Source organism: Copadichromis virginalis, linkage group LG20 (genome assembly GCF_057382275.1).
Source record: "Copadichromis virginalis isolate Kocher_CV1m ecotype Utaka linkage group LG20, C_Virginalis_male_GT1.1, whole genome shotgun sequence".
Taxonomy (NCBI): domain Eukaryota; kingdom Metazoa; phylum Chordata; class Actinopteri; order Cichliformes; family Cichlidae; genus Copadichromis; species Copadichromis virginalis.
Genome location: NC_140637.1, coordinates 6,716,525 through 7,229,219, shown reverse-complemented (window position 1 = coordinate 7,229,219; position 512,695 = coordinate 6,716,525). Strand labels below are relative to the sequence as shown.

General features: G+C 39.9%; 19 protein-coding genes and 1 pseudogene across 32 annotated transcripts; 10 read left to right on the top strand and 10 right to left on the bottom strand.

Annotated features, from left to right (window-relative positions):
- The first annotated feature begins 10,936 nt into the window (after positions 1-10,936).
- On the top strand, positions 10,937-11,774 carry LOC146684187 (transcription factor HES-2-like). The gene is made up of 3 exons (XM_085444764.1): positions 10,937-11,026; positions 11,137-11,320; positions 11,431-11,774. The coding sequence occupies exons 1-3, from the start codon at positions 10,937-10,939 to the stop codon at positions 11,754-11,756; spliced, it is 600 nt and encodes a 199-aa protein (XP_085300890.1). The 3' UTR covers positions 11,757-11,774.
- A 9,341-nt stretch (positions 11,775-21,115) lies between these two features.
- On the top strand, positions 21,116-22,034 carry LOC146684186 (transcription factor HES-2-like). Its single transcript, XM_085444758.1, has 4 exons — positions 21,116-21,205; positions 21,315-21,410; positions 21,526-21,613; positions 21,709-22,034. Exons 1-4 carry the CDS (start codon positions 21,116-21,118, stop codon positions 22,032-22,034), a joined length of 600 nt encoding a protein of 199 aa, XP_085300884.1.
- A 973-nt stretch (positions 22,035-23,007) lies between these two features.
- Positions 23,008-87,216, top strand: acot7 (acyl-CoA thioesterase 7). 5 transcript variants are annotated; one of them, XM_085442953.1, is made up of 10 exons: positions 23,008-23,353; positions 28,359-28,476; positions 29,431-29,587; positions 52,264-52,355; positions 52,652-52,766; positions 53,851-53,865; positions 54,431-54,517; positions 70,452-70,568; positions 74,683-74,867; positions 86,730-87,216. In XM_085442953.1, exons 1-10 carry the CDS (start codon positions 23,304-23,306, stop codon positions 86,826-86,828), a joined length of 1,035 nt encoding a protein of 344 aa, XP_085299079.1. In that variant the 5' UTR covers positions 23,008-23,303; the 3' UTR covers positions 86,829-87,216. The 5 variants fall into 5 exon arrangements, with proteins under 5 accessions (XP_085299079.1, XP_085299080.1, XP_085299078.1 ...); XM_085442952.1 differs by lacking the exon at positions 23,008-23,353 and adding an exon at positions 26,433-26,516; XM_085442950.1 differs by lacking the exon at positions 23,008-23,353 and adding an exon at positions 27,258-27,483.
- LOC146684185 (uncharacterized) lies at positions 38,695-46,147 on the bottom strand (annotated as a pseudogene).
- Positions 87,217-114,315: 27,099 nt separating the features above from the next.
- On the top strand, positions 114,316-133,452 carry gpr153 (G protein-coupled receptor 153). The gene is made up of 5 exons (XM_085443706.1): positions 114,316-114,895; positions 121,727-122,156; positions 127,002-127,191; positions 129,523-129,707; positions 131,739-133,452. The coding sequence occupies exons 1-5, from the start codon at positions 114,522-114,524 to the stop codon at positions 132,579-132,581; spliced, it is 2,022 nt and encodes a 673-aa protein (XP_085299832.1). The 5' UTR covers positions 114,316-114,521; the 3' UTR covers positions 132,582-133,452.
- A 4,392-nt stretch (positions 133,453-137,844) lies between these two features.
- On the bottom strand, positions 137,845-138,958 carry hes3 (hes family bHLH transcription factor 3). The gene is made up of 4 exons (XM_085444877.1): positions 138,869-138,958; positions 138,669-138,764; positions 138,475-138,556; positions 137,845-138,366 (listed from the first exon to the last, which is right to left on the bottom strand). The coding sequence occupies exons 1-4, from the start codon at positions 138,920-138,922 to the stop codon at positions 137,912-137,914; spliced, it is 687 nt and encodes a 228-aa protein (XP_085301003.1). The 5' UTR covers positions 138,923-138,958; the 3' UTR covers positions 137,845-137,911.
- Positions 138,959-145,755: 6,797 nt separating this feature from the next.
- Positions 145,756-151,615, bottom strand: tas1r2.2 (taste receptor, type 1, member 2, tandem duplicate 2). Its single transcript, XM_085444608.1, has 7 exons — positions 151,600-151,615; positions 151,335-151,482; positions 150,848-151,145; positions 150,004-150,729; positions 148,562-148,768; positions 148,143-148,263; positions 145,756-146,953 (listed from the first exon to the last, which is right to left on the bottom strand). Exons 1-7 carry the CDS (start codon positions 151,613-151,615, stop codon positions 146,025-146,027), a joined length of 2,445 nt encoding a protein of 814 aa, XP_085300734.1. The 3' UTR covers positions 145,756-146,024.
- Positions 151,616-154,322: 2,707 nt separating this feature from the next.
- Positions 154,323-158,302, bottom strand: LOC146684180 (taste receptor type 1 member 2-like). Its single transcript, XM_085443933.1, has 6 exons — positions 158,121-158,302; positions 157,615-157,912; positions 156,796-157,521; positions 156,007-156,213; positions 155,612-155,732; positions 154,323-155,511 (listed from the first exon to the last, which is right to left on the bottom strand). The coding sequence occupies exons 1-6, from the start codon at positions 158,300-158,302 to the stop codon at positions 154,583-154,585; spliced, it is 2,463 nt and encodes an 820-aa protein (XP_085300059.1). The 3' UTR covers positions 154,323-154,582.
- A 10,915-nt stretch (positions 158,303-169,217) lies between these two features.
- Positions 169,218-183,430, top strand: LOC146684179 (dihydroxyacetone phosphate acyltransferase-like). Its single transcript, XM_085444289.1, has 15 exons — positions 169,218-169,302; positions 171,003-171,203; positions 171,294-171,470; positions 173,273-173,659; positions 173,756-173,831; positions 176,626-176,777; positions 176,882-177,012; positions 177,450-177,691; positions 178,228-178,485; positions 178,569-178,648; positions 178,901-179,041; positions 181,245-181,344; positions 182,306-182,399; positions 182,516-182,577; positions 182,762-183,430. Exons 1-15 carry the CDS (start codon positions 169,291-169,293, stop codon positions 182,827-182,829), a joined length of 2,181 nt encoding a protein of 726 aa, XP_085300415.1. The 5' UTR covers positions 169,218-169,290; the 3' UTR covers positions 182,830-183,430.
- Positions 183,431-188,581: 5,151 nt separating this feature from the next.
- On the top strand, positions 188,582-191,457 carry LOC146684178 (uncharacterized). The gene is made up of 3 exons (XM_085444023.1): positions 188,582-190,421; positions 190,575-190,724; positions 190,883-191,457. The coding sequence occupies exons 1-3, from the start codon at positions 190,260-190,262 to the stop codon at positions 191,186-191,188; spliced, it is 618 nt and encodes a 205-aa protein (XP_085300149.1). The 5' UTR covers positions 188,582-190,259; the 3' UTR covers positions 191,189-191,457.
- Positions 191,458-193,436: 1,979 nt separating this feature from the next.
- LOC146684177 (taste receptor type 1 member 1-like) lies at positions 193,437-198,915 on the bottom strand. The gene is made up of 6 exons (XM_085443975.1): positions 198,395-198,915; positions 197,824-198,118; positions 196,903-197,631; positions 196,448-196,654; positions 195,998-196,118; positions 193,437-195,144 (listed from the first exon to the last, which is right to left on the bottom strand). Exons 1-6 carry the CDS (start codon positions 198,574-198,576, stop codon positions 194,192-194,194), a joined length of 2,487 nt encoding a protein of 828 aa, XP_085300101.1. The 5' UTR covers positions 198,577-198,915; the 3' UTR covers positions 193,437-194,191.
- A 75-nt stretch (positions 198,916-198,990) lies between these two features.
- Positions 198,991-206,617, bottom strand: rer1 (retention in endoplasmic reticulum sorting receptor 1). Of its 4 annotated transcripts, XM_085443987.1 has the most exons (8): positions 206,375-206,617; positions 204,929-205,010; positions 204,537-204,641; positions 204,013-204,109; positions 203,206-203,284; positions 201,876-202,011; positions 200,879-200,933; positions 198,991-199,499 (listed from the first exon to the last, which is right to left on the bottom strand). In XM_085443987.1, exons 2-8 carry the CDS (start codon positions 205,007-205,009, stop codon positions 199,489-199,491), a joined length of 564 nt encoding a protein of 187 aa, XP_085300113.1. In that variant the 5' UTR covers position 205,010; positions 206,375-206,617; the 3' UTR covers positions 198,991-199,488. The 4 variants fall into 4 exon arrangements, with proteins under 4 accessions (XP_085300113.1, XP_085300110.1, XP_085300112.1 ...); XM_085443984.1 differs by having other exon boundaries at positions 198,991-200,933; XM_085443986.1 differs by lacking the exon at positions 206,375-206,617 and adding an exon at positions 205,940-206,003 and having other exon boundaries at positions 198,991-200,933.
- Positions 206,618-206,692: 75 nt separating this feature from the next.
- On the bottom strand, positions 206,693-228,425 carry tp73 (tumor protein p73). 4 transcript variants are annotated; one of them, XM_085443976.1, is made up of 14 exons: positions 228,117-228,425; positions 227,819-227,914; positions 226,668-226,818; positions 220,647-220,895; positions 213,670-213,856; positions 213,265-213,380; positions 212,602-212,711; positions 212,344-212,486; positions 211,638-211,726; positions 211,318-211,445; positions 210,717-210,883; positions 210,483-210,615; positions 208,948-209,041; positions 206,693-208,584 (listed from the first exon to the last, which is right to left on the bottom strand). In XM_085443976.1, exons 2-14 carry the CDS (start codon positions 227,875-227,877, stop codon positions 208,186-208,188), a joined length of 2,025 nt encoding a protein of 674 aa, XP_085300102.1. In that variant the 5' UTR covers positions 227,878-227,914; positions 228,117-228,425; the 3' UTR covers positions 206,693-208,185. The 4 variants fall into 4 exon arrangements, with proteins under 4 accessions (XP_085300102.1, XP_085300103.1, XP_085300104.1 ...); XM_085443977.1 differs by having other exon boundaries at positions 210,729-210,883; XM_085443978.1 differs by lacking the exons at positions 226,668-226,818; positions 227,819-227,914; positions 228,117-228,425 and adding an exon at positions 221,701-221,925.
- Positions 228,426-231,351: 2,926 nt separating this feature from the next.
- On the top strand, positions 231,352-247,383 carry wrap73 (WD repeat containing, antisense to TP73). Of its 2 annotated transcripts, none has more exons than XM_085443982.1 (13): positions 231,352-231,529; positions 232,437-232,530; positions 232,691-232,843; positions 233,726-233,842; positions 241,046-241,118; positions 241,867-241,970; positions 242,930-243,016; positions 243,515-243,649; positions 243,910-243,987; positions 244,062-244,164; positions 244,269-244,394; positions 245,035-245,226; positions 246,496-247,383. In XM_085443982.1, exons 2-13 carry the CDS (start codon positions 232,462-232,464, stop codon positions 246,606-246,608), a joined length of 1,350 nt encoding a protein of 449 aa, XP_085300108.1. In that variant the 5' UTR covers positions 231,352-231,529; positions 232,437-232,461; the 3' UTR covers positions 246,609-247,383. The 2 variants fall into 2 exon arrangements, with proteins under 2 accessions (XP_085300108.1, XP_085300106.1); XM_085443980.1 differs by having other exon boundaries at positions 232,417-232,530.
- Positions 246,512-251,064, bottom strand: tprg1l (tumor protein p63 regulated 1-like). The gene is made up of 6 exons (XM_085443983.1): positions 250,663-251,064; positions 250,354-250,445; positions 250,224-250,274; positions 250,008-250,133; positions 249,545-249,698; positions 246,512-249,017 (listed from the first exon to the last, which is right to left on the bottom strand). The coding sequence occupies exons 1-6, from the start codon at positions 250,888-250,890 to the stop codon at positions 248,823-248,825; spliced, it is 846 nt and encodes a 281-aa protein (XP_085300109.1). The 5' UTR covers positions 250,891-251,064; the 3' UTR covers positions 246,512-248,822.
- Positions 251,065-253,913: 2,849 nt separating this feature from the next.
- LOC146684172 (uncharacterized) lies at positions 253,914-255,701 on the top strand. The gene is made up of 5 exons (XM_085442779.1): positions 253,914-254,238; positions 254,340-254,411; positions 254,618-254,701; positions 254,786-254,917; positions 255,012-255,701. Exons 1-5 carry the CDS (start codon positions 253,986-253,988, stop codon positions 255,293-255,295), a joined length of 825 nt encoding a protein of 274 aa, XP_085298905.1. The 5' UTR covers positions 253,914-253,985; the 3' UTR covers positions 255,296-255,701.
- Positions 255,702-257,596: 1,895 nt separating this feature from the next.
- LOC146684171 (uncharacterized) lies at positions 257,597-262,187 on the top strand. Its single transcript, XM_085442778.1, has 6 exons — positions 257,597-257,844; positions 257,930-258,001; positions 260,613-260,684; positions 261,086-261,169; positions 261,255-261,386; positions 261,470-262,187. The coding sequence occupies exons 1-6, from the start codon at positions 257,601-257,603 to the stop codon at positions 261,748-261,750; spliced, it is 885 nt and encodes a 294-aa protein (XP_085298904.1). The 5' UTR covers positions 257,597-257,600; the 3' UTR covers positions 261,751-262,187.
- A 1,715-nt stretch (positions 262,188-263,902) lies between these two features.
- On the bottom strand, positions 263,903-435,846 carry prdm16 (PR domain containing 16). Of its 3 annotated transcripts, XM_085442777.1 has the most exons (17): positions 435,532-435,637; positions 377,544-378,007; positions 344,028-344,075; positions 286,776-286,916; positions 281,715-281,817; positions 277,389-277,590; positions 277,143-277,308; positions 276,808-276,961; positions 274,593-276,237; positions 274,365-274,452; positions 272,323-272,495; positions 272,144-272,221; positions 271,687-271,856; positions 271,094-271,265; positions 268,194-268,457; positions 267,509-267,689; positions 263,903-267,081 (listed from the first exon to the last, which is right to left on the bottom strand). In XM_085442777.1, exons 1-17 carry the CDS (start codon positions 435,566-435,568, stop codon positions 266,947-266,949), a joined length of 4,221 nt encoding a protein of 1,406 aa, XP_085298903.1. In that variant the 5' UTR covers positions 435,569-435,637; the 3' UTR covers positions 263,903-266,946. The 3 variants fall into 3 exon arrangements, with proteins under 3 accessions (XP_085298903.1, XP_085298901.1, XP_085298902.1); XM_085442775.1 differs by lacking the exon at positions 267,509-267,689 and having other exon boundaries at positions 266,992-267,081; positions 435,532-435,846; XM_085442776.1 differs by lacking the exon at positions 267,509-267,689 and having other exon boundaries at positions 266,992-267,081; positions 274,365-274,449; positions 435,532-435,846.
- Positions 435,847-501,842: 65,996 nt separating this feature from the next.
- LOC146684169 (chymotrypsin-like elastase family member 2A) lies at positions 501,843-504,266 on the bottom strand. The gene is made up of 8 exons (XM_085443829.1): positions 504,187-504,266; positions 503,977-504,065; positions 503,520-503,617; positions 503,237-503,359; positions 502,973-503,109; positions 502,458-502,603; positions 502,194-502,346; positions 501,843-501,931 (listed from the first exon to the last, which is right to left on the bottom strand). Exons 1-8 carry the CDS (start codon positions 504,221-504,223, stop codon positions 501,914-501,916), a joined length of 801 nt encoding a protein of 266 aa, XP_085299955.1. The 5' UTR covers positions 504,224-504,266; the 3' UTR covers positions 501,843-501,913.
- A 1,334-nt stretch (positions 504,267-505,600) lies between these two features.
- LOC146684168 (chymotrypsin-like elastase family member 2A) lies at positions 505,601-508,659 on the top strand. The gene is made up of 8 exons (XM_085443893.1): positions 505,601-505,663; positions 505,804-505,892; positions 506,316-506,413; positions 506,520-506,642; positions 506,776-506,912; positions 507,540-507,685; positions 508,334-508,486; positions 508,578-508,659. Exons 1-8 carry the CDS (start codon positions 505,627-505,629, stop codon positions 508,593-508,595), a joined length of 801 nt encoding a protein of 266 aa, XP_085300019.1. The 5' UTR covers positions 505,601-505,626; the 3' UTR covers positions 508,596-508,659.
- Positions 508,660-512,695: the final 4,036 nt, after the last annotated feature.

The window sequence follows — 512,695 nt, the reverse complement described above, 5'->3', positions numbered from 1 at the left end:
TTATTTTCTGCGGAAATTATAAATGGCAAATCAAATAAAGACTTTAAAGAACATAAAGAAACCCCTCGTAAAGACCACTTCTCTATTTTGGGAACTGCTGTAGTAAAAATGTTTTTTTTTTTCTACGTTTTTTCTCGTGATTAACTGCCCACTTCTAGATTTCCCTTTGGGCAGCTCTTAATGGCCCCTGTGTCTGTGTAACTTCAAAAATAATGTATCGAAGCAGGAAGCCATCTGGTGCCTTTGTTCTCTTGGCTCGTGCTGTTCTCGTGCCCCTGATACGGCTGCACAATGGATTCCCTCAATCAGAAATCCAATATTCAAAAACCCCGCCACCACGCCGCATGTCCTGCCTGTCCAATGCCTGCCTCGAAGCTGCTGGCGTTTCTTATCCACACTATACTTCACTATTTACTAAAGAATTAAGAAAGACACAGTCTTTAAGTTACAACTAGGTCTTCTATATACTATAGGACATACATATGACATGTCACTGACGCACAATCGCGTTTTTGTGTGCTGGTGCATTGAAGTGAGAGAAAGAAAAGTGTGTCAGAGCTGGAAACGTCAGCTATTGGCGGAGAAGCCAATGAGACGCTGTAAGTTTACCTATGTCAACTTTGAAGAGCAAAACAAATGTGCGTCACCAGATGTGTGCTTGGAGCTTGGCTTTTGGCTTTGTTAGGCTTCTTTGGATATTCAAATCCTGTCTGAGCCATCCATTTGGTTTGGGCAATGCGCAATTACACGAAAATATCTCCCCGCCTCTGAAACGAAAGACGCTAGGCTTGCTGTTTGGCACTGCAATAGATTTCATTTTAAAGAGGGCACAGCTAAATAATAATAATAAAATAAATTAATAAATAAGTCGTTACAGTTAATAAATCGACATTAACTACTGCCTCAATGCAATCATAGCTGCTCTTTCATTCAGTTGGTTTATTTATATTTCATCCTTTTGTCTTTTGTCAGGAGTGAAGCAACATAACATTATGGACTTATTCTTATGTGCAAACACAGTTTTAACCATGATTCCATTGTGTAAAAAAATAATACATTCTGTGCACTGATAACAGTGGCAACAGCAATAAAATAACGCTCATAGCATAATATTTGACTAGAAAATAGCTCAAATGATTTATTGTCATGTTTAATTGTAGATTTTGATATTCACAGTTAACATCTGAAATAAATAAAGAGCCAATATAACAGTTTGATGGGGCTGATTTCTTATTATTTGATAGTGGTGTTTTAATTAGACAGGTTAGTTTAAGTTCAAATAAAAATATAAGAATATCCACCTTTTGTCTCCTATAGCACGTGACCTGGGGGGACGCTCAGGGGACAGATTCAGTGACGTCAAATGGTCGTCGTGCATGGTAAAAAAAAAAAAAAAAAGTTTGGATTTTCCCCAATCCGCAGATGCCTTATGAAAACGGCGTTGGTTTAAGCGTGGGGAGCTTTTTGGCACATTGTAATACGTGTTTGTTTGCGTCCCCAGATGATAAAATGTGACATCAGTGCTTTGACGACATGTATAAAAATAACGCTGGTGCTATGTAAAAACATTAGCATACGCACATTACGCGCACTGTCCCCACATCTGATGCTAAAAAAGCGTCATTTCTTTTATTACACAAACAAAGCTGTTTACTATTTGTGGAGGGACACACAGACCGATTAACAAAGTGAAATGAGACTTTAGTATACTCTAATATAATCTAATAATGATCTTAGTATAATTTCCTTTTCTGTTTGTGTCTGCTTTGAAGATGAAATAGGGGCAAGGAAGTTTGGATGGTTTATGTATTTGATGATCTGAAACATGTGATATATGCAAAAATAATAAAAATAAATAAATTAAAGAAAATGCTTTTTCCACACACAAAGAGCAATGTGTTATGGATTGTCAGGTCTGGATTGATGAATGCACAGACAGAATCAGACACCAAACCATAGCTTTAACCAGTCAAATGTTTTTATTTTACACATTTCAGCAATGTGGACATTAGCAGTATCAGAAAAAGTACCAAAAAAAAAGGATACCCTTGCAACATCTCAAAGTTGTTGAATCTCACGTCCTGGTCTGCTCTGTTCTTTGGAGATCAGTGACCATGTTGCTGTCTTGCTGTCTACCATGTTGTTGAACTAAAAAAAAAAGACACAAGATTCCTTCCAGGAATTGGTTTTGGTTTTGGGAGATGCCTCTTTTGATTTATACCCAGGATGCCATTTCTTAGAAATCGATGCAGCGTGTACTATACAGACACGTTAGGATGTCAGATATTTTCTAAATGTAATTATTTTGCAGTCTTTTCATCTACACCACTTGAGAGAGAGACCCAGGCACACTATGTCTAGGGGATTTTACACTCAACCAGCCATCAAGGGGAGACTGTTGGATTTCTCATTTTTGTAAAGTCTTGACTTTACTTTGTCAGCTTCTCAAAGATTACATACCAAGACCCCAGAATTCATTCTTCTCCTCTATGAAGGACATGAGTCTGAAACTTCTACATCAAATAGAATTTATGCAATATATCTTAGTCCTACTGTAGAGTCACTAGGACATCTTGGGCTTTGTATTGATGCCACATTTGTGGGGGTTGGGCAAACAGAGCCCTTTCTTTTCAAAATGACAGGCATTACTGTGTCCACATTTTATGGCCAAGGAAGCCCAAGTGATACAATATTAAGATTCTATCGGTAAAACTCAAATTGTTTCTTGAATATCATATTTTTTTATCTTCGATTTGATAGGATTTCAAAAATTTGCAGTAAAGTGAGACTTTAAAATAAAGCTTTTATTCAGTGTTCCACGTATTAGACGAGAGGACTTATGAACTCCAATTCAATTCAATTCAATTCAATTCAATTCAATTCAATTCAATTCAATTCAATTCAATTCAATTCAATTTCATTTATATAGCACCAAATTAAAACAATGGTTGCTTCAAGGTGCTTTATATTGTGTGGTAAAGACCCTACAATGATACAGAGAAAAAGAAATACAGAGAAAACTCAACTATCAGATGAACCCCTATGAAAAAGCACTTGGTGACACTGGGAAGGAAAAACACCTTTTTAACAAGAAGAAACCTCCAGGCTCAAGGAGGGGCGGTTTGATACAATTAAGAACATTTTCTCTCCTGATATTCCTCATGTACCAGTCTATACTAAATCTGTAATGACTTTTTGAATTATTTTGTTAATAAGGTCACTGCCGTCAGGTCAAATATTTCTCCATCATCCTCCCAGTATCACACTGACACTTTGCTTACCTCTGATACCTGGTCCTCTTTTACTCCCGTTACCTTACAGGACATCAGTGCTTTCTTGGTCATATGAAACTGACTTCAAGCCACCTTGATGTACTTTCTCCATCATTTTTCATTAGTGTGTTTGACTCTATTGGCCACTGTATTCTGGAAATTATTAATACTTCTCTTTATACTGGCTCAGTTCCCAGCTATTTTAAACAAGCTATTGTTGAATCAATATTAAAGAAAACAAATTTGGACCCATCTCTTCCAAGCAGTTACAGGCCAATATCAAAATTACCATTGGTGTCAAAGATATTGGAAAAAACAGTTGCAGAACAACTTAACAACTTTTTGGAAAAGAACAATGTTCTGGACATTTTCCGCTCTCCACTGAACCTGCTTTACTTAAAGAGTCTAGTGACATTCTGATGGCAGCAGACTTTGGAGAGTACTCCGTTCTGGTTATGTTGGATCTCACCTCTGCTTTTGATACTGTTGATCACAGCATCATGATAAATAGGCTGAAGGACTTGTTTGGGATTACTGGTGTTGTTTTAAAATGATTTATGTCGTATCTATCTGAGAGATCTTTTACTGTTTGTATGAATCATGTGTTGTCTGAAACATTAGTTCTGCCTTCTGGGGTACCTCAAAGATCTGTTTTAGGTCCGATTCTCTTTTTTTGCTGTATATACTCCCTCTAGGCCAAATTATCAGACATCACAATAATATTTCTTATCATCTCTATGCTGATGACATTCAGTTATACTGTTCTTTCAAAACTTCTGAGTTTTACAAATTGTCGTGTTTAAATAATTGTCTGTCAGAAATCAAACAATGGTTAAATGACAGTTTCCTCCAGTTAAATGCAGATAAAACAGAAACCTTGATTATTGCACCTGATCACATGCTCTCAGAAATTAAGCAGCATATCAGTTTTTTAGACCCTTCATTTCAGCCGAGTCTCAGAAACTTAGGTGTTATATTTGACAGTTCAATGTCTCTTGAGAAACACTTTAAACAACTTGTCCGGAACTGTTTTTATCATCTAAGAAACATTTCTAAACTCAGACTACTGGTGTCAAAGGCAGAACTTGAGATGATTACTCATGCTTTTATCTCTTCTCGTTTGGCATATTGTAATAGTCTTTTTACTGGTCTCAATAAATCAGCTCTGGATCGCCTTCAGACCGTACAGAATGCTGCGGCAAAACTTTTAACTGGCACAAACAAGAGCTCACACATTACTCCAGCTTTGGCTTCTCTTCATTGGTTGCCAGTAAATTTTAGGGTTCATTTTAAAATTTTAGTTGTAACTTTTAGAGCTCGGCACGGTGAAGCTCCCCAATATATCTCTGACCTGTTGAAACCTCATGCTTCATCTCGAGCACTTAGATCATCAGGTCAGAGGTTACTGGTGGTCCCACGTACTAGGTTTAAAACACGTGGGGATTGGGCTTTTCAGGCACTGGCACCAAGGTTGTGGAACTCTCTGCCGTTGTATTTACGCTGTCTGGACTCCACTGACTCCTTTAAAAAGCAGCTGAAGACATTTTTATACAAAAGAGCTTTTAATTGATTTTTTCACTGCTTTATATTATTTTATTTCTATTTCTGATTTTACTGTGAAGCACTTTGTGATTTTTATCTGTGAAATGTGCTATATAAATAAATTTTACTTACTTACTTACTTACTACAAGTTGGTGGTGATAAGAAGCAGTGTGTAAGCTAGGGCTCTGAAGTTTTTTCATAACAATATGTTGAATGGAAAATATGAGCCTTTTCAGTTGAATTCAACTCTATTGAAATTGGGTTGAAAAACTTTCTTTTAACAAGAAACCCAAACACACAATCTGAAGGATCTCTGATTACATCAGACAGTAGTTATGCAACCAGGATTTTAAAAATGTCAAAACATGTAAACCAGACACACAAACCAAAGGAAAGTGCTCATCTCTTAAAGCTGAAAGCATTATTCATCATATCTGTGTATATGGCACTTGAATAAAACCAGTTCTAGTTAATTGACAATTCACTGTGCTATCCACAAATGTGCATATTAAAGCTTAATGATGCAAGAAGAAGCTATGCAAAGAACATAATCCAGAAATGCTGCCATCTTCTCTGAGTTGAACCTCATTTAAAATTAACTCCGGCAAAGTAGAAAACTCTTCTGTGGTCAGACAAATCTGAATTTGAAATCTATCCAGCTTGTTATCAGTACTCATTTCAAAAGCCTGCATAATGCTGATGATGGTATAAGAGTGCACTGTGCATCTGGAAAGGCACCATCAGTTGTGAAAGATGTACATGCAAGCTCTAGAGCAACATATTCTCCAATCCAGAAGAAGCCTTCTTTAAGGAAGGCTTCACATATTTCAGCAAGACAATGCCTTACCACATGCAGCATCTATTACAACAGAATGGCTTTGTACTTGAAGAGTCCAGGTGCTGAACTATCCTGCCTGCAGTCCAGACTTTTCACTAATGGAAAACATTTGGAGCATCATGAAATGATAAGCATGACAAAGTAGACACAGGACTCCTGAGAACCTAAAACACTATATCAGACAAGACTGGGACAACACTGCTTTCCCAGATGTTCAGCAGCTTTTTCCCCCTTAGTTCCCAGATGTTTACAGACTGTTGCTCAAAGAAGAGTGGATACTACACAGTGGCAAACTGTGACAACGGTTTTGAGATGTGTTGCTTCAATCAATTTTAAAACGATTAAATATTTTTCTTAAATTGATACATGTTACACATGTAAAGATTTGAGTTTTAAAATGTAGGCTTATGAGATCTTCAGATCATTGCATTCTGTTCTTATTTACTTTTTACACAGCTTCCCAATTTTTGAAACTGAGTTACCATCATTGTCTATGCTATTGTCTCGCATCCCCCCCAAAACCGTTCTACTTTGATGTGTCTTGTATTGAGAAGGACTCACACAGAATTCAATTCGTGGTTGGAGTCTGGCTGGCAAGTTAAGTCTAAGGTGTAAGCTTTCTATTTTCAAACATTTAAGCTCAGTTTCCTGTATTGGACGGTACCAAAAATGCCACAGATATATAAAATCAAACACCTAGCCATACAATGTGGCTACATTTCTGAAAAAAATAGTTCATTTTAAAGAGATCATTGAGTTGGAATGTGATTTTTCCCATGGCTGCGCAGCTGCTGTGTAGTGTAGGTGACCCATACTTCAGTCATATAATGTGAATTCTACTAAAAACTACAAAGACTATAGGGGGATGGTAAAAGAAAATTAGATGGTTTAAACATCGTCATGGTGTTAACACCATACTAAAAGTTTACAGTAAGTGTGCAATGCAGATAACTTAGTTTACCAAATGGCAAACAGTAAAGCCCATAATAATTTTTTACAAAGCCAAAGTCAGTCCACAGTTTGTTTGTGTCTTATCTGTTGGAAAATGCAAGCTATTGAATGTACCAGGTTGTCATATCATGTCAAACAAAGGACACAGTCAAGGAATTAGAATTATTAAATATTTGACATTTCAATTGAATCAAATATTTATTTCACCAGCCTTCATCTGGAATGGCATTTTTGTTTAAGCTTTCAGGGGAAAAAAAAGAAGAAATAATGATAAATACACCAGTGCTGATATGCTTTTAAGAAAAAAAAACATCAACTGAAATGTTTGTCTTATGTCTCTCATGAGTCTGGCACAGATCATCACAGTATCACAATGTTACGTTTCGGTGTGTCAGTGTTTTGTTTTTGCATGACTTATGTATTTCCTGCTTTACTTTGAAAGTCTGTGTTATCTTAGTGTGTTCAGTTTACATTTTCCCTGTCTCGTCAGTTCTAATTTGCCCCAGCTGTGTTTCCCTCCTGTGGTCCATTCCCTGATTGCTCCTTCTATGTATTTAAGCCTTGTGTTTCAGTATGTCATGGTCGCGATCTCCCCCGTGTTGTAAATAGTTTGGTGTTTTGGTTGTAAATAAATAGTCTGTTGTAAATAGTTGTGAATGGGTTTGTTAATACTTTCGTCATGGGATATTTTCGTTTTGGGATTTTGGTGGAGAGCCTTCGTGGTTTTATTTTCCTTATCTTTGTTTTTCTACGTTGCACCCCGGTTGCCTAGGCCGGGGTGTAACACACAACAACAAAAGTCAGTTCTTGTTTGAGCCAAAACAGAAGGGTACTCTAGTCTTTTTGTTTTTTGTGGTACTTTGTAGATCAAAATAAGACTCATTGCTTCTGCTACGCCTTGTGACCTCTTGGTCTTGCCATCACTTTGCTGTGGCTTGCTTTTTGTAAAACCTTGCACTGTGACAACTGGGAAAGGCTGGAGCCCCCTGGACTGGATAAATGTTTAGGAAAATGGATGGATGTTTGTAATTTCTAAGCAGTTTCTGCTTATATATCTGTACTATGTGTATAAATAGCTTAATAATTGATTACAATCAGATTTTTGACTGTTATAATCAAATTTGTATGAAACATGCTTTACAAAGATTTCTATGTCTCATCTTAAACACATTTAGTATAATTTAAAAAATCATATGTTTTATTTTCTTAGCTAAATGTACAATACAGATTTGTGGGAGATTTTTCTAACAGAATTAATGTGGAGCCAAACATTAGTGACCATGGAAAGGGCATATTTTAAAGTAAAAACAAACAAAAAGATGATATTTTATATATAGCCTAATTGTCGTCTTTAATGTTTCTGCACATTTTGAGTATTTATATTATATTCATATATATTGTTTATTGCGATTACTTCTCGCCTTTCTTTTAGTACCGACGTGGGACAATACGCTAATTTCGTTGTACAATTGCACAAAGTATGATCGTGCAATGACAATAAAGAGTTCAGTTTGTCAATGAAAGAATGGAAACTGGCAGAAAAAAACGATTATTGGATGTCTTTTTTTTGTAGCATTTCACGAAAATATGTATTTTTGAGCTTGCCGTTATGTATTTGGTATATAAATTTTCAGTCTACTTTAGGCTACATAGAATAAAATATTTTTTTTGTTTGTTTGTTTTTTGTTTTTTTGCTCCGTACACAAAGGTCAGTCCTGAGTCTAGCAGATGCTTTCGTGTCATGTGGATAATGGTAGCGTAGAATTTGGTTTGGGTCGCCAAACATCGTTTAGGGTGCAGTCGCGATTTGAAGTCTGGAAAATCTCCAAGTCTGGAAATTTTCATGTGGCTCCATGAAGTGGAGACGATCACCTTTGGCAGAGCAGAGTCCTTCGACGCATTTGGTTTTACGCCTCAGTGCGCTTCAGCTCCATCTGTCTGAACGCTTTGGCTCGTGTCAGTCTCATGCCGTTTATACAACCAAATTCTATTAAATCTCATAAGCAAACTCAGCGATTAGGATTTTAAAGATGTTTTCTTTAGTTGCACAGGATAGCTCTTTGCCGTTTCATCTCTTCATCCAGATTGTACCTTGTCCACAATTATACTGAAGATGTTATAATTGGTATACTTATTGATTTATTTCCGCGGTAATAAACAATTTGACAGTTTATTTCATTTGGTTGAGTTGAAGAAATGAAATGGGGATTTAAATACCTAGTTTTACTGGAAACAAACAAACAAAACAAATTATGTGCATCTCCCACACAGTTGCTGTAAAACTTTGAGTGACTCCACTTTTCTGTACACCCTTCAACAAAGGATCACTGTGCCCTAATCGTGCACAGATGGATACCCACGCTGAAACCAAAACAAAAAAGGGTCCCAACCGAAGCCTTTCCTGGACTTTTTTTTTCGTCTTATCGCGAAGTGCCAGTTCCCATACTGGACTTGGTGGCGGTTATTTGAGGCCCCATGGGGCAGGGCGCGTGCAAAACCGTGCATGTGTAATGCTTGACAAAAGAGGAAGGTTAAATCCCTGAAGCTATAGAGAAGAGCAGATTGCAGTCGATGGGACAGCGTATCCTTGTCTAAATTATGAGTTTGTTGTGCGGTATATCTGGTTTCGCGTGCGTAAAAATTTACTTCAGTGTGATGCACATGTCTCGCTCCTTCTTGTTTCCTTGGAAATTCCCTGCGCAAAATGTTTCCATAAAACTCCAAGGTGCTTCACTGACATTAAACATCAAAAGATCTATAACTAAATTTATTTGACATCATTTAAAACAGAGAGCGTTTATATGCATTTTTGCAGTTTTGTCTATTTTTTATTATGAACTCCTAGTTCTGAGTATTCTAGATGTTTTCTCCCTTTTCTACTCATCATGCCGTTTTAACTTGACTGTTACAAAAATACAACAATTGCACCATTGCGGTCATGTCCCCCTCCCCCACCACAGCCCCCTCCCTCGCAAAAAATGAGAAAAAAAAGAGACAAAACAAGAGTGAAGCACATTTATGGCGAGAGGACACATGATCGGGAGCAGGGGCTGGGATGCTGATGCGAGAGTGGTGCAGCAGCGGCAGACGGGGGAGGGTGCATAGAGACGGGAGACGAGAAAGGCGGGGGTGAGGTGGGGTGGGGGGTCCCATCTGTTGCTCCGATCGTGGCGCGTGCCGAACGCGTGAATCCTACTGGCAGCTCATAGGCCTGAGAAACTGACACTCTTTAAAACAGCATTTAAATAAAAGCTGTTTAAAGTTCTGGAGGCTGATGTTATATGTGTCACAGTTATCGTTTACAGATTGCATTATTCTTGTATTTACATAATTTGTAGGGAATACTTAACATTTCCATAATTCATAATTCAAAATTCATATTTAAGTGCAACGATTCGTGGGAGTATTTATCAATTTTTTTCAATTCTTCCTTTAAACATGTGTATTGTATTGCACATGTATTGCACGGCTATGATATGCGATCTTATATTGCACATACACGCCTCATTTTGCTTGCATTGCGAGCTGTCCGTCACCTCCCCCACTGCTACAGGTAAACACCGTGTTGTCGATATTGGAAGCAGTCTGCTGAGGGTCCAGAAGCAGATGTTAATCCATACATGGCTTGGCTTGGGTATCTGGTTTATTAATTTTGGAATAGATTAGTCCTCCCCTCAAATTCATTCATCTAGCTCCTTTTTGTTTTGTTGTGGCGGGAACGAAACCATAAATAAACGCACGGTATTAATTTTCATTATGCAGGATGTTTTTGTGTGTGTGTTTTTTTTAATCTAACTTGTAATTGTTCATTTATAGCTGTTTAACTTTGATGGGTCTTATAAAAACATGCTGACTTTACTTGTAGGAAGTGCTTAATACAAACATAAACAAAATGATACATAGGCAACTTTTAATAATTAAAGTTATTAACTAACAACGTCACGAAAAGAACAATGATACACCGTAGATAATTACAATGGCGGTTGTCTGCCTAAGAAAAAAACAAGTTTTCATACCCTGCACTTGTAATTTGATCTTGGATAGACGTTGAAGCCTTAAATATTAAATGCAGTAAAACGCAGCAGCATCACGAAACTCCGCATACCAACATACAGACGCGGGGGGCCAGATGGTCCAGACAGGATTTCTACTCGTCTCCCAAGGGCCTCGCCCCCTGTGTCATGCCCCCGCTGCAATGGCTTGTGTTCCCTCCCCTCTGACGCTCCGGCTCCACATAAATAGGAAGCTCGCCAGCTCAGCGGCACACTTCAGCTCAGCCGCTCAGGAAGCAAGCATCTCCCGTCAAAAGCACAACAAGAAAACGCAAACAGAATGAGTCCCAGCTTCACTACTGAGGCCAGCCAGCCTCTCCCTGCAAGGTCCACCGTGGCCCAGAGAAAACAAGCCAACGAACTTAGAAAGGTAAGGAGAAGACGAACCACTACGCAGCTGTTTGTTTTGTTTCTGGAAATGTGTTCTGCGTTAACCCTATCGGTACAGCCTAGTAACAGTGTTGAAATTATTTTTTGTAGACTCTTAAACCCCTGCTGGAGAAGAGAAGACGAGCTCGCATCAATGACAGTCTCAATCATTTGAAGAGCCTGATTTTGCCCCTTGTTGGCAAAGATAACGCACGCTACTCCAAGCTGGAAAAAGCGGACATTCTGGAAATGACAGTCCGCTTCCTCAGAGATCTTCCTTCCACCCCAGTCAAAGGTGAGCATTATCTCTACGACATGCATAGCACACTGTTGTCCTCCAAGTTTTTAACACCCTTCTTGTGAAAATCCCAGCCACTGATCAAATATCTCCTGTCCTCTCTCCAGACTCCGCAGACAGTTACAGAGAAGGTTACAAAGCTTGCCTCCAGCGTGTTTCCGCGCTGCTTCCCAAAAGTCTGGATCAGGACGCGTGCCAACGGGTGCACGACTTCGTCCAGCAGTCCATGTCTGCCACCGTCACTCCAACCTGCCTGAACTGCTGTGCCCAGAGCTCCAGGACTTTACCTCAGATCCAAGAGAAAATTATGAGCCTCAAATCCAGCTTCACCTACAGGCTGGAGACTCAGCACCGCAGCAGCAGCGCAGTGGCTCCAAGCAGAGCGCAGGCAGACCAGCAGGCTGTCAGCGCTGCTACGTGGAGACCTTGGTAGATTAGATGGACAGTTATCTCACGCCTGTTTATTTTGTGCTGTTTACTATTTGTACTAAATCAGTGGTAGTTTTAGTGAGTACGGTGAAGAAGAATTGTTGGAGCTGTATATAAGTTTAAGTCATTTTGCGTTTAATGCTAGAAGACTCGAGCACAGATATCAAAGAAACTGAAGGTTTTGAACTTAAAAAAATGCAATCCTCTTTGGGGTTTCAGAGTTACGGGTTGTAGACAACACTTTTGTAAACCCCACGGGTTATTTTGTTTGAGGTTTGCACGGTTGACTTAAATGTATTTTGGTCTGTGCAACAGAATAGTCAGTAAACACTATGTGTTAACTAGGATGATATATTATTTATGTACGACAAGACACGTTTTATGACATTTCTGTTTTGTCAATGACAAAATATTTTCAATAAAAGTATGCTCGACAAAGATGTTTATGGTGTTTGATCGTTTTTGTTGCGGTGATTGAAGGACCTCAAATTTATCACTGACCCTGGATGCCTTAATGAGACGATTCTGGGTGAAATGAAAGAAGAAAAAAGGCGCGCAAACGCACAAAGCCACAGGTCATCCAGAGCCCATTGATGCTGCTGAGCAGCTGCTCTATTGTTGCTGATGTAAGGCGCCGCTCTAGTTGCCGCCAAATCTGTGGGAAGAAGTACTGGTTGTGTCACAGGAAACACACTGAGATTACTGTGGGAGTAACAACAGACTAGACTACTCAAAAAAAAAAAAAAAAAAAAAAAAAAAAAAAAAAATATATATATATATATATATATATATATATATATATATATATATATGTGTGTGTGTGTGTGTGTGTGTGTGTGCAGTGTATGTCTTGTATTGCTTTTAAATAATGTATAACCTTATTACAGAAAAACCATGAAACACCTTTTGCAGAAAACGCACTTGGTGTGACATATAGATGGTAGATGTAATCCCCGTGCTTTATCTACATTCAGTTTGTGAAAAGAGCAAGCCGTTTATAATTATGTTTTATTCAGATACAAATAATAATATAAGAGGTTTTACAAAATCTTGCAGAAATCATATTGTGTAGAAATTTTGTTAGACCTGCATGAGCTCAAAATGAGGAAAATTCGGAATCTAAGAGGAATTATTAAGTTAACTAAAAATTTGTTTTCAACCAATATGGTGACAGCGCATAACCTAAAGCATCAATGTGTCTTTTTAAAAAAAAATGAAAAAGAAGCTGGTGAAGAGCAAAGATGGTTGTACTTTATAGAGATGAAATATGCAGAAATTTATTTGAAGAATTAATTTTTGCATTTGATGTTTTTCAGGTGTTTAAGTTAAATTGTTTGTTGCATATAGCTGCTGGTGTTGTAGCATTTTCTTTTTTAATTAGGAGAAGGATATATACTGCCGAATGTATACAGTTGGAAATTTAAATAAAACATTGTAAAATGTTTTCTTAAAAAATAGAAACTTCTATCTGCATTTTTAAGTTTGCATCACTTACATGTCAGCTTTCCATATGGTATTTTTGACTCTTATAATAATGCTTAATCAAATTTCTGACCACTATTTCATGCATAATTCTTTTAGTTAGAACATATTTGGGGGTCCTCCTATGGAGTCACATTACTGTCAGTACTCCGGTTATAGAAAATATTTCCTGGGGACATCTCTCATATCAATGGATCCTTTGCACATTTTCTTTTGCCACGAATCCAGTGATCCAGTCTAGTGATCCAGTTAGAGATCACTAGACCTATCAAAGGTTTAAACAGCCTCCAACTGCCATGTGATAAAAACAAATTAGTTATTTGGCGCCTTTTCTAGAACCCCTAATACTGATTTTAACAATTGGAATATGAACTTATTATTTCATGTATTTCATCTATTTTCCCCATAGATGGTGACTTTGAAAAATGTTTACCTTTTGTATTTTGGTCTCAGACTTGGAAAGACTCGGGTGTTTTCTCTATTTTCTGATAATATATCAGAGAAAACCTCTCAGTTGTTTCACCTGAACTATTATGCTGTTTCTCCATTTCATAGCCTTGAGCTACATCCATGAGTGTTAAAATCTGATTTGATGATACATTATTTTGACACAAAGTGAATCATGGGGCAGTATGGTGGGGCAGCATGGTGGGGCAGCGGTTAGCATTGATGCTTCACTTCAAGAAGGTCCTGAGTTTGACTCCACCAGCCAGCGGGAACCCTCCTGTGTGGAGTTTGCATGTTCTCCTTGTGATTGCGAGTATTCTCTCTGGGTACTGGGTACTCCGGATTCTCTCTGGGCGTGGTTTTAGCTCAGTCAGATGAGCAGGCAACCACATGCCTCATGGCTGAAAGCAGAGGGCCTAGGTTTGAGTGCGAACCCTGGCCCTTTGCCGCATGTCTTCCCCTCTCTTTTTCTCTCACAGCTCCACCCAGTGCTTCCTGCATAAGTTCTCTAATGACTCTGCTATAGTTGACCTCATCATTGATGGGGATGACAGGGAGTACAGAGAACTGACCATAGGTTTTGTGGACTGGTGCCAGCAGAACTGCCTCCAGATCAACAATAGAAAAACCACGGAGCTGGTGGTAGATTCCCACAGGCACAAACATCCTCCACTGCAACCACTAAACAGCTGTACATTCAGGTTGTAGATAGCTGCAGGTACCTTGGTGTTCATCTGAACAATAAACTGGACTGGATTCACAATTCAGATGCTCTCTACAGAAACGGGCAGAGCAGGCTGTACCTGTGTCTTTTGAGGTGAAAGACCCACTCCTGAAGACCTATGACTCTGTGGTGGTCTCAGCCATCTTTTACGGTGTGGTGTGCTGGGGCAGCAGCATCTCTGCTGGGAACAGGAAGAGACTGAACAGGCAAATCTGGAGGGCCAGCTCTGTTCTAGGATGCCCTCTGGACTCAGTGGAGGTGGTGAGCGACAGGAGAATGGTGGATGAGCTGTCATCCTTGTTGGACATCTCCCACCCAATGCGGGAGACTCCAACAGCACTGAGCAGCTCCTTCAGTGGCAGGCTGCGGCGCTCACGATGTGGGACGGAGAGATTTCACAGGTTTTTCTTTCCAACTGCTGTCAGACTCCACAACATGGTCTCTGCAGATGACCACACACGTGCGGACAGACAGACACACACATCCAATACACCATGATAGCCTTCGCCCAGTCTGCCTTATGTGCTATATTACTAAGTGCAATTTCCTTGATACGACATAGTATTTTATTCTATTTTATCTTATTCTATTTATTTTTTTTGTAAATTTTTTGCTGCTCTTAAATTGTACTGTCCACTTTCTGCTGTAACCAAAAAAAATTCCCACGTGTGGGACTAATAAAGATTTATCTTATCTTACTCCAGGTCTTTCCCAAAGTCCAAAAGACATGCCAGTCTCATTTTCATGGCTAGAAAATGAGACTGGCATAAAGAGCAAAAAGGTGACCTTTTATACTATAACTTTTTTTGATCAACCACCTATCCCTTATGATGATACAGCCCTTGAAGGTTTAACCAAAATGTGCTTTTCTACAGTGACTTATCATAAAACAGATAAAACATCTATGTATTGTCCTTGTTTCTGTCACAATTAGTCACTGATATTATATCGGTGCAGTTTCGGTACACTGATACTTAAACTTGGTTATAGAAAGAAACCAAGAGAGACTCTGGCTTTAATAATGGATTGGATTTATATAGCGCTTTTCAAGGCACCCAAAGCACTTTACAATGCCACTATTCATTCACTCTGGTGGAGGCAAGCTACGGTTGTAGGCACAGCTGCCCTGGGGCAGACTGACAGAAGCGAGGCTGCCATATTGTGCCATCGGCCCCTCTGGCCAACACCAGTAGGCGGTAGGGTAAAGTGTCTTGTCCAAGGACACAACGACCAGGACAGAGAGCCCGGGGATCGAACCGGCGACCTTCCGGTTACAGATATGCTTCCCAACCCCCTGAGCCACGGTCGCCCCGGAACTTTAGACTGGGACACTTGGATATATCGTAAAAGTGATTTGTTTCCAGTTTTTAACAGAGCTTAAATTTACTTCCCAGTGCTGAGAACTCAATCTGGCTATGTTTCATGTTTAAACAATTATGAAGGCTCAAAATTTCAAAAGAATTCAAAAAGGAGTTTTAATCTATCTCTATGAGCTTTGGGGGGCTGGAACATGTGATATATTTATAGTATGATGATAAAATTTGGCGCACTTTCAATAAACACATTGATGTTTACAAAAATGGTCAAATACACTTGATAAAGTCCAAAAATTACAACTTGCTGATTTGGAGGGGGTTATATGGGAGGCTCATTGAATTTCCATGGAATTACTCATTTGGTGAGCAAAAGCAAAGACTTTTGCTTAACATTAGGAAGTAAATGTTTTGCCATTTTGCATAACCAAAAGAAAAACATGTGGCCAGTTCTGACATCCCGTTCTGATCAAACTTGTACATAAAAATAGAGAATGAATTCTGCTCTGCCATTAAATATCTAGCATTTCTAATTTATGTAGATGTTAGGCAGCACTTACCAGCACCAGCCAGTCATCAGTATATGCCTGCAATTCGCATAAATACTCTTTGCTTTCAAACGAAATGCACTAAATGGACATTATTGTGAACATTGCTGTGAACAGCTCCATCATGTCAGTCATAGAGTTAGATCCATATGTATTTGGACACTGATACAATGATAGTGTTTTTGCAATGATCCCTCTTTGCACTACCACAGTACATTTTACATGAAAACATTAAGATGTGATTGGAGTTCAGATTTTCAGCTTTAATAAAGGAAATGGGTACGTCTCTGCTGACCCCTCACATCCTGGACATACACTGCTCAAACTGCTGCCTTCAAACAGGCGCTCCAGAGCTCTGTTTAGGAACACCAGCCACCACAGAGACAATTTCTTCTCACAGGCTGTCACTGTGACGAACACAGTTAAATAACCCACTGTTATATTGTTCAGGTCATATAACTTCTGTGACATGTTATTTCTTACTTTAAAAAAAAAAGCTTTTTCTTTTCTTTGCATGCAGGAAGCAAAGTAAACTGGAAGCAAATTCCTTGTTTGTGTGCACAAATGTAGCCAAATAAAGATGTTTCTGATGTGATGTTATGACCATGTGCCATTTACCCATTGTCTGCCTCTGAAATGAAAAAGTACTGCTTTATTAGTGTCAGAAGTCTTTACAAAAACCCTCCAATTGTCCCATTCCTATATGGAGTATTCTTGTGTCTCCAGTTTGGTGGTTATGCCAGGATACTGTCCCTCCATTTTACTCTTCATGTAATCCCAGACACACTTGATAATGTTGAGATCAGGGCTCTGTGGGGGCCATACCTTCCAGTACTTCTTGTTCTTCTTTACGTTGAAGATAGTTCTCAATGACTTTGGCTGTGTGTTTGTATCTGGGACTCTCCACCATTTGACCTTAGGACTGAAGAAGCTTCTCGGATGAGAGGTGAAACGTCTTCAAGCAACTTAAAGAAGTCCAGACGCTTTTCTTTGCAAGCTCCTTTGACTACGATGACCTGGATGACTGAGAACCTTCACAGACATACCTGATGGTATTGCATGATGGATAAGTATCTGCCTGTATTTCTCAGGATTAAGAACACGATTAATCCTAGGCTTGGATGTAGGCTTCCTCACATTAATTGACCAAATCTCCAACTCCATTTGCAGAAATTCAACCCCAAACTTTCAAGGAACCTCCACCATGCTTCACTGCTGAAGCATGGTGTTGCTTCACTCACTCACTATTGTACCGCTCTCCAGCACTTCGATGAACAAACTGCCTTCTGCTACAGCTAAATATTTCAAATTTTAACTCGTCTGTCCAGAGCACCCCAGTTCCTATGTTTTTGTGCATGCTTAAGTCACTTGGTCTTGTTTCCACGTCAGTGGTATGGCTTTTTGACTGCAACTCCTCCATAAACATCACTTCCATTCAGACTTCTCCGGACAGCAGATGGGTGTACCTGGGTCCCACTGGTTTCTGCCAGTTCTGAGCTGATGACAGTGCTGGACATCTTCCGATTTCAAAGGGTGATAAGCTTGATGTGATCTGCTGCACTAAGTTTCCTTGGCTGACACTGCGTCTACAATCCTCAATGTTGCCCATTTCTTTGTGCTTCTTCAAAAGAGCTTGAACAGCACATCTTGAAACCCCAGTCTGCTTTAAAATCTTTGTCTGGGAGAGACCTTGCTGATGCAGTGTCCTTCACAACCTCACCTTGGTAGCAAAGTTTGGCTGTTTATCACCCAGTTTTAGGTCTCTTACACATCTGATTCTGACCATTAGCATCTGTTTGGTATAACTGGTTGATCACCTGACTGTAATCCTACAAAGTCCCTGAATTTGATCAAGTGTACCTATGAGAATTGATGCTGGTTTGTTTGTTCGCTCATTTTGTAAACTGATAAAAAATAAACAATCATTATTTATCTTTCTGAAAGCATTCTCTGTTTACAACATTTTTTCCACACCTACCCAAAACCTTTGCACATTACGAGAATTTACTTCCATTTGTTCCAATTCCAATTGGAACAAATGGAAAAATGTTACAATTCATTTATTTCTCCATAGTTATGACTTTATCATAGAACAGTTTATGATAACAGTCAGTTGTCATAGCACTTCACAGTTTAGGTGTCAGAAAAAAACGGCTTAAATTCTTATATGAAGTAGTAAAAAAGAGATTCATATTCATTCATATCACTACTCTTTAGATTTTTAACTCCCTGTTTGACGCTCTGCACTCGAGCAGACATATAGACGTTGTAGTAAGAGCTCAGTTTGGGGAGTTTAGCCTAATTGACACTCTTCTGAAGTAATTAACATTCATACTCTTTCAAACTTTTTTCAGTTTTACATTCACCGAGAAATGATATTTTTACGTTTCCACCGAAGTGATAGCCTCCACTAAAATAGGTGAACTGTACATGGTTAGAGAAAAATACTGAATTTGGTGCTCTCCGTTGTTTGAGTCGTGAAAAGCATCGAATCTCGAGATGAGGCAAAAAGTCTCTCCACCCTTAATTCCCATGAAGTGTTGGTACATTTCAGACAAAGGCTCGCTGTTATCGGTCTGCACAGATGGTTTGTCGACGCCGAATTTGATTGAAAACACAAAAGAGGACTCTAACCGTAAGAGCAAAACAGAGAAGAGCCGACCCCTCCCACCACCATCGTCCTGCAATCCCAGCAGGGCGCGAGGGGCGCGTGCAGCAAGTGTGCCTCTCAATTTCAGAACAGGGTTTGACTTCGTTTGAAGATCTTTTGCAGGCTTCTGATCTCAATATTTTACCCCTTTAGTATTTATTTGTTTACATTTGAAGTTAAATGCTGAACTAAGATAGCTTCACAAATCGACCCCATTGCAATATTATACCTATACTCTATTGCGTTAAAAAATATTAACTCAAACTGAACCAGGTGGAAAGATAGGATATATATTATATTAGAGAATTTAGTAGTAGAATTGAGAATTTTACAGTCATATTTTATTTTATTTTTTCTACCACTGTCTCCGGTAAGACAAAATAATACTGCTTCGAAAAGATATCGACAGAGTCATGCACTCCTGCTCAAACATCTTTCATCTCTGTGAAAAGATTGAGCTTTGTTATGATAAACAACCATGTCACGATAGCGTGGACGCTTAAAAAAAAGAAAACAAAACAGAGGCAAGCTATGGGAGACAACTGCAGCATAGAGTAAAACGGGATAGATGCAAAGCTTCTTTCAGTTGGACCCTAACAACATGGACCTATTAGAAGCTTGCAGATGGGATACCCACGCCAAAACCCGCGTTGAGATCGTGTGTCGTGCGTGTGAGGTTTATAGAAAAAGAGCACAAATGTTTGGAACAGTCTCTCTGTGTGTCTGCGTGCGCGCGCATAGACTGGACCAGGAGACTGCTTACTCCGGATGCGACAGAGGTGCAGGAGGAGTATGTGGGGTGTGGGGGTCATTAATGGAAGTTGGGGGTTGGTAGAGTTGGGAGCTCTTTAACAGACAGCCATCTGGTCCCCGTGGCGCGTGCTGCGCGTGTGGTTCCCCAGAGTGCAGTGGTATTTGATGGGTTGTCATGCCTATCCAGTTTATATTTTAAACAATAACAATAATATCACAGTTATCACTTAAAGTTGGTTCACACTTGGCAGGACAGATTGCTGGGTTATTAAATACTTTTAGACTACGGACAGGTAAGGGACAAAAACATTTAAAATGCCTTGTGAGTAAGTTACAACCTGGTGTCCTTTTATATTTTGCTATGGTTATTGTGATTTAATAAAATGCACCCACAGCACCCACCCTTTGTTTTTTCAAGCCCCCACCTCACTGCATGATGCGTTAGCTGTAGTGGGATACACCCTACAGGTAGAGACCTCCCCTGGGTAGAGACTGCATAAAAACGTCACATGCAAAACCATTGTTGTAAAAATCTAAGAACAGATGTTATTTGAAAGTAGCGTGGCTTGGGTATATATGCCTGGAGTAAGATTCTATATCCATGTGGACACTTTTTTTCTTGAATGCAAGCCTGGCCCCTGTGCGACTAATGCATGTGCTGCATCCTCTTGTTTTAAGTTTTTATTTTTTATTTTTAAACACACAGCTCCATGCAGAGAATATATGAAGAATATTGTGTCAGAATTGCACGCATTATATCCCAGTAAACGAACAGATTTGAACAGCAACAGGAAATTCAGCTGTAAAGAAAATCTTAATAATAGCCAGTGAAAAGTGAGAATACGGATAAAATGTGATTCTATATGCGTAGCTTGTTATATTTCACAGTTAAATTACAAAATAAATAATTCTATAGCCTGTATTTTCTTTCTAGGCATCTCCGAACACTGCGTCATTACGCACCAGTAGTGTTTTCGAAACAAAACAAAATTTAGTTCCATCAACTGTGTGAGAAAAAAATGAACCTATCTTTGTATTAAAACATCATATTTAAAATATGATGTAAAATATATGGCTTAATGAATGGATATTTGATGAATTAGCATTTGACGCGTCAAAACTGAAAGCTTCTTTACGCACAAATTTCCTCAGCTTTTTGGCACAGATTTTGTTTGGTCTATGGATCATAGCGCAGACACGCACCGCAGCTACGCTTGGATTAAAGTAAAAGACAGATGGTTATCTGACTAAATTTGATGCCTTTGTCTTGTTTTCGTAGAATGTGGGTCCCGTTCAAATCGTTTTGTGCCGGCTTGGGGGCGTACCCATGACGCACGGAAACCGACGCCACGGACCTGGATATATACCCCAGTACTTGGCCGTTAGAGGCACAACTTCGCCTATCTTGGTTTTGAACACTACTCTGGCACAAAGTCGACGCTGAAAATGTCTCCGAACATGACATGCGAAGCTCTCCAATCTTTTTCCCCAAAGCTATCTCTTGCCAAAAGAAAAGAAGCTCTTGAACTGAGAAAGGTAAGCAAAGTGGCTAAATTTAGTTTCATTTCCTTAAGTATTTTTTACCGCATACTTCACACATGTTGTAATGAATGAATACTAAATTCTATGTGTCCTTTTGTTTCAGACTATGAAACCGCTAATGGAAAAAAGAAGACGCGCCCGTATTAACGAAAGTCTGAACCGCTTAAAAAACCTAATCATCCCCCTCACAGGCAGAGATGTAAGTTGTTTGAATTTACATTTTCAGTATGCTCACTTTGCAGATGTAACTGACTATAGTCAGCACAGCATTTTGACTCGTACATCTAACATCTTCTTTTCCCTTTTGTCTCCAGCACTCTCGTTACTCCAAGCTTGAGAAAGCAGACATCCTGGAAATGACCGTGCGGTTCCTCGGTGACATTCAACCTGCTAACGCTAAAAGTAAGTTAGCTATGACTTATTTAACCCTTTTATTTCTAAATGTATTAACAACAGATTAGATGAACATCAATCCTAACATTTATCTGTTTTTTCAGGTTCTGTAGAGAATTACAGGGAAGGTTTTAAGGCGTGCCTCAAACGCGTCTCTGTTCTGCTTCCCCAAACCAACTTGGATCCAGACGCACACCAGCGCGTCAATGAATTTGTCCAGCAGTCCATATCCGCCACCGTCACCCCAACCTGCCTGAACTGCTGCGCCCAGACCTCGATGACTTTGCCTCAGATCCATCAGAGACTCTTGAGCATCAAATCCAGCTTCAGCTCCAGGGTGCAGAGTCAGCAACGCAGCAGCGCAGCGGTCCCAAACCATGCGCAGTCAGACTCGCAGACTGCCAGCGCTGCAGTGTGGAGACCTTGGTAAATTTTTTAAGTGGTCCTCCGACAGCTGTAAAAAGACTGTAATGTGTTTAATGTTGGGAATAATATTGAGAGAGCATTACCTGTAAATACACACAGTGATTAAGAGCTTGGATTCCGTGATGAAAAGCAACAATTCATCGTATTGGTTGAGTATTGTATACTCGTTTTGCGCGCGAGTCTTTTGTCCTGTACAAGCTGACAAGTGTAGACAGTCGTGTATATATGAATTTTTTAAAAATCTGCATGTATGTATACGTTCAATATTTAGTCCTCGTCGCGGACTAAGTAATCAGGGGCCATTGAAACAGCCCTGTAAGACCCAAAGGGTCAGTTTATGTCTGAATTTGCACAACAGACTTCAGAGTCCTGAATCTGTGCAGATGAACTTTGTAGACATAAAATGTCTGCAGTGAGTATCTCTGTTGGGGTGTGTTGTATTTTTGCTGTTTACAGCAAATTGTATTGTATATTTTGTACAATAAATGAATAAATAAACTAGTTAGATCTCGCTTTGTGTTTTTGCTTAGACTTTCTGGTCTTTTAAAGGTTTATTGATATGGATCGTTTATTCAGTAATAAAAGGAAAAACGCTCTTTGGACCATGACTGTGATTTTAACTGTAAGGACAGGGGCAGGACAAGGCACGTAGCAAATTTGCAAAGCAAAACTGGCAGTATGAACTGACCTATATTACAGGAAGAAAGCAGACAATGCAGCACCAATGTGTACATAAAAAAACGGAGTTTTTTGAGCTAAAACGTGGCGTAGAGAATTGAATGCATTTTTTTTACATTAATGAACAAAGTATTATATGACACAGTTGTCAGGCAGATGTGAACAAAACTGACGCCACTGGCTGGGACGCATTTTGAGGTCAAATGCGCCCACAGCAGGCAGCATAAAATATTGCTCCTGAATGGATAGTTTGAGAAAGTGCGGTCTCTGCTGCCCCCCTCTGGGCGATTATAGGTATTGACATAGCTGAGGTTTCTGTTTCTCAAACATGCCTTTCTCATTTAACAATTTAGGAAGCTATGGAATGCAAAGGATCTTCTCTGGCTTATTATATCGATAATATAATAGTTTGTTATTTTAGGGCAATTTGAAAGAACAGATTTTGCAAAACATTTAGCAGATAATTTCTACGAGCTCTGCACATTTCCTCTAATCGAGCCATTTCGCAAAGACACTGCGACCACAGCAGCCGGCGGACGCCGGGAGAGTGATTTCCCTTCACATCACACACGAATCTCACTGCAACACGAGAACCATGTCGGCACCGCAGACAGGCGAGGCAGCATCCCCCCTTCAGATATGCAGGTAGGACGTTTAATAAGACACGTTTACACGAGTGCTACCTTCACACACATGCTAATAACGTGCTGCTGGTCGCCAAATGACGAGAACAACGCGGCTACCGGCGTAGTTGCGTGAGAGCTGCTGAGAGGACGATAACCCAGATAATCCGCTTTTGCTTCTTTTTATATTTTTGCGCAGACTCCATCGCCCGAGGCGAGTTCAGCCGCTGGTTCAAGATGTTTGACGTGTGCTGTTGTATAAAATACGAGACGCAGTTTTTTCAGGATGTTTAACGTTCGAGCTTCGTCAGAGGTGCGGACCATCTCAGCCGCGTTTCACAAGTGATGACCTCAGCGCGGTTAGCTCATACAGAACAGGCGAAACACGGCCAAGGACGAAGGCCACTACCATTTTACCCAAAGTCCAAGAAAAGTAAACACTTTATCGCGTGAAAGTTTATCGCGTGACTCAATTTGTCTGGACATTAGTTTAATTAGTCCGCACTTTGCCCCTTTATTTATTTAATCAGATAATGAACAGATGTAGAGCCCAGAAAGCAAACAGCCATCTGTGATAATAAGGGCACGACTGCGACCTATTAAAATACCTTTCAACTGCGCGTAATTTTCCAGAGAATAGGTGGTAGTACTTGCGCCCGTCCGTAGATGGAGCCAAACTTCTCTTGCGCACCTCTGCTATGTCAGAAATATATGCCTACATTTAAAGAAAAGAAAAAAAGGAAAATAAAACATTCCCTCAAGTAAAAACACGAAAAACGACGAAAAAGACGGAAAAAAATGCACAATCAAAAGAAGATTTAAATTATTCTAAAACAGCAACATATGATACTTATATAAGTCACTATGACATCTATAGGACATTTAAATGGTAAATGGCCTGTATTTATATAGCGCTTTACTAGTCCCTAAGGACCCCAAAGCGCTTTACATATCCAGTCATCCACCCATTCACACACACATTCACACACTGGCGATAGCAAGCTACATTGTAGCCACAGCCACCCTGGGGCGCACTGACAGAGGCGAGGCTGCCGGACACTGGCGCCACCGGGCCCTCTGACCACCACCAGTAGGCAACGGGTGAAGTGTCTTGCCCAAGGACACAACGACCGAGACTGTCCAAGCCGGGGCTCGAACCGGCAACCTTCCGATTACAAGGCGAACTCCCAACTCTTGAGCCACAATCGCCCAGTTTTATAAGTTTTATAATCTTTTCTCATTCTTCACTGCTCAGTGTTCAGTTTCTGAGAAGTTTACCACGGTCTTCGGAAGACTTTCTGAAGCCAGACAGTATTAGTATTAGTATTAATGAATCATAACTTCAAAAGTATTTCTTTAAACATTGGGTCTGATCCGCCCCCCCTCGTGGAGGATGTCAAGTATTTCTGGCTTTGCATGATTGATGCGTTGAAACCTTTAGGTGACTGACCATGTGGGAGTAAGTTTCCAGTTACTGGGATGTTGCGGTAAGATGCTAGTAGTTCGATTGGATATGAACTTCTTTTCTGTAATCATGAAAAAATGTAATGTTTACAGTCATAATAATACAGTGATCATCAAAGATTATGGGATTATCTTTAATGATCACAGAAAACAAAGGCGACAGTCACAGGTTGGGTCAGTGAACATATTTATTTAAGCTTATGCTATAAACTCACACTATCTACTTCAGCTACACTACCACAAGCCCAAAACAGATTTAGCCTTGCTAAACTAACATGAAAACCATGTAATGTCTAAAAGCAAAGAGCGAAGAAAAGAATCCCACCAACCACAGGTTGTCACAGACTGATTGGATGATTCACTGTATAAAAGGTGCACTCACTTATCAAATACATCATTCTTCATCATGCTTCAGTGCACCAGCTTCTAGATAAATCACTCACAGAATTCAGTATGAGTGCATATTTTCAACATTTAAGGGCTGAAAGTGTTTCAATCCTTTACAAAAGGATCAATACAAACTATTCAATCACCAGAACGTCACCTTTTGGGCCGTGTGTGTGGAAAAGTCACTGAGAGCCCAGCTCAAACCCAAAATCCTAGTGGTATACTCATCCTGCTCTCTTCTCTCCTTCCTCTTGTTGCTGCACTGGCAAATTCTTACAGAGTTGATGTCAACAGGTTCGTGAGCATTGTGCACAAATGACAGGGAGCAAGGCCAGGAAGTGCAAGTTTATTATGTGAACGTCTCAGCAGGCCCTCTGCCATCAAAGCTTTTCAGAAAAAGTGCCTATTTTAATCAATGGAGTGTAAAATGACTGAATAAATATTTGCAGAGCTAAAATTCAAATCATAAGGAAAATGTGTACTGCATAAAATTTTTTAATAACATGTCCACTTTGCCACTTTACCACAACACTGACTGTAAACACCCAGTATAGCCCAGAGGACGGCTTTTTTTGTTAGTCATTTAGATTGAGGTCTTCCTAAGAAGTTACCCTGACTGATCCATTGGATATTCTGTCTTTGCACAATGATCTTTAACGTCACTGAACAGTTAGAAGTGGATGTATGTGCATTAACAGGAAGTTAGTCATCTAGTTCTTCTTTAAGTCAGCTTCACTGACTATATATCAAAGATGCGCTCCGTCTGATTTCTTCGCTGCAATAAGAAGCTAAACAGGATCCATCAAAGCGCCCTCGTGATTAGTTTAAGAGTGCATTTGGAAGCGTTATGACCTTTATATTGTTGGCTTTCATTTGGCCTCATATCCAATATTTTTTGACTTTCATTTTGGCACTATTAAGAACTTCAGATTGCTTTTCTGCAACACACTAGGAAGGTATATTTTTTCCAACTGTTTGCTCAGAGTTCAGTTTGTTCCTCTCTAGAAGATTCGTACAACGGCTTTGTGAAAAGCTAAAAAATATAAACAATTTATTTTGTGACTTTTAGTACAGAATAGGAGAACACCAAGTGGTAAGACAACATTCTTTGACTTACTGTTTATGCATACAGCGATATGGATGTGTGAGTGTGTTTGGCAAATGCCTGTCTCACGTGGTAATGTAAGTATGCTTGCAGTTAAACACTAGGATGCAAAATCACTTTCACACCTGTGCTGTGATCTTGTTCTGTGGACAGCCGGGAGAGAAATGACACTGAGACCCCAGTTTGTGAAGATAATTCTGTCTTTCAGCCAACATTGTTCTCGACGCAGGTAAACTAAAATAAATAAATAAATAAGAGTTTTTTTTCAACAGGCAGAAGCTTTTGTCTTAGGCACCCATTAACAGCAATATTTTGCATTTTCAGTTAGTTATCATCTATATATCGTTTGTATGTTTAGTCCAGTGGTGCTGCTTCTAATCAGAAACAACGTCAGCGTTTGTGTACTCACCTGTGTATATAATCTGTGTATTATAGATATTTTGGTTGATTTACATGAGTAAACAAGTGATTAATCAACTACATCCTGATTTGGAGGTGTGTAAGTGTGATTTGAAAGGTTTGTGGACTTGGCTTTCTTTATTTTACTTTTTTAAGCCTGCTATTCTGTTGAACATATTAAACTGTATTATGTTGGTACTGGGGTGGTTGTAATCTTGGCCAAGTATCTTCAGTTTGTTTCCTAAATTTCAAAATTTAGTCTTTACTATAGAAAAATACAGTGGAGAAACATTCTCGTGAATTAAGGATCTGAGACAAGTTTCATTCATCTGGTGCTTTGCATGTGTCTCAGGACATCTTGGCAGATTTGTCACTGTCAAACTCTGTCAGCTGCAAGACTCAAACCTCAATGTGATGATGACTTCTTTCATTAGCTAACTCCTGTCTGTCTTTGTATCAGCGGGTCTGCTGAGATCCAGTTTGACTAGTTAATGTGGTTTGAGCGGTAATACTCCATGACATCACTCAGACCATCAACGTCAGATCTCAAAATCTTGAAAGCTGGGTTCTTAGAGCTCATACACAGAGGAAGTAGGTGAGAGACGAAGACTGAGAGCCAGTCCGTGTTTAGAGATGGATTGCTTTAGGGCTCAGCAAAGTCAGGCTTCAGATGAAGTGGATAAGACGACTGCAGTGGTGGAGAAACAGCAACATAGTCAAAGTAAGCAAGTAAGCAAAGATGTCAGGGAGGGTGAGAAGACTGGAGCTTGGAAGTGTACCAAAAATCATCTTAGCAGGTACTTGGTTACTGATGCACACACACCCACACACACAGTCTGTTTTGATCATTTTGTGTTGGTTCCTAGTCATTTCCTACATATGGTGAGGAGTTTTGTGAATTCTAGTAAATAGAAAACTGAGAATTGTCAAGTTTTATGGGAAGTTATTGATCACCTTTCTATTACACAAGGGCTTACTAATGCTGCCAAGCTGCGTATTGTCTTCCTTTTTGTTCTATACACACACACACACACACACACACACGCACATACACACACAGTCTAAATCTTAACCGTGTGTGTCACAGAATTAGTCAGTGCAGTGGCGCACTGCATTATTGTGGTTAGACATTTGTACATTTTGGATTAACAGTGCGTAAAGTGATTACACCAGGTATAACTGGTACGACTCGTTTATCCATACACTGAAGAAGTGGAGCCACTTCATGCACCGTCTGCGATAATGATGCTGTGTTTAAGCTGTGATGCAGTGTGGAGACATGGAGAGCTGCATTATCGGCTTGTTATGTGCAAAGATGCAGCACATGAGTGACTTTCTGGCATTTAAAAAAAAAGTTTCTCATTTTTGTCTTTGTGGTTTTTTTGGACAAAGTTTCATAAAACTAGTGGTTAGTAGGTACTTAACCTTGAGGTGACTTAACATGAAAAACAAGAAGAAAAACATACTGCGTGCACTGCTTGATAACACTATTCGGGAAGCTTATAATACAGTTGGTGATATGTAATAAAAAGATAATGACACAAATTTGAATGTGAATCAGACCGAAAGTCATGGGTCATATAAAGAGCCTTGAGGCGACTGTTGTTGGGATTTGGCGCTGTGTAAATACAATTGAATTGAATCGTAGTAATGCATTCATTAATTATTGCAGGATTATGCGGCCAGACGATGCCAACGTTGCGGGCAACGTCCACGGTGGCAACATCCTCAAGATGATAGAGGAAGCCGGATGCATTGTCGGCACGCGGCACTGCAACACACAGAACGGGGTAAGAGACAACAGCCACTGTCTTTCTGGACTGTGCTATCGTACTGTTGGATAAATGAAGTCAAGGAAGTTCTCCATAAGTTCCTCTAATGTTCATTTTTTTGTAGCAGAGAGGTGTCATTTATATAATGCACTGCAGTACTAAATGTTTCTATTTTTTAGCACCTGAATAAAGAGACTAAAATATGTTGTGAATAACAGTGTTGAAAACTTCTGTACTATAAGTGTGAATTGACAGAAATTAATGCAAGAAACTAAGAAATGATAACCATTACTTTTACAACTCAAATTTTAAAAAAAGTTTAAAAAAATGTGAAAAATTAATTAAAAACACAATAAAGGAAATACAAAATCTCAAAAGGGAGTTATTTCTGTCTAACTTGCAGTTATACTAGCATTAAAAACATATTTATCAAATTAGTGAAGTTTCCATCCATCCATCCAATTCTTCCACTTATTCATTGTACTGGGCTAGGATATAGCCTGCCAATCACAGGGCTGACACAAAGAGACAGACAATCATTCACATTCACACCTAAAACCAGTTTAAAATCTCAAATTAATCGAAACCCTGTGTATGTCTTTGTGGGAGGAAGCCAGAGCACCCAGAGTGAACCCATGCAGACAAAGGGGAGAACACACAATCCCAGCCTGGATTTGAATCTAGGACCTTCTTGCTGCGAGGCGACAGTGCCTCACAGACAGTGACATCTGCAGTTGTACACATCATTAACCTCATTTGGACTATACAACCTTGCTCAGTGGTATTATTTTTATCACTCAGTGTACAGTCATGTAACTGGGGGAATCAACCTCAGTGACTCAGGATTTTAAACCAGATTTTCCCTCTGATCTTCCAGCAGAGCAATTTCTAGATTCCTGCCATTGCAGTCAGATGTTGTGATTATGTGACTATGTGTGTATAAGTTTTGAGTCTGCTGTTTGTCTTGTATAGGACCGCTGCTTGGCAGCTCTGGTTCGGGTGGAGAAGACAGAGTTCCTGTCCCCCGTGTTCATAGGCGAGGTCACCCACGTCACTGCTGAGATCACGCACACCTCCAAGCACTCGCTGGAGGTCCAGGTCAAAGTCATGGCTGAGAATATCCTCACAGGTGAATTGCTGTGATATTCAAAAATGAATGCCTAACCCTAACCCTTAGCCTAAACCTAACCCTAACCTAAATGTAACCCTGTCACTAAAACCACATTTTGAGTCTCAAAAATGCCTTCAAACTTGTGGAGGTGGGCATTTTGTCCCCATAAAGACTGTTGATCCCCACAAGTATAGTAACATTACAATTTTTGTTCCCTACAAAGATATGTAAACATGGTACACACACACACATTAAACCTGTTTGGGAACCGTTTTATAGCATTTTTCAGTTAATGATGAAAGGGAATTTAATTCACACAAACGATTTTAATCCTGCTTAGTTTACAGAAAAACTGTTTGTTATAAGATACATTTAACATTAAGCAAGCTACTTTTGACTGCTCCCTTGCCACAAGGGGTAACCACAGCGGAAAGTGTCATGGCTACTGAACGGACCCACGCGCAGACAGTTCTTTCAAGGAAACAAAAACGGGATTTATTTACAATAGGGATCACCTTAGTGCAAAATATATGTACAGTGAGTTGGGAGGGGGTCCAGGGCTCCAGGGAGAGAAGGGGGGGGGATCCACACACACGCTTCCTCTTCCACTCAGTCACCTCCACCGCTCCTCCGCACACACGCACTCCTCTTCAGCCGCACTCGCTCCATCACTCCACACACTGCCCCACTTGGACAGGTCCGGTGATTCGGTCCAGAATCTACAGACAGAAGGTCAAGGTTAGTTCCACAACATAAAACACGTGTAAGCGATTCTTCTTTGAATATGCCGCGAGCACGAACTCAGGTGGTTCGACGTTCCAGCGGTGAGCTGCTCTGTGCCACTGCCTTAAATAGCAGCTGGGGAAATCAGCCAGATCAGCCGCAGGTGGACACCATCCACAGGGGTGCGTGGGCCAAGAGTGAGAGCCCGTAATGAGCTCCACCCAGGCAGAGAGGAGGAGGAGAGACAAAAAACTAAAACTAACAACAACAAAACCTGTAGCCAGCGTGGGCCAACCAGAGAGACACGGGGACCGTGACAGAAAGATCTGCAATTTTTAATTGACTGATTTTTATGTCCTAAATTTATGTGTCCAGTGGAATCTAACCAGCAGTGGTTAACTGCACATCAGCATGCACATTGATGTAGGATTTCTGCTTCCTGGATGATTTTGTTTGAGTCGCACTACTTTATCTGTGCATCGTTTTTCACCTTTAGCCTCATTCTCATCATTTCAGAGAACCAATGGTATGGTAAACATTGAAACAGGAAGTTGACTACAGAAAGATAAAGTTGACAAACACAGATATACAAATATCTGCATGTTCAGCCTGTACTGTAAAAATTGGGGCTGCAACTAATAATCTTGTGTTATTAGTTGGAACAAGTAACTATTTGGAGCTTTTGCTTGGAAATATCTTAATCAGTTCTCAAAGAGCTCTCTTATTCAAAAAATTAACATGTGACATAAAAAAAAAGCAAACGTGTGTGTGAAAGTTTAGCAGTAAGCGTTATGGTGTAAAACGTGCATAGGTGAAACTTTTTGTCTGGTTATTTGTGCAAGTCAAACATTAGTTTTGTCTTTATCTCTTTGTCTCACTGTCAGGCAGAAATATTTATGAATCGGAATTTATCTCTGTGTTTCACGCGTTATTTCTTAAATGGGAAAGACTTCCTATGGAAATATTTTGTCACTTCTGGAAAATTGGATTACTTAACGATCAATGAAAAATGACTTCATTGTGACATTCCGCTGTTTAACCACAAGAGGGCAGCACATAGTAAGTGGTACTGCTTGTGGCAGCATGAATAATGAAACGCTTTCACAAGGGACTGCATTACGTGCTGTGATGGGGGAACAGAATGTAAGAGGGATGCTGATTTCTAGAGTATTTGGCAACTGATGATGTTTCTAATTCTGTAATACACGTAATACACTTTATTTATATGTGTGCAGGTTAACTTGAACACACAGGCTCCCACAATTCTCAGAGTACCTCAGGTAAAGATGCAGAGACCACTTTGGGTTGCTGTATCTGAACCTTTAAATGGCACGGGGACAGAAGTCTGCCTGTGATAAATGTCTCTACAAATTTAATGTCTTAAGGCACTGTAAAGTATGTAATTAGGGGGTTATCTGTGAGTTTTGGCAGTTTACACCAGGTGCAGTTTTTAAGTATGAAAGAAAAGCAAATTTTAATAGTTGTGCAGTGGTGGTGTCCATCTTTCAGCTGGTGAAACTAAAGACGGGAGGAAATGGAAAGAGAGGCAGATGGAGAGCAGCAGACAGACATATCGATGGGGAAAAAGATAGCAAAGAGAATTTAAGAGGAAAAATAGCAAGAGTAGCGAAGAGATAGAAAGAAGGATGAGGAAAAGGAGGTGTGGGAAACAAAAGAAGTATCCCCTAGACAGCCGTTGCCCTAGCAACAGGCTTATACTGGTTGGTTGGCTGGTTGCTGGGCTGAAAGCAGGTTGACGGAGGCGGAGGCACAGATATGAGGTGACAGGTGGAGAGCAGCATACATACGTGCAGGCACCGGAATGGACAGCCCTCTACAGTGAATGGCCCGTTAGGAAGGACCCCTAATGAGGGGGAGATCAGGAAGCAAGCACATGGACTCGAAGCATTGTTCAGTTTGGTTCAAACATTTCTAACAGGGGAGACATTTTCAATAAAATGGAATCTAGCTTCCATTCCTATATTCACTATTTAGTCACATCAAGTTTGTCTTATAAAACATGCTAAGAAATCCTAATTTGCATTGCAATATGTAATAGGTTTTAAAGCAGTAGTCCACAGTTATAGAAAATGACACAATGCATCTTCTGGTACTTTCAATCATTATTAATTTCTAAATTTTCTGTTCTCTTGAGAGTGAAAAATCTATTACTATACTCGCATAAACAAAGAAAAAGGATTCGTTCTGAGGGTTTGAGTGTAGGTTTAGTGTCAGGGCAATGTGGGTGTAGTGTAAATAAGAGGAGTTGTAGCCCGGGGTGGGAGCAGGCATGGAGGTGAGTTCCTCTGGGACATCAAACTTTGCTACTGAGGTCTCTAGAGGCTGTGTGGGCCAAGCACAGTAATAGAATTAGTTTATATTGTATGCTAAATTTTATGTACAGTAAAAAGTACACTGTTTTCCTGGTTCACACTTAACAGCAACTTATGTTAGTCACAAATACCCCCCCAAAACAAAGTCAAGTCAAAGTTTATTTATATAGCACATTTAAAAGACTAATGTACATCAAAGTGCTTCACAATAAAACCGCAGTGCGGGCAGAACAAAGAACAAATAGTACAATTATACTTAAAATTGCATTTACATGGTGTAGTGCAGGCCGAATGAAAGTCAAACTAATTTGTTTCAAAAGCTAAGTTAAACAAGTGTGTTTTTAAACGAGATTTGAACGATTGAATTGATTCCAAAGTACGGATTTCGACTGGGAGATAATTCCAGAGTCTAGGGGCAGCGATGGAAAATGCACGGTCACCTCTGGTTTTTAAACGAGACCTTGGTTGCATTTGGAGCAGTTGGCTGGAGGATCTTAATGCTCTCTTTGGGTTGTATGGATCAAGGAGATCAGTTAAGTAGCTAGGAGTCATGTTATTTAGAAGAGAAGAAAACAAAAGTACAAAACTGCTACAGATATTAATCATTTGAAGCGATCGAAACCTGCATATAGTAAAGTGAGCTGGCAATGTGAAAGACTTCATTAAACATTTAAAGGAGAGCCCGAGAAGGAGCAGCAGCTTGGTGGTGTAGTAGGTCATATTTACAGGAAGTGGGCCATATTTGTTTGTATACTGTAACTATGGCTGTGCATTTGAGTTGGCGCAGCTGCGAAAAGCCAATGGTTATGCATTTAATGGATCTATTTTTGTCCAAATCTCAGTAGAATACAGTATGCTCAGCTGTGGCCGAGCACATGTTTTTAGTTTGTATTCTTGTTAGATGTGCACTTTTGTGCCTAATTTTTTGAATGCATATTTGGATGTTCCATGCGCACTTCATACATGCATGTGGGTTTTCGTCTGTGTTTGGCTCTTTAAAAGGTTCCTGCAGGGCAGAGAGGGAAGAGAAGATAACGGGAGCAGACATTATTTGCTTCTGTCATGTTGGCTTAGCATCATGGCTCACACAATGTGGCCCAGTCAGACACGGATGCCAAGTGGATGTACCTGCACACATTCTCCGTCACAACGCATGCACGTACCCAACACACTGACCCACGCCCATACACACACGGGGTTGTGCAGGGATGACCTGCATGCATGCAGAGCCTCATATGTAGACACAGAAAAAGAAATCACACACCTACGTGTTCTCACACCCACACTGAATGAGCACAGTTTCCTTCTTGCTAAAAGAGAACACATACCGAGACAGGACTGGCAGGTTTTACATATTCCCGACCAGCTCTTTTCCAAGGCAGAAGATTGATGGATTGCTTAAAACAGGAATACAGAACAAAGGATTTTACCAGTTGTAGACCAGATTATGCACTTTGTGTATTTTCTGGTGTACATCACAGGGTGTGCATTTGTGCAGCCGTGCATGCTTTTTTAGCTCTGTGCAGATGTTAATGTGCATGCTCCTTGTATCTTGCACTCTTTGTGCAAGGATCTTTGCATTTATTTAATATGTATGTGTGTGTGTGTGTGTGTGCGCGCGTGTGTATGTGGAGGAGGCAATCATCCAGGTTCCACAGTCAGTCAGGCAGCATCTCGTCAGGCAGGCCTCAGTCACAGACCCTCAGGGTAAGGCTGCCTACTGTGGGCACGAGCCGTGATGATTGTCCCTGCTGGGGGGATTGCGCATGCGTACTAACATACACATGCACACTCACAGTCAGACCTACACACACTACAGCACGTGCAGATTTGCAGATGTGAGAATACACATACATAATGAAATGCCACACTCTCTCACACACACACAAACACTCGCCACTTTATAGAATGTGCACATACACGCACACACACACATGCACACACACATACACACGTGCGCTCTGTACATTCATATAATGTGCTTGTGCTCAGTCACTCATGGGACTTGCATATATATATATGCAATGCTACTTGTGTTGCACTCTGGCGCACATTCACATGAACACGACATACACAAATCCCTCCTGTTCAACACACATGAGCAGGGAGAGAGCTGAGAGCGCAGCATTGTGGGTTTGATGCTTAAAATGTTGTAACCATGATAGTTCCTGTCCTGGTAGGTCACAGAACTGCACATCCTCAGAGAACATACAAACACATCTAAAATGGATTGTTTTAGCTTTAAATTCAGCTCAGCAACATAAAAAAAAAACGATCATGCTTTTTTTTTGTAATAGCGTAATTGTCATTAATATATTTATATGAAGAAAATATGTTTAAATCTAACACAGAAAACAATATACTTAAAAATACCACACAAAAACCCTTAACAATAAAGCACAAGACTGGTTTGATATGAAGGCATCTCTTACTTTTTTTTTTAAAAACATGATGCTACAAGAAAATGAAGGTTAGTTTAGTTTAACAGGGAGTTGTTTATGTGGACTCACAATGGAGTCTGTCAACTGTGCAGAAGCTTTTTGTCTCACAGCTGGATTTTCCAGATCTTTATTTTGATTGAGAAGAGAGGTCCTCGCAGTAACGATGTTCAATTCAGTGTGCTAAGCACAAACAAATATTAAAAAAAAGTTTACATTGAGTATCAGATAATCCTCACTCAGAAAGCACTGTTAGAAACTCCGCTGCTGCCATGATTTAATCTATTCCTATCAGGCTGTAACATTCCCCAGAGAGGGAATGTAGTATTATTAAAAGTAATGGAGCCTTGGCTGAGCACAATGGAAAATCTGTGGTTTTGATCATGGGGATCAAGTACCAAGAACGATCCCCTCTGCACTGTCTCAGAGCCTGGAACAGGCTGTTCAGGAAGGAGAAAAGAAAACAGGGTCTTTTTTCTGCTTCGAGAGAGAATTAAGGCGAGTGAGTAAGAGACCAAGGGGAGAGCACAGAGGTGAATCAGTAAAAGACACAAATCAAGTGAAATAGCTCATGGTGAAAAAAAAAGGAAAGATATCGGGTAAAGGACAGGAAGGAAGAGCAGGAAAGGTGAGAAATTACACACACACTGAGGTTGTCAGACTGGGACTGCCTAAAAGGTTTTCATTTGAACAGAAAGTGTGAATTTTACTGATTGATGCCTTAAACTTAGATTAAAGGAACTGGAAGATGTATGAGTCATGCTGGAGGGACGTTGTCCCCTACCACCCCCACCAACATAAGCACCCATGTGAGCCGTGAGATCAACACCAAAATGCTCTTATTTCTAATTAAATGTGACACAGCTTAGTGTTTTAAATGCTGCTGCATCTTATGCTAAAATAGTGTCTGTGTAGTACTTACAAAACAACACCTATTGGATTCTTGTTCCATAATGAGGGTTTTTATTTTTGCCTGTCTCTTCAGAAGGTGAAGCTGTCCTTTTAGTGATGTTATACTCCTGTAAGAAGAGCCAAGTGATACTAGTTGGCTTGTATCACGTGCAATGTCCTTTCTTGCACAGGCAGTTGCAATTTTGCACATTAAAGCACTCACTGCACCGCTGCACTGGTCTTCCTCCACTGACACCCCATATATATTGGAGGGGGGAAAAAAAGGTGCCTGCCACTGCTAGGTGCCATTTCTCTCAGCTGTCATAATGCCTTTTACCATTTATGCAGGCCCTTGTTCCAAAGCTGTCACTGCCTGAACTTGAAAAATCATCCCCAAAGTCAAGCGAGATCCGTTAGCGCAGAGTGTAGAAATTTGACAGAGCAGATTTGTGCCCGTGGTTCATGGAGCCAAAAATCTTCCTATTCTGCAATTCGTAAATCCAAACTAAGTAAGCAAGCTGTTCCTCCTGCTAGTTCAGACCCAGCTTTTGTGAGTCTGTAGACACGTGTCAAAATCAACCACTTTTCTAGTAATGGTCACTTTTACATGCAAACAGTCAGACGATACTGACCTTAAAAAGCAACTTAAAGGCTGCTTCAGCTCGTCAGTGGGGCTGTGTCGTCTACGGTTGTACCCTTGACAGTGGGTAGTGATTGGTGCCTGCCTACAAAGAACAGTCTTAAACTTAAGTGTTTAAGGTATGTGCTAACTAAAAATAAAGACAAAATGATAGTTTATTAAATTTTAATGAAATTTGCAGATTGTTTCGCTGAAGTTTAATAAACTCCTTGCTATCTAAAATATAACAGGACACCGGAGTAAATTCTCGAGCATCTCACACTTCTGATGATCAGTTGTTTGCTTGATGTTTATTCAGCTGTGTAAAAACTTTAACTTTAATCTCAGCCAAACCGATTCACTCAGGAACAAATAAAATACTAAAAAAAGCCAAACAAAAACATAACAAGTTATCTAAGTGACTTATATATCATGTTTAACCTGAGTAGCGAAAGACGGCGGTGGGTTTGAAAACGATATGCCAGGAGTCCGGTGTTCTCACGGGCTCTAGTGAGCCTTTCCCCCAGCTAGCTATCGTGCTAGTGGGTAACAGACGTCTCCGAAAACGTCGGAGCGCTTTTGAAAGTATGTGGTGTCTTGATAAACTGAGCAGATATTTGAAGTTTACACAGCTACATTCTCGCCTGAAAATATGTTAAACTTTATTTTGTGACCCAAAAAGAATAATAAGAGTAATATTAAAACTAACTAGCTGTTGGAAACTGAGCTGTGTCACTACCCGATCCGTACCGGAAACCCGATCGGTACCCCGCATGCGCAAATCTTACGTCACTTCCTCTCTTTGCCAACATTGCGACATTCAATATATTTGAATGGTACGGTTAGCGCCCAGTTAGCTCCTAGCATTTCTCAACAGCTCTGCCTCCTTTTCGACTGCCCGGGACATTTAAACAATGGATAATCCGTATACAAAGAAATTCATGCTTTTCTCCTCAACAGAGAGCGTCCCCCGATTGAGCAACAGCGCCGTAAAATAAGAAGAATGGCGCCTAATTACAGAGTTAATAATGCAGACTTTGTAATATCTCACGTGTAGATTCATCAGCCAGATTAAGTGTTTACTGACAATTGACAGTGATAGCGCACATCATCATCACTATTCCAACAATCCTCTCCTCACAGACAAGCATAAACACACTCGACTATTGCTAAATCAGATTTAACACACGTTTGTAATGACGATAATTCAGTTTATAATAGGGTTTATTCGCTCGGTCAGCAGGTGGCGGTATCCTCGTACACTGGGGAGTAAACTGCCATTAAACGAACAGAAGAAGAAGAAAACATCTGCACATGCGCGGTACGGATCGGGTAGACCCGATTTGTACGGTCAGACTTTACACATGCGCAGTAAGGATCGGGGAGTCCTGATCCGTAACTTTCTTTTTATTTTTCGTTTTTGTCTACATTGTACTGAAATGCTTCATTATTGCAAACATTTTAAGATATACTTGTTATTCTTAACATTTTAACAGATACTCTGACCCATAACTATCGTAAAACGCTACGACCGGAAGTAGAAACCTTTCGCGCATGCGGGGTACCGATCGGGTTTCCGGTACGGATCGGGTAGTGACAACCTGGGCTGCGCTATGAATTCTGGGACACAGCTTCTTCTTCTTCGGGGTTTAACGGCAGCTGGCATCCTTGTACATGCAGTGCTGCCATCTTCTGTTTCAGTGCGTTATTACACTCTTAAATCCTACTACTTATTCCTGCGTCTTTTGGGATCTTACAAAGCTTCAAACGACGCGTCGACTATTAAATTAGTCGTCGACGATTTTAATAGTCGACGTAATCGTGACTAGTCGATTAATCGTGGCAGCCCTAATATTTATAAACAATCAAAAACAACAATTATTAGGCAATTTATTTCCAATTTGTATTGAATTTATTTCTGTTAACATGGTGTTTTTGGTCTGATTGAAGGACTGATGTGATGGTAAGGTGTCTGCTGCTCCGCTTTGAATATTGGTAGGCTTTTTTTTTTTTTTAATTTTCACAAGAATTGCTAGTTCCCCTAGAGTTTTGGCCACCCCAACAATCAGACGATTCCCTATGAGCAAGCATTTAGCAACAGTGGGAAGGAAAAACTCCCCTCTAAGAGGAAGAAGCCTTCGACAGAACCAGGCTCAGGAATGGACAGCCATCTGCCGCGACTGGTTGGGGTGGGGGGAGTGAAAATTAAAAAAAAAGAAAAAAGCCAAAGTGATCATTATTGGAGCAGCTTAATGAATTTTTCCAGTGCTGTTAATACCCTTTTCCAACCCCAGTTTGTGTTTTTGTCACTTTTGTCCAAGGTGGAGGAGGCCATGCTGTAGATTGATTCTGTATGGTCTTTCAATGTCAATACAAGGGAACCTCTTAGAGAGGCCAGGGTTGAAAAAGGGATGCCGGAGAACCTCCGAGGGTGTTATCCGCTGGTGTGCATCCAAGGCCAACATCCCTTTAATTAAGCTGACAAATAAACGTTGGCCATTTTCAGGTCCTCGTCCAAACACCATTACTTGTTCGAGGTCATCAAGACGCGTAAGTTTTATGTATCGAGTCTCCAGGGACTCATATCCTGTCTCGCACTGAAATTGTTGGTCAGTCTTAAATGTCCAGCGCTGTTGGTTGTAGTTGTCTTCAATGAAATAGTCTTCAGTGTACACGCCAGAGTCCAGAACATGATCTAGTGGCTGTCCTTGAGTCTCTATGATGAATTTCAAAACATCATATTCTCCATTTCCAGGGTAGAGTGGCACCCCTGTACCAAGTTCCACAGCTATCAGCCCCAAAGACCACATGTCAGCTGCTTCATTATAAGGAAGGCCAAGCATAACCTCAGGTGCACTATAACCAACCGTCCCCACACAATCACTAGGATTCACTGCAGAAACAGGACATGCGAGGTCAAAGTCTATAAGTCTGACTTTGACTGGAGACTCATGGCGGTTAACAACCATGATGTTTCCAGGTTTGAGGTCAGCGTGCACTATTCCCACAGAACCTAGGTGTGACAGGGCATTTGTGAGTTGATGTAAAATTGGCCTGACTTCGCTTATGGGGAGACCCTGGTTTTTCCGGTCCCGTATGTAGTCCCAGAGGCATTGATCAAGGAGTTCAAAGTTTAAGCAGACCCGCTCTCCGTCGTGGAAAAAGCCGTTCCATTTAACTATGTTGGCGGCATCTGGATCCAACCTTCTCAGCTGCTCCAGGATGCAAATTTCCAGTTTTGCCTGTTGCAGAGTATCAGGGTGGTTCCTGTTGACTTTAATAGCCACAGCACGATTGGTTTTGGTATCGCGACATTTGGCTACAATACCAAAGCCCCCTTCTCCGAGGAAAGCCTCTACCTTGTAGCGGTTTCCCAAAATGCTCCCTTCAACTATTTCAAGCTCACCTGAGTTGAAGGATGAGCTGGCTGACGTGTGGTCGCATACTTGCAGAGAAAATTCAACTGAGTTTTGGAAACTGCAGTTGATTTTCTGTGATCTCTTGCTTTCCAAGTTTGAAGGGTGCTGAAAGACCACAGGGTTTTGTGGTCTTTCAACACTCATGTTAGTCCAAGGGGAACTCTTACGGTTGAAAAAGGGATGCCGGAGAACCTCCGAGGGTGTTATCCGTTGGTTTGCATCCAAGGCCAACATCCCTTTAATTAAGCTGACAAATAAACTTTGGCCATTTTCAGGTCCTCGTCCAAACACCATTACTTGTTCGAGGTCATCAAGACGCGTAAGTTTTATGTATCGAGTCTCCAGGGACTCATATCCTGTCTCGCACTGAAATTGTTGGTCAGTCTTAAATGTCCAGCGCTGTTGGTTGTAGTTGTCTTCAATGAAATAGTCTTCAGTGTACACGCCAAAGTCCAGAACATGATCTGGTGGCTGTCCCTGGGTCTGTATGATGAATTTCAAAACATCATAATAATTTCTCCCAGGGTAGAGAGGCACCCCTGTACCAAGTTCCACAGCTACCAGCCCCAGAGACCACATGTCAGCTGCTTCATTATAAGGAAGGCCAAGCATAACCTCAGGTGCACTATAACCAACCGTCCCCACACAATCACTAGGATTCACTGCAGAAACAGGACATGCGAGGTCAAAGTCTATAAGTCTGACTTTGACTGGAGACTCATGGCGGTTAACAACCATGATGTTTCCAGGTTTGAGGTCAGCGTGCACTATTCCCACAGAACCTAGGTGTGACAGGGCATTTGTGAGTTGATGTAAAATTGGCCTGACTTCGCTTATGGGGAGACCCTGGTTTTTCCGGTCCCGTATGTAGTCCCAGAGGCATTGATCAAGGAGTTCAAAGTTTAAGCAGACCCGCTCTCCGTCGTGGAAAAAGCCGTTCCATTTAACTATGTTGGCGGCATCTGGATCCAACCTTCTCAGCTGCTCCAGGATGCAAATTTCCAGTTTTGCCTGTTGCAGAGTATCAGGGTGGTTCCTGTTGACTTTAATAGCCACAGCACGATTGGTTTTGGTATCGCGACATTTGGCTACAATACCAAAGCCCCCTTCTCCGAGGAAAGCCTCTACCTTGTAGCGGTTTCCCAAAATGCTCCCTTCAACTATTTCAAGCTCACCTGAGTTGAAGGATGAGCTGGCTGACGTGTGGTCGCATACTTGCAGAGAAAATTCAACTGAGTTTTGGAAACTGCAGTTGATTTTCTGTGATCTCTTGCTTTCCAAGTTTGAAGGGTGCTGAAAGACCACAGGGTTTTGTGGTCTTTCAACACTCATGTTAGTCCAAGGGGAACTCTTACGGTTGAAAAAGGGATGCCGGAGAACCTCCGAGGGTGTTATCCGTTGGTTTGCATCCAAGGCCAACATCCCTTTAATTAAGCTGACAAATAAACTTTGGCCATTTTCAGGTCCTCGTCCAAACACCATTACTTGTTCGAGGTCATCAAGACGCGTAAGTTTTATGTATCGAGTCTCCAGGGACTCATATCCTGTCTCGCACTGAAATTGTTGGTCAGTCTTAAATGTCCAGCGCTGTTGGTTGTAGTTGTCTTCAATGAAATAGTCTTCAGTGTACACGCCAAAGTCCAGAACATGATCTGGTGGCTGTCCCTGGGTCTGTATGATGAATTTCAAAACATCATAATAATTTCTCCCAGGGTAGAGAGGCACCCCTGTACCAAGTTCCACAGCTACCAGCCCCAGAGACCACATGTCAGCTGCTTCATTATAAGGAAGGCCAAGCATAACCTCAGGTGCACTATAACCAACCGTCCCCACACGGTCACCAGGCATTACTGCAGATGCAGGACATGCGAGGCCAAAGTCTATAAGTTTGACTTTGATGGGAGACTCATGGCGGTTAACAACCATGATGTTTCTAGATTTGAGGTCAGCGTGCACTATTCCCACAGAGCCCAGGTGTGACAGGGCATTTGTGAGTTGATGTAAAATTGGCCTAACTTCGCTTATGGGGAGACCCTGGTTTTTCCGGTCCCGTATGTAGTCCCACAGGCATTGATCAAGGATTTCAAAGTTTAAGCAGACCCGCTCTCCGTCATGGAAAAAGCCGTTCCATTTAACAATGTTGGCGGCATCTGGATCCAACCTTCTCAGCTGCTCCAGGATGAAAATTTCCAGTTTTGCCTGTTGCAGAGTATCAGGGTGGTTCCTGTTGACTTTAATAGCCACAGCTTGGTTGGTTTTGGTATCACGGCATTTGTGTCATGGTCCTGGGTCGGTGACCCAGCGCTTTTGGTTTGTTATCATTTTCTAGATGATGATTGTTTAAGTTCTGTGTTATTTTCGATCTGCCTCTAAGTCTGCGTCTGTACCTGTCTGTCTATGGTGTCTCCCCATCTGTTTGTGAATCTGTCTGTTTAGTTCAATGTCTTGTCTGGTTCCATGTATCTGAGTTTCCTGTTTTATTGTGAAGGTCCGTGTCGTATGTGAGTGTGATCAGTTTACGTTTCCCCTGTCCCGTCAGCCCAGATTCCTCCCAGCTGTGTTGCCCTCCTGTCTCTCATCCCCTGATTACTGGTGTGTGTATTTAAGCCCTGTGTGTTCTCCTGCCTGTTGCCGGTTCGTCTGTGTTCCTCCGTGTCAGTCTGTATTACTCTGTGTCAGTCTGTGTTTCCACCGTGTCTTCTCCCTGCTGTTCATCGTCATCCTCCTCTGCTCGTTTTCATTCAGGTTTGTGCTCTGTAGTTTAGTTGTTTCCCAGTTTAGTTTAGTTCGAGCCCCGTTTGCTGTTTGTCCACATTCTTTTGTGTTCAATAAATCACCTTCACTCCTCTACGACTGCCTGCGCTTGGATCCTCATTTATTCCACACGGCTCGCCTCGGCAGCCGTGACAGTACGAACCGGCCACTATGGACCCAGCAGCAGTCAACCCGCCCGAGGAGCTCCGGGAGGACATTATTTACTCGGTGGACAGATTAATTAACTTATGGCTCGAGCATGAGGGGAGAGAATTCCGCCAAGGCATAGCTGTTCGGCTACAGCGCTTAGTTTCTGGTCTCCCCTGGTTGCTCAGCTCACTTCACCCGCTCACACAGAATTTCGTTCTGAACGAGCTTCATCTTCTCCCCCCTGCTACCACCCACTCTGCAACTCATGCTTCACTCCCTGACCCGACGGAGAGTGTCCTGCCCGGCCCGTCGGTCCAGCCTTCAAATGGGAAACGGCACTCACGCCGTCGACGCCCCTCGCCACAGTCGGACCCCAGGATATCAGAGCGGCCGACTGTGGTGAGTAAAAAGGATAACGGCTCCAATCTGAACTGTAAGACTTTTTCTTCTGGGGTTGTTCGGGGTGTGTCAGTGGGAGCTAATTCACAAAGCTTACCTACCTTCGTGATAACTGATCTCTCCCAGGTTGGCATTTTTAAGACTTCAGCGAAAGCAAAGGGCTGTTGTTCTTCTGAACCTGTTAAACCCATGTCAGCTAACCCAGGGTCTGCTAAAACTGTGGCATATATCCCAGAGACAATTAACACCAGCTCTGATAATACCAGGACTGTTTATTCTTTTGAACTGCAACCGGAAGCTCAGTTAGCCGCCCGGCCTCAAGCTCAGTTAGCCGCCCGGCCTCAAGCTCAGTTAGCCGCCCGGCCTCAAGCTCAGTTAGCCGCCCGGCCTCAAGCATTGTTTCAGTCACCCTCAGTTCAGCCTCCTGTTCAGCAGCCACTAGCCCTGCACCCTGTGTCACTTGCTACTCCGGTACAACAAGCCCAGTCAAATCAATCTAAAAGGAACTGGGTTTCATCCGTTTGTTCTAAGCAGAGCGTCAAACCTAATGATAATGTCAACATTCCTCAAAGGCTGGCCAGTTCTGAGACTGAGATGCACTCCAGGGCCTCCCCAGAGGCTGGGTTTCAGCCCCCATCAGACTCTGGACCCCTGGAGTTTAAGAAGCCAGCTGAGGACTGCACAGAGCTGTCGCTGTCTGAGCAGGGTCAATGCTCTGCGCAGCTGCAGGCCGCTATGTGTTTGCCAGAGGCCCGTGTGCCTGCTGGTCCTGTTCTGTCCCTGCCAGAGGCCCGTGTGCCTGCTGGTCCTGTTCTGTCCCTGCCAGAGGCCCGTGTGCCTGCTGGTCCTGTTGCGTTCCTGCCAGAGGCCCGTGTGCCTGCTGGTTCTGTTGCGTTCCTGCCAGAGGTCTCCGCACCTGCTGGTTCTGTTCTGTGGGTGCCAGGGGCTCCAGTGCCCACTGGTTCTGAGACTGTTTTTGCTGGGGGGCCCGAGGAGCCCGTCCAGCCATCTGCCTCGTCAGCTGGGGGGCCCGAGGAGCCCATCCAGCCACCAGCTGCTCCACCAGCAGCCTCATCCACGCTTGCAGCAGCAGTTTCATCCATGCCGCCACCTGCTGCAGCGCCTCCGTCTGCATCCTCCATGCCGTTGCCTGGCCCGGCCTCTGCTGCATCCTCCACGCCGTCGCCTGGTCCGGATTCAGCATCCTCAGCGTCGCCTGGTCCAGCGCATGCTTCGGCTTCATCCGCTTCACCTGGTCCATCAGCTGCTTTGCCTGGTCCGGCCTCCGCATCCTCATCAGCTGCTTTGCCTGGTCCAGCTTCAGCATCCTCATCAGCTGCTTTGCCTGGTCCAGCTTCAGCATCCTCATCAGCTGCTTTGCCTGGTCCAGCTTCAGCATCCTCATCAGCTGCTTTGCCTGGTCCAGCTTCAGCATCCTCATCAGCTGCTTTGCCTGGTCCGGCCTCCGCATCCTCATCGTCTGGTCCAGCCTCCGCGTCCTCATCGTCTGGTCCAGCCTCCGCGTCCTCATCGTCTGGTCCAGCCTCCGCGTCCTCATCGTCTGGTCCAGCCTCCGCGTCCGCCTCGTCTGGTCCAGCCTCCGCTTCACCTGGGGCTGCAGGGGCCACGCAGCCTTCAGGTCCCCTACTACCACCTCCACATCGTCGGTCATCTGCCTGGCCGCCTGTTGGGCATCTCCGCCGCCGTGGACGCCCTCCTGAACGCCGCCACTGCCTTCCACGTGGCCGGCCTCCGGACTTGTTTCCACGCCGCTGTTGCCGTCCGCACGGTCGGCCCCCAGAACTGTTTCCACGCCGCTGCCTACTGCGTGGCCGGCATCGGGACCGGCCCCGCTGCCGTTCGCATGGTCGGCCTCCTGAACTTGACCATCTGGGCCTTTTGGACTCTGTCCCTCCGTCCTGGGCCCCCTCCGCCCACCCTGGTCGGGTGTTTTTTTTTTTTTTTTTTTTTTTTTTTTTTTTTTTTTCTTTTTTGGTTTTGGTCCGTTTTTGTGTTTCTGCTGGGCTGTCTGGAGCCAGCCCTTGAGGGGGGGGTACTGTCATGGTCCTGGGTCGGTGACCCAGCGCTTTTGGTTTGTTATCATTTTCTAGATGATGATTGTTTAAGTTCTGTGTTATTTTCGATCTGCCTCTAAGTCTGCGTCTGTACCTGTCTGTCTATGGTGTCTCCCCATCTGTTTGTGAATCTGTCTGTTTAGTTCAATGTCTTGTCTGGTTCCATGTATCTGAGTTTCCTGTTTTATTGTGAAGGTCCGTGTCGTATGTGAGTGTGATCAGTTTACGTTTCCCCTGTCCCGTCAGCCCAGATTCCTCCCAGCTGTGTTGCCCTCCTGTCTCTCATCCCCTGATTACTGGTGTGTGTATTTAAGCCCTGTGTGTTCTCCTGCCTGTTGCCGGTTCGTCTGTGTTCCTCCGTGTCAGTCTGTATTACTCTGTGTCAGTCTGTGTTTCCACCGTGTCTTCTCCCTGCTGTTCATCGTCATCCTCCTCTGCTCGTTTTCATTCAGGTTTGTGCTCTGTAGTTTAGTTGTTTCCCAGTTTAGTTTAGTTCGAGCCCCGTTTGCTGTTTGTCCACATTCTTTTGTGTTCAATAAATCACCTTCACTCCTCTACGACTGCCTGCGCTTGGATCCTCATTTATTCCACACGGCTCGCCTCGGCAGCCGTGACAATTTGGCTACAATACCAAAGCCCCCTTCTCCAAGGAAAGCCTCTACCTTGTAGTGGTTTCCCAAAATGCTCCCTTTAACTATTTCAAGCTCATCTGAGCTGAAGGATGGGTTAGCTGACATGGTGGAATGTGTCGGCTTGATCGGTGAATTGCTGAGAAACGTGAAATTCTCTCAAAACTTTCCAAAAGGGTTTTGGTTGCTGTCAGGTCTACGTCCGTTAAGCACTAAAGTTTAACAGAGCAAAGCCCCTATTTATGGGCTTTGCCTCTCAGCAAGATTATGACATAACAAAGGATCAAAGGCATTCTATTTTTTTCAGTTGAAACACTGAAAAAAAATAGTGTTTCAACAGGGCAGGCTGGCGCCCTATGGGACGCAGAGGTGATAGGGTAAGGATGCAGAGGATAAGATCCAGGATAAGATTTACTTATCGGTCAGCTCATCAGCAGCTTGGCAGGAGATGGACTCAGGGTGAAGACACAAAATCAACAATGACAACACTGTTATTCTTTATTAGTGTGAATGCTGGTAAGCGTGTGTTTCAACCAGGGTTTTAATAGTTTTGCAATTTTCATTAGTTTTTATTTTTATTTAGTTTTGACTTCAGATTTTCAATTTTATATCAGTTTTAATTAGTTTTTACCAATTGCTTGCTAGTTTAGTTTAGTTTTTATTTTTTTGAAAATCCTTAGTTTCAGTTTAGTTTTGATTAGTTTCAGTTACAGTTTTATTTGTGTTTGCAATAATTAAGTGTAACAAAATCCCAGTTTCATCATATCAGTCATTCTCTTCTGCTTATCCTTGGGTATGTTGCTATTCCAGCTACCATACCCTGCACCCTGGACAGGTCGCCTGTCTATCGCAGGGCTAACACGCAGAGACAGACAACTCACATTCCCACCTATGGGTTCTTTAAATAAATAAATAAATAAATAAAGGCAGATGAACAACCATTGATACCAGGCAACTATAAAATGTATATCTTGGCCCCAATGAGACTATTAACTCTTGCAGCACCGGGTGTTCATAATTTTTGGTTCAAGTGAATTGATGAACTTTTTGAAGGCAATTGACTCACACAGTTATGTAGATATCCCAGTCCTGTTGTCTCGGGATGCATCACGCTGCCTTGCCTGGGGTTAGCGTCTGTTTCTGGGGATGAGGGTTGAGTGTGCTCCCTTACCTTCTCAAGGTAAGCTAGGTGAGCCTTCTTGTGTGAGCTTTTCAAGCGCACTTTAAGGTTTGTGGGATTTTTTTCCCTTTAGAAATGTCCCTCATAATTTGTCTCTTTCCACTACAAGACACTTGCTTTATCCAAAACACAGTCATATTCAAAGTAATCCCAAATTGGACTCTGGCGCTTTCTCCCGACTTTTCCTGACATGATTCTGCGCGTGGACAGAGCAGCAACACAGACGACTCGACTAACGTACTTGCCACCTGCTGGCATAATTAGACAGCAAGAAAAAAATCTGGAAATTAAACTTCATTTTCACCCTTGACTATTGTATGACACGCACACATCAATAAAAACTAAACACATTTTTGCTATAAATTCAGTTAATTTTAGTTAGTTTTGTGAACACTCATTACAGTTTTTGTTAGTTTTCCTTTTTTTGATTTTATTTTTATTTCCGTTAACGAAAATGTTTTTTCACTTCTAGTTTTTGTTATTTCGTTAGTTTTCGTTAACGATAATAACCTTGGTTTCAACTGCTGCTGTGTGCACAGTGTTTGCTCTACAGCCATCATTTTACCCTCACGCATGGAGTCACTGGAGTCACACAAACCACCTGCAACTCAACACCTCAAAGACTAAGGAACTGGTTGTGGACTTCGGGAGGTCCAGAGAAGGTCCACTGCCGGTTCAGATAGAGGGGGAGGAGGTGGAGGTGGTCAACAAGTACAAGTACCTCGGGCTGTGGGTGGGCAATAAACTGGACTGGTCATGCAACACAGAGCACCTGTATAAAAAAGCCCAAAGCCGACTGTACTTCCTCAGGAGGCTGAGGTCTTTTAACATCTGCAGGAAGCTCCTGAGGATGTTTTACCAGTCGGTGGTTGCTGGAGTACTTTTCTATGCTGTGGTGTGCTGGGGGAGCAGCACAGCAAAGAAGGACTCATCCAGGCTGGAGAAACTGATCAGGAAGGCTAGCTCTGTGGTCGGCATGAAGCTGGACACTCTGGTGACAGTGGCCGAGAAAAGGACATTAAAGAAACTGCTGGACATTATGAACAATGCTGGGCATCCTCTGCACACGGCCATAAACAATCAGAAGAGTCTGTTCAGTGACAGGTTGCTTCTCCCCAAGACAAGAACTAACAGACTTAAAAACTCCTTTGTCCCACACGCCATCAGACTGTTTAACTCCTCTCTGGAGGGGAGAGGGAGGGGAAACAGGAAACAGGAGGACAAAGGAGGGGGGAACAACTAAGCTGTAGTGCCTCTTCACCTCACTGTACAATACCTTGTGCAATACTTTTTGTAAATAGTCAACAGTGCAATAGACTCAATACTTGAAATGTGCAATTCACTTGTATTTTTATTTTTTATTCCTATTTATTCTATTTATCCCCTTTGTATATTTTATTTATATTTGTCTCTGTATTTATATATGTGTGTGTGTGTGTGTGTGTGTGTGTGTGTATATATATATATATATATATATATATATATATATATATATATATATATATATATATATATATATATATAACAATTCTGTAACTGTAACTTCGGTCGTTGCTGTGCTTTTTTTTGGAAGTCGAATTTCCCAGAGGAACCCACCCGAGGGATTAATAAAGTTCTATCTTATCTTATCTTATCTTATCTTATCTTATCTTATCTTATCTTATCTTATCTTATCGTTGTTGTCTTTCCAACAGCATGTCTTTCAAAGCTCAGAGATGTAAACATTTTTAAACTGTGTGGATCCAAGTGGAGGGATAACCGACCCATAGAAATACATTATATTTTCAGACAGGAGTTTGTCTCAACAGCAGGAAAGACCCCACTTTTTAAATTGCTCCTGTGACCAAAGTTTTGACAGCAGGAACATGAAGAACACACTGTTGTATAGAACAGGTCCTCGGGATCGTCACCGTTTGAAAATGATTTTGATGGGAGTTAGGGTCTTGGATTTAGAAGCAGTCGTTCAACAGGTGCACCGAGGCAGATTTGGCAGGGTTTGGCCACAGAGTAATAGTATGTCAGTAGTTAGTCCTGGACAACTAGATCAAGCATTCCGATTGGCCCATGAAATTCAGGCTTCTGTTTGATTGGTGCATTTGTTTTCAGCAGACAGGTGGTTCAGATCTGGGCTTTTGGAGTCAGTTGATGACTTTTAGAATCATCTTTTCTGACTGGATCATTAAAACTTAAAGCATTGATCTTTCTGCAGTGGATTCTCCCACATTTCAGTGATATGGTGAATAAAAGAATATTGTAAAGTCAAAATACACAACGTCATAGTCTCACTTCAAGCACTTTATTCCTTACGTCATGTTTTTCCGCTCACCCACAATAAGAACAACACACCGCAGGCAACAGTACTCTCGCGATATAACAGAAAATAACAAGTTAACAATCTCCCTCTTTCTTTTTTAAAACACACACAAATAACAATTTAAAAATTGTTATTTGTGTTGTAATCTTTATAAAAAACCTAAAAAAAACCCCACCTCTTAATCTTTGGTATATGGCGAGGCGCTGTGGACACCCAAGTTTGTGATTGTGTAGAATTTTCAAATCAATACCATGGTTGCATCTGCTGAAAATCTCTGTGAAGCTTAAATCTCAGTGACCTTGACTTCAAGGTCAGAGGCCAACTTTTTTGAAAATCAGAGCAGTTTCACATTTATAACACAGGTATGTCTACTAGGAGGCTGAAGGGTAGCACTATATATTTATTAGGGCTGCCACAAACGATTATTTTGATAGTCGACTAGTCACCGATTATTTTTGCGATTAGTCGACTAATCAAATCCATTGGACGTAAAACGTACAGCACCAGCACCCATCTGCTCTCATATAACTATCATTAGCTTACAGCTTTAAGGGCACTATTTATTCCTTGATGTTGTGACAGAAAAAAATATACCTTTAACAAGGGGGCCATATTACATATGAGGAAACCTACTGATTTATATTACATAAATTGCTACTTTTAGGACTAAACTGACATGTCCACTGAACTTTTCCAGTCTCACAGATGACATAAAGTTTTAGCTTACTCATATCTGTACCTACAGTACACATATCAATGTTTAATCTAACATGCAGTACTTTGGACTGTGGGAGCAAACTGGGGTGCAAAGAAAATCACCAAACACAGTAAAAAAAACAGCAGAAAGGCTCAAACTCATACACTCCCTGTTGTGAAGTGAATGCTAACCTACGTCCCCGTTATACACAACAAATGCTAAAGTAAAGTTATCTAAATGCTTTCTAATTGCGCTGAGGGTATATTTTAGATTTTGCATAATTTATTTTTGTTTTTGGCAGAACATAGACTGCTTCTTCTGATACTGCACATAAAAATCTTGAAGAAACAGTGAAAATAAACAACTTTCACTGCATGGGATCATATGTGTACTTTGTGTCCCTGAGAAAAGCATGCAGAGTTATCTTAAGATCTAATAATTAGCCCTAAGGGGCACATTGTGAAACTGTTGTATTTTCAAGGTCTGCCTCAAATTTGTCTTGCCTTCAAAATGTGCTATGCCTGTAAGCGTGATGCAAAAGAATATGTGCTGTTTCAGTAGATGAACTGTGAAGGATAAAAGGTTGCAGCCTGGACGAGGATATGGTCAAACATTGACATTGTCTCCATTTGATGTAGAGGGATTTTAAATTCAAAGCCGGTTATCTGGTTCCTTTTCGATCAAAAAGGGCATCAGTCGTACTGGGAATGGTTCTTCCATCCTTTCTTCTTCCCTTCTCGCTTCTCTCTCGTTTCTCCCACCACCCTAAACACAGTTCACTTCAAGGTCCATCAGTAGCTAATAATAGAGTAGAGTCACTCAGTCTTGGGTAGAGTCAAGGATATGTAAATATCCCTCCCTTTTTCCTGTGGGCAACTTCCTGGTTGCTGACAAAGGCGGGCACAAATGAGAGGAGGAGGAAAGAAGCATGGTTGGCATGGCAACGAGGCCTGGCTGTCTGCACAGTTTTTAACTCGGGTGTAAAATGCAAATGCTATTTTCCCAGGAGTAGCCTGTTAAAAGCTGCTCGCTCAGCTCTCTTCTCTTAACTTCACATGTCCTCATGCAAAGATCCCAGCTGGTTCACCGCTGAGACACATATTAAATGACATATTTTCTCTAAGGCTGTAAAGATGCCTTATTTTTAAGCCTGTGGTCATGCACATTTATGAAATTTGACTCAAGTTATCGTAATAAAAATGCAAGACGTTCAATAAAACATTTTGCTCATTCAGGCCTCAAAAAGGACTTCAAAGCTCGAAAGCTGAAAAGTTAATCGGATATTGTAGGTAAAAAACCCTTTAAAACAGTAATTTCACTTCAACCTGCTGCCCCGATGCTGCCTTTAATCTGCGTGCCATAACAACGCCAACCTAAAATAGCCCCTCTCTCTCTGTGTGTGTTAGCAAATTAAGTGAAAAAGTGTGGGCAGAGTAGAACAGATATATCACTATGACAACCTTGCTGGCTGATTGCGATGTAATGTGACTTCTATGAGTTTTGTTTTCTGATCATCTCGTTCTGAATTTTCTGTAGGAATTCAGAGTCAGTGCTACAGCCTCCAACTGCCAAAGCATTACACTGTGGTATAACCAACATACATATTTGTGCAGACACTTGATGATGAATGAGTTGCCATGGTTTCATTGGTTTCATAATTACAACACTGAAATGCAGAAAATTCAGGATTTACAGATACCCCGGGCTTAGCTAGCTACGTGACTGTGAGTACTTGTTTTCTGAACAGGCAACAACTATTGTGTTTGAACACAAAGTGTTTTCTTCTCCTTTTCTTTTCACAAGAAAGACGAATCTTTTGCAAACAGGCAGCGCCAATTGACTTGTTAAAAACTGAAGTGGCCTTTATTGTGGTATTAATAAAAGTGTCTGTTTTGACAACAGCCGTTTCAAAATTCTTTGCTCCATTGTTGTTTTATTTGAAAGACAAGATGTCAAAATTTCTCGCCAATTAGATTATGGTCACAAAAACGTTGCTTCTTCATTTGGTAGAAATGACGCGTTCCCTGACATTTTCCCTAGGACAAGTACTCAACCTTTTCTCTGTGACTGCAGGTGCCAAAAAGCTGGCCAACAAGGCAGCGCTGTGGTACGTCCCCTGCTCTCTGCAAAATGTTGACAAGATCATGGAGGTGCCACCCATCAAGGTACATGGAAACTCAAATTGCTTGCATCTTAAAATTGTGGCAGCTTCTCTGTGTCTCAGTGACCTTTCCACCCACCTTCCCCCAGCCCCACATCTAAAATGACACGAGCAAGGCTATATGGTCAAGATAGAAATGACTGACATTTAACAATGTGAAAAGTCCCTTTCACTCATCTTTGTTTTGAATACCTGCTTGTTGCAATTCTTTGCTGTACTCCTCGTGCATTTGTGCAGAGAGTGGTGTTCGAGTGGATCTATGCACAAGTGTTCAGCATGTTGAATATATTCTTTCTACAGTATGCTAGTGCTGAACAAGAGGAGGAGGGCAGGAAGCGCTATGAGGCTCAGAAGATGGAGAGATTGGAGACCAAGGCGAGGCCTGAAGAGATGATGCCATCTCCACCCAACCCAGGTAATATATTCAAGCTCAGGGTCCCATATCAGTTTGCAGATACAAAACCACAGCTATAGAAGTCGTTTCCCTATCTTACAAGTTTTCAGTGATGATGCAGATATGAGTGAAATTTCTTCCATTTCCTCCCTCATGGGGTTTGCTAATAGTATGCCATAAAAATACTAAAAATACTGTACAGCCATCTTTGTTGTTGCCCAATTAATGCAGTGACAGGAGAAGCAATTAGTTTTTTGATGTATTTTCACTGCTGGCACCATGAATTCATGCTGAGCTGCAGCAGGAAGTCAAAAGCAAATGCTTTTTTCAAAGTTAAAACACAGAGATATTATTGCTGAATATCAAGATAAAACAATGATAAATCAAGCAAGTGAAGAATCCCTGGAGTGCTCTCAGAGCGCGTCCACAGGAATACATTTAAACATTTAACATGTAAACACGTGGGCCCTAGCATCCTCACAAGAGCACTTGAAGAACTCAGAAATGGATCCATTTGGAAACACTGCTGCGTGGGCACTTCTTTTCTCATTTCTGAGGCTTTCTTTCTCTGGCAGGGGGTGATACCCTCTTGAGTTAGCTTTAAAAACACCTCCTAAGCCGATTTTTTTCAGAGCCACTAAAGTATGTGTTTTACTTTGACTGTCTTCACACACGAATGGCAAATTGGCTGGTTCTTATATTTCGCTTTTTTACTCCACTTGATGACTTAAAGTGCTTCACACAACATGGCTCATTCATCCATTCATACCAACAATTATTTCTCCGTTTAAGTGCTTTCAATCTAACATTCACACTCTGATCTCACCAGTTTCAGCACCACTCTCACTAAATGTCCAGGCAAAGACATCTGTTTTATTTTCTTCTTCTACTTTTATGTTTCTTCTTTTGTAGTATTTTCTATAAGTAGTCAGGCCTCTGCTTCTTGTTTACATGTTGTAGGATTGAGTGGTCATGTGTTCTACATTTACGGGTGTGCATTAAAAGTATTGTATTCATCATTAGGTGCTATATACATGTATTCATCCATATTAAAACTGTAAAGACTCTAATCGAATTCCCTAATTTTGTCACGCTGCTTCATCAGAGGATCCACCAAAAGGTATGTGATCAGCAAGTAGCATGGCAGAATCTATTTATGCATGAAGGTGTTGTTGGCATTGGCTTGCTTTGCTCACACATTTTATTTTTAAATGAATTCAATTTTTTTTAGGCTGACCGATACAGACATATTTTAAGACTGATACAGATAGACAGATTTGTTTCTTTCAGAAACACAAAACAAACATAATTCCCTGTTTATTTATTATGTGCACTCGTTTTTGAGTCATTATTAACACAATATAACAGTAAAATTGTGGATTAGTTGTGTATGTGCCTTTGCTAAGTGCCTTGCCAACGGGGAAGTTGCAAGAGTGCCCTCTGGTGGACAAACTCTGCAAACCCACTCCACATAACATGTCCGAAGGGTGTTTTCCCCATCCTTCCCTTTTCTTTTCTGTTTCAAATCTTAATTTGTCACTGCTGGTTATACATATCAGTACCAATATATTGGTAAATGGCTTATATTGAATGATACGATGGCCCTGTTCGTCAAGCTCTACCTTAAATTGTTTATTATTTTTTTATTTTTCTGTTGAATGTGTGTTTGTCTGTTTGCCTTGCAGAAAAGCACACTGTTGGCTTTAGCCAGTCGAGTCTGATTCATCTGGTGGGCCCTTCAGACTGTACACTACATGACTATGTTCATGGAGGTTAGTCTATTTCTTTTTCTAGATACATTCACTGATGAAATGTTGTACAGTTAATTTCATACACTAATATGTATCTGAGAGCTGAGCATTTAGCATTTTTTTATACTACAGCATGAGGGGACATGAAAAAACACACTAAATTCTTGATGAAGATTTAGGTTAACTACAGTCTGGCTTTTAGATGTGTCTTCTATAAACTCAGTGTTATTAAACACATGACTCATTAGTCATGACTGAAACTTCATTTATAGAATAAATTATTAAGCTGTTAAAGATAGAAATACATTTTCACACTATCAAAGAGGGCAAATTAACATAGCATTACATGGTTCGAACTAATGAAGGCTTCATACTTCCTCTTAGCCTTAATCCAGTCTTAAGCATATATATTTTCTTCGCATCCAAAGCTATATTGCATGAATGAATGGGTCGGATGTTGACTGCTGCTTACTAATCATTTGTATGAAGAGCCTACACACAACAGTAGCTGATGCTACTGTATTCTATGCACATTCACTGGATACTTTATAAGGTAGACCTCACTAGTACTGGGCTGGACCTCCTTTTGCCTTTAGAGCTGCCGTTATTCTTCATGGCATAGATTCAACAAGGTGTTGGAAACATTTCTCAGAGATTTTGGTTCATGTTTACATGGCAGCATCACACAGTTGCTGCAGTATTATTGGCTCTACATCCATGATGTGAATATCCTGTTCCACCACATCACAAAGGTGCTCTACTGGATTGAGATCTGGTGACTGTGGAGAACATTTCTATACAGGGAACTAACTGTTATATTCAAGAAACTAGTTTGAGATGATTTGAGCTTTATGACATGGTTTGTTATTCTACTGGAAGCAGCCATCAGAAGATGGGTACACTGTGGTCATAGAAGGATGCTCACTATCAAGAGCAATACTCAGGTAGGTTGTGGCATTTAAATGATGGAGCCTAAAGTTTGCCAAGAAAATATCTCGTGCACCATTAAACCACCATCACCTGAAGCACTAAAACAAGCAGGATGGATCCATGGTTTCATGTTGTTGACACCAAATTCTGCCCCTAACATCTGAATGCTGCAGCAGAAAATGAGAATTCAACATGTTTCCAATTTTCTATTGTACAATTTTGGTGAGATTGTGCAAACTTTAGCCTCAGTTTCTTGTTCAGTGCTGAGAGGAGTGGCACCCGGTATGATCTTCTGCTGCTACAGCCCACGGCTTCACTGCTTGTTGCGTCTCTAGAGATGCTCCTCTGCATGTCCTGGTTATAACTTGGTTGTTATTTGAGTTACTGGTGCCTGACTATCAATTCAATGCAGTTTGACCATTTCCAGAGTACTGCCACTCACTGGATATTTTTCTTTTTCAGACCATCCTCTTTAAACCTTAGAGATGGTTGTGTGGGAAAATCCCAGTAGATGAGTGGTTTAGTACCTACAGCTGTGCCACGTTCAAAGTTAGTTAAGTCACTTTTCTGATACTCAAATATTGATATGCCTATATTCACTGAGTTGCTGCTATGTAATGAGCTGATAAGATACTTCGTTTATTGAGTTGATCAAGTGTACCTAAGAAAGAGGCTGGTGAGTGCACATCAAAGATAATGTAAGAAAACAACCAAAACTTGCTATTTGCTCAAATCAGTAGAAAGTGAAATTTTAAAAGTGCTTTTAGTTTTATTCACACTGTGTGATTGATTCACTAACAGCTGCTGACAAGCCATTTCGGAGCTCAGTGTTTTCAAGTTGCCGTCTGCCATTTGTCATCTGCGTCTGTCAGACTTCTTTGTCATTCTCACGCAAGTAAAACAAAGAGCATGAATGACATGCTGTTTAGTATTCAACGCAGGGACAGGTCAGCCCATTCACTGCCTCAGTACAGTATGAAAATTCTGCAGGGAGTTGTGGAGGATGAAACAGCTGCTCAGAGTGGAGAACATACAGTAAGGCAAACAGGTTTGGGCAAAGTGAGACAGATTTAGAGGCGCAGAAGAAGATAGCAGCAAGGAAATACATAAATATAATATAATATATACTGTGTTTGTTTTTTGGTGTTAATGCTTGTGTTAAAGTAAAGGCAGAGTAACCCATGTCTGTGTAGGTTCTGTGTAGGTGGAGGTTAAAGTGGGATTTTGCAGGTGGGGGAACAATAAATACTGGTGTACCAGTGCACTGGAGGGAAATGACTCCATAACAAATAAGTCTGTTTCTCAGGCTTGACGCTCTTTGTGGATTTTGCCAGCTAAGTTCTTCCATACATATGTTAAATCAACCATCAACCATCAGGGCTACTTTCCAGTTTCTAGCCTGTATAAAGGCAGCATAAAAGTAGTATTTGGCAAGTGCTGCTAAAGAGCATTATTGGTTTAAATTTAAATCGATGACTCTTTCAAAAGGGCACCTAGAATCGATTCCTGCAGCCATACCTAAACACACTTATTTTGAAAGATTATCTAGATTAGTTTTTGATTAACATTAAACATAAAACAAAAACTGCATGCGCAGAATATCGGTTCAGAATTTGCCAACTTATCTCACAAATACGGGTTTAAAAGCTGTTTTCCTCTGGAAGGTGTATCTGCCACCATCTTTGCAGTTGAAAAATTCTCATATAAATTTAGTGTCATTTCTGTCTCTTATAATGTCTCTACTGCAACCCATGACCTTACCTAATGGTGACCATGGAGACCGCACTCTGCCCTGCACCACTGCATCTAGTCCATCACTGAAAACTGTAAACAATACTGCAAATCACCCAGTTTAGCCTGCTGTGCTCTGCTGTGCACTGACAATAGTCTCTCATCTTCATGTCTAGCCCTTTCATTATTACATCTTTCCCCTTCGCGAAGAGTAAAATAACACACATTAGCATTTTTTTTTGGCCTGGAAAATACAACAACTATACCTTTAAGTAGGAGACCCACTGTGTGCCAAACTGCTCATATTTGTTGAGCTATTTGAAATGTTGCAGGAAATGTACGCAGGTCCCTTGGGTGACTTAACTGCCTCGGTGGCAATAGCTGCAGGACATGAAGCCCATCAGATGTAATTACTCATTAACTGAAGGCGCAGGAATGCTTTTCTGGATCGTTCCGTCCCACTTTAACCTCTAGGTGCAGGTGAACAAAGAGGAATGTTCCAGTCTTAGATGGCAAATGGATGTCTCTTTCTCATTGCTGAACCAAAAAATACATCTTATATAATGTTGTCAAACAAGCAACAGAAAAGAACTCAAGCACAGCATCAAGTATTAGTGAGAGTTAGCTGTTAGATTGATTTAGGTACTGCACTGATGATCCACAGGCAGACTGCAAGGGGACTTTTTCCTCAGAAGCAGACACCGTGACACAGCAGATATTGACTGCCTGCGATTGAGAACAGGTAAAACCTCAGCTGACACATATGCAGAAATAGTTGCTAGTTAATTTGTAAATTAGAAGGGTCAAATGGACTGGCAAAAAACTCAAGGACAGGAAAAGCATTGGCTGGTCCAGCACATTTAGAAGCAGGAGAGGCTTCTACTCCCCTTCATAACCCAGGGGGTTATGAAAGAGTGGCTCCAGGAAAACTTGGTGGGCAGGATCAGATGGGTAACTGCCAGATTCAATGCTCTGCCAAGTAAACAACTGTCTGAAGTTAGCAGATCAAGTGGAGAGACTGGCTCAAGGTTTATACTTTCAGCCTCATATTAGCCCTAGCTTGGGGGTTACTGGAAACATGCAGAAAAGCATACGTGAAACAATCCTCAAAACCAACACTGTTGTAAAGGAACATTTCTTCTGGTTGGGCTCATTGTTCTTCCTTGAGCTTTTCCATGAGCAGTGCTATATTTGAGTCTGTTCTTACAGTAACAGTGTCTGTTCATATAAGAGGACACAAAGGCAGGCTGAAAGAACAAATAATAATGACAGAGAAAGAAGCAACACAGATCAAATACAAGAAGAATTTGGACAAAATCCTTCAAGGACAAACTGGTAAGAAGGGACTGGTCATACAAGTGGAAAAGGAAAGGAAGACAGGAAGTAAACTATAATAGGAGGATAATAATGAAAAAGGAATCTACATATAAAACCCAAGACAATGACAAATTGCTTCCTTGGGTAAAAACTTCCCCTATGAACAGGGAAGAAAAGACTTAAAGTCAGATATGCTTTGGAAGCTACCATTCCACCTGAGCAGGTTAAAAAGGAGGTAAAGGTGTTTTTAAATGTATCTGAATTAACCCTCATGGAAAGCATGCAGGGATTGATAGAAGTATTCTGAGTGTGAAGGATCCCTGTTATTAGTTTGATGGAACACAAAGCTGTGACTAAAGCTATGAGGTTTGTGAGTGAGAAGTTATTTCTCCCATTTGTAGAGGAATTTGTGCAAAAACTATCCCTGTTATTGTAGTGTGCACACAGAACAGACAGCTTGTGGACCATGAAAAACTATTTGCTGAATTTGTAAAAATAAGCACTTGGATTAGCACGACTGACTTTACCTTTAACCCCCCGCATAACAGAGGCACAGTCGAAGAACTGCTGATTTAATCCAAGGAGAAACGTCCTTGAGAAGCATTTTTCTTGCTTTTAGTGCTCTTGGTGTCCTAAGCGAATGGAGAACATTTATGTGCATGTGTGCACTGTTGCATTGCTTAAGTAACTACTTGGGTGGCTGTCGTTCTGTGTTACTTGCATAACGGCACTCTGGTGTTATGAGGAGGAATGCAATGAGGGAAAAAACAAAATGCTGAACAACGAAGCAGGAAATAAACCACTGAAACAGTGAGCGGAGCTCTTTGTAGCAGGAGGTACATGTGCTTGTTATCTGTACTTCATGCTACTTGAGGTGTGTGGATTTCGGGCATGTTAAAATTTCTTGCTTCAAAAATTCAACCATTTAGCGAAACTATTTTTTAATAGTATTATAACTGAAAATCTGTGTCTGTACAACCCTGAACAGATCTTTTTAGTTTTTTTTGGTTTCCTTCTGGATGCTGCTGGGTTTTATCCACACTTCCCCTAAAAACAACCTTTTTTCAGTGTACTTTAGAGAAAAAGAGAAACAAAGCACTGTGCAAACAGAAAGCGAACTAAGATTAAAGGCAAGACGAACAATGAACGCAACGAGGGTAGCATAGTCAGATTTGATGTTTAAGCCAACTGTAACAACAAAAATCTGCTTATCTGATGTTCCAACCTTATAATAAGCAAACTCTTACTAGAAGGCATTCAGGCTGCCCTTCTAAAAAAAGAAAAAACAGCATTTTATCAGCGCAGACCAGATGCCTTTTATCAGTTGAGATATATTGTTTGGGCTTCGATGTTCTTGCCTCATGCTGACATTTCTATTGAGGTCAGCTATGTAAAGAGGCCATCAGAGAGACACAGTATATATAAGGAGGAAGAGAAGCAGAAGAGAGATGTTGACTGAGAAAGAGAGAGGTGAAAAGGAGACAGGACGGGGCAGCGGGGGCGGGGGAGCAAGGTGGGACATATAAGTCTCGCACGTGTCACGGTTGCCTTTTTAATTAAGAGGGTTTGCTGAGAACTCTGCCCAATTAAAAATCAAATGTGGAACAAGCATGCAGGTCATTTAGAACGCACGTATGCACACGCTGCCGACTTTTTCTGTACATGCCGTTGCTTGTTAGGCAGTGTTCCCTGTTGTTCGCTTCTGCTGCCTTCACTGCACTTAATTTGTTTACATAACCAAGTGAGGTCACAGAGCCAGGGTGTACGCTCTCAATACCTTACAGTCTTTTCTCCACTTGGGTAAGGAGTCTGTACAGAAAAGGAGTGGGTGTTCCTGAGTTGTTAGACGTGATTGGCTGGAACCACTTATGTCACCCCTAGATCAACTGGTAATCCTGACCCTAAAACAGCCATGTCTAACAGCTGAGGAAGGCCCGCTGGTTTCCTAAATAAATCAATTACCTCTTGACCTGTTTTGGTTTCTAGCATGCGGATGCAATGTAGTTTGGATATTATTCAACAAACTTCCAATATGTTTTCAAAAGTTTATTTTTAAAACTGATTTCTACTGAGGAATATAGTCCCTTTGAGGTATGTGGTGATATAGAGCACTGTTTGAGAAGCACAGTTGGTTCCTTTCATCCCAGCAGGTGGTTTAGAGACAGATGTCTCAAAAATTAGTCACACAAATCCAAAACTATATGCATGACTACATAGTGCCAGGAATAAATGAGAAAACACATCAGTGGATTTTGAAATGCAGTTCTGGTGCTTTCACAATCTATGGTGAAAGGTCTTCCTTTTCCTTTTTTTTTTAAACTTTTCTTTGTTTTGTTGCTTATCCTTTACCATCTGCTTACTTCTCCTTATTATATCCTGCCCCCCTTCTCTCTCTCTCCCTTCTCTCTCTGCCCGCTCCCTCCACCCATTGTGTTCTAAGGAAGCGTGCTACCTGTTTCTATGGAAACAGCAGCTGATTGCCACAGGTGGACACCACTGCTACCCGATTAAAACAACTAGAACAAAAAAAACAAAGCAAGAGAAAAATAAAAAGACAACACTGTAAGCTGTGTTTTGTAATGTTTGTCCACGCATATGCCATGTTATGAAGAAATCGTGGACTGCTAATAGACAGAATGTCTCTCATGCCACCAATTAATGTGTGCATCTGCACATTGTGGTTCTGTGCACAGGTACTTTCGCTTTCCGAATCTCTAAAAAAAAGAAAAAAAAGAAACAAAACCAAAAAACATCAATGATATCTCAGAAAACCACTCCTGCAGAGCTAAACCAATGCATCACAGTAAGAAAGCAAATATTTAATCCTGATTTTAAATCAAGTTTGATCTATAATTAAGTTCAATTTCAAATTTAGTTTTATTTATATCACAACAACAGTCATATCAAGGTGCTTTATATTGCAAGGCAACGACCCTACAATAATTCAGAGAAAACCTCAACAATTAGACGATCTCCAATACTGTGCAGGTTTATATGAAAGAAAGGATTCTTTGGTTGGTCAAAAACACATGCATTACAAAAACCTTTTAAAAAATTACAAGTAAAATATTTGAAACTGCTTATGGTCATATTCATAGAAGGAAAGCACAGGAGCTACATGATGTTAAAACCAGGCATTAGCAGGGAGTAGTGTTAGAGAAGCGTTGGTTTAATTGTGCTAAACAATATCTTGAAATCAATAGAAGAGAGAAAATGCACCAACTTTAACTATCGCAAATTGATTCAGTGCATCACAAGCTGATAGACTGGTATAACAAGCCTGTGTTGGATCCTATGTGAGTTTATTTATCTCTGCCTACCCAATAAAGTCACTCTGCCCCCTCAACTGAATTCTGCTGATATACCTCAACTATAAGTTGCACTAATTGTGGGGTCTAAGCAGGTCAGACTTTCTCTGAAAATAAAAAGAGGCGATTCATTAACTTGTGTAGTCAATTTTAAAGCATGTCCATGCTCAAAAATTGCCAAACAAATATATAGTGTATTATGTGTTTATCTTGTTTTTTGCTTTTTTTGGTTTGTTTTTTTGGAATAGGAAAGTGACTTGAGCCAATTGTCTCTTGTTAAAGTTGGTTTCCTGTCCAGTTCGTATGGTCTTCTGCTGATCCAGTCTGTATGTCCAATTCACATGGATACGCACACTCACCGACCACTTTGTTAGGTACACCTACTCCACTGCTTGTCAAAGCAAAACTCTAATATGGCAGCTACTCAGTGCATTCAGGTATGCCCATATAATCAAGATGAACCAATAAGGTTAAAACCGAGCATTAAAAAAAGGGAAGAAATGCGATTTAAATGACTTCAGCAGTTGTTGGGCTATTTCCGAAACTGCTGATCTACTTGGATTTTCCCACACAACCATCTCTAGGGATTAGAAGAGAGTGCCCCGAAAAAGACAAAATATACACACTGAACGCAGCTCTCTGGAGGTCAAATAAGACTAGCTAAACAGTTTTGAATTGATAAAAAAAGCAACAGTTAGTAAGATAACCACATTACAACCAAGGTACTCAGAGAGGCATCTTAAAGGAACAATACAGATAAAACAAAATAGCGCAGTAGTGAAAACTATGAATTAAGGAAAGATGAAAATATCAAAAACTGTAGTTCCTGGAAAGGCCGCTTGAGACAGGCCAGAAACCTCCACTTTATAATGCCCAAATTTACAAATGAATGAACTGAACTTTTTATAGCCCCTTCATAAGCTCTTTAGTCTCTATAGATAGTTTTCCCTCTCATATAAGTTTGTTTTTTATAACTCACCAGGTGAAATTATAATAAATCTTACATGTATCCATTTTTATGGTTGTCCTCCAAACTATGTTGCTGTTTTGGTGAATGAAATCCTAGTATTTTATTCGTATGTTACTTACCATTAATTAGTAGGTATTTCTTAACAGAAAGCAGCCATGTCAATCACTCTAATGAAGGCCAAGGTTTACATGTTGAAAAATAATTGACAGGAGAAGATGAAACACACCTTCATAGGTGGCGAATCCCTTTATCGAAAAACATGTTTTGGTTTTTTTTTTTCAGAGAAATTCCATTACAGGAATTTTATGAGTCATTTTCTGTGGCATCAGGTAAATGGTAACTATGACCGTGATTGTAATTAGCACATATAGCATTTTTTAGGAGGCACACGCTGTTTAATAAAGCTCACCCAGAACGTTAAAATATACAAAAAATGTAGCGTATGGGACTTTGTAAGAAGATGTGGGTGGGTTGCTGCATGGCAGTAATGTTAACAAGAGCTGTTTCTATAGTAACAGCTCATTAGGAGGCAGTTTGAACCATTTGATACTGTCCATGATTAAAGCACGTGTTGGGGGGTGGGGGCAGAATTGTGGACAAAATTGTCAGCTGTAGATGAGGACAGACAAAATGCAGGACAGAAAAAAATAAAGACGCAGTTATCGAAGGGGTGAGTATAGGAGGCCATGAGAGAACGCATAAGAGAGGCTGAGGTCTCTCATGCTTTGCTGTCGATATCCTTTGGTCTCACATGTCTCTGCCTTTCATCCATGGGTGCCTTGCGTAATGTGCGGAGCTGGTTCTAATTAAAAGTGCTTGAAGTTAGTACAGAGAGTTGATGGGCAACAAGAGCTGCCTGGAAGACTTCCTTCATTGTTCTCATTGTGCCTGTTGCCTATGGAGAGCATTGTCCGTGAAGATTTGGGAAAATCGTCACAAGGAATCTAATCACTGAGGTATTCTGCCCCGTGGCAAACTGGGCTGCACTACGGACTTTGTTGCTAATTGCCCTTTTTTTCCCATTGGAGTGAGCTGTCTTTCCTCTTCACACACACGCTGCCCCTCCCCCTCCCGCCTTCTGTGTTCCCACCCTACGGCAAAGGGAGAGTCATAGTGTGCCATGTCATTCTGTGAATGTGTAACGCCAGGCCCAGGGCTGACTTGGCCTTGCATGTCCTCTTTTGCAGTCTCACATTGAGCCTCACTTTAACCTTTTACATTGACTGTACAGAGAGATTTGTGCAGGAGTTGCATTAGCAGTTCCTCTGACGGTAGTGATTAATCAAGACAAGCATCTTTGGTCCCCAAGGACAGTGCAGTCTTTAACTTGATGTGGCACAACATTGTAGTCATAGGGTTTTGTTGCACTTGGTAGTTCGGGAATCCAAGCTGATCTTGGAAGAAATAAATGATATGCAAGCATTTATTTGGGTTCAAGAAATGTGGAATATGTGCAGCTAAAATGAGTTGTCAGCAGTTACCTGATTTTGACTGTTGTCTCTTCTGTGGACAGTAAATAAGACACTGCATTTACCAAAATTGCAGTTTAGCTTTTTTAAAATTAGCTTTTAAAATTTATTTCAATTAGTACAAAAAATGTCTGCCAGACAGAAGTGAACCTTTAAGTGTCAATAATGCATTGTCCATGATGCTCCTCCTATGTACGTTTTCATGTAGTTCATGTACACTAAAAGTTGCATATTTCATGCACATGTTACACAGCCACTTATGTGCTTAAATGTTGGATTAATAAGGAACTATACACAGTAAGTAAGCACTTTAAATAGGCGACACGTGGCATGTAGTAGGATGCAGATGAAAAAGTAAAGGGCTATATGAAAGAAGTTATATCTTATTGATTTTATGTGTATAAAACATGTTTTTATTATATATTTAATGTTTTCTGTATTTAATGCTTTCTATTCTATTCTATCCATCATGTCCTGTCCACGTTACAAAATTTTTTGGTTTTTTTGTAGCTCTGGTCAGCTTTTTAATAAAACAACTGGGGTCCTAGCGTCCCCCATGTTCTTTATACACACTGGCACGCACTGCTTTTCCCCAACAACAACTTAATTTAATAGCAGCGCTCTGAAGTAAATACAGCCTATAACTTTACTGCTGCTGATGAGTAATGCTAATGAACTAGTCTGGGAAGTGCTAAAGCATTTTCCTGTAATTTGACAAGCATATGTTGTGGAAAAAAACAAACGTAAACTTAACGAATTTTAAAAATGTAGATAATGTTGACGATTCTTCATAATTGCCTCTCAGCAAGGTCATTAAACTTTTAGCGAAAAAGTGCTTGTAGTTATTCTTAGCCGCCAGAAGTCTCTGGGTTTATCTGTTGACGCATGGCTGCTTCCGACTCAGATACTTTGTTGTTTGAAATGACGACAAACAAGACATTAATATAGAAAATGGAGCTGCACTATCTACTTACTGCTTATCTGGCTCAGTTAGATTGCTGCCTTAAATTCTACTCCCAGATTTCAGCTTCAATTGTAATAACTTTGTAACAAATCTGAGTGTATGATTGATGTATAATACAATAAATTATCTTTTCACTACCAAATGCCTTAACTTTAGTGGAAAAGATTTACATAAAATGTTGCAGTTCATTAACAGCTGAAAAACAGCCCGATGCCTGGATGGTTATCAGTTTATGTCAGGGAAGCAAGATTTTGCTAAGCCAAATATCAATATTATTATAACTAAGAAGCTCATCATTCAAAAACTGAAATGACCTTTAAATAAAAAGTCTTCCTAAAATCCTAAATGATAAAACACATAATGTAGCAAAGGGAAGGACAGCTGTTTACTTACTATGTGTAGAATCTTTAATATCTACTTACAGAAACTGATATTTCAGATCAGATTCTGTAACAGTGAAATATCTGGCCTTTTGCTGTTAAATGCTTTACTCTGTTAATGAGCCGGTTACTAACTTCGCATGTAGTCTAGTCCTGGGTGGGGGATTTTTCCTGAAAACAGCTGCTTCCTCTGTTTAAAAACATCGATCAGAGCTGTGAGACGGAGAAAATAAATGCAGCTGAAATCCACAACAGCTAGAAGTTGTTATAAATGTTAGGATGGAGTAAAACCGCAGAGCCGGGTGATTATGTGACCTATTTTGCATGCAAACAGTACTATGAAAATTTTTTATTGTCTCCCTTTTTGAATTTTTTTTTATAAGGTAATGATTAAATTTGTTGGTAGATAAAATGGAATGAGCTGAGAGGAACTTTCAGTTAGAGGGGGATCCTAACAAACTAAAGTCGGGAAGTTTACCACTTTGATGTAATGCAGCATTTACTTTCAATTTTATCATCTTGTTCAGGTCAGGATCCATCTCCATTAAGTGTTACATGCTCAGACACGACCGCTACAGGCTTTGAATTGTAGTAGCCTGCTGTGCCTTGTACCTAGGGGAAATTTTCAATCTTAGGTGAGATCCCATCAATTTTCACAACATAGCAGAAATGAAAAAAACAAAAACAAAGCAAAACACAAAACAAGATAAAAAAAAAAGTTGCTTTAAAAAAAGAAAACCCCAATTAAAAACAACTTTGCAACAGATTTAAGGACATAATTTTTAGCTTAACATACTATTGTCCCATTTATGTGTGGCAACAGCATTTCCTTAAATGTAGTCATATCATCAGCCTCAATCAGAGAGCACTTTTGACAAATATACTTAATCAATCAGCCGTTTTTTGTTTTGGGTTTGAGTTGAACCAAATAATCACACATCAGAGTCAGCGCTAATCCATTTTCTATTTTAAAACGTCCTGTTGGAAAGTCATGAACTAGTACAGTCTGTAATGGTTCTACTTAGCTGGACAGTGTCATTTTGCAGACACTGGGACGGTAAATAAAATGACCATTATTCTCTGAACATGATTTGGGGGTAAGAGCATGTCTCAGTAATAGCGTGTTTAGTTCTTAATCAACTCAGTGGGCCCACTTTTTACAGTGAATGCTGCATTTTGGAGAAGCGGTACATTCTGTTTGTACTCCCACACATTTGGCTGTCACAAACAGAGCTACACAGTGCAGATGGTATGAACCCTCGGGAGCCAAATCAGCAATCAGAAAGCACACTTATTGATTTGCTGTAACACAAGCTATACAAAAAGCAGCTCAGAGGGAACGACTGAGGCAACCGGAGTGTCTAGCGGAGGGTACGTCTGTCTTCAAATGAGCGTAGGTGCACAAAAGCACATGTGAAAGAGTGCACATACTCTTTCACAGAGTGCACACACTCTTTAACAGAACAGATAAGCAGACGCCATCCTCTTTATTTTTTTCTGTTCATTTTAAGCCACACACTTGCTTTCTGCGAGAGCTCAACTAACAACTGCTTCCTTTGCATTTGACACAAGTTGCCAAGTTGCGTGTTGTTCGTGTAATCTCTAAACTTTGATTTCAAACTGTTTTCTTGTACATCAGACTATTTCCAAGATTTATTTGCAAGTGAAAAGGTGGTCTGTAAACTTTTTTGTTGTTGAATTGTTTGAAATGTGATACTTTTCACTAAATCTGTCTACATCTTAATCAAATGCACACCTTCCTGTTGACTTTAAAAGGAGGCTGTTGAGCTTTTGTTGTTTCATCTCTCACAGAGAACAGACTTCACTGTTGCACTTTGGAATAGCTGCAGGGCTGAGACTGAGTACCCAGTCATTGATAACGACTGTAATAACAAACTGCGGCAAACAATCTATCCAAGTCTTCTTCACATGTGTTACGACCACATGTTTTCATTTTCTTGAGAAACAGCTCTTTGTCTTTGTGCAGGTTGTGTTCCAGATACTTACAAGCACCCTGTTTTTACCAAGATTGGGCTAAACACATTGACTGCTCACAGCAGACACAAACATTTATCTCTGTATGCGTTTCAAACACGCAGGGCTTACTGGCTCTGCCTGAAGCGTGACTGTAGCTCACTAATTAATGTTTATTTGATCTGTAACAGTAACAACGACGCGTTGCAGTTTTACTGGAAATTAGATCTTAGCCAGACGGCAATTTTTCCTAACTTTGTGCTTCTTGCCTGGCCAACACCGGTTCAGACGTTTTGTGCAGGAATAATAATTTTACACTCTTCAATCTCTTCAGGCTTCTTAGGACACTCATTATGTGCAGGGCTGTATAAACAGTTTGCCAGTTTGTCTGAATATATACAGTAGTGAGTTTTACTATACCCGTTTTATTAGACTCACACTGTGCCTCAGAAAAAGCAGTGCAGGACCAGTGGTCATTGTATACAGTAGGGCTGGGCCATATTATACCGTTCACGGTAATACCGGTATAATGTTAGGCAACGATAGGAAAATGAAATATCGCGATAGAATATGAGTAAAACGCGCATGCGCAGTGCCTTTGTTTTCATACGCACATGGCCGATTGTTGAGTGAAACAGATGAACCAGAATTGGTTTGTAAAAATGGTGCAACTTCCGTGATGTGGAACTGGTTTGGTGTTTGTCCGTCAGATACACGACAAAGCACATTTTTTTGCAGAACATGCAAGCGGCCATCGTTATTGTCGTATTTGTCGGACTAAGATGCCCTTAAATCTGGGAGTAATCTAGGTCCTAAACTCTGTATACTTCAGGTCAAACGAACACTGCAGCATCACTAAGAGTTAAAAACTGTCTAAATTCTTTCATCTTTAATAAAACGATCAGCATTGCTGCTTTACCAGGTGTAACTATGAAGTTTAACTTCCAGGCATCCATGAAAACAAAATGTATTACATTTAACGGAGTTAGAAGCTAGCAGGAAGCTAGCGGAAGTTAGCTCGCTAGTTTCGCTAGTTACCTAAGCATGATATAGCATGTTCTGACTGAGAGATTTCTGAAAAAAATCAAACGTACAGCTCTGCTATCACTTCCAACATAAATGAAGACAGAAAACTAAACAGCAGTGACGTTTGTAGGGTTACTGAAGTTGGGCTAGCTGGTATATAATGATGTGCTACGTGATCGCTAGCGACACAGCTATGTTAGCATAACATAAACAGTGAAGCTGGAGGACGAACACTAACACTTTTCCACTTATAAAAGTTAACGTTAAGGTTCCTCATGGTTAGAGACAAATGCAATCGCATGGCAGGATGCTGTAAAAGGACCAATCTTCAGTCAGGAGAACAACTGAGATAATCCGTCCACAATACGAGGTTAGTCGTTAGTATACTGCAACAACATGGGAATAGAGCCGCTGCCAGAGAATTCAACATTAATGAATCAATGGTACAGAATTGGAGGAAGCAAGAAGAATGAGTTTAATAAAGTTTGATTTATCTGACTGCTTTGTTTCGCTTAATGTGCCTTATAATCCCGTGCACCTTATGGTCCGAAAAATAGGTACTGCACACTGCAGTTTAATGTTGCAAAGCACCTCTTTTTAACTTCAGTGGATATTATATGTGGTTATGCTCAGGATATGTCAGCCCATTTCTACTGGAAATGCCTTTTGGTTAAACTTTCAGCAAGGAATTTGCATTTGCACTGTTACATTTTTATAAAGCTTTAATGTACATAAAAACCAGCTTCTTGTTTAAGTGAAAATAAATGGAAGGTTGTCTTTTTGCGCTAGTAATGTTGTGGAGTTGTATTTTGTCTCGCATCAATTATATCGTCAGTTATATCGTTATTGCAAATTTTCAAATATATATCGTGATAAATATTTTTGGCCATATCGCCCTGCTCTAGTATACAGTCAAACATTGCAATGAAGGAAAAATGGCACAATTACTGCCTGTAAACTATTTGTATGTACTAATTTGAGAAAATATTGTTACTTAGATTTAACATAAAAAATTGGTTTTGGTAATGTTACTCTGTCCTGTTTTAATTTAAAATGTAAATAAAAATGTAATATCATTTATCCTGTTTTAATGGTGCAGACAAATGACCCGTGTAGTGTCTGTAAGTGTTTTTTCAATTTGTCTTTTCATTATATGTTGTTTACAGTGGATAAACAAGCTGTAATTTGAAGAATTACCAAACATGGGGGAAACGTAAAAATTAATAATGGCTTTTATTTAATTGAGCCCTGATGACATCTTTCAGCTTACCGTGAGCTGGCTGGAAACACTTCTGGTAGACAGTCAGCTCATACACATTAGACTAATGCGTCTGAAAGAAAAGGTAATGTTGAGAAAATGGCAAGCAGACTTGTTCATTATTTGGCATTTAACTTTAGGTGGATAGTTTTCTAATTGCATTAGGAATCCCATTAGCTTCCACATCCAATAATCTCTTCTCAGTGAAACCGTGTCTCGAACTTGGCGGCAGCTTGATGACTACATTTTCTTTTAAAAGCTTTTGTCGATTTAAAGACAAGTGAGTGTCAAGTTTCACTGGGGATGAAAAGAGTGCTGGATGCTACAGGTTGTACAGGCTCACAATCACATGTTGGTCAGTTTTGCTTCATTCTTGACCCTGAAAATGTATTTTTATTACTCACAAACAACAAAGCTATTTTGTAGCTTGAGCAGAGAGTGGAGCACATTAGCTAATATTCACATGTAGCATCGCTACAGAACTGATGGACGGGTGGTGTCATTAGTGTCTTATTGTTCAAGAGAGCCACAGTGGAGTAAGAAAATGTGGTGCAAAAGGGTTATCTACGCAGCTTCTTTTTTGGCTGGACTGCATGCAATAAATTAAAAGTGTGTGTGTTTGACACAGGTGTGACCATGAAGCTGATGGATGAGGTCGCTGGCATTGTGGCAGCTCGTCACTGCAATACCAATATTGTCACTGCCTCAGTGGATGCCATCAATTTCCATCGCAAGATCAAGAAAGGTGAGGATAACACAGAGAATACACTCATACTTTTAAATCTCTGATACTTACAAATATCCAGAGATGCAGGGAGATATTTCTGCGTGATTATTGCTTTTTTTTTGTCTTGTCCATTTGCTTTACCAAGAGGAATGCTGCAAAACGTTTTCTCGCCTTTTGACCAGAGATGATAAAATGGAAACTCTAAAGCGTTTTTCAATTTAGCCTCTGGCGGTGCTGTTTTAAATCAACTAAGCCAACGTTAACAGCTGTCACACGGTTGCTATCCAAGGCCAACTGTGTTTTGTAGAGCTGCCACTACATCTGGAAACACACACCACTGTTAATAATGACCTAACTATTTTCCATTACCAAACTTTGTCTATTTATACTGTATTTGCTGTAAGCGCCTTACAGTCTGAAAGGTTCAGATGAACAAATTCTAAGCCTCTAAATACCTTTATCCATGTAGCCTTTGATATTTCAGTTGGAAAATGTGTCCAGTCGAACACTGGAGTGCAGAATTTATTGCCAGGACTTCCTGGATAAGTTCGCTTATCCAAAGTCCTTCAGGGACAGTCATAATAAAAGCAATTCTAAGAAGGCAGGAACATAGTCTCCTAAAAAAGGCACACATAACAGACATACGTATGATACATGTCTGACAATACAGTATAACTGCAACCTCCTCAGTTCAGTTTGGGGGGGGGGGGGGGGGGGGGGTGAACAGCACAGAGTGGTGGAGATCCATGACCACATCTTTCATCTGCCCCTAGTTGCTCCACTTGCTACCTTCATCTGTCCTCACAGTTCAGTTAGTGCTGACATGATTTCCCCTGGCTCCACTGTGACTTAGGGGTTATGTCACTTCTACAGTTCTCATTTTTGCTCTAGCTGGTCAGGCAAAAAAAAAAAAAGTTAAGTTTAGGGAAATAATGGAAATAAGTATCAAAACAAAAAGGATCCTAAAAAACAGCCACTAGCTTTGTCGTCTCTACCTCTGGATTTATTTTGTCATTTTATTTTTATGCATTTTCATCTTGCTACTGTTTCTTTTGACAGTTGAATTGCTCCCAACTGTTTGGTGCTAGCATTTCAACCTTTGCCACATAAATATATAAATGAACACACAAATGTCTTGTTAAGGTCCTGGTCACTAAGTGCCAGACATCTGGATAGCTTAATTTTAATTGTGGTAATACAGTAGAAAAATTACAAAAATTTACCTAGTTGTGATACCTGAGAGGACGGTGGACTTTTCACTTTAAGCACCATAGATAAGAACTGATTTGAACTGCCTCAGAGGTCCACCTTTGAAAAATCACAGAAGACACAAAGAACACCAGAATTATAGAAAAAAAAGCAGACTTAATAATTCAAATATTGAGGCACTGATGAGGATGCACTGGTGATAATATACTAGTCAATAATGTACCATAGGAGGGTTCAGGCAGGGGTCTTTTCTGTGATCCATTATAGCAAAACAACCAGAGATACAAATAATGAGAAGAAAGGCTTGAAACTTCAAAAGGTTGGATGAAAGGACATTTCAGAGACAGGGACTGGAGTGCTGATGGTGAGAGTGAAAATGTGATACAGAAGAAAAAATAAAAGCACCAGTGTGTCATCGTGAGTGGTCACAATGTTGTTCTTGTTTATTAAGTGTACATTTCATTTCATTGAAAGCATTATTTGTTAAAACCCCAACATTTTCATGTACTGTCTAGCTAAAGAAAAAAAAAAAAGACCCGTGGAAAGACACTCAAATGTGTTTTTGTCTTCAGTGCTATTTGTTAGTCAGTGAAAAGACTAATAGAAAAGCCTAGACTCCATCCATCCATCCATCCATCTTCATCCGCTAAAATAACAAATCTGTTGTTGTGTGGTATTACATTACATGCACACAGCACTGAGCCTGGACATGGACTGGGTACCTTCATCAAAGCAGATTAGCTTTATCAGCTCTTCAGACATGGGACTCTGCCAGTTGTTTTGGTTGGCTGACCTCCAATGCTGCACAAGTCAAGAGCTACATTCTGCATTAATCTGAAGGTCTTCAAAATCACCCATCATCAAGCCTCATTTTTGTGTAATGTCACTGAGCAGAGGTTTTTTCACTGAGCCTAATAAATCTTAGTAAGAGGTAGTTTATTTAAATGAGACTTGACACATGGGAGCATTAAAAAAATCCTCTAAAGGTCAGTCGACAAGAGAGAAATGAAATGCTTTAAATTTGTGGTCTCGGTTGCCAGGTATGCTGAAAAGACCTCACCGCCGTTACTGCACGTTATTATCTGTTTAAAGTTCTTTACCCATATGGATTTTCATGATCACCTTGTTGCCTTTTCCTAAATATCTCAGCATCCAAGGTTACTGAATGTGTGATAATGATAGCGTAATAGTCATCTTAACATATATAAAAATCTGTGTTGTGAAATGTTAAAAACAAATAAAGACTTCAATTATAAAAATAAAAAAAATCTAGAAAGTTGAATTTTCTCAACTTGATTAAAGACCTTGTGCATATTGTTGGATTAAACATTACAGAAACTTAAAAGTGATTTTGGTAATTAATAATACTGTTAATTTAAGGCAGCTGTGGCTTAAACCTTGTATTTGGTGGTGATAATCAATTTGCTAAGCTCCGTATATCATTAGAATTCTTGTTGTTTGTAATTTAAGATTTTGGACATTTTTTGCATGGCATAAAGTTTGACTGTGTTATTGTCTCATGTGTGCCTACTCTGAACCTGTGTGCAGTTTTGCATTTCTTTGCCATCTCCATTTTTTTTCTTTTTACCCTCAGTACTTCAGTTCTAGGCTGCATCACAGAAAACCATAATCAAAACAAACACAAAAAGTTTGTTTGTTAAAGCCTTAAAAACTGCTTTATAAATGTAGTCTCGTTGTTCCTGTGTGTGTTTTCTTTCCACACGCTCTGGGCCTCCTCTCACACTTCAAAGACATTCATGTTAGGGTAACTAGCTATTCTAAATTGGCCCTAGGTTCGAATGTGAGCGTGAATGCTTGTCTGTCTCTTGGTGTCAGCCAAGTGATAGCCTGACAGCCTATCTAGGGTGTACATGGCCTCTCAACCTGTCACAGCTGGGATATGCTCCAGGCCCCTGTGATCCTGAATTGGATAAGAGGGTGGATGGATGGATGGGTTAGGGTAACAAACCTGGGTTTACTGCAAAAAGCCTAATTATTGACTCTATAAGCATATCTTTTGACAACAGAGGCTTATTTGTCAAGAAAACCGAACTCATACCCATGAATTTTGCAGAGTATCCTGCATGAATACGAGATCTGTAACTGAACAACAGTCAAGTCTAATTCTGATAGAATTCTTGTATTGTTGTCATCGTGTCAGAGTGCTTTGCAGCTCATACACTGATAAAAGCCTTTTCCCCCCTTTTTTTATGTGCATCATTTATTATTTAGGACTTTGACTATTTTATAAGATCTCACTCATATACTTGCGATCTGTTCCTGACTGCAGGAGTAACACCTTCTTTCCTTGTCTCTATGGCAACTGCAGTAATATTACAGTACAGGCACATCAAAGAGAATAATGAAATACATCAACAATGCTCTGTAATATTATTTGATGACTTTTTTTCCCACCTCGCTGCAGTGACAAAAGGTAGAGAGCACATTTTTGAGTGAAAGACAGTTGGTTGATTAGATATCTGAGAAAGTGCAGCTTCAATATTACTTCAGCGTGAGCTTTTAGCCAGAGGTCGCCGGCCTGTCTCGAAAAGTCCATGATGCAACAATGTGATAGAGACTGCAAGACCAGAGCTGAAATCTTCCTCTGCTAGTTTATTATATAGATCATATTCAGTGTAATTAAAGCTATTTAGTATGAGTTTACTTACATTATTCAGTATTTTTGATGTAGCGGTTGGAATGCTGTGTTTTTGTGAAAACCTGATGCCTTGTGCAACTTCTTTTTTTCACCTTTATAAGACTAAGTGAAGCCTTAAAATAACTGCTATGTCTGAGAAATAGTAGAAAATGTTATGGTAAAGATCAAAAAAATGAAAATGTCTCTAAATGGCAACATATTTAGGTTTTATTTTAAAACACTGAAAATCAGAGTGCTCAATATCCTTTTCCTCTTCTTCCCAAGGGTGTGTGGTGACGGTGACAGGACGACTCACATTTGTCAGTAACAAATCAATGGAGATTGAGGTGTTGGTAGACGCGTCCTCAGTGGTGGAGGCAGAGAAGGGGAAATATCGTGCTGTCTCAGCTTTCTTCACCTTCATCTCCCTGGACAAGGACAATAAGCCCCTGCCTGTCCCTGCCCTTAAGGTTGGTATCGTCCAATCTCCTTCTAAAGTCTGCCTGTCTTTTAAAACCTTGATACATAATTTGTGATGTTATACTTTATTTTATATCCATATCCCTTAGTACAGAGTAATTACATTCACAAACACTGACAGTCAAGTCTGTTTTTTTACAGTATTCTAATGGAAAATAATCAAGGCATGGATTTTATTGCATTTTTGCTGCGATATCATCTTTTAAAGGCTAGTTATTTTTAGCTCGGTCTCTTCTAACTGCTGATAACATTTCCATTAGTAATTTTTCTTTATCGTGACATGTAAAAGGGCCATTACAAGACTGGATCAATGGAGCCTTCATATATAGAAAATGTTGAGTTGGGTCAGACTGATCTTTGATCCAAAACCACTGTAAAATTTTCCAGATAGCTGAAAAAAATGACAAATATGAAAAAGTATACTAATACTTTTAAGATTATATATTAAAGACTGTCTTCACAGACATGGTTTTTGGAAAGCTCAAAGATACTGCCCATTGTTTAGGAATTCAACATGTCAGACTCTTTAGAAAGCATTCAAATCCTCATAGTGTTTGGGTATTATCCTTCAGCAGTGAGCAGGGCTGAATGATCTTATTCCCACAAGATCTCTGAGATGAGTATCTCTGGGATGAGTATGCCTGACTCAGCACTTACTGCCAGCAAGCAAAGACTGCATGCTTACCTGCAGACAGGAGAGAGATGCCTGCTGTTTGTTCAGGCTCTCCAACACATAACGATCCAAACCTTGTTTTTATGCAAACACCGAGCTCATGCGCCATCTGTTTAAGTCATTAATATTAATGAGAAGCTATCTTTTTGCAATTTTACACAAGCGAGGAGCTTTTAAAACCATATTCTAAACAAAGCAATGTAGTTTGTGTTAAGGTTCACATTATTTTTAAGTGTCGTGATTAAGATTTTCACTCCATATTTTGTAACTGAGCAATTCAAATTCTACTTAATGTTTTGTTTGAGTTGTCGTTGTTGTTATTAATGATGTACTGCACTCCATTTTCTTGAGATGGGTGGGCAGTTTCAAATTTGGGTTAGGGTCATTATTCCCTCAAGTGCACTTGTACAAATTTCATAGAGTTTACACCAGAACTTATAATTAAACTAGAAGTATTTGTAGAATACTGAAAAAAAAACAACCAAAGGCAATAATACTAGCAACAGAAGAACAAAGAAGAAAACAAATAGTATGATAATAAGTACAAATAGAAATAATAAATCTTTGATTTTTGAAAATAACACATGTATTCTACAAAAATGCATTTTAACTCCCGCCTGCAAGACAGTAGTGCATGACACTATGTCCTTCCATGTTTCAAGTACCATGAGCGTGTAATAAGAAATTTGCAGGAAGAAAGCTGCTGTGGTTGAGAGTGAAGCGTGAAAAAGGATTGTTATAGGTGTGTTGTCATGCCACAAGTGCAGCAGTGACTCATTTGACCATCAGGTCACAGTTGAAGGTGCAGTGTTAGCCTTTATAAACCTTTATAAACCACAGCACATTTATTCAAGACTTCTCTGATGATGCCCCTGCAGATAGAAGTGTTCATCAAATGCATGTCGCCTTTGGTTGGCCTTTTCAAAAGTGTCTGTCAGTCCCCTGATTTCCATTTCACAAAACCTGCATTTGGTTTGCCCATTGTCTGCCTCTCCCTCCATGCATTCATTACCTGGTTTTCTGCCTCACGTAAGCTGCTCATTGCTTTTGTTTTAATAGGAGGGAATTGTAGCAGTTATTACACTCATTGTAGTTTCTATTCAGACCTCAATTTTATCAAAAGAGAGGCTAAAAAATCTCCTGGTGATTTTAATAATTCATCCTCAACACTATAAATGGAAATCTAAATGGAGCCTAGGCTGCCAGGGATCTGATGTAGCTTGTCAAATAAACAAGGGCAGGGCAAAAGAGAAACGCGTGTGTGAATGAGTTATGAAGAAAGTGCATGTACACAAACACGAGCCCTTTGTGTGCAGGTCTGCATGTGTTAGAATGAGCATTGCCTGTGAATGTGCACATCCATGGAACAGATCATTGAGCACAAATGCGTGCATGTTTATTTATATGAGCAAGAGGAGGAGGACAAGGCTCGATCGGTGCTATTTCTGGCTTTATGACTATTTACTGGAGGCATAAGCATGAGATGAGATTGACTCTGACTCTACTGATGGCAGTAAACCTTTTCATAATTGTTGGTCTTTGGTGTGTACACGAGAAACGTCATGTGCAGGAAATAAGGTTCAACACGTCAGTCCAATTAACACCCAAATTTTCCCTAACAGGAGAGATGGGACTGTGGGAGTTGGAAAGACAAACAGATCAAAAAGCAAAAAAAAGCATCGTAAGTCAGATGATTGTGAGCAGAACAAATCAAAATGGAAGGATGTGGAAGTGAAATGTTTTTGTGTATTTGGCTTCCACATCCTTACATTTTGGCCACATAAAAGGTCTTGTGCAAAAGTCTTGATTCCCCCCTCATTTCTTTATATTCTGCTTCCAAAGAGCCAGACTTGTAATTTTTAAAATAGTGTTGAGTAATAAACATAGGCCGACCGTTTTTAGAGGAATTTTATTTTTTTTGGTAACTTAATACTGACCTGTGAATCAGTCATAATCGACATAATAAAGCATTTTGTCTACACACACCAAACAAAATAGCAAATATTTTATTTTAAATGATATCTTTAGGCACAAAAACACATAATTTGTTTCCAGTTCTTTTGTTGAATCAGTATCTCTAAAATACTAACGATTATAAAGTCCCAATTAAAAGTTTAAGACCACTTGAAAAATGGCAAAAACTCATATTTTGCATGGTAGGATCTTAACAAGGTTCCAAGTAGACCTTGAACATGCATTAAGAAGAAATGGGAGTGAGACAAAACATTTTTTCGAGCATGCAATTTATTGAAAACTGAAACAGCCGATCGAGCTTAGGACCACATGCCATTAAAAGGTCAAATCTGTGCAAAAATCTTGATTCATTGTCATTTTCTGTCAGGTCACACTGTCATGACCTTCGGATGGCAAAGGCAAAAAAAAAAAGTTCACTTTTTGAACATGGTCGGGTTGATGAACTGCAAAAGCTTTGGGACCTGTACCATTTGAGAGGGATAAAATAGTATTTTGGCACTAACAAGCTAATTCCCCAAATATTATTAGCATTAGTGTGCTGTGTGTCCTTAAAAAATCTGGGGAAACTGCAAAAGTGGAAAACAAAGGAAATAGGAGAGGAGCAAGATGCCTATGTCTAATGTTCAGTGAAGCCTCATCAAAAATGGTCTCAGTGAAAGGGTGGCTGTCAGGAAGCCCCTGTTAAGGGAGAAAAGGCTGTATGCAAAATTAAAAGAACAGAACTGAAAATCAGTCGCAACAGTTCTTATTGAGTGAAAAATATAAATCTGAAATTTTTGGGTCCAGTCGTCATCAGTGTCTTTGGAGGAGATACAATATACAGTGTCTACAACACACACAGCATCCAAATAAGAATGTCCTTCGAGAAGACTAGAGAACTATTTCTGTAGACTAGTTAAAAAAATTAAAAGAACTCTTGTGTTCAGGCTGTATAGAAATATAGGTGTCATACCAAACAATGACTTTCAAGCCTGTTAGAATCGTACAAACTCTATTTTTGCCTTATGTACATGTACATTTGCCTGTTTCAGTAAATCGTTGCACCTATTGCCAGGTTTACCTAGCAAAGCATAAAGAAACAAGGACTGGCTCAAGACTTTTGCATGGTACAAAATAGTATCATCAGCTATTTCCCAGAAATAGTAAGCCGTGGTATTTACTGTCTCTGTGTTAAAGATCCTCCAGAGAATTAAAACCTTTTCTTCTGAGCTAGCATGAAAGTGTGATTACACAAAACGTGTCTGACAGTTAGCAGTTAGTTTGGCACAAAGAGTGGAAACCTTGAAGCAGCCACCCTGGCTCTGACTAAACATAACAAAAGCTATCTACCAATGCTCAACAGTGGGACAGATTGTGTTATTACTCGGTGTTACTTAGACTGCTACTTCAAGAGTCCTCAAAGTCACTGTATCAGCTAAAAATACTCCTGTACGTGACCACAACTTAATGTGACCTTTAGAGATGGGTAATTTTGTTACCCATGAACAGTGCAATGCTTGTTGTTTTTAACCTTTTCACTGAAGTAAAAAAAAAAAAAAAAAAAAAGCTTGTTTGGCTTGGCATAAAATTTAATTAAGCTTCATTTCCCCAAATACTAAACTTGCTTCCTCTTATACCTTTAGTCTTCTAATGCCCCATAGCCCTTTTCATCAGGGAATACTGAAAATCCTTATAAAACAAACAAACTTGTTTCTCTCTTACTTATTCTGGCTGTGTATTATTTTGCCAGGAATGATTGAAATGAGTAAACTTTTCTGCATGCAAGTAGAATAAGACTAATGACTGCATGTACTGTTACATAAATTGAGTTACTTTAAGGCACTGTGATAAAATGGACTGGCTGCTGTAAGTCTTTAAAATGTATGACAAAGACACCCAAGTGTGCGCTTTCAGAACTAAATAATAATAACAATACCTTGACTAAATCTATTTGTCTTTCATAGAGACCTTCCATGTTTATGGAAACCTATACCTCTGTCATTTTTCTCCGTCTCTGCTGAAGTTGTTGATCTTTTTCAGTAGGTAAAGGCTATAAAAAAGAACTACAACTAGAGTCTTTTAAAATCGTCTGTTCTGTGGACATAAAATGTAGAAAGCACACTGGTAGCATGAGACGTTAACTGCGGACCATTCAAACCAAGACGTTCCATCTTCTTGGGACAGCATATATATATGTGTGTGTGTGTGTGTGTGTGTGTGTGTGTGTGTGTGTGTGTGTGTGTGTGTGTGTGTGTGTGTGTGTGTGTGTGCTAACATGTATGAGCTGGACTGCTTACGCAGCCTTGTTTTTATCTCTCCAGCGCACCTGTCGTCACTGTCATTTGCACCAAAGCAGGTGAAACTGATTCACAATGGTTTATGAATTAGTACCCTTGTTTAACTGACTTTATGTTATATTGTGGCCATCTGGTATTCCCCTAGTCTTATTGAGCAGTGTCTATTACAAGATTGCATTTCACCTCTCTTTTGTCTCTCTGATTCTTTTTGTTCTCCGTTATCCGTTTGTTAAAAAACAAACAAACAACAACCAAGAAAAAAAGGTGATTCTCCCTGCTTCTCTTTTATGTTTATAATGCAATTGTCTCTTTTTTTTGTCCTTTTTTAGTACTGCTGAAATTTAAACTGAAAACACTCCTGAAAGCTCAAACCATCACTTATTATAATTTCATGGCAGCTTTTGCCCCAGTTGAGCTCTATAAATAGTCTGATCGACATGACTTCTGCTATTTTTGACTGCAGGTGCTTTCCCTCCCATTTTCCCTTCCTTGATTTCTTGCCAATGAGCTCAGTGCAATCACTATTTTTAGATTTTTCAGTTTCAGCTCACTAGGGAGTTAGGGACGGTGGGAGTGTGTGTATGTGTAGCTGGGCTGTCACTAATGTTAGCATACTGTGGGTTATGCTGAAGTGGGGCATAAGGACAGCAGGCGCGCAGAGGATAGTGGGGAATGCCTTGCCTATCTATAACAGTAATCTTGAAAAGGAATTACTGAAATATAGTATATATACATGCTAGGCCAGGATTTTGGTCAAAACAGCAAGCACAAAAAATGCATTGTTAGTAGAAATACAGTATTAATAGGTCCACCATTCATCCCTGCTGAACAAAGAAAAGCTTTGTGTCTTTGTGTATGTGTGTTTTTCTTTATTGCATATCTCCATTTATTGATTTAAGTATTGTTTCACTATATCTCTCTTATTCTTGCCTTCTTGCTCCATCTTTCCTCTGATTTTTCCTTCTTCCTTCTATTCCATCTCCCTCCTTCCTCGCTGGCAAAGACTCAGCTGGCCTCCCTTGACACGAAAACAAGCCTGGTCGTCATGACAACCTCATGTAGTTCACATGAAGTGATGCTCGTTTATTTTTAGATACCTCCCATTTAAGACAATCAGAAACGTGTTAACGGGTACACCCGTTAAATTTAACGCCCAGATCATGCCTGCATCTGTTAGGCACTGCTAAATGTGCACATCAGGGGGTTATCATTCTACCTCATACACTAAATATTGTGTGTTCACAGTTCGAACTAAATTCTCTTCAGTTCAGTGAAACCCAGTTTTCTCTTTGACAGTACATTATTTAGATATTTTTTTGTTAAAGTTATTCAACTTTTATTACTTTCCGATAAACATCTGTCTGTCAGCAGCACCCAAAAGAAGATTAAAAGGGTGATAAGTTTTGTCTGTGATGTTGTATTGTCATGTTGTTGCCTTAATTTGAGATCAAATTCAAAATTAGATACTAAATCATAATGAAAAAGTATAATTTTGTTATATTTAGAAAGAGTAATTTAGCATATTTATGATATGAGTCTTTTCAGTACTTGTATTTTAGTGCTTTTAAATTTTCCTTTCAGAAAATCTTTGATAGAGATCAGTGTCACTTCTAATTTTCTTGTAATTGCAAATTACTTGTTCTTTAAACCCAGTATTTAAACTGCTACATAAGCAACAACTGATCATTTTCAGATCTAAAATTGTCATCAGAGTGAATTTGAAAAAAATGATATGAAAAAATTTATTTTTTGTTGTATTTTTCCTCAAAATTACCTGATCGATCTTTCATACTACAGTAGAAAGTTCAGTATAATTTCTGTCCGCTATCTTACATTAGTAAACTGCTGAAAAATAGGATCCAACTGAGGCTGTATACTTCAGACTCTTCATTGGTGTTGCTAAAGCTGCGATGAAGCCCATAAGAACTTGGCATGTCTGTATTATCAGATAGCTGCAGTGAAAAAACTCAAAGCATTTATGACTAAATGAAAAGATCCACTGGAAGAGCTCCTTTCACCATCCAGAAGAGCCTGGCTGATATAAAAGGATTCATTTTATGACTAGAAATGAAATACCTTTCATCTTTGTCTAAAATGTCATCCTTTGTGTATACCTCTCGGTCCCTCTATCACACACAGATATATAGGTTAGTATCCAGGCTCATTCTATTATTTGTCTTGTGCTGGCTGTTTACAGCTTTGTGCTACCTTTACACAGTGACATTTGCCAGTGCCACTGATGCCCCTTGCCCACTCTAATAGCAGCTCGCGCCAACACAACAGAACCCACCTGGCATTTTGCTGGCATTGTCTGAGCAAATCTCCTTTACATGTATTGTCCCTGTTCCACATTTACACCGTATTGGTTTTTCATGCTCCATTCAGCTGTCCACCGAGTGGATTTAATTAACAACAGGTGAAACATCTGTCCTGGGTGTTTGACCCAATCAGCCAAAGTTCTGGGCTCTGATGTTATCTCACTGGAAGATTTTGAGAGTAATTCTTCTTTTTCCTCTTCTTCTTCATCTTCTGGGCTTGTAACATCAGATCATCTGCCTTAGTAACCTTAGTATCATCTTCATCATGTTTCACCTGATCATATCTATATATGCAGATAAACAGCATGGGTCAAGAAATGGCAATGCCAGCCTGGTAAGTCATTGATGATCAAGACTAATAACGGATGAGTAATTTTCTGAGTTTTCAGTGAGCACCAACACAAGGACAAACTGTTATGCTGAACAAAATGATGATTTAACAGTCACAATCACATTTTTTGTTTGTTCAATACTTTGATTTATGAACAGAATAGATGGGAATTTAGGGAAAGCCCTGTTAACCAAGAAGCTTCTTGTAAGTCCGTAGACACTGAATCAGCTAGGGTCAGCTATCATTCTTATTGTAAAGATAAATAACCTTGATGAAACATGAAATGGTTCAGTTTACCCGAATGCCAATACATGTAGTGATTGTCACATGACACTGCTGGAGTATAGGCATTTGCCTTAAATACAATATAACAAGCATGCTGGTTTTTGCAAGGATATTTCTGCTTTATTTTTGTAGTGAAGACAAATTACTTAAGAACACAACAAGGACCTTAATAAAAAATGAATTGCCTCATGGAGTTATGCAAATGTAATTAACATAATGGTTAACATACCCATGACACACGTAACCTGTGGTACTGTGTGTAGATGGATGTGCACCGGCCATATGTGCATATTATTATTATTAGTAATATTATTATTGTAATTATTGACTATTAAGTAATAAGGCTAAAAAAACAAGGTTTGAACAGTGATCAGGAATTTGTTTTTACTGGATGGGTGAGCTGAATGTATAAATTGGTGTCTGGAAATATAAATCAATTATTCAATTACAAAATATTCATGTAATTAGTTCAAATCAATTTCAAGCTGTGCAGGAAAAATTGCACGTTAAAAATGTTTTATAATAATTATTATTTTAGTTTAACAACCTTTGATATGTTAATAGTCAAAGCTTACATAAACCTCTTCTTCAGGCAGACAGCAAAGCTCACATTTTTCCTGCCAGCATCATTTTTAGCTGTCATTGTCAGACAGTCTGCAGCTATGATTCATCAGCAGCAGTAAGGTATACAGTTTCGTTTTGCTGTTTGCTAACTCATCTCAAACCGTACATCGATATGGTTTTAAAAAGAGGGATTTTTACTATTTACTAGTACAATTTTTATTCTTTAAAAAAGTTAAATAAAATATATTAATTCATTTTTTTAAATTAAATTGACATCCTTACAGTTCTGTCTGATCATAAACAGTCTCACCATGTAAACCTTTTTTCTTTTGCTTTGATATCATGGCTGCAGTTTTTCAGACTTAAATAAATAAACAATAATGTCTTTGGATTGTTCCAGCCTGTTCAAGAAGGATGATTTATAAGCCTCTAATTGGTGTTAGGATCCTAAATCACCTTGTTGGGGGTTATTTCAGTAATGCTATAATGCAGCTCCCTGCGCAGCTCAAAGTTTTAACTAGATAGAGCAAGATGCCTCTGTCTCATTAATGCACTTGATGAATTGTTAGGCTAGTCAATAGATTGTCCACAGAGTTAGACAAAAGGAATTATGACATTATAGGTCATGTTTGTGTATTTGTCTGCCTTCCAACATTGCAACAGGCAACCATTTGTAACCACCTTTATAATAAACTGTATAACAGCGAGGAAGGAAACACCATTTAACTGAGTAACTGTGACTTGAAAATTAAATATATGTCAGTATATTTGTCTTATGTGAAGAAAATGAATAACCACTAAATAAAAAATTATTTGTATATATGGGGGCACATATTTACAAATACTTCATTAAATGAATAGAAATGAAATTCATTGGTTATAGAGTATGCGAATAGATATTTAACAGATACGTCAGAAATAAGCCCAGCATCACATTGACGACCTGTCCAGGGTTTACCCTACGCCTCGCCCTATGGTGGCTGGGATAGACTTGGAGCTTGTAGAATACAAAAAAAGATAATATGTTAACTTTTTGCCAACACAGAGATACCAGTTAAGACGCTACAGATGCCGCTGGAGCATCTGTACGTTTAACAGTTAGTTAATGTACAGACACTTAAATATAGTAAACTTTGCAATGTATTTTTTAATAAAGGAGCAGAACGTTGTGTGCATAAGTTCTGCTTATAATCATTTTATTTACTCTGGTAATTCTTCATTTTCATTTTTTACTGCTGACGGCTGCGTTTAACTATTTCATTTTATTTGTGGTCCTTAACTCAAATTTTGTTTTAATTGTGCTTACTTATGTCTAATAATTAATTTTTTAATAATGCAACTTAAGTCATGCTTTTTTCACCTTTAAGAAATGGATTACATAAATAAAGTTTTGCTAGAACATTTCAAAACCTTTTAATTGTGTCATTGCATTATAGAAAGATAATCATACTACAGTAGTAACAGTAGTAGTAATAGTAGTATTTTTAGTAGTAAAATACAGACCTTGAAATTTGTAAAACATGGGAACATTTGATGCAAAAGTTAAAAAATGGGATCAGCATTGTTCAACAGTGTATGCATGCATATATGAGGTCATTACAATCACAGTGCACTACATTTGGTTGCTGTTTGGGGTGTAAAGCAATGGCTAAGCTTGTTTAGAGTTGATCTGACCCACCCTGCCTGATTCTGTAACTCACAGTCTGTAACCCATCTCAATCCAGTTAGAACTTCATCACACCAGTAATCACTTATATAAATACACATACCTTATATAATTATAAATAATTTTATTTGTGTATTTAATTTTTTTTTCACTTTTTTTGCAGCCTATTCACCTACCTGTGTAGATATTCTGACTGAACAGAACCACGTTTACATTTTACATTATGTACAGAACCACAGTATGTGGTTTTCAGCAGGCATTAAGCATGTGAATATGTAAGATACGTAAGCAATCATTTTTATGGTCATGACTTGTCAGTTCCTTGGTTATATTACATGACGCCCAGATATTGTATGTTATATGTGTCTATATTATTTTTCTGAAAAACTTGTTCTTTCCCCCTCTCTCTCTCTTTTCAAACTCAATGAACTGGAATTATCCATTACTTTCAGTTGAATGGCAAAAGCAAAACTGACTGAGCAGTATGTTGACTGTTATATAACTGCCATACAACAAACACACCAATATGTATGCTGTATGCTCCTGAACCTGTTCTACAGATAAGATATTCCCACTGGTGTTGTGTTTGTAGCTCAGCGCCACTGTTTTAATATTCTCGTCACATTTGAGTAATGACCCCCTTGGGCTTGTCCCCGGCATTATGTTTTGTCATGTTTGTTACCACCCTGCTCTCTCCTTAAATTTAAGGTGCCATCTGTCAGTTTTGCACCCTGTTTGTGTGAGTGGCAGGTGCTCTTGAATCTGCCAACCACCTGGTGTGTACGCAGCAAAGAGCCTCCATCAGAACATGTCATTAGCTCTAACAGTACGCTTTATATATGAAATACAAACATGTTCACGTACCCTGCTTTGTTACAGTGCTTTGAAGATAAGGTAAGGAGAAATCAGTCAGCACCTTCAAAGAAAGCGTGACATGGTCACTGGTGGTGGTATTGTTGCAAATCATAAGGTTGGCCAACAGTCAAATTAAACTGTACAGAATATCGAGTGCTTACTCCTATAAACCAGCAGCCACATTTAGCTTCAAAACAAACAACTGCACAGAATTAAACAGTAAAAATGATTCATAACAGCTGTAAATCTATAGAGTGTTTCCAGATGCCTGCAACATCAATAATACTGCACTGGCGCTGTGCATAGAACACACTATCATGGATGCGGTCAAGGTTGGTCAAGAGAAGGTTTGATGAGATGATGACATGAGTTGAGAGGCTAACACTCACCACACATTACCGGAATTGCCCTTTATGTACTTCTACAGCATTATTTACCTATTTATCAGGTTGTGTCTAACCTTGTGAGTAGATGTTGTTACTATGACCAAAAAATGGATTCATGAACCTGATCAGCTGACTCATCACCATTCTTCAGTCTTGCCATTAGTGTTGCATTAATATAAAATGTGTTGCTGGAAATAAATGCATTCACACACCTTTAAAATGCAGAAATTTCATATGTGGCAATGTCCTGCATATGTCACATGTGGTTTCACTCAACTTCACTTATATGTAGTCTTCTTCATATATTTTGTATATCATGCTGGGTCTTTACAAGCCTAGAGTCAGACGCATTTGTTCTATATTTCACCTAGAAGATGAATGGCAATTTCAGCAGCACTGTCAAGTCAATTAGATCAGAGCTTCATGCCCACGGTTAATATAATAATTAGAGGGGAAACATTCCAGTGTGTAGATGATAAATGTGTCTGGAAACAAATATTTTTGTCTATTTTCTTTTCCTCTAGGTTGAAGGCGAGGATGAGCAGAGACGTTTTGACGAGGGGAAAGTACGTTACCTCCAAAATAAAGAAAAAAGGCTGTCAGATAAGATGCGTGGCCAGTGACGCTGCCACTCAGAATTTAACACCTGCAGCAACAATACAATAACCCCACACAATATGTAGTATGAAGTAAACATTTTCTGCTTTATGATTATTGCTTTTTCTTGAACCTGAACCTGTGATTTTTTTTTCCTGTGCTACACCAAAGTATCCACATATACTGTATATGTATGTAAGAGTACATAATTTATTTTGGAGAGAATTTTAATGACGTATGAAGACTGTTTTTTTTTCGATCACTGTCTCCTGTCTCTGTGTAGAAGAGTACTATTTTGTTTGTGGAAGATCTGAAGACTTAATTATCATGTCAGTTTAAAGTGATAATCTGAGCACAAGGAAACTGATGAATAAGCGAGTGAGTAGTAATAATGAATAAAAGATCCAAGTACTAGTCTGGGGCTCTCGCCTTGTGTCCTTGCTAGTTTGATGATGGTGATGTCTTTGTCTTGGGCATGCCTTGGCACAGAGGGCACACGCTATTCATCTTTTCAGCACTGTGTCTTTCACAGAGAAATCAGGGGAGCTTGGGGGTTTTGACTCAACTTGCATCTCTCCCACATCACCCCCTCCCACTTCCTCTCTGCTCTCACCCTGCTTTGCCCGTCTATCACACTATGCCTTACCACACTCTCTTTTCCCTTTTCTCATTACGACCTCTTCTCATCCAATTCCATTCTCCCATAATGTTGCTTTCTTGCTCCTGAGTTTCTCTTTATTTACCTGTCTGTCTCCCTTGTTGCCTCTTGTACCCGTATTGTTCTCTTAGTCTCCAGATGACATTTGAGGATTCATCATTGTCTGATAAACAAAGTGAACTGGATAAAAAAAAAAAAGTTTCTATTAGTGTCTTTCCATGTGTCCTTTGTAAGTGCGTGTGTGCACAAGGTAAAATCAGAAAGATAAATGGGGCCAGTGAGAAATCAATATTACCATGGCCATGACTATATGGCCAAGCCAAGATTGAACACTGTGATCATTAACCAGCCATAAATACCATGGTATTATATTTCTTTTTTTTTCTTTTGCATTTTATTTCATTTTAGATCAGAATCAGATTCATCAAGAGGTGTAGGTAGGGCTGCGCACTGGACAACAGGGACTAATTTCGGATCAAAACCAAAGTGAAACTGAAGATTATTAAAGTCCAATGTAGAAGCTCAGACAGTGACAAAAGTCTAAACATTTGTAAATTTTATTTTCTTTGGACCTTTATTCCTCCTCATACTGCCTTTCTGACATGGACAGAAAATGATTTGTCATTGGATCATGAAGGTTATTGTTATTTTTTTCCTCTGTCCTTCCAGCCAGCAGAGTATGTGTGCTTTTCATTTCCCCCATGAAAATAAAGTTAGGCCCAAGCTGCACTGGGGGCTATATCTATTTTTAACCCTAGTTATGCAGAAGCGTCTTGTGAGAGGAGGCGAGCACAGGAAGGGAGAAGACGATACAGTGAGACAGTATGGTAAGACGAGACTTCTGAGAAATATGAACTCATTGAAAAGCATTCGCCATACGTACAGTATCATGACAATGTCATTATCTAAAATAGATGTTTCTCTTTCAGCTAGCAGCAACAGCAACAGTGTGCTTTTAATGAAAATAAATTCCGTGTCCGACTGACATAAACCTACAGTATATATTTTATATGTTAAAAACAGTGATACTGAATGAGGCTATATGCCAAACTTGTTTTCTCACTGAGAATAACAGAAAAATTCGAATGAAAGACAAAATCTGATAACATATTTGCATGTCATATATAAATGAAAGCACAGCAGTGCTCTCAACGCTGTATACCCGTGCAGAGGCTACTTAGATGAATGATCCTCTGGTGCGGCACAAGAACCATTAAGTACTTTGAGCAAAGGATAAATGATAAAGCGAGGTGGTGCTCAGAAGACTCTTGGCTTTTATTGCTGAGTGGCCTCCTTTGCATTTTCTGCTCGTTGTGCTCACAGCTCAAGAATCTCTCGTCAGTCATTTTCTTGCAGCGAGGCCTTGATTTCACACGTGAGACAAAACTCAGTAACCTGAACAATGTGCTGTTTGCACTTCATGGTCACGCTTGTAAATATGTCTGTCAATATTTGCATGAGGCAACGTTTCTGCTAAGTTTGTTGGCAAAAGCTGCTGATGTGTAAGAACAAAAGACTTTAACAGCAAAATATCTGAAAAAAACTCTTCCTTGGAACATTTTCAAAGAACTGAGTTATGAGCATTACATTCAACCATCCTGTGTAATCTGGGCTTGGAGCCAGCAGGGCTTTCCTCGCGGAGGAGTAGGTGATGGATCATGCTTTGTCTGGCTTGGAACCTCCCTTTTTGTTTTTACAGCCACAGTGGACCTTTTGGGGTGCAACTAAATTTGGCTAACTTTGAGTGTAAGGAACACAAACTTTGATGCACAGAGTGGTGGCCACCCTGGAAAAGATGAGAGAGCATATTGATAGGACATTGAAAACAGCATTAAGTATTAAAAAGATGCTGTGCCTGTGCCTACATATCTTGGAGCTGATGGTGGTAGTTGGGGCAGCCCAGTGACACTGAAGCCAGTGGGCGGGAATGCCTTCTGTTACTTTTTACTTCCAGGTCACCTAGCATCACACAAACTCAAGCTCCCTTGCCATGTCCAGTACTGATAATGGGTTTACTTGAGTCTAAAACAACATCAGTAACAGGTTACACATGCATGCATCTTCATGACTAACACAAAATAACAAATTCCAGATTTTGTTACACAAATCAAATCACAAATCATTCAAACTAAGCTGGACTTGTTTTCCACAAGCCAACAGCCTAGCATTAATTGATGCCCATTGTAGTGTTGTAAATGGGTTGCTAATTCATGCACCCACTGAATCAATCCTGACTCATTTTACCCTGACAAGTTAATAATGAACATACCAAAGACTCTGTGAAGTAAAGGTAGATTTGGGTGTGCTCCAGCAGAGCCACACTGTTCAAATGTAACACTGTTGTTCTCTAAAATTATGCTTTGGACACATTTGTTAATCAAATTGTGCCATTTACTTTGCACATGCCATCTCATTTTGTTCATTTCCTCTTCTTTGTTCTCTGTGTTTTTGCACACACACACACACACACACACACACACATACTGGTTGCACGTATGCACGCACAGGCACACATATCGCGGTCTCTATTGTATCCCTTATTTGTTTCTAATGTTATTTTCAAGTGACTTGTGTGCTTTCCTGTAGTTTCCTCTGTTCCCTGCCTTTTTGTTTCAGTTACTGCCTGTCTTATTATCAAGACTTGCTTCCCCCTGTTTCTAGGCAGGATTGAAACCAGTTTAGACATTAGTGAGGTCCACCTTTTTTTTCTTTAATTTTTCTTTTTTCTTTAATACAGCACCTGCACTCCAAGTAGAAGCCATAATATTTTAGAATTCCCAGTCTTTTTAGGCAAAAACCACCCAGAGCCACATACTGATTATCTGTTTTTGCTTCCTTTTCTTCATGTGACTGTGTGCCGTGCTCTCGCTAATGTCACCTGTGTCCAGTCAGAACAGCATGCACATAGTTTTGCCTCTTTGCTCATCTGTTTACCTTCTGTTTGACCTCCTTGTACTTCTTCTGTTTTTCAAAAAGGATTAGAATGATCTTGGAAGTTTGTATCAGCTTTCATTAAGCTCACTTGTAGTTAGATTTGTCTGTGATGTATCTATTCAGCTCTTCTCTCCCATGAATCATAACACAATCAGCTTCTCTTCTTTTATCGTGTTTGAAATCTTCTCCGGGTGTTTTTCATCAAATGTGCCTTTTCTTCTGCTACTGCTGTTTGAAGTTTCGAGAAAACCTAACACAGACAAGGAGACTCAGTTAATGTAGAATCATTCCCTTACCAAACCTTTACAAAATAAAACATGTACACAATGTAGTGTTTACACAGTTATAGTTCTTTACTCTTTATCCACGCACTGTGCGCAAATGTTTTATGAGCTGTAAGTGAACCGATTTAGCTGTAACTTTTGCTATTTCTTTCTTTCTTTTACGTGGTCAAGAAATGCAGTCAAAGCAGTTTTTATATTCACAGGTTGACTGTGAAATGGTGAAATTCCATTTGCTTGGAATAGCAAATGGTTGTTGCCTATTCCAATTTAAAAATGAATAGTCATTTTTAATCAACTTGGAGGCTGCTTAAATTACCTCCAGTTCAAGTCAAGAATTCAGCCACATCTCTAGAAACAGCTAGTAAAATCCAACAGGGTGAGCAACATGGGCGCTCAGTCAGCCAGGCAGGCTTTAAATGAAATCTCCAGTTTTTCCCAGTAAAATAGAGTTATTTTGTGATGATTTTCTGGATCACAGTCTCCTAAAACCTGGTGCTTTACACAGCAACCGTGATCTGCAACAGTAGCACTGAAACTAGTGAAAGAAATTGTAGCAAAAACTAATTATACAGCTAAGCTTTGTAAAATTAAAATGTTGGCAAGCTTAGCTGAATGAGCATTATATCATGCTGCAGCGCAGGAAGCAAAGCAGGCCAAGCTTTTTCTGCATGATAAATCACTGTTTTTGATTACTTGCTCTTATGATTTGCTTGTATGGACATACTTGTCAAACAGAAGTACAACATGAGGACTTATATATTGACTTGTATTGATATAGTAGCAGCTCTACCAAAAGATAATACTTTATCTGTCCCAAATCCAAATAAATATATATAAAATATATTCTTATTTATGCTCTTTTATGGGAATTTTATGAAATTCTCAGTTGATGAAAAAAAAAAAACAACCCCACTACAGCTGCAAGGATTGCATTTTAATTTAGCAGATCATAGTGCAACAGAAACAACAGTCTGGATAATAAATCTGAGAAATGTTAACTATTTGATGGAGTATGTGCGTGTGCAAAGGCAAGACTAAGAAAAATAAAGCTGGTCCAAAATAAATACTTCAAATACAACATGACTACCTTTTAAAATGTGACTAAATTGTGAGCCATACGCATAGGTGCTTTAAGTGGTGACTGGATTAGCTGTGAAGAAATCCTGACTCAGTGTCTGGAGAAGCTTTTTTAAAACGTACTTCATCACTGAACAGTCTGGCTGTGCCCTGCACGGGCAGCTCCCAGGTGTGGTTTTGTGTATCTGTTTTAATGAATGGGAAGCTGTGCACTGCTGTTCAGACCATCCGGTGAATAAATGAAAAATAATCTTTATAGTGGCAAAAACCAGGGAAACAGGGACCTCTGTGTCTCTTCTCTCATGTAGGGCCTATCAGTTTTCTCACTGGGTACAATCTTCACCCTGCGGGAGGAAAGCCGCTCTTACAGAATCATCCAAGGAAGGAGGCTTACGTAACAAGTCGTATAATGTCAATTAAAAGACCCATTTAAAAAGGAGCATGAATGGCATGAAGGAAAAAAAGAGCATCAGCGAGATATAAATAACAGAAGATCCATCAGAAAAGTCTTAAGAATGACGACATTTATTAGATTTCGTGCATGTTTTCACACTCAACTGTAGTAAGCTATTAAAACAATGCCCTTTCTGTTTGCACTGCATCAGATCTTTATTTTAACTCATTCAAATGAGACCTTTGATGAAAGTAAGCTCTTGATGTTCATTCAGAGGTTGCAGGGCCTGTAAAAAAAATCAAAGAAAATGTTCAGCACGCAACAGCAGCTCTGCTCTGGTAAAATACCGACCTATTTTTCCATGAATTATTTCTTATTGCGGTTCACTCCCACGACCACGGAGCGTCTGCACGAGAACGAGCCAACACTGTCGGGAGCGCGCAGCAGTCATGCCTCATCCGTCGCTCGCCTCGTCAGTGTTGGAAAACAGAAGAAGAATTTTGCCTTTCAGCTAAAATAAACCGTTTTACTTTAGTTCTCGTGCTATCGCTCGACCGCCCGCTTCGTGGAAAAGAAAGTGACATATTTTGCCAAACTACTCGATAATTTATCTCCCCCCCCTCCACAGTCAGCGAGACAAAAGAGGGCAATAAGATAAAAGAGGAGTGCAGCTGTGGTGATGTGCCGTTTCGGGTTCTCATCCTTCATTTCGCAGGTCATTCCTCTAACCTGATGCTGTTGATACTCCCGACGCTGTTCAGTTCAGGGATGGAAATGCTTTGGAAGCCACTTCAACGGACCTGAAGCCATGACCGACAGAGTCTTCATCCCCCGGAAACAACGAGCAGTCAGGAGCCTCAACATTTCGTGAAAGGTAAGCCAAGACCCGCACAGCTGGTTATAATTACGTCAGACTCGCCGGTGATTAGCTTAGGTGTACAAAAACAAACAAAAACAAAGAGAACAACAGAGCTCCATCCAAACAGGTGGTGTCCTGCAGCAGGAACAGGTGATACTAAAAAGTGTATTTCTGGATTTATGAATCGAAACGTGACATTCCTGTGGACCCGCAGTACAGAACTGACCTATAGATCGAGGATTTTATTGGTATTAAAACGCTTGAAAGACAAAATGCGGATGGAGAAGTGGCCTAATTGAAAGATGGAATGACAATTATTACGGTGGCTACTGTCAACTATTATACAGCACACTAACTTAACAGAGCGAGCAGCTTTTAGGCCTTCAATAAATCTATGTGATGTAAGTGTGGTAATTAGTACACATTGGCGCTGATTGACAGGAAACGCATCAGTAAAAGGGACAGTAACCTAGATACAGTACTTGTGCAGGCACAAGGTTGAACTTAAACAATACTGAACACCGGTTTTCACATGCAGGCCTGCAGAGAACATGTAAACTTCCTTAGGCAATTTTTAAAATGTTCTGTGCGAAATTAACATAATTTAAGCTGTGCTCTGCATGTCTGCTCTTTGTGTTAGTTTGTGAAATCTCATGCATTTCGTGTGCTTTTACAGACATTTTGTTTAAACAAAAGCTGTATATAACTGTACAGTATATATACACTGATTTACTGGTTTCCAAATCTAAAAAAAATAAGCCTAAATAATATATATATTGTTATATATATTGTTTTTGTGTTTGTGAGAGTGTTGTGACACAATGGCTTAACTAAGTAAAAGTAATTACTGCTCTACTAGGATACCTGATTTATAGCGTTATTTTCCTCCCAAGTCATTTATTCAACACATTTATATAATTAAGCTTTAAGACAAAAACCCTACATTTTTTTCCTTTTTCACAAGATTCTTACCAGAGCCATAACTTTGAACAAAAGTGGCCCTATACTTTAAACATGTGCAGTCCAATATATATTAAATATACAACAGCATTACCAGTGTAGTTTTGCTCTACAGCCCCTGATATTGAGAGAGAATTGGCAGAAATCTGATGACATTCTTTCAAATGCTATTTTAATACACTAACCAAAGGAGATAATTATTAAGCGAGGAGCTATTGAATGTTGTCAAAGGTCAGAAAGTGGCCATGCAAGCCAATGATCACTTTTACTGCCCAGAGAAACTGCTGTAGCTTGCATGTGACAGTTACTTCTACACCACAAAACCTCACAACAGATCTCAGTGTTTCGCAGGGCATGTGTGACATTTTGTTTGTCACACGTTCGGCTCTGTCATTTTGTGACCGCGCTAGCCCGTGTTCACACGATTCTATTTTTTTACTCGCCCACAACACGTTGACCGCCCTTCCCCACACCATTATATGGTAATGTAACGTCGTGATTAATGGCAATGACGATAGCGTGTAACAGTTATGATCTTTTCTTGCTGCTTAATTTTGCTTATACAAGTGTAATGCGTGGCTTTAATCTACCACCTGATTCACTTAAACTGCCACAGATGCCTGTTTTCAAGAAAAACACTAGTTCTGCTACCATATGGTGCCCAGTGATCCTGCTCCAGTCATAGCTGGAGGTAGCTTAACATAAACTGGAAGAAAGCCTCAAGGGTTGCATTTGTAATGGAAAATTCAGCTCCTTACTCTGTGACAAGCTGGCCACCCAGCTAAGACCAGTACTCACAAATGTCTCAGGAACATCAAACAGCACACCAGTGTAATCTTTTATCACACTGGTGTGCTGTTTCAGTCTGGGAAGCTTACTTTTTGTATTGACTGCATATCGTTTTGAAGAATATAGTGTCAAGCTTGACTTGAATAGATGGTCATAAGCTAGAGAAAATGGCACATCTTCTATTCTGTCCTTGATTTGTCCATTTTCTAAATGCAAGCAAAGTGGTCTCAACTGGATTAATCCTTGTAAATCAGTTTTATTTGCTGAATTTAAATAAATAAAACTGAATATAAATAAAAGTAATGACTTCTTTGTTCATACCCACCGCACACAATGCAACCAAAAACCACAGTGGTCTAATTCTATTGATTAGTTCACTTTTATTGATTTTTGTTTTTTTAATAGATACATGATCTTAGCTTACCTTGGCAGGAGGTTCAAAGGTCAAGGGCACAAAGCACCTCTGGGCCTTTCTATTTTCTGCTGACTGGAGCTGGCAGCCTTTCACTGGCTTGGTTTAGAGACTTCATGCGAAGAGGGCTGGCACAGTGGCTAGAATCTGGTTAGGGAGCCGGCTGCCAACTAGCTCTGCCACCCTGCTGTGCATTAGTGAAATGCTGTGATTAAGTGGAAGGGGTATGTGCTTAGAACATGTTATCATCGTTGTTTCAGTGCTTGAGTATATGTACTTGCATATTTCTTGTCTGTAGTTTGCCTGTAAGTAACTTCAGACTGACACTATGGAGTGTTGCTGACTACAGGATTTTATACAGATATTTGGCTTCAAACTGTTTTCATACATACTAGGGAAGCTGTGACTCAAGAGGTATACAGACCTGTAGTATCCTTAGTTAAGACTCCGAACACCAAGTTGCCACCTTTCAAATGTGTGAGAGCTTTTGTGTAAATGGGTGTAAATCTTGATTCTGAGTTCCACATGGAATCAATGTTCTAATTTATGTAGCAACCGGAAAATCGTTTTGTCCCTACACCGCAACCTTCTACACATATAAATTGTTCTGGTATGCGTTGAACAGACATATAGTTCAATTTTTTTGGAGGTGCACATAAGGTTACTTAGAAGGTTGTGGCGTAGGGTTTAAATGGGGTTGTGGTTATGGCGTAAGTTACAACGTAGATCTGATGTAGAGGTATCATTCACATGTAACCCCAAAAGACTGAAGCAAAATGGTGGCATACATTAGATCCAAAGCTCTGGGGAAATTGATCTAAGTAATTCTTATTTTTCCAGTGTTTTTACCCTTAATCATCACATCATATCAATTTGGAATATAAATGTTGTATGATGTACCTGCTTCAGCCTTTAAAAAAATGTGATATATTTAGAATGAGACTCAAATCTTAATTACTTCCATATATCTAAATGAGTATAGTCTTTTAAAAACATATTTTTCTAAATGTATATTTCAATTTATGATGTATGTCTTTCATATATATAGAGATAGATAGATGGATATTAATAATGAAGTTGTTATGCAGCATGTAAAGAAAGACATTCAGTCCGGTGCCTAACGTGATAGCGCTTATCTCATAAAGACACAATGGCTTGTCAGTAGGGATGGGTATCGTTTAGGTTTTATCCGATACCGGTGCCAAATCGGTACTTTTGAAACGGTGCCGGTGCTCAAACGGTGCTCAAACCGGTGCTTAAAGAATAGAGAACACAAAATTGGTCCAAAAACCTCTCATGCTCAGCTGGTTTTTTGTAAAAAGATAACAATGTTAGCCTTTTCTGCAGCTATGGGGTATATATGGTATGATTCTTGGCTGGAAGCAGTGCTTAAACAATGGAAAAAACACAAACTTTGTCCAAAAACCTCTCATGTTTAACTGTTTTCCACTTTTTCTTTGGTCATTTTAGCCTTTTTGGCCAGGGTGATGGGAGTATCTGCCATCAAACAAGAAGACAGCCGCATGTAGCTATGATGATGTTTGCTAGTTCACCTTACATGCATTAATGTAATAACGTGGTTAGCCTACTCAACGTAAATTACACACGAACAACATTTAGCTACTCACGCAGAGAAGAACGGCTGCTGCCATCATCATCCGTCATCATTTATGCTACACTGGCAGGGCTAGGGGCCGGGACTCTCCTCTTCGTGTTTTTGGGGGATGTTGCATAACAGGCAACCCACCCGCAGTAGATGTGCTCGGTGTGAGGTCTCGCAGCAAGCTATCAAATACGGCGCATTTCTGGGCTTTTAAAAAAAACGCTATGCGTCGCCAGGTGTTTCATCGGATTTGAGGTGTTACCTCCTTTGACAGTATCACAGTATCAGCTTAAAGCACTTATTGCAGGCTGCTGAGTTTGCTCTAAAAGAACGTACGTACCTGGGCCTGTCTACTATTCTCGGAAACGTAAAATGATTGGCTAGAAGTGTATCACAGCTCAGGAAAAAAAAGCACCGAAATAAAGCACCAAAATGTGCGCTGCTTTTCGGTCTGGTTACTACCGTTTATGTCAGAACCGGTGCCATCATGGCACCGGACACCGGTACCCATCCCTACTTGTCAGGTGTTGTTAGTTATTGGGTGCCATGTAAATGAAAACAGCTGGTTACTGTGGTCAAAGGGTTTTGATTGTAGTGAGAAAGTTATACACTCAGAAAACACTTTATTAGGTACACTTTGCTAGTACTGGGTTTGACTGGTCTGCTGGTGCCTGTGGAGGCCATTTTAGTAAAGTGAATATTGTTCTTGTCATGTTCAAGAAACCAGGTTGATTTGATTTGAACTTAGTAACATGGCATGCTGTCTTGTTGAATGCAGTCATTAGAAGTTTGGTTCACTGTGATCATAAAGCGATCAGGAACAATACTCACATAGGTTGTCACACTAAAACAATACTAAGTTGATACCAGTGCCCAAAGTTTACCAAGAAAATATCTTCCACATCATTACACCACTGCAAGCAGCCTTAATCACTGATTCAACGATCCTACCATGCAAATGTTACAGCAACATATTGGCCATTGATATTGATTGATTATTGATAATCTTTAACTCTTATGATATTTTTTAGATGCTTAAGTTTGCTTATACAAGTTTAAAACTGATAATGTGATGCATGGCTTTAATCTACCACTTGACTAGCTTAAACTGCCGTAGATGCCTGTTTTCAAGAAAAACACTAGTTCTGCTGCCATATGGTGCCCAGTGATCCTGCTCCAGTCATAGCTGGAGGTAGCTTAACATAAACAGGAAGAAAGCCTCAAGGGTTGTATTTGTAATGGAAAATTCAGCTCCTTACTCTGTGACAAGCTGGCCACCCAGCTAAGACCAGTACTCACAAGTGTCTCAGGAACATCAAACAGCACACCAGCGTCGGGGCTGACACAGGCAACATTTTTCCATGTTTTTCTATTGTTTTTTGAGCCCTTTCTCAGTTTCCTGTTGTCAGCAAATAGAAATGGCACTTTGTCTGTTATGTTGCTGTAGCCCAGCTGTTTCGAGGTTTGACGCGTTGTGTGTTCAGAGACAGTCTTCTGCATACCTCTCTTGTAACGAGTAGTTGAGTTAGTGTTGCCTTCCAATCAGCTCAAAGCTGTCTGGCCGCTGTCCTTTAACCTCTGGCATCGACAAGGTATTTTCCCTTGGAGAACTGCCAATCACTGGATATTGTCTCTTTTTTTGAACCATACTCTGTAAACCATGGTGATGGTTGTGAAGGGAATCCAAGTAGATCAACAATTTCTTAAGCTGCTTTAAAACATTCCTAACAGTCAGTTATGCTTTCTCCTTTGGTTGGGATGTAAACACACTGTTAAAGTAAGTACTCCTGTAATGGCTTTTAGCAATTTTTCTGTTGCCTCCATTATCTGTATTTGTGCATTGCCACACGCAGTACAAATCATATTGACCAAGCCAGTTATGACTAGGCTGTCATATAAAGGTAAAACAAGAGGTACAGAGAGATTACAAATTTTAGCCTCTTTCTAAACACAGAAACTCTCTCCTCACCTTCACTGATTTTCAAAATTTAGCTTCTGGCTGCCCCATAAAACTTCCATTCAGTCTTATAGGCATTAAGCATCAATTGGAATTCCTGTCAGCTTTGTCACATTTAATAAACATCATACTGTATGTGCCTTCCTCTAAGGAGCTTTGAGAACTTCTGCAAGTTGTCTTTTGACATATTGTTCTTATACTTTGCTAAAAAATAATATGATAAAAATCTCCCTGATTTTTATCTATCTACCTACTCAAGTCTTAATTACTTCCATATATCTAAAGTAGTATAGTCAATTAAAAACAAATTTTAAAAAAAATTTATAGTCCAATTTATGATGTATCTCTTTTATATATGTGTGTGTGTGTGTGAATATATATATATATATATATATATATATATATATATATATATATATAGCGTAGTCAAGACTACACGCCTTTGGAACAGAGGATCGCAAGTTCGATTCCTGCCTGGGGCGTCTGTATCCAGTAAGGGTCCTAAGGCTAGACCCCCTATGCTAAGCAAGCCTACCGCAGACATGAGCGAGACAGATAAATATGAAGGCATGCCGGCTCGGACGTCGCCCGGATCAACAAGGTCCGCGTCAGGTGTTGAGGAACCAGGGCACCCTGACGAAAAGTGGGCTACTGGAACAAGAAGGCATCGGTGGGCAAGAGACGAAAACAGGGCGTTGTTGGAATGCTACTATGCAAGTAACCCCGGCGGAAGGGGCTACATGAATAGGATGAGGGACCTATGGATTCTTCGATACCCAACATCCACAATGACGGCGAAACAACTAGTAGCTCAGTGTTCCAACATTCGAAAGAAGGGACTGCTCTCACAGCTAGAGATTGACGAGGTACAACACAAATGCTACGGCAAGGAGGAGTCAGGACGCCAGGTAGGAGAAGGATCGTTGAGTGCGAGAGGAACTGACCTGAAAAATAGGATCATGGCCAAGCTTGAAACCTGGATCCCGCGTAGCCGGTTACCAAGATTACGTGAAGTACCCTCAGAAGGTCTGCTAGATGATGTTAATGCAGCACTACGGGCAATACCTACAACCACGATTACCGACACTAACAAGCTGATCTACAATACGGCAACAGTGATCAGTGAGATGCTTGGCCACAAGTTGAACAGCGACAAGGGGCAGTACCCTCCATGGAGAAGGAGGCTAGAGGGCAAGATCAAAGTAGCATGGAGGGAGGTTAGCCAACTAACGGAGTTGCAGAAAGGTGCGACAAATAAGGTGCCTAAGAAATACAGCAAGCTGTCCATACCTGAGGCCTTGGAAACTGCCAAGCAAAGACTCACAGCCTTGGCCAGCCGCTTGAGGAGGTACACCAGAGAGATAGAAGGCAGGAGAATAAACCAGCTGTTCTCCACAGAACCAGCAAAGGTGTACTCTCAGTGGCAAGGGAACAATAAGAGAACAGCACCACCAAGGCTGGAGACGGAGCAATACTGGAAGAGCATATGGGAGAAGGATGCAACCCATAACGGCAATGCTCAGTGGCTAGAGGATCTGAGGGCTGACCACAGCGACCTCCCTGAACAGGGTCCAGTAACCATCACAGTGGCAGATATCCAAGAAAGGGTCTCCAGTATGAAGAGTTGGACAGCACCAGGGCCCGACATGGTTCACGCCTACTGGCTGAAGAAGCTGACTGCACTCCACGAGCGTCTGGCAGCACAAATGAACCAGCTGCTAGTTAACGAGAGACACCCGGAATGGCTAACTGAAGGCTGGACGGTCCTGATCCCCAAGGACCCCAAGAAGGGACCGGTCCCCTCCAACTACCGACCAATAACCTGCCTCAGTACTACATGGAAGCTCCTGTCAGGCATCATATCGGCTAAGATGAACAGGCACATGGGTCAATACATGAGCGGGACACAGAAAGGAATTGGCAAGAATACCAGAGGCGCAAAACACCAGCTACTGGTAGACAGAACAATCAGCCGAGACTGCAAGACCAGACTGACCAACCTGTGCACTGCCTGGATTGATTACAAGAAGGCCTATGACTCAATGCCCCACAGCTGGATACTGGAATGCCTAGAATTGTACAAGATCAATGGGACCCTAAGAGCCTTCATCAGGAACTCAATGGGGATGTGGCGTACAACACTAGAGGCCAACTCCAAGCCCATAGCACAAGTCACCATCAAGTGCGGGATCTACCAAGGAGATGCTCTGTCCCCACTGCTGTTCTGCATAGGCCTGAACCCCCTCAGTGAGATCATTAACAAGACTGGCTACGGATACCGACTACAGAACGGAGCAGTTGTCAGCCACCTCCTGTACATGGATGACATCAAGCTGTATGCCAAGAGTGAACGAGACATCGATTCACTGATCCACACTACCAGGCTATACAGCAATGACATTGGAATGTCGTTCGGACTGGAGAAGTGTAGTCGGATGGTAACAAAGAGAGGGAAGGTAGTCAGAACTGAGGGGATTGAACTACCAGAAGGCAACATTGCAGACATAGAGGACAGTTACAAGTACTTGGGGATCCCACAGGCGAATGGGAACCATGAAGAGGCCGCTAGAAAAGCTGCAACCACCAAGTACCTGCAGAGGGTCAGGCAAGTCCTGAGGAGTCAGCTGAATGGTAAGAACAAGATCCGGGCCATCAACACGTACGCCCTGCCCGTGATCAGGTACCCTGCTGGGGTAATAGGCTGGCCAAAGGAGGAGATAGAAGCCACTGACATAAAGACAAGAAAGCTCCTTACCATGCATGGAGGGTTTCACCCCAAATCCAGCACCCTGAGGCTGTACGCTAAGCGGAAGGAAGGGGGCCGGGGACTGGTGAGTGTCAGCACCACAGTCCAGGATGAGACAACGAACATCCAAGAATACATTAGGAAGATGGCCCCAACTGACCGAGTGCTCAGTGAATACCTCAGGCAGCAGAAACCCAAGAAAGAGGAGGGAGACGAGGAACCATCATGGAAGGACAGGCCCCTGCACGGTATGTACCACCGGCAGATAGAGGAGGTGGCTGATATCCAGAAATCCTACCAGTGGCTGGACAAAGCTGGACTGAAAGACAGCACAGAGGCACTAATCATGGCAGCACAAGAACAAGCTCTGAGCACAAGATCCATAGAGGCTGGGGTCTATCACACCAGGCAAGACCCCAGGTGCAGGCTGTGTAAAGATGCCCCAGAGACAATCCAGCACATAACAGCAGGGTGCAAGATGCTAGCAGGCAAGGCATACATGGAACGCCATAACCAAGTGGCTGGCATAGTGTACAGGAACATCTGTGCCGAGTATAACCTGGAAGTCCCGAGGTCAAAATGGGAGATGCCCCCAAGGGTGGTGGAGAATGACCGAGCTAAGATCCTGTGGGACTTCCAGATACAGACGGACAAAATGGTGGTGGCTAACCAACCGGACATAGTGGTGGTAGACAAACAGAAGAAGATGGCCGTAGTGATCGATGTAGCGGTTCCGAATGACAGCAATATCAGGAAGAAGGAACACGAGAAGCTGGAGAAATACCAAGGGCTCAGAGAAGAGCTCGAGAGGATGTGGAGGGTGAAGGTAACGGTGGTCCCCGTGGTAATCGGAGCACTAGGTGCGGTGACTCCCAAGCTAGGCGAGTGGCTCCAGCAGATCCCGGGAACAACATCGGAGATCTCTGTCCAGAAGAGCGCAGTCCTGGGAACAGCTAAGATACTGCGCAGGACCCTCAAGCTCCCAGGCCTCTGGTAGAGGACCCGAGCTTGAAGGATAAACCGCCCGCAGGGGCGTGCTGGGTGTTTTTATATATGTATATAAATAAAATTATATTTTTAGATATTAATAATGAAGTTGCTATGCAGCATGTAAAGAAAGACATAGCTACATCACCACTACTATGTCCGCGTGGTTACCCCTCACCAGTTTGTCTGTCTGTATTTGTAGGTCAGGATCTTAGCTCGGTCATTTTCACCCACCCTATGGGCTGTGTCCCATTTTGACCGAGGGACTTCCATTCCAAACTTGGCACAGATGTTCCTGTATACTATGCCAGCGACTTGGTTTTGGCATTCCATGTATGCCCTGCCTGCTAGCATCTTGCAGTCTCAAGACAGTCTCAGGGTGCTGGATTTGGGGTAAAACCCTTCATGCATAGTCAGGAGCTTCCTTGTCTTGATTTTGGTGGCTTCTATCTCCTCCTTTGGCCAGCTTATATCCCAGCAGAGTATATGACCACCGGCAGAGCGTAGGTGTTGATTACCATGATCTTGGTTTTATTGTTCAGCTGATTCTTTAGGACTTACGTGACCCTCTGCAGATGTCAATGTCAACCATGTGGAGAGGAGATGGTTGACAGTTGCTCCATTTCATAGTCTGTATCCATAGCCAGTCTTGTCAATGATTTAACTTAGGGGGTTCAGGCCTATGCAGAAGAGCAGTCGGGGCAGAGCGTCTCCCTGGTAAATCCCACACTTGATGGTGAGGGTCCTATGAGTGTTTTAGAGTCCTGTTAATCCTGTATAGCTCTAGATATTCCACGATCCATGTGTAGAGTATTGAGTCACGGGCTTTCTTTTATCAATCCAGATCATGCTTAGGTTGGTGAGGCTGGTCTTGCAATCTCGAGCAACAATTCTGTCCACCAGTAGCTGATGTTTTGCACCTCTGGTATTCCTGTTGATTCCTTTCTGTGTCCCACTCATGTATTTAGCCATGTGCTTGTTCATCTTAGCCACTATGAGGCCTGACAAGGGCTTCTATGTGGTACTGAGGCAGGTTATTGGCTGGTAGTTGGGACCAGTCCGTTCTGGAGATCCTTTGGGAGTAGGACTGTTCGTCATTCAGTTGGCCTTTCCAGGTGTCTCTTGTTGATTAGCAGCTGGTTCATTTGTACTGCCAGATGCTCATGGAATACAGTCAACTTCAGGGCCCGGTACGGTCCAATCCTTTATGCTGCAGACCTGTTCTTGGATGTCTGCCACTGTGATGGTTACTTGTCCCTGCTCAGGGAGGTTGTTGTGGTCTGCTCTTAGATCCACTAGTCACTGAGCTTTGCCATTATGGGTTGGGTCCTTCTCCCTTCCAGTACTTCTCATCTACAGCCTTGGTGGTACAGTCCTTATGTTGTTTCCCTGCTACCAAGAGCACACCTTGGATGATTCAGTAGAGTACAGCTGGTTTATTCTGCCTTCTATCTCTCTGGCTCTTCAAGTGGCTGGCCAAGGTTGTGAGTCTTTGTTTAGAAGTTTCCGAGGCCTCAGGACACCTTGCTGTACTTCTTAGCATCTGCATCTTTCTCCAGCTCCAATAGTTGGCTAACTTCTCTCCATGCTACCTTGATGTTGGCGTCTTGTCTTCATGGAGCAGATGACTTCTAGTAGACCTTCAGAGGGTACTTCACTTAATTTTGGTAACCAGCTCCGGAGGTTCCAGGTTTCCAGCTTCGCTATGATCCACCATGACCTGACTTCCTGGCTCCCCCTTGCTATAGCATTTGTGTTGTACCTCATCGATCTCCAGTTGTGATAGCAGTTTGTTCTTCTGAATGTTGGAACACTGAGCTACTAGTTCTTTCACCATGAGTGTGGACGCTGAGTATCGAAGATTCCAGAGGTTTCACATTCTCTTCATGTAACCTCTTCCACTGGGGTTACTTGCATAGTAGCATTCCAACAACACTCTGCTCTCATCTCTTCCCCACTTATACCTTCTTGTTCCAGTAGCCCACTTCTCATCAGTGTGTCCTGGTTTCTCAACAGCTGATGTACATATTTATATAATTGGGCAGCTCAAATTTTTTTCTGGTAAAATTACACTTTGGGGAAAAAAATGTAATTGGGGATGGGGGTAATTTTGCAACATTACTTTATTTCCAAGCTTCCATAGATTGGGAGTAATTTTTTTTTTTTTTAGTATTCAGCTACACAAACATAAAGTTATTTCCTCAAATATTTTTGTATTCATGAAGTCCAGCACATTTCCACTTCCATGTTTTATGGTTGTTACCCTGCAGTCATTCTGACAGTCTTGCTCAGGTCTATGGCAAACATGCTGATTTGCATATAAGCACATTGATTTTGGTTTCATTTGACCAAAAATGTGGTTTGAATACTCATTCACATGTTCTCTTCCTTTTTTTTTTTTTTTTTTTTTTTTTTTTTTTTGGCAAAGTTTAATCATGTATATTTGCGAGCAGTCATTTTCTTTTTGGATGTCGTCCACAGCCGTTCATGACTTCATGAATGTGTGCTTTGCATTGTCTGAGCCATTTCTAAAACATCAGTTTCCAGTTGTGCCAAAATAGAAGAGCTTATCCATGTGTCATAGTGAATTCAGCTTGGTGATTAGAATGGCCATGTACATTCTGTTACTGGGATATGGATCTTCCTTTACCAGTGCTACCCAATTTTGCTATGTTTCTTCTTTAATAGCCTAATGATACACTTACCCTCTCCCTCGGTTATGAGGTCTTGGAGTCACATTTCCAATTTGTTACCTTGTGGAGATTGCATTTGACATAAACCAAGACAACCTGCCTAAAAGCTTTGTTTTATTGTGTCTTATCAGTTGTTGAATATATTCTTAAATTATATTTCTCCAGGTTGAATTGCAAACATATTTAATAATAAATGCATTCATTACTAAATAGTGACACCTACAATATAAATAAATCATATTTTGGAATGATATGAGAGTAGTGTAGATAGTTATCTACCATAATTTAGGTAGGTTTATTCATTTATAATGCATAAATGCATTAATGGAAATTAATGTGTCTTTATAAAGCATAACATTATGACGACTGACAAATAAAGTGAAAAACACTTATCTCTTCATCGTGGCACCTAAACATACAATCAAGTGATACAGTATGTTATAAGTTGATGTTATGGACAAGATTTTAGTGAGTTTGACAAGGGTCAGATTGTGTTGACTGGGACAGAGCATCTCCAAAACTGCTGTTCATTTGTGGTGTTTCCAGTCTGCAGTGGTCAGTATCTATCAAAAGTCGTCCAAGGAAGGAACAGTGGTGAACCAGTGACATGATCATAAAAGGCCAAGGCTCATTGACGCATATGGGGAGCAAAGGCTGGCCCATGTGGTCCAATCCAACAGAGAAGCTATTGTAACTCAAATTGCCCCCCAAAATGTTCATGCTGGTTCTAATAGAAAGTTTTCTGAATGCACAATACATTGCAGTTTGTTGTGTATGATGCTGCATAGCCTACTGCAGGAAAAGCATTCCTGCTAACTTTAATTTCAACGTAAAGGAGCTGAAATCTGTAAGCATCATTGATGTAATATTAAATCGTGAAGGTAGCAGTGCACTGGGTAGAGCAGTACTGTCTAACAGAGCAAAATGTTTTCCTCTCTCACAGCTCCAGGGATGAATGGCTGGTCCGGCAGTAGGACCCCATGCATCACACCTGTCAGCAGGGAGCTTTTAAAAGTGGCCCACTCCCTGGTTTATGTGAAGCTAAGAGATATGGGTCAGCATCACACATGCATTGCAGCTCTCAGTTTGCACCGCACACACACTGACATTGTGCTGATGAGCATGGTTAGATGCATCCTTGAAAATCATCGTGTTCCTTGGAACAGTTTTTGATGTAATTACTCGTCTGATCTCATTTAGACACACTGTCATCTATTCTGGCCTTTGTTTTAACAGATAAATCTATCTTAATGTCTGCCAAAATGTGTCTGGGCAACCTTGTCTCCTCTTCTCTCTGTATCTCAGCTGATTATAGTTTCAGATGAAGAATAAAAAAAAAAAAAAAGTGTTTGGTCCTTCTTTTTAGTAGTCCAGAATATGACTCATGTGTAAAGTGATAAGTTAGTCATCCAGCAGAAGAAAAGCACTGTTCTTCATACAGCAGTTTCACAAGACCACCACAAAGTATTTCTATGAATGTCTTTGACAGAGAAACTGTGGTAATAAATGTGTAATATATATTCAAATATACACATAATATCGTGGTAGGAAGCACTATAGTGCATAATATGTGTACACTATTAGCATTTATTCAGTCTGGCTAATATTTCTCCATTTTCTCAATAAGGATGCAGATTTAATTATCTTGTGTATTCTTCTTCTTGTCCTTAGCGGGCGACCAGCGGCGGTGGTCTGCCGCGCAATCAGTACGCTGCTGTAGGTGCCGCAGGTTCTCTTGCTTGACCAACGATTATCTTCCACGCTTTTCGATCTAAGGCGATGGTTCTTGCCTGCTCGAGGTCAAGTCGAAGGGCCTTCAAATCATACTGGATTTGTTTCATCCATGTCTTCTTTGGTGCATTTCGATGCACCCTCCAATCGGTGGGGCGGGTCAACCAGAGTAGGCCATGGGGGTAGCGGCTCGGGTCCATTCGACAAATGTGGCCAAACCAACGGAGTCGGCGGCGCTGGATTAGGTCGCCGATCGTCGGTTGGCTGCCGCAGCTGGTGAGGATGGTGTCATTCGAATGACGGTCGCGAAGGAAAACGCCGAGAATGCATCTAACGCAACGCATTTGGAAAACTTCGAGTTTGCTCAGGTCGTGTTTGAGCATTGTCCACGTCTCTGCGCCGTAAAGTAAAATGGGCAGGATCTTGTGTATTATTCAACATTTCTAAGCTAGATAGTCATATCTTCTAACTAATAACTCTAAATACTAACATATTTAAGCAGTTTGCATATTTAACTGTTTTTTGTTACTTTATTGCCTATATATACAGTGGGGCAAAAAAGTATTTAGTCAGCCACCGATTGTGCAAGTTCCCCCACTTAAAATGATGACAGAGGTCAGTAATTTGCACCAGAGGTACACTTCAACTGTGAGAGACAGAATGTGAAAAAAAAATCCATGAATTCACATGGTAGGATTTGTAAAGAATTTATTCGTAAATTAGGGTGGAAAATAAGTATTTGGTCACCTCAAACAAGGAAAATCTCTGGCTCTCACAGACCTGTAACGTCTTCTGTAAGAAGCTTTTCTGTCCCCCACTCGTTACCTGTATGAATGGCACCTGTTTGAACTCATCATCTGTATAAAAGACACCTGTCCACAGCCTCAAACAGTCAGACTCCAAACTCCGCCATGGCCAAGACCAAAGAGCTTTCGAAGGACACCAGGAAAAGTATTGTAGACCTGCACCAGACTGGGAAGAGTGAATCTACAATAGGCAAGCAGCTTGGTGTGAAAAAAATCAACTGTGGGAGCAATCATCAGAAAATGGAAGACATACAAGACCACTGATAATCTCCCTCGATCTGGGGCTCCACGCAAGATCTCAATCGCGTGGGGTCAAAATGATCATGAGAACGGTGAGCAAAGATCCCAGAACCACACGGGGGGACCTGGTGAATGACCTGCAGAGAGCTGGGACCAAAGTAACAAAGGTCACCATCAGTAACACACTACAACGGCAGGGAATCAAATCCCGCAGTGCCAGACGTGTTCCGCTGCTGAAGCCAGTGCATGTCCAGGCCCGTCTGAAGTTTGCCAGAGAGCACATGGATGATACAGCAGAGGATTGGGAGAATGTCATGTGGTCAGATGAAACCAAAGTAGAACTTTTTGGTATAAACTCAACTCATCGTCTTTGGAGGAAGAAGAATACTGAGTTGCATCCCAAGAACACCATACCTACTGTGAAGCATGGGGGTGGAAACATCATGCTATGGGGCTGTTTTTCTGCCAAGGGGACAGGACGACTGATCCGTGTTAAGGACAGAATGAATGGGGCCATGTATCGTGAGATTTTGAGCCAAAACCTCCTTCCATCAGTGAGAACTTTGAAGATGAAACGAGGCTGGGTCTTCCAACATGACAATGATCCAAAACACACCGCCCGGGCAACAAAGGAGTGGCTCCGTATGAAGCATTTGAAAGTCCTGGAGTGGCCTAGCCAGTCTCCAGACCTCAACCCCATAGAAAATCTGTGGCGGGAGTTGAAAGTTCGTGTTGCTCGGCGACAGCCCCAAAACATCACTGCTCTCGAGAAGATCTGCATGGAGGAATGGGCCAAAATACCAGCTACTGTGTGTGCAAACCTGGTGAAGACCTATAGTAAACGTTTGACCTCTGTAACATAACCTTTGTTGGCAATAACAAAGTATTGAGTTGTATTTTTGTTATTGACCAAATACTTATTTTCCACGCTGATTTACGAATAAATTCTTTACAAATCCTACCATGTGGATTCATGGATTTTTTTTTTCACATTCTGTCTCTCACAGTTGAAGTGTACCTCTGGTGCAAATTACTGACCTCTGTCATCATTTTAGGTGGGGGAACTTGCACAATCGGTGGCTGACTAAATACTTTTTTGCCCCACTGTATATTGTAGCACTAAAGGTTATCTCACCAGTTTGCATGGGTGAGGCAGGAGGGAAGCCACTGTACTCCAAGTGATGGTCCCAAGCCCGGGTAAATGGGGAGGATTGTGTCAGGTAGGACATCTGGTGTAAAATCTTGGCTCAAACATGCATGTTATAATGAATGAGATTTCGGATCGGTTAGTTGGTCAGTTAACACAATATTGGAAACGACATCACTTGGAAGATACTCAAAGGTACCATACCCATCAATGAGGATTGAAGCTAACTTGTTTTTAATGCCACCATTAATAGCAGATTGATGGGAAATTAGGTAAGAACATCACATTGAGGGTGTCAGTGTAACACACTGAGGTGGTGATTCTTTGTGGGACAGTGAAGTGATTCTTCACATTTGCCTGAAAACTGTTAAAGGGTATTGGCTGTACATGAAGATGTGACAGCCAGCGGCTCCCTTTGCTGTTTTTCATCCTTGTTGAATAAGCAAGTAGTATTTACAATTACAGACGACACAAGATTTAATAAAGAACAGCACACCTTCAGAACTCTGTCGTGTATATACAGTATTCTGTTTCCAAAATTGTGATATCCTCAAATTGTTGTTGGTTTGAGCAACATATTGTATCATGATAGTGTTATATCATATTGTGGGTTACTCTGCGATTTCTACCCCTAGAGAGATTTTTCCACTGTGAGAGAACACAAGACTCCAGTGGGGTGAGAAAGGCAGACCCTGTGTTAACATCAGTGATCACTGGTGCTCAAACTCAGTTAAACAAGATGGAAAATATTTACCACCTGTGGTCGTGTTATTTATTTATTTATTTATTTTTTGAGAGCTCACCCGTGTGTTTTCCTCTGCTGTTTATATTCATCTGGATAAAAATTCATAATATGGGCTACAGGTGTAGAAGGCACTGCAGAGAGGGATTTAAGAACATGACCAGGGCACATTTACAGTTACTGTCATACTGTAATTATGATTACCCTATAAAACCTTGCATTGCATAATGGAAAAACAAGACTGTAAATTAATTATTAAAATACAGGATATATTTTTATATTTTCTGATCTTTATTGTTTTAGTGCTATGGTGAACTAGACACTCATTTTAACAACTCATCAAGTATCTTGGTATTAGAGAGAGAAGGTCTTTGCGTCATGTGTATGTAATTTCCAGTGCTGATTTCTCTTGTGTACACTGAGACTAATTTGGCTTTGAGGCCTGAGGGACTGTGGTTGATCGAGCTGATTGTTGCACTGTGGTTAGGAAGCTTGTCAGTCAAGCATTTGGATAAAACCAGTGCTACAAATACTACTACTGCTACCACTGCTGTTCCTGCTATACCTCTAATACTCCTTTAATAACCATAACATGCATACACAAACTTATACATGGTGCTACACAAGCTCAATACTGAGACCAAGGTTTCAGGATACAACTTTTGTTTTTTCAATAGGAAGAGGGCCATGTGACACATCAAACTTATTGGTAATGTCACAAGAAAAGCAATGGTGTGCTTGGTTTCAACGTAACTTTATTCTTTCATGAGTTATCATGAGTTATTTACAAGTTTCTGACCACTTATAAAAATACAGCAGTTAAAGTGAAACCTTTGAATTTGAGGTGTCATGTCATACTGTATAGTTGGCTTACTCTGGCTGTGGGCTTACCTTGCTACATGGGAAAACTGCTATCTGAATTTTTCTGTACTTAACATTTTCAGCTGCCTTTAATACCTGTTATTAAATTTTATATTTTGGGGTACTTCAGTTTCTTCTAAAACATTTGCTCACTTAAGTTAGAATGACAGTTTTGAAGTTGGGTTTTTACATTGTCATGGTACAAAAGGGGAATTCAAGTTTACATAAAAAAATATATAATCTGGTTTTTTTTTTTTTTGTTTTTTTTAAATAATATCCGTATGACCTTCAGCTGCTCCCAGAGGTAAAAAAAAAAAAAATTGGACTTGGCTGTAAAGACCCTGGTATAAACATGTTAGAGCTTAACACAATTTCTTGTATTAAATGGAAAGCTGCTGTTCCTCTTGAGTCTTGTGAGTCATCCAAGCAGAAGGGCTCCAGGTTCATGGGCACTGCTCTCATCTTACACTTGAAAATTACAAATGCAACTAGATAAACAGAAAAAGAAATAGTTTAAAAAGAATCATTCTTTTTTTTTTGCCTGAGGTGAAACACAAGTTATCTTTATTATGGAACACACTTTTAGATGTTTGTATGTCTATGACTCAGAAAAGTCAGTTCTTTAACTGTGACTGAAATTGGGTTTTTTTCTTTATACAATTGTTCTCTCTCTTACTAAACCGATACGTACAAAATTATGACAAACACAAGATGATATAATCATAGATTGATTATTTGACAAATAAAAGCAGGGTATAATGAAGTCTTTTAAACTCTTCATGTTAAACGATCAGCTGTTCATCAGCTGTGACTTTTTAAATCAAGTCTGTTAATTGTGCTTCTTATCAGTAATGAGTCAAACCATTAAAAACTGAAGAATACATTTTGACTTCCGAATCACAAAAAGGGGAGCTGAGTCATCTATATGATGTGATCATTTCAAGAGCTCGAATATGACTCATGCAATGCAAGTTATTTCAGAATGCGTTAAAAACACAACTGGCTTGTGATGATTTATCATACTTATACAGTAGAAATGACATGTTATGCAACATTTTTATCCAGTTGCAGACTTAGATGGCGTGTTTGCTGCCTGAATCACTTTAATAAGCATTGCATTTCTGAGCTATTTTGGAGTTAATGCAAATGTGAGACTGTAATGTGCATAGTTTAGATAACTAAACACGTTGGTTAAGGTTGGATAGACATTGTGATTTTGTTTAACAAATTCTATACATGCTAATGTTACCTAGCTAGTTGTCAGCAACCAGTAAAATGTCTTATACATTTTACATTTACAAAATTATCTAATGCAGTCACAAATGTCCTTTTAAATATATTTGGTATAGCACATTAGTTATTCCCAACCTCGGGTGTTTGTAAGTTAGTGTGCTCCTAGGTAGTTTACAGCTCTCCCAAGTGTGGATAAAGTGTGGAGGGTTGCATCAGGAAGCATATCCGGCTTAAAAATCTTTGCCAAATATGCAGCTCCATCGGTTGTCATGTCCCCTTGAGTTCTTCTTCTTGTGTAGCACAGTTATATATAGAAATATAAGTACTAAAGGCTGAATTTATGATTGACACAAAATATGACAATGTCACCTCAACCTCAATCTCAATAAAGAGATATCTGCATGCCTGGTAATCATTTTCTAGTCTTTTATTGACCGTTCATATTTGTTTGGATGCAGGTGGACAGTGAAGAAAAAGAGGGACTTCATTTGCTGAAATGCAGTATGGCATTTCAGACATTCGTTAAAAGAGACCACAAAGTTTTGAATTGTATATAAACCAACCAAATATTGGTTGGTTGGCCATTGCCCCCAAAAGCGGAGTCAATACTCTTATTGCTTCCCAGACTGTCTAAGCTAAATCTATTTCATTACATTTCTCAATAATGAGTTTCCATAATGTGAAAGATTTAGCACTACTGAAGAATCTATAGAAGCTCCACACTGCGCTCATTTGTTCTGACATTATCACTGAGATGTTTTTACCTGTGAAAGCAGGAAAAGCATCACTGCAATGAAAAATAATAATGGATGGAGCCACTGTTGATAGCAGGTACCCAGTATGTCAGTGAGTATGCTGATTCTGGATTCAGTCTTCATTTTGGCTGTGCTTTTCTGTTCTGTTCCTCTGCAGCTGGTGAACTTGAAGAGATGAGTGAATATACCAATAAAATCTGATTTCCTGTTCAGCAGATGCACTGTATAAACATTTAACAAAAGGGCTTGGGTTGACACACAATGGAGGAGCGGGACGGGAGGGGTGATGTGATCAACAAGGAAATTCTCTTCTTTCCATGCACGAGGCATCAATGCATTTTAGGAACTGTGTCCAGTATTTTAGGTGTTGATGTTATACTATTTTTTTTGGTTACGTTGTTTCATGCCACACCAAAGAGAACAGGGTTATGATGATGCTATACTTGTCATTTCAAGTGTCCCCTCCGAGAGTCTTGCCTACAGCATATCAGTGTTTGGACAAGCCAAAAGACAGGGCATAGATGTGACAACACTCTCCAGCTGTGCCAGACATTTTTCACTGGAGAGTGTAGGAACAAAGAGCTCTCATCTGCTGGTGATTCTCTCTGTGTATTATGCTGGAAATGACCTTTACAAAAAGGAACAAACTGTTGCAAACTATTTCTCGTGTTCCTTCAAAAACTGCATATAAAAGATAACATATAATTACATTATGTTTTTTGTCCTTTTGAAAGTGGTCTACTGTCTAAATTGTCGCAGGAAAAAACCCCACAAAACAATACACACAATTATAAAGTGTTGCCTCACGATTTACAGTTGAATCAGCATCTCCAAGAAAAACAAAACCCTCTCAGGATGTAACTAGGATGATGCCTCTGTTGCCTTAATTATATATATAAGTTCGTAAATTGGTCAAAGAAAGATAAATTCCCATCTCAACTTTAATAGAACCTCGGATGAATTACTCATTCAGGAAAAAAAAATGAATGTAAAAAAAAGGACAGTAAATTTTCACAATTAATGAGCTGCAAGCAGCAGCTGTTTTTCTTAATTAACGACTTAACAAATAGCTGATTGTCAAAGTTACTGATTAGTCTACTTTGTTAATTATACAAGAAAGTCAAGTAAATGCGTGGGTCCCTAAGTGTGCACTTCTGTGGTATTGATATTTATCTCAATATTTTAATGTTTGATTTTTTTGTTAGTACTTTATTTGCTCATTGCTCATCGTTGTTATATAACTTGATCCTTGTTTTTACAGATGTCACAAGTGTTTCTATAATATCCCTGAATATCTGTCACCAGTACAGATGTGTGGATTGCATGACTGCAGCTTCATGCATGTGTCAACTGGACTTCTTAAAATAAGACCTGTTTACTAATTACTGTTCTCTCTTAACCTCATTAGATGGAAAATTTTCAGGCTTAACACATAGAGTTAATCTGTTGTGATTAAAATAACCCCATTAATTCACTGATAAGGGATTATGTCTGGTCAAGGATTATTTAGAACTAGATTGACCAGTGTAATTTCTTAAAATTGTTACTCCCTCTGACCACTTTGCTTCTGTCGTTTCTCACCCCGTTTCTTCAGCTTTAGGACTGTAAGGGAACTGGCCCCGCTCTGCCATCCTCCTCCTCTAACATCACACTGCGTTGCACCACAGTCATGTCCTTTCCCCACTGTGCCCGACCCATGGAGAGTGCACACCCACCCAGATAGGATGCCTGCTCTGCTTGATACCCTGCATCCCCTCCTGCCCATTACCACCTCCTCCTTCTCCTTGTGTGTACCTGCTCTTGCCAACAGTTCCTTGCGGCCCCCCAGGCTCCACCCTGCCTCGTTACAACATGGTGGATGATTTAACCACCATGAAGGATGATGTCATCAACGCCAACACGCTGGCTTGGCTGGTCTGTTCGGGCGTGTCCATCCTTGCCAATACTTGGAGTATCCTTAGTGTCAGTGCCAAGCAGAAGAAGTGGAAGCCGCTGGAGTTTCTCATCTGCACCTTGGCGGGCACACATATCCTCAACATGGCCATCCCCATTACCATGTACTGTGTCATAACACTGCGGCGTCAGCACTCCAACTACGAGTGGAATGAGGGTCTGTGCAAAGTGTTTGTGTCTACCTTCTATACTCTCACACTGGTCACCTGCTTCTCGGTCACCTCACTCTCCTATCACCGCATGTGGATGGTTCGCTGGCCTGTAAACTACAGGTAAGACAACTGATTTTGTTGTTTATGACTGACCCTAGTTATAATCTTTATTCAGGTTGCCTAAATTTTAAATGTCCATTTCATCCAAATTTCAGTTTCAAGCAAGGTATTACACTTTATATATTTCAATATTTATTTGCTATGGTTTATACACATCTGCTTCTGATGTTTTTCCAATCCAGTACATTTCATTCCTCACTCTGAACAGTCATTACTGGAAGTATCCAGTAAGTATCCGAGTATCGGAGCAGTTGAGACGCATTTTTTCTAAACACACTCTGTGGCTTTTAAACCCCAAAAGAAGCTGCGCCAAAACTTGGTCCACCCCAAGGATCAGATCTCCTGACACAAACAGAGTAATATAGTGTACGCTGTTAAGTGCCAGGAGGATTGCCAGGATTTATACATTGGGGAAACCAAACAACCTCTGGTGAAGCGGATGGCACAACACAGAAGAGCTACCTCGTCAGGCCAGGACTCTACAGTCTATTTACACCTATAGGCCAGTGGACACTCTTTCAATGATGAGGATGTACACATCCTGGACAGGGAGGAACGCTGGTTTGAGCGCAGAGTCAAAGAGGACATTTATGTGAAAAGGGAAAGACCATCTCTGAATCGAGGAGGGGGCCTAAGGGTACATCTTTCGCCATCTTACAATGTTGTGATTGCAGCCATTCCCCAACTCTCTGTGAATGGTACTCATGGCCATTGCTCAGTGGGCTTTGATCAGTGGGCCTTGATCAGTGGTTGTTGATCAATGGTCATGAGAATTTGCATAATTAAGATTAAGGAACTGACCTCCCAGCCCATTGTTCCTTCAGTGGGCTGGTTTCAGTCATTATGCAAATGCACTGTTTATAAGATTGGGGAAACCTGCAGTCAGCTGAGACTGAAGAAGTCACTTGGATGAGTGACGAAATGTTTCTCCCACAAAACGCTAGGTCCAGATGAACAAAATCAACCTTTGGAGAATTACTGGAAGAACTTTCTATTGAAGAAATGGCTGCTTTATAAGCTGTTGTCTAGTTTTATCTCCAGATAAAAATAGACCAAAGTAAGAAATAATACTTTGTTTTGTAGTTTAGGGGGAACCAAATCTTTAGGTTCACTTGAATATTCAATCACAGAAATGTCAGTATAGTGGATACAGTATTATGTGTGTTTTTAAAAGTAAAATAACATAAATAAATGCAGTGTGATCTTTAGCACAGAAAACATAAATGTGTTTTAAGGCACTTTTAGATGTTAATCTCCTGCAAGGCTCACACTCAATCCTTGAAAAATTCTATAGTTAAGGTTCAGGTTTTTTTTGGGCCTCTTCCTTTGACAACTTCTCACATAGGATATAGACAGATTTCAATTTTTGTGGCCCATCACCTTATTTACCTTTGATTTTGAGTGTGATGCTCTTCATCATGCAAAGACTGTCCCCTGCCAACACATCTGCTGGTTGCAGCTATTTGGGGTAACACCATGTGAAACCTTCTAGACTGAGCATCTGCCAGCTCTAGCTTTCACCTTCATTTGGCTCCTCATAACATGTGATAATACTAAGTAACACCGAATAATAAAGATCAGGTTCACCTCACACTAACAACACCATTTTGGTCCTGTAAGACTTCCAAGAAATCTGCTGTTCACACATAATCAGATGTTCTAAGGAAAGGTTCCCTTTCCTTTAATATGAGATTTGGATGCTGTATCTCTTCTGATATGTACCAGTGCTGCTCTGAACTGACACATGCTAATGATTATTAAGAAGCACCTCTTGATTTGTTCTAAGATAAGATTGTAATTTATCATGATAATGAGTTGCACAGCAGACCATATTGACTGTTTAAATGATTAATGTGAAGGTTTGTAATTGGTGCATCTTAAGAAAATTTGAAGCATAGCTCAGAGGCCTTGGCTTTGTTGCAATTTAGCTGTTACATTCAGAGCTCTAAGCTCTGCCCATCAGGTGCAGCATAATCATTTGCAGTCGAGTGCATTTTGAGAGCAAATACTGTAGGAAAACAGCCAGAGAACCTATAAAATCAGCTGTCGCATCTGCAGAACACATACCAACTAAAATGTGGTGCATGTGGTGAACATCAGTCTTCTGCTGCATCACTCTTTCTCTCCTGCTGAAAATCTACGAGCGATTACGTCCTGTGGCATCAAGCCTGCAGATACTAAACATGTTTTCAACTTGGCCAATTTTGCAGATAAGCAGACATTCAAATAAGATATGCAAACTTCCTTTTAAATCTAAGCCCAATCTTGCTATCTATATTGCTTCTGCAGCTGCCAGTATTGGCCGATGCCCACACAGTGATATCAAGCTTTACACAGATGCTTATATCTCCCTCGTCTGCTCCCTCACTCATCTGACTGTAGTCTCTCTGGTCTCCTGTCTGGGAACACTTTCCACTCAGCAGCTTGTCTTCTTCTGTTCAAGTCACCTTTAACAACAGTATAGTGGAGTGATAGCTCAGGTGATGCACCGTATAATTGCTGTTCATCTTTCATTTAATTCGCTCCACATTTGCCCTGCTGAGCTAGCATGGCTGCCTTTACTCTGACATTAACATACACTGAAGGCCTGAATTATGAATTCCAACCTTGTACTTAGGCAGCTGTGCTCATCACCCTGCGTTCACTATCTCTTAGGAGGGTTTTTTCCGCTCACAATGCTCTCAGTCTGGTAATAGATTTATGCAGCTTGGTGATGTAACTGTCCCCATGTACCCCAGGCACAATCAGGAAAGGCTAGCATTATTACTCATTGTGACAACAAGACCTACTTGTCTTTGAATGAAGCCATAGTGCAAAGATGGAGGCTACTGCAGTACTACTGCTACTGCAGGCTATTGTAGTACTCTTATTGCGTCAGTGTATGTAGGCTTATACTTTACTACTTTCAAATGTTTTCCATTTTATTTTGCCAATCTTTTTATGTAAAGCTATCCATTCTAGCCAGTGTGCCCCATTTCTCTGGAAATGGAGAAGGGAATTGGTGATATGCATTTTGGTTCTCATCGGGAGGTATATTTGGCTTCCTACGCTAAAAGAGCTGACGCTTAATGAATTAAAGCATCTTTTACCACACAAATGAACCAGTAGAACCATATTAACTGTACTTTGTTACACAATAGAGGCATAAAATAGTCTATACTTACATGTTCTAGGAACTGAAAAGGATATTTTTATGTATGACACACACACCTATATTTGTGTGTGTGTGTATATTTTTGCTTATGTCTGGAACAACTCAGTAATCCTTGAATACAGTAATCTATCCAAATGTTTTGGCAGCTTAGCGTACTCTTTCGTCATGTTTGGGAAATGAGAACGCCAGTCACTGCTTGATATATTTTTAGATGTATGTGTGTAGTTTCTGCAAACCTTGAAAAGTGCCACATCGCCAGAGGTCACAAACACATTCAGCAAATTGCTCGACTGTAACAATTACTTGGAGGTGAGAGGAAACAGAAATCTCTTTGTGTTGAAATGGACCTACATGATAAATAGACCGAGGGATATCAAAGGCAATCTTTTACCATCAACAAATAATCGATTTCCTTCCACATTCATCTTCAGTTTATCTAAGCTGTGCCTATGTGGGTTGATGTTTTTATCAGCTTATGTATCCCAGCTTCATATCTGCCATTTTACAGTATTTTTCCATGGTTGGGTCTGTTTTACTTGTAATACTGGTCAGATTTCCTCACCATGAAAAAAAAGTCAAACACAGACCTCGTTATCAGTGTTCTATTTGAATCATTTTGTTTGAATTGTTGAGGACAGATCGCAATTACTGTAGGTGCACTGTTTGCCAATATTGTATAGTGTGTGTCTCTGATGTGTAATGATTGTGAGAAGGAGACTGAAATCCTCCATGTACTTATAATATTGCAATATTGCTTCATAAGTTACTTTAGTACAGTCAGAGTAGACCACACTGTACTTGTTAGGCAAGGCAAGGCAAGTTTATTTGTATAGCACAATTCAACAACAAGGTGATTCACAGTGCTTTACAGAGACATTAGAAACAAAAACAAATAAAAAGCATGATTTAAAATTGATTAAAACAAGCAAACAAACAAACAAACTAAATAACAAACAAACAAACAAACAAACAAAACAGTATGTAAAATCAAAACAGATAAAATCAGTAGTTAAAATGTAAGTTTTGAAGTTTAAGCTTAAAAGTGTGGATTTGGTGCTTTATTCAAATGCAGCTGAGAACAGGTGAGTCTTCAACCTGGATTTAAATAAACTGAGTGTTTCAGCTGATCTGAGGCTTTCTGGGAGTTTGTTCCAGATATAAGGAGCATAAAAGCTGAATGCAGCTTCTCCGTGTCTGGTTCTGACTCTGGGAACTGATAAAAGACCGGATCCAGATGACCTGAGGGATCTGGAAGGTTCATAATGGGTCAGGAGGTCACTGATGTATTTTGGTCCTAAACCATTCAGAGCATTATAGACCAGCATCAGAACTTTAAAGTCTCTCCTCTGACGGACAGGCAGCCAGTGTAAAGACCTCAGAGCTGGACTGATGTGGTCCACTTTTTCGGTCTTAGTGAGGACTTGAGCAGCAGAGTTCTGAATGAGCTGTAGTTGTCTGACTGATTTTTTAGGTAGACCTGTAAAGATGCTGTTACAGTAATCAAGCCTACTAAAGATGAATGCGTGGACTAGTTTTTCCAGGTCCTGTTGAGACATCAGATCTTTTATCCTCGAAATATTTTTGAGGTGATAGTAAGCTGATTTTGTTATTGTCTTAATGTGTTTTTCTAAGTTTAGGTCTGCATCCAGCATTACACCCAAATTCCTCGCCTGGTTTGTGGTTTTTAGGTGTATAGATTGAAGTTCTCTGGTGACCTGTAATCGTTTTTCTTTGGCGCCAAAGACTATTACCTCAGTTTTGTTTTTGTTTAGCTGGAGAAAATTGTGGCTCAACCAGTCATTAATTTCCTCAATGCATTTACCAAGCGCCTGTACAGGGCCTTGGTCTCCTGGTGACATTGTGATATATATTTTTGTGTCATCTGCATAGCTGTGGTAGTTTATTTTGTTGTTCTTTATAATCTGTGCCAGTGGGAGCATGTAAATGTTAAACAGAGGGGGTCCCAAGATGGAACCTTGGGGAACTCCACATGTGATACTTGTCTGCTCAGATGTGAAGTTACCTATTGATACAAAGTATTTCCTGTTTTCTAAGTATGTTTTGAACCAGTTTAGTACAGTTCCTGAAAGACCTGCCCAGTTCTCCAGTCGTTTGAGTAATATGTTGTGGTCAACTGTATCAAATGCTGCACTGAGATCCAGTAAAACTAAGACTGACATTTTTCCACTGTCTGTATTCAGACATATGTCATTAAACACTTTGGTCAGAGCAGTTTCAGTGCTGTGGTTCTGTCTAAAACCTGACTTGAAGGCATCATAGCAGTTATTCTGTTTTAAGAAGTAATTGAGCTGTTGAGAAACTGCTTTTTCAATGATCTTACTTAAAAATGGGAGATTTGAGATCGGCCTGTAGTTGTTCATTTGTGTCTTGTCAAGATTGTCCTTTTTCAGTATAGGTTTTATTACAGCAGTTTTTAGTGGTTCCGGAAACACACCTGACATTAAAGAAAAGTTGACGATCTGTAACAGGTCTGACTCTAAAGTCTTTGAGACCTTTTTGAAAAAACGTGTTGGCAGGACATCTAAACAGCAAGAGGAGGAGTTCAGTTGACCTAAGATGTCCTCCAGGTCTTTGCTGTTAATAGGGTGAAACTGTTTTAAGGTGTTTAAACAGTTTTTTGGTGGACACAGTACATATCCTGGATCTGCTGTTGATGTACCAATTGCTTGTCTAATCTTTTTCTGTGAAGAAAGTCATTGCAGGCCATGGTTGAATGAAGTTCAGCTGTTGTTAACAAACCGAGCAAAGACACAAGTCAATATTAAAACCAGCCTACACATTTTTCTGTGAAACAAAGTGTAATGCGGAATGGGCTGCGTTGTTCTTCTTTTATAGCTGCACAGTCATTTTAGTTACAATTTTCATCAACTCTTCAGTGAATCAACACTCTGCTTTAGTTTGAAGTATGTGACGAGGGTGAACACAGTAGCATAGTGGTATCTGCACCAAGTAACGTAGATATGTAATTACAGAGCTACACAGACAGTTAAAATGCATGAATGAATGAATGAATAAATAAAATTCTGTGAAGAAATCCGCACAACTGTATTTTAAAATTTGTTTTAAGTGAGAAGGATTGAGTGTCCTATTCTATAATTCCAGTAAAGAAAAGACATAATGTAAGTTAGAAAAATAGTTCAGTATGCTTTCTTAAACAGAAAACCAGCAAAGATTGGTAAGATAGACTTCTATTTAGATATATTTTGTCAGTGCAGGTTTGTAAAGATAGGATGGGTAATATCTTGGTAGCAATCAATGTGTCACGCTTTTGCTCTTTGGAACTGTAAATGCAGGACTATAGCATGCTGATAACTATAATGTTTATCCAGGTAAAGACTGCCTTTGAAATGCATTAGAGTGATTGAGGTTATTTTGTTCAGAATCTAATAAGGATCAAATGACTGTGATTAAAGACGATTTCCTTTTTCTTAAAAAAAGATAAAATGCAAATCCATTTTTTGTTACTTCTCTTTGTTAGAAACTCCTTTATAGTGTGTACTTGTATATATTTTTGGTTTTAGGGATCTGAGCATAGTGATTTTAAAGATCAGATAAGTTAGGATCCACAGATTTTACACTCTAATGAACGACACACAAATCAAAGCCAATGGGTATTTCACTTGATTTCCTGCAAAAATCTGTTGTTCTCTTTCCAGGCTAAGTAACACAAAGAAGCAGGCAGTACACACAGTGATGGGTATCTGGATGGTCTCCTTCATCCTGTCCACACTTCCAGCAGTGGGTTGGCATGACACGATCGACCGCTTCTACACCTCTGACTGCCGGTTCATTGTGACAGAGATTGGCCTGGGCTTCGGAGTCTGCTTTCTGCTCCTAATCGGTGGCAGTGTGACCATGGGTGTGATCTGCATCGGCATCGCTCTCTTTCAGACCTTCTCGATTCAGGCAGGTCACAACGCTGACAAGAACAAGTTTAATGTTCCCACCATAGTGGTGGAGGATGCTCAGGGAAAACGCAGGTCATCCATCGATGGATCAGAACCGCTTAAGACGTCGCTGCAAATCACCTACCTGATCAGTGGTATTGTCTTCATCTATGACTTCCTGACTGGCTTCCCCATACTGGTGAGTTCACTCTTCTTCTTGCTTGATTATAAAAGCATTGTAACAGGAAAATGTACGTGATAATATAATAATAATGTTCTGTTGATGCACTGTACAATCACAATTAAATCAAATCATAATCAAAGACAATTATAGCCAATTGGAGAGGACATTTTGCAGTGCACCTCTATTCATTAACTCACTGTTGATTCATATTGAATACAGGTTTATACACGTATACTAAGATTAAACTGCTTCTGTCATAATTATGAATTGTGATACTTTGAAGTATAAGAAAGTTCTAGCCTTTGACTCTCCCTGTTAATGTTTTTTGCACCGTTTCTTTGAGAAAAGTTTCCATGCTTGTTTTTGAAATGGTGTAGCCTCTAAGAAAACCACCTCTAAGAAAACAGCTACACACACTAAGACACTGATGCCACACTAATGGCATACTTTTTTTATTTAACTGTTCTTTTCCACTTGAAGGTGAAGATTTCATTAATAAAGTTATGTGAGATACATGTGACAATGAGGTTACCTGTAATCTGAAGTTAAACATAAAAATATTTCATTCATTCCAAGGCTGTAAGGAGGTCAGGTTAAATGTGGACAGATTTGTGTTTGATCTCTTTTACATATTATACAGTGTAAGCCCACCAATGGAGAGATAAAAAAACAAAACAATTAACAATAAAAGCGATGATAACAGTCACAAGAACAACATGTTGGCAAACTAAGGCTGAAAAACAGGTAAGCACTGAAATCATTATCATGCTGTTGTCTTTTGGGGAAACGGACTTCAAAAACAGAGCGACTTCCTTCTGCCAAGATGGCATGCCTTCACATCAGGGAGTGAAAGCGTGAGTTGTTTTTCTCTAAGTCGCCATTTGGTTTGTAAATTCCACCCTCAGGTTCTCGTGTATTTTTTTTTTTTTAACAAGTTAGCTCGCTGGTTTTCTATATAAACTTAAGAGCCTGCAGAAAGCTCAAGGCTTATTGTTTGTGATGCAGCCAAACAACCAGATTGTCTTCTGTAAAGAGAGCCAACTTAATAGAGCATTTTCAGTAGGGCAAATGAACTTGGACAGTTTTTTATTTTGGAACAAGTATTTTTTGTTCATGTTTGGCCACCTGGGTTATAGTAGAAGTTGATATTAAATATTCTAAATGGTTTTAAACCATACATATAGTGGAGCCCACTGGTTCAGTGTGTGTGCATGTGTGCCTTTCCTGATGAAAGGCACACATGCACACATTTTACAGATGGCTGTAGACGACATTGTAACTCTCTCCTGACCTCCTTTGTGCATGTTGATGATGATTTGAACCAAAAACTTTCAAATTTGAAATCATCACACATCATTAGTTTGTAAGGCCCATTGCCTCTGATTCCATCTTTTCACCTTTTCTCCCTGTTTTCCCTTCTTTTAAAATGGCATCTTGACAATGAACTTTCGATTGAGTCTGTTTCTGATGAGGCTTCAGTGAACTGTAGATGGATGAGCTGAAGGGTTAGATATATGTCAATCTGCTGGATTTTCTTATTTCTTAAGGACTTAAGGACTCAGGATACTGTTCTTAAAATGATCAGGTACAAGGACTAGAATGAAAAAAACCGAGTGAAAAAGCAGCCAATTTCTGAAGAAAACACTTGAAAGACTTTCATAAAGCCTAAAGAACACTTTAAAAATTACAGAATATCATCATTGCAAAAGATGCTTTCAATAGTAATCTTTATTTTTTGGCTATTTTATGACAAGTCTCTTCAATATATTTTTGCTATTTTCAAATAAAATTCAGCTCTTAGCTTTTAATGTGCTCTTAAATTTGAGTTTAAAACAATAATTCTGCTTCCTATGTGTGTGGGCATAAACCTTAGGTTGGGTGGGGGTCTAATAAATATGTTATGTATTCAGAAAAAGATCCTCGGAAATTGTTTATGAATTTGTGAATTATGAAGTGTAATTAAATTTTCTTTGCCACTATTTTTGTGTAATGGCTCTGTAGTGTTTGGTGTATGTCATGGTTTTACCCATAAGGTTTCACAATATTACACTTCTGAATTAAGATGTTGCAGGGTATATAAAACACCTTTTGCTTTATTAGCTAGAAAATATTATTATTATTATTATTATTATTAAAAAAGACAACTGTACACACTTATAGCAATGTATTGTGTTACTACTTTACATGTGTGCAAAACAAAAGGTGGGGTGCTGAGGAAAGATCACATTTCAGATGTAGTAAACCAAACAACAGTAGGCCTGCTAGCCATCTTTATGGCTGGGTGTAATGAGCTATTTAAATGCATAGAAACCTCTAACAGATACAAATGAGTACGTATATTTATTGTGAACTGTATGGTCTTACAAAGTATGATACAGAGGAACAAATTATCAGAGCAGAATAGAATCACTACTGTTAAATATAAAAACTAATTTATGTGAACAGACTAAATACATGAATTTTCCAGGGGCAGATATACAGTATGTGAAAACACGTGCTTCATAACTTCCAGGGTTTTTATATCAAAGTGTAAAAAGTTCTGGGTAAAAACTGTAAGAAGCTATTCTTTAACTTAAGGAAGATGAAGTTCTATATTCTTAGCTTTAAATCTAAAATCCTCAAATATTCATAAAAACTACATCAGTACCCCTTGAAAAAGATTCATCATTTAAAAAAAAAAAAAAAAAAAAAAAAGATTCATCCTACAGTTTAAAGTCACAACATGGGAAATGTTTATTAGTGCATCACTCGTGGGGTGGTAAAGTGGAGAAAAAACTGTTTAACTTCAGTGTGTTTTATTGTCTCAGTAGGCAAACAAAGGCAATATCAGGTTAAGGCTTTACAACTTTATCAAGTCTCTTAGCAACAGGGATAAATGGTTGGTATTTGAGCACAAGGCATGATCGAAGGAGGTTAAACCTGAGATAATTTTAAGTTTGCAATAACCACTGGGGTTTTCACATTCACTTGACAAGTGAAAGGCCGTGGGTTCAGTTCCAGCCGGAGATGTAAATCACCTTTCTGGTTGTGTCAGAAAGGGCGCCTGGCATAAAACTCTGCCAATTCAAACATGCGGAACTTCCTGTTGTGCCAACCCTTATGACAAGGGGAGCAGCTGAAAGAAGCTTTACTGTAATCACTGTTGTGGCCCGATGACTGAGATAATGACTTAAACTTTAACATTTAACATGCTAACTGAAGCCTGCAGACTCTGAGATGTAGCTCTGGGTCTTGAAGTTTTTCTGAACATTGCATTCTCTGACATTTGCTGGGACAAACAATCCTAGGAAGATTGTTGCATTGTGCTTAGAAACACCTGTATGCTCCGGTCCAGCAAACTGGAAACTTTTGCTTTTTATAGGGGTGGTCACACTTGCTGTTGATCAGTTAACTAGGTTTTATTAGCTGTACATGGCTGCACATCCCTATGGAAACATTAAAGGGAGTACTTCATTTTTCCCAGGACTTCATGGAGTCCGGTGATAATTGTTGATACTGGAGGTTATTCATGATGTAAACATACATTGGACTATTGCAACTGCAAAAGTGTTGCATTAAATCAGTTGATTCTTCTAGTTTCTTCAAGCTTCCTTTGTATATTGTAGTTAGCCACTTTGAAAATTTGTCACTGCAAAAGAAATACTTTGAAATATTGTCAAATGTACCTTTATTATTATTATTATTATTATTATTATTATTATTATTATTATTTATTGCTTTAATCACTTATTGAAGTAATGGTAGTGACAGACAAAGGCCATACTGTTTGCCTTGTAAATACTGGCTATGATAGCCATACATAGGCTGCTTATTGAACTGATGATGAAGGGTACATAATACGATTTTCTAACATATGGGAGTGGATCTGGAAGATAATGTTTAGTAGGAACTTGGCTGCAGGTTTTTTTCATCTGGCACTGGAAAATCTGGACTGAAATGCTTCTCACAGGAGGGTTTTTTCTTCCTTTTACTTTTGGACTGTTTGCATCTGTTTCAAATTATTTTAACTTAGATTATCTGATACCATAAATACACTAGCAGGAGTATATGTTCCCAAGGGGGGTGACCGTTTAAAGTCTGTAAACAGGTACATTTACTGGTTTACGCTGAGATTAAGAACAAACTGCCACCAATGTAAATGTCTAAGAGATGTATCTGTTCCCGCTCACTTTGCTTATTTAAACCAGGAAGTACTGTGTGGTGATCCTGTAAAAGATACCTGATGTTCTTTCTGTTGTGTTCATAAGATCTATTATCAGTAAACTCTTAAGCCTGGAAAGCAGTGCTGCCATAAACATTTGATGCTTAACTCAGTATGTTTACCTTGCTACAGTCTGAGTAAATATTAACTGGTTTACTGTTGACTGATTTATCCATCCAGTCCATATCTTGTGCATCGCTGAGTGGATTTAAACAAAACTGGGGAACCGGGATGTGTCAATGACCACACTTGTGGCTAGAAAGCTGATACTTCTCTGCTGGAAGTCTGATAAACCTCCTACCTTCGAAATGTGGTTGAGAGAATTTGGAAATGTACTCCATCTGGAGAAAATCAGGTTTACCTTGTCTAACCGAGAGAGTGTGTTTTATAAGATTTGGCAACCAGTCATTAGCCTGATGGATAAACTTAAGTGAAATATACTCTGTCTTAACATTTATGTATGCTGTATTACCACCTTGTTGACTTGCCGTCCAACTTCTATTGTGTTCTTTTGAAGGTGATTGTTGTATACTACTCAATTATAAAATCAATAAAAAATATATTGAAAAAACAAAACTGGGGAAACTTTCTAAGTCTAAATCGTCACTCTTCATTATAACAGATTTTAAAAATATATATTTTTTATTGACCCTGGGCAGGTGGTGAGCTTTGCTAGCCTGAAGTTTGACCGCTCCTATAACTGGATGGTTTTGTGTGTGCTGTGGTGCTCCATTGCCCAGTCCATCCTGCTGCCAATGTTCCTCTGGGCATGCGACCGCTATCGGGCCGACATCCGCATGGTGTGGGAGAAATGTGTCGCCATCATGTCCAACGACGATGTGGATGAGGGTAAGCTACTGTTAAGCATCTCCCTCCTCTCCTGCCTCCTTTTTCCTTCCTCTTCACCCCATGATGTGAATATTGATTGGTATTTCTTAGGACATACATGTGGATTAGTTTGAGCATTAAGAGTAGATTTTAAATGCTCTGTGAAGGCATGCCCAAACTGAAAGGGTGGACTTTAAAGATAAAAATGGGATGTGATTATGATGTTTTAAATTGATAAACATTAACTTTAAACTACACTTGATCTGTTCACAAAATCTCCTTTGACAGTGAAAGGTAAAGCATCACTCTCAGAGTAGAGGTTCATTTGTATTGGCTTCTGGGCTGTCTCTTGACAGAGAGAGAAGCAATTTTGCAGCAAGGGAACAGAGTCAAAAACTATTTTCTCTATGGTGTAATGCTTGATAGTGATGTCATCTTCTGCTCCCCGAGATACAGTGTGGTGTAATCTCTGCCTTTTTACAGACTTTAATGTCTATGCATCCCTTTTGTAAAGTTACAACTCACAAATGTTGTAATCCAAAGGAAATCTTTTAATAAAATGATGTTATTCACTGATGCAGATAATACCTGTAACTACATCCTAAAATCATCAGGCCTGCGTGTAAGGCATTTAAAAGGAGAGATCTGTGATAATAATTTAATAAATTGTCTACTGTCTACTAGCTTTAGGCTACTGTTATTGTTGCTTTTAACAGTTTAGATGGACAATTTTAACATCTCATTCTAGAAAACAATTTGCAGATTAGTTAACATCTGCTTAGTCATCGTGGTTTGGGCTATTGGTACATGTTTCTTAGATTTAATTAGAATTGGCTTGGGGTGAATATTCTTAGTTTTTGTTTTTTATTGTAGTCAGAGGTCTGAAATCAGTGGTCAGTTGTTATCATGTGACCTATCAAGTGACCTTTGTTGTCAGGAGATGAAACTGGAGGGACAAGTGTCTGTGTAATTTAATTCTAAATATTCAGTATATCTTCTGTGTTTTGTACATGCTGTGTACTTTTCTAAAATGTTTGCTGTGTTCTTTAAAAAAAAAAGAAAGAAATAGGGCTGGGCAAAGTACATATTTACCTTGCAGCACTTTTGTCTTTTTTCCGCTCTGGATTTAAACTGGGCAGTCTTCCTCCAGAATGCCCTGGTGAGAGGATGTTAAAATAAATGGTTTCCCATTTATGTCTTAGAGTCCAGAGTCAAACCGGAGCAATTGCCGTAAAGCTGAAAACCACTTTCATGTCATTATGATGGTCATATTTTCCTCAAGTCACAAAAGGATACAGCCAAGATCATAACTCAAAAATACATAAAAATTGAAAAACAAAATCTGTTTACTGTATTTATTTTGTTTTCTTTCTTTCTTTTTTTAATTTAGTTTTATTTTTTATTTTAATTTTTTATTTTGATTTTCACTTTGAGTCAGATTATAGCGATTTAACGGCAGAAATATTTATTAAACATCACTTACTAGACATTTTATAGGGAGATTTTCAAAGGGGGGTGAAAGCTAACCTGTTCACCAAGAAATCACAGACACTATCAGCAAAATCTGGTCTCAAAATTAGGTCACATGATAATCATGCGCTCATGAACTAGGTCCATGATATTTACAGTTAATGCAAACTGAACCACCTGTCTTTTTTTTATTTTTTTTATTTTTTTGGACTATTGGCACTGTTTAAACTCAACCCAACCTGAATCCCTTCTCTCCTGTTTTTAACCCTCCAAACCTTTTGATCCTCTCTTATGACACCCTCCCTCAGAACTGCTCATTGTCCAGCAGGAGCCATAAGACAACATTAGATAGTTCCTTATTCTGTTTGATAATTAACACTACCAGTTCTGTGCTTTTTTTCCAGAGGGCTTGCCATGTATAACTCGTCACAGTTGTATGTATAAGGATTGTTTCCTGTTATTCCAAAGCTACTGACATGCATGCTAAGCTGCTTGTGCACATAACTACTTTCATCTTTCATCCTTTTGGCAAGCATTTTCCTCAAGCATTTTACACCCATCCCAATTGATATATCTAATGAACACAAATGTAGAAATTGGGAAAATATTCTTGGGAGATTGGTATTTCGATACTAAGAACACGTGATATTGTTCCTGTTCAACTGTTTGGCATTACTTCAAAATTTTGAACCAAACACTGAAATGAAAGCCTTTTCTCTTGAATCTGAAGCTCATATTTCAGAGCAGACACGTAGGAAAGTCGACAAATCGGAGAACAGTTGAACTTGTCTCTCTTATCTATTCGTCTGTCTGTCTGTCTGTCTTGTGTATTGAGTCCGTTGCTCTCTAATGCTGACGCTCGTACTTTTCTGCACTTTGCAGAAAACAGCCAAGACGGAGGAATTCATGCCGACTTAATATATGACAGACCATATGACTATAGCTCGGCGCCTGAAATCGTGACGATAGACCGTAATGCCAAGTATGAGTTCTCAACCTTAGAAAGGGGGGTTCTGCAAGGGTATCCATTGAGGGAACAACAGGAAGATAAAATGCAGTATTTGCAGGTATATTTTTTATTGATTTTCTTCATTTCTTTTACTTGATCAGTTGAAATCCTTTTATTGTTAATGTGCATGGTGAAATGGCCTTGTGGGCCTGTACAGCATCTTGACTGAATTTACTGAAATTATTAGATTTTGTGACGCTATATCTCCCAGATTTGTCCTTTTCTCACATGAAATCAAAAACAAACTCGGGCTGACTATTGTTTGGTAAATATGACCATCAGAAGTCCCATCAGTTCATTATATGCGCTTTTTTTTTTTTTTTTTTTTTTTAAACAAGCAATGTGTCCTGCAAGCAGGTGACTACATTTTCACTTTGTAAGAGGGTAAGTGTTTAGTAACGGACTTACCTTCTACATTTCAGGAATCCTTCAAGGCTTCAGAAAGACACAATAAGCATTATCTCATGTTCTGCCCAAATGCATGGTCACCATTGGATCCAGCATCCATCCCAGTCAGACGCAGAACAATGAAATGATCATTTTCAGCTACATTAACAAAGATCTAACATGCAGCCTTCTAGGGCAAATCAACAACACCAAAAAGTCTGAGTCAATTTGAGATATTAAATCAATAATATTTAAAATTATTAATTAAAATAGAAAAGATTGTGACTCGCTAGACTTGGCCTGGAAGACTGTGGTTAGAAAACCTAACTTTAAAATCAGCCGGTGCAACCTACACTTTATTAAACTTTTCTAAGATTCAAGACACTGTGTCATCTTTGTATTACTTTGATGGGGGCTCCACAGCCTGTAGCCCAAACTGCTACATTTACATGCACTAAAAATAATCATTGAAGTTGGTACAACAACTGGACAGCTGTCCAGCACTATAATGGACCCTTCAAAGACCAACCACTCATGTGGAGTTCAATGTCTATTCTATTTGACTTTACAAAAAAGATTGAAACAGAGATGTATACAGTAGCCATCACATCATTAAACCAAACATTACTCCATCCATAGTTTTTGTGTCATATGTTTGTTTTCACCTGATAATAGATTCAGATTACCAAAGCACTTTATAGCTGTTTTATTCCTTGCTGTATCTCTGTGACTGTAAGAACTACATTTCATTTATAGGACGACTGGCTGAAGTGTGATTCCGTCACATTTTTTGCCATTTGCCCTGAAAGGCTTAAGGCCTAAATAAGTCATGAATCCACCAACCTCTTAAAGTCATTATCAAATAGCACTCCCATCTGAGAGTTGCTGTGATGCCTCTCAAGCGGTTTGATTGCAAAATAAAGCTCCTCCAGCTTTATTGGCTTGTCTCTCTTTCACTTTCTCCCTCTGTCTCTCTCTCTGTCTCTTTTTGTCCTACATCTTAAGTCATTCTAATGCCTATGCTGCCCTCTGCTGTAAAGCACTTCTGCCTGAATGCTACTGTATCGTCTGCTGTTTTAAATTTCTCTGCATTTACTAAAAGCCACCGCAGGGGGGCAGGCTGATTTCAGTCTTGAGGCTCTTGACGTCACCTTGACGAACCCTCTCTCTCTTGCATAGTTGTCAGAACTGAATGGAATGTGAGTATAACATGTAGGAAAATGTCAGCGTTTTCAGTTTTCTTCTCCAAATAATGGAGATGAGAGCTATAAGTTATAAGAGTTATGATCTTGTTGATGTGTGTCATGCATGGCTTATGGGACTGATTAAAATTAAGGTTAAACTTGTATGCGTAGGGTCTTCAATAAACAACTGATATATGCTACATGTAGGATTTTACACAAGCAAAACAACAGAATCAGATCTAGAAAAACAAACAAAAACGTTGGCTTTTGTTTTCTGGGTGCTGAATGCCTTCAGTGCAAATCAGCGCTTCTAAAACTGCACTGAACTATTACAATGACATTAACCACCAGATGATGTCGAATAATCCTACATGTACTATTCTGGGTCTTTGATAATGTAGTCGAGCTATACTAGTGCTCAACATGTATCTCATATAATGTGCAGCATTTATTAAAAATTAAAATTCATGTAAAAGTTTTGAAATAGCTAAAAGATTTGATCTGTGTTTTGCATCCAGGTGCCCCCTACAAGAAGATACTCCCACGACGAAACCGACATGTGGACCTGCGAGCGGATCCCCTCATACCTGCACAGATGGGGCTCCACCGAGGACATGATAGTGAGTGCCCATTACAGCTCCACCTTGCCGCGCCGCGAGAGGCGCAGGAGCAGCCTGGTCTCCTACCACGAGGAGAACCACCGACACCATCACCCTCACCGCAAGCGGCGACGCTCTGAGGATAGCATGCACTCTCTCAGGCATCTGCCCCGTGTGGTTTGTGGCGGGGAGCATTACGAGGATGAACTGCGGTGTTTCAGCCGCGACGAAGTGATAAACTTTATAGACGAGACGCCGCTGCCGAGCCCCAGAAAGAGCCCGAGACGTGCGTCCACCATCTCACTTATCCCTAATGTGTATGAACAGCACACAGTCCTTCCCCACTTTCCACTCACAGACTTTGAGCGTGAGCCTCAAGTGCTCAGGCGGTTGTCAGAACACAAAAGAAGCAGTAGTAGGGTCCACTCACCTGAGGGTTCACCCAAACCAGACAGACCTGCGGGAAAGAAGAGTCCTGGGGCTTGTGGTTCTGGGAAAGGCTGTCGAGAGCGCCAGCGAGATGGGAAACAGCAAGGGGAAATGGGCTCGTCTGGGTGCAGCCGACAGTCTCCAGGGCACTCTGGCTTTAGGCCCAGGACAGGAGGTGGTGCTGGGACTGGTGCTGGAGCTGAATGGGTACAACAGAAGCATCTGAGCAAGGCTGAGAGTAAAGGAAGCACAAACAGTTTTGCAAGCACACCCTCGGCATCATCCTCGGGATATATCACCTTTCGGTCTGATTCTGTAGGTTCTACCATGTAAAAGACTTTTTCCTTATTTATATCAACATCATTACTGAATCATAACGAAAACCACTGGAATATTGGTGGTAACGGAAAAGTGACTTACTGGAATATTCCGGCCTTTTTACTCATGCCACACTTCTGTTTAACTATATACCACCAATAAATATCTGTTATGCTAAATGGCCTTGGACACAATGTTTGAATGGGCCTGTTGATTTATTATGTAGGCTAGTTAAAAAGTTTTCAACTTTTACATCACAGAGTATCCACTGAGGACATTTTTCCCATCACTGATGCAGAGAAATAGTTTTTAAACCATGTGAACATCCTCTAACTCAGATTTTGGTGTTTTTTGATCTTCAAAGAATTGGAAGAGGTTGGTTTTTTTTCATGGTGGTGTTTCTTTATTTTTGTCACTCAAAAACGTACATTTTTTTTTTCAATTTGCCCTGTAATGACTGTGTGTGTTTTGGTGGATGGATACAGATTCCCTGAGTACTGCCACTGTACCTTGAGCTTGACATTTTAAATATGTGCGTTTTTTATAATAATGTCCACCATTTTTTTAATTTTTTTTTTTTTTATCATCATTCACAACACAATAAAAAAACTATTTTTCAAGCACCCTTTGTTGTAAGTAAACTGCCAGGGTAACTCCAGTTTCTGAAATGCCTATACTTTTACAGTTACTCTGTGAGATATTGAGATATAGCCTGAACACCCCTAAATCCTTAATGAAAATGTGAAGTCATTTTTTTTTTTAAAGAAGATTGACATGTCGTGTATATATAGAGGATATCTTAATTAATGGTTTTAGTGTTTTCTGTTTAATTAGACCTATGGTTAGAACATTTCCCCTCAAGTCTTAATATCCCAATGTTTTGTTTTGTTTTTTAAATCAAATCATCAAACTAATATGCAAATGGAACTTCATCTTCATGACAGCGCAGTATGTCAACCGCTTAGAAATATCAGAAAGGATTTTTTTTTAAAGTAGCCAGCTAAGACAGAACCCTTAAAAGTTGCTAACTAGTCCAAAGGTTCAATAATCACAGCCTTCAGGATGTGATTGAGATGTAGCATAATTTAAATGGAGTTGTCGCATCTTAAACCTTCAAAAATGTTAGCACAAATGAGGAGCGTTTTAAATAAAAAAGCTTTTGATTGAACAATACTTCTAGTAATTTTCCACACACAGCAAAAACCCAACCTTATATTTCACTTGTCAACTCATAACACACAAAATATAAATAATGGATCTGAACTGTTTTGTGAGCATTTTTTAGTGTGATGTTACTTTTTTTTTTTTTTAAACACCAGATTAATCAAAGTCAAACCAAAATCAAAGATAAAGCAAATTAAATATAAACATAGCCAAAGTATCAGTGAGTAATGCTGTTGAAGGATTAAAGCTTAAATGTATTTCTAGATTTGGGTAGAGACTGTGATTATCTAACACTGTAAGGTGCAAAAGTTCAATGACGCTTAAACAGTAAGCGTTTTTCTGAGGCATTGTCACATAGCACCCTCACTCAGAATAGGCAGTAAAATGAACTGATGGGTGTAGGTGATGTTAAATTAAAGAGTCACATCTAATTTATACCACAGTGATAATTTGTTTAAAAAATGACTGAAAATTCTTTGACTTAAAATAACAAAATAATAATAGCGGAACCAAATTCAGTTAACAATAACTTCTAATGTGAATGTAGCTGATTTGCACAAGTTAGGTGCAAGTTTTCAAAGATATTACAGCATGAGGACAAAGTGAAAACAACAGTATCCCCCTTGAAGCCTTATTAGTTGTGATTTTTTTTTTTCCATACTATTCAAGTGATAAAGTTATTGGTCATCTGCAGTCGTGTAAACTTTCTAATTTTCATATATTGGTGCACCTGCCTTTACTTGCAGGTATTAAAATGGAGAAGGAGAAGTTAGCTGAAATGTGTCTGTCTTTGGAAGCATATCACCATGTTCCCCTGTCAAACTTTGCTGTGTCATAGACTTTTTTGTTTTTTGGGATTTTGTTGTGTTTATTATATCATAATCTAATTTTGTAACATATTCAAAGATCTATGACTCAAATATGAATGATGTTATGTATGTTATGATTTTCTTGTTCAGATGATGACTTTGTTTAAAAACATATGACTGATTAAATTCACAAGATGTTGTTTCAGGTCCACTTTATTTGTTGCTTGTACAATATGTGCTTTTCATGGAACAGAGCAGAATTTCCCTGACAGGCAAAGAGATGACATCATTTTATGTGTCACCAAGGCCAGATGAAAGTGAACCTCATTAAGTCCTCGGTTAAAGACTAAGGTTTGACTAACAATGGTTAGTTCTACTTAGTTTAGTACAGCCACACATTTTCTGAGATCACCTTTAATTTGCAAAGCATTTGGGATTCTAGCAGGATATAGATTTGGTCATTTGCCTTAGAATGCCCTCATTACTTATGGAGCGCAGATTAATTAAAATTGGAACAACTTTTTCATAAAATCTCTTGTTTCTTTACTCATTTACTATTGTTTTAATGATTTGGCTTCTCACATGTTTTAATAAAGGAATTCGATGCCATACCTGCTGTGCCAAAAAGTGACTGGTGGCGTTTGATAAAAAAAAATGTTTGTCTGTATTTGTTGCAAATGACTAATTGACTTATAATTAGTCAAAAATATATCTAATGAAAAATATGAAGTCATTCTGAATGAGGAAGAACATTTCTGTCAAACGGTAAAAGCTGCAATCTGTCTTTTTCAAGCAGCCTAACCAAGGGGGCAGTAGAAATTACAATAAATAAAACTATTTTGGCAAAGCAAAAAGCACTGGATTGGTTATGATGTAGAACACAGAGCTGGTGTAATAAAGCACGCTCTTAGGGATATTTGCAAAACAGATTATTCTTGATTTTATATAACCTATACAAACAAAGCATTGACTTTTTGACAGATGATCACTTTTGGGTATACAGGAATAATAATTGAGCTTAGTTCAGAGGGATAAAGAGATGATTTTTCGCCAATACCTGCAAAACCATTCCCTCTTTGTGGGTTATCTTGTTGCCACTGAAGTACACCTGTTGTCACTTTGATTTTCATCGGAAATATCCCTGAGGTTTAATTGACTGTTAATGTGATGATGAAGTTTAATTTTATGATCAGTGTTTGGTTACGTTGATTTCTTTCAGCTGTTGATCGACAGTGAGCATTATTCTAAAGTAAGGGAAAATTTGTGGAGAAATTGGCGTTGTCTGTAGCCAGAGGTTGTTTGTTTTTTAACAACAATGAGCATGTTCACGTCACCTTCTACGTGCCAAAAGGTAATTCACGCGGTTTAGAAACAGCTTGAAACCAATGACAATCTCTAGTGTGTGTGTGCATCTGACTGTGGCAGCAATCTGTAAACTACAGTTTTAATTGCGCTGATCATCAAAATAAATTAAAGCACTGCATGGCTGTGCTGAACCCGGGCGAGCCAGGTCTGCTTTTATTGGCAAGGAACAGAGACGTCTGAAGCGCACTTCATCCACGTCTGCTCTCTTAAGTGCGCTTCACTGGGCGCAGTTTAATGCTAATAAAGTATTCTCTCTTTCCCTTAGGTTTTCGGCTCTAATATAGTTAGCTATTATAGTGGACCAAACTAGGCCAGTGCAAGAAGAGTTCATAGAAATTCTTAGAAATAGTTTAAAGGTCATTCAGTGTGAAGGTCACGTGGCATTTTCTTTATTGTATTAAACAAACTTTTCTTGTGCCGTGGTCTGAGACCCTTGTACGGGTCTCATGGAAAGCGCAGCTTTGACTTTGCGGGGAGAGATTGCAGGGTTTTATTAGCAGACCAGTCAAAACAAAACAAACAAACAAAAAAAAAAGATGGAATAACAAATAGTTTGGACAGAGACAGGATAATAACTGAGGTTTCTCTGGCCAAACCCCCCCCCCCCCCCCCCCCCAAAAAAAAACAACCCCAAAAAACAAAACAAAAAACAGGCTGCCCTTATCACATGGAAACTTCTCCTGTGAGACAGCAGTGTTTTCAGCATGGGTCGTCTGAAATAGCTGTGGGCGTTTCAGCAATTCTACTCGCTTTAAGGTGCTATCCTCTCCAGCGCTGCTAGAAAAGAAAGGGGAGACACTTTATGGCACCTCCGCTGAAGCAGCGGAAGAAAAGTGCACCTAAAAAGAGGTCTACAGCAGCCTTAAAGCCAGCACAGCCTATAGTGCAACAAGTTGATGTGGTTATGCAGTTATCCTCAAAACTACCTGACCTAGTCTACAAACACTTTTTTCACCACTGCTTAACAAAATGAAAAATCTCAGATGTATTTTTCAAAAAAAGTTGCTACTTTCCATTCTTCTGTGGATTACGCGCATGTAGAATAAAAAAGACGTCAGATTAATGAGGATTACAGTAAGTTTTACAAATATGGTCTGGAACTTCACTATATAAAGCCCAGGGAGGAGTTATATGAATCTATAATAATGGTATTATTATTATTATTATTATTATTATTATTATTATTATTATTATTATTATTATTATTTTCAAATAAAAGGAGACACTTTAACCTAAAAGTGGGAAATCCCAGTAAAGAAGGAGCTGGGAAAAAAATAGAAAATCCAAAAGGTGAAAAAAGTTAATTGGATAAATTCAGATTGAAATATAACATGATAAAGCTCAGATCAGAATCAAATAAGCGTATCCAAATCTAGAGGACATCACTGAGCATGTAATCAGTTGCATATAGCAGAAAATTGCTTTGCTGTCCAACAAGTATCTGATTTTCCCGCTACTGTTTCGGTACTTACGCGTGAAACCAGAGAAGAATGGAAGAAATGACAGTCAAACCCCACCGAGTCCGTTTTCCTCTAAACTCCACAAAATTACGTCATAATTTCCCATGACACAAGTCAAATTAAGTTTAGAGAAATGCCACAAAGAAATAGAAATTATGAAGTGCTTCATTTTTAAAGTTTTAAGCACACATAGGTTCTCTGGCTTCCCACAATCACATTAAACGTTTTGAGGTTTACATTTTTTACAGTAATCTGTGTTGTTTTGGATCGTTTTGTTTCTCTCTCTCTCTCTCTCTTTTTTACACTAATCCGTGCTTACAGCAATATATGTGCCACTTTGAACACAACATGTTGTATTTGACATTCAGACTGAAAGGTTAATGTCATGTTACTAAACAACACAGAGGGACGTTTCCTTTGCCACGTTTATTATGGAAATAATACTGTATTAAAAATAAGTAACAACATGTCGAGGGAAACTATAGTGCAATCATAAACACAAACAGTTAAATCAAGCTTTATTTACAGGATATTTACAGATTTTCAGCTACCAAGGTCGCCACAGGCTTTGCTGAACGTTCGCGCCTTCATTTATGTCGCTGGAGCCTTTTTTAGTACTATTTTGTGTAGGAGCCGCAAAAAGAACAGCCTGTTTGGCTTCAGTGGAGCGGAATGCTTCTTCTGCTGGTGGAAAAGAAGACGTGCTTGCATCATGGACTTTCAAAGTTTTCGTTCTGGTCGTTTTTCTCTCCTCGGTTCCGGATGCGGATGGAGAAAGTTTCTGCGCCCCACTCTGAGTGTCAGTTTGCTTCAGACGGCTGTCCATGGTGCTGAAGATTTCCGCTCTTCTCCGAGAGCGAGAGCGTTTATTGGAAAGCTGCGATAACATCCAGCGGTCGTTCGCGTTTAGATTATCTGTCATCAGCAAGTACTGGTTGACATTGGTTAGACATCTGCGGAAGCCACTTTGGTAGTCGGAAACGTCGAAAGCAGACGCTGCGCCTTAAATCATGAAAAAGGCATCTCAAGGTCAGAGACATTCAAATTCTGCATAAAGTTGTGTTGTCAAAAATACATGAATATGTCTTCAATAATGAAGTCATAACTCACAAATTTGAATTTTTTGGAGGTTCTTCACATGTTTCACGGTGAGCTCCAAGATGTCAGCCTTTTCCAGTTTGCGCTTTCGAATCTGAGAAAAGAGATTACACATTACTTAAACTTTTTTCGTAAAAGAAATGCTAGCTCATCAAAAGTAGCAACCCAAATTGTTCCAGCTCTAAAGTTGTGGTTCTCATACTTACACTGCTGCTGTAGTAGCTCTCCAGGAGACATTTTAACTGGTCCAGACACTGGTTTATGCGCGCTCTTCGCTTTTTTTCCATGAGTGGTTTGGACACCTGTAAAGCACGCGTAAAGTCAACAACCCATGCTTCGATAATTCGTAGTAATTGTGAGGAATTTGCCGTTTATTAAGTTCCCTTTAACAAGTTCTTTTACACACCTTGTTTCCAGCAGTGGGTTTGACTTTCTCGATGCAGTCTGTCGTCGCCACCATTCTCTTAGTCCGTTTTGATTTCCTTGAAGTTAACCTTTTTCTCTCTCTGGCCCACGGACGAGGGGGTTTATCCTGAGTGGATTTATATAGAGACACCCACTTAACATGTCAATGCAAACAGGCCCGCCTCTGTCTCTCGCGCTCAAATGGGCAACACTGGCAGCTAGTTGGCTTGGCAGCCCACACTAACTATAGAATCAGACTCTAATTATTTGAAAATCTATTTTTTATGCTGCTCCATGGTTAATAACTGAGTATAAATGTATTTCGCCTTGATCCAAACTCACACAGCCTGGAAGTATTTTTTAAATTATCTGGTTCATATTTTTATTCCTTCAGGTCCTCAGGTTCGTGCAGGGCACAGAGGAATAACCAGACTGGAGTTTAACGGGAAAACAGACTTATAGCTCTAGATCTAGTTATAGAGTCTATGCAATCTACTGCTTCATATGTTGTGCAGTGTCTACCCGGTGTCTAATAATCAACTTGTGTGGCAAAGTAGCGTAAAAATAGTAAACATAATGATAATGGTTTTGCTTGGTATGCAGCATGGACACTATTGACTCCTGTATTCAGTCTTTGTGCGTGAGTTTCACGCCACCAGGTTGAAGGCAGCACCGTGGAAATTCACGTCGTGTCTCCACAACATTCCAATTTTCCGGTGACCGCTGATAGTAAAACCTCTGCACCTGCAACATCTTATTAGATCAGCCAGACTGCTTTTTAAAGGCAAACAGTGCAGGTATTTTAATATATATTTATATATAGACTATACACGATAAACGCCCTAGATGCTGGAACAAAAAAAGCAGACGAGGTTCCAAGTGCCTTGAGGACACTTTTACACTTTTAGCATTCTTTCGCTATTGTGCGTCAGCACTTTTTGTCTTCATACCAGCCTCAGTGAGGCACCGAGGAGAATCGCGGGCCGCCCCTTGTCCTTGCTCCCTCGCTTCCCGATTTTCCACACTTTCCGCTGAAAGGAACTGAGCCTTGGGAAAGTCATAGCAGCTGAAACAATGTATTGACCATAGGATCACCGCAGTCCACTGGGCATTTTGTGCTCAAACTGACCATCTGAAAATAGGAAAAAAGGGATGAATCATCTTACCAAGATGTGTAACAGAACTATCGGCCGGGATCTCAGAATAACGCAATAATAAAATAATATCAGCAAAATGTTCACTAAGCTTTTTTTAGTATGAAAACATCATAAATTACTTCCTTTATTCCTTAGTTTTTGTATATGTAATTGGCATGTTGTGTAAAAAAAGAATAAATGTTGTCTTTAATAAGGCCGAGAGACTTTTTATAGTCTTTACTTAACAAAAAAAGTTTTATGCACAAGCAAAATTCTCATATTTACTATTATTATTATTATTATTATTATTATTATTATTATTAGTAGTAGTAGTAGTAGTAGTAGTAGTAGTAGTAGTAGTATAGTCCACACTGTGATAATTTTTCTTTCAGTCAATTAAAATAACATTTGGTGTTATTTCTTTTATATAAAACTATAAACACAACATGCCACATGTTGTTGTTCTGACAGCACGACAAAATACAAAAACTGCTAGTTGATTCATTCCCTAGCAGTGGGTGATACTTTAAACGAGGGCACGTGGTGTGGCCCACAGGAACTCTGCACCCCGTAAGAATTTTTTTGAAGCACCCATTGAAAACAAACAAAGCAAAAGCAAAACAAAAAATGCAGACTCAGTAAAAACTGATTAACAAAACGGTGTTCATTTTTAACTGATATTATAAAACACGCATGAGATATGAAAGTTAAAGGGTTGTGGGATCGAAGTGGGACTAAGTAAACAAGGGCTTATGGCGCACTGGATTTTATCGCTGTCGTTTTAAGGTAAACGGGCTCAGGTGTATGCAGTTCATTCAGTAGATGTATGGAGCTGGTTGCGCACTTCAGTAAAGTTTATTTGAGAGACACGCGACACAGTAGAGAAAACCTGTCTCACACTGCCCCTGTTCTCCTGCTTGATCCTGTGTACAATGCCTGTGTTGAAATGAGTGAGGCCCTGCTAAAGGAGGGGCATATTTGTATTCAGTCTATAGAGGCCGAGAATGAAAAGAGGCCAAATTTTAGCGGTGTTCCACTGATCTTTTCTTTTGCTCTGATTTGTAACTACAGTGTGCATGAAAAGACTCCTTTCAGTTATAAACTGAATCAACACTAGTTCCCTCTTCATCCTGCTATGAAATGGTAATCAGTCAACTTCTACAATGTCCCTGCTATAACCCTTTTACCAACCGGACATTTAATTTAATTTAACGGGCTTCTGAAATCCAAGGCTGATGTTAAATTTATTGCCTTCGCAGAACTAAACCACAGCCGTGAAGTCCCTCAGTCGAATGAATTGAATTGGCAGAGTTGTGTCAGGAGTAACTAATTGAGTAAAAACCGAAAAATTGTGGGACACAGTTCTGGTGTTATGCTTCAGCGTATAATCGGTATGAAACTTGGCCGAAATGCTCTGGGTGTAAGTGGGCCTTCTGATGCCTTTTGTCCAATATCCGTCACATTATCTGCTTTTTCACGCTTGGTTTTTACACAGGACCGTGGAGGGCTGATTTCAGCGTGGAGTCATTGCATCAAAACACTCGCCTGTCTTGTTATTCTGTGTCACAGAGGAGCGATTTCCCCGCTGATTACTCGGTGTAATTTCAATTAGTGTTGGATTTTTCGTTAGGACAAAGGAATAAAAAAAAAAAAAAGAAACAACAGAAACAAAACTAGATTTCCAAAATGAAAACAGGCTTGTTTCTGAAGTGGCGGAATGCAATCAGGCTTTGAAACTGTTTTCCTCCAAAACCGCCTCACCTCTGTCATAAGTTCTTACGGCATCATCTACCCATGAGAATAGCGCAGCGAGAAACTTGTGTCCTCAACGGGCATCATAATACAAGTGCTATTAAATGACAAGTTAAGTGTATGTTTTTAAAAAGGACAGGTCCTTCGCTCCACTTTTACTTTTCAGCCTCAGGCCATTCATTAACGCGATTGGACCTTTGTCATGGATTCCTGCCGGAGGGGACCTGACAAAGATGCGGTAATAATTGGACTATTGGGGAACTTGTTAACAACAATTAGTGAGGTAATTATATAATTACTGCAATAACTGTTTTCTTCCTAAAGGGAAAGTGATGCATTTGCAAGCCAATAGGCTTGTGCCTAACAGTAGGCTACATGGGTAGAAATACAGAGGTCACCTTCATGTTAGGAAACGTCAGAGTAAAATAGTTTATTTTAAAAAGTAATTAAAAACTATAGTTTTAGAGCAACATTTATGTTATATAGAAGCTATAAAGGAATGCTTATTTACGTGATGCAAGTGAAGTGTATTTAGATATATATAACAGGCCAAGAAAAAAGTAAAAACAGCAGAAATGAAATCTTTAGTATTATAATTATATCCACTTTAGCCCGTGTTATGGAAATACATTGCAGGTTATAGCCACTCCTCATGCCTCGCAGACCTGTTAAAATATGCAAACTTGGGCCCAAAAGTTGGCTCACCGTGAGCGGAGCAAATCGATGTACCGCCTCCCATTCAGATGGACCCGAGGCAGCACTGGTGCACCCAAAAGGCTAATTGTTGAGCAGCAAGGCCACAGTAAAGAGAGCAGGTACACGAACAGGTGCACTGCAAAAGTAATATTGGAAATATTGACAGGATTTTCTGAAAAGCCACGCGACGGACCTGTTGGCAAAGCTCTGATCACACATCAAATGAAAACGGCATCATGAATTTCTATAGACTGCTCCTCGGGTTATTTAAAGACTTCTTACTTTGGTTTGGCAACATAATGGCCTGTGTTTGCTTGTGTGTGCCGGGGTTACCGCATGAAAAGGACAGAGGTGCACATTAACATCGCTTAAGGTTTTCTCAAGGGCCGAAATGAACTGACTGGAAAGTAACTTTATAACTCGCTGGAGGATGAAACCTTTGTTGGGCTCTGTTGTGAAAGACACAAGAGCCTGACAAAAGGAGGGCGCCTTTGTTAATAAACACTAAAGCGCAAGGGTATTGATGTGCCTTGAATTGCAAAACATCTGCCATTTACTCTGAACGACTAGAGCGAAATTTAAATGAAAATAACCAAGCAGCCTTTAGCACGGCTACAGACACCGCGTCTGTAGCCGTGCGTAAAACAACAGTCATATGAGCAACTTGGAAAACCCCCCTTTTGTTTTTCAGGTTTAAAAAACATCAAACCTTCCTTTGTCAGTGTGGCCAGATGGATCAACACACGACGCCCTCTTTAACTGTAATAGTGCAATACTTTTTTTTTCTTTGCAGACGTTTAATCTAGTCTAAGTTCAACTCACAGTGTCTTACTTTAATGTTGACAGGTCCCTATAATGATAGAGGCTTGCTGGTGTGACTGCTTGTTGTGAGTAGAAAGACCACTGTGAATAGAGCTGCACGGACAGGTGCAAAAGTATTTCAGATGCTTAAGGGACTTTCTGAAAAGCCACGAGCTATTATGAAAGTTGTAGGCTCTGGTCAAATAACAGAAGACACAGATTTCCTCGGGATATTTAAAGGCTTATTAAAGACTCTTACTTTGGTTGGATACACTAAATTACGTGTTAATATTTAACAAAAGACCAGAACAAAAAACGAAACGAAACACAACCCCCCCCCCCCCCAAAAAAAAAAACCAACAACAACAAACAAACAAAAAAAGCAACCCAGCGATGAGACAGTTAAAGGCTTTGTGTTAAGGATGTGCAGACTGAAAAATTGCTCAAGTGCAGTCATTTAATTAGCCGTTAGCACTTTTAAACTTAGATTTAAAAGTTTCACTAATATTCCAGTTTAACTGTTCCTAAACACAATAAGGAATTATTAACCCTTAACACTGAACTAATGGAAGCTATATGTTAATCTAAACTCGTGGTATGGACTCTGACCTTCGAGTGATCTGTGTCTTTCGATTAAAAAAAGGTATATAACGTTTAAGGAAAATCCCATATGGACACCAAATGCAAATTGCCTCCATTAAAATGTGTTTTGTTTTTCGCGTTTGGGGGGGGACCAGTTGCTGACCAACTTTTTTTCCCCATGGTTTTCTCTTTATCTGGGCAAAGTGGAAAATTGAAAGGTACAAGTGAAAAGGCGTGGGGCGTTACCCTGATTTTCCTCGCTCTATATTTTGTCAGACAGAAATGTGTGCCCCCTTAGCTGAACCAACTTTTTTTAAGGAAAGAAATTCATTCAATGCGAGGCTAATCCAAGTTTAAATTGTTAAATAGAAAAAAGCTGTTGGAGTCTGTTGTAAGTTGCAGATAGTCATATCACATTGGAAGCATAGGCTCATTTCACCCCAGTTAAATTGCTGAAGTTGGTAATCACACTGAAATTCTGCATAACATCGTGTGTGGCGAATGTAACTCTGAAATCAGTAAGAAATTGTCAATTTGCTGGTGTCAGCGTATAGCCCTCCAAACGCGCCATATGCCATGCTAAGTGGCACCATTCACCAATTCGTTCCTACTTTCACGGTCCATCCTCCCCTTTTCCCTGCCAGGAAGCTGAATGGCCACAACAAAATGGCAATTTACCCTCTCGAATTGCTGCATACCCCCTGCGGGGAAGGCTCTTTCCGTTTCACTTTGCGGGGCATCCCAATCCTACTAAGCGTCACGACGTGAAACTTTGACTTTCAAATGGAAAGAGAAGTGTTTGACCATCAGTGCTGTCAGCGCTGTCTCAATAGTTTGTGTCTGGCTATAAATTTGACGGGACATCAAAGAAGAGAGTAACAAAACGAGGTTGGAAAAGAGGCCAAACAGCAAAAGTACACGTAACTAAATTAAGGAATATGAAGGGAAACGTTTGATCTCTGATCCAATAATAGCCTACAAAGAAAAACGAGTGAAGATCCTTGCATGTGATCATCTTTAAGATCACCAATAAACGCACACACAAAATTTTTTATGTTCTGTAGGCATAAAATGCATCCAAATGAAATATATATCTCCCCTAAAAATGAACCATGTTCATCGATGTCAGTAAGGATAAGCGAAGACAATAAGGTTTGTATTTCTTTAATTTAGTTTGTCAATATAACTTCACTATGAAGGCTATGCCTGCCAGCTATCAGTTTTACTCACGTTTACTGAATACCCGAACACCTATGGAAAAATCAAGCTGCTGGTATTCATTTAGCTCTTACTTTTAACTTACCACCCACCTGAACCATGCTGCTGAATAATCGAGAGTTAGTGGTTTAATTCACACCTGGACAGCCCGTCTCAGAGATGTCTGATAGGTTTTTGAATGCATTGGGCCTATTTTTAAAATTAAATTGAAATAAAAGTATGTTCACAAAATGACGGTCAGTCACAGACTGGAAGTTATTCATAGTCGATGTAAAGCGGTGGTAAGTGTATAAATTCACAAGCTCAATTTGCCCAGAAGCCTGTATTCACTATCCAATTTTTGACAGTTCTTCACTGTAACATGTACAATTCTTTTCATAGTGCAATACAAAACTGCATATTTTTCACCAGAGTTTGGCTTTGCACTGGCAACGTTGAAGTACAGTATGGTTGAACCAATGGCCTGCTTGTAGGCACACTGTGAAGTGATGCCACCAAGTGGTCACATTTGTGTTACAGCAACCAAAAAAGAAAATAGGAAAACATCTTATTTCATGTTTTTTTAATCACTGATTTTTACACAGCTGTTCATGAAAATATCAGAATTAGTACAGAATTCATTCATGTGTATATTTACTTCATGCTTCAAAGTGATGGAAATGCATATAACTTTAAAAGATTTTGAAAACTATACATCCATTCTTTAACATGATATACATAAACAGAAACCATAACCCCCAAATAGTTAATTTAATCTTGTGCCAGAATCCTACATAGCTGACTACAGATATGAGTTATGTGAAAGCTCTTTAGAATATAAAGCACATTTCTAAAAATAAAATTGTTTGCTTTAAGTAACTCAAGCATGATTTACATATATTTCAAAGAGGATTTGACATTAGAGCATTGAACTAAAAAAGATCCATCTATGACTTCTCTATCTGAAGTGATTGATACATTTCCTGAAGTGAGCTACTGGCTAATTGTTTTGGTATAATTTTGAATGAGACCTTGGAAGTACTGCTGTGTGTTTTTGTGGGGTTGAAAAAGAATGATGAAACATTTTGGGAGGAAATACCAAAACAGAAAAGAGTACAGGCTGGAAAGTACAGCCAGGGCACTAAGAAGCTGTATGTACTTCCCACGGTAAAGCATGCACTCTGTGGCGAAGATGATCCAAGTGAGGATCAGCAGGAGGAGGCAGAAGGTTATTGCTTTGGCCTCATTGTAGTTTTTAGGAAGGTTTTTGCCCATGTATGAGAAAATAAAGCAAAGAGTGCATATTGATGACAGTAAAATCACAGAAGCTGTAGATGCTTGTAGACTGATGTCACAGCTGAGTATGATTTTGTCAGGGTACCAGGATGTTTCATTATAGGGGCTTGGAGGTTTACAAGAATAGCCAATAACGAGGAAGATTGCTTGAATGACAAATGCAACAACAATGACCAGCCACTGTCCGTTATATTTTACCCACCAACTGTGGAGCTTGGGGATCTTGGCTGCTATTTTAAAAATGCAAACAATCTGAAAAGAGCGCACAACAAAACATGCTAGACAAATAGTGTAGAATAAGAGAAATGGTAAGTATCTCAAAGTACAAAGAGGGACTGTCGGCTTACCAAAATGAAAGAATACACTAAGATTACTCAGACTTAGACAGCCTAAAATTAAGAAGCACATTGGTCCACCAGCAGATCTGACGACAGGTGTGTTGTAGTTGACTGAAAAGAGAACAGACATGGCTAACGTCATGCCCACAAATGCACAGGCCGCTACGAAGACCAATGTAGCCACAATATCTGTGGCTGATATGTACTCCACAGCCCGCAGATTACATGATGTACTTCCCTCTTCAGACCATTCGATGTCCTTACACTTGAGGCAGGTGTATGGACTCTCTGTTTTACAAGAGACAATAAACCATATTAATAGATTTATATTTGAAAATGTTCAGTTTTTGATCAAATTTGTTTGCATTATTCATAGCTTCATTACACCCAAAATAACTGTAATAACTGAAAAAACTGCATCAATACTATTGAGGAGACAGTGGTCCATTTAGTTTTTAAGGATCAAGGTGAATCTTTAAAACCACGTGAAATAAAAGTATAGTTATCTTTATGGGAAGAAACAAAGTACTAAAAACATTGTTACGGCACTTCTGTAGAATTTAGATATCTGTACTTTACTCTTTACTTTAGTATTCATTTTTCTAACAGCTTTTTACTCCCTACATTTTAACACAATTGTCTGTGCTATTCATTAGATTTTCAGAACAGGCTTGTTACTTCGGATTTTATGCATTTAAGGTAAGTTTCTCCCCCCAACATTGAGTGCCTTCCAACTGATTTGAGCTTAAATGGAGCTTATTGAAATAACAGAAGAAAGAGGCAAAAAACACATAATATATAATTTATGTATACTGTTTTGTATGATTTATATCATTATACTCAGGGGTTAAAGTAGGACAGAATGATGCATTCTTTATTTGTTTTTTGGTCCAGATGTCTGTAAGTTGTGGTCGCAGTTAGTGCTATATGATAGTACAAATTCAGGTATCAATCCAATACCACGTAAGTACCGGACCGGTATTGCTGATTCCAATACTGATACTGATACTTACAGCGTATTTAGGGGGGGAGAACAACGTCATGATTTACTTATTTTCCACAACAATGAGTTAACATAAGAAAGCAGTTTTTTAGAGATCTGAAATGTAAATGTGCTTGTCTTTAAAGCTTTTTGAGTCAACATCTGTTGATTAAATGTACTATATTGATGAGACCCTACAACAGATTTTAGTGTTTCCCAACCTGCCACACTTTAATTCCTGACTGTGCTCTTTCTTCTTAGGTGTGAAAAAGTTTGTATTTCCATTTACTAAATAAAAAAATATATTATATTAATACTTTTTATTAATACTTGTGCCTTTTCACTTTTATGTGAGCAAAAGAAGTTAAATCAGTACTTTGTTTTTTTAATCAAAGTTTTTTTTAACACATACTGTATATCTAAACTTGTACTTAAAGAAAGTATGTACTTTTGCCATGATGAACCTGTATATTTAGTCACGTTGCAAACCATTACCCGTAATGTTGACGTAAGTTCCATTTGCACAGATTTCACAGTCGAAGCAGCATTCATAGATTCCATTTCGCTTTTTTATATATCCTGCAGGACATTCTGGGGAACATAAGGAAGTAGGTACCTGTACAAGACATATATTTAGCACATAAAATAAGTAAAAAAAAAAAAAAAAAGCATTTCTGAAGGGTAGCAACAGATTGGGGAGAAAAACCAACACAAAAAAGATGCTTTATATACAACAACAAATGCCAAAAACCCCCTGAAAAAAATAAAATAAAAACAAAGGATCTTTGATAGTGTGTTTTGACTTTGGTTGGTGCTGTTAAATCATCTTGAGACAAACAAACAAACAAACATTTTTCATATATTATGTTTAACTAAATGTTGTATTAATAACAACAACAACAATAAAAACTTACTTCTCCATTGGTGTGCCATTCAATTTTGCTATCATCCACGAAGAAATGCACTTCTGAATTAAACTGATAAAATCCAATCTCCTGTGCATCACCACTGTTATTCCAGAAAACTACTGAATAGGATCCTTGCTTTAGATTTCCGTTGTCATCAAACTGAATACTATTATTTACAAGTGTAAAATTTGACTTCCTCAGCTCTGCTAGAACCTGATGTGTGCAGAAAAAATTACACAACCATTAATTCTTTGTATTTAAAAGAAAAAAAAAATCATATATTGATGATATAGATAGTAGACCTAAACTTTTTCACAATATGAAGTGACAAGTTCTACAACTATTGAAAAAGAGTTTGGTTTCAGAATTACAACAATACGTCATCTCAGTTTCAAACCACTTGCAGGCTATTGTTAAAAGATGGAATTCAACACAGTAGAAGGCAATTCCCTGTTCTAACTGCTTAGAAGCATAGAGAGTACTTTCTGTCAGTAATGACTTGGTAATATTTAGGTAATTTGGTAACAAGAAAGTAATAATATAGAAGTATCAAGTTATTATCAGTATCATAAAGTTCATTAGCAAATCATTATCCAAGAAACCAGTTGGTAGAAGTATATAGTTTATTATAGCATATAATATGATACAATGTATTAATATGGTGGTAGTAATATGATAACCTGTGCATTTAAATAAAAAAAAGAAAAGAAACACTTGTTGTAGTAAACTCGTAAAATATAATAAGGTAATATTGGTCAGTGCTTCAAGACTCTGGGACATATTTATCCTATTATAATGGTAAAACTAATCCTACATTGGTCCTCAGTATTTTTATTTGTTTCAAGATGAAAATGCAAAGACTGTGTTTTAATGTTGTGGCCTATTACCTGGAAGCATGTGGTATTAACCAGAAATCAGGGATGCAAAATGCAAGACCGCCAGTTTCTAACTACTGGCATATTATTGACATATTAGAAAAAAAAAACCTCCAGGAAGTGTCATGACTACCTGGAAACATGTGCAGTAGTTTCTACATTATAACCTGGATTCAGGAGTGCAAAAAAACCCTGGTTGTTAAAGTGTGTTTAACTGGAAAATGAAGCATATATAATCAAAGGAGCTTGCAAAGAAAAGTGTCTGGACTTCTTTAAGTTGCTTGAAGACGTTTCACCTCTCATCCGAGAAGCTTCTTCAGTTCTAAGGTCAAATGGTGGGGAATCCCAGATTTAAACCTAGTGGGAGTGTCCCCCGACAGAGGGACAAAAGGACCCCCTGATGATCCTCTAATTGCCTGAGCCAGTTTCACACCTCTGCTCAGGCGATTAGAGGATCATCAGGGGGGTCCTTTTGTCCAATAACTTGTACTGTATTATAGTACATTATTACCACCTTTACATAACATTATTAGACAGTTCTCAGGATGATTAAAAAAAGGCTTGTATACTTACAATGTAGGGGTACACTGTGATATTGCTATCACATTTGTCAGCTCCACATCGTAAGGTATTGTGTAAGGCATGAGCAATGGCATATATGGCAGAGTAAATTGCAAAAGAGTATGATGGGTCTGCAGCAAAGATATCCTCAGGATTCATGCAACTACAGTTACATTTCTGATTGCAAAATGTGTCTTGCTCTGCATATTTACAATGAAGTTGGGCTTTGGAAGAATGCAAAAAATCACTAAAACCAGGTATTGTCACTACTGGCTCAGCTACTCCAAGTACGGTTCCAATGTTTTTGATTCCTTTCATTTTGGGGAGTTTTTTGTTCAAGGCCCATGCATCCCCTGCTATCCACACCTTATTTGTCACATTCAGTAGCATTGCTGACTCAATGAGAGGTTCAACATTGTTTTCTAGAGCAAAAACAATAATGACATTTATCTGTTTTGCCTCCATCTGTTTGAACGTTTGAGTGTAATTGGTGCTGTCACTCAGGCCTTTGGAATATGGTAGGCAGATCTCAGTATCCTTTATCCTCTGAGTGAACAAATCCAGACCATCATTACCATAATCATCATCACTGTTAAGGAAAGCAACCCAGCGCCAGTTGAATTTTTGCAAAATTCTTACAATCACATCTATCATATTTAAATTGGAAGGCAATGTACGCAGGTACGATGGATATTTTGCCTTATTTGAGAACACAGAAGTAGAAGTTGCATAATTAACCTGTTAAATAGAAAATAATAGAGAATTTGATCATTTTCAGGTACAATAAATAATGACAAAAAGAAGTCATAATCTTTCTATAAAACTGTTTTTGTCATATTATTTGTTAACAACTTACCATAGGAACAAGATTTACCATGAATAGCGGGGCTACGGTCAGGGATTGAGTGCTTGTGAAAGGACCGACCACAGCTATTACTTTAGACAGAACACTTTGTTTGTCACTCCAAGGTTGTATTGAACCATTAGCTGAGATTAATTTCAAAACACCTGGAAAATTCTGCGTATCTGAGCAGTGGTCAAATATGTCATAGCCAAGAGATACATTTGGCAGTAAATTGGTAGAGTTATTAACTTGCTCTACAGAAAATCTTATCATCTGAAATCTCCGATAATTTGAGAATGTGAGTGGTTTACTGAGGACAAGAAGACAAGAGAACAGGATTAACCATAAAAATCTGAAATATTGCTTAAAAGCTTCGTATTTCTGTAGTTTTGTTATTATTACATAAATTCAATTGAACAAGGACACAGATCACATTAAATTCTATACTACGTAGTTGGACTTTGTAAAGGCATCCAACTAGATTTATCATAAAACTTACGTGGTGCAGTCGAGAGCTTCTGGTCTTTCATGATACACAGAGCCAGTGTCGTCATGAATGTGAAAAAGTCCACCTATCAAATAATCCCCTTCCAGCTGAAACTCTGACGCTGGGACAGTATGTTGAGTGCAGACATGTAGAAATGCTCCTAGCAGACAGAAAGATTCTAAAAAATGTTTCATTGCTGAAGCTCTTTCTTAGTGTTCTGTTGTGCACTCTACCAAAATGTGCCTCTGCCTTTAGTGAGTTATAATACAGTGATGACTGTCCCCTCCCGTCATCATTTACATGCACATGGTGATGCTATAAATGGTTGAATGAACTTTCACAAATCAGTATGCAAAAGCATCCAAGCTGCTGTTTGTGCACAAAGTTGAACAACCATCACAAGCAAATTAGTGTAATGCTTCTATCTGGAATAACTCAATTAATCATTTCCTTCCTTTAGACATTATAACACATTTACTTTAGATTTTATTTGACTCCGTGACAGATATGAGGTCTTTAAAATATCTTTGTCTTCTTTGGGCGCAACCAAAGCTAGAATTCTGAAATGCTGGCATAAATACTGGCATAAAACGTTTGGGCCTTGATTTAAAAGCCCTTTGGCTGGTTTTATGTTTTTAAATCATGTTACACTATCACAAAATCATTACATCCACCGTCAAACTATTTATTCGTATTTGTAGATATTTATTAAAATGACTGAAGCACACTAATGCTAACTACAAGCTGCTCTTTCCACTGCAGAAAATGTGCCAAAATGCATTTGTCCTTTGGAAGAAATGTGTACTTCAACTAAGATTGCACTAGGTCAGAGCAACAAAAGACAGAAAAACAACAACTCACCCCTTGATCATTACCAAACAGTAAGTGACCACATCCTCTTACAAATGATCCCTGTATAATTTAACATGTAACCACACAGGCCATTCAAAATTTGCAATCACTCAGCAGATGTAAGTGGTGAATGACAAGAACCCTAACCCAAATTTGAAGGTAACTCCCTGTTTGAAGGGCAGAACTTTCTGGTTCATATTAAGAGATAGGTCTCATCTGGTGAGACTGTGGGCTGATAAACAAAAAATGTGTTTCAACTATAACTCTGCATTAAGACCAAATGCAACAAAATATTACAGATAAACTTGCTTTAACTAGCAATAGTCAGTAGTTTGAAACACTTTCATATAGAATCAGTTATATGCTAATGGTTAAAGTCATTAGGCATAATAACAGTCATCTGTTTGTTTGTACTTTAATCCCAAAACATTTTCTTTACTTTATAATTAAAAGTGCATCTATTGCAGTTACGTTAGGTTTTGTATTATTATTATTATTATTATTATTATTATTATTATTATTATTATTATTATTATCACAGTTTCCTTCACCAAAACATTGCTTTGGTGAAGGAGACCCTGTCTTTAATGATAAAACATAGGTATGATGCTGTATATGCTGAGTCTGAAGGTGTGCCCATGAATATAAAAATCCCTCCATGGTACACAAATGCCTATGACTTTTTTTACTCTCCACCTTTGGCGAATTATACACACACGTGTAAAATGCCATTAGTTGGAAGGAAGATATCCTTCACAGCCACTGTATTCAAATATGGTGGAGGAACATCGGAACATACAGCAAACCCACTCCTATGTATTTTTAAAAGATACATTTTATGTTTATGAGAATGCATCAGTTTGTTGGAAGACGTAATTACACACTATATCTATGAATACATTATGCTTTTTTTCCTAATAAATAATGCCAAAAAATGACCTTTAATGTAAAGCCTTGTTGTTAAAGCATCCAGTGCTTCTATCAGTGCACTGTGACATCATGACATCAAGAACACTGGACATTTAAACCTGTTTCCTTCTGACATGCAACATTGTCAATAAACAGTTTGCCAGAATATGATATTAGAGGTGAGATAACATAAAATTACATTATTACTTCTAAATAATAGAATTGAAATTTAAGGATGCTTGAGTACCCTTAAAAAGTGTCTAAACAAGCAGCAGAGCAGTGCTTTTGTATAAATGCTAGGTAAGTTTGCTAGAACGGGCGATTAATGATGGAAACCCCACAATTTATCATGAAAAGAGGCATTTTAGAAATCCACATTGTAATAAAGATGCAGCTACAGGTACTTGGACTAAATTCAGAACAATGAATGATAGTATACAAGGATGTTTTTAGTGAGATGTTGTATTACTATACTATACTCTAGGGCACAGGTGTCGAACTCCAGGCCTTGAGGGCCGGTGTCCTGGATCCAACACAGCTGATTTAAATGGCTAAATTACCTCCTCAATGTGCCTTGCAGTTCTACAGAAGTCTGGTAATGAACTAATCATTTGATTCAGGTGTGTTGACCCAGGATGTTATCTAAAACCTGTAGGACACCGGCCCTCGTGGCCTGGAGTTCGACACCCCTGCTCTAGGGGGTACAGAACATCACTGAAAAATGTAAATAAACATCTCATGTCTTATCTACATGATCACTGATTTGTCTGTACCTTGCTTAAACAAGTTGCCTGTTGGGAAAACAAAGAGAGCACAATAACAAAGGGAAAATTACAAAACAACATTTTGCAGTTGGACAGAATTGGCTTCCAAACTTGATGTGTTGATAAATAAATTAAGTCTGGAGAATTCACGACTTGTCTAGTAATGGTTAAACTTTATTGGGTTTTGCTTATTAATTAAGCGCAATATGAGTGAAAAGCACTAGTACTGCTACTACTACAGAAAAACAAACAAAGAAAACCTATCCATTCAAGAAAAGTTTACATTTTATACAGTACACATAATTGCTTTCTTGTGAATAAGATGAGAGAATTGATACCACTCTCCTACGGCTTTGTTGAGAACAAGGTTCTATTCAGAACCAATTGATCGTAAAGCCTAGGAACAAGGTAAAAAACCAGATTATCTTGGTCCAAAGGAAAATATATATTTATGTAATTACATTGTAAACAGGTATTAATTAATTAATTGTCTTATCTCATTTAGAGATAATTTCATTTAGAGCAACATAAGTGTAAGTAAGACTGGTAACTTTTGAGAGAACAACATCTTCTCATTCATTTTCATCTAACTCTTGTCACAAAAATCCATAAGCATATTTACCAAAAGAGAACTCCTGATCTAAATAAGAAAATTACTTAAAAGCAACATTTTAGCAGAAGGTCCTGAGTACATTAGTTTTTCTGCCTGTGGAGACACAAAATTATTAGAGGCAGCTATTGGCTAATTGTTTTGGTATAATTTTGAATGAGACTTTGGAAGTACTTAGGTGTGTTTCGGTGTGGCTGAAAAATTATGATGTAACATTTTGGGAGGAAGTACCACAACAGAAAGCAGTAGAGGCTGGAGAGTACAGCCAGAGCATTAAACATTAGGATGAATTTCCCACGGTAAAGCATATATTGTGTGACAAAAACAATCCAGGTTAAGATCAGCAGGAGGAGACAAAAAGTTATTGCTTTGGCCTCATTGTAATTTTTTGGTAGGTCTTTTCCCATGTAGGAGAAAGCAAAGCAAAGAGAGCACAACAATAAAGGTAAAATCACAGAGCAAGATATTGCTTTAGGATTAATTTCACAATCAAGTAGGATTTTGTCTGGGTACCAAACTTTGTTTTGGTAGGGTTTGGGTGCAGCATATGAATAGCTAATAAGAAGCAAGAAAGCCTCAGTGATAAATGCCACAGTGATGACTAGGTGCTGTCCATGATATTTCATCCACCAACTGTGGAGTTTGGGTATCTGGGCTGCTATTTTGAAAATACAAACAATTTGAAAAGAGCGCACAACAAAACATGCTAAACAAATAGTGTAGAATAACAGAAATGGCAAGTATCTTAATACACAGAAAGCAACTGTTGACTTGCCAAAGTAAAAAAATACACTAAGACTAGACAGACTGAGACAGCCTAAAATTAGGAAGCACATTGGTCCCCCAGCAGATTTGACAACAGGTGTGTTATAGTTAACAACAAAGAGAACAGACATGGATAATGTCATGCCCACTAAGGCCCAGGCACCGACCATGATCAGTATAGCCCAGTTGTCTGTAAATGGCATATACTCCACTACACGCAGATCACATGAAATACTTCCTTTTTTAGACCATTGTGTGTCTTTGCAGTTGATGCAGTTGTAGCGATCTTCTGTTTAGACAACAAAAGGACAGACCATCATTAAACTGATTTTTGAAAAAGAAAATGCTGCAGGTAACTTATGATACATGAAACTCTTAAAATAATTTACCTGTGATGTTGATATAGGTTCCATTTGGACATATTTCACAGTTAAAACAGCATTTGTGGATTCCAGTTTGCTTTTGTACATATCCAACAGGACATTCTGCTGAACATAATGAAGTAGGTACCTGTTCAAGGATATTATTTTGTAAAATATACAGACAACAGGAAAAGGACTGCAGCCACAGTTTTTAAAATTTAGGGCCGCTCACTAAATACTAACAACCACCATCTGTTTATTTACTCGATAGTATGTTTTGCCCTGAATAACTACACTAGTGTGTCTTTATGTAAAAATGTATCATTTGAAAGGAAAAAAGATACAAAAAACAATGATTTGATTACTTTATACTGTCTAAAGTGTTGATATACTGTATGAAAAGATTCAAAAACACAACTTACATCTCCATCTGTGTACCATTTAATCATGGTGTTGTTGATGAAGAATTGAAGAGATGGATAAAAGCTGTAAAAGCCAATCTCCTGTGCATCTCCAGTCTGATTCCAGAAAACTACTGAGTATGATCCAGACTTGAAATCTCCATTCTCATCAAATTGAATATTCTGGTTTAAAAGTGTAAAGTTTGACTTCTGCAACTCTTCTAAAACCTGTTGTAGGCATAAAGAGGTAACTGTAACAGGATATTCACACTTATTACTTAGGCTGTTGAAATATCCCAGAGAAAGGAGAAACTGCAGAATGGTGAAACCTTTTACAGAAAGGGTACATTTTAAGGATTTTGAGGACACAAGAAGTAGGAGGTAATGGCTGGATGGATGCATTTTAAGAGAGACGTAAGGTTTGATACTATGCCTATGCCCTCCACTTGATCAGGTACTCTGCTGGAATAATAATCTAGCCAAAGGAGTCCAGACTTTAACATGATTGGTGCAGTATGGGGTGATCTTGACAGAGAATAGAACAAAATGCAGCTGCAATGTCCTTCAAGAAGCCTGGAGAACTATTTCTGATGTTACTTCTGATACTGACGTTTAAGCTCAATAAACTTAGAGATAGAGAGGGTGGCATCTTATTCTAGTTTACCCACCTTATATACCTTGCTCTATGCAGTGTGTGATCACAAAAAAGATAGGAAGGATCAGTATTTTAAAATGTTTAGACACACATAGAGGTTACAGTTGTCAGTAAGATGAAACACATAATCTCTTGAGTACTGTTTGCACACTTACCATATATGGGAACAGGGTAATCTTATCACTGCATTTACCATCTCCACATTGCAAGGCATTGTGTAAACCGTGAGCAATGGCATACACAGCTGAATAAACAGTAAATGAATAAGACGCATCTGCTGAAATGATATCCTCTGGTGTCACGTAGCTGCAGTTGCAAGCCTGATTACAAAACCCAGTTTGTGCTTCATTTTTAAAAAACGTCTGTCTTTTGGTAGAGTAGATAAAATTATTGAAGCCAGGTACTGTCTCTACTGGCTGAGACACACCTAGTACAGTTCCAATGTTTCTGATTCCTTTCATCTTGGAAAGCCTTTTGTTAATGGACCAGGTGTCACATGCTATCCACACTTTATTTCTGAAATTCACTTGTACTGCTGTCTCAACAAGAGCTTCTGAAGTCGCTTCTGGAGCAAAAACAATGACAACATGTATTTTTTGTGCTTCTATCTGTTCGAATATTTGGGAGTAGTTTGTATTGTCATTGAGAGCATTCGTATAAGCTAGGCAGATGTCAGTACCGTCGATCTTCTTTATAAAAAGATCTAGGCCATCACGACCATAATCATTGTCACTGTTTAGGAAAGCAACCCAGCGCCAATTGAAGTGCACTATGATCTTAACAATGACTTCAATCATCCCGTCATTGGAGTGCACTGTCCGTAGGAAGGAAGGAAATTTTATTTTATTTGATAGGCGAGAGCTGCCAACTCCATAACTGACCTGTCGAGAGAGTAATGGAGACATTTTTACTATTTCTCGTCATATATTCACAACTTTAGGTGAACTTCATTTTAGTTTATAATTCTAACTTACCATAGGAATGAGATCTGTCATGAAGAGTGGGGCTATAGTCAGGGCATCTGTGCTTGTAAAAGGGCCAACCACTGCCATCACTCTGGAAAAATTCTTGAGTGGTTCAAACCAAGGTTGAATCAGGCCATTTACTGAGATAAGATTTAAAATTCCTGGGAAGTTCTTTGTATCTGAGCAGTGGTCAAATATTTCATACCCAAGGGACACATTTGGCAGTATGTAGGTAGAGTTATTAATTTGTTCCACAGCAAATCTCATCATCTGAAACCTCCGATAGTCTGAGAGACTGAATGGTTGACTGTTGACAGAGAAAGAGAGTAAAAGCTTTTAAATGAAACATAAAAATTGTTCACAGCTGACTTAATGTAGTTATCTTAATGTAGTTACATGTAAATGTGCTACTAAGTTACACTCAGTGACTTAGTTTAGGTGAAGTTATATAATGTAAGGTGTGTCATTTGGTACTTTTAGAGTTCCACATATCAAGATTTGGTTAGAAAGCTTACCTGGAACAGTCAATGGCCTGTGGTTTTGTTTGATAAATACCGCCATGGGCATAATGAATATTAAAAAGTCCACCAATCAAATAATCTCCATCCAGATGGAAGTCTGTGGCTGACATTGTGCATTTAGTCAAAGTATGTAAAAAAGTTCCCAGCAGATACAGAGAAGTAAGAAAATGCCTCATAGTTACCATTTGCCAGTCTGATCTGGCATCTAATGAGATTACACTGTGCTTATAAGAAGCAATGCACTACTTGTATGAGCAAGTTACCACTATTTATTTCCATGAGCTTAATGATGCATGGCTGTTGATATCGTACATACGTACTTGTTAATGGTTGGAAGACAATTCACAAATTAGTATGCAAAACACATTCAAGTTGCTAAGTGCCTTTGATGACTGGATAGTAACTGAAATGCCCCCAGCTGTGGATAAATGAGGCATTCTTTTAACTTGCACTTGATTATATGTTACCAAAAATGATTTATTAAAAAAATGTATCCAATGCAGAAACCCATTGTCATAATGCCTGAAAACTGCATGATAAAACTTAAGCCAAGAATCCTTGGAGAAGCTTGATAAATACTGGCAGCACACTGGTTAGAATAAATTTTCAAAAGAATGTAATAATACCACTGTCTTTAACAATCCCTAATGGCTCATACTACATGTAAATATGTTCATAGTTGTAAAAGTTTTTTGATTAGGGGTTTGCAAGAAAGTGGCAAAATATACTTTTTGTTAGAGACTGATAAAGCATTATATATATTATTGCTTTCTCTTATGATACAATTATTATTTTATATTATATACAGTTATTTATTATTACACTTTTTTCAGCTAAACCATAAAGGCACCGTAAATTTACTTGCAGATCTCTAAAAGAGAGCAGCATAGGAAAAGTGACAGTTAGTAAGACAAAGTAAATCAGAGAACTAATTAAGTGAATAGACACATTATTACAACCTTTCAACAGTCTTAAGTGATGAGTTTTCTTTAATGTAGGTTTTGCTTAAGGGAAAACCCATGTATGACGGTATACAAGTACTGATTTGGCTGGAAAATAATATGGGGTTACAAGCATATGCATACATGCAAACTGTATTAATAATTCGAGGATGTATCTTTGGGTTATGCCTAAATGATACATCCTGTTGCATAAACATCCTGTTTTGCATGACCTAACCTTTGACCAAACAGGACATTGGTGAGATCATTTGCACACACTACACTGTGAATAACAATGACAAGTGGCCAGGCATAAGCTACAGTTTCAACATAGTATTCATCATAAAACTGATTATTTTTAGAAAATATATATCCTAATATCATGTGTGTTCTTCTCGTGTTTTGTGTACAGGTATTTTTATGCCCCTATGGGTCACCTGCAATTCAATTCAATTTGATGAAAAATGTAAATGTTATCTGTATCAAATATTTCTTTAAAATATGCATAAAGAAAATAATTTTATATGGAGTCCTGCGCACATGTGGTCAGATTTGTATGACAACAGTAACCAAATAGCTGAGCAGAAAATGAAGCCCGCTACACAACTGAGTTTAATTGAATGAAATTTACTGTTATTAAACTGCAGTACATTTTGATGTTAAAATGTTTAAGACAATAAAATTAAAAATATCACTGAATTTTATTAGCCTTTTAATTAATATATAATCTTGTAAGATTTCAAAGTGTTTGTATATTTAAGAACATGATCTACAGTGAAATTAACAAAAGTACAAGTTCCATGAGGGAAATATTGTTATTTAGTAGCTTGAAATACAATTGCTTCTTAACATATATAGATGTGTGACTGTGAAATCAAAATGATATTTCCAATGTTTTTGAACCTAAAATTGTTTTATACAGATTTATTTCACAACAACCATAAAACCATATATTACATATTATTACATACAAGAATTTTTTTCAGAAGAGATTCTGGCAAACCGTCAGATGTCTCAGGAGGGGAAAGCGGTGCTCTACCTGCACTGTGTATAGTGCTGGCGGAGCGCTGCTGATGTCGACTGAGAAAATTGTCAGGCGGTGGAAGGAATACTTCGAGGACCTCCTTAATCCCACTGACACGTCTTCCGAGGAGGAAGCAGAGTCTGGGGATGAGGGGAATGACCCGCCAATTTCCGGGGGCGAGGTCACTGAGGCAGTTAAACAACTCCTTGGTGGCAGAGCCCCTGGTGTTGATGAGGTCCGCCCCGAGTTCCTGAAGGCTCTGGACGTTGTAGGGCTGTCCTGGTTGACACGCCTCTGCAATGTTGCGTGGAGATCAGGGGCAGTACCTGTGGACTGGCAGACCGGGGTGGTGGTCCCCATCTTTAAGAAAGGGGACCGGAGGGTGTGTTCCAACTACAGGGGGATCACACTCCTCAGCCTCCCTGGGAAAGTCTATGCCAGGGTGCTGGAAAGGAGAGTTCGTCCGTTAGTCGAACCTCGGATACAGGAGGAACAATGCGGTTTTCGTCCTGGTCGCGGAACACTGGACCAGCTCTTTATCCTCTCCAGGATACTTGAGGGTGCATGGGAGTTTGCCCAACCAGTCTACATGTGTTTTGTGGACTTGGAGAAGGCATTCGACCGTGTCCCTCGGGGTGTCCTGTGGGAGGTGTTGCGGGAATATGGGGTGTCTGGCCCATTGCTACAGGCCATTCGATCCCTATACAACCGTTGCGAGAGCTTGGTTCGCATTGCCGGCAATAAGTCGGACTCGTTCCCGGTGGGTGATGGGCTCCGCCAGGGCTGCCCTTTGTCTCCGGTTCTGTTCATAATTTTTATGGACAGGATTTCTAGGCGCAGCCAAGTGGCGGAAGGCTTTCGCTTTGGTGGCCTCAGAATCTCATCTCTGATTTTTGCAGATGATGTGGTTCTGTTGGCTTCATCGGGTGAAGGCCTCCAGCTCGCACTGGAACGGTTCGCAGCCGAGTGTGAAGCAGCGGGAATGAGGATCAGCACCTCCAAATCTGAGGCCATGGTTCTCAGCCGGAAAAGGGTGGAGTGCCCACTCCGGGTCGGGGATGAGTTCCTGCCCCAAGTGGAGGAGTTCAAGTATCTCTGGGTCTTGTTTGCGAGTGATGGGAGAAGGGAGCCGGAGATCGACAGACGGATTGGGGCTGCAGCTGCAGTAATGCGGACGCTGCACCGGTCCGTCGTGGTGAAGAGGGAGCTGAGTGTAAAAGCGAAGCTCTCAATTTACCGGTCGATCTACGTCCCTACCCTCACCTATGGCCACGAGCTGTGGGTAGTGACCGAAAGAACGAGATCGCGGATACAAGCGGCAGAAATGAGCTTCCTCCGAAGGGTGGCTGGCCTCTCCCTTAGAGATAGAGTTCGGCCATCCGGGAGGGGCTCAGAGTAGAGCAGCTGCTGCTCCACATCGAAAGGAGCCAGCTGAGGTGGTTCGGGCATCTGAAAAGGATGCCCCCTGGGCGCCTCCTGGGTGAGGTGTTCCAGGCATGTCCCACCGGGAGGAGGCCCCGGGGCAGACCCAGGACACGCTGGAGAGATTATATCTCTCGGCTGGCCTGGGAACGCCTTGGTATTCCCCCGGACAAGCTGGAGGAGGTGGCTGGGGAGAGGGAGGTCTGGGCCTCTTTGCTTAGGCTGCTGCCCCCGCGACCCGGCCCCGGACATAGCGGATGAAGATGGATGGATGGATGGAATTTTTTTCATTTTTTCATTTTATTGTTCCATGAAACAATCAGCTATATGTCAGAAAAGATTTCCAGTATTTCTGTTCAACTGTATGAGTGCATTGCATATAAATACATTTCTCAGTAAAACAATTACACACAATTTACAAGGTTATCTATCTATCTATCTATCTATCTATCTATCTATCTATCTATCTATCTATCTATCTATCTAGATGGATAGATGGATAGAGCTATTGGCCTGATGAATATTAAAAAGTCCACCTATCAAATAATCTCCTTCTCGCTGAAACTCAGAATCTGGCACAGTGCATTGATCAAAGCCATGTAGAAAAGACCCCAGTGCACACAGATAAGCAAGAATATTCTTCATTCTTAAAGAGGTTTTTGCCAAATTACTGTGAACTATAACAGAATTTGACTGTCAGGCTTATGCCCGATATATAAGCAAATGCTTGCTCTTATCCGATGAAATACCATTTCCTCTTTTTCTACTTTAGTATACAAGTGGCTGCAGTATTTGCATAAACAAATGCTACCAAGACTTAGAACACAACTTAAAAATAGCATAACTGCACCACTTATATTAAACCAGTATTCAAGAAGAACTTTTGGAAAACTGCTTAAAGAAAATTAACTGTTGCTATTGAAGTATTTTGTCAAGCATGGAAAAACATATGAAGTCACTCTTTTTAATGTATTTAGATGCCATTATTACAGACATGTAAGCCATGTAATTTTACAGTGTTACAAAACGATGTGATGAGTTTAATGTTAACACGATGTCAAGAGAGAAATCACACAGATTTAATGTCATTTTTTTCATCACTAGTTGGCATTTAATGTAGAGAGATGTGAGAAATTATTCACATTAGAATTTTCACATCTTTAAATTTTAATGGTACACCAACAGCTTTACATGCACATAATTGTTTGGATTTTATAATTACAGTACAACTGTTTGTAATACACTATATTACCAAAAGTATTCAATTGTTAAAAAAATTCCAATAAACACACTCCTTAATCTTCTAAATGTTTTATTTCATTAAAGAAGGGTCTTAAGTGTAAATTCTGCCACAAAGTGGTGAGATGGCTCACCCCTCCTCTTCATATCTGGCACAATGACTGTAGAAAACATCTGGCAGAGGAAAGAGAGGACATACTACTTGTCATCCATCTCATCAGTTATCTGTGGTTTTCATATTAATAATGTGAAGGTGGTTGCTTGGCAGGCGGGAGTAGGACCTAAATGCAGGATTCAGAAACATGAGGGGTAGATTAAAGATGGATTTATTGAACTAAAAAAAAGGTCAAAATAAAATAAATAGCAAACCAGGAAAATCTAATCTCGGATACATTGGAGAAAACATATTGTGAAGGAGGACACAACTATGAGGGATGACACGAACAAAGGGAGACTCAGGCAATATATACACACTAGGTAATTAGGAAGATAGGAAACGCCAGGGAACACAACTGAACATCACACATGAGATATGACACCATCAAAATAAAACAGGAAGTAAAATGCACACACCATGACAAGGTGAATTAGTAATAAAATATAATTGACATACTACGTTAAGGTAAAACTTGATCAGTAGTGAATACTCTTTTTCCCAGATAGCAACAGACTCTGGGCAGCCCACCCCACTGGCCCTCAGGATCCACCTGCCTATGGACAGGGCACCATTAAACAGTGATCCCTTGTGAACCCACAGCAGGTCTGGTCAGCGAAGGAGGCTTTTTGAAATTTTCATTTTAAAATTTACTGGCTGGGGTGGTACTTCTGTACTGTACACTGTACTGTAAACTGTCGTGTCAAATATGCTTCCTTTATGGAGTTACCTTTTCATTGAAAGTAATAATGAAGGTAACTGCTTTGTCCGAGTTTTTATTCAGAAATGTGAGATTGTGGCAAGTAAAGTTGGTTTATAACAAATTAGCTACTGGCATATTGGGTGATATAAGGGCCTGTCTCACCTTTGCACACTGCCTGGTTAAAATAATGTCAAATAATGTAAATACAGTTTTAACTGTGCTTCAGCCAGCTGTGTATTTCAAATGTTGTGTGAACTGTCTGGGATAAAATATGAACGTCCACTGAAGGAGTTGTTTTGTAAAGTCAGATGGCGTCTTTCTTCAATGTCTACTGCGCATCTAGTGTGGTTGTCCGTCAGACCTTCGTGTACCAGCTATTTATAGTTCAAATGTGGTTGTTGTGGATGTCTTTTCAATGTCAAACTTACACTCATTTTAGAGATTGGAGGATATGTTTTCTATAGGCTACCATTTAATTTTTTCATCACTTTGTTTACACCTTTAAATGTGTCTCCAGTTGTCATCTGCGGCTGAAACAAATCAAATGAAGCAATTGGAAAATGATCTGGAACAGTACACCACCTTGTGAAATGGGACTAGATCACAGAGGTGGGACCAAGTCATTGTTTTGCAAGTCTCAAGTAAGTCTCAAGTCTTTATCCTCAAGTCTCAAGTCAAGTCTCAAGTAATGTCAGGCAAGTCAGAGTCGAGTCTCAAGTCACTGGTGTAAAAGTCCAAGTAAAGTCACAAGTCTGAAATTGTGAATTTCAAGTCCTTTCGAGTCTTTAAAAAAAAAAACGAAAAAAATAATGTTGCAGTTATGCTAAATGTAAATATTAGACCATGCAATTTTTAAATCTGTGTTTTTCTCAACACATGACAAAATAGTGAACTTAGAAAATATACACAAATTGTGAAATTGCACCTCTTTAAAATGCAGCTCAATTAAACCTAGCTCCAAGAATAATTTTCACCGACAGTTCTGAGATAAGCTGCATGTTATTCTTGGATGCGGTTGTAGGACCGGCTTTAAAATCGCATGACAAAAATATCATACATAAGTAAATGATTTTTTTTTTTAAATATCATTTAAAAAAAAACTGCATCACCAACGTAGCCTGGAAAACATTTGCTAGTTAGATGAAGTCAGCTATCTCATCGTAGCATATTTATATGCATATTTATACGCTTCTTGGAGTGAGTGCATACACTCATGAAGTTTAGTAACTTCCGGTCACTGCAACAAGCCCAGGTACAGTTTACCGACGGATGGGTACGGGACCTTGAAATGCACCGTGTAGAAAGTAAAGACCATCGTACGTATCATAAGTTTACCAGTCTCACAAATCGTCGTCATAAATACACATTCGTTAACCGTTTATTAATATAACCTTTGAGCTCAATGGTAATTAATTAGCAGTGGAAATAATTTCTGGTAGCATCACAGAAATGTAGCAGTGACAATAATATTGTATGCTGTAATCGTACTGGACAATTAGTGATACAAAACAACTGTTTTATCCTGTGAATAAAAGTATATGTTTTTGTCAATGTACCATAATAACAGAAGCGAAACACAATATTGTGTCAGGACAATTCACTATTTATGCACAATAAACACAGGAGCATAGCGCGACAATTTCTGTTCAGCGCCAGACTTGCTTGTAACCTATATCACCAATTATGTTAAGAAAAATGACGCATTAACTACAACAGCAGACTGACCTTTGTGGAAATGCTTGGAGCAGACTAACCTGTGAGCTGGAGTGTTCTGGGACGTTATATTTGGTCTTTGAATGGCTGCAATCCAGGCCATCCGTCGCCTCTTTGTTACTTCGGAAACATGGCTCGAACAATTTATCTTCAACGACGTAATCCGATAAAAACGATCTCTTTACCCGTCGGCTTCCCGTGGCTGTCATGCGACCGGCTATTGCAGTTAATAATACAACAGCTTCTTGACATTTTTGTGTTTCTTTTTATCGCTGTATAACTGATTTTAATTGAAAGCCTGCGTGCGCTAGTACCGCTTGCCACGAGTTCCCAGAATCCTTTGCGGTTCTACCCGTGAATGACGTCACATTTTCAATCTCTATATAATATGCATGTTAAATTTTATATTTGGGGTAAAATATCAAGTCTTTTCAAGTAAACCGGTTCAAGTCCAATTCAAGTCCCAAGTCATTGGTGTAAAAGTCCAAGTCAAGTCAAAAGTCTTAGAACATTTTTTCAAGTCAAGTCTAAAGTCATAAAATTAATGACTCGAGTCTGACTCGAGTCCAAGTCATGTGACTCGAGTCCACACCTCTGCTAGATCATAACCGTTATGTGTAAAGGAAAGCAGAGTGATCAGCTGATGACGATGGCACAGGCTCTTGCTGCTAAAACAAAAGTGAACAGCTACACAGTGGATTTTGAGCAATGTCCCCACCTTCTTACCGTCATGGGCTGTGTGCAGCAGGCAGGACTAGAGGACCCAAAATTCAAACTCCAGGAGGCAAAAGGTAAACTCAAAAAACAGCTTTATTGCTGAACACCTGGAACCGACACTAACCGAACAGGAATTACAAATTAAACTAAACAGAGAGGCAGACTGGCAGGCAGGCGGAACACAGTGTGGAATGAGGGAGAATGCAACACTGGATGGAAGAAAACAAAGTTCTTAAATACCAATTTTGGTCAAGTTACTTGAAAAAAGTAATTAGTTACTAATTACTTATTCAAAAAACTAATCCTGTTACTTCACTGATTACTTATTTTCAAAAGTAATTAGTTACTTTGTTATTTTTTAAAAACATGATACACAACCTGAATATGTAATAACACATAGACCTTTCAGCCCAATTCTATTTTTTCTGCATAATCCATCACATAAAATTGAACCAAATGGAAAAGTCTTTTTTTAATTTGTTTTATTAGTTTTAATCTTTTCATTTTATGCACATTGCATCAAGCAAAAATTTAATTATATGCAATAGTCTTTGACTTGAAGAAATTTGTTTAACATTTAAACTGATTTTCTGCAAAACTTTACACTCACTCTTTCAAATAGATGCAAGTAATACACTGCAAACAATAAAATCAAAGATTCAGCAGCTCCTAAATAAGATAAGATAAGATAAGATAAGATAAGATAAGATAAGATAAGATAAGATAAGATAACCTTTATTAGTCCCACACGTGGGAAATTTGTTTTGTCACAGCAGGAAGTGGACAGTGCAAAAGTTATGACGCAAAAATTAGAATACAATAAGAATAAATACAGTACACAACTGTACAGAATAGAATAAAATAATATACTATATACAGTAGAATAAAATAGAATAAAAATATACAATAAGATAAAAATAGAATACGAATGCTATATACAACTGAGTAAAAATACAACGATGCCAGAAAAGATTATTGCACTTAGTGTTATTGCACATGTGTGGATGTGTGTTTTTGTTCAGTTAAAGTCTTTGTTGTGGAGTCTGACAGCAGTGGGGAGGAAAGACCTGCGAAATCTCTCCGTCCCACACCGTGGGTGCCGCAGTCTCCCACTGAAGGAGCTGCTCAGTGCTGTCACAGTCTGCTGCATGGGGTGGGAGACGTTGTCCAACAGGGATGACAGCTTAGCCGCCATTCTCCTGTCACTCACCACCTCCACTGGGTCCAGAGGGCATCCTAGAACAGAGCTGGCCCTTCGGATCACCCTGTTCAGTCTCTTCCTGTCCCCAGCAGAGATGCTGCCGCCCCAGCAGACCACACCATAAAAGATAGCAGAAGCCACCACAGAGTCATAGAAGGTCTTCAGGAGTGGGCCCTCCACCCCAAACGACCTGAGTCTCCGCAGCAGGTACAGCCTGCTCTGCCCTTTCCTGTAGAGGGCGTCTGAGTTATGAGTCCAGTCCAGTCTGTTGTTCAGATGAACACCAAGGTACCTGTAGCTGTCCACAGCCTCAATGTCCATACCCTGGATGTTCAGTGGTTGCAGTGGAGAATGCTTGTGCCTGCGGAAGTCTACCACCAGCTCCTTGGTTTTACTGGCATTGATCTGGAGGTAGTTCAGCTGGCACCAGTCCACAAAGTCTTGAGTCAGTCCTCTGTACTCCTTGTCGTCCCCATCAGTGATGAGGACGACATCACTAAATCTATTTTCACCTGTTTAGCAGGAGTGCAGCCAGTGGAGGTTTGCCCAGTGTTGCAGCGGTCATGTCAGTGGGGGGATCCGGCGGTTTCTCTGTGAATTTCACATTCCTGTGGCAGCATGCTCGGTGCTTGCTCAGATTTGAAGTTACATTTTTGCTATGGAAAGAAGTTCTCTTCGTCTGTACAGCGGACGCTAATGTTTTTGTCAGTTTTTACGGAATCAAACTCAAACTAAGATCAGTACTTCCACGCTTTAAATACTACATGGTCGTACTCTCCTTTTCTACGTAGCAGTCAGCTTTGCAGTTAATAAAAGGACAGGTAATGTTTAATCGCTCTGTTGCACACACAGCACGCTCAGCACGCTACCGGTGCCGCTCTGAGCTGGCAGCCAGCAGCTCCGACCTGACCGAGTCCTTTTTTCTCTCTGTAGTTATTTTTATTTAATTTAATAACTGTACAGTACTCTGTTTATAGTAACCATTGTCCTTAATGTAAATATGTAAGAAAAAAAATGTGTATGTTCCTGTTCTGTGTCCTGTGTACTGTTTGTTTGTATATGTGTCTTTCTGGCTGCTGTTACAACCAAATTTCCCCTTGTGGGACAATTAAAGGATTATTCCATTCTATTCTATTCTATTCTATTCTATTCTATTCTATTCTATTCTATTCTATTCTATTTATTTATTTCAATTCAAGTTGCCACAAGACAACTTACTAACGTGTACATAATAACCTAATACTCCTGTGTGCTATGGTTTTCTTTGCATCAGCCTGCGTCTCCCAATTAATTTGTGTTTCTCCTACAGCTCCACATCGCTCAGGCGGCAAAAAATGCGCGTGCTCTTGGCGAGCTCGTTCCCGGTTTGTCATTACACCGGCTTGGAACCAGCGCCCTCTGCCGTCAGGGGCGTGCACTGTTTAATGGTAGTCATGTGACTGATGCAAGCCAGATCCTTTTCAAATTTTTAATTAATAGTTAAATGTTATTGTCGAGGGGCAGAGGCAGGACTCCACACGCACACACACATATAAAAAAAATGCCTCAAGAAAAGGCCTTAGAAAAGGCCTTATGCCATTTGACCTTAGAACTGAAGAAGCTTCTCGGATGAGAGGTGAAACGTCTTCAAGTAACTTAAAGAAGTCCAGACGCTTTTCTTTGCAAGCTCCTTTGACTCAAGAAAAGGGCACTTGGGGCACCCATCGGGAAAGAGGCAGGTGCTCAAGCCCCCCTCTGCATGTGCCTTTCAGTTAACGTTTAATTCCTGGTTATGTGCCACCCCAAAATATTCAGACATTTTTTCTACAATAGACAAACTCCAGTTCATTTGAAACATCTATCCTACACAACATCGGAGGGGTTACTTGAGAGCAGAGGGCTGAGCATTACAATTTGGAGGAGGAGTTTCCAAAACCCAGCCACACCATTGGCCCTGGGCCCCGAAGTGCTGCATACATCACAAGTGTTGAGCGAAGATAACGTCCAAGTACAAAAACCGAAAGTCAATGAGGCCAATCACCTCCCTTGGTCGTGTTAGTACCCCTATAGAATGACGAGTACGGTAAGAAGCAAGTGTTAAAAGCGTCTGTTTTATCGTCTTCTTTCGGGCCTGTCGACGCTTTTCTCTAAACCTTTCAAAGTTACCATGATATATAAAAGCCAGAAGGAGACCGCTGAACGAAACTTGTAGGGATGTTCGCTGTTGTCTGTCTTCAAGCAGGAATGTTTTTTGCTGTTAATTACGCAGGCAGGGATGTCCTATGTAGACTGGCAGCCGTAAGCTGGTCAAAAAAAGTGTATGTAAGCCGGTGTTGCTTAATAGTTTGTCACCAGCCAGTGTTGGCAGGTCACAGCAGCCTGCAGAATAGAGCAGAGAGGAAATAATGACTTTTTACGGGGTTTCCTCGATAAACTTTGTATTCTTTATAGGGTATTTATTTTCTCTTAACTCACTTTTCAAAATAAAAACAAAGCCCAAAACGTATTTTTCCCTTATTGTAAAGAGAAACAGAAACTATAAATACCCACTGTATGTGATTTCGATTCCAGTCACTTGTGCTTTAGGCCAAAAGTGGTTTCGAAGGTATTTCGGGTGTCAAAAATTAAAAACAACCCCCTGCTTATAATGTGAGGCGAGCACAGTACAGCATAATAGCAGATTAACTGGATAACTATAGCGATGCACAATTACAAAATAATTGTTCAAAAGAACCCGCTTTGTGAATAGCAGTCATTCATCTTCTTTCTTTCGTTGTTCTTTCATTTTTGCTTTTATTGCTTCCGCTTTTGTAGCAAAGAAATTTTATTTTATATCTTCACCATTTTGTTCTGGAAAAAAAAAATACAGTTGGATCCTTAATTACAATGACCCTTTTTTGTAGTTTTCCCTATGTACACCATCACACTGGGTTATAAATCAGACGGACTCACAGTGACTAAACTACAGACCTCCAGGTTGTTTAAATTCAAGAGGTTTAACAGGGTAAAAAGCGATGAAGTAATGGAACAAACTAAAATCATTTGAAATATAAGGTAGTGCAGCCACTGAAGCCACCTTCGGTTGCTGCTTGTTTTGGGGTATTTTCCATTCAGCTTTGTCCTCATAAAACAAACAAACAAACTATGATCTATTGGGTGAGACCAGATTATTGACTTGGCCACTAAAGAAAATCTTATTTCGTGACCTAAGAAACTCTTGGGTTGGTTTTGCAGTAGGGATTGGATTGTTATCCGCATGCACTGTGAAGTGGTGTCCAATGAATTTTGCAGTATTTGACTGCATATGAACAGAAAGAGCAGCCCTGTACACTTCACAATTCATGTTGGTACTTCTAATCAGTAGTCACATCATTAATAAATACTGATAAACTGTTACCACTGGCAGCCATACATGCCGATGCCATACCGAGGCCTCCAATATGTTTGACAGATGATGTGGTATGCTTGATTTAGTCGACTTTAGAAATAATGCTGTGATAATGCACTTGAGCTGTCTTCTATTGTCAATTGTCAAATTAATTTGAACCTCTGAAAAAAAATACTGTGTATATAAATGGGTGTAATTCCTGAATAGTTAATTAAATACTTTTGTTGAATTCCTTTAATTAAAGCTGAAAGTCTATAAAACGTGATGCTAATGAATCCAAACAATGGTGTCCTGTGCTGCTGCCCACACCTCTGGTCTGTTGTTTTCTATCCTGTTACAAGTGTCCAACATCTTAACTTTACGACTGTTAACATAAACCTTACTCCTTCCTCCAGTATAAAGATTCAGCCACTGCAAGCCTAAAGGATGAGGAAGAGTTCACGGATATATTGGAGGAGAGGAGGCGCACCACTGATCTTGGTTATGCCCTGAGAACCTTTAACCCGCAACCGTACAAAGGAGCCCCAACCCTTTCCACCTCTGACCTCAACAAAGCTGTACTGGAGTCCCAGTATCTGTGCTATATTATCAAAGAGGTGAGTCTTTTTTTTATTTAAGGCAATGAAGCTTTACACTATAGCGTTGCCAATATGGAGTGAGTCTTTTTGGCTCATATTCCCTCTTAGATTGCCATGGAGACGGGGTCATCTGTGGAGAAGGTGAAAGAAGATGCTTCTAGGATTTTGAAGGAAATGTCTCACAATCTGCAGCTGGGGTTTATCAGGCTAATGGGCTACACTCTAAACAAGGTGTTCAAGAGACTCTACAGGAGCATCTATGTCAACATGGAAGGACTCAACATGGTCGGGACTCAATACACTTTAATCAATTGTTTAACAGTTTGTTTCAACATATATAGTAGAATGAATATATATATATACACACCCAGCACGCCCCTGCGGGCGGTTTATCCTTCAAGCTCGGGTCCTCTACCAGAGGCCTGGGAGCTTGAGGGTCCTGCGCAGTATCTTAGCTGTTCCCAGGACTGCGCTCTTCTGGACAGAGATCTCCGATGTTATTCCCGGGATCTGCTGGAGCCACTCGCCTAGCTTGGGAGTCACCGCACCTAGTGCTCCGATTACCACGGGGACCACCGTTACCTTCACCCTCCACATCCTCTCGAGCTCTTCTCTGAGCCCTTGGTATTTCTCCAGCTTCTCGTGTTCCTTCTTCCTGATATTGCTGTCATTCGGAACCGCTACATCGATCACTACGGCCGTCTTCTTCTGTTTGTCTACCACCACTATGTCCGGTTGGTTAGCCACCACCATTTTGTCCGTCTGTATCTGGAAGTCCCACAGGATCTTAGCTCGGTCATTCTCCACCACCCTTGGGGGCATCTCCCATTTTGACCTCGGGACTTCTAGGTTATACTCGGCACAGATGTTCCTGTACACTATGCCGGCCACTTGGTTATGGCGTTCCATGTATGCTTTGCCTGCTAGCATCTTGCACCCTGCTGTTATGTGCTGGATTGTCTCTGGGGCATCTTTACACAGCCTGCACCTGGGGTCTTGCCTGGTGTGATAGACCCCAGCCTCTATGGATCTTGTACTCAGAGCTTGTTCTTGTGCTGCCATGATTAGTGCCTCTGTGCTGTCTTTCAGTCCAGCTTTGTCCAGCCACTGGTAGGATTTCTGGATATCAGCCACCTCCTCTATCTGCCGGTGGTACATACCGTGCAGGGGCCTGTCCTTCCATGATGGTTCCTCGTCTCCCTCCTCTTTCTTGGGTTTCTGCTGCCTGAGGTATTCACTGAGCACTCGGTCATTTGGGGCCATCTTCCCAATGTATTCTTGGATGTTCCTTGTCTCATCCTGGACTGTGGTGCTGACACTCACCAGTCCCCGGCCCCCTTCCTTCCGCTTAGCGTACAGCCTCAGGGTGCTGGACTTGGGGTGAAACCCTCCATGCATGGTCAGGAGCTTTCTTGTCTTTATGTCAGTGGCTTCTATCTCCTCCTTTGGCCAGCCACAAAGGAGGCCAGCCACATATATATATATATATATATATATATATATATATATATATATATATATATATATATATATATATATATATATATATATATATAGTAAACCATTTTTACTCCTCAGCCGTAAAAGAATGATACAGTATTGTAGTCACCAGGCAAGCAGGCAGGTAGCGTGGACACCTAAGTTTGTGAGTTTGATAACTTGAAAACGAAGCAATGTAGGAGTTTCACATTAATACTGTAGGGGTATCTACTAAAAATCTCAGATGACTGTGAATCTCATTGACCTTGACCTCAAGGTTGGAGGTCAGAGGTGTAATTTTCTGTACATCTTGTGAATCTGATAAATTGAGAATGACGACGTAGAACTTTGAAATTGAAACAACTGGTGCATCCTCAAGTGAAACTGGCCACCACCAGTATTTTCATATATTTTCATATATTTGCTGTAGGATTCGGAGGTTTGCCATTTAACATACTTTAGCTACACAGTATTTTATTAGATTTATTTTACTTTTTAGCACTTAGGATTTTTTTTGTTCCATCTTACTAATACTACAAATAGAACCTACTAGTGCAGTGTGTAATTTCACTGATTTCTGGAAAATTTTAATTTTTCTGTCACTGCAGCTGCAGCAGGCCATCCAGGAGAGTCCTGTGATCTTGATACCCAATCACAGGAGTTATGTGGACTTCTTGATTATATCCTACATCCTGTTCACCTATGACATCCCAGTACCTGTCATTGCTGCAGGAATTCGCAAGTATCTATTCATATTAAGACAACAAAATGTTTTTTTAAATCATACTACATTATATCCAGTTAATTATAGTGTAGCAACAAAAAAATATATTTTTAAATTTTTGTCTCTTCTGCTCCATTTTAAAGGTCTTGCAGATGTGGCGATTATTGGAGGGCTTCTGCGTCGCTCTGGAGCTTTTTATATCCGACGAGCAATCGGCTCTGACAAGCTGTACTGGGCGGTGCTTTTAGAATATGTACAAACAATTGTCAGGGTAAGATGATGACTTTTCAGCATATTCCTGAATGCATCTTTGGTAATAAACTTCAATCAAAGGAAGGGTTCCAACAGCATAATGTGTTTTCTGTAGACAGGATATGCTCCTTTGGAGTTTTATGTAGAAGGTTTCAGGAGTCGCACACTGAAGTCTCTAGTGCCAAAGCTTGGTAAGTGTCCAAATTTACCACCTTGTTTTTTTTAAGTGTGTCCCAGGATATCAAAGTGCGTGCATCTGATTCTTTTGGACTTTTTCTGTCTTGCTTTAATTTCATTGTGTAACTAGGCTAAATTATACTTTGCTGTAACTGACTGGTTCAAAAGTATGACTTGACTCTGCCTTGTGTAGTAAATGATGGACGAGACTTGCTTATCTTTTAGTGCTGCCATTTATTAATTGGGTAAGTACTAAGTATGTACTGGCCAGGCAGGTTGACTCATTGCAGGTGAGTTAAACACAGTGCACTCAGGCTCGTCCCTCATAATCTGGCAATGTTTTAATGCTGAAAACTAATATAACAAGTTCATTAATATAAACATTGTGTACCTGGATAAGAACAGAATATGTACTGGTCATATTCTGGTTATGTATTTGTAGTGTGCTGTGTTTGAGCTGCATGCAAAGGTAATAGCATATTATGGTAGCATAGTATCTTGCTAGCTAAGCTAGCCAGTGTACAGTACTATTTTGTGACTGTTTTATCACCACACATTGGCAACAATTCACCTGAACTCTTCTTATTAACAGTCAGACAGTTTGCAGTGGCCATATTCTTATCACCAGAAGGCATAGCTTACATTTTCACTGCTATATAGATGACACACAACTTTATCTATCCATGAAGACAGATAACACACACCAATTAGTTAAACTGCAGAAATGCCTTAAAGACGTAAAACCCTGGATGGCCTCTAATTTTCTGCTTCTAAATTCAAATAAAACTGAGGTTATTGTACTCGGGCCCGAAAACCTTAGAAATATGGTATCTAACCAGATTCTTACTCTGGATGGCATTACCTTGGCCTCCAGTAACACTGTGAGAAACCTTGGAGTCATTTTGACCAGGATATATTCTTCAATGCACATATTAAACAAATATGTAGGACTGCTTTCTTTCATTTGCGCAGTATCTCTAAAATGAGAAATATCCTGTCTCAGAGTGATGCTGAAAAACTAGTTTGTGCATTTATGACTTCAAGGCTGGGCTAGTGTAATTCATTATTATCAGGATGTCTCAAAAACTCCCTAAAAAGCCTTCAGTTAATCCAAAATGCTGCAGCAAGAGTACCACAGGGACTAGAAAGAGAGAGCATATTTCTCCTGTATTGGCTTCCCTTCGTTGGCTCCCTGTTAAATCCAGAACTGAATTTAAAATCATGCTCCTCAGATACAACGTCTTAAATAATCAGTCCCCATCTTATTTTAATGACCTTATAGTACCATATCACCTTATTAGAGCACTTCGCTCTCACACTGCAGGCTTACTTGTTGTTCCTAGAGTATTTAAAAGTAGAATGAGAGGCAGAGCCTTCAGTTTTCAGGCCCCTCTTCTATGGAAGCAGCTTCCAGTTTCGATTTGGGAGGCAGACACTGTCTTCACTTTTAAGATTAGGCTTAAAACTTTCCTTTTTGCTAAAGCATATAGCTAGGCTGGATCAGGTGACCCTGAATCCTCCCTTAGTTATGCTGCAATTGGCATAGGCTGCTGCTTCCATGATGCATTGAGTATTTCTTCTCCAGTCACCTTTCTCACTCAACATATGTTAATAGACCTCTCTTGAATCACACTTGTTATTATCCCTGGCTCTCTTCCACAGCATGTCTTTTATTTAATCTTCCTTCTCTTACCCCAACCAGTCGTGGCAGATGGCCACCCCTCCCTGAGCCTGGTTCTGCTGGAGGTTTCTTCCTGTTAAAAGGGAGTTTTTCCTTCCCATTGTCGCCAAAGTGCTTGCTTACAGGGGGTCATATGATTGTTGCGTTTTTCTCTGTATGTATTATTATAGGGCCTACCTTACAATATAAAGTGCTTTGAGGTGACTGATGTTGTGATTTGGCGCTGTATAAATATAACTAAATTGAATTGAATTGGCAGCACGGTGGCACGGTGGTTAGCACTGTCCTGAGTTCAATTCCACCATCAGGCCGGGGTCTTTCTGTGTGGAGTTTGCATGTTCTCCCCGTGTTTGCGTGGGTTCTCTCCGGGTACTCCGGCTTCCTCCCACTGTCCAAAGACATGCAGTTTGTGGGGATAGGTTAATTGGATAATTCAAATTGCCACTAGGTGTGAATGTGCGAGTGAATGTGAGTGTGAATGGTTGTCTGTCCCTATGTGTTAGCCCTGCGACAGACTGGCGACCTGTCCAGGTTGTACCCCGCCTTTCGCCCTATGACAGCTGGGATAGGCTCCAGCGCCCCCCGCGACCCTGAAAAGGATAAGCGGAAGCGAATGGATGGATGGATGAATTGAATTGAATATCCTCCATAGTGGTTGCACAAATGCCAAAATCTAATGATCATGCGCAGTGCTGTGATATACAACCCACCTCAGGCTTGTCCCTCGTAATCTGGCAATGTTGTAACGCTGCCAGTGGTATTAATCCACTGCCTATGAGAAAAGGGCACCATTGAGTCAGTAAACATCACAATACACAAATAGATCGTGGTTAACATGGCAAGTGGAATCACATACAACATAAACACTGTTACAATTGCATATGAATGTGATGGACTTTCTCTGTTCTGCTTTTCTGAAAGCTCTTCTCCACGACCCTAATTACAGAGATCTTTATCTGGTTAATAATTTATGTTTAGGTCATATTGTCATGTTTTTCTATTATTTTAGTTCTCTTAAATTGAAGGGTTGTTCTAGGTTTAGGATATTTTAAGAGTTAAAAGTCAAACAAGTTTACTGGTCATTTTATGTATAATTTTAATATTTATTGTTCACCTTTTTTCTGTAGGTATGATGGACATGGTGCTGGAGCCATACTTTAAAGGTGAGGTGTTTGATATTACCCTGGTGCCCATCAGTATCAGCTATGACAGAGTGCTGGAGGAGTCATTGCTTGCACTTGAGTTGTTGGGTGTCCCCAGACCAAAAGAAAGCATCACCGTAAGTTTCAGCCTCATTTATGACTTGATAAAAAATTCCCATATAATCTTTGTTTCTAAAAGATATGAAACTACATGCCTCTTGCCCTCACTCTTTCCCTGCAGGGACTCTTTAAAGCTAGCGGAGTCCTGCAGGAAGATTATGGCTGCATGCATGTGAACTTTGGCCGCCCCCTGTCTGCCCGACAGCTGTGTGAAGGAAAGATAAATTGGAGCGAGTACAACCTCATACCAAGGTACAGATTTCCCTTTTTTTCTCTTTTTTTGCCAATATCACACATGGCTGTAGGTACAAATATGAATATTGAGTATCTACCAACCAAAGTCTAAATAGAAAAAGTCTATAGAGTCTTAAGTACTAAATAACTTAAATAACTGTAATTTATCATCTATATATTCTTTAATTGTAATCTCCATTAGTTGTATACAGGTAATTCAACTGAAGAATATAAAAACCTTTACATTTTAAAATTGTAATTTTATAAAGGTTTTACTTACAGTGAGTAATAAAAAATTAAACCAAAATAACTTGGTAAAATGCACCAAATTAACAAAAACATTAACAAGTTTAATAATAATATAACTTAAATTAATATTTGTGTCACTGTAAACCTTCAAAACTTCAAGACACAGCCTGTATATAACTTTAGAATCTGTCTCGTTTTCTATTCAGAAATCTTCCCCAGAGGCCAACTGCAGAGACCCAGGACTGTGTGAACTGGCTGGCCCATTTGATTGTACGAACCCAGGAGGAGGGCTCTTTGATCAGCCCTTGGTCTCTGATGGCCTGCCTGTTGCTCCAGACTCCATTCACAACTTTAACGGAAGAGGGTCTGCAGTGGCATCAGCTCACAGAAAAAACCCTCTGGCTCAGGAAGCTGGTGCTGGATTTCGGGGCCCGTCTGAACTGGCCTGGTGGGTGGGCCAGATAGATTTCAAAGATATCAATTTATTTGAATTATGCTGTGTAGAAAAGCCACAGCATCAAGCTTAGGGTTAAGATCAATATAGGCTTTGCTTATAATGGGCCTTTAATGAAGCTTGCTTTCCCTTCAGTAACCAGTAGGTGGCCTTAGGATACTGCAATGCTAGACAACCAGACAGTTAATGTAGAAAGGTTAGTAGTTTCCCTGTTGGTGCATGTGACAGCGTCTCACCTCAGGGCACCAATGGCTCTTTTTGACCTGGTCCTGTGTGGATCATAAAGATTAGGTGAATGCAAGTCGGCACAAGTGTCCAGAATCACTTAGGAGATGTTCAGTGGATTAATACACTTTAAGTAACTTATCCTAAGAGAATGCCACTGAACTGTCTCACTTCACAGGTGTCCTGTGTGTGAACATTGACACATGCAGGCACGTGTGCACACTTACACATGCACACACACTCGCACACATGACTTTGTGAAGGTCTTATGACCCTCAAACTTATGTGAAAGTTGCATTTTGCAGCACACATCCCAGACTCAGAAGTGATGTCATCCACCGTGGCTCTTCATCACTCCATTGTCCATCATAAAGAGGACCGTATCTACCTGGTTCAGGATGAAGACCCTGCGAGGCAAGATCCACTGAGCCCAGAAGAAGGTGTGATGAGGATGGCGGTAGTGGTGCTGATGCTGGTTTCCTACAGGAATCAGGCATTGCATGTCTTTGTGCGTCCAGGAATACTTGCTACAGCCATCCACATCACAAAAAACACACGGAAGGGTAAGAGTTAGGTGGGGTTACAGATTCTCAGTCTCATGAATGGGCATATCTTGTTTAGCTGTGACCCATTTTTCTGTTCACAGATGAGCTCTTCAGCTTTTTCTGCTTCCTGCAGGACGTCTTCTCCAATGAATTTATCTTTATCCCTGGCAGGGCAGTGCAGGTAACAGCCATGTTTGTTAGGATCAGCATTATTTTGTGCATGAATTGAGTCAAAGGCCAAGGTCACTGTAGCCTCTCATTTATCCCATTCTTGGGAAAAGCTGACCTAAGAAATTTTGTGCTTATGGTCCTTACGTTTTTTGCTACTGTCATATTCATACACACTTGTATGGTTAACCATGAGGCAGATTATTATCATGGGTATATATTTATTGTTATTCATCTTGCATATATCTGTCTCTCCATCATTTAGGACTTTGAGGAGGCATGTTCACTCCTGCAGAAATGTGGAGCAGTCCACATCAGTCAGCAGGAAGTGATCGTGTTGGAAACGGGGCTGGAAGTTTTATCCTTTCTGCAGAAGCTGCTGCAACCCTTCTTAGACTCATATCAGGTCCTTTTAACTTGAGTATCTCTCTCTGTGACTAAGTGTATTTAGTGAGGAGTGACTGTTGTGAACAACATATTATGCACACCGTTTTTTCTGAGCAGAACTGAATCCAGAATTATCCAATTTTAATTTGGAACTTTATTTGATTACACATACCACTTTTGTCATATAGTTTTATTAGCTTGACATGCTGCCACGTACACTAATTGTAACTGTTTTCAACCGCACATTTCTAATTTGTTTAAAGAATGAACTTGATGTATAGAGGAGTCTAATTCTACTTTAAGCAGCAATCACATAATCTTTTTTCATCATTAGAGATTTCAAAGAATAGAAATAACAAGTCCTAGATAGAGTGACAGAAGCCCTGAGGTGAAGATAAAGCCCTTCAGATAACAATCTTGCTTTCCAAATCACAAGCTGTGCATGAAACAGAAAGGAATGAAATCTTAGCAAAAAAAACCAAAAGTCATAATCTTTGGAAAGAAAAGAGCACACGTGCATTTGCTTCTTCTCAAATTCAGTAACTGTTTCACTTTTAATCCTGAAAGTTGTGGATCTTTTGAATGGTTTCCTTCTGCTGAACCAGAGCATCCAGCATAAACAACTACTTTGGTCCAAATATGTCTGCCGACACCACAGCTATGGCTATGAATGTCCCTGGAGGGTTCAGGATCCCAACGAAGAGGAAAACAGCGGTGACCAAAGCCATTTAATTAGTTTGATAATAAAGCAGGTTGCTGACAACTCTGTTGTTCCATTTTGCAAAATCTGAGCCAGGAAAGAAGTAGCTCCACGGTTGGAGCGGTGTCAGCTCCACTCTAGCCATCATTCCTGCACCGTTTAAATATAGGGGCAGCATGGTGGTGTGGTGATTAGCACTGTTGCCTTACAGCAAGAAGGTCCTGAGTTCGCTTCTACCCATGTTTGTGTGGGTTCTCTCCGCTTCCTCCCACAGTCCAAAGACATACAGTTAGTGGGGTTAGGGTAATTGTAAATTGCACATAGGTGCGAATGTTTGTCTGCCTCTATGTGTTAGCCCTGCAACAGACCGGCGATCTGTCCAGGGTGTACCCTGCCTATAGTACCTGGGGTAGGCTCCAGCCCCCTGTGACCCTGACAAGAATAAGTGAAAGCAGACAGATTTACTGATTTTATTTTGAAATATATGAACTGATTTTTTTATACTTTGAATGTACAGTATTTTCGTCCATGACTGTCTAAAGTCTAGAAACCATGGACACCAAATGTTGTACTTTCTCCCTTGAGTTGCTCTGCCAGGCGTTTACTACAGCTTCCTTCAGCTGCTTCTTGTTTATGAGGCTTTCAGTTTCTGAGTTGAGGTCAGATGACTGATTTTTACAGACCATTTCTTTGTTGATAAAACCCTTAGATTGCTTGTGCCGTCTCTTAGATGTTTTCTGCCAAAGTCTAATCTGGCCTTCCTCTTACATGTGTAATCAGTGGTCTACACCTAAACCCTCTGTATTTCCAGAGGGTTTACATTCTTGAAGACTTTCTGGATTCAACACTGACCATGATAAAACCTATCTTCCTGAGAGTGTTCTTGACTTGGTTAGATCCGTCACAATCTAGTTTAAGTTGTCTTCTGTGATCTTTCAGATGTTTTGATTGTGGATTTTATAGCTGGTGCAACCTTTCTGTTCACTAGTGATTTGACCACTCCTGAAGTTTTTTTTGCTATCTCTCTGATGGGTTTATGTGGGTTTTTCAGCCTAATGATGGTTCCCTCACTTGAGGAGAAAACCACAAAAAGTGTCAATGTCCAACAAATTATGGACCTTTTAGTGTAATCTAAGAAAGGTCATTAAACATGAATCACTTTAAAAAAATTTCTCACATATTTATGACTAACAATCATGGCATTGTTTCTAACAACATGAAAGGACATGCTGTACTCTCATCTTTTAAACTTATAAAATTTAAATATTTTCCCTAAGCCATTTTATGACCATAAAACAAAACTGTATTAAAAACTTGATTTATAGAATTTGAAAACTTTTTGTCTTTAGTAAGACAAATACAGTTTTGTCCACTTCATGGTTTGCCTGCATACAGCACAAATATATTAAGATCATCTTTAGAGAGGGGGTGCAGTTCATATCACAGAATCTGAAGAGATACTAAAGATGAGTCCTACTTATGTGCTTTAAAATTCACTGGAATGTTTTTTTTTATTGTCCAGCTGATGTTCAGGTACTTGTGTGAAAAGGAAGATCACGTGTTTACTGAGGAACAGTTCCTACCTGATGTCCGAAACCTGGCTACAAAACTCATCCTCTCAGGTACAACTGAGTGTGTGAAATGACCTCTGACCACTAGAGACCTCTCCCACCTGGTAACTAGGGATCAAGAACCGGTTATTGTAGAGAACTGGTTCCCATTAGCCCAAATCCTTGGAATCGTTAGTCAGCCTGCTTATCAGTCCCTTTTTTTGATTCTTGCACTCTCGTTACAATCAGCTGATTTTAATTTGTGTGTCAAATTGGAAAAATAGTGGCACAGTCTCCAGCGTGGATATGGACATCACTTTTATTTTTATTGCAAAAAAGAATGAGAGCTTGATGGTAAAGTGGAGACTGATCCAGAACAGAAACATCTGCATTATACTGTTAATACAACTTAGGCTCTTTGCAAGCACCTGCACAGACAGCATGCTAATGCTAAGCTAGCCAAGAACCAAGAGTTGCGTTAAAGCTGAGTAAATGCTGACCCCAGCCCAGCACCATGATAAAGTGAGCCTTCATTTGCGGTGAAGCCGCTGCTTAACTTCAACAGGTAACAAACTGATGAGCAGTCAGGCTGCTACCTCCGTTTCTACCTGTTCATGTTTCTAGAGTAGAGTCACTGTGACGATCACTTTAAAATGTCTTTGTGCTGGTTTTTTTTATCTTTGATTTGTGTTGTCAGCTTTGTGTTCATAGCTAAATACTTAGAGAAAGATCACTTTTGTAATGAGTAGAATAACAAATGTCTTTCTCCTGGGTGTAATTAAGTAATGTACTTTTTTACTTTACTTTTTTTGAGTAATGATCCAAACACTGATCACAACTAAGATGGGAAATTTGTAATTACTTTGCATGAATGTAATGTCATTGATATGCTGCTTAGAGATGGTCACGACTCTCAAAGTGGAGCCAGTGAGAATCGATAATGGAATCGCAAAATTCTTATAAATTCCCATCCCTACTGGTAACTTACAAACTTACAGTTTGTGGGGTGTTTGTTTGTTTGTTTGTTTTGCAGGTGACCTTCGCACCTTTGAAGTCCTGTCTTCTGACACACAGAAAAATGTTCTTTCTGCACTGCGGAGACTGGAGGCGGTGACGAAGTTGAGGGCGTGAGTAATGAAATTAAACCTACATCCCTGTTTGGTTTAAGTTCATTTTCTTTGCTGGTTGAGGAGCTGTCCATAATGCTGATGCCAAAGTTACAGATGCACTCCTCTCATCTCAGGTCCCAGCAGAAGGAATACAAAGTGAACAAAGCAGCTGTCAGCAGAACTGGTGACATACTCTGTAAGTTTATTTGTGATATTCCAGTAACGATAAAGTTTTTTTTGTGCGTCTTGAGAATTATTATTTATTTTACCTTGCTGTCTTTAAATATACTGATTATAAAATGTCTTTACTGTGGTTGAGTTTGCTATTCTGTTTAGTACGGTAGACTAAGGGATCCATTTTTCCTGTTCTCTCACTGTAGCTGGGAAAGTCCCTCTTGAGAGCCTCCACACTACACCTGACGCAAGGCTTCAGTGTCAAGTGGAATAAATTCATCCTCAGTATCAGCTCACAGCCCCCTCCCCAATGAACTTACCCGTCTATTCGCTACTTCTACCTCATTGTCATCCCTGTGGTCTCTTTATCTTTACACAGTCAAATCGGTACAAATACAGTCTGTGCTCACAGGCAAAATACTTGATCCTTGATGCCGGCCAGACTTAATCTACTGAATGGTGGCTAACACTCTGTCCTTTATAGACCTGAGAGGACTGAGATGAAGCTAAACGCCCTGCAGGATAAATACTGGTAATATAAAGGTGGCCTATTACTGATTTTGTTTCACTTTAACCAAAATCAGTTGGTGAATACTAACATTTAGGTTAAGATAACTGTACTTTCCATTGCTGATCTTGTGGGGTTTTTTTTAATATATTGCCATAGATGTATTGTTTACTTCCATAGATGACTAACTGAGAAAATTAATAAGAGAGCACTTTAATTAAACTTGGTTTCCAATAAGATTTGGCATAAAACACTTGGTTGTATGTAAAAGAATGTTGCAATAAGGCTCTAAACACCATAAAAAGCAAAGATCTCAGGTTTTGTTTGAGACATTGTTTTTCTTAACATTTCCATAAAGGTGAAACAAATGTAACAAAATGCGCCATAGTTGTTTTTCCCCACCAATTCCCCTCAACAGTGAATGAAAACCAGAAGTCTGAGTTGAATCTCCTGCCCTCCCTGCAAACCAATCAACTCTGTGCTGTACTTCTAACCCCTCAGCAGTTAGAAGAAGGACCCTTACTGTAGACACGATCTGCATGTCTAATGTTTAGTGAGGTGAGAGTCACTTTTCCCAGGCTGCCACTGATGACATCCTAAACCTGCAGGAGATAGAGGATGTTCAAGAAGCTGTGCTACTGTCCCTGTCCAAAAAGATGATCCTACAGCTACTTCATGTAAACAAAATTGATTTTGATAGAGGAGGATTAGTTGGCATGTGAAAACTGATATTTTCCAAAACCTGGACTAACAGATGATGCGGCATTTTATGTAAAGAAAAATAGGGGCCATAAAGGTCTGGGGCTAGCAGCTGTTCATTTACCTACATCTTAAAATCTGTGTGTGGGAAACACTTTTTCTTTGTTATAAAACTGCAAAACATGAATTCTGGACAACCTGACAGTTTTCCTAACCGGGTGTACTCTGCCTCTTGCCCTATGGTAGTTGGAACAGGCTCCAGTTTCACCCCCAGAAACTCTGAATTGGATAAGTGGAAGAGAAAGGATGGATGGAACTATAGATAGACAAAATAAAATAAAGAGTCAAATAAATAAGAACATTAAGTGCCATAAAAAAATACAGTAAAACAATAAAATAAACAGGTAGTTTTACAATAAGTAAATAATAATAATTAATTAACTTTTCAACAGAAGCCCATTTAAACGGCAATGTTTTTAACTGCTTTGTCAAAGAGTCCTTAGAGTCAACTAAATGTAGTGGCAGTGGTTGCCTGAACCACAGCCTTGGCATCACTGACTGAAAGGCTCTGCTCAACTGGTAAATAGAGTAGAACTCAATGATTTTTAGCAAATTTGGCATCAAAGTGATTTTAGTTAAAACATTTACATCAGTAACAAGAAATCTTACTGTAAAATTTGTGAATCGATTGACATCCACCATGAAGCATTTTCCACTGTCAATGGAAACAAAGTTTAAGAGCATGGAGTAGTTATACAGAGTACGCTATCTTGAACAGGTGGGTTTTGAGGGTGGACTTAAAAAGGGGGAAAGAACTGATGTTTCTGAGGTCAGGGGGTAAGGATTTCCAAAGTCGAGGGGCAGAGCAACTTAAAGCCCTGCACCCCATGGTAATAAGACGAAATGAAGGAACAGAAAGAAGAAGAGAAGAGGAGGATCTGAGGTACCGGGATGGGATGGAGATCTTTACCAAGTCAGAGAGATATGGTGGGGAGAGAGAATGAATAGCCTTAAATGTGTAAAGGAGTATGTTAAAAATTAATACGGAGTTGAACCGAGAGCCAGTGAAGCTGCTTCAGGATAGGGATGATGTGGTGAGAGGGAGTCCTAGTAATAATACGGGCAGCAGAGTTCTGGACACGTTGAAGCTTGTTGATGAATTTTTGTGGCAGGCCAGATAAGTGAGTTACAGTAATCAATCCGAGAGGTAACGAAACTATGGACGAGAATAGCAGTGGCATGTGGAGTGAGGCGATTGATGATACGGAGTTGGAAATATGCTGAGCGAGTGATATTATTGATGTGAGAGTTAGAGGATAATGTACTGTCAAGAATGACGCCCAAACTTTTCACAGAGGAAGAGCGGGAGAGTTACTGTTATTGTAATTTATTAGAAATCTGTTTGTGTGTATCTTTTTATGCATTTATAGTGAAACATTTCAAGGGATCCCTTGAAATGTTGTCCCTGTTTTGCTAGTCACTATACAGTAGTTACAACTTAGAAAATATCAACTCATATGTATTATAGCTTATATATAGGTTTATAGGTAGTCCACCTACCCAAAGTCTGAGGCTTAGGGTGTACCTTAAGTCAGAGCATGAAGAAATGTTCCTAGTTAACACAGAACAGTAAGAAAATCTCAAATATATATAATTACTGCCTTTGTTGTAAACTCTAAATGGATTTGCCTGGATTTTTAGTTTGTTGTGAGAAACAGACTATTACGCCTAATCATTTCCATGCGAATGGAAAAAAACAAAACAAAAACAAAACAAATGGTTGGGAAATTTTTCACAAATCAATATCCAAAAGCGTCTACACAGCAACTGTACTCAGATTCCTGTGACGTATACACACTGAGTCATCGTGATTAAGCACTTTTAATGCCAGATTCATTTAAAAGTATAGGGTTTATCCTTTAGCCAAATCGAAACAACCATATTCATCATTTTAAAATTCACTGAGGAATAGATCTGATAAAGGTATGTACAGCATATTAAGATACTTTGGGGATGGCTTACATGTCCTGAATAAGATAAAGAGATGGAGTCTGATGGAGGAAATATTTCTACAGAATAATCATTTTCATTTTTGATACTTTATGTACAATTTTCTAATAATACAGTTTTGTGTGTACTGAGGTATTTTCATAGTGTTTTATTGCTTCTTTTCCTGAAGGGATGGTTTGAAATATTCCTCCATCACTTGTCATTTTCAGCTAATGATAAATATATTAGGTTTAGGTGTGTTGTGTTAGGTTTAACACAGATTTAACCACTGTATGCTATTAACTGTTTAATCTAAAATGCAAATTATTACCAGTAAACTGGTAATAATTTTGGCTCAGGTCTGATTACTGGCAGACATGTTGAATCAATAAATCACTTAAATAGAACTAGTCTGACAAAGTGAAGCAGGCTAAAATTACTCACAAATAGAATAGAATAGATTTCAACTTTATTGTCATTGCACATGCACAGGTACAGGGCAACGAAATGCAGTTTGCATCCATCCAGAAGTGCTTTAGTGATATAGATATATTACAATATATATGAGCAATAATATAGATATGTAAGCATATTACAGAAATGGGTCTATTATGGTATGTTATAATGTACACGGTATGAAGTATGTTGTGAATATTCTTTAACTATAAGTATGTACAGGCTATGAACAGGATATAAATATGAAAAACTATACAGAATATGAAATAAATAACTTTACAGAAATCTGAGATATACAGCTATACAGAAATGGGAACTATGCAAGTTGTAAACAGTTGTAGGGTTAAAAATTATCGTATGTACAGAATGATTATTTACACAGAGCTATACAGTAGTGCAGTTAAGATAAGTGAGATATGTGGATAATTTCTACAGAGGCTATATAAAGTACTAGTGGTTGTGAGTGGTGGTTCAGTCCATGTTATTATTGTGTTTGAGGGTACAGTTGTCCATTGTGGGTGTCTGTATGTTCAGTCCATGTGTTAACGTGGGTCAGATGTCAGGAGGCAGAGTTCAGGAGTCTGACAGCTGTGGGGAAGAAGCTGTTCCGGTACCTGGTGGTCTTAGTCCGGAGGCTCCTGTAGCGCCTCCCAGAGGGCAGGAGGGTGAAGAGTCCATGTGATGGGTGACTGGGGTCTCTGATGATTTTCCCAGCCCTTTTCAGACACCGCTTCCTGTAGATGTCTTTTATGGCAGGAAGTGATGCTCCGGCGATGCGCTGGGCAGTTTTCACAACCCTCTGCAACGCCTTCCGGTCCGAGGCAGAGCAGTTCCCGTACCAGACTGTTATACAGTTGGTCAGGATGCTCTCGATGGTGCAACGATAGAAGTTCACCAGGATGTCTGTTCTTCCTCAGAATCCTCAAGAAGAAGAGGCGCTGGTGAGCCTTCTTGACCAGCTTGGAGCAGTTGGTCGTCCAGGTGAGATCCTCGGAGATGTGGACTCCCAGGAACTTGAAGCTGCTCACACGCTCCACAGCCGTCCCTTTAATGTGGATGGGTGGATGTGGGTCAGCATTCCTCATTTGTGTTACCACAAATGAAAAAAAAAAGGCATGAGTAGATATGATAGAAAGCATACATGAAGGGTTTTATCCAAAATCCACAACCGTGATACTGTAAGTTTCTTGTGTGACACCCTGGTAATGAGATACCTTTTTATAGGCCATCAGGTTGGACTGTACCAGCTGATATTAATTTGTACTAAGGGGTTAGGGTTAAGTATTTGTTCAATACTTTTCTCATTATTACACACAACTTTACTGAATGACATTTACTCATGTAAAACGCTGTATGCTTAAATGTAAAATTAACGCAATTTAAATTTTCCAAGAGAAAGAACTGAAAGACTGAATGTCCTGAGTGTGTTAAGTTACATGCAGTATAATCTAGTGAGTATGTTTAAAATAATAGTCTTCACTAAATTAAAGAGAAACATAGGTTTGTTGTCAACATCATTTAATTTAATGTAGCTAAAGTTCAATATATAACAACTGACTTGCACCCTGTACATTTGTTGTCATAGAAGTTATCTTAATTGTCAACCGACTCGCCCATCAGGTGTTAACAACCCAGAGCTGATGCAAACTGGGTGAGCCCAACTATCATGGGAGGAGTGGCAGAGGTGCATACAGTTTGCATTTACTGTGGTCAACCAGGTCATTTCATTGCTTCTTGCCAAGAGGCCAGACATCCAGTAAAGCTGGAGATACTGGTGGGTGGCTTATTACAAACTGCACTTTACAGCCTTACTCTTCCTGCCACACTCTGTTACAATTATGACTCTATCACCTCTGCAAGCCTTAGTTGCAGCTGAACAAAACCTTTTAGACTCTACACTTACTGAACAAGTCTGCATTCCATTAAACCACTCAAATAACCTATCACTGCTTCAGCACTAAACAGTCATCTTCTAGCCATCATCACCTATCAGAACTAACAACAGTCCCCCAAGAATATCCAGGTAGTATTTAGCATATGACTGTTCAATTGACCTCCTCCCTGGCGCTCCACTACCCACCAGCAAACTCCCTCTGTGGAAAAATAAAAGGGAATCATCATCAGTGAAACTCCATCCATTGGTCACGTTACACCTGGCCTTCAGCAGCTGCATGTATCTCTACGTCTGACTATAGAGTAAGTGTGAGGCAGGAAAATATCCCCATAGCATTAGTACACAATTAACTAAAAGAAGGAATATGAAGCAAAACATTTGATCTCTGATCCAATAATAGCCTATAATAGCCTTATCACCAACCTGAACAATGTTGGAAAATAAGCAAATAAATAATTGTAAAGTGGCTGGTTTGATTCACACTAGAGTAACTTGTCTTAGAGATGTTTACTATGTTTTGAATGGACTAGGCCTATTTTTAAAATTAAGCCAAAGATACTGTATATTTACATGTAATGTAATGACAGAAGTGACAGTTTGAACATTTTCAGCAACGTAATGAACTCAGGAATGAAAGACATTGTGCAGTGGTGCCATCTAGCGGTGAGATTAATATTACAGGAATCCTAAAACGAGAAAAACATACGATTTGTTGTTGATTGTTGTTGCTATTAATTAAATCAATGATTTTTACACAGCTGTACATGAAAATATTATAATTAATACAGAATGTTGAAAACTAACTCACCAAAAAACAAAATCTAGCAAAGATACATTAAACTGTCACTTCATTTGAATCGCTCAGGTAATTAAACTTGAAATTCATATTTGCAAATCTAAAGATTGTACAATTTTTTTTACATTCCTGCATTTTTTCTGTGCAGTCCTGTGAAAGGAAACCTTTTGAATCACTGTTTTGTTGTAACAAGAGTAAAAAGCATCTTTTAGTTATTGTATTTATTTTGAACCTTTAAAGCAGCTTGTGGTAAATATAACAGACACTCTGTCACGGTCCTCAGTCGGTGACCCAGTGTTTTGTATTATTATTGTTATGAATTGAACTTAAATTTGTTATGATTTTTCATTGCTAGTCTCTTGGTTTTTGTTTCTGTATTTCTAGTTCTGTAAGCTCTTTAGCATCTCCTTATTTCCAGTCTTTACCTTTTGTTAATGTGCCTTCCCTCTGTTCACTGTCTTGTCTCTCTGTGCCTTTACTGTGGGACACAAATTTCTTGTTTTCCAGTTTCCTGAGACCTTACTTTTTTTAGCTTCTAGTTATTATGCTTTATTTTCTGTTACCCCTATTTCAGCTCTCTAGAGCGTAAGCTCGTTTAGTTCATCCCTCTGTGTCCTGCAAGTCCTGCATTTGGCACCTATCTCCTTCCTTCCACACAGCTGTAGCCTTTACACACAGTTACTGAATTTGACTCATTTAAAATTTTAAAGGTAAACAAAATAATAACCACTGACCAAATTTAAAAAAGCAAAACAAAACAAAAATAATATTAATAATGATAACAAAAAAACGCATTACAAAACTTAAATCTTCAGATAAAATGAACTGTTTTCATTTTGTTTATATCTATGTAAAAATGAAATATTTCTAATGCTCTGCTTTTTCCTTTAAATGTGGTGTCATATCATGATAAAAAAATTACTTGAAATGTGTATTGAAACAGAAAACATAAACCTACAATATATTTTTCACTACAGTTAACATTTTAATAACAGAACAGTGGTTTCTAGAATATATTTTTCATTTCATTATTGTTTAATCCACAAAACTTCTTTTAGTTCTTTAAGAAAATGTCTTACAGTGAAATAAATACAACTAAATCTTTTTTTTTTTTTTTACATCTTGAATCCTGTCTGGCAGCTTTGGCAATCAGAATTATGATCTCAGTGTCAGTCACTGTCATTTATTCAGCACCAGTGTTTTGATGGGTATCAGTACATCAACACTGAAATGGTTTAACTGTAAATAATAGCAAGAATAAAACAAAGCAGATCGCAACAAAACTTGTACCATGACTTCATATATTTGAGTATGTTTGCCCTTTATGTTTACCTGGTTGTTGAATGTCCCTGACAGGCAAAGATGAAGACAAAGTGGCTAGAGGACAGCAGCCCTGAATCCCTCCAACACCCTCCCGAAAAAACATATTGGACCACATGTGGTGCTCTGCTGGCGAGAAGCTCCAGCCCTCAGCCCTCCACCTCTGGCTTCCAGCATAGACGACCCAAGTATGCCAATCAAGAGGTGAGTAGAAAGCATATTCATAAGCTCATAGACAATGTAAATGTTTTGACATCTTCTAAATCCTACAAAAACAAGAACTGAGCGGTGAAAAAATACAAACTGGCATTGTAGACAAGCCAAGAGTTTTGACACACATTACTCCATCTCTAACAGGTAAACACTGCCCAGCCAGTGAGGAGGTCAAGCCCCCAGCCCTCCACCTCTGGTTTACACTTGAACCGTGACTGGAGAGCAAGGAGATCCAGCCCTCAGCCCTCCACCTCTGCCTTCAAGCGTGGGAGAGAGGAGGCTGACCAGGAAGAGGTGAGTAAGCACAATGCTGTAAGCATCAGTGGTGGATATTTCAAGAAAAAAAAATACTGTCATGTATTCACTGTATTCACTTCAGCTTTAAATGTTTGTCCTCTGATCTCTAATGACTGAAGCATTTTTAACCTGTTTGTTCCTTTTCGTTACTGCAGCAGGAACGCCAAAGATTCCGGAGCGGGTACTACAGAGTCCAGACTGACATCGATGGGTCCCGCCCCACCGTGCGCTTCCCTTATTGTTTTCTACCAAAAATTGTTAATGTTAATATTGTATGTACTGGGTATGGTGTCGGGGTGGTGGAACAGGTCTTCATTTACACCACAGATGGAGTATTTCTCACTCACTCAAGGGCAGTCTCCATTAGAGAGTCTTTAAGTGGCAAATCCATCAGCCACACATTTCTTTTCACATTTCTTTTTCTTCCTACCTACATAGTTACTGCTAAGTTTAAGATATAGAGTAGTAATGATAAGTTATTCGAAATGTACTAATAGTACGCTCAGAATATCTCACCATCTCTTTTTGTTAACTTTAAAAAAAGCTTTTAGTATTTAAGATACAGTAGTGATAAGTTTAGATTTAGATGTTCTGTCAATTCTGTTATAATCCTTCATTTACAATAAATTTTTGACTTTTCATGTTATGACATAAAACAAACAAAATAAAAACCAACTAATCTAATGGACCAGTTTTAGATTTTTATTGATTTGATGGGATGTTTCCAAAGGGTCGCGCCTATCTGTCTTTTAATGTTTTGTTTTATGTTTTCATTTATTTTATGTTTTTTAAGGTTAATAAAAAATTGCTAAAAGATTCAGTAAAGCCTTAACATTGTTTGCATTAAACTAATTCATTGTTTGGATTTTGAGAATATGGTTTCACTTCTTTATCAATCTGCAAACTGCCACTAATGAAAGAAAGCTCATGCTCAAACCATTATCTGCCCTGGTTTATTGATGAGTTTTGTTGTATTGCTAGTTCATTTTTCTCTCGCTCTCACAATGATGTGCGGTCATTCATTGACAAATGTACAAAGTAGAGAATGCCGCCGCCCGGTACACATTGCACCTGACCCCTATGGCGCCTCCTGCAGGAGGATAGGCCCATGTCCCTTTTTCAGGCTGTGCCCGGCCGGGTCCCAAGGACTAAGGCCCGGGCACCAGACACTCGCCCTCGGCCACCCTCCCTGGGCCTGGCTCCAGGGCAGAGCCCCGGTAACACTATCCTGGGCAGGGTGAACTGTTCCCTTGATATTGTATTCATAGGGGTCTTCTGAACCTTTGTCTGGTTCCTCACCCAGGACAAAGCCAGTCTAACCACATCACTCATCAAAGTGACTTCAGTCTCACTGACCTCCCAGCTCATTGTTCCTTCAGTGGTGCTGGTTTCAGTCATTATGCAAATGTACTGTTTATAAGGTTGGGGAAACCTGCAGTCACCTGAGACTGAAGACGTCACTTGGATGAGTGATAAAATGTTTCTCCCACTGAAAACGCTATGTCCAGATGAACAGAATCAGCTTTTGGGGAGTTTTTCATCTGTCCATTCTGGTGCAAAAACAATAATGACATTTATGTTTTGTGAATTGATCTGTTTTAATACAACTTTGTAATGGGACTTGTGATCAAGGCCTTTGTTATAAGCCAGGCAGATATCAGTGTCTTTAATTTTCTTTATAAATAATTCTAGACCATTTCTCTCATAATCATCATCAGCATAAAGGAAGGCAACCCATTTCCAGTTGAACTCCCTCAAAATGCTAAAAATCAGGTCTGCTATGTCTTTATTGGGATGCATTGCTCTCAAGAAAGATGGAAAAATCTGTTTTCTTGAAAAAATTGAACTGGTAGCTTCATAACTGACCTGTTAAAGAAGTAAAAGAGAAATGTCAACATAATCAGTCACAGTAACATAAATCTATATTGTATAAGTCCCAACCACTGCTATCACTTCGGACAAATTCTTGTGTGGTTCTTCCAGAGGTCGGATTAAACCAACTATTAAAAAATAGGTTAAAAGCCCCTGGGAAATTGATAGTATCTGTGCAATGGTCAAATATTTCATAGCCAAGAGACACATTTGGCAGTAGTTTGGTAGTATTGTTGATTTCTTCTGCAGAGAGATGAAGAAGAGTGATAAATTCAGTTTTAATACTTATTAAACACAGTAAATAATTGAAATTTTGGGCATCCCTCAACAGTTATGATCAATTAATATAGGAAGATGGCTGTAGTGAAAGATGTAGCTATACAAAGTGAACAAACTGGGTGGGTGGCTCCAGCAGATCCAGGCAACAACATTCGAGAACTCTGTGCCGAAGAGCGCAGGACTAGGAAGATACTGTGTAGGACCCTCAAGCTCCCAATCCTCTGATATAGGACCTGAGCCTGAAGGGTAGACCACCTGCAGGGCGGAGACTTTTTTTTTTTTGTCCTGGTCCAGTCCTCCTTCTCTGCAGTGATGAATGTAATGTGTTACTGTAATCACATTTTTCAATAATATAGAAATGTAATGTGTTGTATTACTGTATTAAATTCAGTAATTACATTACAGTTACAATCAGGAGTTATGCGGACACTAGAATTACAAAGGATCCTAAATATCGGCACTCCAAGCTGACAGAAAGAAAAATCAAATAACATTTTTTCAACCTGTGCACTTAAGCTACAGTCAGTTGTTTTCAGTTCATGTGCAGGAGGAGGAAAATTGTAGAACAGTGATGAGGACAATACTTTTATTTTTATTTCACAAAAGGACAAGAGTACAATTATAAGTTGCAAACTTCATCCAAGAAAGAAACAACTGCATGAAACTGATAACTCAACTTCAGCTCTTTGCAAGATTTAAACAGAATTCTACCACAAAGCTAGCCAAGAATCCAGAAAGATGTTAAAGCTGATTGCGTGGCAGCCCCAGCCCAGGAGCCAGAGCCTGATCTTTAACAGATAACAAAAGGCAGCGATGAGCAGTCAGGCTTGCAGCCTCCGTTTCTACCTGCTCATGTTTATACAGTAAAATTACTGAAATATTGAAGTGTAATAAATGCATTAAAAAAGGAAAAACAAGAACAAAAATAAAGAACAGTAGTGTCCACTGATGAACCAAACATTTAGACATAGGAAACCTGTACATGATAAATTTATAAAATATTTTTAATGTAATCTCATTATCCTCCAACATCAAAATAAGTCAGTTCCTATTCCTATTATATGTTCAGGTATTTCTTTACCACTTATCTATTAAAGATCGATTAACTTAATTCTTTTCATGTTTTTAATGATATTTAATATAAACAAAATAATATTTGTTACACAAAACTTTTAAATATATATTTTAAAGACCAACATTTAGATCATTGTGTATGTGATGTGAAGTTATTCTTTGAAACAATCACCACCCTATCCTCTTTTAAAGAGGACCTATTATTACCAGAATACAGAGACTGAAATCCTCTGTCTATATCAACGAATATTTACTCGAGACATCTCCTGGTTAATTGATTTGGTATAACTCTGAATGAGACCATGGAAGTACTGCTGTGTGTTTTTGTGAGATTGAAAAATCACAATGTAACATTTGGGAAAGAAATACCACAGCAAAAAGCAGTAGAGACTGGAGAGCACTGCCAGGCTCTGCAGAGGCTGAATGTGCTTCCCATGATAAAGGATTCTCCCAGTGGCAAAGATGATCCAGGTGAGCATCAGCAGGAGGAGACAAAAGGTTATTGCTTTGGCTTCATTATAATTTTTTGGGAGGTCTTTTCCCATATAAGAGAAAACAAAGCAAAGAGCACACAATGATAAAGGTAAAACCAGAGAAGCAGATGCTGCTTTAAAATCAGTCTCACAGTAAAGTATAATTTTTCTTGAGTTCCAAGACATGTCAATGTTAGGTCTTGGGGGGGCATATGTAAAGTTAATAAGAAGAAAGATTGCCTGGGTCACAAACACCACAGCAATGAACATCCACTGCCCGTGATATTTCATCCACCAGCTGTACAGCACTGGGAACTTGGTAGCTGTTTTGAAAATGCACACAATTAGAAATGCACGTACAACAAAGCATGCTAAGCAAATGGTGAAGAATAAAAAAAATGGTAAATATCTTAAGATACAAAAAGCATCTGTTGGTTTGCCAAAATAAAAAAATACACTAAGACTAGACAGACTGAGACAACCTAGAATCAGAAAGCACATTGGTCCTCCAGCAGATTTGACAACAGGTGTGTCGTAGTTAAGGGCAAAGAGAACAGACAAGGCCAGTGAGATGAACACCAAGATGAAGGCACCAACCATGATCCCTATAGCCCAAATGTCTGTAAATGGTGTATACACCACCACCCGCAGACTGCATGATGTACTTCCTTCTTCAGACCATTCTGTGTCTTTACAGGTGATGCACTTGGAGGGATTGTCTGTTTCACAAGAGAGATGGGCAGAAAAGAAGCATATGGTCATCTTTAAAGTAGACCCATGATACCTTTCTCCATTGAGAGTTCATACATGTATGTTTGTGTTTGTATTTAAACACACAATTATTAGTCATTTAGTTAGTCATTAGTCGTCAGTAGTCAGTTATCAGTAGTCGCAAGCACAAGATTTTGTAAAGTTCAGACTGATCAACTTGTAAGCACAGCTTATGATTGAAAAACTAGATCTACTATTGTGCCCTTAAATAAGCAAATATTTAACGTATTGTTTAACAAATGTTTATTTCTTCTGATGTTTGTCCCATCCATTGTCATGTTACAGTTCTCATGACCTCCGTGATGGCAAGCGGTAGAAAAGGTGTCCATCGGCACAAAATTTTAGTTATGGAAATTATATGTGGTACAGCCAATCAGAAAGCAGGCTTAGAGGAAGAGATAACATCATATTGTTGATGAACTGAGCCGTACCAACATTCAAGCAAAGATTGTGAACCATGCAAAATTGCTTTAAAAATAACAAGAATTTAAAAATTAAAGCTTCAAAGGTGTTTATGTCTGTTTTAAACTACAAACATTTGACCTGTGATACACTATGCTCTCTAAAGATCTTCCTTCACGTTAAACCTGCCCTGTACTTTACAGTTTGCACCTTAGTGTAAATCTATCACGACTAATAATTGGCTGCTTTTATATGAGCGGTGACTGGAACAAAAATGGAAGACTATGGCTTAGTCTATATGAAGACAATAATAGTCTTTAAAAAGCATAACTTTAACTTCCATTACAAGTGACAGCACTACTTTCACTCTTTTTCTACTGTCATTCAAAAACAGTTTACCTGTGCTGTTGATATAAGTCCCACGTGGACAAATTGTGCAACTGAAGCAACACTTGTGGATTCCAAGTTGTGTTTTCTTGTAGCCTATTTTACATTCTTCAGAACACACTGAAGTTGGTACCTACACAAGAATATTGGGTGTAAAAAGGTCAGAAGAAGATACTGCACTTCCGTACCATTTACTGTAACGGTAAATTACGGGGAAAGTACCAGTCATTAAATATATTCACACAGGTTTTTTGAATTTCTAAAATTGTTTTGTAACATGTAAAAGTATTTGCCTGTTATATCTAGACAGCCATGCAAATCACCTTATGAACACCTACAACTGGTAGCTGCCGTGTGCTTATATCTAGGTAGAAGTCTAAAAAACTAAATTGCTAAAACTTAATTTTATTATTAATCTTTGTGTTGAAAAAACAAATAAAATAACTTATTACTACTACGTACTTGTGCACTTGTATGCCACTGAATTTTGGTGTCGTTGATGAAGAAATGGAATGATGGATAACAAGTATAATAGCCCACTTCCTGCACATCACCACTGGGGCCCCAAAAAACGACTGAGTGGGATCCAAACATGGGGTCACCATTCTCATCAAACTGAATGGTTTGGTTTAAAAGGGTAAAATTTGTCTTCCTCAACTCTGTAAGAACCTGATGTTGGAACACAACAGTAACACTGAGTTCACAATGACTGAGGTTTGGACAAACACAATTTGCTTAACCTAATAATTCTGTCGTTTTTATTATTATTAGGTTTAACTAACTCTGAGATTCCAGTTAGCTTATCACATACTTCATATACACTATCACTGGTTTTACTACGGATAAGAACAATTATTCACTCTTAGATCATTTTCAAAAAGTAAAGTGAGAAATGATCAAATAATTAGAATGCTTACCATATGGGGGTAGACTGTAATACTGTCTTTACATCCATCAGCTCCACATTGTAACATATTGTGTAAGGCATGAGCAATGGAATACACGGCAGAATAAACAGGAAAAGAGAACGATGGATCTGCATCAATGATTTCCTCAGCAGTCAGGCTACTGCAGTTGCAAACCTGATTACAAAACTTCTGTTGCTCTGCATTTTCACAGTGGTTCTTGGCCTTGAAAGAATGAATGAACTCACTAAAACCAGGTATTGACATCTTAGGCTGAGCAACCCCAAGTACAGTGCCAATATTTTTGCTTCCTTGTATCTGGTCTATTATTTTTTTGCTTAGGGACCATGTATCAGTTGCTATCCACACCTTGTTTGTAACATTTTGTCTTTTTACTGACTCCATGAGTTCTTCAACAGTCCATTCAGGTGCAAAAACAATAATGATATTAATGTTTTTTGCATCAATCTGTCTAAACATTAGACTGTAATCTGTATCTTGATCAAGGCCTTTGCTATATGCAAGGCAGATGTCAGTCTCATTAATTGCTTTTAAAAACAAGTCCAGGCCATCTGTTCCATAATCATTATTAACATAAAGAAAAGCAACCCATTTCCAGTTGAATCGCTTGACAATACTAACAATGCCTTTTATGACCTCTTCATTGGGATGCACTGTTCTTAAGAAAGAGGGAAAGGTCTGTTTTCTTGAAAAGATTGAACTGGAAGCTCCATAACTGACCTGTTAAGAGCAACAGAGAAAATGTCATTGTGATCATTAACAATAACCAATCATTTATACTCCTGAAACTTGTATTATTTTAAACATGGAAAACATCATTTCTTGATTTAACTTTTGTAAAGACTATTTTTTAATAAAAAATATTGATCTGGTTTAAAAAATGTCAAAGTACATAAGGGCTCATAGGTTTACCATTGGAATGAGATTCATCATGAACAGTGGGGCTACAGCTCGTGCCTGAGGGCTTGTATAGGTCCCGACCACTGCTATCACTTTGGATAAATTGTGTGGTTCTTCCAGAGGGCGCATAAAGCCATTATCAGAGATTAGGTTTAAAGGTCCTGGGAAACTCACAAAATCTGTGCAGTGGTCAAAGATTTCATAGCCAAGTGACACATTTGGCAGTAGCTTGGTAGAATTGTTGATTTCTTCTACAGAGAATCTCATCATTTGAAACCTTCGATAACTGGACAGAATAAAAGGTGCACTGTGGGCAGATGAAGGACAGTAATAAATTCCGTTGCAATGCTTGTAGTAAATATGTGCAATTTTGGACATCCCTAAATAATTATGATCATCTAAAATAGGATTTCTAGCTAAATGACCATGTCAGCAGTGCTGACTTTAAAAAATAAATATTAATAACACAGCAATTCATTTCACTGGTTTAAGATTTCTATTACCAGTTTAACCAGCGTCAAGTAAACTTTTTCTGTTTTTATTAGTTTTATCACAAGAAAGTACCCAACAGAGTTTAACTAACCTGGAGCAGTCAATGGCTTCTGGTCTTTGATGAAGAAGAGAGTCATTCAGCTGATGAATATTAAAAAGTCCACCTATCAAATAATCTCCTTCCACCCAAAACTCAGATGTTGAAACAGTGTATTGAGCCAAAGCATGTAGAAAACACCCCAGTATACAGTGATAGACAACAATGCTCTTCATTCTCAAAACAAGAAGTATTTACCAGTCTACGGTGAGCCTTAACACTCTGTCTGATGTTATGAGCCGCTGGTAATGCTGGAGCCTCTGAGGAATATCTATCATTGAAGGATTCACAAATCAGTATGCAAAGATCAGCAGCTAAATGGCAACTTTGTCTCATTAATCTGATAATGCTGGACACAACTCAAAAGATAACAATGAATTTCCTTATTTTATAGAGGTGACCAAATATATTCAGATTCCAGTCATATGTGCCATTAACTTAAAAAAGAAAAAAATTACAAAGAAAGAGCTGTACAAAAATACATTTTGATTACGATAAACAGAAATGCACTGGACCTCTCCAACTGTCTTTAGTTGCAAGGCTACCCTTTTCCATGAATACTTATAAAATATGAAGCCAAGATTCAAATGCACTGTTCAAAGGGACACAGCCTCTTTAATAGCATTTGGAGTGAAAAAATTACACTTAAGTTATTAAAATCAAGTTTCTGTTTGTAACTGTAGCACAAGAAAATAACATGCAATTCCATGAAAAACATTTAATTTATCAGATCTGGAACCCAATTTAGCAGTTTTACTTCCATAAACTTCAACTGAAATAGTTTTTCACACTCAAACAGTATGGTGGTGGATGAAAAAAAAAAAAATCTTAAAAAAAAAAAATTATATTTTAAAATATATATATTTATATACACACAAACCCAGACAACCCTTTGAAGCACAAACTTTTTACAGGAAATTTTTTGATCCCTTACTACAGTGCTGATCAACGTTTAATAATCACAGATTTGCAGCATTTTGAAAAAAAAAAAAAAAAAAAAAAAAAAAATCAACTGGTTCATAGAAAAGTATGTGATCGCCACCCACTTCATCCATTTCTTTTAATAAAAGCTCTCAATCTCTGTTTTCTTATGTTTCCTCTGAAAAAGAAAGAGAACAACAGTTTGCTTGGAATGACTACATTTACCACAACTCTTAAAAGATTTTACACAGAATGTGAAAGACAACAACAGCCAGTCTACAAATTCCAAATGAGCCTCAGTCTTTGAAACAAAGATTGCTAAATATTTCAAAGAGATGGGGTCATTGAAATAAACTTGCTTGATTGACTGCTCTCAAATAAGCCACATTATGAATTTATCTGGAATACTGGTTATGCACTTTAGGACACATTAGGTTTTGAATAAATACCCACTTAACGGTCTAAAAATCTGAGGTAAAGCAAATTCATTGACTTGCCATTTCATGTTAATTGCTCAGTCACCCAATTTATCTCCCTGGGGTAATTACACCCAAAATGATTTCCATCCCAGTTTCCCAGTAGTTAAACTCTACGAAGGCGGAAAAGTAGAAATAAGTTATTTAAGAATGACTGCAGACTACAGGCAACTACGTTATCTGGGATTAGTGACACTCTCCTTGAATTACAAAATTATACAGGGTAGCTAACAAATCAAATGGACAATCAAAGTTTTTAAACATTGTGCTGGCTGGATGTAATTCATTTTATAGATTAACAGGAAGTTTTTTGTTTTTTTTGTTTTTTTTTTGGGGGGGGGGGGCCTTCATGAAAGAATATTCACGTAAAAAGCAGCCAATTTTTCCAGGTATCTTTATTTAGAACAAAGGACAAGCGCCAGAGATATTTAAGTCAGAGCAGCAGGATATTCTCATCACGAAGATGAAAATTTTTAATTTGAAGACTCTTGCATTTCCATCTGATATCACGTTAACAACTTTATCATATTTTTGTAAATGAGAAATTACATGAATTAAAAGTTAGTGAATTTTAGAGAGGGGGTGTACTGGAATAAACCAGTGGAAACAAAGCATAACAAAACAACAACAAACAAAAAAAAAAATCACTCATTTTACTGCAAATTTCTTTCAGTTTTGATGTCTTTACTGTTACTCTTTAGGGTTAGAAAGGCAAAAGGTAGCACTTAGTCCTAACTATTACTGAGTAACTGCAGATCAATCCTTGAAAAACAAAACAAAAAAAAGCCCCCAAAAAGCAAACAAACAGAAAAAAAACCCTCATTAGACAAAGGGAGTAGTTTAGATTTTTAGACTAATTTGATCCATGCTGCTCGTATCCTCGTCCAACACTGAGAACACTGTGGATCAAAACTTGTATTTTTCATGTTTTCATGTTACTGTTCAACTGACAAAAAGAAAATGCATCTCTAACCCTCATCATTCCCCAATGGCTGTGGCCAATAAATTTTAAATGCAACAAAGAGGAAGGGAGAGTGGGAGTTTTTTTAACTAGCAAAAGCTTTCCCTGTGTCTTCCTTGCCTTTGTATGTCCTCTTCCCATGTGTGAAGGGTAGGTATCTGTACTTGACCATATGCTAGAAAAGACAAGGAAGTAAAAAGGAGAGTTAGCAACACTTACTTTAAGGCTTGTGCATACACTTTTAGTGACTTAGCATATTTTACAACACATTCAGAATCACAATATAAACTGCACTGCAGATAACAACAATGACACCCTTTTCATACAATAAAGGTCCTTCAATAAAATATAAGGTTAAACCTGTGGCTCTGTCTAACCCAAAAGCAATTTGTGGACTGCAATGTTTTTATTGCACTGTAGGCACTTTCAGACCAAACTGTCATAGGGACACTGGGCAACTCACTCTTGAACAACATATCTTCAGGAACAGTAAGATTCTAACAGTAAGACTCTAACAGTAAGATTTAGTTATGCAACAGCAGGGAAGCAGTTGGTGTAGGACTATTGTTCAATATTGTTAACTGAGTTCAAAGAACTGTAATAGTGCTGTCCTTGCTTGCTGTATGTATATAAAAAAAAATGCAAGTAACCTTGGGGTGTGTGAAATGATTGTTTACAATGGCTACTCCTCTGAGATTAAAAAAACAAACAAAATCCAGCTATGTAGGCTCTAACACAATGACTTAATTGATTTATGACATAGTATGATATCATATCTTGATATAGTATCTTTATTACTAGGTGATTTTTTTTAAATTAAATACAATTATACTCTAAGATAAATGCTAAACAGACATTTATGAGTTGTGCTTTAGGCATCATTACCTTCTAATTAATGAGTTCCAGTGACTTTGGCTTCTCAGTTAGACATACTTATTGTCACAATATGTTTCAAAATACATCATGATGTCACTGGTCGGAATACTTAACTCAAGGTTTCAAATAGGGACTATGGATGATGAAAACATTCCTCCAGACCCAAAGCACCCTATTACTGTTAATCTAATGCAGCTATGATCAATATGTACTAAGCAAAGAGATGTATGTTTGTACTTACTTTAATCTGCCTCTTCATGGTGATGCAAAAGAGCATGATGAAGTACATTACAAGTATAGGCCAGAATACTGGCACATTGAAGGCATCAAAAAATGTGCAAATCATGGCGATGACGATGCCTTTTGTCGCTGAATGCCTGAAAAGAAAAGTAAACACACAGTCAGAGTCAAAGTGTTATCTTAAGCAACAAGAACAAGGAGTCCATGTACAGCCGTGTACAGAAGAACAAGATTATGTAAGTTATAAAGAGAAAGAGAATGTCTGCATATAGAGTAGACAGAGCGCTAAAACTTTTATCTGGTTAGGCTTTTGCATTTTAAAATGTTTCGTTTGAAACTAGACCGCAGGCTTGAGATTCTTTTAAGAGTAAAACAGAGTGAGACCTTTCTAATAAATAGGTCCAACACAGACTCTCTTGAGAACTGACCAGCTACATGTACTTTAATTGTATTCCACAGTATCTAAGATAATTTGTACTGATGTATTTGTTTGTTTTCTGCCTAAATCTTTTACACAGTACTAAATCACTAGGTACGGTTGGAGATTAACAAAGAGAAGGTAGTGGAAAATGCAACAAAGTGTAGTCTGACACAAATTTGAGTAGAAATCAGAAAGATGTTCTTAGCAAGACGTAATAAAATATAAGACTTAAAATCTTTAGTTTAGTCAGCAACCCTCCAAACAACAAATGAACAAATAATTTAATCCTGTAATTGTTATATCCCAATATCCACTTAACATGGGTAAGCATGTTACATTGAAAGTCAAATTGTTTTTAATCAAGCAGATAAACATGCAAAGGGAACAAAGATGATATTTTCATGCATCAGGTACATATCTGATATAAAGAAAAAGATATCAAGCAAATGTGTGTTTTCCCCCCTTTCTTCTTTAGTATATAAGAGAACACAGTATTTGTAAATGCAAATAAGATTCAAGGCCTAACACATAATTTGAAATTGGTACAGCACAGAATGGCAGAAATCGATGCTAAGTTAAGCTACCAGCAGGTGGTGAGTAAAATTTATTGCTGCTGTGAAAATAAATTAAGTTGTGGTTTTAAAAATCTGAAGAAAATGTTTGTATTTAAACTATTTTTGGAAGTCAAGGTTACAGACACAATCTTTATGTCAATGAAGTAGAAATTAATTTGAGACAATGAGGTCAAATCAAAATAAACAAAAATGACTCAAACTCTGTGTCTTTAGTTTCACCCTAAAATGCTACACCCATTTCTAAAGGAGCTTTGCTTAATATAATCTTTCAGTACACAGGTTGTTCTAAAGAAAATAATTTGCAATTTCCCTGGGTGACCATGTTGAACTCTCACCAGAATTTGAATTCAGGCAACCTTCTGATGAAAGGGCGGAACTCCTCGTTCTGCTTGGTGGGAAGGGATGGGCCCTCATCTGTAGATAATATAGGTTACTAGTTGAGTTATCCCATAACAGCAACAAGAACATCAACAACAACAACGTACACTTTAGAAATAGGACAATTTCAGTTACATACAGTAAAAATGGCTAATTCATATATTTTTTGGGAACAGTCACAACTGTACACATTCCATTCAAGGAGGTCACTTGCTCATAAACAGAGTGCTACTATAAAACCACATTTGGCTGCTCCACGCCAACTGTGCATGGTATAAAATATAAATAGTAGGAGAGCAAGAATAAATAACAGACGACAGGAATATATGCAAAACAGAAGGAAGACACACAATAGAAAGGCACGGATGAGAGAACATTTTGCAAAGTGCCTAAGAGTAGTAGTAATAGATGGCACAAAGGAAGAAACTGTTTGTGGGACTTTGTTGTCTACTGAGATGCAGTGCCCTTTCTGTATCTATATGGACTCAAGCATTTCAGTTTTGAGATACGTACTTGTAAATATGCAAGTGTACAGTAATAGTCTATTGTTCCAGTAACTATTTTAAAATCTTTCATAATAAATTGAAAGTTATATTAGAAAATTCTCAGAAAAAAAAAAACCCAGATTGGGCAATTGCTGGCTTAGACTTTTGATTAGATGCAAGTACTAAGGTCTAAATGAACAGTTTAGTAATACTCCATGAGGTAGCCTACTTCCATGTTCACATCACAAACACTACTTTAATGAGACCGAGTTGACTAACCTTCTTCAAGCAGTGAGGGATCCACTTTTGGCGACAGAAAAGCAATGAACAGGTTGAGATGGTAGATTCCCAAAGCATATGTTACTATATACCAACCCTGAAAAGGAGCATCAGAAAATAACCTTATTAAAGGACATCTTTGCTAGAGTCAGTCAAGACACATCAGTCAAGACATATAAGAACTTTATGATATAAACACCTAACGAATAGAGCAATATCCCAGTCAAAACAAGACAATAAAGGCAGAGAGATTTACTATGAAATGCATTATTTTACTTTTAATGAATAATAGCAAAATGAAATAACCTTGATCTGAAAGTAAGATACAATTGGTTAAAAACTACTAGAGGTGAATGAGGATTTCAAACCCTCTTTATAAAGAGTTGGCATTTTAAACTTGATAAAGATAGTATTTATTATAGGCCAAGCAAAAAATTTAAGTATTTAGAATTCCTCATTAACATTTTTAACTTGGCTGACTAATTGCAAATAAATCTGAAAAACACACAGAAATACACAATTACCTGTAGTAGATACACTCTGATCATGTAGACAAGAGTAAGTAGTAGAGTTCCTGCCCACCGCATTGCATAGAATGGTGTTGACTTGTCTAGCCATGACTGATAGACCTGTGACAAAAAGAAACCAGAATAAACATTGCAGAGGTGCTGAAAAACATGAAGTTCATATTTATCTGTTGTGAACATCAGTTCTGACGTACTTATATTTGCAAGTCAGTTTTAAAAATGTCTCTACTGAGATTTGGCTCAATGAATGCTAATGTTTAAAATGGTAAGTCTTTGTTTAATGACTTGGTTCAAAAAGGCATTTTAAAAAGACAGAATTTTCACAATCGGTGTATCCCTAAATTTAAACCTATTTAAAAGAATATGATATTCTTGATCTCACACATTACCTGTCCAACTCGTGTGAAAAAGGCAGCCACAACAGAAGTTTTCCCATGGATTGACTCCCCAGCACTGTCCCCTTCTGACATTCTTATTGGAAGGACAAAAAGATTTTGATTAGTGGCGTATGAACTTAATCTACTTTAATAAGAGTACTGCACAATACTCTTATTCAGCATGACCATGTCTACCAACGGCCCCAGTTGAAGATACAAAATGGAGGTGATAAATTGACAAATGACAAACTCTTCTGTGCCCATTTTGTCTTAAAGGATTTGGAAATAAATACCCAGTAAAACGAAAATTTGTGAACGATTTTACCAAGAACTGCACATTTTGGAACACACGTTTCGTTTCAGTTTGTGTAATATATACTCTGTAAACTGTGATACAAGTAAATACAATAGACATAGGCTGTCCGGAAAGACCTGTATCTGCGAGGTGCATATGTCCAGAAGAGGGGTTAATCAGAGTGATCAGATAACTATCAAGGCGCAAATAGTCAAGGTGACAAAATCTTTGTAATTTTCTTTAAATAAACAATTTAAATATGTATCTCTGTAAATTAAATCTAACCCTAGGTCCTTTAATAGAATTTTAATTGATTAGCTGATCATAAATATTCTCGGTGCGCTTGTCGGTTACTCACCAAAACAACATTTATATCCACTGTAGCCTAGGTTGATTGCTTAGATAACTACGCATTACGCGTTAGGACATTTAATGATTTGCTATTTTTATTTTAATGGGGAAAAGAACAGGACCGTGACGAGCTGTGGTTGTGCCTGGTTAGCATTAGCTGCATAACTAGCTCACAGCTTAAGGAAGGCAGGATAACATCTAGGAAGCAATATCTACCAAAATAGGCTCATTTGCAAAATGGAAAATAACTACGATGTGCACTACAACTTCAATAAGTTGTACTAGAGGTATTACTTTATCTTATATTATTTTAAATTCTTCGCGTTAGCTTAGAAATTAGCCCCGAAAGCGGTCCTAGCCGTCGAAACGTACACTACCTTTGGCCCCAGTTAACGTTTGTATGGGTGATGTAGTTTTGTTCAGCTTCATTTGACCCCCTTCAGCCGTTAGAATGAAAGTATTAGACTACATTTCCCACAACTCCAATTGGGCACATGTAAAAGTATGTAAAAAATAATTTGTAGTTTATTATTGACTACTCCTAGATTGCAAGAATTGGTTTGTGTTCACATTTAAACTACAACACCCAGCAAGGGCTTCACAAAATTGACAACTCACTTCCGGTGCTACGTTGCCAACAGTTTCACAGCTAGCTAGCACAGTTAAAATATAACCATTCTATACTAAACACCTCCATATTCAGTGAATGATGCAATCACAATCAATGTTGATTCTTCGATTCAATACCTCTTTGTGTCTCTCAGCTGTATTAGCAGTTACAGCGAAAATTGTCAATGGCAGTTCTTTCTTACCTGATACGGCCGCTGTGACACTACCCGGCTCTACCTAGCTAGCTAAACTAGCCACTTCTCGTGTAAACTGCTGTGTACACGTCAATACTTCCGCGAGGATACCACAGGCTGAGTAGCAGAAATCCGACCACCTCGATTCGCTATGACTCTTCAGACCTCAACGATCACAAACGAACCGATTTCTCGGTTCAAATAATAAAAAGTCAGCGCAGCATCAGAATGTTTCCTCTGGTTGGCCTGTTTCCTTAAACATTCAGTACTATTTCCGACCACTGGGTTGAAAACCTTGTCACTTTGAAAAAAGAGACCGCAGAGGCAGACGTTTTAACCAATTTAATTCGTGATTTTAACAACAGCAGAAACGAATGAACGCTCATGAATAAAAACACACCAGTAAACAATTTTTTTTCTTTTGAAAAAAAAAAAAAAAAAACAGAACAAGAAACGGAGAAATTCTTTTATTTACACTGTGGTGTTAATACTGAAACACCTAAATGATTTAATCGCATTAAAGTGCTCTCTCTCTGACCATTTGTAATAATGAGATGAAAAACGACGAAAATTGTCTTTCCAAGAATGGGCCTTAGAAAGGGAGACAAAACCCTTCGCCCTGGTACAAGTAAAGGTCAAGCAAATATAACACAATAAGAGAACCATTCAGCTTCATGATGGCAATCCAGAAATTAAAGTGGAATGTTATTAAATACCTACAAACAAGTGCCATGAAGATTAGCTACAGAGTAGGCTATAATGAATTTATGAGTACCTTGCCCTGCAAGGTTTTCAAAATACAAATACAAGGACAAAAATGCTGCTCATTATCTAGTTTTCTTGATGTACAGGGATAGCACAATATCCATTCACAAATCTAATCAAATCCCTGGTATTAAGATATAATACTGAGTATGCTTTTTTTGTTTGTTTGATTGTCTCCTATCTGTGTTGCAGTGTGTTACTATAAAATAATGAGCGGCATATTTTCTAGAACGTAATAAAAGTATTAGGCAATACCTAATTTTTAACAATAAGTGTCAGCGTACAACTACTAACACCAAAGCACTTTTTTTTTTTTTTTTTTGCACATAAACGATACCACCACACCGAACCACATTACGGTCATCACGTTATCATACCCACTGAAAATACACAATTGTGTTCCCATAGTTATGGATTCGATTTACCCAGTTCTAGTCATTTGGTTCAAACAGCAGATACATCATGTTGACTCTATTATTTCCAACAACATCTACTCCAAAACATTTACATGATAAAGTATATACATTTGTACAAGTGAAGGACAACTTAAAGAAAAAAAAAGTCAGATGAGAACCTATTTTTGGCATCTAAACATAAAATGCAGTGGTGATTTACCTCTTTTGACATTTATGTTACTGTGAACAATGTCACATATGCTGTAAAAGAAAAATGTGTTATTACTTATTGCACAGTGCACCCCCAAAAAAATTGCTTTTGCACTTATCAGCGTTCCAAAAAGCAAAGTCCAGATCATGTGTGTTCAGCATTGCTTTGACAATTATATTGTTACAATGCATTTTGCTTTGAAGACTGAAGACGTAAACTTTGTTATGTTATCTTCAAATATTAGATGGAACAACAGTTCAAGCACAAACTTCTGGCTGCACATGAAAGTGCATGAGCACACTGAAAATATCTCAGAATCAAAATTGATCATCAAAATATGACAAGAGCAGCTAAACACATATTTAACAACCCTAGTCACGTAGTTACACTGCAGTAAGCTGATGCTGACAATAACTTCTGGGAAAGAAGATCCAAGATTTTATTCAGTCTCAGTGAATGTCACTTTCCATGAATTCCTCCTTGATGGAGTGCTTGCTCCGTGACACCTTGCAGTCAGGCATGTCAAAACCAAAGTCAGCCCACTCATCAGCAGCCGTCATGCCTGATGTCCCAACAACGCTGGACCTGTTGGGGATAGTGATGGTGTGGCGGACGCGAAAGTGCACAGCTTCCATGACCCGCTGGCGTTGCAGTTCCCCACCTGCAGCCCCAATGGCCGCCATTGCGGAGGCAGTCATGTTGCTGCTAGAGCGAAGTAGCTGCTGCCCATGATAGTCATGATGATGAGAAGAAGCAGGCAGCTGCAGGGGAGCGCCTTGTTTCATGTCCTGCAGACCTCGCCAGATGATGAGGCGGGACTGTTCTGGTATCTTTAGCGCACCCAAATCCTAGTGAGGGCACACAGACATTGGAGGAGTTCAAGAGTGTAGCAAAAAAGCAAACACAAAGCAATAAGAGTGTGTCTTTACGTGTTTGCTTGAAAATGCAAAAGGAAGTCAGGAAGTATTAAGCCTGCTTAATAAGGTAATTCTTTGCATCATCACTAGTGGTCAGTAATTATCTGGGATTTGTTTGTACCTTGTTGCTTTACTTTTCTGTTTTGTGTCTCTTATTGCAGTTTTTTTTTTTGTTGCCATTTTTACCTTTTCTTCTCTTTCTTTTATTTGTTTTAATAATTACATGTAACATTTCTTATTATGTCTATTATTTCTACTGCTTGTAGATTGTATGTGCAGGAACAAACTGGTTACCTCCATGGAGAGAGTTTGGAGATGGTAGATAGACTGGAGGCCTTGGGAAGTGAAGTACTCAATGAAGTTCTGACAGCCCAGACTGGTGAGAAAGCTGTATGGGGAGAAAAGAAGGCCTGCTTAGACCAGAGATACAACCTAAAACTGGGACTTAAACAAAAACATTACTCCTGAGAAAAGCTGAAAGAGAAAAACAAGTATTTTCTGGATTTACTGTAGTAATATCTATAGGGGGACAAGTCCCTATAGCTTATTCTAAGTAAAATAAGAGGGAGATTTAGGGCACAGATCTAAACTAAAGGATACAGAAACTATACATCTGAAGAACTGTAGTGAAATTAAAACCATAAACATACATTTATACAATATTAATGATTCATAAGGCCATTATTGCTTTGATGAAGAAGCTTTATTATAAATACATGAATGTTAACGTTTTGGTAACATACAAAGTAACTGGAAAAAGAAGCTAGCTGTACAATTTAACGGTTTAATTAACATAATAGTCTGCAAAAACAAAACGACAAATCCTGCTGTATCAAAAATGCTAAAATTGCAAGAGCAAGTCATATGACTGCAAAATGGATAAAATAGCTTACAAAAGTAAAATTAATTAAAAAGAAAAAAGAAAAAATATAGTTTAAAATTAAATAGAAATTAAACATTTCTTTTGAAGAAAAAAATCTGCTGCATTGCATTGCATTGCAAAGAATGGCTGTTTACACAGTGTCAGTGTGAAGGAATTTAGAACTAGGTAAGACACACAGTTTCTGCTTTTCATGTGCAGGTAACAAATCCATAGCAGAGGTTTTACAAGTCTTGAGAGGTTATGCTGTATTATTTAATGAGAGCTGATAAACATGTGATTTAAACACTTATATGCATCTAGCAGAAACCTGAAATAATAAATCCAGCCAGCTGAAAGCATTGGTGTTTTTCTTTTTTTTTCTTTTTCTTTTTTTTTCTTTTTCTTTCTTTCTTTTTTTTTTTTTTGCTGTGTTCTGGTTTTCATTTTTTTCTGCACGGAACAGGAACATTTTAATATTAAAGGGGCTAAAACTGAAAAAAACAACAACCCCCAAAACAAAAAATGTTCTTTTCACTTTTATTTTAAATATTACTGACTTGACCTTTCTACTTATCGTTCTTTTCCACTTTAACTGTGCCATGTATACACATTTTTTCCATGTTACCAAGTCTTCAGTGGGCTTTCACTATGGCACTCTCAAAGGGTGTTTACAGATCTGTATTGTTATTGCAAGCTTTTACAAAACAGCCACAACATTATGTTTAAAAAAAACAAAACAAAACAAAAAAACAGCTCAATCTTGTCACATTTTGTGGCAAAATAGAACGTTTCCAAAACACTGTTTGACATAATACTATGTAAACATGGCCAAATAAAGTAAAGTATTCTTATGCCACTAGTTTACATTTAACCAGACAAGTGCATCTGATTGTCAAGAGGCCTTTTTTTTTTTTAATTTATTTTTTACAGGTGAGTAAAGGAGGAGTGTCATTGGAGGGTGAGGTACCTGACAAGGCTGGGGTCAGGGTTATACGGAGGGGGCGGGCTGCAGTGAGAAGCAGACACTATATTCTGACTGTTGTGGCCACCGTTCATTTCTCCATTTGCCTGCATGTGGTTGCTGTTGAGCATGTTTGGATCTGTAGGAAAGGGACGGGTGATCAATAAAACTAACAGCAGCAACCTTGGATAAAGTACTGTAACAGTTTTGGAAGTAACGTCTTGAAACGAAATCACACACATAGATAATCACCCATATGAGCCATGGAAGAGGGGGCAGTGTGGTGTTGCTGGGGCTGCTGTCCTGCGAGCTGGTTGACTGAGGGTGGCTTGCTGAGGCCTCCGTGGGAATGCAGCTTGTTCATGTTGGACAGTGGAGAATAGGAGGAGGGTGATGCCACGTGGCTCCTAACGGAAAAAGACGAATGTTGCAGAGATTAGAGAAAGAGTTTGTCTCAGTGTTACTGAGCATGACAGACACTTTACAATTTGATGAAATACAGAAGACTCAATGTGCATTTGGAATTTTGCACTGTGTTGATGTTGTTCCTACATCATCATAACAATGTCACAACCAAACCACAATCAGTAGCCTAAATTTGGCTGAATGACGTAATTAAGTAATGCACTGCATTACTTTAAAGAAAAAGTAACAAGTAGTGTGTAATACATTACTTTTATTGAGTGTTGCTCAGTTGCAACATTAAACCTGGAATGACAATATTATGGTCATGCAGGAACAACAGCAAAACGGGCAAATCCGATGCACGTTCCTAATAAAATAAAAAACACAACTTTTATATGTAGAGCCAAATGAGTGTATGTGCATTGAAGTGACTCACGGTCTCTGCAGCAGCTGCTGCTGTGCTTGTTGTCTGTAGGAGTCCACCAGCTGCTGTGGCACGAGCTCCACCAGCTCCAAGCTGTCTTTAATCTTCATCAGCAACTCAAAGTTCTCACGACCACGAACCTACACACAAACATGACACAACCGTTATCCTAAGCCATCAATGACTGCTGAATCAGTCCATCCAATAAAAATAGTGCTTTTGTTCCAACAATTTAATAAATTAGCAAAAAACTCACAAACTGTGAGTCTGACAGTTAGAAAGCTAATAGATGAATCTAAATTTTCTTATTATACACGTGTGAAAGCTCTTACAGGAATATAGTAAACCTCCTCTTCTCCATGCCGCCTCTTCCTCATGTTAATGTTTGGACTGGGAATGTTTGTTGGACTCTGTTTAAAATCTGCAGATAAGAGAAACAGAAGCATAATTAAGCAGATTTATACCACTGTTTTAGACAGCAAACAACCAAGCATGATGTACAACAACAATGATGCCGTTTCACATGAAGCTGATGTGCTGCACATAATTATTGCTAATTTCATTTATACAGAGGGGTATGAATATTGCTAATTTCAAGTCCTTGTTCCTAGTTGGGTTTTTTAGAACCACAATACACAATATAAAATTTTACAGTCTTCCATTACATGAAACTGTAGCACGCTTTAGACCTGAAACTACAATAATACACATAAGAATGTACACCAGTTAGAATATGATTCTACAAATAAGAATAGTTATGAAATTATATGGCAAAGTATAGTATCAATTCAATTGGGTGTAAAAGATTTAATATCTGGGATTTCAGCTGTTAGTGTGTTGATCTTTATGGAGACTACTTATTGTCCAAATTTAGATCTTGGACATTCACCATGCTCCTCTGGGCTAGACTGTTTATATATTTGAAAACTAAATTAGGAAAACACAAGTGAATGAAACTTTAAAAGCTAAAATGATTGTATCTTTAACTGTTATAATTTAAAACAAACTTTTTCCCCATGAAGTCTTATTTCAACTCACTGCGCTTGTTAGCACTTCCATTTTTGGCCACACTCTCATTCAGGGCCTGCTGTTCCCTGAAGTGGTCCTCATCAGCTTTGCGGTCTCTGCCCGGACATGCACATATCCGACCTTCAAATGACCTTCTGCCCAACACTTGACCGCTGCAGAGATTATATAGAAGAAGAAAATGTACTAATTGCAGCATGTTTTAAAAAAGTGATGAAATGTCAAACCAAATATCTCTGTTTGTGTATAAAATATGAATTGTTGCCTTACTCCCTGGTTTCCAAAGTGATGATAATGAGGATAGGTCTCCTGTTCATGCCGCCCACACAGCTGCTGTTGCACATAAAATTATATAGGATGGTGGTAAACTCAGTCCCTACCTGTAACACAGAGCAACAAGGTTTTAGATTTTACTTTGCTTCCATTAGTGTATAAGTACTTATATCACCATAATATAATGGTGAGAAGTGTAACTGTAACTGTACACCATTTTAGGTCTCGGTATTTAAAAAAGCTCATTTCTTTTCATCGCTCAAGTAATTTTTTTTCAAAAACACCAATTCACCACCAGAGGGAGGTGTTGTAGCGCACGTTGATGTGATGAGAGACAAATGTACTTTATATTAACTTTTTCATGACAGACATGATGAGTCTTGTGCTTGCGTGGACATGTCTGGCATCTTTATTTATAGATGAGCCTCGTATTGAAATTCTTAACTGTAGCTGACTGTTTCTTTGACGTGTTCATCATATGTCTCGTCTTTTCTCTTGGCTTAATGTCCAAAAACAAAAGAAATATCTGCAAAATGCCCATTTTACAAACAACTAAATTTTATCAGAGGCTTTTTCTGTGTATCTTTAAATACTTGATACAATGCATATGTATATCTCTGCTGTTATGACCCGCTGCAGGTCAAGTACACTACCACCAACCTGTGGAGCCTCATACGGGACGATGACACTCTGCCTGCCAGTAACAGGATCATCCACATACTGGGAGAGGTTATTTCCCTCCACTCTGATCAGGTGACTGGCCGGAGCTGCTTGACCTGAGGAGATAAACATGAGAGAGAGTTGGTTTATTTAAACTTGGCAGATACGAGGTACAGTTTATTGTGTAGTATAATGTCCAGAAAACTGTTGTTCTTAATGATGCTTGTGGTTGTTAAGTGAACTGCATTTAACGTTCTGCTGCTCCCTGTTACTTGCATTTTACATGCTCATTCTGCAGTCCCCCATGCAAGCAAGAATTAGCCAAACACTAATGAGACATATAAAAAGTATAAAATATGTCAGCATAATTACTTATGTTCAAAAGAAGAGATTAGCAGATTGTACCATCATTGAAGTCTCGTCCTAGTTCGTGGTTGGGGCATCGTTTGACCACTTCAGTCACGTGCTCCGCCTTCTTATAGATGGGCATGGCTCTGATGATGCTGCCATGCGGAGGAGAGGAGGATAGCTTGATCTGGATTGGACAGGTTTTGGCAATCTGACAGTAGAGCTTCTTCAGCAAGGGAGAGTACTGGGTAGAGAAAGAACACACGCGGTCAAGTTTCAAATCAGTGGTCTGAACTTATAAATGGGAATTTAATGTGCTTGTGAAAAAAGCAAAAACAAATCAATCAAAAGGTCATGGCCGATGAGGCGTTGCAGTCTTGCTCCAGTGACTTTCGTCTCATGCTCTCAAGAATAGTTATATATAAACGTAATAAGAGAACACATTACACTACTAGTGACATAATTACAAAAATAATCTTTCAGGAGGTGGGACTGTTGTCTCAAAATTAAATAACCTACAATTAAGTCACCTATCAGCAGACAAAAAAATAAGTCTCTAAGAGACAGAAGACAAGGTGGACAGATAAAGAGCTGCGTAATATGATAATAAAAAAGTTTGGTGTAAAAGCAGCACACTATAATTACCACATAAAACCATGAATGAGAGCAAATGTTGTCAAATAAAGAGCAGAGGAGTATGAATGGAAGAGAGAAACACATCAGCCAGTCAGCAATAAATTTTCATTTGTGTTATAAAGGTAAATGTTGTGTAGCATGAATACATGATAATTACCCAGAAGACTTAGTTTGTGGGTAGTAATGTGAGATACTGCAAGTGATAGAGAAAAAGCGTAACTGTACACCTTCTCTCTGGACAATAGTATGAAAAATACAGTTTCTTACAGGAAGCGTAGCAGTCATCTAGTTAAAGTGAAATAAAAATATGCTGATCTGTGCACAACCAGTCTTCACTAATTCCTCAGTTTACAAGTATTTCCACATGCACATACATGCGCTTTCGCATGAATGTGCATGTGGAAATGCCATTACACATGCACCCAAAGACATCACAAGGAATGAAATGGCCTAAACATGCCCCAACACAATCACAAAATCTTAAAAATCTCTCCTGTTGTGATCAAACTACGACCTTCCAGGAAAAAAAATAGAAAGTCTGTTCTTTCCTGTGTAGACTTGTTAAAGTGAGCTTAAAATGCAAATGCGTACCGTATGGGAGAACTACAGCACTCGCAGGTCAACATTTGTGTTGCTGCATAAGAAAAAAACAAAGAGTCCACGTGAAGTTGTCTCTTTGCATTTTCTAGATTATAGAAAGCAAAAAGAAATAGAAACACAGAGAGAAGAAATAATAGAGAGAGACTCATGGAACACGGCAGGTTACATGATAAGTATAGGACAGTGTGTTGGCAATTCTAAAAACAAACAAACAAGAATTATTTGTGATAGTAAAGAAAGAAATTTATTAGACAAAAGTGAAGAATTTCATTCTCAGGTTATCTGACTCTCAGGATTCACGTATCTCTGCATTACAGAGGCCAACAATAAAAAGGAAAGGCCACATGAACGTGTTTGTGAGTTGGTTCAGTTGTAACTGATAGACAGCGGCTATCACGACCACACTATTCCTTTTCCCTTCTTTTTTGTTTATTTTTTGCCCTTTATTACTTTTTTAAATTTCATTTTTACACACACAGACATATTTCTTTGTGTGTAAATGTAGCTGTATTGGTGTCAGAAGTGCAGTGCTATTAAAAGAACTGCAGTATCTGATGCAGGAAAAGATGAGTGATGGACAAGTTGGGCTTTGTTTCAAAACACAAAAAAGGCACAGAGAGTAGAGAGGAAGAGGAAGAGAAGGAGAACAAATATGCCAAACTTGGATCAGTTGCTTTGTCACTGAGTTGGAATAAATCTTGTGGTGACTGAGAAAAGGAAATTAAAAATGGACAGAGGGGTAAAAGAATAAATTGTAAGAATACAGTTTATTAATTTAAAAACTGAACAAAGCAATCTCTGTATACACATCTGTCTGTTTATGCTTTTCTTGCAAGAAAAGGAGAAATTTGGCACGTATCCTGCTGGAAATCAAAAGAAGTGTAGTGTTGTGTTTAAAGTTGTTCGGATAAATAGTGGTCTAATTTTTTTTCATTTAAAGTTTCCTAAATGAAACTTTTAGGAAACTTGAAAATTAAGTAAAAGCTTCACCAATTTAGTGAAAACTGTTTTTTGATCGACCGCTTTTGTGATAAATTGTTAACTCTTATAATATTCTTTCTGACTTTCAGATGGACAAGTTTTGCGAACAGTGCTTTTAGCCACTGCCAAAACATTGTTTTAATGTACATGTTGTATTTCCTTTGGTCAGTGTGTCATTTTGAGAGTTTGTGATTTACTGCAGTAAAAGTGTATTAGATCTGTATTAGAAGCTCACATGTTTGTCTTGGTCAGAAACATACATAAATCCACACCAAAAGACTCTTGTCTGATCAAGTTTAGAAAATTATGCCATAATGGTAGGGACAGGAATTTTATTGCCATCTGTCCATCCATCTATTCATCCATCCATCCATCCATCCATCCATCTATTCATCCATCCATCCATTCATCTATTCATCTTTGCTTCTACACGGTGGACCAATGGAGACAGGCCCTGACAGGTTCCTTGAGAAGAGGTGTTAATTGCCAAACTGTCATCCATACTCACAGGCAGCAGCTTGCCCGCTGTAAATTTTCGTAACAAATATCAGATTTATTTATGTACATTCATACACACACAGACACAGTGAGCTGATATACAGTACCATATAAGCTGACTTTTCATACACTGTAATCATCGTGTATTGGAAGTAAATTAGTATAGGAAACCTAAAAGTCACCCATGTTAAAAGATCTAATGAACCATAATGAATTATAATCTTACAATATAGTAATCTTTTTTGTCTAATCCAAAAAGTAAAGCTTAGGCTATGAGGGAACCATAAGAGCCTATTAAAAAAACATTTAAATAAATAAAACATAAATAAGATAAAGCCATTCGACTTTAGTGATTTTCAAGTAGCTACATGGAGTCTTACGGTTAACTCCTTTAGAGTATTAACATAAACACTGTGTTTCACAGAGTATTATGGGACACACAGCATGACCTAATGCTTAAAATATTAGCTTTCTCTGTGGCGCTTAGCTGTTATCAATTCAAAGTCCAGAACATCAACAAGAGCCCCTGTTCTATAGTGAAATTAGTTAAGATATTAGCTGATTAGGCTGATTTCTTTAAACACTGTATACTACAAAAGCACTTGTTTTACAGCACAAAACGATCAGTCCTCCAACTAGGAGCACATTTATTTCCCCTGTGAAATATCATGCGTCCCAAATGTGTGAATTCTCTTTCTCATCAACTCTGGTTTCCCACATTTGATGCTTGGCAGGAAAACCAATGGTGATGTGGCTTTGGATGATGCATCAGGAAAGGAAGGGAGGGATGCATTGTGCAGAACATGTTGGGACGTGTGTCCTAACGGAGAGAGGCTAATAGCTGGGAAGAGCAGCTTCTGACAAGCCGCTGTGTAGTGCATGCTCGAGCCTGCATCCTGAGTGTATCACACCCCTTCCTACTACTGCCACATACTGTACACACACAGACAGACACACAAACACTCATGCATGTGCATATACACTTACACACAAACTAAAGTCTGATTGTATGGAAAGGGGTCTTATTATATGACAATACTAAGGTGTTAGATCTTATTTCTAGCCATGGTGATGCTTGCCTGCATCCAAGCAGAAGAATCATCTTCAAGGGGCAGGAGAGTGGCAGAGTTTCAGAGCTATTATCACTAATGGATGCTGTCTTGACTAGACGTGGGTGGGGGTGGGGGGGTTGATTGCCAGAGCAGCTTAACATGGGTTTGGATGGACTAACTCTATGTGGAAATACTTTGATAGATGAGAAAACCAGGATTGTGTCTCCTCCTCTGTGTTCACCTGACTTCTCGTCTCTTTTCCTTTGAAAGGTACCAGAGTTGGACTAATCTAATGACAAGTTCTATATACCACAACCGAATGCTTTGTCAGTCACTAATGATGTCAAGTCAAGTTTATTTATTCTGTGCCAAGTCACAACAATAGTCACTTCGAGGCAAAGACCTTACAGTATTAAGGAGAAACCCCCAGTAATCAGATAATCCCTACTATGAAAAATAATGGCAGCAATTCTGATTAAACTGATAACGTGGAATGTGAGACGAAGGGATTTAATGAAAAATGCTCAATGGAATAAGTAGATATCTTCCCTTGAGAGGAAAAGGCAGAGGGGCATGAAGAAGGGCAGCTAGGAAGCTGCTCGTATTGAATATGCCCCTATGCCATTTGGTATTCCACATTGCCTGAGGCCACAAGGAATACACATGAAACTCCTGTTTTCTACATTCAGACAAGGTGACTCAGTCTTATAGTCATCCCTTTTTTCCAAACAAGTTCAAACTTGGGTCTTTTACTGAATTTCGCATAAATACGCACACCCATATTTGCATCCACATTTCAGACACACATAAATCCTCATGCAATCTTTTGGGTAATCCCCTACCATTAGTAGAAATGTAGTCATCCTGAGAGGCTTGACTGGAATGCCTTTTCTTTCTGATTATTGTTTTATTTACTTCACTTTCAGTAAAATTATTTACTTCACTTTCAGTAAAATGTAAATATGTTGTCATTTTATTGGGAAAGAGTTTATGTCTATATTCCAGGATGTTTTACCTCAAACGGCTGCATATTCTGTAGGTATTACATGTGGTGAACTTCTTTTTTAACTATCTGTAACACTTCCTTTAAAGAAATCAATGCTTTATACAGTAGAAAATCATATATTATCATACTCCGTCATTTCACAGATTAAACATTTTCTTTTTTCCATAGCTATATAATAACACTTATAATTTGCCGGTCTTATAATCAGGCATTCAAGATAAAACAAAGCATTACAGTAAACTCCACCAAAGCTATGAGCAATCACCTAGTCTCTCTTTTTGTTCTAATCCCTCCTGTTTAATGGCAGCAGAGGCATCTGAATAATCACAGGTTTCCTCACAATCCTTTTCTGCTGCCTCATCATTTGTATCTTAAGTCGTGTGCCAGTCAAACACTCCTTTGTTTCTCCTCTTATAGCGCAGAGAGACACACACACACACACGCACGCAAGACGCTATAACTTAAATTGTTAGGCAGTTTAAAAAATATATTTCTCTTCTGTTCTGTTAAAATTGTAGCAAAATACAGTTTTCAAAAACTATTAAGAGTTTTGCTGTAAAAACAAGAGGTCTGTTGGCAGGCTTTTATTGATTTTTTAATTAAAAGCTAAACGGTATTGTTAGAGTTCTTTTTCGGATGTTATGTACTTTCTGAATGAAGTCAAAAGATGCATTCTGAACTTTAAAATGGCACCGTAGGTAGAAAAAGGCAGGGTAAATAGTAAGTATCACATTAAACCAAACAGGTCACAACAAGTTTTCGGATCATTTCATGGCAGTAAGTCATCAGGTCAAACTAATATTTTTGTGCATGCTTTCTCTGGTTTCTGTGGATGTGTTTTGGCAGAAGATTTAATGAAATGGATGAGAATAGAAGTTAGACAAAGGAGATGACAGGTATACTCAAGGGCAGGAGAGAAGAGCAGAGGAGAGAAGAGGGGGAACTTTAGGCGCCAGAGGTGACAGCCATGAGTGTGTGCTAAGACCGGAGGAAGAAAGAGACAGAGAAAGAAAAGCAACAGGTCAAAGACCACAGTTCCAATGTCCAGAGGAGGATCTTCTTACATCACTGAGGGCTGAATGAAGAAGCTCACCATGCATGATTAACTTTAGCAAACACATACGCAGAGGATCTCAATCTATCACACAGACACATTCACAGGCCTCAATGCACACAGAGACAAACACACACACACACACACACACACACACACACACACACACACACACACACACACAGAAGGAAGTGTGCTTTATCTTTCACTTGTTTCTGGGAGGTCAACTGTGAGACAGTTGGAGGTGACACTTTTTGAGGAGAACAGACTTCTCATCAGGTCATAACAACACACACAGCCTCTATTTCACCTACCCCTCACCGCAATCACATCACAAAGTAGTTGTGTGCATTGCGTTCATTAGAATTGATAATTGGTGTGTAAATTTCCAATACTCATATTCCTCTGATTTTTTTTAAATTATTTTTTAAAATACTACCTCAAAAGTTTGAATTCCAGCTGAAAGTTGTTAATGTAGCTCATTCTAGAGGAGTAGAAGAGGCAAACATCACATCCAATGTGAATTTTTATCCCAGTTCAATCAAGTAGAAATCAGTCTACACGCAGTTACAGTCAGCTAAGAAAATAACACAATGTCTACATTTTTGAAGTTGTGCTACAATGTGTTCAGGCATTGGCTATAAATAAAGACCTATTGATATTGACCAAAAAAAACCAAAACATGACGATGATTTTTGCCATAATCAAGCAACCTTAAAATACTATTTGTGTAATTACATTATCATTAAAATGGATTATTGCACTGATAAAGTGAAACAACACATGAGGCAGCAATTTCTAATATACTCAAAGACAGTACACCAAAATATATTAATCAAAATAACCTCTAAATTACATAAACTCATATGATATGATATTTTTATTTCTCACTCGAACTACTTAAAGAAACCAAACAAAGTCTTCCAAAAGACTAACACAGAACAGACTCATAAAAGGTGAGTACAGGACAAGATGAATCACTGAGTCGTGCGCTACTTTCGCTTACACATAGCACGCCTGCACATGTACTGACTTGAGTGAGTGTCCATGTGAACGGGTGTCTTTGTGTGCATGTTTATGTGTGTTCAAGGGAGTTACTTAGTAAGACAGAGAGCTAGAAAGAGTAAGAGAAGCCTGCATGCACAGACATACACCAGCACACATCATAGCCACAACAGTGTGTTTGTGTGTGTGTGTATATACTCACGGTCCATGTGGCTGACTTGGCTGTGCTGGACTGCTGGAAGGACACCTGGAAGGCATGTGGCCCAGGGTAATCGGTGTTAGAAGGGATGGCAGGGGCAGGCGACAAGCCCTCAAAGGTGGAGTTGGGCTGGGAGTAAGGTGAGGGGGTGGGCACGGCCGACGAAGAGGCGTTTTCGGAGCTGTAGGGGCTGGTGGATGTCGCACGGCTCCCCAGACTCTCCATGCTGCTGCTCAGCAAGTTGTACTGGGACTGTGAAGAAATGAAGAGAAAAGGCAATGAGGGAGGTGAAGAGGTAGGGAGGGGAAAAGGCAGAGGGAGGACACAGGTAGAGGTGTCACAGAGACAGGGGCTTAGAGGCTCAAAGGAAGGTCGGGTTACACTTGGAAGGGAGATGTGGGTAGTGCGCGTGATGCACAGTGTGTGTGGGGGCATGCGTAACTATTTTATGATTTATACATAAAAACGACATCAACAGGTGTGTAGAGGTGAATCTGTGAATGGCACTTGCAGTGAGGTCCACACTGTACCTTCCTTGGGGCTATAAGAGGTGTAGAGTTGTAAAACACAGGAGTGATCTGCCTAATTGCCTGCCATTCTCTTTTCTCTCTTCGGTATGATGGATGAAAAAAAAGATTTGATGTACTGAACTCTGCTAGTGTCTCGTGTGAGGCCTGCATTTTGTTTTTAAACTCAAAAGCTACAGTAGAAGGAAAAAGTATTAAAAACATGTGATTTCAAAAAAAGTTAGAAAACACAAGCTGCAGTCCACCACAGTCTACCTCCTGCTCTTCAAACTAAAACAATCTGTGAATAACATGAAACCAATAGATAGTCAGTTGACTGAGACAGAACAAGAAAAGTCGGCAGCAAAGAATATTCTGAAAACCAAAAATAATCTTTAGTGTGAAAACACATTCCTGGATTCATCCCTGTTGCCCGCATTGTGCACGTGTCAAACAACTGAAGCTGATGGCAGCTTCCAGTTGAACCGTTTCTATTCCACACACATACCCAAAAAAACCCTCCAAAACCAAACAAAAACAAAAGCCTTTACCTTCTTCTTCACGTAGTACATCCTCTACTGCTTTGGTCTCATTTGTCAAATCTTCAGTCAGTCAAACGTCCAAACACAGCAAACCAAAGAGAGTGCTGGACCAGAGCCTAACCACAGAGTTCAAGCAAGGTGTGCATCAGTGGACATACCACGCTCACTCACTCACACATAGGCGCATGTACTGCCAGGACAGGGAAGAAAGGTGAGGACTGGTGAGGAGAGAGAGAAACGATAGACTGAGATGAGAGGAGAGAAGCAGAAAGGGAAAGAGGGATGGGAACCCAACAAATTGTACGACATTCTAATTATGGCATGCCCGGACATAGACGGCAATGCCGGGGTGCGTGTACACACATGCTCCAAAACACCTTGTGAAGGCCTGCACTAAGTAAACACTGTCTGGTTTGACAGAGAGAGAGAGAGAAAGAGAGAGACAGAGACAGAGAGAGAGGCAAGAAGAACAGCATATGAAAGGACAAGCGTTCAAGGGTCAGATACCCCCGCCACTCAGTCATACCCCCACAATCAATACAACATTAAATTAGCACAGACTTTTCAAAACTTTGCTAGCCTTAATAAAGAAGGATGAAACTTGCTTAAGTCAAAATCCATCCATGAGCATGTAATTACAGTGAATATCGTTAAACAAACTGTTTCATCTAAGGTTGTGTGGGAAGGTGGATTAGGGTAGTAATATTTAATTAGCACAAAAGCAGTTATACCACTTATAAATTGTCAGACTGGGACTAGTTGAAAAATCTATAAACTGTGACTGGAAGTAAGATGAATCTGAGATGAATCTGAATTCACAGGGACATTTATCTGAAGAATCATGTGTCACACGGGAAAGCTGAGTGATCATTTACCTGGCCCACCACTGCACTTCTCCTTTTTTTATTATTGTATTTTGTTCTATTCACTTTCCCCATAAACTGAAAATATATTGGATCACTTCACCACACGATCGTTCCCCAGGGCTCTTCTACTTATTACTTTAAGTTTGAGCGCTGAAACTTACAAGGACACAAAATTTAATACAGTTACACAAGGATACGTAAACCTCGTGTGTTTCTATGCCATGGTTCAGCAGCTGAAAGCAAAAGCACAGGTCAATGTCCAAGACTTAATGCAAACGATGCAGGTTAAATGAGGATGCACGCATGCGTGGGACTTTGGAGCCATACATTGACACTAACGTGAGTTTATGTGAGATAGCACCTCACACAGGATACAACTGGGATAAACAGATAAAGAGGGAAAATTAATTAATGCTTAATAGACATGCAATGTAATTCCCAGCATTCATATCAAATGTCTTAAATGTATAATCTTACAACAGAAAGAAGCACATTCATAGCATCAACTTAGATGAACGTGCATATCCTTTTTTTTTTTTAAAAACATGACAAATATCAGCATGAATGCTTTTTTTGTCTTCTCATGAAAAGTGCACACAAATCACTCTGACATCCCTCTAGTGTCTTAGCGCTTACCACCTTTGAAATTTTCCATCTAATAGGTATTATCAAAGGGGCTTTAGAGGCACAAGAGAAGCCCAGGTGTATGTGTCAACAACAGAAAACGCCACACACACCCACGCCTACGCCCCCACATAGACACACACACACACACACTGAGAGAGCAAGAGAGACTCACACTCACAGGTGCGTTGTGCTTGGTCTTAATACCTAAACTCAATCCATAACAAGTTGAAACAGAGCTAAAACCTCCACTGCAACTATGTGAGTAAATGTGTTTGCGCGATACGATGTGTCTAAGTGTTTACACTTCCCAGCCCAGCAGCGTCTGATGTCCCCTATGGGCAGTCATCCTGGTAGCTGCCACTCAAAGAAAAGTTTTAAAGGCTTAAAACATTTACTTCAGGCAGCAGCAGCAACCTTCACCTGTCAAGATGAGTGAAACATAATAGGCTGAGGATAAAGAGACAGTTTAAATCCTAATGACCTGTTTTCAGAGCCACTTACTCAATGAAACAGCCTTCAGCACTTAACAACACAATATCCCAACTATTTATATTTTCCAATTGATTTAAGGAAACAGCATGACCAAAAAGAATAACTGTGCTGCATAAATGAACGGTCTGGTATTATATCAAAAGTGAAGCATGTCTAAACGACACCAGCCATGTTAAACAGAGGTGAGGAGAAGTGGAGGTAAAGAGTAGTGTGCGGTGTAAGAAGGTTGCCCTCTATTGGGAATATCTCCAAAGAGCAGGAATAGGATATAAATTTCATTTTCACAGTGATCTGTAGACGCTGTAATTCTCTGTAGAGAATTTTCAAGCAAAAAGTAAATCACGTTAATGTTTTGGTCAATTTCTAAAACCCAGTGATTAATATTGGAATATAGTGGTATGATAAGGATGTGTTTGAGAGTTCTGCTTGTGCTTTATCATAGAATTTCCATAATAATCCAGTTTGACAAAGTAGTGATAAAACTATCTCCATCTTTCCACCAAACTAATCAAATTGTTTTAATTCAAGAGCAGCTCCAATTCAAGCACATCTCACACATCCATGCGTCTTCGCAGCATGATGAGTAATGAGCACTGCCATTGACTTGAAAAACAGTTGCTCTACAACGAACACCAAGTTTCAAACAAAGTAATATGAGATATTCTCCTCTAAGTGTGCAGTTTCCAAAAGCAAAAAGGAAGGAATATGACCCAACATCAGCAAATTACACTCGTTCACTTACCACATCCAACAGCATCTTACAGCTTCTAAAAAAATAAAGTGTGTTTCTACGATGTCTCTCATAAGACTCTGTTCAAGGGTGACTGTAATAGCTGAGTTCTCCATTTCTAGGTGAACCTGCTTTAAAGCAGGGCATGATGGAGGGAAAAAAGATGTCCTGCCTCTGTTCTCCACTTGTCTCCCTTACTTTACTGGGCCTTCTCCTTGTTCTGCATCTAACAACAAATCCTTGCTCCACCTCTTTTCTTTCTCTCATGACTATTCATTAACCAGCTTGGCAGGCCCAGACTTGCCCAAATAAAGATTATATCTGACCAATACTCCAGATCAGAAGAAGGGGGGGGGGGGGGGGGGGGGACACTGAGTGTAGCTGGGAGTTCCTTTTGATTTCATATTGAAAGATCAAGTGGTTGGAGTGAACAATTAGGCAAAATGAAAGTGTATATTATAATAAATTTTGTAAAACCTGTAAAAGAAACTGTAAGAAAACTGAGAATAAATTAACTGATAAAACTGCTGTTGACTCAGCTGGAAGACCGTGTAAACAGAATTCAATGTGAAATGTATTCAAATAATTTAAAGCTCATTTATAATATTTTACTCAAAAGACACCATAAGTGAAACAGATTTTTTAATTTATCTGTATTTTGAATCTATTTGTACATTTTTAAGCTCATTTTGAATTTAATGATAGCAAAACATTGTCAAAAAAGGGAGCAATTAAATAATGGAAAAGCCCTGCAATCTTCATCATCTTATGAATAATTAAGGTAATCCATAATATTGACGCTGTTAGAGTCTCCCAGAAGTAAATTATTGTTGGAATAAAAATGTATGTCGCACAGTGAGAAATGTGACCTTGTCCTGACCTTTTAATTCTGCAGACATCAAACTGAAAATGAGCAAGCTTTCATAGGACTCTTTGAAATCCTTAAATAAGAATGAATGGATCACCAGCAAGTGTGACACCTCTATAAAAGCTTACATTTTGCCTGTGTTCTGCGCTAAACCATTTAGCACAATTCCACAATCTTCCTAAGAGTGGACATTTGTGTAAATTCATCTCAAAATTAGAATATAAAAGACTAAAAGAAATTCCCCAAAAAGAGCTACATCTCAAATTCTGCAGACCTTAGGTAACAGTAGAATTAGAAAAGGACCGAACAGGTATGGCAGGTGTGGAATGGTTGCCCAGAGAAAGCCTCTCCCATCTAAGAAGAACATAGCAGCTGTCAAGAACAGAACCTGATTATTTTGCAGTCATTGAATCAACCATACCAAAGTATTCTAGAGTCAAATGTGAGGCCATCTGTCTGATAGCTAAGGCCTTAGCTGAAATTTGGTCATCTAACAATGATCCCAAGCACAGCAGGAAATCTACAATTGAAAGGCTAAAAAAGAAAAGAATCAGGCTGTTGTAATGGTCCAGTCCAAGTCCAGACCTCAACCCAAGTAAATGCTTTGGTGCATAAACAAATGCCTCCAAACCTTAATGTGCTGAAGCAAGGCTGTAAAGAAAAGAGGGCCACAATTCCTCTACAGTGATGTGAGAGACTGATAGTCACAGAAAAAGATTCACAGGACTTTACAGAGTCTTGTTAAAAATAACTGCATTCTTCAAGAAACAACAAAAATGTCTGTCTTTCATCTTGTGATATATATAAGTTTTAAAGAATTTGCAGTACATTATACTATGTTTTGGTCACTTTTTTAGGTTTCCCAATTGGGTTTTTTTGTAAATTGGAATGTAAAAAAAATGCATTTTTTTCTGTGGATGGTAAGCCCAGCAGGTGAATACACCTGCACAGTGTGTGCATGCTTGTAATGTACACACAGACACACCCCAGCCTACAGATGGTTCTGCAGTGGAGCAGCAAGGGGCTGTTGCTTGATATTTAATGACCATTCTCCACGCACACACACACACACACACACACCCACACACACACACACACACACACACACACACACACACACACACACACACACACACACACACCTCACAGTCCCTAAAGGCCACCCAGAAGGGAAATAGAGAGGGAAAAAGCTGCAGAGGAGAGGGAAACAACACAGAAGGGAATCTCCTCAGCACTGGAGGGAAAATACAAGTAGACAAAAAAAAAACATTCCTAGATGTGTGCGTGTGTTCTCACAAGATAAACTACCACATCCTATAATGACAAGAAAAACTTAACAGATTCTATATAAAAGCAAAGTCTGACAATGTGTGAGATGAACTCATTTTCCTACCATAACATTCTCGTTCATGTCTCTCATATGATAGACATCCATGGAGACCTCTGCAGTGCTGTGGTGGTTCCCCGGGTTGCTGGTAGACGGCACTGGTTGTTCACCTGGCTGGCTGCCTGGGGGGAGCTCAAAATAGGTACTGTCTGGCTCTCTGTGAACACACAATGCATATAAGATGATTATTGAGATGTGGGATTTCAATAAGTAATTATAGCACAAGTGTGTTTTTGTATCATTTAATAGAGAGAATTATATAAAAAGAAGAGTTTGAAAAAAAAGACTTTTTATCCATGTAAGTCATAGAATACAAGTATACCCTTTATCTCTACCAAGTACTATCATTTTTTATCCTTTCTTCCTTAAATTGTAACCAAATATGATCCTTTATATTCCTTGCGATCAATTATTATACAACCCGATTCTTTTCTTTTTGAGCCTTCCAGCTGTAGATTTCCTGCTGTGTGTCTTAAGAAGGAAGACAGCAGGCAAATGTGGGTTTTCCCCCTTTTTCTCTTGCTGCTTAGTTTAAAGATTTTGGACTATTTGCTTATCTTTATTCTTTCAGCGCAATAAAAATGAAATATCTGATAAAAAGAAATAATTTTATGGTAATATACTTTTTTCTTAGCAAATTTGTGAATTTAAAGATATCATCCTACTTGCATAAATAATCTGTCATCCAAAATAATAAAATATCATAACATGAGAAATCAAATCTGAAATCTCATAGTGACAGTTTTGTTCTTTTTGTGTGCATTATGCAGTAAGAAATATTGTCATTTTTTAACCAATAAGTATTAAAACACAGCAGTACTTTTTAGCGTTTGCTGAATAATGCCCACACAGAGGAAAAAAAATAAATCAGCTGTTAGATAAGGCAAGTATTTATCTTTAGCTCTAGTAAACATATTAAATAATTTCACTGTGTTATACAGAAAAAAGACTTCACTTTCCTTCATATTATGTATAAAATTGTGGCATTAAAATTATTCACATATTAGGAATTGTAATTTGTAAGAAAATAATATTTTAGATAATGGAGAGATATATCATATAATTAACTTGATACACTTACATTTTTAATCAGATTAATATATAATTTGGAAAACATGATGGGAAGTATATCAGTTTTCAGTGATGTTGACACTCACAGGGAGCTCCACAGGTGTTCAAAGGTGCCTCCTTCTTCAGTAACAGTGGACTGGGACATCTTAGAGGATGGGTAGTCTGGCGAGGGGCAGACCACTCTACAAAGAACACACACAGGCACGGACAGTTACACAAAGATCTATTTTCTTAATTAAAAATGTAGGGCGGCAGTTACTGAAACAATTACCGAAAAACTGACTTTTAACTTAAAAAACTAAAACGTGCAAGTCCAAATATATGGTCGTTTTTTTTTCCCATGTTAAAAAATATATTAGACAAAAGTTCAAAACACAAACGCACATTCATCCAGGTGTGATCGCACTAATGTAGTCCCACTGAGGTGGCACAAGGTGTCGTGGGGCCTGGGCTTGCCCGGGCCTGCCTGACTCATCACCGTCTCACTCCGAGGGGAGGCTTCTGTCCCTCAAAGGCTGAACATCACATCCTCCGTCTCTGTCTGGAAATAACGCCTGCACTACAACTCGAAAATGTATTCAGACTGGAGTCGCCTAAGTAAAAACGCAAGTCAGGATAGCTCTGAGTAGATGCGCATCTGGTTTCCTGAGCGAAGCGGTCTTCACGGTTCGCAAGATTAACGCAACTTTATTCAGAAAACATAGTATCGCCGCTTGTTAAGTTAAAATGATGGCATGATTGTGGAAATTTAGGAAGGTACTCGTCACATCCGGGCATGTTTGCAGTGTTAAATAAGTATCGAGCTGTCAAAGTTAGCCTCGTTTGCAAAAACCTAGAATAGAAGCATAACCGACTACAGGCCTACCGGGAAAGGCGATAAGGGGATGTCTTGATTTTCCATTGAGTCTCCAGCTCGATTTGCTGACGAACACATCCAACTGAAAATCCTGTCGGGCATATTTGGTCCTACAAACATTTTTTTGTGGGCCTACCCACTGCTGCCCGCCATGGCTGCGTCACATCTCCTTAGTAACCCCTCTGCAGGATTGTGGCAAAAACTGTGGCAAAGGTGCAAGGCTGAGAGAAGTAAATTGCAGTACATAAATAAACGCAAATCTTCGGTGTTTTAGCCAGTGTGGCTGGAGATACAGATTTCAAATTCTATGAATTTAGGAGTTTAAGTTTAATCTGTAAGTCTACTGCACCCTATAGTCTTATCTCCAGGTAACAGAGGTCTTTTCACTTTGGTCTGTACGGAATCGATTGACGATATCCAACCCAGTAAACATCTAAAGTGATGTCACGTGTCCTGAACAAAGGCTGCTTTCCTTAGTTTCCTTACTTTTTGTTGTAATTGTTTTTGTGGCCATTAAGCTTGCGGATTATGCGTGGCACAAAAACCATTGCATTTGGCATTAAAACAATAGTGAGGCGCACTGCGCATCTTTAAGAGACCCCCGCACACGTAAGTGGACACTTGTAATTTGGAACTGTGGAGCTGCAGCTCAGCTGTGTGGCTTCAGGTTCCCGCTGTTCCCGCGGAGTATGCCGCCGCAGAAACCAGCTCCCACCAGCTCGTCCTTCAGTGCCGCCTTGAAAATCCCAAATCAACCAGTATGTTCGCACAGGGGATCTGACAAAGAACCAGTGCGATACGAGCAGCAGAAAAGACAGCAGCTCCGCTCCCCACTTTGAGAAGCTTAATTGGCATTCCACCTGGACACATAGCCTACCTCCTTTTCACTTAGCCCGCACCACAGGGGGAAAAACTTACACTTAGCCCGTTTTTTAACTGATCAAGATAGATAGATAGATAGATAGATAGATAGATACTAAAAGTCGATCATTCAAACCTGAAAAAAGCAACAAAAAAGCAACCCCCCCCCCCCCCCCAAAAAAAACAAAAAAAAAACCCAACAAAAAAAACCCCAAAAGTTCAAAATGAAATAGGCCTATTGAATGAAAGTACCGTTGGCACGATTTGGTATGTACTTGTTACTTGATTTGAACATGATTTTATATACATTTTTATCGTAATTGTCTACTTTCCCATGATAAGAAACATTACCGTTTTATTTCAATAAAACATTGCTAGTCGCCTGACTCTCGCCCTCCTTTTGAATATGACATTGCGCCTCTGTGATATTCACCTGTGTCTATTTTGTATCTCCACTCCAGGGTTACAGCACCCATGACAACACACATACACACACGGTGCCGTCCCAAGGGCCATTTTATTCGGAGAAAAGTCTTAATTGAGAATAAATCAATTTTTAAAAATATGGTCTTAGATTCGATGGCCTTCCTTAGGGCCACGTGAAATATTAAGGATTCATAGCGTTGTCGTGGTTGAAGTATTTGGATGTCACTCCTTGTGCATATTGAAAGTTTTACCTTGAAATGTATCCTAATAAAATTAATAAAGAAATTCAAAGACAAAAAGTATAAGTGGGTTATTCAAATCAAATAATAAATTGCAACACAGGCCTTATAGTCTGCATAGGCTCTGTTTGCTGTACGCTGATGCTTTTTCAAAAGGCCTAGTATTAAATTTAAATCATTATTATTATCATCATTATTGTTAGCGGGCCTATTATTTGTATTGGCTACTGCCCTAAGAATCAGCCATGTGAAAAAGACCATTAGGCTATCCAAACCGCGACCTTGATCAACAAAATTACTAAAAGGATTTTAATGTAGACAGTAAATTTTACTTTATTTTTTACATTTCACTCTTACCCATCCTTTGACATTTCTCAATACGTCTTGTGAATAAGCTTCGTTTAAAACTCAGCCTAATTGTCACATTTTGGGAGGAAAAAATGCTCATAAGTAAAATCCAGACCACCATTTGTAACATATAGCTCATTAAACATTAATAGACGTGAGCCTACCTGAAGGTTATTCTTATTCCAATCCAAACACCCAGGAAATATGTTGCGTCCAGGAGCTGTCTGTTTATTATCGAACGTGCCGAGAGAGTGACCCTCCATAAAAAATAGCAACAAGGGAAAAAAATGGAAAAAATCGATTGACTCAGGTTGATAACAATGACTGAAGTTGATTGACTTTTCTGAGAAGCAATATTAACCGGATTCAAGAGGAAAACTGATTTGCATGCTCTCCAGAGAAGTGTGATCTTTGCTGAGGGTGACCGAGGAGGAGGTGAAGCGTTTTTTGCACTGGGAGAGCAGGGAGGCGGTAGCGCGGTTTAGCCGCATATAAGCGGGAAAGCTTTGGCTCAACCAGGAGATGATGCTGGGGGATAATAAAAATGCGTTAGGCTTCCTTTTACTTATACATTCAAGTATATATATAAATGTGTTAGGCTGCCCTTGCTTATACATTCAAGTATATATATATACAACTGTAGGATACAATTAAGAACGAAAGAAACATGATGGGGAAGAACTTAAGGCAATGAGCGAAATGAAAAACAATGTATCATATTCTAAATTACACTACACGATTAAAAGCCCATAACCCTGTGATGATAATATGATGCTTATAGGTTTGTATTGATTTGGTACAGAAACACACACTCACGAGCAGTAGGAAACAAGGCAAAACACACTTATGAACTACATTTCCCAGAAGGCAAGAAAACTCTAATAGCAAACGCTCATTGGACAACACCAGTATGTCGTCATGTATTCGTCCAAACAAACCAGCAGCAGTCGAATCAACAGCGTATGCACCAGAAGGCAGTCATGTGGAGAAAAAACTTTTCTGAAGTCTTTCTTGAACTTTTTACGTTAATCTTTTAAGTGACAAAAACAACTCAAGTAAAGCTAGAAGTAAGTGTTTGCATTAAACGGTGATGTTCGGTCGAAAGCTATCATAGAGCTTTTCGTTGCTAGTAGCATTACATGCTAGCCTCGAGCGAGCTCAGTCATTGGTGACAGCTAGTTAAAAAGCTAACTTTACCTTTAGCATGTAGTGGTCAGTTCTTATCCACTGGTTAAATAATTTGATACCAATGACAAAAATCGCAGTGAAACACATCTTTCAGACATGCTTTGCTCGACGAATTAGTTTCCTCCAGGTCTTTCTTAAGAGTTAGCTAAACCAAGATAGCTACGAAAATTGCTTTGTTTGTGATGATGCTCAATTTGGGAAAGGATTAAGTCCGTTTTATGTAGCTAAGTAGTTGCCATATAAGTCGAGTTATTTTCCTGTACGAAACAGTTTTTTGTGTATTTTCTGCATGCCTATTTTCTGAGGCTTAGTCATTTTCTTGGACCTTTAGCGCCATCACGTGTTAATACCTGCAAACTACGTATAAATTGCAAATCTTTTGCAGTTGTTTTAGTTAAAATTTATGTATTTGAAAAGGACAATGACGTTTAACATGTTCCCAGTGCGGAGTATGAAACTGATGCGCTGCACATAGAGTTTATTGCTAATTTCTAACCCGTGTCCCCTATTGAGCTGTTATGTTCACAATGCACAGTTTGCAACATCGAAATGACATAAAAACATAATAAACTATAACTACAGTAAATAATGTTATGGAAAATGTAGTGTAAGAAAAATAGACACAAGTATTTTTGGAAACGTATTTCCAGAAGTGTGAATAATAATAAAATAATATTAGCTGAAAATATTACAGCTCTGATTTATCTTTAACCAACCTTTGTCCTTTACCGTAAAAGATTTAATGTCTTAATCAATTTAATTTCAGTTGGAAATTGTGCTTCATAGATGACACAACAATTGTCACTGTAAGATGAATTTCTCTGAGGTCTTCAAGCAGTCCAATCAGCTTTGTAAAGTTTCCCCAGATGGAAAGTATTTGGTAAGTGTTTGAGTAATGCAATATGTATTTTTGTAGTATTTTAATTGTTTTCAGTAGAAAGAAATCTTTTTCATTCCCATTTTATGTTACCATTTCCATATGGATAAGATGGAAATGGGTAATTTCCTTGCTGATTGTTGTCTTTGGCTTTACTCCTCAGGCTACATGTGTGCAGTACAGGTTAGTGGTGCGAGATGTGAGCACCTTGCAGATTATGCACCTGTATACCTGCCTTGACCAAATATCTCATATGGAGTGGTCCTCTGATTCTCTCTTTATTCTGTGTGCTATGTACAAGAGAGGACTAGTACAGGTAGGTTGAGAGAAAAGTAATGTGGCTATCTGACCATTTATGTGGTGTGAATGAAGGTGGTCAGTCTACTAGTTGAACACTGTTCACGATTATACAAATAATTACAAACTCTTTTAAATAATGTTGGGTTTTTTGGGGGGATTGATAGAAACTGAATACTAAAGTGATTTATGTGGATTTTAGTTGGACAGGCTCTATTTAATCAAACTACCAATAGACCAGTTATGCTACATTCCCTAAATTTAGAAGTGACATACAGAAATACTTCCTCAAAACAAATACTCCGTATCTTCAGTTGTAATTTTTTGAGATTTTATATTGTACTTTAAATTTTTGGAGGCTTTAGACATGTCCTGTTTGAAGTCTCAATCACATGTACATCCTTCTTTTAGTCTTAAAAATGTATACTAATTAACTTTTTTATACATACATTCTTATTGCTGTTACTTTAAGGACACAGTAGACTCCACATTAGATGAAGTAGTCTGAGATTGCTTTCAGTGAAACTCACTATTTAGCATTCAAATAGGTACAATAAATTTTAATATTCATTACTTCTGTCATTGGATGATCTAGAACCATGCTGTTTATTTTTTATTGTGCTTTAACTTCTTTATTTTAGGATGATCAAAAAGTGTTCAAAGTGACAGAATTGCAGTAATTATTGTTACTGAAGTGATGTCAGTTTCATGCACATCGTAGCTCAAGTTGCTTACCTTTGAAAGGGTATCCAGTGCCAGTCTTTCATTGTGTCTGATGTGTTCTTACTGTTTGAAATCAAACTGAGAAAGTTAGAGGATGTGTGTAAAGGATGTCTTGAGTAATTGCCGTTTGCTGTCCTGGTGTCGCACTCTGTCTTCCTTCTGACGTTTTTTTTCTCAGGTGTGGTCTCTTGAACAGCCGGACTGGCACTGCAAGATTGATGAGGGTTCAATAGGACTAGTCTCCTCACGCTGGAGTCCAGATGGACGTCACATTCTCAACACCACCGAGTTCCATGTAAGTGTGAAGTTGGTTTCTGCGTGTGTGTGTATGTGCATTGATGCACATGGAAATGTGTTTTATGCTTGTCTGGTATCAACTGTTGCTGGCCTGCAAGGAACGGGGGACCTGAAAATAGCCAGACACCAGAGCCTTTCTTGACTGGCCCCTACACCCCCCACCTGCTACATGTATTCAGCCTGATTTCATAGCTGCCCTCCTGTTAGCGTCCTGTCATACATGGGCTTCTAGTACCTCTGGAACACCAGTGCAATGTGTATATGCCCTTCCGATGGAGGTCTGGTATTTTGTTTGGCATCAAGTCTATTTAATGATGTTTTATTGGTCATAAAAATACAGTAACTGTAGGCTTACCAACACTGATGGATTAAAACCAACCAGATCAGAAACGCCATACACTAACCAGGAGCAGGTTAAATAAATAACATTAATAATTTATATGGCTGTTATTTTTACTGCCCAAATAAAAAGCCAAGCAGAAATATGTTTTATAAGACAAGAGCCAAAATGCTCATTTCATTTTATTTAAATTCAATTTCATTTTATTTGTACAGTGCCAAATCACATGGACAGTTCAAATCACATCAACAGTTGCCTCAAGGCGCTTTATAATGATTTCCATCCTTGATGACTATTTGACTGTTAGTTATTGTTCACTTGTAGCTGATAGTAGTATGCTCTAAACATCAGATCCAAGAATACATAGTATGTGGAAATTAGATTTTGTTCTCTTTTTAAAATCATCAGTAGTCGTGACTTGTGAACATTCCTTCACTCCGCAGTAATGACCTTGCAAAACAGGAGTACATATTTGATACCAGAAATAGCTTGTTTGTCTACGGAGAAAGTACAGACAAAAGTCTTTAAGATCGCATCTTTTTATGTTTTATATCATTACTTAAAATATTTGAAATTTGAGGTATCATGCAGTATGTACATGCACCCACCAAATTCCAGCTGAGGAGATTTTGAGATTGCGCAAGTATATAAAACTAAATACAAACCAAATAAATTGCCTGTGCCTCCAAATTCCTCTTTTATATTCTCTCCATAGTAAGCATATGTTGTAAGGGGTGCTGTTATAGCAGCTACCCTTGGGGCTTGTGGAATACGACGGCAGGCCATGTCTGTAACACTGAACCAGATTCCAGGAATCATTTAACAGGTGTTGTGGTCTAATACACAACTCTGTCTTGTCTGGAGTAGAGTGCAAGTGTCTGTGGTATGTCTGCTTTGTTTTAGTCAGAATTTTATTAATAAATAAAGTTTAAAAAGGAAAAGAATTTGAAAGAAATGCTCTTTCTTTCCCTAAAGATCTATGGCAATTTGTGTTCAGCTTAGTGAATAGACAATCTTAGTGCAGTAATCTTGCATTTGAGCATGTGTGTGGGCAGTTTTGAATGGTTAATATAAACTGTACTCATTTTTCTTATGTTTCTACGTTGAATTGTGAACACATTCCACATAACCTCATTTTAATTGCTTGCTGTCAGTGCCTTGCTGTGGTGATTCTTGATTCTTGATACTTAATTATAGTTTCTCTAACAAAATGTCAGTTCTTTCTTTCATTTCTTAACTATACGTTTGTTTTTTTAATTAACTTATATGTGGCTATTAGAAAATTAAACTGATGTCATTACTTTTATTTACCTTTTAATCACCTTTTCGTCCAATATCCAAGTGCTGCAAACAGGTTCTAAAAAACCTTAAAAGCAACTAAAGGAGAAAAGAGGAAAAACGTTGTATCCATCATTAGGACAAAAAAATTTATTGTTTTCATTAATTACATGTACTACATAGTTAATATTAACTTGTTATGCTTTGCACCTTTTGTGGTATAGCAAAGTGCAGTTTTGGTTCAAATCACAGTCAAAACGAAAAACTATAAAAGAAAAAAGCAAATTATGCTAGAATAGAAAGAATTTTTGTAGTTTTAGCTAGGGCTGCACAATTTTGCATAAAATGAGAATCACGATTTTTCTGCTTAGAATTGAGATCACGATTCTCTCACGATTTTCTTCTCCAATATAAATATTTATTGCACTTATTAACTGCACATCAACTTTGTAACAGTTGAGACTGAACATAAAAACAATAAATAAACATAAAAACAAATGTGTCACATTTTGTCGTTGCCTCAAAATGTTGTACTGCTTGTAATTCCGTCTCCACCGTTGCTCGACACTGCGTGTATAGAGCAGGTAGTGCAACATTTTTAAAATAGTTGCGGGACGGTGTTTTGAGAAACCATCCTACTCTGACAAAACGTCCTACCTGTATCATAATTTGATGGTGACTTGCGACTAAACCTAACCCTACCCTTGACCATAGCCCTAACCATAACCATAACCTTAAGAAGTATTCCGGATGGGTGAGAGAAAAAGAAGTTAATTCGGCGTTGGTGTTGTGCGCATGTGCCGCGTCTGCGCAGAAACATTGGGTAAGATGTTTTTTCAGGTAGGATGGATTCCCGTCACTTTCTTGGCCTTTACAGCTTCGTCATCTCTCACGTGCTCTCTGTTGTTTTTTCCCTGCCAGCTGACTTCTGTATCACTTGGTATAAGCCTCCGCCCTTGTCATTTGTTGAGCAGGAAGAGTGAGCGCTTGTTTTCATGCAACTTATGTCCTGGATCAAAATGCGGTACAATCATCATCATTTTTTTTTTTTTTTTTTTAAATCCTTGTCATTTCGAAATGAGATCGCACATAAGTATGAAGTGAGATCGCGATTTTCTAATAATTAATTGTGCCGCCCTAGTTTTAGCCTGAAATCAGTGTTATATGGAATTTTTTTTGTAGAGCTCATTTTCCTTTATTTTGAAGGCTGTTTTTGTGAGTTTGTTGGAATATGTTGTGCTATACTGATATTGTCACTGGGATCAGGTAGTAGATGAGGTTTCCCATGTCAGTCCCTATCCCTCTTTATGTTGAAACGTCCTTGGCCAAGGAACCCCAAGTTGCTCCTAATACCATACCTATTATGGTCATATGGTGGCTTTGTGCCATTGGTGTTTCAGTTTGTGTTGTAGAGCTACTAAGGCTGAAAGGTCTAACCAGTGCAGATTATTTTATCTTTCTATGAAGAAGAGTGAAAATGTAAGTTCAGTCTGAGAACGGTGTATCTATAAATTAATGTTTTGTTCAAACCAAATCAAACCAAGTAGTTCTGGTAAACAACTCTCAGAAATGAGCCCCAAAAAACAGACAAGCTCCAAGACAAACAGATGTCAGAGCAATTATAATACACTGGCACTTGAGGAAAATATTCTGCATGTACTGTGAAAAGGAGATGTGATATGATACTTTATGTGCTACGTTTAATGGTCATTACTCAATTTAAAAGGCCAATGTCAGACAGCATGGAGTGCCACTGTTGTGTGAACAATTGCAGCTGCTGTGTCTGTCTTTGACAGGTGAAGCTGCTGCTCAATATGGTTGTTGTGCAAACTTTCTGCTGAAGTAACACTTTGGTTTAGTCGTTGTCAAAAACTCTAGGTTTTTGTCAAAACATGTTTATATTAGTACAAGCATTTAATCTTTGCTGTTATGGAGTCAAAAACCTGTAGTTACTCATCTCTCTCATAACTGGCTAGATGTAAGTAGTTTTACTTGCTGCTTACTGAGCAGCCTTTTGTGGTGCAGGTTTCAAAACCAATTTAATCAACAAAGAAAAACTAGGAACTTGTTGTGGCATTTCCAGAGAGCCCACTGAACTTACCTTCACCCCAGCCCAAGATTTCATTAAGGCTGTGCCAGGCGGGTGTTCGTGTCAGGCTTAAATTTCAACCCACTCATAAACAGCCTGCTATATTAACTTGTTTAGGGACAGCTGCCTGTGGTGTGGATCATGCCTCTGTGTATGTGTTTGTCTGTCTATGTATCAATAAATCTGCTGTCTGTGTTTGTCTGGCTGTCTCAGTTGTTTTTTTCTTTTGTTTTGTTTTTTAAGCAAAAGATCTTTCAAATTTCTAGGTCACAACTGTCATTGTGGCTGTACCAAAATGATTATATATTCTATCTAGTGTTAACAAAAGCTGTAGAAGTCAGAACCAGTAACCACTACTTTAAATGTTGTGAAATGAAGCACCTTAAAGCCAGCTACTTTGTTTTTGCCCAGATTTTTAAAACATTTGTCATAGATGTAATAAAAAGTCACATTGCTGAAACTTAGCCTATGTATTGTGAGACTTCACGCAACTGGTCTCCTGTTTGAATTCCATTCATTTATCTTAGGACCTCACAAAATGCCACTCGCACATCCACATTAATCCTGCTTTACTAACTGAGGGTCGAAAAAGTCCAGCCAAGGACATTGCTGAGCTTGACTTGTCTAATGGTTTTTACATTGTTGGGATCAGATTAGCCTTAGAATTCTTTACTAGTACAGCTGTAGCCTTGCTAACGTGTAGCATTGTTGGCAGCAATGTGGCTGCCAACAATGCTACCGGACCGAACTGTAAATTTAGGGAGCCTAAGCACTGCAGCAGGGGACAATAGCTCTTCCATACCCTATGTGGGCTGTGAAAGGCTCCTGTTCCTTGGTAGCATCATAAGGCTGTAACAGGAGAAATAGGCTATATTGGTTTGAGATGGCTTTCTACGTGGAATGCCTACAAGCTAATCCTCTGCTGACAGATAGGCCTATATGGCATCAAATACACTCGACCATTCTCTCACACTCGCTTAGGCGCGCAACAAGAATGGCTGATGGGTACGTTTTATTCCAGATTGCTGTCAGTAACTGTAGTATTTACATTCTTGCAGTTATCATATTGCCCACAGGTTTTCCTGATGGGAAGGTCCCCAAATTGTAATTAGATTTTATTTTTTTAAGAATACCTTATATCACATATTACATGTATTTAGTGGTATAAATTAACCCCAATAATTGATGACATCATTTTAAGAATATTGACTTGTCATGATTATTATTTGCTCCACCTTCTAGTATAGTCTCCAAGGGCTTTTCGTAACAATTTTCTCTGATAAATAAACAGCAGCTTTTTTAGGAGAGTTTTGTCTTTAACACCACTCCTGCCCCCAGACCGTAGTCCTACGTTTCTGCTTACCTTTGGTGAGGATACTTTATCTAAAGGGGTAGTTTTACCCCTTTAGATAGAGTCTCACTCTACACGGAAAAGCATTTCTCACCTATTTTCCTCATGCTAACCTTCCTCCACCAGGTTTAAAGTTACATTGCCTTTGGGTCTTGATCTCCCAGCGCCCCTTATGTGGTGGATTCAGGGTATTTAAGAAGTGTAAGTCTGTTTGTGTTTGAGTGCTGTTGGTATTAGTTGTCATGGCACCATGTCTGAGGGGATGTCCAGGAAGCGTGCAGTGCGGTGTTATTACAGAGCCTACACAGCTGGATGTCTGGACCAAACACGCAGGTCAACACTTCAGTCCAGTCAGGTGACAGACTTGGACCGTTTCAAATATCTGTCTGTACACTGATGAAAGCCTCGTCACTTCAGTAGTTTTAACTCTGCCCATTCTTAAATGGCAATTACATTATTTTTTACTGCCAAAAATAAAGTGTTATTTGAAGAATAATGTATTATTACTGTTACTTCTACTCATATTAGACTCAAATGAAACCATTTATTCCAAGGATAAAAAATGCTTTTCTTCAATAACCTTAAATTATACAAAAAAGCCCTTGCCTTTTTAACTGTTCTGTGTTCAAATTATTATTCACATTTTTGTTCAGCATGCTTTTTGCCATTACTATTTAAACAGATGTAATACTACAATTACAAAAAAATTGTATTAAAAAATTTACATTGACCAGTCTTAAAAATTAAGACTGAAAAAATTATTTTTAAGTCTTAATTGAGGATTCAAAAATAATATTCCTTTGCACAAAACTGGAGACAAAACATAAAAAGTGATTCATCTGCTCAGCCCAGAAAATTTGCGTCGATGAGATATCACAAAACTTGTTTTTCTAGCATCTGGAAGTTTTAGAAATTTGTTGTTGGAATGGTAATGTTGCAATTGTATTATAGTGAACAATGGGGGAAAATTGGCAACAAGGTTGAGTTTTGCTGCTGAATCTAACTTCATCAATCAATCTCTGAACAGCTTAACACATACACATAGGCAGTACAAACCACGTATTCTGTAACAGTGTCTCAAGAGTCTTCTGGTGCTCCTTATTTGAAGGTCAAGATACCGCTTGTCATACTCCTTAGATCAGCATATCTGTCATGTTTGGCCACTTGCTTTGTTGGCATGAGTCTGGCTGAAGTGAGGCCGCTGGGTATTTAAGTGACTGCTGTCAAAACTTAGAATTAACACGTGTTCTCTTTGTTATGCCGACTTGTGGTCAGTTAGCTGCTTCTCATTTGTGGCAATGCGCACAACTTGCTGTCAATTTGTCACACTTGTGGCAAACATGTCTGACATTACATCTTGGCTACTAAATTGACTGGTCCTATTCCTGCTATGTGTTGAGATGTTGTTTTGTATCTGTTAATTTTATGTGCTCAAGTCTTAATTTAAACAGGTTTAAACTTAACTTAAAACTTTAATTTAAACTTACACTTTAACTTAAAACAAACAGGTTTAAACTTAATTTAAACAGGTCTTAATTTAAACTTAATTCTTTTGGTCCCTTTCAGTGGCTACAGGTCTTAAACATGTGTATTCATTCCCTGGGGAAGCACACTGATTGACAACACTCCACACACTTGGCCTTTCCAGGCCATCGTCTAATGATAGATAGATTGACTCTCACAGAGATTTTGCCCCTTCAAAGACATAAGACAGTCTTTCCACAGCTGTTAAAGTGCATGGTGGGAAATGCAGTCTGGATTTGCATAGCTGATCTTTACATATAGAAATGTGTTCTGGTTGACTGACCTCATATTGGTGTCTATTGACAGCCACTTGCCATATGGATGTAACACTTACCAAATAACTTATAATTAAATTTTCTTATTGAAGACCAGTGGTCGAATAGTGTGAATGTGTCATTGCAGTTAAAGGGATGGATGTGTTTACACTCTTTTAACTCATTCACTGCCATTGATGTCTATAGCCGTCAATTGCAGTGAATGAGTCAATGGGTTTAACTCATTCACTGCCAATGGCTGGCAGTGAATGAGTTAATTGTCTGGTAGAATGATCTTTTCCATCATTTAACTTGGAAGATAATATATGGTTGCCTTTTCTTTGTTTTCTCTGATTTGGTTACAGTTGAGAATCACCGTCTGGTCACTGTGCACTAAAGCTGTATCTTACATCAAGTATCCCAAAGCATGTCAGAAAGGTGAGTATGAAATTGATATGATATGAATGTATGTCTACTACGAGTGTACCTGAGGACATGGCCAGCAGTCTAAATGCCTTGGCATTCCCCATGAATCACATGCCGTTCTTTACCTTGTGGCTCTACCCAAGGATATGGGTCCAAACTATGGTCCTCTATGCTGACAGCTGTGCCTCTCTTCAGTAAATGGGGCATGCTCTTCATAACAGGCCTGTCAACAACTAGTGGAAAAATGATTGTGTCTGACTCTCCCCATTTTCCACATGTAATACCATGCCCTTTTGCAACCTGTGTATCTTCAGAGCTGTCATATAAATAATATCGCCATGATGGTTGCATACCAGACTTTATGGTGCCAAAGAATTAGATAATGAAAAATAGATTAAGCCATGTATTATGTGATCAGAATGGACAGTTGTCTTTTTTCCAAGCTGTTACATAGACATGTTTTAAAGAAAGATTAAATTATTTTGAAATTCTTTCTGTTATTCTGTTACTATGACTAAATATCCTCTTTAAAAAATTGTGAAGAAAAAGTGATTATTTTATGTGTCATTGATGCTCAGATTTTTAATACTGTCCCTTTTACTATTATTATCATTATTATTATTATTATTATTTTACCAGTGAGCAGGTTTTTTTTGGAAAATAAAGTGGCATTTTAGAGTTGTTTTCCTCACTTTTTGTTCTTTGGAATTTGTTCAAATTCCCTCTTGATCTTCCATAGAAACCATTTGTATACCCACAGGTATAGATTTCAGCAGAGATGGGTCCTATATGGCCTTGGCTGAACGTCGTGACTGCAAAGACTTTGTTAGTATATTCGTGTGTGACGACTGGCATTTACTCAGGGTAAGTAGAGCTACAGCTGCATAAGATTTTTTTTTGTAAGGCCATTTTAATGTACTCATCAATTGAGTAAGACATGTAAACTACAGTGAAAGGGACCTTAATTTCAATTCCCAAAAAGATATAGACTTGTTAGCCATACATTATGACTATCTTTATTGTTACATGAAATTTGCTGCTACATTATATTTAAAACACGTAGAATTGAATCTATGGTATTTGTGTAATTTGTTCATACCAGTTTGATTTGATCTCATTGTGTGGGTCTACTGCTTTTTCATTTTTCCCCTTTTCCCTCCAAAACATGGGATGTGAAATCATTCTCTGCAGGCTCTGCTGGGGAACTACTTTATATCTGATGTGCTTTAATTTTAGTCCAAAAGTTCTAAAAACAGTATGTGCTGTAAGGGACAAATAGCTGAGAGGCACTTGCCTTTATGCTTTTTCTAGCAGCAGGTGGCACATGTTTGTAATGCAGCAAATGCTCATCCCATAAAAGGCGAATAGATTCTAGTATTAATTAAAGTCATTAGCATTCACGTCTTACTTGAATAGCTGCTTTGTTTTTAAGTAGATGTCTGAGATCATCCAGTTTAATACAACTTAAACAGCAAGACTACAACAAGGCAAAGCTGTCAAGTCACTGGGTCATAATTTTTAACAGGGCCTATAATGTGCCCTGATGAAAGGAGCCAGGAGCACTAAGAGTCAGTTACCAAGATTTCTCTTTTATCTCCGTTTCAACCAGATCAGACAGAGTGGTATTTGTGTGCACTTATGAACCTTGGACACCCAACACAGTGTTTCTGGGAACAGCTAAAACTAGCTTTTATTTTGTATTTTGTTTCCTTTTATCTTTTTATATTGTGCTAGATATGAGGAAAAATTAAGTTTAAAATATTCACATTTTTTTTTAATGAATGTCTTAATTAACTTCATTTAATGTCACTTTTTTATTACAGCATTTTGAGACTGAGACACAGGACCTGGCAGGATTGGAGTGGTCTCCAAATGGCTGTGTGCTGGCAGTATGGGACAGTTGTCTAGAAGTTAGTTAACCTAATACACTAGAGATCCATCACTGTAATGTCAAATTACCTATCTCAGTTAAACATGAGCCTGTCATCAGTGAATCACTCAGTAAAGTGTACCCTGGCAAGAATGGCAAGTGAATAGTTTAAAAACTCCAGTTTAGGAAGACCGTAATCAAAGAGTCAGCTTTAAATTATAAAACAACATTATCTGCAGTTTAAATTTTGAGGCATGGTTGGGGTACTATACATAGGTACAAGTGTTCTTTAAGTAAACACTTATGCAGGATAGGACAAATTTATGTTGATCACCTCACAAGAGTCTCATAATATTGGAAACAGGAATACTGCAAAATGTAATTACACTGTTTAAAAAGTCATAAAATTTTAAAATGAAGCACACTGACATCTGTCTGCAACATCTGTCTACTAAAGGTTGTCTTAACCACTGTACTTAAGTGCTTATTATTAGCATTATTATTAATACTGTTTCATGTGTATGTATCCTCTACACAGTATAAGGTGTTGCTCTACTCTTTGGATGGCCGGTTGCTGTCAACCTACAGTGCCTATGAATGGTCGCTGGGTGTCAAGTCTGTGTCCTGGAGCCCCAGTAGCCAGTTCCTTGCAATTGGCAGCTATGATGAAAAAGTATGGATGATGTTAAAAAATTGTGCTTCTTTCCTGATGATTGCCTGTTTTTGGTTTTTGTTTGTTTTTTTAGATGAGGTCTTCCTTTTCACAAATTTCATGCAGTTCCTCCTAAAGTCGTAAAAAGCTTCACAACTTTTTTCATTCTCTCTTAAATAAAAGTTTTAGTATAGTTTCAGGTTCATTTTTATTTTGAGCAGAATGTGTTGTGTGCAATTTTTAGTATCAGTGAAATTAAGATACTTTTATCTTTATGTCAGGTGCGCATCATCAATCATATCACATGGAAAAAAATCGCACAGTTTCAGCACCCTGCAACAGTGGAAAGCACAAAAGCTGTGAGTATTGAGCGTTTTTGATGGGCCTGGAAGACATTGTTTGATTGCCAGTTAATTACTCCTTGTGGTTTTAGACTGTGTATAAAGAAGTGGAGAGAAGGCCAGCTGTTGGCACTGACGAAATGTCTCTGCACAACATCACTACTGGCAGCACACTCTTCAACACCCAGAGTAAATGTACGTAAGCAGTATTCATTTTTAAAGTGATATTTGTCTAAAATTACCAAGGTCAAGTAACCAGTTTTGTCTCATTATAAATTCTTTGTTGTTGCCTCATCTAGATGAGATATGCTCATTGCCAGTCCAAGTTCCTGTGGTCAAACCAGACCCAGACCGAGCCAACCCCAAAATTGGGGTCTCTGTTTTGGCATTCAGCTCAAACAATCACTATCTAGCCACCAAAAATGGTGAGATTTTTTTTCTTTTACCTTTTTTATTGAACTTTCTTGTTGCACTAATTGTTGACAGGAATGTTTTATTAATACTGACCTTTGAAACATTTCTGTGAACAGCTCTTTTTCTTGACCTAAAAGATTGCACAACATAATCTGCACCCACTTAGATTCTTAAATATGTGGTGGTGAAAGGCCCAAAAAGCCTCTTAACTTGTCAAAGGCAAAAGTATAGTTCAGAACTGAGAAACTGAATTACACAAGTGTGTAATGTGTCCTGGAGCCATTTCTAAACAACTGCAGATTCCTGCATCATCAGTTCAAACAACTTTAACTGTGTCTGTAACTGTATTTTGTAACTCCACTTGCAGAGGTTTTAAAAAGAAACCGCTTTCATCCTCAGCTGAGAGGAAGTTGATTTGAATTACATCAGTTTCAACAAGAATTATGCTGATGGTTCAAGGTGCAGTGTGCTAAGGGACAATTAACAAAATATGTGCTGCTTTATGTATATTTTTGACCTTGTGTGCATAATTTTGACCCTATATTGTACAAAACTGACTGACTTTTGTTGTGTACATTTGTTATGATACTAGTATTGGCTCTTTAGGCTGAGAGTGGTTTTGAATGTGTATGACTATTTTTGTCACTGCAGACAATATGGCGAGTGTTGTTTGGGTGTGGAACATGCAGATGATGAGCCTGCAGGCTGTGCTGGAGCAGACATCAGCAGTACGATGTTTTCAGTGGGACCCATGCCATCCCCGGTTGGCACTATGTACTGGCAACACCAAGCTCTATCTCTGGTCTCCAGGAGGCTGTGTTGCTGTTCAGGTCCCAACTGAAGGTAATTTCCTTGGGTACTAAAACAATTGAACTTTCACGTAGTTGGGAGTCCAAAGCTTAATTACATTGTTCTCAGATATAGGAAAGGAGCAGACCTCCAGTAACCATCCTGTCGTTTTATTTAATCTCCATGGTAATCACAAGGTCGCTGTTAAATTCATTCATTTTATTTTTTACACTAATAGAATATTAAACACTGATATCATGAAATAGAACTTAAGATTGACAACAAACATGCTTTTGCTTTGTTATTCTCAAATTGTTTAAAACAGCATGGCTGAAATGAGTGGAAATCAGCAAATATTGATTTAGTTTAAATCGTAGTCTTGATTTAAGCATTATTAGTTTTAATTATAATTTAAGCATCAAACTTTAGTTTTAGTCAAAGGTTGTTGCCAAAATTTTTAGCAACAAAATTAGAACTGGCTGAAGTTCTAGTTTATGTTAAAAAGCTACACTTCATTGCACTGGGCTTAAGAGCAGTCAGTGTGGATCTCGGTTAGAAGTTTAAGAAAAAACAAGGACCAATGAATGCAGTCTGCTCTTAGTGGACCAAACTATTTTAAAAAACATTTTGTTTGCTAAACTACATGAAAACAAGAAACCTTAAAGTATTGTAACTGCACCAGTTTTTCTGAAGTGTATGTGGACAGTTTTTCTATGTGCTCAGGTTTTTTTGGGCGTCTTGGATAACCTTCCATAGTTGTTCATCAAAGGTTATTTGCCTACCCTTACTGATTCAGTGATGCATAGATCAGAGTCTGTGAGGGCATACCATCTGTTACAGACATGGACATTATTTTGGTCATACTTTCAAAAAGGAGGTTTATCCATAGTAGGTTCATTTAATAACAACTTTTGATTGAGAAGTTGTTAGTAAATGAACGAGTACAGGGTGGGCCATTTATATGGATACACCATAAACTCAGTTTGCCACCTCACATATACTAATGTGCCACAAACAGGACTTTAATATCACCAACCATTTCCATGTTATTACGATGTATACATATAAATGCCCCACCCTGTAGTTTCACAGCAACATAGTCACATATTGCCTTTAGTTTAAGATTGTGTTGTTTATAATTGAAAATAGAATCAATTTACTCTGTCTGTTGTTTCTTTACATTTATTGCTTTAAATGTCCCTGAAATTGAAAATCTCATTACACAAAGTTGAAGTGTATTTTTTAGATACTGATTTCTTACTATGAGCATGTTTATGTGTAAAGGCATTGACATCACAGTTATCTCGCTTTTATTCCTGCCAGGTGGTTTTCAAGTTCATTCTCTGAACTGGCATTGCAGTGGCAACTCCTTGATACTGCTTGGAAAGGAGCAGCTGTGTTTGTGCTACATGGAAACTGATGAAGAAGACAAGTAAAGCACACAAAAAGAAAATAACTGGGTCATAGTTCAGTCTTATTTAGCTGTACACACAAGCTGAGTCAATGGCCAGTGAGAACACTCCTGAACATGTTAGCTTGCATATGCTGGACTGCAGCTGCTCTTAAAAGTGTGGGCTACTGGAACATTGAAAGTAATTCCTACTGATAAATATGTACTCAGCACTAGTTGCAAACACTGTGAGAATGTGAAAGTTTACAATTTTCTATAGATTTCACTTATTGTTAGAATTTCCTGTTTCACCTTGAAATTTTATATTTGTTCTAAATAAACTTTGTCATAAATATAGTTGCTTATGGTGCCAGTTTTCTAAAAGTGTGTTCAGCCTTTAATCAATATGATTTGTTTTCGGTATATGTCATGTTACTGAAATCAGTAGCTGAGTTACAGTTAGGTATCTTGATGAAATGTAGTCGCACTGTTGACATGAGCAAAGACATGAGACAGTTTTCTTTAGTTGGTAATTTTAAAGCAGTTCTTCATGACACAAGTTGCATTATCTTTAACCTGCAAATACTGCATCATTACTTATAGCATGTAAAAGGCGTTACCCGCTATGACCAGACTGAAATGTCAGTAAGAAATCCAAACAGCAACAGGCAGTACTAAATATATCAGGACAGTATTTCTTGTCTTCAAGGCATCATCTTGCTCTAAAGCCACTTGAACTGTAACTTCAATCAGTCCTAGTAGTTTCAGTCTTCGACAGTACAAACGTAATCGTAAAGCAGAGCTATATCCACCCCAAGCCTCAGCCCTGACAAAAACATAGAGGCATTTTTAATTTTCCATAGTGGCTATTGTGCTACAGATATCTAAAACAAAAAACAAAACCTTCACGTGTTTGTAGAAATGAGTTAATATCCCTAAATAAAATACTTGAGAACTGTTAATGGTATATTCATATTCTTAGATCGCTTAAGTCAAATGCATTGGAAAAAATGTATATAAACAAAACAATCAGTATTTACAGATTCACTTGGGATATTTCTTTAAAAAAACCCATCTGTCATGCAGACTGAACATGCAGGGAACATGCACAAATAAGACCAGGAAAAAAAGGCATTTTGGGATGTTTTCTGTTGGTATTGGCGATGCATGGAAGTATGTTCTGTAACCTTTGGCTGGACAATAATATCCACAACGCACACATTCTAGGAAGTTAATGTACTTATGCAAAGCTTTATCTGCATCTGTGCCACTTTGTAACCCAACCCGCCCTCTGCACAGTTTAATACAGCTGAGTGCAAATATATGTCTAAAACAAATGCAAATTGCAGCACCGTAATGGCAACTCACAGAACAAACATAAAGATTTACATGTTCACATTGCACATATTATTTCTGACATAAAAAGAACATTTTTGTTATTGTAGCTAATACAGCTCTGCAAATGGTGGCTCCCTGCTCTAAGCAAAGACATCATTTAGGTAAATATAAGCACTGAAAATAAAACACGGGTTAAATACAAGAGAGAGGATTTTGATATGTAATTCATCATTACTACTGAACAAGCCCATGCATTCTGCAAATCAGTACCAAAGCTGAGCCTAGGGCACAGCCTTGCAGATGCTATGCTCTCCTATCTAGTTTCCTTCCATATCTCGACATAAATTTATTTGAATAATTATGTGACACGGCGATCCTACTCAGTTCATCAGCTGCTTTTCCATTCCAAGAAGCTACTCTATGGCTCTGTGGTCCGAATAATGCAAACACAAACCATATCATGTAGCAAATGTGGAACTCATCTTGGCCGATGATACGGTTTCACTGTTCTAAATATCACATTCAATTTGACAGTCTGTCATTTAGTGGTTAAACCAGAAACGTGAGACTTCAAGAAGCTCAATATAAAGTACGTGCTGTGCCTTTTATCTCCCAACTCTTATAGCACGGCCACACACTCCTGAAGGTCGTGTGTGTGTGTGACACTTGTGTGGAACTCTGACAGAAAGGGGGGGGACTAGGGGCACAAAAAAATGAATGAGTAAACAGTTGTTACAGTGCTGTGCATCATTTACGTACAGTTGGCTGACCATTACACCGACTCAGGAAGGTGTGTGGGCATCTCTTGGATTCTGCATACACGCACACACATGTTACACATTACACTGCAGCTTCCCTCAGACAGTGTAGTTTAACACAGACACATGAGTTGAAATGTTGTAGTTTGGAGAAACGACTGAATTTAGAAGCCAATCTTGCCGCGTGTCATGGAGTAGCCCAACTTAGCCTCATTGTTAATGAAGGACATTATGCCTAGATATGTTTCAATAAGCAGGGGTCTTTCCAGGATCAGCACACCGTTAGCTCGACCTGGGATCGGGTGCTCCTTATGGGCTCTCTTCACTGCCTGCACGAGCTGGATTTTGAAGTTGTCCAACTTGGGAGGTAGAAGGAAAAAATATGAACCTATTAACAGCCACTTCAAAAGTGCACAATTTATATATTTATTAAAATAGGAGTCACTGTCTGGAGTTAAGTATCTGAGGTTGCTCTGGAATAAAGAATACATTCAAGATTTTGCAGTAGAATGGGCTTCATTCACTGCATGTAGCAATGCCTGGATGAGAAATTGCCCAAGGCACAGCTGTTGTCTTGCCAGTAAAATATAAACAAACGGCTTTAAAAATATCTATTGATATACCAAGTTGAAAAGTATGAATAACTGTCTTTATCTTGAGGGCTGAATTATGTCTTTAAGGCAAGCAATCAGTCCATTGTTTCCAGTTGAACTGTGACTGTTTGTTGTTTGAAACAACCATTCACCAGCCGTCACCATTGTTTCACAACACAGAAAAAAGCTTACATTTTGAAGCTTTATTTGCTTAGTTTTCATAACGTCAAGTAGCCTATTATCGGAAATAATAAAAATGCATGTTTAGCTTAATTTAATTAAAGTGACTGTACCTGGCACAGAGAGGCCACCTTCTCATCAGCATGGGCCATGGGGTGCTCTGTGAACGTGGTGTAGGGCATCTCTGTTGACCAGGGGTTCCAGCGATTAATGAATGAAGCCTGGGGACGTTTGTCCCATTGGACACGAATCCCATAGCCTTCTCTTCTGTTTGACAATACAACAGTTTTAATAAGATTAGAATATCAAACAGCTGACGACATTGTTGCAGCACAACCACAGAGATGGACCACAACGGTTTACAAAAGACATTTTGTAAGTTTTTACATTTTACTTCCGTGTGCATCAATTTGGAAAAAAAATTTTTGTATGTATTTATTGCTATTTAAACAATTAAAAGACATCATTCTGTTTTGCTAATATTAAAGGTTAATGTTGTAATGTTTACACATTTATTTGTTAATGTGCTCTGGGTAAATACTAATTGGCTGTTGACAAGCTGAAATTCTGACATACTTGTTGAGGGATTTGGGTGGAAACTCAAACTCGCCCACTGAGATGGTGTCCACAGCATTGAGAGAGATCCTGATTACTTGTTGACACAGCAGGTTAATGAAGTCATACTTGCACACCAACAGGGACCTGCAGAGAACGTAAAGACAATGTTGTTGGCTACCTGATATGCCTCATTAAATATTAGTCACTTAAAGATGAGGTATGATTCTGACTCACCTATCAGTTATCAGCACAAGTCTCTCCTTTTCGTTATTCCAGTGATCAATTCTGTAGAAAACAATAGTTCACACAAGAGTTCATTTTTATGCCTCCTGCCTGATAATAAACATGATGACGGGATACTTACTCAGCCAGCAGCCAGACACTAAGCACCTCTCCATCCTCGGACGGCAGTGCCACAGTCCTGATGTCGCTCACCGCCTGCTCAATGGTACCTGGCTGAGATCAGCATCACACAACCGTAAATCATCTGAGCCTCATCCTCCCTGTGATCTGTTACTGTGATTGTCACAACATGCTGCCCTGCACTGACGCCTACGGCTGGGGGTGGTCGTGTTTACTTAGAGGTACCTAAGCAGCGTACGATAAGTGCGAGTGGTTCATATAAAAACAAACGGGCTTATCACCGCAAGCTGGAATGGATGCAGCAACTTACTCTGAACACGAAGTAGTCCTTCACTTTCGCTTGCATGGTGGGGTTATGCACATGAAAAGGCGTCAGCGTTTGTAACGGGGGACAGCAGGCCACGGAGGCGGCGTGTCCAAAGCTTCGTCCGGCCTCCGGCGGCGTGAAGGCAACCTCGACCCCCTCCTCGGTTTCTGCAGGGTGGAGAACCGCAGCGCCCGGACTCTCCGGCTCCATTGCGTCGTTGAGCTGAAGCATAATGAAACGTACGTGTTTCCCGGAGCTTCCCAACGATGTGCACCCACTGTTAGATCTAAAAATCTTCACCCGACGATGCAGATTCTCCCATTGCGCACAAATAATGTTGTGATTGTGGGGGTAACGAGGAAGTAGCTCCCTATTGCTTCACTTCCCCCGTTTAATTTCCTTCCTGTTAAAGGGACACGGTGTTTTTGACCCATGTAATTACCAGTAAATATTTTTTTTAAATAAATTGGCTGGTTCCATTTTTTTCATCATTTTCACTAGCATGATCCGTAAATGATCTAAAGTAATGTTCTAGTTTTTATTGCCTAATTCTATTTACGTTATTATCATGTAGTTATTAAATAATTGTACTGCCACTTAGTATTCCTGAAGATGCTGTTCTTGTACGTTTTATATCAAAGTTAAATCCACAGCAACCCGATAGTTATACTACAATAATATTGTAATAAGATTCCTTTGGTTTATAATCTCCTAACCAGGTAAGTCTGGGAATAACAAGGAAAAAAACTTGTTCTTTTAGGTCAAGTCAAGTGCCTGTATTGTCATTTCAACCATGTGCAGTGGTACAGTACACAGTAAAAGACTATGGTGCTATATATAACGGACAATCAACATAGGACTACATAAGGTGCAAGTGCACAAACATTGCAAAAAACAAAACAATACACAAAACAATACTGTGAAACACCAGTCAGAACAGAACCATAAAGACACAAGACAGTGCAATACAAAACTGCAACAACGACAGTGGGTTGTGCAAAAGACTGAGCATTGTACAAAAAGTAACTTGATGTATGAAGTGTGTGTGTGTGTGTATGACATTGTTCAGTCTAAATCATTTGTAGAAGAGTTTTGCTGTAATAATATTTACATTTATAAGCTGTATCAAGAATAGTAAACTTCCTTTATATAAAGGTTTATTGAAAAAGCAGTGCGACAGCAGTATTTAATCAAGCATTAAGCTTAATATTTAATCAAGGAAGTATTAATTAATTTATTTTGTAATCTTGGACATTTTTGATATTTACTCTTTCATGTTCATTTTTGGAAATTTTCTTGGTTGTTATATGCCAAATGCCACCAGTGTTTCAAATATTAGGCATTAAATATCACTGAAAACAAGCGAATCACCTAAATAAGAAATGACGAACGAGGTGTGTTCCTGAGACCCAGCCCATTTATTATGTCTTCTGTAATGGACAAAAACAGTTAAACTGAAAGACCCCCCCCCCCCCCCCCCCCCCCCCCGGTTTTCAGGACGATAAGTTAACGCTCACAATTATTTAATATTGAAATTAACTATAACAGTTCCCTCTAGTGGAAACTCTGGGGAACTGTGAGCTGGAAATGCAGTTTTGCAAAGAGTGTGCTGTTTAAGAGGCAGTTTGCCCACAAATGAAAATTATCTAATAAACCAGCATTTGCTTTAAAAAGAGCCTTTTTGGAAGTCAAATGATAATGCTTTGTAGCTATATTGCAGTGTTAAAAGAAACTTGTCTCCCTGCTTTACCTGTTGCTTGGGTGTACATTAGTCTTAGGGCAGGTTGCAGACTAGTAATGATGATTTGTACTGATTAGAGTTTTTGTTTGTTTGTTTGTTGTTGTTGTTTTTAACCAAAATGTGAAAGAATATTAATCTTGAACTATTTCTTGTTTTGTTTTATGTTGTTTGCTTTTAGAGTTGGGTTTTCTGTTGCAACTGTTTTATGTCATCACAGGCTCAGTCAGCACAGTCCATCCTCTCTAACTTAACTGGAAAGGTCAACATATTTGTAAAACAATAACTTTTTAAATCTCAGTTTGACTTTGACTTGTTTTTCAGAGAGTTGTTGGTGTACATGGGGGGCGAAGATCACACGTGGATGTTTAGCTTTCAAGTGGGTGTTTTTGTTTGTCTCCTTGCTCTTTATAATCCAGACTTTGTTCTCATGCTTGGTTTATTGGTTTATTGAGGAAGAACAGAAAATGGTCTTTAATACTCATCTGAACTTGAGGAAGACCATGTTTGGTCTATGACTGTAACTTGTTTTTTTTGTGGAAGGTTGCTTAGTGCTGTCATATACATATACAAATACACCAAAGCATAGCTATTTTGATTTCAATACTTTTTTTTTAATTACATGTGAACAACTAAACACCAATTTGTAATTCTCTACTGTTGGACTTATGAATCTGTTATCTGTTTGTATGCCATAAATGATATGTTTCTGATAAGTGCTGTCAGTTTTATGAGTTTACAAAATGTATTTGATGTTGTCAAATTTGTGTTTTTTAATTTCCCCTTTGAAGCCTTCAGTCAGCCATATTTCAGACTGAGCCATCACTTCATGGTTAGAATAAGTTTGACCTCTTAAACTTTCAGTTAGTACTGATGCTGTTTCTCAATGTCATAGTACTTAATAAGCAATTTTCTGCCAGAATCGTTAGTCAAAGATTTCAAATAGATTAACAGTGGCTGCAAGTTGATTTAGTTAAACCAGTAGATTAGATCTACTTGACTTTCATCACAATGTGTGATTCAATGGAAAAGATACACCTTTATAACAGCAATGTGAACTGTCGGTCTGCTGTAAATAGTTTTTTGGGCCATCCACTTCTTCTTTTGTCGAATTTCCTCACATTTCTTAAATAAACTTTGCACACCATACTGATATAAACCAAGTCTTCAGCTGATAACTTGGGAGTCATCTTGTTGGTGCACAAATACTATTCATTGTCCATCGAACTATGCTATCTTTGGTCAGTTTCATAGATTCAACTAAAGAAATCTGAACCAATTATGTGTTTTTGAGACAGACTCCTTCTAAATGAGTGAAAAAGCAGCCTATGTCCAAAGAACAACTTTGAAAGGCTTTCAGAAAACCTGGAGAACTATTGCTCAAGACTATAAAAAGAAAGTCATTTTAAAAAAAACTAAAAGGAAATGAGGGGTAGCTCAAGGCCATAGTAGGTCAGAAGTATCAAGTGTTATCTTCTGCACATGTTTATAATAAAATAATTCTGCCAATGATTGACCCAAAATTCTTGACAATCAAGACGCTATATAAGGCTGGACCTAAGACAGAAACAACAGTAAACTGGACACTATGAGTTGTAAGATGACAATGCTTTTTCCATTGTTGCTGCTGACCTTCCTGTCAACAGCCAGGCTTGAAACAGAGTCTGACAATGAAATAATTCCACAGTTAACGGAAACTGGATCCCAGGAGAGAGGACAAGCAAAAGCTTCTGATCAACAACACAACTGTGTTACTGACATCAATTCTGTGCTGAGAGAGATGAGTGCCTTGTTGGGTGCACTGAAGGTTGAAGTGAGATACTTGCGAGAAGACAATGAAGGTAAAGTATAATGTGTGGCCTGAGAATCCATTTAATTAAACCACTGGCATGGTGTCTGCAAATATGTCATGCTATTTTTAATTATCTATTTATTTATTTAGAACAAGCAGCTAAGGTGAGAGAACTGGAGTTGCAAAAGACTGAGCTGGACAAGCTGAAGGAACAATATCAAGGTATATATACTCAGCAGTGAAAAATGATGAATAATTAAAGACCATGAGGAAAATGCTCGGTCTGTTTTTTTTTTCTGGACATCATGAAATATGATATATTTAAATATATGTTTTCAGTAACTGACACCAAAGTAATGAATATTTACAATGTAACTCAGGTTTTGCTCATTTTTTCTTTTTCTTTTAACCAATTACTCTGATTACAGCACAGTCACAAGAACTGATCTCCATTAAAGCTAAGACAAATACCACAGAAAACCAGGTGGAGGCTCTAAAGAGAGAGAGAGAAGGTTTGTGAATTTAGAAACAAGCTCATTATTGCAACAGTCAATGTAACATCAGTCATTTTAACGTGCTTTTGTCCTCTGTCTCAGTGAAACAAGTGGCTTTCTCAGCCTCTCTGCTAGCTGCGGGGTCGGGAACTGTTGGACCGTTTAACACACACACACCTCTGGTCTTCAGACGTGTCGTCTCAAATATTGGAAATGCATATAATCCACATACAGGTATGCATCTATGAGAAAAAGAAAAATCTGACTTTATGACAAAGTTGAGATCATTGTAGGTGACAACTCTCTATTTGATTTTAACATCCCACAGGATTTTTCATTGCACCAGTGAGAGGAGCTTACCACTTTGAGTTCTACATTGGTGCACATGGTCATGCAGCTCATCCTACTGGAGCTGTGTTGATCAAGAATGGCGAGCATATTTTTATTGCCTATGAACACCAGAATTCCCATTATGGAAGTTCTGCTAATGGTGTCACGTTGTTATTAGAGGTTGGAGATGTTGTGTTTTTGCGCCAGTGGGTTAACTCAAGGATTTTTGACAGTGAAAATCACCATAGCACCTTTAGCGGCCATCTGCTTTTTACCATGTGAGCAGAAAACAGTTGTTAGTTTGCTCGTGCACACTCCGCAGCAGTATGAAGATGTTCTCTGTACTGATATTTGTATGAACCCGACTGACAAAAATGCTAAACAAAAATAACATTTGCAACAAGAAAAAAAATCGAAGATGTTTTTCATTTACACGTCTTTACTTGCATTAAAAAAAGTACCTCAGCACCTGACTGTTAGTTCCGTGCCAGATTTAATTTGGTGTAGAATTTTCTAAGACAATTGTACATATTAAGATTATTTTATTTTTTTGGTTTGTTTTGTAGAAATGTTTTATGTGATGAAGACAATTTTCAATTTACCTTTATATCTATGAAAGAATCAACCTTTGTGTTCTGTTTATCGAGTAAGCTGTACAGCAATCATAATTCTAATAAATATATATGAAATTAAATATTGGCATGTTCTGTTACATTTTATGGACTTTTACTTAACTTGAGAGAGAGATAAAAAGAGAGACGGAGAGAAAGAGAGGTAATATCTGAGTTCATATAGGCTTAAAATTTAAGCAGCATTGCTCTTTAGTTGAAGATTTAGGTAGTTTTGAGCCAGCACTATACCAGTGCAGATTACAAAGAGCAAATGGAGTAATAGTAAACACCCCTTAATAAGCTGCCTCAATAGGTTGAAAGTATCAGCGTTGGTATTGAAACTGCAAATGGTAGCACTGTATTTATCAGTTCCAGTGTGCCACAGCAGCAGTATTTGCTTAGTGTTCTGAAAGGATGTTGATGTCCTCTGTACTTGTGTTTTGAGTGGTCATTGGCCTCCAACATAATCTGTGCTGCTCTCTGTCCCAACTTTAATTTTAATTTTTTTGCATAAATGAGTGTGATCACATCAAGAGGGTAAAATGAACACGGTTAACAAAGATGTGAGAAATATGCCAATAAATAGGTGCTGCTAATAAATACAGGCATCGCAGACCAGCATGATATTTGAAACTGATTTACTGATATCATCGACATAACACACAATGCATCAAATAAATGCATAGCTGTTGTATTTTCAGGCTTTTGTAAACTTCTGGTTACAGTCTCTTTTACACCCTCTCCAACTCTACCTCCATTTATTCAGCAAGAATAGACTCAATAGGCCCTGTGCACAACTGAGCTAAACGAATAGTACATTGTCTTTGCTACAAGCAAAATAAACCTCACATCCTGAATGGCTGGTCAATGCTGGTCAAATTGTCATCAGTAAAGAGGTAACTGATGCTGGACTAAGCAGAGTTGCAAAAAAAAAAAAAAAAAAGACACGCTGAACAGGCTAATCAGAGTAAAGATTTTGGATGGGCAAAAGAATGCTGAAAAAAATATTCGAGAGAGATAAATCTAAGTTTGAGTTCTTTTGATCCCAAGGAACATTTGTGGGAAGTATTGACAAAGATATGCTATGCTATATTTATGCTATCTTTATATCTGTAAATATATATATATAAAATTAAATTGATTGAGGGATTGAAGAGGTATTGAGAAATGAAGGGGACCACTATATTTGGCAATGCCATGCAATGTCTTGTCAACACTTAGAAGTACAGAATTATTGAAATCTTCTTGAAGAACACTGGCTTTATATATAAAAAGAAAAACAACAGCAAAAACAACAAAAAATATGCTACATATCCCAAATACAGTAAGAGTCATTAATCACTCCTGTATCTAAGTCACAGTGGCCTTTTTGTAACCGTACCTATATACTGTTTTTAACCACAAAACCACTGGAAAACACTACAGACATACACCCAAGAGTCAGAGTCTAAACCCAACCAAATTATTGATTATCACATTTCTAGATGAAAGATTTTTTTGTTAAATGTTTATAGGCCCGTGAGTCTTTGGCACTGGCACTGCAGAATAGTTCTGTCTGTAGTAAAATCCATCATCTATTTTCTTGCCCACTTATAGAGTTCAAATGTGGGTTTGTTGGAGCCTGTCCCTGCTGTTATTTGGCAAAAGGTGGAGTACACCCAGGACTGAGCCCGAGTCTACCACATGGCCAACACAGAAAGACAGACCACCATTCACAATCCCATCTATAGTTGATTCAAAATAATTTATTTTCATTTGATGAATGAAAAATGTGTTGTTATTAAAAAACTGGGATTTTTTTTATACTTACAACATTTTGAGTGTAGTGTAAATACGACAAGTCCAAAGTAACAGTGCTATCTCCTGGGAATGTTTCTGATGAAACATCCATGGTAATGATTGACCAGACAGTCACCGACATTAAAGACACTATATAAGGCTGGAGTTAAGAAAAAACACTGAACTGCACAAACTCCATGAGATCCAACATGACAGTGTTTTTTCCATTGTTGCTGCTAATCTGCACTCTCTCTACAGTTCAACTTGAAATAAACTCTGACAGCAAAATTATTCCACTTTTAAATCAGGGAATGGAAACAGCACAAACCTCTGACCCTGAGCAAACATGTAAACCTGACATCAATTCTGTTCTGAGAGAGATGAGTGCCTTGTTGGCTGAACTGAAAGCAGAGATTAGACACTTACAGAAAGAGAATGAAGGTACAGTAGTATGTAATGGCACAAGAAACCACTGCTTTAATTCACTGAATTATGTCTTACTTTTAATTTTTTTCTGTTTTTTTAGCACAGGCAGCTAAGGTCAGAGAACTGGAGTTACAAAAGACGGAGTTGGACAAGCTGAAAGAACAGCACGAAGGTTAGTTTTGGGTGAATAGTTTATTTTTATTGGGGTTTCTCTGTGTCTGGTTGCTGTGTTAGATTTTACTCCCTATAAGCAACAAATTGGAACATTGTCAGAAGACTCGTGTTTCAAAGGAAACATTTACTGTACCTGAAAATTAAAAAAATTAAGGAACTTATGAATCTGTTATCTGTTTGTATGCCATAAATGATATGTTTCTGATAAGTGCTGTCAGTTTGATGAGTTTACAAAATGTATTTGATGTTGTCAAATTTGTGTTTTTTAATTTCCCCTTTGAAGCCTTCAGTCAGCCATATTTCAGACTGAGCCATCACTTCATGGTTAGAATAAGTTTGACCTCTTAAACTTTCAGTTAGTACTGATGCTGTTTCTCAATGTCATAGTACTTAATAAGCAATTTTCTGCCAGAATCGTTAGTCAAAGATTTCAAATAGATTAACAGTGGCTGCAAGTTGATTTAGTTAAACCAGTAGATTAGATCTACTTGACTTTCATCACAATGTGTGATTCAATGGAAAAGATACACCTTTATAACAGCAATGTGAACTGTCAGTCTGCTGTAAATAGTTTTTTGGGCCATCCACTTCTTCTTTTGTCGAATTTCCTCACATTTCTTAAATAAACTTTGCACACCATACTGATATAAACCAAGTCTTCAGCTGATAACTTGGGAGTCATCTTGTTGGTGCACAAATACTATTCATTGTCCATCGAACTATGCTATCTTTGGTCAGTTTCATAGATTCAACTAAAGAAATCTGAACCAATTATGTGTTTTTGAGACAGACTCCTTCTAAATGAGTGAAAAAGCAGCCTATGTCCAAAGAACAACTTTGAAAGGCTTTCAGAAAACCTGGAGAACTATTGCTCAAGACTATAAAAAGAAAGTCATTTTAAAAAAAACTAAAAGGAAATGAGGGGTAGCTCAAGGCCATAGTAGGTCAGAAGTATCAAGTGTTATCTTCTGCACGTGTTTATAATAAAATAATTCTGCCAATGATTGACCCAAAATTCTTGACAATCAAGACGCTATATAAGGCTGGACCTAAGACAGAAACAACAGTAAACTGGACACTATGAGTTGTAAGATGACAACAGCCAGGCTTGAAACAGAGTCTGACAATGAAATAATTCCACAGTTAACGGAAACTGGATCCCAGGAGAGAGGACAAGCAAAAGCTTCTGATCAACAACACAACTGTGTTACTGACATCAATTCTGTGCTGAGAGAGATGAGTGCCTTGTTGGGTGCACTGAAGGTTGAAGTGAGATACTTGCGAGAAGACAATGAAGGTAAAGTATAATGTGTGGCCTGAGAATCCATTTAATTAAACCACTGGCATGGTGTCTGCAAATATGTCATGCTATTTTTAATTATCTATTTATTTATTTAGAACAAGCAGCTAAGGTGAGAGAACTGGAGTTGCAAAAGACTGAGCTGGACAAGCTGAAGGAACAATATCAAGGTATATATACTCAGCAGTGAAAAATTAAGGAAAACTGAGTAGGACAAGAGAATCTCATTGAACTAAGTTACTCTAAACATAACATAGCGGGAACACTAAAACATAGATGCTTACCTTATTATATATCAGTGAGAAGCATACTCAAGTTGCAGTTTAACTAGTAGCAATACACCAGCATTCTGGACCTTTTTCAGGTGATCCAGGGATGATTTGCTCAGCATATAGAATAAATAATTGTAATAATCAAGATGTGATGCATGTTTGGTTGCTTGCATTTTGTACTGAGAAACAGGATATATGTCCTGTGAGGGACAGATTCCCCAATAAATATTTAAGTTTTAGTATAAATAAGCGTCCTATCACATTCTCAGCAAATACTGGAGGAGTGAGGTCACTTACAAGCACACACAACAAATTTTGCATTGCATTTCTGAAGTAGCTTGTAAATTACAGTAATCGCAGTAACAATCAACTGGCTATTGGCTCCAACAGAAAATGGGCCTATATATATATATATATATATATATAATTTTATTTAATTTTTTTCAAAGACTCTTAAGTAATTGGATAGTGTACTGATGACCACTTTCATGGCCGGGTAAGGCCCTTTCCCTCATTGTTTCCTGACAAACATAAGGGAAAAGGACCTGTAGTTGATTCTAACTGTATTTGTTTGCTAGATTTCTCAATATGAGGACCAGAGAGATATAGATAGATATAGATTTCTACCCAAACTGAGTGTGACACGCAGCAACTGAATCAAAGGCCTAGAAGAACATCTCAAGGAAAGACAGCATTTGGTGATGTCTGTGGGTTCTTGACTTCATGAAGTGATTGTACTTAAAATTATGTTAATTTGTCAAATTGTAATACCAAAGTAGTTATTTCAATACTTTTATTAAACACATTGAATGAAAGCTGCAGGTCTGCATTTCACTCACATCTTGATTCTTTAATTTAAAATCCATTGTGGTGTGTGCAGAGACAGAATTACACAAAAAACAACCAAAAACAACCCAAACCTAACAGTAGTATATTACAGCAATTAAACTAATGGGAAAAGTGCTTCCAACTACTGAGCTGAACCATATATCATCTCTTTTATTTCTTCTTCTTCTTTTTATCACTCTCTTTGTCAGCACAAGCAGCTAAGGTGAAAGAATTGGAGTTGCTAAGGGCAGAAATGGATAAGCTGAAGCAAGAGAGCCAAGGTATATACGTCTGTGCTCACAAGTTTGCATACACTCATCACAGACATGAATGTCGTAATGAAGTTTGAGCTCTTAATCATTTCTTTAAACTTCTTAAAGTTTTTCCAGGGTGAAATGATGGTGTCTCATACATCTTTAATTTCTTTAAATAACAAGAATTGGATGCACAAGTAACTGTAACCCACACAGGGGTCATAATTTATACATGCATGCTAAAATATACACATACAGCCACACTAGTATTTAGTTAATTGTCTCCTAGCAAATCCCACTTCAACCAGGTACATTGTGTTGCACTGAGAAATAGTTAGCTCAAAAGCTTAGCAACAAGTGATTTTATTAAAAATGTTCATAGTCAAACAGTATCTTTTTAAAAAATGTAATTATTCATTTAATTCCAGCACAAGGAGGAGAGCTAATCACCATTAAAAGTAGGGCAAACATCACAGAAAACCAGGTGGAGGTCCTGAAGAGAGAAGCAGAAGGTTTGTTGAACAGGAAACAATCTCATTATTGAAACAGTTACTGGAACATAAGTCACTTTAACACGTGTGTTTCTCTCTCTCTCAGTCAAACGTGTGGCTTTCTCAGCCTCTCTGTTAGGCACAGGCTCACAAAATATTGGACCATTTAACACATACATGCCTCTGGTCTTCAAATATGTTGTTTCCAATATTGGAAATGCCTATAATTCACACACAGGTACTCAAATACATACATTTTTAGAATTAATTTGATTTGATGACAATGTTTACTCCATTTAAATTTTTAAAAATGTCCCACAGGTTCCTTCACTGCACCAGTAAGAGGAGCGTACCACTTTGAATTTTATGTATATGGACATCATTCACATCCTTCAGGGGCTGTGTTGGTCAAGAATGGAGAGCACGTCTTTATTGCATACGAACATTCGAGCAGTCCTCATTCAGTCAGTTCTTCTAATGGTGTCACATTGCTACTAGAGGTAGGAGATGTGGTGTTTTTGCGACTGTGGAATGGCGCTTGGATTTTTGACAATGAAAATCGGCACAGCACGTTCAGTGGACATCTGCTTTTCCCCATGTGAGAAGAAAAACAGCCTAAGATATCTGTGCAAGCACACTCTACCAGTGTATTAGTTACTCTGCATTTTTTCTAGATATGAAGCTGACTGAGCAGCCACAAGTATGAATATGTAAACTATCATCATGTTTTCTTACTTTGTTTAGCCTTTTATTTAATTGTTGGCAAATTTTGTTTTTTAAAAAGAGAGATTGGGTTAAATGTTTTCTTTTGCTTTTGCTTCTTCTTCTACTTTTTAAAAAAAGTTGAATAGTATCAGACCCACTTAAACACAAATTACGCACATGTAAATACCTTGTGATTTATAAAACCATGTTAATATAGCACGATCTATTTCCTTAGAAAGCAAAGACAGAAAGAAAGCTAGACATTACTGTAACTGTAACTGTTTTAATCCTTTGCTTGTCAATTTACAGTCAATTAAACAAATAGCTAACTTTATTTTTTCATCTTCATGAAAAACTCCTGCAATGTCCCACAGAGTTTACACTTTTGGCTTACACCTGGATTTCTTACATCAACACTTGGCTGCCATTAAGTATGGCTTCTGTTTTACACCTGCACTACTACAACTCAGCACAGACTTCATCCAACACATACATTCCCACCATTTGATTGGAAATATGGAAAAGCTGTAACTAATGCGTCACAAACACATATTATTGCCAACTTGTTTGCAGTTTAACTTTCTCCCAAATGAAAGAGTCTATTCCAACTAACTTACAACATTAATAACAATGCAGCACCTGCTTATTTAAAGTTTTTATGCAACTGACTTTGATACCGACTGCTTTTAAATCCATAGTCTGGCTCTATTTTCTATTTCACAGCTCTTAACCTCATATTTTTCACTTGGACCTCAAATCACAGAACACATTTCTCCTGAATGTACCATTCACCTCTAATCCCGCTGGACTTGTATTTAAACTGAGTTAATGGCTCAATTAAAACACATCCTAACCTAAATGTAGAATTGTTTATGTACTAAATTTCAAAGAATAAATCAATAGCGTATAAGAAGGATTTGGGGTACAAAAAACAACAACAACCCAAAACTTAATATAATCCTCAATGTAAAGCCCACAGCAGCAAAATAATATTTAACAAAATATGAACATTATGATTTTTTTTGTTTAATTTTTCCTCCACACTTTGCTGGGTGATGAGTTCACTGCATTTTTCTTCAAAAGGTGATAAGTTATTGAGTGTGAACCTTTGGGCAATGTTTCCTCCTGACTACATTTTCATGTAGATCGTGTTTGTATACTGGCACGACAGTGTCAATCAAATCTTTCTTTCTACCCAGTAGTTTTGCACGTTTAACTACATCTAAATCTAAAAGGGTTTCTAGATTTTTGTTTGACCTCAACAACTACAAAAGAAACTGCCATTTCTTAAACACAATTTAATCAGTAGAAACTGCAATTTGGGAAGAATTACAATAATTTTTATTTTTAATTTTTTTTAAAGTTAATCTCCACCATGTGCCCAATTGGCTGGACATCCAACACTTAATTCAACTTTTTTATTTCCATGAGTTAAAGGTGAGAAGGTTATATTTATGACAAAAAACAATTTCTATAGCGATATAATAATTAAATTCAATATTTTTCACACAATGAGCAAAATAAGTAATTTAAAGGGACTTATAAGGTCAAGGCAAATAATACTGTGTGTAAGTTCTGTTAGTAAGAAGCAAAAATGCTCTTTTAGAAAATAAACCTTATTGAAAGTATCTTACACCAGGCCTCAATTCAGCCTCTCACTCTCTTTAAGCTTCACAAACAGGAGGACTGAACTGGTTAGAGTGGCTGCTTTGAGTGGAGGGAAACTGCTCAAAGCATTGTCACCTTTGTTTGCTGAGCAGTGACTATTTCAGGCACTTCTAGCCCACAAATAAACAACGGAGGACTCATTTAAAAAGCACACAGGTTTTATTGCATATCAATTTCATGTATAAATTCTTCATAGCATTGGAAAGATTACATTTGGTATACATTGCTATTCTACAGAATTAACATCAGAGTCATATCTTTTCAATGAAATTTCTCTAAAGTACATCTGCAATAATCACAAGCATCAAAAGAACTGCAATTTCAGAATTGTTCAATATTATTCTACAATCCTTTATTGTTTTTCATTATGTCTTCTCTGACAAGTCTTTTCTAAGTCTTTCGGGACCACCTGTCCAAACATCTGTAAGGCAGTCAGAAGTTGAAGTCAAACATACTAACCTAACCACATGTACAATAAGTGCATCTACGAATTTCTTTTTTTTTCCTTCTTTTCTTTTTTTTTAAAATTTTTAATTTTTTTGATTTGATACACGTTTCACAAATGGACATCATTATGACTGCTAACACGTCATGCACAATAAATTTTTTTTTGTTTGCTTTCAATAAACATAACAGAGGCGATATACAACTCAGATTTTAACAAAACAAGCACCATCCATTTAAACCCATATTTTTCAATGATTTTTTTTCTTCAGACAAATGCACCATGTTTTTCATTCTTTAAAATACTATACAGTTAAAAAGAAACTATGTATATTTTTTACTTTCTCCTGTAACAGCGGGGGCAAACAGCAACCATCTTCTATTTTGCTGAAACATATTTCAGTGACCACTTGCCAGAATACGTTCTGAAGCTGGCAAAATGAAATACCTATATGCCTTCAGTTCCTTTGCTTTACACAGCGCGTACTTATTACAGTAGTCCATGACAAGAATTACTACAAACAGTCAACCTTAAAACTTAATGACCCAAGTCTTTACATTTTGTAACCACGAGTTGGAAAGCAATGCATTTACCATGAATTGAATCTCATTCAGTAGAATTATATAAAAAGAAGACATCTGTCTTTAGAAAACTGAGATGATGCAGCAGTCCTAGCATCACACTACCACCTACTGTCATGAAGAAAAATTACAGTGCTTCTGTTATCCTTACCTCTCCATGTTGAGCACAACATGCCCATCTAGTGAAAGTGAAACCAAATGTATCTGTTCTAACATTCAGGGACCTAAGCATGATCAATTATTGGCTTGGACCCATATGATTTAAGTGCTATTTTCAAAATACAGCATCAGGCCTAGTTAGAAAAGTCCCAGTATGCGGAGAGGAACAGTGATCAACAATGCCCACGCTCCACCTTTTTGCAGCTATCTACAGTAAATTACTCACGCCCCTCCACGGCACAGCTACCTTGTAGACCATATGGAATGAGTTTTCAGTATGACCTCAGAAGAAGAATTTCAGATTAAGAAGTTATCAAGTGTTTCGGTTTTCCCCATCCAGCTAGACAGCTAGACATTTAATTTGAATGGACCGACCAGCAGAATTACGATGCCCGTTTTAATACTTTCTGTGGTTTGTTTTTATCAGTTCTTTTGGTTTAATGAGTTGTTGTCTTTCTTCTCAAATAGTCAGTGATTATGCCATGTTCGTGCAGTTGTGGCTGTGTGCGTTTGAATTTTAGACCGTATAAAATTGGACAACTCATTAAAAAAACAAAAAACAACAGTATTTGTTGGTTATAAGACATGTATTAAATCTGAAACAGATGAAAGGGGGAGCTCGATGTTGTAGAAACTACTCAGATTCAATAGTGTAACAATGTAATGCCCTTTTCATGACATCCATAACGAAGGTTGTCCAAGCCTGCCCCCTTTAGTACTTGAACCATTTTGAACAAGACACATTCAGCCTACTGGGTAAAATGGTTCAACTAAAACAAGGAAATAAAAAGGCTAAACACTGCAGGATGTTTCAATGCCAAATAGGATCTAAGACTAACTACAGCTATATTTCACTATAAATAAAATCAATTAATTTCATGTTTTTTGTTTTTTTGTTTTATTTTGTTTTTGTTTTGATTTTGTATTTTTTTCTCATTTTGGCACACTAACCCATCAAAACCAGAGATTCTGAATCTCCCTCATGTTCTGATAGTTTACCATTCCTTCAGCAACAAGAAACGAGGGATAAAATGACTTCTTCATTTTCACTCCCCCTGCCATGACAAAACAACCAAAAATAAATACAAACACACACTTCTGAAATCAAATATATAAGCGCTTAGTAAGAAAGAAAAAACAAAGAAACTATGACAGCAAATGCAAGCCCCTTGGAAATGAAATGATTGTCAGAGAACAAAACATTTTCTATGGGTTATTTGGCACATACCACTCTTCCTATGAACATCTAGGTTAATTTGTACATCATATGACATATCATACAATTTTGGTCCTTCTCTAAATTAATTATATTAACAATTAAGCACTGCAGTGCCTACGAAGAAACAATACTGTGTAAGAGGAAAGAAAAATTAATGTGAATAAAATTAACAAATGACAATGAAACAAGCAGAGAAAGACTTTCCTCATTTTTTTTCTGAACATGATTTAAATCCATTTTCAGCATGATCAAGTTTGAATAACCAATTACAATGGCTAGTGGCCCAGATAACTCATTGAAAGCACATTTGAACGTAGAATAAAATTCTTTAAAAAAAAAAAAAAAAATCAACAGTCTATTGTATCTGCCAATTCTTTAACTAACATTTAGTGTGGTGCTATTGTTGATTCTGCTGTTACTACTGAAACAAAATCAGTAAATAAGTCACCCATGGTTGGTGGAGGAAACACGGAGACAGCGGTCAACACTCTCACTCTATTCTTGGTGAAACAGTGCCAACTTGTGGACATGCAGTGCCAATGCAGCATGTCTCTGCAGTGTTTGTAGTAGGCGGTGTATACAGACTTTAGAGACGTATCAGTCATTAAGAGTCTTTATGAGAGCCTTACGCAGGGTCTCTGTGGTGCTGCGGTAAGCCTTGTGCACTTGGGGAGGATCAGAGTAATGCAGAGTTTCAATGCTATTGAGAAGCATTCATCATGTCCTTCACATCAACAGGAGCTTAGCAGTGCGTTCGCTTTGACAGTCTTTGCAAGACCCTTCACCTGGGGGAAAATCTTCCCCTTCTTTCTTTAACAAACACTCACACACAGACACACACACACAAAACAAGCACACACATCCACACAAACTCATTCTTCCTATCTTGAATGTGTATGACAATGAAATCTTCTCCATCATCCTTTGTCTTGCCCCCTACTCATGTCCACTCAGTCTTTCTGTTCCTCCTCCTACTCTTCCTCCCACCTTTTCTCTCTCTCTCTCTCTTTCTCTCTCTCGCTTAGATGTGGTTGAGTGGGTGAAAGCTGCTCGTCTCAGACGGTCCACCTCCCATGCTCAGCCAAGCGTCCAGAGAGTTCTGGGAGGGCGCGTGCAAAGGGTTGTTCTCAGAGAGAGACAGCATCATTGCATAAGCCTGTGAAAGAAGAAGACGGATGATTTTTAGGAAAATACAGAAACTTCAGTAAGCTTTCATTGTGTCCAACGACACGTCCAGAAATTAAAGGATTACAGTACATCTGGTTGCTGGTGTTTCACTCAACTGTGATTATCTTCGAATTTCATGACTTTATACCTTGTAACAAAATTTAATTAAATTGTTTTAAAACTTAATACACCAGCAACGAATAGAGAAGGTTGTAGGTGATGTGTTAGTAAGTTAAGTGAAATACAAAGATATAGGAAAGTAGGAAGAGAGGTGCTGTTTAGCTCCTGAAAATGTGAAAGCATCCATCTCATCCCTGATCTTTCTTTCCAGTCAACATATTTTGCCCTTCCTCCTATTTTATCTGAGCGACTCGGCCCTTCCTCTTTTAACGGACATCCAAAAGCCAGTCACATACCTGGGTTTTAGCCTGTCTGTACAATGTCTCTTTCAATGCCTCAGATTCTAGCGAAGTGTTAAAAATGTCTTTAACATCGAAAGGCTGCTCGTCACTGGCTGCTTTACGTAAACCATCCAAGCTCTTGGGAAAGCTGGGCAGTGCCTCCAGGTCCAAGAGAGAGCCCTCCTCCTCTATACACCTGCACACCGAAGCATGGGTGGATGGAAGAAATAGGGCAGCGTGGATGGGTTGGTTGGAGGATGGATAGAAAAAATTGATGGAAAGATATAAAAAACAGGGATGGAACAGATGGCGAGTTAATTAGGGGAGGGAGAATGTGAAGTGAAGAGAAAAGTAAAGGTATGATTAATAAAAGGGATCAACGGACAGCAGAAATAAAGTGGAAGAAAAGGGTTGAAGAGTTTAAAGAGTAGTTAAAGAAACTAGCCTAATCAAAGCACTTGACTTTGGGTTACATATCTGAGAATCTGTGTAGGGGACATTTTTAGTACATGTGTTATCCCTGTTTGCCCTTGTCGATTTACAGTGCTCTTTAGGAAATGCATTAGTTGGATTGTTAAGTATTGCAAATTTTGTTAAAACTCAACATTTGCTGTACATTTTTGTGGTTGTTTGGGATATATTGGGGTAAATCTTGTCAATGAACTTGGACCTTTTCTGCTAATTTAAAACAGACAAATACCTGCGAGTGTGTTCATAGCTCATCCCTAATGGAGCCGCCTCTGCCTCTGCCTCTTCTTCTTCCTCATCCTCCTCATACACTCCTGTTGTGACAGGAGACGGGGACTCGGGCGCCTCGTCGTGCGACTTCTCCGTCAGGCTGCCTTCCTCCTCCTCTTCATCGTCACCCTCCACTTCCTCTTCCTCTTCCTCCAGACCCTGGAGACCTAGCTTGGAGTTGGACAAACTGTGGCTGGGAGGGTGCTCCTCCTCAGGCTGGTCTGATCTGCGGAGGGATCAAAGGTCAGAGGAGGGAGGAAATGTTAGAAGTGCGACATCTGAGTTAAAGAGGTTTGAGTCTCCCAAGCCAATCAGGAGGGGCCAGAAGGAAACAATGGGAACACAGAAAAGTTGAATCGTGGTCAGTATAGTGGCCTGGATTTTAGTTAAAAACACATGTAGACAAACCAAATGGGAGTTTGATTTTTTAAAAATATGATTTCTAGTGTAAATTCCTGATTTTCTTTTTTTTTTTTTTTTTACTTTTTTACCACAAATGATCAAAATGTAAGATAGAGGCTATGTCCACTCTTGAGCTGGCTGGGCGGCTGTTACCATTTCCTAACCTTTTAACGATCTGACTCATCATGAGTAGCAAGAGAAACAAAAATAATCTAATGACAGCATGTAAAGTCTAACTCCCGAGTCCACACAAACAACATGGGTGCTGACAGTCTGCCTGGACTTTTCCGATGGCCCACAGATGATTAATTGACCCGCTCCTCACAAACAGACCAGGGCATGGTCCACCTCAGACTAAGTCCTCTATGCCCCTCAACGCTTTGTAGTGGTGGAACACAGTTTGCACGACTGAAGGAAGATGATGGCTTGGCTGCAAACAGGCTATCAGCACACTACCATTACGACCTGCCATCTGTACATTTTCCAGCTTGCACCCCAATACCCCCTCCCCCGCTTCCATCACCCCCAGACCACGATGTCATGGCTCATGATATCATTTCCTTTGGGATGGCAAATTTACCCCTTTCATTTTTTGCCACACAGTGGACATTTATCAAATCAGACAGGGTTACCTCTGGGAAGGGGTGCACGGGGACAGGATTGGGTCACGCAGACTGGGTGAGTGAATGTGGGTAGAGGGACTTTGTGAGATTGGAGGGGGGTTCTTCTCTTTCAGTCTAGATTAAATATCACCATAATCAAATTGCAGCGCTGGCTGGCGGGGAAAAAGTACATGCCTGCGAATGGAGAGAGAAGCGTAGCTCTGACATAGGGGGCCCTGGGTTTTGTCATTTAGTCTAAACACGTCAGTTGGGTGTTTGTGTTAGCAGACTGGGGCTATGGGTACACAGTGAGTGGATAGGGGAAGAGCTCAATCATCAGTGGATCTCTTAGATAAATGCCTCAACCCGAGTCCCCCTTAGGGTCCAAACTGAGAGCTATTGCAGCCCGGTCTCAGATGAGGGAGCAGCTCCAACTCTAGTTTTATCCAAACCTAAAACTCAAGCCAAAGGCGGTGAGTCCTTACACACTGTGGTGGAGCTGAAAATATGCGTGCACACCTATACTCCCTAACTTTTCTCATTCTGTCCCACCCTGTGAGCAGCAGTGCTGCCTCAGCAACTACAGCATCACCAGTTTGGAAACAGGTCAAAGTTTTATACAAAAATAAAGGCTCCCAGGGGCTTTTATTTTGACTGGCCATGATGCTGAAAAGGGAATTTTGAAGGGGGTGGGGAACTGTGATGTGGGGGCAGCTAGGAGTGATTATAGATAGTCATCCATGAATGTGTGTTTGTGTTCAGCATTTGACTTCAGTCACTCAGAGGGAGAATAAACAGCAGGCTGTCTGGTGGGAGGACAGAAAGCACAACACTTAGTCTGAATTACAGATATTAAAATGTCAGACGAGGTTGTTGTGGATGAGACTCGGTATTGATCCCAGATGGCAGAGGGGCTAAACTGCCACTGTGTCTTTTGGACATAATGCATGTTGACAAGAAAAAAGGGGGTGTGGGGGAGAATGAGGAAGTGGCAGGCAGAAAGTGAGACTACCAGAAAGGAATCCAGAATGAGACGAAGGCAGAATCAATGCAAGAGAGCAAACCAGAAAATCGCCCTTCTTTTATTTCCCAAAACACAATTCTTGCCCTTTTCTGTTAACTATAAAAGCCTTTCAGAACTTAAAGCAGGAAGTTTCCATTTTTATGAGGATATTTAAAAAAAAGAAACCTGTTTTTTTTTTTTAAATAAAAAACAGTTTTCCTTACTTTATAAGCAAGTTACAAAATTTTTAGAGTGCAGCGAAACTAACAGGGTTAACACTTGTGCTACTGGTCTGCAGGGTATTTAGAACTGAGCATGACATTCACAAACACATTATATAAACTTTAAACATTAAAGAAACTAAAATGTGTGAAAATTGGTATACTGAACAATTACAGTTATGTTTTACATTTAAAAAATGAAAGGTGAAAAATTAAGAAAACCTTTTTTTTTTCATTTATTTTAGTGCAATGGTACTAAGTGTGTTCTAGCCACTAGGGAGCGCTGTGTACCAATTTCATGGATCTGTACTGTTGATTGCGGGAAGGAGGAAGGCGCTAGAGATGTAGAAGAGCAGCTGTTTACTTTAACTGAACAAACTTTTTGTTTGTTTTTCTGGATTTTCATACCTAAGATTAGATGTCCTAAATAAAGGAGATACATTACAACATTCCTGACAACATCTGACAAGTTCTTTCTGCTGTAGTTAGGATTAATGTTAAATTCAGGATGAGGTCGGGTGAGAATCTAAGCTTGACAGAAAAGAGTTAGCCACATGGATGGAAAGTAATCGCTGGAGATCTCTGTGAGAATCATGGTACAAATATAATTTTTGTGAGCGGGTTTTCATCTTACCTTTTATCCGTGGAGCTGGAGGCCTGGTTCATCTCACTGTTGGAAATGAAGTTGCGGATTTCTGAGAAGTACGAGTCCTCCTTCTCATCTAAAAGTGCATGATTTTCTGGCTCTGAGTTTGGCGAGGAGATGGTCGTTCCTAAGTTGGAAAGCATCCCAGACTGTTGGCTCACTGTTGGGGAAAGAGATGTAGACACACACATCCATATGCATAAAAACACATGGACACACACACGCAGACAGCCCACATACCATACCAAGACACACAAGCATCATTAGTGTGATGATCATCGCACAGTTATTTAATTTAGGAAAATATCAGAGGCAAAACACACAATTACTAACATTTAAACACTAAGATCGTGCACAGCTCTCGTGACATTTTTTTGACAAACAGAAAAAAAATGTTTACAGAAATCTGTGTGGAAGATAAACATGATAGCAAAAAGGTTTTATATAAGTTATGCTCTTTTCTGACAGTTTTTCAATAACCCATGTGTGAAAATGGATTCAAACAATCAACTAAGCAAACACTTCCTGTTTATTGACTACATTACTAGTTCGCACAGCCATCATTGCAGTTGCAAACTGACCAGGAATGTTCTCGTGCTCGTGCTTCTTGAGATGGCGATCGAGGTTGGTTTGCTGACCAAAGCAGCGGTTGCACAAGTGACACTTGAAGGGTTTCTCCTTGTTATGGATATTGCGGACATGGCGTTGAAGATTGGATGAGATGCTGAATGAACGGTCACAGTATTTACACCTGACGAAGAAGAACAGGGGTATTTAAATGTCAGCTGAAAGTGCAGTAGAGTGAGAAGGGCCCTAAAGATGTATTATTTATCTGCTGAGTTGAGCAAGAAACCACTTAAGGCTCTTGTGATTTGCTTAAAAGTATTCACTTTGTTTTTTCTCTGAAGTTTCACAGAAAGAGACGTACCAAACAAAGTAAAGGCAGGTTTGAAAAATAGCCGTGACAAAGGGAAATATGTCAACTACGGTATTTCAGAAACTTTCAAGACTCTCTGAATTAAAAATAGAAAGGAATACCTGTAGGGCTGTTCCCCTGTGTGTGTCCGCAAATGTCTGGTGAGATTTGCTGAGCGAGGGAAGATTTTCCCACAGTACCTAGAGCAAAAGGACAATGAGGATGAGTGAGCATACGGCATGGTGCACTTTCACATTTGCACATATTCCACCAACTAGTTTAAATGAAAAGGGGTGCAGACCTGCACGCGTAGCGTTCCTTTCCCTTGCGAAGGATGGCATCTGAGAGGGAAGGTGGTGGTGAGCGGAAGTTGAACAGCGGATGGGCCGAGTGTTGCAGCGAATTGGGCGGTGCGTCCAGTTTTAGTGCTCCAAAGCCGTCCAGCTTATCTGTCATGTTCTCCATTGCTGACATCTAGGGAATAAGAAGATTTCAAAAAGTTGAGAAATTTTTTGTTTCATGTTTTAAAAACTGGATAAAAATAATTCAACCAGAGTTTGTATTATTTACCGTGTTATGGGTTCAATTATAAAGTTTATAAGGGCAGTTTTAATTTTTTGCACGTAGCGTGTGTTACATCATGATGGCAGCATGTTTATGTGTATTAAAAACAGAAAAGAAAGCACTGAAAACAAAGGGACAATTTAAGAAAGAACATGGAGTGAGAGAAAGATACAGGGAGGAAGCTTTGAGGAAGCAGCATATCAGAGGTTAGCCTTGTTGTTTGTACTCAAGGCATGTCACCTCCTTGACCTATAACACATTCACAAATGCCCAAGTACTGTTTCTCCAGTGCCCCCCTCTCTGTACAACCTCAGCTTCTACTAATGCTTTGTTCTCTACTTCTTACCTTCTTCTGCCAAAGCTGCTGTTGCAAGCCTGCAAACTGGCTAAATGAGGCATTCAAGAGCCATGACTGGAGCAATACAATATAGTTTGTGATACCCCCAACTGATAGCCGCTTCCCTCCCCCCCCTAGAAGCTTGTGAACAAAAGAGGCCAGTTATGTAGGAGTTTATTTGCCAAAAACAGCTTACATCCTTCCTTTTTTTAGTGAATACGGGACGGGAGAGACACAGGGACAGACACTCCGTCTCGATGTGTTTATTCGCAGTCTGAGAACGGGTGCAAGGGGGAGCGGGGTGATTCCGTCATGAGACTGAATTAGAGGTGGCATTGTGTTTGGATCACTGACAGGATCACAGCTGAGACGCTCAAATATGAAAAAAGTTTTTGCAGGGCAGCCTGCGAAAAGTTCGCAATCTACGAGATGATGAGATGAGATTTTAAAGGATGAAAAGGAAATCTGTTTGATGCTTAGAGCCTTGTCATGACATCATGTTTTTAAGATTTTGTACCCGGGTTTAGGGTAATTGAAAAAAGGTACCAATACAAAAAAAAAATAAAAAATTCTTGCAATTTACCTTAAAAAAAAACTATGTTGGCTAACGATATGACATCACGCATGTGAGATATGCAAACGCATGTTCATGTGTAAATGTATCTGTCTGCATGTGCACCAGATGTGTGTATTGCAAAGTCACGGTTGATAGAGGACACAGATTTCCAGGTCAGATTAAACCGTTTCCCCAATGAGAGCCCCCCATTCTCCTGGACACAAACACAGGATGTCCTTGACGGACACGGTGTTATTATCTAGCCAGCCAGCCAGGCACAGAGAAAAGAAAAAAAAACTCTGAGGGGTTTGAGTTATTAGCTTGCCTGTGGGCTCCCACTACATGAAACAATGCCACAACTAAGATTAGCGTGGCCAAGAGAGGCAGTTTGTTACAATTCAAATGGTTATTATTCTCTCTTTTATTAATACTATCATTGCTTGTAATCAAGATATGTAGAGGTGGGGAAGGTCTGGGGACAGTGGAACAATGTGACTGATTATCAAAGGGCAGCGATAACAGGCTGTGTCTTCTGAAAAAAGGTAAAGCTGACGAGGTACACAGGCGCCATTCCGTAAACAAAGGAAGAAATCATACAGAACCCTTGAGAAAATAACATCAACACTTTGGAATGATGGCGCTTGGGTCCTATCAATTCAGGTTTAAGCAGCGTGGGAGGCAGGAGTGAGGTATTTTCACATAATACATAGTTTGAAAATAATAGTCAATACTATCTGGGAATAATCAGCTTGTATGCAATACCTGGCGGTCAATTCCCCTGCTTGTTAGTCTCTTGGTGTACTTTCAGTTTAATGTGCACGTAGCATTTACTGTTTCTTAAAAAGAATAGTCTCAAACCAAGCTAGGTCATGTGTGCACTATGTACCTGGGGATGGAAGAGTGGCGGCGAGGGCCGGAGGAACTTGTCCTTCAGAGCTCCTACCGGGTCGAGTAGCTTCCTCTTCTCCACCCTGCTGGACCAATATCAAGGCAGAGGGTTACGTACCAAGGTCAAACTTCATCTAGAATGCCCAACCTCATATTCTTCAATGCATCTACAAAAACGCCTTGATGTTGGTTGTGGAAGTGTCTGGTCTAATCCGGGCTGAAATACCTGTATATGGGGTCCATGAAGAATGCTGAGGGCTTGGCATAGTGCAGTGGTGGTGGCTGGTGTGGCTGTGCCTGGGGCTGCTGGTGCTGGGTGATGGTTGATTGGTGCAAAGACTGTGAATGAGGGTGTGGAAAACCAGATGGAGTTTCATCCTTGATTGAGACCCCTTTTCCACCTCCATAGATGTGGTTCTTTCGATTATGGGGCTCAGCTGGCACACCATTATGACTCCCTCGGCTCCGGCTGCCAATGCTGAGGTCCAATGGCTGTTCTTCACTGCTAGATATTGCTAAATGTCCACTACTGCTCCCAGTACTATTGTTGGGGTTTGAGGTGTTTGTTGGTGTTGAAGGAGCTATCTTGGCCTCCTTGGGTTTCGTGGTGAGATCGAACGGTGATTCTGCTGTGGGAGCAGGAGCTGCCGGGGAACTAGAAACCATTTTGTGCAGTTGCTCACGAGGTGACTTGGGCTCTGCTTTAAAAAACATGCTAGGATTGAGAGCACCTCGATCAGCACTAAAAGGGTAGAGGGAGTTGTGGAAGTTGGGCAGGAACTGGAAGGGAAACATGGAATGATAGGGCAGTGGACCCATCTTCTTCTCCTGATGAAGTCCAATCAAACCTGGACCAAAATATTTCTCTGCAATAGAAGCGATGGCTTTTATGGAATCAGTGGTGGCTGCATTGGAATTTGTGGTGGTTGTGGGCGGGAGGGCTTGCTCATCGGGTGGGGGGAAGAAGGAGTGTTGCGATGCAGAAGCAAGAAACGGACGATCAATCGACAGGTTCCCTGAACTAGACATGGCTGATATCAATGCACGGTTTGTGTCTTCTAACTGGTGTGCCTCTTGGCTTGATACAGTGCCAGACGGCTTCCTTCTTTTACCACTTCTCTCACGCTCACTCTCTCCATCACTTTCCAGGTCAGAGCCGTCCCCTGAAGCAGTACCTGTGGTGGTGTCCAAATCTGTCCCACTTGTGGTATTGACATCTTCAAGGTCACTACCGTCAGACATATCTGCCATCTTTGATTTTGGTTTGGCTTCTCCACTAGAAGACAAATCCAGTTTATTCTCTTTCTCTTTGTCTTCGTGCTGACTCAAACTGTTAACACCATTGCCATTTGTGGAACTAACTAGAGACAATGGAGGAGCATCTAGAGGACTCTGAGGCAGCTTCACCTCCTGACTGCTGCTCAGCGGGCTCTTTATCAGTGGACTGGCCGGTAATAAAGGAGGTCGTGGATATAGCGATGGGGGAAAAATACCTGGGAAACCATGTGGGAGGGATGGGAAGCCGTGGGGTCCTGGGGAGAAGGGCAAGCCAGCATGAGGATGAGGTCGGGAAGGAAAGTAGTCAGTGAAGCCTAAACCTGACTGGTTTAAACCAGAAAGGTGGGGATGGTGGGACTTAGCCTTAGCCATGATTGGGCTGGAGCTCATGGGGATGCCAGGGTTGAACATCCCTGCTGGAGAGCCATAATGGTTTTTGCCCTCACAAAAGCGACGGTGCTTGTTGAGGGAGGAGGTAGTGCTGAACAACTGCCCACAGTCTTTACATTTGATCTGGGTGCGGCAGTCAGCATGCATACGCTTGTGGCGACAGAGGTTGGAGAACTGGGTGTAGGATTTGTGGCACACCTCGCCTGGGGGAACAAAAAGATGCAGCCCACCAGGGCCTAGTTAAACCAGTTTTAACACTGTCTCTAACTTTGTATACCAAAGCAACAGTAACATGAACATTTAAATGTAAACGGCTGTTGAAAAAAAGGTTTTAGGAAAGGAAGGAGCTGGTTCGTATGGACAGGATAACTTACACAATCTGAAAAAAAGTGGTCTTGATTTAGTTTGTATATATTTTACTTCCAAATAATTACTGCACACATGTAACAGATAAAATAAATAAAATACATATGTGAGGGCTGTTTTTTTCCCCCTTACTGTAAAACACTCCATTTCCAATTTAAGGTCTGTCATGTTGTTTTAAGTTTGACAAAAAAGAGCTTAGGTAACCAGATCAAATCTATTATTCACATTGTATAATGAAATTTATTGCAGGGCAAATACGACCTTTGTGCCTGCAAACAAGCTGGTGTACATAGAAAAAAAAGAGAGACTGGATAATGAGTGAGGTTAAACGAGGTAGGAAAAAAAAGTCTCAAATAAATAAATTGTTATGAAAAAGGTGATCATTAACTTCCGAAGCCCTTACTTACAGCTAAAGGGTTTGACACTACTGTGGATGTGCTTATGCTGCTTGAGGCCTGACGAGGTGGCAAAGGTCTTGCCACATTCAGGGCATGTGTGAGCGCGGGCCCCCACGTGTTGAGAGCGGATGTGACGCTGAAGGTTACTGGGATCTGTGAACACCTGAAATTTAAAACAAGTGTATAAAAAAAAAATGCAAGGTATGCCATGACTAACAATGCTAAAAAAATTACACAAAATTCCCCTTTTTGTATTTTGTAAAAACATAAGCAGACTTTTCATTTCTTTGTCTTCTTAAAGAACTACTAACAGATAAAGCCTGTGTGTCCTGTGCACAACTTACGTGGCGGGTATGCTGTACCTTATCACAGTTTTCACACTCAAAGCGCTTGCCACTGTCATGTGACATCTGGTGACGGATGAGGTTGGACTTCCAGTTGAAGGCTTTGGGGCACTGGTCGCACTTGTACTCCCTCTCTTCTGTGTGAACTATCATGTGTTGTCCCAGACTTGATTGAGAAAACACAAACTCATCAGCAAATCAGTCAATGAATCACATTTGTAGCACAATGAATGGGCTGAACTTCACCTGTACTCATTGGGAAAGATCTTCTCACAGTCTTTACACTCATGGACAGGATCGTCGCTGTCCTCACGTTCCTGTTTGAAGTCGTCTCTTAGTGCGTCAAAGATGGAGCCAGCACTGGAGCATGAATACTTCTGATGCCGCCGCAGCTCAAGTGTTGAGGAGAACAGCTCATCACAGTCTTCACAGCGGTACATCTGCTCGTCTGCACGCAAACACACCCATACACAAGGGTTTGTTTAGCCACAACACAGCTTTCTATATGTATAATACATCAAACATGTACGTAACTAAGAGATATGTATTTAAAAAAAACATTTCTCGTCATAACCTTTTCCGAAGTTTCACTATTGATGTAGGAAATCTTAAGTAAATAGAAATGATTAATAATTAGTTTTTGTAACTTTGTAACTTTTGTAACTTTTTCAAATTGTCAACATTTTAATTACAAGCTAAGACCACCTACAAGCAACGCTAATTGCTGACATTTAATTGTGCTTTTAATCTGTGCAAAAAATACAACATTTTTCGCTATCAGATTCAACACACTATCAAAATGTGCAATGCAAAATAAGCTTATTTGCATCTTAGTATGCCAACTCATGTTGGCAGAGATGCAGAACCAATTGTCTAAAATGTATAGAAAGATAAAAACTGATAATAACACTCAGCAAAAAGAAGAATCTCATCTTGTTTTGTGTTTCAGTCGCAGCTGTATAGACAGGTTTAACAAATGGTAAAAACAACCCCATAAAATGGAAATCAATTAGCAGTGAAATGTAACCGTCATTAAAACTGTTAATTACTTGTTAAAACAAGTGTTTGCTTTAGAGTGTTGGTGTAATAGCACACAGAGGAAACAATAGGGGCTGGTCTTCCCCTTCCATGTTGATAACCTTTACAATACTTCTCACCAACAAGGTCAAATGCATAAAACTCGGACCAGCTCTTTCAATAGCAAGTTCCTGAGTCCGACGCCAAGTTCAACAGATCAGGGGAAAGCCCAGCGGAGTGTCTGTGTGCAAATGCATAAACAAGTGTACACGTGTGTGTGTGCGCGCGCACGAGTGTGTGTGTAAGTGTGCTTATGTTTCCAAAATGAGCCAAAATGAACAGAGGTAAGCAGGGCCACGGTGGCGCCGACCCCATGGTGATTTCAGCGCCAACCTGCCATACCCTCTTTGGCATGACCCAAGCAGCCAGCGTCTGAGTCGGCCCCCCAGGTGTCCCAACATGCCACACACACCCATCCATCAATTCAAGCTGTACTAAATGAGTTTATCCAAAATGACTTACAGTGCATGGCTCACCTGCTTTCTACTGCATGTGGCCGTTTATCCAGCTGGAACTTCTTGGACACATTAAAAGGGCATTAGTGTAGCAACATCAATGTGTCTAACCTTGGGGAGAAGGATAAATGACCTTCTGGTCAATGGACCATTACACAGAGCTCAAACACTAAACTAACTAGCCACTTTGACACCACTGTGTGGACGTATTTCACAGGGAGCGAGCATTTTACTGTGAGAGGGTTGGGTATGATTGCCTGTGCAGCACAAACAACTCAAAATAATTTTTGTCTGCGACATTTAAGAGTGGAAAATATTTTGGACAAAAAATAAAATAAAATAAAGACATGGTTCATATACAGCAAGGACCTTCAAGTACCCTCTAGGAAAAAGGAACACAAGTAATAAAAGATGAAAGGAAACACCTAAAAGGACACTCAGGTGCGTGCTTGAATGTTAGGATGCACATATGCAAAGGTACTTGCATGTGCATTTCGGTGTGCCTGTGTTTTTTCAGCAAGTCTGGCTTGTGTGGGTTTTGTGGAGGGGGGGTGGGGAGGTTAAAGTGGAGACTAATAGCTCTCTGGGAGACGAAGGGAGTCACAATTATGTGCAGTTTAGCAGCTAATCTGGGAGCATGGGTGAGGTCTCAGGGGACTCCTCAAGTCCTCCACTTCAAATTCCTTCTCCGATAAGCTGGACACAGAGAACAGAGCTGCACTGCCAAACTCCTGCTCAACCCCACTGCCTCACTCCCTTGCTCGCACAAATGCAGGGAGACAGGAAAAACAAATCAGATGCGATCATCACAACGGTGAGATGACTTTGAATCGCTGCTCATCCTTCTATTTCAGTGTTGCTGATTCACATATACTGTAAGCATCTTTAAACACTAAACCATCTGTATGTTACATGTTCTTTTCTGTGTGCCTTCAGCTCTCTCTTACACAACACACAAAGCCAAATACTTTGGCCCTGACACAGACATTTTGGCAGGTGAAATTTTCTCTCTGTCTGCCTCCCTCATGCGCATACTTACAGGCAGATGAATTCAACAAATCATGTATAAGCGTGCTCCATCTTTGACACACTCCTACAACATGTCAATCTGCTTCTTTTCAATAATATAGCTTTCTTTGCTCCTGTATCCCCCCTCCCTCCCCTTCATCTTTGGCACTGAGACCTGTGCATAAACTGTGCATCATGCAGGGTAGTGGTGGGGAGCTGGTGAACTGCACAGCATCTCACGAACATCTTGTTCTCCCTCCACAATTTTCTAATCAATGACAAGTAACAGTAATCAGATTTTCTTTTTTTCATCTGTGGTTCCAGAAAGACTGGAAACACAACAAAACAATGTTACCTGACAACAGCACTTCGGCACAATAAGTCCAAGATGTTTAAAGAAAACGCAGCGGAACTACGGACCCTTTTCCGCTTAAGTAAAGTTTGAAAGAAAAGTGAACAGCTGTCCAAGTTAGATTACGAGATAAAATATTGGACATATTCAGTCTGACATAGGCGGGCACGGTTGAAAGGCAGTGAGTACAGTGAATCAGGTTACCCAGTCAGAGAGGAGAAGGGTGGATGAGAGCACCTAGAAATGTGACGCACTTTGAAATGTGAGCCAATTTCAAGAGGACAGTGTAAAAGAAGGTGTAACGAAGCACTTACGGCACAAGATCTAAAGAAAGGGTCATAATAAAATGCACAGAAATGTATTAAAAGAAAGAAATAAAGGGAACGATTTTATTTATATTGTGTATAATCTTTAACTAATTCAACAATGAGACTAAAAAAGCTTCAAGCTCTAGCATATTCAATTAACTCACAGGTAATTTTTCAATCTCAAAATTGCTTCTGATCATACCTGATCTGCTTTGTAGCTTTCTCTTCATTATTTTTAAGCACTAATTAAATTACACACAGAAACAACTTAAACAGGTTAGACAGAGGCATCTCTCCCCCTTTCTTTTCAGTCGGAACACGGGATTCCCAGGAGTTGAAATCGCTACAGAGAAGTCGCTTCGACGCACGGAGAAACGCCAGGCAGGCAGAGTGAGCGAACATAAATATACAATGCCATCTCAATGGAAACTCCTGATTAGACTGTTTTGCTGAACACCAATACAATGGCAGGTTGCTGAGGTGGGGGGACTGGAAAAGAAGTCAATGAACAATCCATCAGAAAGGCCGACTGCCTAAAAAACCGCTGTAACGGAAACCTCATAACTATATATCCAAGTTTGACCGAGGAAGTAGACTGTAAACCGTCTCAAACCAACAGCCTTCTTAAAGTTGCACACCGGGGAGACACTAATTAAACTCTTGACTTGCAATTTTCACCCTATTGTTTATTTATTTTCATTTTTAGGATAGTAATAGTGTTCTGATGCCAGTCCGTTTTATGGCGATTTCCTTACATTTCCAGCACTAAGGTGTTTGTTTGAAGGTTTTCACTCTGATGAAGACCTGAGGTGGTTGAAACGAGTCAACGTTTTAACTAATATTTCCCGACTAAACGCCATTAATCCATCTCCCCCTCTTGCTCCACCTATGGACGTTTTTTTTCTCCCTTTGCTCCCATAATGTGTTCTTAATAATATGCACGGCTACCGAGTAATTTCTGTTTGATCTTAGCTTTCCGTCAACAGAAAATTTCTACTCGCATAGGATGGAATATGACAAGTGCCAATTGACGCCCTAATACAGCATTTCAGGCAAAGAGGCCCATTATATTGCAGCATTGTAAAAGAGCACAATTCAGACCAGACTCTTACGGGTATCCTTTCTATATTGGCAAGCCTATTTTAAATGACAGATCCAAAACGGCCTTCAACCATATGCTTTAATGCGGGATTTAATTCCATCCTGGAAATTTATGGTTCGAATAATTCACATTTCTTGAGTAGGGAAAAAATCTTGGAGGGTGAAGTGGTGTCTTTTCCCCCAGTTATGGAGTGTGTTGACCGCGAAAGCGGCACGGGATGCAGGTTGGAGTTTGTTTAAAACGTGCGCTAATGACGCGCATTAATCTTACCTTGTAGGTTGGGTGCCATGGATCCCTCAGGGAAAATACCGTCCTTCATATACACTAAGAGCTCCTCCCCTGCTTCAATGTCCCGGACAGCTTTATAATAAATCTGAAGAGAGAGAGAGAGAGAAAGGCAAGGGAGACTTTAACTTAGGTCAGGAAAGGATTAATAAGTCTGGCCCCCTATATATTTACTGTCGCAGCTCAGGGCCCGCGTGAAACCCAATATTATTCTAATAATATGGCTGGTAACGGGGGTATTACAAATATATAAAGTAAGATACATTATCCTCCTATTGGAACATAATTGATTCTGATCTGTTCACAACATTAAACAATTCATTTTACTAACATAACCCCCCCCCCCCTCCTTTTATTTCACAACACAATCAGCTGTTTGTTTAATTGCAAATTTACCCGAACTTTGTGAAATAAAACGAACGGAAATACGTAAATGTTGGTTTCTGTTACAGATGGAAACGTGATCTGCACTCTTGTTAAAAAATAAATAAACACCCGAAAGAATTATATAAGAAATCCAGACAAACGCATTTGTTACAAAAAAAATGTCATAGCAAAAATAAACAGCCCCGCTTCTGTCGTGCGTTTTTGTTTTACAGCTGCAGCAAACCGGGAAATGTCGGGTCTTTAACTGCACGCGACAAATCACTTTATTGAGGTCATTTGACAAGTTTGCTCGGACATAATTTACTGCTGGACACTTGGGTTTCATTTTTTCCCAGTTTTCGTTCAATACAACAGAAATCGGATTCAAGTTGAAGTATTTAAAGGTAAGTCAGAGCCGAGGCCTAAACCAACAGTACAGGAAACCAAGCTGAGCTTAAATCTCGATTCACAAAATACAAATAAAGAAATAAATAAATTATAAAGATGATAAATAACATTCAAAGTTCTTTTTTTTAAAATAATCATCTTTAAATGGCACTTCTTTACATGTTGCAGCTCTGTGCATCCCAATTATTATGACACAGCGCAAACAACTTCAGGCGTGATCTGTGAACGCATGGGGGCGCTCTGCACCAGCTGTACACTGTCACCACAACAAGACGGACAGAAGCACTCTTTCACACATACACACACAAACATACAGAGAGGCTGGGAAAGTAACTTTTAAGACTTAGCGCTCGTCAGATGAGAGAGAGGAGACAAAGAGCAAAGGCCTAAAATCAACGAAAACTACACGCATTATTATTATTATTATTATTATTATTATTATTATTATTATTATTATTATTATTATTATTATTACAGCGTATTATATTTACCACAAATAGGCTACTGTCTCTCTATGCTTTTTCGACCTGACCTTTCTTTTCTCCGTGAGACGGAACAGTTGAGAAAGTTGCGCGGCGCTGCGGAGAGCCTCCAGCTGCAGTAGCACTTCAGTCCCGGTGGAGTTGGCGACACAACCCATAGTAGGTCTGCCCGAGATGGACCGGGGCGCTAGAGCGCACAAGGCCGGGGAGAAGGGGTCGCGGGTCGGTCGGGAAGAGCTGCAGACGGTCGGTGATCGCTCCGTTTGGTTGGATGAAGCCTGACGCTCCTCTCCTGGGTTACTCTCTAATCTAGTCAGTGAGCGCGTCTTTGATGATGATGATGAGTCTCTCCCTCACTCTTTCTCTCTCTCTCTCTCTCTCTCGCTCTCTCTCTCTCTCTCTCTCTCTCTCTCTCTCTTTCTGACTCTCTCTCTCTCTCATTAGTGATTCCCTGTTGCCCCTTAGTGCTCTCTCGGTTACCCGTCGGCCACTCCTCCTCGTCTTATCTCCAGCCAAAAGGATTGAGGGATCTGCGGCACAGACCCCTCCCCGCATCTCCGATCCCAGCCGCCGCTTTGGCCGCTTGATAAATCTACTATTGATGTAAATAATAGATAAAGCAGTCATTCTGTCGGTCACTCTAACACACAAACACACACAGACACACACACTATAGGCCGAACACATGCTTAAACAAGCAAATAGACACACAGACACACAGCAGGCCTTTTTATTTATTTATTTATTTTCTTAGTTTAAGTTTTGCTTCGTGCTTCACTTTTGTGGTCTGAGCATAATCTCATTGCCTCTTAGATTTTTTTTAATCTAAAAGAAAAAAAGAAGAATTGTTGAAGAAAAGAAAATTTGACAGAGTTGAATGGTTTAAGATCGCATTTTAATAAAACATAAAAAAAATAGAATTTCGATTTTTATGAGGCTTGTGTGACGTCGTAAAGTTATTTTGACGAAAAAAATATATCGATTACGGATATTGCTACTGAATTATTTTTCAAATATTTATTAAATCGTATTTACAGCGGGTAAACAAAACAAATAAAACCCGTTCAGACACGAGTGTGGGCACTGAGGTAAAAAACAATGAACAGCGTCGCAATATCCCTAAAAGTCCTTTTTTTAATTTCTATTTTTTATGCTTAATTTATGTTGCAGCCCTTTTATGTGTAGTTTAATTTATGATATTAATGACACATCTTCCCGGTTTTATGTCAAGATTATTAATTGCAACATTATCAGAAAATATTACACTTTTTTCCTTTCAAAGAATACAAGTCAGTTAATAATTAAGAGGGTTTAATTACATTCTTAATTAATATTTGGATGTCTAATTTGAATATTTCTTTTGCCTTTTCTCTTACTCGGTCTCTCTTTCTCTCTCTCTCTCTCTCTCTGTATGTGTGTGTGTCCTACAGTAAGGTCTGATCACATAGACTTGTCTTGACCTCTTCCCATCTCTGTCCAGTGTTCAGCAGACAGATGCCTCATCGATCAATGCCAGCCATAGGGGTCCACAACAATCCCCTACTGTGGCCTAATACACACACACACACACACACACACACACACACACACACACACACACACACACACACACACACACACACACACACACTTGCACATGCACGCTTGTCTCTACGAATTGATGGATCCGTCCAGGGGTAGAAGGGCAGATCAAACAGCACTGGAAAGGGCTTCACTCCAAAACACAAAAGATGAAAAGTTGACAAGAAGGTGGACAAGGTTCATCTTTTCCTTAAACCCCCCATCAGCTACCCACCCATCTCACATGCCACTCATAGCTCTCTCAGCTGTTTCCACCTCTCAGTGCAACTTGGCCTTCGAAAAAGTGAATGGGCACACTTGCAAACCCATTTTGACCAATTGTTTGGGGTTATAAATGAATGAGAACAATCTCACTTAGGTGCACGTACACACAGAGGCACACATTTTGGATGGATTTTAACTGAGAAGAATGTAATTGATACAGTTGTCTGTAGATGCTTACACAGAGAGCCACATTCAATCCGAATGAAAAAATAAGAAAAAATAAGAAATCCACAATACTTTGAATGAAACTCGTGGAATCACCTGACAGAATAGAGACAAATCTATAAAAACAATGCCAAATTAATGCACGGCCACAAATGTCTGAATTATGATCAGTCATGCACACATTTGTTCATCTTGCATCATTAATGACAAACAACCCCATAACTTCTCCTCTTGCTCTTTAAAAGGTTACTGCCTGCATTTGAATTTGCCTAGTGTGCACATATTTCCATAAACTCATGTATTGTGCATGCAGTTATAAAAAAAGACAGAAAGAAAAAAGAAAAATCAGTGAATGGTCTCTTAAATTATACATTTTAGCACTGAGTGGCTGCACATAAGTGTGTGTGTGAGTGTGTGTGTTTGTGTTGTGTTTGTAAATAAATGATAGGGTCATACCTGCGAGCCACTACACCAAACAACTGGGCAAGCAAACAAAAGCAAAAGCCGTTCGCTAAGTACAAACAACTGCAAAACACATCAAAAAGCAATCGTGCACGTGGCCTTTTCGTGGTCCGATAATTCTCCACAATTTTCTCTGGTGCCCTGATTCTTTCTTTGACATTGTGTGGCAGTGGCAGGGGGCACTGATGTGAAAATCTTAAAAGGATTAGGTGGGCTGGTGTTGCCAGCCAATTGGTGCTTGTCAATCTCGGAGGCCCCCGTGCGTTCAGTCTCTTACGCCTGGTACCAAGCCCCCTTTCTCTCTATCGGTCAGACTTAATGTCTGAAGCTTAAATGGACACACCAGCCTGTCCCCTTGGTGTGACAGGGTGACAGGTGGCAGATCAAGACACCAGGATAGAGAAAGGAGACAGAGTCGGCAAGAAACAGGCGGCTGGAGACGGAGTCAGGAAGGGCCGCGTAGGCAGGGATTAGAAAACAAATGAGAGCGGAGTGACGAGAATGTGGAAACACGCAGACGAATCATACGGGTGGATCTGGCTACTGTCATGCTGCTTAGCTTCTGGTGTCATCTCACTTAAGATTCCCATCCTCGGTTCTTCTTTGGAAGCAGATTGAATTGACAGTGAAATGCGTATTAAATAACAGCACCAGTATTTAATTTGCAGAAACTGGGACAAGAGTCAGCAGAGCAAAATGTAGCAAAAAGAAAAAGAAAAACTGTCTCTGTGTTATAAACAAAAATGGAGAATTATGCTAATACGTTGCAGCAGTGTAAGTTGTGGTACACACATTGCATGGGGTTAGGGTTAGGGCCTAGTTAAGCAGTTGGGGTTTTATAGGCAATGGCTGGGCATCTTTCCAAAAGGATCCGATACAGCTCGCTTAGGTTTGAGAGAGAAAGAGAAAGCGAGAAGGGGGTGGTGGGTGGGGGTGTTTGGGTGATAAGAAGCAAAAAGAGAAACTGCTGCCGCCACAGAAGAAGACTGCGCTTTGGATAACAGTTATTATGGGACTCAGGAGTGTCAGACTATTCCTCAGCCTCTTTACATGGGTCAGTTCTTAACAGCACTGGCAACCATCCCAGCCACAGACACACAATGGAGCCATTCCTTGGTCATTACTAGCACACACGTTTCTCCAGCGCACACACACAAAAACACTCATTCACACACATCAAGCCAGCATTTACTCTTAGTAGACGGGAAGGAATAACTGCCGCCCCCCACTCATCTCGGCCTATTTCTGACAGTGTGGTGCGACTTCCTTCGTATCTGGACTACGGATTCAACTTGGACAATGTTGTCATGGCACTCACCTGGTCTCCTGTGAGATGACAGGCGGCGAGGTTCTGCTCCTCAAATGACGGGGCAGAGCGGACGTATTTGAGCCAGCTGTTGCCGGCGGCATCTGGTCCCGTGTCCAGTGCAAACTTCACGTTGCCCATGTCATCCACCACCTGTTGAAAAGCAACAGGTTAGATATTAAAAAATAAAAAACAGACTTTTTCAACGACTATTCAATTGACTTGATTTAATCAAGTGATTTTTAGTGTAGTTATGCAATTGGTGTGTTTACATGGATTAAATATTTGTGTGTGGGCCAAGGGTTTGATGTCATTTAACTTTAAGGTACACAGAGCTAACATGTCAGTGGGTGTTAGGGCCATCTAACCTTGTCAATCCCAACAACAAGAAGAGGAAAGAGGGAAAAGAGGAGGGAGTACACAAACGGCGGTGTCTTTTACTTGTCTAAAGACTTTCCCTGGCACATATTGATCACCCTTTGTAGCCCCTGCAGACCCTTGAGACTCCAAGAGTGGGTTTCATGTTACCTGCTTTCACAGAGAATGAAGGAGGATGGAGGTAGTGGTGGAGCAGGAAGAGGAGGAGCAGAAGAACAGAAGAGGGGCTCATTGTGAAGTGAAGAGTGAGGGGGAAAACCAGGAGCGACTAACCATGCTTTATAGCTTTATAGCTTTATAGCAATGAGAAATAAAGGCTCCCAATCTAAACTGATTCCTGAAGTAAAATGCAAAATAATGACAATTTTGGAAAGACAGCAATTTTGCAATAAAACTCTCATTTCTTTTTATATTAGACAGAAATTTGCGCATATATGAAACAGAACCAGAAATTGCAGGAATCTTTGGTGGTGGAAATTTGTGTTTGCTTGGTGAAGTTGGTCGGTTCTGGGAAATCTGGAGCTGGCAGAAACTACCGGGCTCTTCTCCACATAGCTGATGTGATACTGAGCCTGTGTGAATCCTCCAGGAAGACCTGGCCTGAGACTGAGCAACTCCTCTAATTACAACCACCAATCAGCCTGGCTTGAGTTCAGCCCTGACTTCTAGTATGACACGGTGCACTTTTAATCACAGTCAAATGCCTGCTGAAGGAAATCGAGGTGTGATGGAGAAGAACCAACAAACCCTCTGACATTTTTAGATGTGCAAGGTTCGCGAACTTCTCTAACTGCCTGCTTTTCTAAAGCCATGCTCATGTTTTTTCCCCTCCAGCTCGTAAAGTGTGAAGGCCTATGTTCTTGTTGTTGAATGCACGCGGAAGGTGTATTTTTGTGGGCGGGGGTGCAGGTGCCAAGTCTGGTGAGTAAATATGTAAAGGGTCTGGATGGAGGTGTGGAAGAAACGCCATGTGATGTGCGTGCTTGTACAAATACGGCAACTGTTTTAGGCGAATGCACGTATGCACGGCTAAGGCAACAGCTTCATATAACAGCATTGCCGTGCTACTTTCAAGCCAAGGTGTGAGTTTACCGAAGTAACTACAGTAACTGCGCCTTCTTTAGAACAATGATGCCTGTTAGCGCCTTGGCTGAAAATACATATTAAAACCTAAAGGTGTTTGAAAACGCCGTTCAGCGAGGCTAGAACGAAAGCTGTAGCTGCTGGTTGTGTGTTTGTAAGAGTGTGGAAAGAGACAGTTTACTGCAAATCGGTTGCTTCTATGCATTCTCAGATATTCAAAAGCCCTATATATATATACATAATCATGTCAACTGAACAAGCCAATGAAAAAATCTTCTCTATTCCTCATGCTCCTCAGATCTACAGCTACTGTCTCCTCACTGTGCACTTTAAAGTCCAAGCACTTGGCCTGACAAAGGCAAGGCCTTCATTTTGTGTGTGAAAGCAGTCAGTGACATGCTCACACACACACACACACACACACACACACACACACACACACACACGCACGCACGCACGCACGCACGCACACGCACACGCACACGCACGCACGCACACACACACACACACACACACACACACCTAGTCTTCCACCCAATATATTTTCTGCTGCTGGTGGAATCAAAGTGCACTTGTCATGAGATTACAAGGTAGCTGCAACAGGTATCTTAGGTGTTTTATGAACACATGGAGAAAAGCTGTGATCCAGGTGTACAGTGTGTGCGGTTATTAGTTTCTTTTTGGGCACATGTGAACACTGCAATGTCTACATGTTGGGCATAGTTGTATTCATACCCTCTCATTTTGTCGTTCCCCCCCCCCCCACACACACACACTCTACTACATCACTCTCTCTCTCTCACACACACACACACAGATCTGATCGTGGATTTAATGAGCAGCAGACCTGTGTGTGTTCCTGTATGTGTGTAGTCTGGGAGGCCTGCTAACACCCTGTCTCGGGGTGGAGGCCTGATTTATAAGGCTTCAAATGAGGGGCAACAGAGAAGGAGAGCCAGAACAAGCTTGCGGCTGATTGTTTGTTTATTTACCTTTACCTTTTTTCACCCATTCAACCTCCTCCATCCACATGTAACATGGAGGAGGAGGAGGAGGAGGACCCGGCTGGAAATCATCAACTCCACGTGTGAACAAATTTCAACCAAACAAAGCGAGCGAAAAAAAAACTCGGCTACTCAAAGATTTCCCCAAAGCTTCTCTCAGTGATTAGAATGCAGACACTGTAGGTGTAATGATATCAGAAAAAGTCTTTATATTACCAAACCCATCTCCGCTGAATGTATGGTAGCTGTGCCTTAATCTTATCACTCAGTTTTCAGTTCTTCTCATTTGTTCAAAAGGAGAATGAGCTGGTAAATTATTTTGATCTCAACCTCTTAAAGATTCTCTTGAATATCCTTCGATCTTTTACCAAAGATCATACACAATTAACCGGTTTATTGTAAAACCATCTATTTATTGCTTTGGTATTTGTAGATTTTGTAATTATATTTAATCACTGAGATTGTGGAAGTTGTATTCATACAATAATGTATTTTTAAAGGACAAAGATCCATCTTACCTAGTATGTTTGTTCACACATTCATTTACTTCTACATCACTGATATACTGCACTACTCTCACTGAAAACATTTTAAGAAAAGCAATTTCAGAACTTGACCTATACTATGAACAGTATTACAAAATGACTCACTTGACAGCATGCACACACAGACACACACCAACACATTCATGTGCACAGAGACACAATGAGACTTCACTGAAAGAGAAGCAGCTCTAAGTGGACAGGATGCAGAGCAAACTCCACAGGAAGCTCTGATAAGAGCACGACACTTATACCTCTCCTCACAACACAAAGGGGAACCTTTGACAGCTAGGAACCTTTAATGGCTGTCTCGGCATGCCCTCTCCTCCGCCAGTTATATCTGACGGATGTGTGTGCTGCACTGGGCTGAATTAGTGGCGGAAAGTTGCTTGTACGGGTAGACGTTGGTGACAAGGTATATATTATTTTCTGTTTGACGAAGGACAGAAAATGGAAATGGCAGCTCGGAGTGCAGTGGTGATTGTGATTTTGATGTGAGCTTGAGATAGAAGCATGTGAGACATAACTCCTGGGTTATTGTGTGTCTCTGAGGGAATATTTTTACAAAGTGTGATCTTAGTGCTCCGTTGCACACTGATGTGGTGTTCAACGTGTGAACACACCCTTGTTTGCATGCATTTGTATACACGTGTGGTAGAGGACCAAAGAAAATAGAGAAACGTTTGTTTTTGTTTCAAGGTTTTTGGAGGATAGGAGATGAGCGAGCCATACTGATTTGCCATTTTTCAGACCAACAAAACTAACACATTGGTTCCGGTATTAAAGAAGGAACCAGGCAGTTAAGCAGGATCTTTTTCAAAAAAAAGTTAGCTGAAAGATTTCTTTGAATCGAAAGTTTTTCTGGCTCTGGGAAATGGAAATAAGCACTCTAAACATGTAGAGAATGGCAGACTTTCTCCTGGTTCATCTGCTAATGTCCTGGGGAGGTTGCCAACAAATGGAAAAAACATTGTTTCAAGGAGGAAAAAGAAAGAACAAGGAGCAGATTCTTTTTAAGTATCGATCTTCCTCGATCTAGATTGGATTTGTGTGAAAATATAGAGAAAAGAAGGATAGAGAGATAAACGAAGAAAAAGAAAGGTATGGAGGATTGGGTGCAGTTCAACTTAAAGGAGGCAGGGGGCAGCCTGGCGTGAAAACAAGCGCAAAGTAGAAATAAAACTTCCTTCTCTACAGCTGTACATGTATTTTTAAATATATAAACAAGGCCATGGTGGATGTAGATAATAGAAGTGGTATAAAGAGAAAGAATTACATATGAACACACACATTAATACACTCTGTTTCACCCTGAGAAAAAGGACAGTCATAGAAACTGAGCAGTGACAGATTGAGTGGCTGTGAAGTGGGCTGCGGAGCTGGTTGTTAGAGGTGTTACAAATTAAGGTGCAGGAAGACTAACAAGAAATAAAGAAGTGTGTGTGTTGGGTGTGTATCCTTTCTGGGTCTGTTTCCAGTTGGGAGGCCTCTTAACATGCACACAAACACACACACACGCACAGACTGGCAGGCTAATAAAGTGGTTGATAGAGTACAGATCATGACAGCTTCCAGTGTGTTTGTGCTCATTCTTATGTGGGTGTGTGTGACTGTGTGTGTGTGTGTGTGTGTGATGGATGGGGGCCTACGGAGAAGAACCTACCATGCTACATCACTCAGTGATCTAAAAGAGTGTGTCTGTCCATATTTGTGTGCATGTTTATGTGTGCGGACGTAAGAAGTGGAGAGACACAGGAGGAGGTCCTGCCAGTGAGCACCGTCTTACGCTGAAGAAAGAAGACTGGAAGGAATAAAAGAAATTTTTCATATTTTATTAAACTTCAGTGGACTTAAGCTGGGTAAGGATGATCTGTGAGGGAAGTGGAAAAACAAAACAGAAGAGAAGGAGGAAATGAAGAGGTGTGATGAAAAAAAAATATAGCTGTGATTGCATTTCAAGTTACTATTTATAATATCTGTAAAATTGGAACGCTAAATTTGTTGATGTGTTAGCGTGGGAGTTGAAATATTTATTAGTACCCAAATAAACGTTGTAAACAAAATAAATCAATCTTCCTCGTCATAAAAAATTATTTTAAAAAAACAACTATTACTTCTTTATTTGTGTCACCTTTGTCACATTTATACACTTGTCTGTTCTTTTTAACAACAATGTTTACAAATTTCTTATTTTTTTATAATATAAAACATAGAAAACAATCAGGAACACTGTCATCATTTCTCACACAAACTCTTACTGACTGCATTTTGATCCAATAAAAAAATAACAGTAATTATATGAAATCAAATGCTTAAAAATGATAAATTGATAAATTAGAAATAACAAGAAATTAAAAAAAAAACTAAGTCAGTTAGCTCAAAATGATATTTTCACCAAGCACTGTAACCAACCAGAGAAATGCGCTCTTTTCAGCACGCCTCTGAAATAACATGATCAATGAAGTTGACAGTATTTGTCAAGCATGACTCATTCCTCTTAACCAGAAAAAAATAGTCAGGCCAGAGATTATGTCCAAACAGCACAAATTGATTTCAGCCTTCCACATCTCTACACCACACATTTTCCTTTTCCTCCTAATCTGTCAGAACCACAGCGCCTCATCTTTCCTGTCTTTTCATGCACACGCTGTTCTTAAACAAACAAACAAACACCAATTCACTTGTGCTGAGAAAAAAAAATGTAACAAATAAACAGACGGGCCACGAATGAGCTGGTATAGCTACTAACTGCAGTGACATTCGAACATTATTTAAATGTTTTCTTCAAAACCCATAAATGCATTAAAACACATGTTCAATAACTTAGCAATAAAACTTTGAAATCGGTGAGTCCAAACAAAGAGAGTCAGTGGCAGAGTATTTCATCAGAAGGAGCCCTGCTGTGAGTATAGATTGGACCTTTAAATATAGAGTGAATGTCTAAGTGTGTGTGTGTGTGTGTGTGTGAGTGTCTGTAAGGCTTATTACTGATGCTGGTAATCGTACACCTGTGTAGCCATGTCTGGCAGCCTAATGACAGCTAAAAAGGAAACAGGCTGTAAATCCACACACACATACACACTCAGGCTTGCACGGAGTACACACATTTTATTGAGGTAAGAGGCCACGCTGAATATCACATCTTTAGAGTTTGTCTCTGTCAAAGGCACAGGTGAATGCCACTGAAAAAAGTGCGTTTCTGTATTTTGTGCGAGCTTTAGCTGTATCACTAGTAAAATGCATGCATGTGAGGTGTGGCAGTGTGTGCCAGTATGTGTGTGTGTGTGAAGGTGAGTGAAGGCTTGTTAAATGTGACCCATTTTATCTGGCCAGGGCGGCCATCGACATAATTAAAAACTAGGCGGGCAGGCCAGAGAGGGCCTGGGGCCTTGTAAAAGCCATCTGGGTTGTAGTGTGAGTGAGAGTGCGAGCGTGTGTGTCTGCTTGCATTTTGAGTGTCAGAATGTGGACCTGCTCACTAATGAACCGACTTGCTCCTATTAAATCAGCGTCTCTACAATCACCGTCACACAGCTATCATTTGTGGTAAGTCTGCATGTGCGACATTTAAAACATGCCATTAAAAAAAAAAGTCCCAGTGTCCCCAACACTGGTCTGATCACGGTGACGTCAAATCTTTTTCAGTTTCTTGTTTGGCTCTTTACAATAGCTCAATATATATGTAAATATTACCTAATGTAATCTAATGTCTAATATATATATATATATGTATATATATATATATATATATATATATATATATATATATATATATATATAAATAGAGAGAGAGAGAGAGAGAGAGGGATAGATAGATAGATAGAGATAGAGATATACACAGAGCAGATAAATATGGATTAGTACATTATCAGGAGGTTCAAGAATCAGTTGTATCAGTTATACTGTACTGTACCATACTAATCTATACTATATAGAACTAAGTTTAAACCAGTGTGCTTCTGCTTGTGGCCTTCATCAGGGTCATAGTGACCACAAACCAAAACATGTTGGTCTAGCAATAAAGTTGTTTTATATTCTGCAACTGTTGCTGGAGTTTTGATGTCTTTAGGCGTTTTCCTCCGTGCACCTTGGAAGCAGCTGAAGTTGTGCCAAAAAAACTTCACTCTGCGTCTACTACAGAGGCACATTTTATCATACTGTAAAGTTACAGCAGTTATGACATTGTTTATTTTTGCATTATTGGACTGTCAATCGCAAACAAGTACTTATCATGAAATGCATAACCAATAAATTTAGTTTTACACTTTGATGGGCAACATATCTAACTGGAAGAGAATAGGAGCTTTTTAAGAGTTAAGCCAGTGATAATGCGTCTGCAACTTTAGTGCATTTTTTTTTGTTTTGCATCATGCCACTGTCTCCCTCTGCTCACCCCTGCAGCTTATTTGAATGAGCAGGTTGCCATGTGCAGAGTTGCCATGTTAGAGTAACTTAAAACAGGAAGTGTGCATGTTTTTAAGAGAAGAGGGGCAGTGAGTTTTCGGGCTGGACCTTGTTAATGAAATGGCTTTGTGTTATTTACAGCCCCTTGTTAAAGGCTGAATGAGTGTGTGTGCTTGTGTGTAAATGTGCATGCATGTATACATATATATGTGTATATATGTGTATATATGTGTATATATATATATATATATATATATATATATATATATATATATATATATATATATATACCTGCATATGTATGCAGGTGTATGTGACTTTTTGCCCGTGTACACGTGTGTTTTATGTCATATGATATGTCCAGCGTATATGTATATGCGCTCGTGTGGGTGCACAGAAGTTCCCATCACACTATGCCTGTTTTACTGTTGCACAGCCTTTTATAGGCAGGTCTTTATGATATGTATTTAGGGCAATTAGTGAGGAGATATATTGGCTCATTATAGAGAAACAGGTGCACCACAAATGGGGAAATATATGAACGGTGCATCAGGGTCACACACTTTGTCGGCGGTGTTTGAAGGATAACAACTAGACTTATGTGTGTGACAAACAGGAGCGCACACACTGAATCAGTTAGAGCCAGACTGAGGAAATGCTTTCTTATAGTGGCCTCTGTCAAAGAAATCATACATTTAATAAAGAATGTTTATAGTGTTTAAAAGTCAGCTACAACAATTGTTAACAGGCTTAAGAAAAACACAAAGTCTGTCCAAATATTTAATAAGAGGAAGGAAGAAAGAGCAAAGTATGTGTTTAGTGGCTGGAAAGAACACACACTGAGCAAAGTGGTTGTTTATTGACTACAATGTCTAATGTTGCCTTTGTCTCAGATTTTATATACAGAATTAGAATAACAGATGTTTTAAAGTGTCATTCATTTGTATTTGTCTTTTAAGTGTTATGCTCTGGATGCTTGTACCTCAAAAATATAGAAAATACATAATATCCTTATAAATCTTTGCCTCTGTCACCAGAACAAGGACATTTGTGAATTTTGCCACAAATTAATTAATTAATTGAACTTAATTAACATCTTTGAAGTATAAGAAATCAGGACATATTACCACCACAAAAACAACAACCAAAAAAGTAGCATAACGTAAAGCTTTAAACATGTTTTTGTGCTTTGTAATCTTAAAAAACTAAAATAAAAACAACCAAAATATTGGTCAAATATTAATGAGAACAGTGATCTCCATATTTAAGCAAATAATATGTATAAGCATTGTTGATCATATTCTTCTTAACGATGGTGATTTTTTTTAAAGTTTCCTTAACAAAAAAAGAAAGTAACTAAATCAGTCAAATCTTATACATCCATGCCAAGAATAATAAGAAATAATAATGAGGAGAGGAAACTGGCATTCAACACTGGCACAACTTGACCTCCATGCTATTGACTGACATCGGAAGCGAAACACAAAATGGGACAATTCCTGGAACTGTGCGCACACAAATAGGGAAGTGCTGTTTAGGACACATTTGCAGAACTTGTAACACTCAATTATTTATTAACACCTAAATAAAGGAGTCCTTCCAAGGTAAGCTCTGGATGAGATTTTCAGCAGATGGTAGTAATAAGAGGTTTTGATAACGGGCAGCAAAAGGAAACTTCCTCGCTATTTGTTTATATAACACTGTGGAGAATGATGAAGGGGAAATGGAAGCAGAGACCAAAGCCACACAGATACAGATACACACTGATAAATCTATTCATTCGTAATCGTGCTCCTAGTGATCCAAACCAGACAATTTCAAGAAGAACCGACAGATTTCTTCCCCTCCTCCCTCCAATTTTTTATTCAGTTGCTGTTCAGTTTCAAATCAGCATTTGTCCTATCTGCTACCTCATTCCTTGAATCTCAGCAAAGCAGATTGACACAAAACAGAAGACATCACATGTCTCCAACCATCTTCTTTAAATTTCACTTTTGGGAGAAAGCCATTTTAATGCAGCATTGTAGAAAGTTGCTGTGTCCTTGTCTGTAGTGACATCATGTGTTGGCAGACAGCTGAGAAAAGATGAAACACGAACACTAAGATACAATAAACGGTGCTCAAGGTAAAGAGAGCAAGAGATTGACAGACAGCGACACATTGTGCTGTCTCCTTCTCACTGTTGTCAACACCTATAGTCCACCTGGGTTTCTGCAGGAAGCTTGAATTTGAGAGGCCAAATCAGCAAAAATGCATTGTGCAAGATATTAGTGCCCCCTCCCTTCCACAGAAAAGAATAATAAAAAAAAAAAGCATTTCAGAGCAGCTGGCCAGGACAGCATGTGGCAGAACCCCTGTGTGGCTGCAGGCCTGGGCCTTATTGGAACCATCTGAGCTTAACTTTGGGTTTTCTATAACAACCAGACTCCAATTCCTTCTCTCACCATTAGTGTACGGCCAGGATTTACTCCTCGGTCTGATGACCCGAGATTAAAAGATTTGCTTGAAAATCAAATATTTACAATTAAATGACTCAATAAAAACAAAAGCCTCATCACTATAACACAATACTCCATTTTGCTAGAACGACTTTTAGCCAACGTCTTTTTCAAATTAAAGAAAAAAAGAAAGAAAGGGCAGATGTGTCAGCTTAACGAAAATGTATTTTTCTGTGTCCAAATCCAAATGTGTCAACTTTTGCTGTTTTAAAGCAACCAAACTTTAGTTTTCTGCTCACTGCATTTTATATGATATTAAAAATGTATTTTTGAGCCAACAACTTTTGGTACCTAAAGCTTTTTCACATTACTCCATATAAATAAAAATGCAAAGCCTTGTTTTATCATTTTAAAAAAATGTGCTTCTATGACAGGAAAACGTGAAAAGAGTGGATACAACTTTATTATTACTATCAAATTATAGTTTAAAAAAAAGCAGTTCTGACTTATAAACTCACTGGCTTCAGGCTGTGAATTTTTATATTGCAAAATACTTCAAATTGCATTCAGGCACAAAATAAAAACAAAAGCAAAGAAGAATAAAATTAACTGAGGTTAACTTGCCAAAAAAATACAGATTTTACATTTGCTAGAACAAGCCAGTGATAGGCAGCTTTATTCTCTTTCCTCTGCCAATATATTTAAAATCCGCTCTTTTCCTACTTGTTGTAAAAAAAAGAGAAAGAAAAGTGAAAAAACCCCACTGCACTTATGCTCTCTCGACTTCCGTGTCTGGCAGTTGTGAGGCACAGAATGCCCACTAGGATTAGCTGTAGGCATAGAGGCATAAATGATGCTATGAGACGTGTTGCTCTCCTCATAGAGGATTAGATGAATATCTGGCTATTCTCATCTCTGCCACGGACTGATTTAATGTGTGTGTTCTCGTCAGCGCTCTCTGTGTGGCTGCTTGAGTGTGTGTCTCAGTCCAACACTAGCTTCTACGTCACGTTACACACATGTAGAGCCCAGTGCCCCCTCGAAACCGGGGGCTGAGACTAGCCAGGACATGAAGGCCAATAAAGCTTTCTCTCTCTGAGTGTTGGACCTGCTGGCAAGAAACAGAGGAAAAGACCCATTTCACTGTTGTGTAAACCATTGTTTCATTTCCACACGTCTCTCTCCCTCTTTCTGCTCTGATATTTCACAGGATTTTTTGGCTCCTGTTCAAGTGCGAACACAATACGGCTATTGAGATCACGGTTAGCACCTCTCGGCCTGCATTGAATTCTGTGCTAGCTTTAGCACCCGCAGCCACCACCTCATGCTCAAAGCACTATAACAACTTCTTTCTTTTCTTTGCAAACCCTTAATTTGGATTTTGACCCAAGATGCAGCACCAGCAGACTCAGTGCCTGATATCTCATCTCACTATCTTAACCTTCGCCCTAACTCTTTTTCTGGCGGGGCCCCCAGTGTGCAGGTAATGGATCCTGCTCGAGCATCTCCACCCAGAGGCCCATATATCTAACTTTTAATTAAGAACGCTCATCCCTTAACCCAAGAGAAAAGGAAACGGTCAAATCAGCTGCGGGCAGCGGTCTGTGGTGCAGAAGGGTCCTGCAGTCATCTGGTTCGTGTTAGACACAATATTAACAGTGTGTCAGTTATCTGCCTTTTAATGTATGATGGGATATATGGAGGAAGAGATGGATGGATATGGGCCCCCCTCAGAGAACCTAATGCCTAAACAGGCACATTAGGGTGATTGAGGCACATGGAGTAAATGGGGCCCAGAATGGGAGACTTTGAAGTTATTTATAACTGAGGGGATGTTTCCAGGAAACACAAATAAAAATAAAATTGTCCGTCACAAAAAGATTTTGTTAAACAAAAGCAATTTGAAGATGTTGACCTTTAACACTAGATAACAGTTTTCTACTTCCTAAGAACAGATGTATCAAAAGATTAAACAACAATGAACATGGACTACCCATCGGAGAAATGAAAAGCTATCGCAAACCACACGTGACAAAAAATTCTAAACAAGCAGGCTGTTTTGGAGATAGAAAAAAAGGACGGTAGGAAGAAATGAGGAGATAAATGAGAAGGAAGAGCAGCTGCTGACATGAGCCCTCTCCTCTCTGTCAGATAAGAGATAACAGGGCAGCCAGTGTTTAGACACACCATTAGTAGTGTCATTAATCACACACACACACACATATATTCACACACAGAGGGAGTGTGGAGATGGAGGAGGAGGACAGGAGGAGGACACAGAGTATCGCTTAATTACTGCTTCCAGGATGTAAGATCGCATACTTTTCTTTTAGAGCTCAAGACTTACAACAAAGCACGCGCACACACACACACACTGAACACCAAAAAGCCAACTAGCATCAACAATTAAAAGGCAGTATGCAGTGACTGCAGAGATTTGATGTCCATATTTATACTAAAACGTAGTGTTTAAAAAAAAAAAAAAAATTATTCATTTCATTGCAGAGAAATAAATGACATGAAATACTGAATGCAGTGGCTGTTTGATGCACAGAGTTTGGCTCGGTACAGAAGGGTCATGAGGGACAGAGAAAGGGCGCAGGCCCAACTTTAACTCCCACCTGGAAACTTCTCATTAAAGCTTAAACGGCCCACGGCGTCCGAGTCTCCATTAAAATCACACCAGCAAATAACAATGACTTTCAAACTATCCTTTGACTAATAATGCTGTCATTACAAGTTACTTGTGGCATTGCAAAGACCAAAAAAAAAAACTTTTTGGAGTAGTCTGAGGCTCCCCGTGGTCACATTAAAAGCTAAGGCATAATTTGGCCATTCACTAACAACTCTTGGAGAATGCTTCCCTAAAGGAACACAATCAGGCATAATTGGCCAATCACCAGTGGGAACAAACACAACAGTATACCTCACACAGTGTAGCTGTTTGAGACAGTGCACGAACACAAGACCTCAAACAAAAAATAAAAGACAAAAAAGGCCACAATCTGGTCTTACAGTTATGGCATTGCTTAAAAAATTATATACATTATGTATTTTGTTGTTAAGGAAATATATATTGATTAAAAGGTCCAATCAGTAAGAAATGTCATATACATGTGCAAAGATTTTAGGAATTATCACACATGTAAAGATGTTTGCAGAGTTTGTTTTTTGTCAATCACTCGCAGGTTAATGCGTGTATGTTCAAGATTTTGCAAACCACTTTCAGTGTGGTAGCATGTTTGTGATGATAAGGTGACCCTTTTTATTTCACTGATGATGATTGAATTCCCCTGTAATTTATTTCCACTCAGTCAGATGCTGCGATAAAGGGATGGAAATATGGTTTTCTTAATTTATCCTCTGTCATTTGTCCCCTGTAATTCCAAATATTCTGGTTTCCTTCATAAGAAACCTTCAGTTGTTCCATGAGTGTTGAATACATTTTTATTTTATTTTTTTAGATTTTACATCTGATTTCTTTTGACAGATTTTAACAGATTCCAATCATTTTTTTAAAGCCAGGTTTTAAACGTATTGCTGCTCATCACAAAACTACTGATCATTTTGTGCGTGCTTTGGGACCATTATTCACTCATAAACAGCACATCCAAAATCTATTTTTTATTAATGCAGTTCAGTTTTCTTCAGCTTAGTTCGAGGCCTTTTCTTTCATTTTCAGGCTCAGGAAATCAATCACGTGTCCTTCGCCTCCAGTTGATTACTGTAACGTACTGCACTCCAGAATCAGTAAGAAGACAGCTTACAGTTCGAACAGAACTGCTGTTGTTTGGCTTGTATCTTGTTCCAAGATACGTGACAACATTAGTTTAGCTCTTAGTTAGCCCTTTCTGTCATTACCAGTGGAATCTAGACTACATTCTAATATTTTATTTATATCTGTTATCCTTTAACTCTTCAGCATCCTGATCATTGCTTAATATCCTCTGTTAGGAACCTGCTGTCTGACTCTCTCAATTTGACCAATGACTATAATTATTAGTGTAGTTGCTGTTTAATTTATGTAAAATAAACGGCAAATTTCACAGTTTTCATTCCTGAATAGCATTAAAATTTGGAGATATGAGGCTTTCCCCTGTGACTTTTACTCAACAATAAAATCTACTGCCAGTGAATAGAAGCTGATCAATAACACTAAGGACACCTAAGGTGCAACAGGTCATCTCTCAGCACTTAGACATCATTATCTATTATTGACTGACTATTGATCAGTTCAGCTAAGAGAAGTCAATACAGGCATATAAACTCTTAATTTTATAGACTTTGTTAAGTGAATAGAATGCATTTTAATTTTATGGCATAATAGATAAGGAAATTTTCACCCTTAAAAAAATGCATTGTGTAAAAATATTTATTTCAGTCTCTGGAAATGTAGTTGTTTTTTTTTACTCTTAGTACTGTTGGTAGCATTTCAGTACTTGAGGGCATGATAAACCTGCAATTTTGCATGTATTCTGTAACCACAATAAAACGAACAAAATGGATTTTCATTTGTCTGAATGTGGGCTTGAGCTTGTTAGTTGTACTAATTACTCCAAACAGCAAATTGGATCTTTTAAGCCTGAGGGGTGTATTCACTGTGACCTCCCCGTGTGCTTGAGCTCAGTAGTCCTGGGAGGTATTTAGGAGGTAAACATGTTGACTGCACCTCCACCCCGCAATGCTACCATCCATTTACTTTCCCACATGTGCAATTAACGAGCCACTAGCTAATTTGAGGTCTGTGCATATATGCAAATGAAAGACAAACAAAAGGGAACGGGTGATGGATGACAAGAAAGGGGGCTTTGAAAGGGCTCGCATAGGACACTTAGCACTGCAACACTAATTAAAAAGCCATGGCACTGAGCGCACGAAGGTAACTCATTAGCTGCAACCTGCTTCTGTGCCACACGGTGCACTGAGTGCTAATGCTAGCTAGCTGTGAAAGAAGGAAAGCCACATAAAGAAAAAGGAGAAAAACAGTAAGAGAATGATAGACATGGGCATTGTGGTGCACTGAGGTGTCCATGTGGGCATATAAGCCAAGCCAAATGAGCTTGGTTACAATAGCCTTCCTGTGCTATTGCCCATTAGTTTAGTGCAGGGGGTTGCAAGCTGAAGAAAGGTTACCATAAGCATGGCAATTAGGGCTATAATAGGATAAACAACAACCTGGCCAATGGGGGGAGTGAAGCAGAACACAGAATGATTACAGAAGGTGGGTGACTTTAGCTATATTGATCTGTGGCACTGTGGTGGAGGGAGCTGAAAGTGGCACCCTCTGAGCCTGCATGGCTTCTTTACTCAGTGCAGATAATGCCATCAGTGTCCAAATGAAAACTCAGGCATAGACAGATTTTCACACACTTCTCATTCTCTCGTACCTGCACACAGACGCACATTCACTTTGTATAGGCATGCAATTTGTGCTACATGTGCTATATGTGAGTATGGATGGGTATCGAAAACCGGTTCTTGTTGAGAACCGGTTCCCACTGTTTCAATTCCTTGGAATTGTTTGCCATTTTTGCAAACGATTCCCTTATCGATTCCAGTCGCCCCAAATGACATCACCACGTTGCGGAGCGTCATTAACCTGGCAGGAAACACGGCGCCTCAAAACTTTGGTTATACTTTACGAGAACGGTTGACAACAGGGCAACTTGCAATACTTTCTAAGTAGATATTTCATTTAAGGGAGGAAACACTAAGAATATGCAAAAGCATTTGCTCACAAAACACGCGATGACCTTAAATGAATGTCGTGTTTTTAATTCGCTCCGGACTCGTGAATCTCAACCCAGCAGCAGCGGTAATGTTTGCACGTCCTCTCCCGTTAATGCGGCAGGTAAATAATCAACTAACAGTGCATATTATGTTAGCATGATCTGCCTTATTACAAAATCTGCCATTACTGTGCATTTAGGTGACCATGATGAGAGAGACAGAGTCTGGCTGGCTCAGATGCTGGCAGTTCTCGCTGCAGTCTACCGGTAGCGTCTCCTTTCAGGCCAGGATAGACGAATGTCACCGAGCAGTGACTAAGTTAGTGGTCAAAGGCTTGCACCCATTTGCCACAGCAGATGCCCTCGATTTTTGGTAAGTGAATGTGTTTAATTGTAGGCAGGGACATTACTGGATATTCTTGTGTAATTGCTACTAAATAATTTATGTTATACTTTGTAATTGCTACAGAAGAATATTTATCTTATTATTTTACATTTACAATTTTTTTCCTGGGGACCCCGTGACACCCCATTGAAGAGCCGTAGGCTGGATCTCTTAAGATCTCACTGTTGGGTTTGTAAGGCCATGTTACTCCTAAATTTCTATCTTGTTCAAAGAGAAGATATAAAACAAAGTTCTAGGCTAATCGACCTTAGTGTTCCCCTTTTTAAAAAAGAATCGATAAGAGAATCGATAAAGAATCGAATCGTTAAACAGAATCGAAAATGGAATCGGAATCGTGAAAATCTTATCAATACCCATCCCTATATGTGAGTGACCCATCTCCACTAAAACATGTGCTGTTTTTCCTCTCTAGTTATTAATTTAATCTCTGTGCGAGTTGCCACAGTCTCTCTCCCACGGCTCTTTATACAACTCTTAACATTTTCTTCATTGTTTAGCTAAACATTCTCCAGAAATACTATTTTCATGCAGGAGGGCCAACGAGGAAGGAAAAACAGGAGGGAGAAACAAGTGCTGTGGGATCAATGGTGCAAAAAATTGTTTTTATCGAATGCCGCACGGCTCACATTTCCTGCAGACACAGATAAGAGAAAGAGACTGAGCAGACCCTTCTGTGTGTGTGTGTGTGTTTGTCTGCGTGAGAGTGTGCACGTGTTTGTTTGGTTGGTTAGGTGAGAGTAGGGGAGGGTGTTTGTGAGGTGGGGGGCAGAAATAAATGAGATTATTGATGTTACATGTCAAATATAATTGCTGAGATTTGAGCAAAAAGAGGGAGAGGGTAGGCTGATGGGCTCGCTGATCCGTGGAATGCTTCATTTGGGAGAAAGGCCAACAAGTCACAGAATTTGGATTGTGACCTCGGGTGTGTGCAGATGTGTTTGTGTGCGATACTGCAGGAGAATGAGAGTTGTTAACTTTTAAACTTCCTAGTTTCTAGAGAATTAAACACGCAAACACACGTGAGTCTTAATCTGTCAGATATAATATGTTGTGATTTTTTTCCCCTGTGCATGTCCACCTGATTTTTCACCTCTCAGGGCAGACATTTTGGAAAGACCCTCCAGGAAATTCACAGAGGCCTCAAAACACACATATTTTTTTCCCTGCCGGAAAAGGATTTAATATGAAAAAAGCTAAATGAGAACAAAATCTGTGAATACTTTCTGATAAAAAACGTTCTTACTCAATGTAATTCTGCAGATTATGTCAAGTGGAGGCCTCTAGTTTACCAAAGTAGGATTTATTTCAGGACAATTTCTTCCTCAGGCAGACTCAATTATTTCAATTCTTTCAAGGCTCCAAGTGAAAATGGCTACAGAAAAGATTTAAATAACAAATAAAGGGAAATACAAATACAAGACAAGACAAATGCAAGTTCTGTCACTGGTCACCGAAACCTGACACATGTAAATCCTTACAAATTGCATGAAATTGTCAATGCTAAGAGGGCACCTAGCCTGTATGTGTGCGTGTTTGTGTGTGTATTGCCCACAAAGAAAGAAATATTTCAATGAAAATGTTCAATTTTTCACAAAAACAAACATCTTAAATTTGCAGTGCTTTCAACCCTCTCTACTAATTGTATCACTTTCAGCTTACATTGTCTTTGTCAGAAAATAGCTTAATTTCTGAAGGAAAATATCACATTCTGACTTATCCCTCTTAAAAGGTTACATTTTCCAACTCAGTGGCCAAGATGGCCCTCTGGCGCTATCATTATTTAAATGGTAAATGTCAGCATCAACTTTAGGACTATTTCTTGAGTTTTATAGCAGGAGAGGACTATTGTAAAGACACAACAGAGAGAATGAGAACATTGCATAATGGCACATTATAGGACTAATGATACAAGCAGAGTGTACAAAAGCAGACAAGTTTTTTGTTTCAGGCTTTTAAGCAAAACTTCACAGCACTTGTGCATCTATGTCTTTCTGGCTTAACGTGACCCTGTGTGTCTCTCTTGGGAGCACATCTTGTCCAGGCCCAGTTAAAACCAACCCAATCTGCAATTGGATCCCAAAGGTAGACAAGTTCTCTTGCCAAGTCTCACATATTTTATGGCAAGATCTGTAAAGTAAGCCATCCACCTTGGCCTTAGGTTCACGGCACCTCCATAAATACAGAGCCTATGAAAACAGGGCACAGGGGTCAGGCCTGATCACAGACCTGTGGAGAACATCTTCCAGCCAAATGGTTTGTTTTTAGATTTATTTAGCTTCCCGTTATGCCAGAATTCTTGCCTGATCTTTGAATAAGACAAGTCCGAGAAATGTCTATACTTGTATGACAGCATGCATGACTTAATTTTATGAAATTATGGGTTGACAGTGTAAGCAATGTTGGAGTTCATTCCCCCAGACTACTTCTCTGCTCCCTCCCCACCCATCTTTTTCTATCCACAAACACTCCACAGTCTGAGTGTGTGTATTTGTGTATGTATTAAGATGCCGGTTGAAAATGTATCTAATGACTCTAGCACTGCCCTATCAATCAAGCCTTGTGAGGACAGTGAAAATCAATGGTTCCACGCAGAGCTACCTGAGGTCCCCCACACTTCATTTGTCATAACCGCTCAATACGTCAATGAGCAGAAACTACAACACATTTCAATCAGGAGGCTATTGGCAAGTGTGCTGGGTGTAAATCTTTTTGGTGTTTTCCAATGATTGTGAACTTCTCTATTTCAAAGCAGCATTGTGTTGTGGCAAAGATCATCTATTCAAGTCTTCAGTTTTAGTCTTTCTTTCATTGATAATTCATTCATCCAATTTTCTTTTGTTTCTCCCAGCCTGTCATATTTATAGTGCATGATCTTTCTTTGATAGATTCAGCTTTTCTTTTTCTGTCCCTCTCATTTCTCTCCTTCTAGCTCCCACTTCTCTTCTCTCTGGGCGTTTATTGACATTTCCCTCCTAACCTTCTCTCTTACGCTCACCTTAATGCGTGCTGCCTTATCAGATGCACAGGTGGTTTGGAGTTTCATTCGACCTCACTCCCTACTCTTCTCCTTTCTTCCGGGTTATTCATCCCTCCTTCCTGTGCTCTGAAAGTCAAGCTTCCTTTTACAAAACCCCTGCGGTCTTATCTGGGAGACCCCACGACCCCACAGTCATTGCAGCAGCCAGTAGGAGAGAATGGAGACCACGGCTCCCGCGGGAGGAGGACAACGGGACTAAGGTGTGTGTCCGTGCACGTGTGTGTGTGTGTGTGTATGTGTGTGTTTAGCAGCATTAAAGCAGTCTATTTGCAGTCCAACTGTCTAAACACTTGTGATAACATACAGTGCAGCAGCAGTAGAACATAGTACTCCAGGGACAGTGCTGTTACTGCTCAATACAGAGGGAGAAAAAAATCCTATGGCTGAAAGTAACAGTTATTTTTATTCCCGATTACTGATTATTGATTATTTCTCATTTAATAATTGATTGATTTATCTTCAAAATGTCTCAAGATAACAGTCTTAAGACTAGAGACCAAAATGTTCCAAACCCACAGAAATCAAACTTTCACTAACACAAAACATGACAATACATAACCTTAATGATAAAGCAACCAATGTGAATGTGAAACTATTGAAATGATGAATATAATTAATAAATTCATTATTAATGACCCTACTGATATTTAATTTGTCGTGTCCTAACGAGGCACACTAACATAGACCCACATGTCTCGTAAAGGATTAAAAAAATATAATAGATAAATCATTTCTTTTTTTTCTTAGAAACTCTAAATTGTGACCCGATTACAGACGCGTTGAAGAGACTTTATCGACACATTAATAACATCCACGCTGTTTCTTACAGTTTTTTTTTTCCTGTTTGGAAACAAACCAATGAAATGAAGTTATAATGTGCGCTGGAATCTCGTGTTTCCTTCCTGTGCTGTTTGTTAGTGTGTGTGCATACTTGTTTTGTTGTGTGTGGTCTTTGTCACAATCTCTGCAGGTGCACCCAAGTGTACGTATCCTTTATTCACATCTATTCACATCCTCATTCTTTTCTGGCAACGAGAGCTCCCAGAGGAAAGCACCTGCCACAAATGCACATGAACAAACACACATTCACACACACACACAAACACAGCATATATTCACAGCTACCTACACACCTACACAAAATTGTATGCCCTCAATGTTTTTGAGACACTGCATTCTTGCCTATTTCCTTGTTCTCATTTTCGCTCTCTTAGTAGCTTCGTTTAGGTAACCTGCTTGCCCTCACTGCCGCAGACACACGCACACACACACACACATGCATGTGCACAGATGTTGATTAATGAATAGAACAATGGATTAAACCTGCTTGGAAGAGCAGGAAAACAACGGATAGCAAAGGAAATATATAGGACATAGAAGAATAGAATGGGTGCTAAAAACAGAAATGACCGTAAGGATCTGGTCCAATAGGTCAATGATCAAAGAGCAGAAAATACAACCTTAAAAAGACCTAAAACACTATAGCTATTGTTCACAATGAAGTCAAATCAAATGTATATACTGTCTATGTGCATATAATTTCATAAGAATAACATTTTAAAGTTCATACGGTTGAAACTACACTAGTTTGCGATTCAAAAGTCAAATTTGGACAAAAGTGGTCTGTGTACAAATGTGTTCATATATGACTATTTTAGGTCATACATTCCAAAATGGTGAGATGGGTAGCGATAGACAGACAGTGCCTGGCTGCTGCTGCCGCTGAGTGTATTTATAGGCATTATCATCTAGTCTGCAATGCCAGCAAGCTACGCTAAAGGCATGCTATTAGGTTACAGCGGGTGAATGACATCACATTGAAACGGGAAGGACAGATGATCAAGACATTACGGTTGCTCACAAACTTTATTTCACTTGCCCTTTTTGGAACAAAACACTTCAGGTCTGATGTCAGATTCTTTCTGAAAAGTGAATTTAGGAAAAATGCGGTGAGTTCATTGAACGGACACAACAATCCAATTTCTATACAGCTACCTGCAGGGGTTTTATTTTTGTTCATTTTTTTTTACTGATTGTTTACAGTCTGTAAACTTCCTGTTTTGGACAATAAAATATTATCCAATAGTGATTATCAAAGGATGGGGTGTGTCTGTGATAACCACCTCAGTTTAATGGGCTCATTAGTTTCTTGACTGCGTATATTTGAAAGATGAAAAAAGTTAAGAGCTGTGACGTGTGAAAGTGACTTCATTTGAAAAATGTTCAAATTAAGTGCAGGTTAATTGCAGCTTACCACACTGAAACATATTTAAAACACATTATGATTAATATCAAGTGCATTATTAAATCCAGCATGTGGCTTACAGGTTCATAATATTTACAATCAATGTTCCCTCTAATTTTTCATGTGTCCCTTGGACCACTGTGAGCAACATTAGACGTGTGCACTGTGGTCACGCCAGCATCAAATCCATCCAAGTTAAATGGTTTATTAAAATAATCAGATTTCAGCATTTACATTAATGTTAGACTACTTTTAATTAACTGCTTTAGCCCACTTGCAATGAAAATTAAAAAATAATCTTGTTCATGACCTGTGTAGCATGTTAACACTATTGGAAGTAAAAATAACTTGAACTCCAATTTTGAAAACAAAACTTTCTTTTCTTTTTTAAAATAAAGCTCTGACTTGTAATGTATACTTTATTGATCCCCGTGGGGAAATTCCTCTCTTCATTTAACCCATTCACTCAGTGAAGCAGTGGGCAGCCATTGGGCGCCCAGGGAGCAGTGTGTAGGGATGGTACCTTGCTCAGGGATACCTCGGGGTAGCTGTTCAGGGAAATCAATCCCCCGACCTACCGATCATGGGGCCACCATTCTACCTACTGAGCTATCCCTGCCCAAAGTATTATGAGTATGAGTCTGTGGTCTGCAAAATACAGTATATAATGACCAATGTTGAGAAATTAATTATATAGTTACTTCTTCAAAAAAGTAACTGAGTTATGCAAAGTTTTTAAACAAACATTTCAAACTATTTACAGAACAATCAGCTGCATCAAATTTGATGCCACACAAATTATTTGTGCCACTCCAAAAAATAATTTCTGTCCACTATGAGATTAAGGAGAACAGCAGCCTGATACCTGCAGGGCTGACAACAGGATGTATCACTCCTGTAACACCTGTAACATTCAGCAGTCGCCTCATTTTTCTGACACACACAACAAAACTATTGACTACACTACACACTAACTACACAAGATTTGCGCTAAACGTCGCAAATCTCTCATACCGTTGTCACTCCTAAAACTTCCCCCTTCCTAAACTATTAAATACCATGTTGCCATACCATTTCTTGATTGGTCGACATGGTACTTTTTTAGACCAATAGGAAAGGGTGGAGTTTTTTTTTTTTTTTTTTTTTTGCTCACAGGCGGAGAGTGCTTTCAAGCGTTTTCCTTATAATATTTTCCCGTTTCTTCCCGCAGTAAATATAAACAACGATAGTATTCAGGAAAAAACCAAACATTGCATTTTTTTTAATCATAACTCTGGTTTTACGTGGCCTATCAACACAATTTAAAAACTGGTATAAAGTCCACACTTTTTCTGTCAATTGTTCCGTTTGTCCTGCTCGCATCTCCAATGGTTGTACACCTTGTCATTAACGTGGCTTCGCTCCACATCAGCCACTGCCGCTTTGCTAGCTAAAACACCGGTGTCGGTACATAAGGACGCTGTCATAGCCTGTCAAAGGGGATAAGATGGCATCGTTCTAATCCCATACAGGAGCAGCCAGTCACTTCCTGACTGACACTGTAAAACAGAATTGTTAAAGTATTAATTTTAATTTTAATTCAGGTTAGATTTTTTTTTGTGCACAACGCAGATTTTCTGTGCGCAGAGAAGGTGCCAGCAGTGCGCAATTGCGCACGCGCGCACCTTAGAGGGAACGTTGTTTACAATACACTATTTAAAAAGCATCTGAAAACATGTTGTTTTCACCACAGAAAGGACTTGGCTAGCTTTTCTGATTCTTTTTTTAAAAATGCATTTTGAGGGTGAATGCGTCACTATAATAGGCTTTAGATTAGCACTGCTATTCTAAAATGTCCTGATTCTTTGGGTAAATAAAGGAGAGAGTTGAGAGGCCGCTGAACGTTTTTTAACCAACACCTATCCATCGCTGGAGCCTATCACAGCTGACTTCAGACAAGAGGCCGCGGAACACAGTCTATCACAGGACTTACCCTGAAAGATGGTAATTTACACACACATCTATGGGCAATTTAGAATTCCCAGTTAACTTAACAAGGATGTGTTTGAACTGTGGGAGGAAACCGGAGCAGCTGGAGAAAACCCACACAGGGAGGTTCTATTCGCTTTATCTGTTTGCATATTACCCTGGATCTCCGCACTCACATTCCTTACATGTTTCACCATCTTATTCTCTCCCTGCTGTCCTCGTTTTTTTTGTTTGTTTGTTTTTTTTTTTTGGATGTCAAGTGTATCACTGAAAAAAACATTTTAAATTCAGGCTATGTGTGAAACAATATTGTTTAGCCAGGGGATGCACAAATGTTTTGTTTGCACCATGAAAGAGTTTGACATCAGCAAAGGGAGCAAAAGTTTCACACTGAGACTTAAGTACATATGAAGCAGCCAAGATGTCAGCATAGCTTGTGCTGGCCTCCATGTGTCCAAAATTTCAGATTTGACAACAAAATATAAGTTGCACTGCGGTGAAAGGCACAATGACGAGCTGTGTGTCTGTGGTGGAGAAAACTGTACTGAGCTCATGTTTGTTTTAGCTGGACTGCCCATGGAGCTATATGTGTAAACACACACACTACCCGTTCCAACGTCCAGTTAAAGGATACAGTAGCTCAACTCCCCAACATGTGACAAGTTTTACCTCTCACCTAACCCCTAAAGGTTCTCTGTCCTTCCAGGTTTAGTCAATAGGGACTAACAGATATGTTGTTAATGGCTAAATTCATAGTTCTCCAATCATGGGCGGTGAGTATTGGAGGTTATCATCCCCGGTATAGAGAGAGACAGCCTAATTCCTTCCAGCTGTGAGGCTCTGAGGGTGTGTGCATGTGTGTGTGTGTGTGTGTGTGTGTGTGTGTGTGTGCGTGAATAATTGAATGTTCAGGGGCTAAAAATGACAGATTTACTTGGCCCCTTAAATGCACCAGACAGGCAAGGCTGAATATACTGTAAGAGAGGCCTTGTTAGAAAAAGATGAGGCCCCTCAGACCAGACTGGGCACTTACTTACTTACGATTGTGTGTGTGAGTGTGAGAAATATGTGTGTATGTTCATGTTTAAACACTTCACTTCTTTTTTTAACAAATGCATTGAATCTGTTAATATAGTTACTGCTACGTGCTGCTGTTTGTCAGAATCGTGTAGCATTAGGACATTTTCTCTACTCGCCACCTTCTTTGCATTCGTGTGTGTGCTTAATTTAAATATAGCAGCCACCTCAACACACACAAAGTCTACACTCACCTTTTCTCCAAAGTCCACTTATTTAATTTCCTCACTTATGCAGTTACAGTAGTGGGACTATACCACAACCTCTCCTGCAAAGCCTACCTTGTGGCCAGAGGCACCTAGTTCACAGCCTCACACAAACACATAAACACACACACTTTAAGTGGCTTTTCCTAGACCTATACGTTGCTCTTGGCCGATGCACTTATATACTTAGTGATGCTGGCAGCAGTCAGTGTTAGAAAGTCACACATTTGGAGAAAGAGTTGGGGGAAGAGTGACAAAGGACCAAGAAGGGTTATTTTTATTTCATTGAATAGATTGTTGTATTTCATATTAAAAAAATTTACTCCTCAATATAATGCCTTTGAATGACTTGCTCTCAGTAATATTCTGATATTTAGCTAGTATTTTAATAAACTAACCAAATCATTGCAGTCATTTGGCTACAAACTCACCATTTCCTGCTATAATCCAACTACAACTCCAGGAAGCCAAATTTGTCCAGTTTGAAACATGCACTTACATGCATGTTCACATCTAAGTTCTATACAGCGGTTTTTTGTTTGCCTATAGTGAGCACACAACATCTGTGGAAAAGTAGAAATAGCTTGAACTCAAAGGTAAACTTCAAAAAAAGGAAAGGAAGCCCAAAAATTCACGTGTGCAAAATTACATGCAAATAAAATGGCCATGCAAATAGATGAGAGACTGGATGGATGTATTTACACACCTTAAGCACTCACACACACATCATGGACACACATGGAAGCAGTCACGCATAGCCAGGAGTACATATTAGGTCACATACTGTACATTTGGTCGTTTGACATGTATGCATATGTGCAGACACAAAGAAAAAAAAAGGCAGGGGGTGGGGGGGAACACAGGGGAAATGCAAAGGGTATAATTTTCCGCAATCAGCCTCCGCTTGAAACAAGCAATTAGGTGGAATGTGCGGAGCATCCCCTTTTGCTGGGACAGACTCAGTGTGTATGTGTGTGTGTGTGTGTATGTTCACGTTTGGGTAGACCTTTCATCTCTTCCTTGAGGTCTCTCTTGTGGTTAGGTAGGGTGGTTCAGGGGCAGTACACAGCAAATTTGATAATTCCACCACCAAATGGACCAGAGCATGACCTCATGTTATGTTATACCATATAGGATCGCAATACAGTTCATCTGTACTGTAAAATACAAACTGTGTGTAAAAAAGATACAAATTGTGTGAAAAAACACCAGCTTGCTTATACACGGACATCTATTTATAGCATGTTATAAAGTAAACCCTGCTAATCGTGAGCCGGAAAGAAGTATGTGTCATATGTATTTATCTATATGAAAACAGTAATATAAGTGTGTGAGTGGATTAATAAGTGGTTTCTTAATGCTAGGGTTCAAGAGAAGAGAAGAGAAGAGAAGAGAAGAGAAGAGAAGAGAAGAGAAGAGAAGAGAAGAGAAGAGAAGAGAAGAGAAGAGAAGAGAAGCAATAGACAAAACGAGCAGAACAGAAATATATTGTCTTAGGCAGCCATGGCAGTAAATTGGGGAAATACAAGCCTTAATCCCAAAGGTGGAGTTTCCTCCTTCAGGTTCCTTGAATAGGAGAAAGAACAGAGCACACTCTTTTATCTGTGTGGTCCAGCAGCTCAGCTTTCTTTCTCTGTCTGTCTGTCTCTGCCCTTCTTTCCCTCCTGCTATGGCTTGTTCACAGTCCACAGATGTGGTTTGTTCTCTGTTCGGGTATTGTGTGCATGTGCATGTGAAGTCTGATCTCCTCCCTCCAGATGCCCCTTTAACCCTGGAGTCACCTGTGTGACCTGTCTTCCTGTTAATCCTTGCTATATAGGTTCATGCGAATGCAAAACCCTGAAAGAACTGCTCTTATATCTGATTCTTCTCTTGATTCGTGATCAGTTATTTTATCCAGACATTTAACTTTTCTTCCTAAAACTTTCAGAAGCCACCTCATGAAATCGCAGAACATGCGAGGTAACAGGATAGGTGGTAGCCGCTATCGGCTTGCAGTCTCATCTGTCTACAGAATGGCCACCGGTGTTTGTCCTCCAGATCGCTTCAGTTCATTTTCCCATCCAAACTGAGAGGCGGAGGGATGTTTCAATGCTTAAAGCTTCCATTCTCTGTCGTGATTATTTTCTTACACGGTACTTGTGACTAATACATGTGTATGTGTGAGGCTACGTGTTTATCTTTCATTAATTATCAATGCCTGTGTGTACGTAGGAAGACGTGATTGTGAATATATGTGCACGATCCCGGAGTCCAGGGGCCGAGTTTATTGAAAACTGCCGACTCTAAGATAAACATACAAGCTCCGACAAGATTCTCCAAAGAGGAACAAGGTGTCATGGGAGATGCCGGGAAAATAATCACAGTTCAGAGGTGGAAAGTGCAGAGCGAAGAGAAGAGCAGAGAAAACAACACAGGAGAAAAATAAACGGCAGGTGTTTGAGAAGATTTAGTGTAGCACTTGCAAAAACGGGAAATGGGTTCACGTAGAGGAGGAGCAGGAATTCCACATTCTTGGGAAAAGACTAGTGTCAGAGCGGCGAAGCAGGCGGGGAGACTAAACGTAAACCTTTCTCTATTGTTATGCTACATCTCCTTTTGCTTGGAAAAACATGAAGTAATTCAAAAAAACATTTACAGCTTGAATAAGGGTGGGGGGCTCACTCTGAAAGCCTACAGAGCAAGGCGGGGTGGGGGAGAACTGTGCACCCAAATGGCAGCTGGATTGAGGCTTGCTGGGTTTTTGGTCTGTGGGCCAGTATAAAAATGAAGTGCTTGCGGCTGGTGGGTAGAGAGTAAGGCATCTGATATGGGGTCTGTAAATGTGAGCAGTAAAGGAGGGAGACTCATTCCACCTCCTCATTTGGGGGAATTACAGTGACAAAGAGCAGGCCTAGCAAGAGCAGCAGCATCCTGCCATGCATGTGTGCACATACACACAAATGCGGGTATGAAAAAAAACGAGACATAACACCATCTCCGTTTAAATATGTCATTCATTGACTGCATGATAATAATGTGATTTAAAAAAGAAACGTCCGTATCATGTTTCCACAAAACTTTGTAGTCAATCCCAAGCAGAAACACAGATTAAAATAGGAACACATCACAACCCACAAACTTGCTTTGTTGGAAAAAAAAATCCCATAAACTTCCAGAAGGGGGAAAAAAAAAACCCAGTTCAACCTACAGAAAGAAATAGATGCCTTGCTTAAGAAGTTCTTTCCTCCCGTTATAGCAGAGCAAACCTCACAGAATGATTGCAGTACCTGGTTCCCAGGGCCTGAAATACAAGCACTCTTAAAATAAACCTTTAACTCTTGCCACCAGGCAGAAAAAATGGGCACTAAATAGGGATTTCAAAACAGCAACAGCTAAAAATACAATATTGGTGGAGTGTGAGGTCCAGCAGCTGTGTGTGTGTGTTTGTGTGTGTGTTTGTGTTGAAAGAGAAAGAGTTAGAGAGAGAAGCTGGCATTTCTGTGGCAGGCCATGAAGCGCGAGCCAAGGGACCTGAGGCAGGCAAGCCGCTGGAATGCACGGGCCGACCACCAGCTTCCTCCTAACAGTTATTGACAAGTTGCTGCTGGCACCTGCTAGAGATGGCCGCAGGACATGAAGAACCCTCGATTCTAATAGCTATCAGCAATTTTATTAATCACTTAAATGTTTAAGTCATTTACCAAAAAAACTGAGCTTCTATGGGACTGGGAGTTGGACTGTTTGTTTGAAATCACTCAATGAGAAATTTGGATCAGTACTGTCACTGCTCTTTACTGATCCTAAGTTACACAGAGTGAATGGAACAACAGAAAAATGCTGGAGCCAGCCAGGTAAAATATAAGCCATGTTTCTTTTGGCTACATGGGAGATAATGGGGGTAGAGGATTGAAAGCTTAACAGGGGGCCAGCACATCTGCAAGCACTGGCAGCATCTGGCATGCCATCTTCCCTTGTTTTAGGAGATGAGGAAAAACCACCGTGAGCATTTGTGCATGTGTGTATGTGTATATGTGTGTGTGTGTGTGTGTTCTGGGCCCATTTCCAGATCCAATGTATTACAAGAGTTCCTGCTGTAAGATTATATTTGGATTCTCTAGGCAAGATTCCAATTATTACTGGCACTTAATTTTCACACCATTTGCAGATCCCTTTAACCAAACTACCCATAAGCCCCTCTGTCTCGGCCTCTCTTTCTCTTACACACATCTCAGCTGAATATTTTAGCTTGAATCAGCACTTTTAATTGGTTTATTGGTAGGGAGAACGAGGTGGAAGGCTGGACGAAAAAATGAGGAAGTGATGTAGCACTTTTGTGCTGTAAGAGAAACATTGGACACATACTCTGCCAACATGTTGTGCACATACAAGACTGAGCAAAGAAAGAAATTCGCTTAAGAGTTAAGTGCAAATGAACTTATTAAAAGAGAATTTCACTTCAGAAAGAAGATATATTTCCATCTATCTTTGAAAGAAAGGGCAGGGGTCAGGTTTGAATTCAGGTCCAAATTCTTTGCACAGACATACACGAAGAGTGACCTAAAACAGTACTATGCGACCAACAAGGCAGGAAAAACAGGGAGGACAAGAGAAGAAAGACAAGTGAGTGAAAGAATTAAAGAGATGAAATGCAGTATAGATTCTTCTGGATGAGAGTGGGCATTAGGCTGTCACAGCACAGCACCAATGCGCTCATCATTAAAGAGGTGTAGGTGGGTGTGTTTTGTGCACACAACCTAAAAGCCTAAAAAAAAAGGAATGAAGTCTATCAGCGAGAGTCCTCGTCAATGTGTCCCGGCATAAGTGTGCATGCATTTGTGTGTAAGCATGAAGATTTACAAACTGAATGGTTAGTGAAATATTTTTTGCCACAAAATAAATCCCTCCATGTTGTGTATATTTCAGTGTTATCCAAGCTTGAATTAAAGGCATCATTCAAAAACAATGATAAATGATTCTTTCCATTTGGAGAAGCTGTTTTGCAATTAGGGGGAAAAGGCAACAAATGTAATGATATTTGTTTTTCTTGGTGTGAAATGGAGATCAGCACACTCAAAAGCCAAGGAAAACAGGACCAGACTTTTGTCTGATATCGAATATTTTGAACTGGCTTTGGTTCAATCACAACATAAAATATTGTTTTTACTGGTTAAATCAAACTATGGTCTCCACTAACAAGGCTTTTATCTCAAACCACAAGCCCTCTGTGATTCTTCCAGATGCGTAACAAAATGTAAATGGACATAGCAGCAGATCAGATTTTTTTCAGTTAAACGGTAGATGGTTTTTTTTATTTCATCATTTGATTTTTCATGTAAATAATCAACTCCATGTACTTCATGACTGTCACTGTAGAGATTAGTTCATCCCCTGCAAAGTTTTTAGATGTTTTATCAAGTTTAGTGTCAGGAATATTGCTCTGAAGATAGAAGCTGAGGTTTGGTCAGCAGCCGTTTTCAAGCCGTGTTAAACGAAGCTCTGCTTTGCCTTGAGTCCTACATCAACAGCTTGCTGTTCAGCAGCAAGCTTAGCATGTGCAAAACTTTGCATTCTCATCTTTAGATGGGTGACTTTTTTCCTGATTTATTAAATAAACCTGAAAATAAATGCACAATCCAGCTACATGACATGTACATTAAGGTGCGACTGCAAAGACATATAAGGTGTACTTCAGCTCACAGATGCTCACACTCACAAAGCAGTCAATTGGCCATGCCCCTAGAGAGCACATATGGTGGTGGGGGGGGAGGTATTATAATAATTCAATAAATAAACAAGTGCATTTCCCAAGTCAGCAGAAACAGTCTACTACTCCATTGTGTATGTGTATGTGTGTGTGTGTGTGTGTGTGTGTGTGTGTGTGTGTACGGATGTGTGTAAGATTCCTTTTGGGTTCACAAAGGTACCACACTGCCAGCACATCAAACACACACACGTACACACACACACACAGCCTGTGTCTCATCATCTGTGAAGAAATAATGGAATTATATATATTTTCTCCCCTGCGCGCGACGAAGCATCAAAGTTCAGTGCTGTGATAAGTTGCCTGTGTGCTTTGCCCCTGGCCATAACGGTGTGTGGTGTTTTCCTATTACTGGCATGTCCTGTTTCATAGATGGATGGACCTCAGGCTGACGTCTGCCACTGCCTCTGCTCTGCTCTCCGTGTTATTACCAAAATCGATGTCCATGTCTGCTGCCATTTATTATCCCCCACCACCCCAACAAACAACCACACATGCGCACACACACACACACACACACACACACACACACACACACACACACACACACACACACACACACACACACACATACAGCAAATACACATGCACACAACATAAACTGAAATGAGATGGAGGGGGTATATTGGGAAGTTCTATAGCATGGAAATTCTGCTGGGCTTGTGAATCTCTGAGTGTGTGTGTGTGTGTGCTTTACAGCAAACTTGCCCAAAGATAAGTAAAGACTTGGAAATTTTGAAAAGTAAATAAGGTTTCTTGTCTCCCAATGCCTATTTCAGATGCCCATAATTCAGTTTTTGAGGTTTTTCTTATAATGTGACATCATTTTAACAAGACCAAAGGCCAGCTAATAAAAAAGCAAATTTAATTTTTTTCCCCATAATTACCAAAAACATGATAAAAAAAAACAAATCGGAAGCCATGTTGATAAATAATAAAGTTAGTATAGTTAGACAGCACACATACTGTCCTTAGTTAGGAATGGAGAGTCAGCTAGGTGAATGTATCCCGGTGATGGTTCTTCAGACGTCCATTCATAGGAGTATTTTCTGCCTCACTGACAGAAAACACCAAATCACTTACTCCTCCTTGTGGCAAAAAGTCTTTTTCAAATCTCCTTAACACAGGTGTGCATTCCTACATTCTCACCAGAACCAGAAAAAAGTGATAGTTTTTAAGCACTGTCTATTTATGCATGAGGATGTTTACTTGTGCTTATTTCCTGCATAGTTCTGAGTGTCAGTTTGAGTGCACATGTCCTTGTGCATGTGTGTCTGCGTGTTATGTCAAGGTAGCTTCTCAGCCGAGCCCCTGCGGTGCACCGAGCCTTCTGTCCTCCCCTCATAACCTCACAAAGACGCTAATAAGCCCCCCGATGATGGACGCTTATGGATTTCTGCGCCACTAATTTCCGTAACTATCACTGTTTGAAAGATAGCTGAGGGATTTAGTAGAGGGGGCCAAGAGAAGGCCCCCTTGTATTCTGTGGAAACACAAGAGCTGTATTATGTGATATAAAAAAAAAGTAGCGTCCCCCCCTTTTCTCTCCCTGAGGCTAAGACCATGATATTTATCTACACACAGTCACATGAGACCATTATGTTTATGGAATATCAAATGCAGGCCTACACTGTTGTATTGAGTTTAGGCTTGGTAATTGCCAGGGGGATGCACAGGTTTTCTGTGACAATCCACTCTTTCAGAGGTGACATTTGAACTTTGGCTAATAGACTGAGATAAATTTGTGTGGCCCACTGAGTGGAGAGTGAAATCGCTTACTAATGTTACAGCTAAACGTAGCAAAAGTATACAACTTGATGGCAACACCAGCATTCCCCTGATAAACACATATAGAAAAATAAGCTACGAATCAAAGGTATTTCAAAAGCATCAACCTGTGGGGCGGCTACAAGATGTATTAGTTTTCTATTTGTCGATAGATTTCCTATCACGCATTTAGCTCCCCGAGCAAGAGGGGTTTGTCATTCTGAGGCCATAGGGCCTAAAAATCCCTTAATTACATTGTAAAGACAAATGCTGGCGAACTCCTGTAACTCTATCCCGTGCAGCTGAACCAAACATTGGCCTGAGACTGCACCGCTTGGTAAAAACAATGAGCCGGAGAGCAGCACTTGCATTTCATGCACACCACATAACGCGATGCCTTCAGACTTCCCTCTCTCTGTACAAGGGGCTCTATCTACGTGAACTGCTGCTTATACTTCCACTTTCAGAAAGTTTAAATTTGGCTTATTTATGCTGTTTCCAATATCTGGTAACATTTCGAAGTTTACTACAGGCTGTCACATGGAGATTCACACATGGTGCAGTCTCTAAGAAGTGAGTGTGGAGCAGGTTTGCCCCCACTTTCTCCACTTACTGCTGAGTCTAACGCAAAACACCATCCATCAATGCCTGCCATATCAACACATTACAGAGCCCACTGGATATGCCAGTCAAACCGATGCACGGTAGCCACACACACCTAAGCATGTGTGTGTATGTCTACTTATCTCTGCGCATTTTCTACTCCACTTGCATTAATTAATTTGTCATCACCGGTTGTCCCCCCTGCCTTCACCTCTACAGTGGATGAATCCTCCAGCCGCGCTATAGCGAATTTTGCTACCTGGGCCTTTTGCAGGGGTGGTCAGGGGCCAACTTTCTGTCAGTGAGGAATGTAATTAGGGAGAATTAAGCGGCATGGGGCTACAAGGGAGGTCAGGAAGAGCTGGCAGGGTCGAGGTGGGTCACTACCAAGCATTCTGTCTCTTTCTCCTTTTCGCTCTCTCTCTTACTCTTCTTGTAAGACAGGGTCGGGGTGAAGAGGTGTCATATTTAGTCCCGCACTGTGGGAGGCTGACGTGATAAGTCATGGATCTTTTCTCCCTCTGCTCCTGTGTCTTCATCCACGTCTACTGTCATTCCCACTTATGTGTTATCTCAGAGTACTTTAAGGGTTCCCTTTTAAACCTACATGCAATTAAGCACTAACAGCTAAAAGTTGGGCTCAAAGAGGCACAAAAATGACCAAGCATGTATTTGTTCTTTTTGTGGTCTGAACCAATCACAGACAGATTATAGTTGCTGGGACTTGTGATATCCAAATAGTAGCAAAGAACTTAGTAACTGAGGACAAAGGAATATTGCCATTTAGTTTGCTGAATGTAGATTAAAAATGCATGAGGCTTAGTCATGCATTTCTAGTTATGAGCACCAAAGTTTTTGAATGGCATGGGAATGAAATTAAAGCATTTTGTAGAGTCAACATATGATATGTGATATCATATGAAGATATAGATATAGAAAATATGTATGTTCTATATCTATATCTTAACTGTTTCACCACCTAGAGCTGGTCATCAAGTATCAAGACAACTTAAGTTCAGGCACCAAAACGTCCATTCAACGATCAGATATCGATGATCTGAGCTCCTTGCATGGACATGAAAATGTTTTGTTAAGGAGTTTAACTGTGTTTCATGTACAAAGTAATTTCCAGTGGCTTTGTAAATTATGTTGAAATCCTCCATTATACAGGTATTTAAACTGATATCTGCCGGCATAGAAGTAAAGATGTATATATAAGGATGCAAATGTGTGTTTGTGGGAGAGACATAAAAACCATATGTGTGCTAAGGTCATCAGATACAGCCTGGAACAATATTAAGACAAAATCACGCAGGAAGCCAAAATATATCCGAACGAACAGAACAGCTCCCGGCCATCTGACAGAGTGGGAAGCCTATTAGGGCCTCAGTGTGTGTGCGTGTGAGTGTGTGTGTATCAGTGAATGTGAAAAAGACGGACCGTGTGTGTGTGTGTGCGTGTGTGTTCCAGCAGAAGGTCTGTATAAGTGCTTTTGGATGACATAATATAGACAGGGAGTCCTCAGGGTAGAAAACACTGTATAAACTGAATACACCCTCTGACTGTCTCGATTACACTTTGTGCATACACAGAGACACACACTGTGCAGCTGGGTGATTTTATTGAATGTGTGCACAGAGGGAATTTCCCCACTCATCTCCGGTTGAGTCTGTCTGTCAGTGGGCTACTCACTCGCTAACTCACCCTACCCATCTCTCTCTTGGGACGTCTCTTCTTGCGCTGCCTCTGCATCTCCTCGTTTCCTTCCTTCCTTGTTTTTGGCTCTTGCTCTTAGCTCTCTTTTGGCCGAGTCTGTAATTTCCCTCCATATCTCTTTCTTGCTTGTCTAGTATTTTGACTCCCTCTCTGTTGCTTTATCCGCATTTTATTGGTCAGTCTTTCCTGTCATCTTTAAATCAGAGTCTCACCAATCTCCCTGCTACTGGATGCCCTGGATGCCTTGTTGTTTTGTGAAGTCTTTTGCTATTTTTGATTAAGTGAAATCCAACATGGTATGCAGGATCGTCTTAAATTTAATCTGTCCTTATGCAAACTGGAATAAGCCTCCTTCCGCACCTGTGAAACTTTTAAAAATACTTTTTAAAGACACTTTTATTCAATGGTCTAAAAGGCTCCTGTGTTTTGACTGTTTCCTAAACTGGGAAATAAATCAAAACAACTGGAAAACTTTAGGTAAGATTTGGAATGATCTTGTTGTTTTCTTTGACAAAGCTAGAAATGTTTTTTTTCAAGGGGTGAAACAGCTACAAGAATCAATAAGTTAAATGTAATAAATGTTCCTTAATCAGCCTTCTCCTTTACACGAGAGATGGTAATTGCACCTGTTCTTTTGGGGGAGTACTCAAGTGTGTCACCTCAAAATTTCATTAAGGGAATGATTATGTTTGTCATCACTGATGAGTTAGACACAAATAGCAGCTCCTGCCAAAAAGCATCAAGTAACAAGAAAACAGTAAAAATAAATAAAAAATAAATAAATAGGAATAATATCTTCACATTTGAACTGTCAACTCTAATAAAGAAAGTAAAAATAATTTAACATGTAAAGTGCACAGTGAAGTCTTTTTTATGACAGGAGCAATAATTTCTCTGTTATCTCGGGCTTTACAACACAGTTGGAAGCAAACAGCTAGGGCTGTTCGATATCGGATGACTATATAGAAACTTCTATCGTTTCATTTTATGCTATAGTTTGTTTCGTGGTGTCGCAAAATAAACTCTTTACGGCACTCTTTATTTTTTCATTGTTTTGATGGTGACTGTAGTGGCTATAATAATTTCTTAAAGTTCTCTCTTTCTCTTACATTTTATATAACCACAATACCGATGGCCTGTTGGTAAAACCATCGCGTGTCCACTTGTTTATGTTCCACATAAACCTTTCACAATAAAGCTCAAGATCCTGTTGAGACTTTTCAAAATAAACTGAATCACGTGAAAGAGCAGATTATTTACGGATGAGAAGTAAAAAAGAGCCGACAGGTGCTAAAAAATAAACCTTAGACTCAAACGTTAGAACAGGCTTTTCCCCGCAGCACGCTGTGTAACAAATACTCACAAAGAAAACGGCGGCCGTTACAACTTATGTCTCAAAATGTGTAGTTTCATGCATCGGTTAAAACACTCGACTCCAGGTACAGGACCCGCAGCTGGAAACACTTTACACAAGTCGAGCTGCCCGAGATTCACAGAATTTACAAAAAATGTTAAAATTTTGTGATTTATATCGTTATCGGACGATAGATGTCTTATATCGGGATGTGAGATTTTGGTCATATCGCACAGCCTTACAAACAGCTTGTTTCCAAGTATCTCTTTTGGTTTCTTGTTTTCTAAGAACTTATGAGAGTGACAGGACAAATCCTCTGAGGAAAAGGTGGAGGGAGGTGATGACTGATGGAGAGAAAATGAAAGATGAAGGTAAATCTCCCCAAATTTCATCTCCACAGGAAGGAAACTCACATTTAAAGAAAATAAAGAATGATATTATTTGTTAGCAGACTGAACAAAGACTTAATTTTGATAAGGTACAATATTCTACTGTATTATACATTTCGATTATATAAAGAGATGGGCAGCGTTACTGTAATCTGATTACTTTTTTCAAGTAACGAGTAAAGGGATTACTATTGCAAAAACGGTAATTAGCTTACTGTTACTTTCCCGTAGGAACGCTGCGTTACTGCGCTACTAAAACCGTGATTTTTTTGCGAGAATGTCTCATGACAGTGACGTAAGCGAGTGCGATGTCCGTGACAACAGCTGTGTGCAGATCAACAATGGATAATATAAGGAGTGCGGGAGAGAGTACGAGCATACAGCGTTTAAAACGTGGAAGTACTGACCTTACTTTGAGTTTGATTCCATAAAAAGTGACAAAAACATTAGTGTCTGTTGTGCGTGGGAAGAAAACTTCTTTTTACAGCGAAAAAAAACCCCTAAACAAGCTCCGAGTGCGCAACGACGTAATGGGAAATTCACAGAGAAACTCGTGGATTCTTCAACTGACCGCTGCGACACACCTGCACCAGGGCAAACCTCCGCCTACCCCACTCCTGCTTTACAGGTGAAAATAGAGCAACAGGGCCGCTAGTCTTTGATTTTATATATTTTCTGCTGTGTTTCACTTGCATCTATTTGAAAGACTGAGAGTAAACACAAAAAATATTTTATTTTATGTGCTGGAATGTGCAGAAAATAGGTTTAAATGTTAAACTAATTTCTTCAAGTCAGAGAATGGTGCATATAATTAAATTTTTGCTTGATGCATAAAGTTAAAGATTAAAACTGATAAAACAAGTTTAAAAAAAGAGACTTTTTCCATTTGATTACATTTTGTATGATGGATTATGCAGAAAAGGTAGAATTGGGCTGAAAGATCTATTGTTTTATTACCTATTCAGTTTGTAAATCGTGTTTTTAAAAAGTAACTAAGTAACTAAGTAATTAATTTCTTTTGAAAATAAGTAATCAGTAAAGTAACGGGATTACTTTTGGGGGGAAGTAATCAGTAATTAGTTACTGATTACTTTTTTCAAGTAACTTGACCAACACTGATTATATATGTGGATATAAGAAGAATTGTTTCCTTTTTTATTCATCAAACACTATTAGTGTAACCAGAGCCAAAGGACAAAGTGTTAAACACATTTTAATAGCCGTGCTCCATGCCTACTGTGCCATCCTCTATAGGTTTTACGCAACAGCTGGAGAGAATTACAGCAACGTAAGCTGTTGGAAAGCAATCCAGAGGTTTTGAAGAAACAAGCCAGATTTAGACCCAACATATAGCATTTTAAACCATAATTACACATGTAAAGCCTGAAAGGGGCAAAATAGAAAGTGTCTGGTAAAAAGCATAATTAAGACAAACTGATGTTAGTGGAAAAAGTCAGCGCTGGATCTTGCGTTGAAAAGAGGGGATTTTCCAGATTATTTTATTTTATTGTATTTGGAGTGGATATTTGGTAATTAACAAATTCAATTCTTGTAGATAAATTCCATGACAACATTCCTGAAATGAGCCTGAAAACAGTTTGTTCATAATTAGGTTTAATTCATTAGCATTCTTGAGTGCTTTCTAAAAAGACAGCAGACTATGAGAGATGTTTTAATGGTTTTATTCTGTAACTCTTCTATGGTAAGCTTACATGATCAATTCAAGATGACATAACCTACAGGTCAAGATGATGCTTACTACTTTATACAGTTATACTACAAATGATACAGTTCATCTACTTTGTGTAACAAGCTATTTTAGCACCTCTCCTTTTTAAAGGCATATAGGCTTTTGAGGCGTCTTCCATTTGATTGGCTTCCTCTTCTAAACTGAAGGTTTGAGCAGACGGTGGGTGAGGCTAGCATGTTCACAGACTTGTGCCTGACATGACCATGTTATCCACTGTCCCTGACATCATTTAGATTCAAGAGTATAAAAAAACACTCATATTTTCTCATATTTAATATATAAATATATATATATATATATATATATATATATATATATATATATATATATATATATATATATATATATATATATATATATATATATATATTGGGCAAAGCTTTACAGAGATAAATGTTTACCATTTGAAGAGAGATATATCAGACAGGTCACAAGTCTCAACTTTCCATTTCAGCTGTCAGCTTGAAGTTTACAATTCAATTTTACTGCTTAGGCCGACATAGTTACACACACACACACACACACATACACACACACACTCACGCACGCGCTAACAAGTATTACTATGCGATGGATGGTAGTATGGGATGGTGTTTCCGCAGAAACAGTGGGAGGGATATTGGAGCCAGACGTGCAGAACTGTCAGGGTCTAGTGATAGGGATGGGTGTCAGTCACATCCCAGGGGTCCCCACATGTACGCACACACACACACACACACACACACACACACACACACACACACACACACACACACACACACACAGAAAACATTATTGTTAACCCTTTTGCTCTCCATTGCACACAGATGAGTGTGATTTGATGTGCTGTACCAGATGTAAGTGGACACCCTTATTCCCCTCAATGAAGATATATTCCTGGCCAGAGGTGGATGTGGGGGTCTGACTCTGCACCTTTACCATGCAGGGCTCAGTCCACATCTGCTTCCCATCAGCTATAAGGCTTACCTTTTTAAGGCTGAGGCGAGGGCAGGCGGGGAAATGTAACAAGGGAGTGGAGGGGGGTGAGCAGAGTTTGGTTTTGGCTTGATTCAATTACTACCACCGCCATCAGAGAACATTCCCCCTCGGGTGTCTAGCTTTGAGTGTGCAAGTGTGCATGCATATGCATGTGTTTATGTTGCAAAGACCAAACTTTGTATTGGTCTTGGAGCATGTGCGCGTGCAGTGGTTAACAACCCAGGGTCACTGACATGTTAGATGGTCGCTCAGTGACCCAGGAAGGCCCCAGAAAAAAGTTGCTGGCCATTCTGCTATTTCTCACCTCTGCCTCCTCTGTGCTTTTCATAGAGAGATACAGAGAGGGTGGGATTACCATTGCTGGAGAAAATTTCTGAACTTAGTCTGGGGAATTAGTCGGGAATGTAAGTATCATATTAATTTTGGGGGGAAGTAAATTACCAACTTCTTAGCATAATAACATATCAAAACTGGAGTAAGTTTTGAAGGGTATTATTTACCCCAAATATTCACTCAGTGCCCATGATAACAGCCACTAACACATGGTCTGTCTGTTGGCAAAGGAGATAGCTGACAGCCACTCATCAGGACCCTTTAAAATAAAGTGGATGAATACAGACCAGAAAGAATTCTCCTTCTGCTTTATGTTATTTTCATGTAACTGCTGGTTACAATTACAGACAAGACCTGTTGATACTTTGGTATTTACCAGCTGTCAAAAAATTGCAGGTTTCACGACTGTTCTATCATTTTTCAGTTTTCCTCAGTGAGAGAAACTTGAGTGTTACAAGGAGATTATTCTAACAACAAACCCAACCACCACAGAACAAGAGCAGTATACATTAAGTATAATTACACTCTTTACTAGTCTATGAACAGAATATTTTTTAATTGCTTTTTTCATCTTTGCTATAACAGTGTAAGACACATTTGATGTACTGACAGCTGCTGACATTATCTTTTAGAGGAAGAAAAACTCCTGCCGCAAAGTTCATCGGGTCTCCCTGCTCCTCTGCAAACTATGTGACATTTTCATTTTAATGAATGTCACACTGATAAGGAGACATATGTTAGTGATGTATGGACTGTTACACTGCTGCCGCTTATACAGTATGTATGAAAGATGACACAGCCTCTGTGAATGAATATGCCTCTCTCCAGCTTGAAGCCTCAAGCACTGAATCACATTATCTAAACAGTGCAAATGTTCCATCCTCTTCCACACATTTATAAATAGCATAAAATATGCTAATAAATGAGGCAAAAATATGAGAAAATACCAACTTTTTAGCAACCTTTTACCCCGCAGGCATGAATGTTTCTTTTAAATATTTACAAATTCAATCACTATAACTGCCTATGTGTTTTCATAGTACTCAATTAAACTGGTAAAAAATGAAAGAAATCTACTGAACAGCTCACCACTCACTTCGTCCATATATTCGTCCAAAAAAACAACAACGATTAAAACCACAAAATGGGACAAAAACACAGCAAACAGCCAAAAAGCCTGGAGACGTACCACAGTGTTTATGAACATTTCTTACATAGAAAGCTTACACATGCTTGTTTTGCCTAGAAAAAAAAAATCAGCGCTTTGGTACTTTGGGTATTAAAAGTGCAGCACAGGCAATAAATTAGCCTCAATAAGATGGACATGTACATCGGAGTCCATACTTTTTCTAATAACCCTAACCAAAAATGGAGCTTGGCAATGAGCAATTTACTTTTCATTACAGATCCACCCTTAGCTCTGCGCAACACCATCTAATAGACTGTCTGACTCACATATGGGTTCTCTTCTATCGCTTTCCCAGCCCAAATGCTTTTATATCATAAATCAGTAGTAAAAACATCTCTGTGTGTAGCAGCTCCACTCGTCACATGACTAGCTTTGACCTTCTCCATCAAATATCTCTCACCTCAGCCTACTGTAGCCTTTAGCAGCGCTGCTAACCAGACGCAGATGGACATTTACAACTGACAGCACATGGAAAGAACTTTACACACCGAGTCGAACCTCAACACTGCAGCCTCATTTCTGGTGCCGTGTTTCTAACAGGTTCTGTTTTTGTAATTAACTGTCCTGCCCCATGAAAGAGTGCCTTTTCTTCTGCTTTTGACAAGGTCACTATAAAAATCAGAAAAAGAATTCGAACTCACAAATTCTGCCCATGTTGCAGTTTTAATGAAAAAAGAGAGTAGATGGAGTAGCTGCGGTGTAGAAAAAGGAAATTTAGGGATGCCATGTGTTATTAGATGGCTATAAATGACCGAGATTTTGCATCTTGTGCTTTGTTAAACAGCTTAGGCAATGTCAAAGGTTCAAAGATATCACAGAACTCAAAAAGTATAACTTCCAAGAGCTGAAATTAAATACACAGAGTCACCTTTAACCATCACACAGTCATGTTTGAAATTCAGACGTGACATGCAACACTTTAGATTCAGTTATCGTGCTCATAAAGCATTTGTACCTGTTTAATAAAACATGAAAACTGTCAGAGAAGATTATGTCAGTTATCTTTCCTGGGCTCTCCTTGTCTCTCCTCTTGTTAACCCTACTTGGCAGCCTCACACGCAGCCAGGGTTGTGCTGCAATGGGCAGACAAGGCTAAGACCAGGGATAAGGGAAAGTGCTTGGTAGACAACACGAGCTAATTTATAAAAGATACAGCGGCTGCCTGGTTTTCCAAAACACTGCAGGGGAACCAAAACATCCAGCAGTTGTCCAAACAGATTCCTCGCACCACTCTGCAGTGGACGACACAGCACTGCTATAATTTACACACACACACACACGCAAATGCACAGGCTCTCTCTATCCTCTGGCGCAGGAATTTATTTTGCTTGGGGTGATTGCTGTGTCTGCAAGTTCTGAAACCTTGTTAATGAATTTGAAACGGGGTCATGCGGGGATTGATGGGTGAGAATTATTTGTGTGTGTGCAGAAAAAGGGAAGTGATGTGGAGAGTTATTATGAGATCATGCAAGCTAAGCACCTTTGTTTCACTATTAAAGTCTGACATTATTTTTGATAAAAATGATCCACAGTGGAAGATACGATGATACGATATGCAATATATCTGTGATAACACCACTGTTGCTACACACACACACACACACACACACACACACACACGCACACGCACACACACACACACACACATACACACACACACAAACACGCACACACACACGTTTAGGGAAGTTTATGCATATCTATGTTTGCATTCACATGTGGAACTTTTCATGTCTTTCCTTTCTGCAGAGAGGAAAGTAAAGGATATTAAGCAATAGGGGGCGCCTGCACACAGCTGGACATGCAAGTAATGCCAGTGCACAGAGAATGCACACAAAATGTGAAAAGAAAAGACTGTGTCCATGAAACATTTGTCTCATTGGGACATATTTGATGAAACATGTTCAAACATTAGTATATTTTCTCATTACGGCATTCTTTTGTTCATCACTAACATCTACAGCCCAATGTTCCCTGAGTCTCCTTTCTGGACACTAGCTGGACCAGTGTGTGCGGCTCAGTGTGTGTGTGTGTGTGTGTGTGTGTCTGTGTGTGTGCGTGACCACCACTCCCTTCTCATATCTGTCTCCCATCGCTCTGTCTTATCATAGCACACACATACCTCTGCATTGCCTCCTGTGATTGTGTAAAAACCCTGGGGCTTTTTTTCCCTTGTCACAGAGACAAGGAAGGGAAAAGTGAGTCTCGTTGCTTGTGACAATACTAGAGCGAGTGGGTGCTTTGGTGCTTGGGAGATTCTGTTGTTATAGGGACAAAACAAATAAAGTGTCAGCCATTCAAAAGATGGCAAGGCTCAAAAGGGTCAGGCCAAGCTAATTCCTTTAGAAAACAATCAACTGCCATGTTGTTCCTTCCCTCAACGAGCGCCTTGGCTTTCTTGACGCTGATGGAGATTTTGCAAACACTCTTTGCTGAATACCAATATTTCTAACAATGCTTCAATTGATGCATTTTTCAAAGCATGGCTTTGAAAAAGGATGCAAAACTATGAGAAATGAGGATCACACCATAGTGAATTAGAAATACTTGTTTTCTACTTGCAGAGTGTCTTTTGAACCCTAAAAAACCACCCAAAGAACCATTCATACTAAGAATCTGTGTTATTTCTCTGCTGCATAACTTGCATGTTGCGTAAACTCTCTATGGTCGTAATGTTGACTGTACTTCTTCAATATTTCTAGAAACATTTGCTAAACATTTGATGCCAGGTCAGGCAGCCAGCTCATTCCTGGCCTGCCATGTTGTTTAAAGGCAAGAGTCCAGAAGCTCCCTTTGCAGCAGAGAAAATTGCTGCTTTTACCTTGTGTTAGCACTGGAAATGGCTGCACTAGCAGGCTCAATACATAGGTCAGCCAGGATAACCCCCATATCCTGATTACTGACACAGAGTGCCCTCCGGAACACAGGCCAGCAATAAAAAAGGCTTCAGTGAGCTGCTGCAGACCCGCCTGCATGGATAGAATAGCTGTTTCGGACGGATGCTATAACTGTGAAGAGAGACATTAATCTACTGTGCTTTATTTCCTACTGTGCATGGGGCCATGTACTTAGGTACTGATAGAGGACTCCCCTACAAAAAACAAACAAACAAACAAACAAACAAACAAAAAAACATAATTTATAAAAAAAAATGTCATGAGCAGTTAAAAAGGAAATATGCATGTGTGTAGAAATCAATAGGCTGAAGCAGAGCTGGCTTTGTTGCCACCACTACATTCACTTTGAGTAAACAGACTGAAATACTGAGATAAAAAATAGTAAAGAAGGAAAAAAAACAGGGGCTTTTAAATCTTCAACTGATATAGGAGAATGAAAGCCCTCCCACATGTCTATGAATATCTCTTTTATTATTACTATTGACCCAGTGCCATAAAGAATGGCAGGGGCTCTGCATTACTTTAGCCATGTGGATACTACTAAAGGGCAACAGACTCTCCAGCACAGAAACAAACACATTTATGTGCCTCCTCGGATTCAGGGCATACAAGGACTACCTCTTGAACAGATTTTGCACTAGAAAACTTTCATGGATTGTTTTTATGCATATTAATATTAATAATGACATTTCAAAAGCATAATAAGCTTGCTGAAAGACAGCCATTGTGAATCCCTTTCTGTTTGATGTGCAGTTACACATATGCAACGTGAGAAATAATAATGTTATAATAACTGACAACTCACAGTCAGCAGAAAACTGAAAACTGGAAGATGATAAGTTGTATGCCTCGTTACATGAATAAATGACAATTTGCTACTAACAAATAGCTTTTTCCACCACTAAGACAATGGCCTGGGACTACTTCTCTAATCATCTGTGTGTATGTGTGTGTGTGTGTGAGTGAATGTGTGTATGTGTGTGCGTGTGCACTGGGGGGACACTTTGATAAATGGCCAGTTTATGGTGCTGTCACACTGAGGACGTCTATGGGGAAATACTTCCCCACAAGCCAGTGTGTGTGTGCGTGTCTGTGCGCGGGTGTGTTTATGCGAGGAGAGGGGCACAATGCTCTGGTCATCTAATTGCAAGCCTTTGGTCTGGCGCATGATTAATCAAACTGATTGGATGGGGCAAATATGGTTTGTAATAGCTCAAAAAGGGAGAGGGTCAAAGAGAGAAATGGATTACTCTGTTTCATTTGAAGATATGTGTGTGTGTGTGTAGGTGGGTGAATGTTTGCACATGTGTGTGCACGTGTTTGTGCACAAAGGTGCAGAGGTGTGCACGAAGGGGGCTGGAGCGGGGCTGCTGTGTGTTTGAGGGTCAGAGGTCAAATAAATGGAACATGAAAGAGTAAAAACACAGTGCGGCGCTGCTGACACAGCCACAACCCAGTTAATATCTCACAGGGGCGACGCACTCACTGTGAGTACACTGACGTTTTTTTCTAGCGCGCACACACTCAACCGACAAACACATGTATCCCACCATGGTACACAGCAACGTTTGAGTAATTGAGCTGTGCCATTGCAGCTTTGTAATCGCTGACGTGTCTTTACATAGCCTTTGTGCCTGAACAATAGAGTTCCGGGACTAAGTTGTCGCTGGTCACAAGAAAGGCGGAAGAGAGAGAGGGCAAGAGAGAAAAAGGAGGGGGCAAAAAAGCAAACAAGCAACTCGGCCTGCATATATGGGTGCCACCTGGTCTTAGATCAATGCACTGACACATAGGTCATTTTTAATATGCTTTGATCTGCCGCCCCAGCTGGGCTGTGTGTTCGCGTGCGTGCGCTTCAGTGGGGGGGGTTGGGTTGTTGGGTGTGCCCGATCAAGCACATCTTGTTTCTGGACGCCGGATATGGTGTGTGAACTATCAAATTGTCCCTTTAATAGCCCCATTCTTCTTCACTCATTATCTCTTTCACTGCCTCCCTGGAGACGTGGAGAAGCAGACAAAGATGGACTGAAAATTTGAGGAACGGGTGACATGGGAGCAATTTTATGAAGCAATTCATTGTAAATGAATTATTTTAATTCACAGTCGATTTCTGCAGTCGTGAACTTATTGTTCGTGCTAGGGAAAGACTATTTGCTGTCCCGAAATAATTCATGTTAGCTGAGCCGAACCCCAGCGCCTATCACAATAGGCAGGAAAGAAAAATGCAAGCTCAGATAAGCATCCTTCAACATTTTTTGTGTCTTTTTCCATATATACAAACACAAACCATTAATCAAAGTCAGTCTTGCTTCTCTCGGTCTCACTTTCTTCTCACGTAGTGCCACGCCACCCTCGTCAATCATGTGCTCCATATGAGAAAAACAACTCCTAATTGTGAGGAAGAGGTGGTGGCACACGGGAACATGCAGAGCTTAGTGATTCATTGCTCCCATTCAGAAAGACATGAAGATAATAGTACACACTCTCCATCTTTCTTTGCTCCTCACTCTCTTTCATTTTCTTGTCTCTTTCGCTCCATCTCTTTCTTCCCTTTCTCTCATTAAATCTATTCCACCCTTTAACCCTGTGGGCAGGTGCTACTGTAATTAGCCATTATTTGACTATCAAAAGTCAGGAGTTGATTAAATGGCCACAAAGCGGCGCGCAGAGCACTTTCCCTCTGAGCCAAGCCCCATAATTTCAAAAGCTTCTTGCAACCTGCTGAGGGCCTTTCAGGTCTATAAGACGCCGCTTCCGACCGCTGGTAAGAGCCTGTTGCCGGCAGTAATCAAAACTGATAATCTTACAGGAGAGAAAGGGGGGAGTGGGGTGTAGGTGGAGGAGAGAAAAGAGAGTGAAAGAAAGAAATGGTTGGGGGCTTTCGGGAGGTTGGAACTCAAGCAGAGAGCCTTCCATTAGAAATGTGTTGTGGCTCTGAGGGGGCCGGTGGCCAGCAAGCGGTGAAAAATGCTGCCTTCTTAAGGCAAGTGAATGGCATCTCTTTAGTGATTAGGAGCTGTAATAATGGGCACCCCTGCCTGTTAACCCTAAGTCCATTTTATTGCTAATTCATTTACCTGTTATTTCAGACATACTTGACAGGAGTCACCTGCTAAGAAGTCATGTTTGTCAGGCAGGTATGCCCATTAGCTGGGGATCTTAAATCAGCCTCACAATGGTGCTGGTAGGGGAGTAGAGAGGCTGGCCTTGTTGTTAGCAGATAACACCACACCACAGTTATCCTGACCGAGACGGAAAATCTTTTCTGCCCCAAAAATAATTGAACTTCATCCCCGGAGCGATTCTTAATTAATGCGTGTTTTTTTTCTTCTTTCTTCTTTTTTATTGTAAGTGGATTTTAAGCCAAGCTGATCTGCTTTTGAGCTCTGCTGTGAAAATCCTGTACACTCAGGAAAATATTACATCTGACCTGGCGCATTAAGGACAAAACAGCTGATTAAAAACGAGTTATGAAAACATGCAATAATCTCTTTTTGTGTGAAATTAAATGTGACTTTTGGACCCAAAGATCTGATTTTGAATTTGGTATAGTTTCAATTACAGCCTGACCTTTTGCATTCTCCCGATTGAATCAGTTTTCTCTGAGCAAAGCCATTAATAGCCACATAAATATTTGACTAGATATGGCTTATATTCAAATAAATCATGTCATATTCATGCTGCTATATTCCCCAAGGAGAAATGGGGCAAAATAATAATTTTGACTCCCTGGTTAATGTTCTGGATAATTCTCCCGAGGGAAACACTCTCTATGATAATATCCCCATATGAGCATCTTGATCTGAAATGTCACAGCTGAGATTTGAGTGGGGTTCACTCCCAGTGTATAGTGTATTCCCATAAAATGGAGCTGACTATTGACATATGTGACACTAGAACACAGCAAAATATGACGTGAATGTACTCTGTACGCTGTAAAAAAAAAAAAAGCGTTGATTGGCGTTTTACATTTGGCTATTTATTTTTTCAGCAAGTACTTAAAACAGTAATCATCACTGACAAAGAAAGGATGTGCAATTTCATGTAAATTGATCCCTAACTGTCGTATCAGATAGTCCTTTCCTTTAGTGCCAAGGCACTGTCTGTAGGGTTCATATCAGCAGCGTGTAGGCCACGCTCTGTGACTGCAGTGAACTTCTCCCATTAGTTTCAGTGTTATTAGCAGAATAAAAGGATTATCCACTATGAATTACTGCTAGGACACAGAATACCCTCTCTTGGGAGGATGCTCTGTGTGAGCCTGCCTGCATCTGAGTGTGTGTGTGTGATATCCTCTCAGTGCCTGCCTCTCCTGGGATCCCCCACTCAGCCTAATCATTGTTTCTCTAACAGATAATTCTCCATGTCCTCACACGTGTCTCCTTGTGTGTTTGTGCATGTGTTAATTGGCACTGTGCTGGCTGAGTGTGCTCTTCCTTGTAATCACTTAATTAGGGGTGACGGCCCCGATGGTTGTTTACTCAATTAGCCATCCTCTTTAATTATCTAATTCACAGCAAGTCAACTGTCCTTGTTAGCACGCTCAAAGAAGTGATACGCTATGTATGCAGTATAACCGCGTGTGCATTGATGTACACGAGAGTCTAGAGCTCTGATGAATAAAACAACGCAGAGGGCAACGAGGTAGCTTGAAGACACGCATAAAAGGGAAGCTAGTGCTCCTGCTTAAGGCTACACACCGACAAACACCTAACAGATACTTCATCAGACGCTAGGTCATGCTCATGGACCGCATATGAGCGCTCGCCCACATGCCTCAGATTACCGGTGCCTTGATTCCCTGGGATTTAATCATGAAAGATAAAATCTACATCAAAAAAAAGAAAGCGAGTGAAATCTCATGGTGAGTATGATTGATGGTTGCTTTAAACGGAGGCGTCCAGGGCCAACTCTATTGTTTCTTTCTGACCAGCCATGCCATCCACCCCGCCACCTCCACCCCCACTCCTTCATGTGGATTAAGGCCTGCCGTTTATTTAACAGTTCATTTGAGCGAAGGGGCGACCAAGGTGAAGCCAGTGGGAGGCAAGAGGGGTTGGCAGGGTGTCTGTGCTGTGCCGTGGCAGGACGTCCCATGTGGGACAGTGCCAGGCTGCGCTGTGGGGAGACGAGACAGGGCCTCCCCAGTGGACTAATGCCCTGTAATGAAGATTAAGACTCAGTCAAAGACCATACTGTTCAGTTGAGATTGGAGGGAAGGATGGAAGGATGAAAGGAGGGGGAGAGGGAAGGAAGTGAGGATAAAGGATAAAGTAGGGATAGAGAGGACAGAAACCCTGCTTTTCAGAATGTGTTTGAGGGTGGATTATCCTAATTTGCAGCAACAGGTACAGATACCATCAACTATAGAGAAAAACCAGCCCATAAAATGAGTTGTTTTAAGGAGCTGTAATGCCACATATTTCACTTCTCTTGTGTGTATTCTACATCAAGATGTCTGAACCACTTTGGAAAAGGGGTTTTGTCAACAATGCGTTAAATGACTTAAAATCAATTAGCAGTGATATAGTAATGTGTAATTAGAGTTTTAAAAAAAAACCTTTAAACCCAAAAGATCTATTATTATCAACAATATCTGCTGAAGCAGTAAAAAGTTGCAAACAACCTGCATAAGATTATGGTTAAAACCATTTTTACCTCAACAATTTAATGCATTGAATCCAATAAAGAGATGCCACAGTTTTGACTGTGAAGTCAAAGACCACACTCTGTGAATACCAACACTAAAAAGTAAAAACCACTCCTGACAAGCTTCAAGCATTTCTAACATTAGACACTATTTATTACCATTTTACTTCCTCTTTGCTCTCCAAGAACATCCGGGGAAGATGTCTGTCAGTTAAAATGGTGTTTGTTCCACTTTCTCTCTCAGGTATTTAAGTGGTGAGGATGTGTACTTGTACTTGACAACTATGGTTACCTTAAAGAGAAAATGTATGCACTGCTAAAACAATAAGCTCCAAGTCTGCGGGGTTTTATAATATTCTTATTTAGGGATAACGTTTGTAGCAGGACAAGACAGGAAAAATACACTGATGCTTTATGAATCATAAAGTAAGTTTTACCTGCTTTACATAAAAGTGTGTTTTTCGATCCTTTGTGCAATCTTTGTGTTGATTTATTTGGATCCCCATTAGCTGTTACCAGCATTTTTGGGAGGGGTTAAAGATCCTGTGTTTTTTTTATCTTGAAGGCCCCATTTGCAAAATCCTCTTGGTTTTAGAGAAAGTTACTGATACATTTTTAGAACTACTTATTATTAAAAAAAAAAAAAACATTTTCTGGCCTATCTGGAGTTTAGATAGGCTTAAAACACACAAGCACACATATAGTATGCCAATATCTGTATGTGTATCTGGGGTTCTTTGTGGAAGTATCGAGATAGTTGACCAGAGCTGCTTCAACACATGACATGCTTCACTTACCACCCTGTGGCTAAAAGCTCCCCTAAGACCTGTTACACTGAGACACACTCCCTCTGTCTCCCGCCACGACCACATCCTTCACTTTTCTATTCCACTTCCACCTCCTCGTGCTCTTTTACTTTCCTCCTTTTCTCTTCTTTAATTTCTGATGAATTTTTAACATGTTTTGTCTACCTAAAATATTCCAGGGGGCAAAGTGATGCGTGGACACTGGGAAGGATGGACGGACGGGTGGGTGGGTGAAGAGAGAGGGGTATTTTTTTCACATGACCTTGTATTGACAGGGCCAGGCTCTTTCCCCCCACTCTCTGTCTCTCTTCTCCAGACGGGCCCTGTCTGTGACTGGGCTGGCAGTTCTTGCCTCTCTTGGGCATTCTGGCATTCCTCCCTGTCATGCCCCCCCATCCCCCTGCCTCCGGCTGTCTCTTGGTTTCTGTGTGTTTCCATCTTTATTGACACACACTCTCTTGCTTTAACTCCATCTCTTGCCAGTCTATCTATAGATATTGTGTTGCATCAACTGCTCACCGGCTCTCATTCTGTCTCCCTTTCTTTGGCATTCTCTTCGGGCTGATGGATGAAGCGTTGGGAAAAATAACAATAAATAGGAAAGTTATGCAAAGAGTCGGTGTGCTCTTTTCTAAATCAAGTAAACAACTATGATCAAAGCACAAAGTGCAGATGAATCTTTATCTCCCTCACTCGACAGGTGAAAGTATTTTTATAATATTTTATACTATTTTATATTATTTTTGACAAGCAGGACCACACAACTCTTTACTTTCACCCTCCCCCGTGCTTCTCAGTTTCTGTGGCAACACTATGTGGATCGTCATGTTTTTATCACCCGTGCTCGACCAGCCGACCCTCTGCATTCACTCTGTCTGCCTTAATGGACTCACTGCTCTTTTGACAGACAAGACTCTGTGTGTGTGTGTGTGTGTGTGTTTTATAGCAAATCACACAAGACAAGAATTCTGCATTAGGATTAAGAGAATCATGAGCATTAAAAGAAAATTCCACTTTCTGAAACGATGTATGAAAACCACCAAATTCGGGAAACAGACAAAAGTTGAATGCCACACACTGATGACTTACAGATCTGCAGATGTAGCCCAAGCTGTGATGAAATTGTGTGATGGTCCATTTAGGCTACTGTTTGAGGAAGGGGGCTTCTGGATTTGAGTGCTGATTTAAAGTTTGAAAAATAGGAAACAAAACAAGTGCAAAACGTTTTCAGGTTGATGATGGTTCTCTCGGCCTGTTTACTATTGTTTCTCATTATTCATAGGAGCTTATATAAAAACCTGACTAATATTACATGAAATGACAGTAAGGTGACAATAAGTTCAACCGTTCTAGAGGGAGGTTTCAGTCTTTTATACTTTTAGACTTGTGTTGAGAAGATTGCAGTCAGGGAATACGAGTGTCCTCGCAAGCATAGTAAAATTGAATGTGTGAGGTCAATATGTGTGAGGAAACTCATCTGACAGCCCCCGCAACTGTCAGAGTATCACCCTCCTTCTTTTGTTGGGTGACCCTAGAGAATGTGGTGGGAATGGCCACTGGGAGAGAGATTACGACGAGACAAAGACTGCGAGAGGGAATGAGTGAAGGATGGAGAGTGAAAGGCAGAAGAAAATAAAGTGAGGGATAGAGAGAGAGAAAGACAGAGGTCAGAGAGCCAGCTGATGTGAAAGTGCCTCCGATCACCTCGTGCTTCTCCTCCGCCCCCTCGCTCTGTCTCTCTCTATCTGTTCCACTCTTTCTTTCGTTCGTTCCCACTTGAATTCCTCTCCCAGCGCTTCACTCCGATGTGACGTTGGTTTTTGATTGACGATAACAACAGAGATGCGTCAGTCAAGGCCCACACACGCTGCGCACACACACACACACACACACACACACACACACACGCGCACACACACACACAAGTTAAAAGTGCCAATGGGAGTTAAAAGTGGCACTCGAGAGAGCAAATCCACACACACACACACACACATGAGTACAGTAACACACAGCAGCAGCCTCTGAGTGAATGCTCCTCACAAGGCATAATGACAGCATTCTGCAGTAACCATAGTTGGGACAGTTCCCACAGACAAGACAGGCAGAGAAAGAGAAAGACCATTTCTTTCTGTCTTCACCTCTCCTCCTACTCCCCACCTCTTTTCCAACAACCCTGACTTTGTCTGGAGCATGTGACCCTCCACAAATCAACACTATTGGCTAACAAAGTCTGGACAAATGAATTTTCTACTGTCACCAGTGACTCCAGACATATTTAGTAAATGCCCCCCCCCCCCCCCCCCCCCCCCCAAAAGAAAAATTTATAAAAAATTCTATCTCTGGGACTAAATTCTTATGCTTCTAAGACATTTTTAGCTTCACCCGAAGCATCTTAAACTGCTCCTGCAGCATTATTGCTACGTAACTCATAAACCATCATTAAACAGCTCCGTTTGTAGAGACTGAGCTGAGTGTGCATTTTGGGCATTTGATAGACAGATAATGTACTTATCAACCTTTTACTTTTATACACAGTACAATATCAGGAGGCAAAGGTTATGAGCTAGAAGATCTTCTTGCAGCATTTGCTCACATACATGATTTCTCTGCTTATCTGCCTGTCTGTCTTTCTGTCTCATCTTTCCATAACCTCTACACAAACTATCTACGAGCTCAGAGTTGATTATCTCCTGGTTTCAGAACACTTTCTTCCTCTCATTGGACCAGACACAGTGCAGCATTTTGTGGTGTATATTTTAAAGGGGGGAAGGGGATGACAGTGGTGATGTGGTGGTGGTGGTGGTGCTGGTGGGTGAGGGGGTGGGGGGCACGGAGCCAAGTGAAAACATGTCACTCAGGCCCCATTAAAACGTAACCCTGCCCAGCAGAAGAAAGAGACCCATATCATCATTAAGTCATCTCGGGGCGAAGCAAAAACCACAAATATTATTCCTGCAGCCCCCCGAACACCTAACACACACACACGCATGCTTACACACTCCTCCCTTTTCTTTCCTTTAGATGACAAGGAAGACGGGATGATTGGAGCTGTGCTGTGTTTGCACACTGCCTGAGAATGACAAGAAGATGTTTGGGAACTTCCTGATCCTGGAAAGGTTTATATATTTTTTGATAATTACAAAGTTCAAGCATAAGTGAGTGACTATCTATCTATCTATATAGAAGTTTTTCTCTCAGCCCACAAAAAATTACAACATTTCACAGAAAAGCAACACAAATTCATATTCATGAATTGATGACATGTGATTTACTTAAAATTACTGAATTATCCCAAAAAAAGACATGCAGTTATTCATTTTAGCTCTCCATTAGTGTATGCATACCTCACATCCTCTGAGTGTAACAGAGATGTTTTGTACAATCCAACTTTAGACCTGCACTACGCTTTGTGCTGATGCGTGTGTTTGTGTTTGAAGCACACATGCACAGAGCCTTCCCCTGAAACCAGGGGGTATTTGTGACGTTCAGCATTATGAAAAATGACTTGCCCCCGTGGCACACTGGGGTGGCAGTGATTATAATATCCAGATAATCATTTCAAACAAATTATCATAATTATCAATCAATCATGAGCCTATTTAAGCAGGCGGAGGCATGGGGGAGTGTGAGGCTGTTGGACGAGGGTAAACCATGGCCCGAAGCGCTGGATCACTTCTGTGACCCATGAGCCTCCCTCTGTCCACATAATAGCCCTCATACATTTAGGGTCATTTAGCTTGTGTATTTAGAGACTCAATTCCCCAGCTTGATATGGAGAAGAAAAAAAAGATACTCAGTGTGTGTGCACACACACCCATAGACTCAGAGCTGCAGCTGATCCCCATTTGGCTCCCTAGGCTTTCAACATGGAATGGGAAAAACCTACTAGGTCAAAGTTCATGTCAACCCATGTCATATTCCAATTTGCAAACTGCATTTACCCTGCAGATTAAATAAAGTCTGGTGCTTAAGTGTGAATAAAAGTATATATGAGGGTCCCTGCCGAGCACAGAATGAAGACATGTTTCACTATGAGGAATGCATCAATGCAATATTGATACATTAGGTGACTGTGCCCACCTATTGTCAGACAAAAAAGAGAGGAAGAGCGACAAGGAGAGTAACAGATTTAAGAGATCGTCTTAAACAGATATTTCCCTGTATCGTTTCACAGAAAATCCCCTGTGAAAAGCAGTGTGAATTGATTCAATCTCAGTGGTACTGAGAGGTGAATGAATGGGTCTTGGCGAGAGAGACAGAGAAATTGAGAGAGAAAGAGAGATAGAAAGAGAGATAGATAGATAGTAGCCCTTCGGGGGAGATGATCGTCTTGGGAAAAAAGCAATCAGTGCTCATTGATTTTCTCTGCTGGTTGAATGGAGGGTGTCTATCTGGAAGTCATTATCTGCCATCTGATCTGCTGGAGTGTTTACACACGTCGGTGTGGACAGCAGCGCTCTTCTGAAGATGAGGATTAACACACACAGAGACCCACAGACAGACGAACACGCACACACTGCACAGACTGTGGTCTTTCCCCCTGCTCCGTATCTAACTACCACCCTTAAATCCAAGAAATCCAAAAAGAAACACAAGTCCTCCAATACCCTATTAATGTCCACACACACACACACACACACACATACACTTAAGTGTATGAGTGTGTGTGAAAGGGAATATACATAAGCAGGGCCTAGACAGCTAAACAGAGAGATAGTCCTGTTTTGTATAGCCAGACCAGACCAAGCCAAACAATCCCTGATCCTATCACCAATAGCCCCTGATAGCAATCTATAGCTACAACAACACCATCCTATGTGTCGAGAAAAAGAGATGGATAAAATGAATGGAAGAAGATGGAGAGAGTAAGCAAAGGAGGGATTCAGATAACAGACCTTTTTATTTGCCGTGTGTGTCTGTGGTGTAAAGATGCATGCATGGAAGCCAGTAAAAAACGTCATACATACAAACATCGACACTCACAGACACACACACACACACACACACACACACACACAGCTATAAGGTCAGCACTGAGCAGCTTTTAGTAAGTGGAAGAAAGAAGCTGCAGTATTATCTTTGCTTCTATTTTATCCCCTGCCTTATCCCTGGCTCTAATGGTGCCTCCCTCTAGCCTTTACTCATCTTTGAGACTGACACATTAATATGAAATTTAACTGGAATGTTAGCACAAGGAAAGGACAAACTTAATTTATATTTCTATATAAGATTACAGTAGGGTTACTATTAAATCTCTTGCAATGTGAGAGAGCGTGTGCTGATTTAGATTTTTTCTTTTCTGATCTATTTGTGCTTTTATTTTTCTTGAAATTTCATTTATTTTGTTAATCTAATTTTTATTTGCTGCATAGTTTTCTACAAAAAAGAAAGTCATATATTACTATGCAAAATTACCATAAAATTACACGATCCAAAGAACCAAAAGTGAGTCATATTCTCATCTTATTCTTTAAGTCATACACTTCTGCCCATTTTGTGCAGGGGCTGGTAACCTGCCAATACAAAATAATCTGAAATTGTTAACGGTAACGCAATAATACACACAGTGGCAGTATGTAGATATGCATTACTATATATAACATATACATATATATACATATAGATAGATAGATAGATAGATAGATAGATAGATAGATAGATAGATAGATAGATAGATAGATAGATAGATAGATAGATAGATATACATAACTACAACTCTGTTCGCTGGAATGTGGCGCAGTGTAACAAATGAGAACTAATAACCCGCAGTTATGCAAACACATTTCTCTGCAATGAACTAGTTTATTCACAAGTTACGACTAAATTAAAATTCTGCCTTAATCAAGCATAGCAATGGTAATGACACAGTAGAGGCAAAAGAAGCTGGTGTTTGTGTGTGCGTGCATGCGTGCGTGCCCTCTGTTTGTGTGTGACTGCATGCAGATGAATGAGTCATGTCATAAGGAATGGCTCATGCATAATTTCATTCATATTCATAACAGGCATGTGGTCTGCCACCGCCCGATGAGGGCCCACCGCAACTCACACACTGCATAATGAGATGTGGCCAGTGTGTTTTTGTGCGTGTGTCTGTTGGTCTTTTTTTATTAACCATAGGTAGGCATGTTGTAAGCCTGTGTTCTGTCATCTGTGTGAGCCTCAGTGTATACACATTAAAACTCTATGCTCCTATCACTGCATGTATGCAAACGCCTAAGCATGTGAGTGTGTGTGTGCCTGCTGAATGCTGACTGGAGTGCATGGGTCACTCTTATGTGGAAGGTGGTTGGTAGTTTATAAAACCAAGTAGGTTTTTCCACATTGTACGAACATGTGGGGAAGACGGAACAGCCCAAACCACTTGCGGTCAACTCTTAAAATAAGCTCATTGACTAATGTAGGATTTCAAATCAACCAAGCAGTCAGTGATTTACATGCCTGCCTGTTTATAGATGCCACAGCAACAGGACCCTTGACCTGAAATGCAAATGAGTACACTTATTTCATATTTCTTTTCTAAGAGCCATAATTATAAACTGCACTAAAAAGACTTGAAGTAAATTTTGCCATGCAGATGTTCAGTCCTCTTCCACAATTACTTATTCAAAGGTAGTCAGATTTTTATATTAAAAAAGCAGCCTACTCATATTTGACCATTTTGTCATGTAAGATAACACAAAGGTAAAAATATAATAAATGTTGCAGCAATGCCATCTCAAAGATCTGAGAGCTACTATAACACAAGTTCAAGCAATCTAAAGGCAAAAAAAAATTCAGCTCTCAGTGGGTTTTGCTTGTTTTGGTGGGATACTGTAAATATATATTGCTAAACAATATAACTTACTGCTGTTGGTTTTTCAATAACTGATTCCGACTACTCGGTCACTGACTTGAGTTGGCTATGCCTGCAATGGCTTTAGTATTTCTCAGAAAGAGCGTGCCCTCTCCAGAAGCCATTGTTCTTTCATGGACCATTAGATGGACATGAACTCTCTTGCTGTTCTTTGTTGACCTAGTGACACTGGTCATAAAATCAAACTGCCCAGCCTCTTCAATAAATTTATCACCTCATAAAGTGGTCACTGACTGGTCAATGAGACGTATCGGTCATAGTGTGTTTGTGTGTGTGTCTGTGTGTGTGCGCGTCAGTCTTTTTTATCTGAGTGAAGAGAGGGTTTCTTAGAATGCAGATCACTGTTGTTCAGTCTTCAGTGATAATAAAGGCTTTAGGCACTTAAACGCTAGCCAATGAATGCAGTTGCAGTGCACTACATAGACGGACATTACTGATGGGCAACATGCTTTAAAAAAATTGCTAGTGGAGGTTCTTGCAATAAAATATAAGCTCACATGACCTCACACAGAGGCCAGTGATTTTTTTTAGATCCCACAAACACAGTCAAATGTGGAATAGAAGACCCACTTTTCTGTGACTGCTACAAAATGCCAGTTTATTACTTCATCCTCCAAGAAATCTGATAGTTTTGATTAATTGGTAAAAACCAGCAAAACAGTTATTCAGGGAGTGATCCGGGTTGCACAGCAGTATAACGATTTATAACTATCCTACCTTTTTGATGCAGCTATCAGGGGAGTCATCCTCATGGTCATTCATCATCTGCAAAGCAAACACAAAAACATATATAATATACATATCTTTTCAGTGTGCCAGACAAGTTTTGATTTTGATTGAGAGTCAAATACATTTGTCAAAGCATTAAAAGAAAACATCAATTCCAGCACTTCAAATAAGGTTTGACCGTCGGTGCTTGATGACAAAAGCACGGGGTGTTCGCAGTTCATCACACACATACACCCTCTGGGCTACAAATGTGACCAGAGGGATATAATAATGGACTAAGAGGTCACAAAAACACACACAGAAGCAAACATAACACTGCACACATTCTGATGAATGAATACCCCGTATTTGACGTTAATTCTCCGCTTCAGCATTGCAGGAAATTTCACTGAGAATATCTATGTGTGTGTGTATGTGTGTCAGTGTGTGTGTGTATAATTAAGCCTTCAAGCAATATTTACTGGGGGCAGATGGGTGGTAGAATGCTCCCAGTGTCTGCTAGAGGAAATGAAGGAAGTGGGGGAATGATGAAGAGATCGGGCTACTCTGCTGCAGTGAGAGGGCATTTCACATAGAATGGTAACCCAGAGTCTCTCTAAGTTTGCCTGTCTTTTTCTCTCCCTCTCTGAAGCCCATTGATGGTAAATGAGGATCAAAGAAGAAATGCAGACTGTTTTCAGAGCAGTTTGGGGTGGAGTTGAGGATCAGCATAGTACTTTACTGAGTTTAGGTCAAATTAGGCCTATAAAACTTCCCCAAGTGCAGACTTAAAGCATATCTGAACCTTCCTTTTCCTGCTCACTATCCTCCCCATCTGCCCTTTAACAGTATGCATGTTGTTTGGGCGTTGTGACAAGACTGGCTGCCCTTATATTAGAGCTGACATATTAAAGTTTGTATTTCCTTAACCAATGCGGCCCACCGTGATGGGAAAAGAGATATTTATCTGCTGTGGAATCTCCATGTAGACTGTGGAGCTATTCTTCAAATTCTGGCTCACAGCGATGTCTTTTATGCACCTTTCAATACAACGCTGTAATTCACAGGAAGTTATTATGAATTATGTGCATGAGATTTAGGTTATGCCCACTTGCTTGAACCTCAGGGAAAAAAAGAGCTTGTGAGTTTCTCCAACTGTTTATTCTTTAGTTAAGATTGAAAAAAAAGGAACTTTAGTACATAGTAGAGCAGAAAAGTTGACTCTTTCTTCTTCTTCCCTCCCTCCCCCTTGCTAAACAGTGAACCAGATGGCCCATATGCACACGGATGTACCTTAATCGATGGTTTTCTACATTAAGCTGTCTAGGGATGTGCTTCTAAGCCTCACCAAATGGTAGTAATTACACCACAGACACTTACAAAAGTGTTTTCAACCTACTTACTGTACACATCATCTAAACCTTTACAGACGCATCCTGTTCCTGTGAAATCCACTCCAAACAAAGCAACAGTAAACATGCTATCAAATTGAAGATTTTTCACTTGTAACTGTAGCTCCCTTGTTTTAAAAATGTGCACATAGAAACTGTGCTGCTAGATGAAAATATAAGTGTCCCTGCTGATTTGGTAACTTGTGTCACAGGCATGCTAGCATAAGTTTGTGAAAAATGAACAAACTTTGTTGATCCTCCAATTTTGTGCGTTTTTTTAAATTTTCTTTTATTATAAAGCATTTCTTGTATATCAAATTTTATGTTCATTATTTCGGTTTAGTAAATTACAGGGACATATGGATGAAAAAAAGAAACCACGACAAAGTTTATTCTTGATGAAAAAAGCAGCCACAGATGCCAGCGTCATGATTTAAAGGAACAAGCGGTCACAAACCGGCACAAAATAAACAGACAATTTTTTAAAATTTTGTGGAACAAAAGCAGGCCTCGTCAGTTTTTTAACATGATTTCAACATGACTATTTATTAGAAAGAAAGATATCCGATTTCTACGTCTGCCCGGGAGGTAAAAAAGCAGTGCTCGTGAACTTTAAAAATTGGAATAGAGTGACAGTAAACTAGAGAAAGTGTGTAAGAGAGAGAGGCTGCAGTTTGGAGTGTGCTGTCCCATTTCTTGTAATACACCAAACCAGCTGCAACAGTTTACAAAACCAACAGCTTGGCTGGGTCATCTAAAATGCTACCAGGCGTTCAACAGCTATAGGACAATTTCTGGACTTTCCCTCTGCTCTGCTCAGCTACATGCCAAGTGTGTGTGTGTGTATCAAATTGTGCAAGAGTAACCTAAAACTCTAGAAGACATGCAAGCAGACATGAGTGGTTTTACTGATGCCTTAATGCCTTTCAGCTTTAGGTTGGGGGTCGGGACTGTGTGGGCACTCCTTCGTCCAAACCTCCCTTCTGAGTCCAGAAACACTGAGCTCATTGTCAGAAATATGGCCGACTAATTATAAAGCTTCCTTGCATTTTATTTCTATGCATTTGTAATGTAGATTGTCTATTGTGAAGCGACCCATTTTTTGGGGGAAGTTAAATATAAAGATTAGTGGTTAACAGGGTACTCTGTGATCTAAAGTTCACAAAGACAGGTGGAGATGCTCTTTCAACATTGGCAAGTTGTGTGTACACACTGACTCACATAATACCCTCACACACTTACCAGACAAACACACGCTACGAATATTGTACCCTTGCAGCAGGACTCTGCCAAACAAATAAATAAGCTATTAATTAGGGAAGGAAAATGTGATTGGCCACTGACTGGCAGACCTATGATTTATTGCACGTGTCACCATTGCCTCAAAGTGACTTTACTCTTGGTTGAAGAGACAGGTCGAAATACAGACCGGCCTATGTTGAGGGATAGATTTTCCACTACACACAGAGAGAGGTAAAATTGTCCATTTGTTCTGTATCTAGCCTGCTGAATGCTGACATGTCAATATGTCTTATGGAAAAGAGAAAACACTGAAGTGAGGGTAATTAGACAGAGTGTGTAAAATGTGTGTCTGGGCACACAAATGTCTCTCTCTGGCCCATATGACCTCAAACATAAACAAATCCAGTCGTGGCTTGATGAAAGTGCAGCCACCTGCAGAATCCTTCCACCGAGAGCTGTCCAGACCCTCATTAGGAATATGCGTAACTGTGTGTGTTTGTACATGTGACACTATGTGTCTGTGGCGTGTGCTTTCGACCTGGCTGTGAGGGAAAACCCTTCCATTATTAGTTTTTCATAGCATAACTTTTGTTATTGGACAGAGTCAGGAGTTTTTCAACGCCACCTTAGCACCATTCGTATTGACAGAACATGACGACCAAGTGGACAAAAGAAAACATGACCCTCAGTGAGTGGACCGCTTTATTGTTTTTACAAGCTCTGTCACAGTCTAAAACACATGACAGAGTAAAATCATTCTATTAAAAAAACAGCACAACAACCCCAAACAGGGTCTCTTTATAGAGCCCATAAAGGCACATATGTATGCTTTGCATGTACAGTCAGTCTTTTAAAGAATGAAACATACACTATTCTCATAGTCACAAAATTCACTGGTATGATATCAGAAAAGTACCCATGGTTCCCATGGTAGAGAAGGACCTCACAAAGCTTGCTCATCCATTGGAGTGAGCAGAAGAAGAGGGCCTCACTTGGAGGTTTGCATCGTAGGAAAATGTTAGCATTCTGTTGCCAAAAACAATTCTCCTCAACCCTGGATAATATGAGGCAATACAGTAACACGGCCCAATGGAGGGCTGAGGATGTCACAAAGCCACAAGTTTCCAAAAAGAACCAGCAGCAAACAAACCTCAGGGTTTTTTGAACCAGGGTCCTGACTGACAACCCATTGGCTGCAAGTGCCACACCAAGAAATCCACAAATTGAAAGTTTTGCTACGCATTTATTGGGATCTTTTGGAGCTTCTTGGCACATTGACAGAGTTTCGTTGTGGTGGCAATGCCCTGGTTATGTTATTGATCTTTTTGACGTACAGATGGAGAGGAAGCGGTCTTTCACTGTGGGTTGAGTTGAATAATATGCTGTTGAGAAAACATATTTTTTTCATTGAGCAAGAAATTTAAAAAAAGAAAGAAAGAAAAAAGAAAAGAACAAAAAAGTTGTTGGAGCCTTTAAAATCAGAACTAACCATCATGTCAAACACAATCTCTACAAATGTATCTAACTCTTCTGACTCCCACACAGTTGCACATTTGCTCGCAGCACTACAATCAATAAAATGTCACAACTGCCCCAAAAAAGAAAAGAAAAGAAAAAAACAAAAGAAGAAGTGATAAAAAGTCTCCTTTTGGGCTTTTTTTGTCTGTGGTCTCTTGCTATCATTTGGAATCCCTGATAATGAACCTTTTACACTTTCCTGCCAGAGACTGCTTAAGTAAGGATGCTTGTCTGACTGAGTCTGCTTTTTAGCATCAAGTCAGATAATGCCTGCTTGTTGTTCCAAGTCCTTTCTCTGGCGTGCTCTTTAAAAGGGGGTAAAATGTGGCTATTTCAGGACTTCCCAGAGATAGTGGCTTTGACAGTTGACCTAAAACAAGACCAGGGCTATGACTTCTTAAAAACATACCTCAACAATGAGGTTTCATACAAAGATTAAGTAGGTAAGTTTGAAGACCAAGGAAGGAGAAGAGGAAACAGGGCTGAAATTCACACTGCTAAATACCAGGAAACTGGGCGTCCATCAGATACAATATGATGCCTTTAATAAGTGGAAGACTTAAGGTGCTTTGGCCAAGGCAAACATCAGGGGCACTGCTGATAGGAAAGTTTCACTCTCTTTCTCCGTTCTTTCATTTTCTAGCCGCTATAAAAGATTAACCACTGATTACCTATTGTTACTTACACTTTTTGTTAAACTTAATGTGAGAAAACTACACACTTTATCAGTAAAAACGAAAAAAAGTAAAAACTAAAAAAGGATCAGGGAGATCAGACACTTATTGCATGGCGTTAAAGCTCTCTGTTACCCAATCCTACACCCAGATGGGTCAGGGTGCGGCCTGTGACGGAACTGAGAACTGTTGGTGAGATAGAGATTAGTGCACAAAGGTTAGATTTGGAAGGCAAACACTCAGAACTATTGTGTGACTCTGGAAAGTCACGGCTACTTGTCAAATACAAGCGGCTGATATTTACAGAACAAGCGTTGACCCCGTGTGTCCTGAGAGTCTTTGTGTGATTTATGAAGAAAATGGCATAGTGAAAATATACTGGCAGAGGTTTACACCGACCCCGGACAGGCTTGACTCATCATTCCAGTGTCTTGTATGATTCGCAGATCTTGCTTAGACATGCAGTCGAGATGCCACACTCAGTACGATTGAGCAGATCAAATATTTGCGTTCATACAATTGCAGAGTTTGAAGTCATTTCTTTGTAGGAAAGTGATGTTTCAAATTGAGGTTTGCACTTAGCAAACAGAAATTGGGAAAGAAGCTCACTTCATGAAAAAGAGGGCAAAAGGAATGCAAAGGGAGGTGGAGGGAGGAGGAAAGAGAGCTGGATTTTGTAAATTTATTAAAAGGGCCATATTTTCATGGGCGCCTTGTTCGACCATTCATCATCTGACGTCCAAGACCCCTTATCCTTTTAAGGCCTTTGATTCTGAACCTTATATCGACAGAACCATACAGATAAATTATCTGCTAGGCTTCCACTTTATTGATAGGTCATTTGGGCAGATGATCAGTAATAATCATAAGTGAATAAAGACGTGCCAATAGATCTTCTGCTAGCAGATGGTGTGACAGCCGCAAGGTTCAGACCCAATAAATAACCCTACCTTTTGGCCTAAGAGGATTGCCTACACAGCATCGGCAGCTGCTGTGACATGCCTTTCAGATAATGATATATTGCGTCTTCCCTATTCATTTTGATAAAGGTTGCAGTTTATCGACACGTGGCAGCAGGAAGAAAAATCATATTGCTTTATTTCTTATGATCTCCCATTCTTTCTGTGACACATATTGCCTCTTAGCAAGCACAAGGTTATGGGGTAAGATTTAGAGTCTTGACCTTGGGGCATATAAATTCAATCAAAGGTCATGCCACAGATACTTTTCATTTTAGCTGAGCAAAGTGCAAACACATCGAGTGCATATTTCAATGTTTACATCGATGCATGGCGTAAATCTGATATTGCTATTCAGCTCAGCTTACAAACTGAATTTGTATATTTACGTATATCAGACCACACTGTCTGTCCCTCCGTCGAGTGCCAAGATGAATCCCTAATTCAAACCAGGAATTCCTTTTAGTAGGTAGAAAAGGGCACAGAAACACAGACAGGGAGATCTCTCATCACATCAAGGCTTTTCTGGACAGCAACCACTGAGATATTGTCATGTGATGACTGACAACTGGCGAGTAAATTGCATATAGTTTATCAGGGTCAGGCTAAATATTTACAACATAAGCATATTTCAGCATAAACAGCATGGGTTTGGTAGCTTTTCATTTCATTACTTTAAACCCAGTATATGTATGTAAAGAATAGGCTTGCTCAAACAAGGGGACTACATGTGGACAGATATTCAACAAAGTGCAAGACAGGAGAAAATGAGGAAAACAGAAAGACATTTTGAGCAAGTTTTTGCTTGAAAAAGTGTATTTTACAAGTCTGTATATTGGCTTTCATATGTGCTGTGTATTTTAGTGAGGCATCCCCTTGAAAATGCTTAAGACAAGTAGGGGCTTTTTTAAGGGTTTCATGAGTTTATACCAAGGTCGAGTCCTACACACGATGATTATGATGATGCCCGAGAAGGCCACAGCTACGCCAAGTAACTTGCTGCTGAGATTTCTCTGGCAGATAAACAAACAAGGCTTGAACATGAATTTCCTGTTCAAGAGTATGAGAGTGTTTGTTTGTGCCCAGCATTGGAAATATGATGTTTGATCTGATGCACCAAACAGTGACAAATTATACACATACTAGAACCATTAGGCTACATAATTACAGTACTAACAGTAATCCAGATCAATTATCAAGCACCTCCAGCAGTTTCGGTGCAATCTAGTGTGGGTATACACATTTGTGAGCCAGTCTTTACTCTGAGTAGTCATTTTGTAGTGGTCCTGGCCTCTGTGTTTACCAAGACATTTAGACTTAGGTCTTAGGTTATCAGTAGGACTAAAGTAAATGGTATAGGGCTTTGTTTTTATTGTGCTAATATACTTTTCAACAAACACACAATGAAATGACTAAGAAAAAGCTGCACATTGGTTAAGAATATCCTTTCTTTTACAGAAACAGATCCATAAAATGAATTTAAAAAAATGCTTTTTTAAGTGTGTAAGTTTTTACCGAATAAATTCAAACGCAATTATCCCTAACTGAAGCTTGTGCACAATATAAATACCAGCAATAATAATGGCAGCTTAATGGTTTTAATGGCTGCTATTAGCATCTGTGCTATTTTGAGTACGATGTGACGATAAAGCACAAAAAGCATTTGTGTATAACAAATGGACTGTAACTTAGAACGTTGTTTATCCTTGTGATTTCTTTTGGTGGCCAATCAGATTATTTACACGGTGGAAACATAAAGACTAGAGCACTTAAGCTAGTTGCTACTGCCAAAAGATACTGTCTGGAGATATTGGCTATAAATGACTTCTTTTACTATGGTGGCCAGAAATTTAGCATAGGGCTTATACAAAGAAAAAGAAAAGGTAACATACTTGATTGCCAAGTGCAAATAATGGTCTCAAAATCCTTTTCTTAGTTTCATATGTTTTTATTTCACCAGCAATTTAGTATCTGGCAATTGCATATGTTCTAAATAGTGGTTGAAAAGCCTCTATAGTCTTTCTGTACTCACTACATGGGCAGTTTTTTTTTTATCAGGGGATTTTAGAAATCACCACACTCGACGATCCAAATGACGAAGACGGTGACTACAAAATTATGTCTACTAAATAACGAAAAAGAAAAACAAACTGAAGAGCAGTGGCACTTTAAAAACACAAAGGTAACATCAAGATATGACTGATTAAATGGGTTGTGGAAAAGAATCATCAACTTTTCTGCACTCAGCGATTTGCTCTCTCAGATTTTTGCTATATGGCCACCTTTGTGGGGCTCTTGTGCTCTGTCTGGCTTTTTTTTCCTTCTCTGTCTTCCTGGAGTCATACTCTGTTTAGCCTTGCTCCTGAGAGATAGCAACATTTATCACCTCAGGAAGTGTCTCTAAGTCCACAGGATTAACCCATCACCTCCACAATAAATGTCAAGCTCTTATGATTAATGAAGCTAATGAATTCAATTATAGCAGCAGTGTCCAAGAATATTGTAGTAAGATGATTCACCGCTGTCCTTTTTCCCCCCTCAGCTGACCTAAAGTTTGTCTGTCTGGGTTAAACAAGTAATGGGTGGTAAAAGCAGGTTGTGAGACATGCTGCCCACCACTGCTTGACAGTGATACAGTTACATCTTTGGCTTCTCTTTCATCAGCCTGGCATGTTGTTTTGGCCTTGTGGACATCTCAAAGATATAAGATATAACTGTTTGGAGATAATGTAGCGGTTCCACTCCCTTGTACAAAGGCCATTGTCTGATGTTTTTGCCATCAAAACCCAAGATGAGTTGAAGTGTCACGTGGTATCAGACTTCAAAAGAATGTGGGGTAATGATGTTGCAAAAGCAATGATACGATGCTACTGCTTATCCCAGCGCTGAATGGAAAAAACTCTGCACAGGAGTGGACTTTGTGGTGCAAGACGCTGCCAAGTAAAATTTTAATAACTGACAGATACCTCATGTCATTCCAAAGTTCAGTTGCTCTTATTGAATATAAACCAAAAACTGTTCGATCAATACCAGCAATTATAAGCCCCTAAGTCAGACTGCTGAAGAGAAAATGCACCTCTGTGCAGGTGAATATTAATACCTACTCCTCTGACCTTCGTGCTCATCAAAAATGAGTTTATTAGCTAAGCCATATAAGGCCAAGTTTTTACAGCCCTATTAGAGTGAAGGAGAGACTATCTCTGTCACTAAGATTCATGTTGCCCAGCTTATCGAGCACTTCCGTTATCAGCACAAACCTTCAGCAAGGGACACTAAGTTCCAGTTGCACACCTCAGACATGAGACCCATCAAACCTCACAGGTCTTATCACACTTATCATTTTATTCACCGATGTCTGTGAAACAGTTGTTGTTTTTTTGTAGAGCTTTTCATCATCATCCGCACGATCATCCTAGTACGATATGTACAGATAGGATGCGCCATTCTGGTCTATGAACCCTAGTTTATAGCTGTCTGACTGTCTGGCCTGTCCATGTGATGATGACTGATGATTTTATTGGGGGAGTTGCATAGTCACAACTCAGAGCTGGGACTTTCCATTAGTCATCTAACAAGAGCAATCAGCTTGGAAAATGTTTGCAAATAGCTTCTTGACCTTCTTTTTTTGTTATTATATCCCCAAAGCCAGGATGTATTCTATTCTGCACCCACTCGTTCATCTATTTTAAATAACAGAAAAAGCCGGGACCAAGACAAAAGAAGAAATAGATTTTGGAGCCAACAGTCATTAATGTTTTTGCCCATTTTGGCCCTTGCAGTTACAGGAGATGATTTAGGGGGAGAGAGCCACTGGACAAAGGACGAGGGAAAGCAGGAGCGAGAGGAAACTTATCTGTCCTTGGGCTGAGGGACAGAACAGTGTTGGCTTTATTCGGCGCCTCGGCCCTGTCGTTAAGGAACGATGACACACTCCTCAAGGCCCACATTAATCTTTAACAGTGCGATTTTTAAAATAACACCAATGTTTTCCCCAAGGCATGTGGGGAGGAAAGGCACCGTTCAGTCCTGCCGAGTTCCATCAAGTTTTCTTTTTTTCTTATTCCCAATTCTGCTAACACTGGAAAGCACAGAAACAGAGAAGGGTTTAGAGAAGAGATTTAAAAACAAAACTAAGCTGCACATTTCACAGGAGTATAATGACCATAAAGCAGAGCTGGAGCCTTTCTGGAGCAACATCACCAGGTGCTAAAAGCCCTTGACCTCACTTATTCACCCCGACAGTGGCAGTTCCAGTGGCTCCTTTGCACCACGCATTACTGTTGTTAACAGTGTTATCGCAAGGCGAGATAAAGCCTGTGGCAGCTGATGGGCCTTAAGTGAATAAGTCTGCAGATGCGTAAATAGAGTGGGGAGTGTCCGTCACTGAGCTGCTTGTTAATGACATTGGAAAGATAAAAGCTGAAACAGAAACATTTTATATTATTACACACACTTTATTAAAACACAATGTGTACTGAGCAGCAGGCTAGGAAAAGGAGCATGGGTAAAAACGAGACAGCGCCAGTAATGATTTTTAGTTTTTGGGAAACAGACCCCAAATTCAGGGTATGGGGAGGAACCTCTGCAACCGGTGGCTATTACACAATATGATAATACTGCAGCTCTGAGGTTTCCCATCAGATCAACAAGGATGCCTCACAATGCACCAAGAAAGAGATGGAAGCTCAAGTAAGATGATTCTGCCAGACAGCTAAAGACAGAGCTACTGGTTTAGGAAGCCAATGGATTCTTGAAAACATCTCGTCTCAAAAAAATGCCTCCCTCTCCCTTTATCTCTCTCTATTTTCACCCCTGTGAAGAAACAGCATATCTCATTTCACAGCATCTAAAATTCAGTTGGGGTAAGAGTGATGTGTGTCCTCTCTTTATAAGACTTTTTAAGACCTTCTTTTTCGAGGCTGTTAAGCTGTCGGATAGGCTTATCCATTATGTAGCTTTCAATAACTTCCATATGCGTTTTATTTCTCATCTCCTCCCTCCTTCCTCTGTCTCCCTTCCGCTGAATGCCTCACACGGTATACAGAAGGTCGGGCCAAGGCTAACATGTATCTATAATGTGTTCGTCTCAGTCAGCCCCCTGAGGAGTGGAGCCCTGCTCTGGCTCGTTGGCACAGCGGACAATGTGGGTGTTGTGTGGAGGAGCTGGCTGGCTGTCCACTCAGAGACAAGTCAATCTGGGGCCACTACTGAACTGCTGCCTGTCCTGCTGCTCTAGTGCCTCAATAAGACCCTTCTTCACATTTTTTAAGTGTGAGTCAATTATTTATTTTTCTTTTTTCATGTCTTAACTTTTTCGTGCACTCCCCTCGCTGGACTGGGTCTGTCCGCAACTCTCATACTCCGTGCAGCCTGTTTTCTTTTGTGTGTGTCTCTATAAGTGAATGTGTCTGCATGATTACAGAGTACTCCTTTTCACACTGGTGACACTGGGCAGATTGAGACATCAGGCGCCTGCATGCTGTGGTAAATTAGCTATTCTTCTTGGTGCCTAATTGGAAATGTAAATGTTTTGCAGGGTTAGAGAAGCACAGTGACAGGATATGATTTGCAAGGAAGCAGAAAATCTGATTATAGATCATCTTTTACAAAATCAGAACGTACGTAATCTTTTTTTATATAATGAAATCTGATGTGAATTAACTCAGAATAATAACATGTTAATGAGAAATGCTAAGAACCCAAACAAATGGACACTGGGGGGAAAAAAAGTTTTTTTGTCAAAAACCTTTTGCGGAGACATATTCCCATCCCAAAACCCTTGCCACTTATAATGAGCTAATACTCTAAACTCTAAATTAGAAGCAAATACATTTCCATGCATAATGACCCAACCACAAAAAAGAAAAAAAAAAGAAACATTAATTACAGTGCCGCCATCTACATAATTCAGAATAAAATATGAAACAAAAATGCCACCAACACTAATTGAGTAATTCATCACAGGACCTTATTGGTAAATGTTCTTCTCTGGTTGAGCAGTTTCAGCAAAATGAAAACATTTGCATGAAGTTAAGGTTTGAGGCCCACCAGTAAACACTGAAAAGTGAAACTAAATACCGTAAAGGGTCCAATGTAAGATTTATCAGTTTACAACAATATTAAAACATTTCAAAATCAATCATCAGAATGTAATAACAGTGTTATGCAGTTCAAAGAATTATGCATATTAGGTATTATGTCATTTATGTCAAGCCTTGGCTTGTACTATCTTATAATACTACTTTGTACATCTGGATTGGTTGTTTCTGCCTTTCCTTCATCAATTTATGTTTACAACTTCTTATCAATGATGCTGAATGACAGGCGGTCAGCAACTACAACAAGTAAACCCAACAGCAGCTCACACTCTTGGCAAACAACCATCAGAAACCAGGATTAGCCAACTGGCTAGGTTTTGTTTTTAGTCTAAGGTTTATTGCACTTGTGTCCACAGCTTACCACGTACCCTTAACCCTTGTTATCAGCACCAGGACACGATGATGACTTGAGGTTCAGTCCCTGCAACAAGCTGAGTTCATGTGGCTTCAACAAACAACTGTGTTGGTTGACTTGACTTCATCTGTAACAATATCTTGTAATAGCCGAGAAGAACAGCAGTTGCTCAGCTGTCCACTGTAAAGAAAGTTGGGCTAAGAAGATAAATCAGCATCATCAAGAAGCAGATGATGCATGCTATATATATATATATAGCATATATATAACTCAGTTTATTATGTCTGTTTTGAAAAAGCAATGTGGCGTGACTTTGCTCTTTACATATACTGACAGTCTTTTGAATATAGCTGGAGCTTGGCCCATCCACAGTTATGGGCGGTACTCCCTGTTGCTGGGGGTGAACTGGAGGTGCTGGGAAAAAACACTGTGCATTCACAGTAAATGAAGCCTTGTGAGTAACCGTGGCGAGAGTGCTTCTTAACCGATGAGCCCAAAGACAACTTCACGGATCATCTCTGCATCACAGAGACACCCACAATGCTAAAGACCTACTGCCATCTTTAGAGCAAATCACAGAAAGCCACTGAATAGCTTAGTTTTAGCCTCACTCATGACAACAAATCCAAACAGTGTGAATTGAGTTTTGTCTCATTCTTCTTAATTGGCAGCAGCAGGTTTTTGCCTCTTTTTCTTCTCCGTTCAATATGAATAAATGCGACAAGCTTCTGATCCCAGCTTTTCAGCCTATGACTGTTTATTTATCTATTTCAACTACACCCAAGGGAACAAAAGGCATGCAGAATGGCCGCTGACAGCCATGTCGAATATCTCTTTCTGCCAAATCTGGCTGTTTTCTCTCACTGCTGTCACTTGATGTCTTTATGCAAGGCTGAGAGTTCGCCACTATGAAAAGGGTGGGGGGTGAGCTGAGTGAGTGACCCCCACAGGAGGGGAGTATTAAAAGTAAAAAAAGAGAGCGAGCGCAAGGGATGGATGAACCAGAAGGCGGGAGTAGAGTAAAAGGGGGAGAGGGGGCACCCCTGCCGGGTCCCAGGCATCCCGGCTGGCAGTCCCCATCTTGGCTTCAGACGGCTTTTGTCAAAGAGGGGAAAAGAGGGTCTCTTCTTCACTTGGGCATGGGACAATGGATGTTTTGTCAGTCTGGAAGGGGGTGTTCGTGGGGGAGTATGGAAGGATGCTGAAAGAGGAATAAAGCCAAGGACCCATCTTCACAAGGGGTGGGGTGGTGGCAGTGGGCAGCCCTTTGGAACTGGACAGATGTTGAAATGAGGATGATTTATTAGCCTTAGTGTCCTTGGTGGCACTTGGCCACCATCCCAGACTTAGAAGTGAGAGAGTAACTGAGAGCAAGAGACATGGGGAAGAGGAGGAGGAGGGCAGCTATGCATCAGAGACATCTTAATACCTTCTATGGGCATGGGGCGCTTCTTTCTCTCCAACCGTCGTGGCATTTTTGCCCAATTCTATCGAGGAAAAATAACTTGGTCGGGAGTCATCTGCATCGCTGCTTCGGACCTTGTCACCCAGAGTTATCCTCTTCTTTCACCGACCCCCCCCCCTCCCCCCCCCTCACCCCACATCCACCACACCCCCAACAGACAAATACACCAACTGTGTGTGCGCTGCCTTCACTGCACCGCCACCATCAGTCCTCTGCTTATATAAAACAACAAATTACCAAATTAACATTCCCAACAGTCCTCAGTCTCCCTTCACTGTTCTGGGCAGAGGCACTCTGAAAGTTGCCAGACAACAAGTGTAAAAGAGAAAAGGCTGAGTGTGTGTGTGTGTGTGTGCGTGGAGGGAGAGATTCTATAATTGTAGCCAGTGTTTCTTAAAAAAAAATGGAGAGTTAAAATGTGTTTTATGTGTAACTTAGGCAGCTGCAAATCTCTGTAGTCTTAGCTCTGCTCTATGCTGTAATTGGGAGGTGTCACATGTTTTGAGTCACAATGTATCACCCCGGCATGTTTTGAGTCACAGCGTATCACCCAATCGTACCACCCATGGAGACCCGTGAGCCTAAGCTTTTATGCGAGTGTGTGTATGTCTGTGTCAGAAGCTACCCAAGCCAAATTGAGGAAAATAGTATGCATTCCTCAGTGCAAATCGTCCTTAACAGTTTCCCACATTTTATACCGTATGAGTGTCTCTTTCCATCCCACTACACATCCCTCTCTTTTTGTTAATCCAAACACTGCCATCCCATTCGCTTCACACATACGACACATTTTCTCTCCAGCTTGACCTCCTGATTTTTCTCTCTTTTGCTCTCCTTCGCTCTACCCTTGCAGCAACATTTAATCTTGCCACTTGTTTGTCCATCCTATTTCCCAGCGTTCCACTGACAAATTGTGGGAGGGTTACTTAGTGCTGGGGGAAAGTTTGGACAGCTTTCATCAAGGGAACCCAGGGGAAAGATTGATTGGCAAAGTAATTTACTGCTCAGTGTCTGGTCTACACTCCTTGTTCTCTGCCTCTCTCCCTGCCCTTCTACTGATCTGTCTGTCCATTCTTTTAACTCTAACTCTTAACAAATCCATATCTGCTGCCTGAAGGTAAAGGTCTCAGTGGGAGTGACATTGAGTGTGCATGTCTGTATATGTGTTTATGACAAGTTCTGGAGGTAAAGCTGAAAGGTTTGAGTCAGTCTGAAGCTGAGAAGTTTGAATCTCTGACCACAGGCACAGATGAAAAGAATGATTGTGTTTTCATCAGTATTTCCATGTGCCATTTGTGAGCATATGTGTATTTGTACATGTGTAAAGAACAAGCATGTGACCTTGGAGGTCTGGAGGGGGCAAAAGCTTTTGACGTGCAGAAGAAGGGACAGCCATCTATCATTTAGAAAGAGAGGGGTTGGAGGGGAGAGGTTGCCGGGTCAAGTCTCCATCACTCTCGCTGTCTACTGTTCTCTCACTGTCAACCTCACAGCAACTGACCACTCAGCAGAGTCCACTTCAGGCTCACCACGACTGTTTTGCCTCACAGGCTGCTCCCTCCTCACGCTGGGCCCCCGGAAACTTTTGTTCCATTCATTAGTACAACAAATACATACAGATGCTCTGGGAAGGAGGGCACACAGAGAGAAAGGATTTCCAAGTACATGCCCCCCCACCCATTAAATGATTGCTGATTTGGAGGCAATCTGCTTCTTTATAAACAAACAGCATGCTGAGGAGCTCATGCGAGAAGTGGCCTCATTATTTAATGTAAACCTGGACAGTTAAGTGTTTAAAAAGGGTATTAGTGATAGGAGGGACTCTGAAGGGGTTTGCTCATTTTTTAGGTTAATACTGAAAATACAGTATGGAAAAAAGAGAAACTGCATTCTGTGACAATGAAATGGATACCCATGAGTAATAGTAACCATAAAACAGTCCATGGGATACACAAAAAAGCTGCAGGTGTTGATTTTGAGGTTTCTGTGTGTATGAAAGTGTGAATAACGTCGGTTTAATTTCATCTATATAAAGGCGTTCCTCACCTTTCTCCTGTTTGATAAGGACAGCATATTGAGGTTAATCACTTTTGCTTAAAATTTCATGACAAGCAAAAACAATCTTTCCTGATGTGGCATATCTTGATAGAAAGAATCCTGACTGTTTCTGTAGGCTAATGACGAGTTGTGCAAATAATGGTGCTCAGTGGAAAGAAGCAGGGAAGATGGATCCAATGCGTTTAATACGTTTAAAAGAGCATTTGCGTTATATATGGTTGATTTTTAGTATCCTGTTTTAGAGAGCTTATGATTGTAACGAGGAACTGAATGTGCTTGTGATCAGTAGCTGGACTGAAAGTTTGTGCAAGTGTGTATGTATGAACTGGACTATCTGCCCGACAAAATTTGTCGATGAGCACATTTTGTAAACTGCCTGTGAGAAGGTGGGGACATTTCTGCTCAAAATCCACCGTGTAGCTGTTCACTTTTGTTTTAGCATGCCATCTTGGAGATGTCTGCTGATCACTCTACATTCCTTCACACAGAACTGTTATGATCTAGTCCCATTTCAGAAGGAGGCGTACTGTTCCAGATCATTTTCCAATAACTTAATTTGATTGTCTCAGCCGCATTTGATAACATACAAAGTGTAAACAAAGCTACCTGAAAATTAACTTGTAGCCTATAGAAAACATGTCCTCCACCCTTTAGAAGCAGTATAAAAATGACGTCTAAAATGAGTTGAAAACACGTCCACAACAACCATATTTGCACTATAAATAGCCTCTATATGGAGGGTCTACAGACGTCAACACTAGATGTTCAGTAGATGTCAAAAAGCCCTTCAGTGGAACAAAACTGGACACCCAAAAACTACATATAAAAGACGTCACCCCGATGTCAGTTTGTGCAGTGGGGACATGCACGTTCCTCCGATGCCTTGACTGTTCCCAAGTTTTTTTTCTTCCTCTACGTCTCAAGGTAATTATATTAGACTATGGTGCTTTTTTTTCTGCCCCCAGCTTAGTGAAGGCAGAGAAATGAAGGAAGAATAGACAGAAGTGAGAAAACTGCCTCCTCCTCACCTTTCTCCCTTCCTTTTGCTAGACGACCTTTTCAAGTTGGCAGAGCGGGCCCTGGTTTCAGTTCTGCGGCCATGTGAAAGGAAGATGGTGGCGGCTCACTTGGTGGAGTGGGGGGGAGGGAGGGTCACAATGACATATGCAAGGAACCAAAAGAATGCCGGCCTTGTTGTTGGACAGCTTGACATTGATTAATGAGAGAGCGAGAGACAGAGAGCGAAGCGGGAAGAACAAAAATGAGAAGAGAGGGGTGGCATTGGTATAGTAGGCCAGACGTGGGGAGCTGGACTCTTGTAGGGGAAAGAGACTCCGGAAGAGCCCTGGGCTGCACTGCTGATCAGGAAGAGGGTAGCTGCAGCATAAGTCTGCCCATTAAACCGTGTGTGTTTATGTGTGCGTCTGGTGATCCGGGCTGTTTAGCCTAAGGGATTGTCTGTCTTCTCTCATACGCAAAAACACATGCAGGCACACACAATTCAGCGAAGGTCACATCAATCCTCATCCATCAAAGTGCAGCCAAAAGAAGACCATCATCATTATGATCATCATCATTACAAGTTGCTTTGTTGTTAGTTTTTTCACACACATATAAGAAGCTCAGCTGCTGCCATGGTAAGCGAAACAACGGAAAACTGAAGATGTGTTTAGATTGCGACCAATTTATGTAACAGTATGCATGCAGCTTGGTGCCCCATATTATGAACTAGATATTATACAACTGTAATGCAGTAACAAATAAAACAGACTTTTGTTTTGAAGAATGCCAATTCGCACTTCTTTTCACAAGTATTACAAAATTATGACAATATTATAAAATACGTTGCTAGTATGTTATCGCTGATGATGTACATTAGTGGTGGGTTTACTGCTTTTTGGGACCTTTCTTATTAAGAAAATACACTCAATATCTTTTGTTATTGTGCTTTTGCTTTGTCTTAATTTATAAATACAGAGTTAAGCCACTTAAAAAAGTGTTACTGTATTATTGCTATACCAGTTTGGTTCTTTCCATGTACTGTATAACATTTAGTTCACTGGATGAACAACCAGCTTAATTCAGAGAGAGAAATGTAGTTATGTTGTGACACAGTGGTGCAGTTTCAGCACCACTGCTGGGAACTGTGTCTTTCTTCTACTACACAACACTGTGATCTACTACGTGCACCTAATGGTGTGAATAACTTCAGCTGACATCAACCACTTTAAAGCCCATGTTTGTTAATTGATTATAAAAAGAGCATCAATTGAACTGAACTAACTGAAATACACGGTATAACTACTATATTAGACATATTTTCACATTTTCAAAATTAGAGAAATTGAATTCCAGTTATTCATATTGCTTCCATTCTGTAAAATCTCAAGTTTAGCCTCCTTCTTTTTGGTATCTACATTGACAGAGAACTGTTGACCTTTTCCACACCAGGAGCTACTCCAGGCCGCCTCTGTCTCTACCCAAAAGCGATTTCAAAGCCTCTCCTGGATGTCCCAGGACCCTTTGTCTATAGGTAAGCACAGTGTGCAGCCCCCTCCCCATCGACAGCCTCTTCAAAACTCTGCACAATAGCCAGATTTCCTCCCAATTTGCTGGCAGAGAATAGGAGGCTCAGGAACTCCTTTCAGTAGCTTTGAATGGTGTGCCTAATTCAAACTCAATCTTTGGGTTTGACAGGCCTCACCCCAACCTTAGCTGGGCTTACTTTGGGCCTCCTGACTTTTGCTAATGCTAGGGCAATCCCACTGTTGAAGGACTTAGCCTTGTGCACACTTGTGCCTCTTCTGCAAAGCACGCTGCCTTGCTTTTATACTTTTGTGTATTCCGGCTGAAATTTTAAATTGCACTCTACCAAAGGTAAGCCCACAAAGCACGAAGCCTCTTTTTTTTTCAGCAATGCTATACTTCATACACTCATTTCCATTTAGAAGCTTTGCAATACAGACCATAAGTCGCTACTCATTCCTGAGTAGAAACAGGACTGACAACTTTCTCCATCACAGCATCCTCTTTCTAACCTCAAAGTGACCAGTACCCCTTGAACATGCATATGTATATTGTGAGGTTGTTTTTTTTTTTTTTTAATGGACTCATAGTGTTCACTCCACTGACCATTTGTTCTACTTGACCTTGCTGTATTCCTCTCTGGCCCAATTATGCAAGCACACACGCCCACTTTGCATATTTGTGCTTCTTTTTCCCCTGACACTCTTGAGGTCAGTTCCAATCAACCACCCTTTGGTAGTACGCACTACACACACATGATTCTCACCAGAGTTCCTTAAAGACACCCACCTTCCAGGTCCAAAGACTGCTATTAAAGCAATCAGGAGCTTTCTAAGCTAGGTCAAGAGCAAGGTACTCACATGGGAATTCTGATTTAAATTATGCAAAGCGCGAACAGGAGAAGGAAGAAAATAGAAAGAGCAGAGAGTAAGATGGTAAAGAAAACAACCAAAGCTTCGACAGTCACACAGGGACAAAGCCTCGCAAAAGAAAGAGTAGAAGCGAAAGTGATAAAGGTGGGCAAGTGACTTCTGATCAGACAAAAGGGAATGAAACAGTGAAGGGAATTTAAAAGATTAGTCTTAAGTCCGAGACCCTGACCATGGGACCTGACGAAGCATTAGAAAACATGGTAACGACTGAAATGGTGGGACCACACGCAGCTTTGTGAGTGTGCACGTATGTGTGCATGCATCGTGTGTGTCTGTCTGTGAGATCAGCTTTCCCTGTGGTCCATTCAGTGTCTAGTGGCTCAAGATACTGAGACAAGAAGAGCAAGAGGAGAGAGAATTATCTTGAAATACGATTGGAACCTCCGTGTGTGTGTGTGTGTGTCTGTGTGTGTGTGTTGGTGTCTGTGTCCAAGAGGGACAGTGAGAGAAAGAGTAAGTGAACAGAGACAGTAAACACGGTAACTTTAGAGCTGTTAAAGTGGTGAAAGGGAAATGGGACAGGCAGAGTAAGTGTGCCAATTTTATGTGAGCTAGATCTTTTTTAAGTGTTTGCATATCCTAGCATGCTTACTTACTTTTCTATTCAGTTGCACAAAGGAAAAGGAAAGATACTTGTGTACATACATTTCTAAGTGCTTTTTTTAAGTTACCCTATAAAGACAAGAGGGGCCGGCTCTCTGAACTAAAAGTTGGTCGTGTATGACTACAGATATAACTAACTTACAGAGAATAAGCTAGTAATTACCCATGTGTCTGAATAAGTCACTGTAGGCATATCCTTTTGTGTGTATCGCTGACTGTCCTCTGGCCAAGCCTACCCTGCGGTGAACATAATCATGGCCCTGTCGTCCCCAGGTTAAAGGCTGACTGCTGGGTCTTCTGGCACTAATGCAGTGCCAAACTATAGGGGTCACATTAGCCCCAGCTACTTCAGCATGCATTACAGTAGAAAGAACATTCCCCATTAAAAGCCACCAGCAGGCTACACCTGTGATGGCCTAAATGAGTCACTTAATGATAGCTGTGCTGCAGCGAAGGAGTGCTCAGACAAAGAAATACTGATTGGATACTGATTTAGTGTGAGGGTCAGAAGAATATGAGTCAGTGTATCATATCTCCTCTGTCATTTTTGTCGCTTTAGGAATAGCGGGGGTTCAAGCTCTGTGTGGGTATCATTAGAGGTCACACACTTTACATACTTCTGTTACTTTTTCGCACATTAACACAGAGTCCAGCCCTACTGCTCATACTGTGAGACTGCGTGTGTATTTTTTTCTAAAGTTTGTCTATAACTTCCACAATTATTTGCTTTACGGTTATGATTAAGACACAATCTGACATTTTGCATTATTCTTGTTATTTTTTTTTGTCACACATTCAGATATTTAATACACAACAGTTATTATTGATATTCAAATAAAATATATTTAATTAAATGCTTTTATTAAGTTTCTCATACTTAACTGGACATCAGTCTTGATCATGTTGATCATGATCATGTTTTCTATGTTGGTTTAAGATATGTTTCTTGGGATAAAAACCAACAGCTACCTGTAGATCACTGTAATATTACAGTTGTTCTGTCCACACAGAAAGAATGCCTAAAACATCCTGGAGGATGGAAATCAGCTTTAAATTAAAGTTAAGTGCACACAAAACAGGTCCAGAACCTTGCTGGAGTCTAGGGCCATACTGGGCAGATTTATTCAATACAAATCTGGATTGATATCAGAGTGAAATTATTCAGTTAGCTATGACGTTTATTGATATTTCTTGCATTGATAGCTGAAATGACTAAAACACTACAGCTACTACAAAAGTAATCAGAAATAAGTGTGGTGTGGTGTTTATTGGTCCTGGTTCCTTTCATATGCTCTACAGTAGTCATCCTAAACATGCCTTTAGATTTCTTTAAATCTGCTTTCCTATAGCTGTCTAGATCTGGATTTCTCTCTTAATGCAACCAGTCGTTTGTTGTTCCTGTCACATTCTGTGTTTTATTTCTGGGTTTTTTTAGTTCCTACCGCAAACATATTGTTGCTTGTAAGTCAAAGAATGCCAAATAAATCAATAAAGTTCGAGCTGAAAAAATAAATAACAGAGTAACTGATTAGATAACTGATGAAATGTAGGAATTTCGAGGATGTTGTTGATGTGATCAGCCAGCAACCTTAGAGAGAAAGTGGATGCAACTTCCACGAAACCGTTTTCAATGAATGTTTGTGTCCTACCCGAGGGGTGTGGGAAGAGAGGGTGAGTCTATCCCAGCAGTGGAGATGAGAAGAGGGTAAGTGAGCCATGTGGAGGAAGCCAGAGGGTGAGTGGTGATCTGTAAAATGATACCCTGCTACCTTTCTTGACCTCTCTGTCGGGCCACTCTGTTACTTGGACAAGATGGGAGGTATAAAGTGGCCCGCTATCCCGCAAGGTTGAGTTGCTGATCCGTTAGCCAGAGAGGAAAGTCAACCCTACTCCCATCTTCACTTCAGTGGGAGCATTTGTTTTGATTTTTGTCCTCTCTTTCTCACAGACAAACCTGAGATGCCCAATTTATCTGGGATAGAGTGAGGGGAAATAGGGCGCCTTGCCACTTGAACACTAGAACTTTAAGCCGGCAACGGTTGGCCGACTCTCTCTGCCAATGTCTTCCTTGCCTGTAATGCAATGCTGACATACACAGAACAACAGAAGGGTTTTGATAATAGATTAACGATGGATAAATACATTGTGACGTTATCATATAGTTGTATCGAGCTGCAACTGATCACTGAATATTGTATTATATCTTCTTCTTGATGTATATTTGGCAAAAGAAGAATAAAAGAGGATGAAACGTGTAATCAAAAGCTGCCACTTCCATGATTTCTTGCTTTTAGCCATAGTCTTTCCTTATGGAGTCAATAATGTGAGTGGATGCCCACCCACATCTTTAGGCTGGGCAACACAGGGAATGGTGAAAGAACAGGAGGAACAATTTGCTCATTCTCAACCAAGACATGGGGGCTTTGGACGAAGAAAAAAAAGACACCCAATATCCAAAATCCCTCTCTCAGGGCCATCATGTGAAGAATTCCCCCTCTTCTCCTCCTCCTTTGCCCTCCCCCTTTCCTTTCCTCTTCTCTTCTTTTCTTTTTTAATCAAGCCGTCTGGGGTTGTCAGGTCTTTTGAGACGAGGACTCCAAGCCATGTGAAAAGTTAATCCCTTGTGGGCCTTCTTCTCCATGGCGCTCATCTCCCTGGGAACACTGGTGGTGGCTTGCAGGCAGGTGGCTGTGAGTGGGGGGAGGTGGAAAGGAAGCAGGATGGATGGAGGGATAGAGAGTGGGATGCACAATGAGTTGCCGTGCCAAATGGAGGGATGTGTAGATTGACTCCAATCCTCCATCACCAACTATTCTCACACCTGAATTTATAACCGTGTTAAGCTCCTTTCCCCGCCCATGGCATGCTACCTTGCTTAGCATTACCACCCACTACAGTAACAGCACTTTTTTCCCTCCTCTCTCCCCTCCCACCCTGCCTCCCTCCACAGTCTTCCTCAATCCCGACTCCAAAGCCTTTTGATGAGGTCCTGTGTCTAACTGACAGACAGACAGCTGGAATAGAGAAGAGAAAGGATTTGCACTGTGGAGAGCTAGTTGAGTGGCTTCTGAAGGATGACAGTAGTTCACAGTGGAGAGGGTACTTCTGCTGCATTGTGGCCCAAACCTCGCTGTCACAGCAGTGACCCCACCTCCCCACTGCCCAAACCACTTGGCTTAAACCGTTCCACTCTAGTCGTTTCACTGTGGGTCAAAGCAAAAAATCCCAACAGACTCCTCTTGGGCTGTCTGCCAAGGAATGAAGGACATGATAAATAACAATGGACGTAAGACATGGGGATCAACTGAGCATTTGCCACAATTCTTTCAATGAGCTGTTTCGGACAAAAAGAAAAACAACCACAAACTCACTTTGTAAATCAAAGAGAAATCATATTTTTGCATTGGACAAAGGACAGATAATGTTGCTCTTCAAAGCTCCCTTCATCAGTCTGAAGGAGTCTGTAAAATGCACACTTGAATGCTTTGTTTGCAGTGCATTTTTTCTATTCTCTGCCTCCCTCTTAGAGCGAAGTGCTATTGGAAATATAGACAGGCTCAGTCAGCCATCTTAATCCCTCTCCCTTGTCCATCTCACGCTCACTCAATCCACCCTAGCCCCACACACTTTCACTCTTTCACACACATACCCACGCACACACCCTCCTTCACCTTCCTCCTCCCAGTTGATGTGTCCAAAGCCCTGCCACCCAAAGAAAAGGCCTTGAGGTAGAGAGAATCTCTGTTGGAGGGGTATACACTGTGAGATTTGGGAGTTTGTAAAGGTCAGCGCGGACTTTGTTCAATCTGAGGGTTTATCTCAGCAACAGCAGGGCAGGACAATGGGGCCACTCGCCGCGCGACAGAAACCCAAGCTGTGGCAGCTAAATTACTTCACTGATAAGGCCAAATTAGAAGCACTGGGACCCCGGAGGGCAGGAAAAGAGGAGGATGGAGCAGAAAGAAAAGGAGGAGAAATAGCGCGAGAGGCCATGTAAGGTTGAGAAAGAAGGTTGAAAAATCAATGACTCACAAAAGAAAAGATCTGAGTGTGTAATCTTGGTATAATTAAAGCGTGTCGTGTATTTTGTCATAAAAGCACATGAAAGCACAGAGATTAACACTCGACAGTACAATGGCATGTAAAAGGAGACCGCAGTCTCCTACCTGTGAGCATTAGAACTGGACATAAGTGTTTTAAGTGTACTGCTCAACACGAGATGTGAAACTTACACAATTAGGTGTAAAGCAACAAAAAAGGGGGTGACTGAAAATTGAACGGATAGTGTTAAAAAAAAAACAAGTTATGGTGGGATTCCTGTCCCACTCAGCCCACTCCACAGGAGAAGAAGAAGACTAAGGGTTAGAAAAGTGCTGACTTGTGTTACTTGAGTAGTTTGGTAAGCTTCGTGTGCATATGTGAAAAATGTGTGAGTGCTTTGTGCATTAGTTGGCATGCTCTTGCACTGTACACACTGTATGTGTCTCTACAGTAGTAAAAAGTCTGACACTCTCTCTGAAGAAACATGCTCAGCTGCACATTATAAACACTCGCACTTGGCATCAGAAAGTGCCACTGTGAGGTCTCGGCCAGCAGAGGGGAGTAAGCTTTGTCACCAGAAACACAAAGAACTCAATAAAATAAAAGCAAACATAACATTATATAATAAGTCTCTCTCTATTTTTTTTAAATCACCTGTTTAATCGTATTAAAAATTTGAATGTTTTATTATTATGGAAGTAGTTAAACCTGGACAGATTGCAATTCCAAATGACTGTCCTGTAAGTTGAATGCTGGTATTATGTGCACCTAAGGCCACACAGTCCCAAACTCCAGCAGTATGACAGTGCTTTGCATTTGTTCTGTTGTTTGGCATAATTGCTTAACTTCACATGGCTCAGACCTATTAGCGTCTCAGAGAAGCAGAATCCTTTGCAGTTTTCTTTATCCAGCCTTCTGAGGTGGCATGCTCGGTACCACTGTGTACCAGTTGCACCGACATCAGGTCACCTCCTCTCAAGACAGAGTGGCACAGAGCAGAATCATATGACATTTATCAAGGACAGGAGGACCAAGGGGCTTGCAGTACACCGCTCGGAGCATTAAGAAGATTTGCACAAGCCAAGTTAGCCTCTTTCAGCCTCCCTTTCTTGGCCTGTATTTATATAGCGCCTTACTAGTCCCTAAGGACCCCAAAGCGCTTTACATATCCAGTCATCCACCCATTCACACACACATTCACACACTGGTGATGGCAAGCTACATCTCATTCTTTGCAGACATCCAAACTGAACTCAGCTAACAGAACTCAGCAGATTTGTGCTCATTTGCTTATTTTTTTATTAGCTCCACTTGCAGTTTATTTCTGTGTCTGCTCCTCTGTTGGTAACAATTTTCGACCTCAAAAACTGATGAAAGTAAAAGTGTCTTTATAAGTACATTTAATTTCACGTGGCTGATTGTCTTCACGCTCACTGAAAACACCAACCCTTCTTCAGGTTTCAGCCATGATGAATCAATCTGGTTAAAGAAGGCCAAATTTACCAGACAAACAAGCAGGGAGTTCCTTCATAAACATTTCTAGCTGCAAATCACTCAATATTTAACAATACATGTCTAAGCTCTTTTCAGTCTGTTCTACATTTGTGTAGTTGCTCTCAGATGAGGACAATAAGAAACATTAATGACCACACAACTGCACTCGAGCTTCATAATGCACAACAAACCTCGAGATTTACAATGACTGGTTTTCAGAAGAATGCAAATAAATCAAATGAGGGGGTAAAATTATCAATTAAATGTCTGAGAACCCTCTATTTGAAATGTTATTTGTCATCTTGACAGCAGATCGCACACTAAATTAAGATGTTAAAACAAACTGCTTAGGGGATCTTGTCTTTACTGGGAGAATTGTGATTTTAGGAGGATGGACCAGTGCCCAAGATAATTAACAGAAATGTGGACATGAACATCTGCATGCACAAGACGCACTGAACAGGTGCCTATAAATCATGATTCTGTCAAAACCTCCATGTTGTCTCATGCTGACAAGACGCCGGGTCTTGCTCTAAATGACAGTAGTGGAAAAAATGAGCAAAAAAAAAAATCACCGAAGTCATTCCAGAGACTTTCCAAAGTAAAGAAGTCCGAGCATGTTTGACACTTCAATAATTCAACACTGTTTTCAGATCTAATGTCGTCATGGTGCTTTGCTTCTAACTCTACCCTGTTATGCTACGTAACTGAGTAAAGGAAAGAAAAACTTTGGAGGTTTTTTTTTAACCTGGCTCTGCCTCTTTATGCTTGTGTGGATGTATTACTACGTAGTTTTGTACAGTTTTCATGGCTGTACATATATGTGTTAAATCACACTGCATTACATACCCAGACTAATATCAATATTTTTCTGAAGATTTTAAAAGCAAAAACACTTGCAAAACCAGAGAACAGAAAAGTTAACTGAACCTTTTTTTTTAATTTCATAATGAAATTACTGGTCAATACGAGTCCTACATCTCCTTCTATGGTCAATCATATGCTTATGAGGGATCTTTATACTCCTGTTTAACTCTGACAAAGACACACACTGTGTAGAAGGCTAGTCTTTGCACCTAATAAAAAGTAATTAAAAGGCACAGCTGTGTGTTTCATTTTCCTCCAAGGCTGACTTCTCATGCACCGAGGTCTACAGTACAGCACAGGAGCCTTAAGAAGCTAATGAAAATAAGTATTCCTACAGCTAAGGCGTTTGGGCCATGTTGTGTATCTGATTATGGAAAATGGTAATCACAACAGCCACGGGAACCTGATTATTAGGTCACCACCTCCAGCTTGAGTCACAGAAATGTTAAGCAGCATAAGGGATTGAGATTTAAATGGAGAGAGAGGGCAAAAGAAAGGGGGAAAGTGAGTGAAAATGAAAGAAAGTGAGTGATCTTGAACCAGCAATGGTCTCGCATTGGAGGACTCGCACCTCGTCTTCTGTAGACAAGCAAAAATTCTGAAAGCACAGAAGGCCATTTCTTTAAAAGAGCGTAATTCTAAATACCAACAAAAACAGCATTTGACAAATGTCATCATCTTCCAGTGAAGCAAAGAACAGTGTCATTGTCTGCTTCTGCCTCGAGGCTGTAACTGATGGGACTATTCATCGGAGGAATGATGAACGATGGGGTTCCTCTGAAAACACAGTGAAAGAGCGGGGCAGGAGAGGATTGGACGGCAGTTACCTGTGCTTGACCACAGACTACTGATGCCCTGATGTGAGGGTTTTTGAATTAAAGTTTAAAGCATGACTGCAAAAGGAAGCCTCACGTAATAAAAGATAGCACTGTGGTGTGAATGTGTGAGGAGATTGTTCAGGCAAACAAGAGGATCCACTGAGACTGCTTGGCTCAAGTGGCTGAGGTCTGAAACCAGTGACCAAGTAAAAACAGTCCAAATCCCTGAGACAATATTTGTTGAGTTCTACTTCCTTCAAAGATAGATGACTTTGCCCTGTGTACTTCCTCAGGAGCCCGTCCACTTTTCATCTGAGCCCAGCTGATTAATTTATTAACTAATTAACAGATGTTGGCAACGAGTTATGAACAAATGATAAGGCATCAGGCTTCTAATCAAACCTGACATTTAATTTGCTGCCCTGCTTCCTCGTTATCAATTACAATGTTCATTGAACATAACTGATAATGGTTTGCACTGGGACACGGGAGGCTTGTCTTTAACAGGTCCCTATAAAAAAAAAAACTGCTCTGCTGTGGCGTTTCCAGGGGCAACGGATACCATATGTTTAATATTAGACGGAATCTGTTCCATTGGAGTGCTCCGAAAGCTGGGAAAATTGGATTAAATTGGCTAATGGCATGTTTAAAACCTATATAAAATAAATCTGAATGGAAGATATTACAGCACAGGCCCAGGACTTGTGGTGTTACACTCTCTCTCTCTTTGGTGTTTTTGCTCCGTGTGTAAACTTGGGGTTTCTGTCAAAGTCAAATAACGACGACAGAAAACCACATAGTGTTGGTCAATACTGTTATTAGAAACCACAGAATTGATATCCCTTTCATTATGATGTGGGACTGTAGGCACGTGTGCTAAACTAACTCCTTATGTTAACAAATGATTTCATATGAGCATCACGAAAACTGTGTGTGCAATTTTTGTATATATGTATAGTTTTCAGAATCTTGAGGTTTTAATAACACTCCTTGGATCAAAAGATTCAATATTGCAATTATTTTTAATTACAGCAGTAAAATTCAGTATTATGTTTTTTTTTCACTGCTTTATTAAATGTTGGGAATACTTTCTTCTAAAAATAACAATAATTACTAGAGATCCTTGGCAAAGATTTAATGTAGCAAAACTCAACAATATGTGTTTTACAACTAATCTAGAATCAGTAGTCTCTAATGAATAATTTTATGTTTTTTGTGCCATTGCTGTGTAAAATTTAGTTTCCCCAAAATGCATTGATAATAGTTGTTGTAAGACAGAAGATGTTAGTCACAACTAGCTTCATAACTGTATGATATTAGCGGCTATTTTTCTTGATGAGTTATTAGGATGTGAAATTTAAAAATATAACTCCCTTTTACTTTCCAACAAAGCAAAATCTGAGGAGATGAAGCTAACATGGTCTGCCATTATTCCAGCTAAGAAGTACTTTCAGCTCAAGGCCACATGGTTCTCTGAGCATGGTCTTCATTTGATAACTAAAAGACATGATAATGAATATATTTACATGAAGAGTTGCCAGACAATAACCTACATGGTCACCATCATATACCATCATCTATCTTCCTTCATTTTCAGGTTCGTGTTCTGGTTCGTGTTCAGTAGTTAGTTGTTCCCAGTATAGTTTAGTTCATTCTCTGTTTGTCGTTTGTCTATTTTTATTTTGTGTTTAATAAACCACCTTCACACCTTTACAAGTGCCGTGACACTCACATTATCCTTTTGCTTGATGTGTCTGCTGTCCTCAGGTAGAGTCAGGCAGTTTTTGCTCTATCAGCTCAGTGCCAGTCACCTTAAGGGTAAACATCAAGATAACGAACACCTTCCTGTGAAAGGCAAACAGATCAGACAAGCTGCAAACTGCACCTTGAGTGCCCTGTGGGGCATAAGAACTTGGCCATCTGCCCTCCTCGGGCAAAACACAAAAGCCAAGCAAACACTTCAAGACACAAGAAGTGGGTCGGGACAGATAAGTGTCAGGGTGCGCCAGGACTTCTCCTCCAAAGCATTTGAAAAGAAGGTCTTAGCTTAGCTCAGCGATTAGGTTATGAACAATAAAGAAGTGAGCTGTGACACGATTTATTAAGTGCCTGACACATGGTGAGGGAGATACATCCTGCCATAGCTGGATGGGTATCTGTCACGTAGGACGTAGGCGACATTATAGTGCCCGCCAGAAGACTTAGCCTATCACTAAGTCAATAACTGGCTAAACAGAAGAGCTAGCATTCTTTTCACCTCTTTCCACACATCACTGGATAAATGATACTGATATGGAAAATCACCCCACAAAAAGTAAACAGAAAAAGAATGACGGACAGGGAGAAGGAAGTTTGCCTGGCAACAAAGTCATCCCAAGGTCCACTAAATGGACTCTAAAGCACACATTTCTATATGTCAAAACATATGCGCTGACTTTGGCCAAAGGGTCAGCATCAATGCGCATATCAAAATGTAAAAATGCACAATAATCCTCTTTAATGTATTCCACTGTGAAATATTTAAATCCCTTAAACTTAATAAGCCAGAACATCAACAACAGCTAATTACATGAGCATTAAATGGTAGCAAACAGACAAGCAAATGACTCTGTCTTCGCAAAGTTGGTGAGAATGTGCTGCAAGGTTTGATGTGTGACCTTCACGCAAAAACTTGGTGAGATAGCAAGCACAATCTGGAGAAACAAAAGATAGAGAGAAAAGACAAACCTAATAGGTGAGTTTTAAAAGCCATGATTCAGAGGTGCAAAGATACGCCCAGTGATCACAGGGCAAGGAGAATGTGCAAACACCATTAATATCACACTGAAAGGGCTTGGTCGCACGGTTTGTTTTCTTAACAAATGTTCATAATACAAACAGCGATTTGATTTTATGTATTTTTTTTCCCTAAAGACCAAAGTCAAGTTGCATTTTTAACCTTTTATCTCTTGACTTCTATATGAAACACTGTTAGTAGCTTTCCTAGCTCTATAGTAAATGTAAATTTTTTATTAACATGCGTGGCTGCCAAAAACAACCACAGATGTGTTGCCCATATGCCTCCTGCCATCTGAGCACCTACGGGAGTATGATCATACAGTCTAGTCAGTGCCAATCAGTGAAGAACACAATACCTCCAGCTACTGTATGGCGACATGTCTCTATCAATAGACAAGTCAAGCCAATCTACCAGTTAGATAATAGCAGCAGTCGCTTTGACAGTTAGATCCCTACACTGGACTCTCTGTGGGCCTTGCCTCTCTCTGCTTGCCTTCCTATCCTCAGGGGTTAGCAGTCCTACACACCCAACCAGATAGAGACACACACACACATAAGGTGGACCTGGGGCTCTGGCGTTCTATCATGTTTAGCTAAAGGGGGAGCATAATGGTTTTTAAATGGATGACTCAGTGCTGGCCCAGAGAGGGCATCTGAGACAGAAGAAAATGGCCATGGCCTGCAGCAAAGCAGCTCTTAGATTGAGCTGTCCGTCTCACTAAAATGAGTCTGAGTTAACACCTCTTCCAGTTCCCAGTGCCCCAGGACAGACAATAGCAGGCTTCCTCTCTGCCTTTCCCTTTCTTCTTTCTGTTGTTCCTAACCTTTCACTCTCTCTTTCTATTACTCCGTGTTTCTCTGCACCCATCTTAAGCTTTTACTCAGCGATCCAGAGAGCACTAAAGCATCGAGCATGTGACTGAGCTGTTTGGGTTCACTGGTAGACCACAGAGCTTACAAAGCCAACATGATGAGTTATTGCCAGTCTTAGTAAAAAAGAACAAATAAAAAATAAAGTCAAAAATCCACAAAAATGTAGACAGTGTATTTAAGCTGTTTTGGATGCAGCAATGCTGCTGCAGATGGATTATATCACTGTTGATGGTGAAAACCTTGTGACTGCAATTTTAGCAATTTTGTATTCTTAGGATTGACAGGGCTTCACTTACAGTTTAATCAATATCCTTTGAGTTTTACATAATTCTATAACTTAAAATTAGGCTGTCATCAAGAAGAAACCAAGATTGTTTTGGGGAGGAGCGGTGGTGCCTTTGGGGTTCACCCAACATCATGAATTTACTAATTTTTAGATAAAGTGGAAGCACAGTTATGCAAAGATAATCACTCTGATAATTACATTCAGCTTTTGATCTAAATTGTCACAGTACCTGCTGAGTTCTAACATATGAGGTCTTGGTTAGATACTATCACACACAAAGGTCTCGGGTGACTTCTCCTATTATCTCTCATAGCACATCACTGTGTTTTGGCAGGGGACTGTTACAACACACAACAGACCTTTAATGAACACTCTGTTTTCTTCTTTCTTTTTGATGTTGTTTGAAACATTTTCGGTTTTGCATTTTACGGTTTCCCTCTATCAAAAAGCATCAAGTCTTCTCGTGTCCACTTACATCTTTCTGTACTTAGCCAAGGTTCTGTCACTCCCTCGGCTGTCTATTTGTCTAAGACCAGGGGCAGTAGATGAGTAGATGGTGAAAGGGGGGAGAAATGGGGTGTATGGGACTCCTAAGGGAGTCTGTTGATGACTATCAACAGGCTGACTGTTATGACTATCTGTGATAAGAGTCTGGGAGAGAAGAGCCTCTGAAGATTTCCAGCCCACAGCCCAGACAGGATATCTTTAAAAAATAATACACCCTGAGCCAGGGTCAGTCCTCCAATGGCTATTCAGAAGGAGAAAGAAGAGAAGATGGAATTATTGTTCCCTTTTGACAGGTTGGGAGGCAGAGATCAAAGATTTTACCTTGAAGAGAAATAAAACTGACCTCAGGCTAATAGCAACATGCATACTGATCTAGAAAGAGTATATTGAAAATGTCACAAAACGCCAAAACGTTCCAGCATCAGCTGAGTCTTGGCTGTGTTCGCATACATACCTTTCCGGGTGGCTTATGAAACTGAAACTGACAAATGAACAGAAAACTATCTTTGTAATATCCTTCAACATGCTGAGATATACTGTATGTTCCTCATATCTACTGTACAGTATAAAGCGACATTTGTTGTTATTTGGTGCTATATAAATAAAATTGAATTGAATTTTAAAGGAGTAGACAGAGTGTAAAATTTGCTGAGTTTCTTCCTTTTTTTAGGCCAGGTGCGAGTGTTTTTGCCAGGGCACTTTGGTGGGGACGTGTGGATGTTTCTCTTTAGAGCTTAAGTCAGCCTCGTCCTAAAGCAAAAGAGCTGAAGCTATGCTGATGAATATGCATTAGCCGGGTGTCCGGGGAGAAAAAAAGGAAGGAGGAGGGAAAACTGAGAGAAAACATGAGCGCTGTGGGGAGTGTGTAGCTTTTGGAGAGAAGCCTCTTGCACCCCAAATGGCTGGCCATAATACAAAGTTTAAAAAGGAATATGTTCACCCTGGCACACTGCCACATAGCGTGTGCCTGAGTGTTTTAATCATCTGCATGCTCCTACAACTGGTGAGAAGAAAACGTGGCTGAAAAAAAGACTTCTTCAGACTGAAACTATGATGGGATTTTTTTGTTAATTTATCTACATAATTTTCATTTGACTGGTTTTTTGACGGTATTTTATCAACATGAGCCATGAGTTTTAACATTTGAACTATGTATTGCATAGTATAAAGTATGAAACCACGGCAACATTCTCAAAAAAATTCCCTGCCTTGTTGGTTAAAGTTTTTTTTAACTGTGCCCATCAGCTGCTGGTGTCCAATTCAATCACATCCTGCCCTTTTCAGAATGATGTTCCAATGATTAACTTGTCCAAGCTTCTATCCTTTGTTATGTATGAATGTAATATGAGACTACGTGAATGACCGTCCTCCTGAAAAACGAACAGTCAAGGAGTCAGTGAAACGAAAAGCAGGCCAGCATATTTCACCTCTAATTAGGCATTTGAGAAAGCGAGACAGAGACGGAGAGAGACAGAGACCAGGAGTTTCTTTTTTCCCTTAATGAGCTTACTGAAGCAACTTCAATATCCTCTAATGTCATGTTGAAATGAAAATTAATAGTTCAATATGCCGCCACCGCACTGGGCCACTCTTCTTCCATTTCCATATCAGATGCCGTGACCAAATGAGTCTGCTCGCTTCAGACCGACGCCCAGAAAAGCTGATACCACCGCTAATCAGCCAGATTTTTCCATTTGACATTGCTACGTTGCTCTGCCGGAATTCTGGATAAGTGTATTGTGTGCGTATGACTTTGAGTGTATGCGACAATCAAAGATGAGGTCCAATCCTACACATGATGGAAACAGAATGGGCATCTATGGTGATGAGACAGATTCTCTTGAGGAAATGTAAAATCTGAAAAGTGCCTCATTGCTTTAGTTACTTTCTTCACTTCTATTTAGCTCCGTGTCTTACTGTGTTGTACTGCGTTACCAGTAGCGGATTAAAAGGGACCCACAGTTTATGTGAAATAAAATAAAACTAATTAAAAGAACAGCAACTATAATGACTGCACAGAGAACCTGTGATAGTTCCTACCTCCCATCCAAAGGAACTGTCTTTGCCTGTGGCCACATGATGCTTTGTGCTGTGCAGACCAAACCTCTCACCAGCACCTATGCGGGTCTTTGCCCATACACCCAGACCTGCACCGGGCACAGAGGACTCCCGCAGCTCCAGTTCACTGGGAATGGGAATGTCATCAGGAATGTAGACAGGTGCCTCATAGGGCGAGCCCTCCTTGGGTGTGGTGAAGTCCTGGTCATTGCTGCTGCTGCTATTGTTGTGGAGATGGTGGTGGTGGGAGGCATAGATATGGGAGTGTAGCAGGTGGTGGTGGTTGCTGTTTGGATGGGAGGGAGTCGGTGAGGGCAAGGGGGACATGTTGATGATGCCGTCTTCTGCGTCGTCTTCTGGGCTGTCGGCGCCACCTCCGCTGCCAGCCGCTAAACCTGGCAGATCAGCCTCTGTGTCGTACATGCTGTCCACTGGCTCACTGTCATCTACGAGACAAAGACACACACAGAGATGTCACAAAGGATGTGTAACCTCCTGGATTTCCATGCCAGCTATATAGACGGGAAGAGAAAATCTGGTTTTAGCCATAAATCTATGTGAATAGCTTCCCTGGAATTGAAGACAGAAATTGAAATACTGTAAATCATATTTCCAAACCCAGTGGCATACTACGCATGCAAGGAGTTCTTGGCCTTAAGTTACAAAATGCACTTCAATGTCCTAACCTCTAAATTGTCGGCAAACCACACAGCACAATGAGGAAATTTAGTGGTCCTCAGAAAGTCATACTTATCCATCTGACTAGCTTCAGCAACAAAATGCTTAGTTCACTGATTTTCCAGAGGTTATCTGAGAACAGCCAGAAACACAGAGATAGTGGCCAAGTCCTTCGTGGGAATAATTCTCAGTTTAATCATGGTCACCACGTCCTGCCAGGACTCATCTTACAAATAATTCGTTAAATCTATCATTGACCTGTTGGGCCTCGTCGCCCATTATTATTTTCACATCTAAGACCTGACAACATGATTGTGCCGGCGCTCCAGGATCCCACCATTCTGACATGAGTGAAAACAAGAACAGCAAGTATGGTTTTGGTAACTTCAAATTTCATGATTTTGTTTTTCATACTGTATAATTCAGGCATTTATTATGTAAAATGAAAGTTTGTATGCACTAGAGCCTTTTGGTGAGTATCATTCCCTTAGGCTGTTTTTGAGTAGAGGCCTTTTAGTATGGCATATCAAGTTTTTAGTAAAGCTAAGATGTGTAATAATTTTCCTTTGTAAATAGCATAACATTGGAATTTGAATCAGGACCAATGGCATCAAGGGAGAAGAAAGCTTACAAATATGAAATAAATGCACATTTTTCAATCCAGCCCTCAACAGATCTGTACCTATTTGTTTGTGTCTCTGTTTTCTTAAGCACACCTATACACGTCTTTTTGTTATCCCTCTCTAGACAGTCCTGGTGTCTTAAGTCAAAGTACCACTGCAGTTTTACTATCTAAACACAGGGACTGGCAATCAGCAGGCCAACTAGGCCCAAAATTACAGCAGGAGTGGTTCCAATCAAGCGCTTTCCCCCTCTCCTAACCTCCATCTAGCCTGCTGCCAAGCCTGTCGTCGCTGCCCAGGTTTTAACTGGAGCTGTAACATGACATTTTAAAAATGTGCTTGTTAGTGTGTGGAAGTATATTATTTTGTAATGAGAGGTTTTAATTTAAAAAATGATGCAAGTTGAATTCAATTAACAATTGGGATGTTTTATTTCCGTGAGTTTATTCATTCTAAAATGCTGTTTCTGTGTTATGTCAGGTCAGAAAGGCAGAGAAATACAGGCAGAATATGCTGTTAGGGAATCCAAATAACAAAACTGTTGTTACAGAAAGTGTAGAAAAGCACACAATGTGCAGTGGTTACCTTTTTTTGCTATCTTGTAATTAGACATGCAACTTTAAAATGCGAAATGTGAAACTTTGGAAGCATGTGACGAGGGCTTTTCAGAGCCTGGCAAACCTGCAGCTTGTCCACATACATTTGGGTAACTTATCACATAAAGCTGAAGCAGTAAAAGTCAGCCTTTTATTAGTGATTTTGCGTCATCCCAGTGATTTTGACTGGAAAGAAACCTGTTTTTTAATGATCACTGTTTCGTGGGGATTCAGACCAGGCGTGCAATTAAGCATTGGAACATGTGAGCCAGCAGTAGCTTCCACTTTTCACAGATCAATTAAAGTTTTATAACTCAGCTCTATCTGCTGCTCCTTCCACACAATCAAAAGTGTTTTCAGACTGTTAAACTTTTTTTTCACTCCGTCTCTCCCTCTCTCTCTTTCTGTTCACTCCCCCACTCTCACTGGCACTTGACCCATTGAGAGCAATTTTGACAAGCAGAGAGACAGCCTCGGAAAATCTATTAAATACCATTTGGCTTTAAGAGCCCCTATGAACAACAAAATGCACAGATCGCCACGTCAAATAATTGAGTAACAAAGAGAAGGGAAGAAAAATAAAAGTTCCTCTTAATCTTAATGAACAAAACATCTTTTGTGAGACGCATGGTGCAGTAAACCACACGGTGTGATATTAAACATGTTCAACTTTCAGTCGTAACTTTGTTAATTCCTAAAAAGAAAACAATTTTTTTTAAAGCATGTGAGACCAGAGACGAATGTTCTTTGCCATTCTGTAATACCATGTTCAACTGATGATGAAAAAAAGAAAGTGCAAATGAGAAAACAAAGCAGGCTCATAAGTCGAAGGGTGAGAAAGAAAACAAAGAGGAAAAGACAAAGAGTCCAGCAACTGATGACTGAGCTGCTTTTAAACAGCTGTGTGTTAGTTCTGGGTCTCAAACGTCCCAGAAAGAGATGTTAGGTTCACCTCCCTAAGGGCTTCTTAAAAAACACCCAGGCCAGATAGTGCCTTCCTCTCCCTGGCTCCTTATGTTGTTCTTTCTCTCTCTGTTCCCCTACGCCATCTCTTTCTCTTTTACGGGGAGCTATTTATCCTGATTACATCAGGGGTCAATCATTAATTCGCACCTTGGGGGTCCCGGTGCTGGCCATGGCTACAATAGGCTGCTTGTTCAGCGGCTGTTATTCCAGTGGAAAACTACTCTGCTCTGCCTGAGAGCCAGGCACAGGCCACATGAAGGCATCCCATTTATTTGATAAATTGTAAATGCATGCCATAAACGGAGCTCTTTGCTTTGTAGCATGGCTTGCAATAACAAAGATTTTAGGGCACGTATGAACAGATGCGGGGTATCACACAAACACACATCTGTTTGCAACTGAAGGAGCTGTTACTGTACTCAAAACACATGCGCAAGAGATCAGATGGTGTTGTAGGTAAAGATGATATCTCATAATTACTACATGTCAAAGGGAAAGAACAAGATATGACACCGATATAGCATTTACAGTCACTAGCCTAAAGTACACATCTGACACCATCAACTATTTATTGCAACAACAAGGAAACAACAATAGCACAAGATATTAAAGAAAACATGTTCTTTCCGTTCAAGATTAGAAGAAGCTACTGAGGTTTTTTTTTTTTAATAAAAATAATAAAATATGAAATGCTGATAACATTGTAATCAGCGTTGCCATAGCAAAATAACTTGACACGGTGCTGAAAATCAGCGGTTTAATCGGAGGGCCTTGCAAAAGGCAAATTGTTCTGTGGTTGTGTTTAATCAGAGCACTCTAGACTTAAATGCATAAAGATAGAGATCTGGAGTAATTTTCTGCCGTCTGCCTGGACGCACACAAACACATGTGCCTTGTGGCATATGGACTGAGCGGTATTATCGATGTAGTCTGAAGAGCAGGAGGAAACAACACTGACGGCATACACGAATTCTGAGAAAGGAGCTAATGCATATAATAAAGACCAGCTAATTTCCTGCAGAGTAAGCAGTCATGCCTTTAGTGAAAATAAAAAAAAATTACAAATCTTTGTAAAGCTGTTGCTCAAAGGTGCATTTTTTTCTTGTTAGGAAGGGATACACATATTGAACAGAAAAAGAACTGCACAGTACAGGATAGAACAGATGCCAAAAATAGCCCGATTATTCAGAGCCAGGTGTATAAGCAGCATGGTGAGGTCATGGCTGTGGCTATGATAACATTAAAAGAGAGAGGAAAAAAATGTGTGTGTGTGTGTGTCCCATTGATGGCCATTATAAAGCACACACATCCTACTTCTCTGACTGCCTTCTCCAGTACACACAGAGACTGCATCTTTTGGCTGGCCGTAAATTGATCTGGTTTAATTCAAAAAGAAAGCCAGCCACTGATGAAAAGACAATATCCAGGGGAAAGGCAAAACTATGCAAAATTCAGCAGAGACTCCAAATATGGGGGGAAAAGATCGTCTGCTGAATGAAAACATTTTTAAAAAAAATCAAGGCAGAGGGAGACTGTGTGGACCATGACAGATATTAAAAATAGTTAGGTGGTTGAGCAATAAATGACCAAACATTTTGATGTGGGAGCGCTGTGTGCATGTGGGGCAGTGTGCAAAGCCAAGTGTAATCTGCTGCCTGTGCCACTATATTGTGTCAATGTGGTCCCACTTAGCTGCGTCACAGGGCTACAGAGCAATATTGGTACCTGTTCCTTTTTAGTAAGGCTTTTGATGATTTTGTCTTCACAAAGAGAGTCCCCCACCACCACCACTACCGCCACCCACCACCCCCACTTCCCTATTTAAAACAGGAGGGATGCAGCTGTAAAAAATCAAACAGGGACAAATTAAAAGGTAGAAAGAGTGAGCAGTAAAAAAAAAAAGAAAGAAAGAAAGAAAAGTGTACAATAGGGATTTTTTCCACAGTGACACTGGGGTACCATATATCCAAAATGACGTGTAAATGGAAGCATGTGACGAGGCGGCCAAAGGAGGGCATTCAGTGGAGAAGGTTTGTGCATTTCCATGTGGGTGGAACTAGTGAGCGAGCATTGGGGGCACAATCATCTACAATATGAGAAAGCCTCTCCGAGCAAGAACACCACACTGTTTCCCCTTGTAAAAGCACCAGGGAGCATTTCCAAGCAACACTTAAAACTACAACACAGCTACTTTGGAATAGGTGGAAAGTAAGAAGGAAAGAAAGACAGAAAGAAAAAGAAAGAGAGAAAAAGGCCAATGCACCATCTGAAGGCCCATTTCCCCTCCACAGGGTTGCTCATGTAATGCTGCAGATAATTACGCAATAACAATAATAACTATAATAAAGAATTTATCCAACAGCAACATATACTGGGATTGTTTGCTTTGCAACAATCTCAGCAATAAGATACTCAAACTATAGGACTTAATTATTTTATTATTAAGTTTGCATTTTTACAAGCCACAGTTTACAATGCTTATGTCATTGACGAAAAGTGTGGTAAAAAAGTAGGTGGTTTTTATTTCTTTAAGCGCTAACACGACTAAAATATCGTGGGAACAAAACTGAAATTTAATTCCCATTTCTTAAAAGGTTCAAATCCACGCATCCTGACCCAATGACCTTGTTTTTTGGCAGAATTTAGAACATTTACTTTAATATTGGTGTCTCTTTGTCTGAGTCTCATCACTTACTGTCTATGACTATAAGGCTAGAAGACTTTGGTCACTGCAGCTCAGAATGGAGAGAGTGAGTGTGCATTTTTATGTTTGTGTGTAGCATCAATACAACATGGCTGATGTATTGATGTGTCATTTGTGCTGAGCAGCCCAGAGCCATTCCATCCTCCAATAAAGTGCATGTGTGAGTGTGTGTATACACTGAGATCAAGCCTCCAGGCAAGTAGGAGACAGCAGGCAACCTCCTGCAGCTGAGAGCAGGTGTGTTTTTGCGTGTGCGTGTATAAGTGTGTGTGGTGGCCCTGTAGTCCCAGGGGACCCTGGGGACCAGGCTGCTGCAGACATTTATTAACAGGGCAGATTAATAGCACTAGGAAAACATGTTCACAAACATGATAAATATTAATAATAATCAATATTGAGTTACATTTGCCAAATTGAGTTGCAAACATCACCCAGGGGGTGGGTATGGAGAGAGGAGGGAGAAGGGGGAAGAAAGGAGGTGGATAAAACAGGAAGAATACTGAGTGCAAAAGAAGAAGGTGAAAAGAAGGAATCAAACAACAGTGAATAGTCTACACATGATTTAACAGCGAAAACTAAGCAAAACCCTTTACATTTACATGTCACAATAACCGAGACCACCTAAATCAGCTATTTTAAACTGAGCCTCAGAATCAATAACAAACAATTCAGGCAGAAGAAAACTATTCTCATTACTTTAATGTATCAGACCATTGCATTGCTAAAGAGGACGCCAAAGTCGGCGCTAAGATAAATCAGCGTAACTGCTAAATGTTTTATATTTCCAATCCTCCGAGGCTACTGAACGAAGGAGCCAGTTGGAGGACAGTGGGACCAAACCAGAGTCATCGTCAACACTCAGAGCACATCCGCACAAACAAGGCGGTGAAGCAAAGTTTGAATGTCAAACGCCACAGTCAAATTTTCACCACCATGGAAAGCAATTCTTGGATTAATTTTACAGCTTCACTGAGATCTAAAGGTGAGTCTGATTTATGAAGACATCCTCACTACCGGTGGAAGGTCACAGTCACTATCCACAGAAGTAAGAGAAATCAATCAAATCTAGAGGCAAATAATTTATCTCAGTTTTTATTTAATGTATCAAAAAACGTCACTTCAGGCAACAGAATAACAGAACGTATGGTTGCTTTCAAAGATTCCACTTTTCAGGAACAGACTTTCACACTGTGCTTTGTCGATCTCTTTTTCCGTTTCTATTTGTGAGTCTCTAGGTGTGTGTGTGTCTGTGTGTGAGTGTGTGTGTGTGTGAGAGAGAGAGAGAGAGAGTCCCTACACCCACTTCTTGTGCAGCTTCATTTAGCAGGCCATTCGGGAGGCCAGACAGCAGCTAGGGGAGTACCAAGGCAGACAGTGTTCAGAACAAACCCATCTATTCTAATTAACCAGGGAAAAGAGAGGTTTGACTTGTGCGTCTGTATGTGTGCATGTATTTTTTCGAAGCAGGGCACTTTATTCAGTTTAACTTTTTATTTTAGGATGGGTTTATATTGTCTTTAATGTGTAAAATGTGAAATAATAATCACACTTTTTTACACTGATTTCAATAAAATCTTACTGGATCTTGGTCAATATCGCGTTGTGTCCACCTCAGTAATATCTATATGTCCTGACCTGCCTGATTATCATAGTTAGATGAAAATCTAGAGAGGGAATTCATGGCCAACAGATTTCTTAGCCGACATGGATGCACTTGGGTGTGTGTGCATGCTGAGTGTGTGTCTGTGTTAGTCAGTGTGGTTTGGCAGACTGGACGCAGCATACACCGATACATCAGTCTATTACTCTTTAGCCTTGCTCCTGCTCCTCTCTTTTTCTCGCTCCCTCCAGTCATTAGCCAGTGAATTAACGACAATCGAGCACGCTATTAATCACCCTGACAAACGTGTTAGCATTGCCTGGCTAGGCCGGCGCGAGACTCTGGTGGGGGAGGAGGAGGAGGAAGGGAATGGAGGTGGTGGGCGAAAAGTATGAGAGTGAGCGCAGGATGACTACAAGGGTCAAGGGAGACTCTTGGTCTTTGGGGAAGGAAGAAATGTAAAGATATGGAAAAGAAGAGGTGTGAGAGACACAAGGGACATAAGATGAAGAGAAGACGGTGCAGCAGAAAAAACAAAAGGCTGATGTGAGCAACAGAATTCAGCACTCAGTCTCTGTGCACTTGAATATGTTTAACTTTAGTGTTCTGTTATTGAACAGTTAAAGTAGGTTATTTATACTACGGCGAAGCAAATGTACTCAAGGTTAAAGCTTATCAGCTCTTATGGAGTTGAATGTGTGGAGCTGCTGAAGGGTTCCTGTTTAAAGTCAAAGTCATAATGCAGTGTAACTACACTGTATGTAATTCTGAATTCAAATTGTACATATACATGTGTGCACCTCTTATATAGTTTGTACACCTTATTGATTTTTTTTTGTGTGCATTTTAAAGGCCCAGATAGGGACGGGCATTGCAAACCAGCTAAGGTTATAAATGGTGAGGTGTGTTGAGCAGTTGATGTAATATAGCTGTCCCACTGTAAAAATTAACTAATTAAACTAAACTTTTAATATTATCAGCCATTGCTTGTGGTGTAGTGCTGTGCATCCTACAAGACTGTATAAAACACATAATTGCATATAAGCCTTAGAGAGCATGCAACATGCAAATATATATATTGTCATTTGTCATTGTCATCTACCTTAAAATTTGTAGGAAGGGCATTATCCAATGCAAACTATACATAATGCTTCTATTATCAATTTGTATTTGCATTTACTAAATGGCATATAATGTAGATAAAATAAGACCAGGCTTTAATAGACTTATAGAAAAGCCAAGAAATTACCCAGAGCTTTGCAGGAAGTTATGTTTGCCGTCCATCTCTACTCTAATAACGAATGAGAACTCCTTCATCTTTCACTCCTGCTTTCTCCCTCACTACCAGACTAAGACCACCTGCTGGGAGGCCTGAGCTCTGGACGTCAGGTGGGTCACGGCCATCACACAGTCCCATGTCATCAGGCTGTCACAGTGAATGGAACTGACATGGGAGATATGCTAATCCACTTAGCTTCAAACTCAGCCAGGAGGCCGGTACGCAGCTCCGTCTCTGCCCACTATGAGCAGAACACACACAGACACATTAAGCCATGTAACTGTGAACTTTCCTCAATATGCATATTAGTTTAGATCAAATGAAGCCAAATGATCCCTGTGGGGCTATTAAGCTGGTACTCAATAGGATTTATATCATAGGAAAATAACAGGTTATATAGGGATACAAAGACATGTAAGTATGAAAGCTAAAGCAATACCTTCAGTAAATAATGGTTCTCCGAAGCCTCTAATAGGTCACGTTTTATTTTAGTTGTTTAAAGGATGCTAATGACATCAAGTAATGGACTAGAGAGGACTAGAGAATGAAAATTATGCGTGTCACATGTTCATCCCGTGTACTGTAAATGGAGATGCAGTCAGGCGTGTGTGCATTAACGTATAAACTGACTACTTTGATATAGTTAGTAAAAATGTGAAAAAACAAACAAACTCTGCATTCTCACGCACATCAGCATGGTGTTATAATCATACAGTACACTCTGACTTTCACACATGCTCATTGAGTCTGCACCAAAGTGATCAAAGTAATTCAGCAAGCAGCTAGGTGTCAGAGTTCAAAACTATTGCACCACTCAGCCAGATGATATCTCAAACTTATCCATCATATTTCCCGACCATGACTTCCCCTATTAGGAGCGGTGGCGGTGTTATTACTAATCTGTTCACTATCCCACAGAAACAGGAAGGAAGAGAGGGAAACAGATGGGAAGGCAGGAGAATGGCGAGAGAGGGACACAATGCTTACTGCTCCCTTCCTCCTCATCCACTTCACCTCCGTCCCCCTCCTCTGCTCGACTCGCTTTTTAGCTGTCCTCGAAGTGAGAGAGAGAGCGCAAGCGGAGGCTCACAATCAGTCTGACAATACTGTATACAAGTGCTTGAGAACAATGGAGGCCAACCACAAAGAATTCTGGGAACATAGCCACAGACTTCTTCTCCTTTGGGTGGCTCCTGAATGCCAGACCCATCGATACACATCAGCTGGCTGAGACTGACCGGTGCCGGAGAGAAGAGAGAATATAAATACATAATGCAGATATGATGTGCTTAGGTGACTGCTTCTCATCCCTGTACTCTATCTCACTTCTTTGCTGTGTTTCTAGGCATGCACGCATGTGGCAAAAAAAATGGATTTATCAAAATGTTTCCTGTTTCTTGAAATCAAATACCTATGCACATGCATCACACGCCAGCACATGCATACACACAGGTCGAGTGTCACTTCCTTCCATAATTACGACTCTTAATTAACACACATACAACCACCACGTGTGTGTGTGTGTGTGTGTGTGTGTGTGTGTGTGTGTGTGTGTGTGAGATATGGCTAGGCAACTGAGTGCAACAATAAGTGCAAAAATACTTCTGACTGAATAAAAAAGAGAGAGAGAGGAGTAAAAGAAAGGCAGGGTTAGGCAGACATGGAGAGAATGAAAAAGACAGAGGCAGGCAGTTTTGTCCCTCTCCACTTTAAGTGCGCAGGGTGTGGGGTGAACGCGGGTCCATTTGGAAATAATTGGCTGGTAATTAGGAGGGGTCGACAGGTCGATTCAGGAACAAATGACTGTCTTTAGCTCAGGTGGACCTCCGCACGAGATAATGGGAGCTATACCTCCCACCCCCTCCCCTTTCCACTTTCTTCTCCTCGCTCGTCTCCCTGCTTCTCCCCCATCTTTATATCTGCTGCTGTATGTGCTACCATATTTGCTAACAATGTCTTCACAAAAATGCATACGTTCCTTTATATGCAGTGTAATAGCAACACGCTACATATCCTGCACTGAACACCTACTTACATTTAGAGTACAGCAATCGCCATGTTTGTTTTTTGGGGGATAATGCTAAAAGCTTACAAACTATGAATCAGGTCATTGTCGTTGTGTTTAAAAGTTACATTACTGACCTTCAATGCTATTCGGAGTGTCCTAACAATAGCAGCATGCATTAGCATCTTGCTTAATTGTAAGGTGGAAGTGGCCAACTTTATAAACAAGTCAAGTTCACAATGCTTAATAACAGAGCAAGGTAAGAAGGAGACCAAACTTCACAAAAAAACAAATTTAGAACCAGCGTTAAAAAATACAAATACAAAATGATACAAAACAATACTAACTTTGTGTTACAAGGACAAGGTGTTGTTCAGGCACACAAATATGAAAGGGAACCCAGAGATACAACAGAATTAGCCAAACAGTGCATTTTGCCCCCATTCACCCTACCAACTACAGGCTCTCACACTCTCTCTGTTTCTCTCCGTGTCTCTTTCCCTCTCCCGTCCTCCCATTCAGCAGCACTGGGGTCTTGTTTGGCTTCCTGCTGTTTGTGTCCAGACAAGGTCTTGATCTGAATACTGATTCCCCATTGATGGGCCCGCACTTCCGATCTAATTAACTTGTTTTGTCTTTGGCTAAATGGAAGCGTCTGAGGGAGGGTGAGAGAAAGAGAGAAAGAAAGGGGAGCGACAGCAAACAATGTCACAGATCTTTGCTGGAGACGCACCGTAAATAACAACAAGTAAACACAAACAGAACGAAGGTTAAGGAAGGATGTGTTAAGAAAATAAATTGTAATGAGTGTGCATTAGAAGCAGCCATAAAAAAACCAAAAAACAAAACAAAACAGAGTTGCTCGCATTAAAAGCAACACTGGAAGTAAACAAGTAAATGGAGGCTTGAAGCCAGAATGAACGAGCACATTTACTGAGCTGAGTGGTGACAGGTGCAACAAAAACTGAGTTGATTCTTACTGGAATAGCTACACAAAAACATGGTTAAAATATGGACTTTCAATTTGTTTTAAAAAATTACTCTCAGGCTATTAAGCCTGACTTGTGATTTTTTTTCTGTGTAAAATTAGTATTAAATATGAATCCAATCATCATATCTTTAGAAAGTATATACCCAGCACCAGCAATTTATTGATTTTTATTTCATTAATATCCGTTTATATTTTATAACCCTCCCATGGTAATATTTCATGTCCATATAGCTGGTTTTACGTCCTGAACTGGCTGGAGATGAAAGCAAGCGTCTATGTAGTTTCCCTTCTGTTTACTGTCCTCTGGTTACCCGTGGGTGCATACATTTCCGTGGGCATACGGCCATTGCCGCTATTTTGCCTCACCTACTTCACAGAAGGAAATACGGAAACAACAACACAAATACGTTAAGGAGGAGAGCAGAGGCAGACTGCGACGTCACAGTGCGTTGAAAGAAAGATATCAGCGAGACAGGCTAGTGACAATAAAAGGCAGGAAGGCAGGAGGGGTGGGTTGGTGAGGTCACTTAATGACATATGACCCAAAATAAACTGCATAAACAAAGGAATAAAGAGGCTTCGATGGGTAAAAGGAAGAGGAGAGGGGCAGACAGAGGGAGGATCAAAGGGGATGTCCGCTGCTGATACTGCACCTCAGATAATGTGTGGTGCAATTAGCGCCCTGTGACGATTTCCATTAGAGCTAATCAAATATTTATACTGCCTTCTGAGCATGTCACAATGCTGCCCTGGCCCTTCATATCAATGTGACAAATGCCTAATGAAAGAGTGGGCGTATAGACAGTGAGAGGAGGTGGGGAGGCAGAGAGATAGAAAAGGAGAGAAAGAAAGAGGTGTTAGAAGTAGAGTTTGCTCTTTCTCCCTCTTCCACATTTGGTTTGCAAATGTTAGACCTCTGTCATCAATTACATGGCTGGTCTGGTGGCAATGAGTGGCTGTGCGTGCGTGCGTGCGTGCGTGCGTGTGTGTGTGTGTGTGTGTGTGTGTGTGTGTGTGTGTGTGTGTGTGTGTGTGTGTGAAGAAACAAGGGCAAGGGAGCACTGATGCTACCTTAGCTAGAACCATTCATCACATTGGGCTGGATGCTGAACCGGTCCAAATGGGCCACATCAAACTCAACATTAAACCAAAATCACTGCTTGAAGTAGTTTGATTTGAATTTGATTCTCATAATAGTGCCATTCTCAAGATATCTACATGTCAGAAGAATGCATTTGTGAGCTATAGAAAAATAAACTGACTACAGTTAAGTGGTGCTTCTACAGATAAAAAAAAATACCAATAATAACACATTCAAGCTGTTACCGGATGATATTGATGTTCTATTGTTTTTTAAAAATAAAAACAAACTCATACTCAATATTAAAATGATGTGACCCAATCCTACTCCAACTACATCCAACTAAGTGTAAATGAACTATTTAATATCACAAAAACCTTTTTAGAGGCTTTCAGAAACAGTTTTGAGAAAAAAAAATGATCTCAGATGCACACACACACACACACACACACATTAACCATTGCTGGCCAGTGGCACAATTGAGAGAAGGTTAGGGGTAACAAGATGGGCGGGCCTCCAAAGGTGAGAGGTCAAGTCCCGGTCTGACAGACAGATGGAAGAGAGTGGTCAGGCTTGAAGGATGAGAATGGGATGAAGGATGGCCCTGGTTGGGTGCTGTGTCAGTCTGGGATATGGATGACCGTCTTCACTACTGTGACAGAGTAATAGGCTCCCATTAACCGGGCAGGTTAACTGACCAGTGAGAGGAAAACGCTATAACAAAGGATACAAAAAATACTTAAACAAAGCAAAGAGCCCTTGTGTAACTAACAACTTTAAAGACATGAGGCTCAGAAGAAAAAAAGCTGACCAAAACAGGGAACTGATCACGGTGTGTTCTACCTCGCTCTGCTCCCTGGTCTTTCACCTCACCCCCAACCAGTCATAGCCGATGGGCTGATCCTTGTTCTGCTGGAGGTTTCTTCCTGTTAAAAGTGAGTTTTTCTTTCCCACTTGCTTGCTCATTACCGGTCGTTTGAATGTTGAGGATTTCTTTCTAATACTGTTGGGCTTTTGCCTTACAATATAAAAAGCACCTTAAGGCAACAGTTGTTGTGATTTTGCGCTATGTAAATCACATTGAAAATAAATTGTAAAACAATAAGAGGAACACCTTCGAACAAGAATGCTTTTTTCTTTCTTTTTTCTTTCTTGCTTTTTTCTTGCTTTTTAAAGTTTGACAGAGAATTCCTTGGAAGAAATATTCAGATATGTCGAAAGAAAATTTGAAAATTCATAAGTTCTTAACTTAATAAAAACAAAAAAAGAAAGAAAATGGGCCACATTTTAGGTAATATTTAAGGGATCATCCTCTGTTACTTGAAGTTGATATGTGATCACTGGACAAATATAACCTATAAGCAACAGACAGGGATCTTTGATTCTAACCTACATAACTCAGGTTAACAGAAAATGTCAGGATAAGATGCTCCAGCAGGCTAATCTCCAGCACAAGTGATAACATTCAGCGTTGAAACCATGACAGATGAGTATTGATCTCTGAGTTGTTGAAGGAGGGTAAAAATAGATTACCAGAACACTTTATTGATATTGATTGAAGAGGCAAAGGGGTAAAATAACTTCCGTCTAAAAGAGAATCCTTCGCTAAGTTACTGTTCAATGATACGAAAAAAAAGATGTGTTGCACATGCGGCGGTTATAGATGTTCGCATTTCTCAGCAGAAGGAAATTAAACGTGTGCTTTAAAGGAACTTCACATGATAACACTAAACAAATATTTAGTATTATCCCAAGTAGCCCGTTACCACCCCTCTCTAGAAGCACTGTCACAACTCGAGAGAACCTCAAACTACAACACGTATATGCAGACCCACATTTCACGCAGTACCATACCTCAGACATACATCTCAAACATTCACATGTGTAATCATAACTCACCGAAAGCCGACATATTATCTCACGCGTCTTCGAACTGCGTCGTCAAACTATGAGTTCCCAGCTACTCATAAACTCTGGTTACCAATTAACCGTGTGTGTGAGTGCTGCAGAGATACTAGGAGAGAAGAGGAGGTGTCTGGCAGACCTATCTGCAGCGCTGCGATGCGCTAACGTGAAAGAATGCCAGACTCAATGTGACATAGATAGGGGGAGTGCAGAGGCCCGATGGGCTGAGTGAAGGTCGATGTTGAGGTCAAGACCCAAAGTGGTCGAAGCTCCATAACACAATCTCCACATCGTAATTTACGTACAACAATATATCTTATTCATTGTAAAAAATGGTGAAAATGGGGCTCCTGAGACTTTCAGTGAAGAATGTTTTTCAGGACGCATGATTGCTGCTTGGATCTAAAGGGACAGCAGCACTTTTACTCGAAATCCACCTTCTGTCGACACTTTCTCACATTTTTTTAAAATATCTTTTCAACACTGTCTGCCCTAGATAGTCCCACTTTTCTCTAATCCCCCCCGCCCCCGGTTCTGTCAATGACACTTCACTCATTTTCTCATTCGTCCTAACCTGACAAAGTATCAGCTCCTTACACCACCACCTCTGCACCCAACCTGCAGAAAGACACACCTGTTTCCAGGTTCAAAGACAGCCTAGAGTCTTCCCCAGTTCAAGCCTGGAGTGCTTCTAGACTAGTCAGAGTATGTTTTAAGTAAACTTTAAAGATCTTAAGGGAAGTTTTAAATCATTCAAGTTGAACTGAAGTTAAGTCCAAATTCCTAGTCATATCCCAAAAAATGCTCACTTCAATTCTTCAGAACCAAGGCCTACCCTCATTTTTTTAGCTAACAGTAGAATATAATAGAATATATTAGAAGAAGGTTAGCAGGCTAGAAGGTGTATGCCAGTCCCTTTTGGGGAAGCGCTTGATTTCTAAATGCTCCCAGTTCCAAAAATGAGACTTGACATTAAAATCAAACAAAGTTAATGTCCTAATTTTTGCGACCTAATTTTGTCTTCACTCCAAGACGCCATTAAGGGATGACCAGAAGGAAAGGGGGAAGGCAGTGGGTGAGAAGGGCGCAACTGTGCTTGAATGGGTGAAGCCATGGGACACTGGTGCTGGAACAAACCCACTTTGCTCGTGAAGGGATGATACTGGCCAGGATGGAGGAATGAAAGCTGGGGGTTGGAGGAATAGGTGGCAGAAGGTGGGCACAGAGTATGTGCGTGTGTGTAGCACTGGGGTGGAGCTGATGCGTCGGTGCGTGGGTGGGGGTCATTAGCACTAAATCTGTTCCATATGACACATACTCACATGGCCTCTGTCTGGACTCTGTCTGTCTGACTGCCCCCCACCTCTACACCCCCTCTCTGGCAATGAGAGAAAGTAGGTGAGGGTGAGGGAGGGGTAGAGGAGGATATTTCTCAGCCACAACAGGAGCTCTGTGATGACAGGGGCCAGGCCATGTCACACACCAGGGACTCTGGTGGCTCTCCTTATCATGCAGAGAGGGCATCATTAAATGCCCTTCCTTCTATCCCTCCATATCTGTTTTGGCCTCTAAAGCTTGACAGAAACAACACAAAATACTGATTCAGACAAATACAGTAAATGGGTGTTTAACACACATCAAGTATGACCACAGACGTTATGTGTTTATGCATATAGATGAACGTAAAGGAACAATATTCCTTTAAAAAAATCTGATAACAACAAATAATAAGTTCAAATATCAAATCAAATGGCAGGGTAACATTTCCATGCGGAGTGCCACCTTCTGATCATTCAAGTTATTTATTTCATACTGACAAATTGTTATCCATGGTTATAAACACCATTTATTTACCTGAATGTCACGTAAAATATGTCTTATAAGGCCTCATATGTAAGAGCAGTGCATGATGGTCACACTCACGTAGGCACCATGCAACATCTTATCATGAGTTGCGCTACTACTGCGTTATTTTAGCAGTAGCATAAGCCTTTTTATTTGATACTAAACAGTGGCTTACACATATGAGGTCAAGTATCTGGCGAATAACCTTGTGTCTATAGAGTTATGTCTACAATTCCCATTTTCATTATATGCCACGATAACACTTGACTATCATTAAATCTGGGAAGTGTCGTGTGGTCATAAAAACAGCTTAAGAGCACTATTTTTTTTAATGTTACTTCATGTTTTAAAGAACCTGAGTGAAATGTGGGGAAACCATAATTTTATTGTCATACATGGCATGATGGTGATGCAGCCACCACACACACTTGTCTTGTCCTTTCATCCTATACGTCACAGGCCTGGTGACTCTCTCTCACACACACACACACACACACACACACACACACACACACACACACACACACACACACAGGCTAATCACACTTTGCTTCATGCCTCTCCCTGTGAAACAAAAGGGGCCTTGTCCACATGCAGCGCTTGTACAAGAGGCTTAGGGACATTTTTCTCATTTTTGAACAGCTAATATCTTGCAAAAGTTGTCTAATCTCTTTACGTTTAAGTTGAGATTTGTGCGCTCCCAGCCTACAACACCCCACCTCCTCCAAAGGCCTAACACCTACCCCTACTATGCCCTGACGCATGGTGCTTAACCAGACCATTTTAATTAGGTTATATGTGTTTGTGTGCCCGTGTCTGTGTGTGCGTGTGTGTGTTAGCATTGTTTAAGTGTCAGGGCTCAGAATTACAAGCTGATATAATGAAACACAGCAGGTGATGAAAGAATTAGAACCCTTTGAAATCAGCCTCGATTTGTACACAGACAGCTAAAGAAAGTGGCTTCTAGACACAAACATATAAAAAGTGATATTGTCTCATATGTTGCTTTTATAAACATACTTTGTATATTGAAAGGGTATATACGCACTACATTAAAATATATATATATATATATATATATATATATATATATATATATATATATATATATATATCTGTCCATCCTCTTCCACTTCCAGTTGGATGGAAATACATAATTTGTCATATTTACTCTGTGTTATTCTATACTTTGTGTAGTAAGTTGTCCTTAGTGTTAAACTTCTCCTAATGTTCGGACTTTATCCTTCTGTGGAAAGAAACATCTAACAATAGAGAAAATCTCATAGTTAACAGAATAGAAAAAAAAGGGAAAAACGTATATTTTATCAAAAAAGTTGTCTTGGCATGACATCTTGGCAAACTTTCACGACACACAACTACTGCATGCAAATATAATAGTGCATACACATGGTACAATGCATTCTAAATGACACTTTTAACTAAATGTTAAAGCGAGTAAGATAGTTTCGATTCTCTCTATGCCCAAAGCAGAAAAGGGACCGCAGACGCACTAAAGCAACACAATGTGCTGGGAGCTGCAGTGCAACTACAAACTCATTCTTTGAATGAAAGGAATAAAGGCTACCAGGGTTACAGGAAGTACAACCAAGTTGGAGAGTGACAAAGAAACACGGAAAAAAAAGAGAGAGGAGGAAAGAGACAGGGGAGAGGGGCTGCTTTTGAGAGACAGATGGGCTGTTCTCCTAAAGTTTGCCGTGCCAGTGCCATGCTGAATGCCGCAATTTCTAACAAGTTTCAAGGAGGGTCATTGTCTGGGCCTTTTTCTCTCTGTCCACCTTACTATCTATCTTCCTCTATTTGTCATTCTTAATGCCAATCTGTCTGCTACGCTATCACACTGGCTGTATGTGCACAAGATTGCATGCATGTATCTACCTATATCTGTGCCAAAGTTGAGACAGAGTGCAAAGGCAAAGATATGAAAAAGGTATTCTTATAAATGCTCCCCAAAGTGCTTTTTTTTCTTGATAAGTATGTGTATGCGAGTGTTGCCAGGGTGAGCTACATTCTGCTACTGGGGAACTACAAAAGCAGCTGATTAGAAACAGTAGGTGAGCTTTGCTAACAATTCCCAGTGAATATGCAAAACGAAAAAGGCAATAGAAAGAAATAGAGATAAAATCACAAGCACGAAGAAGGAATCACAGTAAAATGCTCTTTTTCTCTGTGTCCTGACACCTCTAAGAAAGGTCTACTGCCATGTTTAATACCAGGTGCTTTATGGAAGAATTTCATAAATACTTGCATACAGAAACAACTGCAAATTAGCTTACACTGCAGGTTTTGCAAGCAAGAAATTATGCTCAAGCAATGCATGCACATAACCAATGCCCATATTTCAGGCTTGATATCGAGGCGTGACGTCACAGAGAAAGATTAGTGCACTGTGAGATAAGAAAATATATTCTGATTAACAAAACAGAAGCTGATTAAGAAAGTATCTATGCACTGCACATACTCATATGTGCTCATATGTACTCACATGTGACTAAATGAACAAACAAATTGTAAATACTTGCACCCAACAACACACACACAACTCTGTGCAGAACAAAACAGAGTTAAACAACAGAGTCAACAGAAATGTTTCCAGATAAGATATAAAGAATATCTGACAATTCTGAATTCAGGACAATGGTCATAGATGGTGTATCGTCACTTTTAGCACACAGCAGGATATTGTCCACTTCAAACATGCTCTTGCTAATAGAAGAAAAACACTCTGTTTTGTTCACAAGATGTTGCTGCTTGGACAGGGTGTACAACAGACAGCACACATGACACCCTGCGAATTCACCAGACACTTGCAGCAGTATTCTCACGTGGACGCAACTGGATATCACACAGACTTTGTACTAGCGAGCTAGTCTTAGTCCCAGTGCAGGCCAATCAGCCTTCACAGGATGTGCATTCTTGCATTCACTTCTCTGAGCTAATGCTTAGGAAGGTTTTGGACTGTAATGCATATCTGAAAATTGCTAAATTATGTCCTGGTCGGGGTTACTTACATTTTAGCTCATTTTCTAACACAACTAAGTGATGGCCCACTTTTCTGTTTTTTCTCTCTTGGAAAACATTCTGTTGCTGCTTCTGTTGGGTTTGTCTTTTTTGTGTTCACTGAATTTCAGTGCGTCTGTTGGGAAAATCCTAAAGATAACTTTTAACTATCTTGTGGGTGGTGTATTTGCATAAGTTGGTTTTCATAGGTCGCTGATTTCAGCCACAATGCTGAGAATAGCTGAGCCACGTGACCTTAGCTTTTGATCCAGGATCTTAGAAAGAACAGCTTTCAACACACAAAGATGGATATTTATGTTGTATATATTTATCTATTTTTTTAAAGTAATCATCCAGTCTTCCATAATCTTTATTCCTTCAGTCTTCCATCTAATAAATAAACATCAATTGTCCCATTTTCAAGTGAAAAACATTCAAAAAACTATTAAATGTCTTTTTGGTGCGGAGTGAGATGGCTGCATTAATGAAACATCTTATATTTCCTAAAGATTTCAACCATGAATAAATCCTACTTGATTGCGGTTTATTAATAATGCAATCATCTTACTCATTCACACTCATTTTAGAAATAATTTTCACATCAACCTACATTAGCAAAACTGGATGACGCTTACACACCCTTGGGTCTTTCCCCTTTTTTGTGATGATGGTAATGAATGTTTGCTTCATTGTAGGTGGCAGAACCCTTTTCTCTAATGTCTCTTTATATACCTCTAACAAACAAGCGTCCATTAGATCCTGGTGGGGTTTTTTTCTTTTGTTTTTTTAATAAACTAAATTTAGTTTGACCTCCCCTGCCATGGAGCGTTGTGTTTGCACTTTTCACGCTTCACCTCTTAAGCAGACAGTGTGCACAGATATTACAATACATGCTTAATCAGATTCATATGGACGAAGCTCAGATTACTACGAGCGTCTTTTTTTTTTTTTTTTGCCAAAAATTACATATTGCCCTCTAATATTCCTGAAAAGCCTGAGTATTGCTGGAATCCTTTCCAGGTCCTGTTGACAGTTTTTACCAAAAGCAGTCAAACTAATTCCAGAATAGCACGTGCACTCCGAAGAGCTTAACCTCCACTGCTATTACTGCAAAGAAGCACTGAATCAAGCAAGCTTGGCACTGAGGCAAAAGCAGTGCTTCTTTTTCAAGAAAAGAAACACATTAATAACTGATTTCGGCCTGTCGCATGTCTTCTCTCTTTCCCAAGTGACAGAAAGGAACTTTTCTATGAGCTCTAAGTCAAACAGTCAGAGTCCTTTCTTCATAATAAAAATACCAATTTTTCCCTTCAGCTTGGGAAGTTGGCAGACTCCTCGAGTAGACATTCTCTTCCTGTTGCTTCATGCTTTTGGATGGAGGCAACATGTACCCTTGACTTGCTGCCTTCGAGATTCTAAATAAAAGCATTTTAGGCTATTTTGGGGCCAGCTCTGTTTATATCCCTGTTAGCTGGGTCAGACAGATCTAGGGTCAACAATAAAACAAGGCAAGTTGAAGATAAATGAGAGGGGAGGCTGGGTAAGGATTTACTATTTCTTCTATTAAATACATATACTCTCTAATAAAGCCTACTTTCTCCATTTAATCAGTCATACTGTGGACATGTGCCTGCATGTATCTGCATGTCACAGAGGGTCACTTGTACTCAAGGGTTGAAGGGACTCTCTCCATCAGCTTCTCTGATTAGAGCCATAATTAAAAGCTGTGCTAATTGGTGCTGAGCCCAACACTGGGCAGCAAGTTCATTAAGAACCTCTATAAAATTCTCCTCCTGCATTCCACTGAATGGTAAAAGAACCGGCATTAATAAATCTCCTTACCCGGGGGACAGGTCAACTGTGAAGGAGACTGACTGAGAGAGAAACAAAGTCTAACAAAGCAGGGAAAAAGCGAGAGCTCTTTCTATATCGATCAAGTTGATCCCTGCTTGGTCAATGTTTAAAGGCGAAGGGTGATAGATTGTAGCAAAAGGCAGATAGTTGATTAGTTAATTTAGTAAACGTACAAAAAGTTTTACAGTTTGAAGGAATCATTTGAAAGAGAACAATGCAAATTTAGGAACACAACTTTTCCCCCCATGTATTTTACTACAATGTCTTAAAGGGGAATTGATTTCTCTAACGCTAGATTGCCAAAAATCTTTTAGTATTTTAAACATATCCATTTATAAATTCCCTTCTGTGCACAGTATGCAGAAGACTAATTCTTAAAATCAAAATACATCTACAAGCAAGATAACAGAAACAGACAGTTTTCCTACCTCTATTTTTTTCAACTTTAGGTGTAACAGATAATTGGTTTCAAACATAAACACAGCTACAGGATACATGAAGAAACAAGTCTATTCTATTGACAGAGTGAGAGAGGGAGAGAGCACCTTACAGTGTCTATAACCTCAATCTGATTTCGCTAATTGCACTCAAGTGCCAAGTTACCGGCAGTCTCATTAGCACTCTTTTCCCTAAATTACTAATCAAGATCCGAGAAACAATTACTTTTCACAGGGTAGAAAAATGTGGCGCTGATAATGTCTTTTTTTCCAGTGGGTTTCTGCCACACCTAATCATTCTAGTGTGTGAGTATGTGTGTGTGTTGTAGGTCAGGTGGGGCCTTTCTCTATGTAGATGTCTGTCTCGCTGCCCTGCCTTCCTGGAGCAAGCTCAAGAAAAGCATTCAGATGCCAAGGAATTCTACTTTCAGTGAAACAGAGACCAACAATATTTAGCAAATGTACCATCGAGAGGCTGCGATATCTGAAAGGCTTGGCCGCAAACCTCTCAGTGGCAATATTCACAGGGGCTAGCATAAAGACTTTGTTTTCAACATCATTTTCCTGCCCGCCTAAACTCTTGGGTGAACAATGAATTTTTTCATGCCTCCCCTGTGAACGTGAAACATGCGTACAGCAACGTGTGGATAATGAAACTGAATGGAGGATCTCAGCAACCTCTCGTGAGAAAAATGTTGATTTTACTGATTAGTTAACCAGGTCCACGTAAAGTCGAACTGTGCATTAAATAACACTCTTGTACAGGCCTCTACCTTTGTCAGTAAATAAGCTAAACTGTGCTCCCTTTTCTCCTTGTGGAGCTCCCCAACTAAGATGTTGACACAATGAATCCCTCGCAATAACACTTTTGTTTTTGTGCCCTCTCTGGTCGTGTTTACATTCGCCGAGCTCACAGACAAGGAAGCTGTTCAGTGTCCACTGACCAAAGGTTCTGTATTTGCACAAGGTGGAAGTGGGAGGAGATGAGGGAAAAGACACAGGACGAGGGTACTTTCCCATTTTTATAAATATACATAAATATATCATAGAACAACAGGTACAGGGAGGAGAATAAGTGAACAAACAAGAGGGAGCTGAGAGGTGTGGCTTCAGACTATTTCAGGTGCCTGGCGTTTAGAAGTGGTGGAGGTAACTCTGGTTTCAGCCACCCATTTCAAGGTCAGATGCTGTTTTTCATGCAGCCTGACCTGGAACAAACACCTGGCACGCTCTAGAGAAAGGCCACTAGCCATGCCCAGCATTCGTTAGTCATTACTCGCTCAGCAGCATGGCCACACCATTCTCATGTAAATATCCACACCAGTCAGCATTTTGCATGGAAGCTTGTGATTAATGATCTATGCCGGCAAAAATAATACTTCAGTATGCGCAATGTAAATATAGTAAAAAATGACACAACAAGTGCAAGGGAATTAGAACAAGTAAAGACAAACAAGGTAAGTGCATCATGGTGTTTAACACATCAGTGAAATATTTCAAGGAGCATTCAGACAGGCTACAGCTCCATCACGTCTGAATCAAAAGTAAGCCAGCGCCCATCCTCACAGGCTACAATAAGCCAGCATTCCTTTGTGTCTGCCATTTTAGCTCCAGTCAACCCCACGTCGACACGAGGGCATTAAAGCATTAGTGGCTAATGTTTTTAAAAGTGTATGGTATCTTGGAGGGATTCGGGCGGTAGGCGCTGCATGTGTGTGTAATGGCGGATGAGATGGGTCCGCACATGGCAACCATTACACACACAGCCCCTCTAATCGCTGCCGACCTGCCTCCTCGCCTGCAGCCATCCCACCTCTGACTGTGTGTGTGTGTGAGTGAGTGAGTGTGTGTGTGTGTCAGGGGGCATACCAGGTTCAGGAGGGCAGCATGTTCACATAGATGCATATTTTTGCCACATTAACACACCCATTACATACACAGGCATACGCTCACACAAAGACACCCATTAGCTTTGAACAATTTCGACAAAACTTTCCCTTAAAGAAGTAAATATGTAATGAAATACAAAAAATAAACACCTTCACAGCTTTCCTCAGTTCAGCTAAAACTTTAACTGAGTGTGTCGGAGAAACCAGCTGCAAGCAGCTTTGGAAGACAGATGAGGAAAAGAATTAAGAGATGGACAAGGAAAGAGCCAAGAGGGATTAAGGAAAAATAATGTGAGCTATACTAGAGTAGGAACATTTGTAGTGATTAAACGAATGTAAAATAACCGAACTGAGATAAATGAATAATTTAGAACTGCATTACTGTGTTCTTAGAGGGATCTGCCAAGGACAACAGAGAATAAACAAAGTCAGACAGATGACTCACTAGATAGACGGGACGAGATACCGTCTCAAGAGTTCTAATTTTTAGGCTTAATACACACAAAAACAAAACCATATTGGTACTTTATATGTAAAAATGTTTTCTTACAAAATTCTCTTTAACAAAAGACAGCAAACTTCGAAAGTGCTAAATATTGTCCAAACAGAAGAAGCCATAGACGGCCCATGCCTGAAAAAAATAATATACTCTAAACCTGGTTAAAATACTGAGAATTAATCTTTCTGATGCTTAATGCTGGATTCTGCCTGTCCACATACTCATGCAGATATACAGTTCAGGAATGCGTTAAGCTTGGGTGCTTAATTGACAAAGCATCCAAGCTGCTGTGCATTTGAGTGTGTGTGACACCGAAGCAAAAACAGATATGAAGCCGGTCGGAAAGAAGTCAGAACAATGTGTCTTTGTGTGTGCGGGTGTACGCGTATGTCTGGAGTTGTGTCTGCAGAGAAATATCTAAATATTATGGAAGATTTTGTTGTATGTTTACGTCTTGAATCTCTGTATATGTGTGCGCGTCCACTCTATATGTCTGAGAGCCCCCCCCCCTAAAGATTTACAGAGTTTCATCACATGTTGTACCTACACCTACTTGTCTCCTTGAAGACACGCTCGCTCGCTTGTGCATAACAAACATGCGTACACTGCCTCAGGTGAGCGTGTGTGTGATCTGGAGGGGGATAACTCTGTGGCGAGACCACACAGGAGACAGCTTTCAACTGAGTAAACACCACATCAAAAACACACACGCTCTCACAGACACACACACACACACACACACATATATATATGCATGTAGCACTGGCTACAGTTTGCTTGCCTCCCTCCTGCGTAATTGAGAAAAGCTGCCGTCCATTAAAACTTGCTGACATCACTTAGACAGCTAAATATGCAGGGAGCTAACGAGCTAGTGGGGCCTTTGATTGAGCTTCCAAACAGGTTCAAACTTTATCGCCTGCTACCCTCAGGACAGGACACAGGCCTGCCATACACTCGAAATTGAGCATCTCAAACAAACAGTCTACACACCAGAAGTGGAGGTAAACGTCTGCAGACAGGAGACCGTTCTTTCTTATCTTCTACATGGTGTGCAACTTTGTCTATCACACCGTGCCCACTCTAAACAGCATGAGGTATCGCAAACTCAACTTTTGTGTGGTTGTGTGTGTTTACCGCTCGCATCCGTGTGGACATGCTGATGTTTTAGTTTGAATGTTTAATGTTTTATTTAGTTTTTTTGTGAGCGTGCAGCTGGGCAGGCAGCAAAAGGCCGTCTGCGATCCCCTGCTCTTCCCCGGTCTCCACCTCTAGCTCGCTGCATCGCCTTCATCAGATAAAGTGAAAAATACATAAGGTTGGCTGGAGCCTGAGCACGCCTAATTAAGACTGGTTAACTTAGCTCTGAGACTTCTATTACATGCATGCGTGCACGCACACAGGCGCAAAAGAAACGCAAAGTCACACACACACTTGGCGCTCCCCTCTCCCTATTAACACCTGCTTCTTTTCCAATTAGTCCCCCAAATAGAGACAAATGGGCTAGAGGGGTCTGATTAATTCATTTCTGTCAAGGACTCTGCTACACAATGCCGTCAGGGTGCTCAGGCAGGCGTGGGCTCATGCACGTGTTGACGCACACGTGCACGTTTGCACACTAGCGCAAGCTCGACCGAGCATAAAGCATCAAAACAAAGTACTGTTAACGCGAAAACTGTTAAAATATGTGAAAAAAATAGATAATAGCCCATTATTGTACAATGCGTTCGCCTTGTTTAAAACCCAGAAGTAAATAAAGGGAGCTGGAACATGACGTTGAGACATAGATGCACTTTAAAGGATGATGAAAAGAAGGAAAGGTCTATCTGCACCACTCCTCTTCCGGGGACAAATTCCTCTCATCTTTGCTCTAGTGGGCTTGTGAGTGCATACATGCATCTGTGTATGAGTGTGTGTCCATGCATGTGTACGTAAGCTGTGTCGATCCCATCATTAGTCTTGCTCTCCTGTCCTCCCCTGTTTGTTTAAGCAGAGCTCTGTGTTTGCTTGGAGCAGCATGTCCTCCAAAGAGACTGCTACAACGCAATCACTTCAAAAACTTTACCGGTTCACACATACACACCTGCACACAAACATGGGCAGGTAGCGCAGAGATAGGCCATGGCTTGTTAATCTGTGACTTAGACCTTTCAAGGCACCCATCTTACTGACAAAAAAAAAACCTGGGTTAATCTTCTTCTTTTTAAGACATGAATTTATATTTCAAGATTTTAGCAGTAGAGTCCTATTGCCACACACTGCAAACACGGCAATAAAATGTAAACACACATTTGCGTATAAATACAAAAACAAAAGTAAAAGACGTAAAAATTAGATTTTTCAACTTTAAAATCTGAAGAGCTTAATAGATGGAAAATGTATAGATACATTAGCAGCAAAGACAGATCAAACAAGGTAGGGTTGAAAACAACACAGAATTTGATAAATACTCACAGAGACAGCTATGACAATCTCACCTTTGAACTATGAGTGATGAACACTCATCTTTTTATAAAGATTACCACTGTTTACACAGTGGGTGGAGGCTTGGATTTAGGAATGGTGCAATCCTTTTCCACTTTTAAAAAGACAGGTGCCTGTGCTCACATTGGTCTAAAACAAGAAAATCGAGATTTCGTGCCTGTGAAGACGTTCAGCTTGTTTACTCACTTTGACTCATCATCCACTGACCCTAATATTGAGCATCCTGGATATCACTGAGTAAGTTATTAACTGGCGATGTTGGCTCTGGATTTACCAGCTATGAGCGCATTCAAAAGTAAGATACAAAGTGGATAGGGCTAGACAGAGTTAAAGCCCTGAATGAATTACTTAATATGATGTGAGGTAAAATGGTAACACTGAATTTCTAAAGCTATAGCACCTTCAAAAAGCATTGTATCCATTATATCATCAATCTCGAGTTTGTGTTAGCATCCAGCGAAACTGGAAACTCCATATTTTCAGTGATCTGGTTCTCCTGAGTTAAGTTAATCTGCTCTGGAGGTGGTCAGCCTTGCAGCATTAGGTACCAACAGTGTTGATCTAACCTAGTTGAAAGTGGCTCATCCTTTGTGATACAGGCCCCTGCTCTTGAACTTTCTTCAAAGGCCATAGAAGGGGTGGGGGGGGTTGGAGTAACAACAATAACTACTAATCCTGGTGGAAGGGTAAACCTGACCGGACAAAAAGAAAAAAGAAATAAAAATGCGTGTTTGTTCTTCTGCCATATCTTTAGTGATTTACTAACAAATAACAATTCACTCAACCCTAGTTGTCAGTGGCATTGAAATAGCATTAGCACTGCTGACCACCAGCTTATCCAAGCACACACAGCAACTCAAACACAATGCTAACATTGCTTCAAATCTCTGCACAATGGCAAGGCCACACATTAGTTCCACACCAAATAAATAGCTGCTGCTTCAGTTCATAAACTCTGGGTTCAGAGGTCGAGCTATGTCAAGTAGGGCCCTGAATGAGACGCCATGGGATAAAAGAAAGACAGAAAAAAGGGATTTAGACGAGGAGATGGGTGGGGGTGCTTATAGAATACACCATCTCCCTTTCTCCAGTCCACCCGTTGAGTCTGAAATGCCACTCTACCGTTGGCTCTTTTGTGTGTCAGTCTCAAAGAGCTTGTCTTCAATTAGCCTGATAAGAGAGGAGAGGATGAGGGTGGGGCAGAACTGGGGGGGGGGGGGGGGGGGGGGTTACCTGGGAAGCCACTAATTGCTTTGATGCCATTGGCCCCTGTTTGCTATGTCTTTTTTGCACCCACACCCCCACACCCCGTGTTGATGCTAAATTTGAGAGTGCAATTTATCTTGTGGTTGGGGCAAATGGCAGTTCTGAAGGCAGCCACCTTCACTTTTGTTGTTTTAATGACATCATTTGGATCATGTAGTAGCAACAACAAGCAATCACATGACTTAATACCACAGAGGACAGTGCTGTAATGTTGATTAATGTGTGCTGTTAAAACACAAACAAAAAGCTGTCCATGAGAACAACACATAAAAACTTTTTTTTTCGTAATCCACAACAGATTTGTCACCAACTGGTTTGGTTAACAATTCCACCTTACCAGACACACAGCTCACCTTGCCTGTTTACTTAGATATGACAGGCATTTCCAGATAGCTTTAGAAAAAGCACACCTTTTAAGGACTTTTTAAAAGTTTATTTCTCAATTTTTTAGGACCAGAAAATCTCAAAAAGCCAGCAGCAGGTTGTGTTGATACATCCCCCATTTCACTCTGGGACACTGAATAGACCTTCAACCACAATGACTTTTCTCACACTGTGTTACTCAATTATTCTATTATTATTTTAAGATGATATTCTTGTTTTATTTCTTTATTTGTCCCAACAATAAGAATAAGAATAAGCCTTTTTGTCAATATATTTGTAAATATAGATACATCTTCAAATGCATTCATGTGGGGAAATGGAAATATGTGTTACATATTTCCCTCACTTTCCCAATTCCTGCTCCTCTTTTCTCTCTTTTTCTGCAGTCTTTTGGTGAATGAATAATAATTTTGAGCATATGATTTATCATGGCACAGCGAACAGTCACTCATCTCAACACCTTTATCCAACAGCGTAGGTCAGTGGGTAGGTAGAGTATAATCACTGGAAAGAAAGGGAAGGGATGTAAGGAAAGCAAGGAGAGAAGATAGAGGAGTGAAAAGCATGAGTGAAAGTTATTACCAGCAGTGTCTGCTGATTGCATTCAGCAGGGGATGGCGAGTAGGTAGCCAATGAACCATCTAAACTTTGTGCACTGAGATTCTACTGAAGCAAAGGGGGAAAATAGAGGTAGGAGAGAGAAGACAAGAGAAAAGACATCATATATAGGTTTAAGAGCGGTTAAAAAAAATTCAGGTAAACATAGTAACACTACAACTTTGAATTACACTATTTTGATAGCTATTTTGATAATAATAACAGTCAAAATCATATTATAACTTTGTTTATGGTGCGGTTTCGGTTTTGGGGGGTTTTCAACTGGCGTGGTGCTGGTGGTGGTGGGGTATATGGAAGTGCACAGAAGTCACCTGTTATCAATGAGTGCTCTTAAGCAGACAAACACTGCTACTGACAATATTATCATATGTGTACATTTTTCAGGATCACAGGTACATAAAATATGCTTATCTTGACATCCCTAATTTAAAAAATGTTATGCTATTTCCTCTTTATTTTTGCAGCTGATCTGGACTTCTTCTTCTGTCACAATCAAGATACAAATTGGAATTTTAAAAACTTGGCCACTACATTCACAATTCTTCAACATTAAAGACCGACACTTGATTTCCTGTGAACTCGAACATAAACTGTGTGGTGATTGATTCTTAAAATATCTGTCACTATAGCTACACACTGACGCTGTTATAAAAGATATTTTATCGTCCTTATCTTCAGCTTTTTACAGCTTCTGGTCCTCACCTGTTGAGGAATAAACTGTTGTGACAGTCCACCAACACTGTCTCCCTGTATCTTGTCAGGGTGTTATCAGCATGAGGCGCGATTTGGCAAGGCCATACACTGTCACAGCTGTAAAGTCTCTCACACAGATACACACACACACACCACAAGACTCACACCCAAATAGCAATCCCAGACACCCAGCTCCACAAGTGCAACTCTCATTATCAAAAGTTTGAACATCAAACACACAGAATATTTTTATGTTTATTAAATGAGGGAACTGCTGAAACTCAAACACCCTACAGTCAGTCCAACTGTGCTGCAGTGCAACTACTCTGCTCAGTGCACAGCTAAAGGCACAAAGACAAAGCACCACGCACTAGTAAAAGGCAAGCAAATAGCTTAGCTGTTTGCTAATACAGGTATGGAATGTGCTAAGCCAGGCACTGTGGGAGTCAGAGCGGGGAGTTTATGTGTGTGCCTTTTGGCTTTTGTGTGTTTGTGTGTGTTAGATGGCAGAGAAGGGATCCAAAAGAATTATGTGCGTCCTGCCTAATGACTGTCATATGGAAGGGATTGAAGTGACCACTGCCATGCAAAGGGCTGGACCACACCGCATCTGTCACAAGGCCCCTTGTTTGTGTTTTGGTTTGCGTGGATGTGTGTGTGTGCGTGTGTGTGAGCGTGTGTGTAACATTTGCATTACACGTCGGGCATTTAGGGGACACTCTGAAACCAAATGAAAGACAGTGAGTGATGAAGTAGAGAATGAGGGGCAATGCTTGGGATCAAAGACATTAATAGGCATAATAGGCATAGTAGTAGAATAGTAGTAGAATGGGCATAGCAGAATAAATCGTGTAGTTATGTAACCATTTCTAAAACCTGTATGTAAGGATAACTCTTTGTTCATATGTGAGTTATTGTCTCTCATTTTTTAAATACGAGCACAAAGTTCTTCAAAGTTCAGAGGCTTACTGTCATTGACGTGGACATCTGGTGCAGTCAGTCATGCAGAATTATTATTGCAATAATTACAAGTCAGCTAGGAAACACCTTAGTGTTTCTTTGGAGACCTGCAAATGCCAGTTTTTTGTTTTCTACAGATGTCTTCAGATATGCAAATGTGAGAGTAATATCACCCGAACTCCTGAAAGGAAGAAATTTGACTGCACTAGCATGACAAGGCTAGCAGAGGCCCATCTGTAAGTGCTTATTGTGATGGATACAGCCCTATAACCACACATCTAGCTTTCCGAGAGGGACAAAGATATAGGGATAGGGAGAAGACTGAGGTCATGAGAAATGAGACAGATGACAGAGGAGAGGATAGGCCAGCCCAAGAAGGAACGGCTGGGCAAAGCTGAGGTCTGTGCATTTTTACAAACTCCTCTCTAAATAAAGAGCACGTTATGAGACTGAATCAATCAAAAGTGAAAGTAAGTAATCACATAATGGACGGCAGGATTCGTGGGGTTGGCTAGATGGATGATAGTTTAGTCATATGTGAGATACTACGTGAAGACTTACAAAGAAAATCAGGGTGAATCTTGGAAGTAATTTGATACTTTGATCTGTGGTTACGTATTCTCTCCTGGTATTGCTCTTTGCCTCTTTTTTTTCTCGCTTGTGTCTTTTTCAAGTTTGTTCTATAATTCTGCATATTTGCTGTTGTTTGGTAATCTGTGTGAATGATTCCTAATTATTTTTGCGCATGAAGCCTCCCTACACTGCCTTATTACTTTTATCTAAAGTGATCAGTTCAACTGAGAAGTGTTTTTTTCTACAAATTCTATCTGAATCCTAAACCAGAAACTAACGATTAGCTAGTATTTCACAACAGCAGCAACAACATTTAGCTTTTTACCATCTTCTAACCATTATCATGCATCAGATTTATCCATGAAAACTTCTGAGTACCAAGTTGGGTACCACTTCTCTGAACTACAGTCTTTCTTCTGTACCAAAAGCAGAAAGAAAAAGCGGCGGCAGTGTTGCCAATGTGCAGACACGTCCCTTCAATGGTGGCAGTTACCTCTGACCTTACACACCCAAACATTTTCAGGAGACTATTTGTCCCTGTAACACACTGACCAACCCGTCTCTTTGGTCAACCTTGTTTCCTCTTCTGAAAACAAGCCATCAGCCCCCCTCTTTCATCTGCTGCCACCCCAAGCATCCGGCCGAACATGAGGCCCAGCACCAGCCACCAAGCAGCCTGTTCTTTATTGTGCCCACTTCCTGCTGTACTTTTCTCCTGACCCCCTGTTGTTGTCCTCCCTTTGCCACCCCCACCTCTTCCTCTTCTCCACCCCCCTCCTAACCCCCAAACTCCCTCCACCGATCCCCGTTTCGTGCTAATTAATTTAATCCTGTAAGCAGGTGTAAGCTCAGTCATTAAGCAGAGCCAAGTCACGGTAAATAGGGGGTGAAGGGTAGGAGGGGTGCATTGTGAAAGTGAGGACAGAGCAGGCAAAAACAACAAACGGCAAAATAGCTGGCAAAGTGGAGAAATACAGTTTTCTTGTGTGTTTTTTCAGGGTGTGAAAAGAGGGTGAAAAAAAGTCTTATTTCCACTTTTTCTATGGAGACGAGTGGTACAGTGAAGGGGCATTCAGTGAATGTTATATCGATATCTCTCCGCCTCTCGCCATCCATTTTTCTTGCTTTCTTTCCTCTCTGTTGTTGTGTCTCTTCCTGGAGATATCTCTCTAATACGGGGGTGGAGTGAAAGAAAAAAGGCCTGAAAAATGGGGACGCTTGGGGTTGTTTTTCTCCCCTAGCTAAACAGAGCGGGACTATGGGCCTGAGTCTGTGCAAGTTCTTTTTATTTATCAACCATCCTTTCTCTCTGTCTGTGTCTATCTCTTTTCTTGAGACCAGGGGGGTCTGAATTGAATCTGTTTGGAGGGGGTGTGAGAGTGTCCAAGTTTGTGAAGAAGTGGGTCTTAGCAACTGGTGATGCCCCCTGCACTGGAGCTGGAGAGATGCTGCTGTAGCAATAGGAGACAAAAGAGATCGTAGAAAGGGAAGTAGGCAGAGAGTTTGTAAGGTTTCATCAAGACTGCGTGCAAGGAGCTCCCAAGTGGTTTCTTCCGCTGTCCGTCGTCCAATGGGGCAGCAGTTTACCATGCTGCTCGCAGCGCTGGAGAAAGGAGACTGAGCAGGGTTCTATTCTTCTCCATTGGCCTCTATCCCCCGGCAGCAGTCAATCAATCCCGCTCTCTTGTCCCCTCTCCTTCTGTCAGCTTCTATCTGCACCTCAATCTGCCTCCCAGCGCACATCCTCTGGCAAAATAGAGGTCACAATTCAGGCACTCACTTTCTCTCACTCTCTCTTTTTCACCCCTAATTCCTTTTTAACTCAGTGAGCGGGTGTCAGGGATACAACTCGGTGCATTCCTGCCTGGCTTGTAGCGCAACAAGCTATTGAGCAGGAGATAAGCCTCTTTTTTAGGAAGGGTTGAGGAGAATTGAATTCAGGGCCTGAGTGACGGGAGGAGGAAGATTTATCCCCGTCGGTGGACAATGCTGCCTTTTCGGGGACTTTAATCTCCCTTGGACAATGGGCCTGGTTTTCCAACTCCACCATCACCAACGCCCCCATCCCTCTGTGCTTTTCCCACGATGGTCCCTGATTAGCACCACGGGCCGATTGAACATAAACCATTATCTCTATCTTGTTGGATTTTTTTTCTAAGGAGGCTCATCTGTATTTTTTGTCAAGGGTGGAATAAAAGGAGCTTAGATGAAAGTGATTTAAAAAAAAGACAGTAAGAAAGGTAAAGGGTTTGTAAGGCAATGGAGTGAAGACAAATGAGGAGCCAGACAGACAGGGAAGAAAATGTGAAAGGAGGCAGGGAGTGTTGAATAAGGTGCTGTGAGTGCCAAGTTCACTGAATATGCCCAGGACAGAGGGTGATTCCACTCAGCTGGGGAGACACTCACACAAACACAAACACGCACAGTCATTACTATGAGTCGTGCAGCCCAAAGGGAAAAGAGAAAAGGGTAAGAACAGAGACAGACATCTTAAGGACAGGGCAGGATTTTCCAGGCTTAGGGTTCAGATGGGGTAATTTCACCATTTACCCAATAGACTCTAAAATACAGCAGCCCCTCAATAAATCCTGTCTCCATAAAACCTCTGTTTTATAAAGATGCTGACAAGTAACCCAGATGATGTAGTTTGTGCTGATGAGGAATTTTAATTCAAAGAATTGATTGATTTCAAAGAAAAAAGTATCAGAGGCAACCTGTAGGCAAGTGTACAAGACACCAACTGAACTTGCCCTTCGCATATTAATTAAATTCACAGATTTAAACAGTGCAGTGAAAAAGTATTCGGCCCTTCCATATTTGTCACACTTAAATGTTTCAGATCATCCCAAAAAAATTATATTACATGACGATAACCTGAGTAAATACAAAAATGTGTTTTTTAAATTATGATTTCATTAATTAATGGGATAAAGCTATCCAAGTCTACCTGGCCCTGTTGCCCCACTTGTTAAATCATGAGTCGATTATGATAAATCACATTTTTTGGAAAGCCAAATTCTACTAAATTCCTATTTACTCCAAGAGCACATCGACGACTCATCCAGGAGGTTACAAAAGAACCCAGAAAAGCATCTAAGGAACTGCAAGGCTCACTTGCCTCATTTAAGGTCAGAGTTCATGATTTAACAATAAGAAAATGGGTAAAAATGGCATCCATGGGAGAGCTTCAAGGAGAAAACTAATGATGCCCAAAAAGAACACAGAGGCTCACATCTGCCTAAAAAAACATCTTGATGAGACTTTTGAAAAATATTCTGTGAACAGACAAGACAAAAACGTAACCTTTTGGAACGTCCGAGTCCTCTTAAATTTCATAAAAAGAAATACAGTTTTGGTTTTGTGATGGTCTGGGGCTGCTTTGATGCTTCAGGACCTGGGTGACTTGCCGTAACTAATGGAGACATGAACTCTGCTCTCTACCTGAAAATCCTGAAGGAGAATGGCCAGTTCATGAAGCTCCAGCTCACTTGGGTTATGCAGATGATCTGAAACACACCAGCAAATCTGCTGAATGGTTCAAACATAAACAAATTTAAGGTTTTGTACTGGCTTGGTCAAAATCCATATTTAAATCCAATTGAGGTGCTGTGGCATGACCTTAAATAGGCTGTTCATGCTGGTAAATCCTCTAATGTGGCTAAATTAAAAAAATCTCCAAAGAAATGTTGACCAAAGTTCCTCCATAGCAATTGTATTGTAATTGTAAAAATGTATTCACAGTTATAACAAACACTTTACTGCGGTTCTTGCTGCAAAGGATTACACATCCAGTTAGTAGGTTTTGGGGGTAACTACGTTTTCACATAGGGTCAGGTAGGTTTGGATAGCTTTTTTCCTCAATAAATGAAATTTAAAAATTGCATTCTGTATTTACTCAGGATATCTCTGTCTATTTTTCTTTGATGATCTAGAGGGCAGCTCAAAAGGGATGAACTTCAGTGCCCTGAAAGGGGGGCAAATACTTTTGGGGGGGGGGTTTTTTCATCTCTAGTGCTGGCTTACAATTGCACAACCAGTGATAAGGTAAAAATAAACTTTTATACCTGTGATCATACTGTTGATCATACAGGTATAAAAGTTTAATTTCCTTTATATGTAAATATAAAGGAAACTATATTAGATTTTTGTGTCTCTATAAAATCAGCAGTAAATTATGTCCTACCTGAAATTTAAACCTATCAGAAGTGCCAAAACAGAGAATTATCTTTTTGTATTACTCAGTATTATTTAAGTGATCCGTGAACAATATGTGAAAAAAAATATGAATATCTCTCACGCACAACACGCATCAAGTATTTTTTAAAATTGAGTAACACTAGGATAAAATGTCCACTATAATGTCCAAAAGCACAAAGGAGTGTCCTCCGATTCTCAACATTTAGATTAACAGATTATGCACAACAACACAGTCTGAACTTCTAAATACATTACACATCCAAGAGCTGTTACAAACATAAGCATCGTGGGTGGGTTATAAGTTTTATGTGATGCAATAAAGTATTATAATATTGAATATCACTATCTTGGCATCGCACAAACACTGCTGTGAAAAATTACCACCTCATTCCATTTCTGCCATAGTTGGACCGACCGCTCTTTGCACACAAATTCACATGCACACGTCCTCAAAAGAAATACAGAGCTCACACTCGTATTACATTAAATCTCTGAATTATGGGTTACCAATTTCTAGTAAATGTACTGCATGCCCTTTTCTCTGCTAAGCTGGATGTCTTGATGGAGTGTGTTTCCAAGTCCAAACCACACTACGGGACGCTCCTAACCCAGCGGGATGATCTGAAAAAATAAATACTGCCATAATTACAGAAGAGAGAGACATGGGCCATGTCTGACATGACAAATCCCAGATGGATATCTCCGAATGACCCTGCATGTGTGTGCGTATGATGGGCATGTTTGTGTATAGGTTTGGACCTTTTGGGGGGGGGGTTTTGTATTTCAGTGGAAACACGACCTGTGTTTAACGTCTACATGGGCCCCTACTCTTACCCTACCCTACCGTGCTGTGTTTGGTTGACAAAGGATGAGTGAAACAATGCACAGGTGAAAAACAAGAGATCACAGAGAACACAGGAAAAAACAGGAGTTTAAAAAAAGCACACAAGAGACATAAAGAGGGATGGAAACCAAGAAGAAGAGAAGAAGACAAGACAGAAAGAAAGAGACATGGAGAGAAATCTCTGGATGTGATTTGGGGAAGCTTAGAGTAAATATTTATTTCCCATCCTTGGGCCTGTCAGTGGTAACGTGATGTCTTCCAACACACACTGCTGCTATTCAAAGATGCCTGTCCCCCCCCCCCTTGTGTTTATGGTGGCATGACTTGCACTGTGGCATACTGCTACACAATACAAACACAAAAATGAGATACTTACACTGTGGGCGTGCGAATACACAGTCACAGCCACACACATTTACGCACACATATGGGCACGCACAAACAGACAAAATACACGTGTCTCGTAAAAGCATTCCTTTGTTGAAGGACAGATTACCAGCTCAGCTTTATCCCTGGTTGTTTTGCACTTTTCCTCTTTTTTGTGTGTATGTCTGTGTGCGTGTTAGTGCACGTGTGCGTGCATTAGTTAATGCATGTGCGTCTACATAATACGCCAAATTCGCGATATCTTGCTCCATCTCTCTATTGCACTCACACACACAAACATACACATCATTTGTGCTTTGGTGACGTCTCCATCTTTGGCAGGAATCAGTGCAGAATACATTTGACAGTGTTCAAATAAAGTCGATGAGAGAAGCGAAAAGAATCGAGATCGCGTTTGCCCAGGGAAAATAATGAGGATACATCTTCTTCGAAATATTTTATTGAGTAATTTCCAGTCGACCCGGCTAAACTTTAAAATGCTCTCAGTGTGTTTCTCACTCTTGCCGAGTTGTGAAATCCTGTCCGGGAAGCATGTTCGAATCCCCGTCTCAGGAGGCCTTTTTCCCAGAGAAAGCCAGCTCTCATCTCTGGTGCAACGCAGACTGATTGGATGGGCCAGTCGGTGAGGCTGCGGGCACGCTGTCCCTCTGAACACCCCTTTCTGGTCATCCTTCTCCCCTCATTTTTTTCCCTCCCATGTGCCGAAATAGTCCTCCTAACGAGTGTTGGCCCATCCCTGTTCCCAGCTATAAAAACAGGCCCCGGTGGCCGAAGATGCTTAGAGAATGTGGTTATTATTGCACATACACACACACACGCAGGGGCCCCTCTCCAGTAGTTTGGTAAATGATGCCCCAAACTTAGCTCGAAACAGGAATGAGTCCAAGGTTTCTTCTCATCATCATCATCATCATCATCATCATTCCTCAGCAGGCCCATGACTCAGCCCAAGTCACATTATTTGTTCCAGAGAAAACATAATTTTTTTTTCTGTCAAGCTTTTTCTCTGTGTCTCTCTGTTTTCGCTCTTACTAACTTGTGCTGTTTTTCTTTCTTTTCATATCATCCCATGTCTTTATCTCTTTTGCTCCCACTGTAAATCGCTTCCCATATCTTCCCTTTTCCCGCTTTCTCCCTCCGTCTGTGTCTTGCTTTTCCTACTCGATACACATTTTCTGTCCACTTTTTCCCCCTCCCTTTCCATGGGCAGACTGTTCTTTAAGAAGCAGGTCAAAGTAATTCAAACAACATGGGTCTAATTTGCTATGACATGTTTCATTTCTGACCTCACTTCAGATAACCATCTTGCTCTCTCCCTTTCTTTCTGCACTTCTCCTTCTCTCTCTCACATTAAGCGATACGCTTTGGATGAGCCTGGCCTACTCTTGGAGGGTTCCCCTAACCATGTGCTCATACTAACGGTTTTGTGGGTACTCAATAAGACCAAAATGTTTGCTTTTGCTTTGTAGGTCATTTAAACAAATGTATTCCTCTGAAGCCAAAAGTTGTTGGAGGCTCCATAAGCCATCTGTCAAGTTTTTTTTTTTTATCTGGATTGAAGAGGTTTTTAGTGATTGTGTTTTTGGAGGGACTTGTTTTTTATAAGTTCATAGAGGACGACTACTGCACAGTGTAAACGCCATACCACAGGACATGATGTTTTACCCAGGCGGACTCAACAGTGAAATTTGAATTATTGGCAACTCTGGGACTGGGAGGTGGTTGAGTGGGGATGGCAGGAAATGACTGAACAGTTCAATTTGGGTACTGGGGTAAGTTTGAGTGAAAAAAACTTTATAGGCACAGCACACTCTGCTGCCAACCCCAAAAGCCACAAATATGAGCGTGTTCCCTGAGAAGTCGGCCATGTGAAAACAAAAGTGCCTAGCAGTGGGCAGTGAAGAGAGGCTGAGGGAAGAGAGGAGAGGCAGGGAACTGTCAAAGTTTAATTTGGGTGAGAGGTCAACCCAAAGCCAAATCCAGAAGACGCTTACCAAAGATATGTCTTTCTACTGCCCATTGGAGGCCTTGATCATAATTTCCTTTTTCTGTGTCACTCAAAGCTTTACAGTCATGACAGGTCAAATTAGCTGTCACAAACACCATTTACCCAACCACAAGAAAAAAGAATAATGTTTTTTTTAAACAAATACATTTAATTGAATTGTGTGTGCAAAAACAAACAGACAAAACTGAATATTTGTAAATATATATATATGGCCTGCTCAACAATACACTGTAAAAGTTATTGTGTTCCTGCCTGAAATTTTCCACATGGGCCAACTTTTACGACTCAGCTGTGGAACGGAACAATTCGTGGATTTTAAAGCCATCACAAAACAGATCATAAATATGCCAATTTGTATGATACAGCTATTGTAGAACAGGCTGATGACAGCTGTCACACAAAGAATAAAACAAGCTGGATTATTCTGCTAAAAATATTGTGCGCTGGGCATCACTGTGTGATAACACGACGTTACATTGGTACTCTGGTTAGAAAAGTCTCCCGTGGTCTGACTCCAACAAAAACCAAAGCCCATCATCATCCATGTGTCCTGCAGAGCTGAAATTCTCTCTGCTTTTCCTTTGTCAGCAGCTCATTGCAAGCCTCCCATGTCATTGAGAGAGATAAAATGTTTACGTAACAACATCTGAGAGAGCAGCAAATGGTAACTCATTAGTGATTAGGCATGCATTTTTCCATAAAATGTCTAGGAAATACTAAGGCATGTACTGGCAAGATCATGGGGACATCTATTTTCTTTGACCAATTTATTCCCATCCAGTAATAAAAACGGTTAGTAACCCTCGAAAGACACCACTCCTCATACCTGGTTATAGCCCATGCAAAGCTGCCAACTAATGCCTTTAGCTGCTTCTGCAGCGGCACTGCCCTATCTCCTCCCTCATGTGCACCAACAAGTGAAGTGAGTGTGTAAATGTTTGTGGTTTTTTGCCGGAGGAGGCGCTTTGTGCACGTGTTCGCTTACCCTATGTATGTACGCATGAATACATTTGCATAGCACAGGCCATAAGAAAGACTTCATTCACAGCTTCTCTGAAGTTAGCCAGAGGCTCACCTCAAGATGTTCACACTCCAGAGCTGCCAACTGTAAACAGACTCAACTCTGTCTCTCTGAATTCTCCCTCACTTTCACTTTTTTTTTTTGCTTTCATGTTAAAATGGGGCTTTGTTTTTTTCTTTTTCTTCTTCTTCTTCTTTAATGAAGTTTACTTGTTCTGTGGTATTTTTTAAACAGCTGCAGGTAATAGCGAGAGAGGCTCCAAGTAACAAGGCTCACTGCTCATACACAGTACAATCTGTTTCCATTACTAACTAATCTGATCCCTTTTCTATCGATATAAAATTTCTGTCATGAACATTTTTTTCAACTATTTTTGTACAAAAGAAAAAGGGGGGAAAGAGGTGACTGAGAATATACCTATTAGAACAAATTAAAGGTCTCTTTAATTAATTTGCTTCCACTTCATAACATTTTCTCTGTAGCCTAGCACTGAACCAATGATCCCTTGCTGACCAGCACTTCCTGTGATGGCAGAAAACCAGTAGAGTCAATTTGATTAGTCGCCACTCAATACGGCCTCAGGTAATGAGGTATGTCTGGAAGTAGGTGCAGAGGGGGAAGATAAGGGGCATAGGGTATTGGAGTCGGGGGGTTTCCTGGGGTTTGGCATGTGGCGGGGCAAGGGACCCTTCAAACTTCAAAGATCTCAGATTGGACACAAAACACACATTACAAGGAGGAGGAGGAGGAGGGACCACACAAATTTAATTTTCCTAAAAAGGGGAAATGGAGACAATGAGGATCTGGAGGTAAACTATTTGTGACCCCACGTTTACCTGGTTACCCCCACCTCTATACTCCTCATCTTTTCCTCCCTCCCTCGCTCTATTCCAGATCTGATTAAGCCACAGTGGAAGGGAGCCTCCACTCGTTAAGGAACCCTGTCATGACAAAGAGAAACACAAAGCATGACCGGCCCTCAATTGGAAACGGATCCCCAGTGAAGGGGCAAAAAGGGAGGGAGCCAGAGGAAGAGAAAGCAGAAGAGAGATGGAGATAATTGAATCAAGGCTGCGGGAGAAGAAAGATAAATCTCATTATTGATACTCCAGTTAGGCAGAAAGACTGCAAGAGCTTTTAAGTCAACTCAAACGCCCGTACAACCTATCCTACGGTGCATTCTACAAAATGTTTATTCTACGGTGCACAAACTTAGTCTCTAATTACACTTTAAAAAATCCAATCACAGTTGATGGAAAACAAAACTAAAAGAAGGAAGATTATGGAAGATTATGTTTTTTTTTTTTTCCTGAAACAGGTATGCTCTCCAGAACAAATACAGAACAAATGTGTCATTTTTTCAGCTTTCCAACTGGCTAATCTGTTGTGGTTTCATGTTGTTATTTCAATGTTCCTCTCCGCAGAAATGCCAGCTAAAACAATTGTTGTCTTGGTAACTGTGTTCAAACCGAGGCTCTGGATCAGACGCTCTCCGTCACTCACTGGCTTAGGTGAACAGCTGAGCTCCTTTCCCTTTCAGCACTTTCAGGAAAGAAACTAGCCATTTATCGTGTTTGTGCATGTGCGTGCACATGTGCTTGAGTCTCTGTGAGTGTGCTAAATGTATTTCTGACAGAGGAAACGTCTTACAAATCTGTAAATTATCCTGATGACAGTTTATACTCTGCAGTGGTCACCTTTGCCACAATGATGAGCTCATAAGAATGAACACACACACATGACAGCAATCTGATTAGATCACTCCTTAGAGAGAAGCTGGGAAAGCAAAATGTACTTTTCTCCTTACAAAGCCACACATGTAGTATCAGAGGTAGAACTCAAGGAATATTGGACTTGATCATTAAAGAGACTCACTGAGTCCATGCTGTCTTGGCCAGTGCAACTGCCCCGCCGCCCACCCCCTTCCTAACTGTCCAGCAAAAAGCCTCCATTTGCAAGTTACGAAGTCTGAGCACAAAGAAAAAGAATGTCAGACGTTGCCAGATAAGTATCAGTTTTTCATTTTTCCCTGCAGAACATGGCCTTTGCTATAAAAACTAAGAGGTAACTGTTAAATCTGAATTTACTTGCTGTTCTTTTATAGAGATATTTGTGAGTGCAAAATAATCCAGGAAGCTATTTTCTTTGGCAACAGACTCTGACCAGACTGTCTGTAGAAGCTGCACTGCAATCTAGAGGATGGTGTGAATGAATGCGGTCAATAATAAATGAGTAGGACCGTAAGGACGACTAGCTACGAGGAAACTCAAGAGCCAGGTAAGCCAGGGGAACTGTCTCCATCGCCTCTTCTCTTCTGTCTCTTGCTCTCTCTGTGCTCGATAATTTTACCTTTCACACAGGGTCTATACAACTGGCATGTAGGCAACTGAGAAAATGCAGCATATATTTGACCAGGCATGCACACGCGGACAAACAAACACACAGAAAGAGGAGAGTGAGCCAGCAGCCGTTTGAAGCATTCTGACGTGTAAATAAACACAGAAGAGCTTTCTAGCCAAACAAAACCAATTTTTAAAGCTCTACAAACACCATTGGACCAATCGAGACACTGGCCTTTCTTTTCTTTAGAGGAACCGCTCAATTAATATGTCACCACAAGTCATGACCACGAGACCCTGCTAAAATAAGCGACCCACTTCAGCCCTTGCCTCTGGAGAGAAACTAGAGAGAGACATAAATTGCTCTCCTTAAAGTAAAGGAGTCATCCAAAAAAACCAATAAGCTGTGAGTGGGCACCTGCGGCACTGGAAATAAATACTTTTTTTTTTTTTTTGCTGAAACCTTGCATCCACCCTTGTTGTTTTATGAACAACCCATGGAAACAATATATATTTACTCATTTCCACAGGTATTTCCTACCCTCTGTGCAGCCTTCGCTTTATGAAATCCTTTTTATAAATGAAGTTTAGCATTCAAACACACAAAAACACTGATAACTTTTAACTGAGTGTGTAGGCTCTGTAGGTAAATTACAACTATTCTAAGCATGATAATTTTGGATTTTACCCCTATATTTATAAAGCCTGAAAAATTACAACAATTTAAAAAATATATTTTAATTACAAAAAAAGGCATAGACATTTTTTCTGCGTATTTCTTCTGGTCAGGAATGCTAATCAATTAAGCTACACCCACAAACTGAGCAGAAAAATAACTAACATTAAAAGTATTTGCCCAAAGACATACTTGTAAATTATCTTTAATTATTATTTGGTCAAAATACTTGGAAAAACTAATGTGCAATAAACATTTCAATTGCTCAAGCCCATATTTTTTATTTTTTTTAATTTGTTGGGGGTTTTTTTTCCAGATGGCTAAGAAACAGGACTCACGGATTTTGTAATTGTAGGTACTGAAAAAGGAGAAGAGATACCATGTTGGCTTCCCTCTACGCATCCTTGCATTGTTCTCCCGCTACACCTGACACTGCCTCTCAGACCTGCTGTGTGTGTCCGTGTGTGATGTGATCTTGAACACAATGAAGGTATGAAGAGCGGAGGAAGTGATCAAAGTGTCAACCAGAACCTCTGATACTAAAAACCTGTAGTGCCCCCTGCTCGGAAACGTTATCTACACAGGTACGTAATTTAGATACCCCACTGGAGTACTAGAAGGCTTTGATGTTAGTTTAATGGAGGATTAACGTTTAAGTCACACCACTGCTGCTTTACTTTCAGCCAGTAATGATGACAGTAGTTTTTGATGCAGGGTGCTGTGCTTCTGAAAATAAACAGAAAAAGACTCAAATATGTTGCAGTCTAAACTTTGACCCAGAAAGGGTTCAAACAATAGAATTCAATTTGTCAGAGTTAAGACTTTAAAAGGTGCAATTTGGATGTTCAAAGTTTAATGAGCCTCTCTGCTGTGGAAATGACCTGCAAACATTTCAACAATTTAAAAGAGACTTTGAAATTAAAATTCTTTGCCTCCGATATTACAGATGGGAAAGCTGTAGAAAAACTGTGCAACTGCTCCCTGTAATTTTATGTAAATTCAAACCCCCACATTAACTCTTGGAATCACTTATTTTGTATATTTTGTAACATTTTTTAAATGCTCAAAAATTACCAAAATCTTACAAACGAAAAACCAGTTGTTTAAATTTTCTAAAACTTTCAGCAAAAAGGAAAAAAAACAAGGAGGGGAAAAAGTGGAGATTATAGATGGATTCCACTGATTGCATCTCGTCGTTGTGCTATTGGTTTCAAAGGTTCGGCTGAAAGTGAAAGACACGGTTAAGAGGATGACGACCACTGTCCTGTGCATGTGCACGCGTGTGTCTCGGGGTAGACCCAGATGGCAGGCGGGCAAAAAAAGGTGGGCAAAGCGGACAGGAAGCTGTAAAGGAGAGTTCTGGTTACAAAGATCAGACGGCAGGACAAACTACGCTCAAAGCTACTGCCGCTGCGGTTCTAAAGGTGTAGGTTACACTCCCGGACACAAAGGACTTACAAATACACACACACAAACTCCCAGCTCCCCAAAGGGTTGTGCTGGTGTGTGTTTGCAACTGCTAGCATCTAATTAACATGAAATAGCAAATGTCCACATATTGTACATGCATGAGCATTTAGCCACACACATATCCTCCAAGCCCCCTCAGCTAAGTAGATCCACTTAAAAGGGCTCCTATCAATTGTCAGCAGCCACGTTTAGTTGTTTAGGCCCATTTTCTCCACTGATGAGGACCAGACCGTGGAAGAAGTAGCCACCTATTAGCCTCATGTTGCTTCTAATTCTGACCCAATAAAATGCCATTCTTGCTGCCATGGAGAGTTCACCTATCTTACCTCGCAGAGAGAAGGAGAGACATGAGAAAAACAACTAAGCAGTGGTACATTGGACAGGGAAAGAAAGCAGTAGTAAGAGAGTGAGGCACTTGCAAATAAAGATGTAACAGTGTCAAAGGAAAAGGGAAGCGTGTGGGCCTGCTGCTAATTTCCCGCCCTGAGTGCAGTAATCTGAGGGGAAGATTAAGGTGAAGGAGTTATTCTTGACTATTTTATTAAGAGGTGCTTTAGGCGCTGGAAGAAGGGGCTTTAGTGCTCCTCCAGCAGCGTGCCATACAATACAAGACAAACATTTGCTGTTATTTCACCAAAGTACTCTCAGATGTGCTGGGTCAGGTCCTTGCCTTTTGCTGTGGAGGAACTTGGCATCAAAGTTACCTACAATTCTTTAAAAGCAACAACAAATAAAACAAGAACAACGCCAAAAATCCCTTCTGTGAGGTGGGTCATGCCCCGAAAAAACTGTCCAGCTAATGAATTCTAAGCTGTTAAAAGAAGGGATGGAAACCATGAACGTCAATTTAAAATGTTACCTTATATCAAAAAAAATGGTGCAAACATGTGGATCTGAAAGCCGCCATTAATGTGTTCACCTCATTGATTGATCATATTTTCCTTTCTTTCTAAAGACTAACAAAAATGGGTTATCTATCAGAAATGTGTGAAATAATAGAGATTTAACTTCGTGTCCCAGTCTTTAGAGAAAAATTTGAATTTTTTACGTCATTAAAAACAAAACGCTGCAGTATATAAATATTCAAATGAAGCTAAGGCTGGCAAGAGGCCAGTAGAAGCCTCACCCACCTGCCTCTTTTGTTTGCTTTGTCATTGCTTAACCATTCTTAAGCACTTACTGCTCTTCGGTGCTGTTGAAAAACAAGATGCCTCTGTCAGTTATGCGCATGTGTGCCTGCGGTCATCGAAGTGAACTTTTACTGCATTCAGGAAAATGAAGAGAAACTGATTTGCAAAGCCAATTGAAACAGCACAGAAATAACAGTAACAACCCGTGGAATCCACCCCCAAACTTAACCAACATGCAGGTCCTTGAGTGCAAACATTTGTTTGGAACAACATCTTCCTAATTAAAACTGCTTAATTGGCATGTCTGGAAACCTCAAGAACTCTGAGTCGAACGGTCAGCGTGGACAGACAAAAACCGCAGAAGTGGCCGTTTCAACCACTCATAAAACACAATTCAGAAACCGGATCTTCCTCTTTCCTTTTCTGTTTTCGAAAAAGAGGATGTGGCTAGACTTGATGAGGAGAGAGTCGAAAATTGAGGGAGACATAAGGCTTGGGAAGCCTCTCCTTAAACCAAACTTAGAAATTCTAATTATGTCATTTCAGACTTTAAAGATAGTCTGCCTGATTAAAATTTTGAGGCCACCGTTTTGTCAATCAGTGTCAACACAGAGTATCGCTAGTACCAAAGCCCTAATAAAACCTTTTGTGTCCCAAGATTAATGCTCTTCTACATCAGTTACAATACATGCACACCCTATTAACAAAAAAAGTTCTGGCATGCATCAAAGATTACAAACTTAAAGTGAATCCAACTGTGGAATTTCCTTTAAATGCAAGGATTATCCACCATCCATCACCCAACGTCCCAATGACTGCTTATTTGGTTACGACAGACCCGGAAGAGGCAGCCCAGTTCGTGGCATCACTTGAGTCCTGTAGGTGATGATGTGTGAACTCTTTAGGGAAGGGCAGCAACAGTAAGTTGCTTAGAAGGGCCAGACTAGAAAGCTGGTGATGTTTTAGAGCAGATGTAATTGCCAGCAAAAGAAAGTAGCACTAAATCTCTCATGAGTTGTAAAACTCTATAACTATAATAGCTGTTCATGTGACAAAGAAGGAATCAAAAGTTCTCAATTCCAATCTCTGTTCACTTTTATGTGAACCAAATAAATGATTGAGCAATATTTTTTTCCCATCTTAGCTCAGTTTACAACCATCAGAAGCCAGCTGAAGTATTTCTTAAGCTAGCATGGGGCCTTACATCAAACTCAAACCCATGTAGCATTAAAGTTTGCAAGCTAAGCCCAGTTTTACAAACCAAAACCAAATTCTGCCACACAAGTGTAACTGGTCTGGGTGTGTGCAGCTCGCAGCACCACCCCTAGCTTCTGTGTGTGTCTTTTCTTTGTTGAATGGAGGGTTAAGTGTGTGTACGTGTGTGTGTGTGAGCACGTGTATTTCTTTACTGGAAAGAGTAAAAAAAGTGCCGTAAGTATTTTGATCTCCTTCCTTTAAAGTCACATGTGATTGTGTGATATTCAACAATTCAGAATCAGGTTATTCAACTCTAAATGACAGCGCTCTTATCTCTGGACTGTGTCTATAGGTGAACCTTTTCCAGCATGGAGAATATGCAGCTAATATAGGCCGAGCACTTTGCCTTTGGGATACTGAGCATCACACAGACGCATGCTTGTAATAGAGCTATTTGTTTTCCTCAGAAAGCTGTCCAAACGCTCTCACTGGGATCACTTGACTGCACAAAGGCCAGCTATGAATTGGTCAAATCCATTGAGATTGGTCATTGATTAGGCCTATGGCTATAGGGGCACAAATGTGCAACTAAATTAGATATTGGTGCTTGTGTGTGCGGACAGCTGTGAGCGAGTTAGTGTGCATGCGTGCATTGCTGTTGCACTGAAATCCACTTAACCTGCATCCGCTTCTGATGAAGTTTTATAAACCGTGAACCTCCAAATGAAATATCAATCTTAAACCTCTTCTTCTGAGCAAAAAAAACCCTTCACTTCAATAAGAGCATTATTAGTACAGTTTTTTATGTACAAGTACAAGTTCTCATCACAGCGAATCATGATCATGATTCACTGTGATCTAAGTAAGCCACTAGTTTTCCACCAGTCTTTCTTGAGTATGTTTTAATATAATAATATTAGTGTATAATAGTACACATACCCATCTCACAAAACATATAATGGACTATAGATAACTTTCTCCTGCCCCTTCTCATCTATTTCACTTCTTCCTGACATCCTCTTCAACATCTCCCTTTTCAACAAGAGCAGTTTGCCGGGGTCAGAAAGCAATTTAAAACCTCTATTAATGAGAGTCACTGAGAGAGAGAGAGAGAGAGAGAGAGAGAGAGAGAGAGAGAGAGAGAGAGAGAGAGAGAGAGAGAGAGTGAGAGAAGAAGAAGTTAAAAGAAGGGAGAGAGAGATAGATGAGGTAGTGGGGCGGAGAGGAGAAGAGGATGAGGAAGGAGGGAGGGGGGTAGTCTGGGGTGTCAGCCATCAAAGCAGACCAGGAGAAAAGAAGGCCAGGTGCTGTTTGTGGGAATGTGCCGTCCATGGTTCCAGGGACCAGGGAGCTAAGGAGGGGGAGGTGGGGGCACGGTGGTAATTAGCCAAGCCTGGAGGAGAGAGAAGGCCCTTGAGGGCCCGCGGGGATAGCCCCTCCGAGAGGATACCATTTGCACTTCTACAGGAGCCGCCAGCCCCGGGCCACAAAGAAGGGGAAAAGGGGAACTATGGCATCCTTTATCAGGCCGGACAAAGACACCGCATCTTTTCAAAGGGGACCGGAGAGAGAGAGAAACTCCAGTGTTCCAAAGAAGGAGGGGAGAAATAGGAAAAGAGAAGAAAAGAAAGAATCTTAGGACCGGTCAGGAGAGAGACAGAGGGAGAGATGCCAGTGTGTGGGTTGCAAAGCGAGACAGGAGGTTACGGTCATACCGTGACCCAGTCGCTCCTCTGAGACATCAGAAATTCACTAATGTCCCACACACGCTTAGATAACACACAGGCACAAGTATATTCCCAGCGCATGGCAACAAAAAACAAAACAAAAATGGCATCACATTGTTTGTAAACGCTATCATATTCCAACTCAGCTAACATCACTTTCAAGATGTGAATTAATATCCTTAACCAAAACAACACTTTGTCTCAAAAGAGGCAAGTCAGCTTGCTCTCTCGCTTCTTCTCATGGCAGCTAAGTAGAGGCAGTGGATAAGGAGCCAAAACGGCCACCCTACCTCTGACATTATCTGGGAATCTTAAGAGTTTTGCCCTCTTGTAGAGCGACGGAAAGTGAAGGTCACTGACATTACTTTTACCTATTACCTTTGGAGAAGGGCTTCACAAGGGGGTGAATAGTAGCCATTGAAGCTATGAGGTTTTGTGCTCCCTGTTTGAGAGCAGCCTGACAGCCTTAGCTGAATAGGGGCCAGGGGTCAGACAGGTCATGTGATAAGGCATTTCAGACCTGCATGTAGGGCCCCAGACTGAAGAGGCCTGAAAAATCTCAAGACCCCCCCCCCCTCTCTTCACTGTGTCTCTTCTCCTCCTTCCTTTCCCCTTTCCTCTCTGTCCCCTCTCTCTCGCTCCCTTGCTCTCTCTGGACACAAAATGCCATTTGTTGTCCGTCAGTCAGTAGCGCAGAGCCCGGGTCGGGCCCGGCGCTGAAAGCTCCATTCACACACCCTCTCACCCAGGGATGTTTTTGCAATTCAATATTTTCACACGCAGGCAGCTTCATCGTTACTTTGGAACCGTACACTTGGCAGGATGAGGCTGGGGGCCTCTGGGACAGAGGGGCTGAGAGGTGGAGGAGAGGGGTCAGCACAGAGGAATCCTAGTGTCAGGAGGGGACGGGCCTACGCCAGCTAATGGGCCATCTTGAAATGTTTTAGTCAAGACCCCTCCAACACCTACGCACACACACAAACAAGTGTGCACTCACTCGCGAACGATAGCGCACACATTCCACCCTACTCATCGCTTCACAACCAATCTGACTCCAGGTTAACAAGGACGGCTCTTATTTCCTTCATCAAAATCTCTGCGCTAATATAGTCACACTATCCCACCAGGAAAAGATTTTTTTTTCACTCACACCACACTGCATCTTTCTAGCCCACATCTCAAATACACAGGGCAGACCAAGCCATAACCAAAATACAATGGTTATATGTGTTTTTGGGAAAAGCGCACAACCACACTCAGAAAGCCCACCATGAGGGGTTTCATTTCATGTTTCAAGGCTCGCGCAAGAAACAGAAAATGGATCAAAAAACACAGAGAAGTCGAGAACAAACGTAGGTGCCTCGTGTAAAGATGCCTGCTTTTCACCAAACTATTCTGTGAGATTTATTCCAATTTCACAACTGTAACACCAAAGGATTTGTTTAACATACAGAGTGGCTGAAGTAAATTGGGGTAGGGGGGGACTGCACTAATATATTTATCCCACGCACCACACTCTACTTAATGAAATTAAACCACACCAATCGTGGCCCTTTGTCTCTGGGGAATTCAGTAATCAACATGCCACCAGTTTTCATTTTGTATGAAAATAAATGGCAGCTGGTGATATGGGCCTAATTGAGTTGCATCAGGGAGGAGCTGGGTGAGAAAAGAAACTTGCAGCAGCGATGTAGTGGAGCCAATTTTCATGGACAGGAGTGCTCGGGAGAGGTGGTCAAATAAGCAGAGGTATTCATCTGGGAACTGCTACCCAGCTTCCACTCTCTCCTCCTCTCCCTCCTCTTTGTTCTATCCATCATACTCACAGAGAAAGTTAGGAAAGTATGAAACAAATAGAGAATTGGTGAGCCCTATGCGCCAGAGCCTGGCAGGGTCACTGGATAATGACAGCTCAATTACTGTGAATCTCCATGTACAACCCCCCCTCTCATAATACAATCCACACCCGCCCCACCCAGCATGACAAATTTGTCAAACGCACCAAAACGATGGGCCTGACAGTGTAATCGCTAACCGTCCCAACCGACATGAAAGAGGTCTTTATCTGGCCAAATCAAAGAACCTGATCTCTGAGAGAAAAAGGGTGGGGGGGCTGACCAGAGAGGAGAAATGTCCCGCTCGGCCCCCGCGAGACATGGAGATGTCTCTAATCCCCTTTAATGAGACACTGCTTGCCCATCTTTGTGGTAATGACGAACCACAGTGAGAAAGACAGCGAGGAGGAGGAGGGAGGGAGGGAGCGGGAGAGATAGAAGTAGAGATGGAGCCAAGGCTTTGAACTGGCGGTCTTATGAAAGGGGAAGCAAGCAGTGGGAGTTTAGAGCCACACTGCCTCTACACATCACTGTTTGTTTCCAAAGACAGGCAAACAGCCCAGGGGACATAGCAGTTTGTCTGCTTATCATACCAGAACAGGATGAGCCATCATCAGCTGTGCTGGACTGGGACTTGAAATAGACAGCATGTGTTTGTGTGAGTATGTGTGAGTATGGAGGGACGAGCTACGATTCAGACAGAGAGAAGAAGAATACTGGAAAATGAAGTGTCACATTTCTTTGTGATCACTAAACGCATTTAAATGCTCATTTTTATGCTTGTTTTGCATCACCTTGTCATTACATTGTACTGATGGCTGATGGTAGGTCACACCAATAGCTCATTTCAAGATCCTGAATATTAGTAGCAGTATTAGTTTTCATGCATTTGCAGTGCATAGGTACACTCTATATCTATACATGGCAAATGGATCACACAATATACCAAAATATTGCTTTAAAATATGTTCTAGTACACTGCATTTGTATATACAGAAAAGGTACAGTGACTGTTTCTTTTTTGGAAATTTACCATTACAACTTCGGAATCCTTAATTTGGATCACAAAAAGGAGCCAATCATATGTTGTCTCATTACGATTAAAGATCTGGCAATATTGAAATAATATAGCACACATTGGAAACAGCTCTGCAGAGAGTATGGAGTAAATTAAAGTGAAAGCAACATAAAGGTCAGTTCATGAATGGATAAAAGGAAAGGAAATGTAGAATTGGACAGAAGTGAGTGGGAATGAGGGAGAAAGTGCGAGGGTTAATACCAAACAAATCAGGATTAGACCCAGATAAAACTAGTCACAATTTTGAGCAATCCCTGGGATATCACAGTGCAAGGGGGAATCATGAGGGCTGTTAGCGCGCACTAATTAGGGAGTCGACACATTTGCCCCCTTGTTTTGCAAACAACACACACTGTTTAGCAGTGGGTAGTACACAATCACACAAGACACTCATAGAGCTAATCATTTAGCGTTAATCAGAATCCTCTGAAGTAAAGATGGGATATTTCCAATGGGATGATTCCAGCAGTCGTGATGTATTTTTAGTCCTGAGAAGCTGGAATGGAAAACTCTAGACATGACCCACCAGTGGCTGGACATAATTTGATAAGCAACCACGGGTCAAGATATAATGCTCTTTACTTCAGGCCTTTTGTATTTTTTAACCTCATTTTCGCTAACACATATGACTCGGTTTTGTTTGTTTTTTTTACCAAGATCCCTGCCCGCATCTGCAGGCTGAAAACAAAAAGCATAAGAAGAGACAAAAAAACAGGGGGCTGAAAAGAACAGGAAAAAGAAAAACATCAGCAATATATCTGAAACCCTCTCAGTCATGTCAGATTCCCCACTACAAAGCGATTTGGAGACTGTTGTTTTTCTAAACATGGCAGATGAGGTCACAGCGCAAGTGGAGAAACAGACATTTTTGCCAGCTGAATATGGTGAGGTAACTGTATCAATAAAATGAATGGGATTTGGAGCCATGTGCAAGAGCTTAATACAATGGTATTTGTATACCAACTCAAAATTTGACTTAGTCAGCAATGAAGCGGAAAAAGATGCACAGAGCTAAAATTTGTGTGAGTGTGTATAAGTGTGCGTGTGTGTGGGTCTCAGTGTGAGAGTGCCTGCGTGTGTCCAGGTGCCCACCCATCGCTGTGCCAGACTTGGCCAAGGTCAAAGCTCCAAACAGTGACAGGACCTCCAATAACTGTACAAAATGGTGCACACACTGATTCCCACACACTTGCACGCATTTAGTCAGCCAACAGTGCCGGCTCCTGCTGTTTGGATGACATTTACACTCAACCTTTCTAGTTTGTGATTGATTGGGGTTAAAGCATACCAATGCACAAAAAATCTGTCACCACTGAGGTGTATGTGTGTGTAAGTGTGACCAGGCGGGATCCATTTGCATTATACCGTATGCATGGCTTCAGTGCGTGCTTGTGTATGTGTCACTGGAAAGCAGGGAACTAAGGCAAGTCAAATGTTTCAAAGCAAGCCTTCAGTGAAACCCAGTCAACAGCGAGGAGTCGCTGGGACTTCACTATTCTCCTAAAACTATACAAATAATTCTGCTAAAATGAAGCAGAACCCATTTATTCTCATTCTGAGAACCCAAACCAAATCAATGTCTTTGTTTCTGTCTCTTTTGTGCAGATTGAAATAATGCACTAGATAAGAAGGTATTTATTGGTCATATATAAAATTAAGCCAACACAACCTTTTCATTTGAAGTGATATCAAGATAGCTCAAAGGTAATGCAATAGGGAGTGTTGTAGTACGTGCTGGGGATCACTTGGTCAAATGATGGATGTGACATTGAAATGTTAGAATAGAAGTAAATTTTAAAAAAACAATGACAAAAGGGGCGAACAAGTAATTTCATCCTCATAATTGCTGAAAGACAGAAGGAGGCTTAATGTAATTTATTTGATTCACGTGTTATTATCCACTTTATTACTTTTTTTTTTTTACATTTTATTGCAGTTGCCCTTGACCAGATTAGAGTCTCTGTTTTCCAATGAACACTTGGCCAAAACAGCAGCAGCAAATTCACAAGACTAACTGACTGAATAACAAGAAAAGAATTTCTCCTGAGACACTGTTTCACTCTATGTTCAGGAGGGAAAAGGAGGAACCAAAAACAGTCCAAGGAAAAAAAAAACCCATAAAATACTGTATATAATAACTGATATATTTAAAGTTCGATAAATTGTTCTATTAAAAGCATTACAGCTGCAGTAAATCATAGCTTAAATCATCAGTTAATCATTTGTTTACTTATCACCTGTGTGTATTCCTGGCACAGGTGCGGGAGATCATATAAGTTTTCTTTCTAAGCTCAATGCAGACTTGCGGGAACGGTTACATAAAAACTATTTGCACCATAGGAATCAAATGGTGACCATATGTTACTCCATGAGACTCAGGACTAGACACTGAATGGACCATAACCATGACCTTGTCCTAACTTTGACTAGAGCAACTTCCTCTGCAACAAATTAATATGTTACAAACATGCAAAAATCACAGATGAGTCACAGATAAATCTTTGTTGGCTTTTTAACTGTCAGTTGTAAAGCTACTCCTTTCAAAGAACATCATACAGTGTTTTCTGGTTGTACAGTTACATGTCAATACAAAAGCATTTTACTAAATGCATATGGACAAAAATGATTATAAAAGGAAATAAACATGGAAAACCAGTCAGAACAACCCTCCTCACGACATGCACAAATCTGCACTCTGCACATGTACACACTCAAAATGAGGAAATGACATCCAAATCCAAAACTTCTATAATCAAGTACTTATGTAGGAAATGTGGCCTCGCCAAGTGTGGACTGATGCAATTAGTCAGGCTACACAATTTTTCAATCATTCAGAAATTGACACAAATGGTCCTAAAATCAGTCCAAATGCTCAGATCAAAATCCCCGAAACCATATAAAATAAAATAAATTCAAAACTATATTGAAAACTTCACTTTAGAAATCACTGCAAAGCATGTCATCCTCATAACAAGGTGGTGAACAATATGTCTGTAAAAGAAAGAAAAAGAGCCTGTAGTATGCAGAAGTAGCAAAGTCTGCACATTTCGACGACAGCCAAACGGTGATGCCTGAATCGGTGCTGCAAAGATCATTCACATCATCACACATGAATGCAAATGGGCTCTATGGAACCACAAGAATCTCAAGTTTCCCTCCCTGTTTTAGTTATGCAAGGTCTGCAGCAATAAAGCAAAGATCTCACAGGTATTTTTATTTCACAATTTATCCAGCGTTACTGACATTCAGCATAAACAAATGTCTCTGTGGGTACTGTAAATGCACTGAAAGGAAATTGTCAGAATTCGGAACAGATAAAAATCTGTAATTCTTCTCAAACCATCAAAATAAGAGTTATTAACAATATTTGTTTGGGTGCATGTTGTCTGCACTAACTGACTGGTGCACTTCAAAATAAAAGCAACTAAAACTGAGATTTACAGTTTCATAAAAGTAACTCCCCCCCCCCCCCCCCCCCACCCAAAAAAAAAAAAAGAAAGAAAGAAAAATCTTGCTAAGGTGGATTTCCTCTGCATTTGATGATCCTATCATTTTTTCATGTCCAGGCTCTAATCTGTGAACATGAAGGAGTGCTATCTGACACATATTACCGCTGCATAGCAGTAACATACTGGGTCCCTGAACGTTTAGCCAGAAGTTCAACATAGCTACCATTGTTGGTTTTAAAGTGTTATGGGTTGGGTTTTATTACTTCTGTCAAAACATCAGAAGCTGTTGAGCCAGGCCAAGTTCATGACTGGGAGTCCATCTAATAAGAGGCCTTTAACACGAAGATCAATAGGATATCTTGCGATTAGTACATCATAGAAAGAGACAAAGACAGGCCGTGAGAGAGGAAAGCTGTCTGAAATTGTGCGAATCTTTCCAAACACAATATCACAAAAGCAAGACTGTACAAAAAAAATAAATATTTTCTGATTGTGCAGAAGATTAAAATCGGTGTTGAAAATCGATAATCTGCGTGAATTCACTGACTTTCATTTCACCATATGTGATAAAGTACACGGTTCTTTTTTAATTACCTTTTTTAGCGCAGGGGAGGAAGAGAACAGCGCGTGCGTGCTTATGTATTGCTCCCACCTGTGTACTGAAAAAAACATACCTGAAAATAAATGTACGCCCACTCAACCGGAAGTCTTAATTGATCCAAAAAAAAAACAACCACACACAATTTAACGCTACATGTGGACCCCTAAGAATACCACAATAAAACCGCCGCAAGGTGTTAAACATTTCAAACACAATCAGCCTTCTGTAGCGCGCACGGACACACACAAACACACACATACTCAAGCATAACTTCATCGTGAGTAACGCCAAAAGTAATTATATTGTCACTTTGCGTCTTTATTCTCAGCTAGATTGGCTGTATTGATTTTTTTTAGTTTTTTAAGATAACAAGAGGCCAAGTCGCATATCAAATCCGTTCCGTTCGATAAAATGAGATGTGGCGTAAGGCTCGAGTGTCTCCATGGAGTCATTCACTGGTTAAGAAAAAAGTTCAATTAAATTAAATGAAAAATAAAGCTTAGAATAGACTGTTTAATATTTTTAATAAAAAATAAATAAATACAATAGACGTTGATCTCAAATTAAAAGTTGCACATTTTCAGCAAAATAATAAAAAAAATCAAAAAATCAGAGGAACAGAAAGTAAAACCATTTTTTCCTTAAAAAAAAAAAAAAAAAAAAAAAAAAAAACACTCATTAACACTTTAATGTTGACGCAAAAGTATTATGTCAACACACCAGAACTAATGCATAGCTAGTTAGTGCATAGTTAGAGATCAATGCCACTTTGCATTAAAGCGCTCACATAGTCGTGTTAGGTGAAAAGTTTCTAATATCGTGGTCTTTAATGTGCAGCCGGTGTCCGCGAGAACAATAACATAATAATATAAAAAATATTAATAACAATAATAAAACGATAAAGCAGCTGCTGCATAATAGCCGTGGGCCTACAGCCTACTGTACTCAGCTACAAAAGAGAATGTTTTACCCGAGCGTCAAAAAAGGGGGGAACGCACTCCCCCCGCGTCGCATTCAAAAGTTGTGGGCCTGCACGATTTGAATGTTAAGGAAGAACATGATATTTTTCATGCCTTCTGTCTGCTCTGTTTTTCCAACCACTGCAACACAACAGATTGGAGGCCTGTGAGCTGCAGAGGCTCCCAGTGCTCCGATCTGAGTGCTACAAAGCCAGGTATTTGTGTTCATTAGCACCCGGATCAACAGACTATCAAGGCTGTTTAGAGATCAAGACCAAGTGCAATTACTGGCAATAGGCTGGTCCTCCACACGTTTAAGTATTTTCACAAAGCAGCCTAGTTTACGTTTTTTCCTTTAACCCATTTTCTTTGAAAAAAAAAACATTATGTATGTGTATTTCTTGCTTTGTTGTAAACTTGTACGGGAACTTTGTCCTCTCGTGTATGGCAACCGTGTGAAAGTGACACGATAACAACAAGAACACGACTGAAAAGTGGAGAGGGGGGAAATGTTAGTGTTTTTATTCTCGTTGTTTTTCCTTTGAAAGAAAGAGCGCTGAAACCCCCTCCCTGAAAATGAACTAAACAGCGCTAAAATAGAACAGATTTATTTGGGACGTGTCAAGTAAAGCTCTTTATTTAAAATAAATAAATAAATAAATAAATACATAAACATTTCATGTCTGTTTCAAATGCTTGGCACGGAGTATTTGGTCTGAAATGACTTTGTTGAATAGCCTTAATTGCGTCTAATGCGAGGTCGAGGTTCACGCTGAATTAAAAGGGAGGGAGGCAAAGTTACAAAGTTTTCTGAAAGGGCCTGGAAACACGCAAATAAAGCAGGTCCAACATACGACAGCATATTCCTAAAATAAAATACCCCCCCCCCCCCCCCCCCCCCACATTATAATAAAACAACATACAAGCTAGAATGCAAGCTTTCACAAAACCACAGCTCAAGTCACTATGGTTTGGAAGAAAACAAACACCAAGGCAGAAACAAAATAAAATGACAACAGGCCCGCAATAGAAATCGCGATGTTGTGAAGCATTTGTCTTTCAAATAAATTGTGGATAAATAAAGCCGAGTGATCCACGCAGGGCTGTGGAAGCCAAAGTGCATTCATGCAAGAATAAAATCGGCGGTTTAAGTAAATGTAATTCATAAATCAACCCACCAACAACAAACAAATGTCAAACGATAAACATGGTCCATTTCCAACAACAAAGTGCTCATGTTCACACTCACACTAAAAAAAAAAGAACCGAATACATGAATTTTCCGTATGACGCGTCCAGCAGCCCACAAAAGTCGTCGTATGGGCGCTCTCAAGACACATTATTGATTGGCATTCCCTCGAGGAGGAAACAGCCTGCTGCTGCAGTCCAGTGGCCTTGGGTTTTGGGACGAAACAAATTAGCGGGAGAGCAATATCTGCTGAGATTTGAGCAGGATCGAATTAAAGAAGAAGAAGAAAAGTCCTCATTAAAATATTGCTCTTTCCTTTCTAAAATCGCATCTCTGCGTATCAGTTTGCAGGCAAATGAAAGAGTGCGCCCAGGCTCGCCGTGAGCTCTGCAGCGAGCAGCAGAGCAGTGCCACAGCGCCCACTATTTTAAAAGCAGGGAATATTATTTCACAAGACTTGAAACGGCTCTATGAAAAAAAAAGTTACTATCCATTTCGACAACTTTCTCGGTAGCTTCAGGAGAGGAATCTGCGCCTTCGCGGAAGCCCGCGACAACCGATAAAGAGCAAAAATACGAGATGAGGCTCAATTCTGGGAGACAGTGTTTATCTATTTCTTTTATCGGAGTGTAATCAGCTAAAGCACCAGCGGCGTTTCTCATCACACATGAAAACTTTTCTTTTTCTTTTTTGTTGACACTGGAACCAGCGAAGCCAAGACCGCAACACGCAGGGAAACGAGACTGAGCGGCCGAAACGGGACATATTTACAGCGGAAAAGTTATTTTTGAACAAAGAGTAGTCATATCCTCTCTTAAGGATATGGCAAATGACAAGGACACAGTGGACATCTACGGAGCCGGGAGTTTGGAGCCGGTGGGTTAACTCGATAAGAATGGGGGAAAAAATAAGACCTACTTTTGGCCAGTTTTCTCGCCCTCGCCTTGGATCTCATCTTGTCGGCTTGTAGATTCCTCTCGTCGTCCTCCGTGAGCCCAGAAGCAGCAACAACACTATCTTCATCTCACCAGCATTGTCAGTTGTGATACCTTCGCACATGCGCACAGGCCATTCAATCTGACACCCTCGCCGGGGCCAAAAAACTTTCCAATGTATTCATCATCATCACTTTTTTTTTTGTCCTATCGTCTCCCCTTTAGATCACTTATCTCTTCCCCTCCTCCTCTTCCTCCTCCTCCTCCTTGCTCTCTCTTCACCATCTCACCTTCCCACCCTCCCTCCCCCTTACCATCCCCTTACCCCCCCCCCCCCCTTCTCACCCCTCCACCCGCCCCATTCAGCTCCTGCCAGCACCCTCTTGGATTTTTACCCCCTTTAACAGCGACTGCTTGGTTTTCTCCAGCACAGCGGTGAGCGCAGTGAGGTATGGTGGTGAGGTCAAGGTCGTATTGTAATACTGGAATTACATTTTTAAATATAATTTTATCATTATTACAGTATTTATAATTAACATAATATATTATTTTGTTGTTTTTGTTCCTGTTTATTTAAAAAAAATTGTGCTATAAAAATACTTTCCTTTCTTAATTTAAAGACTTACAGAAACTTTGTGTTTAGGCAGTTGCCGCTACTGATACCTCAGTATGTGTTGCTGGAGCTGCAGAGGTTATTTTTAACTTCATTAATTCACACGCACACGTAAACAGGTCCAAGGCTCGAGCTCGATTGTGGTTGCAACTTTACAAGCTTACAAGCTATGATTGTGTGTGTGTGTGTGTGTGTGTGTGTGTGTGTGTGTGTGTGTGTGTGTGTGTGTGTGTGTGTGTGTGTGTGTGTGTGTAAAAACCATGTTGCCCTCAGGACAAGCAGCGGCCAGCAGCTGTTTGACGCATGCACGGCGCCTCCACCAGTAGGGTCCTACCGGAGAGACGTCCATGCTTTCTTTCTTTTTTTCTTTTTCTTTCTTTCTTTTGTTTCCTTCTGTGTTCACATTTGTAACAGCCGTGTTGCTTATTTCTTGGATAACTTTCTCTGTTCACAGTTAGCAGCAACCGTGCGCACACTGCTTCGGCAGATCACCTGAAAGCAGGTAGCCAGATTGCAGGCTTTCTTTTTGCAGCTGTGACTTTTGCCTTGCACCTGTTTGTTTGTTTGCTCCAGACAGAGGAAGACCGTCTTTACGTTACGTGCATACAGGAGTTCGATGTAAGGACTCAAAGGTAAAATTTAGATCTCTGTTCTCGACAAAAGAATCTGCTCAAACACAGCTACATAACCATTCAGCACAACATTTTCTTAACTTGTTAATGTACAATTCAGAAAACAAACTGAATTTACACGAGATATTTTGTTAGACGGTGTAGTTTTATTACAACAGTTTTAACATCTGTATTATTATTATTGTTGTTATTATTATTATTATCATTATTATTATTATTATTACATTGAATCATACGCACAAAATATTTTTGCTGATGTCCAAACATTTCATGAAAAAAAAACGAAAGACGCAGTAAAAGTTGTAAACATCTATTCCGATTTAACTTTTTTTTTTAAATAATCTTCTGACTTTTTAAAGCAACAAGATCCGGTTTGGCTGCCAGGCCGCTCGATATATTCATGTGGTGCCTGCATGGGCCTTTAGCCTACATGTCATATGGGAATGGTTTCCGTCTAGTTTAGCTGAATAAAGGCGGCTCTATGTTGGAGCCTATTAAAGATCGGTGACGATGGAGCAACTGCAGTCTGCTGGGAGAGCGGCAGGGATCTATTCCTGGATATATTTTTTATGGGCTATGCTACTTACAAATCCATACACATTATTATTATTATTATTATTATTATTATTATTATTATTATTATTATTATTATTATTATTATTATTATTATTATTTCTTGATTACACTGCTATACAAGCACTGCGAATAATTCGACGATGTGTGACAGTTCTTTGGTCTCCTTGCATCCTGACTTCTTACAGTGCGCGGTGATCTGAATAAAAGCATCGAGCTCATGTCCCCAAACAGTCTATACTGGGAGAGAAATTGCCGTGGGATGTTTTCCCACGGGTTGAAGTGAAACGAATGACGTGATCATTAATCAATAACAATCAGCAGTAATTAGCTTACATTAAGTGCATATTAGGGAGTTTGTCTCGCATCATGAGGCGAGGGGGTTTGCGTTGTTGGCTTGACAGAATGCAGAAATGAAGAATGAGAAGTACGGCGTGTGAGGGCCACCTGGTTACCTGTAACCTGTTAATATATTTTCTTTAGGATACTATGAAAAAAATCTTCAGGTAAAACACGAGGGGTTTATTTAAAAGCGAGAGAGAGAGAGAAGCTCACGGCCTTGCATGCGACGCAAAACAGGGACCGACAGATAGAAGAAACGGGTCGATAAGCACATAATAAATTATGTGAATAACAATCGTGTACAAAGGTTTTGTTTATTCCTTTTGGTATCCAACAGAACCGCGGAAGCGTGACGACAAGCCATCGATAATCCATCGTTTTAATCGACCGGCTTTGTCGATACCTCCTCCTTCATCCAATTTCAGTCAGAGGAAAACTACAAAAAAGGGACATTCAGCAGAACTTTCTCCACTTTGTCGGAATAATTTCCACCAGTCTCCCGAAAAAGTTCAGACCTCTCAATATTTCCTGCACATCGGGTTGGACAAATGCTTTCACATGGTGCAACACCTTTTTTTCCCCCCTTTTTAAAAGAGCAATTAACTGTGATTATGCTTGCAAAGAAAAGTGTTGCTCTCCGACACTGGGCCGTTGGGGAATACTTTTCTGCGCCATTTAAAGCTTTAAATGCTTTGGGGAAACATAGAACGGCTGCTCGGAGAAACTTCGCGTTTCGTAGCATTTGCTTTCCAGAAATGTGACGTGCATTTTTTTTCTCCGTCCCCCCACCACCACCACCTCTCTCTCTCTCTCTCTCTTTTGTCTTGCAACTGGAAAGAGCTCAAGAAGGCAGCACTGCTGGCTCCGTCCCCGGAAGAGAGGTGTGCTGCTGCACTCGCGTTCAGTCATCTGCACGTGCCGGGTCGCTCTCCGTTTTATTCCCTCTAATTAGACTAAAGAGAAGCAGATGGGATTCATAATCAGCGGAAAGTGACAACAAACAAACAGGCACAAACAGGACTGAGATCCAGTTCGATAATATATGCAAAGCCTATAATTATCCGAGTTTTTGTTTTATTTTGTATGATCATTTTATTGTGTTTGCCTTTAACCTGCTAAAGAAAGAAAAAAAACATCTTTAAATTCGCCCACGCACACCCTCCTCTGTGTATCGCTTACAAGCCAGCATTTCTCGTCAGCATCATAAACCCTCTACAGATGCATCCGAGGCCTCTTTATTCACGCGTGTGCTGATTATATCTCCAGTGTTAAAGGGCACATTTAAACTCTGTTAAAATTCCGAGAGCTCATTTAGATTAAGCGATGACGCCTTTACATAACGCAAGGTGACATGCCCGTGAGATTTCTCAGCAAAGCGACGGCCTTCCCCGCTCCTTCTTACAAAAACTCTAAATTATTGTATTTTATTTTTTATTGTTTTGGCCTCACAGCGCTGACTTCATAGGTGATTAGCTAAAATGTATTTTTAGGCCTGGGAAATTTTGATTATTAAAAAAAGCAAAACACTCAATTCCAACGTGTAGGCTAAGACGCTGCTAACGGATCCTTATTATATCTATTTATTAATTCAATAATGTAATGATATTGGCCAATATTAATCCAAAACCTTGGATTTTTTTTAAGTACTCTGTTATCGCGATAAATCTTTAGGTGTGCGCACACTCCTAATAGCTGTGCGAGCTTAGGTGGAGGCGGGGGGGTGGGGGTAGACTTACAGAGGTGTACAACAGTGTGGACTGGTGTGGTCGGACTGCGGCGACCGTACCCCCACCCTCGCCTACCCCTCTCCCCCTCTCTCTCTCTCTCTCTCACACACACACACACACACACACACACACACACACACACACACACACACACACACACACACACACTGAAACCCAAGCTTTATCCGCGGTGGAAAAGACTCGGGGTCTCTGGATTAGACGCTACGCGGAGATAACATCAGCGCACATTAGATATGTGAAATGGAGCACCTCGCGGTCCGGCCTACGGGTGACGCGAGTCGGGGGACATCAAAAAGCCGCAGCGGGCCCTTTTGTGAGAGCTCTGAGCATTGTAAATTTGCTAACTGTAATTCTGCCACAGTTCATGTAATGGGAGAGTAAACACGGTAACTAGCTGTGGCAGGGCACTAAAGGAGCCTCCGCATTCACACACAAAACACGCGCACTGCTTTGGGTGTGTTGTGGGGAGAGGATGATGACGATCCACACACCTCAAGACACATTTTCCACAGATCAATAAGGACACATTCACCGAGATTACAGCAGCCAATCAATTATAAAGTCCCGGTGAAGTCTTAGTCTGGAGTGGGACTCCACAGCAGGCCGCTCCCTCCTTTCCTCTAATGAAGTCCCTGGAAGCGTTCACGGGGAAGGTGCCTAAGTAATTATTATTCATTAATTGGGTTCGGGACCTCGTGCTTCTCTGGGAAATAGAAAATCTGACCGCTAATCCAGGACGTTTCTCTGGGACCCTTTGCGGTGTTGTTAACATGCTGTCACAGACTGACGGGCGCTGCGCCACCACCACCGACAGCACGAATATGGAGAGGTTATAGGGCAGCGACTGTACAGATACACACTCTGCGTGAGGCCTGAAGCGGAGTGCTTTCTTTTTTTTTGTTCACACCTGGAAAAAGAAACAAATAATAATAATGAATTTTATATATATATATATATATATATATATATAATGTGTGGAAATATTGGCTAGTGCGCAACAATAACTTATGACAAATACATTATTCAAAATTATTCACATTTTTTGCGACATATTTTGCCGCAATAGTCGTAAAATATTATTTAATAAACTTTATCAAGTAGTTCTTCAATTTTCTTGGCAATGGCAATGGCTCGCTCAGTTAAGCGGTTCCTGGAACAAACAAATGCATTCAGCTGTCAGTTCATTTAAAAATGAATCAGGGCCCGTTTCGCCAAACAAAAAAAAGCACAAACAAGTAAAGGCACCTAACCATTTTCGTTTTTATTTGAGCCTTAATAGATGCACTTCTCTATTTTATATTCTAAATAAAACATATTGTCTGTAACAAGGTCTTTTTATATTTCTATAATATAGAAATTAGAATAAATATAAATATAGAATTTTTTAGACGAATGCAAACGCACACGATATATTTTATGCCCCAACTTCTCGATATATACTACGTCATCACGTCGCTGAATTCAAAGAGAATCAAACCAAAATCAAAATCAAACCACGGCTAACGAAAAATAATAATAATAACACAAAAAATCGCAAAATGTAAGCAGACAAGGATAAAACATAAACCAAAACTGTCAGGAATATATGCAAAAAGAAAAAAAATCTTCCGTCCCATCATCATTAATGTTGTTGTTTTTAATTAATCGCTCGTTAATGTCGCCATCAATTTCCCCGCTGATCAGAGGAGCGAGGAGCCAACAACCTCGCCAAACAAATGCACACTAAAATATTGCCTTGAGGCTCGAGTGAAAATTACCCCGATGTAGAAATGACCTTAATATGATGTAATCAATCAAGCTGTCTGCTGGGACACTGGGAATCATAATGTTAATCTTTTAGTTTGGAGCGATGGGGACGTGGGGGGCGGGGGGAAGGGCGGTGGCCTGTCATATTTTACAACTCAGCCAAGAGACTCGCACAAGTTCAGTGACACAGAGTAGCCGAAGAAAGCCCGATATAAACTCCAACATGGAGTTACAGTAGTCCTTCTCTCTCTCTCTCTCTCTCTCTCTCTCTCTCTCTATATATATATATATATATATATATATATATATATATATATGTGTGTGTGTGTGTGTGTGTGTGTGTGTGTGTGTGTGTGTGTGTGTGTGTGTGTAAAGGCTAAAAGATCTGAAAGCCCGATTTGTTTGTGGGAGGAGTGTGTTAGCTATTTGGGTGATACTAAAGTATGACAACTACAAAACTATAAATAAATGATGCATTACATGACACAAAAATTATTCTACAAAACTATAATAATAATAATAATAATAATAATAATAATAATAATAACTTTAGTTTGAGCTATATTATGAATGTGGACATTACTGAATTAACATAAAGGAATGGGTAGACATAAAACTATTTTTTCAATTAATGTGTCTAAATTTTTAATTAACATACTTCTTTTCACTAAGTTTTTTTTGAGGGGGGGGGGGGTATATTTAAGGTGAACTGAACTGAACAATGAAGTAAAAGGTCAGCAAATTAAAAACCTCATCAGAGAGCTAAAGCTTCTGTAGACGCCCATTTCCCTTGCGACAAGCACTCATGCACACTGCAAACATATTAGCTCTGAGAGCATACACAAAACTTGGCAGGCTACAAGAGGCTTGTTGGGCAGCACCAAGTGCTGAAGCCCGTGCATGTTATCAATAACAACTGTGGACAGACGGAACAGGCCGAGCCCACAAGTGTCCATTTCACACCAGACTGGCATGGCACTGGGTTAGGACTCTAGAGAGCTGTCTGCCAGCCCTCACCAGCGCTTTGAAGCAATTTAACTTCTGGAATTTCTGGTTCTCGTCTTTGAAACGCAGCCCCCTGAAGGTTTAACCTGAAAGTTGTGTTCTCACCTAAAGATCTGATTTGGATGTGGTATGGTTCTTTGATAGCATACCAAGACTTAGGAAATAGAGCAATGACAAATTAGAGATTGTGATTCTTTTAGGTTATCAAAAGGCAATTTAAATTAATCTATGTAACTACGAAACAAAGGATGGCTTTTTTTTTGCTGAGGTAGGCAGCTGAAGAACTTCCTTGTAGAACATCATTAATTACACACTGGAAGATTTTTGATGCAACAAATAATTTCAAAATCTCAAAGCAATCATTTAAACAAGTTACACACAACAAAACAGAAAGCACAAATAGGTTATTTTAATTTAATGTATCATTTGTTATGTTTTGTTTTAGTTTGGTTTGTGTTTATTTGGGGGTTTTGATCCCTAAACACAATTCTGGTCAAATGAAATTTATCTTCAGGAATATAAATGACATTTAGCTAGATTTCCAAACTTCTTCAGATCCAGCAGTCTCCATGTGACCACTAAAACCGCACCGATGTATCACAGTGTTGTATGCAGGGTATGACGTCACTGCAACTGGCTCAAGTGGGGCCCCCGAGCACAGCATACATATACTCATACTGCTGGAAGGAGGGATGCCAAAGGCTCAGTCCAGTTTTGAAGCAAAGGCACTGTTAAATAGTGTTCAGTACAGATGTTCTGGATGTGTCATTAACATATATTCTTTTTTCACTTGATCACATTTTTATCATCAGAATCATCAGCATCGTATGTGGCAGCAAATCAGACTTTTAATTATTTCCTGGTAACGAAAAAGGCTGATCTCTGTACCAGATCCTGGATTTTTTAAAAACAGATTCATAAGTCCTGTTGAAATTCTCAAGATAAATAGATGCATTTTTTTGGTCGCCAAGGTATGCAGACCTTCAGTCCAAGGGATATATGCACATTTCAACAAATCATGAAGAGGAATAAAACTTACCCAACATGCTTCCACACAGATAAACAGCCCTTTGTGTGTACACACATGCTTACAGAGTACAGTGCAGTGTTACTCTCTATTTTACTCTGAGGAAAAATTTTCAAGTTAGCCTGTTTTCCCCGCAGGAGTGGATGGCTTCCCAGCATGAGAAGAACTAAGTTAGTCCAAGTTGCACACTTACTCTATAAGCCTGACATTTCATAGGAAACAAACCATAAAACACCAAACACTCTACAACCCAACAAAGACCAATAAAGGTTTCAACATCTGAAGCACAAACACTGCAAGTAGCAAACAAACCCAGCAGCTCTCCTGCATCGTTTCCATTTCCATCTAGATTATTTTCCCATCCTCTCCTCAGACTCCAGTGACCGGATACATTATTTATTTGTTTGTTTTGCTGCAAAGTGTATACGTGTTTGCGGCAAGAAAGCAAATGTATGTCTTGCTGGACTGACAGGATGATTAATAGGAGGTTGAGTTAGGGATGGGGGAGTGATGGTGATGCAGGATGGGGGCTGGGCGGGGATTTCGGCAACACATCAAAAACAACAGCACTTCCCGGGGTTCACCGCCACTTCCTCCGTCGGACCACCCCACTTCCCTAAAGCCTACTTCACGCAGCACAAAACCCTGGGGTGGCTCAGTGAGGGTTTACACGGAGGAGGTAATGGAGATTTTTTCTTTAAGACAAAGTCACCAACACAAAGAGGGTGGGTTAACTGCATAATTAGTCATCTTCCTCTGAGAACATGGGAGGAAGAAAGAAGCAGGGGGGAGAAAATAGTGCGAAGGAATTTCGGTGTGCATCAGAGCTGCATGTTGTTTGTTAAAGGGGCACAGCAAGTGCTGAAATGGCAGATAGCTTCATGCACAACCTGGATAAATATTGACTTTGGGCATTTGTAAGCATTCTTGGCCAAAAAGGGACAGGTGATGTTAGTGGTGAAAAGAGGAGCAACGGGAATAGGAAATGTTGGAATCTGACGACATGGAATGTTCAAGATGGTTCTAACACAAGTTAAGCTAACCTGATAGGGCCATTAACTAAAAACGAAACACTAATGTGCAGTATTAGAAAATATCTAAAGATGCAGAGACCCACAGTGAACAGTAATCTTGTCTGCGTCAGAGAGCGAAGCTTTGAAAGAGTGCCCTCCTGTGTCAGATGCACAAAAACATGTCGCGCAGTGCATCTGTCCTCAGCCTCTGACTTCAGCCTTCGACTCCTGTAAATAGACATTTGAGAGCTTCTGGGCCACAGGCCTGTCTCAAAACACAATACACCATAGCTGAGCTTACTGGGTCTGGATGTATGCCTTTAATTTGAAAAACCTTTTCTATAGTGCCAAGTGTTTGTGTGTGTTCCTTGTTCTACCTAATCACAAAGGAGGAGAGAAACAAACGCTGAATTTTAACAGGTTGTCATCGTCCACTATTGCTCTTTTCCGAGGGAGCTAGCTGCCAAATCCCTGAGCATGCATAACAATTCCATTACACTGTGCAGGACACCCACACGACTCTTTTGAAGCCAGAGCATTTTAGAGTAGAAGAGTTTATTGACTTCAAATTGGTACCATTTGGCCCCTTTCTTCTTATTTCTTAAAAAAAAAGTGCAAGAGCATGAGCAGCTTAGTGTTAAATGTTTAAGTGATGTTTATTCGGATGAAGTTAGGTGACAGTTGCACAGCGGGATGCCAGTTTTAGCTTACATTCAAATAATGACTGCTCATCGCTGGAAGGATTTTACTTAGCATTGTGATTCCTGCTAACATTCAAGGGCTTGTTTTACAGCAGTGTTCATCTGTAGACCAAATGTGTCACAGTACGATTGGAAAGATTCGGTCTTTTTGGTTGGGCCAATAAACTGTGTCAGATGATTGGATTTGTGATCCGCCCTGTCCTCGCTTGCCATTTTCATAAGCTCATATATCACGCAGTGACATTTGCCATGTGGTAAAACTGGACAACTTGCCACTCCATTTTGGAGATTTTTTTTTCTTCTCCTCACTGTCATGTCACACAGACGCTGAAAATAATGTTTTGCTGTGACCCATGCAGAGTAACCTTTTGAAGTTGTCAGTTGGAAAAGGCTACTGTGGGACACTTATAGCGTGTCAGCTGCTAGGAATTCAGTGTGTGGAAGACTGGGCTTACAGACACCTGTATGCCTGGGGTCATAGTGGCACCTCTCAGCTTTCCAAATCCTGCAGGATGGTCTGTTCTAGTGTGTGTGTGCGTGTGTGTGTGTGTGTGTGTGTGTGTGTGACATAAGTCCCTCCACAACTTTCTTTTGAAATGGTGCTGTTGCAATTCAAGTCAAAGTTATTTTAATGTAGAAGCGAGCTTTATCATTCTATCATATGTCCCACTGTATTCAAACCACGACAGGTCGTCACCACATCACCATGGTGTGATTTCAAAGACTGCTTGTTAAACTCTTAATGTGTGACATTGATTAACAGCTCAGCTACACTTCAACCCACCAGTGCCTGTGAGGAGGAAATGAAGTGATCATGGCTAACACGAGCTGATGTTTTTTTAATACACCGGATAAAAAGATTTCTGTTTTTTGCTGTCCTCTAGCGAACAACAACTCCTGTGCTCGAGTCTTTTGTGGTAAATGTACAATAAAATGAACGCAAAGCCCAGTAACTTGTTCCTTAGCAAAATGTATGTAAGACTATGAAAAGGATTTTGTTATTCCATTGGGAAGGAAGCCTTTGTTTGGTCCAAATCCATTCTGGAAAATATATTACCTGAGGTTTGTCATGTAATATGTATAGAGCACAGACGACTCAGTCTCTAGTTATGCAGACATATTCTTTTCTCTCTCGCTCCCTCGCTTTTTTTTGTACAATCAAAGCTCAAATCAAAAACACTGAAAATACAGAGAAACCAAAGTAATGTGAAATGAAAATGCAGTTACTCTATGTTGGACATACAAATGCTGCTCTGAGTGTTTGTTTAATACGACAAAATCTACCACACACACATATATCTGGGTGCTGCTGTCAGTGCAGCAGCATCAGTCATCGTTCACATGGAAGAATAGAAGGTGGTGTTTGTAGCCAGGCAAGTTGATCTGTTTCCTCAAATTCACAATCACGGGCTGGATGCCTGTCTATACTGATAACCCCAGAAACTTTGTCTATTAAAAAGATTACATCAAGGCAGGAGAGATGGAGAGGAGGAGGCAGGGGATGTAGGAATAAATGTGCATGTACGTCTGTGTGTATGCACCCACAGGAGGATGTGGGGGTTCTCTGCCATCGGTGAGCTTATCCAGAGGATCTGTTCTACTTCAAGAGGAGAGAGACGTCTGATAGGAATAGAGTGTGCCCCACACTTGCAAAGAGACACACACACAACCCAGGCCTCTGTCAGCCTTACCTACCGCTGAGTGTTTGAGCACCCCCTGGTCCAAAATCAGAGCTCCAATAATAAACTCTACTGGCTCTTCTGATTTGTCGTGACAAATGCTCTCTGCTCATTGGTCTCAGGTAATGCCTGCTGCAAGGGATTTCACAGCCTTGATTTCACAAGGGTCTGTGACAGTGTGTGATTATGTGTGCACAATGCAAGTCAAAGTACATGCACACATATATTTGCCATAAATAATGTTTATTTGAGGCATGTAGACTGAACAAAAGTAACAGCAGAGGAAGGTATAAGAAAACAAAGAAACCTTTTAGGGGGGAGGGAAAAAAACTCCATCTATTTATTCAAGCTGCTCTGCCTTTGCTTCAATTAAAATGTACTTTGTATTTTATCAGAGAGTGGGCGGGGGGTTGAGGTGGACTTGCCCTTTATTCTGTCCACCACCTTTTTCGGTGAGGAAAGCCAGTGGGTGCCAAATGGCAAAGCCTGCTGGATCATTATTTGAGTGCCAAAACGGTGGGAGAGGAAAAGTCAGTAGAAAGCTGGTCATTAAAATTCCTACCATCTTGTTGACTGCATCTCCCCAACCAGCTTTCATTTCCCCCTCAGGAATTGGAGGCAAAGGACAGCGAGGAAGTAGAGCTTAGCTGAACTCATAAGAGATGATCCTTAAATATAATATGGAAGAGATGTCCTGGAAAACAGCTCTAGAGACAGAGATGAGTCTAACAGTGAAACAACACTGACCTCAGATTTGTAGGAGTTTGTGAGTCATGAGGATGTTGAAACCTACTGAATGCTTTCCAGTACTACATTTGACGTTTGATTTTAAAACAAGACAAAAAGGAAAACTACAAACAGTCAAATTATTTTTCTCACAAAAAACATTGATAGTAGGATCCTCGATCAAGTGAGAGACAGCATGTTAGAGCCTTATATTTGCACAGGAGAAGAACGGGATCTCAGCACCTCTTATTCGTGCCAGGATAACCGAGGCAAAAAAAACCTATCTGAGACAGAGACGTAAGCGTTCTTTACCATTTCCTCTTTTCTTTTGTTGAAGAAGGGTGGAGGACCACACAGTGAGCTGAGGCCAGATAGTTAGTGTATATTAAGGGACTGGTTACCGCAAAGGGGGATTTGTGCAATGGACCTTAGAGGCTCTGGGGGTCTGGTGGTGGCCTTTCACTATGCTGAGCAGAAGTGGAGCATCCACATCCGTCCACGGTTCAATAACAATGTAGTGCAATATTTTTTTTAGGTAATTAGATGCACATTAGGTCGATTACATGGTTAGTGATTTCCCATTTCAAAAAGTCAGTTTAATGGTTATTTAGTTTTAAATGAGTATAGAAACACATTGGAAACAAAAGGTTGCATGTTAACTTGAACCTGAAAATCACCAAATCAGCATTTAATGTATGTATTCTATCACATTTTCTATCAAAGTGTATACCAATTAGTGCGATCGCTCTACTTTTACCCATTTACTATATTTATTTGTGCAATTCAAGCTATGTGAAATAAAAGTTCAGCTGAAAACATCAAAATAAAGCATCATAATTACAATATTTCATCAATATTGTAAATATTGTAATGTTTAGAGATGCAAGAAAAACCAAACAAACCGTAAACTAACTTGCGGCTCTGTCCCTTCTCTCAGAAATAGTGTGGGTGGACCCCCCTCTGGTCTAAATTACCTGCTGACCGACAAGCCAATAGCAGCCAGTAAGGATGTGCTGACAGGCAACTGGTGACGCACTCCTCTCCCCTGTCGCCACGGATCCCATGCCACCAGCCATTCCTTCTCTTCCTCCTCCCCTCTCACTTTAGCCTTCCTCTGTGCCCTGTGATGCGCTGCGGTAGGTCAGGTAGGTAGAGACGGTGAGCAAAAAGAGAGCAAGGGATAGAAACAGAGGCGCACGGGGTGAAAGAGGAGACTTTATTATCACCGTTGTTTCAAGCTCACTGATCCCCCATCGATGACTACTCAAATGTCCTGTCTTTTCAACACACCAAAGCACTCCTGGACCCACTCCCCCCACCACCACCACCACCACCACCACTACCTTTCCTACAAATCCCTCTTTACTTCCACACAACCCCTCAGCTCCCCATTTGCTCCTCTCCTGTTTCTACCTTCCCTCTCAGTGGGCTCACACTGCATTTGGAGGGTTAGGGAAAGGGGGAGAAAGAAGGGGGAGAAAGGTAGACAGAGTGCGAGAGAGAGAGGGAAGGAGGGAGAGTGTCAGGCCTCTGGCTGTAAGGGAGAGTGCACCTGGATGGGCAAGCTTCCTGGACATGCTGTGAGGGGCTATTGTCCTGCATGTCAGCAGCCCCTCTCTTTTAATGGGGCCCGTATATCATCATTCTGATTATGGCAGATGACTGGGACTTTGGGGGTGGGGGTGGAGATGGTAGATCTGGTAGAAATGTACATGTGTGTGTGAGATACAGAAAGAAAAAGAGTGTATTGGGGAGGGAGGTGGGATGAAGGCGAGGTTTGGGGACAGAGGCTTAAAAACGCAGGGACCCCTAAATCCCCCATCGACTGAAATCCTAGCACTTAACCCCAGCTATGGCATTGTGAGCTGCCGTGGGGATTTTTTCCTCTCTCTTTTTTTCTTTTTTTTTTTTTGGTGGCCGTCATTCTTTTTAATGGACTCTCTAACTCGGTCTACTCCTCCCTCTCCCTCCATTCACTCAGTTTTTCTTTTTTTTTTTCTTTCTGGTTTATGACTTGTTTTCTTTTCAGAAGTAAGAAGAAGTGGAATGAAGCATGGTCACCTGTCCTCTGCAGTCCAAATATCCTCTCAGACCAGAAGCTGTTCACTAAGGAAAGATTCCTGAAGTGGACCCTGTTTATTCCCTCAAAATTTTCCAACCAAGCAAATGGAAAATGTAAATGTTTAACTTGTAAACTAAAGCTATTACTTAATTGAAAAAAAAAGTATTTGGTACAAAATTCACATTTTGCAATTTCTATATCTATTTCTAGATTATAATTTTATTTCCATTCTCACCAAGTCTGTAAACGTACATGATCTGAATCTGTTTTCCTAAAAAGCAAAAGTTTTTACATCTAAGCAGCTCAAATAACATCTACGCTCTTTTCGGGCTGCTCTAGTGTGTCAGTGTTAAATGTTTCTCAGCATAACCGGTGGAAAATCTAATCTAACTCAACTGCAGATCAAAGATTGAAGTGTTCGTGTTTTGGGTGAGTGAAAGGAGAGAGTGCCATTCATTTCATGGGGACAAATGACAGCTAATTGAGAAGGTTTTGTAAGAGCTTGTCTGGAAACCTTTCAAATGAGTAAAGGGTCATTTCCCCCATAATGACCTACCTATGTTGGATTTTGTATGGTGTGTGTGTGTGTGTGTGTGTGTGTGTGTGTGTGTGTGTGTGTGTGTGTGTGTGTGTGTGTGTGTGTGTGTGTGTGTGTGCAAGCGAGTGAGAGAGACACATACACAAAGAGTCAGAGGGAGTCGACAGATTAAGGGTGTAAACCAAAAGCCGATTGACAATGTTAACATTATTAAAGTTTCTTTTTTAATTAATTAAAAACGTAAATTGAACACTTCTCACATAAAAATGCACATTTATTTCCAATCATTGCTTTTCACTCTACTTTAGAAACAGGATAGGCAACAAAAACACCAACTGACCACCAGTTTGGCAATATTTTTGTAAGATTACTATCTAGTGTGTTTAAATGCATACCTGTGCACACACACTCATTCCCCAGTGTTGATGTGGCAACAACAAGATTCAGCACCACTGTGGCCTTTAGTTCTGGCTCAAGGACAAATATTTACATGGACCACAGCGACATTATTTTTTTTAAGTAATTCCAAAGCTCGCAAAGCTAAATTCGACGTACAACTTATTTAAAGAGTCAGGATGTTGTTGCCGAACAGTAAGTTGGGGTTCTTTCATTTATTAACTTTCTTCTTTTCTGTGCACGTCTCCAAATCCAGATGTGTCACACCATCAGCAGATTCAACATTTCTTGTTATTTTTCCGAGTGAAAACTCGAGGTGGGAGATTTACTGAATGTGATGTCAGAGTACTTCCTATTTGGATGGCATTAACAAGGCTGAGGACAGAAAGAAACCTGTAACTCCACTATGCTTCGGTGCAGTCATTTTGAAAAACAGTGAGTCAGTGTCCGCTTGGTGCTTGGTGCGTCAGATGAGAAGCAGTTAATGTGTCAGTAACTGGACAAGCAGTATATTTTGAGGGAAGCCGCAGAATCAGAGAGAGCGTGTAGTGCACAAGCATCACTCTTTGCAGCATCAAGAGTAAACAAACAAACAGAAAAGGAGAAATTAAAAGAGGTGAAAAGGAAGGCAGAAAGCTTTATTATTCTGGCGTGTCTGGCTGGCAGCTCTCAGGGGATTGGCGGGATTAAGTGAGAGCTGCAGATGACATCACGGGTAAGGACGAACGCTTGACTCATAAAGTGCCCCTCGGTATGTGCATCTACAGGCCCAGTTCCAGAGCCAGGGTGTGGGCGAGGGGGTTGAGGGGATCATTAGTGAGGTTTTATTGGACCAGTGGGGAGGAACCGCTGGTACGCGGGTGCAGACGCACAGGAAAACAAAATTCAGACTTCGCTGTGTAGTGCAGCTATTTGATTGCTCCCAGACCTTAGTGCAGAATATATGTGTGCTTGTGTAAGGGACAGAGATACATAGAATGAATTGTGTGCTTGAGATTGATATGCATACTGTACACCAGTGTATTCAGGTGAGTTTCACTTGGACTTCTATTTGAGGCTGATACAAATGCGTAAGCTTGTGTGTGTGTGTCCAAGGATTTGTTGGCACTTGTGTATGATTGTCCTTTCATACATGATTGTGCGTGTTCATGCATGCGTCTTTCATTAGGATGGAAACCAGAGAAATGCTATAGTCTTGGGGGCCTGTGCTGCAAGTTGATTCTCCAGTGACGTTTGCTCCAAGTTCTCATAAAATGCACAAGGCAAAAGCCAGAATTCCTTTCTGTTTTCGGAGCCACACAGCCCCCCACCCTCTGCAGTCGTACATTGCCTCCTTCTTCTTACAAATGTATAAAAGACGACAGCAAGGATATCCAGTGCCGGCTGATACAAATCCCATTCGGTCACCTCCAGATGGGACGGCTGTCTTTTACAGTGAGAACTCAGCAGTAGCCTTCCTGACTCATTGTTTCACTCCATATAAAATGAAATCAACCACATCTGCTGGGGGTGCCCAAATGCAAGCTACCTTTTCCAGTTACGCTGGAACAGATCCTTCTGAGTGATCTGCAACTGTGCTTTCTGCGGAGATTTGTTACACGGAAAGAGCCTTATAATGACCTATGTGGTGTTTAGTACATGAAGCAGGGCTAGCAGACAGTGGTTTGACACACTCTTAAGCTTTTCTCTGTCCGTGTGTCTCGTCAGTGACAGCCCCAAGAAAAAGCCAGAGGATCTGAGTCCCCGCCATCAAGGCACGGCTAGCAAATAAGCCATTCATTCTGATCGCTGTCATTCTGAGCCGTCTGACCTCTCAGAGCTGAAAGGCCCGCTGTGGTCTCATAAAAAATACCAGTCATAAAACAGCTGAGGGGGTAAGACACTCTTGAGCTATTAGCTGGTGATACTGGATGAGATTTCAGTAGGTGCCAGGGTGTAAGATTGGATGAGGCTAGGAGGCAGGCTTGTGTCTCAGGAACAATAAATATGCTGAAGAGGTGAGGTAAAGTTATTAACTTGATCAGCAGAGTGCCTGTCTAAGTATTTTATTTGCAGTGTTTGTGGCACAGCCCATTTAGCATAAATATGCTAGCCATTGCTGTCCAAAAAGAAAAGGCATGACCTTAAAATTAACTCTAATTACTTCACTCTCTCAGAGTCTGCTGTCAAACAAATCACTACCCACACACAGTCTCAAAGTACTAAATGCACTTGTTATCAATTGGGGGAAGGCATTATTACCTATTAGCTGTTTTAATGGTGCAAACAGGGGCACACAAAGTAAATACTGAGGTTTACGACTTCCCCTCCTCAAGAAAAGCACATGTTTGATTGTGGTTGCTAATGTTAAACTAATTAGAGAGGTCTGAAATACTATGCAGAACATTTGTGTTCACTCATTTGAGACTAAATACGGGTTAACGGGAAAGGGAGAGCATCAGTGTTTATAATAATGCTTTGAAAGCATATTTTCTGTACCTATTAAAACTGATAAGGCATTAAAGATTAAGTTAGTTATAGATAGATAGTCTCTAGTGTGAGTCAAAACCATTTATTTTCTAAAAGAGCATGACTTAATTACTCTAACTTAAAGAAATACAACTCTCTAACTTGAGTTGTGTTCACCTAGATACAAAGTTTAGTGCATTAGAATTTAACAAGTACACTAAATTAAAATCTTAAGAAAAAAGAATTGAGAATGGATGAACAATGACAAACAGTGCTTTTGTCCTGTTTTTAATGTGAAATGTTACCCTAAGCTCATATTTCTGGTCATATAGTTTATATGTGGATATAATATTCTAACACAAAGTAGGTAGTCTTACTTTTTTTAATCATCAAAATATCAAAGCATTCTTTGATAGCATACGATGTATGGTCTTTAATAGCTGTTCAGGATTGAGTCCTCAATTGGTTGTGACTCAAATAAAAATCACATCGTGTTAAATTATTAGAAGGATGCAGCTTTTAATCAAATAGCACTGTCTTCAGTCATCTGTAACAAAAAAAAATATCCTTTGTCTGTTCGGTGACAGTGGAAATAAAATAAAAAACAACTTTTTATTGAGATCTTAGAGTGTGTTTGTGTGTGTGTGTGTGTGTGTGTGTGTGTGTGTGTGTGTGTGTGTGTGTGTGTGTGTGTGTGATCGCGGTGCACAGTATTAACCTGATGCCCTGGAGAAGTGACAGAGAAATACTGCTGAAATGTATTCATAGATTTGTTTCCTCCAACAAGCAATAAAATCTAGTAGAAAAAAAACGATTTAACACTTTGTATTTCCAGAGCATTCTACGCAGCAAAAAAATCTGCCTGGGCAGTATATCACCTGACCTTCTTTATGTAAAAAAAAAAAAAAAGAAAAACACACACACATACACAGATTCATTGTTGAACCCCCCAACCATCCTCTTAATCCCATAAATGTTTTTACAACTTGCTGTGCTGGACACTGAGGTGTTTACATTAGGCTAGCCCTACTAGCTAGCGGCACTAAACTCCGCATAGTCGTCTATCAAAATGAAAGTGCTCTCATAAACATTCTAATTAGGCCGTGCTTTATTGTTATTTAGGCCACAGATCATTAAGTTAGTGTAAACCAACATATTAACCTTTGATTAGTTTGGCTGTGTTAATACTGTGTCATCACTGCGCCACATTTATCACAGCCCTGAGCATAACATTTATCATAGGGTCAGCCACCTTTAGAAGGAATGAACTGCAAATTAATCACAGTAATATCCCAAGCCACAATTTGGATGCATTATGCAGCATAGCAGAGTTAAATATCGGCTTTTCAGCTTTAATACTTCAGATGAGGCATTCCGATGCAAGCTTATGTTCCTCGGATCCAGTGGTACATCTGTATCCTTGCTTACAGCATTATAATTCAGTACGGTGATTTTTACAGTATGTGTGATTTTACAGCACATGTTTAAATAAAACTAATAACAGCAGACAGGTGATCAGTGCGGGTAACACTAAGGAAAAAAAGAGGATTTCTTCAAAACAAACTCAAAGGAGTCGAGCCAGGGAATATTTTACCAGCACTAAGTAATTGGGAAAGCAGTTTAATTGTAGAGGATTATGCTTTCATGTTTGGAATATTGTGAACTGACTGTATAGCTTTATAGGGAACCATTAATTCTGCTATGTAATACACGTAAGACCATTAATCATGATCATCGTCATTTCTGTCAATGCTGGACTTGACATCGTAACCTCCGCTCACCTTGCTCCGCAGGAAGACGTGCAAAAGTCAGGGAAATTGTTAGTTTGTCTGTTTAAGCTATTTTAGCTGGGCTAGTATTTGAGGCACTACTTGTGCTTACAAGCAACATCGCATTACAGAGACAAAATAATGCATTTGAATGGTACTCAAAGCACATCAAGGCATACATAGATGGAGAGATTAGCAGTGGAGAGATTTCTAAAGTAAGTGTATTGATCTGAAATTCAGTGTCATATAAATAGCAAAACCTGAATAATGATATAGGAAAAATGTTGAAATGGTTGAAACTACAAATACAAAGAAATAAGATCAGGGACTGCTCTTCTGCATTTAGGAGACAATCATTTTTTTTCTCTGCACAGAGACACAGATAGATGTATTAAGCTTATCTGTGTCCTTGCTAGTGAATTAAATGTTATTTTGTACAAGGCTGGAAATTTGGGTTCAGAAGCACGGTGGCCCAAGCAACTCAAACTAGAACTCTAACTATATGATCAGAATGTGATGTGCTGCATTTTCTATAATGGACATATTGAAAAACTGAATATGAACACAAATGTTATGACACATATGGGACCAGAAGGTTAGCTAAGGAGGGATGTGCAAGTAAAAGTCATTTTAAGTTGCTGTATTTTACTTCTTTTCCACAGATCGAAATTGCCCAGTCGCCCATGCATCATTCTCCTCTATTTTAAAACAAGCAGCATTTACGACAATATAACATTCAAAAGTCAATTAGATATTGTTGCACAGATATTTTTATTTGTATATTGTTCTACAAATTATCTCCGTATACTACACAGAGTGTACCAGTGCATCTGCACATGGGTTTGGTCAGAGTCAAATGTCCCAGGCTGATTCTTATTCCCACTCCACACTGTAGGGTGCCAACTTCAAAGTGGTAAAAACTCAGACTTAACTGGTGCAATTTTGATCTGTAGGCAGTGTATATATCACTCTGTCTATGGAGACCTCTGGAGTGCTTCAAGGGTAAAAAAAAAACCCTCCCAGTAAATTAACACACACAAAACAAGGGAAAGACCTATTCATTCCACCAGTGAACTTAAGTCCAGCATCACATGCTTGCGTATACAGCAACAGTAAACAGGGAAAAATCTGTTTCCAAAAATCTGAAGCAACACCAGTTTGAGTCAGTGTGTGAGCCATTCCCATCATAAGCTGGATCTTACTTTGACACAGACGTTGATAACTTGTGGATGAAATTCAGATACATAAACCTTGCTTTGTGATACTTTATTTTTATATGAGGAGCACACAGAGAATATGCTCGTGGAGAAGTGCAAATACAAAGAAAAAAAAGGCCCCGTGCACACCAGATTGTGTGCCCTGCAACAAAAACGACCAAGATGTAAGTACACCTGAGTTCGATTACTGTGAGATTTAAGAGGAGACATGCACACTGTCTGATATCAGAGGAAAACCATTAATTTGTGACTCTCTGATTCTTTGTCATCAACTGCTCAAAACTAATGTATATGCCATAATCTAACAATACTAATCATTCTGTTCAGCATGTTGCTCAGTTTGCTGTTCAGTAGCCATGTTTCAGTGGTCCCGACTATTAAAAGTGTCCCTGTCGCAGTGCATATCCTTTAAAAAAGAGCTTTACTAAGTCATTAATCCCATCCATCGAGCTGATTGGCTCATCATTATTTCTACCCACTGCGCTCATTTTACCTTTTGTTTTTTTAAACCGAGAAACTACAGTTTCAAGTCACGATGCCAAGCGAATTAGTCAACCCAGCTGTACGGACGGTTTCAAAGGGCACAGGCAACAATCCCAATTTGAATAGCTACAACTAAGGTTAACACAAACTCACTAATGGAAATGACATGCCCACAATGACACAATTCTAGCTTTAAATGGCAGCGCTATTCCCCTGCAGTCCAAAAGGGCTTCAGTGAGATTTAATGTGTGCTTAAGGAGTTCCAGTGTTGAATAATAACATAAATTCGAGACGATTTTCTCTGACTCAGAGATTACGCGCGTGTACTGCACAGTGGTGGATGGTTCCAGTCCTGTTTCCTGTACACAATTTTATGTGAGCCATTATCAAGTTCACATCTTCCCTCCTCTAAACAATGAAATCCAAAATGCTACAGACAGATTATGCTAAATCCAAAGGATTGCTTGGTGATTACAGTAACGACCTGAAATAGCACATAATGATAGACACTGTGGAAAAACATGCAGGAGGAAAAAGGCTCAAGGGCAAAAAAACCCCCAAAAAACAGTCTTTCCAAGAAGTACTAACACTGACATCACGCTACTAATGCTTTTTCTTCATTATCCATCACTGGCTTTTATTTAGAGATAACACTGAGAAATCATCCAAGTGGGTCAAAAGCGCTCAGTTTTAGCATTGGTTCTAGGAGTTGGGATTTTATCCAATTTAAAGGGGTGTGCATGCTCCCATGTAGATATATATATGCATGCAAAGAAGCATAGCGTATAAAACTGTGCGCACAAAAATGTTTTGCGTAAGCATGTGTGTATGCGAGGAGGCAGGCTCAGGCGGAGTACTGTAGATCTTTGCGTGAGTGTCTGTAATTGGCGGCAGAGGAAGAATCTGTGAGCTGACATCTGCAGTTGATTTTTTGGTGATAATAAATCAGGTTTCTTTCTTCACTGGTGTGCTTCCACACTGCTCTCACTCTCGCTTGTCTGTGTTCCTCTATGTATTACACACACTCGCTTCCCTTCCTCTTCTCCTCATTTCCTCAAATCTGTGGAAACCCAAGGACTAGTTGCACAGAAAACTTTGGAGTCAGCCTCACTTTTTGGGTGGCCACACGAGCTGAGTTGTGAAAGCTCCTTCCTAGCCAAAGCTAGTAGTGGGAGAAAAGGAAAGGAGTGCAAAAAGGAGAGACCTGCTCTGTGATTATCAGCGAGTAGAGGTGGATGGAGACAACGAGGTGTGAACAGGCTGCAGCTGAGGGGGAGCACACAGTCTGGCAAAACCTGCAACTGCCTGTGTGGAGCCCAATTTCTGCTGACTGCACCTATCTCCACCATACACGGCTGAGTTAATCGTGAAGGTTCTTGCCACTGAGCCATTTCTCTCCACATCAATTTCCTGTCTAGCCACAGCCTCAACACCAGATTTAGAGCCCAATGGCTGCTGTTTTTATGTTTTGATTATCCTTCTTCTTGTTACACTGAACATAATACAGTGTGAGACAGAGAGGGGGAAAAAAAATTAGGGGGAAAAAACCCTTCCTGGAGGTGACCTGGGTTGTGTTACATTCAATAGATTTTCAACTGACAATTACAGAACTCATGCACCGAAACATAATCTATATTCCACAAGATTACCAAAGGTAAATTCAGTAAACATTTTTGATTACCATGTTTTTCATTTAACAACGTTACTAAATAAAACAATTCAAAACTATGTTTACTTTAGATGTTTATCACATCAAATACATGCATACAATATGTGCCACAACTAAAACAAAAACAGATTAGGTTTCCTTTGGGGGAAAAAAAGAGACTGCCTGATCCTGATTATTGCCTCTCCTCTTCCATGGAGATGGAAGCCCACGCCAATATCATTTAGTTTTATTCGCGTTAGACAGAAAGAAAAAAGGGCTTATTACTTTAAAACCAAATTTTATTTTCATAGGGGAATAACCTTTTGATTTGTACCCAGCATTAATTGAGGACCTTAATAGAGGTATTATAGCATATACTGCAGCGGCTTTTACTGTAAAAGTAAAGGGGCACAGAGGAACATGCCATGGCTGCACAAGCATGGCGGGAGACACCCAGGAGTGCAGATGCTGTTCTGTCTGGGGTCTCAAGATGAACTTTTAAGCACTTGCCTCAAACTATATAAAGTCTGTGACTTTGTATATCTTTGTGTAATAAAGAAAAAACATCATTACAATAGATTTAAAAAAGTATTTAGCACATGCTTAGTGTATTAATATCTTCCACAAGAACAGAAATTTAAGGGTGAAGAGGCACCAAGCACACTTCAGCATGCAATATGGGACCAACCTTTGCCTTTGCATATGGACACAGACACACAGACAGGAGGAAGGGTTTGGTGCATGAATATGGATGTGTCTGCATGTGCGTTTGCATGTGTATGGTCTGTATGTAAAACAGTGCAAACCTTGGAGACAGACTGGGCTTGAGCTAATTTCTCAAGCTAGTAGGAGAAAGCAGAGCTGACAAGGTTGGCGAAAAGGCCTTGAGTGTACACAGCAGAGCACAGCATTCCTTTAGCACGCCGAGACTACAAAGTTTCCTTGGATCATTTCCATTACAGCAGTTTTACACGTGCGACTTCTTTCCTCGGGGTAGCCAAGGCTAGACAGGTGAAGTGATTAGGCTTTAAACCTGGCTGACCTCTAACTAGCAAGACAAAACATCTTGTGTTGGATCAACAGATGCCTGATGGAATGCAACTTCCTGCCTCATCTGTCAAAATTCCCAACAGGAAGGGAACAGAGTTTTCCTGAATTAGAATATTTACAGCTGAGGCGAGAGGCTAGATGGAGTGAGAACGCTAATCTCAATCAATACTTACATATATCTTACATAAACTGAGTCTTTGGGATACAACTGATTCTGGCAATAGTTAAAATCATTTTTATTCCTCATTAGCTTAAACGTAAACAATAAAATTGTTGATATATTACCTGATTGATCTTTAATCAGACCCCAGCAGATCTTCCCAAAGATCGCTAATTAACTGAACACTAATTACCAGAGGACGTAAAGTCCCCACTCAGCGCCCGTGCAATGTGTTGTTCCCTCAGGCATCTGTAAACACTGGGCCCCAGTCTGTCAACGCTGTTGTGTGTTTAGACATCTGTTTCGACCGCAACTTAGCACTGATCGTCAGTATCATGTGGCTAGAGCCTGGAGTTACATCTGCAGTCCCAAATACATGTTGTCTATTACCACATTTGGATCCAATTCTAAGGAGTGTTTAGTGGTTGCGGTGGTGAAAGACCTATCCTCTCTCGTTGTTATGAAATTTGTAAGAGATGGTTAGCATCAGAGCATGCATGCGGTGCAGTGTTACAGAATCACTCAAGTCTTTTCTGAAAGATAAAAGGATATGAGTTGAACTGACAAGAATTTGCCATCACGTAACATACACTGAAGTTTTAAATGGGTCTGTGATGCCTTTGTGTTATTTTAAACAGACACAGAGGCCTGAAATGTGAAATATTTAGAAAATTTGTGTTTAAGATTTGTGTGTGATTTGTGAGGTTTTTGGTGTCATTTTTTCCTAAAGTTTCTTTATTTGTGTGATAATGTTCTTCAATTGTTCGGCAATTGTTGGATGTAAGTTTGTTTTCTGACCACCAAAAGTGTAACATTTTAGAGTAAAGAGCAATGAGACATTCCTGAAGATGGTACTCATTAACACGCACATAGTACGTCAAACCTGCTTGCTAGAATACAAACACCAGCCCCTGCTTTAGCTTTCTGAATCTCACATAAGAAAAGAAATATATGACTTGGTCCAGTGTACCATTAAAGTATATGGAGCATTACCCATAGTGCACATAGGGGCCATGCCACATTTTTATTGCAGGTTTACAACTCGCTGGTGGAATAACTGCAGCTTGTTTCCTTAGGTGGAAGATTGGGAAAAGAGAGAGGATGTGTTTGTGTGCTTATTAGAACCATGTCAAGAAAGCTGTGCACAGTGCCAGGTTACTAAAGGTAGTCTCCCTGAATTCTAGAGCAGTGACTCTAGAAATCAGTCCTTCATAGGAAAAGATCATAAGTGTGAAATGTGCCATATTTGTAACCAATAATTAGTAACATTTCACAAAACTGCCCATTAACACAAAATAATAAATGCCAATGGCTGGCAGCAACATGTCCTAAGGAATCACACTTTGATGAATCAAACCTCAAACTGTCTAACAGTCCAGCGTTTCAAACTACATCTGTGAGGGCTGTCCACCTGTGTTAGCAGAAACTTCTTGAACTCCATCTACATTCATTTACTAGATTTACTGGTAGAAAGATGAAAGTCTTGATTTAGAACCAGAAAATTGACTAATTTATAATTATTCTGTGTAACTTCAGCTCTCACTACAAGTCTTTAATTGACTTTTCTGAAGCGGGATCAGTGAGTCATCTTCTTGCTTTGTAACACGCAATGAATAAAATCCAGTTAACATAACAATTGAAAATGCCGGACAAACACACAATATGCTCACTTGTGAAAGTGCGCTTATTGTGAGTCAATTTCCCTGTTCATACAGTATGAATCATATTAATCTTTCTAATGGCAGCAGATCTCAAATAACACGAGCCATTGGGAAAACAATACCTGGAAAAAGCCTTTTTTATCTATACAATGCAGGACTTGCCGCTTAATCACAAGACTGGGTTGATAATCTATATAGAACTAAATCAATACGAGGGTGGTGTGAGGGATCATTTCCCTGAGGGGGAGGTCTGCCATTGAACATGACACCATAGGACAAGCGTGCCTAATCTATGTTTGAACTTTAAGTGAGCGTGGGCCTCTCTCTTCTTAACATGACCACTCCATTCTATCAGACACCCCAAAAGCCGGCTCAAAGCGTGGTCACTCAGACGATCATATGAGAGAGTTAGTGCCCATGTGGTCGAGGGGGACAGGACGAGCTCTGTTCCGCATCCACCTATCCACCCACCAGCTCCCTGAGAAAGGGGCATTTTGCCGAAGCGCCCATGCTTCCAGGTGTTTTGGTCATTAGGGCTTCTCTCTATTAGAAGTGCCATACCGCTTGCTTAACGGCTATAACGCCAACCGTCGTGCTCGGATCACACCTCCACAGCTGTAAAGCCCCGTGGTGAGGGGGTGGTGGTGGTTGGCAGCCGGAGAGGCATGCGCATGGGGGGACGGGGCCAAAACGCCTGCTTTGTTCTTCGGGGGCTCCGGTTACCCCCAGCTCTTCCCACAACCCGTGTGACATTCAATATAGCAACAGTAAATTTTACATTAAGCGTGTGAAATCACAGATGCACATGTCACAGCAGCATCATAAAGTGAATTTACTCAGCTTGACTTCAGCACGCACCTCAACTCTTTAAGTCACTGTAGGGGGGCAGTTAGGGGTGTGGATGGTAGGCAAAATTACAGCAATTAATTTTTAAAACGGCCCCCAAAAAAGTGCACTATATGCTGATGTGTATGCAGACTGCACACCTGGTCTCATTCACTTTATTAACAACAGCCTTCCTGCCTTTGGTAATGCATATTAAATTGATAATTGATATTCGGGCATAGCCTACAGGCTTGTTAAAGGTTTAATTATCTGTGAAAGGAAAAACAACTATGGGAAAAATAAGAGAGTGAGACTGGCACTAGCATTGCACACTTGCAGCACAGTAGAAATGCTAACAAAAACAGGTACACTGTAATAAAAAAAAAAATTGATTTACTCTGTAAAGTTTTTGTGCCATTGCAAAAAATGGTTCCCATTCAAACGTCATTTTAAAAGCCAACAGCAGAACAACAACCCTGCCAAAGTGCCCAAGTCCACCTGTTCACACTCATATCATCCATCTACTAAAAATAAAAAGAGAGGAATCCACACAAGTCTCAATGAAATGTAATGTTAATGCACTTCCACAGTTAATCCACCATAGCTGCTCTTGTGTGCTTTGGATGTGCATGGAATATCATAATTAAATTTTTGGGGACATTTCTTTTCCTTTTTAAATTTCATGAACACTAATTTATGTCAGCAGCAACATGGTGACCGCTGCATTGTGCGACTCTACATGGACACTTAAGAAACACCCTAACAACCTCAGGGTCAGTCCTATGAAATTTCTCCATTTCCTATGCATAAAATTCTGAATATGACTTATTCAAGCATTCCTGAAACCCCTGCAGTTCTTTTGGCAATCGCTAAATAAATTCTCCACAGCCCCCTGCGTCGCATAGCCTGCCACAGTATTCCCCCCGCTCAAAGAATCAGGGAGAGCCAACATTAAGGCTGGTGGCTTGTAAAGTGAGATGGGAAGTTTAATTGATCTAAAAGAATTTAATGTGGCGTAGTGAATCGCAGCAGACAGCATGGATTTATATCACAACCCTGGAGAGCTGAACATAATATTGCCTGAGTTTTATAGCAGAAGGGGGATTTTTTTAATTGTTGCCACAAAAATGATTTACTTGGTGTTGAATAAAACCACAGTTCAATAACAGCCCTAAATGCCCACTTTAATTCCCACTGTTGCATAAAATATCATGGAATGTGAAAGAAAATGTGCTTCCTTCAGACCTAAACAGTTTTCCTTAGAAAGACAGATTTCATTTTATTAATTAAAGCAATCCCTCTTGTAGAAAACATTTTTCGTCATGTTTTTTTTTTCTTCTTTTTTCACTTTGACCCATTTCACACTTCACAAAGTAATATTCACGCCTGAGCTGTATCATTTTAAACTAAGCTCTTGTTCTCTCAAGTGTTAAGTCCATCCTGTATGGACTTCTATGAAAACACTCTGCACTCTGCAATGTGTTAGAGATTTTGAATGTAAAACCAAGATTACCACACAGCCACAGGCAAAGGGATTCAGCACAATCCCCACAGGATGTGTAGCGGCCAACTCAAACAAGAGCGCAGATATTTACCAACATGTTCTGGATACTGTGGCCACACAGATATAGAGACGCACAGATATGCACAGAATAAATACCAGATGGATTTTGCCTCATTATGTTTCCTTTCTGAATATAGTATGTGGGTGAATTCACGGTGATACTTTAATCTGAACACATGAATGCATACATGTTTCATGCTCTGCTCACAGACTGATCAAAACGCCAGATAGTCAGAGTTCCTTCAGTTTGTCTGTTTCACGCAGCAACATGTTGTATGTTCAGACTGTTTTCAGTGTTATATATCCACAGGTTTATGTAAAGTTTGGGAATATTTTGTGCTTATGCAAGCAGGATTTGTGCCTGATCTGATTTAATACGAAATGTATATGAATAAGTAAACTAAGTATACCTGCAAATAATGTAGTATTTTAATCTTCAGACACACCTTGGTAGGTTATTAATCGATGACTACTTTTCTAGGTTCCCAACCTGACCTCAGAAAATGATCAATACCTGAACTTCTGAATGAGTAAAATAAAAATACAGATTATGACCCTGCTGCTCTACTGATCTCAGTCAGGAGTGGTATGCATGATGCTATGTTATTGATGTAAGCACTCAAACACAGATTTTAAATATATTGTTTGTGTTCATCTGGGTTTGTTTACTGGCACATATTAAACATCATTCAATATGCAGCAATTCGACTGCCACAAAATGTTTTCTTACCTGGTTTTTAGAGGCTGTGAATCTACATTCTCCAGAAAACATTGTAGGTTTTTCCCAGTTTCAGTATTTCTGAATCACCTGTGAATGCTTTCACTTACAAGCAAACTGTCTGAGGTGAAGTCATATTAAAGCAGCAGTGTGTCGGCTGTGTTTGATTTAAAACCAAAAGTGAATCTGACTGAGAAGCAGCTGACGTGTTCAATTCATCTGAAGTTTGACTAACACTGTTGTTGACTTAGCTTAGCCATCCTACCTGGGAAAAAATCAATAGACCTCAGCTCAGCAAAAAATGTATTTACATTACAGCAGGGAGCACCGGATAATGAAGACCGAGTCAGGGAAAATGTATGATGTATCATGAAAAAAATATGATTCTTCTCCAAGCGAAAAATAAACCCGACAAAAAGTGTTCCACTGCAACTTCCCATTGGAATGATTTTAAGACAGACACCAGCTCATGGGAAGAAACTAGGCACTTGTTAAACCTACCAGACCAAGCTCAAACCACACCTAGACCTGGCCATCCATCAGACTGACTGAACAGAATTTACAGTGTGACCTGATCGGTCATCATTTATTACTTTTACTGGTCCTAAGTGGGGGCAATCACCGGCTGGTGTTTGTATAAGAGGAGACCTCCACCTGCGAGGGTCTCCCATTAACATAAACCTACCTCGGAGGGAGATATGTCATCTGTCGGTGTTCGTTTGGGCCTGGAGTTTAGCCTTAAAGAATTCTATGGGGATTTTTTTTCTCTACGTAAACAAACTGCTATGTATCTTTAATCAAAAAAGTAACTAATCTTTCTGTGTAACACTGGCTTTAAACAACTTCTAGGAACTATGATTCTTCAACTGGTCATCTGGAACAAGATCAAAGACAAAGATGCGCGAGTGATATCTTAGCATATGAAGAACAGGAAACAGATAATAAGATGGAACTGCAAAACAGAAATCAATTATGTGTGCAAGACATTAACTCTTAGCCAAATCTTATCTTCTTGATCAGTGAAAGATCTAAGGGGAAAGTTGAAGTAAAAACCACAGTATAACCAGTGAAGCCAGCATGCCCTGAAGCTACTGTCACCCCAGGAGGTATATGTAGCTCGTGGCTTTGAAGTGCCGCTTACACTGGCTTCTGTTCAACCTCATGACACGTCCTTCAGATGCTCCACTGAACTTGATCAGTCACTCAGCAAATAAATGTTCAACCAAAGTGAGGGACAAAGAGGAGCGAATAAAGATACCTAGAAGGAAGCAACAGTAAAAACACAATAGGTGGGTGAGACACGCCATAAGAAAGTTCTCAAGTGTTCACAGCTCTCTGATACTTCCACAGTTTCGCTTCCAAGCGTTTCAAGTGGGAGAAGGAAAAAGAGAAAAACAGACAAAGTGAGAGTCAGTGCCAGGGCATCTGATGAAAACATGTTTGGCCCTGAACCACATCCGTGGTTTGGATAGTTATCAATTAGCCAAATTTGATCAAATGCCACAGGTGAAATGCTCACCACATCACAACATGAAGCATACTGTGCTCGATGGGCCTCGAGGGGATGTGTGAGGGGTTGCCGAAGGTTAATTGGGAGAGAGAAAGAGAGCAATAGAAGAAGAAGAAAAGCGAATAATAGAAATACCCTACATGGGGCTCACCTTCACTTCACTGTCTAATCACTACCACATGCAGCCTTTGCATTAGCATGTGGTATCAGATGCACATGGGAAGTCCCTGCAAAAATACACATTCTTTGTCATTCACTTCACTTCCCAGGTTTTGGAGAAGCTTGGGATTTCCTGAAAACATTTGATATTATTAAGTTATTCAGTCTATGTGCAGGAAATCTGGGTTGCAGTCGTAGCTAACATCTAATTTCAATGGTTACTATCAACAACCCCCCACCCCCACCCCTTTCCTCGCCCCTCCCCCCACCCTCTCCCTTTACTCATTCGCTTCTCTTTGTATAATAACATGTAATAGCAGTAAAAAGTCCATTCTTAGACACTCACTTATCGTCTTCATTTTGTGTCATCACCTCTAGCTGTTGAGTCACACAAGGGTCAGTTCAGCTTCTGTAAAACGTGACATATTGCATTGTGGGGTTGTTAGCAGAAAGTGCCGCAATCCTTCTCTTTTATTTTCCTGTTGCATTGTGGAATCCAACAATACTCCAATAAAATGGCCCACAGTCAATGAAGTACGTAGCCACAGAATTCACAAACTGCTAAGGCTAACTGTAATGCTCAACCGGTCTTGCTAATGATTGCATGAGAAGTAAACTGTTGTGTGGTGTCCCGAGCAGGTTAAAGCCACTAAAAGGCAGGAAAGCATCTCTTCCAGGCTTAGGCATTAAAAAAAAAAGCCTCCAACCAAAAGCAACCCCAACTGTCCCAGTGAAGGTGTGGGAACCCAAGCCACAACCTGGCATTACATAGCTCACAAATAAATAGCATACCCTGCCTCAACTCTCATCTAATTACAGGTATGGTTTACCAGCTACGGCTTATTAGTGTTTCCTTAGCAAACTATAAAAACTAATGACACCATTTTGTAGTTGCCTCGGTTTTCTTGCACCTCCCTTTCATTCCATGTTCTTGGGCAGCACCGATTATTTTTAGCACCGAGCGGTGAGGAGTTAAATGCTCACAGCCAAAGCTAACGTCTGTTTTCTCCCTCGGTCAGCATTTAACATCCTGTAGTTTTGCCCTGAGTTTTAAGACGCTGCGGCTGCTTTGAGTGAAAACTAGATGGAGGGCATTTGCAATAAAAGAATACCTTTGTGTCTGCTGTTGCAGAGCGTCTCACATTTCAGAAAAAATAATCAACGGTATGTTTTGGTGGTGAAATAGAGTATAAGATATTCTCAAATGGCCTCACCACAGTAAACAGCCCAAGTTCAAAAACTGACTTGTGCAGTGCATACTTCTAATAGCCTTGCTCCCCCTAGTGTCACTTTTTAAAATTTCAGGTAGAGCTGTTCGAAACATGCAGTGCTGTTTTTTTTTTCTTTTCTTTCTGTTACAAACCAGAATCTTTCAAAACTTCTGTTCAGACACGTTTTGCTTTGTTTATTAATTTTATCCTACTAACTTTCTAATTTTGCACTTTAAAACTCTGAGCCATTGCTGCCTTAGTGCCAAGGACACCAAGTGACCAGAGACCACAGTCTTGTACTCAGTTTCATTGCCAGAGGTCGTATTTAAGATGTGTATGAGTATCAGGGTGTCCACATACTAAAACAGGCTTGAGTGACTTTAGTGCTGTCCTCGGGGCAGCCAGAGTGCTCTGACCTTCCTGAACACACTTCACAGACAGTGCTGCTGAATACTCTGTGGGCATGTTTGTTAATGTTTGGTTTTACTTAGGTAGGAATGAGGGGGGTGAAAAAAAAGCAACAGAGGAGTAAAACTAGGAATATTAATTATCGCAAGGAGAGTTTTCTTTTTCCAAGTGCTTTAAATAGGGAAAAAAGTGTGTGGCATCATTCGTGTGTCTCATTTGTGTCTCCCTTGAATTGTACGAGAAACATCAGTTTCTTGAGCAAAGTGCACGGATGAGCAACTCTGTCAGTAAAAGCACCGAAAAACAGGTTTCAAAACATCACTGTTAAAAACACAAGCAAGCAAAACTGTCACAGTCTTTTTGTCAAGAAAACCAAGTGCAAGTATTTTTGCATCCATTATCAAATACTGTGCTATCCATTAAAACATCTTGTTTGCTCGTTTGTTTACTTACCCCGGGCTTGTTGCCACTTCGTATACATCCCACCCATTTAGGGATGTTTCACTATTCAGATTGATGTAAAACACTCACATCTAATATATTATTTAGTCATATTCCCCTTAATAAAACACATTTTTGATTCTCACTGGTGTGATCCTGACATTGCATTTCCATTATTTTCTCTTTAAACATTAACCATGGCTGTGTTTGGGATGCATTTCATCGTCTTCTGCTTAAATATTCAAATGGCCTGCTGGTCGGGATAGGGAGGCTGTGATGTTTAAACAGAGCTGACAGAGGAAGCAGGAGGAATGTTTTCCCTAAAATCTGCTGAAAATTCACTTTTTCCAGGCCCCTCTTTCTCTCTCTCTCTCTCCCATTACTTTACAGTGCTATGACTGCAGTTTAAGGCTCACTAGGTGCTGAGTGAGGATTTCTTCCACAGTCAGGTTCATAATAGCCTCATATAACACAACACACAGACACACAAATACAATATTGTATGTTTACTGCTCTGATACTGATACTGTAAAATCGGGATATCGAGGCTTATTCACAAAATATGGGACGATAATGTGTTCTTACATAAAATAAAGAAAATTTAATGTCACTCAAGCTAAAGTAATAACAGGCACACTGTATAAAGCAACAGGGACATAATGAAGTCTATCATTATGCCAGTTGTAGCTGACCACTGAAATGCACTGCATCCAGGATTCATTCTAACATAATGCAGGGTTGTCCAGGAGACAACTTGTGACATTAGCAGTGTTGTGGGAATAATTATGTTATTTTGCACAAATAAAAACCCCGCACTATTCCCTATATGTTAGTAGATTATGTAGTTTGAATAGTAGGTTTTTGTTATCATTTTGTTAGTTTTACTGGTTACAGCATCACCAAATTCAGGCTAGGGAAAAAAAAGTCCCCTTTAAAACAATGTCATTCCCCGAATTACACAACTAAGGTAGGCCTTAAATGTGTCAAGACCACCCTGCAGATAGAAGAGACAAAAAAGCCTTGTTATCCCAAAAAGTTCCCATTTTGTTTCAGATTATAGAAGCTACGGGTCCTCACCATAAATGCTGGCTGTCCCCTCTGGCTGCTGCTCGGCTGATTGGCACACTTTTCAAAGCTGCTTTCTCACATGGTGTCCTGACTGAATGTGAATCAGACCCTGATTAGATCAAATTGCAGAGAGAAACCTGTGTACCCCTGTGTGCCCACCTTTATATCGCCTCAGTGCCAGCAGTTAAATTGGACGTTTGAAGGCAGAGAAGCACTGTCTGTGATTAACATCGAGATATGCTGCATTCTGAAATCTGTCAGATTCTGTGACCGTCGGCCGTGAGCAGAGGAGCTGAGACTTCAGGTGCTTGCAATATGTTTAATACGATTTCACACAGAAGGACACATGTAGCAATACCAACTAAAAACCCAATATGCTGCACAGTTAGCCTTTCTCCAGGCCTAGCACTTTGCTCATTGACAAAGCAGCGGCTGTATATTTCCCCCATTATAGACATTCATACATCATCAAAGGGACAGATGCGCTCATTTTACAGACACTGATGTGATGAGCACATAACTGACTTCCTGGTTAGCATTACAAGTAAGACACATGGGTCTCTGTGTCATCATTCATCTGTCAGGCACACTCTTAGGATGGAAGCACTGCTTTGACACAATTCAAGACAGTATAACTAGACATGTCTACATCTATTAGAGAAAATGAAAAGAAAGACAGTGGGGTGAAGGGCTAGATGTGCAATTTATCCCCTATCTATAATTGTTTTATTATAAGTGCAGTTCTTTATTAGCAAAGGTGATGCGGGGGTTAATGAATGACATAAATAGATGCCACAGCTGACAATTATGTCGAGATGAACATCATCTCCTCGGGAGAGAACGGGAGCAGATGTGTGTGTGTGTGTGTGTGTGTGTGTGTGTGTGTGTGTGTGTGTGTGTGTGTGTGTGTGTGTGTGTGTGTGTGTGTGTGTGTGTGTGTGTCTCAGACACAGAGGTGGACTTAAAGTGTTCCTTGACTCTGTACACTTTGCCACACATTTAATTGTAAAGGAGTAACACTGCCATCTACTTACCTAAAAACCACGCAATGATAAAATGAAGGCATCTCTAGTTTACAAAAGATCTTCAGATCTTCTTCTCTTGTATTTGTAGCCCAATTACAGCACAATAGGAAGTTGCATAGTGAAATTATCAAAAGCTTGTCATCTGTATATCCCATCAAATTTAAGATTAGGATATGGCAAATGAATATATGTGGTGGTAACGTTGCATGTACTGTATGCACATATTCTATGTGTGCACATCAGTACCTGCATGCAGAGGCAAGAGAAAGTAACCTAGCTGGAAGAAAAAAAAGAGAAAGAGACAAGGGTGGTGGAAATGGATGATGTTCATTAGCTTTTGATGGATCTAATGACCGTGTGGATTTATGTAAAGCGGAGCTGGATAATGGAAAAGAGGCGAGAGGAAGGAGAAAATCATTTGGAAGAGGAGAGGAGGAGGGGGAGTATATCAATGGCATGATGAGGGGGTAACAACAACCAGCTGACAGGCATCATGACCAAGGATATAGATCAATAACTCCTCCATTACGTTATGAAGAGCAGGGAGATGAGAAGAGGAGGGGTGGCAATGGAAGAATATTTTGCTTGATAAGTACACAGGGTGGAATAATGCGTATGGCTGGGAGGGGGGGCACTGACAGGGCCACATAAACAAGTGGCAGCATCTCTCCCCAGAGAACCAGCAGTGATGATGAGGAGAGGAGGCGCCGCTGGAGCCTAGAAGGGTGAATGGCGGGACGCGCTCCAGCAGCATCTCTCTCGGTAGGTAAAAATAAAAGTCAACAGGAAAGGGCTGGCGCACAGTGCCGCCATGATAGCCACCATCAGTTATGGGTAAATTGAACTGTCAGCCTCTCGGTGTCATTTCCATGGCTGGATGAGAAGGAGAGGCAGAGGCAGAGAGAATTATGGGGGTATTCACTAGGTGATCACAGTGTGCACCGTGAATGTTCTGGCAAATTAACTCCCGACGGCGAGGGGGAACAATGTTAGGGCTGTCAGGGAGATAGAAGGATGGGAGGATAAACAGGCAGAGGGGAGGAGGGAAATATGTGTGCAAGTGGTCTTTTAATAGATATTTTCCATGTTTTCTTTCATGCAGTTATTGTGTAAAAACCAACCCTGTCAGTGGAAGCATCTGGCTTATGTTAGCAACCTTTCTACCTGTTTTTTATATTCTTCTATTATGAATCCCAAAGCCCAACAATGCAGTGTTGTAGTAGTACTTTAGTTAATTATTTTCTGATTGTATATACAAATGTCCAGAAATAATGCATTCATGTACAGAAACATCCTTTCCGTGGGCATACTTCTGCCTTTTTGTGTTTTCGTGGCTAATCTGCATGGGCGTGTATAATCTTTTTTTGCGCACTCAGTAGCACACACAGCTCCTCCGTCTCTTTGCTTCAGCCTCCACTCTGTCTCTATCCTCTTACTTAAATATTTATAAAGATTCCTATTATTGTATTAACTATTTATTGATTTATAATTTAAAAGATTTATACCAGGCCCCTGGAACTGCAGGGGAGAGCGACTTTCACCTATAGACATCCGTGGCTATTTATTGTCCTTTAATATTAAACCTGGGCCTTATTTGCTGGTGGCATTCAGAGACAGGAACAAAACAAATGTTCAAAAAGAGACACACATACAGAGAAGAGTCTCCCTCTGGAGCAGGTCATGCACCGGCAGTTCACACTGAGCCTCGACAATGAAAATGTATTGCCTTGCTCCATCTCTTATTGATTTACATCTTAAGACTCTTTGGAGGTGAAGCGCTTTTCTATATGGCTTCAGTTCTGCTCTGCTGTCGGTGATGGGGGGAGGAGACAAAATGTAGACTAAGAGCAGAGAGAACGGTGCATTTGTCCTGTGACCCTTCAAATGGCATTTGGCAAATTTCATCCAAAGTTCAGTGATGAAGCATAAAGACAGCAAGTGGATATTAAATGTCAGCTGTCACGCTAAATATCAAAATTTCATAATGTTAAAGGTTCCCTTCAAGCTGTGACAAAACCAGTTTAACATCGTTTGTGCACGAGTGCCGTTCGTGTCAGCCCTGAAAACATTTATTAACAAACAACTGCTTTCTCAGCACATCTCCACTCTGATCTAGTGTTCTCTGTTCTAGTTAACACGAACACAGAGAATAATTTTTTTCATTTGTTGAAGAGTGAGAAGAGTTTTCTATCAAAGATTAGGGGCAGATTCATCATAATTCAGGAGCTCAAAAGACGAGGGCTGCAGGGAATGAATAAAAGAGGAAACCTGTTGTGGTCAGCAGGAGGAAGGATGCTTGGGTATGGAGTGGCGGGTGAGAGTAAGAGGGACGGCGCAGAAAGAAAGAAAGGTGTTGGGAGTGAAAAGCAGATCGTGCTTTCATGCAGTGCCCAGTGAGTGACAAGGAAACCATTAACGGAGTAGCGCTAGCCAAAGGGATTAAGTCCACACATGCATGGCTATTATTCAAGCTAATTAAAGGGTCTTTTTTTCTGGGAGGCCAGGTTTACCTCTACAACAAAGCCGGCAGAGAAAGAAGCAGGAAACGGCTCAGGCAATTTTGCTTAGCTGGCAAATCTTTAGCATACGCTGATCAGAGATGGACAATAATGGATAATTTGCAGGGCCTAGTCTGCACTGTGCCTGAAATCGAATAAAAGGCTGCTCCAAAGGATTGATGTTTCATAATCTTTCATTCAAAACTTTCTTATCCCACTTCACTGAATGGTAGGGGAACACCTGTAACATCTAGCTTAGTTTGGAGGTGGGCTCAAAGGAAAGACAAAAGAAATTTTAGATTTCATACCATATGGCGTAGTGATGCGAGGATATGATCACACAAACTGATAAAGAAATATAATTCTTGACTGTTAACAGAATATTATACAGTAGTGTTTTTTTTTACTGTGTTTTTGTTTAATTAGAGAGTCGGCAGTCAAGAGGCTGAAATGAAACACTGGGAATAGGGTATGCATGACACTCAGAACATGCACTGTAACCATTCAGATAGGAGAGCCTTGAAGATGGAGAAAGCATTACAAAGCAACAAAAAGATTAATAAAAAAAATGCTGAAAGGCAATGTAAACACACACTTTTACTGATTAGTCGTACATTGATGCCAAAATCAGTGTTAGATTGCTTGTGTTAGGTTGGATTGCTTGGGTAGCTTGGCCACGTGTCCCTTCATTGTACATCAACCATCTTGGTTGTAATAAATTTAAGGAATCTTTATGAAAAATGTGTGGTTACGTGATGTTCATTCTTCAGTGAGGCTCCAGGTTCTACTATAAGATACTATCTACAGGTTAAACTGAGGGCACAAATGTGACAAGCACATTAAACATGAAAGTGATTTTTTTAAGCATTCACACCTCCGTGAATCATAACCCATGAATTTTAAATCACTCAAACACTGCCACAGACCCAGCCAGGCATTCTGGTCAAAGGAGGCTGTAACCCATGAATGCCCGTGAGACAGCGTGCTACTTACCAGCAGTGGCGGTACAACAGTGGGATCAGTAGAGGTTCTGTCCCTTGTGGCTATAAATAGCTGCCAAGTATCTTTGCTGGGGGGATTTCACCCTAACAGCTCTTTGGAGACCACTGAGGGCCTGCTGGCCTCTCAGCAAGCAAGCAGGAGCCTTACCATTGCAGACAGCCCTGGGGACGGAGGCAGGGATGCGGGGGGGAGTGAAGACATCACTTTACTGGTTTTACACCAACGCACATGCCACAGTGGATCAGTCAGCTGCGATCGCACCTGACACTTGACATGCAGCCAACAAAGCAGACAAGCATGGAAGGATGAGAGAGACTGCGAGTGAGAGCAGGAGGAGGAGAGGGACGAAGAGAGAGAGGGAGTGGATGTTAGAGCACAGTGAATGACAGGCAACACACTGATAGGAGGAGGCGGGTGTAATGGAGTGTGAAGTGGAAGACCTCGAGAGACAGTGAGAGAGACCATCTGCCTGTCAGCATAGAGCAGCCTCTCGTCTTTCTCTCTTCATCTTTGACTGTCTGTCATTTAGGTGCACACACACACACACACACACACACACACACACACACACACACAGGTGCAAACACCCAATTCAGGTCAAGAGAGATAAATTGAAGACATTATTCCCATTCATCTCCTTAACTAGATGACACTTGTTGGAAACAGACTGCCAGTCACTAATTTGCAACCTGAACAGTAGTTAAGAACATATTGCAAGACTAGTGATATGAAGTATGACATGACGTGAAGTAATTATGGAAGAATTAGGAGAAAAATTGCACCAGAATTGAGATACGAGCAGTTCTGAGAACAGCATTTGATGAGGAATTGGTACCCCACAGTATCAATTAAAGAAATGATCAATGTGCCCTGAATATTTGGAAATGGCTTCTAGTATAAAAGACAATTAGCTCGACGGGCTTTCCTCAGCAGAGGGCATGACATTTTTTTGAAGTGTCCCATTAAATGACTTCTCAGGATTAATAACGAAGTGCCCTAAAAATACATTACACATACCACACTGTAAGTGATTGACTTTTTTTTCCTTTTATGTAACTTCTACATATTTCACAAATATCCATCAAATGTGAGAATTTGTAAGTTGTCTATTTATAAAACTAGCGTAATTGTTAGGACTGGCTTAAATTTTGGTGAAAGAATGCAATAATTTAAGGCTAAGGTGTTTCATCGCTAACAAAGCCTGAGAGTCAAGTGTGAGTCCTAATTAAAATAAGTAAGACTAAGACAGAAAAGCCAGTAACAACTAGAAACATTATGTCAATCGGAACATAATCCACTTGAAGAAATATTTAACAAAGGAATTGTAAGGTATTTAATAATGTTACTCCCAGCCTAGAGAATGGCCAGTTTTCCTGATTGAATCAGAATCAAAATCAGAGTACTTTAATAATCCCTAAGGAAATTATGTACAGAGCCACGGGTATGGTTCCAACCAGCCGGTATGATTAGGGCAGCAATAAGCCAGATAGGTGAAGGTGGTACTGAAGATGGAGTTTCAGGGCTGAAGGAGAAGAGGAAAGTCACAGAGAAGATTTATGTTGTAAAGGAGGACATGGAGTGTGAAAGAAGAGGATGCTGGCACTAGATGACATCCTCCTTGGAAGTCTGTTACAAATTGCCTGTAAGATAGACAATAGTTCCCTAGGTAATGCTGACAAGGCAAAATAACAACAACAAAAACAAAATATTTGTGGAAAAATGTATAGTCCACTCCACTGACACATGCCATAAAATAACAATATCAAAAATGACTCAAAACAAAGTTCAGTGCCAAAACATCCCTGTGGCACTTTGTCTAACTACTACTTTGTCCAAGCACATAATCAATCACTCCAAACCAGACATGTCAATAATGCCAGTCACACCCCCAAACACACCTCTCTCATATTTCCACAAGCACTACCAGCACACTGAACACAAGGAGTGAATTTAACCAATGACATCATCATGACTTGAAAAAAAAGCTTTTGCTTCCGATTCTTTCAAGAACCATTTGATTTTATCAGTATATTTAAAAAAGCACACAGATAAAAAAAAAAAAAACAATTTAGATGAATACAGGCCCACTCAGTCCAACCCATCTTTCAAATAAATTATCTTTCTGTAAGAGCGCTGCACATATTCTCTTGGAATTATTGCCAGATCTTGCAAGAGCAACAAGCTATCAGGAAATGAAAACAAGCCCTAAACAAGCGACTTGGCTCCAAAAAGACAAGCTCATAATACACCACAGCCACAATGTGACATAGACAGACCTCTTGATCGATTCATAAATTCAAACAGTTGTCAGTTTATTTAAAAAAAAAATCTGAGCTAAACAAATGCAGGCCAATAGATCAAAAGTTTCTGGAACCTGACAAAAGAAGGAAACAAAATAAAGACAGCTGGGAATCAGGAAGTTAGAGTGAGAGAACCCCAGGTCTGCTAAGGACAGCAACTTTACAGAAAATTATCCTGCAGTTGCTTATAATAAGCAGAATGTAGTTTAGATGTTATGTGTAGTTATATGGTGGTATTCGAAGTATGAAAGGCTGCAAAGCCAACAGGTAAAGCACTGCGGAGCCACACACTTCTATGTTTTCTCAAGGGTTTTCTCATCTGTCCCTGTTCAGCCATCCATCCGTCTGTGGCTTCATCCGAGAGATCTGTTTTTGTTGCCTAATTACCTCTCTACCTTCTGTTTGGTCTCTTCATCCGTCTATCTGCCGAGTCTCGCTCCCTCTGGCCGTGATAAAAAACAGTAACACGGGAGGGGAATCAAACTGCTTCTTAATTTTCTCTGACAGCCTGCTTTAAACACACAGGCCCAAATCCACACTCTAATTGAAAGCACATTCCTATTCCAAACAAATTAAGCACAATTAAGGCCCCTGAGTTATGAGTATCTATCACTGTGCGATGTTTTTATAAAAATCACTGCGCTCTAGATCAAAGTCTCTCGACCCCTCAGCTTAATTGCCTCATTAAGAGCTCCCTTCTTTGTGCTACGGGCTTCATAAATACAGGGCCTGCTCGTTTCATTTGGGAATTACACTAAAAGACGCCCCTTAAACTAATCGCTTCCACGTTTTCAATAAAAGTTCATCTGTTTTTAGGTAGAGAACAAAATGAGATTTTCTTCCATTTATAGAGCATAATTTGCAAGGTCTTTTTAGCTCCTCGTGTGATATATCTTTTCATTGCGTCTGTGACAAGACCCAAACCTGTAGCCGTGTTAAGCTACTTTATAACACATATTAAAAAGCGTCTAATAACGCTGCAAAAGTATGGCTGAACGAAACGATACGCAAAAGATCATAACCTTGGACACATTAGCTTAGGGTCTTAGGTGTGGCATTTGACACATCATAACAGGTGACAGGAAGAAGGTGTCACCACCAGGAACCAGCAAATCACATGACAGGAAGATGATTGTGTGCAGCTGAGAAGGTTTCCTCCTCCTATGACCTCCCTCCTTATCCTCATCATCACAGAATGCCATCTGAGCAAGGCTGGCTTTTAATTTAATCTTATAAATGAGGTGCGCACTCCTAGACAACATGCTGTTCCAATTTGAAATGGCTGCTTTATTGGGGGACAGCGACACAGGGGGAGAGAGAAGGGGAACGCGAAAGAGTGGGAGACAGAGTGAGAGAGGAGGGGCTGACGGGGGGTGGTGACGAGAAAAAGAAAGCCAAGGGAAAGACGGTGGTATGGAACATTTGTTAGTAATCCAATTCCACATACCATATGGCTTCATTACCATTATGCGGGAGAGAAGACTTCAGTCAGTCTGAAAATAAAGACCTACTTAGCCCCATCCAAACTGACCCCAAATGAGACATGTTTGTCTCCGTGTGACAGTGTTAGTGTTATTGCCCTACTCTTGAATTCTTCGTGGTCGGTTCAGATCGAGCTTGCAGCTGCAGCGTGGTTTCAGAATGTGTGTATGCGTGCGTGCACGTGGTCGTTTGAGTGTGTGCAAGATAGGGATCGGGCGGTTTCCCAGTGACTGATTATTACGGAAGAGAGTCCTTAGTCATTACTGCAGGGAGAGAGAGGGAGCGAGAGAGCTGGAGAGAGAAGAGAAGGACCATAAGCCAGCTCCATTCAGATGTGAAGATGACTGATAATGCAGGAGCAGCAGGACCCCTCGCTGGGTTCATTGGCCCCTAAGTGCTCCTTTGCTGAATGTGTCCCTTATCTTGCCCTGACAGCAGTAATAGAATATGCATAGCTCTATTAGCATACAAGGTAATGGCACCCTTGAGGGAGGGCACTGACATAAAACTTTAAGTAGAAATCAAAACATTGGTAAAGGCAGAAGCAGAATAAAAGGGGTTATTGTCACCCAGTGCAAACATGGCCCAAGGCCATGACTGTGACTGCGTGCAAGGTATGCTGACTTTATGCTTCCATGCATATCTGTCTGCCCACAGAAAATATAATAATCGCGGCATTGCAATTCATACAAATATGTGTTATTTTTACGATTTACATAGTTAGATATCGTGTAGATATTTTTGCATGTAGGCATGCATGAATACACTCACCTGAATCAGCCTCCTCAGGGCACTGAAGAAAATGAAATGAAATTGAGTGCAAAAAATGGCACTGTACCATCACACCTCAAAGTTGCCAAATACAAAGAGAATAATGGTGAATTTACGGCAGAAGGGGAAAGAAGTGATGCTGAAGTGGCAGAAGGAGTTTTAATGGCAGAAGGATCTAGAAGCAGCCATCAAAGACGTTTGAAAAGTTTGACAAAAATCTGCGTGACGTGAGACCCAGACATTAGAAAAGGTAGCGAGGTGACGGATACGGTAATGTAATGAAAGGATTTGCACATAAATTATCTCACTGTAATTTCCAGAACTCTCAGCTCAGCCATTTAAAATTAAAGCAGGACACACAAACAACGCAGAACTGTCTAGAGTGTGCAGATCGAACAGTCGGCATAAGAAAGCAATTTACTGGTCCTCACATGTCACCAAAAAAATAAAAAAGGATACAATGAGAGGTCGAGTCCAGTGAGAAGTTTAATTTAGTCTGGTGGGACAGACCCGGAGAGTGTTCGCTTTACCACATTTATTAAAGATATTAACCTTGAGGAAGAGGCCAAGGAAGCTGTGTCAGTGGATGTTAAGAATTAACGCCACCAGGGCAAGCAGTTAAATAAACACACCGCTCACACAGAGCACAGCCCACCTCCATTTCTCTTTTCTTTGTCCAGTTTTGGTGTGCAAAAGAAAATCAACACTAATATGGCAATAATGTCAGTAATTGCATCCTCAATTGTCATTATGGTGATTATGGAGCCCTCTTTGATATGCAGTTCTGCTCCACTTTCGATACGAGCCATATGTGAACAGGGCACAATTATGCTAATCATTCCACATCCAAGTATGTAAGTGAAATAAAGTTCACCACCTTGAGCAGGAAAGCCCAGTGAAGAATGCCCCCCTGTGTTGAAACGTGGACCATTAGGAAATAAAAATTAGTCTAAAGTCAGTCATCACTGTAGGTCTCTGAAGAAGGAAATTCAAGCCTGACCAGTTAGCGGCTGTTTTATGTTAATTACCATGAAAAATGTAGGCTTGATATCAACAAAAAAACAATGTTGACGCATTCCAAAATGCGTCACATTATAAGGCTCGCACATAATTAGACTTGGCCCAACTTTTATGGGCCATTTTGGCCCATGCTAATGGCTCTGTGCTCGGACTTAAACAGGCCAATAAAGCACAGAGGCAGACACTATTAAGAGCCATCAAATCCATCTCAAACTGGGCAGCGCAATTTCTTTGCTGTGAGACCAGTAAAACAAAAAGACAGCCTTTTCTAATCTGTGGTTTATTTAATATGTTTATTGCATGGGTGGCCAGTTTAATGAGCAGTCTCAGGGCTACATCTCCTCAGGAATATAATAGAGATCCGTTCCAGCAAGAATCTACCAGGCAAATGCAACACAACAATTGCATAATGTCAAAAATATTTTCGCCTCCATAGAAACCCCACACCATTCATATATGCAGTGAGCGCTGATTGAAAGTGGCTTTTTCATTGTTAAGGATTTCAACATTCAGTTCAGCCTGCTGGTCTCATTGGCGAGCTTCTCCCTCCGGCTGGTCAATCTAGTTAAAGATGGATGTGTGTGGAGCAAATACTGTTCTTAGTTTCCCCTCGGTCTGCACAGATGATTTGGCAGGGTGACGAGACAAACTCGGCCTGGCATCGGAGCCCAACCTCTATTTCATGGTGGCTTAACAGTTTCTCTCTCACTAGATTATTCTTGCTGTGTTATGAGACTGATTTACCAATCCAACGACCAATCCATTTCTCCAGATATTATTCTTCAGTGGTGGTAAAAGCGAGATTGTAAAAGCAAATAATCATCGAGGCCAGAGCCCAAGTCAGTCCGCACAGGCGCCTTTATTTGATGCAGCTGTAATTCTTTTGAAGATATGTGTCAATATTAAGAATAATCTGTTGATCAGAACCAAAGGCCGTGCAAACGACTGTGAATAAGATCTTCTCTCTACACGATCTTTCCTCCAGGCTCAAGCTTGAAAAACCACGAGCGCAGGTCCACAGGACACAGGCAGAGAAAACATATTCTTTAAGAAATGGGACCAGAGCCTAGGATTTCCTGGATTTCTCCACAGGCCTCTGCTGCAGGATTGCTCTGCATATACGCACGCGCACACACAAACCACACGCGTTCTTCAGTCAGCGTCGGGACAGGCCGAGGAATGAGGTGATTCATGCCGGTCTATTAACTGTAGGGGGGAGAACTGCAGTGGTGCCTCGGTTCAGCCTCACACTGACCACAAACATACAGCAGCGGTTACGAGGATTTAAAAAACGAGACTGATAACCATCAGTAGCATTTTAAACAATGTACTTGAGGGCTTTGGAGTGGAAATCACCATAAATGTGTCTACTGTGATTCCAAAATAAAAAAATAAAAAAATTACTAGACAAATCGGGCTTAGGTGATTGCAGGTTGATCATATTTTAACTGTTAAAGGATTAGCACAAGAACAAAAAGTACAAAGTGTTTTCTGTCTTCATAGGTGGGTTTCTGCATCAAATATCCTCTTATAGATAGGACTTTCTTCTGACTTACTATAAATAGTACAAAAGGAAAGCATATAGGCGGGTAGTCATATTTTAATGAGGCAATTATATCAATCACAAAGCCACACTAGACAACAGTTGATACAGTTGCACCACAGCACTTAGACTTCATATAATATGATAGCACTTGGTATAAACTTTGTCACTCTACCTCTTTGTTTATTTATTCACCAGATGGCCAGGTATCTGAAGGGGATTCTAGGCAAGCACAGCCATGGCTCACTTAACCATGAGATTGAGTGGAGTATGCATACACACAGAAGGAACTATTTTGATTACTTATTACTTAACCTTTAATGTATTCTGCCCCTTTTCTTCTGCACGTCCTGCTACCCCCCTCCTCCTCCGCCACCATGCTTCTGCTCCACTCCCCGTAAATAAATGGAAAAATATTCACTGCCCTGGGCTACTGCTGAACTTCTCACTCTCTGCATCCAATTTGAAGCAGAGCTGCTGTGATGTCACCAGATCGTCCAAACAGAGAGAAAGAGGAAAGGGGAGGAGGCTAGGAGGGAGGGAACAAGACAGAAGAGCTGGCAACCTTCGGACCTCCAAGGTCACACTTCTTAACCCCGCTGCTCAAAATCCAATAACACTTTATGAATGTTTTAGTTAGAAGTCATTAATGCAGTGGAGCATCTGTTTCGAAAAGAATACAAATGAGGTGCTGTCCTGCTCTGCGCTTTCCCAGCTTCTCGCACATAACACACGCAATTTGCCTTTGGGCACAACATCCTGATGTTCAAGGAAAAGGTATCCCCCCTAGGATTTGTACTCCACCGTGCTAAGCCAGAACCATCTCCCTGGATTTGACCTGCTGCATATTTAAAATCATAGGTTAAACATCTGGCTCTTCAAATTCAAACCCATGCAGCAACACTGCTGCAAATGAACATGCTGGCTTGGCATCAACTGCTGAAGTTGCAGCTAAATAACAAAGAACCACACCACATGTATGCATGTATGTACTAAGTCCAAGGAAAGCAAGAGAGAGAAAGAAAGCCTGGGCCTGATGTCAAGGTCAGCTGAAACAGTCTTTGCTGAAATCATCCCCGAGGTTTTAGTGGCACAAGCTTCCAGCAGAGGTGTGAGTGCTGCAAACCCTAGAGTGGATTAAGTGGCAGACCTATATTTCCACATAGAACAGTTGCTCAAGCATAACTCAATACCAAACAGTGCCTGACACACTGTGCAAGCTTCATGCCCAGTCCAATTGGTAGAAATAAATTCAATACAATAAGAAAGCCGGCATTAAAGAAAAATGAAGGTGCTTGTGTGTACTGTGCACATGAGCATCTCTGCTGCACAAAAGTGAGTAAGAAAGCCGGGCAGTTTAAATAAGGCAACAGGGTTGCTTACCCTCCTATTTACCCGTGTGGGAGCTTGCGGCCACAGGAGAAAAAGGCCACGGGGAAGAAGGGAATAGAGGTGTCGCAGTGGCCATGATGATGATGGAGTGTCTACAAATATGACTCCAAACAGGGTCATTTTGATATGGTGGCAATACGCAAAGGCTGGCCCGTTAACTCCTGACCTTTTGAGTGTGACCTGTGGGGGGAGGGGTCTGTCTGCCAGGAGAGGACAGAAAGAAAGGGAAAAAGAGAGAGAGGGGCTGCACAGTGTCACGCCCATTATGACCCGCTAAAAACTTGGACCGCTCTCCGGCGAGGAGCCATCCATCATCGGGCCCCTCTAATCAGCATGTTTGTCACTGTAACTAAACAGTGGGCTGAGCCACATTGCCACGCTATTGGTCCTGACAGGGAGAAATAAATCTGCTGCCGGCCAATGGGCTGCAGGCAGCCGAGCGTGACAGGAAAGGTGACAGACTCTTGAGGTCTCAACTAGTGCGAGATTAAGGGGAACTAGCCCAGACTCTGGGGTGGAGGAAACATTTGAACAGTTTCACTGGTCTTTATCCAGCGATCGAGGCTGGGGCTGCAGTGACGCGGGCATTGAAAGTGAGAATGCTTTTGTCCTCTTCTCATACAAGACAGGTCCATTTGTTCAGTTAGGAGGAACTCTGGTTCCCGTTTTAAAAGGTAACAGATAGGTGTTCGGTTCGCTTTCCCCATGGCATCCCACCAGTGAAAATCTTTTCTGCTGTGGTCACACAGGATTAATCCTGACATATTCTTCAGGGGGGAAAATGCTTCTCTGAAAAACAAGGTGGATTAGAACACAGTGCAGCCACAAATTTGCAATCATCATACATTGACCTCCATAACGTCACACATCTTGGGATAGTGTGTAAACTTTATGATGAAAAGATATCCAATGAATCCCATTCATACATATTTTATAACTACTAAGAGGATTTCCACTGCAGTGACCGCATCTGACAAAAATGTTTCTCCTTTACATAATCCAAAAACATTATAGCGCTCACTTAGTCTCTGCATAGGCAATCCAGTCTGTTGAGCCTGCTTACTGCTGTTTTGTTTGGTTTAGTCTGGCCCCTTGCTTATATCCCAGCAGGCTGGCTGTACACAGAAGCTGAAAAAGCTGCAGTTACTTGGAGCAGGAACCTTTTTTCCACAACAGCTAGTGGCCCAAAAAGGGGAAAAGAAAAGTTCTCCTTACTATCCAATGACGTTTACTACCAGCCACTATAAATAAAATAAATAAATAAAATGAAATAAAAATAAAACTTCTGGGAAGTCTCAGGAAATCACAACTATCGCTGTTATTTTGAAGATTTGATGGCCAACATCATAACATTGTATTTCTTGCTTTCTCCTCTGGTTTTTGGCAAATTTGGCTGGTGATTGTGCTGCGCTGTGCTGTATGGAGCTTGGATTCCCCTCAAACACACTTTTTACTTACAGCCCTCTGCTTACAGGCTGAGAACACTAATGCACATCAGTCTTTCCACAGTCTGGCCCAGCATTGTACTCTGCAGGGCTTTTACTCTCAAAAGATTACAAGGAGAAGCTAGCAGTTAGATTCCTGAAACCTAAAAGCTTGACAATAGTTAACTACAGCTCAATGTGTTGAACATGAACACAGAGTGGAGTTAATGCAGTTTGAATAGCCTAGTCTCAGTCAAGCATAGCTTGAGAAAAAAAAACCCTTCATCATACTAACTGAAAAATACTGTATGAATTACATATTTCAAATTTATGCATTTAAGAATTTATGGTTGTTAGTTTGGTTGTAGTACACATGGCTTACCTAGTCCTACTCCCTTTCATATAAACGTTTTATGCACTTAAGGGTTTAGACATGATATGCATCAAAACAGTGACTACAAATAGTGTCCAATACACTGGAGCCAAAGGGAAACCAGCAATCCTACTGTAAGCTTCACACTAGATACTCTACCTTTGTCCTCTTACCTGATACACAGCGAATGACTTTCAGGTTGAACAAATTACTTGAAATTCCAATCTATAATTTCCTAGTGTCAGTAGACACATTAAAAAAAAAGACGTGTGTTCTTTTGTAACAGTGCTGCTAGTAACCATGGATCACATTTCACCCACCGCGGGTTATAGTCGTGGTGGTGGCTGGTTGCAGAAAAGGGGGGGTGGGTGAAGGGGACATGCATGCACTCATTTCTGCAAAGTAAAATGACACTATATCAAATCAAGCATTTCCATATGTGGACTGTTGCTGCTGTTATGGGTCCGACAGTGTGGGCAGGGCAACAGTCCAAAAGATAGGCTGTACTCCTCGGCTTAATCTCAGGCAAGGGCATTCTGTGATCTCTGGAGCCTCCTACTGAGAAAAGACTGGAATTGTCCCTCACCCCACACTAAGCTTTTCCAAATCCAATGTGCGTCACATATAAGGCAACAACGTCTGGTCATCTACTCCACTGGCTTAAAATTCAAAGAATATTGGCACATTAGTGAACACTATTGATGTAACAACAGCAGCTATATGGAAAAAAACTGTTGCAAAATTACATGTTTCCTAACTCCCCTGTATAGTGGACCAGCTGTAGCCATTGTTAATCAGGCAGTTAAAGTAAGCTTGTGCAGACACAAAAAAGAAGGGGCACATGGGTGTAAGAGTATGGGAGACAGGCTTACTTTGAAAAGTTAATAACTACTTTACCATTAGACGTGGGAATTCAAGCCATAAATCTCAAGGGCACTCGAGACTTGTCTGGAGGCCAACTAAGATAATTGGGTGGTGTTCTGCAACGCTGGCCTTTCCAGTGTAAGGGGATGTGTTTCGTGTATCAGGGAGCCACATGTTGTCAGCCGTTGCAGATTCGCAGCAAAGGTCAGCGTAACCCTCTTGACACTCATCAAAAGTTGTCTGAATCGAGCAGGAACAAAGTACATCCAGGAGAACATCTGCGAAGCCCAAAATTTTCAAAATGGGAGTCTATTTTTTTTTCTTCTCCTGCAGTAACAGAGACATTACTGCTTCCTCATCCCATCTAAAAGAAATTAAATTAGCCACTTTGCTGTAGTGAGGGTCAGGCAGTGGTCTTACACTGGAAGCTCCTGTTTGCCAAGCCCGTCTTTACAGACATAAATTAGCCCAGGAGGGCTCGGCTAAAACATGTCAGGAGCTAAACGAAGATTGAGTAATGAGGTCGAACAGGGGAGACTGAGGACCAGAAGGACCGGCGGGATGGAGAAACTCTTGTCCTTCACCCGTCTCTCTTGACCCCTCCTCACCCCACCTACCGACCAAAAATAGAGGAGGGGACCTCCAATTCTCCAGTACATGAGCTGGCACAAGTCAGAACTCAGGAAGTCCAGGAGACGCCTCTGCTTGCCCTGAGAGTGAAACCTAAAACCAGTGACATAGCCAATACATGTCATATTCTCTCAGTCAAAAATGGTTTATTTTCCAAGGAATTTCAACCTAAAACCTGTTCTTCATAATTATCATGATTTGTTTAAAAAAAACTAAGGTGGATAGGTCTGGCCCAACTGGCAACAAGAGACCACTGTTACATTGTTTTGGGGTTTTTAATGCATTCTTTTCAGAAAGACAGGTTTTTTTAAATTTCATTTCCAAAACAGTGACAAAATGACTTGCTCTGCAGTAAAAATAGTAAATACTGTGAGTGATCGAGTCTGAGTCAAAAATTCAGCAAACGTGTTCAACAAGACAGAACAGCCGGTTAACAGTCTGCATGTTTTAAAAGCACCCAGAGTCACAAACACTATCCTAGCAGTGCTTGGAGCTTCTCCAGGTACTGTTTTCCATCTAAATCACACTGAAAATGGCCAAGGAGAGCCCAGTTCAACTGTTCCCTGCTTTTGGAGTAATTTCACTGCAGCTATTGAGGAGACATTTTTATGTAAAGCATCAACGAGTATTACTGGACACTCTCCCAGAGCTCTGTTGAAAAAAATTACAGGAAACATACATAAATTTGTGCAGCTAAAGAGTTTAAATTATCTATAAAATAAGATTCTGCTCATTTTCAAAAAGCACAGCCCATTTTTGGCTAATTAGCTGCTGATGTGTCATCCTGCTGTAGTGTAGAAAGCACAGAAATAGGACAGAAATCTAATAATTCATTAATCAACCAGCTTTCCTGAAAGAATAGTGAGTATATTATGTGTCCCATGGTAGAAATCAGGAACTTTAAAAAGGTGTTATTACTTAATTAACAGTATTTAATATAAAATATAAAAATGAGACAGGAAAGAATAGAGAGAGCCATTCTGATGGCTCTTTCTATTCTTTCTGTCAGGTATATTTACACATGATTTAAATAATTTTAAACTAATGAATCTGGCTTTTGAACCGTTTGCTCAATCAATAAACCTGAATTCCATCCATCCATCCATTCTTTTTTTTTTCTTTTTTTATTGCAAGTTGTTCTAGTGTTTTTATCAGGTCTTTTACAAATCACCTAAGCCCCAAAGAAGCCTGCAGCAATTCTAGGTCATGTTTATGTGGTTTTTTTTCTTTGTGTTGTTGGATTTCTTTATATTTCCTTTATGGGTTTATGGGCGCAAATCTGAGACTCTGTCCATGAAGGAAAAAAAGATATTTTTTTTTATTATTATTATTTGGCCATCCTCCCCTACTTGGTCTCATTCTGGATATTTGAATATATCCATATGTAATTTTACTGTAAACCTTGGTGCACAGAGAACAAATTAAAGGGGTCAGTTTCACAGGGTGCACTGAAAAGTAAAGAGTTTGCTAGACACATGAACTTCTTAATCCATGCAAATTTGTCCACTTCCCCAAAGTGAAATTTGAGCTGGCTCACGGCCATTAAGAAACAGAGGAGATTTCATATACATCATAAATGCACAGGTGCAATTGGACTTCTGGACTTCCACTGAGCACTCTAATTCTGCAGTCACACTAAAGAAAACAGCGATTGAAGACTGCCAAATGAAAAAATTATTGGTATTATTATTCTTGTTGCCTTTGATTTGTTTGCTTGGAAGACGGGGACCAGGTCTGCGATCACTCACAGTCAGTTGTTGTTTTTAAAGGACCTTTGTGCATCAAGATGGCAATAAAGCAGCAATAAGATGCTGAACAGGGTCACTTGCAAGTACTTGCAATCAGTTTGTGATAATACAGCAATTAACTGTGATAAATCATTGAAAACTGCAAATCTACTGAAGAAATTCATATTAAACCAAAGTTCACTATTTACATTCAGAGGCAGAACTTCATAGATCTGAAACAGAAATTCAGAAATTTCTCCACATTGCTTTTTTAAAGGCGATATAACCAGCGCGCAACCAGTTGGCAATGAGCCAAAGTCGAGTCTAGTATTGCAAAGAGATCCGTTGCAGACGAGTTACGCTCATCGGTACAGACTCAGAGTGAGTGGAGCAATCTGTCTTTTATAAATCAGATGGCAATTATTTGCAAACCTTCACTGAGTTCAGTCAGTCTAAGCTGAACCACTGCTACGTTGTGACTACTACAGTGGTCGCTGCAACTACTTGCAATTGATTGCCGAATGCTAAACTAGTTTTCCTAGCCACATGGAGGTTGTGTTTTTACTTTAACTGTAATATGGCTGAGCAATTAAAAAAAGCAGACAGGCAGCTGTGGCTTGGATGGTAGAGTGGGTTGTCTACCATCTGGAACATGAGTGAATTGATTCCTGGCTTCTCCAGGCCACACGTCGAAGAATACTTTGGCAAGATATTGAACCCCAGGACTGATGCATCCATATAAATGTGTGAATGTCCATTTTACTTAAAATAGCACAATCTTGCTCCTATACTTAGAGACTTAGAGACTTAGAGCTTTTTATTGTCATTGTGCAGTTTCTTGCACAGCGAAATTGGGTAGCTGAACCACAAAGGTGCTAAAGTAAGAAGAAGAGAAACCAATATACAATGAAGGCGGAAAATAAATAAATAATTAAATAAATAGAATAAAATAAAAAACAGTGTATATGTATACATATGTGAGTGGAACTATATACATGGTGTATGTGTAGGAAACATTGAAACAGACTGGGACCAAAATAATTGCACATGAGCCAAAAAATATACATGAATTTGAAGGAGCTAAAATGAAACCTCATGCCTTTTTAATTTATGGCTAGTTTTGCAAAACTTTATTATCACGTCTCATATCAACTACTATAAACTAGGAATAGGTTAACAGTCTGATCATGTGACTCCTTGACTTTAATGCAGTTTGCCTAGCAGCATAGTCCGTGTTAATAACACGAGGACATGGTGATTAAAATGGTCAACAATAATACAAAAATATATCATTTGAAAGCAAAAAACAATCATTTTTTCTCAATCCAACACATAACATCCAACCTAAAAAAATCGAATCAAATGACTGCGAAGTCACCATATGCTCACCATCATTAAAATCTACAGAGAATGTAAATTAGCACAAAAAATATCTTTTTTTAAAAAAAAAAAGAACACACACACATAATCTAAACCCTAATATTTTATTCTTTATTGTGAAGGGGGAAAAAACATGCCTATGCCTTTAAAAGTTCTTGCTCCACTATTAACACCAAGTTGGTGAGGCTTGGCATGGAATGGGTGGGGGCTGGAGGGACTCCGCTCTTCTGTTTAAAAAACCCTGAGGTATTAGGGTGGACTAATCTTTAAAAGGTTAATTTATTCATAGAGATTTTGACAGAGATGTATGGCTGAATCAACATCCCAGGCACCTCTTCCCAGAGGGAGACGACTTGTGCAAAGAACAGAGAGGAAGAAAGGGAGAGGAGGGAGGTGGAGGTAGGGGGGGGAGTCAGGCAGAAAGATGGAGTGCAGAAGAGAGACAGAGTGGGGAGTCAACACGGTATATAAACACAAACACATAATTACCTCATAGGGGCTGACAATGATTCTGGCCTTTAACCCAGTACACTCAGAGCTACCCGATCTGTCCTTTTAGCTCAGGAAGGGGAATGTAAACTCAATGTACCTGATGCTCTGCACACTACATTATATAACTAAAGATGTCAATATAATATAAATATAAAATACTAAAAACACTTTTTTTTCCATTTTTGTTATTGAGGGGTCAATATTTACAGGACAAAGACAGTTTACTTTTACACAATAAGTCATTCAGTACGATTAATTTGCTGCTGCTGTAGAGACAAATGTCTCCACCAATACAAAGGAATCGTTAATTAGAAACACTACAGTAGTGGTCAGATGCAGCCTCTGCTATGCCACTGTAAATCTGCAATGGCTGGTACAAATGATCAGCTGTGCTCAAACGGTGCTTGGAGATTTTTGGTGAAAAGTAGCTTCACAGATTCCCAATTCCAACAACGCTTGCAACAGAAATATATGATGGGACTCAGAAAAGCAGGAGGGAAAGGAAGTGTTAAAATGAACACTCTTGCAAAGCTTCTTTTTTCTTTACCTTGTTTCACTAAAACAAAATGAACTGATATTTCTACATATATTGCGATTGTTGGCGTCACTGTATTGCTTAATTGCTGGCCCCTTTAAATCCATTCAAATCTATTAATTATGATGTTTGGTCTTTTTATGCATATACACACATCATGGCTGGGGCTCCAATAGGGTTTAAATCTGGCCATGTCTGAGTTAGAACTGACAACGTGGAAGTCAGATTTTATTCTTTGCTGTGAAGAATTTTTTTTTTAAATTCCATTTAACAAACCAAACAGAAAGACTCAGCTCTATATTTAATTAGCAAAATATATGGGGCTGTCACTAACATCTTTTAGCAACACTTTGTCAAGTACAGTCAGAGTTTATAACTTTTGGAAAATTATATACAAACGCCCAATGGAGTCTGCACTTAAAGCAGACAGGAGCAGGCTGTAGGAATGAAAGTGCATGCAAATAAACCCTTCAGACTGAGTTAAATGATGCTGAAAGCATAACATAGAGATTTTGGCCTGTCAGTCTTTTACGGTGACAGGTTTTCTGTAAAACATTTGGACACTGTGAAAATAAACACTCAGTTCTAAACAATCAGGGCTTTTGCATGGTTGTGTCAAAAAAAGGAAAGAAAAAAATGAATCTAAACACATGAGAGCCTGAAGTTGCATACAAAAAACTAGAACTTTGGAACTTTGGATCAGCAAGTGCTTTGAAAGACTCCAATTACAACATCTGCACGGGGATTTCAGACTCATTGGCAAACTCTAGAGGACACATTTCTGATTTGAAATGCATTTCTACTTCTGAACAAAGGACGCATCTGTTAACCATATTTTATAACATTATGTCTTGTTATTAATGTGGCTCTATAGTGTGGCTGTTAACACATTCACTTATCATGTGAAAGATTACTAGTTCAAGACCAGAATGAGATATGAATCCCTGGGAAGGTCAACTAAATCAAATCCACTGTGGGAGCATCTTGTGAAAAAGGGAGCAGCTAAAAGAAGGTGGATTGCTATGCCTTGTCATTAATAAGGTTTTGGTTCAGACAAAATAGATCCCTATATATCATATATGGACTCAATAGCCACTTCATTTGATATACCTGTTCAATAGCTCGTTAACACAAATATCTAATCAGCTGATCTCATGGCACCAACCCAATGCATTTACACATGATCAAGACAACCTACTGACATTAAAAGCAAGAATGCTTGCTAGTGGTCTGATCTGAGTACCAGATACTGATGATCTATTATTATTTTCCCCACACAACTCTAGGAATTACTGAGAATGGTCTACAACAGAGAAAATATGCAGTGGGTCACAGTTCACTGGGTGAAAATGTCTTTTTCATGCCAGAGGTCAGAGAAGAATAGCAAGGCTGATAGGAAAGCAAAAGTAACTCAGATAACCATGTTACAATCAAGGCAATGCAGAAGAGCATCTCTGAACACACAACACATTGAGCCTTAAAGCAGATGGGCTACAGCAGCAGAAGACCACACTGGGTGCTACTCCTGTCAGCTAAGAGCCAGAAAGTGAGGGAACAATTTGCACAGACATATCAAAATTGGGCCCTGAGCCTGGTTTTGCTGGAGGTTTCTTCCTGTTAAAAGAGAGTTTTTCTTTCCCACTGTCGCCAAAGCACTTGCTCACAGGGGGTCATATGACTCTACAGTCATACAGTAGACCCTACAGTAATACATACTCTGTATGTATTACTGTAGGGTCTACCTTACAATAAAAAGGGCCTTGAGGCGACTGTTGTTGTGATTTGGCGCTGTATAAATAAAATTGAATTGGATTGAATTCAATTTCTGCTGCAACATCCAGATAAAGATGACAGAATTTTAGCAAGATAACACATCATGTCACAAACCTTGAATCATCTCAAACTGGTTTCTTCAACATGATAATGAATTCACTGTGCTCAAATAACCTCCACAACCAAAAGATCCAAAAACCAGCAAAGGGCCATTTGGACGTAGTGGGACAGAAGATTTGTAGGAACTGTGTAATATTATCGTATAAATATGAACCAAAATCTCTAGTGAATGTTTCAGCGTCTACTGGATTCTATACATCAAATAAATATGGTAGTTCTGAGCAGAACAAGGGGTCTAACCCAGTACTAGCCAGGTGTATCTTATGAAGTCTCTATGGCAAGAATATTATTGTGACCTAAAGGCTGTTGATGAGCCCTTGTGCAAGCCATTTAATACAGAGTTAATCCAGGTTTTAGCAGTCAGTGGCCACAGCAGAGAAGTCGTGAGAACAGTGACTGAATTAGACTCACTGAGTATTTGGGCAGAGCATCACTGGAAGGAGAAGTCCATCTTACACAACTTTCCTTTGATGAATACACGTTTAAAATTTAAAAAAAGGAAAATAATGTGTTATTATGTCATCTCTGACATGAACCTTCTGTTCTGTGATGCACAGACATGACCCAGACATCCCCAACTTTGGTAGTGACTCACAGAAAGGGGAGGAAGTGTCAACACAACTTCTCGTTCACCTTTCCTCTCTCCTTCACCCAGACATTTTGGGCTATGCTGGTCTTTCACCCTCCCTGTGTCCCCCAGTACCTTTGCTCTGGGCGCATCTAATTGAAAGCGATCTTGGGGCTAAGAGAGTTCCGTTTCTTCTCTAATCCCTCTACTGGGGGAGGCTCACATGGTCTCAATTACCCCCACCCCACCCCAGAACACTGGGTCCCCTCTCTCTGCTCCCTCTTTCTATCCGTCTCACTGGCCTGCTCCTCTGCCAATGCACCGGCCCAGGCCCTTTTTCAGCAGTTTATGTTATTAAGCACACACTGCTGAGTTCCTGTCCTTCACAGGGGCCTGGAGATGTTATCTCCCCTGCCGCCGTATACAGTTACCCCCAAAATATTCCATAAATTAGATTGGGATTGGCAATTCGGAATATAGAGGTGGAGGCTGAGGTGGTCAGAGATTGGCTATGGATGGCAGGGTGTAGGGGTGTGGGTAGGAGGGGGTCAGCACAGCACACTGTAAGTAATAGCACAGGAGAATCACCATGTGTTTACACTGGCTGGGGAAGCACTGGGAGGTATGTCACTGGCAAAGTGAAGGTGAACAGAAGAAGTGGAGGGTGCTTAAGGGCTTTGGGATAAGGAGGAGAGGAGACCCAAATCCAGTTCCTATTTGGATAGAGATTCTTTTGGAGGTGGAGCTGAATATCTAGTCTGAAAAGAATTAGACCGGGCATTTATTGGGCTTGGGCGATTGTGTGCGATGATATGCGTGCATCCCCCTCCTGTAATTAAACAAGGCTGTATTTGGACAAGTGACTTTTTGAATCTTCAAGACCTCTTGTCAATCCCCAGAGCATGAAGAAAGGTCCTGTGCCAGGACATCCGTGGCCAATCAGATTAGGGGGGAACCTGTGAGGTCTTCAAACAACGCTTTCTCAGAAGATCTGCAATAACACAATCAAGCACTTCAAAAGACCATTATGGGTTCTAAGTGAAGGGGTTTAATACCCATTAACAATCGCAAATTCATTACAAAAGTCCACTAATTGAAAAAGTTCAAGACAATTTTTAGGAATTGCTAATCGATACACATTTATTAACCATTAAATTTTATAAATATGCATGTTTGTCCTTTAATTTCTTCCTCTCAGTCTATAGGCCACAGCTTAAAACAATACAAAGAGAAATCCTGCAGCAATCCCTTTTCATAGCCAACTACTTTACTAACCTGAGCTGAGAAGAATTATAGGTTTGAGGCGAAGATTAAGAGAAAAAGACAAAGAAAGCCTGCTTTCTTTTTGTTCAGGTAGAAGTGGGCGGACATTCAGCCAAGCTAAGTAAAGTTTAAGCAAGCATTAGCAGGAAGACGGAAATTGGGGCATTGGGTCTGGGTCAAGGGTTCAGTCTTAACGTTGGGGAGCTGACTGATCTGAATACTTTAGTTTGCTAATTACCACATTCATTCACAGCTAGAAATCTGTAAGTGTATCCTGAAACTTTGTTGGAGAGGTATGAGAATGGAAAAAACATCACTGAACAGAAGTGACTAAACCACTCCAGCCTGCACATCAGTTTTATGAAGGAAAACACTCTAACTGACAAGTTTTCCGACAATTTAGAAAGCCACCATTAAGCAAACACAGTAGCTCCAGCAACAGTGGTCTACTGAGGTCATACTGAGAGTGAAATAAAAGCTTCAGCATCCAAAGAAGTTATGGAAAATGTTTCTAAAGGATTTTTGCATCACAGCAGCTTTGCTTTTAAGTTGCGTTTTTAATTTCTTGAAATGTCTCTAACAAAGATTTTGAAAAATTGCATGAGGTTAGCATAATGCTATAAAAACTATATAGCAGCTCAGGCCAATCCAATAGATTTATTCTGGTAAGTGTAACAATAATCGACTTCTCACTGTTGATTTGCCATTTTTTAAGTGTCTCTAAGCCATAGGCTATTGGCTAGCAGACATGTTTGGCAATATATAGCCAAATACAGCAGCAAACGGCTTAGGTTGCATTTAGAAATTTGTCAGACCAAATTTGTTCCTTTGCGCTCTTGCACAACTTTTTTTTTTTACCAAGGACAGTCTGTTCCTGATTTCAGTTTCCTGATGCATATAAAACGCATAATGCTAAACAAGAGTGTTGCACTGGAGTCAAAATGGAGCCCCCGATGATAGGGCACCCATTCCTGATACAGAGATGCCGAAGCTGCCTGTGTTTGTCTGTCGTACACTCTGGAACATGTGGTTTCAGTTACAGAATGTTTTACTGCTCAACAATGTTTCTGCCTTGGAGCTCAGCACACTGCATAAAGGCTACTTTGTCCCCTGATGCCCACACGGGAAGAGCCTGCCTCTGCACACACGCGCACACGCACGCACATTTTGGTGATGATGACATCAAGCCCATTGAGCGTTAAATGTGCACTGGCATACTGTAGCCCCCTTTTAACTGCAAAAACAAAAAGTGAAAATTAATATTGTACCCGCTGTCCACTTCCACTTTGTGTTTTTATGCCTGCTTGCACGTCATCTACCCACCGCAGCACCAGTGCTTGCTGCAAGAGTACGTATCATAACAAAATTCCAGGCCTGGATAAAAGCAAAAGCAGACATGCCAGCATGGCATGTGTGCAGTGCTAAAACCAATAAAGATCAGACATACTGAGCAGCACATTTAATAAAAATAACAAGGGGGATTACACATGTGTGAATGAGTAAAACTTTAGATTGTCGATGAATTGTAACATTTAGGATCTCATCAGCTTGCAAGCCCATTTTGAAAAGTGTACAAAGTCAGAAGGTGAAAAGTGAACACATTTAACGTCACTAACACGACATCACACCTGCAGCTCTTTTTATTCACAGTGATCTTTTACAACAAGAAAATGTGATCTCATGGTTCTATTTGAAGGAGGTGATTAGCACACCCAGGAGTGTAAAGTGAAAGACCATGGGCGAGTTGGAGGATGTCTGGCATGAAGTCAGTGCGGCTGTCACTTGGCACCCTTAAATCATGTTCTTCAAAACCAAAGTGGTGCTAAACACTGGTCATATGTATTGTTAGAGCTTGTGCTGAGGGGCCACTTAACGGCTTCCACCCTTTGCAATGTTTAAACTCCATTTCCCAGCAGTGTGTGTGTGTGTGTGTGTGTGTGTGTGTGTGTGTGTGTGTGTGTGTGTGTGTGTGTGTGGGTGGGTGGGTTTTCTAAATTTTACAGTTTTTGCTGAAATGTAGACATCAGATGTCACATTATTCACACACTTTTACTACACTAGGAGATTAACAACTGATTGAAATATAGAAGTATTTTTGCAAGTGTGGTTATAAAAACTGCTGCTTATACAAGATGAAATGATAGCATCTGAATGATTTCATTTGAAGTTGGTTGAACTTGAAAGCTCAATGTGTGTCCCAAATGACAACTGTCATTGTGCAATAAACCCTCTCACACACAAAATGTTCTGCCCACACCTTGGGCAAAATAGACCTGTAGCTTTCTAACCCTTGACAGGTGGTCACGAGGAGTAGGAAAAAGTAAAACATATGATTACAACAAAAAGGGCAAAACAGAACTGCTCAACAGTACTGTTTCTGACAGGGATAAGACATGATCTATTGTTAAAATGGATCTAACAACTTGGTGGATTCTAGCAGAAAATCCAACAGTGTAAATTAAATCTAGTGATATAATCTATATTTACTGGAGTTACAGTTAAAAGTATTATGTCCTCGGGTAAAAACGCCAAAGGTGCCTAGGAGTAAGTTTAGAGATTTAAAAATCAGCCCTTGTAAATTTGTTTTTTTATTTAATCACAGACTCACATGACCTAAAAAGAAGAAGAAGAAGAAGAAGAAGAAGAAGAAGAAGAAGAAGAAGAAGAAGCTGCAGTTCTGACATCATTCATGTGCTCCACTGCAGTGCAGTCTCTGTTTAGTCTGTTACATCTAAGTTTGAATTTATGGAGAAACTCTTATTCTACACAGTAATGGAGGAAATAATATGAGACAGCAATCTGTCGCCATCTTGTGGCAAAAGAAAATATACTTCTAAAAGGATCAATGGACTGAAATTCAAGCTCCAATGTGCATTTTTTTTCTATTATTATTTTTATTTTGTGAGAAACAGACACACAAACTACATAACTTATTTTGCACGATAGATCCTTTGTTAAAATATTAACAAGAACAAAATCACAGTTTTATGTGCCATTGTTTTGTTTTATGCCTCTATTTGCAAAGCTCCAGGAGAGCCATGAAACAAAATGATGACCTTGTATCTTGAGCTAATATTACCTCTCCCAGTTCTATAATATATATAAAAGGTTCAATATTGAAAAAGAATTTGCTTTTGCTGGGAAGTAAACAAGCTTACACAGCAATCAGTGAATACAAAGAAAATAATGTAATTTTTAAAAAAAAAGCAGTAATAGGCATCATAGTATTAAACTGCATGCTGTGTCTTTAGTCTGCCCTGTGCACTTACTCGCTTTAAAAACAACTCAAATATACTAATGCTGCCAAAAACTAATAACCAATATGATCCATCTTTCTTTCAGCATAAATTGCAATTTGTATATATCATAAATATTTCAAGCCCTTTGCCCAAAAGCATAAAATCAGTTGATGAATTAAATTAAAGATTTTCTAGAAAATATTACTTACAATGTGTCAACAACCAAGGTGAAAGCTTGAGGCCTAATGATGTAAGATGATTTCTGATGGAAGAGCTGTGAAAAATAGGATTGCTTATTTAACTGTTATGTTTCATTTTGTTGTTTTTTTCCCCCTGTGTCGCTAATGATAATTAACATGCAAATGAACCCTTGGAGCAAAACAGGGGCATTGTGGGTCTCTGTTAATAATTACTGTGTAACATTATGGTTATAAATGAGATCTCCTCTCAAAGAAGACAAGACAGTAACTGGGGTTTTGACGAAATAACCTGTAAATTAGAGAAAATAACACCGAAGAGAAGGAATAATAATTATTTAATGTGTCTCTTCCCAACGTAGGGTGGCACTGAACAAGAACACGAATTTAGAATTTATAAAGACTTTTCTTCTACATGGTGCGCTTGCGTTGTCGCAAGATTGTCTTTAAAAAAAAAAACTATGATATTGTACCATACTGTATCTTCTATCTCTAATAATCTTTGAAATCATTTTCTCTTTAACAGTCTCTTGTGTATTATTAAGAACACAAAGCACTCCAAATAGCACAAACCTCCACAAAGGCAGCTCGCTCTCTGAACAGTATTTACTTTGAAGGGAATAATATTAGATTTATTATATTAAAACATATTTAATTCGTTTGTAGTGCAGTAAAAGCCCGTGCAAAGTGCTGCCTTTTGTTTGTCTTACTGAAACTACGATTCGTCGCTATACTCGACGATGACGACGAAGACGACTATGAAAATTCGTCGAAGCGGAATTTTATTGTCGACGGTTCATATAGTAAAACCACCTAAATGATTCTTGTAGCTGCAATACACCACAGGAAGCTATGGGGGCAGTATCGCCTACTGCAGTGCACGAGCATTTCAAACACTGCACCGTGGAGCTGTGACGTCAGCTTGTTATTTTGTTTTGTTCTGTTTTACTGGTGTTAAGCAAAGGAGTATAGATTAGTTTGAGCTCATGCACTTTTCAAACAGCTGAAGTAATGACAGAGAGCATCTTTACCATGGTATCTGCTGAAAACATCTCTAAGATAAGAGCAAACGTCACATTCTGAGCATGCCCACTGCAATCGTGAATTCATGAACTCAATCACCTGTAAACTTTGTTAACTTGTTATTTTTAACCTGGAAATAAAATTTTAAAAATGTATTTGATTTGAAGCTTTATTTCAACTTGTATATATGCCATTTTTAGTTTCCTATGTCCACATTATTTTTTGTTGTTGAAATATTTTGTCGTTGGCTAATCGACAAATCAAAGACAAATTAGGATTGGTCGACTATCAAAGTAATCATTAGTTGCAACCCTAGTAAAAACACATTTTAATATACTTGACATAATTTTGAGTGTACATGTGTCGCCATTTCATGTTTTAGTAAGTTATATGTTTAGCAATAAATATCAAGTGAAAAAGTGTTTATTTTAATTTTAGGAGCACTGCACATGTATTCAATCTGGTATGTGTTTAAAAAGTTATAACCTGTTACTGTACTGCACATAACAAATTCATAATTAAAAATGTGACTTTGAATCCTTATATGCCTGCATGTTGTCAGCAAGAAACACAGTTTTAAATAACTCTATATATCATTATTATCACTTTGATCTTCACATTAATCTATTGACTTTAAAGAAGAGATTAATAATAAACAATATACACCTAATGTGTAAGAACCATAGCTTCTGAGTTATAAGGCTTTTTGTCCATTTTCAGTTGACTTTCACATAATGGATTGTTAGCATGAACTCATGCAACACCACTACAAAGTTTTATCAGAACTGAAAACTTGTCAAGCTATTACATTTGAGGACAGAATGGCACCACACATAAAAACTACAATACCATAGCCTTATTGGCAGGAGTAATAAAAAGCCAAAGTAAGTTCATTATAATTATCTTTTAAATCTGAATATAATTTCACAAAATATCACTGTCATACTGAGATCAGAAGTTACAAAATGTAAGCAACCACTCCAATAATAGACTTATGGGGGGGGGGGGGGGGGGGGGACTCAAGACTCCACTATTTTCTTCTTTTCTAAAACCTCACCACAATGAGCTCCATACTGCACAAAGTAAAATCGGTACAAAATGCTAAGATTACTGCCTTCAGTCATATGTTAAAGTCGAAAGGTTATTAGACTGTGTAGGGGGAAGGTTATAAAGATGCCCAGACACATAGATCTGAAATGATTCACACTCTCTACTGCCACAAATCCTCAGATACAAAATGCGACCCTTCATTAACTTTGTCATTTATTGCTGTGGTATCATAACGCTTACAGGTTCTGTCAGTATATTGGCAGTAACTACTCCTAATCACACAGAATACAGAACTTTCAGGATTCAAAATTCTAATGTTTGACTGTAAATGTAAAAAAAAGTTGTTTACAGCAAGATTATTAACTATTATGTAACTACTGATGGACAGTGACATTATTATTAATACCGTGTGTTTTTCACGTAGCTTGTACAATAGCATACTGGGTACCTTTATCTAATGTAATGTGTTCACTTATTTGTCCTCTAGATGGCAGTATTACAGCACAAATGGCAACATGTTGACCTCTGGCATTTTAGTGCAGTCAAGAGGTATTTATATGATTTAACACACACATTTCTGTCTTTAATGCGCAAAAATGATTATGACAAAGTTTGCCTGATTAATATACATTTTTATACATTAAAGACTGCATGAAAACACAATTACATATTAGCTTAACCAGAGCATTTAGCAGCACCACTGATTACAGCTTTACTTCACAACCTTTTTGTTGTTTGTTTATTTCAAATAAAAAAGACAAAAAGACAAGCCCACAACCCAACTCCCTCTATTGCACACAGAAAATTAGTGTTTGTTTGGTAAGTTTTCCTTTTTACTTTTCTTGTTGGTCTCTTTAACAACTGTGTTTACGCATGAGGGATTATGTGTGATTATATTTACACATAGGCCTATATACAAATTCATGTGATTTTTTTCTCACCTTTGTGTCAGTGAGTGCATAAAATACAAACTTTTGCTTAATGTGCATTTTAAGAATAGCTAATCGCTTAGCTTAACATTAAGATAAGCTAATTTTCATTTAACAACCCAAGCTTGCTCACACACGCACATCCTTACCAAATAATAGAAATTATTTACTCCATGTCGCCATAATAAGTGATTAATCAGCACTTATACATACTGCTCTGTTCTAGATATCTCCAGTCCGGTTAAAAAAAAAAATAAGAAGACCATTAACAATAACTTTCATACCTCTGACCAGGAATGAGATGCCAGGTGAGACGCTAGTCAGCCTAAATCCTGGAAGACAACAGTCCTGGGCCAGTCTTGGTAGCTGGGAGTCGGTGGCCTGGCCGCCGTCCGACTTACATTGCACACGACCCCTACGGTGCCTCCTGCAGGTAGTGGGCCTGCAGGAAGATGGGCCCATGTCCCTTTTTCGGGCTGTGCCCGGCCGGGCCCCGTGGACTAAGGCCCGGCCACCAGATGCTCGCCCTCGGGCACCCTCCCCGGGCCTGGCTCCTGGGCAGGGCCCCGATAAACCCTATCCCAGGCAGTGTGAACTGTTCCCTCGATGGTCTTTTCATAGGGGTCTTCTGAATCGCTCTTTGTCTGGTCCCTCACCCAGGACCAATTTGCCATGGGAGACCCTACCAGGGGGCAAAAGCGCCCAGACAACATAGCCCCTGGGATCCCTGGGACACACAAACCCCTCCACCACAATAAGGTAGCGATTTTCCTCCACTCAGGGACGAGACTGTCGTAGCCGGGGCTCGAACCGGCAACCTTCTGATTACAAGGTAAACCAGGTAGTGGCGGAAAGCGGAAATTCTGGGAAGTTTTGCTGTCACAGTTCCACCTGAAACCATTCGGATAACTTCTATGGAAATTATGTATTCTATTCGTGTGTCGATGTGGCTTCTGGTTTCGGAGTAAGGAAAATTATGGTTTGTTTTGTCTTCAGGGGTGTTTCAGATGACTGCAACATGGTGTCACGAAAACAGATGGATGCTCTCATCCTGCAGCACAAGCAGCTATTTAATAAAAATGAAGCCTGGAGGAAAAGACTGTTCCCAAGAACGACTGGCCTGTTTTCCCAGCCTGCAGCTTGTGTGCATTTCCCTTTGGCATGTAAAGAATTTTGCTTTTCTTGCTCTCCATAATGTATTTTTGCTTTGTGGTTATTTTTCCACACCCTGCTCATAACCAGTGTTGGTCAAGTTACTTGAAAAAAGTAATCAGTAACTAATTACTGATTACTCCCCAAAAAAAGTAATCCCGTTACTTTACTGATTACTTATTTTCAAAAGTAATTAATTACTTAGTTACTTAGTTACTTAGTTACTTTTTAAAAACACGATTTACAACCTGAAGAGGTGATAAAGTGATAGATCTTTCAGCCCAATTCTACTTTTTCTACATAATCCATCATACAAAATGTAATCAAATGGAAAAGTCTCTTTTTTTTAACTTGTTTTATCAGTTTTAATCTTTTAACTTCATGCATCAAGCAAAACATTTAATTATATGCAACATTCTCTGACTTGAAGAAATTAGTTTAACATTTAAACCTATTTTCTACACATTCCAGCACATAAAATAAAATATTTTTTGTGTTTTCACTCACTCTTTCAAACAGATGCAAGTAAAACACAGCAGAAAATAAATAAAGTCAAAGACTCAGCGGTCCTTTTGCTCTATTTTCACCTGTAAAGCAGGAGCAGGGTAGGCGGAGGGTTACCCTGGTGCAGGTGTGCTGCGGTCAGGTGAAGAATCCGCGCGAGTGTCTCTGAGTTTCCCATCACGTCGTAGCTACTCGGTGCTTGCTCGGAAGTTTAGGGTTTTTTTTCGCTGTAAAAAGAAGTTTTCTTCCCACGCACGATGGACGCTAATGTTTTTGTCACTTTTTATGGAATCAAACTCAAAGTAAGGTCAGTACTTCCACACTTTAAACGCTGCACGCTCATACTCTCTCCCGCACTCGATATATTATCCATTGTTGATCTGCACACAGCTGCTGTCACCAACGTCGCACTTGCTTACGTCACTGTCATGAGACATTCTCGCAAAAAAATCACGGTTTTAGTAACGCAGTAACGCAGCGTTCCTACGGGAAAGTAACGGTAATCTAATTACTGATTTTGCAATAGTAATCCCTTACTTTACTCGTTACTTGAAAAAAGTAATCAGATTACAGTAACGCGTTACAAGTAACGCGTTACTGCCCATCTCTGCTCATAACAGTTCTGTTTTTTGCACATTTTCCACTACAGGATGGAGATTCAATTATTGATGTTTGTGGTGATTATGTTCCATTCTTTAGCATGTGGTTATTAATTGGCAGGGCTATCTTGTAGTCATTACAATAAAATCCATGACTAAATGTGAAAATTGTCTTGCTTGAACAAAATGACATAGGAAGTTGTGTTCACATGCTTAATAAATGTTTAGTTTAAGCTGTTTCCTCATTGCATGACCAAGAAACCACACAGGACTCTGGATTATCCACTGTATGTTTTTTTTATTTGATCACTTATCTACCTGCTAAGTTTGACAAAAGCCCGTCCATAGCTTAGTATGAGGTCATGACCTGGACAAAAGAAAAGAAAAGAAAAAGCGTTAAGAGGATGTTTAAAATTGCTCCTGAAAAAGACATGGATCAGTTTCCATGTTCGTAGCTACTGCGCAGTTGAAGGTCAAATTAAAATTAAGATCGGAGTATGGAACATTTTATAATTTGTGTAATAATTAGCGCAAACAAGTGACAGATCATCTTTCTGTTGTAGTTTTGTCTTTTAAAAAAGTATCTTGTGTACTGTGAGATATTTTGAACAAAAGTTTTTTATACTTACATTGTTGATCCAGGATGTGTAGGCGCTGACCTTGGTGAAGACAGAGGGCTTCTTGTAGTAGTTACAGCCTGCACTTGAGCCAAAGCTCACAATTCCATGGACATCCCAGGAGCCATCAGGATTCTGGCAGTTCAGGGGACCGCCAGAGTCTCCCTAAAAGGCAAATGTGGTCATAGAAAGATGCTCTTGAGGCTAGGACATATTTTCTGATTTAAACAGCGACAAATACTTCAAAGTTGGTGAAATAAACAAAATTTGACTCACGTTGCAGCTAGACACAACACCATCTCCACCAGCACAGATCATGTTTGTGGTGACCAGATTGCCCCACCAGTCAGACCTGGAACAGGTGCTGTAATCAACAACAGGAAGAAGAGCCTGCTGCATGATGTCAGCAATAGGGCCTCCAGCTTTAGAGGAGAAAGACAACGCATTCAGATTCAGGGCTAGAGTCAAGATCGCCAGATTCATGGCCAGCACAGTTTGAGAACTACGTTGACAAGACACAGTTTTGATTTAGCTGCAGATTTAAAAACTGCATAAAAATCCAAACTATTTTGATTATATGATGCAAGAGGTCTTTTGTGATACTTTAAAATGTGTATTTTGGGGAATTTTTGTCACTGTAAGCCAGTGACAAGAAGCAACTCACAAGAGAAAATTATCCACAGGAAAACATATTAAAACTTATAAAACCCTGAAGACGGGGCTTTGGAGCTTTATGTGAGCAGCCTTTATAGTTAGTTGAACTTTTATATAGTTACTATAATAGAACTTACTCCACAGACGTCCCCAGCCAGTGACATAGCAGGGAGCACCATTAGGCAGGGTCTCACCAGAGGTAGGAAGACAGGCAGGCGAGATGGCGTTAGTGTTTTGAACAGGTGATGACAGTTTGATCAGGGCAATGTCATTGCTAGGGTGTGGACAGAAATGTCATACTTAGAGAGTGCTAACAAGCAGCAATAGCATGAATTAAGTATTTGAAACATAATAACATAGTTTCCAGCCCACAACAGTGTACTGTGGGCTAAATGGCCCACCGAATGTTGTAAGAGTCCCAGTTAGGATGGACAACAATAACAGAAGGGCTGATGGCGATGGAGCCAGACTCATTGGCGGTGTCCAGACTGTGTTTTCCCAGGTAAACTCTGTAGGTGTAACTGCTGCTTGGCCAAACACAAAAACAATAAGAAAAGTTATGCATTTTTGATATATAAGTTATATATGGCAATATATAACACCCTACGATCTCTACAGTATGCCTGGTTCTGTGCCATATGTGTGCACTCCATTTTAGACGTCTTCCTTTTTTCTTTTCCATACCCAATGCAGTGAGCAGCAGTGAGGACCCACTCGTTGGAGATCAGAGTACCACCACAGGTGTGATAGAAGTTGTTGCCACTCTTGTACTGCAGAGAGATCTGAGGACAACAAATAACAGCACGGCACAATGAGTTTTAACGGTAAATGGCCTGTATTTGTATAACGCTTTTCTAGTCCCTGAGGACCCTAAAGCGCTTTACACAACCTGTCACACACACACTGGTGATGGCAAGCTACATTATAGCCACAGCCACCCTGGGGCGCACTGACAGAGGCGAGGCTGCCGGACACTGGCGCCACCAGGCCCTCTGACCACCACCAGTAGGCAACGGGTGAAGTGTCTTGCCCAAGGACACAACGACCGAGACTGTCCAAGCCGGGGCTCGAACCGGCAACCTTCCGATTACAAGACGAACTCCCAACTCTTGAGCCACGATCGCCCCAGGTGTATGTATACCTGCCAGGGCCAGCTGTGTGGACGGACATCTTCTCCACCAACCACTCTGGTGAGAATGGGGGGATAGGTGGGGGTGCCGCACCCGTAGGCTAAGAGGAAACAGTGGAAAGTAGGATGATTTCTGATGCTCCACGAGAATCAGAAGTATTACAGCATGTTCACATTTATTTGCCAACACATAACATAATCGTCAAAGACGTATTTGCTTACCGCCGACGACAAACAAAGCCAAGAAAATGAACATCATTGTGACTCTCTTCAGTAGAAGTTTAGAGGCACCTGCTATCCCTTATATAGTGAGTCAGCAGGCAGAAATCGCATGTTGCAACAGTTCCGTCAGCACAGCAAGTGAAATTTTGGTAGGAAAAACAAATCAACCTTGGAGATAAGTAACCACAGATATCCCCAAATAAACCTTATCTCCCCGTCTCTACCTCTGTGTGAACCATGCAGATGCCTGCTGAATTGGTCACGCCTTTTATATTTCATACAAGAGAGTCTGAAGCTTGGATATTAAACAAGTCAGTCCTGTATTTTAACATCAAAGAAAAATTTTTTTTTCCATTTTCACACTTAGGTCCATAAATTCTGCCCATAACTACTGGAATAGCACTAGCTCCACATATAAACCATGCCAAATGGGACCAAATAGAATAATATAAACTGTGCAAGCAATTTCCTAGTTGAAACTCTTGCTTAAATATCTATAATATTATATAATGATTGACAAGTCAAGGGTTTTACAAAAATATTGTAGACATTTTTATACATGGTGCCCCATTCACAGCAGGTCAAAAGTAATTGGATAATTCACTGATAAGCAGTTTCGTGGTGAAACTAGGCTTTTTTTGCCCTCACTATTTTTAGGCAAATTCACCAGATAAAAGTTCTGGAGTACACTTTAATTATTCAACCTGCATTATGGTTGCGATTTACTATAACTTTCAATATGTTGTCCAGAGAGATGTAAGTGTAAGTAAAGGAGCTCAGGATGAGGCTGAAAAGCCAAAATAAGCCCATCAGAAGGACAGCAAAAACTTTGGAAGTGGCCAAATCAACAATCTATTATATTCTTCAAAAGAACGAATGTCCTGGCCAGCTCAGCAACATCAAAAGCCCTGAAAAACCACAGAATTCACAGTTGTACAGGGTTATACTCGCTGCTCAGTTTCAGCCAAATATTCCAATACCGATCAGAGGCACAAGTGCAAATTCTGTGTCACTGTCCAAAAACTAACTGAACATTTACAAGGGAGGTAGTATGTCAGTGCTATACTAATAATAATGTATTAGTTCATTAGACAGCTGTGTCATTGTGTTTTGTTTTTCTTCCTCCACCTACATGAGAGTGCAGCATTTCAAAGGAAATCAGAATAGGGGGCGTTGCAGTAAATATGCAGTCAGGTTCTTTGTGTCTTTGTGTGAACTGCAGCATGTGGTGATAAAGTTAAAAACCCTCAATTCCACTGATACGTTTAAAAAAAAAACATAAAAAATACTGAACTCCAAAATACTTTGTCCCGTTCACTTAGCTCCACCCAAGCATCAAGGCTTGTCAGAGGCTCAGTTTCCAAGGATTTCTGTTGCGTAACAGTGTGAAAGGTATAAAAATGTCACAGGTTGAATGGAATCTGTGGAGATACAGCCAAGATGAAGTTTCTGGTGCTTGCTCTGTTTGTCGCAGGAGGTAAGGAGCTTTTCAAACACTGCACACAAAAATCTGTTTTTATCCAGCTGTCTCTTCAGTGGGTATTTTCTACAAAATTTCATGCAGGTAAACAATGTGCTTTTTTTTAAAAAAAATCTTTGTCTCATATGTCCCCTCAGCCTACGGGTGTGGGCTGCCTACCTTCCCCCCTGTGGTGTCGCGGGTGGTTGGAGGACATGATGTCAGGCCTCACAGCTGGCCCTGGCAGGTAAACACTCAAAACTTTATTCAGAAAAATCTGAATATCATCAACATAAAATGTATTCTGTTAAAGATAGGCAGACTTTATTTACTGCTAGACTGGTAAAGACTGGTATGAAAAGTTATTGAGGCAATTTGAAGCATTATTGGAGGATCTTTAAAAAAAGGTTTACAGTGGTTACAGTACAGTAAATTAAAAGACATAGGAGGATATGGTTTTTAAAAAACTGAAATGCTGCTACAGTTTGGGTTTTTAGATTACAGATTTTAGATTATCCAGAGAAATGACCAAGTAACAACAAACACTTTGCAAACTCCCACAAGGGCGAACAGACTGCAACCAGCGTAACAAGCAGCACTCTCATAAAGCACAAAATCAAGCTCAAACATAGCAAAGAGGTAATTCACTGTACTCTTATGTATGTTTTAGGTTTCCCTGCAGTACAACAGCGCGGGTGAGTGGAGACACACCTGTGGAGGCACTCTGATCTCTGACCAGTGGGTCCTCACTGCTGCACACTGTATCAGGTATAAGAACCAAGGGTTTTAATCATGCATGGAATTACTAACGATCACAGAAACAAATTTTTTGCTTACACATATCAGCATTATAATCTGTTCTGTCACCTTGCAGCTCCAGCAGGGAGTACAGAGTGGGACTGGGAAAGCACAACCTGTTAGAGACAGAGAATGGCTCTGTGTTCGTCAGCACCTCTAACATCATTGTGCATGAGGACTGGAACTCCTTTTTTATTCGGTAACATTTTACTGCTACTACTAAGAATTTACCTGTGAGACTTGAATATCAAAAAGATCATGTGCGTTATGTGCATTTATAATTGTGGGCTGAGTATTTGGTTAAATACAATGTTTAATCATTTCTTGCCCAGTAATGACATCGCCCTGATCAAGCTCGAGTCCTCCGTTAACTTCTCTGATACCGTCATGGCTTCTTGTCTTCCCGAGGCCGAATTTGTGCTCCCCAATAATGAATCCTGCTACATCACTGGGTGGGGACGCCTGTTCAGTGAGTGCCCTTTTTTTTAAGAGAAGCTTTCTTTAATTCTATCCATCCCTTCAAAACTTCTCAAATAATCATTTCGTGACACAACTTGTTATGTAAACTGTCTCTTTCTCTTTTTTTCCCCCTCGAAGGGAAGACTATACGGATGTTTTTGATAAGTTGATTTTTCTTAGTCAGTTCCTAGTATACAGTATCATCTTAGCATGTTTTTACTTTTTAAATTAAATCTATACACACATACTTTTACTAACTAACATGATGCATTTTTGGTTGTTTAGTGCTTCGTTTTTCTGGAATAAAGAATCATATTTCTGTTATTAATTTGGATAGCACAGTGGGGAATGTAAGTAAGGGCATACTTGGTGTCTTAACCACTAGGTCACAAGGGAACCCAGTCAAAGAAGAGTCAAAAATCCTTTCAGGATCATTCTGTAGACTAATCCATCATAACTATTTTACAATTAAACAGGGATGAGCAATTAATTTTTTACAAGGGGCCACATGAAAAACTGGAACTGTTGTGGAGGGCCCCGACAGTATTAAATAGAACTGAGTTCCGCCCTTTGGCCCCTGGATTCTTTTGTTTGAGATTTTGGTCTGAGATGAACTACGTCTTTTTTGTCCACACAGCCGGTGGTCCCATTGCTGACATCCTGCAGCAGGCTCTCCTGCCAGTGGTGGACTACCCAACTTGCAGTCAGCCTGACTGGTGGGGTTCTCAGGTGAAGGAAACCATGGTCTGTGCGGGTGGAGACGGAGTTGTGGCTGGCTGCAATGTGAGTCTAAAATAATGATTTTCTAATCACATAAAGTAACACTGTAAGAGTCACACTTTCACACATCAGCTAACTTCAGTTAAACTCAACTTTCCTAAAAGTTCAGAGTGTGCCACACAGATTGTGGAATTAACTCAGTCACACGTTTCCACATGCTGTGAATGAAGGGACACATATTTTTTGTATTTATTCTTCCATCCAATCTTCTCACTGGGCACAACATTTAGCCACAAATAAAAGCTAGTGACTAGCAAGTGCAACTCTCATTCATTTTTAAGCAAAGCTATCATATTTACTAGTCAAAGATTCTCAAATATGAATACTGGCCATTTTGCCTTTGCATTAAAATGAATTAACTGTGGGTTCTGCAAAAGCCAGCGACACAAAACAAGGTGTTATTATAAAGTAATTACTTTTTTATTAATTTTAAGGAAAAGAAAATTAGATTAATGTTCAAAAATTGTATTATATTATTCCCAATGATGTCACAACCATCTCTACTAAGCTGCATTTTTGTGAGCAACATAAAATGTAAAAGAATCTCTGTAATGTGTGATAAGCAATCAGAAAATTGTGGGCTAGTCTAAGAAATAACTGCTGAATGTGGAATTCGCACACTGATCACTTTGATTCTCCCACCTGACTCAGGGAGACTCTGGTGGTCCTCTGAACTGTATGAACGCTGCTGGAGTCTGGGAGGTTCACGGTATTGTCAGCTTTGGCTCTGGGCTCAGCTGCAACTACGCCAAGAAGCCCACTGTCTTTACCCGAGTCAGTTCTTACATCGACTGGATCAGCTCTGTAAGTGTCCATACGTTTGTGCATAATTTCAATGCTGCTAATACCATTATTTTACTTTAAGTCTAACATTTCTCTATTATCTCTTTCACAGAAAATGGTGGCCTATTGAGAGAACAGCTTTGTGGGATGAAAAACACTTTGCAAATTCTGAAATAAAGAATATATACCCACAATTTTGTTTTGAAAAGTTGCATAATTTTTTGTTCTACCATCTCTGCTTTATTGTAATTTTAGCAGTTTTCTAAAAATAGAAATAGCAGTAAAGTATAACAGAACCTTGCTGAAGGAGTCTGCATATTCATATTTGTTTTATTCTGAAAAATACTTCAGCTATTATGTTTGATCAGTGATACTTGGGTAGTAAAATAGTTTCCACTTTTCAGTGCCCTAGAACACCGATGGGAACTTCTTATCAACAACCACTTGTCCTGTACTCAAGTTTCCAGTATTTGTTTGACTTTCTGCATTGCTGACCCAGTTTCCTAGGAAACAAGAGGGAAGTTGCATGCATACAGTCTGAGTGCAAGACCGTTTTAAGCACAAGACAAAGTATACACAACAGTTGATTCTGTTCATCTGGATGTAGTGTTTTCAGTGGGAGAAACGTTTCGTCACTCATCCAAATGACTTCTTCAGTCTCAGCTGACAGCAGGTTTTGATATTAATGATCAAGGAACTGACCTCCCAGCCCAGTTCCTTCAGTGCTGCTAGTTTCTGTCATTATGCAAATATGCTGTTTATAAGATTGGATAAACCTGTGGTCAGCTGAGACTGAAGAAGTTTCGTCATCACTTGGATGGACCCTACAGATCTCTGTAACGTGAAGCAGGCAGCTAATTATTAATCTCCCGGGTCATTCGTGATCACACATAAACGAAATAAACATTGTGTCATGGCACAGGCTGGACTAAGATGTTTAATAATTAATCAAGACCCAGAACTATAAAAAGTCAGAACATGAGTCATGTCTTAAACTGCCGTCATATTCAAACACCCTTTCTAAGAGTGTATTTACTGAAAATAATCAGACAGTACCAGGAAACACAGCTAACCCTATCGCTAACCCTGTCTCAGTTGAGTGCTGTGGTTTCCGACCTCTGCTTGAGGTGGCCTCACAGAGAACAGCATGACTTATACATGTTATTCATTTATTACTACAGGTATAAAATATGATGCCTTACCTAAGCTCTCACTCCAGCCAGACAGTAGTGGACACTTTAGCCAAATCCATGGACTCTCATGTCCCCTCTCTTGTTCCTTTGGACAGCACACTGCAAGTTCAAATCAAAATCAGATGAAAGCTGGCCGTGTAACTAAAACTACAATAAAACACGTTTTTTTAAAAGCTCTCAAGCATAAAGTGGAAAATGTGGGTGTATTTATTATGGAAAATATGTATATTAGGTGTTTCAATAAACAAATCGTTAAATTTTCTATCTGTGGCAGCTTTAACTGTTCACCATGGGCTTTTAGCACTGATTTATGAGCCAAATTAAAGTACTGTGCCAGTGCCAGTACTCCACCATGAACAAAATACGACAAGTTTAGATTTTTCTGTTAGTTGTCAGGGCTGCTGAGCACATTAACAGGATAGCTTCTCTAGCATCAGCAAGGATATCTGTCACCAGCAGCATGCAGTAAAGTCTGAACTTCACAAAAAAGAGAATATGCAGTCAGAAAATAGCTCACTAAAAGGACGAGATCTCAAAGAAATAAGTTTGAGAGCCAATTAAAATTGTTTAGCCACCCAAACAACCATGCATTAACCCCACGCAAGTGCAGTCACCATCAGTTTAATTGCAGTTTTCTCTTTTCTTAAAAACATTAAGCCCCAAATATTTCATACTCAATTAAAACTATCAGCACAAAGGCAAAGGAAGAAGTGCAGTGACTTATGTCCCCATATGTCTATGTGCTGTGCTAAAAAGATATGAAGTTAGAAGGCTGAGCAGTTCAGCCTTGTGCCACAAGGTGGGGTAGCAAACCAGTGTGGCAAGCAGCCTGCCCTGAGTCCAAACTGGAAGACATGCCAGTGCATCTGGAAAGCAGCCATCATCACCACCAACACAACCCCCCAGAAAGAAACTGCACTCTGCTGTAAAGAAAAGAAACGATAAGACAGAAGTAAAACAGCAGCAAACACAACCTAATTGTCTAATTGTTAATTCAATGACTCTAGGACTATCCACTTGCCACAAAGCTCATTGTGTGGCACAGCTACAATTGATTTAGAAGTACCATTTAACCTAACAAAAGAAACAAGCTCCAGCCGAAAAAGAAAATTTGAACCCAGGACCATTTTGCACTAAAGTGATAATGCTAGCAATTTCAACAACCTGGATCTCAGCTCAAATAAAGCATTTTCATGTTTTTTACAACTAGACTGCACATCCAAAATAATAAGAATAATAAAAATATTAATAATAATACACTAAAATGTTCTGGTTAATCACTGCCACCTGATAGTGAACATTTTAGTTACATTTTGCAAAGTGTGATCACAAAAAGCACCTTTAAAAGAAGACTATTTATGACTTAGAAATCCAGCACGTGCTTTGTGGGGTGTTGTTTATGAAAGACGGGCATGCTTGATTTGTTATAAGTAAAGATTTTTGTATATCATTGTGATTGTACCTACGCTTGCTCAGTTTGATGCCTCTAGCACAAATTGTGATATCTGAATGAAAGGGTTGCTTGCATTGCTCTTATCAGTCAAAAACATAGAAGCCCCCTCAGACAAAGCCTTGATTCTTGATTCTTGAGTTAATCTTGTTCTCCCTGCAGCTGCAGGTTCTCCATGCTGTGGTGAACTTTGGCTCTGGCGAGGGCTACAGTGTCTTTTAGAAGCCAGCTCCCTTTAGCCAAGTGAGCTTCAACCATACGACAACTACATCAACAACATGATGAACAGCTTCCTATTGTGATTACTTTACACACATTAACAATGCGACACTGAGCTGACAAAAGCACTGCCTCACAAATCCAGGAAGGGTGTTTCATGCTAAACTAAACTCACGAGTACTCTTGATTAGGTTTGTCAGTATTAAGAATGACTTAGTGTGGTTTTTGTCAGTAAAATTAAACCATTGTGTGTCAGAATAACTGTCAAATATATAATCGTGTCCTTGAAATTTGGCAACATAATTACATCTTGCTAGTGCCAGTTTGGACCTCCTTTCGCCTTCAGAACTTCCATTATTCTTCATGGCATAGATTCAACAAGGTGCTGGAAACATTCCTCAGAGACTTTGGTCCATATTTAGCATGTTAGTGTCACAGTGCTGCAGATTTGTTGGCTGCACATCTGTCATTCCACCGCATGTCAAAGGTACTTTATCTGGTGTCTGTGGAGGCTATACGAGTACAATGAATTCATGTCATGTTCGAGATGATCTGAGCTTTGTGACATGTGTTATCCTCCAGTAAGCACCCATCAGAAGATGGATACACTGTGTTCATAAAGGAATGGACGTGGTCAGGTAATCTTTGGCATTTACGGTAATGATGCTTAGTTGGTACTAAGAACGTCAGTTTCCCACCATAATATCCGCCACACCATTACACCACCAGCAGCCTGAACCTATATATGAAACACATTCGATCCTTGATTTCATTTTGTGCACAGCAGATTCTGACACCATCATCTAAATGTCAGATCAAACACTGTCTTCCAATCTTCTATTCTCCAATTTTGGTGAGTCTTTGCAATTTGAAGCCTCAGATTCCTGTTCTTAGCTGGTAGGAGTGTCTCTCTGTGTAAGGTTTAATGTGCAGAGATTCTCTCTGAATACTCTGTTCCCTTTCTATAAGCTTGAAGCAGTCTGGCCATTCTCCTCTGACCTCGTTGCCGCTCACTGGATATTTTCTCTCTTTCAGACAATTCTCGGTAAACCTCAGAGATGACTCTGTGGGAAAATTCCAGTAGATCAGCAGTTTCTGAAATACTCGGACCAGCCCATCTGGCACCAGCAGCCATGCCACGTTCAAGTCACTTAAATCAAGTTTCTTTCCCATTCTGATGTTCAGTTTGAACTCCAGCAGGTTGTCTTGACTATGCACAACTGCTACCATGCCACTGGCTGATTAAATATATGTATGAACAAGCAACTGATGTGTATGCAGTGCCGTGAGTGTATAAGTATAAGGGAGAAAATAGGAATTTTATGTATTCAACAGATTATGTCGGTCAGCATAAATGCACAAAGACAT

Coding starts and splice junctions, on each gene's coding strand:
- LOC146684187 (XM_085444764.1), top strand. CDS start 10,937: ATGAGTCCCAGCTTCACTACTGAGGCCAGCCAGCCTCTCCCTGCAAGG. Junction 11,027..11,136: donor AAGCCAACGAACTTAGAAAG/GTAAGGAGAAGA, acceptor TATTTTTTGTAG/ACTCTTAAACCCCTGCTGGA. Junction 11,321..11,430: donor TCCTTCCACCCCAGTCAAAG/GTGAGCATTATC, acceptor TCCTCTCTCCAG/ACTCCGCAGACAGTTACAGA.
- LOC146684186 (XM_085444758.1), top strand. CDS start 21,116: ATGTCTCCGAACATGACATGCGAAGCTCTCCAATCTTTTTCCCCAAAG. Junction 21,206..21,314: donor AAGCTCTTGAACTGAGAAAG/GTAAGCAAAGTG, acceptor CTTTTGTTTCAG/ACTATGAAACCGCTAATGGA. Junction 21,411..21,525: donor TCCCCCTCACAGGCAGAGAT/GTAAGTTGTTTG, acceptor TTTTGTCTCCAG/CACTCTCGTTACTCCAAGCT.
- acot7 (XM_085442950.1), top strand. CDS start 27,320: ATGGATTGCTTTAGGGCTCAGCAAAGTCAGGCTTCAGATGAAGTGGAT. Junction 27,484..28,358: donor ACCAAAAATCATCTTAGCAG/GTACTTGGTTAC, acceptor TAATTATTGCAG/GATTATGCGGCCAGACGATG. Junction 29,588..52,263: donor GGCTGAGAATATCCTCACAG/GTGAATTGCTGT, acceptor CTGTGACTGCAG/GTGCCAAAAAGCTGGCCAAC.
- gpr153 (XM_085443706.1), top strand. CDS start 114,522: ATGGTGGATGATTTAACCACCATGAAGGATGATGTCATCAACGCCAAC. Junction 114,896..121,726: donor CGCTGGCCTGTAAACTACAG/GTAAGACAACTG, acceptor TTCTCTTTCCAG/GCTAAGTAACACAAAGAAGC. Junction 127,192..129,522: donor CAACGACGATGTGGATGAGG/GTAAGCTACTGT, acceptor TGCACTTTGCAG/AAAACAGCCAAGACGGAGGA.
- hes3 (XM_085444877.1), bottom strand. CDS start 138,922: ATGGTGGCGACGACAGACTGCATCGAGAAAGTCAAACCCACTGCTGGA. Junction 138,557..138,668: donor AGAGCTACTACAGCAGCAGT/GTAAGTATGAGA, acceptor CTCTTTTCTCAG/ATTCGAAAGCGCAAACTGGA. Junction 138,367..138,474: donor CCTCCAAAAAATTCAAATTT/GTGAGTTATGAC, acceptor TCATGATTTAAG/GCGCAGCGTCTGCTTTCGAC.
- tas1r2.2 (XM_085444608.1), bottom strand. Junction 148,769..150,003: donor TCACAGTGTACCCCTACATT/GTAAGTATACAA, acceptor TGCACACATCAG/GTTCTAGCAGAGCTGAGGAA. Junction 148,264..148,561: donor AATGGCACACCAATGGAGAA/GTAAGTTTTTAT, acceptor TGTCTTGTACAG/GTACCTACTTCCTTATGTTC.
- LOC146684180 (XM_085443933.1), bottom strand. CDS start 158,302: ATGAGGCATTTTCTTACTTCTCTGTATCTGCTGGGAACTTTTTTACAT. Junction 157,913..158,120: donor CAGGCCATTGACTGTTCCAG/GTAAGCTTTCTA, acceptor CTCTGTCAACAG/TCAACCATTCAGTCTCTCAG. Junction 156,214..156,795: donor TTACCCTGTTCCCATATATG/GTAAGTGTGCAA, acceptor TGCCTACAACAG/GTTTTAGAAGAGTTGCAGAA.
- LOC146684179 (XM_085444289.1), top strand. Junction 171,471..173,272: donor ACATGGAAGGACTCAACATG/GTCGGGACTCAA, acceptor CTGTCACTGCAG/CTGCAGCAGGCCATCCAGGA. Junction 181,345..182,305: donor TACAAAACTCATCCTCTCAG/GTACAACTGAGT, acceptor TTTGTTTTGCAG/GTGACCTTCGCACCTTTGAA.
- LOC146684178 (XM_085444023.1), top strand. CDS start 190,260: ATGAAGACAAAGTGGCTAGAGGACAGCAGCCCTGAATCCCTCCAACAC. Junction 190,422..190,574: donor CCAAGTATGCCAATCAAGAG/GTGAGTAGAAAG, acceptor CATCTCTAACAG/GTAAACACTGCCCAGCCAGT. Junction 190,725..190,882: donor AGGAGGCTGACCAGGAAGAG/GTGAGTAAGCAC, acceptor TCGTTACTGCAG/CAGGAACGCCAAAGATTCCG.
- LOC146684177 (XM_085443975.1), bottom strand. CDS start 198,576: ATGAAGAGCATTGTTGTCTATCACTGTATACTGGGGTGTTTTCTACAT. Junction 197,632..197,823: donor TGATGAATCTCATTCCAATG/GTAAACCTATGA, acceptor TGCTCTTAACAG/GTCAGTTATGGAGCTTCCAG. Junction 196,655..196,902: donor TTACAGTCTACCCCCATATG/GTAAGCATTCTA, acceptor TTCCAACATCAG/GTTCTTACAGAGTTGAGGAA.
- rer1 (XM_085443984.1), bottom strand. CDS start 205,009: ATGTCAGAAGGGGACAGTGCTGGGGAGTCAATCCATGGGAAAACTTCT. Junction 204,642..204,928: donor TTTTCACACGAGTTGGACAG/GTAATGTGTGAG, acceptor TTTTTGTCACAG/GTCTATCAGTCATGGCTAGA. Junction 203,285..204,012: donor TCCCTCACTGCTTGAAGAAG/GTTAGTCAACTC, acceptor TATTATCTACAG/ATGAGGGCCCATCCCTTCCC.
- tp73 (XM_085443976.1), bottom strand. CDS start 227,877: ATGTCCCAGTCCACTGTTACTGAAGAAGGAGGCACCTTTGAACACCTG. Junction 210,616..210,716: donor TCATATGGGTGATTATCTAT/GTGTGTGATTTC, acceptor CCTTTCCTACAG/ATCCAAACATGCTCAACAGC. Junction 209,042..210,482: donor CCTGACCCCAGCCTTGTCAG/GTACCTCACCCT, acceptor CTCCCCATACAG/CTTTCTCACCAGTCTGGGCT.
- wrap73 (XM_085443982.1), top strand. CDS start 232,462: ATGAATTTCTCTGAGGTCTTCAAGCAGTCCAATCAGCTTTGTAAAGTT. Junction 232,844..233,725: donor ACAAGAGAGGACTAGTACAG/GTAGGTTGAGAG, acceptor TTTTTTTCTCAG/GTGTGGTCTCTTGAACAGCC. Junction 243,988..244,061: donor CAGTGGAAAGCACAAAAGCT/GTGAGTATTGAG, acceptor TTGTGGTTTTAG/ACTGTGTATAAAGAAGTGGA.
- tprg1l (XM_085443983.1), bottom strand. CDS start 250,890: ATGCTTCAGCTCAACGACGCAATGGAGCCGGAGAGTCCGGGCGCTGCG. Junction 250,134..250,223: donor CTTGTGCTGATAACTGATAG/GTGAGTCAGAAT, acceptor CGTTCTCTGCAG/GTCCCTGTTGGTGTGCAAGT. Junction 249,699..250,007: donor CCACCCAAATCCCTCAACAA/GTATGTCAGAAT, acceptor ATTGTCAAACAG/AAGAGAAGGCTATGGGATTC.
- LOC146684172 (XM_085442779.1), top strand. CDS start 253,986: ATGAGTTGTAAGATGACAATGCTTTTTCCATTGTTGCTGCTGACCTTC. Junction 254,702..254,785: donor TCTAAAGAGAGAGAGAGAAG/GTTTGTGAATTT, acceptor CCTCTGTCTCAG/TGAAACAAGTGGCTTTCTCA. Junction 254,918..255,011: donor TGCATATAATCCACATACAG/GTATGCATCTAT, acceptor AACATCCCACAG/GATTTTTCATTGCACCAGTG.
- LOC146684171 (XM_085442778.1), top strand. CDS start 257,601: ATGAGATCCAACATGACAGTGTTTTTTCCATTGTTGCTGCTAATCTGC. Junction 260,685..261,085: donor GCTGAAGCAAGAGAGCCAAG/GTATATACGTCT, acceptor ATTTAATTCCAG/CACAAGGAGGAGAGCTAATC. Junction 261,170..261,254: donor CCTGAAGAGAGAAGCAGAAG/GTTTGTTGAACA, acceptor TCTCTCTCTCAG/TCAAACGTGTGGCTTTCTCA.
- prdm16 (XM_085442777.1), bottom strand. CDS start 435,568: ATGAGATCCAAGGCGAGGGCGAGAAAACTGGCCAAAA. Junction 276,238..276,807: donor TAGTGTCAAACCCTTTAGCT/GTAAGTAAGGGC, acceptor TTGTTCCCCCAG/GCGAGGTGTGCCACAAATCC. Junction 272,496..274,364: donor CGCCACTCTTCCATCCCCAG/GTACATAGTGCA, acceptor CTTATTCCCTAG/ATGTCAGCAATGGAGAACAT.
- LOC146684169 (XM_085443829.1), bottom strand. CDS start 504,223: ATGATGTTCATTTTCTTGGCTTTGTTTGTCGTCGGCG. Junction 503,618..503,976: donor CACACAGCTGGCCCTGGCAG/GTATACATACAC, acceptor TGTTGTCCTCAG/ATCTCTCTGCAGTACAAGAG. Junction 503,110..503,236: donor TGGGACTCTTACAACATTCG/GTGGGCCATTTA, acceptor TCCACACCCTAG/CAATGACATTGCCCTGATCA.
- LOC146684168 (XM_085443893.1), top strand. CDS start 505,627: ATGAAGTTTCTGGTGCTTGCTCTGTTTGTCGCAGGAG. Junction 505,893..506,315: donor CTCACAGCTGGCCCTGGCAG/GTAAACACTCAA, acceptor TGTATGTTTTAG/GTTTCCCTGCAGTACAACAG. Junction 506,643..506,775: donor TGGAACTCCTTTTTTATTCG/GTAACATTTTAC, acceptor TTTCTTGCCCAG/TAATGACATCGCCCTGATCA.